Source organism: Bufo gargarizans, chromosome 5, assembly GCF_014858855.1.
Source record: "Bufo gargarizans isolate SCDJY-AF-19 chromosome 5, ASM1485885v1, whole genome shotgun sequence".
Classification (NCBI taxonomy): domain Eukaryota; kingdom Metazoa; phylum Chordata; class Amphibia; order Anura; family Bufonidae; genus Bufo; species Bufo gargarizans.
Genome location: NC_058084.1, coordinates 102,452,507 through 103,029,222, shown reverse-complemented (window position 1 = coordinate 103,029,222; position 576,716 = coordinate 102,452,507). Strand labels below are relative to the sequence as shown.

The following is a 576,716-nucleotide window of genomic DNA, read 5'->3' as shown; positions in this document are numbered from 1 at the left end:
GCTTGTCCTTACCCCTGGGCAGCCTGGCACACATGAGCGACTAAATGCTGCAGTGCCTGCGCAACGACAGCAGAGTTGCCCACATTTTAACCTGTGCAGACTACTGGGTTGCCACCCTGCTGGATCCACGCTACAAAGACAATGTGCCCACTTTACTTCCTGCACTGGAGCGTGATAGGAAGATGCGCGAGTACAAGCGCACGTTGGTAGACGCGCTACTGAGAGCATTCCCAAATGTCACAGGGGAACAAGTGGAAGCCCAAGGCCAAGGCAGAGGAGGAGCAAGAGGTCGCCAAGGCAGCTGTGTCACGGCCAGCTCCTCTGAGGGCAGGGTTAGCATGGCAGAGATGTGGAAAACTTTTGTCAACACGCCACTGCTAACTGCACCACCACCTGATACGCAACGTGTTAGCAGGAGGCAACATTTCACTAACATGGTGGAACAGTACGTGTGCACACCCCTCCACGTACTGACTGATGGTTCGGCCCCATTCAACTTCTGGGTCTCTAAATTGTCCACGTGGCCAGAGCTAGCCTTTTATGCCTTGGAGGTGCTGGCCTGCCCGGCAGCCAGCGTTTTGTCTGAACGTGTATTCAGCACGGCAGGGGGCGTCATTACAGACAAACGCAGCCGCCTGTCTACAGCCAATGTGGACAAGCTGACGTTCATAAAAATGAACCAGGCATGGATCCCACAGGACCTGTCCGTCCCTTGTCCAGATTAGACATTAACTACCTCCCCTTAACCATATATTATTGGACTCCAGGGCACTTCCTCATTCAATCCTATTTTTATTTTCATTTTACCATTATATTGCGAGGCTACCCAAAGTTGAATGAACCTCTCCTCTGTCTGGGTGCCGGGGCCTAAATATATGCCAATGGACTGTTCCAATGTTGGGTGACGTGAAGCCTGATTCTCTGCTATGACATGCAGACTAATTCTCTGCTGACATGAAGCCAGATCCTCTGTTACGGGACCTCTCTCCTCTGCCTGGGTGCTGGGCCTAAATTTATGAAAATGGACTCTTACAGTGGTGGGTGACGTGAAGCCTGATTCTCTGCTATGACATGAAGACTGATTCTCTGCTATGACATGAAGACTGATTCTCTGCTGACATGAAGCCAGATTGTCTGTTACGGGACCTCTCTCCTCTGCCTGGGTGCTGGGCCTAAATATCTGACAATGGACTGTTGCAGTGGTGGCTGACGTGAAGCCTGATTTTCTGCTATGACATGCAGACTTATTCTCCTCTGACATGAAGCCAGATTGTCTGTTACGGGACCTCTCTCCTCTGCCTGGGTGCTGGGCCTAAATATCTGACAATGGACTGTTGCAGTGGTGGCTGACATGAAGCCTGATTTTCTGCTATGACATGCAGACTGATTCACTGCTGACATGAAGCCAGATCCTCTGTTACGGGACCTCTCTCCTCTGCCTGTGTGCTGGGCCTAAATATATGCCAATGGACTGTTGCAGTGGTGGCTGACGTGAAGCCTGTTTCTCTGCTATGACATGCAGACTAATTCTCTGCTGACATGAAGCCAGATTGTCTGTTACGGGACCTCTCTCCTCTGCCTGGGTGCTGGGCCTAAATTTATGAAAATGGACTCTTACAGTGGTGGGTGACGTGAAGCCTGATTCTCTGCTATGACATGCAGACTAATTCTCTGCTGACATGAAGACAGATTCTCTGTTACGGGACCTCTCTCCTCTGCCTGGGTGCCGGGGCCTAAATATCTGAGAATGGACTGTTCCAGTGGTGGGTGACGTGAAGCCAGATTCTCTGCTATGGGACCTCTGTCCAATTGATTTTGGTTAATTTTTATTTATTAATTTTTATTTTAATTCATTTCCCTATCCAAATTTGTTTGCAGGGGATTTACCTACATGTTGCTGCCTTTTGCAGCCCTCTAGCCCTTTCCTGGGCTGTTTTACAGCCTTTTTAGTGCCGAAAAGTTCGGGTCCCCATTGACTTCAATGGGGTTCGGGTTCTGGACGAAGTTCGGATCGGGTTCGGATCCCGAACCCGAACATTTTCGGGAAGTTCGGCCGAACTTCTCGAACCCGAACATCCAGGTGTCCGCTCAGCTCTAGTCATCAATATGTACTGGTTGCACAACCCTGTTATAAAGGGGCATACAACCTTTTTCAGATATATTAGTGACAGAAAGAAAAAAACTGGTATTACAAAAATTCGATTTGGGGAAGATAACCATTTGAATAAATTATTTTTGCATAGTAATTTCCGAAGGTGGCATGAGTTTGGGTAGGACATTACCTTCAATCGTAAAGGTTTTACTCCAGTGTTTGTGGAGGCTAAAGTTTTAGGTTAACTTGAATGTCAAAGAAGGCAATGAGTCCAAATTTATCTGTTTAACCAATTCCTTCTAGCAGGTGATATAGGTAGAACCTGGACAACTAGTAGAAAGAGGGAGGTTGTGATGCGATAAGATAGAGGATACACCCACATGATTTATGACTAGCTACTTCTGTGCAATGGAGATATTTTGCTTGTTCCGTAACCTACAGAATACAATTCCATCATCTCATGGTTTTTCATTCCACCCAATGACTGCATATTCTTTCTCACTAGTCTAGTAAATTTTAGTCAGTGACTGGATTTATATGTTACCATGAGCTTTTTGCCATTACTTGAGTTTGATAAGTGGTTAATTTTCCATTATTGATTGTGAACCAAAACTAGAAGTGGAGCTGTTACGGTAGTAGGTGTGGAATCACTATGTCAACTAAGGGATTGGATATAGGAGCGTTATCCTGGCGGTCTCCTGCAGTTTGAGAACTGGGACAGGGGAGCTGAACAGTTGCAGGAGCCAACACAGAAATAAAGTATAGTGGAAAGATTTGCAGTGCCCCCCTGTTATGTGTTTTTGATCCACACCTGGTTTGGCTCACAATCACTGATAGAAATCACTGATTAAACACTAACCAAACAATGAAAGTGGTGTCACAGTACATGTTACCAAAACACGTGAGCAATTTTGCGCTGTATTGTTAACATGTAGAAATAAAGTTTGACATTTTCAACCTTAATATTGGATTTTTAACATTATCTTGAAGTTTGATTGGGAGGTCACTGTGTTGCTCAATTCTTCCCATAACCCCCTGAAGAATTGAATAGAGAGAATTGAATACTCACTCACACACACACAGGCATTTATGGCACGTCCTGCAAAGATATCATACATTTCTGATATTTAAATACTTGTTTAAAACCGTGCTGTAGACGATAGGTATTAGAAGTTCCATGACCATTTATTGCTAGTACTAGTTTACTGAAACTACAACTCCCAAAATGTTCTATACACTTCTCTGGGAGTTACAAGAGCAACTGAGCCTGTGTGTATGCTGGGAATTGTAGTTTCACATTACTTAGAGTGCTGAAGGTTGCTGACCCCTGACATACGGTGTTGTATAATATGTAGTATAATTTTATTGTAAAATGGAATTCTGTGGTGACTTCTAATAGTCCAGGTTACATTATTTCTTCTTATACAATACTCTGCACAGTTTCATCAATACAAAAATACAATCTTTCTTGGAACAACAATTTCATATTGCGCATTTATTAATATAAAATCCCCTTATTCTCACAAGGACGGTCTGCAGCAGAACCAACCTAAAGGCCCCCATACATATTAGGCTACTTTCACACTAGCACTTGATCGGATCCGTTCTGAACGGATCCGATCATATTAATGCAGACGGAGGCTCCGTTCAGTACGGATCCGTCTGCATTAATAACTTAGAAAATTTTCTAAGTGCGCAAGATGCCTGAGCGGATCCGTTCAGACTTTCAATGTAAAGTCAATGGGGGACGGATCCGCTTGAAGATTGAGCCATATGGTGACCTCTTCAAGCGGATCCGTTCCCATTGACTTACATTGTAAGTCTGAACGGATCCGCTCGCCTCCCCACGGCCAGGCGGACAGCTGAACGCTGCAAGCAGCGTTCAGCTGTCCGCCTGTCCATGCGGAGGCGAGCGGAGCGGAGGCTGAACGCCACCAGAATGATGCAGTCTGAGCGGATCCGCTCCATTCAGACTGCATCAGGGCTGGACGGAGGCGTTCGGGTCCGCTCGTGAGCTCCTTCAAACGGAGCTCACGAGCGGACCGACGAACGCTAGTGTGAAACTAGCCTTAGTGTATTGTCAGCTAAACTCGGACCATAACTTGTATGGGGACTCTGTCCCAAGAGATGATTCTGGAGGAGACAACTATCGGGCAATGGACAGGGCAATGAGAATATTTTTGCCTGTTCCTTTTGTTCTCCCAGGAGATAAGGTGCTGCTTTCTCCTCTGGCAGGCAGGCATGAATGATTTTGTACAAAATGTATTTGCCAAAATGTATTTATAATGTAGCATTAGCACATTTTCTATAGTCAGTATGGCACTATTGCGCTTACATGATTGCTTGTGTTTGCAGAGTACTATTGCATTATGTTTGTTTTTGCTTTTGTATTTTCAGCCATGGCGACGTGCACCTATAACACCCAAGAGTGGTGTTACCACTTCTGCATCTTGCTACTATCTTTTATGGTCTAACCTGTATGTCACCTATATATTTATTTCCTGGTCCCTCAACACTGTGCATTTATAATGTTATGTAACTGTTCATATAATGTGCCTGGTTCACCAGCAGGCGGCAGCAAACACGGCAGATCTCTTCATAGAATAGAACCTTCCATTCCATTCTAACCCCCCTCTGGAAAGAAGTGGGGTAGTCCTATTTCCTGCAGAAAGGGTGGGGACCAGTTAGGGTTAGTCTAGTTTACCCCCAGCTAGGGGAAGGGTGTGCAGAGGCACGGCTCTGCTGGACGTGCCCACGCCAGCCATAGCAGGCCATGGAGGACAAAGCTTGAAGCCTCAGGAGCCAGGTGGAAAGTTCCCTGGCATAACCTAGAGTCAGACTACAGAGAAGAAGTGCAGCAGACAGAAGAGTTATACCGCCAGCCTTTCAGTACAGAAGAGTCAGAGAGAAACATAGATATAGCAGGGTTGAGTTTGTCTGCCAGTTTCATGCTAAAGCCTGCTGGAACCAAGACAAAGCCTGTAAACCGTTGGAAGAAACGTTTATGCAAGTAAAGCTGCTGTTGAACTTCATCTTAAGGTCTGGACTAAGTTATTTCTTCAAATCCCTCAATTATTCCACCTATTTATTTCTTCAGAGCCAAAGCCTGGCTCTGAAGCAACCAATTGGATTTCATCTTTCAATTCCCTAAGGAGATCTTAAAAATGGAAGGTTGGATCTGATTAGTTGCTAGGGACAAGTAGGCCAATTTTCTGTAGAGCCAGTCAAAACCCTGCTGGCCGCCAATCTCCTATTGATGAGATATCCTGTGGATAGCCATCAATATCTAAGTACCAGACAACACCTTTAACTAATGTAAAAGAAAACAAGGCACCTCAACCTATCCCAACTAGACGTCATTAAAGGAACAGTCAAATCCAGGAATCAAGATGGTGCATTATTAATCTGGAGCTTTGGCTCTGTTCTGACTGAAATGGCTTCAGCTGCTGGCCTTGGTCTCTCTGCTACTGCTGCAACTCTGCCTGAGTGCCTCTACCTTCACACAGGTGCCCACTGCCCAGCACAAGACATACATACAAAATCACTGTATTTAGACTAACCACTCGCTGGAGCTTTGGCTCACTCTGGCCATATAGAGGATGCCGGTCATTGCGCTGCTGCTCTGCCTGAGTCTCTTCACACAGACCCAGCATGTCAGGAGCTGATGAAGCTGGCACTGGGGAGAGAGAGGCAGACATTCGTGACATCACAAATGGGCTGGTGCGACGGGAATTCTCAGCTTCAAATTGGTTGGAGGAGGTGTTTAGTGACGTGTCCCCTCCTCACTCTCCCTTGCTTCTTCCACTGGTTGGGCCCGGGTGTTATTATTACAGCACTAAAGCTGTGTTGTGCTTACATACAGTATGTAGTATGTATTGAGGTGCATGAGGCATTTGGGATGGCGATGAGCCAATCATTTACCCTGGGCCCAGGGCTGCCAACCCAAACGCCCCTATTATAATCCACCACTGTGTATGGGGGAGTCAGGAGGAAGTTGACAGAGAGCTGCCAAAAGATATTTGGCCAACAGCTTTTGGATATGTATGGCCAGCATATGTATTGACCCTGGAAAAATTACCTAAAAGTGGCCCCATATTGTAGTAGAGTTTAAATTGGCAGGAGGGAGTCAGCAATACCATAGTGCAAAATACCACATACCATAGTGCCGCACCATATATTTCCCCTAAAGCTGCCCCTATGAGTTGGCCATCAATAGAGGCCATTTTCTCTCCTACTCTTCCAGTTCTTAGAAGGTGAAATGTGGGGCATAGATGAATTCAGGAGGGTATGTCACATGCATTCCAGATTCTAACAGAGTTAATTACCACTGATAGCTTATTATGTACCTAGTCGGGGGCAGGGCGGACCAGAAACTTAAAGTGGCATTGGGAAAAAAAAAAAAAAACTAAAAGTGGCCCCACGTTGTAGGTGGGTCCAAATTGACAAAGTAGGCGGGGTTAGCAGTACCACAGTGCAGCACAAAATACAAACCCAGCAGAACCAAATTTCACAGTGCAGCACAATATACTGTTCAAGAAGCTGCCCCTCAGTGCTGGCCATCAATAGCTGCCATATTCTGTCCTCCTTGTGTTACCAAATACTATTGACTTCCCTGGACGATGTCGCCATAACATCACTCAGTGTCACCTTTCAGTTTTAGAAGAATTGTCAGAGCTTTCCTAGGGGACAGGAGTTGCCACAATTAAATAGCATGCTACTGTTAAGATTTTTTCACTGCATGCGAACAGGGTTGCAGAAACCCGTATGGGAGGCGGATTGCCCATGGATCTGATGCAAATTTGTGAGTAGATGCCCCACAGATATCTGTGCAAATCCTCAAGGTGTGAACTTAGCCTAAGACTACAAGTAAGGGTAGATTACCTTCACCGTTTTGTTTTCCGTTTTTCTTATCAGAAGAACACAAAACAAAAAATAAATAAATGAAGATCCTTTACTTTGAGCATGCATTTGCATATGTTTTAGCCTTTTCCATCTGAGGTCCGTTATTGTAGATGTGAGAAAAGGTCCTCCATAAAGGATATTTTCTTTTGTCTAAAATAACGGATCTCAGAGGGAAAAGGCAAAAACGGATGCAAAATGAGCATACTGGATGCTCAAAATAAAGAATTTTTTTTTTGTTCTTCTGACTGATCAGAAGAACGAAAAGTGAAATGGTGATGTGATCCTGGCCTAAATGTTAAAGCGTACCTAAACCGTTACATAAGCTTTATTAAAACCTACTCTAAATGTGAAAGAATTCTTGTAATATAGTTTAATATATTTTTTTTAATTTTCCATGAAACATCAGCACCTAAAGTTCAGGTAGCGATTGAGCTTTTTCATTTGTACTCCCTTACACAGCTGACATGTTGCTGCTCCTGCCTGTACCTGCCCCACTCTCCTAAAATCTGGCATACATGGGATATTTCAGATGTTAACACAGCGGGCACAGGCAGGATAAGTAATGTGCTAAGCCAACTCCTGTCCTGTGCTCACTCGTCTCTGCTAAAATCCTGCATACCACATTGATACAGGGTTTTAGCCGAGTGGAGCTGAGCAAGCACTTATCATGCCTGTGTCCGATCTGATAAAGCCTGAAATAGCCCATGTATCTGCAGTGACCAGGAACAGGTACGCTAACGCCACTTATGCAGTGGGCCAGGATACGGGTGGATAATAGTTCCATATTTGTCGTGACGCCAATTGCAGCATGTGCAGGGTACTATCCCAGGGCCCTTCCAAGGTGTTATAACGCGTGTCCCAGATTAGGCATGCCAGAGTGGTGTAATGGCCTATAATGTCTCTCCAGGGTAGTGGTAATTGGGTCAACGGTGTCTCCTACCTGGGTATGGCTGGACTCCTGGCTCCTGGCTCACTTGCAATAAATTTGAGTGTAGTGATAGTAGGAGTAATAGAGGAATTTTGCAGCAGAAATGATGTCCAGACCTTTAGATGAAGTTCAAACGTTTCTTTACTGAAGATAACTTGCATCCAAGCAGTCTACAGCTTTGGTCTCTGGTCCCAGCAGGTTTGAGGAATGATTGACTGGAATAAATGCTTCTTCTTTATATGTGGGAGCTTGCAGGATAGGATGCCTTTTTGGTAGCTCTGTAACTGTGGCAGGAATTAATCTTCTGTACTTTTCTGTACCTTCTGCTTTGTGGGGACAGACTAGTTGAGGAGGAATGGCTTCTCATAGGTCTCTAGACTTAACTCAGATGGTTTCTCAGGGGATGCTTTCCTCCTGGAACTCTGAAGGTTGTCTGTGGCTTTCTGCTTCTTTTCATCCAGCTGAGGCTGCAGGTGCTCAGCCTGGGGATATGATCAGGTCTCAGCCGAGACAACATACTTGCTGTATTCCCTATACAGTGTATCTCCTCACACACCCCCTACCCCTAGCAAGGTGTGGACTACACTGACTCTAACTTCCTTCTCCATCTGTGCAGCAGGATGTGGGCACAGCCCACTCTGCTCACAGAGGGGCAGCTAAGATAGAATAATCCATTCCAGCCTAGATACACTAAACTAGGACTAGTACCTTGCCAATGGAGTTGCTGCCACCTGCTGGTGAACCTGTAAAATTACAAGGAACTATTGTGTTTAACATGGTTTTGGATGTACATTTGTGAAGACATAATATAAATTACATCAGATGACAATACACAGGCTCTTAGAAGATATTAGCGGGATAGAGGCGTGTACTAACACAACTCTGTGGTGTTACATTCCCCCTTACTTAGAGTTAAGCTGCCCTCGGCTTATGCTTAGGGTGAGAGGATTAAGCTCTGGGGTACCCAAATTAATACAAAGTGCTGCATGAAGTACACATAAAGTTGTTGGAAAAAACAATGCAAAAATATTTTGCATTTATTAGTGCAATCAAGATTCAATAATACGTTCAAATATGACTTGAGTGCTTTTTCTTTGTAGTGCTTTAAGATTGGAATCCTCTGGAAACAAATAAAAGTCACTTGGAATCCACGGAAAACAATGGAGTCAATTGTAATCCAATAGAAGGAATATACTTGTAATCCAAGGGATGGCATAAAATGTTATATAAAACACATATGAAACAGCAGCTTGATGAGAACCATAGTTCCATGAGGGTCTCAAGTAACGTGAGAAAGGGGATAAAACAATGTACAAACTGGGGTATAAAAAGTTATTGAAGATGGGGGGAGTCCTTACAAGAGTGGCCATCCAGCTGAGGCTGTAACTAGCGGCAACGGAGACAACAAAACTGGCCAACAGTCCCTCAGATTTCAAAACCAGTCCACACTGTGGCTCCTATAAGTTCTTTATTTTTATAGATAAAGAGGCATTTAAAGAAGGACTTGCAGGTCCTCCTCACTGCTGGAGCTACTAAAACTCATTAGGGGGCGCTCTTGCTTCTGGTAGTTAAAATTTGCAGCAGTTGTGGTGCGCCACTGCCCTCTTGTGGTGTTCTTGGGATTTGGCTGAGCAGTCAGCCTGGTAAACGCTGCAGTAACCTGCTGCAAACCGGGATCCCTAGCTGGTGCAGAGGTGGACAAAACCTCTGGCTGGAGGGGCTCTGGAAGACAATCTGAGGGTGCCTGTGGGAGCTTCCAGGTCAGGATGTACGGTTGAACCCTGGTGTTGAAGGTTAGTATGGAATTGTTTATCTGACCCACCCGTAGTGTTGGGGGTGCAACCAGGTCAGGAATGAGGGGCTCTGGCTCAGGTTTGCCCGGTCCCTGAACCGCAATTTCCCATTTGGGGTCTCTTGCAAACAACGTACCCTCCCTGCAGAACCTGGGTCTTTCTGCCAGGTCTCCGAGGTAAAAGCAGGGTCTAGTGGCTTGGCCAGAAGGGTCACTCCTGTGGCAAAGGGGCCTTGAAATGACTGCATTGTAGTGTACTTAACCTGGTCCCCCACATGCAGATTCTGTCGGGCCTGAGGCAGGTAAGTGCGCTTGACAGAGCAGTCGGCCGACAAATACCTCATCTCCCGAGTAGTTATCTTAGAGGAAGCCCACTCCTCTCTCTACAGAAAACCAAAGTACGGTTCCTGTGTTCCAGGCGAGTTTGGGGTCCCCTGGCTGGGGGTCATCTAGTACCTGTTTAACCCACTCCTCAACGGCTTTTTTATACTCCCACTGGCTTTGGGCATGACAGGTGATCTCCATTGGGACTTCTGGATTAAGGTGACTGGGCCTGGGTTCATTCCGACTGGGCGGCGGAGTGGAAACTCTGGTCACCTCCGCCGCGCCAGCCAGAGTGCAGAGCGGGGCCTCTCTGGGCCTAGTAGAGGTGTCAGGGACCACCAGGTGCAGTGCAGGGGCAGCTACGGGCTGGAATGGGGCCTCAGGGAGCAGGTTGGCTACAACCTGTTGTTGTGGCCGGGTGGTCGGTTCCGGTGCCTCCTGCTGATGCTTGGCGGTGGTCGTGGCCATCTCTGGAGCTGGGACGTCATTCACTGGAGGTGTAGATGAGCCTGCAATGCATAGACCTCCAGGGCCCGGACAGCTTTGCTGGCGGTGGTTTCCATTGGAGCATGCTTGTCGTCATCGGCCATCTTGAGGGACGTCTGGTCTGTGTGTTCAACCGTCACGGAGGGATCCACAGCCTCCGGGGTCCAGGACTGTAGTCTCGACGTCCTCTTCTGTGGGAGCGAGATCAGGAACAATGGCTATCTTTACTTGAGCAGCGGCGGCCGTCTCAGCACCAGTCGAGGAATCCACAGCCTCCGTGAACACTCCAAAGGCGCTGGGGCCACCTCTCCTCACAAGTTGAGAGACACAGATCTACGGTGGGTGAGTCGCATAAACTGGTTTTCCTTGTACCGACATTTGGTCCCATTTTAGGTCGTGGGAGCACCATCTTCCTCTGCTGCTTGGTCAGAATGAATGCAGGAAGTGAGGGTGGAGCTCGTGGGGAGGAGTCTTCACTCCTTTGGCTCACATTACAGAGTTCTTGGGGGGCAGTCTTTAGTTTTTCCGCTTCCAGGGGGGCGTAGTCATCATTTTCACGCTCTGGAGTGGGCGTTCTTGAGCTTTCCCGCTTTCAAAGGGCATTAAGAAGTGGCGCCATTACAAAAATATGGTGAATTAATCGGTGTATGGTTTAGTCTGGCACCGGAATAAAAGCAATAAAGTAAATTTTTGGGGTATTCACACAGTCTGTAGGTCTTGTAGCAGGGATAGGCACACAACCCGACTCTGTTAGGCACACAATTCGATCCTGTTCGTGACGCCACTTTTGCAGTGACCAGGAATAAATACGCTGACGCCACTTATGCAGTGGGTCAGGATACGGATGGATAATAGTTCTGTATTTGTCGTGATGCCAATTGCAGCATGCGCAGGGTACTATCCCAAGGCCCTTCCAAGGTGTTATAACGCACGTCCCAGATTAGGAATGCCAGAGTGGTGTAATGGCTTATAATGTCTCTATAGGGTAGTGGTAATTGGGTCAACACTGTCCCCTACCTGGGTATGGCTGGACTCCTGGCTCCTGGCTCACTTGCAATAAATTTGAGTGTAGTGATAGTAGGAGTAATAGAGGAATTTTGCAGCAGAAATGATGTCCAGACCTTTAGATGAAGTTCAAACGTTTCTTTACTGAAGATAACTTGCATCTAAGCAGTATACAGCTTTGGTCTCTGGTCCTAGAAGGTTTTAGGAATGATTGCCAGGAATAAATGCTTCTTCTTGATATGTTGGGAGATTGCAGGATAGGACGTCTGCTTGGTAGCTCTGTAACTGTGGCAGGAATTAATCTTCTGCACTTTTCTGTACCTTCTGCTTTGTGGGTACCTTCTGCTTTATGGCTTCTCCTAGGTCTCTGGACTTAACTCACAGATGGTTTCTCAGGGGATTCTTTCTTCCTGGAACTCTGACGGTTGTCTGTGGCTTTCTGCTTCTTTTCATTCAGCTGAGGCTGCAGATGTTTAGCCTGGGTATATGATTATGTCTCAGCCGAGACAAGATCCTTGCTGTCTTCCCTATGCAGTGTATCTCCTCACACACACCCTACCCCTAGCAGGGGGGGTACACTGACTCTAACTTCCTTCTCCACCCATGCAGCAGGATGTGGGCACAGCCCACTCTGGCTCCCAGAGGGGGAGCTAAGATGGAATAATCCATTCCAGCCTAGATTAGTACCTTGCCAATGGAGTAGCTGCCACCTGCTGGTGAACCTGTAAAATTACAAGGAACAATTGCATTTAACCACCTCCAGACCACCTGCGTTCCGGAGGCGGTCGATTCATTCCTCCTTCATGCTTCGGCTCATCATCTCACGAGACGCGAGATTACGCGCACAGACGGCCCGCGCATGCGCATTGTGTGCCGGCAAAAGTTAAAGGAGGAGTTCGTCACCAGCCTGCCAGCCAATGATCATCGCTGGCAGGCTGGTGATTTTCAAAAAAATCGAATCACAAGCCAGTTAACACATTATATTTATAAATATAATGTGTTAAATGGCTTCTGTGCTCCTATGCTGGTCCTTTTCGTCGGTTGGTCCCAGCAGAGGAGCACACATCACTGTGAGTACACCAAACACTACACTTAGCCCCAGATCACCCCCCATCACCCCAATTAACCCCTTGATCACCCCTTGATCACCCCTGTCAATCACTAGTGAAAAGGAAAAAGTGATCAGTGTAAACTGTCACTTTTTTTTTTTCACTAGTATTGACGGTTAGGTTTTAGGTTAGTTTAGGCCCCTTTGTTAGGTAGTTAGCGTCGGTTAGTGCCCAGCCCACTGAAGTCACACCGCAGTCACTGATTCGCTGATTAGCGTATCGCTAATCAGAATTAGTACTTCTATAGTATCTGTAAGTGATCAGAACTGATCACAGTCAGATCTATAATAGTATTAGTGTCACCTTAGTTCGCCCTCCACCCAAAACGCAGTGTTTGCCCGATCAGGCCTGATCGGTCGCCCACACGTGCGTTCACCCATGCCCGCCCCGCCGCAGTTTTTCTTTTTATCACTGCACAATCACTTTACAAGCGCTGCGGCGATAAAAAAATCAGTTTTGATATTTTTTAGCAATCGCAGCGGCTTCCGGTACTTTGCTAGCCTCCCATTTGTAAGACAGGCTTGCTTTTTTTCTTGGGTAGTCTCAGGGAATACCCCCTAAAATTAGTTGACCAAATGGCAAGTAAGGGGTATTCTTCTGAAGAGGACTACAGGCTTCTGACCCAGTCGGATGAGGAATGGGAACCCTCATCTGACGAATCCAGCGGGTCAGAATACGAACCTGTAGAAAGCAGTGGCAGTCTGTCCCAAAGTTCGGACGATGAGGTTGAGGTCCCTTATACCACCAGGCGTACCCGGCCCCGTGTTGCTAGACCACAGGTTGCACAGGATCCGCTTCAAGGGCAGCAGAGTGGGGCTGGTGCTGTCGGATTACGTGGTGAGGCATATACCAGCAGCGCAGCCCATCCTGGACCTAGTACCAGCACTGCCGTACAACATGGTGAAGTGGCGAGCACCAGAAGGGCAGTTGAAGCTGGTACGGTGGCACGTGCATTAGTTCTTCCGTCGCAGCCACCGCACAGACAGGCCCGTAGAGCCCCTAGAGTCCCTGAGGTGCTGGCAAACCCTGATTGGAAGCCCCCAACTTCAGCCGCACCAGTAGTTCCCGCTTTCACCGCCCAGTCTGGAGTTCGGGTTGAGACAGCTCAGATCGGATCGGCACAGTTTTTTTTTTAGCTGTTCTTGACTGCAGAGCTCTTGGGCTTAGTCGTGGCAGAAACAAATTGGTATGCCACTCAATTTATAGCCGCCAACCCAGGAAGCTTTTATGCCCAGCCCGGTGGAAACCCGTCCAAGTTTCCGAATTTAAGACTTTTCTGGGGCTTCTCCTCAACATGGGCCTGACAAAAAAGCATAAATTGCGGTCATATTAGTCCACGAACCCAATTCATCACATGCCCATGTTCTCTGCTGCCATGTCCAGGACACGATTTGAGACCATCCTGCGTTTCCTGCACTTTAGTGACAACAGCACCTCTCGTCCTAGAGGCCACCCAGCTTTTGCCCGGCCCCACAAAATTCGGCCCCTCATAGACCACCTTAACACCAAATTTGCAGATTTGTATACCCCTGAGCAAAACATCTGCATAGACGAGTCCCTTATACATTTTACCGGTATGGGGTCAAATTGTATAAGCTCTGTGAAAGGGCCACAGGCTATGCGCACAAATTTCAAGTCTATGAGGGTAAAGATCAGACCCTGGAGCCGGTCGGTTGCCCTGACTACCTGGGGAGCAGTGGGAAGACAGTCTGGGACTTGGTGTCACCCTTATTTGGCAAGGGGTACCATCTTTATGTGGACAATTTCTACACAAGTGTGCCCCTCTTCAGGCATTTGTTTATAGAACAGATTGGCTGCTGTGGTACCGCGCAACCTAGTCGCCGGGCTTCCCCCAACGGCTTGTTACCACCCGTCTTGCCAGGGGGAGAGGGCTGCCTTGTGTAACGAAGTACTGCCTGCGGTGAAATGGAGAGACAAGCGTGACGTTTACATGCTCTCCTACATTCACGCAGACACGACAATCCAAATAGAACAAGCAACCAGTGTCATTGAAAAGCCCCTCTCGGTCCACGACTATAATTTGCTCATGGAAGGGGTGGCCTTCAATGACCAGATGTTGGCTCCTTATTTAGTGTCCCGCCACACCAGACGCTGGTATAAGAAGGTGTCTGTATATTTAATTCAATTGGCTATGTACAATAGTTTTGTTCTCTACAGTGAGGCTTGGAGAACAGGATCCTTCCTCAAATTTCAGGAAGAGATCATCGAGAACCTTCTGTATCCAGGAGGTTCCGTGGCCCCATCCACCAGTGTAGTGAGCCGTCTACACGAGCGACATTTCCCCAATGTCGTTGCTGGTACCTCAACCCAAGCTCGTGTCTGTAGCAGGAGTGGAATAAGGCGTGACACCCGCTATTTCTGTCCTGACTGCCCTGACCACCCTGCCCTATGCTTAGGGGAGTGTTTCCGGAAGTACCACACACAGGTACACTATTAGCATAGGGATTGTGTGACACAGGACAGGCACACAGGGCTTTTAGGGCCCTTTCACTCACAGCTGCTGCAAACCTCTCCTTTCACCTGGGACAAAGGGCATATTGTACTTCGCCACATCTCTGGGCGATTTGCGCTTTGCACATGGTCCCATGGGGAAGGAGAGGTTTGTCCTCTAAAGGTAAAAAAAAAGAAAAACAAAAAAAATAATCACCGGTAAGCAAAAAAGTTAATGTTCTGTTCCAAAAGTTCAATAAAGCTTATAAAAGTTAATCTTCTGTTCAAATGTTATATAAAGTTAATGTTAATAAAAAAAATTTTTTACATTCTAGGTGGACCAACCGATGAACCAGCTGCAGCACTGATGTGCATTCTGACAGAAGCATTGCACTGCTGTCAGATTACACAAAAATCGGTGTATGCAGCGCTGCAAGACAAGATTTTTCCTAGATACGTTTGCCGAGGCTTGTGAGCTGAGGGGCGGTGTTCATATGCTTTGGCAAGCACCCGCCCGATCACAGCGCCGTACATGTGTGGCCCGGGTCCTCTACGGGTTAAGCCCTGTTGTATGTCCAGGCAAAACATTAGGGCCGCATGTAGGATGTTTCTAAAACCAGTGAGAACAGTATATTAATAAGAGGGTTTGTGTTTCACAATGGCACATCACGGGCACAACATATTGGGCACTGAAATAGCATATCTGTGGGAAAAAATGCAATTTTAACTTTCCAACAACTGCTGTGCATTCATTGCAAAACACCTGTGGGGTCAAAATGCTCACAATTCTTCGAGGGGGTGTGATTTCGAAAATGGGGGGGGTCACTTTTTTTATTTCACCTCAGAGCCTCTGCAGTTTTTGGCCAGCACTGTATAAATCATAACCTAGGCTTCAAAAACACATGGTGCTCATTCTCTCTAATTCTAAACCCTGCATTGTCCTAAAACAGCTGTTTATGACTATGCAAGGGTAGTGTCGTACTCAGGAAAAAAATATGAAACAAATTTTCAGGTGCTTTTTCTCTTATTTCCACTAAAACTACAGATAATTGAAATACATGTTTCATGTCTCAGTCTTAAAAAAGTCTATGGCCCCTTTCACACGGGCGAGTATTCCGCGCGGATGCGATGCGTGAGTTAAACGCATTGCACCCGCACTGAATCCCGACCCATTCATTTCTATGGGGCTGTGCACATGAGCGGTGATTTTGACGCATCACTTATGCGTTGCGTGAAAATCGCAGTATGCTCTATTTTGTGCGTTTTTCATGTAATGCAGCCCCATAGAAATGAATGGGATTGTGTGAAAATCGCCAGCATCCGCAAGCAAGTGCGGATGCGGTGCGATTTTCACGCACGGTTGCTAGGAGACTAACGGAATGGAGACCTGATAATTATTATTTTCCCTTATAACATGGTTATAAGGGAAAATAATAGCATTCTGAATACAGAATGCATAGTGCAATAGGGCTGGAGGGGTTAAAAAATATTAAAAAATAATTTAACTCACTTTGATCCACTTGATCGCGCAGCCCAGCATCTCTTCTGTCTGTCTTCTGTGCTGTGTGGAGGAACAGGACCTGTGGTGACGTCACTCCGGTCATCACATGATACATCACCATGGTAAAAGATCATGTGATGGATCATGTGATGGATCATGTGATGACCGGAGTGATGTCACCACAGGTCCTGTTCCTCCACACAGCTAAGATGAAGACAGAAGAGATGACGACTTCGCGATCAAGTGGACTAAGGTGAGTTAAAAAAAAATGTAACCCCTCCAGCGCTATTTTACTATGCATTCTGCATTCAGAATGCTATTATGTTCCCTTATAACCATGTTATAAGGGAAAATAATACAATCTACAGAACACCGATCCCAAGCTCGAACTTCTGTGAAGAAGTTCGGGTTTGGGTACCAAACATGCGCGATTTTTCTCATGCGAGTGCAAAACGCATTACAATGTTTTGCACTCGCGCAGAAAAATTGTGCATATTCCCGCAACGCACCAGCACATTTTCCCGCAACGCCCGTGTGAAAGAGGCCTATAAAACACCTGTGAGTTGAATTCCTTGAAGGGTATAAATTTCAAAATGAGATTTTTCTTGTATTTTACACTGTTCTGGTACCACAAGGACTCTGCAAATACAATATGGCACCCGACAACCATTCCATTCTGTTTTAGGGTACACCTACATGGAGCGGTTGTGCTGAGGTGCGGATGGTCTGCACAGGACCCCGCTGTTCAGTACTCTTACTCTACCCACAGGATCGACACTTAAGACATGCTGTGGCCACCATGTCGGCCAGATCTGGACAGTATACCAGCCGTTGGAGCCACTTGAACGTTTTGTCGCTCCCAAAATGAGATCCCTTTTCATGAGCTTCCCTGACGGCCTCCGGTCCGACATGGGAATGACAATCTGTTGCTGGTACTGCAGCTCTGACTGTAAGTATATGATCCGGCACAGGAGGCCCTGGGTAATTGTCAGTTTATTCCACTGCCTCAAGAACTTCTGACCCTCTGGGGTCAGACGGGCTCGTTCTTCTGGCAGAGGCCAGATCTTGCTCTGAACCCATTTTTTCACTTTCCACAAGTCTTGGCAGCTATCCTGGACTCTCTCCCAAGCAGTCAACGCTTTCCCCAGCACCAGCGTCATTCCAGACGCCATCCCACTTGAATGTGCCACATCCGTGAGCAGAGGTAAGCGACCAAGGTCAAGAGTTTCAGTATCCTCTAACTCCTCATCTGCTCTCTGAGTCGACTGTCCTACTGGAACTCGAGAGTGCCATACTCCCTACCAGGACCGGAACTTGATGCGGTATTAGTATTTAGAAAGGCGGGCCAACCATCTTTGCTCGAGTGCACCGAGCTTGGCATTCTCCAGATGTGCCAACGGGTTGTTGTCCGTCATCACAGTCACTTCTGCACCAGTCAGGTATTCTGAAAACCTTTCTGTCATGGCCCACATCTGTGCCAGTAGTTCCAGTTTAAAGGAGCTATAGTTATTAGGGTTGCGTTCTGACTCTCTTAGGGACCAGCTCCCATAGGCAATGACTCTCTCCCGTACATCATGGACTTGGGACAATACGGCCCCCAGACCATGTAGGCTTCCATTAGTATACAGCAGGAATAGGGTATCAAACTGTGCGTAAGCCAAGATGGGCGCATTGGTCAGCACCTCTCTCACCGCTTCAAAGGCCTCTTGTTGTCGGGGCCCCCAGTCGACGGGGCGTTTCTTTGGGCCCCCAGCCGTGCCTCTTAGCAAATCGTTCAAAGGGCCCACCAGATGAGCGAATTTTGGTATAAGCCTCCTGTAGTAGCCGGCCAGTCCCGCGAACGTCCGTACCTCACGTAGAGTACTTGGCTGGGGCCACTTCTGAACGGCCTCCAACTTGCTGGGGGCCAGTTTTACCCCCTCCTGGGTGACCACATGTCCTAAGTACTCTGCTGTCGGAACAGCTGGCATTTTATTGGCTTGATCTTGAGCCCATGGTCTCGTAGCCGTCCCAAGACTTGTCGCAGCTTCTGGAGGTGATCTTCAAAGGAAGCCCCAAACACTACTATGTCATCCAGGTATATAAATACTGATTCGAAGTTGAGATCCCCAGACAGTGTTCCATCAATCGCTGGAATGTCCCCGGAGCATTGGAGAGGCCGATGGGCATCCGGTTGAACTCGTAGAGTCCCATAGGTAGAATGAAGGCCGTCTTGGCTTTGTCCTTCTTGGCCACCGGCACCTGCCAGCACCCACTAGCCAGGTCAAGAGGTGAGAAGAACTTTGCCTGGCTTAGGGCTGATAATAACTCCTCAATCCGTGGAAGGAGGTAGGCATCCCGGACAGTCTGAGCATTCAGCTTCTGATAATCCACGCAGAACCGGAGACTCCTGTCTTTCTTCCGCATCAAGACTACCGGAGCAGCCCACGGACTTTGACTCTCCTGGATCACCCGGTTCTCCAACATGCTGGCCACCATGTCTTTCACCTCCTGATATATCTTAAGTGGGATCTGCCGGTAACGTTCCCTGATCGGCGCCGCATCATCGGTTGGGATTTCATGTTCGATGGCAGTAGCACACCCAAAGTCTTCATCATGTCTTGAGAAGGCCTCCTGAAATTCCCAGAGGGTGTCTTCCAGCAGCTTTTGTTCTCCCGGGGTCAGGGTTCTGCAGTCCACCCCCATATGGGCTATGATCACTCGACCGTTCAACTCCGCTGTCGGGGTTTCCGTTAAATGGATCTCCACAGCATAGGTCCAGGCTGATCTCCTATCCGGCTGCAGCGTGAAGCCCCTTCGTCGAGCGATACCCCCTTCAGACACATAAACTTTGGCCAGCAGGGTGTTTGCGGGGACTGTTAATTTGCATTCCTCAACATTCCTGCAGCGTATAGGCAAACATCCGTCCTTTACAACGGCGAGGGCCCGGGCTACTAGTGGGCGAATCTGCGTTTCTTCTTGATAAACGAGCTCGATCGTGTTCTCCAGTCCATTCAGTCGTCATCCAGCCCCCACTGGCAGCATCAATATTCGCTCCTGTCGAGGTGGGAATTTAAACGGAGTCCTCCGTAGAACCCTCACGTCTCCAATAGCCCGTCCGGACAGATTACTCTTTTGCAGGCTACAGCTTCTCACCATTTGTTGTAAGACCTTCTGGGTAGGTCGTTGTGCGGTGGCCCGTTGCCAGTACTTTGGCCCTTCCTTGGCATAGAGTTGATGGTGTAGATCTCTCAGTATATTCATGCCCAGGGTCACGTCCATTCCTTTCCGGGACGAATGGTCCACCAGCACGACCCCTTTCTTGCCGATGTCTTGCCCAAACAGTCGGACCCGCATCCAGACTATCCCTCGAACATCCATCTCTCTATTATCGACAGCCATCAGCCTGATGACGCACCCATCTTCGGGCTTCATCATATGCCTGAAGTGTCTCTCGAAGAACTCCAGAGGCATTAGGATGCACTCTGACCCTGTATAAACTAGGCAGCAGACCTTTCGGCCTTCCAACTCGGTTTCTAATACCGGGCTGCTAGCATACAGATCACGTTCTTCATGCAGAGGGCTTAACTTCTGGTGCACCGCCACAGGGCGCCCAGCTACTGCTACTGTCGGAAGTTTAACGTCGGCTCAGACGCTTCCTGTTCTGGGCACTCTCTGGCCATATGGCCGTACTTTCGGCAAGCCCAACAGAGGGGCCCTCTTCTGACCGGCCCCCTCACCGGGGTTGTTCTGGGTGGAGTGGCACGAGGTGCGGGGACCGTTTCCGGAGGCCGGGATGGTTCTGCCTTCATGTGGGACACTTACAGCTGAAGCTCTTTCAATTCCGCCCGCAGGGCCTGGACCACATCCTTTAATGACTCTGATTATTAAGACCCCGTCTGGTCCCTTGTAACATGCGTGCTATTTACCACTCTCGCTGCCGCAGGTATGGTCTCTTCCTCTCTCTCTATGGCAGCTAAGTAGACGATGTAGAATGTTATATCGGCCATTGTTCGGTTCATCTCTTGTAATTTATCTTGTAAGAATTTATTGGAGAGCCCCACTGTGAACTGATTTCGTAGAAGCCGGTCCACCTCCCGGAAGGCGCCCATGGCCTCAGGGTCTCGTTGTTGTTTCTCATTCAGTGTCTCCTGTAGAGCGATGGAATATTGCATCAGGGTCTCGCCCTCTAGCTGGGGTCGGTTAAAGAAGTGACTCCGTAACTGTACCACTTTGGTCCGTCCCCCTTGGGCTCTCTCTGGCAGGGAGAATATCTTCTCTAGGGTATCTCTCTCACAGTTAGGCCTTACTATCACTGTCCGCCTGACATCACCCTCTAGGGCTACCAACGCAACCTCGGCCCGCAGTTCGGGGGTCAGGTTACACATTGTAACAACACTTTGCACCCTATCAGTCCAGTCCTGCAATGTCATGTTTCTACTGTCATACTTTGGCAGATGACGCAGCAGTGCCCCTACAGGGATGTATCCTACTGGGGTAGCCATATTGTTGGGGGCAAGCTGGACTTGCGCCTGTGCACCCTGGGCTTGGTCCTGATCCGGCACCACTGGCACCGGGGACGATCTCCCGCCACGTTCCCGTCCATAATGGTCGCTGTATCCTGCCGACTACTCCAAGTTGTAAGCCGTGTACCGGGGTGGGCTCCCCAGGATACAGTGAAGTCACAGACAAGGAAAGCGACACTGACACCAACTTTATATACAAGAACAGAAACTTTACTTTGGAAACAGTAATAACACAAGTACAAACAGAATAAGTAATACCCCAGGCCACAGTCACCGTCCCTCTCCGAGGGACAGGCCTAGCCCGTTGGCGCACACAGCAGAGCCTACAAGTCGTGCTGTGCCGCTATAGAGAACACACCTAATCGTGGGCAGACGCAGCAGAGCCTGCAAGTCAATTACTGCGCTGCAGTCCAGTACAGTAAGGCCTAACAAAGCTATAATCCTAACGTTAGATCCCTCTGAAGCTGCAGAGCAAAGAATGCAAATTTCTGCCAACTCAGGAATAAATTCAGAGCTTATGCAAACATTAAGTACACTTTTGGCGCAATTCAATCCTTTTGCCGAAGCCTGCAAAATGTTGTACGAAGTTGAAAAAGAATATGAAGAGGATGCCACAAAAAACGGCAATGTTATTAAGGAAGTGTACATGACGATAGTACAAGATCGCAAAAATGATCAAAATATAATGAGGTTGCATTTATTTTTCAAAATGAAGATGGAGAACCACCACTTGAAAGAGATCTTCTTATATACTGCAAAGCAAGTGAAGATTATACAAATAACAAAAAAAAAAAAAAAATAAATACACAAAGAATTAGTGTCCTTGATCCTAATTTGGAACCCATGGTTTATCCATTGTTATTCCCCTATGGTGATCAAAGCTGGGGAATTGCAAAGCAGACCACAAGCTTTATTAACTTTAGCAAACCAGTCACACAATCCTAGAGTTAGAGTCATTCAAATGCAATACTATGGTTACTGTCTTTCCATTAGAATGCAGGCCACCTTACACAGCAATATATACAGGTCCTTCTAAAAAAAAATAGCATATTGTGATAAAGTTCATTATTTTCTGTAATGTACTGATAAACATTAGACTTTCATATATTTTCAATTCATTACACACCAACTGAACTAGTTCAAGCCTTTTATTGTTTTAATATTGATGATTTTGGCATACAGCTCATGAAAACCCCAAATTCCTATCTAAAAAAATTAGCATATCATGAAAAGGTTCTCTAAACGAGCTATTAACCTAATCATCTGAATCAACTAATTAACTCTAAACACCTGCAAAAGATTCCTGAGGCTTTTAAAAACTCCCAGCCTGGTTCATTACTCAAAACCGCAATCATGGGTAAGACTGCCGACCTGACTGCTGTCCAGAAGGCCATAATTGACATCCTCAAGCAAGAGGGTAAGACACAGAAAGAAATTTCTGAACGAATAGGCTGTTCCCAGAGTGCTGTATCAAGGCACCTCAGTGGGAAGTCTGTGGGAAGGAAAAAGTGTGGCAGAAAACGCTGCACAACGAGAAGAGGTGACCGGACCCTGAGGACGATTGTGGAGAAGGACCGATTCCAGACCTTGGGGGACCTGCGGAAGCAGTGGACTGTCTGGAGTAGAAACATCCAGAGCCACCGTGTACAGGCGTGTGCAGGAAATGGGCTAACAAAGCATGTGATTCATGGACCATGTGGAGTACTCAATCCTAATTCTCCATGAAATGACAAATTCTGTAAGGATTTTCCGAAGGAATTGCAACAAAAAACTATTGCTAACAGCAATGGCTATCCAAAGTACAAGAGAAGAAATACAGGCCAAACTATAATTCTTAACGGAAAAAAAATTGATAACTCTTGGGTTGTACCATATAATCCTTACTTAGCGTTGAAGTAAAATTGCCACATTAGTGTGGAAGTTTGCGCATCAGTGAAAAGTGTCAAATACCTTTTTAAACATGTGCAGAAAGGTCATGAATGTGCAAATATTGTAATTCAAGGACAAAGTACTGAATCACGATGAAATAAAGACTTTTATTAATTCAAGGTATGTCAGTGCTCCAGAAGCAGCATGACGTTTGCATGGTGTAATGCCGCCCCAGAAGGAGAGAGAGCATGCACCCAATAGTCTGCCACCCACGCCCCTGTTCCTGCCTACTTGCACTTACCCGTCCTAGGTGACGGAGCGCAACTGGGCGGCGATCCCTAACTTGAGTAAGTGCGGGAGGGACAGAGAAAAGCAAAGACAGGTAATGGGAGTCGTGCGGCAACAGGAGCGTACAGCAGTCGAGAAGGGTCAACAAACTAGCAAAAGTCACAACGAGAGGTCACGTCAAACTTCAAGGGAGATGCAAAGACAATACTGATAACAAGCCGGAGGTCAAACCTGGAGGTCGCGTCAGAGTACAAGGGAGAAGCAGGAGCGTGGTCAAATAAGTAGCCGTCGGTCAAATTCAAGAGCAATGGAGCAGAGTATCAAGAGCCTATATAAACAATATCACAGGCAACCTGTGGCCAACAGGTTGCCTGCTTATATACTGAAGGGTTAAGGTCATGTGACGTGACCTGTCCCAGGACTGATAGCTGAGTGCCAAGTGTCCAGCTCAGCGCTCAGCCCACACATGTATCCTGGCAACAGAGGACGCCGGCCGCACATAGAAGGAGCGTGCGGCTGGGCACGCTCCGCCCTCCGTTGCCATGGCAGCGGAGATGCCGAGCGGCTCCCTGCTCTGGGCGGAGGGTGCCTCCTGAAGCTGCCGGAGAGGAACAGGACGCCGGCGGCACAAGGGGAAGGACGTGCGTCGCCGGCTTACTTTGACTGCAAGGAGTTTCGAACCTTCCTGACATCAAGGACCTTAGATATAACAAACTCGTCATGGCCTTCTACTTCCACGGGAGAGGGAAGACCTTGTGAAGGAACTACAGGTGAAATGTACCTCTTTAACAGTGACTTATGAAACACGTTGTGGATGCGGAGGGAGTCGGGTAATTTCAATCTAAAAGACACTGGATTGAGAATCTCGGTAACCTCGTAAGGTCCTACAAAACGCGGTGCAAACTTCCTGACAACCCCTTTCAAGGGCAAAGTCAACCCCCTTGGAGCGCTTCCTATTGGCTTGAAGTTTTTGAGCCTCCTGGGTCTTCTCCAGCTATCGGCCTCCGGGTTGAGAGAGGACACAGAAACATTTGAGCTAAAACGAGGATGATAACCCAGGTTACAGAAAAAAGGGGACACTCCCGTGGAGGAATTTACCTGATTGATGGCCAACTCTGCCAATGGAAGATATCCCACCCAGCGATGCTGATTATCAGACACATAACATCTGAGAAACTGTTCGATTGCCTGGTTTAACCCTTCGTCTGCCCGTTGGTCTCGGGATGGAAGGCTGACGAAAAGGTAATCTTACACCTTTGACAGAAAGCTCTCCAAAACTTCTATACAAACTGAACACCCCTGTTAGAAACCACATTCTCAGGAACACCATGCAGTCGTACAATGTGGTCAACAAATAAGGATGCTAGCGTCTTGGCATTGGGTTGTCTAGCCAGCGGGACGAAATGCACCATTTTACTAAAACGGTTGACCACTACCCACACCACTGACTTCCCCTCAGAGATGGGCAAATCGGTGATAAAGTCCATGGAGATATGAGACCATGGCCTGCAGGGAATGGGTAGAGGTCGAAGTTCCCCAGCAGGGTGAGTTTTAGGAGATTTGGATCTCGCACATACCTCACAAGCGGACACATAGGAACGGACATCTCTGGACAAGGTGGGCCACCAAAAAGATCTAGACACCAGCTAAGAGTCAAAGACGGAAGTGCCCAGGGACAAACGACTTATCTGAGGGGGTTCGTGCAGGTGCGAGAATCTGTGCAGAAATAATTTCGGAAGAGAGGTCAGCAGAAACTGAAGCCACAATGATATCAGCCAGCAGGATGGGTTCAGGAGGGATGTCAGGAGGCTAGAAAGCGCAAAAAATATGGGACAAGGCGTCTGCCTTGATGTTCTTAGTTCCTGGCCTGAAAGTAATGGAAAAGTTAAAACGAGTGAATAACAGGACCCATCTAGCTTGCCTAGGATTAAGGCGTTTGGCGGTTTCAAGAAACACTAAGTTTTTATGGTCAGTAAGAACCGTGACACGGTGTTTGGCCCCCTCTAAAAAACTTCTCCATTCCTCGAAAGCCCATTTGATAGCCAGTAGTTCCCGGTTTCCAATATCATAATTCCTCTCGGTGGGAGAGAATATACGGGAAAAGAATGCACAGGGTCTTAAATTGGTGAAATTAGAAGGAAAGGATGGCCCCCACCCCATCCACCGATGCGTCAACCTCAACAATGAATAGTACCTCTGGATCCGGCTGAATCAAGACTGGAGCATTCTGAAAACACATCTTAAGGTATTCGAAGGCCTTGAGAGCCTCAGGTGGCCAGTTAACAAGGTCCGCTCCCTTCTTAGTTAAACACAGAGAAAGAATGCACCAAACAGATATAACACTGACTATGCTGGCAAGACACAAATGAAGATATTAAAAGCTGAGACTTTCGCCAATATATACCAGTGATGGATATATCGGAGCCCATCATGCACCACGTCACGGCTCTCAGCATGGCAAGGGGTCCTAACCGCTGCTCTAACTATGGTGTGAACACGGTCTGGGGGTGATATAATTCAGCTCGCAGCAAAGCTTCCCACAAACGCCCAGCATGAATGCTGCGGTTGTGCAATGTGAATGAAGCCAGGCTGCAAGCCACACCAGACCATGTGATGGAGGTAACCAGGTGCAAAGGAGTGTTTGAATGCCAGGTAAAGGCAAACACACTCAAATCTAACAAGGCAGAAAACAAAAAAATTATAGTGGCAATTTTGGAGGAGCTGCTCAACCCCTGACACAGTGGCGTGTCCTCAATTAGGGGGAGCAACCCGACCGCATGTGGACCGCGGTAATCGACTAACCCCAGCAAAATATGCATACAATGGAGGATGTCGGCGCGGTCCACATGCACCACAAGAGCAAACTACACAGAATGTAGCAATCATATGAAACACAGAGAAAGAATGCACCAAACAGATATAACACTGACTATGCTGGCAAGACACAAATGAAGATATTAAAAGCTGAGACTTTCGCCAATATATGCCAGTGATGGATATATCGGAGCCCATCATGCACCACGTCACGGCTCTCAGCATGGCAAGGGGTCCTAACCGCTGCTCTAACTATGGTGTGAACACGGTCTGGGGGTGATATAATTCAGCTCGCAGCAAAGCTTCCCACGAACGCCCAGCAGATTTGAGTGTGTTTGCCTTTACCTGGCATTCAAACACTCCTTTGCACCTGGTTACCTCCATCACATGGTCTGGTGTGGGTGTGGCTTGCAGCCTGGCTTCATTCACATTGCACAACCGCAGCATTCATGCTGGGCGTTCGTGGGAAGCTTTGCTGCGAGCTGAATTATATCACCCCCAGACCGTGTTCACACCATAGTTAGAGCAGCAGTTAGGACCCCTTGCCATGCTGAGAGCCGTGACGTGGTGCATGATGGGCTCCGATATATCCATCACTGGTATATATTGGCGAAAGTCTCAGCTTTTAATATCTTCATTTGTGTCTTGCCAGCATAGTCAGTGTTATATCTGTTTGGTGCATTCTTTCTCTGTGTTTCATATGATTGCTACATTCTGTGTAGTTTGCTCTTGTGGTGCATGTGGACCGCGCCGACATCCTCCATTGTATGCATATTTTGCTGGGGTTAGTCGATTACTGCGGTCCACATGCGGTCGGGTTGCTCCCCCTAATTGAGGACACGCCACTGTGTCAGGGGTTGAGCAGCTCCTCCAAAATTGCCACTATAATTTTTTTGTTTTTTGGTTTCTCCCTTCTTAGTTAGATCGGTCAAGGGCTTGGCGATAACAGAATTTTTTAAAATAAATTTTCGATAGTAATTGGAGAACCCCAAAAAGCGTTGTAATGCTTTAAGGGAGGATGGTCTCACCCAGTCTTGAATAGCCTGAACCTTCTTAGGATCCATTTTAAATGAGTGTGGAGTAAGGATATACCCTAAATACAACATTTCCTGTACTCCAAACACGCATTTTTCAAGTTTGACTGACAATTGATTATCTCTGAGGATACCAAGCACTTGTTTAAGATGGGAGACATGTGATCTCCAATCCGGAGAGAAAATCAAGATATCGTCAAGGTAAACAATAACAAATCTACCAATAAGCTCCCTGAGAATATTATTCATGAAGTTTTGGAAAACTGCCGGGGCATTGCTAAGGCCGAAAGGCATGACTAAATACTCAAACTGCCCCTCTGGGGTGTTGAAGGCAGTTTTCCATTCATCTCCCTCTTTAATGCGTATAAGATTATAAGCCCTTTTCAAGTCAAGCTTGGAAAACCAGGAAACCCCCAAAATCTGGTTGAACAAGTCAGGTATCAACGGGATAGAATACTGATTCCTAATGGTGATCTTGTTCAATTTTCTGTAATCGATACAGGGCCTGAGACCACCATCTTTCTTTTTGACAAAAAAGAACCCTGCACCCATGGGGGAGGTGTAAGGCCTAATATGTCCTTTTTCTAAACTCTCCTTTAAATATTCCTTCATGGCGTTGCGTTCGGGGCCAGAAAGGTTGTAAATACGCCCCTTAGGGAACTTAGACCCAGCCTCTAATTCAATGGTGCAGTCATAGGGTCTATGAGGAGGGAGAGTCTCCAATTCGCATGAGGAGAAGACATCTCGGAACTCTTCTAAATAAGGAGGAATTGACATTACATCAGAAGAAACCCCTGCCTAGACAAGGGTTAGACAGGAGCTACAATTGGGACCCCACCTTTCTAACTCTCCCATGGTCCAGTTATTGACCGGGTTGTGGGGATGCAACCAGGGCATTCCTAACACCATCTCCACAGGCAAATTCTCGAGAACAAAGAACGAACCCTTTTCTGAATGACATACCCCGACAGACAAGGTTAATTCGGGAGTGCATAATTTGACGGTTCCTCCCAACAAGGGAGTGTTGTCAATGGCCACAATACGGATGGGAGTGGGCAGATTCAAGACCAGAATTCCCACCTGACCCGCGAACCTGAGATCAATAAAACTAAAGGCAGAACCGGAATCAATAAAAGCTCTACCTGATCCCCTGACAGTACAAAAGGTAACAGAAATAGATAATAACAACTTCTTTCTTACCACCTCCAGGAGTACCTTGCTTTTGAATCCCTCAAACTTGGGTGGGCTTCCTGAGGGAGGGATCTTTGGACATTGATGAACCCAATGTTCCGAGTCACCACAGTAGAAACAAGCACCCTGTAATCGGCGTTGTTCTCTTCGAGTCATACCCAGCTGCATAGGCTCGTCCAAGTGAGACTCCTGGCTAGGTCCGATGGGTGCGGGTTCAGGTCTGGAGGGTTCCTGGGGAAATAAAATATGTTCCCGCTGTCTCTCCCTGACACGTCTGTCCAATTTAATGGCTAGGGTCATGGTCTCCTCTAAGGTTTCTGGACAGGGGTAACTAACAAGCATATCCTTGAGATTCTTTGCGAGGCCTGACCTGAACTGACTTTTGAGCGCCGGTTCGTTCCAGCCAGAGAGTACGTACCACTTACGGAACTGGGTACAGTAGTCCTCAACTGGTCTGTCCCTGAGTGAGGGACTTGAGATGGGACTCGGCTAGATAAGCTCTATCGGGTTCGTCATACAGAACCCCCAGCGCCTGGAAAAATGCCTTGACGGATCGAAGACAAGGAGAGTCCGGGGGCAAGGCGAACGCCCACTCCTGAGGGTCGCCTTGGAGGAGGAAAATAACTATCCCCACACTCTGCGGGTCGGAACCTGATGAGTGGGGACGCAAGCGAAAGTACAACTTGCAGCTCTCCCTAAAGGCCTAAAGGCCAAAAAACACTTGCGATCACCAGAAAAACGGTCAGGCAATTTCACATGAGGCTCAACCTGCGGCGCAGTCGGGGCAGCAAGTGGGAAGGTCTGAGCGGATTCCTGAGCCTGTAATCTTTCCCAGAGCTGCTGAACTATTTGTGCCAGACTCTGCACATGGTCAGTAAGGCCTTGCAGAGGGTCCATAGTGAATGTAATGGCCTGTAATTTTGTCACACCGCCTCAGAAGGAGAGAGGGAGAGCGTGCACCCACTAGTCTGGCACGGTGCTCAGGCTCAGACATGTCCTACACCGTAGGAACATGTTGGCTAATCTCTCAATTTTAAAATCAGTTTGAGGGTTTAGTAAGACCGCAGAGTGCACCTGTCTTTGCTATTATTTTGTTATATTGATTATCAAGTCTACATAATTGCTATCTTATGTAGGATGTCTATTGTGGTACTTGTGGTTCGCTGCGGTCATACTCCACTGTATGCATTTTTGCTGGGGATCGTCATTAGCAACGGGCCACAAGTGCAGGATTTGCTCCCCTGCATATATATATGCACAACTGCATGTGGGTTTGAGCACTTCCTGCTTGTTTAAACACCATTCTTTTCAGTTTGTATATATAGAAATGCCTTATCAATCGCATATCATCCATAGATTAGCGGTGCATCCGCCTGAATAACATTACCATAGCGGTACAGAGAGCTTTAAACCGTGATACTCAATTGACAGCTTGGTTCAAATTGAATCAACAAGAAGAGGATGCAAAGAATATATTATATTCTGACATTCTTTTGCACTATGTGTTGGACTTTCAAAATTGTTGTTGGAAATTATGTCAACGTGGTGCAGAAAAAATTATAGGACGAATGTATTCTGTCAATTTAATATCAGATACAGAGCGTTATCATCTGCGTCTACTATTGCTGCATGTGGCAGGTGCAGTGTCCTTTAAAGATCTTAGGACGGTACATGGAAATGTCTATCCCACCTTCCAAGAGGCTGCAAAAACAAAAGGACTTATTAACGATGATCCTGTGTGGGAGAACACTCTGGAAGATGCTGATCACTTCACAATGCCTAAACAATTTAGGGAATTATTTGCATATATCTGTGTTTTTGCATCATTATAAAATATGAATGCACTTTTTCTAAAATACAGTATGAGCAATATCTCATTGAAGATTTAGTTAACAAACATAAACAACACAATGATGATTGCACAATATGTCATAAGATCGCACTTAAGGAATTAGAAAAATACACAGGTGAAGAAATGGAGAAAACATTAAACAGAGAAAAAAAACTGCTTTAGAACAAATATTGTCTGCTAGCAAAAATAACAACTTTTGCAACCGTTGTTTTTATGGATGGTCCAGGAGGTAGTGGTAAAACCTATCTTTACAGAACTCTTCTCAGCACAGTTCGTGGAGAAGGTAATATTGCACTCCATGCAGCCTCAACAGGTATAGCAGCCAATCTTCTTGAGGGTGGAAGAACATACCACTCAAATTACCTGTTCCAATAGTTGAGAACTCAATATCAGATATGCGTCTCAATTCTGCTGATGCGGAAAGTTTGAGATCATCTACATCATTTGGGATGAGTGTACAATGGCCTCGTCTATTGCTCTTACAGTGGTCGACAAAATGCTAAAAGAAATAATGGATAACCACAAACTCTTTGAAGGAAAAGTTTTATTACTTGGTGGAGATTTTCGGCAAACACTTCCAGTGGTTCCTCATGGTGACCAGACAAAAATTGTAGAAGCATGTATAAAGTATAATAAACTATGGCAAAACTTCAAAATACTTAACCTTACTAACAATATCCATTCAGTTGACACTGAATTCAGCAATTGGTTGATCCAAGTTGGCAATGGTGATACACCACATATTGAAGGTTTGGCCAAAGACATAATTGAAATACCTTCAAAAATTTTATGTACAGGAAATATTGTCAAAGAATTATTTTGAGAAAGAATTCCAGTTTCTCATGTTTCAAAGATAACAAAAAAATGTATTCTTTGCCCAAAAAACTCTGATGTTGATAGCATAAATGAAGAGGTGCTAAAAATTTTGGAAGGAGATACTGTAACATTCCTCAGCTCAAACTCAATTGATGACTCAATTGAGGAAGATATGCAGAACTATCCTATAGAGTTTCTTAATGAGCTAACTCCAACAGGAATGCTGAGGCATAAGCTGAACCTTAAAAAGGGAGCAATTATTATGCTTCTTAGGAATATAAATACTAAAAGAGGATTGTGCAATGTAACCCGCCTCTGTTAAAGACTTGAAAAGAAACCTCATTATTGCTCAAGTAATAACAGGTTCAGCTGAAGGGGACATGTTCTTTATTCTCCGCATTGATTTGGCTCCATCTTCTACTAATTTACCATTTACCTTAGGAAGGCGACAATTTCCTGATACATTAGCCTTTGCCATGACAATTAATAAAGCTCAGGGGCAAACCTTAGAAAAAGTTGGCATTTACTTACCAGAACCAATATTCAGCCACAGTCAATTATATGTTGGATTATCAAAAGTTAGGACTTTTTCAGATGTGGTTGTAAAGGTTGTAGATGTTGCTGAACAAGGCAAACTGTTGCCAAATTCAGACTTATGTCTTACTGTATTGTGATATATACATTTCCATTTTATTTTTATTATTTTAATTTTGAGTTCTTGGCAAAATATTTTTGACAAAAAAACTAACAAGAAATACAATGTGGTCAAATTCCCTTGCTATTTAATATAGACTGTTCATACTAATGTTTATACACTACTGTTATAGCGCCCGTTATTAACGGGCTTAGTGTCTAGTATATATAATGTCATAAAGTATCACACAGTGCCCGGATAAATAGTGACATGCAGAATTTGGATAGTGCCTACGTAATGCCCAGATCCTTCAAGTAATGTCATAAAGTAACACAGAGAATAGAAAATTCAGAGAAAATGCCACACAGCGCCAACATAACTAATGCAATAGTGTTCAAAAAGCACCATAAAACATATTGCCATTAAATATATGAAAAAAGTGCACAATGCCACTAAAAATAGTGCTATAACATACCCAGATAGTGCCTCTCAAAGTTAAGATAAATGTTGCCATGCTATGAAAATAATGGGGGTTATTTATTAAGACCGGCGTTTTAGACATTGGTCTTAATCCCTAGCTGGCTTACATTTAGACAATTTCCTACGCCTAAAACACGAGTACAAAATGATAAATGAGACGGGCCGACTGGCCCGCCACCTTCCGCGCCCTCACCACTCCACTTTTTTAGACCTGGCGTGAGCAGGGAGAAGTCACAAATTGCAATCTGTGCCAGAAATACGCTTAATATAGGCATATTTCTGGATAATAAATACCCCATAGTGACCAAATGAATAAAGCAAACAATCCCTTATATTTATAGTATATGCAGTTCCCTATTAATGCCCTCAACACCAAGGATCACAACAGGGACTGCTCCCAGTTAACAAGGGAAAAAAAGAAGCATAAATTGTAAAAAAAATGCAATCTCCTGAAAATGCCCCTTTTGTATGAGAATTACATAAAGCGGCCATATTGGGCCATTAGGTGACCACTATATACATTTTACTAAATAATTAAAGCTATATTTCTCTTTAACCCTTGCATCCTGAAACTAAATATGAAGAGTACTTCACTGTGCAGCAGGTGACTGGCAGTTGGGTCTAACGAACTGATAAAAGAGGAGAGAAAAATGGTCATTGAATATTCCCGGAGTGACACAAGAAGAAAGCCCCCACCACCACCACAACCCTTAGTTGAAAACCCACTTCTCCAACCCCAGTCGCTCTCCTGCCCTTCAGGTGGAACAACCCTTCTTCTGCCATCTGCTTTTCCTCCTTTCACACATAATTTAACACCAATGATATGTCATCTGGAAAATCAAGTTCCTCCTCTCTCCTCTTGCTGACTTTTCTCGAACATGGAGACCGCAAAGGATGCTTTGGAAGAAGTAAAGCCAGCAAAAGATGAGGATGGTCATTAGAGATTAGAGATGTCCCGAACTATTCGCCGGCGAATAGTCCCCGGCGAACATAGCTTGTTCGCGTTCGCCGCTGCGGGCGAACATATGCGATGTTCGGTCCGCCTCCTATACGTCATCATTGAGCAAACTTTGACCCTGTACCTCACAGTCAGCAGACACATTCCAGCCAATCAGCAGCAGACCCTTCCTCCCAGACCCTCCCACCGCCTATCAAAAAGCAAGGACAGCATCCATCTTAGATTCATTCTGAAGCTGCAGTGTCACAAAGTTGTAATCGCAATGCGATTAATACAGGTTATATTAATCGCATTGTGATTACAACTTAGAGCTGGGTTCCTAATAGTTATATTGATAGAATATAATGAAGATTGAGAATATAGTGCTATATTCGTTGTCAATTCTAGCAATACAACCATTAGGAACTCAGATCTAAGTTGTAATCGCAATGCGAATATTGCAGGTTATATTAATCGCATTGCGAATTCAAGCTAGCAAGTGCAAGCTAAGTTCCTAATGGTTGTATTGCTAGAATTGACAAATATAACGAATATAGCACTATATTCTCAATCTTCGTTATATTTTAGCAATACAACCATTAGGAACCCAGCTCTAAGTTGAATTCGCAATGCGATTAATATAACCTGCATTCATCGCATTGCGATTACAACTTTCTCAAATCCGACAGTACATTCTAGCATGGAGCCGTTCCCATGGTGAGGGGGACGCTCCATGAGCACGGAAGTCGTCAGAAGCTCTAAGTTGAAATCACAATGCGATTAATTCAAGTTCTATAAATTGCATTGCGATTTCAACAGAACTTCTGCTGACTTCCGTGCTCATGGAGCGTCCCTATCACCATGGGAACGACTCCATGCTAGAATGTACTGTCGGATTTGAGAAAGTTAAAATCGCAATGCGATTAATTCAAGTTCTATAAATCGCATTGCGATTTCAACAGAACTTCTGCTGACTTCTGTGCTCATGGAGCGTCCCCATCACCATGGGAACGACTCCATGCTGGAATGTACTGTCGGATTTGAAAAAGTTGAAATCACAATGCGAATAATTAAAGTTCTATAAATCACATTGCGATTTCAACTTACCACACTCTGCGTCAACTACGCAATTTTCCATGGGTGTTTTGCCATGGATCCCCCTCCGGCATGCACAGTCCAGGTGTTAGTCCCGTTGAAACAACTTTTCCATCACTATTGTGGCCACAAAGAGTACCTGTGGATTTTCAAATTTGACTTTCTATTGATGTCTATTGCGGTTTGCCCGGTTCGCAATCATTTGCGGAAATCCGCGTTCGCCGTTCTCGAACGGAAAATTTTTTGTTCGCGACATCACTATTAGAGATGAGTGAATAGAAGTTGACAAAGTGGAATTCGATCCAAATTTCAGGAAAAATTCAATTCACACCAAATCCGAATTTCCTCACGCTTTGTGGTAACGAATCATTTTTTTTTCTAAAATGGCTGCTGTACGTGTTAGGACATGGAGCAAGGAATTCTGGGAACGAGGGATCACCCACGATGCCATGCATTAAGTCAATTAGCAGCAGCCAGCCCTGTGATGTCACAGACCTATACATAGCCTCAGCCATCTTGGATTCAGCCATTTTCCAGTGTACTTAGTTCAGGGAAAGACGTAAGCAGGCGCTAGGGACAGTGGTAGAAAAGACTTAAATATTTTTTTTTTTTCCTGTATAGAAGTTCAAGGAAAGGATAGGGAGGAATAATTCCACAGTATTGTAGCAGAACAGGGTTCAGTAGGGGAGTTTACAGCCTGGGTAATAGGAACAATCCTATTACTCCTTGCTGCACTGACTGGGGATCCAAATTGCTATTATACAGTTCTGTAATTCCAGCAAGCCATTCTTGTTATTGGGGTGCGAGTGCTGTTTGATACAGGCATTAACAGGGTTTATTTCAAGGAATTATTTCTATGTCTTATTTCCCCTTGTGCGGTGCAGTTATATGTTCCAAAGCATTTTTTGGCTTGTATTAGTGGTAAAAAAAGGGCTTATTAGTCGTTGTGTGGTGAAGTGAGAAGATTACAGCACTTTTTGGCGTTTATTAGTGTAAAATATATATTATTTGCAGTTCAGTGGTGCAGTTATATGTTCTAAAGCCCTTTTTGGCATGTATTAGTGGCCAAAAAATATATATTATTTGCCGTTCAGTGGTGCAGTTATATGTTCTAAAGCCTTTTGTAGCGTGTAAAAGTTGAAAAAAGTAAGGGTCAATTTGTCGTTCAGTGGTGCAGTTATATGTTCTAAAGCCCTTTTGTGGAGTGTATTAGTGACACAAAAAAAGTATTTGCCATTGTGTGGTGAAGTTAGAAAATTACAGCCCTTTTTGGCGTGTATTAGTGGCAAAAATATGTATATTATTTGCCGTTCAGCGGTGCAGTTATATGTTCTAAAGCCTTCTTTGGCATGTATTAGTGGGAAAAATAGACTTATTAGCCATTGTGTGGTGAAGTGAGGAAATTACAGACTTTTTGGGGTGTTTTAATTTCCTTTTTATTAATTTATTTGCGCTAACAGTATGTCAGACAGAGACGTCGAGGTAGGAGGGGGAAAAAAGAAGAGGGTTAATCCTGTACTCCAAAAATAGGAAGTATGGGATGAACAGACAGGGCGCCAGAGGTAAAGGACACAGTGGAGTGGGGAACAAAAAATTGTTAAATAGTAAGGTATATATACTGTTGTGTCAGAGATCAGAGTCCAGAAAGCAGGGCAGCCTAGGTGATAAACTATCTGCAGAAAAGCAGTATAGTAAAACTGGAGAGAGATAAAGAAGAAAAAAATCACCAAATGGCGCCAACCGCTGATAACATGTAGTGAATGCTATGGTATAGAGTGTCTCAGAATACGGCAGAGGAAACACTGTTAGATAAATAATTAATTAAAAGCCCCTATGGGGTCACGAGGAATAACTGATAAAAAAGGTAGGGTAGAAGGTAAACAACGCCGAAACTCACTTCACCAGGGAGGGGTGTAGAGGGATAAAACTCAAGACACCCAATACAGCCACCTCCCTCGCCTGGTTCGTAAGTAGAGTGGTAGAAAAATACGGCAGTCCACACCAAGGGTCTTCAGGTATAATCCCTTTAATTGAAGAATAAATCAGGTAGGCTCAACGCGTTTCGGGGACACATAGACCCCTTCCTCAGGAGCAGAGTCAGTGATAGGTTTATACAAAGAAATAAAGAAACATACAGCCATATATAGCAGAATCACAGGTGAAAAAGGAGGCGTGTTTGGCGCCAAAACAGTGGTGGGTGTCATTACCGGAAGTGACATCAATCATGGTAAATATACAGTGTAAAAATAATATAAATAGTACAAATATAAAGCGACAAAACTATCAGACAGAGTGTGCCCCTCTAGGGTAGTCTCACTCGATCTTCTAATCGGTATGAACAGCTGCAAGAAACCTTATGGCTGAGAACGGACTCAGCCGGAGGGACTTCCGGTGTGTGGAACGCATCACCGGAAGTGCGTTCCAGATGTCCGTCATAGAAGCAGGGCTGGGGCCGAGGGCGACAGAGTAAAAAAGAAGTATAAGCACAGGGCCAGTGTATAAGAGGGACCAAACAATAAGGGGCATGAGGGAGACATAAAAAAGATCAAAAATAAAAAGATGTGTAAACCGGAAGTGCGGAGGCCTGGAACGCATCAGAGGTGGTGCGTCAGACAGAAGTTCCGGTATGTGGAACGCATCGGGGACGATGCGCTCCACCACAGGCCAAACTGGGGTTACGGTGTGTGGAACGCATCAGGAACAATGCGCTCCACCATAGAAAAGCGTGCAGAGGGCTGCCAACAGGCTAGAAATATTGTGCTATAGAATGAAATATAGTAAAATAAAATAAAATAATATAGAACCTCAAAAGTACAATGCAATGAATATCCATATCTATGTATACCACAATTACAGGATATATTAGTAGATTAGTATAGGGAAAAAACTAATACTAAATAATAAAAATAAAAAAAATTAAAAAAAAAAATATATAAAAAAATAAAATAAAAAATATATATATAATAAAAAAATTAGAATTAAAAATATATATAAATAGATAAAAATCAATAAAAATCAAAAAGATGAGATATACATATATATATATATATATATATATATATATATATATATATATACACACACACACACATACATGTATATATATATATACACACATACATGTACACACACACACATATAAAAAACAGATATATAGAATAAAAATATAAATATATATGGAAAAATACATATATACAAAAAAAAAAAAAAATTATAATAATAATAATAATTAAATAAAAATTTAATATATATATATACATAAATACCACATCCAAATATATATGCATATACACATACATATGGATATATGTACATAGAAGGAAAATTCTATAAAAAAACAATATAAATATATAAAATATATGTAGTAGGATAGCTCTAAAACTACAATAAGGATAAATAAATGGACAGGCAGGACGGACGATTGATCAATATTTAGTGTATTCAAGACTCTCATTGAGGCCAAAAGGTGTTAGCGTGTTCATACGATAGATCCAATACATCTCCTTCCTCGCCAGGTTCTGGAAAGAGGAAGGGACCCATTCAAGTGGGGTGACAGAGAGACATTGCGGATTCCCATCATGAATCTCTGAAAAGTGTCTAGAGACACTGTGTGTTAGTACCTTTCTTTTTATGTTTGACCTATGGTCATTCATGCGCTCTCTGACTGTTTGAGTAGTCCGACCTATGTATTTTAATTGACACGAACATTCCAGCAGATATATAACATTTGTGGAGCTACAGCTCAAATTATGTCTGAGGGTGAACACTTCATCTGTTCCTGGAATGTTAATTGTCTTCCTACCATGTATGATCATTTTACAACATTTACATCTAGTCCTATAGCATTTAGAGATCCCGCTTGGCTCCGGGATAGCAGCTGGCATGGATGTTAAGGGTTCCCCAAAGATGGACGTTTTTGGACGTTTGTGTTTTAGTTTAGGACATGAAGGGGCCAGTATATTTTTTAGGGTCGGCGCTCTTCTGAAGGTGAGTGAAGGGGTGAGTGGGAGTATTTTACCCAATATGGGGTCCTTCTGTAGAATAGGCCAGTGTTTGGCTAAAATTTCCCTAATTTTTTTGTGTTCGGTGTTATATCTGGTAACCAGATAAGATTGGGTTTCCATCCTTTCGAAAGGGCGATCATTTTTGACAATAATCTTAGGTTTTAATGATTCATCTTGATTAAGTGAAAGTGCCCGTTTTTCAGATCCTGCTATAAGTGGTTTGGGGTAACCTTTTTCTCTAAAGCGGTTTTTTAGAAGAGTTAATTGCCTTTTGAGGATATGGTCGTCGGAGCAGTTCCTTCTTAAACGCTTCATTTGGCTGAAAGGAATATTTTTTTTCCATTTCAGATAATGGCAGCTGGTGAAATCGAGGAAACTGTTTGCGTCCACCTTCTTAAAAAAGGTTTTTGTATGGATGGTCTTATTGAAGGAATTGAGGTGGATATCTAAGAATATAGCTTCTAATGGATGATGGTCAATGCTAAACGATAGGCCCCAATCATTGGTATTAAGAACATTAAAAAAAGATAAAAGTTCGACATCAGTGCCTTCCCAGATAAAAATAATGTCGTCTATATAGCGACGGTAAAATTTAATCTTAGGGTTATATAAAAGGTTGTGTAATTCTTCAAAGCGACCCATAAGGAGATTAGCGTAAGATGGCGCGAATTTTGTCCCCATCGCGGTCCCTTTTCGTTGTATATAAAATTTCTCGTTAAAGGTAAAATAGTTGTGATGTAGAATAAAATCAATGCCTTTACATATGAATTCTTTTTGTTCGTTAGGTAATAGTGGGTCACCTTCCAGATAGTGTTTAACAGCCATTAGACCTAAGTCATGTCTAATGTTGCTATATAGTGCAGTCACATCAAGGGTGACCCAAATATAATTATCATGCCACTGTATACTCTTCAAGAGATTAATTAGGTGTGACGAATCCCTTAGATAGGACGGCAGTAATTGAACGTACTTTTGAAGGAAGGAATCCACATAGGCTGAGAGGTTAGTGGTAAGGGAGTCTATCCCTGAAATAATTGGTCTGCCCGGCGGGTTTTTGTCGTTCTTATGGATTTTTGGAAGAAAATAAAAAATAGCAGTTGCCGGGTGGAAAGGGATAAGGAATTGTTTTTCTTTCTTATCTATGATCCCAGAGGCATAACCTAGTTCAATTAGTGAAGTAAGTGACTTTTTAAAAACATCAGTCGGGTCACTATCTAGGGTTCTGTAATACTCTGGATCTGAGAGGATATTGTTGGCTTCTTTGAGATAATAGTCAGTGTCCATAATTACGACTCCCCCTCCTTTGTCAGCGTTCTTAATGACAATATCATTATTATTGCGCAGGTTTTTTAGAGCTTTTTTCTCCTTAGAGGTTAGATTGTGGTGTCTAACGTCAGATGGTGCCTTATTATTAGTAGTAAGTGATTTAAAGTCATCGAGAACCATGTTGTAGTAGCTCTCGAGGTGGGGACCTTTACTCTCTAGTGGATAAAAAGTGGATTTCATACAAAGTTTGGACCGGATGGGGGTTGGGCCTTCTTTTTCAGATGTCAGGATGAGAGGGTCAATGATAGACTTTGTAGTCTCTGTGGTATTAGCAGTGGTGTTTATTTTGGTGAGTTCTTTAATTTTAAAATGACGTTTTAGAGTAAGGTTACGGATGAATTTATTCAGATCCACAAAGAGTTCAAAGGGATCTGGAGGATTGGATGGGCAGAAAGACAACCCTTTACTAAGCAATTTTGTTTCATCAGTAGACAGACTGTGTTTAGAGAGGTTAAAAATACCTTTGGCAATATTAGGTTCAGGGGAAGGGGAACTACGGTCCAAAGGAGCGGTAGTAGGAAGTGATAAGGTTTCACTTAGAGGACAGATATCTATTGGGACCATAGGTGATCCTATTATGTTTTTGGTTTTTTCTTTTCGGGTGTGTTTAGATTTGCCTCCGCGGCATCCTCTGGAACGTTTCGCCTTTTTCTGGTTTGTGATACTGGGGTGAAGAATTGGGTGATTTTGTGGTTCTGGTGATCGAATGACACCCTGTGAGGTGATGGACCAGTCGGTGTCAGGAATGGGGTGAGTTGTTGAATACTGAAAAATGTGGGTCTGTTTGGTGGTGTCGGGGGAAGTGAGGCAGTGTCTGATGCTATTTTCCCTAAAAAAGGGCTCTCTGATAAGTTTTCCGGAAGATCTAAAAAAAGGTCGTCATGAATGGTGGAAGTGGAGTGTACAGAGAAATTAAGTGTAGAATCAGCTGGGTATTCACTAAGGGGTCCTTTAGATAAATCACCATTCTTACCAATACAAGGGGATAAGACTACTGATTCTCTGTTGACTGATGATAGTCGGATAGGGGTCAGGGGAATATGTGGAGATGAACTTACATTAATGTCCATAGTCGGAGTATAGATTTGTAATGTCTCTACAAGTGTGGGAGTAGCAGCCGGAACGATGCTACTAGTACTGATGGAGGGCTTCTCCTTAGAACTAAGTTGGGGAATCGTCCTAGGTGGAACAACTTTTGTGTGGTCTAAAGTGTTAGCCGGCCTAACGGAATAAGGTTTATGTTGTGTTCTGGGGGGAACCAGTGTTTGTTGTCTAGAATAGTTCCTATTATAAAAGGTTTTTCCCTGGGTGGGATAAGGGATATGGCACGCGGGTTTGCCCTCTAAAGATCTATGAGAGGGGGCGGAGGAGAAACTGGTAGTATTAGTATATCCTGCAAGGGCCCTGTTGTGATGGGGCCATTTCCGTTCCCAATTTCTTATTTTACCCTGCCGGTAATCATTGAGGTCTCTCATAAGTTTATTACATTTCTTACGTACCTCATTATACTCAAAGTTACGCAAAAAACTGTATTTAATGTATATATTGGGGGCAAGGATTTGAGGTGATGATGATAGCCCTAAGCGGTCTATAGTGTTCCTTAGATCCTGGCAGATCATTTTTCTTTTTAGTATTAACATTTTCAGAAATTGTGCTGAACATTGATCACTGATTTCAAACAATTTTTTAGAGAATAGCAAATCATTAGAAAAAGTCGGTTTCAGCGGAAGTCTAAGACCTCTAGGGATAAGATCCAGGGCAACATAACATGAAAGAAAAAACCAGTCAATCTCACTGTGTACGAAATTCTTGATGGTGTCAGACAGGTTGTATACTCGTTCGTCCACCTGGATTTTCCGATGGTGATCTTCAGAAGTCGGTGAGGTTCCCACAGTATGAGTGTCCAGTTTTTGAAATTCCTCTTTGGGTAATATGGAATTGAGTTCCCGCCGGATTCTTAGGAATAGGTCCGGTAGATCTTTTTCCACATAGGTCCAACCTGAGTCGGCCTCTGCTCCTCTAGTCGGCCTATGGTCTCCCATCGGCCGAGTAATGAATCGAGGTAGGAGGGGGAAAAAAGAAGAGGGTTAATCCTGTACTCCAAAAATAGGAAGTATGGGATGAACAGACAGGGCGCCAGAGGTAAAGGACACAGTGGAGTGGGGAATGGTTTGAAATCAGTGATCAATGTTCAGCACAATTTCTGAAAATGTTAATACTAAAAAGAAAAATGATCTGCCAGGATCTAAGGAACACTATAGACCGCTTAGGGCTATCATCATCACCTCAAATCCTTGCCCCCAATATATACATTAAATACAGTTTTTTGCGTAACTTTGAGTATAATGAGGTACGTAAGAAATGTAATAAACTTATGAGAGACCTCAATGATTACCGGCAGGGTAAAATAAGAAATTGGGAACGGAAATGGCCCCATCACAACAGGGCCCTTGCAGGATATACTAATACTACCAGTTTCTCCTCCGCCCCCTCTCATAGATCTTTAGAGGGCAAACCCGCGTGCCATATCCCTTATCCCACCCAGGGAAAAACCTTTTATAATAGGAACTATTCTAGACAACAAACACTGGTTCCCCCCAGAACACAACATAAACCTTATTCCGTTAGGCCGGCTAACACTTTAGACCACACAAAAGTTGTTCCACCTAGGACGATTCCCCAACTTAGTTCTAAGGAGAAGCCCTCCATCAGTACTAGTAGCATCGTTCCGGCTGCTACTCCCACACTTGTAGAGACATTACAAATCTATACTCCGACTATGGACATTAATGTAAGTTCATCTCCACATATTCCCCTGACCCCTATCCGACTATCATCAGTCAACAGAGAATCAGTAGTCTTATCCCCTTGTATTGGTAAGAATGGTGATTTATCTAAAGGACCCCTTAGTGAATACCCAGCTGATTCTACACTTAATTTCTCTGTACACTCCACTTCCACCATTCATGACGACCTTTTTTTAGATCTTCCGGAAAACTTATCAGAGAGCCCTTTTTTAGGGAAAATAGCATCAGACACTGCCTCACTTCCCCCGACACCACCAAACAGACCCACATTTTTCAGTATTCAACAACTCACCCCATTCCTGACACCGACTGGTCCATCACCTCACAGGGTGTCATTCGATCACCAGAACCACAAAATCACCCAATTCTTCACCCCAGTATCACAAACCAGAAAAAGGCGAAACGTTCCAGAGGATGCCGCGGAGGCAAATCTAAACACACCCGAAAAGAAAAAACCAAAAACATAATAGGATCACCTATGGTCCCAATAGATATCTGTCCTCTAAGTGAAACCTTATCACTTCCTACTACCGCTCCTTTGGACCGTAGTTCCCCTTCCCCTGAACCTAATATTGCCAAAGGTATTTTTAACCTCTCTAAACACAGTCTGTCTACTGATGAAACAAAATTGCTTAGTAAAGGGTTGTCTTTCTGCCCATCCAATCCTCCAGATCCCTTTGAACTCTTTGTGGATCTGAATAAATTCATCCGTAACTTTACTCTAAAACGTCATTTTAAAATTAAAGAACTCACCAAAATAAACACCACTGCTAATACCACAGAGACTACAAAGTCTATCATTGACCCTCTCATCCTGACATCTGAAAAAGAAGGCCCAACCCCCATCCGGTCCAAACTTTGTATGAAATCCACTTTTTATCCACTAGAGAGTAAAGGTCCCCACCTCGAGAGCTACTACAACATGGTTCTCGATGACTTTAAATCACTTACTACTAATAATAAGGCACCATCTGACGTTAGACACCACAATCTAACCTCTAAGGAGAAAAAAGCTCTAAAAAACCTGCGCAATAATAATGATATTGTCATTAAGAACGCTGACAAAGGAGGGGGAGTCGTAATTATGGACACTGACTATTATCTCAAAGAAGCCAACAATATCCTCTCAGATCCAGAGTATTACAGAACCCTAGATAGTGACCCGACTGATGTTTTTAAAAAGTCACTTACTTCACTAATTGAACTAGGTTATGCCTCTGGGATCATAGATAAGAAAGAAAAACAATTCCTTATCCCTTTCCACCCGGCAACTGCTATTTTTTATTTTCTTCCAAAAATCCATAAGAACGACAAAAACCCGCCGGGCAGACCAATTATTTCAGGGATAGACTCCCTTACCACTAACCTCTCAGCCTATGTGGATTCCTTCCTTCAAAAGTACGTTCAATTACTGCCGTCCTATCTAAGGGATTCGTCACACCTAATTAATCTCTTGAAGAGTATACAGTGGCATGATAATTATATTTGGGTCACCCTTGATGTGACTGCACTATATAGCAACATTAGACATGACTTAGGTCTAATGGCTGTTAAACACTATCTGGAAGGTGACCCACTATTACCTAACGAACAAAAAGAATTCATATGTAAAGGCATTGATTTTATTCTACATCACAACTATTTTACCTTTAACGAGAAATTTTATATACAACGAAAAGGGACCGCGATGGGGACAAAATTCGCGCCATCTTACGCTAATCTCCTTATGGGTCGCTTTGAAGAATTACACAACCTTTTATATAACCCTAAGATTAAATTTTACCGTCGCTATATAGACGACATTATTTTTATCTGGGAAGGCACTGATGTCGAACTTTTATCTTTTTTTAATGTTCTTAATACCAATGATTGGGGCCTATCGTTTAGCATTGACCATCATCCATTAGAAGCTATATTCTTAGATATCCACCTCAATTCCTTCAATAAGACCATCCATACAAAAACCTTTTTTAAGAAGGTGGACGCAAACAGTTTCCTCGATTTCACCAGCTGCCATTATCTGAAATGGAAAAAAAATATTCCTTTCAGCCAAATGAAGCGTTTAAGAAGGAACTGCTCCGACGACCATATCCTCAAAAGGCAATTAACTCTTCTAAAAAACCGCTTTAGAGAAAAAGGTTACCCCAAACCACTTATAGCAGGATCTGAAAAACGGGCACTTTCACTTAATCAAGATGAATCATTAAAACCTAAGATTATTGTCAAAAATGATCGCCCTTTCGAAAGGATGGAAACCCAATCTTATCTGGTTACCAGATATAACACCGAACACAAAAAAATTAGGGAAATTTTAGCCAAACACTGGCCTATTCTACAGAAGGACCCCATATTGGGTAAAATACTCCCACTCACCCCTTCACTCACCTTCAGAAGAGCGCCGACCCTAAAAAATATACTGGCCCCTTCATGTCCTAAACTAAAACACAAACGTCCAAAAACGTCCATCTTTGGGGAACCCTTAACATCCATGCCAGCTGCTATCCCGGAGCCAAGCGGGATCTCTAAATGCTATAGGACTAGATGTAAATGTTGTAAAATGATCATACATGGTAGGAAGACAATTAACATTCCAGGAACAGATGAAGTGTTCACCCTCAGACATAATTTGAGCTGTAGCTCCACAAATGTTATATATCTGCTGGAATGTTCGTGTCAATTAAAATACATAGGTCGGACTACTCAAACAGTCAGAGAGCGCATGAATGACCATAGGTCAAACATAAAAAGAAAGGTACTAACACACAGTGTCTCTAGACACTTTTCAGAGATTCATGATGGGAATCCGCAATGTCTCTCTGTCACCCCACTTGAATGGGTCCCTTCCTCTTTCCAGAACCTGGCGAGGAAGGAGATGTATTGGATCTATCGTATGAACACGCTAACACCTTTTGGCCTCAATGAGAGTCTTGAATACACTAAATATTGATCAATCGTCCGTCCTGCCTGTCCATTTATTTATCCTTATTGTAGTTTTAGAGCTATCCTACTACATATATTTTATATATTTATATTGTTTTTTTATAGAATTTTCCTTCTATGTACATATATCCATATGTATGTGTATATGCATATATATTTGGATGTGGTATTTATGTATATATATATATATTAAATTTTTATTTATTTATTATTATTATTATTTTTTTTTTTTTTTTGTATATATGTATTTTTCCATATATATTTATATTTTTATTCTATATATCTGTTTTTTATATGTGTGTGTGTACATGTATGTGTGTATATATATACATACATGTATGTGTGTGTGTGTGTATATCTCATCTTTTTGATTTTTATCTATTTATATATATTTTTAATTCTAATTTTTTTATTATATATATATTTTTTATTTTATTTTTTTATATATTTTTTTTTTTAATTTTTATTTTTTTATTATTTAGTATTAGTTTTTTCCCTATACTAATCTACTAATATATCCTGTAATTGTGGTATACATAGATATGGATATTCATCGCATTGTACTTTTGAGGTTCTATATTATTTTATTTTATTTTACTATATTTCATTCTATAGCACAATATTTCTAGCCTGTTGGCAGCCCTCTGCACGCTTTTCTATGGTGGAGCGCATTGTTCCTGATGCGTTCCACACACCGTAACCCCAGTTTGGCCTGTGGTGGAGCGCATCGTCCCCGATGCGTTCCACATACCGGAACTTCTGTCTGACGCACCACCTCTGATGCGTTCCAGGCCTCCGCACTTCCGGTTTACACATCTTTTTATTTTTGATCTTTTTTATGTCTCCCTCATGCCCCTTATTGTTTGGTCCCTCTTATACACTGGCCCTGTGCTTATACTTCTTTTTTACTCTGTCGCCCTCGGCCCCAGCCCTGCTTCTATGACGGACATCTGGAACGCACTTCCGGTGATGCGTTCCACACACCGGAAGTCCCTCCGGCTGAGTCCGTTCTCAGCCATAAGGTTTCTTGCAGCTGTTCATACCGATAAGAAGATCGAGTGAGACTACCCTAGAGGGGCACACTCTGTCTGATAGTTTTGTCGCTTTATATTTGTACTATTTATATTATTTTTACACTGTATATTTACCATGATTGATGTCACTTCCGGTAATGACACCCACCACTGTTTTGGCGCCAAACACGCCTCCTTTTTCACCTGTGATTCTGCTATATATGGCTGTATGTTTCTTTATTTCTTTGTATAAACCTATCACTGACTCTGCTCCTGAGGAAGGGGTCTATGTGTCCCCGAAACGCGTTGAGCCTACCTGATTTATTCTTCAATTAAAGGGATTATACCTGAAGACCCTTGGTGTGGACTGCCGTATTTTTCTACCACTCTACTTACGAACCAGGCGAGGGAGGTGGCTGTATTGGGTGTCTTGAGTTTTATCCCTCTACACCCCTCCCTGGTGAAGTGAGTTTCGGCGTTGTTTACCTTCTACCCTACCTTTTTTATCAGTTATTCCTCGTGACCCCATAGGGGCTTTTAATTAATTATTTATCTAACAGTGTTTCCTCTGCCGTATTCTGAGACACTCTATACCATAGCATTCACTACATGTTATCAGCGGTTGGCGCCATTTGGTGATTTTTTTCTTCTTTATCTCTCTCCAGACAGAGACGTGCCAGGCCCTGCACAGGGGAGTGGCAGAGGCCTAAATGTTTCTGGCGTAGGCACAGGTCGCAGCAGAGTAAGGGGGAATGACAGCAGGTCGTGTCTTGACCAGCAACCCAGTGGTTCTTAAATGGTTGACTCGGTCATCCACTTCATCCCAAGTGACATCAGACACCCCCAGCCAAGAGTAGGTGGGTTCGTCAGACACAACCCTTAGTTGGCATGGCCCGGGAGCAGGCCCTGTGCCCCCACCTGTCCGCAACCTGCCTCTCTCTTTTTCTGTTCCCTTAGTCAGAGAAGTATTATATGCTATGGGCTCAGCTCCACTATACAGTGAGGACAAGCTACTAGAGGACATTAGCAGCTACTGGCCAGCCAAGATGTGGAGGAGACATCCACCACTTCCTCCGCTAAGCGGGCAAATAGTGATGAGGAGAGTGGCGTTGGAGCTGGAGTTGCGAGTAGTCAGGCTCCTAACACAGAGACTGTTGAGGAGGACATTAGTGAGGTAGAGACAGTACTCGATGATGATGATGTAGCTGATCGCACTTGGGAGCAGGGTGAATTAAAGGCTTCATCATCATCGGGAGAAAAGGGTGGCAGCTTGCCCGTGAGGCAAAGGCTGAGCCAGCAAGTTGATTACATGGCCGGGAGTCAGCAGGGTGGGAGGTTGGGAGCAAAACATGCCCGGGGTAGACCACTCGCAACGCAGGAGCCTATCTGCCCCAAAACAAATAGTGTTACAGGGGTTCACAGAAGCAGCAGCGGTAGCAGTCAGTCAGTGCGGAGTGTTAGGGGTAAAATCACCTACTCGGCGGTATGGAAGTTTTCACCCATTCGCACACACACGATTTCAGGCAGTCAAGGCTCCACACCTCAGCTGAAGGGAGCTGTCTGTCCTTCCCATTATCTGATGGTCCTGATGCTCCTGCTCCTCCTCCTCGTCAGTCATTCCGTCAGCAATCGATCACCAAAGCGATTGCCAAGAGACAGCAGTATGCGTGCACTCATCCAACGGCGCAAAAGCTGAACGTGCTCCTGTCTAGGTTGCTGGTGCTGCAGTCCCTCCCTTTCCAAGTGGTGGACTCTGCACCTTTCAGAGAACTGATGGCTTGTGCCGAGCCGACGTGGAGAGTCCCAAGCCGTCATTTCTTTGCCAAAAAGGGAGTAGCAGCCCTGCACACGTATGTAGAATAGAAGGTGGGCCAGTCCTTGAGCCTGTCGGTGTATGCCAAAGTGCACGGCAGCGCCAATGTGTGGAGCTGTAACTACTTTCAGGGACAATACATGTCCTTTACGGCACACTTTGTGAATGTGGTTCCTGCACAGCCACACCAGCAACTTGGCCAGGTGATGCCGCTTCTGCCTCCACATTCTCACACCATTGGTCCTGCAACAATGTCCACCTCTGCCTCCCCATCCTCCCCCGTGTCCTCATCCTCCACTGCAGGGACAATTCACAGTGCCCCTTCAGCATACCACATGTGCAGGGCACGGCGGTGTCATGCTGTTCTGCACCTCGTTTGCCTGGAAGAACTGCTTTGTGTCCTTCATCAAGAAATCGAATCCTGGCTTTCTCCGCAACAACTCAAAATTGGAACCATGGTGACCGACAACGGGAAGAACATAGTGTTGGTGCTACGTCCAGGAGGGCTGAGCCATGCGCCCTGCCTGGCACACGTGTTCAATTTGGTTGTCAAGAGGTTCCTGAAGTCTTCCACCCATCTGCAAGATTTGATCCATGAGGGGGAAGCTAAAGTGTTGTTAAGATGAATGAATAAATAAATAAATAAATAGTAAAAACAGTAAAAAACAGAAGGATAAATTAATTAAATAAATGATTAGATAAAGCACAAGGCCTAAAAAGGTCCGGCATAGATAAAATAGAAGGTCCTTCTATGAAGGTAAATTCGATAAAATCAAAGAAGTTGACTTACTTCACTGAGGAGGAGGTTCATGGGATAAAGCTCAAGACACTCAAGGACGCAACCTCCCCCGATCATTTGTAGTGTCGTAGGAATAACACGGCAGTATCCAGTACTTATGGTGCTTTCCTTTTTATTTCTTAAAATCATAGGTGGGTTCAACGTGTTTCGGGGGTTTGACAATAGATCCCCCTTCATCAGGAGAAGTTAAAAGTAAGTATACAGGTAATACAAATAATACCGATGGTTTGAACCTGAAATTTGACCTGAAGTTTGGCCAAACCCAGGTTCTTCCATGGGTTCGCTCATCTTTAACTGAGGCCTCTTTATCACCACACTCATCAGAGTGCCGCGACCGGGATGCCGGTGTATGGACCCCGTTGATGAGATATTGATGACTTTTCCAGAGGATAGGCAATCAATATTTCAATCCTTGAAAACCCCTTTTTAATTTTTTACGCTCAAAAGTGTTATAAGAGTTGCCCAGCACTAGTGTCCATGAGCAATGATATGGTAGGTGTGGAAAGGTGAGTAACAGTGAGATAGTGTGTATATTGAAGGTCTAACAAAAAACATATGGGGACAAGAAATAAGGAAAATGATGAAGTGGCACTGAATAGGATTTGGAAGCAAATATCAGTTTGAGTCCATAAACATATGTAAATTAGATTATTTGCTGCTATTTATTTTTAATCTAGTGGCAAATTTGTATAATATTTTTAAACAAATTAAAATGATAACATATTCTCACATCCTACCAATACAATACATCACGATTTACTCTTTTATTAGGTCATACAGTATAGCCGTCTACAGGCTTGAGTGAGAGATTTCTTTGGTCTAGAGGAAAGCTATTTTGAATTTTAATAAGCAGTTAATATTCATTTCTAAAGTTCAAATATTTTCTTTAAAAATGATCACATTCATCTTTTATCTTGTGAATTTTACCAAATTATTTTCCAGTGTTTTTGTTGAAAACAAATATGTGCATAATGATTTTTTTACTTGCCTATAAATTATATATCCATTCAAATTTTTATTTTATTTTTTAAATACTGAAGGGGATGGTGGAGAAAAATGTCAGTCTGCCAAAAAATACATTATGTCAGCTGCCATGCTCTATAAACACATTACACACACCTTAAACAAATAATCTGTGGTAAGTTAATCATAGGTGCTGGGCTACACGCTTAAGGGAAAGTGTCTGTAAAACTGAGTTATAGTTTTTTTTTTTTAGCCATTCAGGTACGTAATAAAATATAAATGAGTAGAACAAAAATCAGAAAGTGAAGAAAATAAATCAAATATCAAAATAATGCTAGCCACTTGTTTTTACAGAGTTGACTTTGCAGCATTTAGTGACCTAAGCACTGTGTAAGCCAAGAACTATTGTGGAAACCATACATTAAAGCATATATTGAGACAGGTGTACCAGCGAACACTACTTAGCTTTTTAACATTTCACACCAATACTTTCTGAAAATTACAATCACTGCTATATGTGTATTTCTTTAAATATTTCTTTACATGAATTGAATTAAATATTTCTTCTGTGATTTAAGCATAATTGAGTCCATCTGTTCGCTAACATCTTTATGTTTTTCAGAAAAAAATGTGGATGTAATTTCACAACATCTGAGACCAATTTATTAAAATTTGTTAAGTATATCTGTTGCTCTAATTTAATATAATTTCCCAAATGTTTCTAGGTGCATCTTATAAAGCCAACAGTTAGAATGTATCACAAAACAGGCAGAATTGCTTAAAGGGGTTATACAAAAAACAAACACAATAGTGCCACATCTGTCCACCATTAGGTCCTGCCCCAGCCAATGACTAGGGGTCCTTGGGTATTTAAAGCACTCTCTTCAAGCAGAGGGTGTCTGAGCTTCAAGGTTCCTTGGTGACAAGTAAAGGTGTATTGAAGTCTAATGTTCAGCTATTTGTCTTCGTTATCTCCTGCCTTTGTATTCAGTGTCTCCAGTCCTTTTCCACCCTTCATGTACGATCCTGCACGTTCAGTTTTGTTTGTATTTTGAGTTAACCCAGTTCATCAGCTCTTGTCTTTATTCCTGCAAACACCCAGCCTGCCCTGCCTGAGTCTGCACTACTAACCTTCCAGCCAGTCTATCCTGTGTCTGCGTTCACTTACACTTTTCAGACCACACCTGCAGTTTTGGTGCATTTTTTTTTGTTTTCCTGCAAGAACCAGGGTCCCTGACCCTAGTAGGCCAGCTACCAACTATACTGGGACTATCCCAGGAGGTAGAAGTCTTGTTGTCCCCCTGCAGCAAAGTCCAGATCCCTGTACACATCCACAATATTATTATCCATCCCACAGAAAAAGGGGGGGGGGGGAATAATTGTTTTAAACAAAGAATCCTACAATAAAAGGTGCTCTTAAAAAAAGGATCCCTCCAACAGTTTCCAAAAAGACTTGGAGGAATTAGTTCAGAGGGGGAAAACAGCACAGCACTTTCATTATGAATCAACATCCATCTATTGCCCTATTCTATTAACTCCCTAACTTGCACAAATCCTTCACTGATCTACCGGGAAGGCTAATAGTGTCGGGCAAGTAATTTATCCAAATATGTGGATCTTCATTTCGAACCCTCTGTAAAGCTGACCCAAGCCTACCGAAAGGATACTACACATATTATTCAAATATTGCAGACAGTACAATGGCAATCTGAATACATTATATTTTATTGTACCTTAGATGTCAAATCATTGTATACGGTGATAGAGAGTAAACTCCATCACCGTATACAATGCCCTATCACCGTTTTCCTGCCCCTAAACGGGGAAGGAGAACGGAAAAGCTGAACAGTGATGTGAACGAAGCCTTATTCACATTTTCATCAGCAGATGTATATAGTTTTACTGTTAGTTTTCATAGCAACACTCTGCAACATTGTATTAATGATCAGCCAGTGCATGCCTTGGCTGTCTGTATCTTATTCCTCTATGTCTCTGATAGTTTGTAACGCTATTTCTACTGCCTGGCTGACTGCTTTCTACTTTAAAAACACATACAGATGCACACGTCTCAATAGTGAGGTTGAATTGTTTGTTTTTGACAACTAAAAGGGTCACATATGTATATACCCAGACAACTGACATGGATTTGCATAACTCCACCCAGGAACCCGGCGAGGACTCATAAAGAGGAGCAGTAATGGGAGAATGGTATCCCTGAGGAAGAGAAGCGATACTTCACGAAACAAGTTTTTTTTCCCCCCCATTTCAGCTTTCGTAGCTTTGCTTTGGTGACGTCACCACGCTCCATACCGGAGCACGAGCATCACACAGGAGGCGTGCTGCCAGCCAGGGCACACTTCCATCTGAAAGAAAGAACTAAACTGCCTCTCATGAGCATTGGCTGTCCAGTGATCCATCCCCCACCAACATAATAGTTATTCCATATCCTGGGGAAAGGGGATTACTTGATAGTCTGCGTGACTAGTTTAGTCATAAAAACATCATGAGATATACATGGAATATAAATAAAATATACAATATATGCAGTGGTGGTCTTTACCACCATGCAACTGAGTGGAGCCTCCACCTGCCTGGGCCACTTACAGACGAGACAAACAGTACTACAATTTACAACTGTATTTGCATCCTATGGACACAGATACAGTTTTGGACTGTCGGGGAACCACCGCTGGTAATATCCTGTCAGTCCCTTCAACAATCAGGGCTACGCATCAGTGCATGACATCACAACGTCAGGATTGATGGATATGTCACGCTAGTGACACAGAACGCAGAGGCAGGAACACAGCAGAGCAGCACGTAGCAATTCTCAGGTCTTGGCTCAACCTTGCTGCCCATGGAGTCTGTGGACAGTGGAAGACAGAGGTACTAGTCTTCTGTAGTGCTGCCCCACAGGATATTATATCAGTGTATTATGTGTGAACATAGGGCTATAGGTAATACTTCTGTACACAGAAAATAATCACTTCATTATCTGTGGCCTTACATAGAATTGAAGGAACCATCTACTACATTACCTCTACTCTGATCATAAAGCTACATGACAAAGATAATGCAGCATCATGTAACTTCAGTCCTATGTAACACCACAGATAAGACAGTGATACATTTTGTGAGTACAGATAATGTAGTAAATGTCACCTGCAGTCCTACGTAACACCACAGGTAACGCTTCGTTCACATCACCGTTCACCCTTTCTGTTCTCCTGCTCCGTTTAGGGGCAGGAAAATGGAAAGGATGGATTCGGCACATAACTGAGCCAAACGGAGCCCACGGGTCCTATAGACTATAATGGGGTCCGTTAGGTATCCGCTCAGAAGATTTTGGAGCAGAGACAAAAGTTGTGCATACAGGATTTTTGTCTCTGCTAGTGATGAGCGGCAGGGGTCATATTCGAATTTGTAATATTCTAACCCTAAGGCACATGTCCCCGTCACCATGGGAACGCCCGGGGGATAAAATATACCATCGGATCTGAGTTTTCACGATCTCACTGAGATGTCTCACGGAGTATGTCGAAGTGGAAAAAATGTACAGATTGAAAAAAAATAAGAATATTCTAAAAAACTAATATATTCGATATAGTGCTATATATTCGTTTTTTAGAATATTTATCATTTTTTCCATCTAAAGTCATGATTCCTCCCTGCTTAAGTTGCTTGTGGACCAATGACTCATTGGCCCACAAGCAAGAAGCAGGGAGGAATCATGTGTTCAGATGGGAAAAAAATGACGAATATTCGCTAACACGAATATATAGCACTATATTCGAAATATTCGCAAATTCTCCAAGTTGCAATATTGGAATATTCGAGCTCAACACTAGTCTCTGCTTCAAAAATCTTCTTCTGAGCGGAAACCTAATGGACCCTATTATAGTCTATGGAGACTATGGGCTCCGTTCAGCTCAGTTATGTACTGAATCCGTCCTTTCCGTTTTCCTGCCCCTAAACGGGGCCGGAGAACGGAGAGCCTGAACAGTGATGTGAACGAAGCCTAACAAAGTGATTACCTTCTGAGTACAGGTAATGCGATAGATGTTACCTGCAGTCCTAAACCAGACGCACAGTGTAGAAGATAAGCCCAGCCGAATTACACCAATCCATGTAACTGCAAAGTGTCCATCATCTACTAGGATAGATAAGCTTATTATCATCACAGGACCTCTGTACAAGGTGGTTAAGTTTTGTACTTTGCCATAAAAAAAATTCTTTGATAAATACAATTTTGCTCAGGGCCCCAGAATTACCAAGCCCGTCCCTGAATATATGTAAATGTAGTACATAGACATCAGACATTTGTGCATTCCAGTGTGTTGTTGCTCAAGTTTCGTGAACCATGGTAAAGGTAAAAAAGGAAAGAGGGAAACATTTTTGGATAGTTGGACAACAATTGTTGTTCAAGAATGAACATACCAGGTAGTTAAGCCAGGCAGTTTTCTTTGATCCTAATATGGATAGGCAAGTTGAAATGCACTCCATATTTCAATGAACTGCTTTAAACAAGGAAGATACTATCCAGTTTGTTCTAAAATTTGATATATTCAAGTGTGTAAGGGTATTTTTGAAGTTGTTCATGTAAATAATAGTAATTTGTTTTCTCACTGTTATAGCTGCAGTTTGTGGCCCTGCTCACCTGCTCCAGTCCCTGGCAGCATGGAAGGGCTTCTTCCCTTTCTTCCTAGTGCATCCGGCTGCCAAAGTAGCTCTGTTCCTCCATGCAGGCTACAGCTCCTCCTGTAGGGTGCACTCTCTTTCTTGCACTTCAAAGGCTAGCATCATACACCTAAGTCTTTCCTAGCTTATGGCCAGCCACCCATGGGTATTTAAGGCAACTTTCCCTGTGGGAGGGTGCCTGAGAAATAAGTTTAGGTCCACTAGTGTCCTGCAAAGGTGTGCTGATCTATTTTAGTCTGTCCATGTATGTTCATATGTTTATGACCTGTCCTCAGACTGATCTTTGTTTTGACCCTAAGCTACCTGCCCTGCTATCTGCCTGTCTATGACTAGAGTTTTGCCTGATCTCTTGGTACTTTGCATCAGTGTCTGTTGACTCCTTAAACAGTGACTATGTGAAGAGCTAACTGTCTGGTGGTTCCCCTACAGCGAAGTACAGATCCCTGTATAAGGGTTAAAGGGCAAATACTATGAAGCTACTTAGATAATGTCCTTAGGAGTAGCCCCAAGCCAAATCTGTTTAAGTGACACAGTAAGTCCACACCCACTGCGTGACACTCGCTCTTTAGCCAGATTGTAGTGTTATCAGGAGAAAACAACAATATTGACATTGACAAAGTTTAAAATGCAGCTAACAATTTATAGTAGAATTTTGTAATTTTGGCTTCCATGTTAAAATTTACTTTTCTTATTTCTCTGTGTCAAGTTGCATGAAGTTAATGATGTTTACTGTATACAAGTGCTCACCATTTTTTTTAGATGGTACCATATGGTGCCTAAGTTTAAGCTAAATTAATGCAATTCTGCAGACTGTGTAAAGTTGGTGTGCAGAAAATGCACATAGCATGTAGCGAATCAAAGCATCCGAAGTGAAATTCGATTTGAAGTTTAGGAAAAATTTGATTTGCAACTAATCTGAATTTCCTCGCACTTTCTGGTAACAAATATTTTTTTTCATAAAATGGTGGCTACACGTGTTACAAAGTGAAAGTAAGAAGGCCAGGAATGTGAGATCACTCATAATGCCATGCAGACAGCCAATCAGCAGTTAGCCAGCCCCTGTGATATCACAGCTGCTTAACCCCTTACGGACACATGACGTACCGGTACGGCATGTTTCCCGAGCCCTTAAGGACACATGACGTAACCAGTACGTCATGGGTTTAAAACGCGATTGCGGCGCGGCGGGGGTTAATCGGAACAGGATGCCCGCTAAAATCATTCAGCGGGCATCCTGTCACAACGTTGGGCGATCGCAGCAAACCGCAGGTCAATTCAGACATGTCCCTTCCAGAATATTTATGAACGTGTGAGCTGCAATATGGCCACTGCCATGTGTCTCCTCAGTGTCTCAGCTAATCGACTGCGCATGTCTTTTTATCACGTACAGTACATTGCAGCTATCTAAACAGACTGCGCATGTCACGTTGAGTGCTTTCCACACAACTTTATCAACAAGGACAATATACGTACATTAACTTATCTGTTCTCGCTCTGTGTATAGTGGCCGGCAGCTCCCATCCAGTAGTAAGCATCATATTTCTACGATACCCACCACTCGTATTGCGGCACTACAGAAAGATACCCCCCATCGGTAGGGTTCCACATTCACAACTTTGGGAGACGTCACTTATTTTATCATACCACCAGTATATCCTGTGCCTATATAACAATTCTTTCAGCTGTAGTAGACATACGTCAATTCTTGCCAATTCGCAGCTCACCTTAACCAGAAAAGGAACACCAAGGACACAAATTGCGTAGTTACATATTAACAGGGCTTCTCCACATATTACCTACAAGTGATTAAAATCATAAAAGTAATCGCCCCATAAAAAGATATCCAAAGAAAAAAAAGAGATCCCTTAGCTCCTAAAGGTGACTTACATTAAACTCTATATTTAACCCTCTTGGCTGTAATGATTGCAGTGTATGAATCCATTTCAACTCCTTCTTACGCAATAGGTCTTCCCTGTCTCCACCTCTGCGAACAGGGGGTACAGAATCAATAACCCTAAATCTCAATTGGTTAACAGAATGTCCCTTTTCTTTAAAGTGTTTTGTAATTAGTAACTCCATAACCTCTTTCCTGATTGTACTTTTATGCTTATTAATCCTCTCTCTGATCTCCATAGTTGTTTCTCCCACATAAATCAGGCTACCGGGGCACTGTATTATATACACCACATAATCCGATCTACATGTGTATCTCTCTTTGATCCCTTAAATCTCTCCACTGTAAAGGTAGGTAAATGTATCACTTTTTAACATATTTCCACAATTGCAACATCCCAAGCATGGAAAATTTATTTTTTAGGTTTCGTAAAAAATGTCTGACCATCTTTTTTCATTGATCCAATTTTAGATTTTATTATTTTATGCTTCAGATTTCTATTCCGTCTACATGACATCAATGGGCTCCTCCTGAACTCCATAACATCCAGACAACCCTTCTCAAGCATTGACCAATCCTGCTTCAATAGTTTTGCTGACCACTGTTGTCCGTGCATCGCTTCTATAAAGTGGGACATTGGTGCTTTCTTCAAATATATTCTTCTGCTATCTTCAGGATAGGTCATCATTATCACATTAGCAGGGGTCCGAGTCCCAACACCTCTGACAATTAGATGTTGGGAGCTGCCATGCTCACCGCAGCTCTGGTGTGCACTGCTTGCTTCTGGCAGCTTTTCAAGCACAGCACCGTACATCTTGTAGTGGCTCTGCTTGGTATTGCAGCTCAGCCGACAGGATAGTCATCAATAGCAATTACTGGTTAACCCCTTTAAGATTACTTAATATTGCTCCTAGCTAGCGTAGATTTCAGTTTCTGGTGCATGAACCACCAGAGATGGATCAAATGTACTAAGAGGTGTGCAACTCTTAATTTTTGGGCATCTTACGCCAGCAGGATTTGTAACGACCACGTATGAAATGCTGATCTTAGTAAATGTCCCAGATAGCGCCAAAATGTGGTGTAAAAACAAGCTCAAATATTTTACTCTTTTTTTTTTTTTTATCGGGCATCAAAAAGTGCTAAAGTGCAGCAAGACCAGAAAAAAAAACAGAAGGCAGATTTCCAATTATGGATAAGGATTTATAGTTTGTTGCATTTGGCTAATATTTTGTTCCAGTAGTATAAATCTAGTAAAGATTTTATTAAGAATACTGGTCAGCAGGCGTTAAAAGCAAAAAAAATATTTAAAAAAAGTCATCTCCACCACTGATTCCCCACTGCTGCTCTGCTCTTCACTTACTGGTCTGGTTCAATGCTCCAGAAATGGCAGAAAAGGCCTGCTTAGCAGCCAATCACTGGCCATAGCATTGTCCCGCTTCAGCCTATGATCGGCTGAGCTGGCATTTCCTGGCACTTTCATTGAAGAGCAGCAGACAACTGGATCAGCGTTGGAACGGCAGCGGAGGTGTATCAATTGTGGTTCTTTTTCTTTTCTTTTTTTTTTATTTCAATCATTTTTATTAAAATTTTTACGAGGTGTATCTTACAAAGTACTAAAACATTCCATCTGTTAGGCTTCACATAGTATGAGAACAATGTACAGGTGTTTACAGATGGTTATATAATAGAGAAGTGCATTGCTTTTAAATGCACCAACAAAACTAAAGAAACCAAAAATAACAGAATAAAGCAGTATAGATAAAAATAGAACAAAAGTCTCAGATGCTGATAGATTGACAGACTCTGTAGGTTAGACGTGTTCGGGGACATAACGGATAAACAGGTGTCCTAGTGGCGTGCAAATCTATCCATGTTGTGCTCCCTGTATGCAATAATCTTTTCATACAAGCAATTATTGTGTATTCTAGTTATGAGTTCTGCTGTCTTAGGGATGGAATTGGATTTCCAGTACCTGGCGATTGCCAGTTTTGTTGCCAAAAATAAGTGAGCCACAGGGACTCGGCTATTTACCGGTATAGTGTGCATACCCATAAAAAGGAGGGCCCAACATGGAGATTTTTCAATAGTGATACCACAAAATCTGGATGCCACTTCAAAGATCCCTAACTATAATTGTAGCACCAATGGGCATGACCATAGCACGTGCAATAAGGTGCCTCTATTCCCGCAACCGTGCCACCAAAAAAATGCTTTCTGAATAATAATTATGATAACAATAAGGCAATCAGTAATCTAAGCATGTATAATGTATACCTTTATTATTACTAGTATAACCGCAATCGTCCTCTGGGGCAATGGGCCGTAAGGGACAGAAATTAAATCAAAGTTCTGCTCATACAATTCTTGTTTTTTCTTTAAGAATATTTAATCTAATTGAGAAGAGTCTCTACATGTCTTCAGTGAATAAGCATTGCCTCCTCCTCATGTTGTAAATGCTGTTTTCCTGGCAGAATGTCTGAAAAGCATAGATACCCTCGTCCATTAAACCAATGTGATCCTTTAAACTATGTCCATTAACCTTGAAGTGCATGGGCTATAGGTTGTTAGTGTGCTCGCATATTTCAAATATCACTGAGTCGCCCTAGCAACTTTCAGAATGCTGACCCTCGAATGTGCTTAACTGAATGGCAGGCAAATACAGGAGACTTGAATAGGAATAATAAAACCATTTACAGAAGGTCAACTCTAAATGTAGACACAGGAGCACTGAACGTATGACCCATGTTCAAATCAACAAGAACATAGCTGAACAGTTTATTTGTTGTTGTCAAGGAAAGTAGCTACAACCGTGGTCTTGTATATTGAACAGGATTTATGTACCAAAGGTTTATAAAGTTGTCTTGGGCAAAAAAAAATTACATTCATCAATGGACTGATGCACGAGAGAAGTTCAGGAAGGAAAAACAGACAAGATAGAACCACACGCTTCAGGAAGAGGAAGATTTGTCTCCTAATTATCATATAATCCTCTGAGCATCTCCCGCTTTTATTACATCGTATGGTGTTAATATTTTGATTTTATTATTACATAGCCCTGCTCCTGCTGTAACTGCAGGATAAATCCGATTGTAGGAGATTGAATCTGTGGTATCTAATTAGTAAGATTTCCTCTGTCATTTCATTGCCCCCCAATGACCGAATCCTAGGGTACCAATGGGCTGTTGTCCGCTGGAAGCCTAAAAATGGCCCCTAAGTATGCCATGTTAGTACACCTGTCAGGCATAATACACTGCAATACAGAGGTCTATATGAGCAATCAAGCCAAGTTGGTCAAAATTAAAAAGTTATTATTTTCATTTTTTCCAACTATTTCCATTCAGTTTCCCCCAAAAAAAGTCAAATTTCCCCAAGATGAATAACTTAGGGAGTTAACATTTTTTTTCTTTAAAGTACCGTATTTTTCGCCCTATAAGATGCACCTGCCCATAAGACACACCTGGGTTTTTGAGGAGGAAAATAAGAAAAAAAATATTTTGAACCAAAAGGTGTGCTTTTGGTGGGTTTTGAACTACCGTAATGGTGGTCTGTGAATGACACTATTATGGGGGATCTGTGGATGGCACTGTTATGGGGGAATCTGTGGATGGCACTGTTATGGGGGCTCATTGTGGGGGCATCTGTGGATGGCACTGTTATGGGGGCATCTGTGGGTTACACATATATAGCATCTTATGTGTCATCCACAGATCCCCCATAACAGTGTCCCTGAGTAGTAAATGGGGGCCGGCATCTGTTTCTGTAATGGCAGCGGGGCCCAGTGCAGTCACTGTATTCTACTACACTGGGCCCCGCTCTCTGTAGTATACGGTAATCGTATCTAATTTGTGGCTATTGTTTAAAGTATTCCAATCATCTTAAATCTAGCGCTGTACTACTTACAACTAACTTTTTGGCAGTCAGGAGGCCGGGCAGGCGGACGCTCGTAGTGTAGCTCACTACGCTCACTGCGCCGCCTGCTTCATTCATAAAGTGGGTGGCGCAGGCGCAGTGAGCGTAGTGGGCCTCCTGACTGCCAAGAATTTAGTTGTAAGTAGTACAGCGCTAGATTTAAGATGATTGGAATACTTTAAACAGTATACTACAGAGAGGGGGCTCAGTGTAATAGAATACAGTGACTGCACCGGGCCCTGCTGGCATTACAGAAACAGATGCCGGCCCCCAGCCCCTCCTCCCTCTCCGCATATTCACCGGACGGTCACAGCATTTGCCCCATAAGACGCACTGCTTTTTTCCCCCTTTTGGGGGGGGTGCGTCTTATAGGGCGAAAAATACGGTAGTCATTGTAATGTTTTGGTACTATACATCATCTGTCTTGGCAGTATGGTGGCATAGAAGCAGCAATGGAAAAATACTCCTGCAAAACCTATAAGGCACGTCAGTCCTTTGATATCTTGCAGTGAGCCCAAAATATATGTAAAAAGTACATATAAGGTCTCATTCCAAATGGCACATAGTTCATTTAAAAAATAGGTCACTGAATCAAAAATGTATTTTAGAAAAAAATATATTATCATTTTTTTCATCTATTTCCATTCAGTTTCCTAAAAGGGCCAAAAGCCCAAATGTCCAAATGTCCCCAAGATGAATAAGCTAAGGGGTTAACATTTTAAAAAAAGTAGTCACTGTGTGGGTATTTGTAAATAGTGTTGAGCTAATCGAAGCATCCAAAGTGGTATTTGATCTGAAGTTTAGGTAAAATTTGTGATAACAAATAGTTTTCTTCCTAAAATGGCGGCTGCACATGTTACACAGTGAAAGTAAGAAGCCCAGGAACGCGAGGTCACCCACAATGCAGTGTAGACAGTCAAATCACTGTTAGTCAGCTCCTGTGATATGACAGCTCTTTAAAAGCCTCATCTCATGTGGTCCTCGACATTTCACTGTGAGCTGAGCATAGGGAGAGACATGGCAAGCGCTCAAACTCTAGGGAAATTGTTGCTGAAAATAATTTTGTATAGGGAGAATGCAGGGACACTGCAGGGAGATTGTAGGTAGAGTATTTTGAGATTGTAGGGAAAGCATAAAGAGGCTGCAGGGAGACTGCCGGTTAAGTGTAATCGCTGTTATTTTACAGATAGAATTACTGTGTCTCAGTATTAAAGGGCAGTTTAATATATTGCTGTGTGCATCTTGTTCAACTGCTGCGACATTAAAAGTTAATCTGTTATTTTACAGATAGACTTGTTGTGCCTCAGTATTAATGGGCCGTATAATATGTAGCTGTAGCCAGCACAAGTAGCAGCAGAAGAAGGGTTGGTGGTAGAAGCAGCCACATTAATAGTCCGGAGCTGCCACTGTCATCCAGCATTCGTGTTTTAATCAACAATCCAGCTGTACTAGAATGGTTGACTTGCTCTTCAACATCATCTCAAGTGACAACAGATACATACACCCAGGAATCGTTGGGTTCCTCTGACACCATGCTTAGTTGGCATGGCCCAGAAACTGGCTCTGTGCCTTACCTGTTCTGAACCTGCCTCTTGCTTTTGCTGCTCCTTATGCTAGCCAAGTAGTGATATCCAACAGCTCTGGTTCGCTGTTCAGTGAGGATGAGCTTTCGGAGGACAGTCAGCAGTTGCAGGCCAGCACAGACTTAGGGTCCATTCACATGTCCGTTTTGGTGTTCCGCATCCGTTCCGATTAAAAACGGAACGTTATGCGGATCCATTCATTTTCAGTGGACTCCGCAAATAATCGGACAGCACTCATGGTGCTCTCCGATTCCGTGATTCTGTTCCGTGGGTTCCGTTTATTCGGATCCAGGAAAAAAATATACCCTGTCCTACTATTTGTCCGATTTTGCGTTCCGTCATGCCATTCTAGTCAATGGATCCGTCAAAAATGCGGAAGACATGCTAAAAGCATCCTCATGTCATCCAGATTTTCAGATCCGCAAAAAACAGGAACGTTTATCTGGAAAGGTAAAAATACTGACGTGTGAATGGACCCTGACTGAGAGGAGAGGTCCACTGCAGACTTTAAACATTAAAATCTTAAAAAAAACTTTGGTTGAACTTGAACCATCACCAAATAAAAAAAAACTGTCACAAGATATTATTAGGTACAAGTCATAAAACCTAATAAAATATACATATTTATATCACTTATAATGCATAGCGTAAAGAATACATAATGGAGGATGATTTATGAGTGTTTTTGCTGAATTTTTTTTAGTTAGAACTCCTATGTACTATAAAATGGTCAGCCTCGAAGTAATAAATGTTAATCATTGGGCAATTCTCAAGGCTGAAAACAGACATATACATTAGTGTTGATTGAGCACCAAAGTGCTTGTGTCCTCGAGTAGAACACTTTGCGTTGCTCGGGTTTTCTACCGAGCACCCGAGCACAATGAAAGTCAATGGGAGAACCCCAGGCACCCCCTGCTCTGAAGAGGGGAGGGTGTCGGGACTCTAGTTCGGCTTAGGAGTCCCTGCTCTGACCCCATATATAGCGTGTATATGGAGTCACCCCAGTGTATTTAAATCTAATTTAGCCTGTATTTCAGAAAATAGGAACTTAACCACCCAGTTACAATAACTGCAAAGCAAGTTACTTTAAAAAAAAAAAAAAACGCTACTTCTACTGAGATCTATACATTTTTTTATGACTTGCAATGCAGCTATATAGTGTGGTGGTTAAATTAGATTTGTGTTCGGATCGGCTATCAGAAAGGTGTCCCTAACCTATCTAACCCCATCTTCAACAAGCAGTAGAATTGTGCCGTAACTGCTGCTGTAGGGCAGCCTAAAGGGGGCCACCCCTATATGAAGTGACTGTAAGATGGCGTGGGTGGGTGGGTGAAATCAGCTGAACCGTCGTCAGCCTAGGCCTACAGGAGCCTATAAATAGCCTAGTACCCACCCAGCCTGGCCTCACAGGTGCAAGTAAGTAGCCGTGTAATCAGCCTCTCCTCTCACAAATACAGCAAAATACTAGTATTTTGCTTAACACTTGTGTTCGGATCGGCTATCAGAAAGGTGTCCCTAACCTATCTAACCCTATCTTCAACAAGCAGTAGAATTGTGCCGTAACTGCTGCTGTAGGGCAGCCTAAAGGGGGCCACCCCTATATGAAGTGACTGTAAGATGGCGTGGGTGGGTGGGTGAAATCAGCTGAACCGTCGTCAGCCTAGGCCTACAGGAGCCTATAAATAGCCTAGTACCCACCCAGCCTGGCCTCACAGGTGCAAGTAAGTAGCCGTGTAATCAGCCTCTCCTCTCACAAATACAGCAAAATACTAGTATTTTGCTTAACACTTGTGTTCGGATCGGCTATCAGAAAGGTGTCCCTAACCTATCTAACCCTATCTTCAACAAGCAGTAGAATTGTGCCGTAACTGCTGCTGTAGGGCAGCCTAAAGGGGCCAAAAAGCATGGACCTTATTTAGAGTAAATATATACATACCATTACGATGCCCGCTTTGAACGCCGAAAACTCTGCCCGATGAAGGTGCGGAATATATCGTACATATCAGCGACTTCTATATACCTTACCTCTTTGTCACGTGCCGTTGTTTTAGGCGGTAGCTAAAGTTGATGTTTTGAAAGAGCGGACGGTAGTCAGAAACGATTTACCCCTATGTTGACGATCATATGAACGTATTGCAAGAAGGTCTGAACCCGGGAGCTGCGGACTGAAATAACAATGGTGAATGTGATAGAAGACTTAATGAAGTCCTACCATTCGCTAAGGGCCCTGCTCGGACACCAACTATTGCTGGTAGCAAATACTACACCTATACTTATCCCCCAGGCCACTGCTTAAATTCTTTCTTATTATTAATAAAGGACCCAAAAACTTAGAGGATGGCATATGCCGCTTAACTCTGATAATGGATCGGGACGTAATCGCCTGTAGTCGTGACAGGACTTATTAACTGCCAGGCGCGAGAGACCCTAATGGCGGGGCCAGGCGTCTGCGAGGGAAGAAATGTAACCTGAAGGAAAGCAGCTATGTTCATTAGGAGAACGGTATCAGAGCAGTGTACTGACTGCCCCCGAGAAAATACGAGTAACCATGATGTAGCAATGAAAAGAAAAATGCGGCCTTAAGTGGAAGCCGAAGTGATGTATGAACAGGTGGGAGAACGCAGCTCTGGATGTGAGTAGTGCCTGAAACATGGTATGGGCCCAGCTGTGAGCATGAAGAGCACTGTATAACGCAGCTGTGAATGCAATCTGAGATAACAGGGTATCAATGTTATGCAACAGCAACTCATGAACGCAGCTCTAGTGGTGAACAGAGTATAAATTGTAAATGCAGACACATGGACATAGCTATGAAGGTAACACCCCCACATAATGCTGCAGGCTTTTTTTTTTTTTTTTTTTTTCCGGGATGGTCACCACAGCACCACCAAAAAAGAAAAACAAAACATAAACGTGTATGAACATGAACCTTGAAGCAACGACAATAAGGCAACATATAATGCACCTATACCCCAGCACAGAACCGCTGACACATGCGTGCCCATAACATACAGTTTATAGATAAACCACTCTTACCTACAGGAGCATCAGAACTCAAATGCGGGCGCCTCGACTGATCTGCGTGGATCCCCACATGCAGACCCCTGGTATACATACCCCAACTCCTTGCATGTTTGGCATTAGCTACGGATGTGCCCCTGCATGTTAAAAACACACTTTTTTTTTTTTTTTTTTTTTAATAGAGGAAACCTGCGACCATACCGACACCAGGCGCCTGGTGACCATACCTACAACAACTATAAGCAATGACCCCCAACAAGCCCCTAGACAGCCGAGCATTCCCTAGACCGTTAGCACCCCGCTCTGCTTTGAACCAGAGTACTGTGCATCGCATGCCGCCCTGTAGGCACCATGCCATCAAATGCAATACCACAGCATTTTTTATTTTTTTTTCCTTACCATTGATATAAAACACAGCGTGCATGACTTGAACCAACTAACAACCCTCATTCAACAATGCTACATCTCAGAGCGCTACATGTCGCGGACCGCAGCGTTGGTCCCGTGCAAACCACTCCAATCCTACCGTGAATACCAGCGCCCTGCTAAGACATTCTGCCATCGCCCAGCCGTAAGGAGCCTCCACACCATGCTGCTGTATCCTAGAGCTGACTCACAGGTAGTGAAATCAGCTAAACCGTCGTCAGCCTAGGCCTACAGGAGCCTATAAATAGCCTAGTACCCACGCAGCCTGGCCTCACAGGTGCAAGTAAGTAGCCGTGTAATTAGCCTCTCCTCTCACAAATACAGCAAAATACTAGTATTTTGTTTAACACTTATATATTTTATATATTTTTTTAGTAATTGTAAAAAAAGAATTCATTTTATTTACTATGAAATCAGGCATGTTATATTTATTCTCAGCCCATCACAGGGTACAGGGTCATTTTTGTGTTATGTTTATTGTTGTTTGTATTACATGTTTTTAACTGGTGAAAGGATGTCATTGTTCACACTGTGCGGCTTTTTTTCTCAGGGAGTTAAGACTATGGCACTCCAGAGGTTAATATGACCAGAGAACTGCAGCGCAGTGTGTTACCAATTACACTAGTGATTGTTGTATTCAACGAAAGGTGTGATGCACTGTGTGATAACCTATGGGGTTGGAGGCTCCACCCTCCCCTCCTTGGATTTTGGAGGGAGGAGCATTCCAACTCCTTTAAATTGTGGGGTCACACATAGCAAAGTGTTACGACTAAGGGTACCAACCCGAAACGCGTCAACGTTATGCTGTGAACGATGTGGCTGTGTCCGTTATTCATATGTGAAAAATAAAGAAGAGCTTTTAGAGGATCTCTATTGCCTCCGGGACCTTTATTTTCAAGTTACCTGCAGCCTGCTAAGGGAACACTCCCCTAGGGCCTCTGGAGCCGGGATCACATATTCCACCAGGAAGGTGAGCTGGACTAAGTTTTCTCTAATTGTAAAAAATGTATGGCACAAAATAAATGTTTAATTACTAAAAAGAAAAAAACAAATATATATATATATGTTTAAATTCAGTTTAGCCTCTATTTCTGAAAACGTTTGTGACAGGATTTGAACTCAAAGCTTCTGCATCACAGCCCATAACTTTAAACACTACACTGCATAGCCAACCACAAAAAAAAAAAAATGTAATATGAGACTTCTACTGTATAGGTCTCAGTAGAAGTACAGTACAGTAGAAGTCTCATTTTTATTTTTTTAAGTGACTGACTATGCAGCTATATAGTGTTCTGTGTGAACAGGGTCAAAAATACATGACGAAACAATGGAGCTGGACATTCCGTGTTAGAGTAGGTCCCACCTGATGAGAAGCGACCTTGCCGTCCGGTAGGTGGGCCCGACATATTTTTGATCAATAATATGCCCTAAGAGCTTCTCCACTGCTTTGCAGTAACTATATGGCGTCATGTATTTTTGACCCTGTTCACACATTCACCTGTTTACTTAGTCTTAGCGCATATAGTGGTGTGCTGCTACTGTTTTTTGTTTGCTGCATTATGCCGGGTAGCTTGCACCCGCGATTTGTCTCAGGAGGTGCTGTTCCGTTTTTGGATATATATATAGTATAGAGGACCAGGCATCCTCTGTGGAACTTAGCACTCCTCGTCCATCCCCCACGCCTTGGTGCTTTTAATCAGAGAAACAATGGAGCTGGACATTCCGTGTTAGAGTAGGTCCCACCTGATGAGAAGCGACCTTGCCGTCCGGTAGGTGGGCCCGACATATTTTTGATCAATAATATGCGCTAAGAGCTTCTCCACTGCTTTGCAGTAACTATATGGCGTCATGTATTTTTGACCCTGTTCACACATTCACCTGTTTACTTAGTCTTAGCGCATATAGTCGTGTGCTGCTACTGTTTTTTGTTTGCTATATATATATATATATATATATATATATATGTTTTTAGCCATAATATATATACACATATTATTATATATTTAGAATATATAATATATTATAATATATGTAAACATCAGTAGTAGTTTCCCACATATTATACATTCATATGTATCAGAAGTATGATTATATATATAGCATACTCCAGCAGGAGATCCCCTGTTTCAACTGCGATACACTAATACCACCAGTCATACTCATTCAATATGCATGGCACTAACGTGCTATGCAGGTTATTCTGGGGTTCCCGAGTTTGGGGAGGTTTCACCCCTCTGTAGAGGTGTGTCCTCCCCTATGTATGGTGGATAAGTGAGCAGTCTTTTTCAGAGCCATATGAGTTCCATAACTAGCATTTGGGCAGCCCGCCAGGGTCCAATATGGTGGTGTCATCTCATTTTGCCTGTGCGCATGTGTACAATTCTATCTGGTAGAAACCACACTAAAGATGGCGATGTGTGGAGCAGTTTTGAGGTGTGCATGCATGGTTTTCTCGCTGCGTGTCACTTCTTGTTTCTTCGCATCTACGTCTTCTGGAGTATGCGCAATGTGACTTACCAGACGTCGAGTATGGTGGTACAGTAGCCAGCACATCGGATCCACCGGTTGGGTATGATAATTGGCTCCTTGCTCTCTGATCTCCGCCCTTTTGATTAAACTTTTATTGATGTTTTTAATTGAGCTATATACCTTATTACAATTTATACATGCACTTTATTACTTATATTTATCAATTTTGCACATTATGTAACACTTTCACATTGTTGCATCACTGCATATATCTGATATGATACTGGTCACTGATTTTTTATGAAATATAGTAATTTTATTTGTACATTGATCAATTATGTTATTAGTTGTACACGGCTAGTTTGGCATTATGTTCACTGATAAGATGAGTTGTTTGGCATATATATTGGTCACTTGCACTTGTGTTCAATGCTTGAGAAAGGCTCTATTATTGAGCTGAAACGTTGCTTCCTTTTTTGTCACTTGGGTGAATAATTTTTGGGGTTTTCTCCTGGAGTGCTGTCGTTTTTCCTTCTGCATATTTGGGCTTTGGACACATGCCCTGGGACATAGTACCCTTTTTGCGTTTGCTCGGTGCCACCATTATCTTCCTATAAGCCCAGAACTTTAACCACTACAGCCCAGAACTTTAACCACTACACTATATAGCTGCATGGCTAGTCATTGAAAAAAAAAGTTAAATATGAGACTTCTACTGTATAGGTCTCAGTAGAAGTACAGTACAGTAGAAGTCTCACTTTTCTGAAATACATGCTAAATTATATTTAAATACACTGGGGTGTCCCCAAGCACTGACTCCATATATGGACATAGCTATATATGGAGTCAGAGCAGGGACTCCTAAGCCGTGGACTCACACTGAGGGATTCCCTCACTGTACAGCGATCTTCTGCATATAAATAGAGGCTAAATTAGATTTAAATGCACTGACTCGAGCATCGCGCTCGAGCACACATGGTGTTCGGCCAAACTCCGAGCTGTGCTGCCATTTTCCAGTGTACTTAGTGCAGGGAGAGACTTCAGCAGCGCTAGGGACAGTGCTAGAAAATACTTTATTGTGCTAAAAAAAACTATTTACAAGTGCAGGGAAAGATTATTCAAGGTGTAGGGAAAGGGTAGGGAGGAATCATTTCACAGCATTTATGTTGAACAGGGTTCAGTAGGGGAGGTTACAGCCAGGGTAATAAGAACAATCCTATTACACCTTGCTGCAATGACTGGGGACTGAATTTGCCATTATATAGCTCTGTAATTCCAGCAATGTGCTCTTGTTATTCGGGTGCAAGTGTATTAACAGGGTTTATTACAAGGAAATATTTCTACGTCTTATTTGCCCTAGTGTGGTGCAGTTATATATGTTCTAAAGCATTTTTTGGCTTGTATTAGTGAGAAAAAAAGAGCTTATTAGCCGTTGTGTGATGAAGTGCTAAAATTACAGCGCTTTTTGTCGTGCATTAGTGGCAAAAGAAGAATATATTTGCCATTCAGAGGTGTAGTTATATGTTTTAAGCCTTTTGTGACTGGTATAAGTGGAAAAAAATTAGGGCCTATTTGCTGTTCAGCGGTGCAGTTATATGTTCTAAAGCCCTTTTTTGTCATGCATTAGTGGCAAAAAGTAAAATATATTTGCCGTTCAGCGGTGTAGTTATGTTTTAAAGTAACAGAAAGTGGAAAACAGCGACTCTACCTATCGACCAAATTGATCAGGGTGCTCACCTCTCGGTCCACCCAGACCGCCTGAACAGAATGGAATAGCAATAAATATAGATAATGAGGGGCACTCCAAATCTAGGAAAATGGCAGCAAGTACTATAAGAATAAATCAAATATTTAATATGATGAGCCAATTAATAAAATTTCATGATAGTAGTAAAAACATACATATAATAAAACAATATAATGAAACAATGTGGACCTCAAATCAATAAATCGGATCCCAATGCAACTCAACTTGCTAACAATCGCAAAATAGCGCAATGCAAAGAATCGCAAAAAAATCGCAATGAGACTCTTCTTGCAAATAATTGCAAGAAAATGCTCTCAATCTCAGAATGGCAGCACTTATCTCCAGCTCAATAGGAGGCTTCAACCAAGTCTGATGTAAGGACTCCATGTTCAGGACAGTAATAGCACCCCACAATGTCCAGGATCTGTCCCGCTAGCTCAATCGAATAGCCAGGTAATAATAATCGTGAAGGATATCCCTTACCATATATCGTCACCTGCTGGATCTTTCGCTCGATCCTCCTGCCGTTCTTACCCTGCGCGGTGTCCCACATGGTATGGAGTCTCTAACGTGACATCTCACGTGACTCCTCGGCTTAGCAGCGGTGTGATGTCAGACGCTTCTTGCGATCCTGCCTCTTCTCAGAGGATCAGACCTAATTCGAGACAATGTAAATAGTCCATAAGGGGATAATCCTTATGAATGTAGATATCTTCTGTAGGTGGGAAACGGCTCACTGTCCCAACAGAACCAGATGCGTTTCAGGGTATACATATGTTTTAAAGCCCTTTTTGTTGTGTATTAGTGGCAAAAGAAAAATATATTTGCTGTTCAGTTATATGTTCTAAAGCCCTTTTTTGTGTGTATTAGTGGGGGAAAAAAGGGCTTACTAGCCATTGTGTGGTGAAGTGAGAAAATTGCAGACTTTTTTGGGGTGTTTTAATTTGCTTTTTATTTATTTATTTGGTCTAACAGTATGTCAGACAGAGAAGTGCCAGGCCCTGCACAGAGAAGTGGCAGAGGCCTAAATTTTTCTGGCGCAGGTACAGATCGCAGCAGAGTAAGGGGCCATGGCAGCAGGGGTCTTCGACAGGCCTGAGCTCCCAGTGTCAGCTAGCAGTTGTGTCTTGACCAGCAACTCAGTGGTTCTTGAATGGTTGACTCGATCTTCGACTTCTTCGCAAGTGACATCAGACACCCCCAGCCAAGAGTTGGTGGGTTCGTCAGACACAACCTTTAGTTGGCATGCCCCAAGAGCAAGCCCTGTTCCCTCACCTGTCCTCAACCTGCCTCTGTCCTCTTCTGTTCTCTCAGCCAAAGAAGTATTGTATGCTGTGTACTCAGCTCCACTATACAGTGAGGACGAGCTACTAGAAGACAGTCAGCAGCTACTGGGAAGCCAAGATGTGGAGGAGACATCCCTCGCTTCCTCCACTAGGCGGGCAAGTAGTGATGAGAGTGGCGTGGGAGCTGGTGTTGCGAGCGGTCAGGCTCCTGACCCAAAGACGGTTGAGGAGGACTTCAGTGGCGTGCAGACACAACTCAATTATGATGATGCAGCTGATCGCACTTGGGAGCCGGGTGACGAAGGGGCTTCATCATCAGGAGAAGAGGGTGCCAGTTTGTCTGTGCCAACAAGTGGCACACAGCCGATTTCAGGCAGTCAAGGCTCCTCCACCTCAGCCGAAGAGAACTGTCTGTCCTTCCCATCATCTACCAGTTCTGATGCTCTTGCTCCTCGTCCTCCTACTCCTCGTCACTTATTTTTTTAGTAATCGATCACCAAAGCAATTGCCAAGAGACAACAGTATGCTTGCACTAGTGTTGATTGAGCATGTTTCTCTGTAATGCCATAGCCATGTTGGTTACTGACATTACAGTGATTGGCTGGCCGGATCGCGTCATCGGGTGCGACACGTGTTCGGCTCAGTGTTAGTCAGGGAGAGCTGTGCTGAAGAAGGAAAAGATAGAGTAGGGAGTGAAATAGTTTTTTTTTTTTAAGTTGAAAAACTTGTCAGAGACCCAAAAGTCCTTTTAAGGACTATTGTGTGTGGCAGCAGCAATAGATATTTTTAGCGCAACCTGCGCTAAATTTCTAAAACTTTACAGACCCAAAAGTCCTTTTAAGGACTATTGTGTGTGGAAGCAATATCTATTTTTAGCGCATCCTGCACTAAATAGCATGCAACAGTTAGGCCGCTGCAGACATCCCAAAAATATCTGTGACATCCAGTGTACTTTTTCCTTAGATGGTGTCTGCTGCAGTCAGTGACATTAGCTGCGCTACATCTCCTGTGTAACGTGCGCACATCCAAAAAATGTTAGTGAGATTCAGTGTACTTTTTCCGTAGACGGTGTCCGCTGGGGACAGTGACATTACCTGGGGTACATCTCCTGTGTAACGTTTCCACATCCCAAATACATGTGACATTCCCTTTAATTTTTATTAGCTGTTGGTGACATCAGCGAAATTATCTTCGGTATTTCTCCTGTGTAACGTTTCCACATCCCAAATACCTGTGACATTCCCTATAATTTTATATTAGCCGCTGGTGACATCAGCAACATTATCATAGGTATATCTCCTGTGTAACGTTTCCACATCCAAAATACCTGTGAAATTCCCTGTAATTTTATATTAGCCACTGCTGACATCAGCGACATTATCTACTGTATTTCTCCTGTGTAACGTTTCCACATCCCAAATACCTATGAAATTCCCTGTCATTTTGTATTAGCCGCTGGTGACATCAGCGACATTTTCTGCGGTATTTCTCCTGTGTAACGCTTCCACATCCCAAATACCTGTGACATTCCCTGTAATTTTTTATATTAGCCGCTGGTGACATCAGCAACATTATCATAGGTATATGTCACAACCAGACAGCTGAGAAGCTCTGACAGAAGCCTTTCAGAACCTCCTCCTTGAGTTTTCTTTGTTTTGAATTTCAGTTCCTCATCTTGTTAGCCTCTCTCAGCTGTCATGTAGTTGGACTGATTGCATCCCTTTAAATTCCTCCCCATAATGCATTAGTGTGCGGCTTATACAACTTCCTGGAGTGTGTGTGCATGCTGATCCTATTTTCCAGCCTTCTAGAAGATAAGTGCTGTACATTTTTTTGTGATTTTCTGTTTGCTGGATCCCAGGTGACCCTGACTCTCTCCGTGTCTAGTGTAGGGAGCCGGTGGTCGTGTCCCCTCACTATTGTAGGGTGTTCAGGTGGTATATAGTCGAGGTAAGTGGATATGCGATCATCCACCATTGGGATTTTCGCATAGGCTGAGCAAGCAGGGAGAGTGCCAGGTCTTATGCAGGGGTCTCCCTTTTGTTCCTTAGCTTTGGATCCAGTGAGTCATATATTCATTTTGCATTGTCTTGTTTCCAGTACACCTTCCGTGACATTAGAAGCCGCCAAAACCGTCTCAAGCATGGATCCGGTTTCACTTTTGACTGAACGCTTCCAGGGTCTTTCATTGGAGGTAGCTGATCTCCGTAATACTCTCTCAGTTTCTAGTGACCGGTTCAGCTTGCGTTCATGGAGTTTGTTCTGAGCCTAAGATCTCGCTCCCAGATACGTTCTCCGGGGGTAGTGAGAATTTTGTGCGTTTCAGAGAGGCTTGCAAACTCCATTTTCGCCTTCTTCCCCATTCCTCTGGTGATGAGGAACGGAGGGTGGGGATCATTATATCGCTGCTCAGGGGTAACACTCAGTCGTGGGCCTTTTCGCTGCCGGTGGGGGCACAGCCCCTCCGTTCAGTGGATGATTTCTTTTTAGCCCTGGGTCAGATATATGATGATCCGGATCGTGTTGCATTGGCATGGAGTCTAGACTACGTCTGTTATGCCAGGGTAAACAATCCGCAGAGATATACTGCTCAAAATTTCGGAGATGGGCAGCTGATACTGGTTGGAATGATGCTGCACTCCGAAGTCAATTTTGCCATGGTCTTTCAGAGGGATTGAAAGATGCATTTGCCTTTCATGAGAGGCCTATCTCCTTGGACTGTGCTATGTCTCAGGCCGTTCGTATTGACAGGCGTCTTAGAGAGAGAGGAGAGATCTCTCCTTCCTGTCATACTCAGTCCCAGGACAGTGCAGCGGTCTCATTCTATGCGCAGGGGTCTCAGTCGCTGTCAGCCCCTTCTGAGCAGGAGCCCATGCAGCTGGGGTTGATTGCCTCTGACAATAGAAGATTCAGCCCGCATGGGAAGGTTTGTTTTTGTTGTGGAGGTAAAAATCATTTGGCAAATGTTTGTCCCTCTAGGAGATTCAGGCAGTTTTCTGGGAGTAATAAAGAAACAAAAAGGAAAAAATCTTTTAAAAATGTTCCATCTGTTACTATTGGCAGGGTTGAGGCGGAAATTGAAGGTTTTCCGTTTGCTTGTAGTTCCTGTTTTGTCCTGCCTGCCAGGGTGGCGCTAGAGAGCAAGAACATTTTTTGTGAGATTTTTGTAGATAGTGGAGCAGCTGTCAATCTCATTGATAATCATTTTGCGATAACTCATGGTTTCCAGGTGTGCACTTTGGGAAAGGATATTCCTGTTTTTGCTATTGATTCCGCTCCACTTTCTCAGAAATCATTAAAGGGCATAGTTCACAAATATTTGTTTAATTGTGAGTGATGCTCATGTTGAGGATGTGTCATGTTTCGTCCTTAGCGGATTACCTACTCCTCTTGTGTTGGGGCTACCCTGGCTCACTAAACATAACCCCACCATTGATTGGCAAGCGGGGCAAATAAATGGTTGGAGTGACTTTTGCAGAGAGAATTGCCTCACGACATCTGTTTCTGAGGTTTCTACTAAGACTGTACCACCTTTTCTCTCTAAATTTTCGGATGTCTTCTCTGAGAGTGGAGTTCAGGATTTGCCCCCGCACAGGGACTACGATTGCCCTATTAATCTCATCCCAGGCGCCAAGCTCCCTAAATCTCTTTTATACAATCTTTCCCAACCTGAAAGGGTCGCTATGCGTGCTTATATCTTGGAGAGTCTGAGAAAAGGACACATACGACCCTCGAAGTCACGTGTTGCCGCTGGTTTTTTCTTTGTTAAGAAAAAAGATGGTTCTTTAAGACCTTGTCTGGATTTCAGGGAGCTGAACAGTATCACTATTCGTGACCCTTATCTGCTTCCTCTGATCCCGGACCTGTTTAACCAGATTGTTGGGGCTAAAGTATTTTCCAAATTAGATCTAAGAGGGGCATACAACCTGGTCAGGGTCAGAGAAGGAGACGAATGGAAGACGGCCTTCAATACCCCTGAGGGCCATTTTGAGAATTTGGTTATGCCTTTTGGTTTGATGAATGCTCCAGCCGTTTTTCAGCATTTCGTGAACAGCATTTTTTATCATTTAATGGGAAAATTTGTATTAGTGTATTTGGATGACATTTAGATTTTTTCTCCCGATTTCAAAACTCATAAGGAACACTTACGTCAGGTCTTGCTCATCCTGCGGGAGAATAAATTATACGCGAAACTGGAAAAATGTGTGTTTGCGGTTCTAGAAATTCAATTTCTGGGGTTTCTTCTGTCCGCTTCTGGTTTTCGCATGGACCCCGAGAAGGTCCGCGCTGTGCTTGAGTGGGAGCTTCCTGAGAATCAGAAGGCGCTGATGCGTTTTTTGGGCTTTGCCAATTATTACAGGAAGTTTATTTTGAATTATTCCTCTATTGTTAAACCACTCACTGATATGACCAGAAAGGGGGTAGACTTTTCTTCCTGGTCGGTAGAGGCGCGTAAGGCCTTTTCTAATATCAAGGAGAGTTTTGCTTCCGCTCCCATCTTGGTACAACCTGATATTTCTCTACCCTTCATAGTTGAGGTTGATGCTTCTGAGGTGGGTGTGGGTGCGGTCTTGTCTCAGGGTTCCTCTCCTGCCAAATGGCGACCGTGTGCCTTTTTCTCGAAGAAACTCTCCTCCGCAGAGAGAAATTACGATGTGGGAGATAGGGAATTGTTGGCCATCAAGTTGGCTTTTGAGGTATTCTTTTTAAGAATGTGAAGGCAGATGCCCTGTCACGTTGTTTTCCGGGAGGTGGGAATTTTTAAGACCCGGGTCCCATTTTGGCTGAAGGTGTGGTGGTCTCTGCTCTTTTTCCTGAATTGGAGGCAGAGGTGCAGGCAGCCCAGTCAGAGGCTCCTGATCTTTGTCCTCCTGGGAGGTTGTTTGTGCCTCTCGCTTTAAGACACAAGATTTTTAAGGAACACCACGATACGGTCCTTGCTGGGCACCCGGGGGCAAGAGCCACAGTGGATCTCATCGCTCGGAGATTCTGGTGGCCTGCGCTTCGTAAGTCGGTTGAGGGTTTTGTGGCAGCCTGCGAGACCTGCGCTCGTGCCAAAGTCCCTCATTCACAGCCATCAGGTCCTCTCCTTCCCTTACCCATTCCTTCCCGTCCTTGGACACATCTGTCCATGGACTTCATAACGGACCTGCCTCGTTCCTCGGGGAAGACTGTGATTCTGGTGGTGGTGGACCGTTTTAGCAAAATGGTGCATTTCATCCCTTTTCCTGGTTTGCCCAATGCTAAGACGCTGGCGCAGGCATTTATTGATCACATTGTCAAATTGCATGGTATTCCTTCAGACATAGTCTCTGATAGGGGCACGCAGTTTGTTTCCAGATTCTGGAAGGCTTTCTGTTCTCACTTGGGGGTTCGGTTGTCATTCTCTTCTGCTTTCCACCCGCAGTCGAATGGCCAGAGCGCGTCAATCAGAATCTGGAGACATATCTGCGCTGTTTTGTGGCGGAGAATCAGGAGGATTGGTGTTCTTTTCTGTCCCTTGCTGAGTTTGCTTTAAATAACAGTCGTCAGGAGTCCTCTGATAAGTCACCATTTTTTGGTGCATATGGGTTTCATCCGCCAGTTTGGGACTTTCTCGGGAGAGGGGTCTTCTGGTTCACCTGATGAGGACAGATTCTCCTCGTCTTTGTCTTCTATTTGGCAAAAGATTCAGGATAATCTAAAGAGCATGAGTGAGAGATATAAGCGTGTGGCAGATAAGAGACGTGTGCCTGGTCCGGACCTGAATGTTGGTGATCTGGTGTGGTTGTCTACCAAGAATATCAAATTGAAGGTTCCCTCCTGGAAGTTGGGTCCTAGGTTTATTGGGCCTTACAAAATCCTGTCTGTCATCAATCCTGTTGCCTACCGTCTTGATCTTCCTCAGACTTGGAAGATCCATAATGTTTTTCATATGTCCTTATTGAAACCTTATGTTCAACCCATTGTACCCTCGCCTTTGCCTCCTCCTCCGATTATGGTTGATGGGAATCTTGAATTTCAGGTCTCTAGGATTGTGGATTCTCGTCTTGTCCGCGGTTCTCTCCAGTACCTCGTTCATTGGGAGGGTTATGGTCCTGAGGAGAGGATGTGGGTCCCAGTGACGGACATTAAGGCCACTCATCTCATCAGGGCTTTCCATAGGTCCCATCCTGAGAAGGTGGGCTCTGAGTGTCCGGAGTCCACTCGTAGAGGGAGGGGTACTGTCACAACCAGACAGCTGAGAAGCTCTGACAGAAGCCTTTCAGAACCTCCTCCTTGAGTTTTCTCTGTTTTGAATTTCAGTTCCTCATCTCGTTAGCCTCTCTCAGCTGTCATGTAGTTGGACTGATTGCATCCCTTTAAATTCCTCCCCATAATGCATTAATGTGCGGCTTATACAACTTCCTGGAGTGTGTGTGCCTGCTGATCCTATTTTCCAGCCTTCTACAAGATAAGTGCTGTACATTTATGTGTGATTTTCTGTTTGCTGGATCCCAGGTGACCCTGACTCCCTCCGTGTCTAGTGTAGGGAGCCGGTGGTCGTGTCCCCTCACTATTGTAGGGTGTTCAGGTGGTATATAGTCGAGGTACGTGGATATGCGATCATCCACCATTGGGATTTTCGCATAGGCTGAGCAAGCAGGGAGAGTGCCAGGTCTTATGCAGGGGTCTCCCTTTTGTTCCTTAGTTTTGGATCCAGTGAGTCATATATTCATTTTGCATTGTCTTGTTTCCTGTACACCTTCCGTGACAGTATATCTCCTGTGTAACATTTTTACATCCAAAATACCTGTAAAATTCCCTGTAATTTTATATTAGCCGCTGGTGACATCAGCAACATTTTCTGCGGTATTTATTCTGTGTCTACTCAAACGCTCACTGCTCACAATTAAGACCGACGCTTTTCATGTGGAAGAGGTGGAAATGGGGGAAGACATTACACAGGATGATAACCAGACCACCCTCAGTTCGTCTTCTCAGCGTAAATTGGATGATCATGAGGAGGTGTAGCAGGAAACGGTTGCCTCCGCTACAGAGGGTAGTACCCATGGAAGTTTAATTCCATCTGTTCAGCGTGGATGGGCAGAAGAGGAGGAAGAGGATGAGATTGAGAGTCATCCTCCTGATGAAGACAGCGAAGGCTTGTCTGTTGGTACTCTGGCACACATGGCTGACTTCATATTAGGCTGCCTTTCCCGTAATACATGCATTTTACGCATTTTAGACAACACTGATTACTGGCTGTTCACCTTTCTCAACCCCCACTACAAAGAGAATTTCTCATCTCTCATTCCTGTGGTGGAGAGGACGAGCAAAATGGTGCAATACCAAAAGGTCCTTGCGGGAAAATTGCTCCAAAAATTTCCAGCTGACAATGCTGGCAGCAGAGTACGTAGTTCCTCTGGCAACGGAGGAGGAGAGACGAGGGGAACACACAACAGTTCCAACAGAGGCAGGGCAACACTCTCCAAAGCCTGGGGCAGTTTCATGACACCCTGCAAGCACCCTCACCCTGATGCGCGGCCTAGTGTCACAAAGAGGGAAAAATTTTGGAAGATCGTGAAGGAGTACGTAGCAGACCGTGTCAGTGTCCTCAATGATCCTTCTGTGCCTTACAACTACTGGGTGTCCAAGCTGGACACGTGGCACGAACTGGCGCTCTACGCCTTAGAGGTGATGGCCTGCCCTACCGCCAGCGTTTTGTCAGAGGGGGTGTTTAGTGCTGCTGGGGCATAATAACTGATAGGTGCATACATTTTTTGTAATGTACTGAATACACTGTATTCCCATGCACCCCTTCCACCACAAAAAAGGGTATATGGTTCAATCTTCAGGCCCTCGCATATAATGTTTTAGAGGGTCAGCTTACCTGCAGGCCTTCACCTAGAATATTTTGGAGGGTCAGCTCACCTGCAAGCCCTCGCATATAATGTTTTAGAGGGTCAGCTCACCAGCAGGCCCTCACCTACAATCTTTTAGAGGGTCAGCTCACCTGCAGGCCCTTGCATATAATGTTTTAGAGGGTCTCACTCACCAGCAGGCCCTCGCCTACAATCTTTTAGAGAGTCAGCTCATCTGTAGGCCCTCGTATATAATGTTTTAGAGGGTCAGCTCATCTGCAAGCCTTCACCTAGAATCTCTTAGAGGGTCAGCTCACCTGCAGGTCTTCGCATATCATGCTTTAGAGGGTCAGCTCACCAGCAAGCCCTCACCTAGAATCTTTTAGAGGATCAGCTCACCTGCAGGCCCCTGCATGTAATGTTTTATAGGGTCAGCTCACCTGCAGGCCTTCACCTAGAATCTTTTAGAGGGTCAGCTCACCTGCAGGCCCTCGCATATAATGTTTTACAGGGTCAGCTAACCAGCAGGCCCTTGCTCATCATTTTTACAATGGTTAGCTAAGCAGCAGGCACTCGCCTGTAATTTTTTCAATGGTCAACTCACCAGCAGGCCCTCACCTACAATCTTTTAGAGGGTCAGCTCACCTGCAGGCCCTCACATATACAAACCGGATTCCCAAAAAGTTGGGACACTATACAAATCGTGAATAAAAACTGAATGCAATGATGTGGAGGTGCCAACTTCTAATATTTTATTCAGAATAGAACATAAATCACGGAATAAAAGTTTAAACTGAGAAAATGTACCATTTTAAGGGAAAAATATGTTGAATCAGAATTTCATGGTGTCAACAAATCCCCAAAAAGTTGGGTCAAGGCCATTTTCACCACTATGTGGCATCTCCCCTTCTTCTTACAACACTCAACAGATGTCTGGGGACCGAGGAGACCAGTTTCTCAATTTTAGAAATAGGAATGCTCTCCCATTCTTGTCTAATCCAGGCCTCTAACCGTTCAATCGTCTTGGGCCTTCTTTGTTGCACCTTCCTCTTTATGATGCGCCAAATGTTCTCTATAGGTGAAAGATATGGACTGCAGACTGGCCATTTCAGTACCCGGATCCTTCTCCTACACAGCCATGATGTTGTGATTGATGCAGAATGTGGTCTGGCATTATCTTGTTAAAAAATGCAGGGTCTTCCCTGAAAGAGATGACGTCTGGATGGGAGCATGTGTTGTTCTAGAACCTGAATATATTTTTCTGCATTGATGGTGCCTTTCCAGGGCGAGGGCCTCGTATATAATGTTTTAGATGGTCAGCTCACCAGCAGGGCCTCACCCATAATGTTGTAGAGGGTCAGCTCACCTGCAGGCCCTCGGATATAATGTTTTAGAGGGTCTCACTCACCAGCAGGCTCTCACCTACAATCTTTTAGAGGGTCAGCTCACCTGCAGGCCCTCGGATATAATGTTTTAGAGGGTCTCACTCACCAGCAGGCTCTCACCTACAATCTTTTAGAGGGTCAGCTCACCTGCAGGCCCTCACATATAATGTTTTAGAGGGTCAGATCACCTGCAGGCCCTCACCTACAATCTATTAAAGGGTCAGCTCACCAGCAGACCCTCACCTACAATCTTTTAGAGGGTCAGCTCACCTGCAGGCCCTCACATATAATGTTTTAGAGGGTCAGCTCACCTGCAGGCCCTCGCATATAATGTTTTAGGAGGGTCAGCTTACCGGCAGGCCCTCACCTACAATCTTTTAGAGGGTCAGCTCATCTGTAGGCCCTCGTATATAATGTTTTAGATGGTCAGCTGACCAGTAGGGCCTCAACTATAATGTTGTAGAGGGTCAGCTCACCTGCAGGCCCTCGCATATAATGTTTTAGAGGGGCTCACTCACCAGCAGGCCCTCACCTACAATCTTTTAGAGGGTCAGCTCACCTGCAGGCCCTTGCATATAATGTTTTAGAGGGTCAGCTCACCTGCAGGCTTCACCTAGAATCTTTTAGAGGGTCAGCTCACCTACAGGCCCTGGCATATAATGTTTTAGAGGGTCAGCTCACCAGCAGGCCCTCACCTACAATCTTTTAGTGGGTCAGCTCACCTGCAGGCCCTTACCTAGAATCTTTTAAAGGGTCAGCTCACCTGCAGGCCCTCGCATATAATGTTTTAGAGGGTCAGCTCACCAGCAGGCCCTCACCTACAATCTTTTGGAGGGTCAGCTCATCTGTAGGCCCTCATATATAAAGTTTTAGAGGGTTAGCTCACCTGAAGGCCTTCACCTAGAATCTTTTAGAGGTTCAGCTCACCTGCAGGCCCTCACATATAATGTTTTAGAGGGTCAGCTCACCTGCAGGCCCTCGCATATAATGTTTTAGAGGGTCAGCTCACCTGCAGGCCCTCGCATATAATGTTTTAGAGGGTCAGCTCACCGGCAGCCCCTCACCTACAATCCTTTAGAGGGTCAGCTCATCTGTAGGCCCTCGTATATAATGTTTTAGATGGTCAGCTGACCAGTAGGGCCTCAACTATAATGTTGTAGAGGGTCAGCTCACCTGCAGGCCCTCGCATATAATGTTTTAGAGGGTCAGCTCACCTGCAGGCCCTCACATATAATGTTTTAGAGGGTCAGCTCACCTGCAGGCCCTCGCATATAATGTTTTAGAGGGTCAGCTCACCGGCAGCCCCTCACCTACAATCCTTTAGAGGGTCAGCTCATCTGTAGGCCCTCGTATATAATGTTTTAGATGGTCAGCTGACCAGTAGGGCCTCAACTATAATGTTGTAGAGGGTCAGCTCACCTGCAGGCCCTCGCATATAATGTTTTAGAGGGGCTCACTCACCAGCAGGCCCTCACCTACAATCTTTTAGAGGGTCAGCTCACCTGCAGGCCCTTGCATATAATGTTTTAGAGGGTCAGCTCATCTGCAGGCTTCACCTAGAATCTTTTAGAGGGCCAGCTCACCTACAGGCCCTGGCATATAATGTTTTAGAGGGTCAGCTCACCAGCAGGCCCTCACCTACAATCTTTTAGAGGGTCATCTCACCTGCAGGCCCTCACCTAGAATCTTTTAAAGGGTCAGCTCACCTGCAGGCCCTCGCATATAATGTTTTAGAGGGTCAGCTCACCAGCAGGCCCTCACCTACAATCTTTTGGAGGGTCATCTCATCTGTAGGCCCTCATATATAATGTTTTAGAGGGTTAGCTCACCTGAAGGCCTTCACCTAGAATCTTTTAGAGGGTCAGCTCACCTGCAGGCCCTCGCATATAACGTTTTAGAGGGTCAGCTCACAGCAGGCCCTCACCTACAATCTTTTAGAGGGTCAGCTCACCTGCAGGCCCTTGCATGTAATGTTTTATAGGGTCAGCTCACCTGCAGGCCCTTGCATATAATGTTTTAGAGGGTCAGCTCACCAGCAGGCCCTCACCTAGAATCTTTTAGAGGGTCAGCTTACCTGCAGGCCCTCGCATATAATGTTTTAGAGGGTCAGCTCACCAGCAGGCCCTCACCTACAATCTTTTAGAGGGTCAGCTCACCTGTAGGCCCTCGCATATCATGTTTTTGAGGGCCAGCTCACCAACAGGCCCTCGCCCATAATGTTTTACAGGATCAGCTCACCAGCAGGCCCTTGCTCATAATTTTTTCAATGGTTAGCTAAGCAGCAGGCACTCGCCCATAATTTTTTTCAATGGTCAGCTCAGTTGCAGGCCCTCACCTACAATCTTTTAGAGGGTCAGCTCACCTGTAAGCCCTTACATATAATGTTTATAAGAGTCAGCTCACCAGCAGGCCCTCACCTACAATCTTTTAAAGAGTCAGCTCATCTGCAGGCCCTTGCATATAATGTCATATAGGATCAGATCATCAGCAGGCCCTCACCTACAATCTTTTAGAGGGTCAGCTCATCTGCAGGCCCCATGCATATAATGTTTTAGAGGGTCAGCTCACCTGCAGGTTTTCACCTAGAATCTTTTAGAGGGTCAGCTAACCTGCAGGCCCTCGCATATAATGTTTTAGAGGTTCTCACTCACCAGCAGGCCCTCACCTACAATCTTTTAGAGGGTCAGCTCACCTGCAGGCACTCGCATATAATTTTTTAGAGGGTCAGCTCACCAGCAGGCCCTCACATACAGTCTTTTAGAGGGTCAGCTCACATGCAGGCCCTCGCATATAATGTTTTAAAGGGTAAGCTCACCAGCAGGCCCTCGCCTACAATCTTTTAGAGGGTCAGCTCACCTGCAGGCCCTTGCATATAATGTTTTAGAGGGTCAGCTCACCTGCAGGCCTTCACCTACAATCTTTTAGAGGGTCAGCTCACCTGCAGGCCCTCGCATATAATGTATAATGTTTGTGAGGGTCAGCTCACCAGCAGGCCCTCGCCCATACTGTTTTACAGGGTCAGCTCACCATCAGGCCCTCACCCATAATTGTTTTAATGGTCAGCTAAACAGCAGGCACTCGCCCATAATTTTTTCAATGGTCAGTTTAGCAGCAGGCAATTGCTCATAATTTTTTTCGAAGCTCAGATCAGCAGCAAGCACTTGCCCCTAATGTTTTAGAGAGTCAGCTCTGCAGCAGACCCTCACCCCTAATGTTTTAGATGGTCAGTTAGGCAGCAGGCCCTCGCCCGTATTGTTTTAGAGAGTCACCAGCAGGCCCTTGCTCCTAATGCTTTTGAGGGTCACCAGCAGGACAAAAATTATAATTTTCCAAGGCTGTATGATGCCCTCCTTTATGTGTAATAAAGGGTGTATTGGAGTGCCGTTTCTTTGTAATTTTTGGAAGCCCTTTCACTTAATGCATATGATTTATGAGTGTAGGAGTCCCACTACCTGAACAATTGTACCACAATGTGAATGAAGCCCTCCATTATGTGATATACAGTTTGTATCGGAGTGCCTCTTCCTTGCAATTTTAAACAAAATAATTTTTTATTAGAATTTTTCAAAGAAATTTCAAAATAACATACAGAAAATTTAATGTTTCACACGTAATATTGCTTCATATCACATGAGGTGAGAACACTTAATCTACGTTTCAAACAAAATTGATGATGTATGTATAAAAATAAATTGCAGTAAAAAAAATAACATATACACAAACGTGTCTTCTTAAATCTTTGTTATCATTAACGTTAAATGAATAAAGAAAAGTGAATCTTTATTACATATACATTGAGAACATATCTTTAATTACATGTATCACTAATCTTTTCTGGCAATACTAAATTGGTTTTATGCATTACAATCTTTATTATATTTATGCTTTCTCTTATGTCGTCTGACTTTTCGGTTGACCGGCTCCTTTCACACATCCGACTCCCTCTTTACTTAGGGAAGTACTTTAGCCATGCTTCCCATTTTTGTTGCATAATGGTATACCTGTCCATACATATTGCATATGATTTTTCATTGATACAGCTTCTTGACACCATCTCCATAATATTTTTAGTAATTGGTATTGTTTCTGTTTTCCAGTTTTTTGCTATTAACGTTCTGTATGCAATAAAGATGTGTATCAAAGGGAACTGCACCGATGAATCCATAGAGTCTATTCCCAAATTCAGCAATACCAGTCCTGGGGTGATAGTAAGGGTTTTACCTGTGATCATATTAACTAGTATACCTATATCACCTTTCAATTTTGTCAGTTTCGGGCAAGACCAAAAGATATGGAACAAAGTTCCCCTTTGATTACAGTTTCTCCAACATGTGTCTGAGCATGTCTCATAAAAGAAATGTAATCTTGCAGGGGTGTGATACCACAGCACTTGCACTTTATATACAAGTAAATATACAAGAATGTTTCCTAACAATTTTCCCTCTAAAATCGATTTTATCTTCGGTTTTGTGCGTATTATTGTCAGTCTGTAAAAGTGGCGTACTACTCGGACAACATCGTTCCCAGCAGCGACCTGGGAGTCCAAGATGTATACAGATATCCTCCCCATGGTGTTCCCGAACCATTTTGGTGTTGTTTCCATCAATTTCTGACATTTTTCCTATGAACCAGACACCCTCCCCTCTTCAGAGCAGGGGGTGCCTCGTTTAATGCTCGGGTTCTCCCATTCACTGCCATTGTGCTCGGGTGCTTGGTAGACCACCCGAGCATCCCGAGGTGTTCGACCAAAGCACCCGAACACCCGAGCACTTTGGTGCTTGATCAACACTAGCATGCACTCATCCAATAGCTCAGAAGTTAAACGTGCTCCTCGCCAAGTTGCTGGTGCTGCAGTCCTTCCCTTTCTAAGTGGTGGACTCTGCACCTTTCAGAGAAATGATGGCTTGAGCTGAGCCGAGGTTGAGAGTCCCAAGATGTAATTTCTTTGCCAAAAAGGCAGTACCAGCCCTGCACAGACATGTAGAACAGAAGGTGGGCCAATCCTTGAGCCTGTCAGTGTCTGCCAAAGTGCATGGCAGCTCCGTGTGGAGCTGTAACTATGTTCATGGACAATACATGTCCTTTGCGGCTCACTGGGTGAATGTGGTTCCTGCACAGCAACATTAGCAACTTGGACAGGTGATGCCACTTCTGCCTCCATGTTCTCACGCCATTGGTCCTGCGACAATGTCCGTCTCTGCCTCCTCATCCTCCACCGTGTCCTTAACCTTCGCTGCAGGGACAATTTACAGTGCCCCTTCAGCATACCACATGTGCAGAGCACAGTGGTGTCATGCTGTTGTGCACCTCATTTGCCTGGACAACGGAGTCACACAGGGGAGGAACTGCTCTGTGTCCTTCATCAAGTAATCGAATCCTGGCTTTCTCCTGAAAATCGGGACCATGGTGACCAACAACGGGAAGAACATGGTGTTTGGCGCTGCGCCAAGGAGGGCTGAGCCATGCGCCCTGCATGGCACACGTGTTCAATCTGGTTGTCAAGCGGTTACTGAAGTCTTCCACCCATCTGCAAGACATTCTAAAAATGGCCAGGAAACTTTGCATGCACTTCAGCCACTCGTACACCGCAAAGTACACCCGCTGAGAGAGAGGACAAACTGAACTACTATAGAGACATCCTATGTAGTCAGTTGGCCACTGCCTATCTGAGCCATTGTCCATCCTCTCACAGGTCTGAACGGGCGGCCCTCTGCACTCGCTTTCCTCTGCCATGGCTGCTAGGGAGGGGTGGGGTGGCAGGAGCAGAACCAGCTCCATCAGCAGCAGCCTGAGTCAAGAGTCACTGATGAGAAGCTTTCTTTACCCGCATAGTGAAGAAACTACTCACCAGCAGCTAGACATAGAGTAGAACCTGAACCAGCACATGGTGGCATACTTGGAGTGCACCCTGCCAGCCGACCTTGAATATTCGCTGGACTTCTGGGCAGTCAAAACAGCTAGGTTTGCCCTGGAAAAGCTGTCCTGCCCGGCCAGTAGTGTGGAGTCAGACCGGGTGTGTGAGGGTCACGTACACTACACACAGGGGGGGGATAGTGACCACTGTGCTCCACCCTCACCACTGGCCCTGCCTACTTGCCTCGCAAGTCCTAATCACAGGGGACAACTAGACGGCAGTCCCTAACTTAGTATACGTACTGGGAAGACAGACAAGACAAATAACGGAACGTGAATGGACCGGGTCAATACCTAGAGAGCTGCGCAGTACTAAGGAATGAGCAGAGAATAGTCAGGAAAAGCCGAGGTCAAATACCAGGAGAGAAACGAAGTACAACAGGAGTCCGCAAAAAATCGTCAGGTGGAAGCCGGGGTCAGGATACTAGGAGAGATGCGCAGTACAGGAGGAGCAGGCAAAGGATCGTCAGCTAACAGGATCAAGTAGTATTCTGTAGTCCAACAAATAGCCAGGAACCTAGAATTAACAGGCAACCTGTTTCACCCACCATCTTCAGCTGATACAGGTATTGCCACCCACCTCCCCACTCTGTCACCAGGTCTCTCTGTGATCTCCTGAAGCTGCTGCCACCTCCACACTTTGTAACCTTGCTACTCTATGGTCTTGTCATGCTGCTGACACCTCCACACTATGTCACCTTGTCACTCTGTGGCCTCCTAATGCTGCTGCCACCTCCACACTGTCATTGTGGCCTCTTGATGCTGCTGCCACCTTTACACTATGTCATAGGGCGACTCTGTGGACTTCTCATGCTGCTCCCCCCTCCCCACTTCATGACTGGGACACTAATTTGCCTTTCGGCCTGGCCGACATAATCGTTTATTTGACCCTTTATTTGATCTGTCAGAAGGAAGGAAAAATGAGACGCACAATGAATCCTGTCTCTGTAGCAGCTGTAAGGCCTGTATGGTCCCATCAGAATTGGCTTGTGATTTGGTAGCCAAAAGCAGGAGTGGGTACAAAATACAGAAGACATGCAAATATTCCATTCATATGTCATCTCTGTTTTGGATCCACTCCTGTTATTTTTGGCATTAGCAATACTGATGGATTACTGTCTGACCAAATGCTGACCGAGTGAAGGCGGATGCTCAACAGACAGGATCCGTCTTTTGAGGATAATTGTTCTGACGGATCAGAGGAAGGGCAAAATAATCAGTGATGTCAACACAAACTTACTGCTGACACCCTCTCCACTCTGTCGGGGGGCTCTACTTGTATAAGCGTTCAATAGTTCTGTAGACATCTATGTGGAATCAGCTGACAACGGTGTAAAAGGGGTGCGCTTCTTCTCGCTGTGCGTGTTACTGCAAGGTACAGTGTTCTACACCACTATAAAGGCTCTCTGCAGCCAGGAAATAGCAGTTTTTAAAAGTGATTCTTTGCAAATAAATTCATATCGAAACAAAAAAAATTAAAAATTCGACAAACCGTCAGAATCGATTTTTTGCAAAAATCAATAATCTCTCATGATGATAATAGAATAATATGTTGGTACATTAACAATATTATTTAGGCACTTTTACAATTCCCTTTTACCTCCCAGTCTAAATGACTTGTGTTCATTCCTATACTCTGATCTTTTACAAGGCCTACTGCTTACTTTATGCATGGGTGATTTCTCAACACAGTACTTATTTTTCCTTCACAGATAAACGCTATGTCAGCATAATCCCCTGGCTCTGCGCAATGACCTATTTCTTTGTAGATCATTGCAAAACCAAATGACTGCTTCAAAATAAACATGCCCCTTACTGTATGGAGAATGCTCACTTCAATATACATCACATTCAATCTTGCTTTATATTATTTCAGAGACTCTTCAAAACAGATTTGACTGGAAAGTCCATGAAAAAAAAAAAAAAATAAAAATATATATATATATATACAAGAAGTCATCTGTAGATGGTAAAAAGAATTGTGAATTTATTCACACATGTTACATTGACGTTTCAGTTCTCACTGAACCTTTCTCAAGCCAAGTGAATTGCAAAGTGCAAGTGCATATATTTATGTCTTTTAATTAATTAATTCATGACCGATATACAATTAATAATGTACATACACAGTCAACATGATCCAGTTCAGATATAGTGCAGAAATATACTTTCATATATCTATAACTCAAAGTGCATAAGTGCCTATAGTTAAAAACATAGAAGTGTATGTGCCAATAAATATTAAAAGCCGCTTGGCCATCAAAATAATATCAAGAGAGGGAGTCATGGTCATACAAACTTTTGAATAATCACCATATTGCTACAGATCGATAATGTACAAAGTGCGCCAAGGCCTTAGCCTTATCCCTGTCTTACTGTGTATGCTCCACCTCTGTTTACCCTATGTGCTCATCAATAGCAGTCGCCGTCTTGTTTAAGCGCTAATTAATGGCAACTTTATACTATTATAATTCTATAGCCAATTCCTACTGATGTAGATCAAGAACAGACACCTCGCAAACTACGAGATATCTATATTGGTAACCCTACCCACAGACACTGTCAACGTAAATTTGATCTGATCATCAATTGAATTCAAATAATGCTGAAACTCAGTCAAAGAACAGCCTATCTATGTGTCTCCCCACTACAGACATGTTCTGTCGTGGTGGAGATACATAGATGATATTTTTCTTATTTGGACAGGGACACTTGATTCTTTGACTGAGTTTCATCATTATTTGAATTATATTGATGATCAGATCAAATTTACATTGACAGCGTCTGTGGATGGAGTCCAATTTCTCGATACGCAGGTATATATTGACAATGGTACTTTACATACTGATAAATACAAAAAAAAAACGGATAAAAATACATTGTTACATTTTACCAGTTGTTATCCAAGGAGGATGGTGAACTCATTGCCATATAGCCAGATGTTGAGGGTAAGGAGGATTGTAGACATGGAGGAACATGCTTTAAAAGAGATGGAGGACTCATTTATATCAAGAGGATACCCTAGGAATTTGGTGCACAGATATTTAATTAGAGCCAAACAGACTCCTAGAAGTAGCCTATTAAAGTCTGGTACCAAACAAAAAATTTTGAGGTTACCATTTGTGTCACCATATAATTAATTAAGTCCATCTATTGAACATATTGTGAGAAGGCATTTGGTTATGTTGGAGGGCGGCTATCCTCAAATTGCTGCATTCAAGGATCCCCCAATGATGTCATATAAGAGATCAATGAGTATTAGGGACTAGAGTTGAGCGAACACCTGGATGTTCGGGTTCGAGAAGTTCGGCCGAACATCCCGGAAATGTTCGGGTTCGGGATCCGAACCCGATCCGAACTTCGTCCCGAACCCGAACCCCATTGAAGTCAATGGGGACCCGAACTTTTCGGCACTAAAAAGGCTGTAAAACAGCCCAGGAAAGAGCTAGAGGGCTGCAAAAGGCAGCAACATGTAGGTAAATCCCCTGCAAACAAATGTGGATAGGGAAATGAATTAAAATAAAAATTAAATAAATAAAAATTAACCAAAATCAATTGGAGAGAGGTTCCATAGCAGAGAATCTGGCTTCCCGTCACCCACCACTGGAACAGTCCATTCTCAGATATTTAGGCCCCGGCACCCAGGCAGAGGAGAGAGGTCCCGTAACAGAGAATCTGTCTTCATGTCAGCAGAGAATTAGTCTGCATGTCATAGCAGAGAATGAGGCTTCACGTCAGCCACCACTGCAACAGTCCATTGGCATATATTTAGGCCCAGCACACACACAGGCAGAGGAGAGAGGTCCCGTAACAGACAATCTGGCTTCATGTCAGCAGAGAATCAGTCTGCATGTCATAGCAGAGAATGAGGCTTCACGTCAGCCACCACTGCAACAGTCCATTGGCATATATTTAGGCCTAGCACACAGGCAGAGCAGAGAGGTCCCGTAACAGACAATCTGGCTTCATGTCAGCAGAGAATCAGTCTGCATGTCATAGCAGAGAATCAGGCTTCACGTCAGCCACCACTGCAACAGTCCATTGTCATAAATTTAGGCCCAGCACCCAGGCAGAGGAGAGAGGTCCCGTAACAGACAATCTGGCTTCATGTCAGCAGAGAATTAGTCTGCATGTCATAGCAGAGAATCAGGCTTCATGTCAGCCACCACTGCAACAGTCCATTGGCATATATTTAGGCCCAGCACCCAGGCAGAGGAGGGAGGTCCCGTAACAGAGAATCTGTCTTCATGTCAGCAGAGAATCAGTCTGCATGTCATAGCAGAGAATGAGGCTTCACGTCACCCACCACTGCAACAGTCCATTGGCATATATTTAGGCCTAGCACACAGGCAGAGCAGAGAGGTCCCGTAACAGACAATCTGGCTTCATGTCAGCAGAGAATCAGTCTGCATGTCATAGCAGAGAATCAGGCTTCACGTCAGCCACCACTGCAACAGTCCATTGGCATATATTTAGGCCTAGCACACAGGCAGAGCAGAGAGGTCCCGTAACAGACAATCTGGCTTCATGTCAGCAGAGAATCAGTCTGCATGTCATAGCAGAGAATGAGGCTTCACGTCAGCCACCACTGCAACAGTCCATTGGCATATATTTAGGCCTAGCACACAGGCAGAGCAGAGAGGTCCCGTAACAGACAATCTGGCTTCATGTCAGCAGAGAATCAGTCTGCATGTCATAGCAGAGAATCAGGCTTCACGTCAGCCACCACTGCAACAGTCCATTGTCATAAATTTAGGCCCAGCACCCAGGCAGAGGAGAGAGGTCCCGTAACAGACAATCTGGCTTCATGTCAGCAGAGAATTAGTCTGCATGTCATAGCAGAGAATCAGGCTTCATGTCAGCCACCACTGCAACAGTCCATTGGCATATATTTAGGCCCAGCACCCAGGCAGAGGAGGGAGGTCCCGTAACAGAGAATCTGTCTTCATGTCAGCAGAGAATCAGTCTGCATGTCATAGCAGAGAATGAGGCTTCACGTCAGCCACCACTGCAACAGTCCATTGGCATATATTTAGGCCTAGCACACAGGCAGAGGAGAGGTTCATTCAACTTTGGGTAGCCTCGCAATATAATGGTAAAATGAAAATAAAAATAGGATTGAATGAGGAAGTGCCCTGGAGTCCAATAATATATGGTTATGGGGAGGTAGTTAATGTCTAATCTGGACAAGGGACGGACAGGTCCTGTGGGATCCATGCCTGGTTCATTTTTATGAACGTCAGCTTGTCCACATTGGCTGTAGACAGGCGGCTGCGTTTGTCTGTAATGACGCCCCCTGCCGTGCTGAATACACGTTCAGACAAAACGCTGGCTGCCGGGCAGGCCAGCACCTCCAAGGCATAAAAGGCTAGCTCTGGCCACGTGGACAATTTAGAGACCCAGAAGTTGAATGGGGCCGAACCATCAGTCAGTACGTGGAGGGGTGTGCACACGTACTGTTCCACCATGTTAGTGAAATGTTGCCTCCTGCTAACACGTTGCGTATCAGGTGGTGGTGCAGTTAGCTGTGGCGTGTTGACAAAAGTTTTCCACATCTCTGCCATGCTAACCCTGCCCTCAGAGGAGCTGGCCGTGACACAGCTGCCTTGGCGACCTCTTGCTCCTCCTCTGCCTTGGCCTTGGGCTTCCACTTGTTCCCCTGTGACATTTGGGAATGCTCTCAGTAGCGCGTCTACCAACGTGCACTTGTACTCGCGCATCTTCCTATCACGCTCCAGTGCAGGAAGTAAGGTGGGCACATTGTCTTTGTAGCGTGGATCCAGCAGGGTGGCAACCCAGTAGTCCGCACAGGTTAAAATGTGGGCAACTCTGCTGTCGTTGCGCAGGCACTGCAGCATGTAGTCGCTCATGTGTGCCAGGCTGCCCAGGGGTAAGGACAAGCTGTCCTCTGTGGGAGGCGTATCGTCATCGTCCTGCCTTTCCCCCCAGCCACGCACCAGTGATGGACCCGAGCTGCGTTGGGTGCCACCCCGCTGTGACCATGCTTCATCCTCATCCTCCTCCACCTCCTCCTCATCCTCGTCCTCCTCGTCCTCCAGTAGTGGGCCCTGGCTGGCCACATTTGTACCTGGCCTCTGCTGTTGCCAAAAACCTCCCTCTGAGTCACTTCGAAGAGACTGGCCTGAAAGTGCTAAAAATGACCCCTCTTCCTCCTCCTCCTCCTCCTCCTCCTGGGCCACCTCCTCTTCCATCATCGCCCTAAGTGTTTTCTCAAGGAGACATAGAAGTGGTATTGTAACGCTGATAACGGTGTCATCGCCACTGGCCATGTTGGTGGAGTACTCGAAACAGCGCAACAGGGCACACAGGTCTCGCATGGAGGCCCAGTCATTGGTGGTGAAGTGGTGCTGTTCTGTAGTGCGACTGACCCGTGCGTGCTGCAGCTGAAACTCCACTATGGCCTGCTGCTGCTCGCACAGTCTGTCCAGCATGTGCAAGGTGGAGTTCCACCTGGTGGGCACGTCGCATATGAGGCGGTGAGCGGGAAGGCCGAAGTTACGCTGTAGCGCAGACAGGCGAGCAGCAGCAGGATGTGAACGCCGGAAGCGCGAACAGACGGCCCGCACTTTATGCAGCAGCTCTGACATGTCGGGGTAGTTGTGAATGAACTTCTGCACCACCAAATTCAGCACATGCGCCAAGCAAGGGATGTGCGTCAAATTGGCTAGTCCCAGAGCTGCAACGAGATTTCGCCCATTATCACACACCACCAGGCCGGGCTTGAGGCTCACCGGCAGCAACCACTCGTCGGTCTGTTGTTCTATACCCCGCCACAACTCCTGTGCGGTGTGGGGCCTGTCCCCCAAACATATGAGTTTCAGAATGGCCTGCTGACGTTTACCCCGGGCTGTGCTGAAGTTGGTGGTGAAGGTGTGTGGCTGACTGGATGAGCAGGTGGAAGAAGAGGAGGAGGAAGCCGAGAAGGAGGAGGTGGCAACAGGAGGCAAAGAATGTTGCCCTGCGATCCTTGGCGGCGGAAGGACGTGCGCCAAACAGCTCTCCGCCTGGGGCCCAGCTGCCACTACATTTACCCAGTGTGCAGTTAGGGAGATATAGCGTCCCTGGCCGTGCTTACTGGTCCACGTATCTGTGGTTAGGTGGACCTTGCCACAGATGGCGTTGCGCAGTGCACACTTGATTTTATCGGATACTTGGTTGTGCAGGGAAGGCACGGCTCTCTTGGAGAAGTAGTGCCGGCTGGGAACAACATACTGTGGGACAGCAAGCGACATGAGCTGTTTGAAGCTGTCTGTGTCCACCAGCCTAAATGACAGCATTTCATAGGCCAGTAGTTTAGAAATGCTGGCATTCAGGGCCAGGGATCGAGGGTGGCTAGGTGGGAATTTACGCTTTCTATCAAATGTTTGTGAGATGGAGAGCTGAACGCTGGCGTGTGACATGGTTGAGACGCTTGGTGACGGAGGTGGTGGTGGTGGTGTTGGTGGTACATCCCCTGTTTGCTGGGCGGCAGGTGCCAACGTTCCTCCAGAGGCGGAGGAAGAGGCCGAGGCGGCAGCAGCAGAATAGGCCGAGGCGGCAGCAGCAGAAGAGGTAGCAGGGGGAGCCTGAGTGACTTCCTTGGTTTTAAGGTGTTTACTCCACTGCAGTTCATGCTTTGCATGCAGGTGCCTGGTCATGCAGGTTGTGCTCAGGTTCAGAACGTTAATGCCTCGCTTCAGGCTCTGATGGCACAGCGTGCAAACCACTCGGGTCTTGTCGTCAGCACATTGTTTGAAGAAGTGCCATGCCAGGGAACTCCTTGAAGCTGCCTTTGGGGTGCTCGGTCCCAGATGGCGGCGGTCAGTAGCAGGCGGAGTCTCTTGGCGGCGGGTGTTCTGCTTTTGCCCACTGCTCCCTCTTTTGCTACGCTGTTGGCTCGGTCTCACCACTGCCTCTTCCTCCGAACTGTGAAAGTCAGTGGCACGACCTTCATTCCATGTGGGGTCTAGGACCTCATCGTCCCCTGCATCGTCTTCCACCCAGTCTTGATCCCTGACCTCCTGTTCAGTCTGCACACTGCAGAAAGACGCAGCAGTTGGCACCTGTGTTTCGTCATCATCAGAGACATGCTGAGGTGGTATTCCCATGTCCTCATCATCAGGAAACATAAGTGGTTGTGCGTCAGTGCATTCTATGTCTTTCACCGCTGGGGAAGGGCTAGGTGGATGCCCTTGGGAAACCCTGCCAGCGGAGTCTTCAAACAGCATAAGAGACTGCTGCATAACTTGAGGCTGAGACAGTTTCCCTGGTATGCATGGGGGTGATGTGACAGACTGATGGGGTTGGTTTTCAGGCGCCATCTGTGCGCTTTCTGCAGAAGACTGGGTGGGAGATAATGTGAACGTGCTGGATCCACTGTCGGCCACCCAATTGACTAATGCCTGTACCTGCTCAGGCCTTACCATCCTTAGAACGGCATTGGGCCCCACCATATATCGCTGTAAATTCTGGCGGCTACTGGGACCTGAGGTAGTTGGTACACTAGGACGTGTGGATGTGGCAGAACGGCCACGTCCTCTCCCAGCACCAGAGGGTCCACTAACACCACCACGACCATGTCCACGTCCGCGTCCCTTACTAGATGTTTTTCTCATTGTTATGGTTCACCACAACAACAAATATATTATTTGGCCCAATGTATTGTATTCAAATTCAGCGGGATATAAATTTGAGGCCTAGTATTTAGGCGCTGGGTGACCGGTATGGATTTAGTGACAGAATTAGACTTGGAAATGCACAGAAGCGTGTGTGTGAAGTTATTCTGAATGACCCTATGTGCACCTTCAATATGATCTACCCTTTTAGGGATAGATTTCAAATAGCTCTGATATAGCAGAAACGACTAAATTATGAAATTGCTAAATTGGGAATTGTATTTCAACCCAGAACAAAAAATGTGCTTTGACGGACACTAAATAACTTTCCCAGCCACAACAGGACAGCGGTAACGAGAGATTTAGCGGGATATAAATTTGAGGCCTAGTATTTAGGCGCTGGGTGACAGGTATGGGTTTAGTGACAGAATTAGATTTGGAAATGCACAGTAGCGGGTGTGTGAAGTTATTCTGAATGACCCTATGTGCACCTTGAATATTATATACCCTTTTAGGGATAGATTTCAAATAGCTCTGATATAGCAGAAACCACTAAATTATGAAATTGCTAAATTGGGAATTGTATTTCAACCCAGAACAAGAAATGTGCTTGAACGGACACTAAATAACTCGCCCAGCTACAGCACTAGGGACAGATTTAGCGGGATATAAATTTGAGGTCTAGTATTTAGGCGCTGGGTGACAGGTATGGGTTTAGTGCCAGAATTAGACTTGGAAATACACAGTAGCGGGTGTGTGTGAAGTTATTCTGAATGACCCAATGTGCACCTTGAATATTATATACCCTTTTAGGGATAGATTTCAAATAGCTCTGATATAGCAGAAACCACTAAATTATGAAATTGCTAAATTGGGAATTGTATTTCAACCCAGAACAAGAAATATGCTTGAACGGACACTAAATAACTCGCCCAGCTACAGCACTAAGGACAGATTTAGCGGGATATAAATTTGAGGCCTAGTATTTAGGCGCTGGGTGACAGGTATGGGTTTAGTGCCAGAATTAGACTTGGAAATACACAGTAGCGGGTGTGTGTGAAGTTATTCTGAATGACCCAATGTGCACCTTGAATATTATATACCCTTTTAGGGATAGATTTCAAATAGCTCTGATATAGCAGAAACCACTAAATTATGAAATTGCTAAATTGGGAATTGTATTTCAACCCAGAACAAGAAATGTGCTTGAACGGACACTAAATAACTCGCCCAGCTACAGCACTAAGGACAGATTTAGCGGGATATAAATTTGAGGCCTAGTATTTAGGCGCTGGGTGACAGGTATGGGTTTAGTGCCAGAATTAGACTTGGAAATACACAGTAGCGGGTGTGTGTGAAGTTATTCTGAATGACCCAATGTGCACCTTGAATATTATATACCCTTTTAGGGATAGATTTCAAATAGCTCTGATATAGCAGAAACCACTAAATTATGAAATTGCTAAATTGGGAATTGTATTTCAACCCAGAACAAGAAATGTGCTTGAACGGACACTAAATAACTCGCCCAGCTACAGCACTAAGGACAGATTTAGCGGGATATAAATTTGAGGCCTAGTATTTAGGCGCTGGGTGACAGGTATGGGTTTAGTGCCAGAATTAGACTTGGAAATACACAGTAGCGGGTGTGTGTGAAGTTATTCTGAATGACCCAATGTGCACCTTGAATATTATATACCCTTTTAGGGATAGATTTCAAATAGCTCTGATATAGCAGAAACCACTAAATTATGAAATTGCTAAATTGGGAATTGTATTTCAACCCAGAACAAGAAATGTGCTTGAACGGACACTAAATAACTCGCCCAGCTACAGCACTAAGGACAGATTTAGCGGGATATAAATTTGAGGCCTAGTATTTAGGCGCTGGGTGACAGGTATGGGTTTAGTGCCAGAATTAGACTTGGAAATACACAGTAGCGGGTGTGTGTGAAGTTATTCTGAATGACCCAATGTGCACCTTGAATATTATATACCCTTTTAGGGATAGATTTCAAATAGCTCTGATATAGCAGAAACCACTAAATTATGAAATTGCTAAATTGGGAATTGTATTTCAACCCAGAACAAGAAATGTGCTTGAACGGACACTAAATAACTCGCCCAGCTACAGCACTAAGGACAGATTTAGCGGGATATAAATTTGAGGCCTAGTATTTAGGCGCTGGGTGACAGGTATGGGTTTAGTGCCAGAATTAGACTTGGAAATACACAGTAGCGGGTGTGTGTGAAGTTATTCTGAATGACCCAATGTGCACCTTGAATATTATATACCCTTTTAGGGATAGATTTCAAATAGCTCTGATATAGCAGAAACCACTAAATTATGAAATTGCTAAATTGGGAATTGTATTTCAACCCAGAACAAGAAATGTGCTTGAACGGACACTAAATAACTCGCCCAGCTACAGCACTAAGGACAGATTTAGCGGGATATAAATTTGAGGCCTAGTATTTAGGCGCTGGGTGACAGGTATGGGTTTAGTGCCAGAATTAGACTTGGAAATACACAGTAGCGGGTGTGTGTGAAGTTATTCTGAATGACCCAATGTGCACCTTGAATATTATATACCCTTTTAGGGATAGATTTCAAATAGCTCTGATATAGCAGAAACCACTAAATTATGAAATTGCTAAATTGGGAATTGTATTTCAACCCAGAACAAGAAATGTGCTTGAACGGACACTAAATAACTCGCCCAGCTACAGCACTAAGGACAGATTTAGCGGGATATAAATTTGAGGCCTAGTATTTAGGCGCTGGGTGACCGGTATGGATTTAGTGACAGAATTAGACTGGGATATGGCCAAAAAATAAACAGACTATTGCTGGTTAAATGCACTTGGTGTGACAGCTTCACCCTGATGTAGGCTTTAGCCAAAAAACAACCACACCATTGAGGGTTAAATGCACTTGGTCGCAGCTTGTGCTGGCGCACCACAAGACACAAAATGGCCGCCGATCACCCCAGAAAAATGTGACTGACAAACGGTCTGGGCAGCCTAAAAACAGTGAGCAATTGAGGATCAGCAGCTCAATGATCCACAGCTGCAGATCGATCAGTTAATCAAGTCCTTTGGAGGAGTTAATCTGCCTAATCTCGCCCTACTGTCGCAGCCGCAACCTCTCCCTACGCTAATCAGAGCAGAGTGACGGGCGGCGCTATGTGACTCCAGCTTAAATAGAGGCTGGGTCACATGGTGCTCTGGCCAATCACAGCCATGCCAATAGTAGGCATGGCTGTGATGGCCTCTTGGGGCAAGTAGTATGACGCTTGTTGATTGGCTGCTTTGCAGCCTTTCAAAAAGCGCCAAGAAAGCGTCACAAAAGCGCGAAGAAAGCGACGAACACCGAACCCGAACCCGGACTTTTACGAAAATGTCCGGGTTCGGGTCCGTGTCACGGACACCCCAAAATTCGGTACGAACCCGAACTATACAGTTCGAGTTCGCTCATCCCTAGTTACAAGGCTTAGAAGTTTAGAAGCAAATCTTGAAATTTTTCTGACATTTTCAAAAACCCACTTTTTAAGGACCAGTTCAGGTCTGAAGTCACTTTGTGAGGCTTACATAATAGAAACCACAAAAAATTACTCCATTCTAGAAACTACACCCATTAAGGTATTTAAAACTGATTTTATAAACTTTGTTAACCCTTTAAGTGTTCCACAAGAATTAATGGAAAATAGAGATACAATGTCAAAAGTTCACTTTTTTGGCAAATTTTCAATTTTAATATATTTTTTTCCCAAAAATTACAAAGCAAGGGTAAACAGCCAAGCAAAACTCTATATTTATGGCCCTGATTCTGTAGTTTACAGAAACACCCCATATGTGGTCATAAACTGCTGTACAGGCACACGGCAGAGCGCAGAAGGAAAGGAATGCCATACGGTTTTTGAAAGGCAGATTTTGCTGGACTGTTTTTTTGACACCATGTCCCATTTGAAGCCCCCCTGATGCACCCCTAGAGTAGAAACTCCTAAAAGTGACCCCATTTTAGAAACTTCGGAATAGGGTGGCAGTTTTGTTAGTACTAGTTTAGGGTACATATCATTTTTGGTTGCTCTATATTACACTTTTTGTGAGGAAAAGTAACAAGAAATTACAGGTTAGATCATGTGGTATTTTTATAGAGCAGGTTGTCACGGACGCGGCGATACCTAATATGTATACTATTTTTTTATTTATGTAAGTTTTACACAATGATTTCATTTTTGAAACAAAAAAATCATGTTTTAGTGTCGCCATAGTCTGAGAGTCATAGTTTTTTCAGTTTTTGGGCGATTATCTTGTGTAGGGTATTAGTTTTTCGGGATGAGATGACTGTTTGGCACTATTTTGGGGTGCGTATGATTTTTTGATCGCTTGCTTTTACACTTTTTGTGATGTAAGAAAAAAATATTTTTTTTTTTACACTTTTTTTTTACGGTGTTCATCTGAGGGGTTAGGTCATGTGATATTTTTATAGAGCATGTTACTACGGACGTGGCGTTACCTAATATGCATACTTTTTTATTTATGTAAGTTTTACACAATGATTTCATTTTTGAAACAAAAAAAAAACATGCTTTAGTGTTTCCATAGTCTGAGAGCCATAGTTTTTTCAGTTTTTGGGTGATTATTTTGGGTAGGGTAGAATTTTGGCGGGATGAGAATGGTTTGATAGGCACTATTTTGGGGTGCGTATGACTTTTTGATCACTTGCTATTACACTTTTTGTGATGTAAGGTGACAAAAAATGGCTTTTTTTTACAAGTTTTTTTTTTTTTTACAGTGTTCATCTGAGGAGTTAGGTCATGTGATATTTTTATGGAGCAGGTTATTACGGACGCGGCGATACCTAATATTTACTTAAGTTTTACACAATAACAGCTTTTTTAAAACAAAAAAATTATGTTTTAGTGTCTACATATTCTGAGCCATAGTTTTTTTTTATTTTTTGGGCGATTGTCTTAGGTAGGGGCTCATTTTGTGGAATTACGCCTTTTTGATCGCTTACTGTTGTACTTTTTGTGATGTAAGTTGACAAAAAAATGGTTTATTTAGCACAGTTTTTATTTTTTATTTTTTACGGTGTTCATCTGAGGGGTTAGGTCATGTGATATGTTTATAGAGCCGATGATACCTAATATGTCCATTTTTTCCCCCCCTATTTTTTACCCTTTTGTTTTCTTTATTTGGGGGAAAGGACGTTTTTTTTTTTTTACTTGAAACTTTAATTTTTTAAACTTTTTTTACTTTCTTTTTTCCCACTTTGGGACTTCAACTTTTGGGGTCTGATCCCCTTTACAATGCATTCCAATACTTCTGTATTGGAATTCATTGGCTCTATGAGTAATACAGTGTGTATTACTCATACAGCTTCCGGCCTGTGAGATCGAGGGGGCTGGATCTCACAAGCTCGTCACCGGAAGGCAGCACCGATGCCTAAGGAAGGCATCGCGCTGCCTTCCATGCCATCGGGTCCCCTAACAGCCGCACAGAGACCCAATGGCAGCGCCGATCCCCGCCGCAACCTCCAGTAAAAGCACAGCTATATTCCATATTAGGCTAGAATATGGAATATAGCAGTGCTAAGTTGAAATCTTCATGCGATTATTTCGTATTATATTACTCGCATCGCAATTTCGGCTTTTGCAAATGTTCTTAATATTGCTCTAACTTCGTCTTTTAGAATATTACGAATATTCTAAAAGACGAAGTTAGAGCAATATTACGAAATTTCTAAAAGACAAAGTTAGAGCAATATTACGAAATTTCGTAAAATACACATAGATTGTATTTAAGCTAATATACTGCTATAGTAATATTTTTTAACAGTGTACATATTTTACAAAACTTAAGTTCAGAAGAGGCAAAAAAAATTAGAGGAAAAAAAAAGGGATTATAGCACTATATAAGCTAAATTACAATCTATATGTGTATTTTACGAAATTTCGTAATATTGCTCTAACTTCGTCTTTTAGAATATTCGTAATATTCTAAAAGACGAAGTTAGAGCAATATTAAGAACATTTGCAAATTTCGCAAGTTGCGATGCGAGTAATATAACACGAAATAATCGCATGAAGATTTCAACTTAGCACTGCTATATTCCATATTCTAGCCTAGTATGGAATACAGCAGTGCTAACTTAGCACAGCTATATTCCATATTAGGCTAGAATATGGAATATAGCAGTGCTAAATTGAAATCTTCATGCGATTATTTCGTGTTATATTACTCGCATCGCAACTTGCGAAATTTCGTAAAATACACATATAGATTAGATTGTAATTTAGCTAATATGGAATATAGCAGTAAGTTGAAAACACCACTGACTGGAGCAGCCAGGAAGCCAGGAATCCAAAGGACAGGTAAGAACAACTTTAGAAAAGTGGGAAAGAAAAAAAATATTATAATAAAAAAAAAAATACGAATATTCGAATTCGCGAATATATAGAACGATATTCTAAATATTCGCGAAATCTCGAAATTGCGATATTCGAGAAAAAAATTCGTAATTCGAATATTCGCGCTCAACACTACTCTCCTAGAGAGAAAGGGAGAAAACTAGGTAGAAGACTGTCAGTCATCAGCAAGTGGGCAGGAGAGCAGGAAGTCATGAGTAACCAGGACTCTTCTCAGGTGGCCGGGACTCTTTTCCAGGCCCGGTCTGCAATGATTGTGATGTTGGTTCTCGGCAACCACTTACTTTTAATTTATAAACGACAGACCGCTGAAATCATATCACCTGTCTCTACTTTATTCTACCGTTAATATGGGTAGCACAAAGTTGATGACAGGTTCCCTTTAAGGGTTCCTCATTCATACATCCAGAGACAAGCAAGAGGTTTGAAATTAATCATTACCTTACATGTGATTCTACATGGGTAATCTATGTGTTATGGTGCTCTGCAGATTGTTATATGTGGGGGAAACCACTTGTGATATGAAGACCAAATTGAATAATCATAGACAGACCATTTGAAACAAAAGAAAGGATTTGCCTGTGTCTAGGGATGAGCGAACTCGAACTGTATAGTTCGGGTTCGTACCGAATTTTGGGGTGTCCGTGACACGGACCCGAACCCGGACATTTTCGTAAAAGTCCGGGTTCGGGTTCGGTGTTCGTCGCTTTCTTCGCGCTTTTGTGACGCTTTCTTGGCGCTTTTTGAAAGGCTGCTAAGCAGCCAATCAACAAGCGTCATACTACTTGCCCCAAGAGGCCATCACAGCCATGCCTACTATTGGCATGGCTGTGATTGGCCAGAGCACCATGTGACCCAGCCTCTATTTAAGCTGGAGTCACATAGCGCCGCCCGTCACTCTGCTCTGATTAGCGTAGGGAGAGGTTGCGGCTGCGACAGTAGGGCGAGATTAGGCAGATTAACTCCTCCAAAGGACTTGATTAACTGATCGATCTGCAGCTGTGGATCATTGAGCTGCTGATCCTCAATTGCTCACTGTTTTTAGGCTGCCCAGACCGTTTGTCAGTCACATTTTTCTGGGGTGATCGGCGGCCATTTTGTGTCTTGTGGTGCGCCAGCACAAGCTGCGACCAAGTGCATTTAACCCTCAATGGTGTGGTTGTTTTTTGGCTAAAGCCTACATCAGAGTGAAGCTGTCACACCAAGTGCATTTAACCCTCAGTAGTGTGGTTGGTCAAGCTATCACACCAAGTGCATTTAACCAGCAATAGTCTGTTCATTTTTTGGCCATATACTAAATCAGGGGCAAGCTGCGCCCGTCACCAAGTGCATTTAACCCTCAGTAGTGTGGTTGGTCAAGCTGTGACACCAAGTGCATTTAACCAGCAATAGTCTGTTCATTTTTTGGCCATATACTACATCAGGGGCAAGCTGCGCCCATCACCAAGTGCATTTAACCAGCAATAGTGTGGTTATTTTTTGGCCATATCCCAGTCTAATTCTGTCACTAAATCCATACCGGTCACCCAGCGCCTAAATACTAGGCCTCAAATTTATATCCCGCTAAATCTCTCGTTACCGCTGTCCTGTTGTGGCTGGGAAAGTTATTTAGTGTCCGTCAAAGCACATTTTTTGTTCTGGGTTGAAATACAATTCCCAATTTAGCAATTTAAAAATTTAGTGGTTTCTGCTGTATCAGAGCTATTTGAAATCTATCCCTAAAAGGGTATATAATATTCAAGGTGCACATAGGGTCATTCAGAATAACTTCACACACCCGCTACTGTGCATTTCCAAGTCTAATTCTGTCACTAAACCCATACCTGTCACCCAGCGCCTAAATACTAGGCCTCAAATTTATATCCAGCTAAATCTGTCCTTAGTGCTGTAGCTGGGCGAGTTATTTAGTGTCCGTTCAAGCACATTTCTTGTTCTGGGTTGAAATACAATTCCCAATTTAGCAATTTCATAATTTAGTGGTTTCTGCTATATCAGAGCTATTTGAAATCTATCCCTAAAAGGGTATATAATATTCAAGGTGCACATTGGGTCATTCAGAATAACTTCACACACACCCGCTACTGTGTATTTCCAAGTCTAATTCTGTCACTAAACCCATACCTGTCACCCAGCGCCTAAATACTAGGCCTCAAATTTATATCCTGCTAAATCTCTCGTTAGTGCTGTAGCTGGGCGAGTTATTTAGTGTCCGTTCAAGCACATTTCTTGTTCTGGGTTGAAATACAATTCCCAATTTAGCAATTTCATAATTTAGTGGTTTCTGCTATATCAGAGCTATTTGAAATCTATCCCTAAAAGGGTATATAATATTCAAGGTGCACATTGGGTCATTCAGAATAACTTCACACACACCCGCTACTGTGTATTTCCAAGTCTAATTCTGTCACTAAACCCATACCTGTCACCCAGCGCCTAAATACTAGGCCTCAAATTTATATCCTGCTAAATCTCTCGTTAGTGCTGTAGCTGGGCGAGTTATTTAGTGTCCGTTCAAGCACATTTCTTGTTCTGGGTTGAAATACAATTCCCAATTTAGCAATTTCATAATTTAGTGGTTTCTGCTATATCAGAGCTATTTGAAATCTATCCCTAAAAGGGTATATAATATTCAAGGTGCACATTGGGTCATTCAGAATAACTTCACACACACCCGCTACTGTGTATTTCCAAGTCTAATTCTGTCACTAAACCCATACCTGTCACCCAGCGCCTAAATACTAGGCCTCAAATTTATATCCTGCTAAATCTCTCGTTAGTGCTGTAGCTGGGCGAGTTATTTAGTGTCCGTTCAAGCACATTTCTTGTTCTGGGTTGAAATACAATTCCCAATTTAGCAATTTCATAATTTAGTGGTTTCTGCTATATCAGAGCTATTTGAAATCTATCCCTAAAAGGGTATATAATATTCAAGGTGCACATTGGGTCATTCAGAATAACTTCACACACACACGCTTCTGTGCATTTCCAAGTCTAATTCTGTCACTAAATCCATACCGGTCACCCAGCGCCTAAATACTAGGCCTCAAATTTATATCCCGCTGAATTTGAATACAATACATTGGGCCAAATAATATATTTGTTGTTGTGGTGAACCATAACAATGAGAAAAACATCTAGTAAGGGACGCGGACGTGGACATGGTCGTGGTGGTGTTAGTGGACCCTCTGGTGCTGGGAGAGGACGTGGCCGTTCTGCCACATCCACACGTCCTAGTGTACCAACTACCTCAGGTCCCAGTAGCCGCCAGAATTTACAGCGATATATGGTGGGGCCCAATGCCGTTCTAAGGATGGTAAGGCCTGAGCAGGTACAGGCATTAGTCAATTGGGTGGCCGACAGTGGATCCAGCACGTTCACATTATCTCCCACCCAGTCTTCTGCAGAAAGCGCACAGATGGCGCCTGAAAACCAACCCCATCAGTCTGTCACATCACCCCCATGCATACCAGGGAAACTGTCTCAGCCTCAAGTTATGCAGCAGTCTCTTATGCTGTTTGAAGACTCCGCTGGCAGGGTTTCTCAAGGGCATCCACCTAGCCCTTCCCCAGCGGTGAAAGACATAGAATGCACTGACGCACAACCACTTATGTTTCCTGATGATGAGGACATGGGAATACCACCTCAGCATGTCTCTGATGATGACGAAACACAGGTGCCAACTGCTGCGTCTTTCTGCAGTGTGCAGACTGAACAGGAGGTCAGGGATCAAGACTGGGTGGAAGACGATGCAGGGGACGATGAGGTCCTAGACCCCACATGGAATGAAGGTCGTGCCACTGACTTTCACAGTTCGGAGGAAGAGGCAGTGGTGAGACCGAGCCAACAGCGTAGCAAAAGAGGGAGCAGTGGGCAAAAGCAGAACACCCGCCGCCAAGAGACTCCGCCTGCTACTGACCGCCGCCATCTGGGACCGAGCACCCCAAAGGCAGCTTCAAGGAGTTCCCTGGCATGGCACTTCTTCAAACAATGTGCTGACGACAAGACCCGAGTGGTTTGCACGCTGTGCCATCAGAGCCTGAAGCGAGGCATTAACGTTCTGAACCTGAGCACAACCTGCATGACCAGGCACCTGCATGCAAAGCATGAACTGCAGTGGAGTAAACACCTTAAAACCAAGGAAGTCACTCAGGCTCCCCCTGCTACCTCTTCTGCTGCTGCCGCCTCGGCCTATTCTGCTGCTGCCGCCTCGGCCTCTTCCTCCGCCTCTGGAGGAACGTTGGCACCTGCCGCCCAGCAAACAGGGGATGTACCACCAACACCACCACCACCACCTCCGTCACCAAGCGTCTCAACCATGTCACACGCCAGCGTTCAGCTCTCCATCTCACAAACATTTGATAGAAAGCGTAAATTCCCACCTAGCCACCCTCGATCCCTGGCCCTGAATGCCAGCATTTCTAAACTACTGGCCTATGAAATGCTGTCATTTAGGCTGGTGGACACAGACAGCTTCAAACAGCTCATGTCGCTTGCTGTCCCACAGTATGTTGTTCCCAGCCGGCACTACTTCTCCAAGAGAGCCGTGCCTTCCCTGCACAACCAAGTATCCCATAAAATCAAGTGTGCACTGCGCAACGCCATCTGTAGCAAGGTCCACCTAACCACAGATACGTGGACCAGTAAGCACGGCCAGGGACGCTATATCTCCCTAACTGCACACTGGGTAAATGTAGTGGCAGCTGGGCCCCAGGCGGAGAGCTGTTTGGCGCACGTCCTTCCGCCGCCAAGGATCGCAGGGCAACATTCTTTGCCTCCTGTTGCCACCTCCTCCTTCTCGGCTTCCTCCTCCTCTTCTTCCACCTGCTCATCCAGTCAGCCACACACCTTCACCACCAACTTCAGCACAGCCCGGGGTAAACGTCAGCAGGCCATTCTGAAACTCATATGTTTGGGGGACAGGCCCCACACCGCACAGGAGTTGTGGCGGGGTATTGAACAACAGACCGACGAGTGGTTGCTGCCGGTGAGCCTCAAGCCCGGCCTGGTGGTGTGTGATAATGGGCGAAATCTCGTTGCAGCTCTGGGACTAGCCAATTTGACGCACATCCCTTGCTTGGCGCATGTGCTGAATTTGGTGGTGCAGAAGTTCATTCACAACTACCCCGACATGTCAGAGCTGCTGCATAAAGTGCGGGCCGTCTGTTCGCGCTTCCGGCGTTCACATCCTGCTGCTGCTCGCCTGTCTGCGCTACAGCGTAACTTCGGCCTTCCCGCTCACCGCCTCATATGCGACGTGCCCACCAGGTGGAACTCCACCTTGCACATGCTGGACAGACTGTGCGAGCAGCAGCAGGCCATAGTGGAGTTTCAGCTGCAGCACGCACGGGTCAGTCGCACTACAGAACAGCACCACTTCACCACCAATGACTGGGCCTCCATGCGAGACCTGTGTGCCCTGTTGCGCTGTTTCGAGTACTCCACCAACATGGCCAGTGGCGATGACACCGTTATCAGCGTTACAATACCACTTCTATGTCTCCTTGAGAAAACACTTAGGGCGATGATGGAAGAGGAGGTGGCCCAGGAGGAGGAGGAGGAGGAGGAGGAAGAGGGGTCATTTTTAGCACTTTCAGGCCAGTCTCTTCGAAGTGACTCAGAGGGAGGTTTTTGGCAACAGCAGAGGCCAGGTACAAATGTGGCCAGCCAGGGCCCACTACTGGAGGACGAGGAGGACGAGGATGAGGAGGAGGTGGAGGAGGATGAGGATGAAGCATGGTCACAGCGGGGTGGCACCCAACGCAGCTCGGGTCCATCACTGGTGCGTGGCTGGGGGGAAAGGCAGGACGATGACGATACGCCTCCCACAGAGGACAGCTTGTCCTTACCCCTGGGCAGCCTGGCACACATGAGCGACTACATGCTGCAGTGCCTGCGCAACGACAGCAGAGTTGCCCACATTTTAACCTGTGCGGACTACTGGGTTGCCACCCTGCTGGATCCACGCTACAAAGACAATGTGCCCACCTTACTTCCTGCACTGGAGCGTGATAGGAAGATGCGCGAGTACAAGCGCACGTTGGTAGACGCGCTACTGAGAGCATTCCCAAATGTCACAGGGGAACAAGTGGAAGCCCAAGGCCAAGGCAGAGGAGGAGCAAGAGGTCGCCAAGGCAGCTGTGTCACGGCCAGCTCCTCTGAGGGCAGGGTTAGCATGGCAGAGATGTGGAAAACTTTTGTCAACACGCCACAGCTAACTGCACCACCACCTGATACGCAACGTGTTAGCAGGAGGCAACATTTCACTAACATGGTGGAACAGTACGTGTGCACACCCCTCCACGTACTGACTGATGGTTCGGCCCCATTCAACTTCTGGGTCTCTAAATTGTCCACGTGGCCAGAGCTAGCCTTTTATGCCTTGGAGGTGCTGGCCTGCCCGGCAGCCAGCGTTTTGTCTGAACGTGTATTCAGCACGGCAGGGGGCGTCATTACAGACAAACGCAGCCGCCTGTCTACAGCCAATGTGGACAAGCTGACGTTCATAAAAATGAACCAGGCATGGATCCCACAGGACCTGTCCGTCCCTTGTCCAGATTAGACATTAACTACCTCCCCATAACCATATATTATTGGACTCCAGGGCACTTCCTCATTCAATCCTATTTTTATTTTCATTTTACCATTATATTGCGAGGCTACCCAAAGTTGAATGAACCTCTCCTCTGCCTGTGTGCTAGGCCTAAATATATGCCAATGGACTGTTGCAGTGGTGGCTGACATGAAGCCTGATTCTCTGCTATGACATGCAGACTAATTCTCTGCTGACATGAAGCCAGATTGTCTGTTACGGGACCTCTCTCCTCTGCCTGGGTGCTGGGCCTAAATTTATGACAATGGACTGTTGCAGTGGTGGCTGACGTGAAGCCTGATTCTCTGCTATGACATGCAGACTGATTCTCTGCTGTCATGAAGCCAGATTGTCTGTTACGGGACCTCTCTGCTCTGCCTGTGTGCTAGGCCTAAATATATGCCAATGGACTGTTGCAGTGGTGGCTGACGTGAAGCCTCATTCTCTGCTATGACATGCAGACTGATTCTCTGCTGACATGAAGCCAGATTCTCTGTTACGGGACCTCCCTCCTCTGCCTGGGTGCTGGGCCTAAATATATGCCAATGGACTGTTGCAGTGGTGGCTGACGTGAAGCCTCATTCTCTGCTATGACATGCAGACTAATTCTCTGCTGACATGAAGACAGATTCTCTGTTACGGGACCTCTCTCCTCTGCCTGTGTGTGTGCTGGGCCTAAATATATGCCAATGGACTGTTGCAGTGGTGGCTGACGTGAAGCCTCATTCTCTGCTATGACATGCAGACTAATTCTCTGCTGACATGAAGCCAGATTGTCTGTTACGGGACCTCTCTCCTCTGCCTGGGTGCTGGGCCTAAATTTATGACAATGGACTGTTGCAGTGGTGGCTGACGTGAAGCCTGATTCTCTGCTATGACATGCAGACTGATTCTCTGCTGACATGAAGCCAGATCCTCTGTTACGGGACCTCTCTCCTCTGCCTGTGTGTGTGCTGGGCCTAAATATATGCCAATGGACTGTTGCAGTGGTGGCTGATGTGAAGCCTCATTCTCTGCTATGACATGCAGACTGATTCTCTGCTGACATGAAGCCAGATTCTCTGTTACGGGACCTCTCTCCTCTGCCTGTGTGTGTGCTGGGCCTAAATATATGCCAATGGACTGTTGCAGTGGTGGCTGACGTGAAGCCTCATTCTCTGCTATGACATGCAGACTAATTCTCTGCTGACATGAAGACAGATTCTCTGTTACGGGACCTCTCTCCTCTGCCTGGGTGCCGGGGCCTAAATATCTGAGAATGGACTGTTCCAGTGGTGGTTTCAAAGGAAAGGACCGGCACTTCGCTGATGTAGATCACAATGTAGATTTATTCAGTCACATATTCAAAATGGCATAGTGACGCGTTTCAGCACAGATGTGCTTTCATCAGACTGCATAAAACATCTTACACTCCAGCTATTTATACATAAATGAAACACAAAGGAACTGACATCATCAAAGAAGCTCCGCCTCCCTCATTAAATAAAATTCGCATATCAAATAATCGCAATGAAAAATTCGCATTGAAAAATTCGCAATTGAAAATTCGCAACTGAAAATTCGCAATTGAAAATTGAAAATTCGCAATTGAAAATTCGCAACTGAAAATTCGCAACTGAAAATTCGCAATTGAAAATTCGCAAAAAACATATCCACTCTATACTGGCGAAGATTTTCAGTCACATAGTCCATTCTTGCAGTGATTAATCACGCTGAAGAAAAAAAGAAATATATTTATCAGATTGCATAAGGCCGAATGCCTTATAGGAAGCAGGACACATTGTACTCACGATTGAGGCCCCTGGGCTCCATTGTCTGAAGACGATGGATCCAGTAAGCCTCCCTTTTCAATAACAATTTATTTCTGTCACCCCCTCGACGGGGTAATGATACACCTTCAATAATCTGATACCTCAACTGCGAGATGTTGTGTTTTTTATCATAAAAATGAAGGGGTATTGGGAGTAATAAATTCTGTTTACGGATAGTAGATTTGTGTTTACTTAGTCTGTCCTTCATTCTCATTGAGGTTTCCCCCACATATAGTAATCCACATGGACATTTAAGAATGTAAACCACAAATCTACTATCACAAGTGAACGTGCCCCTTATTGGAATATTTTCACCTGAGTGAGGGTGGGAGAAACATGAACCCTTTATAACGCTGGAACAATTGACACAGTTTAAACAAGGAAAAGTGCCCCGTCTAGGTGTAGATAAAGTACTCTGTCCTCTTTCTATTTTATTACTTCCCACATCCGCCCGGACTATTTTATCCCTAATATTTTCTGCCCGTTTATAGCATATCATGGGTGGCCTCTGGAACTCTCCTATCCGTGGATAGGACTTAGATAATATGTGCCAATGTTGATTAACAATAGTCCTAAGGCGCTGGGACCAGGGATGGTATTTAATCACTAAGGGGATCCTTGTTTCTTTCTTAGTTCTATCTGGTGGTGTAATCTCAGCTTTATTACGCTGTATTTTCAATAGATCAGGGGGGTAGCCTCGCTCTCTAAATTTATTGGTCATATCGTCTAATCTTGTTTGACACATATCCCTATCACTAACGATCCGTCTAACCCTCTGGTATTGCCGCCCTGCTTCTTACTAGAATTGTTCCAGTGGTGGGTGACGGGAAGCCAGATTCTCTGCTATGGAACCTCTCTCCAATTGATTTTGGTTAATTTTTATTTATTTAATTTTTATTTTAATTCATTTCCCTATCCACATTTGTTTGCAGGGGATTTACCTACATGTTGCTGCCTTTTGCAGCCCTCTAGCTCTTTCCTGGGCTGTTTTACAGCCTTTTTAGTGCCGAAAAGTTCGGGTCCCCATTGACTTCAATGGGGTTCGGGTTCGGGACGAAGTTCGGATCGGGTTCGGATCCCGAACCCGAACATTTCCGGGATGTTCGGCCGAACTTCTCGAACCCGAACATCCAGGTGTTCGCTCAACTCTACCTGTGTCTAAACATTTTACGGATAAAAAACATAAAGAACATGAGTTGAGGTTTATGATTTTAGACCAAGTGAAAATGCCTAAGTGAGGGGGTGATAGATTATCCCTCCTTAAAAGATGTGAATTAAAATGGATATTGCATGTGAATTCCTTAAAGCCAAGGGGTTTGAATGTGGATTTTAGGGTTACAGTGGGTATGATGAATTTATGCATCTTACGCCTTATACCTATATCTCTTCCATCCAGGTATTGTGGCTAGTAAATTCGAGTGCTTTTTTAAATTATTTTCTTACAATTTTTTTCATTTCTGGGGGTAATTATTATAATTTTTTTTTTTATTATTTTGCAGTATGAAAGAACTACAGCATTGAGTAGGAACATCATGGGTCGTCGATCATGAAAATCCTCTGTCCTTTTTCAACAGTGGGCGATTTATACATGGATATATTGTTTTAGTAATTTATGCAAAGCCTGTGAGGGGTTAATTACGTCGATAGATCTGAACAACAGCGTTACCAGGATAGATATCTGGCAGTTTGCGAGGTGTCTGTTCTTGATCTACATCGGTTTGAAGTGGCTATAGAATTATAATATTATAAAGTTGATATTGCCCATTACTTTGATGGCGACCGCTATTGATGAGCACATGGGGTAAACAGAGATGGAGCATGCGCAGTAAGACGTGCATAACGCTAAGGCCTTGGCGTAGTTTGTACATGATCGATACGTAGCAATATGGTGATTATTCGAAAGTTTGTATGACCATGACTCCCTCTCGTGATATTATTTTGATGGCCAAGCGGCTTTTAATATTTATTGGCACATACACTTATATGTTTTTAACTATAGGCACTTATGCACTTTATGAGTTATAGATATATGGAAGTATATTCATGCACTGTATCTGAACTGGATCATGTTGGCACTGTATTTGAATTGAAATATGTTGTATATGTACATTATTAATTGTTTATTGGTCACTAATTAATTAATTAAGACATATAAATATATGCATTTGTACTTTGTAATTCACTTGGCTTGAGAAAGGTTCAATGAGGGGACTGAAACGTTGCTGTGACATGTGTGAATAAATTCACCATCTACAGAGGAGTACCACGGATTTCTTGTCTGTTTATGTACCCAGGATTGAGGGTTGAACGCTGGCATCCAGACCACCACATATATGGAGCGCTGCCCTGTTTTTGATGTTATATATATATATATATAAATACTAGCTGAAGGACCCGGCATCGATTGGGTATACAGTATTTAATCTATTTCATTTAATGTTTGTATGTGTCGTTAAAAGATATCAACACTATAACAGTGACAGCTACAGCACCCCGCCACCAAAACAGTGACCTCCACAGCCCCCCACCCCTTAACACTGACCCCCCCCCCCCCCACAGTGCCCAGTCTCTTAAAATTGGACCTCCACAGCAGCCCACTCCTTTGAAGGGAACCTGTCATGTGGAAATTTGATTATAATCTAACTAATTATATACAATCATTAACTACTAAAAAGCGCCTTAGATGTATTCACTTACTGGTGTGACAGATGGTTACCTCATAATATACACACAAAGATGCCGCATGCCACATGCTAATGAGCTGATTCGAGTCCGGCGTATATTTAATTCAGAGCTATAGCCACTCCCCTGCCCAGCTGCTGCTGATTCATATGGAAAATAACTGTCATTCAGCAGCAGGTGGGCGGGGAGAGTCAGGAGCTCATAAATATTCAGGACTCATCATTATCAGCTGGAGCTTTTCAATACAAGATGTCACTAATTTATGTTGCCCTTAGTTAGGACACCATAAAACTAGTGACAGGTTCCCTTTAACTTTGACCTTTACAGCAGCCTTCCCCTTTAACAGTGACTTTCACAGCATACCACCCCCTTGACAGCGACCTCCATAGGGGCCTGACCCCTTAACAGTGGCCTTTACTGGATCAGGGGCGTGTCCTTTTGAACAGCTCACTCTAAGTCAGCAACACTGTACTGTCTGAGTGTGAGCTACAGGGAAAAAGTCACCCTCCATCCTACCTCTGCAGCTGAAAGAAGTTCATTTTTATCTTCATTTTTTCAATCCCCATTGGCTGATGAGTGGATGGGGCGTGGCCTAAAAAGATAGGGGCGAGGCTTAGCGGGACCTAGAAGTTGATTTTTAACTTAATTTTTTCAATAGTCGGCTGAGGAGTAGGATGGGGCGTGGCCTAACCTGATCGGGGGTGTGTCCTTTTGAACTGCTCACTCTAAGACAGCAGCATTGTACTGTCTGAGTGTGAGCTGCAGGGAGAACGTCACCCTCCCTCCCACCCCTGCAGCTGACAGAAGATTTTTACCTTCATTTTTTCAATCCCCGTTGGCTCAGGAGTGGAGGGGGCGTGGCCTAACCAGATCTGGGCGAGGCTTATCGGGACCTAGAAGTTGATTTTTAACTTCATTTTCTCAATCTCAGTCGGCTGAGGAGAGGGAGGGGGCATGGGCCTAACCTGATCGTGGGTGTGTCCTTTTGAACAGCTCACTCTAATACAGCAGCACTGTGCTGTCTCAGTGTAAGCTTACCTTCCCTCCCACCCTTGCAGCTGACAGAAGTTGATTTTTACCTTCATTTTTTTGAATTTCCGTTTGCTCAGGAGTGGGAGGGAACGTGGCCTAACCAGATCAGGGGCGTGGTTTAGTGTGACCTGGGGGCAGGGTTTTAAGTCTTTTGAGGGTGGACACATTGTGGCAGGGGGCATGTCTGGGCTCCTTCCTGCAAGAGTGACACCCCTCTGGGCACCTTACTGGCTCATTTGCATACCAAATAAACTGGATTTTCAGAGGATAAAAACATCTATTGCTGGAACAAAGGCACATTTTGAAATAAGGTACTAAGTGCTATTATGCCATGGCTTTACTTCAATAGAAATTATCCTGGTGACAGATTTCCTTTAAAGCTCTCCTACAGCAGTGAAAATAAATGACTGGGTTGTTATGGAAACCTGGAGTAAAACTGTGCATGTGGAGGCTGGAGGACCAGCGAGCTTCTATTGGCTGATAAGGGTCATGTGACCAGGCTTCTATTGGCTAATGTATTTTTTGGGAATATTTCAGGAACAGTACGTCCTAGATACAGTAGCTGAGACCTGGTCTAAAACCTTCCCAGACACCTGATGTACCTGTGTGCCAAATTTCGCGATTATAAATGTGAAGGTGTAGATTCCTTTAGCGGACATACACACAAATACACATACACTCAGCTTTATATATTAGATATACAGTATATATATATGAAACAAAAACGGGCAGCACTCCAATTCATGGAACAGTGAACTCAAGATTTATTCGCCCATGTGGTAAGGCAAAGTTTCAGCTCAATACCAGAGCCTTTCTTAAGCTTGAGAAAGGCTATGGTATTGAGCCGAAACGTTGCCTTACCACATGGGTGAAAAAAGCTTGAGTTCACTGTTCCATGAATTGGAGTGCTGCCCGATTTTGTTTCCTGTATATTGGGTAAGCTTATTCCCATTGGGCTCTGCAACCTCTTTATTCATTTTTTTAGTCAGTGTTGCCATTTTTCCCTCTATATATATATATATATATATATATATATATATATATATACAGTACAGACCAAAAGTTTGGACACACCTTCTCATTCAAAGAGTTTTCTTTATTTTCATAAAATAAAGAAAATTGCAGATTCACACTGAAGGCATCAAAACTATGAATTAACACATGTGGAATTATATACATAACAAAAAAGTGTGAAACAACTGAAAATATGTCATATTCTAGGTTCTTCAAAGTAGCCACCTTTTGCTTTGATTACTGCTTTGCACACTCTTGGCATTCTCTTGACGAGCTTCAAGAGGTAGTCACCTGAAATGGTTTTCACTTCACAGGTGTGCCCTGTCAGGTTTAAAAAGTGGGATTTCTTGCCTTTTAAATGGGGTTGGGACCATCAGTTACGTTGTGGAGAAGTCAGGGGGATACACAGCTGATAGTCCTACTGAATAGACTGTTAGAATTTGTATTATGGCAAGAAAAAAGCAGCTAAGTAAAAAAAAAACGAGTGGCCATCATTACTTTAAGAAATGAAGGTCAGTCAGTCCGAAAAATTGGGAAAACTTTGAAAGTGTCCCCAAGTGCAGTCACACATTGTGTGGGAGACAATGTGAAGGAACTGGATGCACTGTCAGCAACCCAATCTACTATCGTCTGTACTTGTTCTGGCCTCACCATTCTTAGAGCTGCATTAGGCCCGACCAAATACCGTTGCAGGTTCTGTCGCCTACTTGCACCCGAGGAAGGCGTTTCACTTGTGCGTGTACCTGACACAGATCGACCACATCCTGAAACAGGAGCTCCACCAACAGCTCCACGGCCAGGGCCACGTCCCTTATTTGACGCTCTCCTCATATTTCTCAAATTTAGGATCTTTTCCTAAATGGGTGTTTTTAATAGCAGAATAGAATGACAGTATCTAAAGGGTGTATCTCACAATGACATATGCAGCAAAGGCTGCAAAATTAAGATTTCTGCCCAAAATGGGTGCTTTTCTAATAGCAAAATAGAACAACAGTATCTAAATGGTGTATCTCACACGTACAGATGCAGACTAGGCCGCAAATTAAGATTTTTGCCCAAAATGGGTGTTTTTTTAATAGCAGAATAGAGCAACAGTATGTAAAGGGTGTATCTCACAATGACAGATACAGCAAAGGCTGCAATATTAAGTATTTTGCCCAAAAAGGGTGTTTTTTTTACTAACAGAATATGACAGCAGTATATAACGCTTGAGTTTCACACGTTCAGATGCAGCAAGGGCTGTAAAATTTTATATTTTGCCCAAAAAGGGTGTTTTTTAAAACCCAGAAAATTATAGCTGTATTTCTAGCTTAAATTGCACACTGACTAATGCGGCAGAGGCCCAAGATGAAGGTTATTTCCAAAAATTTGTGTTTTTTCAAAGCCAGAAAAGTATTGAAGTGTTTCAAGCTTGTTTTTAACAATAACAGATGAAGCAAAGGTTGCAATATTAAGTATTTTGCCCAAAAGGGTGTTTTTTTAATAACAGAATATGACAACAGTATACAATGCTTGAATTTCACTTGTGCAGATGCAGCAAGGGCTGTAAAATTGTGTATTGTGCCCAAAAAGGGTGTTTTTTAAAACCCAGAAAATTATAGCTGTATTTATAGATTAAAATGCACACTGATTAATGCGGCAGAGGCCCCAGATGGAGGGTATTGCCAAAAATGGGTGTTTTTTCAAAGCCAGAAAATTATTGAAGTATATCAAGCTTGTTTTTAACAATAACAGATTCAGTAAGGGCTGCAATATTAAGTATTTTGCCCAAAAAGGGTGTTTTTTTTTACTAACAGAATATGATAGCAGTATATAACGCTTGAATTTCATACGTGCAGATGTAGCAAGGGCTGTAAAATTGTATTTTTTGCCCAAAAAGGGTGTTTTTTAAAACCCAGAAAATTTATAGCCGTATTTATAGCTTAAATTGCACACTGACTAATCTGGCAGAGGCTCCAGGTGGAGGTTATTGCCCAAAATGTGTGTTTTTTTAAAGCCAGAAAATTATCGAAGTATTTCAAGCTTGTTTTTAACAATAATAGATGCAGCAAAGGCTGCAATATAAGTATTTTGCCCACAAAGGGGTGTTTTTTTAATAACAGAATATGATAGCAGTATATAACGCTTGAATTTCATACGTGCAGATGTAGCAAGGGCTGTAAAATTGTATTTTTTGCCCAAAAAGAGTGTTTTTTAAAACCCAGAAAATTATAGCTGTATTTATAGTTTAAATTGCACACTGACTAATGCGGCAGAGGCCCTAGATGGAGGGTATTGCCAAAAATGGGTGTTTTTTCAAAGCCAGAAAATTATTGAAGTATATCAAGCTTGTTTTTAACAATCACAGATGCAGCAAAGGCTGCAATATTAAGTATTATGACCAAAAAGGGTGTTTTTTAACTAATAGAATATGACAGCAGTATATAACGCTTGAATTTCCCAGCAAAGGCTGTAAAATTGTATATTTTGCCACAAAAGGGTGTTTTTTAAAACCCAGAAAATTATAGCTGTATTTCTATCTTAAATTGCACACTGACTAATACTGCAAAGGCACCAGATGTAGGATATTGCCAAAAAAGGATTTTTTTTTAAAACCAGATTATTATTGCAGTATTTCAGGCTTGGATTTGAATGTCACAAAAGCACATATGCAGTGCTGGTGCACCGAGGTTGCATAAAATGGCTGCCGACGCCCACCTAACTAACAGAAGGATAAAAGTTTTTTTTCTCTGTCAGTTTGCTCAGGGCAGGGTAAAAAGATTGTGCACTGCAGACACGCAACAAAATCTATGCAGATCGCTGAGTTCAATTGGAGTTCTGATTAAAGATTCTGTCCTATTCTCTCCCTCACAGCAGCAGCATCCTCTCCCTACACTAAGCACAGCAGAGTGACGTGCAGCGCTACGTGACTCCAGCTTATATAGAGGCTGGGTCACATGCTGCACTGGCCAATCACAGCCATGCCATTAGTAGGCATGGCTGTGATGGCTTCTAAGGGCACACAGTTAAACGCTTGTTTGGCTGCTCTGCAGCCTTTCAAAAAGCGCCAAGAAATCACCAAACAGTGAACCCGAACCCAAACTTTCACAGAAATGTTTGGGTCCGGGGTCCAAAAATCCAAAAGTTCGGTACGAACCCAAATTTTACAGTTTGGGTTCGCTCAACCCTAGCCATTACACATGAATTAAGGGTTTTGTACACATATTTAATATTTATACTTAGTTTGTAATATATATATTTGACTCATGAATTTATGCATTTGAATTATTTATTTTTTGTATTTATTGCCTAGTGTGTTTTGTCACAGTCACATGTGTTGCACATTGCACGTCACTTCACTTATTAATTTTTTTTTTTTTTTTAGGTTAGGTTTGAATCAATTATAGGATGTTATCTTGTATCACAAACATTAATATAATTATTGTATGTAATTGTTATAGGGTGTCAACAAGTATTACTGATATTATTATACGTCATGCAATTTATATAGCATTACGAATATTTTATTAATAGGGAATAATTATGCATTATTACTAATATTAATATAATCATGTTATGTAATTGATTGAAACAATCACATGTCACTAATATAAAAATATAATTAATGTATATAGAGGGTGTAATCATGTGGTGTTGTTGATTCATAACTACATTCATTAATACTATTACACTGTCGTATATATAAGGTAGAAGTTATTAATAACAATTAATTGAGACATTACAGTTTATTTAAATATTGTATACATAATTATGACAATTCATGTAATCATGAACATTCTTTTCTCTATTGGTTAGTCAGATATTGATGGTCAGTATATCGTCTTGGCCAGTGATACGCAAAAGTGAATGCTGCGCTCTGGTTCAGAGCGTGATTAGATGTTTGGAGGGGGCGGATATCCGGTTTGGGTTTATGCGTTTCACCTTGGTTAGCGCTCCTGATCCGTTTCCTTCCGCGAAACATCCACATATCTGGACTTTTGAGCCGACGTTTAACTATGTACTAGCTATGCATTTTATTCTTCCTTTCTCTTTGCTTTATTTATATTTTTCATATGAATTTTTTACTATTTACGAGCCAATCTACATAGATATAGTTAGTAGGCGGTCCCTCATTAGGAACCGGAAGTGATGCTGTGCGTCTAAAGGTGGAATGCACGTCATCTTCATACCAATAGCACATGGGTTGACACATTCCCCACTAGTTTCTATTTTTCCCAATTATTAGAATATATAAGGTTAGGGAGCATATTGCACTTTTATCCCCTGAGGAAGCGACTTCGAAACGCGCGTCGGGGTCAGGACTACACTAGTTGGTATTACACTAAAATATTACTCTTTGATGAATTGTTCATCTGATTGCATTAAGCACTTTATTTGTCTTCTATATAGGAATGTTACCTCAGACTCCCACTTATTCCAATAAGGAGAGTGCACTATGCCGTTTGGGGTTCACACTATGTGCCTTTCTCCTATGGGTCTAGGTGGTGTAAAAGGAAACTGAGCAGGACTAGATTTTTCATCTAGGGGTATCATGTTTTGATAAATGACACTATGTGCGGTCCAATTTAATTTTTTCCTGTGTATGTATGCTGCTAGTACTAGATTTTAAATATTTTTTGTACATTTAAACAACAAAGTATCTACCGTATTTTATGTATTATATTGCTGTGTGTTCTTGCTCTGGGGTAGTGATCAGTATTTACATGTGGCCACAACTATTTGGGGGCAGGACCTTTAAAAACAATAAAGTAAACATAACTTTTAATATACATTGATTAGGTAATTATCGCTACTAGTAGAATGGCCATTTTTGACTATAGCAAAAAAAGTTTGAGTTTGATAGTCCAAGCATGCAAGATTTTGGAAAGGTCTTTATATATTATGTTAGATTTTGAGTAACAGAAATCCATGAGCAGTGCTATTAAGACACATCAAAATATGGCACTGACCTAAGTTCAGAAATTAGTCACACCCTTAAGACTCCTTTAATTTTTGCATCTTGATTCAAACAGCAGCCTGTTGAACCCAAAGTCAAGGTAGCTCCGTCACTGACCCAGCGGCGTCCCGCTTTCAGTCAGAGATCGATCCAGCAGTAAAGCGACAGTAAGTTCAGGAACACTCTTACCAATGTTGGAGGGTTCTCCTGATTTAGGAGAAACCTCAGCAGTCTGTCGAAACCCTCTCTCGGTTTTTCTCTTTACGGTTAGATGAATCCAGCAGTTGTTAGTGTGTCACTTGTTAGCAGTGCGTTTGCTGCACGTGGCCCCGCTTGTTTGGATCCAAATAAACCAATTTCCCGGGCTAGGTTTCAGATCGGCTCCGTTGGATACACTGGTATAGTGTAGTCCTTAAATGAATTAGATGCGGTGCACTCGCATGAAGTTGGGGGGTCAGACCAGACGCGTTTCGGGGCTATTGTGTCCCCTTCCTCAGTGGCTAACCTTGACTTTTGAATATTGCAATCACTCTTTAATATTATCGTGCCGCCCTAAGTTGGCGATAACACTCGAGGGATTCCAACCTGTTGTATCCATACATTGATACTTTCACTACCTACATTGTATTCTAAAACTTATAAGTATTTACGTGATTCATCACTATTGGATTTTATCGTACATTCCACTTGTCTGTTTTGAATTATGGTCGCAATGAGGCTGCTAGTCAAACAATACCATCTGTAAATGACCAACCTGAGCCTCATTTCGGTCACCAATACGCACAATTTTCATCTAAATGCTGCTCATTTGCGTAGCAGTCACGTTAACTCATACTGCTAAACTATACTGCTAAATTATACTGCTGTTTTATGATTTAAAACCATTTTAACCATTCTAATAAATATTAGTTACCAAGTACCTTAGGTGTGCCCAATCATTCCCTTGCATTTCTGTCTTTTCTAGCAGCGGGGTGACGCTGCAAGATTGAGAGCACCCTTTTTTGGTGTATCAGCCACCCTGTGCATCCAACTAACATATTGTTTTTGTTTTTAGTTTTAGCTATTTTAGGGGGATATCTGTGTGTGCAGGTGACTATTACTGTGCATAATTATTAGTCAAATTAACAAAAAACAAATATATACCCATTTCAATTATTTATTTTTACCAGTGAAACCAATATAACATCTCAACATTCACAAATATACATTTCTGACATTCAAAAACAAAACAAAAACAAATCAGTGACCAATATAGCCACCTTTCTTTGCAAGGACACTCAAAATCCTGCCATCCATGGATTCTGTCAGTGTTTTGATCTGTTCACCATCAACATTGCGTGCAGCAGCAACCACAGCCTCCCAGACACTGTTCAGAGAGGTGTACTGTTTTCCCTCCTTGTAAATCTCACATTTGATGATGGACCACAGGTTCTCAATGGGGTTCAGATCAGGTGAACAAGGAGGCCATGTCATTAGATTTTCTTCTTTTATACCCTTTCTTGCCAGCCACGCTGTGGAGTACTTGGACGCGTGTGATGGAGCATTGTCCTGCATGAAAATCATGTTTTTCTTGAAGGATGCAGACTTCTTCCTGTACCACTGCTTGAAGAAGGTGTCTTCCAGAAACTGGCAGTAGAACTGGGAGCTGAGCTTGACTCCATCCTCAACCCGAAAAGGCTCCACAAGCTCATCTTTGATGATACCAGCCCAAACCAGTACTCCACCTCCACCTTGCTGGCGTCTGAGTCGGACTGGAGCTCTCTGCCCTTTACCAATCCAGCCACGGGCCCATCCATCTGGCCCATAAAGACTCACTCTCATTTCATCAGTCCATAAAACCTTAGAAAAATCAGTCTTGAGATATTTCTTGGCCCAGTCTTGACGTTTCAGCTTGTGTGTCTTGTTCAGTGGTGGTCGTCTTTCAGCCTTTTTTACCTTGGCCATGTCTCTGAGTATTGCACACCTTGTGCTTTTGGGCACTCCAGTGATGTTGCAGCTCTGAAATATGGCCAAACTGGTGGCAAGTGGCATCTTGGCAGCTGCACGCTTGACTTTTCTCAGTTCATGGGCAGTTATTTTGCGCCTTGGTTTTTCCACACGCTTCTTGCGACCCTGTTGACTATTTTGAATGAAACGCTTGATTGTTCGATGATCACGCTTCAGAAGCTTTGCAATTTTAAGAGTGCTGCATCCCTCTGCAAGATATCTCACTATTTTTGACTTTTCTGAGCCTGTGAAGTCCTTCTTTTGACCCATTTTGCCAAAGGAAAGGAAGTTGCCTAATAATTATGCACACCTGATATAGGGTGTTGATGTCATTAGACCACACCCCTTCTCATTACAGAGATGCACATCACCTAATATGCTTAATTGGTAGTAGGCTTTCGAGCCTATACAGCTTGGAGTAAGACAACATGCATAAAGAGGATGATGTGGTCAAAATACTAATTTGCCTAATAATTCTGCACTCCCTGTAGTTTCAGACTGCACATCAGATAGCATTGCTGCACTACCAAGTGGATTTCACTTACAAGACTGGTGTTTTTGATGGTGTCCCATTGACAGCCCTTCATTAGTATGGTTGAAAGACTTGTTCTTTGTAGAAAACTGTATCCAGTAAGAAAGCGGGGCCGTGGCCCATACTAGCCATACACATTCAACTTTGCATTTTTTTTCCAGATCTGCATGGAATTCCAACCTTCCTCAACCCATTCCAACCTTTCTCATCACCATTATACACCTACATTGATTGCAAAAATAAAGTTAAATGCTATGGACACCTTAGGGGGTATTTTTAGTTATTGTATTCCAACATGTATTTATTAAAAATATCAGTTTGTCCTCTATAGCCTTCCATTTTACTGCGTCTACAAACTGTTGCTTCTCCTCATCACTGAATTACATCAGAGAGCTGATCTGAAGGTTTGATTTGTAGCCTGTACAAGTTGGCTAATTAGAATATAAGGCACCGAAATCAACGGGGGACAACAGTGGACGAACAGGGGGGTCTTTAAAAAAAAATAAGTGCGATGACATCAGTAGGGGCCGCCCTATAAGCTAAGACCCGAATTAGACTAGGGTTAAACAGATGAAAGGTCCTCTTTTACAACTATTTAAGCTGAATTTTTATAAAGTTGATAAGAATGGGGCTTAAATGGGTGTTCATGAGCTGCCAGAGAACTAGAGGTAGGAAAGGAGTCCTTTAGAGAAGCTCTCTGACAGAATTCAGTGAGAAAGAGAAGCAACAGTCTGCAGATGCAGTAAAACGGAAGCAACTGGGAAAATAATTTTCAGTCTAGCATACATAGAACGCAATAATAAAAAATACCCACAAAAATTCCCATAGTCTTTAACCTTGTGTCAGGAAGCTTGCCGTTATTCAGTGCATGACTGTTTTAGGAGGGTTGCTATGCTGACCCGGTTGGTCCACCTATCAGTGAGCCTAGATGCTGAGCCAAAGAAAGACGGGAGATTTGAGACTGGTATTTGCTGTTTGTCTTTGCCAGTGATTTTGGCTCCATTTAGTTCTGTGTGCTCAGATCTGTGCTGCATTTCAGCAGGACCTTACTATGTACTGACTGTGGCTTGTCTCTAGATAAACCCCTTGTTTACTGATTTGGCTACAATTGTTTCTCCTGGTGAATTAATTATGTTTTGTCTCTAGATTAAACACGTTTCTACTAATTTGGCTGCTATTGTCTTTCCTGGTAAACACAGTGGTTTGTCTCTGGATTAATCCCTTGTCTACTGATTTGACTGCAATTGCTTCTCATGGTGAATTGACTTTGGCTTGTCTCTGGATTAACCCCTTGTCTATTGATTAGGCTTTCACAGAATTTTCAGGCTTAGACTCTGGCTTGTACTTTTTTCCTGCTTCTCCTTGGCATTTACTACGTGTAAGCTTGCAACTATTTTCTGCAGCTTTACTTTGGTGGCAGCGGAGTTCCGATCGGAGTCCCAGTTTAATCGCTGGGGCTCCGATCGGTAACCATGGCAACCAGGAAGCTACTGCAGCCCTGGTTGCCATGGTTACTTAGCAATAGTACAATAGTAGAAGATTCATACTTACCTGGGAGCTGTGATGTCTGTGTCCGGCCGGGAGCTCCTCCTACTGGTAAGTGACAGTTCATTTAGCAATGCGCCGCACAGACCTGTCACTTACCAGTAGGTGGAGCTCCCGGCAGGTCCCAGACATCGCAGCAGCTAGCAGGTAAGTATGAATCTTCTACTATTGTACTATTGCTAAGTAACCATGGCAACCAGGACTGCAGTAGCGTCCTGGTTGCCATGGTTACCGATCGGAGCCCCAGCGATTAAACTGGGACTCCGATCGGAACTCTGCTGCCACCAATGATCGGGGGGGGGGGGAGATGGGAGGCCGCACACTGGCCACCAATGTTGTTAATGCTATAGAGGGAGGTGGGGCCGATGGGGGGCGCACACTGTGCCACCAACGAATTATTACAATAGAGGGAGGAAGGGGGGGCGATGGGGGGCGCATACTGTGCCACCAACGAATTATTACAATAGAGGGAGGAAGGGGGGGCGGGGGGCGCACACTGTGCCACCAACGAATTATTACAATAGAGGGAGGAAGGGGGGGGTGGGGGGGCGCACACTGTGCCACCAACAAATTATTACAATAGAGGGAGGGGGGGCGGGGGGGCGCACACTGTGCCACCAACAAATTATTACAATAGAGGGAGGGGGGGGGCGGGGGGCCGCACACTGTGCCACCAACGAATTATTACAATAGAGGGTGGGAGGGGGGGAACGCACTGGCCACCAATGATATTCAAACTGGGGAGGGGGGGTCTGCCCCCTGATGCCTGGCAGCCCTGATCTCTAACAGGGGGATATGATAGTACAATTAACCCCTTCAGGTGCCGCACCTGAAGGGGTTAATTGTGCTGATCACGGCCCCCTGTAAGAGATCGGGTGCTGCCAGGCAGCAGGGGGCAGTCTTGTACACAGTTTGTAGTGTATTCTAACTAGAAGCGTCCCCATCACCATGGGAATGCCTCTGTGTTAGAATATACTGTCGGATATGAGTTTTCGCGAAGTGAAAAGTTAGATCTGAAAAAGCTTTTATGCAGACGGATCTTGGGATCCGTCTGTATGAAAGTAACCTACGGCCACGGATCACGGACACGGATGCCAATCTTGTGTGCATCCGTGTTCTTTCACGGACCCATTGACTTGAATGGGTCCGTGAACCGTTGTCCATCAAAAAAATAGGACAGGTCATATTTTTTTGACGGACAGGATACACGGATCATGGTCTCGGCTGCAAAACGGAGCATTTTCAGATTTTTCCACGGACCCATTGAAAGTCAATGGGTCCGCGAAAAAAAAAAACGGAAAGCGGCACAACGGCCACGGATGCACACAACGGTCGTGTGCATAAGGCCTTACAGAGAGAGAAAGGCAAAAAAGAGGACTAAGCGGTCTTATAAAAAATCTTATAAAAAGCTGTTAATCGCATAGTCCCGGTTTAACTCTTTAGGAGCCAGTGTCTGTAGCCGATGGATCCAGAAGGCCTTGCGTCTGAGTAACATTTCTATACGGTTCCCACCCTATCTAGGTAAAATGACTTCTTCAATGATCTGAAACCGAAGTTGTGAGGCATTGTGTCGCTGCTGATGAAAGTGTTGAGCAATGGGGAGTAATAAATTCTCATTGCGTATGGTAGATTTGTTTTTACCAAAGCGTTCCTTCATGCGCATGCTGGTCTCACCCACATAACACAGACGGCAGGGGCACTTCAACAGGTAGACAACAAAGGAGCTGTCACATGTGAAGTGACCTGTGTGGGGATGTGTGGGGATGTGAGATGCATGATACATACTTGAGCAGTGGACGCAAATTTACTTTCCAGGGTGTGACCTCTGTGAAGACTCAACAGGAGGCATCCACTCACATTGTTGTTTATGTGTCTCCCCGGCAACGTGATGTCATCATCACATGACCAGGGGCGGGTTATTTAAACCGATGCTCGCTCTTCCCTCAGTCTACAGCAAATCGCACTGGCGCAGCCCTCAGTGGGTACTGCGTCTGCGCGAGACTTCGCTCGGCCGTCAGGGAGGGGGAGGAGAGGGATGAGACGCTGTGGGCGGTTAGGGATTCAGGAGGAAGGCGTTTTGGGCACTGCAGGGGGGCGTTACTGGGCACACAAAGTGGAACATAACGCCCCTCTGGGCACCTTCAGGATTAATTAGCATAATTATAAAAGTCTATTTTCAGCAAAACTACTGGACGGATTACAGTATAGAACAGCAAAGCCGATTCAAGGTAATCTGTGGAGCATGACTGGTTTAAAATCTAAATTTGTGTTATGAGAGGTGACAGAATCCCTTAACTTATAAAATTTTTACCAGACTCTGCAGGATACAAAAGTGTTGTATGCTACACTTTTGGATCTCTTTTTTTCTATACTTTAAACGGATGGCAAAAACGTGATGTGAACCCACCCTTACAACCCAAGAATGGCACATCAAATAAAACTGGTAAACACAGGGTGTACACTATAGTACACTTATTCTTTAATAATGGTTTATCCTGCACTATATAGGCAAAGAAAAAAAATTCTCTAGTGCTTCTTTAAAGAGGACCTTTCACTAGTATACAAACTAAAAACTAACTCTATCTGTGGGCAGAGCGGCGCCCAGGGGTCTCCCTGCACTTACTAGTATGCCTGGGCACCGCTCCGTTCGCCCGGTATGGGCTCCGGTGTCTGCGCTCCCTCTGTTGTACTTGACTGATTTTTTTGTAGGAGGCGTGTCCCTTGCTGCAGTGCTGGCCAATCGCAGCGCACAGCTCATAGCCAGGCTATGAGCTGTGCGCTGCGATTGGCCAGTGCTGCAGCAAGGGACACGCCTCCTACAAAAAAATCAGTCCAGTACAACAGACGGAGCTGAGACACCGGAGCCTATACCGGGCGAACGGAGCGGCGCCCAGGCATACTAGTAAGTGCAGGGAGACCCCTGGGCGCCGCTCTGCCCACAGATAGAGTTAGTTTTTAGTTTGTATACTAGTGAAAGGTCCTCTTTAATTTCTTCAATTCAGTGAACATGTTAATAATATGCTGAGATATTGAACAGGCAATTATGCCATCCAGGGTTACCTGAAGTGATGTGATACAAGTTTAACTTTCGCTATAAATATTAAGGTCAGAAATGAACATTTTTATTAATTGCCTATAGATCACATACTTAACTTTTTGTGGTTAATTCATCAGACACTGTACAAACCAGAACCAAATGTTTCTATGCTAAGTAATAATCTACATCCTCTACAATTTTCCTGCCAGTCTTTGCATAGCTCAGCATAATTTGTCTTCAAAGGTTTCAGGTTTTATTGGGAAATAAAATGCACAGAATCAGGTTTCTGTACTGCCAGTGACCTTAGCAAACTTTATACCAAGCTGAGGTTAGCAAGTGATGAAAATATGGAAAGGTATACATGACACACCTGTGCTTCTTAAAAATGTAAAGAAAATGTGTGATCAGAAAATGACCTATTGTTTAAAGCATATTTTTATGTTTAACATATTTTTAATTTTCCTTGTCAATATATTTAAACAATAACCATAAAATCCTGCAGTTTTCTCACTGGCCAATAATAGGCGCCACTACTCAGTCTGTAAAGTTACCTGCTTATCTGCTATTCTAATCCTGCCTGTAATGATATCACTTCTGTGTATAGATAAGACAGGATCCACCATTCACAATAGGTGATTGTCAGAGCTTATCTATTCTTTCCTTGTACAATGATCTCTGCACAGGGCACAGAGCAGGCCTAGAAAACTCTCCCATAGAAGTCAATAGGGTCCCCTCCTGTCCACTCTGTCTATGGCCCATGTCATGCTGTACAGCAGTTTTCTTTATGTTTTCTAAATGCTGTAAGGAACAGTTTGGGAAAGATTGCCGCCCCCATAATCGTGTCCAGGAAATAGAATAAATACATCTGCAATAGGGAAATAAAAAGAATATGCGTTAATATGTCTTTTTAACTGGCAGATACAATTTTTGCAAACACATTTCTTTTTAAATGGAGATTATTGTGGTTCGAACAATTGCAGCTGCATTGGAAGACTGAGCAATTTAGTGTAATTCATCTAAATAACATTTGCATCAACACACTTGGTTTTGAAGTATTATTGGATTTCATACTAAGGCTCCATTCACACGTCCGTAGTGTATTGCGGATCCGAAATACACCCGGCCGGCACCCCTATAGAACTAGCCTATTCTTGTTTGCAATTGCGGGGGCACGCTCTGGAAATGTGGATGCGGACAGCACATAGTGTGCTCTCCACATCCATTTCTGCCCCATTGAGAATTAATAGGTCCGCACCCGTTCTGGATATGGCGCAACAAATGCAGACCCATTCCACAGATGTGTGAATGGACCCTAATAAAGAGATGGAGAACTTTTTAATACACTAGCTACCTTAAAAAAACATTTATAGCTAAAAGCAAAAATAATTAATTTACGTGACCATGTTACTGATTTTTGCTACTTTAAATTCAGTGCAGCATGCAGAAAAGAATAAAATGATTTGTTATATTTGAAATGTGTCATAAATCTCAAATCTCTCTATTAGCACTATCTTCAGCATTTTATTAAAGGCAAAGGTACAAATTAAGGATTAACACCTGTTTTTTCCACTTTGAATTAGCACTTTCCAACTTTGAGTTAAAAAAAAGGTCTAATACAAGATCTATACAAGATAAAACACTGGCATATACCCATTTCAAAGGATGCATGTAATGCAGATAAAAAACAAAAAACAAAAAAAACTTGCCTCAAGAAAATGGCCTTACCTACCTCCAGAAGCTAGTTTAAGGGATAATACTCTTCATACTGCTTTCTGCCAACCCCATAAACAAACCAGTTGACCAAAATATCTTCTCCGCTGAAAAAAGATTTGGCTTCTCAGAGACTCTCCTAATTCATCCTATGGATCCATCAAAAGACACTTCTGATGTAGATAAGGAGCCCATACTGTCATTGTTCTCTAATTGATTCCTGTTGGCATTTCAATATGCCAACAGGGAACGTACAGAATCTCTGCCGTCTTCTATTATTTCTTGCCAAACTGGATAACCAGCATTAATAGGCCTTTGACCTTCCTAACTTTGAAGTTGTCATCTCTTGTGGTTCTAGGTCCACTTTGGGTTTGTACTTTGTGCTTCCATGTCCTTCCATTTTACCAACATTATTTTTATATTTGTCATTTAACACAGTGTGACCAAACTGATGTGACAAACACACACACCTCTAGGACTCACTTTTCCCTGACATATCGATGGTCCAATTGAAGGAAAACAGATAGATATAGATAGTTATTTGTTATTTGGTATTGGTGAATTGTGAAATTTTACATTTGATCATTTATTCTTCAGAACTTAATAAAACACTAGGATAGTTGCTGCCAGGTACTGTATGCTTTTTCTGACCCTGAATTCATATGTCTATAGCACCCTATTGGTGTGGTCATAGCTATCTTAACCCTTTATTTTTTATCTTCTTTCAGGACTGTTGAAAACCTTCTACTTTCCTACTGTCAGACCCATATTTAGTGCAACTCTAGGCAATATGATTTTTTTCCTATTTTGTATCTATATTTTTGGCATTTGTGTACTTTTATACACATTTACTTTTCACAGTAGCATCTTTTTTTTTGTGCAATGCTATATATCACATATTTTCCATAAACAAAATTAAACAGAGAAAATCGTTTTTTGGATGAATGCATTGAGCTTCATCGTGACCCACCTAGAAACATCCAGTTTTCTATAGAAATGCATTTTTATCCATATTACCAATTATTTAACCTAATAAAAATGGCAAACGGTGGATTAGAATATTTTCTGATCCTTATGAGATTTTATATATATATATATATATATATATGAAGGGATAAATGGAAAGGTTGAGCAGCTCTCACCTGTTGCACCTGTAGTGAGCTCGGCAACCAGCCTGGACACGGCCGTAGTAGCAAACCAATAAAATGAAGAGAAAAATTCCGGCTCTTGAACAACAGGAGACACTTTTATTTGTGGTAAAAAACTTTCCAATCCTCATAGGCAAGGGTATAGTCAGCGCGTTTCAGACCTTCATATTTCAGTCCTTAATCATGTCATGTGTCTCCTGTTGTTCTAGAGCTGGAATTTTTCTCTTCATTTTATATATATACAGCCAGGCCCATAAATATTTGGACATCAACACAATTCTAACATTTTTGGCTCTACACACCACCACAATGGATTTAAAATGAAAGAACAAGATGTGCTTTAACTGCAGACTGTCAGCTTTAATTTGAGGGTATTTACATCCAAATCAGGTGAACGGTGTAGGAATTACAACAGTTTGCATATGTGCCTCCCACTTGTTAAGGGACCAAAAGTAATGGGACAATTGGCTTCTCAGCTGTTCCATGGTCAGGTGTGTGTTATTCCCTCATTATACCAATTACAATGAGCAGATAAAGGGTCCAGAGTTAATTTCAAGTGTGTTATTTGCATTTGGAATCTGTTGCTGTCAACTCTCAAGATGAGATCCAAAGAGCTGTCACTATCAGTGTAGCAAGCCATCATTAGGCTGAAAAAAACGAACAAACCCATCAGAGAGATAGCAAAAACATTAGGCATGGCCAAAACAACTGTTTGGAACATTCTTAAAAATAAGTAACACATCGGTGAGCTCAGCAACACCAAAAGACCCGGAAGATCACGAAAAACAACTGTGGTGGATGACCGAAGAATTATTTCCCTGGTGAAGAAAACACCCTTCACAGATCAAGAACACTCTCCAGGAGGTAGGTGTATGTGTGTCAAAGTCAACAATCAAGAGAAGACTTCACCAGAGTGAATACAGAGGGTTCACCACAAGATGTAAACCATTGGTGAACCTCAAAAACAGGAAGGCCAGATTAGAGTTTGCCAAACAACATCTAAAAAAGCCTTCACAGTTCTGGAACAACATCCTATGGACAGATGAGACCAAGATCAACTTGTACCAGAGTGATGGGAAAAGAAGAGTATGGAGAAGGAAAGGAACTGCTCATGATCCTAAGCATACCACCTCATCAGTGAAGCATGGTGGTGGTAGTGTCATGGCTTTGGGCATGTATGGCTGCCAATGGAACTGGTTCTCTTGTATTTATTGATTTCCCTATCCACTTTTGTTTGCAGACCACTTGCCATGCTCTTAACCACATTTTGATGCCATTTGCAGCCCTCTAGCCCTTTACATGACATTTTTACAACAATTTTAGTGCTCAAACGTTTGGGTCCCCATTGACTTCAATGGGGTTTGGGTCCGGGGTCAAGTTTTGGTCAAGTTCGGGCTGAACCAGTCGAACCCGAACATCCAGGTGTCCACTCAACTCTAGTAATGGCATATAATGTATATTTTCCAGGTAGGTAAAATGAATATTATTCTTAATTGAGGGTTAGTAATGCAACTTATTCCTACAATCCTTCCCTCTATAAACCCTCCTTTTTCTTTCACTAACTTTTTCTTGTATGGCTTCTTTACAAGGTCATAGGGAAATTCTGAACCATATTATGTCCAATTTTCACATCTGTAACATGCCTGATATTCAGTTTGGGTATAAGCGTTCCACCTTGGTTAGCGCTCCTGATCTGTTTCCTCCCGCATATCATCCACATATCTGGACTTTTGAGCCAGCGTTTAACTTGGCTATGTATTTTATTCTTCCTTCCTCTTTGCTTTATTTATATTTTTCATATTTATTTTTTACTATTTACACGCTAATCTACATAGATATAGTTAGTAGGCGGTCCCTCATTAGGAACCGGAAGTGATGCTGTGCGTCTAAAGGTGGAACGCACGCCATCTTCATACCAATAGCACATGGTTTGACACATTCCCTAAAGATATTTCCACACTTGTTTCTATTTTTCCCAATTAGTAGCATATATAAGGTTCGGGATCACATTGCACTTTTATCCCCTGAGGAAGCGTCATGGTCACACTTATTCCTATAAGGAAAGTGCACTATGCCGTTTGGGGTTCACACTATGCCCCCTTCTCCTATGGGTCTAGGTAGTGTAAAAGGAAACTGAATAGGACTAGATTTTTAATCTGTGTGGTCTGATTTTATTTTTTCCTGTGTATGTATGCTGCTAGTACTGGATTTTAATTTTTTTTTGCACATTTGAACAATAAAGTATCTATTTTATACATTATTTTGCTGTGTGTTCTTGCTTTGGGGTGGTGATCTGTATTTGCTATTCACAGCAATTAATTTGTCAGGAGCTAACATGATTTTGGTGTTTACGTGTAAATACTGCAGCCATAGCTTCGTGTGTGAATGCTCTCCTCTCCATTGTATGAATCAAGCTCAGTAAAGTGCCCTCTAATAGTAGCATATTCATATCAAAACAATTGAAAACCAATGTGATGAAATCATTTAAAGCACTCTATAGAGTTGTGCTGCATCCACTGTACTGAGAAGGAAGGCCATGCACAGCCAGACTCAAAAACATATTTCTGCTTATGGCCGGTGCAAGAAAAATATAATTCCAGACATCCCCTTTAAAAGTTGTTTTGCCTTTCACCCATGTTGTCATAACCCCCTTCAACCCCCTTCTGCCAAGACATGGCATGCCACTCTTCTTGAAGGGCGGCCCTCAGATCATTGCAAACTAGTTTGCCACTTTTTTTATTCCTCAAAATGTGTTCCTCAGCTGTACATGTGCCAAGTCTGGGTATCCACAATTCCACATATTATGTGATACAAGTTGTCTACAGTGTATTAATATTTAAACCCTTGTTAATGGTAAATTTATATTACTAGATAATACTTGCATTGTGCATAATCCTCTTTTAATAACCGTCTCTTTTGTTTCCTAAGGGGAGACAATTTAATCCACTCAAGCAAAGGAATGAATGGTTTACATCAATCCATTTTCTTCTCTGTTTTGAAGTGATGTATTCAAAAGCCAAGTACATCCGGCAACATGTGTTTAGAGCCCTAGACCACAGCTTCCAATCTGAAGGACAGATGTGCAGTAACTAGCTACGCATACACCTGCAACTTTCCTAATATTACAAAATAATGCTAATCCTTTAAAAATTTCTGCCAAAACATGAAACTATTTTTATTACTTTTTCCCATGACTTATGGATATGTTCTGGGTAAAGAAAAAAAAACAAAAGCATATGATGCTTTTATAGAAATACAGACTCCCTTGACAGTTAATATACAATATTATTTATTGTAATAATTGCAGCATATCGTATCCATTTTAGTAGTGTCAATGCCAGACAGATTTCTGTTATAGTGGATTTGGTATCAGCCATAGTCATACAAGATATACACTACTCACAAAAAGTTAGGGAGATTTGGCTTGTGGATAAAATTTCAAGATGAACCTAAAATGCACTCTAACCTTTACGGGAGAACTTAATGGGACTTTCTCTAAACTTTTGAATGCACATGTCCAACTGTTCCATGTATCATTACTTTTTGCACAACTTGTTGTTCTCTAAAAAGATGCTTAACGGCAAAATTCACAACTGGTGTTTGATCCTTGAATCGCCCAATAAATTTCCTGATTAAATTAGAATTGGTATTTAAACATTCCACCTCATCATGATGTTCACATTTTGACATCATAAGATCAAGATGACACCTAACAATTGATCAATAGTACCTCGCCATTGTGAAACTTCAGACAGGGTGTTCTCAGACGGAAGTGGCCACTTAGTTTAGAGTGTCACAGAGTGTCATCAGCAGGTTGCCACAGAGAGACTGGAAGAGTCACAGAAAGGCATAGAAGTGGATATCCTTTGGCCACATTTCACACTGATGACTGCTTCATTGTGAACAATGTCCTGTGGAACCGGATGATGCATGCCACACAACTCCAAGCACGTTTAAGAGAGGTGAGTGGCACTATAGTGTCACATCAGACCATTCAAAACGGTTACTGCGTACTAGATGACTTGCAGGGTTACCTGACCACGGGCGTCATCTTGCATGGGCCAGGGAGTATCTATGCTGGAAAAGGGACCAGTGGGCCTCAGTGCTGTTCACTGATGAAAGTCGATTCACGCTAACCAGAAATGATGGCCACCAGCAATGTTGGAGACATCAAGGAGAGCACTATGCATCATCCACTGTTGTCACTAGACGAGCCTTTGGTGGTGGTGGTGTTACAGTGAGTCTAGTCAATACAGTACTGCCCTACACCTCAATGATCTGAGGGCCGCCTTTCAAGAAGAGTGGCATGCCATGTCTCGGCAGAAAACAAGTTGACTTGTGAACAGCATTTGATGCTCAAGGCCACATGAAAAGTTATTGATTCATTGACATTTTTTGTGGGGGTATACCCACCACTGTAGGGCATTCTACTTAAATGCCTGACTTTCATTATATAGTATGGTATTCACTGTAGCCTGAACTTTTTACATTTTCCATAAGTTTCATCTGAAAGCCAAATACCCCTAATTTTTTGTGAGTAGTGGGTATATTCGCCTGGGTTTTTCAGGAACTCATTAGTCCTACTATAATGTTAAAGTGTGCAAGGAACGTAAAACACAAAGTGGGCACCCACAAACTAAGAGAGAAAATATAAGCTTCAAGAAAGTGCAGCTGTGTGGAAATTTAGCCCGCTTTAGCTTGTGAAATGCATGCTCAATCGGATTCAGGTCAGGTGATTGACTTGGCCTTTGCATAACATTCCACTTCTTTCCCTTAAAAAACTCTTTGGTTGCTTTTGCAGTATGCTTTGAATCATTGTCCATCTGCACATGGCTGAAAATTTGCAGATAATATTGCCCGAAACACTTCCGAATTTATCCTGCTGCTTTTGTCAGCAGTCACATCATCAATAAATACAAGAAAACCAGTTCCATTGGCAGCCATACATGCCCACGCCATGACATTACCACCACCATGCTTCACTGATGAGGTGGTATGCTTAGGATCATGAGCAGTTCCTTTCCTTCTCCATACTCTTCTCTTCCCATCACTCTGGTACAAGTTGATCTTGGTCTCATCTGTCCAAAGAATGTTGTTCCAGAACTGTGAAGGATTTTTTAGATGTCATTTGGCAAACTCTATTCTGGCCTTCCTGTTTTTGAGGGTCACCAATGGTTTAAATCTTGTGGTGAACCCTCTCTATTCACTCTGGTGAAGTCTTCTCTTGATTGTTGACTTTGACACACATACACCTACCTCCTAGAGAGTGTTCTTGCTCTGGCCAACTGTTGTGAAGGGTGTTTTCTTCACCAGGGAAATAATTCTTCAGTCATCCACCACAGTTGTTTTCCGTGGTACTCCGAGTCTTTTGGTGTTGCTGAGCTCACTGGTGCATTCCTTCTTTTTAAGAATGTTCCAAACAGTTGTTTTGGCCGCGCCTAATGTTTTTGCTATCTCTCTGATGGGTTTGTTTAGTTTTTTCAGCCTAATGATGACTTGCTTTACTGATAGTGACAGCTCTTTGGATCTCATCTTGAGAGTTGACAGCAACAGATTTCAAATGCAAATAGCACACTTGAAATGAACTCTGGACCTTTTATCTGCTGACTGTAATTGGGATAATGAGGGAATAACACACACCTGACCATGGAACAGCTGAGAAGCCAATTGTCCCATCACTTTTGGTGCCTTAATGTGGGAGGCACATATGCAAACTGTTGTAATTCCTAAGCCGTTCTCCTGATTTGGATGTAAATACCTTCAAATTAAAGCTGTCAGTCTGCAGTTAAAGCACATCATCTTGTTCGTTTCATTTCAAATCCATTGTGGTGGTGTATAGAGCCAAAAATGTTATAATTGTGTCGATGTCCCAATATTTAAGGATCTGACTGTATACCATAGGGTCACATGAGTGGCAAATCACATTAGTAAAGGCTCAGATCATGGACTACAAGTGCATTTCACATTTGTTTGTCTGAAATTAATGTACTATAGGACTTTACATGGAGTTCCCTCTGTGCGTGTCAGGGTTGGAACATTACAAACAGTTTCTTTGGCTTGGGCCAGAAAAGCTTTGGATTAAGAAAAGCGGATCGCTTCCTATAGGCATTTGGGAAGACTGTTCTGTGTCACATTATTTTAGTTAAGCGGCCCTGCCCATGCTGCTCATACTTTGAATCACTTTTATTACTTATGTCATTAATGAAAACTCCAGATAATGACGTACTCCAAAGAATGTATCCGGGAGAAGTGACTTTTGCCAGGAACCACAGAATTTTGTTTTATTTTTAAACTTATTTAACATTTACCCTTTTCCTTGCATTGCATTATTCTACAAACCACAGGACATCTTTAAGGGATAGAAATTCCAGACATGGTTTCCAGAAATACAAATGAGAAATTAGTAAATATTGCAAATATGGCAACACTTTAGTTTAAAAATTCTGTATTTAATTGGAGTGCCGGAATGTACTGTCCATTGTGGTTTGTTTTTCAGTCGATTTTCCCATGTCACTCCAAGTAATTTCCGCTTCTCTCTATAGGCAGACGGTGCAGACGAGAAGAGAACATAAGTACACATGTTCTGACTGGGAACAATTAAACATATTTGATGAAATAGTCTGACAGCAGCAAGCATGAAGAAGATCATCCAGTTCCATACCTCTATTCAGGTACTTGTGAAATATATATCAACAATGCTTTTTAGTTTATGCTGTTCTTTGCCATTTTGGTACTTTTTGGGGCGCTTCAGGTATGCTGTTATCCAGCCTCTGCAAAGTGAAATGATCAACATGTTAGCCCAGCTCCCTGTACCTGCGATTCTGTCCCCACACGCAGGTTCGGGCACCAGCCTTCTTCACTCCTTCTCGCTGCTGTACGCTATACTGACAGGCGCAGACAGCAGGATTCTTAGGCTACTTTCACACTTGCGGCAGAGTGATCAGGCAAGAAGTTCCGTCGCCGGAACTGCCTGCCGGATCCGCGAAATGTATGCCAACTGATGGCATTAGTAAGACTGATCAGGATAATGATCAGTCTTAAAAATGCCTGATCAGTCAAAAAAATGCATTGAAATGCTGGATCCGTCTTTCCGGTGTCATCTGGCAAAACAGATCCAGCATACATTTTTTTCACCTTTTTCTCGGTCTGCTCATGCGCAGACCGGAAGGATGGATCCGGCATTCCAGTATTTTGAATGCTGGATCTGGCACGAATACATTCCTATGGAAAAAAATGCCGGATCCGGCATTCAGGCAAGTCTTCCGTTTTTTTCGCCAGAGATAAAACCGTAGCATACTGCGGTTTTCTCTTTTGCCTGATCAGTCAAGACATCCTGATGCATCCTGAATGGATTACTCTCCATTCAGAATGCATGGGGATAAAACTGATCAGTTCTTTTCCGGCATTGAGCCCTTTTGAGGGAACTCAGTGCCGGAAAAGAAAAACGGTAGTGTGAAAGTACCCTTAGCTGTGGTTTGCATTCCTGCCACCAGCAAATCCCTTCTGGCTCTGAGCAGAGCTTGCACTTTGGCTCAGAATTCCTTGTGTGTATTTGGGGTGTGTGTGGGCATGTCTATCTTCCCTTTGTGAGGCAGCCTGCGCACGCCGTCTACATTCCCCTGCCTGTAGCTTGTCTGCAGGAGGTATGAAAAGGTGCCTCCTTCTACAGGAAGGCGCCGGAGCAACTTTGGTTTCTAACTTGTCTAGTTTCCTGTTTGAGCAAATGTCAATTCTGCGTCATTCTGTGTATCTGACTTCGGATCACGTTTTACGGACTTTGCCTGATTGCCGCCTGCCCTAACCCTGAACTACATTTATGGACTTTGCCTGAATGTTGCCTGCCCTAACTTCTGCCTTCATACCCTGACTGCGCTTTCGTCTGATCAGCCTTTGGCCTCCCAGCATTCACTGGGTGTATTGTGTCACCTGGAGGTCAGTCCAGTGGGTTCCCTCTCGGGTCCCGATTCCCTTGTGTTCCAATTCTCATCTTAGGTAGCACCTGGTACACCCCTCGGGAAAGCCTCTCATCACCATCAGAGGTATCATTTAAAGAACAAATTGTGTGCCTAGACATCGCCCTCAGAAGGAGTTGGTCATGTGGGGCAGTGGGTTCTCACCTGCCGGTCATAACACAATAAACATCTCACTTGCAGGTTTGCCCCCAAAAATGTGTTATTACTTCCTTCTTTAGGGTGAAACATTCTTGAAACTGGAGTTGGGTGGTCCCTGTGTGTGACCCAGAAATTTTATTGATGTGCACAAATTCATTTTATTCTTTTAAGTAATCAATTTGTGTGTTTGCGACCAGGATCGCAGTTCTTCACTACTAGAGTTTGCAATCCTGACTCCTTAATATAGAAACTCAGGACTGACGAAGGAATGATAAGGTGTTTCTCCATTTCATATTGAGATTGTTGCAAAGAGCAGCGCACAACCTTTTGATTTTGGTATTAACCAGTTGAGATTAACAAATCTTACTGGGTAGTGCACTGTGAACTGACTGCAAAACAATTATTTGTATTTATCTGTTCATGAGCAAAATAACGGCCACCCATAAATATTTTGTAAAAAGACACATAAACTTAATGGTGTTTTTTTTACAAGCAAAAAATTCTATGTTTAAAGGAAGCCTTAAAGGGAATCTGCCAGCTCAAAAATATCCACAAAACTAGAGTAAGTAGTGTATAGTGTAAGTGATGCTGAATTCTAACACTGTGCTCCCACAAACCAGCAGTAAAATGTATCGAGAGGACTTGTCCTTGAGTCCTCTCTATTACATGTGTGAGCTCAGGAGTCCTCTCAAATCTTGTGGGAGTACATTGTTGGAATGTAAGTGAGTATAACGATTACATAATCAGACTCAGCACCACTTACACTATACACCTCTTACTCTAGTTTGAGAGCTCATTCAGAGCTGACATATTCCCTATAATGCCCCTTTACAGAGCAATTTGTGGACTATAACGCGAATCAGGAAACCATAATCACGGACAAAATAGGATATGCTTCTATGGTGTCACCACGGAGCCATGGTCCGTGGAAAACCATATGTGTGAATACACACATTAAAGTCAATGGGGGTCATTTATTATAGGGTTTTGCTCCAGTTTTTGTATCATTTTTCTTATTTGAGACTGTCTAATTTTTTTAAGGCACATTTACTAATGAAAGTGTGCCTGTTTTCGAGGCACGTGTGCCTAGTTTGACAATTTCACTTTTAGACTAATTCTGGCGTTGTTTTGTATATTTTTTTCGGCCTATTTATGTAGGTACGTATTTTTTATGCATGAATTACCGTGGGCACAAAAACATTCTAATTTTTACTCCATTCCAGGTGTAGGATAGTTCTGTTCATCTGCTTTGTGTGGCGCTGTGTGACAATTTAATTAAAAAAGTCACATCTTCAGGTAGATGTGCACCTTTTTACAAAGATAAAGCGTGTATATAGGACTGACTTTTCATATCTAATATCCAACTTTTTATATGTAATATGCAATTTTTTCATCTATTATGCAACTTTTTCACTGCACTTTTGCAGCCAATTTATGAGCCGACCAATGAGTAGTCTAAGGCTAGGTCTACATGACGACATGTGTAGCGCGACAATAAGTCGCACTACACATAGGGCACAACTACACTGCAACATGTGTTGCGCGACAATTTTTATAATGGTAGTCTATGGTGTTGCACTGCGACATGCGACATGCTGCGACGCAACAGTCGCAGAGAATTCCATCTTGATTGTTTTTTTTGCAACACCATAGACTACCAATATAAACATTGTCGCGCGACATTGGTGCGTCAAAGTGTTGCACGACAAATGATGTCACGTAGACCTAGCCTAATTGTATGAGATCTGAATATGCATTCCCTAATTCATCACCTGCTATGCAACTCTTTATAAATACAATGCAAACAGGCAGATCCACTACTCTAGTCTAATCACACTCTTTTAAATCTTCAGCATGTCAATTTATATTGGGGATTTCATTGCAGATTTCACCCTCTACAATGCAAAGAATGAAACTGCATCTTAGCAGCTTTTCTGCAACAAAATCTGCAGCCTTTAAAGGTACCCTTTGATACTTTTTTTCTGCTGCAGATTAGAAGCAGAAATGCTGCAGATTTTCTGCTGCAGAAAATTGGCAACTAATCAATCACTTGTGAACCCAGTCATTCAATTCAATGGGTCCACACCGCAATACGGGATTCACACGGCCGGTGCCCGTGCATTGCAGACCACAATTTGTGGTCTGCAGCACGGGCATGGATGGCCTATGGTCGTGTGAATGAGCCCTTAGACTTAGGCTCCTTTCAGATGAGCGAGTTCCACGCATCAGACTTGCAGTGTGAGTATGCGGCAGCTCCCGTCCTGACCTCCCAGCACTGAAGGGGTCGCATAGCATTTTATTGATTTATGATGCAATGTAACCCTTTCAGTTCTGGAATGTATTGGATAACACTGACAGCATTATGTCAGTGTTATCCAATACATTCCAGACCTTTAAGGGTTACAGAGCATCAAAAATCAATAAAATGCTATGCGACCCCATCAATGCTGGGAGGTCAGGACGGGAGCTGCCTCATACTCATGCTGCAAGTCCGATGCGTGGAACCCTCTGAAAGGGGCCTTACTAGAAGAACAGTAGGATCTGCGCCTGAAGAAGATCACCAAGTTACTTTTAGAATAACAACCTTAAAAAACATTTTACTGCCCTTTCAAAGTAAAATACTAAAGTGGAAAACCCATAAACCCCTGTGCCAATGCAAAAACTTGAGGAAGAAGCAGAGGTGAGAAGTGTTGCATTGCATTCCCACCATCTGTGATTCAGAGAAGCTAGGGATCTAAGAAGAAGCCATGATATAAAGCAGTAAGCAGTAATTTCTCTTGTATATATAGGCTGTTATGATGAGAAGAGATGAGCGAATTTCTTGAAAGTATGATTCGGTTGATTCGTCGAATTTCACAAACAAATTTGCTTCGTGACGAATTACTTCGTCACTAAATGCATTTTTTTTGTAAGTAGAGGGTGCAATGACAGGGAGCTGCGATAGCACCGCCCCCGTCATTGTACCCCTCAGATACCGCGTTCATACACGAGTGTAAAATGAACAATAAAAAAAAAAAAATCCATCCATTTGCTTGCAACGGACCGCCAGTCCCCATCTTGCTTGAAGATCTCGGCTGAAATCCTGTGCGGCGCGAGATTATGTCATCACGCCGGCGGGATCTCGCGCCGCACAGGATTTCGCCCGAGATCTTCAAGCAAGATCGGGGCTGGCGGCCCCTCGCGAGCAAATGGAGGAGGCACGTTTGAATTTTTTTGTTTTTTTATACTATTTCAGGTTTGCTGATACAAAGCATGAGGAAATTTGGCTTCTAGGCAAATCTAATTTATCCTGAAATTTGGATCGAATTCCACTTCGTGGGATTCAATTCGCACTTCTCTAATGATAAGCATTGCAGAGGGGTGATGTGTGATTAAGCAGTTAATCCAGTGTAAAGTGATTGATCTTTATGTCTCTGATGGACCACAATTTCCATGGTGCACAGGAAGAATGTAAGACCTCTGTTGTACATCTGTTGCAGACTTTGTCAACTTTCTCACTACCTATTTATTCCAGAGTCAGCTGATGTGCAGATGGTCTGACTTGAAGAAACAGGCCAACAGCAGCTGCAAGTGACAGGAAGTGAAGAAAAAGTTTTTAGTTTTTTTCCATTTTCACTTTTTGTTTACCAGTTTATATCCCATGACAAATTCAAATAAAATTGAAGGCAATGGTTAAAGCTTGTTTGTTAAGGCCACTTCAGATTGCTCCTTACTGATCACCCACAAAGTCTAATAACAGTAGATTTCACAAACTTCTGTATATAACTATTTGATGTCCATCTTTTTATCTATTTAAAATCCTACTATCTGGATTCCAGCAAAGCCTTTCATACAATGTCACGAAAAAAAAAAAAAAAAAACTGATAGAAAAGTTATTGAAAATTAAACTTAAAGGGGTTGTCCCATCTCAACATTGTCATAAAATGTCAGATAGATGTAGGTCCTATTTCTGGGACCTGCTCCTATCTCCGGAATGGGGCATCTAAAGTAAACAGAGAGCAGCAGCACATGTTTGACAACCCTCCATTTACTTCTATGGGAGTTCAGAAAATAGCCAAGTGCTGGGTAAATTATTTCTTGCAGTCCGATTTCTTGCAGCGGTGAATGGAGAAGTGACCAGGCTAGTGAAACATACTCTCCATTGACTGCTATGGGGCTTCTGAAAATATCCAAGCGTACTCGCTGAGCTATTTTCAGAAGTCCCATAACAGTGAATGGAGAGGATGCAACTTGTACAGTATGTAGTGTGCTCTCCTTCACATTCTGGAGCTAGGATGGGTTCCAGAGGGACCCACACCTATCTGAAATGTGTTGTATATCCTACTGATATGCCATACATGTTGAACTGGGACAGGTCATCAGTATTTTACTCCTTGAAAACAACTTTAACAAACTTAGCAGTGTTTGTAAGTCTGCTATTAAAGGGGTTGTTCACCTTTCATTAAAGAGAATCTGTCACCGCGATCATAGACTATTATCTGCAGTAATACATGAGTCCTCTCCATTATGTTGCTCAAGAACTGGTGTAGGAAGGAGGGGTTTGGGTTCCTGAAGAACTGGGCTGACTTCTCTGTCAGCTACAGGCTCTATCGTAGGGATGGGCTGCACCTCATTGGGGAAGGGGCAGCTTTGTTGGGGAGAAGATGGCTAGAATGTTGGAGGAGTGTTTAAATAGGCACGGCGGAGGGTAATCACGTTACAGGATGGAAAGATAGTGCAGATAGAGATTGGGGGCAAGGTAATGGGACTGAGGGAGAAAGAGAAGGAGGGACTATAACAGTTCAGAAGGAAAGGTGTAGGGTAAAAAATATACATAAACCTCTTAATTATATGTATACTAATGCCAGAAGCCTGACTAATAAAACTGGAATTAGTGATGTGTGAGGAGGACTATGACATAGTGGGAATAACTGAGACATGGCTGGATGATAGCTATGACTGGGCAGTTAATGTACAAGGTTACAGTCTGCTTAGAAAGAATCGCCAAAACCGGAGAGGGGTAGGGGTCTGCCTTTATGTAAAGTCTTGTCTAAAGCCCACACTCCGTGAAGATATAAGTGAGGGACATGAACATGTGGAGTCACTGTGGGTAGAAATACACGGAGGCAAAAACAATAATAAAATACTAATAGGAGTTTATTATAAACCACCTAATATACCCACAAAAAATCTACTACTAAACAAGATAGACGAGGCGGCAGATCATAATGAGGTCGTTATTGTGGTGGACTTCAACTACCCAGATATATACTGGGAAATTGAAACCTGTATATCTCATAAAGGAAGCAGGTTCTTGGCAATAACCAAAGACAATTACCTTTCCCAACTGGTTCAGGACCCGACTAGAGGGATAGCCATACTGGACTTAGTATTAACCAATAGACCTGACAGAACAACAGATGTGCAGGTTGGGGGACACCTGGGAAATAGTGACCATAAAGTAATAACCTCCCAATTGTCATTCAAAAGAGTGTTTCTTGGAATGGAATAAGGCCTACAAAGAAAAGAACACAGTACCTACAGTGAAATATGGTGGAGGTTAATTGATGTTTTGGAGTTGTTTTGCTGCCTCTGGCACTGGGTGCCTTGAATGTGTGCAAGGCATCATGAAATCTGATGATTACCAATGGATTTTGGGTCACACTCTAGAGCCCAGTGTCAGAAAGCTGGGTTGCGTCTGAGATCTTGGGTCTTCCAGCAGGACACTGACACCAAACATACATCAAAAAGCACCCAGAAATGGATGGCAACAAAGCGCTGGAGAGTTCTGAAGTGGCCAGCAATGAGTCCAGATCTAAATCCCATTAAACACCTGTGGAGAGATCTTAAAATTGCTGTTGCAAAAAGGCGCCCTTCCAATAAGAGAGACCTGGAGCAGTTTGCTAAGGAAGAGTAGTCCAAAATTCCAGGTAAGAGGTGTCAGAAGCTTATTGATGGTTAGAGGAAGCAACTGATTTCAGTAATTTTTTCCGAAGGGTGTGCCACCAAATATTAAGTTAAGGGTGCCAATAATTTTGTCCAGCCCATTTTTGGAGTTTGGTGTGACATTATGTCCAATTAGCTTTTTTTCCTCCCTTTATTGGTTTTGTTCCAATACACACTAAGGGAATAAACATGTGTATAGCAAAACATGTTTTACTGCAATACTTTTCTGTAAGAAATACTTCATTTTCTTGAAAAATTTCAGGGGTGCCAACACTTACGGCCATGACTGTATAATGTTCCTACTGTTCATATAGTGATTAGAACTGCATACTGAACCAGTTATATGTGTGTTTACTTACAGTTACACCAATTGCAAACTACAAAGTTCACAATCCAAATTCAAATTCCATATTGCAATCCAAATTGCATACAATCATACCAGATCATACTTAACCAATCTGCAAATAGTTACTGCTAACTGCATATTGCAAATTGCAACCTAATTCAGCAAGTGAACTATTAGTTAGACTTCAGATATATTTCTCAGAGAGATCATGAAGCGACAGTACAGATACTCAAGAGAGAAATAAATCCACCATTTTATGTTGAATGACAAGATTGAACAGTTGAACCAGCATCTTATGCATACCGCCATTTTATAATGCTTTATTCAACACGTGTTTTGTACAAGGACTATCTGCTGCGGAGGCGGCAGTGTTATATATAAAGAAAAGTTTAAGTTAATAAAGAAGTTTTTTCAAGCATTTGGTGTGCTTTTTAAACCTACGCTTCCATAGAACGGCGCTAGAGGAATTACAGAGTAATAGATAGTCTGGTTAGACTAAAAAGTCAGAGATATCAAAATTCTTCTAATGCCACAGCGCAAAAGGCACTTCATAGTGCTGCGCCTGCCACAAGAGTGTAGCGAGGAAGCACTGAAAAACTATAAGGAAAAAAACAGAATATGTAAAAAACAAATAAAAGCAGCCAAACTAGAGGCCGAGAGATTAATTGCCAAAGAGAGCAAAACTAACCATAAAATGTTCTTCAATTATATACTGTAAATGGTAAAAAGTATAAATCTGAAGGTGTCGGCCCTCTACAGAGTAATGAGGGAGGAGTGGCAGAGAGCGACGAGGAGAAAGCAAAGCTAATAAATATTTTTTTCTCCACTGTATTCACTAAAGAAAATAAACTGTCAGATGAAATGCAGAATATAAAAGTAAATTACCCATTAAAAGTGCTCTGTCTGACCCAGGAACAGCGACTTAAAAAGATTAAAATAGACAAATTGCCAGGACCAAATGGCATACACACATGTATCCTAAGAGAATTAAGTAATGTCATAGCCAGACCCTTATTTCTGATATTTAAGGACTCTATACTGACAGGGAGTGTTCCACAAAATTGGCACATAGCAAATGTGGTGCCAATATTCAAAAAGGGTCCAAAAACAGATCCTGGAAACTATAGACCGGTAAGTTTAGCATCTGTCGTGGGTAAATTGTTTGAAGGTTTTCTAAGAGATGCTATCTTGGAGTACCTCAATGAAAATAAGCAAATAACGCCATATCAGCATGGCTTCATAAGGGATCGGTCATGTCAAACTAATTTAATCAGTTTCTATGAGGAGGTAAGTTCTAGACTTGACAGCGGCGAATCAATGGATGTCATATATCTGGACTTCTCCAAAGCATTTGACACTGTACCGCATAAAAGGTTAGTATACAAAATGAGAAAGCTTGGACTGGGAGAAAATGTCTGTAAGTGGGTAAGTAACTGGCTCAGTGATAGAAAACAGAGGGTGGTTAATAATGGTACAAACTCAGATTGGGTCACTGTCACTAGTGGGGTACCTCAGGGGTCAGTATTGGGCCCTAGTCTCTTAAATATGTTTATTAATGATCTTGTAGAAGGCTTGCACAGTAAAGTATCAATTTTTGCAGATGACACTAAACTGTGTAAAGTAATTGACATGGAAGAGGACAGTATACTGCTACAGATGGATCTGGATAGATTGGAGGCTTGGGCACAGAAGTGGCAGATAAGGTTTAACACTGACAAATATAAGATTATGCACATGGGAAGGAATAATGCAAGTCACCCGTACATACTAAATGGTAAAAACACTCAGTAACACTGACATGGAAAAGGAACTAGGAATTTTGGTGAACAGCAAACTCAGGCTACTTTCACACTCGCGTTTTGGCTTTCCGTTTGTGAGATCCGTTCAGGGCTTTCACAAGCGGTCCAAAACGGATCAGTTTTGCCCTAATGCATTCTGAATAGAATAGGATCCTCTCAAAATGAATCAGTTTGCCTCCGATAAGTCTCCATTCCGCTCTGGAGGCGGACACCAAAACGCTGCCTAAGCTGTAGAAACCAGTGTCAGGCAGCTGCTGCCAAGGCCAATAAGATAATGGGTTGCATCAAAAGGGCATAGATTCCCGTGATGAGAACATAGTCCTACCACTTTACAAATCGCTAGTCAGACCACACATGGAGTACTGTATACAGTTCTGGGCTCCTGTGAACAAGGCAGACATAGCAGAGCTGGAGAGGGTCCAGAGGAGGGCAACTAAAGTAATAACTGGAATGGGGGGACTACAGTACCCTGAAAGATTATCAAAATTAGGTTTATTCACTTTAGAAAAAAGACGACTGAGGGAAGATCTAATAATTATGTATAAATATATCAGGGGGAAATAGTAGTGATAAGCTGCAGGGGCAATATTCGAATTTGCGATATTTTGCAAATATTTCGGCGAATCATCGTCATATAATCGCTAATTTGAGAATTCACGATAATTTTCTTGATTGCAAAAATTGGCAATGTAATATGTGCATATTGCGCACGCAATACAGACGTGGATCAATGTTGCTACATTTTTCAAGCTGCTAGAAGTTTCCTGAGACTGGAGAAAATTGTCGTAACGGCAGAACATTACAATAGCTTTATATGCAGATAGAGTGCTCCAATATATTCACGATTGCACAAATCAGCAATTAATGATGGGAATATTTTTGCGCAATATGTGCAACTTCACATTTTATCAGGTCTAAATACATATTACTGATTGGTGCACTAAGTATTGTTGTGAACTTGTGACATCACAGCACTATGTCTGTAGCATGTACAGGTCCTTCTAAAAAAATTAGCATATTGTGATAAAGTTCATTATTTTCTGTAATGTACTGATAAACATTAGACTTTCATATATTTTAGATTCATTACACACCAACTGAAGTAGTTCAAGCCTTTTATTGTTTTAATATTGATGATTTTGGCATACAGCTCATGAAAACCCAAAATTCCTATCTCAAAAAATTAGCATATCATGAAAAGGTTCTCTAAACGAGCTATTAACCTAATCATCTGAATCAACTAATTAACTCTAAACACCTGCAAAAGATTCCTGAGGCTTTTAAAAACTCCCAGCCTGGTTCATTACTCAAAACCGCAATCATGGGTAAGACTGCCGACCTGACTGCTGTCCAGAAGGCCATCATTGACACCCTCAAGCAAGAGGGTAAGACACAGAAAGAAATTTCTAAACGAATAGGCTGTTCCCAGAGTGCTGTATCAAGGCACCTCAGTGGGAAGTCTGTGGGAAGGAAAAAGTGTGGCAGAAAACGCTGCACAACGAGAAGAGGTGACCGGACCCTGAGGAAGATTGTGGAGAAGGGCAGATTCTAGACCTTGGGGGACCTGTGGAAGCAGTGGACCGAGTCTGGAGTAGAAACATCCAGAGCCACCTTGTACAGGCGTGTGCAGGAAATGGGCTACAGGTGCCGCATTCCCCAGGTCAAGCCACTTTTGAACCAGAAATAGCGGCAGAAGCGCCTGACCTGGGCTACAGAGAAGCAGCACTGGACTGTTGCGCAGTGGTCCAAAGTACTTTTTTCGGATGAAAGCAAATTTTGCATGTCATTCGGAAATCAAGGTGCCAGAGTCTGGAGGAAGACTGGGGAGAGGGAAATGCCAAAATGCCTGAGGTCCAGTGTCAAGTACCCACAGTCAGTGATGGTCTGGGGTGCCATGTCAGCTGCTGGTGTTGGTCCACTGTGTTTTATCAAGGGCAGGGTCAATGCAGCTAGCTATCAGGAGATTTTGGAGCACTTCATGCTTCCATCTGCTGAAAAGCTTTATGGAGATGAAGATTTCATTTTTCAGCACGACCAGGCACCTGCTCACAGTGCCAAAACCACTAGTAAATGGTTTACTGACCATGGTATTACTGTGCTCAATTGGCCTGCCAACTCTCCTGACCTTAACCCCATAGAGAATCTGTGGGATATTGGGAAGAGAAAGTTGAGAGACGCAAGACCCAACACTCTGGATGAGCTTAAGGCCGCTATCGAAGCATCCTGGGCCTCCATAACACCTCAGCAGTGCCACAGGCTGATTGCCTCCATGCCACGCCGCATTGAAGCAGTCATTTCTGCAAAACGATTCCCGACCAAGTATTGAGTGCATAACTGAACATAATTATTTGAAGGTTGACTTTTTTTGTATTAAAAACACTTTTCTTTTATTGATCGGATGAAATATGCTAATTTTTAGAGATAGGAAATTTGGGTTTTCATGAGCTGTATGCCAAAATCATCAATATTAAAACAATAAAAGGCTTGAACTAATTCAGTTGTGTGTAATGAATCTAAAATATATGAAAGTCTAATGTTTATCAGTACATTACAGAAAATAATGAACTTTATCACAATATGCTATTTTTTTTAGAAGGACCTGTATGTATGGACAGCAGAGAAACAGTAAATCCTATCACACTACCTAACACCCTGCACTGGAAACTATCAGCTACACTATATCACTATCTAACCTACACTGACTATCTCCCTCTAACTATCTGTATTATATATATATATATATATATATATATATAAGCTAACTAACTATCTAATGTAATTAAACAGAAAAGCACAGAGCACAGCAATGACACTGCTGTCTCTCTCAGATTTGCAAAATACTGCATACAAGGGCTGCTGGGGAGGTTCTTATATAGTAAGGGGTAGGCAACTTTCCTATTGGTTGCTAGGGATGTTGCTAAACTCAGACAAAGACATTGCAGCCTTTTCATTGGCCCACAAGCAAGAAGGGAGGTTAATGATGAAAAAAAATTCTAGAATAGTCGTCAATATATATGTGACTATATTCTAAATCTTCACGAATTCTTGAAGTGGCGATATTTGCAATTGAAATTCGGAATTCGAATATTTGTGCCCAACACTAGTCAGTACAGAGATCTCTACCATCAGATATTTATCCCCAGGACTGTGACTGTTACAAGAGGACATCCTCTGCATTCTGGAGGAAATGTATACATTTTTTTATCACTTTTTATTACATTTTATTGGAATGTGAAGAGATGAAAAAATTGAAAAATCTGCCTTTTTTTATGCCATTCACCATGGGATAAATATTTGAATATTATGGGCTCTTTTAGTAGTGATTATTTTTTATTGTTTATTTTCATTTTCGGTAAAGAGGGGTAATTGGAATTTATATACAGTACAGACCAAAAGTTTGGACACACCTTCTCATTCAAAGAGTTTTCTTTATTTTCATGACTATGAAAATTGTAGATTCACACTGAAGGCATCAAAACTATGAATTAATACATGTGGAATTATATACATAACAAAAAAGTGTGAAACAACTGAAAATATGTCATATTCTAGGTTCTTCAAAGTAGCCACCTTTTGCTTTGATTACTGCTTTGCACACTCTTGACATTCTCTTGATGAGCTTCAAGAGGTAGTCACCTGAAATGGTCTTCCAACAGTCTTGAAGGAGTTCCCAGAGATGCTTAGCACTTGTTGGCCCTTTTGCCTTCACTCTGCGGTCCAGCTCACCCCAAACCATCTCGATTGGGTTCAGGTCCGGTGACTGTGGAGGCCAGGTCATCTGGCGCAGCACCCCATCACTCTCCTTCATGGTCAAATAGCCCTTACACAGCCTGGAGGTGTGTTTGGGGTCATTGTCCTGTTGAAAAATAAATGATGGTCCAACTAAACGCAAACCGGATGGAATAGCATGCCGCTGCAAGATGCTGTGGTAGCCATGCTGGTTCAGTATGCCTTCAATTTTGAATAAATCCCCAACAGTGTCACCAGAAAAGCACCCCCACACCATCACACCTCCTCCTCCATGCTTCACAGTGAGAACCAGGCATGTAGAGTCCATCCGTTCACCTTTTCTGCGTCGCACAAAGACACGGTGGTTGGAACCAAAGATCTCAAATTTGGACTCATCAGACCAAAGCACAGATTTCCACTGGTCTAATGTCCATTCCTTGCGTTCTTTAGCCCAAACAAGTCTCTTCTGCTTGTTGCCTGTCCTTAGCAGTGGTTTCCTAGCAGATATTCTACCATGAAGGCCTAATTCACGCAGTCTCCTCTTAACAGTTGTTCTAGAGATGTGTCTGCTGCTAGAACTCTGTGTGGCATTGACCTGGTCTCTAATCTGAGCTGCTGTTAACCTGCGATTTCTGAGGCTGGTGACTTTGATGAACTTATCCTCCGCAGCAGAGGTGACTCTTGGTCTTCCTTTCCTGGGGCGGTCCGCATGTGAGACAGTTTCTTTGTAGCGCTTGATGGTTTTTGTGACTGCACTTGGGGACACTCAAAGTTTTATCAATTTTTCGGACTGACTGACCTTAATTTCTTAAAGTAATGATAGCCAGTCGTTTTTCTTTACTTAGCTGCTTTTTTTTTGCCATAATAAAAATTCAAACAGTCTATTCAGTAGGACTATCAGCTGTGTATCCACCATTTAGAAGGCAAGAAATCCCACTTATTAAATCTGACAGGGCACACCTGTGAAGTGAAAACCATTTCAGGTGACTACCTCTTGAAGCTCATCAAGAGAATGCCAAGAGTGTGCAAAGCAGTAATCAAAGCAAATGGTGGCTACTTTGAAGAACCTAGAATATGACATATTTTCAGTTGTTTCACACTTTTTTGTTATGTATATAATTCCACATGTGTTAATTCATAGTTTTGATGCCTTCAGTGTGAATCTACAATTTTCATAGTCATGAAAATAAAGAAAACTCTTTGAATGAGAAGGTGTGTCCAAACTTTTGGTCTGTACTGTATATATTTTTTATTTTTTTACTTTTTTAAGTTAGCCTAAGTGACTATGACAAACAACCATTAGATTACCATTTCTATTTAACAATTTAATTTGATTCATTACTCAATATAAAATTCATTCTATTCCAATTCAGTGCTGCTACCTACAGGCCTGTATTGAAATATACCTGTGATACTTCCAAGAGGCACATAAACATGATGGTTTCCATTCACTCCACAAGTAGAGGGCACACTTCATAAAACACCACCATTACATTTACAATGGGCGCTAATAGTGGCTTTCCACAGACAACACTTGCCAGACTAGTTAACACATTGACTGGTGAATACAGTCAGGTTCAGTCTATGCTGACTTTCTCTGCACCACTCTCTCTATGAGGTATGCTAGCTCCATTTTCTGTACTTCTCTTTTGTGTGACAATTTTCCGGAGCCTCTTCACTGGGCTGTGGCACAACCCTTCTTGCAAGCCATAACTAGGGTGTCACTTGTCAGCCACACTTCACACCGACACATAAGAACAGCATTTATCGGGAAACCACCCCTTATAACAGTTCCCTTTAGCTCCGCTCCACCTCCTATTGATGTGGCTACTACAGATTTTAGCCACTAAGAGTCCCCCTCCAGAAGCCACCGACCACTAAATACATTTAGAAAACCCACTATGCTGCATCAGAACTACCTAGCACTTTTTTTTTAAACAACACAACTCAAATACACAAAACAATGTACAGTAGCCCACATGAGGCTGTTCTTTAAAGGAAAAGTGTCATGCAAGTACACTTTTGCACTGTCCACAATATCAATTTCAGTAGGGTGGGTGGGGAGCATTTCATCCTCCTCTTTGGCTGTCAATCACTGCTGCAAAAGAAAACGAGCGACAAGAAAAGTTGCACGTTTGGTGAACATCACTATTTGTGCCTCCAAAGCCTAATATAGACTGTAAATAAATAAAGAACAATTGAATTGCAGAGGAATTCACAGTATACATTGTACACACGTTATACATTATTCAGCATCTAGATTACTTGCCTGACAATGATGCTATCTTGTGTTATCTGAATTTCATTGTAATCCTGTCCGCTAATGCTAAAGGACAGATAATCATTGAGTTGATTATTGGGGATGTACATTAATAGAAACACTTATTCCCAATAATGGGCCAGCCGCAGGGCCGGTGCAACCATATAGGCGAACTAGGCGTTCGCCTAGGGCGCCGGCCTGCTGGGGGCGCCCTGGTGGGCTCCCCCTGACTGGGGCTGCAGCCCTGGGTGAGCAGCTCTTGAGCCGCCCCCAGCGCCGTTACAGGGGGGCCAGGAGGTGGAGGTCCTTCTAAAATATGGCAGAGCAGGCATCTGCTTACCCTGATGGCAGGTTCCCGCTCTGCCAGTAAATTACCGGAGGAGAGGAGGCGGGCGGCAAGGGAGGCTGTTCTAGCAGCTCCCCACTCCTCCCTCGTGTGCCCTCTGTGATGCCGGAATATGATGTCATTCCTGCCACGGCATACTAAACGGCGCGCTGGAGGACTGAAGAGCTGCACCACACTGGACCCCAGGGAGGTGAGTGTTTAAGTGTTTGACTGAGTGAGTGTCTGCCTGTGTATTTATGTTAGTGAGTGTATGTATGTCTGTCTTTCTGTCAGTAAATTTATGTGTGTCTGTCATTGAGTGTCTGTGTGTGTATGTCAGTGAGTGTGGATGTCTGTCGGTCAGTAAGTGTCTGTATGTTTGTCAGTGAGTATATGTGTATGTTTGTCTGCCAGTGAGTTTCTGTGTGCATGTGTTTTAGTGGGTAGGTGAATGTCTGTCAGTGAGTGAGTATGTGTCTGTCTGTCAGTGAGTGCATGTGACATGAGGGGACGGCAAAATGGATCTTTGCCTAGGGCGGCAAAAATCCTTGCACTGGCCCTGGCCAGCCTAAAATTACTGGTGATCACCCCACAAATGAGCGAACACTCATTCGTTGGGTGATTACGGTATATCTCTCGGATGGCACCTAAAATCATTGTTTTCTGGGCAGAAGATCACTCTAGTTAAACACGGATCTACTACCCAGAAACAATTAGGGTCCATTCACACGTCCGTTGTTTCTTTCCTGATCTGTTCGTTTTTTTTGCGGAACAGATCTGGACCAGATCTGGACCCATTCATTTTCAATGGGTCCTGAAAAAAAATCAGACATTGTGCTGTCCGGTTTTTTTCAGGACCCATTGAAAATGAATGGGTCCAGATCTGGTCCAGATCTGTTCCGCAAAAAACGGAAACAGATCAGGAAAGAAACAACGGACGTGTGAATGGACCCTTACTCTTATTGGGAAAGAGAGTTTGCAGTAGCGATCGCTTGTCCCTATACAGAGGAGATGCTTGCTCCATGTAACTGCAGCTCTCACCACCTCTTAAGAGCAGGCAATTATCAGGAACAAGCAGTTTGTTCCAGATAATTATTATTCTATTGTGATGTCCTGGTGGTCTGGGCAAAACTTTTTGTAATGAAAAAAAAAAAAAATCCAACTATAAAAAACAAGACTTGAATGAAACAAGTGGACATTTTGTGATGATAGATTTCTTAATCAAATCAGTGAATCAGTCATTTAAGTTGTACTTATGCTAGTCTCAGGTTCTTCAGGTTCTGACATCAGAATGTGAGGTTTTTACAAATATTATTTACAGACACGTCAATGGCAGATTTTGGGCTGATTACATACATGTATACAGGTGAAACTCGAAAAATTTGAATAGCGTGCAGAGTTCATTTATTTCAGTAATGCAACTTAAAAGGTAAAACTAATATATGAGAGACTCATTACATGCAAAGTGAGATATTTCAAGCCTTTATTTGTTCTAATTAGGATGATTATGGCTTACAGCTTATGAAACCCCAAAGTCACAATTTTGAGGTACCCTTTGCTCACGGGATATGGATTAATTAGTTGACACTTTGAGCCCAGAATATTAAACCTTTTCACAAAATTCTAATTTTAAATTGCATTAACGCAATTCCTTTTAAGTTGCATTACTGAAAAAAAAGGAGTTTTGCCAGATATTTAAATTTTTAAAGTTTCACCTGTAGATCAATGTCAAGAAGGTATTGCACAAAACTAGCCACAAAGCCTTCGCAGAGCCACGGACGGTTAATCTCATTATCATGCACCTTTTATAAGGTGTCTAATTAAGAACATATTTGTTATCCTTATTAGAAAAACAGTATTTGTTTGCGAAATACGTTAACACAAGGCAAGTTTTATTTTTAAAAGAAAGACTATCTTACTGACACAAATTTCCCTTTTGTGTCTTCCTTGACAGCTATTCGGCTTTCTCCAAACAGCCCCCGTGCCTTCTAAGCCTACCATTCAGCTCCTATGCCCAACATTCAAACACTGAGCACTTCTCTGGACTCTGTAAAATTCCTTTTCATTTCGAGCTGGGTTGCCATGTCTTTTCAAACAGAGACAGAAAAGACGGCCCCTCTGTGTCAGACAGATTTTAATTTTCCATCCTCATCCATTTGTATAATGCAGACAAAGGCAAACAAACCGTACTAAAAGCCTAGCAACCCTCAGTTTAAGCAGTCAATGCATATGATCCGCGGGATGAAGGCCGGGACCTGTTCACACATGAATAAAGAAGATTAAGATTTTCTTTCAAAGACGTGAAGCCTTTTTGACAGCCAATGTCAACAGTTCTGTCTGCTTCTCCATGTGAAACAGTCATCTATCACAGGTTCCCACAGGGAGGTCTTGCTTATTAGAATGCTTTACATTACCGCAGCTTGTCACCATTTTATGGAAGACTAAGGGTGCAAACTCTACTTGTAAACCAAGCATAAAGGATACATTACAGAGAATTCTCCAGCAGTTCTGCTTTTACCTAATGGTTACATGGATTTGTAAGTTTTCTACACTGTATGTAAAAGCCATGCTAAGAAGAAGAAGACTTGTTTATACTGTTATATAAAGCTGGTGAAGAATTTGATACACAATACTTTTATCATTATGAAATAATCTTGAAGTCCTACATTCTTGTTGCTAGAAAGTGGGAAGTCATTTCAATGACTAATGTCTCATGGGCACAACTAGGGATGAGAAAAAATTGATTCTGCAGGAATTTTGACAAGAAGTTCGATTGTTACCAATTACTTTGTAACAAATCGCTTTCCATTGTACGGAGTGGGCGCAATGACAGGGAACGGCGATCATGCCGCCCCCATCATTTCACCCCTCTGATGCCGCGTTCAACCTCACCTCATCCAGTTGCTCGCAGAGAGGCTGTCTGCTCCCGTCTTGATTGAAGAAAACCCGCCAAAGGACCTGTAGCAAGCGTAATGGTGTCACCAAATGATTGTGCTGGGTGTGTGCGGTGATGTCATCATGAGGCTGGAGGAGACCTTCTCTTCACACATTGCAGCATGATGACATCACAGCAGGGCCAACAGAGGCATCGATTTGTATAACAGTGATGGTGCCATGCTGGGATATCATTATCATGATGTCACTGCCACAACATGCCCAGCCCCTGTTCAATTCACCGCCAGCGCCATCTTCTGTCAGGTCCAAAGAACCTAAGACTCCTCCGACTTTCAGCATCAGCATGTCTCTGATCCTGAACTCCATACCTGTTTCCTCCATTTCCTGTACAGGGACACAGGCCATAGCCCAGAAGAGGCCTGCAGCCTGCATCGCAGACCGAGGCAGGGGACAGGACTCAAGTGAGTTTTATAACCCTCCAGCCACTTGACCAGAAGGAACATTAAAGGGAGCAGTGGGGGAGACATTATTGTGGGTACTATTTGGGCCATTACAGAGGACACTATGAAGGCATTAATATTACCGGGGGCCACAATATGGGGCATTATTGTTGGAGGGTATAGGGGACATTACTTATACTGGGGGAACTATGGGGGCAATAATACTATTACTGGGGCACAATAGAGTGCATTATTATGACTGGGGGTACTAAGGGAGTATTTTTAATACTGGGGCACTTTGGAGGCATTATTAATATTTAGAGCACTGCACTGTGGGGCATTATTATTGCTTGAGGTACCTTTGAGGGCATCATTATTGCTTGAGGCACAAGTTGATGCACTATTATTACGGGTGCACAATAGGGGACATCATTACTACTGGGTTCACTAAGAGGACATTATTAATACTGGGGGCACTACAGAGGCATTATTTTGCTTAAGGAACTGTTGGGGCATTGGGGCATTATTATTACTGAGGAACTGTTGAGGGCATTATTATAACTTGGGGCACTAAGGGGGCATTTTTGATACTGGGAGACTATGGGGATAATATTATTTGTGGGAATGATATATGGGCTTTATTATTACTGGTGCACAATAAGTGGCATTATTATTACTGGGTGAATTATAGGGGGCACTATATGGGCCTTATTATTTTTTGGGGTGCCCCATAGGGGCTATTACTATTACGGGAGGCACTGTAGCAAAATCAGGTATTGCTATTAGGAGCACTATAGTGCATATTATTATTATTACTGGGTGCACTATAGTGGGAATTATTAGGACTGGCGGCACTATCGGGGCATTATTATGGATGGAGAGACTATTCTGCAGTATAGTATTTGGCGGTGGGGAGCACAGTGGGCACAGTATTGGAGGTGGCAGCAGGATTATGCTGTTAGGGCACCACAATGGGGAGGATGATGGAAATGTTAGGAATCTAAGATATCTGTGTGGTAAACTCTGCAGAGATGAGATATGGCTGATAGAAGTTGTTGTGATGGTATGGTCCAAATAAAGAAGATGGAAAAAGAGAACATCGGCAACATCAGAGGAGGAGATATTACTGGCTATAAGAGGTAGGTGGTGCTGTATTCTTCTGTATGTATGGTAGCACAGAAAGACCAGCAGGATGCTGAAGGGTTGGTTCTATGCTGTGAATCTCATCTGCTCAGGCCCTTCTTCTTAAATAGAGACTAGTAGAGGAGGAGGACAGAATGAGGCAATTGACACTGGCCACCAAACAGCTTGGGTATTCTATCTCGATGAGGTCCTTGGCCTCACGGCGATAATGATAAACATAGTATCCTACTAGTGTTGATCGTGAATATTCTAATCGCAAATTTTAAGCGCGAAAATCACCACTTCGAGAATTCGCAAAGATGTAGAATATAGTGCTATATATCGAATTTGCGAATATTCTAGATTTTTTGTTCATCTGAACCCATGATCCCTCCCTGCTTCTTGCTTGTGGGCCAATGGGAATGCTTCAATGTCTTTGTCTGAGCTTAGCAACATCCCTAACAATTGAAAGGAAAGTTGCCTACCCCTTACTATATAAGAACCTTCCCAGCAGCCATTTTCTGCTGTTTTTGGCAGTACTGAGAGAGAGAGCAGTGTTATTGCTGTGCTCTGTGCTTTGCTGTGTCATTACATTAGATAGTTAGTTAGCTTATATATATAATACAGATAGTGGAAGATAGTCAGTGTAGGTTATATCCTGATATAGTGTAGCTGTTCCAGTGCAGGGTGTTAGGTAGTGTGATAGGTTCTGCTGTCCATACATACATGCTACATACATAGTGCTGTGATGTCACAAGTTCACAACAATACTTAGTGCATCAATCAGTAAAATGTAGTCAGACCTGCTAAAATGTGAAGTTGCACGTATTGCGCAAAAATATGCGCATCATTAATTGCCAATTTGCACAATCGCAAATATATTGGAGCACTCTATCTGCATATAAAGCTATTGTAATGTTCTGCCGTGCCAACCATTTTCTCCAGTCTCAGGAAACTTCTAGCAGCTTGAAAAATTTAGCAAAAAGTGACCCACACCTTATATTGCCGATATTCGCAATCAATAAATTAATCGCGAGTTCTTGAATTTGCAAATTTATGCCGAATATTAGGCTTGAGAAAGGCTTCATGTTGGAGCCGAAACGTTGCGTCACCAATGGGTGAATAAACCACTATTTTCCACATTATCCTGGAGTGCTGCCCTATTTTTTGGACTGGATTTTTGGGTAAGCTTGCCCTTTTGAGCTTGCACCCGCAGTATTGTTTATAGGTTGGTGCTGCCTTACTTTTTCTATTATACAGTATATATATATATATATATATATATATATAGATAGCAAAAAGATGAGGCAGCACTCCAACTTCAGGTGAAAACCGTGGATCCTTTATTCCCCTCTGCAACGTTTCAACCGCTCATTGCGGTCTTTATCAAGCATGACCGCAATGAGCGGTTGAAACGTTGCAGAGGGGAATAAAGGATACACGGTTTTCACCTGATGTTGGAGTGCTGCCTCATCTTTTTGCTATCTATATCTACCTATAGCCGTTTGAGCCTGCGGCTTTGAGGATATTTTTGCACCCATATTATTTTTTGGTCTTGTGCTGCTGGTTTTTTCTTTTTTCTTTTTTCTTTTCTTTTTTCTATTTTCTTTTTTGTTTTTTATATATATATATATATATATATATATATATATATAAAAATAAAATGTGTTGCTTTCTTTTTGTTTGTTTGTTTCCTGGAGAACCCCTTTAAGGCTAGTTCTACACAACGACATTTGGCGCGCAACATTTTGTCGCACCAATGTCGCGCGACAATTTTTATAATGGTAGTCTATGGTGTCGCACTGCGAAATGCTGCGACTGCGATACAACAGTCGCAAAAAATCTATTCAGGATTGATTTTTGTGCGACTGTCGCGTCGCAGTCCAGCATGTCACATGTTGCAGTGCGACACCATAGACTACCATTATAAAAATTGTCGTGCCACAAATTACTTTGTGTAGACCTAGCCTAATCAGTAACAACTGATCACAGGGAGTTCAGCTCATCACTGGTAATAAAGAAGATAATGCCAACAAAGAGGGTGGTCTAAATTATTGGCCATCACACTTAATAACTAAATATTGGCCAACAGGGGTGCAGAATTGATGTTGAAAATTTATAGGATTAGTTTATCCATTCATTTTATGTCGGGGCAATTTTTTTATTATTGCATTGTACTCATTTTGAGCAAAAAATCTTTTTTCAATTGGTCCTTATTAAAAATGTTGAATCCATGTCTCTGTGCAGCCTTGAATTTCTCTAGCAGCAGAATCTGTTCTGTCAGCCATCTCAGCTGAGGGACTCCTTATCTTTAACCCTATAAACACTCATTATAGCTCATTTTACTGCTAAGAATGTGGCTTGGGGCTGTATTATACTGACAGCATGTATGCCAGAAGATCACTAACGAGCATTCATAGTAATTAGAGATTAACGAATCGAAGTTGACGAAGTGGAATTCGATCCGAATTTCTGAAAAAATTTGATTCGCACCGAATCCGAATTTACTCACACTTCGTGGAAACGAATCACATTTTTTCCTAAAATGGCTGCTGCACATGTGAGGACAGGGAGCAAGGAACTCTGGGAAGGCAGGATCACCCATGATGCCATGCATGCAGCCAATCAGCAGCCAGCCCCAGTGATGTCACAGCCATATAAAAAGCCTCAGCCATCTTGGATTCTGCTATTTTACAGTGCAAGGAGAGACGTCAGCAGGCGCTAGGGACAGTTCGAGGAAAGACTTCATTGTGCAAAAAAAAAAAACGATTTTCAAGTGCAGGGAAAGATTATGCAGGGAAAGGATAGGGTGGTATCATTCCACAGCATTTATGCTGAACAGGGTTCAGTAGGGGAGCTTACAGCAGGGTTTATTACAATTAAATATTTCTACGTCTTATTTGCCCTTGTGCGGTGCAGGTATATGTTTTAAAGCATTTTTAGTGGGAAAAAAGGGGGCTTACTAGCCGTTGTGTGGTGAAGTGCTAAAATTGCTGAACTTTTTGTTGTGTATTAGTGGCAAAATAAAAATATATTGCAGTTCAGCGGTGCAGTTATATGTTCTAAAGACTTTTGTGGCGTGTATTAGTGGCAAAAGTAAAAAATATTTGCCATTCAGAGGTGCAGTTATATGTTCTAAAGCCTTTTTGTCATTTAATAGTGGCAAAATAAAAATATATTTGCGGATCAGTTATATGTTCTAAAGCCTTTTGTGGCGTGTATTAGTGGCAAAAGAAAAATATATTTGCCGTTCAGCGGTGCAGTTATATGTTCTAAAGCCTTTTGTGGCATGTATTAGTGGCAAAAAAATATATATTTGCCGTTCAGCAGTGCAGTTATGTGTTATAAAGCCCTTTTTGTAGTGTTATAGTGGCAAAATATATTTGCGGTTTAGCGGTGCAGTTATATGTTCTAAAGCCTTTTTGTCATGTAATAGTGGCAAAATATATTTACCGTTCAGCGGTGCAGTTATATGTTCTAAAGCCCTTTTTGCATGTATTAGTGGCAAGAGAAAAATATATTTGCCGTTCAGCAGTGCAGTTATATGTTCTAAAGCCCTTTTTTGTGTGTATTAGTGTGAAAAAAGGGGCTTATTAGCCGTTGTGTGGTGAAGTGAGAAAATTACAGACTTTTTTGGGGTGTTTTAATTTCCTTTTTATTTATTTGATCTAGCAGTATGTCAGATAGAGAAGTGCCAAGCCCTGTACAGGGGAGTCGCAGAGGCCTAAATGTTTCTGGTGCAGGCAGAGGTCACAGTAGAGTAAGGGGCCGTAGCAGCAGGGATCAATTTGACAGGCCTGAGCTCTCAGTGTCAGCTAGCGGTCGTGTCTTGACCAGCAACCCAGCGGTTCTTGAATGGTTGACTCGATCTTCAACTTCGTCGCAAGTGACATCAGACACCCCCAGCCAAGAGTCAGTGGGTTCATCCCACCCAGTGGCACGCAGCCAATTTCAGGCAGTCAAGGCTCCACCACCTCAGCCGAAGGGAGATGTCCTTCCCATCATCTACTGGTCCTGATGCTCCTGCTCCTCGCCCTCCTACTCCTCGTTAGTCATTCCGTCAGCAGTCGATCACCAAAGCGATTGCCAAGAGACAACAGTATGCGTGCACAGCAACGGCGCAGAAGCTGAACATGCTCCTGTCTAAGTTGCTGGTGCTGCAGTCCCTCCCTTTCCAAGTGGTGGACTCTGCTCCTTTCAGAGTACTGATGGCTTGTGCAGAGCCAAGGTGGAGAGTCCCAAGCCATCATTTATTTGCCAAAAAGGCAGTACCAGCCCTGCACACACATGTAGAACAGAAGGTGGGCCAGTCCTTGAGCCTGTTGGTGTCTGCCAAAGTGCACGGCAGCGCCGACGTGTGGAGCTGTAACTACGGTCAGGGAGAATACATGTCCTTTACGGCCCACTGGGTGAATGTAGTTCCTGCACTGCCAACTCAAGATCGGAACCATGGTGACCTACAACAGGAAGAACATGGGGTCGGCGCTGCGTCAAGGAGGGGTGAGCCATGTGCCCTTCATGGCACACATGTTCAATCTGGTTGTCAAGCAGTAGCTGAAATCTTCCCCCCATCTGCAAGACATCCTAAAAATGGCCATAAAACTTGCATGCACTTCAGTCACTCATACATCGCAAAGCACACCCTCCTTCAGCTGCAAAGGCAGAATGGCATCCCCCAACATAGGCTGATATGTGACATTTCCACCCTCCATATGTTGGACCGACTGAACGAACAGAGAAGGGCCATAAATGATTTCTTGATGATCCAAGCAGACAGGAGTACTCTCCTGTGTAACTTCGATGTCAGCCAGTGACAGTTCATGCCTGACACCTGCCGTTTGCTCAGGCCCTTTGAGGAGGCCACGTTATTTGTCAGTCGCCAGGACTACAGGATGACAACATGTCATTTCACTGGTTCATGTCCTGGAACAGATGCTGCTAAATCTGGCTGCTCAGGGGACTGAAGACATGGCGCCTAGATCTCACGGCCACATGAGCCCTGTGGGGGCTGAACTGGAGGAGGAGGAGGACATTAGGACATTGATGCACAGGCAATGTGTAGCAAAATGGGTGGTTTATCTACACAGATGACAGGAGAGAAGGAGCAGGAGCAGCCAGAGGATCTACAGGGGATGAGGAAAAGGAGGCAGAGGATCGAGACACACCGTGGCAGTATGCAGTGGAGGCAGGGAGTCCCTCCGAGTCACTTGCACAAATGGCCAGATGCATGCTCACTTTTTGTGAGCATGCATCTGTCACCATTCGGCAGAGGGGTGACTTCTGTCTCTCCACCTTGTTGGACCCTCGCTACCGGTCCAAAATGGGGGCCTTTTTTACACCCGCTGAGAGGAAGGACAAACTGAATTAATATAGAGACATCTTATGTAGTCAGTTGGCCACTGCCTATCTGCGCCATCGTCCATCCTCTCGCAGGTCTGACCGGGGGAGCCCTCTGTGCTCACGTTCCACTGCCATGGCTTCTGGGGAGGGGTGCGGTGGCAGGAGCAGTACCAACTCCATCAGCAGCGACCTGAGTCTAGAGTTGCTGATGAGCAGCTTACTTCACCCGCCTTTTAAAGAAACTACTCACTAGCAGCAGCATCTAGACCTGGAGCAGAACCTGAACCAGCAGGTGGTGGCATACTTGGATTGTACCCTGCCAGCCATCATTGAAAATCCGCTGGACTACTGGGCAGCCAAACTGGATTTGTGGCCGCAACTGGCCAAGTTTGCCCTGGAAAGGCTATCCTGCCCGGCTAGTAGTGTGGCATCAGAGCGGGTGCATAGTGTGGCAGGGGCCATAGTTACCCCAAGAAGAACTCACCTGTCCACCCAAAATGTGGAGAGACTGACCTTTGTCAAGGTGAATCAGGCATGGATCAGCCAGGATTTCCACCTACCAATGCCTGATGCATCAGACTAGATCATCCATGGTGCCACACCAACACTTTTACAAAAGAGACCGGTTTCTTCTGGCTACCTGCCTCAGCTACTATTCTGAAGGTACCACCCACCTTATGCCACACATCTGTTGCCAAGTGCTCTTTTTTTCACCCACCATCTTCAGTTGGTACTCGTATTGCCACCCACCTCCTCACTATGTCACCTTGCCACTCTGTGGTCTCCTGATGCTGCTGCCATATCCACACTATGTCACCTTCTCTGTGGCCTCCTGATGCTGCCACTTTCTCCAAACTATGTCACCTTGCCACTCTGTGGTCTCCTGATGCTGCTGTCACCTCCACACTATGTCACCTTGCCACTCTGTGGTCTCCTGATGCTGCTACCGCCACCTCCACACTGTCATTGTGCCACTCTGTGGCCTCCTCCTGTTGCTGCTGCTACCGCCACCTCAACACTCTGTTATTGTGCCACTCTGTGGTCTCCTGATGCTGCTGCTGACCACCTCCACACTGTCATTTTGCAACTCTGTGGCCTCCTCCACACTAAGTCACCTTGCCACTCTGTGGTCTTCTGAGGCTGCTGCCACCTCCACACTATTTCACCTTGCCACTCTGTGGTCTCCTCATGCTGCTGCCACCTCCACAATATGTCACCTTGTCACTCTGTGGCTTCCTGATGCTGCCCCCACCTCCAGACTCTGACATTGTGCCACTCTGTGGTCTCCTCATGCTTCTTCCACCTCACAACTATGTCATAGGGCCACTGTGTACTTCTTATGCTGTTCCCACCCTCCCCACTTAATGACTGGGCCACTATTTTGCCTTTCGGCCTGGCTGACATAATCATTTATTTGACCCTTCTTCTGATCTGTCAGAAGGAAGGAACAATGAGACGCACAACGGATCCTGTCTGTGTAGCAGCTGTAAAGCCTGTATGATCCCATCAGAATTGGCTTGTGATTTCGTAGCTAAAAGCAGGAATGGGAACAAAACACAGAAGACTTGCAAATATTCAGTTCCTGTGTCATCTCTGTTTTGGATCCACTCCAATTTTTTTTGACATTAGCAATACTGATGGATGACTGACCAAATGCTGACCGAGTGAAGGGGATGCTCCACAGACAGGATCCGTTTTTTGGGGGTTATTGTTCTGACGCATCAGAGGAAGGGCAAAATAATCAGTGACATCGACACTATAGTTGATCGCGAATATTCTAACCGCAAATTTTTAGCGCAAATATTTGCACTTCGAGAATTAGCGAATATCTAGAATATAGTGCTATATCTTCGTAATCGCAAATATTCTAGATTTTTTTCATCAGTACGCATGATCCCTCACTGCTTCTTGCTTGTGGGCCAATGAGTAGGCTGCAATATCTTTGACTTTCGGAGTAGTGTTGATCGCGAATATTCATATCGCAAATTTTTATCGCAAATTTTCCGATTGCCGATTTTCGCAATCAATAAAATAATGACGAAATCACAAATTCTCCAATTCGCAAATATATGACGAATATTCACCCAAATATGTGTGAAATATTGCGAATTCGAATATTGCTCCTTCATCTCATTACTTGTCAACACAAACTTACTGATGACACCCTACAGGTTTTGTAGACATCTATGTGGAATTAGCTGACGATGGTGTAAAAGTAGTGCGCTTCTTCTTGGCGCTAACATCGCTCTGTGAGGCTAAGTTCATACTTGAGTTATTTTGTCAATTTTGGCCCCGTGACTGCCCAAATAAGTGAAGTGTGCAGTGATTCTAAGAGCGATGCCTGTCATCTGCATGTCATACGGACTCACAGTATTATTTCACTACCACAGCAGACTCCCTATGCATGTTACTACAAGGCACAGTGTTCTACACCACTAAAAGGCCCACTATAAAGGCAGCCAGGAAATAGCCAGTTTTTTTACGAGATTCGCCGTGAATAAATTCGGATCGAAACAAATTTTTTCAAAGAATTCGGCGAACCGGCCTAATCGAATTTTTGAAAAATTCGCTCATCTCTACTAGTAATGCTCATTAGTGATGATATGGCGGTCTCCTCCGCTAGCGAGCAGGCGATTGCCGGGAAGGAAGGCTTCCTTCCCGACAATCGCCTGTAGGATCGTTAAATGTAATACAGGCATTAAATACCGGTAAGTTTTTATGACCTCTTTCTTTGGCCCCTTTCACACAGGTGAGAATTCCTCGTGAGGTAAACGCATTGCACCCGCACTAAATCCGGACCCATTCACTTCAATGGGGCTGTGCAGATGAGCGGTGATTTTCACGCATCACTTGTGCGTTGCGTTAAAATCACAGCCTGTTCTATATTCTGCGTTTTTCACGCAACACAGGCACCATAGAAATTATTGGGGCTGCGTGAAAATTGCATAGCATCCGCAAGCAAGTGCGGATGCAATGCGATTTTTACGCATGGTTGCTAGGAGATGATGTTAGTAAATTGATTAAAGTCAATTTACTGTATTATTTTCCCTTATAACATGGTTATAAAGGAAAATAATAGCATTCTTTATACAGAATGCTTACTAAAATGTTGCTTGAGGGATTAAAAAATAAAAAAATATTAACTCACATCATCCACTTGATCGTGCAGCTGGCATCGTCTTCTTTCTTCTTCTTTGAGGACCTGCAAAAGGACCTTTGATGATCGAAGGATCTTCTATCTTCATTCAGCAGGACCTGCGCAGATGTCACCGCGCTCACCACGTCATCATCAAAGGTCCTTTTGCAGGTCCTCAAAGAAGAAGAAAGAAGATGATTCCGGCTGCGCGATCAAGTGGATGAGGTGAGTTAATTTTTTTATTTTTTAACCCCTCAAGCAACATTTTACTAAGCATTCTGTATTAAGAATGCTATTATTTTCCCTTATGACCATGTTATAAGGGAAAATAATAACATCTACACAACATCTAACACAAACCCGAAGTACAGTGAAGAAGTTCGGGTCTGGGTACCACATTCAGTTTTTTATCACGCGCATGCAAAATGCATTGCACTCATGCGGAAAAAACTGAACAACGCAACGCAATCGCAGTTAAAACTGACTGAAATTGCCTGCGCAATAGTTTCCCGCAATGCACCCGGGACGCATCTGGAGCAAATCTGGGACGCCCGTCTGAAAGAGGCCTTAGTAGTTTAGAGATAAGGTTTATTAGATGACTGACACAAAGTGAAAGTAAAAAGTAGGATTCACACAGTTAGAAAAACAGTTAACCCTCTGTGACAGAACGATTGACTATTTTTAATAAATACCAATTGAAAAAATGATTTTTTAGCTAAAAATGAGTAACATACAATTAGGGCTGAAACGATTATTCGAATAACTCGATTAAATCGAGTCAAAAAATTCATCGATGCAGTTTCCCTGCATCGAGGAATCGTTTACATCACGTGATCACGGAGCGGGAGTGAAATTAAGCATCTCACTCACCGCTTCCGTGTCCTCCGGAGGCCAGAGAGGCAGGACTGAGCCGGCCGGCACAGCTGAGGGAGGAGGAGGGAGGAGGAGGGAGGAGGAGGGAGGAGGAGGGAGGAGGAGGGGGGAGTCTCTCCCTCCCCACTGTGCGCGGCTGCCGCTGAAGACCATTGAGGACAGTAGGAGGAGGAGGAGGGGAGGGACTGTGGCCACTGCGCCACCAATGAATGTGCCGGCCATATCCCACAGGGTCCCCCTCCTCCCCCCCATCATTGGTGGCAGTGTCAGTTCCGATCGGAGCCCCAGCAGTGTAATGCTGGGGCTCCGATCGGTTACCATGGCAGCCAGGAGTCACGCTACTGAAGTCCTGGCTGCCATGGTATGTTAGTGAGCAGAGAGCAGCGCATTATACTCACGTGCGCTGTGGCCGGCGGTCGCTCATTCTCATAGGTCTGTGCGGCGCATTGCTAATGCTGTAAGCATTAGCAATCCGCCGCACAGACAGAAGAAGGAGCGACCGGCGGCCACAGCGCACGTGAGTATAATGCGCTGCTCTCTGCTCACTAACATACCATGGCAGCCAGGACTTCAGTAGCGTGACCGGGAGGCAGATCAGAGGCTGGGGGCAAGCAGATCAGAGGCTGGGGGCAAGCAGATCAGAGGCTGGGGGGAGGCAGATGGAGAGAGAGTGGTTAATGGAGGCTGCAAGCACCACCTTGGCATGTATAAAGTTATTGGTTTAGAGAGGGGTTAATGAAGGCACCTCCAAGGTGCTTTCATTAACCTCTTCAAACCAATAACTTTATACATGCCTAATGCCAAGGTGCTTCCATTAACCCCTCCAAACCAATAACTTTATACATGCCCATTGGGTTTGGAGGGGTTAATGGAAGCACCTTGGCATTAGGCATGTATAAAGTTATTAACCCCTTCAAACCAATAACTTTATACATACCTAATTACGTACGTTATTTTAAGTAGCTTTTTCTTATTAGATTACTCGATGAATCGAGAAATATAATCGATAGAATACTCGATTACAAAAATATTCGTTTACTGCAGCCCTACATACAATCATAAAAAATGCCCCCGAAGGTGTCCATAGCCTTTAAATGTTAGTATTACAGCCTTTTGAAGTCTGCATTAGAGCATGATGGATTTAAGCTTTTTAGGCCTGCATTGCCATGACAACCATCTGATCTCCATCTGTAGTTGTTTATTGTGGTGCAGCAGTACTTTTACGCCCATTTAGGGTTCATGCAAATGAATATTTTCTTTACATGTCCATTCCGTTTTTTTGCAAACCATATGCGGAACCATTCATTTCAATGGGTCTGCAAAAAAACGGAAGTTACTCTGTGTGCATTTCATTTCCGTATGTATGTCCATTTTGCAAAAAACATGTCCTATTATTGTCCGTATTACGGACAAGGATAGGACTGTTGTATTTGGGGCCAGATGTTCTGTTCTGCAAAATACGGAATGCACATAGACGTCATCCGTATTTTTTGCAGGATCCGTGTTTTGCGGACTGAAAATACATACAGTTGTGTGCATGAGCCCTTACTGTGTTATATTAGCACTATTAAACAGAGTTTATAACCGAGCAAGGTACATCTCTGCACCTCTTCTCTGTTCATACAGATTCCGCAGACCAACCACAGGCAGGAGTAACCATTACGTTACAGTTTGAGAATTTTTTGGCTTATTTGAGCAGGAAAAAAATTGGGGCAGTTTTACACTCTTTACTCTAGTTTTGACGAGTGAGTGGGAAAGTGGATGTGGTTAGCTTGTCAAGATGATTTAAAGGGAATGTATCACCTATGATTTCTTCCAGTTAAATCCAGATAGCGACACATACCTTTGTTTCAAAAAAATATAAAATTTCGGGTAGATTTATTAATTCCTCTTTCTGAGCATGATAATGGGGCGGCCATCTTGTTTGGGCTGTCTGTAACAGTGTTCAAAGATATGCTTTACATTAGCCACTATGAGCCATGCGGCCAAAAGTCTTTAGGGGACTCACCGACTCCTAAGGGAGAGTTATCTAGGCATGCTCTATGACCTGTGCAGAGGTTATTGTACAAGGAAGGAGTAAGCTTTGACAATCACCTACTGTCAAAGGTGGGCCCCATGTTATCTATCTCTAAGTTACATCTGTCACTGTCATTCTGCCTGTGATGCTAATGGGATGACTGCTGAAAAGTGATCTGTACAAAACAAGAAGTGGCGCCTATTATGAGGTTCAGTGTCTAGTGCAAAAAGGTTATTTTCTGATGATTCATTACCTTTAAGCCAGCTTTATCAAATCGTGTGGCATAGAAAGTAGAGTAAGGCTTCATTCACACGTCCATGGAGCACGGTCCATGAACTACCGGATTGGCATCCTGCTTAGTGCAGGAGCGCGCGGCGCCATTGGTTGCTATGAAACTGTGCGCTTTGTGCCACCGCCGCAGTACAGTAAGATCATACGAGTGTATTACTGTGGCGGTGGTACATGCAGGATGCCAGTCCGGTATCTCATGGACCGTGTGAATGTAGCCTAACATCTCAAAACAGAAACGTTAGCCTTAAAGGGGGTGTCCCACTTCAGCAAATGGCATTTATCATGTAGAGAAAGTTAATACAAGGCTCTTACTAATGTATTGTGATTGTCCATATTGCCTCTTGTGCTGGCTTGATTCACTTTATTAACCGTGTCATGACATGGAAACGATATATCGAAGCTATAGTTTGCATTTGGGAAGGGACAATAGACTCACTCCTACGATTTCATGGGTTTTTTAATTCAGTCTACCCTGAACTCCAGTTCACCATCCAATATCACCCAGATACCATCCACTTCTTAGACACCACAGTTAGCAGATCCAAAATGGACACCTTACACACCGACTTATACCGCAAACCATCAGACCGCAACAATCTTTTACATTTCACCAGCTTTCACGCACCACATATTAAAAAGTCCATACCGAGATCACAGTACACCAGAATCAAATGCATCGTAAAAACCAAGTCCACTTGCCAAACCAGACTCACAGAAATGCAACAAATGCAAATCTGTTTCCTGGACAGAGGCTACTGTCTGAAAACATTACGCAAACATGACCAACCCAATCCACCGAGACCTCATAACACCAAACGTTTAGCCTTTGTTCACACCTTCCATCCAGCAGCCAACAAGATACTGAACAGTAAAAGATCCCATTGGCCATTGCTACATAAGGGGTATTCTGATGTGGAAGAATTCCACAACCCAATTTTGCCTTGTACCCATTGCAGTAAGAACTTGATTGACCTATTAGTTTGAGCAGATATTGGACCCCTGAGAGCCACCCCTGGGCAGACGTTCTTGAACACCCAACGCAAGGGTACATTTCCCTGCCTACATTGCTTCCAATGTTCCAACATCCAAAAGGGCTCCTCCATATATCACCCCACGTCAGGAAAACCCTTTAAGATTAACAACTTCTTCACCTGTGACTCCAACTATGTCGTCTATGCACTGAAATGTCCCTGTGGAATGGTGTATGTGGGAAAGACTACACAGAAAATATGCGACCGCATCTGCCTGCATAAATATGATATACGGCGCAAAAACCTCTTACAACCATTTCCGGCACACTTCCACACAGCTGGCCATTCAGATTCCAAACTCAGATTCCAGGTACTAGAACACATACCTATACTAAGGAGAGGGGGCAATCGCATTAAAATTCTTAAGACCAGGAAGGCATTCTGGATACACAGGTTAGATAGCCTTGAACCTAAGGGGATGAACAGAGAGTATGAGATTCAGAATCTCTCCTAATACACTGTAGATTTCATGTTACTGTTGTTATGGTTATAACCTGTCTTTTCGCTTTATACTAACTTTTGTTCTTTTTGTTATAGATCACATGGAATGGCTGTAATCCTGGTGCCACCATAGTCTCTGTATCCTTTGGGTATTTTGTCTTTCCATTCCCTGCTTCCACCCCTATTCCGCTCCTCATACTTCAATTTATTTCTCTTCTTTCCTTTTCCCTTTTCTCTCTTTTTCCCTTTTTTTCTTTATTTCTCCTTTCTCTTTTTCACTTTGTCATTTCCTCATCCTTTGTCGCTTCTTATTCTTCATTTTTATAATTTTTTTCACTTTTTTTCATTCTTTTTTACTTTCACTTTCTTCCCCCTTAATTCCCTCTTTGCCATCAATTCTCTAATTCTCTCTTCCCTCTTTACTATCCTTTTGTTCCAATGGTCCTAATTTTCAGTTCCTTAATTTGATGTCTTCTCATTCCCTTTCTTTTTCTTCTTTCCCCTATATTTTTTCCCCCTTTTTCCCCTATTTTCCCTCTTTCTACTTTTTTAACTTTTTTAAATTTTTCTGTCTTTTCCTCTTTGCAATTGGTTCATTTTAGTTTTATTTCTATTCATCCTTATCCTTTCATTTATGTTATTCATAGTCACTCTGTACATTTCCTCCTACAGGGATTCTTTCCATCTCGCCATACTGTACTATTATCCTCCTCTCACTATTGCTGTCTCGATTGTCCCACACAGCGTAACATGCACACAATTAGAGTTCGCACCACTGAAGCGTAGTCTTGCGAAACTATCGCTCTGGCCAGATTCCTTCCACGTCACAGACCTCATATTGAGGGCTGGCACGCACAGTGGAACGCAAGCGCTCGGCGCATGAGCACAGGACTAGCACCGATCAGCACACAGGCTTTATAAGATGCCGGCCGTGCTAGTCACATCATGGCATCCTCTTATAGTGCAGCAGCACATTACATGAAACCAAGCCATTGCCTTCCAACTTCCTTATAGAGCGGCACCAGGTAGGACAGTAGTTCGGGTCTCTTCAGTTGTTTCATTGATCCCAGGAATCAAGGTGCATTGATAAGGAAATACCCTTTCACAGATGATGTATCTAGCTGTACCAAAGCTTCCCCAAAACGAATGCTGTGCAGTCCTAGTTCTGGGATCAGTCCTAAATCTGCACCATTTGAACTTTTGAGAGACTTCTGAATTGATGTGCCCATGAAAGTAAGCAGAACATTGAACTCTGGTCACCATCCATGTCTGTTTTGCTCCATTAATTATGCAATGTTAGTCCCGGGTGAGAAGGGCTCCACAGGATGAGGATGGGAGTAGTGATATTCCGGACTGTGGCAAGATTCTCACTTCCCCAGGGCTGTGTCATTTCCCCCGTGGCATGCCCTTTTGAGATGGCTCCCCTGGCGGATATAAGGTGGGGTACTTTTGGTGTTGGGGGTTTGTGATAAGGTGCAGGAATCCTTGGTAGTGAGCAGAGCGTGGAGACAGAAGGAAATGCAGTAAGCAACTGCAAAAAGTTTTTGTAGTATTCACATAAATTTACTAGAAACACATACTGAACTACACATTAGAAAACATTGTCCGGGTACAGAGCTGAACCCGGCATATCCCCATTTTCACCCAGGTAGGCCCTCTGATATAAGCATCAGATGCTCTCCCTTGTCCTGCGCTGTATTACTCAGGGCAAGGGCTGTTTGTTTATATTTTTAACACTGCTAGGCGGAGGCTTCCGCCTAGCAGTGTTCCCGTTCATGTCACCGGCACTGATGGATGGGCTTTAGCGCTGCCCTAGCTTTTTTACAGGCTAGGACAGCGCTAAAGCCCGCCCATTAGTGCCGGTGACATCACTGGGCTAACTGCTAGGTGGAAGCCTCCGCCTACCAGTCCCCATGGAGAGCCCGGTACATCACCAGTTCTCCAGAAAAAGCCTTTGCCCTGCCTGATTTAGCGCAGGGCAAAGGATATCATCGGAGCATGAAGTGCTCTAAAGCTCATGTCAGAGGGCCTGTCTTGGTGAACATGGGGATATGTCCGGGTTCAGCTCTGAACCCAGACAACCCCTCTAACAGTTACGGCCATGCAGGACATTAGGCCAATTCTCATATTTAGTCTCCAGATCAAATTACTTTCAAAGTGTGATCTCCAAACACTTATCATTAACTTACCACATTTTTCACACTATTGACTCTAGCTAATAGGCTGTTAGTTATATGCACCGAAAAGTGCAGTGAATTTGTGTAAGTCATAGCCTAATAGCGCAGAGAATACAGCTGTTTATTGAAGTAAGATGATTCATTTTCAGTTGGGCTCCGGTATAAAAATAAATTTAAATGCATTCCTAAATTTGTGTATTCTCGATGTTACAGTAACTATATTTGATAGATACTCAGAAACAAAACAGAAGGGACCATTAAATTAATGACAGCCATGGAAAACAGCTGAGAGGCGCATGAACCGTCTCAGGTTTTGGATAGTGTCCAGGCATATAACCCTGCTTTAATTTAAAAGCTCTATAATAGATGAAATGGTGTGTGATGTATTAACCATTTAATGCACATGAGTTCACATCAAGCCTGCCAGCATTTTGCATTGCTGTATAACATTTATGTTCCTAAAGTGCACAGTAACTATCATTTCAGGTAATTTTTCAGAATAAGATGCCATGTGTGTGTACATGAGGACTAACACTATTTCGCACTATTTATATGACTTGTATCTTGCATTTTTTAACAGTTTTCCTTCTGCAATGTCAATGGGATGAGACTAGCTCCTCATCATATCGGCCATATCCAAGACATGGAGATACAGGAAATTCTGCTTCTTAATGCTCTAGAGCACAGAAGTAGCAGGATTTAGGAATGAAATTATAATAATAACAGTACTAAGCATTTTAGATGTATATCCAGCAGTTAAAGGGGTTGTCTAGCCTAGGAGCCAACAACTTCTATGATCTTAAACTGTGCCCACCCTCACTTGTTCACAGTCCCACCGTGTCCATTCCACTGCCTCTTTCTCAGATCCTTTCAGTCCCCATGGGACCAAGAAGTGGTTTTGTTCTGTGACCACTGCAGCCAATAACAGACCCCAGCGGTCACATTGAAGTCTATGGAAGAAGTGATCAGAGGATGACATGTTAAAGTCCACTAAGGGGTCTACAAAGTACATTAAAAACAATCAAAAATTATTTTAAAAAATATTTTAAAAAAATCCCCTTTTCCAATTTTATATATAAAAATGAATAAAACATAATCAGTATCATCACTTCTGAAAATGTCCAAAATATTAATAAATCAAAACATTTATCATGTCTGTTGAACTACAGTATGTAATGAAAAAAATACAAATGGCTGATTTCCCATTTTTTTATCACCTGAATCACCAACCCCCCAAATAAATTTAACAGAAATCTCATCCTGAAAATAAAAGCTCTCGAATAAGTCTATAGACAGAAATATTTTTAAAAATGTGGTCGTCAGGTTTTAATTTTTTAATTTTCTTAAGTATTATTTTTTTTTAAAACTAGATAAATGTGATACTGACCCAAAGAATAAGGTTGTTGTGTCGTACCACACAGTGAACACCATAAAAAACACACATACACACATGGAAAAAAATTGCCTTTTCTTTTTAAAGTTTCACCCCATGTGAATTTTCCGCATTTTTTCAATACATTATATATTAAATTACACACTACCATTAAAATACAACTTGTCCCACAAAAAAGCAAGCCTTTATCCAGCTATATGACCAGAAAAATGAAAGTTATGACACATGGAAAGCCAGGAGAAAACAAAAAAAAATATTGGCTTCTGCCCATATGCTCACGCATTTCAAGTTTTCACATCACTGTCAGTCATAGCTTAACTAACTAGCCTGACTAAGGCCTACGCCATAACTAAAGGACCCTTTACACAGGCAAAGAATCGCCTAGATAATCGCTATCGATTCACCTGATGAACGAGCGAAATGCTTGTTCCTCGAGTAATTGGATCTTTTGTGTGAACACAAAAATACCCATTTCCCGGGGGCAGATTGTGCTATGTAAAAACAATCTGCTGCTGGGAAAGAATGAGTATGAGGACAAGCTATGGCATTAGCGATCACTCCTCCCCATACTGTAAATGCAGTGGTCGTCTCCACTAGCAACTATCAGATTGTCAGGAAGAAATGTTCTACACAATCTGCTGGTACATCGACCCGTGTAAAGGGACCTCTAGAGTGGTGTTACCACTCAAAACGCGTAAGTGGATTTTGTTATTTACAGTCGTCTACTGTGGATTTTAATATGCTTTATTAAAGGGAGAGTGGTCTTAACTACTAGACTTTCCATGGATGTATGCTTAAAAGAGCATGTACTCAGTTACATATGCAGAGCTCTGCACAGTCCATCTACACAACATGAAGATCAGAACGGCATCATTTCCATATATCTCTCATCATCAACATTCCAACGCTGGCTCTTAGAGTTGCCTTAAGGCAAATAATGTTTTAAAAAAATTTCAGCATTGGAAAAAAAACTGGTTTATTTTCATGTTTAATTAATCAAAAGCCCAGGCACAGCAGTGCATATAATTTCAACTGAACTTTAGTTGGCCTGAGTAAAATAGCTGTACAGTTATGTTTTTCACCTTGATTTAATTTATGTTCTAAAGTGATTCCACAAAGGGAGAAGGTTATATGAGCCAACACCTATCAAAATATATCTGCACTTAAATGCCTGGGACATCATTTCTTCAGATACACAAAGTCCACAAGAAGTGCACAATTCACAAGAGAATATTAATTTAAGCATCATAAAATGACAGCAAAAGCTAACTCGTCTCTTACCAAAAATGTGCTAATAAAGTAAAAATAAACAGAAATCATCCTTGTGTGTCCATGCTAGGGTACAGAATAACACTGTATGAGAATACTAGCACATTGCTCAACACAAGTGTCTGTATAAGGGCACCAGAGGAGAGCTGAACAGTCTCTACCCTTTATGAGTTAGAACAATATTATCCTAAATCATGAAAGGGACAATTACGACCAGCATGCAAGAACAGTTCCAGAAGAAAAGTTGCAAACTTGTTGAACGAATGAGGCCAACAACGGTCTGTGGGAGGTTGCATTACCTAAGTGATGATTTGCCACCTACCTCGCCTAATTTTACAGCCATTTAACAGCATTACTTTGACTTTACTCCAAAGATTTCTTGTAACTGCAGAGATTGAAGGTTTACTGGAGAACATTACATCCTAATGTTTGGTTTGTTTAGATTTATTGTACAGCATTGGCGTCGCTACAGGGGGGCAAGGGGGCCCCCTAGGTTATTTATCCCCAAGATCTACGCGTTTCGAACGATGTTGTTCTTAGTCATGACTAAGAACAACATCGTTCGAAACGCGTAGATCTTGGGGATAAAGTGGGAGTCAGTTCACTGTTTGCTGTATTCACCTGTATTTTTGGTGATAATAAAGACCGGGATGTTTTATTACATCTATTCGGGTGCTGGAGCTTCTTTTTCACCTTGTGCATTATCTTTGAGGACTGGCTTGGGTCCGCCCCGTGCACCGACACACAGGATGAGAAGGTGAGCTGGCTGTAATCCTTTTTCTCACAAAGAAGGGGTATTTTATATGGGGGGCTCTGTATAGGGGTATTTTATACTGGGGCACATTACAGTGGGTGCTATGGGGAAGGGGAGAGAGGAGTACTACGGCCTCATCTATAGGGGGCACTAAGAAGGGACATTTTTTACTTGCAAATTATGGGGGACGCTGAGGGCATCTACTTGGGCACTATATATGGGGCACTTTATACTGGTACATTATGGGGGGCACTAGGAAGAAGAGGGAGAGGAGCACCATGGGGAATTTACTGGGGGCACTATATAGAGATATTTTATACTGGCACATTATGGGGACAGTATGGGGACATTAGCTCAACTGGGGGCATTAAAAGAGGGCATTTTTGTACTGGCACATTATAAGGAGAATTATTACTACTGGGGGGCATTATGATGGGCTTTATTACTACTGGGGTCTATGGGAACATGATTACAAGTATGGGCACTATGGGAGCATTATTACTTCTGTGGCACAGTGGGGACATGTTGGGGGCACTGTAGGAGCACTATTACTACCATGTGTGCTCTAGCAAAGAATTATTCCTATTGGTGGGACTTTGGGGAGCACTATTACTGTGGGGGGACCTTGCCATAGTATCAGCTTACCACAATTATTTTTGGGGGACGTTATGTTTACACTATTAGTGTCAGGGATACTATTTGTTGGGTGCAGTTATTTTAGGGCACTGTGTGCCAATAATTATTAAAGGGCACTATCTGCATGGTACTACTATTATCAGAGGGTTTATCTGTTTCTGCAGTATAGTATTGGGGATGGTAGGATGATTTGTCCAGAAGATGGGAGGATGATGGAAAAGTAGTAAACTAATATTTTGTTTTTCAAACTGCAGATACAAGAAATGGCTGAAAAATGGTGGTCTGAAGGTCTGAAAGAAGAAGATGAGGAAAGAGATCATTTACATCAAAGAGACATCACTGGATGTAAGAGGTGTGTGGCGCTGTATTACCCTGTATGGAGGGGTGGATGGAGGGGTTAGCAGTACAGTACTATCTGCACATTGTAAAAAAAAAAAAGTCATCTGCTAAATACTATATATTTTTGTCAGAAGTTGTGCTTTTTTTAATTTTTAGAATAATGATACAGGCATTTTATTTGATACTTTTGTGCTGATTCTTTTTTGTTTCTCTATATTAAGGGACACTATAGTCACCAGAACCACAACAGCTAAACGTAGTAGATCTGGTGTCTGTAGCATGTCTCTGCACGCTTTTTAATGTAAACACTGTCTTTTCAGAAAAAAAGGCAGTATTTACATTACTGCCAAGGAACACCTCTAGTGGCCACTCATCATTATTAAAGTTTACTACTCTACGAGGTGTGGTTTTATTTTTTTTGTGTCTGTGTGTTGTGGTGGAGGGCATGATTGCATGCTAGGGTGTGGGAAGGCGGGATCTAGGGGGCCCAAGTAAATTCTTACCCAGGGTCTAATCAATATTAAAGACTGCCCTGAGTACAGCGACGATCTGTCAGTTTTGCCAAACTGAAACTACTGCCCATGCTGCCCACCCTCTTCACTACGGGCTTCTCGGCAGTCCGCAGCCAAATGAATATTCCCCCGCCCACCTCGACTGTTATTGGCTGGGAGGGAGAGGGCAGCACTGCCATTGGCTGCCTGTGTATTTCAGCCTAGCAGGGCCTGCAGGGGCAGAACAAAATGCAGCTTGGGGATTTAACAACGTGCCCCTCCCCCTGCCACCATGCCTATAGGAGGAAGGTATGAGGATAGAGCACATCAGAACTGTAAGTACCCTTTCTATCGGCGATGCACCCCTGACCAGCGCCGTTTGTTTTTTTTTATAAATGTGACACATGTCAGATTTGCAAAAAATGGCCTGGTCCTTAAGGTGAAAAATGGCAGGGTCCTGAAGAGGTTAAACAATGAAGAAATGTTTTTGAGAGTCTTTTTCTTTCTCAAGTCTGAAGCAATACCGAGGAAGAAAGGAAAACTCTTGAAAGCTTGTCATTTTAAGTATTAGGTTAGTACAATAATAAGGTATCCCTGCATACCGCAACACTCTCGGATTTTGTAATCTTATTTATGTATACTTATTTAGCTTTTTTCAGTGGTATGATTAAGTGGTGAAAATTATTAGTGCCCCCCCATTTTTGAGTGTGACTCCCCCCATATACTTCCCATGTATGCATTGAGCATTTATATGCTGCTTTTACAGTATGTTACCTTCTGATTCAGATCATTCAAGAGCATCTCTAAGAGCTAAAACTAAATGAGTTTTCCAGGCTCCTGATTAGAGATGAGCGTATCAAAGTTAAGTGAAGTGGAATTAGTTCTAAATTTCAGGAAAAATTTGATTCGCAACAATTGTGAATTTCCTCTCGCTTTGTGGTAACAAATCAAATTTTTCCCAAAATGGCTGCTGCACGTGTGAAGACATGAAGAAAGGAAGTCTGGGAAGGCGGGATCACCCATACTAACATGCATGCAGCCAATCAGCAGCCAGCCCTGTAATGTCACAGCCCTATAAATATGGCAGCCATCTTAGATTCTGCCATTCACCAGCGTACTTAGTGCAGGGAGAAACGTGTCTGCAGACGCTAGGGACAGTGATAGAAAAAAACGTCATTGTGCAAAAAACGATTTGCAAGTACAGGGAAAGATTATTGAAGGTGTAGGGAAAGGATAGGGAGGAATCAAGCCACAGCATCTCTGTTGAACAGGGTTCAGTTGTGGAGGTTACAGCCTGGGTAATAGGAACAATCCGATTACACCTTGCATCACTAACTGGGGATCCAAATTGCCATTATACAGCTCTGTGATTCCAGCAAATCGTTCTTATTAGGGTGCAATTGCTGATACAGGCATTAACAGTTTTTATTACCAGGCAATATTTCTATGTCTTATTTGCCCTTGTGCGGTGCACTTATCTGTAGTAAAGGCTTTTGTGGAGTGTTTTAGCGTAAAAAGAAAAAATATATTCGCCGCTCAGCGGTGTAGTTATTTCTTGTAAAGTCTTTTGTGACGTATATTAGAGAAAAAAGAAAAAATACATTTGCTGCTCAGCGCTGAAGTTATTTCTTGTACAGCCTTTTGTGACATGTATTAACGCAAAAAGAAAAAATACATTAGCCGCTCTGAGGTGCAGTTATTTCTTGTTAAGCCTTTTTTTACTTGTATTAGAGCAAAAAGAAAAAATACATTTGCTGCTCTGCTGTGTAGTAATTTCTTGTTAAGCCTTTTGTGACGTGTATTAGTGTAAAAAGAAAAAATATATTTGCCGCTCAGCGGTGCAGTTATTTCTTTTAAAGCTTTTTGTGACATGTGTTAACGGAAAAAGAAAAAATACTTTTCCCACTCTGCTGTGCAGTTATTTCTTGCTAAGTCTTTTGTGACCTGTTTTAGAGTAAAAAGAAAATATGTATTTTCCGCTCAGCAGTGCAGTTGTTTATTTTAAAGATTTTTGTGACGTGTGTTAGCTCAAAAAAAAAAATACATTTGCCACTCTGTGGTGCAGTAATCTGTAGTAAAGGCTTTTGTTGTGTGTTTTAGCGGAAAAAGAAAAAATACATTTGTCGCCCTGCGGTGCATTTATTTATTGTACAGCCTTTTGTGACGTGTATTAGTGTAAAAAGAAAAAATATATTTGCCCCTCTGCGGTGCAGTTATTTTTTATTAAGCCTTTTGTGACACGTATTATCACAAAAAGAAAAAATACATTTGCCACCCTGCAGTGCAGTTATTTCTTGTTAAGCCTTTTGTGACATGTATTAGCGCAAAAAGAAAAAATAATTTTGCAGCTCTGCGGCGCAGTTATTTCTTGTTAAGCCTTTTGTGACGTGTATTAGCGCAAAAAGAAAGAATACATTTGCCGCTCTGCGGTCCAGTAATCTGTAGTAAAGGCTTTTGTGACGTGTGTTAGCGTAAAAAGAAAAATATATTTGTCACTCAGCGGTGCAGTTATTTCTTTTAAAGCTTTTTGTGACATATGTTAGCGCAGAAAGAAAAAATATATTTGCCGCTCAGCGGTGCAATTATCTGTAGTAAAGGCTTTTGTGGGGTGTTTTAGTAGAAAAAGAAAAAATATATTTGCCCCTCAGTGGTGCAGTTATTTCTTGTAAAGCCTTTTGTGACGTGCATCAGCACAAAAAGAAACAATACATTTGCTGCTATGCGGTGCAGTTATTTCTTGTTAAGCCTTTTGTGACGTGTATTAGCGCAAAAAGAAAAAAATACATTTGCCGCTCAGCAGTGCAGCAATTTCTTTTAAAGCTTTTTGTGACGTGTGTTAGCGCAAAAAGAAAAAATAAATTTGCCCTTCTGCGGCGCAGCTATTTCTTGTAAAGCCTTTTGTGACCTATATTAGCGCAATAAGAAAAAATACATTTGCCGCTCTGAGGTGCAGTAATCTGTTGCAAAGGCTTTTGTGGGGTGTGTGGCACAGTGAGGGGTTTGGTCTGGGAAAACAGGTATTTTCCTCCAGCATGTGCTGCTGGGCTGATTTACAGCCAGGTGAGGTCAAATACCGGACCGGATATTAAATGCCTTTCCGGATTTTGGCAGCACCTGTCCGTCCTTAAATAGGCAGCTGGGCTCAGAAGCGAGGTCTCTATGTTGGGATCTGGGGGCCTTGTGTCTGGATGAAGGCTTGCTACCTGTTTGGCGTGAAAACAGGTTGGTGCTGCTATCAGCAAGAACTCTTTGAGGCAGAATTGCCGCATGGTGTTAATTACCACCAACACCGAAAATTATATTGTACCGCCACTTCCAATAAGTGTGGTGGTATCGGTTTACACCCACAATATGTACTGATAAATTTTTGTAAACTGGATTATTTAAAACATAACCTTTACTAGGTCGCTTAAAATATATTTCATACAGGGTGAGAGACAGAAATAACAACTAACATAACAACCTCCACTGTATCTCATACACCAATGAATATATGAAAAAATGGTTGGATATCACCTCATCCGAGTCGGATCCACAATCGCAGAGGGTGGTCCTAGCAGTTGGTGGTGCCTGAGACCGGTGTGACCGGGGTGCTGTGTAAGTGATGGCAGTGTTGATCTCCTATTAAACCCTATTCTGGCTTTCCTGCCTGCCTAGGGGTGGGGGGCTATTATTCACAACCTGCCTAACACAATGGAGCACCCGCCACCAACACCGCAAGTTGACTTTTTGGTTGAATATGACTGCTTGTTTTGTCACTTGCCTTAAAGTGTGAATAAAATAACTGAACTGTTTGATCCAAAGAACTTGATGTTGCCTCTATACTACATCCGCTAATCCTGCCTACCAGAGCGAGTCCCCACAGGTGTTTGAATTTCCTTTTTATTTATTTGATCTAACAGTATGTCAGACAGAGAAGTGCCATGCCCTGCACAAGGGGAGTCACAGGAGAAATCCATGGCACACCATATGTTCTTCATCAATTAGTGTTTTTTAATGCATAGTATTTTGTACATCATTTTTTGTTCCTTCCAGAGAAAATATTCAAGCAATAGAATTAGTTTAGCAGTACAACCCCTACGTTTCGGTCGGTGTCAACCTTTATCAAGGGATCTGTAAGGAATATATAGCAAAATTATAGTGAGTATTATGGAAGGAACAGTGATGTAAAGCTAGAAGCTATAATCCAAATAAACAATATATGTTACTGTGATGATGTCATCATGCAGTTAGAGATATAAATCTGGACCATTACTCAACATCCGCTCATCAGTCCAGAGCAGAATGACAAAAAAATAAGAGAAAATAAAAGGTATGAAATAGGGCTAAGGAGACTGGAAAATATCAAGTATATACAATAATAGAATATAAAACATACTTGTAGTACCTTGGTACATGAATCAAATAAATGCACGTGATCATTACATTTGAGTGGTAGATATTACTAATAGCTATGGAAGGGATATATATGGAGTCAAGGGTATTATTAAAAGGTAAGAAGCACTGGATGTTTGCAGAGAGTGATAGACACAGTACAATAGTTTCTATATGGAGAAGATATGTGAGGAGTTCAGGGGAATAGAGGGACAGCATAAGGAAACATAAATCATGTCTCTAAGAAAAAGAGAAAGACGTTATACAGAAGATACAGTCATGGAGGCATTGTAAAAAAGTATGACTGATGTCCCGATAAAACAAGTGTGTGCCAGGGGGGCCTTAACTGTGACTCAGGACATTCCAAATGTGCTCTGGTGGTGTGCGCCTGTAGGCGAATGCGGCCATTATATAGGGGCTTAAAGTGTAGTGTCTCCCCTGATGTGACGCCCGTTACGTCTGACGTCAGCGGACAAGTGCGCATGCGCATTGTCATCATAGGGAACTGCGAAGAGCCGTAATGTCCGACGTCGGTGTTGTATGAGGACGGGCACATGCGCAATGCATAATTTTAAGGCAAGGAAGGGCAGGAACTATGCCCTTCCTCTATATAGGCGCTGCTGATGAGCATAGCATAATAATGTTACGGGACTAAATGTAGAGGGTGATCTGAGACTGGGACATAAGTGAGTGATAGGTGTATTGAAAGTAGTGATAAGTGTATTGAACGTAGTAGGTGTATTGGCACTAATGATGGAAAGGATGGAAATCTTTAATAGAAATACAGGAGATATATGCGGTAGAGGATGAAGGAAATGTTATATAGTATATATATTATAGAATGTATATGATATGTGTATTATATTATAGAAAAGTTAAAAAACACTAATTGATGAAGAACATATGGTGTGCCGTGGATATCTCTTGTGAACCATTTGACGCTTGTCCTCTACGAGCACCCACCACTTAGGGTGTGCAGATCTCATATCTCCCTTTCTGCACAGGGGAGTGGCAGAGGCCTAAATGTTTCTGGCGCAGACAGAGGTCGCAGCAGAGTAAGGGGCCTTGATAGCAGGGGCACTTTGAGAGGCATGAGCTCCCAGTCTCAGTTAGCGGTCGCGTTGTGTCCAGCAACCCAGCAGTTCTTGAGTGGTTGACTCGATCTTCGACTTTGTCGCAAGTGACATCAGACAGCCTCAGCCAAGAGTCAGCGGGTTCATCAGACATAACCCTTAGTTGGCATGGCCCGGGAGCAGACCCTGTGCCCTAACCTGTCCTCAACCTACCTCTGTGCTTTTCTGTTCCCAGAGCCACAGAAGTATTGTATGCTGTGGGCTCAACCCCACTATACAGTAAGGGCGAGGTACTAGAGGACAGTCAGCAGCTACTGCCCAGCCAAGATGTGGAGGAGACATCCGCCGCTTCCTCCGCTAGGTAGGCAAGTAGTGATGAGGAGAGTGGCATGGGAGCTGGTCACCCATAGACTCCTGACCCAAAGACGGTTGAGGAGGACATCAGTGACGTGCAGACAGCACTTGATGATGATGTAGCTGATCGCACTTGAAAGCCGGGTGATGAAGGGGCTTCATCATCATCATCGGGAGAAAAGGGTGGCAGCTTGCCAGTGAGACAGCGGTGGAGCCAGCAAGTCGATAGCATGGCCGGGAGTCAGCAGGGTGGCAGCAGTGGGAGGTCGGGAGCCAAAGGTGCCCGGGGTAGACCACCTGCTTCGCGGGAGCCTACCTGCCCAGGAAGTAGCGGTGCAGTGGTTCACGGAGGCAGCGGTGGTAGCATTCAGTCAGTGCGTAGTGTTGGTGGTAAAATTACCTACTCGGCGGTGTGGCAGTTTTTTCTTAAGCAGCCGGAGGAGTTGGACGTGGCCATATGTAGAATCTGTGGGCAGAAGGTGAAGCGTGGCCAGGGGTATCAATGTTGGCACTATGGTCCCGCGTCAACATATACTGCGTCACCATACAGTGGCCTGGGAGAACCGTGGCTCCGATGTGGTGGTTCAACCTGCCGCAGCAAACGCTTCATCACCCAGTGGCACCCCCATGGTTTCAGGCAGTCAAGGCTCCACCACCTCAGTCGAAAGGAGCTGTCTGTCATTCCCATCATCTGCTGGTCCCAATGCTCCTGCTCCTCCTACTCTTCGTCACTCAATCCGTCAGTAATCGATCACTGAAGCGATTGCCAAGAGAGAACAGTATGTGTGCACTCATTCAACGGCACAGAAGCTGAATGTGCTCCTGTCCAATTTGCTGGTGCTGCAGTCCCTCCCTTTCCAAGCGGTCGACTCTGCAGCTTTCAGAAAACTGATGGCTTGTGCCAAGCCAAAGTAGAAAGTCCCAAGCTGTAATTTCTTTACCAAAAAGGCAGTACCAGCCCTGCACAAATATGTATAACAGAAGGTGGGCCAGTCCTTTAGCCTGCCAGTGTCTGCCAAAGTGCACGGCAGCGCTGACATGTGGAGCTGTAACTACAGTCAGGGAAAATACATGTCCTTTATGGCCCACTGGGTGAATGTGGTTCCTGCAGAGCCACACCAGCAACCTGGTCAGGTGACACTGCTTCCGCCTCCATGTTGCCATGCCGTTGGTACAGCGCCACTCTCCGTCTCTGCCTCCTCATCATCACCGTGTCCTCAGCCTCCACTGCAGGGACAATTCACAGCCCCTCTAGTATACCGCATGTGCAGGGCATGGCGGTGTCACGTGGTTCTGCACCTCGTTTGTCTGGGCGAACGGAATCAAACAGGGGAGGAATTGCTCCTTGTCCTTCAGCAAGAAATCGAATCCTGGCTTTCTCCTTGACAACTCAAAACCAAGGTGACCGACAACGGGTAGAACATTTTGTCAGCGCTGCATCAAAGAGGGCTGAGCCATGCGCCCTTCATGGCACACGTGTTCCATCTGGTTGTCAAGCAGTTCCTGAAGTCTTCCACCAATCTGCAAGACATCATAAAAATGGCCAGGAAACTTTGCATGCATTTCAGCCACTCGTACACCGCAAAGCACACCCTCCTTGAGCTGCAGCGACAGAACGGCATCCGCCAACATAGGCTGATATGCGTCGTTTCTACCCGTTGGAATTCCATCCTCCATATGTTGGACTGACTATACGAACAGAGAAAGGCCATAAACAATTTTCTGATGATCCAAGCGGACAGGAGTACTCCCCTGAGTAACTTCAATGTCAGCCAGTGGTAGCTCATGCATGACACCTGCCGTTTGCTCAGGCCCTTTGAGGATGCCATGTTATTTGTCAGTTGCCAATACTACGGGATGAACAACGTAATTCCACTGCTTCATGTCCTGGAACAGATGCTGCAAAATCTGGCTGGTCAGGGGACTGGAGACTTGGCACCTAGATCTCACGGCCACATGAGCCCTGTGGGGGCTGAACTGGAGGAGGAGGAGGACATTGGAGCACAAGAAATGTGTAGTGAAATGAATGGTTTTTCGATACAGGTGACAGGAGAGGAGGAGCAGCCCGAGGAGCAAGAGGGAGATGAGGAAGAAGAGGCAGTATGCAGTGGAGATGGAGGCAGGGCGTCCCTCCGAGTCACTTGCGCAAATGGCCCACTGCATGCTCACTTGCTTTGGCAGTGATAGCCGAATTGTCACCATTTGGCAGAGCAATGACTTATGGCTCTCCACCTTATTGGACCCTCGCTACCGGTCCAAAATGGGGGCCTTTATTACACCCGCTGAGAGGGAGGACAAACTGAACTACTATAGAGACATCCTATGTAGTCAGTTGGCTGCTGCCTATCTGCGCCTTCGTCCGTCCTCTATCAGGTCTGACCGGGGGGGCCCTCTGCACTCTCATTCCACTGCCATGGCTGCTGGGGAGGGGTGGGGTGGCAGGAGCAGTACCAGCTCCATCAGCAGCAGCCTGAGTCTAGAGTTGCTGATGAGCAGCTTCCTTCACCCGCATATTCAAGAAACTACACACCAGCAGCTAGACATAAAGCAGAACCTGAACCAGCAGGTGGTGGCATACTTGGACAGCACCCTGCCACCCCACATTGAAGATCTGCTGGACTACTGGGCAGCCAAACTGGATTTGTGGCTGCAACTAGCAGGAAAAGCTGCCCTGGAAAAGCTGTCCTGCCCGGCCAGTAGTGTGGCATCAGAGTGGGTGTTTAGTGCGGCGGGGGCCATAGTTACCCCAAGAAGAACTTGCCTGTCCGCCCAAAATATGGAGAGACTGACCTTTGTCAAGATGAATCAGGCGTGGATCAGCCCGGATTTCCACCCACCAATGCCTGATGCATCAGACTAGATCATCCATGGTGCCACACCAACACTTTGACAAAAGAGACCAGTTTCTTCTGGCTACCTGCCTCATCTACTATTCTGATGCTGCCACCCGCCTGATGCTACACATCTGATGCCAAGTGCTCCTTCTTTCACTCACCATCTTCATCGGGTACTGGTATTGCCACCCACCTACACACTATGTCACCGTGCCACTCTGTGGTCTCCTGATTCTGCTGCCACCTCCAAACTATGTCACCTTGCCACTCTGTGGTCTACTCATGCTGCTGCCACCTCCACACTCTGTCATTGTACCACTCTGTGGCCTCCTGATGCTGCCGCCACCTTCAGACTCTATCATTGGGTCAATCTTTGGTCTCCTCATGCTTCCGCCACCTTCAGACTCTGTCATTGTGCCACTCTGTGGCCTCCTCATGCTGCTGCCACCTCCACACTCTGTTATTGTGCCACTCTGTGGCCTCCTCATGCTGCTGACACCTCCACATTCTGTTATTGTGCCACTCTGTGGCCTCCTGATGATGCTGCTGCTGCCACTACCTCCACACTGTCATTCTGCCACTCTGTGGCCTCCACCTGATGCTGCCGCGACATCCAGACTCCGTCATTGGGCCAATCTGTGGTCTCCTCATGCTGCTTCCACCTCACCACTATGTCATAGGGCCACTCTTTGGACTTCTCATGCTGTTCCCACCCAGCACACTTCATGACTAGACCACTATTTAGCCTTTTTGGCTTGGCTGACATCATCATTTATTTAACCTGTCTTCTGATCTGTCAAAGAAAGGAAAAATGAGACGCACAACGGATACTGTCTGTGTAGCAGCTGTAAGGCCTGTATGATCGCATCATAATTAGCTTATGATTTTATAGCTAAAAGCAGGAGTAGGTACAAAACACAGAAGAAATGCAAATATTCTGTTCACGTATTATCTCTGTTTTTAATCCACTCCTGTTTTTTTTTACATTAGCAATACTGATGGATTACTGACCAAATGCTGACCGAGTGAAGGCGGATGCTCCACAGACAGGATACGTTTTTTGTGGGTTATTGTTCTGATGGATCAGAGGAAGAGCAAAATAATCAGTGACCTTGACGCAAACTTACTGCTGACACCCACTCCACTCTGTCGAGGGGCTCTACTTATATAAGCGCTTAATAGAACAGGTTCTGTAGACATCTATGTTGAATCAGCTGACAACAGTGTAAAAGGAGTGCGCTTCTTCTTGGCGCTAACATTGGCCTGTAAGGCTGAGTTCATACGTGAGTTATTTGATCATGACCGGTGACTGCCAAAATAAGTGAAGTGTGCAGTGATTCTAAGTTTGAAGCCTGTCATCTGCATGCAGGGCCGGCGTCATAACCCGGCATCCCCGGGCAAGTGCCGGGGCCCAATGCTCCTGGGGGGGCCCACTGAGCTGCTATGAGCACTTCCATCAATACAGATGGGAGCTCTCACTGCTGTCACTTCACTTACGCAGTACCCCTTTGATGGGGCCCTCTGAGCTGCAGAGACTCAGACACGCCCCCTGAGCTGCAGAGACTCAGACACGCCCCCTCTACACAGGACACATGCTGCCTGAGGAGAGAGACCGCAGGGCTGGAGCAGAGACGTGTGTAGACAGTCTGTGAGTGAGTCTGCACTGTGACTGTCTCTTGTCTGTGGGACAGAAGGGGGGGACTCTTCGATCGGCTGCTTCATTCTATTTAGTTGTGTTACTGTTTCATTAAGCAGTTTGCCTCCATGACACCTGCCCCCCCCCACATCTGCCCCCCCCCCCCATATCCTGTCCTATCTCATCCTCATGGGGCCCCTGCTGTCTCCTTTCCTCCCTCATGTATCCAGAGCTCCTGTTTCACCCTCCTATCTCCTGTGGCTGCCCTGCACAGACCTCCTGCCCCTACTTCTTGTATGAATCCCCCTAAGAGCCCCTTCCCCCTACTTGCTGTGTCCACCCCTCCTGTCCATCCAGGGCCCCTGTCTCACTCCTCTGCCTCTCATTATGGTGGCATCTGAACAGCATTCACCATAAGGACCTTCTAACGTCACAGGGTCATGTGACTGTGCCCCCCACCCCGTACTGTGCCCCTTTATACCCTGCATTGTGCCCTCTTACCACACCCTGTGCAGTGCCCCTAGTCATTCCCTGTACTGTGCCCTCTTATACCCTTTTATCCGGTCACTGTATGGTGGTTTTATCATTGTATGGCGGTGTTATCACTATATGGCGGTGGTATCCAATAACTGCATGGCCATAACTGTATCCCCTTCCATGCCCACGCCATCCTTTTTTAGACCTGGCATGAGCGGGAAAAGATACAGATTGCGGTGCTAAGGACCTTTGTGCCACAATCTGTGTCAGAAATACGCCTAAGGCTACTTTCACACCTGCGTTTAGGTGCGGATCCGTCTGGTATCTGCACAGACGGATCCGCACCTATAATGCAAACGCTTACATCCGTTCAGAACGGATACGTTTGCATGATAACTCAAACTGATCCGTTTAGACTTTACATTGAAAGTCAATGGGGGACGGATCCGTTTGAAAATTGAGCCATATTGTGTCAACTTCAAACGGATCCGTCCCTATTGACTTCTATTGTAAGTCTGGACGGATCCGTTTGCCTCCGCACGGCCAGGCGGACACCCGAACGCTGCAAGCAGCATTCAGGTGTCCTCCTGCTGAGCGGAGCGGAGGACAAATGCCGCCAGACTGATGCATTCTGAGCGGATCCTTATCCACTCAGAATGCATTAGGGCTGGACGGATCCGTTCGGGGCCGCTTGTGAGCCCCTTCAAACGGAACTCACAAGCGGAGCCCGAACGCAAGTGTGAAAGTAGCCTAACATAGACGTATTTCTATATAATAAATGACCCCCTAATTGTATTATTATTCGGAGGTAGAGCTAATATCTTTATATTATATAGAGTCTAGTGTATTATACTGTGCCCTGTATTCCCCACTAGAAAATGATCCTTGGGAAGCACAGTCCTCACCACTGACCACCAGGACCAGGCAGCGCTCAGTACATGGCGGCCTCCCCTCTCCGCCACGCTGCTCCGCTGTTTACTGGTGCTTATTCTGGGTTCACATCCCATTTGTGCCATCCATTTAATGTATACCAAAAATATATGCGTTAACAGATGCCTCAGACTGATGCCGTACAGTGGCGTCCGTTCACCACACAGTTCCATTGTAAAAAAACATATACGTAACGTCTGCATTTTTTACTTGACTCTGCAGGATACAAAAACGTGGAGTGCTGCACATTTGTATACATCAAACCGATAGGAAAAACGTGATGTGAACACACATTGGGGGGGAGGGGGGCGCACTAAAATTTGCTGTGGGGCCCAGTCAGTTCTAGCTACATCACTGCACATCTCCTTCTCTCCTCCAGGCCCGGCTCACTGCTGCAGCGGCCGCCGGAGAGAAGGAGCGCAGGGAGCTGCGGTTAGTGAATGACAGGACCGCCAGCTCCCCTGCAATGATAGGTATGTGAAGGGGCCACTGGGGGGTCATTCATCACACTGTGAGGGGCCCTTACACAGTATAATGACTCCCAGTGCCCCCCATTTAGTATAATGATCCCCATTGACCCTCCATTTAGCATAATGACCACCAGAGCCCCCATTAAATATAATAACCCCTCGTGCCCCCTCCATACAGTATAACCCCCAGTGTGGGGGCGACTGGGGGTCATTATTCTGAATGGAGGGTCACTGTGGGGTCATTATACTGTGAGGGCCCTTTACATAGTGTAATGACCCCCAGTGTCCCCCATTTAGTATAATGATCACCAATGACCCTCCATTCAGTATAATGACCCCCACAGCCCCCTCCATACAGTATTCCCCCAGTGTGGGGGCTACTGGGGGTCATTATTCTGAATGGGGGCAACTGGGGGTTATTATTCTGAATGCAGGGCCACAGGTGGTCATAATACAGTGGGGGGGGGGGGAATTGGGGGTTCATTATACTGTGTGAAGGGCCACTAGTAGTCATTATACTGTGTGAAGGGCCACTAGTAGTCATTATACTGTATAGAGGCCACTGGGGGTCATTATACCGTGTGGGAGCCACAGGGGGACATGTCAATGTAAAAAAATGCCTCATGGGGGCCCACTGGGATTTATCGCCCAAGGGCCCACATGAACCTGGAGCCGGCCCTGTCTGCATGTCATACGGACTCACAGTATTATTTCACTACCAAAGCAGACTCCCTATGTGTTACTGCAAGGCACAGTGTTCTACACCACTATAAAGGCTCTCTGCAGCCAGTATATAGCTGTTTTTTAACGTAATTTGCCGCAAATTTTTTCAGATTCAACAACATTTTTCCACTAAAATTCGGCGAACTGGATTTTGATGACCTATGCTCAGGATGGGTCATTAATGTCAGATCGGTGGTGATCCAACACCTATCACCCCCACCAATCAGTTGTTCCCTGCATACTTTGGTGCTGGAGCTAGTACGTTGAATGGAACAGGAAGTACATCTCTGTTCAAAGTGTAGTGGCCGTGCTGGCAGGGGCGTAGCTATAGGGGGTGCAGAGGTAGCAGTCGCTACCGGGCCCAGGAGCCTGAGGGGGCCCAAAAACCCTTGTGCCACATAAGACCCCAGCATTATAGAAAGTGCATGCTGGTCAATTTACACCTCTGGCTGGAGGGAAGGGATTAGGTTAAGAATTTGTCATGAGGGGGTGCCCTTTCAATGTTTGACTCAGGCAGCAGGAAGGCTATGTGCTCCCCTACCCCTTGCCAACAAGCACTGAGGGACGGGGCCCAAGCTGAACTCTTGCACCAGGGCCCATGAGCTTTTAGCTACGCCCCTGCGTGCTGGGTTACTGCAGCTAATTGAATGGGAGCTGAGGTGTAGTAGCGCAGCACTTCCACTACACTTTAAACAGCGCTGTGCTTTCTGTTTCATTCAAAGTGCTAGTTCCAGCATTGGAGGCTGCAGTGAACAGCTGAATGGGAGGGGTAAGAGGTGTTGGATAGGATATTAATGATCTATCCTGAATATAGGTTATCAATATAAGGAGCCTGCAAAACTCCTTTAAGTAATTATTGAGCCCAGGACGTATTATAAAGCAGCTCAATAAAGGGCCTCCTATGAGCCATCCGGAAGAGACAATGTGTTGCTGATGTGGTAGCCATGATAATCGCCTTCAGTTTTAAATAAATCAACAAGTGTAACCAGCAGCTTATCCAACTTATCCACATATCATCAGCTCATATTCTATGCATCTCATGCAAACAGATAAAATTATAAAAATAAAAAATAAAACTCTTGAAAAGAAGAAGTCACCAGTTTTATCCTGCTTTATCTGAGGGCAGCATAAACTAGTGACAGCGATCCTGATTAAAATTCTAGGTCCTTTCCTTTCTTTCTTTTTTTACCCGGTCACTTCATTAAAATCCTTCTTGAGAAGCTCCAGCTTAAACCAAGAGAAGATGATTGACAGCTATCCTCCTGTACTGTGAATAAGGATAAAGCTATCAGTCAATGGCAGGGGGAGAGCCGTGAGCTCATACATATATGGACTTGACATCTTTGGTGAAGGGCCAAAGATATGCCTGCAAGAGGTTCTGCAGTCATCACCTTGTTGGTCTGGCCGGATATAGAAGATGTCACCTGTGAGTGACTGGAATAATCAAAGATCTGTCACCATTCCTGACCTCTCTGTTTAGAAAGCACCTGTACTTATCAGATAACAATTCTGGGGCATTTTTGCTTAGAGCTCTATTTTGTTATGTTCCTTTGTTATTCCTCCTGGCCTACATAAAGACTTTTTGTAGTGCGACTAATTAATTTTAAAGAGGACCTGTCACTACTCCTGACATGCCTGTTTTAATAGCTACTTGCATTCCCCATGTAATAACAATTCTGGAGCATCTATTCGTATGAATTCATGTTGTGCCGTTCCTTTATTATTTCTACTATAAGTTATGAATGAACTGCTAGCAGTCTGCAGTAAGGGTACAGAGGGGTGCTAACCAGTTGAACCCAGACGTATCCCCAATTTTACCCAATATGAGCATGCTCCGACGTTTTCCCTTGCCCTGACCTGTATAGCACAAGGCAAGGGATTTTTGTTTACATTTTCCACTGCTAGGTGGAGGCTTCCATCTAGCAGTGTTCCTGGTGATGTCACCGGCATTGATTGGCGGACTTTAGCGTTTTACAGGTTAGGGCACCTATTAGTGACGGTGATGTCACAAGGCTCACTGTGGTTGGCACGCTGGCACTGAAATGATAAAGGCTTACATCTTATTGGTATTTAATTACATATCTTAGTTTACGGCTGATGTAGGAATAAGTAAATGTAGGAATAAATAAGTAAAACTGACTCAGCATAAGTCTCCCAGCAGTCTCTCTGCACTCTCCCTCTACAATATTCTTCTATTAATAATATTCATCAACACTGTCCCTAGCACATGAGCGCTTGCCACGTCTCTCCCTATTCTCAGCTCAAAGGACAATGACGGAGACCGCCGCAGGATGAGGGTATTTATAGGGCTGTGGCATCACAGGGTATGGCTCTGCAGATTGGCTTACTGTACAGCATTATAGGTGATCTCACGTTATCGGGCTTCTTACAAGTACATTGTAGGAAAAACGGATTCGTTACCACGAAGCGTGAATCAGATTAATTGCGAATCGAAGCTTTCCTAAACTTCGGACCAAATTCAGCTTCAAATGCTTCGCTTCGCTCAACACTAATATTTCCTACCACTGTGTTGCGGTTTTTCAAGCTTTGTGATGCAAACGGTATATAGTAACAGCCTAACCTCTACCTTGATAAGAATCTGTATTTTTTGCATCTTAATTGCATTAAGTACTTTAATAAATCTAACTCCAAACACATTAATGCACTAGAATGCTGTAAAATGTATTGAAGCAGGGCTTCCTCTGGATATTACTAAAGTCATAAAGGGCATCTGACGCTGCCAACTCACATACACTTTTAGACAGTAAATGAACTAACACCTTGTGAATTAGGGAAAAATACACAATAAACTTTCTTTTCCAAAATAATTTGCCAAGCAGTTTCCTGCAAAGTTAAACGCCCTGTATTTGAGAGCAAAATGCACTAACCACCCGAGGAAAGTGCCAGCAAATCTATGCCAGATATGTAAATTTTCAAAGGCCAAAAATGATTTTATAAAAGGGTTTCCGCCCTTAAGTATGACCTAAAATATGCTGCTCTGAACTTCCACTAATCCCTAATAAAGTGGTATTACGGGGAGAGTTTCTTGTTCGGATGCCAGATCACAAGCACAATTAAATCCTATTTCAGAAGTATGCTTTGATTATAATTAATATATCATCACAGGCTGAATGAAAAGTTAAACCACGTAGGCTTGGGCTTAGCTGGCTTTATTATACTGTAAGATCACAGAGCCGAGCTCAGAAAGGAAAGACTCTGTGGTCTCCTCTCTCTCAATATTGTCTCTGTATCAGTAACATATAAAGAAATTAAAGACCTATAATTAAAACTAGATTGCTTTGGGAATTTCCTGACAGATCTTTAGGGAGAGATTAAGAGTGCCTAGGATATGAAACAGGTAATTTATGGAGACCCCTAACTAACTCAGAGTCCTCCTCAATGCAATATAAGGGTGCTACTTTAAAAATATAGTAAATCTTATGTTCTCTTAACAGCACTATATGAAGGTAGTATTTAGGCATTATATGGTGATATATTAGCTATGTATGGAGGTATGATTTGAGTACTATAGTGATTACTTGCTTTTGGTGGTGTTACATTACGCTTATGTGTTTCAAGCTAAATGTTGTCAATCTTTTGGATTAAAGAGTTTGTCCACTTTTTTATATTGCAGTTTGGCGAGAGAGAAAAGAAAGGGGAGAGGCGCTCATAGGGTGGTGGGTAGCGGTTGTGTTGTTCTGCGTAATGGTCGAAGTGTGCTCACCTTTTGGTGTTGTGCTGGTTGGAGCTCAACGTCCGTGAAGGTAGGTACACGTGGAGAAATAGGGGGGCGTTGGTTATTTTGGAAAGGTCGGTGCTGCCAATACCCGTTCGGTCCCTTAGGTGGAGTTGCCAGGGACTCCTAGGGACTGTGAAGGAAGAAGTTGCTGGTTTGTGTGCGATTGCACACAGTAGGGTATTTGTTTGGCGCACAAAAGGACGACCTCAGACAGTGGACTTTGGTGAAATAGCTGTTTTTATTGTTCAGTAGACTCTAGGTCTACTGAACAATAAAAACAGCTATTTCACCAAAGTCCACTGTCTGAGGTCGTCCTTTTGTGCGCCAAACAAATATCCTACTGTGTGCAATCGCACACAAACCAGCAACTTCTTACTTTTTTATATTGATGACCTATCCTAAGAATAGATCATCCATATGATGCCGGTTTTCGGCCCCCTGTCGATCTGATATTGAGTACTTATGCTGAGGATAGGTCATACCGTAAATATAAAAAAGGAGACAACCCTTTAATCCATAAGATAAACAACATTTAGCTTGAAACACATAAGCGTAATGCAATACGACCAAAAGAAAGTAATCACTATAGTACTCAAATCATACCTCCACACAAAGCTAATACAGTGACCTCTCAAGATACAATGGCCTCAAGATACAATATTTTCAACATACAATAATCTTTTCTGGCCCATCGTAAGTTGAAATTAGACTCAACATACAATGTCTCAGACTCAGATATACCCAATCATGGCCACTTCTCTGGTACAATAGCTGTATCAGTTGCTAGTTAGCAGCTATTCCTGACTGTTATATGTAAGGACTTTATCTGTCTTAGTTATCTACTTATTTTTCTTAAGTCTTCATTTTCTTTTATCTTGGATGACATTTTGGGGCTTTGGAACCGATTACTCAACTTGGTTTTAATATATAATGGTCGTCCTGGAACCAATTAATATTATAACTTGATGGAACAATGTACAGGTCCTTCTAAAAAAATTAGCATATCGTGATAAAGTTCCTTATTTTCTGTAATGTACTGATAAACATTAGACTTTCATATATTTTAGATTCATTACACACAACTGAAGTAGTTCAAGCCTTTTATTGTTTTAATATTGATGATTTTGGCATACAGCTCATGAAAACCCAAATTTCCTATCTCAAAAAATTAGCATATTTCATCCAACCAATAAAAGAAAAGTGTTTTTAATACAAAAAAAGTCAACCTTCAAATAATTATGTTCAGTGATGCACTCAATACTTGGTCGGGAATCCTTTTGCAGAAATGACTGCTTCAATGCGGCGTGGCATGGAGGCAATCAGCCTGTGGCACTGCTGAGGTGTTATGGAGGCCCAGGATGCTTCGATAGCGGTCTTAAGCTCATCCAGAGTGTTGGGTCTTGCGTCTCTCAACTTTCTCTTCCCAATATCCCACAGATTCTCTGACATGGCACCCCAGACCATCACTGACTGTGGGTACTTGACACTGGACTTCAGGCATTTTGGCATTTCCCTCTCCCCAGTCTTCCTCCAGACTCTGGCACCTTGATTTCCGAATGACATGCAACAGTCCAGTGCTGCTTCTCTGTAGCCCAGGTCAGGCGCTTTTGCCGCTGTTTCTGGTTCAAAAGTGGCTTGACCTGGGGAATGCGGCACCTGTAGCCCATTTCCTGCACACGCCTGTACACGGTGGCTCTGGATGTTTCTACTCCAGACTCGGTCCACTGCTTCCGCAGGTCCCCCAAGGTCTGGAATCGGTCCTTCTCCACAATCTTCCTCAGGGTCCGGTCACCTCTTCTCGTTGTGCAGCGTTTTCTGCCACACTTTTTCCTTCCCACAGACTTCCCACTGAGGTGCCTTGATACAGCACTCTGGGAACAGCCTATTCGTTCAGAAATCTCTTTCTGTGTCTTACCCTCTTGCTTGAGGGTGTCAATGATGGCCTTCTGGACAGCAGTCAGGTCGGCAGTCTTACCCATGATTGCGGTTTTGACTAATGAACCAGACTGGGAGTTTTTAAAAGCCTCAGGAATCTTTAGCAGGTGTTTAGACTTAATTAGTTGATACAGATGATTAGGTTAATAGCTCGTTTAGAGAACTTTTTCATGATATGCTCATTTTTTTAGATAGGAATTTTGGGTTTTCATGAGTTGTATGCCAAAATCATCAATATTAAAACAATAAAAGGCTTGAACTTCTTCAGTTGGTGTGTAATGAATCTAAAATATATGAAAGTCTAATGTTTATCAGTACATTACAGAAAATAATGAACTTTATCACAATATGCTAATTTTTTTAGAAGGCCCTGTATATCACCAATGACTAAATACTGCCTTCATATAGTGCTCTTAAGAGTACATGAGATTAACTATATTTTTAAAAAACTTTCTTCATTATATGCATAGGACAATACAGCACCAAACTCTCTCCAATGCAGTATCGCCATCTCTATTTGTAGTTCTGCCCTTGATTTTATAAACCCAGATATGCATATATTTCTCATCCAACCCCCTGATTTATAAGTATATCTCTCATATAATACAGTATATATCTGCTGTCTAATAGACATTCTTTATGTGTAATAAAGGGTGTATTGGAGTTCCGGTTCCTTGTAATTTTCGGAAGCCCTTTCACTTAGTGCATAGGCTTTATGAGTGTAGGAGTCTCACTACCTGAACAATTGTACCACAATGTGAATGAGGCCCTCCTTTATGTGATACACAGATTGTATCAGAGTGCCTCTTCCTTGTAATTTGTGGCAGCACTTGCACTTTATATACAAGTAAATATACAGGAAAGAATGTTTCCAAACAATTTTTCCTCTAAAATCGATTTAATCTTCGGTTTGGTGTGTATTATTGTCAGTCTGTAAAATTGGCGTACTACTCGGACAACATGGTTCCCAACAGAAACCTAGGAGACCAAGATGCATGCATACTCCCCATGCTGTTCCCGAACCATTTCAGTGGTCTTTTCATTAATTTCTGACCTTTTTACTACGGTAAGAGCAGTGAGACTATGGAACTCTCTGCCTGAGGAGGTGGTGATGGTGAGTACAATAACGGAATTCAAGAGGGGTCTGGATGTATTTCTGGAGCGTAATAATATTACAGGCTATAGCTACTAGAGAGGGGTCGTTGATCCAGGGAGTTATTCTGATTGCCTGATTGGAGTCGGGAAGGAATTTTTCATTCCCCTAAAGTGGGGAAAATTGGCTTCTACCTCACAGGGTTTGTTTTTTTCCTTCCTCTGGATCAACTTGCAGGATAACAGGCCGAACTGGATGGACAGATGTCTTTTTTCGGCCTTATGTACTATGTTACTATGTTACTATGTAACCAGACACCCTCCCCTCTTCAGAGCAGGGGGTGCCTGGTTTAATGCTCAGGTTCTCCCATTGATTTACATTGTGCTCGGGTGCTCAGTAGAGCACCCGAGCATTCCGAGGTGTTCTACTCAAGCACCCGAGTACTTGGGTGCTCGACCAACACTAATTATAATCCAAACACCATGATGTACAATATACAGTATAGTTCATACACCATGCTGTACAGTATACATTATAATTCCTGCACCATTCTGTATAATTTACATTCTAATCCATGCACCATACTGTACAGTATACATTATAATCCCTGCACCATGCTGTATAATATACATTATAATGCATACACCATGCCATTCAATATACAGTATAGTTCATACACCACGCTGTACATATACATTATAATCCCTGCACCATGCTATATAATATACATTATAATGCATACCCCATGCCATTCAATATATAGGATAGTTCATACACCATGCTGTACAGTATACATTATAATCCCTGCACCATGCTGTACAATATACAGTATAGTTCATACTCCATACAGTAAAATATACAGTATAACACCTACACTGTGGGGTTATTGTGTATATTGTACGGCTTGGTGTATGGATTATGCCATATACTGTAAAGCATGGTGTATGAACTATACTGTATATTATACGGCGTGGTGTATGGATTATAATGTACATCGTATTGCATGGTGTAGGGGTTATACTGTATATTGTACAGCATGGGGCAGGGATTATAATGCATTCTGTACTGCATAGTGTATGAACTATACTGTATATTGTACATCATGGTGTATTAACTATACTATATATTGTACGGTATGGTGCAGGGATTATACTGTATATTACACAGCATGGTGCAGGGATTATAATGTATTGTACTGGATGGTGCAGGGGTTATAATGTATATTATACTGCATGGTGTAGGGATTATACTGTATATTACACAGCATGGTGCATGGATTATACTGTGTATTACACAGCATGGTACAGGGGTTATAATGTATATTATATGGCTTGGTGCAAGGATTATAATATATATTGTACAGCATGGTGTAGGGATTATACTGTATATTACACAGCATGGTGCAGGGATTATACTGTATATTTCACAGCATGGTGCAGGGATTATACTGTATTGTACTTGATAGTGCAGGGGTTATAATGTATATTATACTGCATGGTGTAGGGATTATACTGTATATTACACAGCATGGCGCATGGATTATGCTGTATACTACACAGCAAGGTGCAGGGATTATACTGTATATTATTTAGCATGGTACAGGTATTATACTGTATATTACACAGCATGGTGCAGGGATTATACTGTATTGTACAGAATGGTGCAGAAGTTATGATGTATATTATACGGCATGGTGCAGAGATTATACTGTATATTGTACAGCGTGGTGCAGGGATTATACTGTATATTACACAGAATGGTGCAGAGATTATACTGCATATTACACAGCATGATGCAGGGAATATAATGCATATTATATAGCATGGTGCAGGGATTACACTGTATTTTACACAGCATGCTGTAGGGATTATACTGTATATTACACAGCATGGTGCAGGGATTATACTGTATTGTACTGGATGGTGCAGGGGTTATAATGTATATTATACTGCATGGTGTAGGGATTATACTGTATATTACACAGCATGGTGCAAGGATTATACTGTATATTACACAGCATGGTACAGGGATTATACTGTATATTATTTAGCATGGTGCAGGGATTATACTGTATTGTACTGGATGGTGCAGGGGTTATAATGTATATTATACTGCATGGTGTAGGGATTATACTGTATATTACACAGCATGGTGCAGATATTATACTGTATATTACACAGCCTGGTGCAGGGATTATAATGTATATTATTTAGCATAGGTGCAGGGATTATACTGTATTGTACGGAATGGTGCAGGGGTTATAATGTATACTATACGGCTTGGTGCAGGGATTATACTGTATATTATTTAGCGTGGTGCAGGGATTATACTGTATTGTACGGAATGGTGCAGGAGTTATAATGTATATCATATGTCTTGGTGCAGGGATTATAATGTATATTGTACAGCATGGTGTAGGGATTATACTGTATATTACACAGCATGGTGCAGGGATTATACTGTATATTACACAGCATGGTGCAGGGATTATACTGTATTGTACTGGATAGTGCAGCGGTTATAATGTATATTATACTGCATGGTGTAGGGATTATACTGTATATTACACAGCATGGTGCATGGATTATGCTGTATATTATTTAGCATGGTGCAGGTATTATACTGCATATTACACAGCATGGTGCAGAAGTTATGATGTATATTATACGGCATGTGCAGAGATTATGCTGTATACTGTATCGAATGGTGCAGGGATTATACTGTATATTACACAGAATGGTTCAGAGATTATACTGCATATTACACAGCATGGTTCAGGGAATATAATGTATATTATATAGCATGGTGCAGGGATTATAATGTATATTACACAGCATGGTGTAGGGATGTACTGTATATTGTTTAGCATGGTGTATGAACTATACTATATATTGTACATCATGGTGTATTAACTATACTATATATTGTACGGCATGGTGCAGGGATTATACTGTATATTACACACCATGATGCAGGGATTATACTGAATTGTATGATATGGTGCAGGGGTTATAATGTATATTATATGGCTTTGTGCAGGGATTATATTGTATATATTGCACAGCATGGTGCAGGGATTATACTGTATATTACACAGCATGGTACAGGGATTATACTGTATATTACACAGCATGGTGCAGGGATTATACTGTATATTACACAGCATGGTGCAGGGATTATACTGTATATTGCACACCATGGTGCAGGGATTATACTGAATTGTATGATATGGTGCAGGGGTTATAATGTATATTATATGGCTTTGTGCAGGGATTATATTGTATATATTGCACAGCATGGTGCAGGGATTATACTGTATATTACACAGCATGGTACAGGGATTATACTGTATATTACACAGCATGGTGCAGGTATTATACTGCATATTACACAGCATGGTGCAGAAGTTATGATGTATATTATACGGCATGTGCAGAGATTATGCTGTATATTGTATCGAATGGTGCAGGGATTATACTGTATATTACACAGAATGGTTCAGAGATTATACTGCATATTACACAGCATGGTTCAGGGAATATAATGTATATTATATAGCATGGTGCAGGGATTATAATGTATATTACACAGCAAGGTGCAGGGATTATAATGTATTCTGTACAGCAGTGCAGAGATTATAATGTATATTACACAGCATGGTGTAGGGTTGTACTGTATATTGTTTAGCATGGTGTATGAACTATACTATATATTGTACATCATGGTGTATTAACTATACTATATATTGTACGGCATGGTGCAGGGATTATACTGTATATTACACACCATGGTGCAGGGATTATACTGAATTGTATGATATGGTGCAGGGGTTATAATGTATATTATATGGCTTTGTGCAGGGATTATATTGTATATATTGCACAGCATGGTGCAGGGATTATACTGTATATTACACAGCATGGTGCAGGGATTATACTGTATATTGCACAACATGGTGCAGGGATTATAATTAGAGATGAGCGAATCAAAGATGATGAAGTGGAATTCAATCCAAATTTCAGGAAAGATTTGATTTTCAACGAATGTGAACTTCTTCGCGCTTCATGGTAACAAATCGCAATTTTTCCTAAAATAGCAACTACACTTGTGAGGACATGGGGCAAGGAACTCTCAGAAGGCGGCTGACTCATAATGCAATGCATGCAGCCAATTAGCAGCCAGATAGCCCTGTAATGTCACAGCCCTATAAATGCAGCAGCCATCTTAGAGTCAGACATTTTCCAGCGTTTCCAGTGCAGGGACAGACGTGAGAAGGCTTTAGGGACAGCAATTGGAAAAACCTCTATGTTAAAAAAAATATGAAAAAACGATTGATAAGTGCAGGGAAAGGATATGGAGGAATCATTTCACAGCATCTTAGTGCAGGGAGAGCCATCAGAAGGCGCTAGGAACAGTGCCAGAAAAGCGATTTTTAAGTGCATGGAAAGGATTGGGAGGAATCATTTCAAAGCATCTCAGTTCGTCTGAAGTCACTTGGGACAGTGCTAGAAAAACCTCATTGTGAAAAAAAGCAGGGAAACATTATTTGGGTATCCAAATAACCATTACACAGCTCTGGCATTCTAGCGATTTGTTCTTGTAATTGGGGGGCAAGTGCTATGTTGAAAATCCTTAAATGGCTTATATCTGTGGAAAAATAAAAATATATATGCATTTCACTTCTGCAGTTATTTGTGTTAAAAGAGTTTAGTGGCCTGTTTCAGTACAAAAAGGAAACATATACAGTACAGACCAAAAGTTTGGACACACCTTCTCATTCAAAGAGTTTTCTTTATTTTCATGACTATGAAAATTGTAGATTCACACTGAAGGCATCAAAACTACTAGCCACCTTTTGCTTTGTTTACTGCTATGCACACTCTTGGCATTCTCTTGATGAGCTTCAAGAGGTAGTCACCTGAAATGGTCTTCCAACAGTCTTGAAGGAGTTCCCAGAGATGCTTAGCACTTGTTTGCCCTTTTGCCTTCACTCTGCGGTCCAGCTTACCCCAAACCATCTTGATTGGGTTTAGGTCCGGTGAATCTACAATTTTCATAGTCATGAAAATAAAGAGAACTCTTTGAATGAGAAGGTGTGTCCAAACTTTTGGTCTGTACTGTATATGCATTTCACTTCTGCAGTTATATGTGGTGAAAGCGTTCAGTGTCCTATTTCAGTACAAAAAGGAAAAAAATATACGCATTTCACTGGTGCATTTATTTGTGAAAGAGTTTAGTGGCCTATTTCAGTACAAAAAAGGAAAAATATATACGCATTTCACTTCTACAGTTATATGTGGTGAAAGCGTTCAGTGTCCTATTTCAGTACAAAAAGAAAAAAATATACGCACTTCACTGGTGCCTTTATTTATGCTAAAATCGTTTATTGGCCTATTTCATTATAGAAAGAAAAAAATATACGCACTTCACTGGTGCACTTATTTGTGGCAAAAGCATTTAGTGGCCTATTTCATTATAGAAAGAAAAAAATATACGCACTTCATTGGTGCACTTATTTGTGGCAAAAGCATTTAGTGGACTATTTAATTATAGAAAGAAAAAAAGGTGCATTTCACTGGTGCCCTTATTTGTGGCAAAAGTGTTTAATGACCTTTTTTATTATAGAAAGAAGCCTAAATGTTTCTGGCGCAGGCAAAAGTCGCAGCAGAGTAAGGGGTCATGGCAGCAGGAGTCGCAGCGAGAGGCCTGAGCTCCCCTTGTAATCTAGCTGGCGTGTCTTGACCAGCAACCCAGCAGTTCTTGATTGGTTAACTCAGTCATCCACTTCATCCCAAGTGACATCAGACACCCCCATCCAACAGTCGGTGAGTTCGTCAGACACAACCCTTAGTTGGCATGGCCCGGGAGCAGGCCCTGTGCCCTCACCTGTCCTCAACCTGCCTCTGTCCTTTTCTGTTCCCTCAGCCAGAGAAGTTATGTATATTGTGGGCTCAGCTCCACCATACAGCAAGGACGAGCTACTAGAAGACAGTCAGCAGCTACTGCCCAGCCAAGATCTGGAGGAAACATCCGCCGCATCCTCCTGCTAGGCAGGCAAGTAGTGATGAGGAGAGTGGTATGGGAGGTGGTGTTGTGAGCTGTCAGGCTCCTGACGCAGAGACCGTTGAGAAGGACATCAGTGACGTGCAGACACTACTCGATGATGATGAAGCTGATCGCACATGGGAGCCGGGTGCAGAAGGGGCTTCATTATCATCAGGAGAAGAGGGTGTCAACTTGCCCGTGAGGCAGATGCAGAGCCAGAAAGGTGGTAGTATGGCTGGCACTCAGCAGGGTGGCAGCAGTGGGAGGTCGGGAGCCAAAAATGCCCATAGTAGACCACCTTCTTCGCAGGAGCCTACCTGCCCTGGGAAGTAGTGGTGTAGGGTGAGGAAGCAGCGGTAGCAGTCAGTCAGTGCGGACTGTTGGGGGGAAAATCACCTAATCGGCGGTGTATGCCATTTTTTGTGAAGCTGCCAAAGGAGGTTAATGTGGCCATATGTAGAATATGTGGGCAGAAGGCAAAGCGTGGCCAGGGTGCCAATGTTGGCACTACGGCCCTGCGTCAACATATGCAGCATGGCCATGCAGTGGCCTGAGAGAAACGGGGCTCCGATGTGGTGGTCCAGCCTGCCACAGCTACCACGGCATCACCCAGTGGCACGCAACCGGTTTCAGCCAGTCAAGGATCCACCACCTCAGCCGGAGGGAGCTGTCTGTCATTTCCATCTTCTGCTGGTCCAGATGCTCCTGCTTCTACTCCTCGTCAGTCATTCCGTCAGCAATCAATCCCTGAAGCGATTGCCAAGAGACAGCAGTATGTGTGCATGCATCCAACGGTGCAGAAGCTGAACGTGCTCCTGTCCAAGTTGCTGGTGCTGCAGTCCCTCCCTTTCCAAGTGGTGGACTCTACAGCCCTGCACAAATATGTAGAACAGAAGGTGAGCCAGTCCTTGAGCCTGTCGGTGTCTGCCAAAGTGCATGGCTGCGCCGACGTGTGGAGCTGTAACTACGGTGAGGGACAATGCAGGGACCAGCAACTTGGCCAGGTGACGCTGCTTCCGCCTCCACGTTGTCATGTTGTTGGTCTTGCTACAATGTCCACCTCTGCCTCCTCATTCTCTACCATGTCCTCAGCCTCCACTGCAGGGACAAGTCACAGTGCCCCTCCAGCATACAACATGTGCAGGGCACAGTGGTGTCACGCTGTTCTGCACCTCGTTTCCCTGGGCGAACTGAGTCACACAGGGGAGAAACTGCTTTGTGTCCTTCGTCAAGAAATCGAATCCTGGGTTTCTCCCCAACAACTCAAAATCGGAACCATGGTGACTGACAACGGGAGGAACATTGTGTCGGCGCTGCGTCAAGAAGGGCTGAGCCATCTGCCCTGCATAGCATACATGTTCAATCTGGTTGTCAAGTGGTTCCTGAAGTCTTCCACCCATCTGCAAGACATCATAAAAATGGCCAGGAAACTTTTCATGCACTTCAGCCATTCGTACACCGCAAAGCACACCCTCCAACATAGGCTGATATGCGTAGTTTCTACCCGTTGGAATTTAACCCTCCATATGTTGGACCGACTATATGAACAGAGGAAGGCCATCAACTATTTCTTATTATGCAAGCGGATTTGCAGCTCATGCACGAACCTGTCGTTTGCTTAGGCCCTTTGAGGACACCACGTTATTTATCAGTCACCAGGACTACGGGCTGAACAACGTCATTCCACTGCTTCATGTCCTGGAACAGATGCTGGTAACAATGGCTGGTTAGGGGACCAGAGACGTTGCGCTTAGATCTCACGGCCACATGATCCCTGTGGGGGATAAACTGAAAGAGGAGGAGGAGGGGGAGGAGGACATTGGACCACAGGCAATGTGTAGCCAAATGGGTGATTTTTCTACTCAGGTGACAGGATAGGAGGAGCAGGAGCAGCCAGAGGATCGCCAGGGCGATGAGGAAGACGATAAAGAGGACCCAGACACACCGTGGCAATATGCAGTAGAGATAGAGATGGAGGCAGGGAGTCCCTCCAAGTCACTTGCGCAAATGGCCCGATCCATACTCACTTGCTTGTGTAGTGACAGTCGAAATGGCCCGATTCGGCAGAGGGATGACTTCTGGCTCTCCACCTTGTTGGACCATCGCTACCGGTCCAGAGTGGGGGCCTTTTTGTACACCCACTGAGAGGGAGGGCAAACTGAACTATTACAGAGATATCCTATGTAGTCAGTTGGCTGATGCCTATCTGCACGATCGTCCATCCTCTCGCAGGTCTGGGCCCTCTGCGCTCACGCTCAACTGCCATGGCTGCTGGGGAGGAGTGAGGTGGCAAGGAGCAGTGCCAGCTCCATCAGCAGCAGCCTGAGTCTACAGTCGCTGATGAGTAGCTTTCTTCACCCGCATAGTGAAGAAACTACTCACCAGCAGCATGGTGCCACACCAACACTTTGATAAAAGAGATCAGTTTCTTCTGACCACCTGCTACCAATCTGTTACTGCCATCCACCTGATGTCACACATTTGATGCCAAGTGCTCCTTCTTTCAGCCACCTTCATCAGCGTGTACTGGTATTGCCACCCAACGCCCCCACTCTGTCACTGGGTCATTTTGTGGTCTCCTGATGCTGCTGCCATATCCACACTATGTCACCTTGCCACTATGTGGTATCCTGATGCTGCTGTAGCCATCTCCACACTGTGTCACCTTGCCAATCTGTTGTATCCTACTGCTGCCATCTCCACACTGTGTCACCTTGACACTTTGTGGTCTTCTGATGCTGCTGCCATCTCCACATTATTTCACCTTGCCACTCTGTGGTATCCTGATTCTGCTTCCCCTAATCAATATGTCATAGGTCCACTCTGTGGACTTCTCATGCTGTTAGCATGCTCACCACTTCATGACTGGGCCACTATTTTGCCTTTCGGCCTGGCTGACATCATGATTTATTTGACCTTTCTTCTGATCTGTCAGAAGGAAGGAAAAATGAGACGCACAACGATCCGTGTCTGTGTAGCAGCTGTAAGGCCTGCATGGTCCCATCAGAATTTGGTTACGATTTGGTAGCCAAAAGCAGGAGTGGGTAGAAAACACAAAAGACATGCAAATATTCCATTCATGTGTCATCTCTGTTTTACATCCACTACAGTTAGTTTTTTTTGGCATTAGCAATACTAATGGATTATTGAGCAAATGCTGACCGAGTGAAGGCGTATGATCCACAGACAGGATCCTTTTTTGTGGGTTATTGTTCTGACAGATCAGAGGAAGGGCAAATTTATCAGTGACGTCAACACAAACTTACTGCTGACACCCTCTCCACTCTGTCCGGGGGGGCTCTACTTGTATACGCATTTAATAGAACAGGTTCTGTAGACATCTATGTGGAATCAGCTGGTGACAGGTGTAAAAGGAGTGCGCTTCTTTTTGACGCTAACATCGACCTGTATTTGGTCAGTTTTGGCCCAGTGACTGCCCTAATAAGTAAAGTGTGCAGTGATGCTAAGAGCGACGCCTGTCATCTGCATGTCATACGGACTCACAGAATAATTTCACTACCACAGCAGACTCCCTGTGCGTGTTACTACAAGGCACAGTGTTCTACACCACTATAAAGGCTCTCAGCAGCCAGGAAATAGACGTTTTTTAATGTAATATGCTGCAAATTCTGATCAAACCGAATTTTGCCCCAAAAATTTGGCGAACCTGCAAATCAAATTTTTGAAAAAGGTATTGGGGGTCACAATATGATAGTGCAAGGAAAAAATATGTTTTTTCAAAGCTTTTTTAAAAATAAAAACACAAGAAGATCTACAAAAATGTGGTGTCACTATGATCGTACTGACCCAGAGAATAAAGGTAACATGTCAGTTTTATCACATACGGAATGCCAGAAAAATGAAAGCTATGAAACTATTGTCATATTGTGTTATTTTATAATTCTACCCTATTTGGACTTTTTTTCCAGCTTTCTACAACATCATATGCAACATTAAATGGTGTCATTAGAAAGTGCAACTTGTCCTGCAAAAAAAATAAGCAGCCTCCTTACAGTTATGTGAATAAAAAAAATTTAAAAGTTCTGGATCCAGTAAGGCAGGGAGTCAAAAAAAACAATGCAAAATTGGAAAAATTGCAGGTTCATGAAGGGATTATTGACCTAGTGTACAATGTGTCAAAAAAGATAAAGGTTATCTTTAACGAATGAAGGTTAAATGAGTTTTCAAAGACTATAATGCTGATGACCTATCCCTGCATAGACATCAGTATCTGATCGATGTGGGTTCAGCACCCGGGACACCTGCCGAGAAGGGACTGACACTCCTGTCCAAGGGAAGGTTATAAACATGTCTGTAGTTAGCAGCATCAAGAGATGTTTTATCTTTAGCAGTGGGGTTATAACAGAATGTTTGAAAGAGGACGGAAAGATACCAGAAGAGAGAGAGAGTTTAAATATTGTAGTAATGTGAGTAATGACAGCCGAAGAGAGGGAATAGAGGAGTGAGGGAAAAGGATCACTGCTGCAGGTTGTGGGTCGATAAGAAGAGACAAGCCTTCTTCATCTGGGGCGTTATTACTTGATGGGGCAGTGTGGGGGGTTATTACTTCATGGGAGCAGTGTGTGGGGCAAATTACTTTGTGGGGGAAAACTACTACATGGGGAACAGTGTGGGGGGAATTACTATATGTGGGGAGTGTGGAAGAAATTACTGTATGGAGCAGTGGGGGGAAATTACTGTATGGAGCAGTGTGGGGGAAATTACTATGTGGGGGAAACTACTATTTGGGGGAAATTACTATGAGGGGCAGTGTGGGGGAAATTACTATATGGGGGTAGTGTGAGGAAAATTAGTATATGGGGGTAGTGTGGGGGCGTTGCTATTAGGGGACATTATTTTTAGGGACACTATACAGGCATTATTACCTGGAGCACAATATAGGGTGCTATTATTACTGGGGGCACTCTAGGGGACATTATAATTGCTGAAGACACTATAGGGACCTTTGGGGTAATTTATCAAACTGGTGTAAAGTAGAACTGGGTTAGTTACCCATTGCAACAGATTCCACCTTTCATTTTTGTACAGTTCTGCTGTACACCAGTTTGATAAATGACCCCAATTATGAGAGATCTAACGTGTCTGTGTAACAAACTCTGTAGAGACGAGATGCGGCTGAAATAATTAGTCATGGCGTTCTGGGTCAAACTGAGGAATAGAGAAAAGAGTAGGTCTACATGACAGGAGATGTCCCTGGATGTAACAGGTATGTGATGCTGTATTCCCCTATATCAATATACCACGAAGCAATGAGTAAACTGATATTAGATATTTCTACTAATGTTGATACGGAATATGTATTTATTGTCAAAAAATGCTATGTGATTTTATCGGCATTATTCAATAAACAGTACTTTTATGGGAAATCAGATTACTCTTTTCTTTGTGGTGTATTGATATTCATTTTTGAGTATCCCAGTCGCTGCAGTTTAAGTCAATCCAGACCTTATGGTGTTATATGTATTCCCTATATGTAGAGCTGGCTTACTACTGTGAACTGAGTTTCATCTTCTCGGGGTTACGTGGCTCTCCTGAGGTGTATATCCCCACATCTATGGGTGTGTAGACATGCTATATTGTTGTGGACTTTGAGGGATGTGCTCTTTGGCTCTAGGTGCTCAGCTATACCCACTTGGGTTATCCACAGGTGGATGTTCACTGTGCACCTGAGCCAGTTTTGCATGTACTTGGAGGTTTAAGCTGTCACCACAGCTGCAATTGTGGTATCTGACCATTTGATATGGTGGCTTCTTATGCACTTGCACTTTAACTTTGTATGTATTTGGAGGTTTAAGCTGTCACCATAGCTACAATTGTGGTATTTGACCATTGATATAGTGACTTCTTATGCACTTGCACTTTAACCTTCTGTTGGCTGTCATATGGTCCCATAACTTGGAACCATCAGACATCCATATGTCGCGGTGTTATCTGCAACCACTTTTTTGATACAGTGTTTTGCCACTCAGTATTTGCACTTTTGCATTTTTAGATCTGTGGTTGCAGTTATAGATACAGAAATCAGTGAGGTATTGTACGCCTCCTTTTTTCTACCGCCTTTTGTACATTGCATACTCAAAAACCCCTCCCCCCATGTTTCATTTGTGTTAACATACCTCCTCAGATGTAGCCATTTTTGTCTCATGTCTCGTTTTTAATTCAATAAATGATTTATTTTTAATGATATACCCGTTTAATCTCATTTTATTCTTGTTGGTTGGTGTATTCCCTGTATGTTGAGCTGGCTTACTCGTGTGAACTGCGTTTCATCTTCTCCTCCAAGTCTTTTTTTATCATAATCATATGTATTTTAAATTTGGCAACAAAAAATTTAATTTGTCACCTGCAGTCCTATGTAACAGCCCAGATAACAGTGATAACTTTCTGTGTGCAGATAATGTAGTAGATGTTCCAATAGTTCACTGTCTTATGTGGGGTGTTACATAGGACTGCAGGTAACATCTATGACATCTGTACGAGATGGTGGGGGTCAGACTCCTGGCACCCCCACCAATCAGCTGTTTGAGGAGACCGCAATGTTAAAGTGAGCGCCACAGCCTCTTTACTCCTTACCAAGCACAGCGCTGTCCATTTGATAGCACTGTGCTTGGTATTGCAGCTCAGCCCCAATTACTCAGATGGGACAGAGCTGCACCAAGACCATATGAACCACAGTATGTCATATGGCCTTCGACTAGGCCTATGACCCGAGTTGGGTAGACAGCCTCGGGCCTATCATGCACTTATCTACCCCTGTTCATTACACTCGCTGCATTCTTTCAAATATATTACATACGTTGTATTGCAATTTATGAATTTGGTAATATTTTTAAAATGATTGGCAGTGGAAGCAATCTGCTTCAAAGATTTTACAAATCTGCACAAACAACATCTATTCAAGCCACATTTGTAAAAGCCAGTACAAGAAAGCCAGTTACCAGTTTGATTGTAATGGGACAAATACATAGAGGGGGCTATTGCCTACTGTAATACCTTTTTAGGCTACAAAATTGCATCATTGGGATAATATCTTTTTTATTTGGTGGTTATCCTCTAACATGGGTAAATATCACTTGGTAATTCCCACGATATTGTGGATATTTATGGATATAAACTTTTTTCTTATTCTGACATTTTATGCTAAGAGTAAAGGTACTGTTGTCACATGAAACATATAATCTAATTTGTTTTTAACATTTTCTTCTACTGTCCGTATATTTAATAAAGAAATATTATATTCCAAGAGTGCTGAACCTTTAATATAATTTCTAAAAAATATCTACATTTCTATATTATGTGATAGAAAATCATATTCTTTATTTCCAGTGTTACCGTTAACACTTCAGTGTAAGTTTAAAAATCTCTGCGGAATAATTATCCAATAAATGGAATGGACCCAACAGGAAGTCGGACAGGAAAACACCTGTCACACCATAAGGCCGTGCTATCCCTCAGGAACTTTAAAGGAAGTTCAACCACTGTAAATGAATGTGGATATGTTTTAATCCTCTAACTTTCTGCACCTGGACATCTAAGGTCTGTATTTAGCCCAGCACAATATGAGTGAATGCACAATTAATGACACAGAAGGACAAGAAGTCATATCTCCCCATGTTTACATCTTCGGAATATTTCAAAATGTTGTAAATATTATAGATAAATATTGGTCATAAGAAATTGATAACTATATAATAGCATCAGTTAAGGAATGTTGTAACAGTTTGTATGGTAAAGTACTTGCGATGCTATTTATCTCAGCCAGAATGCTTAGATGGGTGAGGTAAAAGAATCCAAAAAAGCTATGTTGTTTCAGCAAAGTGTGGTTTGCTGGGGCATATTTCTGGGTTTTTATGGCCTTGGTTTTTGTGGAATGGTGGGTAGGTTGGTAGAGGGGCCTGCCATTTCCTCTCACCCTAGTACAACATTTCTCTATACCCTGACAGGAACCCAGGTGTCGCTTCTGGGCTCATTACTATGGTGATAAAGACAGGGTTGAGAGCCTTATTCAGTGTAAGTGCCTGAAAGCTGCATGACCTGTGGTCACTGTGCAAAGCCTGATCCTCCTGTGTTGGATTTTGGTGTACTTACTGTAGGTGAGGTAACCTGATGTATAATTAGCTCCTAGATGGGCAAGGTGATTTGTTTTGTTGATATCACATGCATGTGGATTCTCAAAAGTGACTAATGAACTTCATTGTCCTGTGTCGTTTGGTCTTTCAACCCCCGAGAACTGTGAGTCTGTGATTTCCTGACCCCACCACAAACACACAGACCCACGATGATATTTTGAATCTAAAAGTGGAAATTCTGGGTTAGGTCAAATATTCTACAACTGCACATGTAGCAAGCCCTCTTTGAAGCTGGTGCAGAGGACGGTGTCCTACCTCAGGTTGTTGCTCCCTGGGGTCCATTGCAGTGAAAGTTGTAGCATTGAAAAATGAGGCCAGGGTTGAACGTAGCAAGGTCCTGAACTTAGAACTTGAAAATACATACAGTAGCAGCAGGCCTTAGTGCGATTCTCTTCTGGCACCAGCTGAGGAGGTATGGTGGCAGGTTGGAATACTGACTCACACTAGACTTCCCCCTCATGGCAGAAAGTCAGACGAGTCCACCTTCTTAGGAGGGGTGGAACATGGTGGTTAAACCCTATCACAGCCAGTCATTGCCATACAATACCTTCCCCTGCTTGATAAGATGACAAAATACAAGAGATATTTAATAACATTACACAGAATTGCATATGAAACATACAAAATGCAGAATAGTATTACAAACCCCCATCATAATCAGAGGAGTCTAAGAACTGAACATCTGGGCTGTGGTTAGACAGGGTCCTCAGGTCTTCACACTGTACAGCTATCTACCAAAGTGTATTTACTTACCTTTTCTCTTAAAGGGGTAGCCCTATTTCATTATATTGATGACCAATCCTCAGGATCGGCAACAGTCCAACTCCATACACCCCAACAGCTGTTTGCAGAGTCTGTGGCACTCATGCAAGAGCTCCATCTTCTTCAATGTTTACCTGAACCCTGTCCACTTTGTAGCATCGTTGCAGTGAATGGAGAATAAGCTATAATTTATCTGCTCCACCGCTACAATCTAAACGGCGTTTAACCTTGGAAGAGGATGCAGCGCCCGCACAAATGCCACAACCACTTCAAATAAATGATTGTGGGGGTGTCAGGAGTCAGATCATCCCAATCTGATAGGTCATCAATATCATGAAACTGGACAAAGCCTTTAATGGGGGGTGCGCAAGATGACAAGATTGCAAGATGACAAACTTTAGAGAATAAACAGAATATGTAATACTCTATCATGAGATGTCTATATGTGTGGCCATGCAGTAATTGTGTTACGAGTTGCAGCCTGTCAGGGGTTTTGCAAACATTTTGCAATATTGTTTTTAATTGTTTCATGGGAATTTGGAGTTTGTAACCACATTTGAGCAAATGTAAGCATGCATACATTTGTTTTGCCCATATGCCAAACAGACATGGAGGCATCAAGATAGACAATGGTGGTTAGGGCATGTGGCATTCATAAAGATTTACAATTATCCTATATGGTAGATGTTATCTATGTTTGACTTTTTGGGAGAGATGTATCAATACTGATGTAGTATGCATTAATTTAGTATTGTGTGAAATTTATGAAATGTGGCACATTTGGTGCAACTCTCTAGGGTAGTTAGAAACAGTTCAGTACAGTATTTGATGTGTCCCTGCAAGAACCTGGCTCAAACTTGAATCAGTATATGTAGTCAACATGTTTCCTTTAACTTTAGAGGTCTTGTGTTTTTTTTGTGCTTTCTGTGCTATAACAGTTAAACCGTCACAAGATGCTATTGATTTTGGTCAATTTGTATACAGTTTCAGCAGTTAGTCAGCCATGCCCTATGTTAATCCAATGTAATTATATAGAACTTTTGAATACATTCTCTTGTCTCTTTTAGAAACATTGATCTTGCATGTAAATTATACATATGGTTAATATACATTAAGAACTGGCATTATATATTGAAGGAATTTATAGTACACGTGAATATAATAAACTTTTTCTAAAAATGTCATCAGAGAAAACTGCCAGTGATCAGTTGCCCCTTCCACCTTTCTAAATTAACTATGTCTCTGAAATTTTTAAAAAATCAGTCTTGTTAAAACTTAAATAAGCTTCCTGCTCCCTGCAGGATCAGATTACATCATATAGAAGTCTACAGAGATGGAAGGCAGAAGGAGGAGGCAAGAAGTGCACAGAGACCAGACAGCACAGACATGATTCAGCAGCTAATACTAAGTGTTACATCTTACCCCAAGTGTCTTATTCACATCACTACTTCTCAGTACTTCTCCATAATGTACTTCATGCTGCTTCTCCTTCTCAGTGATTCTGAGGGAGTAAGTATTAAAAGAATTGTCCCATAGACAACTTTTCAATCTAAAGTGAATTTTCATCAATTACTCTCAAATCTCCCATTTGTCCTCAGATTGTTTGTTAGTTTCTTCTACTAAATTTACTTAATTTGCAGTTTTCTCTTATCCCCAATGTTTGAATCCTACTTCCTGGCTTGTCATGTGATTGCTGTCCAACCATGTTTTAGGGCAGTGAGATGTGTCCTGACATCAGCTGATCATGTGACACCAAACAAGCTGATTGTTCTCACCAATGACACCTCCTACCTCCTACATTACAAAGCTCCAAAACAGGACATAACTTACAATAACTGAATATCAAAAACAGATTTGCCACAGGGTGCAATGATATGCTTATAACTTTAGAATGAGACAGTTTTGATAAATGGTGGTATTTGGGGAGAATGATATAAAGCGATATCTGTTGGGCAGGATACATTTATATTTGTGGCACAACCCCATGTAAGGAGCAGAATCTGCTTTCTCTGTGTGCAGTCTATGGGGAGCAGCTAGTCTCCATCCATCAGCTAATGGACAAAGATTTAGGGATGTAGCATGCAAAGGAGAAAACTGTGAGATACAAGTTATACAATGGCAGCACTTGTCTTGGTCTTGCTTCTTCCTGACTCAGAAATTCTCTGGTATAGGTTCTCTTCTGATGATGTGTCTGTTATTTTCCTGTAAAACTAAACAAGATATTTCAATTAAAGCACCTATGCCTATTATACCTAAATCCATGAAGTTTCTATTACACATCTGCATGACTCTGATTTTACATCAAGCGTTGTATTTGAGAAGAATTGTCCCCTAGAAGCACTGAGCTTTCTTGTTTGCATGAGCCCTGAATCTAAATATACAATACTTACGAATTGTTATACAATATTTTGTTAGACTATACGTATATGCATATTAGTGGACGCAGTGTAGAGGCAACAACAAGTTCTTTGGATCAAACACTAAAGTGTTTTATTCACACTTTAGGCATGTGACAAAATAGGCAGTCATAATCAAACAAAAAGTCACCTTGCGGTGTTGGTGTTAATTCACACCATGCAGCAATTCAGCCTCAAAGAGTCCTTGCTGATAGCAGCACAAACCTGTTTTCACACCAAACAGGTAGCAAGCCTTCATCCAGGCACAAGGCTCCCAGATCCCAACACAGAGACCTCGCTTCTGAGCCCAGCTGCCTATTTAGGGATAGACAGGTGCTGCCAAAAAACGGTCCTTGGCCTGGCTAATCCACTTGAGAGGGGAGTGGTCAGTCACCAGGCAGATTTTTCTCCCCAATAAATAAGAGCGGAGAGATTCTAGTGCCCACTTAATAGCCAGGTACTCTCTCTCCACTATACTATACCGGGTCTCGGCTGGGGTGAGCTTATGGCTGAGGAAGACAACGAGATGCTCCTCCCTGTTGACTTCCTGAGACAGTACAGCATTGAGGCCTACTTCGGAGGCATCGGTCTGTGCTATAAACGCCCTTTTGAAGTCGGACATCACCAAAACCAGGGACCCACACAGGGCCGACTTCAAAGCAGAGAAAACCTCTTCCACCCTATCATCCCAGAAAACCATCATTGACTTGTGTCCCTTCAAGAGTCCTGTCAAGTGTGTGGCTAGAGTAGCAAAGTGGGGATCAAACCTCATGTAATAGCCCACCATTCACAGGAATGACTTTATTTGCCTAGTGGTGACAGGTCGGGGCCAAATCCATATCGCCTCTATTTTGGGTTGGGTCCCAACGTTGGGCAGTACCAAAATTATCCCCGGAGACATTGAGGTCTTCCAATTCAGGACCCGGCGGCAAGTCCTCCACATCTCCCACCATCACACTTAGCAGGATTGTCTCCCCCTCTTCAAACCGAAGTGTCGGTCACCCCTACCGCTGGCCCTTCAGTCTCAGGTGCCCGGGGTTCTGGTCTCCACCCTGACCCAGGCCACTCTGCTGGGAAGCCCGGGAAGTCTCTACCTATTATGAGTTCATAATGTAGTTTTGTGGTGACAGCCACCTCGCGGGTCCATATACCGGCCACCGTAGTTAGAGACACCAGCGCAGTGGGGTAGTCTTTTAAGTCTCCATGGATGCACATCACCCCGACTTTCCGGCCAGTATACTCAGGGGACCGCACCAGGGGAGCCCTTACTAGGATCACCAGACTCCCGGAGTCCAGCAGAGCCTCCACCAGAGTATCTTCCACCTGGCACAAATGATCTAGAGACTCTGGGATACCTGTTGCACACAGCCTCCTAGCATATAGTGACTGATGTAACCATAGTTAGTGTCCATGGGGTCAACCCGATGGGGACAGTCAGCCCTTACATGGCCAGGCTCCTGACACCGCCAGCAGACTATTGGAGCCAGGTCTGCCGTGGGTACGTCCCGGGCGGGTTTTAACGGCTCAAATATCTGGGCCTGGGGTGGAGATTTCCGGGGTTTGCATACCCCCCTCCCAACAGAACCCTCCTTTAGATTCCTGGTAGCTTCATAGCGTTCCACTAGGTCCACCATCTCAAGGGTATTGCTAGGAGATGTCCAGAGCACCTAGCGTGATCACTCACAGTGAGCCATCTGTTTACTCTTTACTATTGCCAGGAGACACCTGATCGATCAAGTGCTGGAGAGGCTATGGCAAAGCCCTCCAGAACATATCGGCTAACATAAGATCCAGCATAGCAGTGGGACTCAGCACGTCAGGCTGTAGCCATTTTTGCAAGAGGGGAAGTAAGTTATAATACTGGGGTCTTGCAGGCTCTGCCGGGTTGAACCCCCACTGATGCACCCACTGGGCCCGGACCAACACATTAACCCCCAGTCTTGCCAGAATCTCACCCTTGACTTTCTGGTAGTAAGCCACTTGATCGTCCGGCAAGTCTAAATACACCTGCTGGGAATCGGATGCCAGGAACGAAGCAACGACCTCATCCGACTAGGTGACGAGGTAGCTTTTCCCTGATGGCCAATTTATCGTACATCGCCAGGTAGGTTTTGATATCATTTACGGGGGTCATCTTAGGAATTGCGGCATGGACTGCTTTCCGGGCATCGTGGACGTTCAGGGTTGCTCCTGCTGTCTGCAAAGCCATCACGTGTTGTAGCAGCAACTGGTTAATCTCCTGATGCTGCTTATTAGCCTCGCATTGCTGCAGGTTTGTCTCTCACTACTGCAGATTAGCCTCCATGAGGGCCTTCACAACAGCCTAATACAGCTGATTTAATGTTCGACAACCGTGCCTGAAAAATGCAGAAACCCAAAGAATCGGCGTTCACGCCAGCCTCACTGCTCATGCACGCATCATCTACAAATTGTGGGGTTTGGTAGACAGGATTACCGGACGCATTATCGAGCCAACAACAAGTTCTTTGGATCAAACAGTGAAGTGTTTTATTCACACTTTAGTCAAGTGACAAAACAAGCAGTCATAATCAAACAAAAAGTCACCTTGCGGTGTTGGTGTTAATTCACACCATGCGGCAATTCTGCCTCAAAGAGTCCTTGCTGATAGCAGCACCAACCTGTTTTCATGCCAAACAGGTAGAAAGACACAAGGCTCCCAGATCCCAACACAGAGACCTCGCTTCTGAGCCCAGCTGCCTATTTAGGGAAAGCCAGGTGCTGCCAAAAGCCGGATCGGCACTTAAAATCCAGTCCTGTATTTGATCTCACCTAGCTGTAAATCAGCCCAGCAGGACATGCTGGGAGGAAAATACCTGCCTTGACAAAACCTCTCACTGTGTCACAATATATATACCGTACATAATTATAATTGTGGATAAACAGAAAATCAATGTCATTTTTAGTACATCTATATGTTAAGAATTTCTATGTGGCCATGTTATTGTTGAGGTTCTAGGAAAATATCCTTTTGTGATATTGCAGGAAAAGCAACACTTTAGTTGAATTTAATTAAATAGCAAGTTACAAATATAACCCTGCAAAGATCTATTGTAAAGAGCAATTTACCGCACTGAGCTTTATGGAAATGTAAATTATAATGGTGCTGCTATTAATACACGGGAGCATGTAGAGTCCTTTGCTTGGCCTGAGACGCTGAGTACTGAATCAGCATGAAACATTTTGGCATGTTCCTTTTTCACATCAGTGATAAAAAGCATGCACCTTTAATTGGACTTGTGACTTTCTTCCACATTGTAAATCTCAATATGTGTCTTGCAGCTGCATAGAGGGAGGTGTGGGAAAGAAAAAAAAAGTTTCCCTCACCTTCCCTGTCTGGAAATATAGATAGTCATTAGGTGCAATGCCTGTATGCAGAGCAGGGATAGGGAAGAATCGCCACCAGACACTTAAAAAGCTTCAATGTAATGTATCTTATATTTTCTTAAGGCTGCAGAACATTTTACCACAATTATAACACTTTTACTTGGCAATATTCTGCATTAATATAGAATGTGAGGATTAACATTAAGACTTGTTGCTGCTGGCTTGTGTTTCCAACACCTCTATTCAGATATGGGAAAATGACAAAGTCTATGTTGTACACTGGAAAAAAACACAAAAATAAAATTTAAACCCCAGTGAGGTTGACTTATAAGAAAATATATGAATGTTTTATGACGTTAACCAAGAGAAAACTTCAGTCAAGTCGGGATTTCTGTTTATTGTACAAATGTATTTGATCTTAAAATATATATTTTTTTTTTTTACAAAATCTTCTATTGGCATTTTTCATGGTTGCGCCATATGTTCTTTGTTAATCATATGTATTGTAGAATATTTTTAAAGAACATGTAAGATATTCATATACGTGGTTCTTATGACACGATGAGTTATTGTATTACCTTTGGGTTTTGCATTATTGAGCTATCTTGGACAGCTTGTGGGTATGTAGTTACGTCTGCATGATTCTCTTCAGTGGGTAGTAAAGTTCAGACAGTCCCTTTTTTTTTTTTTTTAGAAGGGTCTTGTTGAATTGTTAAGCTGGTCAAATATAGTCCTGCTGGTGCACCCACAACAACCTATAAGCCTAATCTTTAGGGGAACCCAACACTTAGTTACATAGTTAATATGGTTGAAAAAAGACATAAGCCCATCAAGTTCAACCAAGGGATAGGTGGGGATGCAAATCCCACTTAATCAACTGCACTAAGGCACCTCCATGGGGAAATGAAGTATTACACACTGCCTAATGAAATCAAAAGGACCATTAATGGAATATATAGATATGCTAAGCCCTTCAAAACAAGAGAGACTATGTAGCTGCTTTTGTGTTTGGCTTACAGATAAAAGCACTCTGCTCCGGTAGGGAGGGGAACATGTCTGGAGACTTATTTTGTAGGCGATGCTCAATGGCAAAAAGATTGCAAATGAACTGATATTAGCCACCTAATATTACACCTGTCACCCTCTTGTTAGTAGATACGGAGCAGGTATCGATTAGTCAAATGAGATAACTTAGACGCAGCTCGAGGGGTTAAGGGTGTATTAGACACCCTGATGCTGCAAGCGATTGCCAGGATAGTCGCCAGATGTCCTCCTCAGCTTAGGGAGGAGCGATGGTTTGGCCTTCGCTCATTTCCATGCACGACAGCGGTGTGATTACACAGCACGATCTGCCACCGGCAAATCCTGATCTTTCAGCATGCTTGTTCATCGGGCAATCAGAGGCAGTATTACACTGCCAGATGATCGCTAATTCGCCCGTCTAATATACCCTTTACTGTTTCTCATTGAAGAGACACAAGTGGTGTATAGAGACTTCATTATCAGACAATACAACTGATCTGAAAGATGATCCCATACCTGCACCCCTCTAGACTGAGAGTTTTAAGGTAATGTATTTTCTATTAGTCTTTTCTATCTAACCACTTCTGTGTAAATAATCTTTCTGCAGTAATTCCCTGAAAGGATACTATTGTAAGGTCCTTTACACATAGGCACTACAATAGTACTCATTAGTGTTGATCGAGCACCATAATGCTCGGATGCTTGGGGACACCCGAGTACAATGGAAGTCAATGTGAGAACCCAAGCATTAAACCAGGCACCCCCTGCTCTGAAGAGGAGAGGGTGCCTGGTTCATAGGAAAACGTCAGAAATTGATGGAAACACCACCGAAATGGTTCTGAAACAGCATGAGGAGGATGTCTGAATGCATCTTGGACTCCCAAGTCTCTGCTGGGAACGATGTTGTCTGAGTAGCAAGCCACTTTTACAGACTGACAATAATACACACAAAATCAAAGATAAAATTGATTTTAGATGAAAAATTGTTAGGAAACATTATTTCCTGGATATCTACTTGTATATAAAGTGCAAGTGTTGCCAAAAATTATAAGGAAGATGCACTCCGCTACAACCTGTATACCTGTATATCACATAAAGGAGGGCCTCATTCACATTGTGGTACAATTGTTCATGTACTGGGACTCCTACACTCATAAAGCCCTAAGTGAAAGGGCTGCCAAAAATTACAAGGAACCGGCACTCCAATACACCCTTTGTTACAGATAAAGGAGAGCATCATACACAGCCTTGAAAAATTATGATTGATGGCCTGCTGGTGACCCTCAAAAACATTTGAAGCAAGCGCCTGGTGATCTGCCCATCTAGAACATTATGGCCGAGGGTCTGCTGCCGCTTTGGTGACTCTAGATAACCTGGGGCCGATCGCACGTATCTGTGATGGCGATGATGCATTCGGATGTCTGCCCTATCAACTTTCGATGTTATTTTCAGCGCCAGCTACGGTGACCATGGGTATGGGGGAATCAGGGTTCGATTCCGGAGAGAAAGCCAGAGAAACGGCTACGGCTACCACATCAAGCAAGGCAGCATGCGAGCAAATTACCTATTAGGTATAATTTGGTGAGGGCCTGCAGGTGAACTGACCTGTAAAAGATTTTAGGTGCGGGCCTGCAGGTGAGCTGAACCCTGTAAAAGATTTTAGGTGTGGGCCTGCTGGTGAGCTGACCCTGTAAAAGATTGTAGGTGAGGGACTGCTGGTAAGGTGACCCTCTAAAAAATTATATGCGATGGCCTGCTGGTTAGCTGACCCTTCTAAAAGGATGTAGGTGAGGGCCTGCAGGTGAGCTGACCCTCTAAAACATTATGTGCGTGGGCCTTCAGGTGACCTGACCCTGTAAAAGATTGTAGGTGAAGGCCTGCAGGTGAGCTGACCCTCTAAAACATTATATGCGAAGGCCTTCAGGTGAGCTGACCCTGTAAAAGATTGTAGGTGAAGGCCTGCTGGTGACCTGACCCTGTAAAGAATTATATGCGAGGGCCTGCTGGTGAGCTGACCCTGTAAAACATTGTAGGTGAAGGCCTGCTGGTGAGCTGACCCTGTAAAACATTATATGCGAGGGCCTGCTGGTGAGCTGACCCTGTAAAACATTGTAGGTGAGGGCCTGCTAGTGAACTGAACCTGTAAAAAATTACATGCGAGGACCTGCTGGTGAGCTGACCCTTTAAAACATTATATGCGAAGGGCATATATGGGAGGGCATTATATGCAACGAATAAGCATGTTGATATGAGCTTTCCTCTGGTGGAGTCGAGAAGTTAAGGTCAATCCAGGCCTTGTTTATTTTTATAAGAGTCAACCTGTCAGCATTTTCAGTTGACAGGCGGATATGCTTATCTGTCTTAATGCCACCAGCAGCACTGAATACCCGCTCAGACAAAACGCTGGCGGCTGTGCATGCCAGCACCTCCAAGGCGTAGAGCGCCAGTTCGTGCCATGTCACGTGTCCAGCTTGGACACCCAGTAGTTGTAAATCACTGAGGGATCATTGAGGACGCTGACACGGTCTGCTATGTACTCCTTCACCATCTTCCAAAATTTTGGGATGCGCACACTTTACACTGGGGATGTGGTGCAGCTAACGTCACTGTCAGAAGCAGCGGACACTGTCTATTGAAAAAGTACACTGTATGTCACAGATATTTTTTGGATGCGCACACTTTACGCTGGAGATGTGGCGCAGCTAATGTCACTGTCCGCAGAGGACAACTTCTACTGAAAAAGTAGACTGTATGTCACAGATAAATTTTTGAAGCGCACACTTTACACTGCAGATGTGGCGCTGGTAATGTCACTGTCCACAGCACACACCGTCTACGGAAAAAGCACACTGTATGTCACAGATACATTTTTTCAGCGCACACGTTACACTGCAGATGTGGCGCTGATAATGTCACTGTCCACAGCAGACACCCTCTACGGAAAAAGCACACTGTATGTCACAGATAAATTTTAGAAGCGCACATGTTACACTGCAGATGTGGCGTTGATAATGTCACTGTCCGCAGCAGACACCGTCTACGGAAAAAGCACACTGTATGTCACAGATACATTTTTTCAGCGCACACGTTACACTGCAGATGTGGCACAGCTAATGTCACTGTCCACAGCAGACACCGTCTATTGAAAAAGTACACTGTATGTCACAGATATTTTTGGGATGCGCACACTTTACACAGGAGATGTGGCGCAGCTAATGTCACTGTCTGCAGCGGACACTGTCTACGGAAAAAGTACTCTGGATGTCAGATATTTTTGGGATGCGCACACTTTACACTGGAGATGTGGCGCGGCTAATGTCTCTGTCTGCAGTGGCCTAACTATTGTATGCTATTTAGTGCAGGATGCGCTGAAAACAGATATTGCTGCCACACACAATAGTCCTTAGAAGGACTTTTGGGTCTGTAAAGTTTTGGTGGTAATAATATTCTTAAATCAAAATATTGGTCTAAAGTAAGCCAACCAACTGGTGGCATAAGGAAAAGTGTCTAATATGTGTAGCAAGATCTATCAAATCTATCACTCAGCCTGAGTCGCTGCAATGAATTTTGTGCATCTTCTACCTACTTGGTTGGGTTTTAAACAGTTTAAATTTAAAGATGTTTTACTATAGGATAGATCCTCAATATATATGATTTGTGGGGGTACAATTCCAGGCTTTTCCACTGATCAGCTGTCTGAAAGGGACAAGCCCTGTGTCTCTTCATAATATAGCAATCATACCTCTGTACTTTACAGGGGCGTTGCTAGGGTCTTAAAATATCCAAGGCCCAAGCCACAATGAATATGGCCCAGTTCTCTAAATCAACCCTCCCCCAGCACTTTCCTGTACTTGCTATACAGCAGCTCATACCTGTCACATCCAGGGCCTCCCAGGTGACGACTTCTCCCATGTAGATCTTCTATGTCATCATCTTCTCCATCTGGTTCATATAACTTCTCTCAGCCGCACTTCGTCTCTGCATAGTGTGACACACAGACATCTTAGCTTCCTCATATTTCTACCATCATCCCCCAACCTGGAGTCCCCACAGTGTTATCCTGCTGCTCGCTGTGCTCCCTAATCCCCCCAAATACTATCTTAAAACAATATTAGTGCCCCAATAGTAATAGTGCTCCTCCAAGTCCCACCAATAGTAATTCCCTTCTAGAATGCCCTCATTAGTAATACTGCCCCCTACAGTGCCCCCAACTGTGATAATGCTCCTCAAGAATGCCCCATTAATAATACTGCCCCTACACTGCCCCCAACCGTGATAATGCTCCCCAAGAGTGCCTCCATTAATAGAAGAGCCCTCCAGTATTAATAATACCCCCACAGAACCCCCAGTAGAAAAAAAGGCCCCCTTTTGTTCCCACAGTGGTAATAAAGCTACAGTGTATACAGGCCCCTCAGTAATAATAATCCCCCTATAGTGCTCTTAGTAGAAATAAGGCAGATCTAAATGCCCCTTTCTACAGACCCCTCAGTAGTAATAAGATGCCTATAATGTCCCCTGGATTTATAATACCGCTACAGTGCCCCCAGTATTTACAATGGCCCCTACAATGACCCCTGTAGTTATATTCCTTCCTCCACCATACAGTCCAATGTAAATAACATCACACTATCTCTCCTGCCCCCCCCACAAAAAATACAGTCCCATGTAAATAACATCACTCCCCTCTCTTAAGCCCCTCCAATATATAGTCCCATGTAAATAACACAATTTCCCTCCCTCTGCCATAGAGTCCCATGTAAATAAAATCACACCATCTCTCGCGCTCCCTCCAATATACAGTCCCATATAAATAATATCACCCCTGCCGCCTCCAGCATGCAATCCCATGTAAACATCCCCCTCAACATTCAGTCCCATGTTAACAACATCACTCCCTCCCCCAACCGTCTTCAACATACAGTCCCATGTAAATAACATCACTCCTTCCCATAGCTGCCAGCAACATACAGTCCCATGTAAATAGCATCACTGCCTCCCCCATCCCCCTCAACATACAGTCCCATGTAAATAACATTACTGCCTCCCCAAGCCCCCTCTGAAATAGAGTCCCATGTAAATAACATCAATCCCTCCCACAGCCATCTCCAACATACAGTCCCATGTAAATAACATCACCCCCTCCCACAGCCACCTTCAACATACAGTCCCATGTAAATAACATCACCCTGCCCCCTCCAACATTCAGTCCCATGATAGGGTACTTTCATACTAGCGGCAAGGAACTCCGTCAGGCTGTTCCAGCGGGTGAACAGCCTGTCAAATCCGTGCTGCCGCTAGTACACGCATGCCCCTGGACTACCGCTCCGGCCCCATTGACTAAAATGGGGGCGGGCTGGAGAGATAGTCTGGGGGCACACGGATCCGACAGGCTGTTCACCTGCCGGAACAGTCTGCCGGAGTTCCTTGCCGCTAGTGTGAAACTAGCCTAAGTAACATCACTCCCTCCCACAGCCGCCATCAACATACAGTCCCATGTAAATAACATGACCCCCTCCCCAGCCACCTCCAACATACAGTCCCATGTAAATAACATCCTTCCTTAAGCCCTTAAATACATTCCCAGCTAAATAACCATATCTCCCAGCATTGCTCTGCCTCTCCCTTCACTTACCTCTCCTCATGAAGTTCCCCAGGACTTCTTCTCTTCACTGCCCTCCTCTCCTGCACTGGTCACATGATGGTGACATCATCGCAGGTCCTTCTCAACCACTGCCTGTTTTACTGGTCACATGACCTGTGATATCACAGGTCCTTCAGCTCTGCAAGTGCATTAGATTCAATTGTATTGCTGTCCTAAAGACGGCAATAGAGTTATATTTAGCAGGCAGGCCTGGGACAAAACATCAGGGGCCCAGGCCCTGAATTTTTTAATCTAGCAACACCCCTGGTACTTTGTATAGCAGCTATGCTTGGTACTGCTGAGTCTAATTTATTTGAATGGTATTGAGCTACAGAAAGGCTATCTGACCGATAGACATGATGTCACAGTCATTGAAAGAGGTCCTTCCAACAGGTGAGTGGCATTGATGCTGGGGTTCAGACACCCTCCTATCTGCAATTGATGAGCTATCCTAAGGTGAACTCCTTTATGAGAGTAATAGTAAATGTGCCCTAATATTCTATTATTAGTGCAGGTCCTAAAGAAGGAGGCACAAGATAACAGCAATATAGAATTCATGTGCCATACTGAGTCCGGTCCTAGACTAGGCATAACACAAGATCGCCTGTTGCATTCCTTGGGCTCACTGTTGGTCTTATTCTTATTTTCATACAACATATTTCCATATGCGGGTTCAGGACTCTTTTAAGGTTCCAGTCATTTATTATTTCCAATGAAAGTAGGGGTGGACTGGGAACTTAAAGTGGCCCTGAAAAAAATACTAAATGTGCCCCCACTTGGTAGTCTCGTCCAAATTGATCGAAGACAGGGCTAACACAATTAGGTGGGACCAGCAATACCATATTGTGGCACATTATATCACCCCAACAGGGCCTAATTTCACAGCTAGAGATGGCCTTGCAGTTCGCCAGGCGGTCGTTTTGCAGCGAACTTTGCGTGTTAGCGATTCACAGAACATGCAAACATATGGCGATGTCCGCTGGCGCCATATTCTTTTGCATTGCGCTGAACTTTGACTCATGACACATCCATCAGGTGGAACATGACAGCCAATTGAGACGTTTCAGCACATGGACACACCCCCACTATATAACAGAACCCGATCTGGAAGCCATTTTACATTCTGTGTTTTGCCAGTGTAGGGAGAGGTTGCTGTGTGGAGCAGGGACAGACTGTTAGGGACACCAAATGCTAGCTAATAGGGCCACAAACGTTCTTTTAAGGACTGGTATAGGTGTGCTATCGATAGGTGTGATATACTTATAATATACTTTCCAACATAGAAAGTATATTATAGTGCATTTGTATTGTGCAGCAGTTGTGTGCGGTTCTGCTGCGATACCGCAGCTATATAGAGGGACAAGCTCTATTGGAAAAACGATTTGCAACTGGTGTGATATACCTGTTGCCCCCCCAAACAACTGATTGAGGGTGTATTATACCTATAATATACTTACTGACATAAAAAGTATATAGGGCATTTGTATTGTGCAGCAGTTATGTGCGGTTCTGCTGTGATACCGCAGGTATATAGAGGGACCAGCACTATTGGAACAAATATTTGCAACTTGTGTGATATACCTGTTGCCCCAAAGGAAACTGATTGAGGGGTGCGATATACCAGTACATGCTTCCACAAAATACTGACTAAGGATTGCGATATACCTGCTTTCACCAAATATTGATTAAGGGGTTCTATATACCTGCTTCTACAAAATACAGATTGAGGGGTGCGAGATACCTGCTTCCACAAAATATTGATTAAGGGGTTTTATATGCCTGCTTCCAGAAAATACTGATTGAGGAGTGTAATTTCCTTGCTTCCGCAAAATATTGATTAAGGGGTTCTATATACCGTATTTTTCGCCCTATAAGACGCACCTGCCCATAAGACGCACCTGGGTTTTTGAGGAGGAAAATAAGAAAAGAAAAATTTTTAACCAAAAGGTGTGCTTTTGGTGGGTTTTGAACTACCATAATGGTGGTCTGTGGATGACACTATTATGGGGGATCTGTGGATGGCACTGTTATGGGGGCATCTGTGGATGGCACTGTTATGGGGGCATATGTGGATGGCACTATTATGGGGACATATATGGATGGCACTGTTATGGGGGATCATTCTGGGGCATCTGTGGATGGCACTGTTATGGGGGCATCTGTGGATGACACATATATAGCATCTTATGTGTCATCCACAGATCCCCCATAACAGTGTCCCTGTGTAGTGAATGGGGGCCGGCATCTGTTTCTGTAATGGCAGCGGGGCCCGGTGCAGTCACTGTATTCTACTACACCGGGCCCGGCTCTCTGTAGTATACGGTAATCATATCAAACTTGTGGCTATTATTTAAAGTATTCCAAACATCTTAAATCTAGCGCTGTACTACTTACAACTAACTTCTTGGCAGTCAGAAGGCCGGGGGGGGGGGGCGGGCGCTCGCAGCGTAGCTCACTATGCTCACTGCGCCTGCGTTGCCTGTTTTATTCATAAAGTGGGCGGCGCAGGCGCAGTGAGTGAAGTGAGCTACGCTGCGAGCGCCCGCCTGTCCTCCTGACTGCCAAGAAGTTAGTTGTAAGTAGTACAGCGCTAGATTTAAGATGATTGGAATACTTTAAACAATATCCACAAGTTAGATATGATTACCGTATACTACAGAGAGCGGGGCCCGGTGTAGTAGAATACAGTGACTGCACCGGGCCCCGCTGCCATTACAGAAAAAGATGCCGGCCCCCAGCCCCTCCTCCCTCTCAACATATTCACTGGACGGTCGCAGCATTCGCCCCCCATAAGACGCACTGCTATTTCCCCCCCCCCCACTTTTGGGGGGAAAAAGTGCATCTTATAGGGCGAAAAATACAGTACCTATTTCCACAAAATACTGATTGAGGGGTGTGATATACCTGCTTCCACAAAATACAGATTGAGGGGTTCTATATACCTGCTTCCACAAAATACTGATTAACTGTTTGATATGCCTGCTTCCACCAAATACTGATTGAGGGTTGCGATATACCTGCTCCCACCAAATATTGATTAAGGGGTTCTATATACCTGCTTCCACAAAATAGTGATTAAGGGGATTGATATACCTGCTTCCACCAAATATTTATTAAGGCCTGTGATATACCTGCTTCCACAAAATACTGATTGAGGGGTGCAACATATCTGCTTCCACAAAATATTGACTTAAGGGGTTTGATATAGCTGCTTGTACAAAATACAGATTGATGGGTGCGATATACCTGCTTCCACCAAATATTGATTAAGGGGTTCTATATACCTGCTTTCACAAAATACTGATTAAGAGCTCTTTCACACCTGCGTTATTGTCTTCCGGCATAGAGTTCCGTCGTCGGGGCTCTATGCCGGAAGAATCCTGATCAGTTTTATCCTAATGCATTCTGAATAGAGTAAAATCCATTCAGGATGCATCAGGATGTCTTCAGTTCCGGAACGTTTTTTGGCAGGAGAAAATACCGCAGCATGCTGCGCTTTTTGCTCCGACCAAAAATCCTGAAGACTTGCGGCAAGGCCGGATCCGGAATTAATGCCCATTGAAATGCATTGATCCGGGTCCGGCCTTAAGCTAAACGTCGTTTCGGCGCATTGCCGGATCCGACGTTTAGCTTTTTTAGAGTGGTTACCATGGCTGTCGGGACGCTAAAGTCCTGGCAGCCATGGTAAAGTGTAGCGGGGAGCGGGGGAGCAGCATACTTACCGTCCGTGCGGCTCCCGGGGCGCTCCAGAGTGACGTCAGAGCGCCCCAAGCTCATGGATCACGTGATCGCATGGCACGTCATCCATGCGCATGGGGCGCTCTGACGTCACTCTGGAGCGCCCCGGGAGCCGCGTGGACTGTAAGTATACCGCTCCCCCGCTCTCCGCTCCTACTATGGCAAACAGGACTTTAATAGCGTCCCCTGGCTGCCATAGTAACACCGAAAGCATTTTGAAGACGGATCCGTCTTCAAATGCTTTCAGTACACTTGCGTTTTTCCGGATCCGGCGTGCAATTCCGGCAAGTGGAGTACACGCCGGATCCTGACAACGCAAGTGTGAAAGAGGCCTAAGGGGATTGATATACCTGCTTCCACCAAATATTGATTGAGGCCTGCGATACACCTGCTTCCACAAAATATTTATTAAGGGGATTGATATACCCGTTTCCACCAAATATTGATTGAGGCCTGCGATACACCTGCTTCCACAAAATACTGATTAAGGGGTTTGATATACTAGCTTCCACCAAATACTGATTGAGGCCTGTGATATACCTACTTCCACAAATGCTGCTCTTCTCTAGGGACTTTGGCACAGGGTCATTTTGAAAATGACAGGCAGAGGAAGAGGCAGGCGGTTCTGCAGGGGTGGTAGGGGTCAGGCAGGTGCACCAGGCCGGAGCCTAAATGGGAAGTTGGAGAAGGTGCGTTCGATTACGTCAAAGGACGCACCAGAGTTGGTTGAGTGGCTCACTATGCCTTCCACTTCTGCACCCTCCTCACTCTCTGCTGTGTGCACCCCCAAAGACACCACCACCACCACCATAGCCCCTCCACTTAAGTCAGAGGAATAATTTTTCCATCCATTCCCAGAACTTACCGATGTGCAGCCATTCTTGAGATCGGATGAGGAAGAGGTAGCAACGGCCACCACCCAGCGGTCTGATGACAGCCCAAGGAAAGTGGTCCCCGCTGTTGCTGCTTACTCCAAGAACTCTGTCAGTGGTGGTAAGGGTGACGATGATGAGGTGTCGATGGATGTCACGTGGGTGCCCACAAGAGAGGAAGAGGAGGGGAGTTCAGAGGAAGAGATGGAACAGCAGATAGGGAGGAGAAGCAGGGAGAACTCGCAGTAGACAGGTGGCAAAAAGCAGACTGCAAATGTATCTGGAGCAAGCCATCCACCATGCACGGTCAGATTGTGCTCCAAGGACGCCGGCACATGGCTCTGCAGTGTGTTTTTTTTTTATGTGTCAGCTGCTGACAATAGTGTTGCCATCTGGCAGAAGGCATGTTTCCGTGTCCTAAATGTTCGAGCGTAAAAAGTTGATGATGCCGGATAACCCTCTTGCCTAACAGCTGACCGCTGGCTTGTCGGAACTGCTAGCCCACCAACTACTGCCACGTAAACTGGAGGACTCGGAGGCCTTTAGAAAATTTGTGGCCATTGGCACACCGCAATGGAAAGTCCCTGGAAGGAAATATTTCTCCCAGAAGGGCATCCCAGAGCTATATGGTCATGTTCAGCGGCAAGTGAATCTCTGTCACACAGTGTCGGTGCCCAGATACATCTGAACACAGACACGTGGTGTACCAAACACAGTCAGGTAAGGTGCATAACTATTGCTGCCCACTCGGTGAACCTTCTGACGGCCGTCAAGCATGTAACCCATAGCACCCATGTGGATTTGGTGTTATCGCCAAGGATTGCATGCAGGCCTGCCTCTCTTGCCCGGCTGACTCCTCCTTTTCCACTGCTACCGCCTCTTCCGTTGCATCCCCCAAGCTCCCCAGAACCTATTCGACGTGCCAGGTGAGACGTTGCCATGCTGTGCTGCGGCTGTTGTGCCTGGAAGCCAAGATCCACACCGGTCCTGCACTGCTTTCAGCTCTGCAGTAACAGGTCGATTAGTGGCTAACCCCGCTCAATTTGACAGTTGTTAAAGTGGTGTGCAACAATGGTGCCAATCTGCTGAGTGTGCAGAAACAGGGCAAAATGGCACACGTGCTGTGCATGGCACACGTCCTGAACTTAGTCGTTGCCAAATACCTCAGTTTCCAGGACCTTTTGCGTCAGGCCAGGAAAATCTCTACCCATTTTAGAAGATTTTACATGGCCATGGCTCGCCTTGCTGATGTTCAGCGGCGACACCACCTGCCCATCAGACGTCTGGTTTCTGACAGCCCGATGCACTGGAGCTGTACCTTGTATATTGATTAATTAAATGAAGTGGCTCACTGCTGACAATGGACGGTATGGTGCTTCAAACTAAAATTGAGGACGCCACACCTCAAGTAAGAAAGTATTAAACAGAAATATGGAAGCGAGCACTCAATTCTATGGCACACACTCAGATTTTATTGTTAAAAAATCACTAATTAAAATGACATAAAATAAATAAAACAGTTCAAATGTGAAACAATTCCTATGGTCGACCGTATAAACACTGATAAAACTGATACAGCATGAGATAGGGATTCCAATATTGTGTGATAACACAAAGTGATAAATAAATGAATGAATTACAATAAATTAATTGTCTAATACTAGAATATAATACATAAACTTGAATATAATAATAATAATAATAATAATAATAATAATATATAATGAAGAAATTTAGTGAAAAATTAGTGACTGTGGTGAACACTAATTGAAGTCCGGCGCGTAGTAGCGCAGTATGCTGAATTAATTCCTGTAGGGAAATGAATAAGTCCGAGTCTATGGTGTTATACACCACAACACAGAAAGCTTGGCTGTTGGTTAATGCAGTCCCATAGCACGGTAGTTAACTCGGCTATAGTCTTACCTGTGCCTAAAAGGAGCCGTCCGGGGTCTGGTCTCCTATAATAAGGCGAAGTTTCTTGACGGCGCTGAACAAACTGCTGTGCACGCCGCTCTGTCTCTGCGGCTCCCAAGCTGTGACGGTATCGCTCAGATCTCGTGATAGTTCGAGCGGGACTTTCGTCTCGTGACAGCGCTTACTCGAATATCCCGGACAATAAAATCGGCACAAAAGAGCAGTTGTTCGTTGATCTTTAAAGCATGGCCATGCTGAAAGTCCTTGTTACGGAGGTAGTTGCGGAGTGTCTGTTACCCAGACGCGTTTCGGGATATTCCAATCCCTTCTTCAGTGGTACCTACTGCAACTCTAACCTCCTCTTTTATAGGCGTCCATCGGGTCCTGCATAAACTCCGGTTATCGTAATCCAGAATAGGAGTATCCAAAGCCAATTTCCGCCATGATGCGGTTTTGGTGCGTTTGTGTTGCGGTTTTTTGTATATAGGTGCGTTTTTTGCAGATTTATATTCTAAAACATATCTTCAATACATAGACCTCAATTTAAATCATAAAAAATGCATACAAATAAGTATACACTTAAAATCATATTAAAAATTGCGTACAATTAGTATACAATAGAAACATTAATAGTGATAATAATGATAATAATAAAAGATTAAAAAGCAGCACAATGTAAAAAACAAAAGATGTATAGGTCAGGCAGAAAAACTTAGTTGGCATGGAGGTGGTCGGATGTGGCTAGGGTCCCAAACCAGAGGGGGGGTCCCAGCGCCGATAAACGGCCAAGCATGGGATCCACCGTCGGGGATGGGGCCCAGGCCATTATAGAAATCCGAACAGTTCCATGTCAGCATTCAGTCCAAACGGTAATAAGGAACCGAATTCGTAAATCTGCCTGGACTCTGCTCTGGACATCCTCTGGCTATAGTCTCCACCCCTCCAATGTTGATTAATCCTCTCCAGTCCTATAAATTTCAGGTTCCCTGGGTTACTGTTGTGTATGTCTTTGTAGTGTTTAGACAATGAGTGCTTCTCATACCCTTTTTTTATATTCGAGATGTGTTCTCTAATTCTTGTCTTTAAGGAGCGTTTAGTACGACCTATATATTGACGATTGCAGGGGCATTGTATTAAATATATAACCCCGATCGTGTTGCAAGAAATGCAATCGTCAATCTTCCATTTGTAATTATTTTGGGTAGAACCGATCTCTAGGGTCTTTCGTGGCGAGTTGTTAAGTTTACAACCTATGCACCTCCCACATTTATAGAAACCCTTCATCTTCATAAAGAAACCCAATGTGTTATCTTTATGTATTTTATTCGGGACTGATGGGGCTACTTTCAAACCTAAGTTAGGAGCTTTGGTGAAAGAAATCTTGGGTGCATGTGGCAAGAGGTGACCTATTGTTTTATCTCCCAGTAGGTATGGCCAATTAGACCTAATCATTTTTTGAATCCTTTTGTAATTACTATTAAAAGGGAGTATCAGTCTAATATCCAATATTGACGAGTCATCCAACTGCAATTTTTGTTTCTCCTTGAAGAATTCTTCTCTCTCCAATTGTCTTACAGTATTAAGGGCCTCATCTATTATTCCCACAGGATACTGTTTGTCTTTAAAATAGGATTGCATTTTCATCGCCTCTTCCTCAAATTTTGTATCATCCGTACAGTTCCGTCTAATTCGTCTGAACTGTCCGGTGGGAACATTTATCAACCACCTCGGAAGATGACAGCTCGAAAATGGAATAAAACTATTTGTAGCTGTGGGTTTTTGAAACGTACTACATTTATAATTTCCTCCTGATGCTTCAATTAATAAGTCTAAATATTCCGTTTTATTTTGAATATTTGAGGTAAAGATGAGACCTTTATTATTTTCATTTAGGCTCCTCAAAAAAGTTTGCAACTTAGTTTCATCCTCTTTCCAGATGAAAATGACGTCATCTATATAGCGCCGCCATAGGACCAGGTCGCCCCCCAGCATGGGATCTATGGTGGTCGTCTCCCAATCAGCCAAAAACAGATTGGCATAACTGGGGGCGAACCTGGTCCCCATGGCGGTGCCCTGTAGCTGCAAATAATAATCTCCCTCAAAATAAAAATAATTGTGCTGCAAGGTATATTTAATAGCTTTCACTATAAAATCAATCTGAGTGTTATGTAGAACTGCATCCATAGTCAATTGCCTATGTATGGCATCTAGTCCCTGTTGGTGATCAATCACCGTATACAGGGACTGTATGTCCAATGTACCCATTATCCAGCTAGGCTCCACCTTCAATTGTTCCAAAATCTCAATAATGTGAGTGGTATCCTTCACATAAGAGCGGGTCTTCTTAACTCTTAGTTGAAGGTGAGTGTCAATATACCTAGATAGATTTGAAGTAATGGAGCCTATGCCTGATACTATCGGATGCCCGGGGGGGTTTTCTAGATTTTTATGGATTTTGGGCAGACAATAGAAGGCGGGTAGTCTTCCTTGTGTGCCCAATATAAAATCTGATTCTCTTTGGAGAAGGACCCTCTCTTGTAATCCTTCTTCACACAAATCACCCAATTCTTGTTTGAATTGTGTCAATGGGTCCTTAGTTAGCTTCAGATAGGTGTTACCATCCGTTAGCTGTCTCCAACATTCCGCATTATATTTCCCTGTATCTAATAGTACTATAGCCCCGGCCTTATCTGCTGGTCGTATAGTAATGGATTTATTTTTCTGTAATTCTTTAATCGCCGAAATTTCCCTTGTTGTTAAGTTGTTATTCCTGGCCGTATTTCTCATCTTTCTTAAATTCCCTTCCACACATTTTTGGAAGGTGGCCATTTCTCTGCTGATTTCATTGCGTGGGTACATTTTTGACTTGTTCCGAAGGGTAGTATATTGGAACAAATTTGTCGGCTGGCTATTTGCAGTTTCTGACGGATTTTTAATAAAATATTTCTTTAGGCAGAGTTTTCTGATAAATTTCTGTATCCCTATATATGTGGAGAATTTATCTATTTGAACAGTAGGGGCATATTTCAAACCCTTACTCAATAGAGAAACTTGTGGTTCTGTTAGCGTAATTGAGCTCAAATTTACAATGACATTTTTGTTTGATGTTAACGATGTTTCCTGTATCTTGTATTTCTTTCTTTTGCTCCTCCTAGTTTTCCCTCTTCTGACGTTTTGTAATGTTGGGCTCTGTTGTTGTACATTTGTGCCTCGTTCGGTCTCCCATAATAATTCCGAGGGGGAGGAGTGTTGTAAAACTTGTCCTCCCTCTGTGTTTGATGTGGGGGATTCTTGTGTCTCAGGTTGTAGTGGTGGGTGGGTGATTGTTGATAGTGATGACTCGGTGATTCTTCCCTGTGTCTTATCCGAGTCTTGTGATGTGCAGGGGTGTGATCTAAAAAATGGTGTTCTGACAATAGGTCATATCTATTACTTGTTGGTATCATATGATGTGTCTCTCTACTGTCAGTCTGTCTGTCCATCCCTGTCTCTTCACTCACATGGTCCTGTATATTCGGCTTATCGGATTTACTCGCCCCCGCTCTATATTTAATTTCCTGAGTACCTATATATTTCTTGGTTTTCTTATTAATTGTATCTGTCTCTATTTTATCTAGTCCTTTACAGATTCTATCCTGCCACATCGTATATTCGTCATTTTTTTGGGTTTTCTCTAGTTGTTCCTTAAGTTTCTCTATTTTCTTATTTAAAACTTCCAATAATTCCATTCTTCTTTTAACAATTAAATTCATTAAGGCCATAGATTGGGAAAACAGAAGGCTATTCCATTCACTCTCAAAGGTGTCACTAAGGAGGTCTTGTGCTGGGATTCTAATTATCTGTAATCCTTTGGGTATTATCCCATGTTCAATATAGTGTTGTAGCGATCTGATTTCCCAAAATTGCCTCAACTGTTTCTGTAGCAAACCTTCCAATTCTCTAAAATTCGTTGCCACAGATTTATCTCCTTCCAAGGATACATTTATATCAGCCTCAAATCTATAAGATTCAGCCTTAAGTTTTTTACTCTGAATGTGATGCCATAGATCCATCCTACTGCCAGAAGGAGCTCACTTACAAGTAGGCGTTCAAAATGCAAATTGATTAATTAAATGAAGTGGCTCACTGCTGACAATGGACGGTAATTGGCTTTGGATACTCCTATTCTGGATTACGATAACCAGAGTTTATGCAGGACCCGATGGACGCCTATAAAAGAGGAGGTTAGAGTTGCAGGAGGTACCACTGAAGAAGGGATTGGAATATCCCGAAACGCGTCTGGGTAACAGACACTCCGCAACTACCTCCGTAACAAGGACTTTCAGCATGGCCATGCTTTAAAGATCAACGAACAACTGCTCTTTTGTGCCGATTTTATTGTCCGGGATATTCGAGTAAGCGCTGTCACTAGACGAAAGTCCCGCTCGAACTATCACGAGATCTGAGCGATACCGTCACAGCTTGGGAGCCGCAGAGACAGAGCGGCGTGCACAGCAGTTTGTTCAGCGCCGTCAAGAAACTTCGCCTTATTATAGGAGACCAGACCCCGGACGGCTCCTTTTAGGCACAGGTAAGACTATAGCCGAGTTAACTACCGTGCTATGGGACTGCATTAACCAACAGCCAAGCTTTCTGTGTTGTGGTGTATAACACCATAGACTCGGACTTATTCATTTCCCTACAGGAATTAATTCAGCATACTGCGCTACTACGCGCCGGACTTCAATTAGTGTTCACCACAGTCACTAATTTTTCACTAAATTTCTTCATTATATATTATTATTATTATTATATTCAAGTTTATGTATTATATTCTAGTATTAGACAATTAATTTATTGTAATTCATTCATTTATTTATCACTTTGTGTTATCACACACTATTGGAATCCCTATCTCATGCTGTATCAGTTTTATCAGTGTTTATACGGTCGACCATAGGAATTGTTTCACATTTGAACTGTTTTATTTATTTTATGTCATTTTAATTAGTGATTTTTTAACAATAAAATCTGAGTGTGTGCCATAGAATTGAGTGCTTGCTTCCATATTTCTGTTTTGTACCTTGTATATGCTTGATAGGCTGCTCCAGCAGCAACGTGCCATTAACGACTACCTGTATGAACTCTGCAGCAGGAGAGGTTCTGGGAAGCTTGCTTTTTTTTCACCGTGCCAGTGGTTGCTCATGCGCGACGCATGCAGACTTCTGCGGCCATTTGATGAGATCACCAAACAGGTCAGTCGCAGCCAGGGCACCATTAGTGACATCATACCTTACACCTTCTTTTTGGAGCATGCATTGCATTGTGTCATTGATCAAGCCGTCAAGGAGCAGGAGCTGAAAGATGAGGAAGTCGCAATGCTGAATGAATTCCCAGGGGCAGCTACACCATCTGAGATAAGTCAGCAGGAGTCTGAAGAGGAGTTAGAGAAGGATGGTGGCTGGGGGAGGAGGAGGAGCAAGAAGAGCAGGCTCTGAGGGGGACTTTAAACTTTTCGGGGATCCCTGGTGTTGTCCGTGGCTAGGGGGAGGAGACCGAGAATAACAAGGGCGCTCCACCGCTTCCAATGTAGTGCAAATAGGGGCCTTCATGCTCCAGTGTTTGAAGAGGGACCTCCGTATAAAAAGCAAGGACCAGTACTGGGTGACAACGTACTTAGAGCCTCGGTACAAACACAAAATGGCGGACATAATAACAAAATCACAGAAGGCTGTCAGAATGCATCATTTCCAGGCCTTGCTGCGAGAGATGATGCATTCTGCTGTTGCGCGCACTGGCAGAGGAATTCCCACCACAGCAAAACAGGTGCGGGTACAAATCCTACCGCACCTGCAAGAGGAGGGCGGTTTGAAGATGTGTTGGTCATTTCGGATATGAGATCATTCTTGCAGCCAACCCATCGAGAGCCGCCCTCCGAATCCAGCATCAGGGAACACCTAGACCGGCAGGTGTCCGACTAGATCGGGTTAACGGCCGATGTGGATGCTCTGAGAAGCGAGGAACCCCAGGACTACTGGGCGTGCAGGCTTGACCTGTGGCCAGAGCTGGCACAACTTTCCATGGAACTCTTGGCTTTCCCCTCATCGAGTGTCCTGTCCGAAAGGACGTTCAGTGCAGCAGGGTGGATCGTGACCGATAAGCACACTCACCTAGCTCACAACTGTGTGAACTAACTCACATTTCTAAAAATAAATAAGGCATCGATCTCGGAGGAAATCAACACCTGTGACGACCAAGTGTAATTGAATTTCCTCATGCCAGCCCATCCATATCTGACACCACCCAGAACAAAGAATGGTCCTTGTCTTATGTATATACAGTGGCATAAAAGGCCTTTTCTGTCAGGTGAATGCCTAATTTTTGGGGCCTGTACTGGTTGACTGTAACAGTTATCCAGTGACTGTCTAATATACTTCCAGCCATATAATCACTTGTTCTTTTCTGTCAGGTGAATGCCTAATTTTTGGGGACTGTACTGGCCTACAGTAAAATTGTTATCCAGTGACCACCTAATGTACCTCCAGCCACATAATCACTTGTTCTTTTCTGTCAGGTGAATGCCTAATTTTTGGGGCCTTTACTCTACTGGCCTACAGTAAAATTGTTATTCAGTGACCGCCTAATATACCTCCAGCCACATAATCACCAGTTCTTTTCTGTCAGGTGAATGCCTAATTTTTGAGGCCTGTACTGGCCTACAGTAAAAATGTTATCCAGTGACCTTCTAATATACCTCCAGCCACATAATCACCTGTTCTTTTCTGTCAGGTGAATGCCTAGTTTTTGGGGCCTGTACTACCGTGGCCTAAAATAAAACTTTTCTAGGCTCCAGCAGGGCACATTTTTGAGAGTTTCCCCTTTAAGTTTACCTCAGGCAGAAGTTGCGCTCCCGACCTGTGCTGCTCTGTCACTTGATTGCATGCAGCGTCAGGTCATAGTGTGCGGACTACGTCCTGATGCTGTACATGGTCAGGACAGTAAACCGGCGGCCCCAGCGAGGATGACCTGGGAGGGTGAGTACTACAAGTGCTTGTGGCGCTTCGCTTCCAATTCCCAGCAACTAATTCTTACTAGTGAGCTCTACCATAATGGAAGCGCTCACTAGTATTTGCTTTACAAGACGCACGGCCATTTTCCCCCCACTTTTTGGGGGGAAAAAGTGTGTCTTATAAAACGAAAAATACGGTACATCCCACTAGGAAATTTCCCGGTAAGGTCTATGGCCAATCCACCCCTGGTGAAAAGCAAATACTACTGAGATTTACCTGGTTCAACATCTGGTGCACATCTGAAAAAACCATAATTCTTTGTCTATTCAAGACCCATTATTCGTAAATTTATCTAGCTGAAAAGAGATAAAGTGTTTGGCTCGGACTATCAGTGACTCTAGAGGAGAACCCATACAATATACAGGCAGACATGTGTACTTGGTGGACATATTCAATCATATGTTTGAGAACTGAGATTACTTTTAAGCATATAATTTATCATATATTCCAAATTGATAGTTGGTAACTTGTAATCGAGAAATGTGGATGATACAGACAAATAACATCCTGAATAAGCTCAGAAGAGGGTTTCTCCTTTTCCTATAAATTTTGTTTTTGTTATAATGTTCATCAAAATTTCTGGCATATTAATATTTCCATAAGGAGTTCACTGACTTATAGAACATCCACTATAAAGTTCACTCAAATGTGCTGCATAAAAGGTTTAGAATTAGAGCAATGTATGCTCGTTCCATGGAGATGCAAGTCTTCAAGTCTAAAACTATGAGCAAGCCAAGAAATACATTGAAGTTGTATTATACCTAATTAAAATAAATCTGAACTTGGTTCATTACTCTCTGGATATCAACATCTGCTCTGTATGGATTGGATGAAGTCTACGTGAGCACTTTCATATGTCAGCCTAATTTAATGCATATATAATCCATAGCTGTTACTGGAAGGTGAATTCTTTTTAAAGTTTTAATATAGTAATATGTGATGAGCAAAGACTGTATGATGGAAACTGAATTATGGAGCAAAGTATGCAACCTAAAGCTACCGTGGTGCATTCTATACATCTACTTACCCACAAATTAAATTAGTCCCAATGTGACTTATAGGAAAAACAATGCACTAGAGTTGCAGGTTTCCCTCCACTGTTCAACATATATCAACTTAACATAAATTATTTTTTACCCTCTTTGCAACACATTTTACTTTATTATATCTACTTTTCTATTATTTAATTTGCAAACAGCTGTTACAATCAGCAAGTGTGGAACCACTGTGACAACTGACTGGTATATTTAGCAGCTGACCTACTGAGGTCAAGGACACTGGTGCAAGCACCAGAGGCTCTAGGCATAGAAAATGCACCAAAACCACAGGTACAGTCTGATCAGTCACTTATACTGATTATGGCATTTTTGGCAGAACTTGACTGTAGGAAACTTGGCTGGATGGCTTGGATGCTGGAAAACTGCATGACAATTGCAGAAGCAGTCTGGACAGTCACTGATACTAGAACTGCAAATATTTGGCACCACTGAACAGGAGACACTAGGAGAGTTTTTGGGCAAGGTAGTGGTGGAAGCAGGAACAAGGCAGGCAAGATCCAAGACTGAAGCACAGACAGGCTAGGATAACTTAAATATGGACTTGAACTGAAACTTAACTATTAGGTCTGGAGTACACAGGCAGGATGGGTAAACAACAGGAGCACAGGCGGGAACACAGGCTGGATAATGCAAGGAAATCGCTGAAGCACTAAGTGGGTCATTTATTAAGAACGTTGTTTTAGATGCCAGTCTTAATATTCCCTACGGCTGGCAGTGGATCTGTCAAATTTATGAAGAGGTGCAGGCTCTACATAACTTTGGTGGATCCACTGGCACTTCTAAAATATAACACAACTTCCTAGCTGTCTTACATTCAGACCATTTTCTCTGCCTAAAATAGGCACAACATGTTTTAAAACACACCATGCCGGCGCATGTCTCATGCTTTTTCATATTCCAAAGCTTCCAACAGTTGTACCTTATATGGGGTAGAGGGTGTTTAAACAAACATGGTGTTAAGGGATAAAAAATAAAAAAATTAAAGTGGCTTGGGGGACCAAGCGTCCAAAGATTATGCCTTGACAGAAATGCCTGTCAGTACGACATGCATAAGTGTTGATTGTCAGAAGAAAAAGTGTCTTGTTGTGAACAAGCATAAAAAAATTATCTTTTTTAATTGGGAGCAGCAGCAGTGCAGCGTGGATGCAGAAAGGGTATGGTACGATATAGTGACATGTGGCCACAATAGTGGCAGGAGCAGTATAGAATAGAACATACAAGGCTGTCTATGGGTAGTAGTGGTGATAGTGGGGATGTGAGGGTTAAGACTCTATGTTGTGTCCTTAGCCTCCATGTTTCTATTTCATACTGCCATTTTACATTAATGAACTGTGACCTTTTTGTGGAAAGTTACTGTAACTTCAAGGTCACTCTTTGCCCCCACCAACGCTCATTAGAAAGGAATATTAACAAGCGTCAGGAGTACTAGCATGTGGCTAACACCTACAGTTAAGATTAAGGAGACGGTCTAGGCGTATAGCCAAAAGATGCTCATTTCAGATTGTGTTTTTAATGAGTTAATGATGTAAATGTTTAACTACGTCTTCAGTTGGAAATGATCCAGAAATTTGCTTTATAACTCTGCTTTCTTTCAATAAAGTTTAGAAACTTTTAAAACACAGCTCTATGAGTGTGTTGGATTTTTCTCTATGGATATCCATAACTTCTAATTCGGAATCCATTCCTCATCCGGCAATGGGTTTTTTGCCCTAACAGATACTGGCACCCTACACGTGGGGCACGACTGAGTCCTTCCTGTTAAGACCCCTGATGCCTGGATGTGCCATACCAGGACAAACAGATGAAAATCAGCTCAGAGGTAAGAGCTTTTTCTTACAAGTAGTCTGTACTTCCCTGTCTAGCATTTGTCTTGTTTGGGGGTCGGGCTGGGTATAAGCTAACTTTACGGTCGTGCCTAATTCATGTTTAAGAATATGTGACCCTGATAAAGGGATAGCGGATAGCCGCATGAGTGGTGGATGTATTTAAACCAGTATTGTAGCAGGGAATAGCTTGGGATTGTTTTGGGAGTAACTGTTTACATATTTGTCATTGTTTATTGTGTGTGAAGAATCTGGCAGAAAGCTAGGGGAAGGGGCCAGAAGCCCAGAGAAGCTTTGGCTTTAAAGTAACACAGTAGGTACACCTGGAACGACAGGGTGGGGAAGCCACTATGGAGGAAAATAGACGTTCCTCCTAGAAAGCACAGATTCAGGAATAGACAATGGATAATCAGAACAGCGTTCCCGAAGAATATGAGACAGCGAAACAACTAGTAGAAAAGAGAAGTGGCAAAGATGCGTTAAAGAAAGTTGACAAAGTGTTGGAAAAACCAGGTATGAAACATGGAAAGCTCGATTTAGTGGTTTGGGAAAGGTTCAAGCACACCTACAGTGGGTGGATTAAGGATCATGCATGTGAAGATGTAGTTAACATCTGGATTAAGGTTTCAAGAATAGATAGAAACCGAAGGTTGGAAGCCACAAGTTTACAGGGTAAAGTTACACTACAAACCCCCTGAAGAGGAAACTGAAAAGGTTAAATCTGGAGGTCCACCACCTTAAAATCCTCCAAGGGTGCATGCCTCTCCCATGGCCCCTGCACAGGGACCAGAGGGATGGATATGCAGGACCTGCAGGAGTCAGAATTCAGATTGGACTGAAACCTGCAGAGTGTGTGGTGCCCCCAGATACAGCACTGGATTATATCCAGTGCTATTGAGAACAGGGATGATACCACAGGTCCCTTAGGTGCCTGCCGCCACTGATGGAGCTGGTGGTGGAAATGGCCAAGACGGCTAACAGGCAGCACTATCTCCTCTGGCTCCGCCTTATTTTCAACAGCACTTTATTCAGTATGTTCAATGGAGTCCTAAGGACCAACTGGGACTACTTTCGAGGATACCTGACCCACTGACGCGACCCATGTCCACATCCCGAATGTTAAAACAGATACAGGCCACTTGCAGAGCAACATGGGCAGACTTATTAAATGACTTGGTAGCCCTGAAGTTAGGGGAGGCACAGTATAGCTCGGTTAAGAATACCCTAGAGGGCGACAGAGTGACAAATGACCCAAATGTGGCCTGGAGTGATTGGGAGAAAACAAAACAGTCAGGGACAGAGTACTGCAGGACTTTTGGTAGATGGGCCAGGACAAAGGATGATGAGAATTTACGAAGCCTGAAGGACGTAGTGCAGGAGGCTAAAGAGGATGTAGTCTCCTTTAAGTCAAGACTAAGAACTGTCCGGACTGACATGGGGTGGGATGCCGCAGGACAAATGGGAGAAAAACTTCTCACATCTACCTTCGTGGAAGGACTGAGACCAGCCTTGCAGGCTAAACTCAAAGCCTGTAAGCCTGAGTGGAGGATGACACCACTGCTTCAACTTGTTGCTGCTGCCAAGGGTCTGGAATTGGACATGTCTAGCTCCAAACCCGCCAAAGAAAACATGGTCAGGTCCGCAGGAAAGGCAGGGAAGGCAGAGGAGGAATGATTTCAAAATGTTACAGTTGTGGAAAGCCAGGACACATTAGGAGAAACTGCCGAGCTCCTCCTCAGCAGCAGGAGAAATCAACGGACCCAGGGAACCTCAGACATTAACCCTGTCTCTGCTGGTTATCAATAGGAGACCGGCAACACCGTGTCCTTACCTGCCATGAGTATAGCTAAATAAGGGTGTCAAATTCAAATACCAGTACAAGTGGGGAATAAACAAGTCCCTTTCTTGGTAGACAAAGGGGCAGCCAAAACAGTGATAAATCCAAAACATGTTCAATCATGGCAGATGAGTGGAGATTATGTACCTGCAGCAGGTTTCACAGGGGAGACAATTTTTGTTCAAGAAACAGTGCCGTTAAAATTGAAAATTAAAGATAGCACAGTTGCAACACAATTTTTTGTCAAATAAAATATTCCCTATAATTTGTTGGGCACTGATGTGTTGCAAGCCCTAGGGGCACATATACATTTCAATGAGGTACCCCACGGGTAGATATAGGAGCCTTGGATGATGTTCTGTGTCAAGTTATGGCTTTGTACCTAAAGCCCGAGACAGGATGCCTGTTACATTAGAAGTATTGTGAGGAGTTACAGGTGGTCCCAAACAAGTTGTGGGCATCCACAAAGTTGGACATTGAGAAACTTAATGTTACCCTTTTCATGGTTCATCTCAAACCAGGTTGCCAACAACCCCCTGTTAAACAGCACCCCTTGAGTTATGCCCAAGAACAAGCAGTGGCCTTACAGGTGAAGCAGTATGAGAGAAGAGGGGTCTTAGTAAGGACCAGTTCACCAGCAAACACACCCCTGTTCCCAGTTAAGAAGAAGCCAGTAAAGGGACAACCAGTAGCATACAGGATCGTTCATGATCATAGGGAGGTCAATAAGGTCATAATGCTGCAGACTCCCATTGTACCAAACACGCACACTTTGTTGTCCCAGGTGACAGCAAATGCCACAAGTTTTTGATAGGTTTACATTTAAAGGTAAACAATATGCCTGGACAGTTTTACCCCAGGGAGCACTGAATTTGCCTACTATGTATATGCAGGCCCTCCAGTCAGATTTTATCTGGTTGGTCAATTCCTGATTATGTTGTGTTACTTCAATATGTTGATGATCTACTTCTATGTGCAGAAAACTGGAAAAGCTGTAGGGAAGCCACGCTGTCATTGTTGATATTTTTTTGCAGAAAGTGGTTGCAAAGTTTCCCGAGACAAGCTGCAATTTTGAAGGGTCACATTTCTGGGTCATTGTCTCTCAGACGGATGCAAGGCACCTTACTGAGGAGCGAAAACAAGCGGTGAAGGACATAAAACTCCTTTAGGGGCCAAAACCCCTCAGGATGTTTTTGGGTCTGGTCTCGTACTGCAGACCCTGGATAAGGCATGCATCCATGCTTATGCAGCCTTTGTATGATTGCCTGTCATCAGAACCTTTTTGTCTGACGGAACATGCAATCGAGTCCTTTTTCACTCTGAAATTGGCAATATTGTCTGCACCGGCATTAGGAATCCCAAACTATGATCAACCATTTAGTCTGTTTTATTCAGAACTCCAGGGACACAGCATAGCAGTGCTAACCCAGAAACATTGAGATAGGCAGAGACCAGTAGCATACTTCTCTGCCAGACTAGATCCTGTATCTTGAGGAGCTCCTTTATGTGTCAGGGCTGTGGCAGCTGTCCAGCTCATGGTGGAAAAAGCATCTGAGATAGTCCTTGACTACCCCCTAGTGGTACAAACACCACACGACATCCAGGGTATTCTTAGTCAAGTTCAGCCGAAACACATTTCCATGGCTAGACAGCTCAAACTCCAATGTGTCCCAGACAATATTTATTTCAAAGGACGTACTACTCTGAATCCTGCTACTTTGTTACCAATTACAGATTCAGAAATGGAGGAGGGTAGCACAGGTAGCTTTTGTCTGATTTTAGCTGAAAATGATCCTGATGATTGTATACAGTTGATGCAACAAGAAACGTCTGGATTTTCTCATGTGCATGAAAAACCTCTTCATAACCCTGATGTTAAGCATTTTGTAGATGGAAGCAGGTTCATGGGAGAAGATGGCTGGTTCCACACTGGATATGCAGTGGTCACACAGCATGAGGTAGCTGTTGCTGAACCACTCCCTCCGCACATGTCTGCGCAAGAGTTGAAGGCACTCACTGAGGCGTGTAAAATGTCCGAAGGGAAGAAGGTGAACATCTACATGGACTAAAGGTATGCTTTTGGTATTGCACATGACTTTGAACCCATATGGTGGGCTAGAGACTTTGACGTCTGCAGGTTAGCCCATTAAAAACAAAGACTCTGTGTTTGAACTAATAAACTCTTTACTGTTGCCAGAAGAAGTTGCTATTGCGAAAGTAAAGTCTCACACAAGGTGTACCACGGCAGAGGTAAAAGGCAATGACAGAGCTGATAAGGCAGCCAAGCTAGCTGTGCTCCAGCTACTGAATGCTGATGCCACCCCTGCTGATGCCACCCCGGTAAGAGCCTTAAAACCTGTAAATATAGCCAAAGATACTCTGATCAAATTGTCTGAGCAGGCCCCACCTGAAGAAAAAGAACTATGGACTAAACAAGGGGCTGGGCCAGATAACCAAGGACTATGGGGAAACAAAGACAGAATTTGTCTACCACGCCCTCTGTACCCAGCTATGGCTCAGGAGGTCCATGGGCCTACACATCTGTCGAAAGGTGCCATGGTAAGTGTGGTAAATGAAGGGTCAATTGCTCCAGGGTTTTCTGCAGTAGCCGCTAGATTTGTACAAGGATGTATGGTCTGTGCATTGAACAACCCCAGCCAAGTGGTTAAGACTCAAAGCAAGCACACTCATAGGCTATTTTACTCATTCCAGAGAGACTATATACAACTGCTTAAGGTAGGAGTATATGAGTTTGTTCTTGTGTGTGTTGATCTCTTTTCAGGGTGGCCAGAAGCTTATCCCGTGTCTAAGGCAAATGCAAAGAACACCGCAAAGAAATTGTTCAGTGAACTGAGATGCAGGTATGGTGTTCCTGAAGTTATTGAGTGAGATAGAGGTTCCGACTTTACAGGTAAAGTGATGAGAGAGGTTATGCAATCCTTAGGGGTGACCCAAGCCTTCCATATGGCGTACCACCCACAAAACAGTGGCCGTGTTGAACGCTTGAACGGGACAATAAAATCCATGCAGGAAACAGATAGACCATGGACAGAGTTTTTGCCTTTAGCACTATATTCCATAAGAACCACCCCGAACAAGAAGACAGGGTTGTCACCCTTTGATGTATTGTTTGGCAGTGCTCCAAGGCTAGGATTGTATTTTCTTCAACAGTTGCAGTTGCAGACTGATAGTATGGTCAGTTACATAAAGGCCCTTACTTAAAGGTTAGATCACTCATAAACAAGTGTTTGCTAACATTCCAGACCCTGATTCAATAGAAGGCACACACAGTCTTGAGCCTGGAGATTGGGTGGTGATAAAGAGGCACGTGAGGAAAACCTTTGAGTGCAGATTTGATGCTCCCTTCCAAGTCCTGTTGAAAACTGCAACCTCTGTAAAGGTGTAAGGAAAGCCTAACTGGATTCACCACTCACATTGCAAAAAAAAAAGTGCTCAACCCTGAGGATGGAGTTCCTTGCACAGCTACTCCTGGGTCTGAACCTAAAAAGTGACTTGGACAATGCCCTTATTAGACGTCATCAGGTCATGTTAAAAAAATATTATATGACAGATGCCGACAATTATAAAAACTGTTGGATCTGTACTCACAGTCCTGTGAGTTCAAAGACTATGCCTTATTTAGCAATTCCGGTACTGTGGTTAGAACTTGATGACATAAATTGTAGAGACTTCTTATCTATCTGAAGACCAGAAAATGAAAGTTTTAAGTTTAACTATACTGACTACCTAGATGATCAAATATATGACGTGTTAGGCCTTGCAAACAAAACTAATGGTGTACAATCTCAGTTAATCATAGTTACTAACCAGTATACTCTAATTTTAGATTATCTTACTGCCAAAGAATGAGAAATGTGCCAAATAATAGGATCTGCTTGTTGTCATTATATAGATCCAAAAGGTAACCTTCAAGTAAGAGCAGGTATTGAAAAGACGAAAGAAATGAGAGATAAATGGCTGGATGCACATAGTGCTGACAAGGAATCTTGGTGGTCAGATACCTTCTCTTTCTTGAATCCAGCAAACTGGTTTAAAAATCTTGGTGGGTGGCTAATGGGTATAGTACAGGGAATAATACAGATTTTGTTGATTGTTGCACTCATTTACATTGTAATTAAGCTCACATTGAGCAGAGTGTGTAACAAGAACAAAGGTAGAAAAGACTATGAGACATGTTGAGATGATCCCTCACACAGGTAGATAAGCAAAATCTAGGAAACCAGCAGCAAGGGGAATGTCCAGCTGAAGTATGTGTATCTGACACCTGTGGTGAGTGAATATTTCAAAATGGGGGAATTGTGAGGGTTAAGACTCCATGTTGTGTCCTCAGCCTCCTTGTTTGTATTTCATACTGCCATTTTACACTAATGAACTGTGAGGTTCTTGTGGAAAGTTACTGTAACTTCAAGGTCACTCCTTGCCCCCACCAACACTCGTTAGAAAGGAATCTTAACAAGCGTCAGGAGTACTAGCATGTGGCTAGCACCCACAATTAAGATTAAGGAGACGGTCTAGGCGTATAGCGAAGAGATGCTCATTTCAGATTGTGTTTTTAATAAGTTAATGATGTAAATGTTTAACTACGTCTTAAGTTGGAAATGATCCATAAATTTGCTTTATAACTTTCAATAAAGTTTAGAAACTCTTGAAACACAGCTCTATGCCTGTTTTGGTTTTTCTCTACGGATATCCATAACTTCTAATTCGGAATCCACTCCTCATCCGGCAATGGAGTTTTAGCCCTAACAGTGGCAGCAGCAGTTAAGGCAGTGGTGGCTGCAACAGCAGCAATATGGTACATGTTGGCAGAAAGGCAGCAGAATGACGGAGGCAGCAGCAGCTTTATGAAATATGATGTATTCAATATGTGAGAGAGAATCTAAATCGCACATCCTCCTTACTATACTTTTGATATAACAACTGTTTTAAATTTCAGCATGATAAAACATGGCTTTACAGCACTATTATCAATCAATATGACCTATTGCTATGCACTATTAGGAGGCATTAGTATACCGTTTGATTAAAGAGCATAGGTCCACTTACCACGACAAGGTTGCCTCTTCAAGTGGGGACCTCCTCTAACTTTGGCGCAGCACTGTGCAGCGACTATCATGCCCCCACACTGCTCCAGCAGGCAATGGGACCCAGCAGCCACACAGCACCCTCAATGTGCGGAAAAGCCACCTAGGCCCTGGACCCCATCACTCCACCAGCACAGCACAAAAGCAGCAACGGCCACCGTCCAGCACCGCATAATGTGAACAGGTGCAAAAAGCTCCCCTGTTCACAGCCTCTCAGGAACACCAACTGAGAGGTGGTAGGAATTTATAAACCCTTTGCAGACTTCTGCTAATTAAAAGCACCTGAGCCGAATGGGGGAGGAGTGCTGATCCAGGGTGGGGGGGGGGGAGGAAAGTCTAAACAATGTATTCAATATGTGAGAGAGAATCTAAATCGCACATCCTCATTACTATGCTTTTGATATAACAACTGTTTTAAATTTATGAAATATGATGTTCGGCAGCAGAGGCATGATGATGGCAGTGGCATGATGGAGGCAGTGGCAGCAGCTGTACAGAACATAATGGTTGGAAAATGGCATAAGAGACATGAAGCAGGCCGTAGCATGCAACCATACAGAATATGATGATAGTTCAGCGGACAGACAGCAACAGTGGCAAGATGGAAAACCGCCTGCAAAGTGAGGTCTATTCATTGGAATTATTATTATTTATTATTAAAGCACAATTAATTTCACGGCGCTGTACATATGATAAGTGAGATACATACATAATACAGACAATTACAATAAGCATGAACAAGACGAGTTACAAACTAATACAGAAGGAAAGAGGGCCCTGCCCGTGAAGGCTTACAATCGTTAATTTCTAATGATAATTTGTTTTCCCTTAGTCCTAACAGCAGCACAGATGGGGGTTAACTGCCCCCTGTGGACTGGTAGGACCGGCGGAATTTTTAATGAGCCCAAGAACCAATAAGCGATCTTCAGCTCCCTGAAAGGGAGGAGATCGCCCCCCAGCCCACCGTGTCTCTAACAAGCCTAATGTAACTAGAGTGGGATATTTGTATGCTGCTGTTAGGACTAAGGGAAAACAAATTATCGTTAGAAATTAACGATTCCCTTATGTCCTACCAGCAGCACAGATGGGGAGATAGCAAGAAGAATCCCCTAGGGAGGGTCCTCATGCCTGGCAGAACTAAGAACTGTCTGCCCAAAAGCTGAAAACTCTGCCACCCTAGCATCTATCCTATAATGGGAGATGAAGGTTGACTCAGAGCTCCAGGAAGCCGCCTTACAGATCAACTCTAAGGGGAGAAGACTTCTCTCCGCAACAGAGGTGGAGACAGCCCTAGTAGAGTGGGCCCTCACAAACTCCAGAGGATCTAGAGATTGGGAGACAAAGGACTCCCTAATGGCTTCCTTGATCCAGCAACTAATGGTAGCTTTAGACGCTTTACTGCCTTTAGACTTACCGGCAAACCGGATGAGGAGATTCTCATCTATCCTGAACTCTCTAGATCTATCCACATAGACCTGGAGGCACCTCGAAATATCCAGCGGATGTCTGGCTGGAGTATCAGAGGAGGAGGCTGAAAATAAAACTGGTAAAGAGATTACCTGGTTAATATTTTGGAAGGTTGGAACCTTAGGCCTGAAGTAAGGTAGAAACTTCAGGAGTACTCTGTCCTGCAAGAAGACGATGTAGGGGTGAATTGCAGAGAAAGCTTGTAGTTCAGAAATCCTCTTGGCTGAAGCTACAGCCAGAAGAAAAACTAATTTTAAGGTAAAAAATCTTAACCCTACCTCCTCCAATGGCTCAAAGGGGGGAGATTCTAACCCCCCTGAGCACTACTGAGAGATCCCACTGGGGAATAGGTCTCAGTATAGTAGGCTTTAGTCTTTCGGCTCCCTTCAGGAAGCGTTTGATGAGTGGGTCCCGAGAATGTGGCCTGTTAAGGCAGGCCGAGATGGCACAAATCTGTACTTTCAAGGTAGCTGGAGAAAGACCTTTATCTAATCCATCTTGAAGAAATTGCAGTATCGCAGGAAGGGGCGGATCTGCAGACGCCACCTGTTTGGAATCACACCATGACACGAAGATTCTCATAATCCTGGAGTAGGCCTTCCTCGTAGACTCTGCTCTGGAATGCGAGAAAGTTCTCAGGACCGACTCGGAAAGCCCTTCTATGTTGGGAAGGGACTGATCAACCTCCAGGCTGTCAGGTTGAACCTGTGCAGATCTGGGCAGAGGTGAGTGTCCCACGACACCAGGGTCTGCTCCGGTGGAAGTCTCCAGTATTGTCCCCGACTCATCTGAATGAGCTGGGTAAACCAGGATCTCCGTGGCCAAAACGGTATGATGGCTATTACCGAGGCCTGATCCTGACAGATTTTCGTCAATACCCTCGGTATCATGGAAAACGGAGGGAAGATGTAAGCCAGCCTGAACCTCTACGGTATCGACAGAGCATCTATCGCCAGGGGGTTGTCTTCCCTGTACAGGGAACAGAACCTCAGCACCTTGGCATTGAACCTGGCCGCCTTGAGATCCACCTCTGGCATACCCCATCTGTGAACTAACTGCCTGAAGATCTCCGGATGCAGAGACCACTCCATGGTCGGTAATCCTCGACTTAAGCGGTCTGCGATCATATTGAGGGAGCCTCGAATATGAGTGGCAGATAGATGGGAAAGGTTCGCCTCTGCCCACCGAAGAATTACCCCGATCTCTGAAAGAAGGGGCAATGATTTTGTGCCTCCCTGCTTGTTTATGTAGAGAACCGCAGCCATATTGTCTGACTGGACTTTCACTGCCTTGCCCTGGATCTGGAAGTGGAGGAAAGCTAGCCGGATAGCTTGCATCTCGCGGAGATTGGAAGAGAGACGCAGCTCCAGAGGAGACCAAGATCCCTGTACTGGGGATCCATCCAGGTGAGCGCCCCAGCCTACAAGGGACGCGTCTGTAGTCAATATGATCCAAACTGGTTGGGTCATAGACTTCCCTGCTGGCAGATGGAACCACCATCTGAGGGAATTCCGGGTTTGACCGGACAGGGAGCACAGGGAATCTAGCCCCGCAGGGCTGCCGTTCCATAAGTCTAAGACCTCCGACTGAAGAGGACCAAGGTGCCATAGTGCCCAAGGGACTGCGTCCGCAGCCGCTGACATGAGCCCCAGCATCTTCATGAGAATCCGGATGGAGACTCGACGAGGGACATAAAGGACCCTTGCCAGGTCCTGAATCTGCGCTCTCCTTTCTGGAGTCAACTGGAGGGACATCTCCACAGAGTCTACCACGAATCCTAAATAATGGATTGAAGTCGATGGGCTCACATTCGACTTCTGCCAGTTGATAATCCAGCCCAGGCGGAGGAGAAAAGAGATTGCGACATGAAGATGGTGGGTAAGGATCGGAACTGAAGAGGCTATGAAAAGCCAATCGTCCAGATAAGGAACAATAGTCAGTCCTTGAAGTCTCAAAGCTGCCACCACCGACACCACCACCTTGGTGAAGATAAGAGGGGCAGAGGAGATTCCGAAGGGAAGAGCGGCAAATTGAAAATGCCTGCGAACCCCTGAAATCTGGACCGCGATCCTGAGGAACTTCCGGGAGGCGGGATGGATCGGGATGTGGAGGTAAGCATCCTTGAGGTCCAGAGTGGCCATGACATCCCCAGGGTTGAGGATATGGCTGACTGACCTTATGGTTTCCATTCGAAACCTGGATTTCCTTACAAATCGATTGAGGAATCTCAAGTCGATAATCATCCGGAGATATCCCGTCTTTTTGGGGACCAAAAATACTGGAGAATAGATCCCTAGTCCTCTCTCCCCTGCCGGTACCTCCTCCAGGGCTCCCTTGGAGATATAATCCTGAATGTAGGATTCTAGAATCCTCTGTTTGGCCGACCCGAAACTTCGCGTGGCAGTGAATCTTTCTGGGGGGGGGGAGAGAGATTAGATCAACTTGGTAACCGGCAGAAAGGGGTCTGCGATCAGCTGGGCCCAAAGATGTCTGAAATGGGAGAGATGGCCCCCCAAGGGAATCTGGGGGAGGGGTACGGGAAAGTCTAGAGGGGTCACGGCAGAGGCAGGAGGATTTATCCAAGAGCCTCTGGGAGGCCCGCAGTCAGGAGGGTTTTGCCTCCCTTGTGGGTTTGCGGGGGCGTCTCGAGGATGTGTTGTCCGCATTCCATGGCTTCAGCCATAATGGTCTACGGGCAGCCGAGACCAGAGCCATTGTTTTGGCTGCCAGCTTTAGTTGCATCTGGGAGGAGTCACATAAGAAGTCCATAGCCAGATTAACTGACTTGAAGGCGGACAAGATGTCGTCTCTAGAAACGCTCTGGTCCACGTCTGTCTGAATTTGATTCAGCTTAGAACGTAGAAAGGAGGCTACTTCAGTGGCCGCAATAGATGTCGATGCGGAGGCAGCGGCCGCCGCGTAAACCCTTCTAAGGGTGCACTCTGCCCTCCGATCTAGAGGGTCCTGCAGACTAGACCCATCGTCTGCAGGGACCAGAGTGCACCTGGACAGTTTGGCTATTGCCATGTCCACCTTGGGAATGGAACCCCACGATTCCATCAAGGGCTTAGCCATCGGGTACATGAGTTTGAACTTCCTCGTGAGGACTGGGCCTTTCTCAGGCTTTCTCCACTCTGTGCGCATCACAGAGAGTAGGGTCTCATCCGCCCTAAAGACACGCTGTGTCCGGACGGCGGGATCGGAGGACTCCCCCACGTCAACATCATGGTCCCCTGACCTGATGGACTTCAGCAACTTCTGTGTTTTCTCTGGGGGGAAAAAACAAGAAGTTAGTTCTTCTTCCTCAGAAGATGACCCCACCGAACAGGGGGTGGGTCTCTCGACTGGTGCAGCCACTTCCATGGGAGTCTGGGAGGATGGTAGCCTCTCATTAAGAAGGCGCACCACTCCCTTTATGGAATCATCAACGTAGGTTTTCGTCCACTGGAACATCTCCTGCATCGTGGGTTCCGTGGTTGCGTGAGTGCGACAACTTTCACACCTTGAGTAAGGGCAGTTGTCGTCCAAGGGTGTGTTACATTCATAACAGGCCAAGTGCTTCCTTTTGGCCGTGGACTTCCGCTGTTGATCAGTATCCCTAGGGGAAGCCATCACTGTAACAGAAAATAAAAAGACAGGTCATAACACCTACACACACAGGGAGGTGGAAAAAAAGACCATATGGGCGCACACCAGCACTTGAAGCAATCAGAGCTGGAAGAAAAACTACTCAAAGCAAGAAATCTATCCAAGCACAGGGAACTCTGGAGGTAGCTTGTCAAAGCGATGCTACCAGAGACTGAATGACCTGCTCTGGGCCATTTAAAAAGGGGAGGCCCGCCCTGTGGGCGGGACCTCCGGAGAACAAACCCAGAGATCGAAAAGGAGCTTTATTATAAGCTCAGCCAAAATCCAGTACCTTTCCCTAACCACCCTGACAACTCAGGATGTCTGCTGGAGGAAAAAAAACACTGAGCGGTGAGATTAAAACATACCACCGCATCGGAGATCGAGAAACCGATAGTGACGTTGCGCAACTGCGCGTCACTTCCGGAAGATGGCGGCACCCACGGCGCCGCACGAACATGGCCAGGAACAAAACGGGGCACCACTGAGTCGCCGGAAAACAGGCGGGAGAAAAAAAGGGAGGGAGCCCCCGACGGTACATTTGTTAAAATATATGGCCGCAATTAGCCTAAAATAGAGGCAAAAGGGTAAACAAAAAGTGCCGATTTTTTTTTTTTCCAAAGGCCTCAATAGAGCCCCTTCAGCCTCTTCAGCTCCCCGAAGGGGGAGCATCACGCCAGTCCACCTGTCCAAAGGACAGAAAAAAACACGGTGGGCTGGGGGGTGATCTCCTCCCTTTCAGGGAGCTGAAGATCGCTTATTGGTTCTTGGGCTCATTAAAAATTCCGCCGGTCCTACCAGTCCACAGGCGGCAGTTAACCCCCATCTGTGCTGCTGGTAGGACGTAAGGGAATCTACAAGGTATGGAGTAAATCAGCCTGAGCTGTGAGAAAATGTTGGTATTGGTGAATGAATCACGTACATTTATGCTGCTTAAGGAGCGGGTTCATTTTCACCTTAAGGATCAAGCCATTTTTTGCAAATCTGACTAGTGTCACTTTATGTATGAATAACTTTAAAGTGCGTTTAGTTATCCAGGCCATTCTGAGATAGTTTTTTCTTATCACATATTGTACTTTATGACACTGGCAAAATGGAATTCATTTTTATTTAAAATTTTCCAAAACCCACTTTTTAAGGACCAGTTCAGGTCTGAAGTCACTTTGTGAGGCTTACATAATAGAAACTACCCACAAATGACCCCATTTTGGAAACTACACCCCTCAAGGAATTCAAAACTGATTTTACAAACTTTTTTAACTCTTTAGGTGTTCCACAAGAGTAATCGGCAAATGGAGATGAAATTTTAGAATTTACATTTTTTGGCAAATTTTCCATTTTAATAATTTTTTTCCAGTAACAAAGCAAGGGTTAACAGCCAAACAAAACTCAATATTTATTGCCCTGATTTTGTAGTTTATAGAAACACCACATTTGGTGGTCGTAAACTACTGTACAGGCACACGGCAGGGCGTAGAAGGAAAGGAACACCATATGGTTTCTGGAAGGCAGATTTTGCTGGACTGGTTTATTTACACCATGTCCCATTTGAGGCCCCCCCTGATGCACCCCTAGAGTAGAAACTCCAAAAAAGTGACCCCATTTTGGAAACTACGGGATAAGGTGGCAGTTTTGTTGGGACTATTTTTAGGGTGCATATGATTTCTGGTTGCTCTATATTACATTTTTGTGAGGCAAGGTTACAAAAAATTGAAATTCTGAAATTTCATCTCCATTTGCCAATAACTCTTGTGGAACACCTAAAGGGTTAACAAAGTTTGTAAAACCAGTTTTGAATACCTTGAGGGTGTAGTTTCTTAGATGGGGTCACTTTTATGGAGTTTCTAATCTAGGGGTGCATCAGGGGGGCTTCAAATGGGACATAGTGTCAAAAAACCAGTCCAGCAAAATCTGCCTTTCAAAAACCATATGGTGCTCCTTTCCTTGTGCACCCTGCGATTTGGCCATGCAGCATTTCACGAACACATATGGGGTGTTTCTGAAAACTACAGAATCAGGGCATTAAATATAGAGTTTTGTTTGACTGTTAACCCTTGCTTTGTTAACGGAAAAATTGCCTTCCTTGTACAATGTTAAAATATACTTTCTATGTTAGAAAGTATAATATAGTGCATTTGCATTGTGCGGCAGTTGTGTGCGGTTCTGCTGCGATACTGCAGGTATATAGAGGGACAAGCGTTATTGGAACAAATAATTTCTACTGGTGTGATATACCAGTCGCCCCCCCAAAAAAACTGATTGAAGCGGGATGTTATATACCAATATACTTTCTTTATAGTGCATTTGGGTACTGTATAGTGCATTTGCACATGCGCGAAAATTATATTGCCGATATTTTGCATTGAAAAAAATAATAAATGGAGTTCTTAAATTCGTATAATACATCTGGTATGTCACTGTCCATGTTGAGGGACTAATTGTGCACTTCTAGTAATTATTTCTTGGCTGTAAATATGAGATTAAGGTTTTTCAGGTTCGTCTGCCATTAAAATGAATGGGAGCCGCCGCGAATTGTGGTTCACGAACATTTGATCGCGTTCGCACGATCGCGTTCATGAACCGTCCCGGCAGATGTTCTTCCATCACTATTGAGGACTGCCTCATAGAACTGCAGGAATTTCCCTGTGTTGCCAGCGCTCCGGGACAGCACAAAAGATTTGTACAAGGCAACCTGTACAAAGTAGTCCGGGTTTTGCGCATGGCGTTATATGGCTTGAGGATTTGATCAAAGTGATCAGCTCCTCCCAAATACCGATTGTAGTCCACAATACAATCAGGCTTGAGGACCGTTGCCGCGGTACCTCGCACAGGGACAGGGGTTATGCCATTACCGTGAATGGTGGACAGTACAAGGACATCCATCTTGTCCTTATATCTGACCAGCAACAGGTTTCCACTGGTAAGGACACGGGTCTCACCCCTGGGGATAGGTACCTGGAGAGGTTGGGTAGGGAGGCCGCGTTGATTTTTCCGCACGGTCCCACAAGTGGACGTGGATCTGGCGGCGAGGGACTGGAAAAGGGGATTCTAGTATAAAAGTTATCCACGTACAGGTGGTAACCCTTATCTAGCAGTGGGTGCATAATGTCCGACACAAGTTTCCCGCTAACACCCAGAGTGGAAGGACATTCTGGGGGTTCAATACGGGAATCTCGCCCCTCGAAAACACAAAACTTGTAAGTGTACCCTGAGGTACTCTCATAAAGTTTGTACAGCTTCACACCACATCTCGCCCGCTTAGACGGAACATACTGGCAGAAAATGAGTCTCCCCTTGAACGCAATGAGCCACTCATCAACAGCGACCTCTCTTCCAGGTACATAGGCCTCCAAAAATTTGGCCCTGAAGTGATCGATGACCGGTCTGATTTTGTACAGGCTGTCATAGGCAGGATCACCTCGGGATGGGGGACATGCTGCATTATCTTCATAATGAAGGCATTTCCGAATGGCCTCAAAACGGGAACGTGTCATAGCCATACAGTAGAGTGGGGTCTGGTAGAGGACGTCCCCACTCCAGTACTGCCTGACACTGTTTTTTTTTACTAGGCCCATGTGCAGCACGAGGCCCCAAAACTTCCTCATCTCGGCTGCACTGTCCGGAGTCCAGCCACCGGACCTAGCCAAAAAGAAGCCTGGGTGTTGAGCAATGAACTGTTGGGCAAACAAGTTTGTTTGCTCCACCATCAGATTCACAAAGTGGTCACTGTAAAAAAAAAAACTAAAAAAGTCATATTCAGTGAAGCCCACTGTGGGAATCTGGATTCCTGGTTGGCCAACAAAGTCAGGAATCACGGGCTCAAAATCCTCTGGGGTACACCAGACAAGTTCACCGGTAGGGGGCTCAGGTGGAATTATCTGGTGGGCCGGAAAACTAGTACGAGCCCCTGGACAGCTCTTACTAGTGTGGGCCACAGGGTCCCTGGCATGGGGGTCCCCTTGCTCCACCGCCTTGGGGGCTCAACATCATCACTAGATGATGAGGAGGACGCGGATGACAAGAGGAAAGTGGGGTCATCCTCATCCTCACTGGTGCTCTCGGAGTTGGAGGCAAGCAGGGCTTATGCCTCCTCGGCCGAGAACGTCTGGCGGGCCATAGGGGAGTGTGTGTGTGCGTGTGTAAAACTTTATTTAGTGTGCGTGTGTGTGGGGCGACAGGTGTTCACGTTAACTACCCTAACCCACCCTAAACCTAACAGAAAAAATAAATAAACTAAATTAAAAAAATTAAAGCCCAAAAAAATGGAAAAAAAAAACATTCAAACTCGCTGATCAGTGGTCTGAAACTGATCAGCGGTGGGGTGGGCGATGCGCTAACAGTGGCCGGACGTTAAGAGTGCACACACTAAAGAATAAAAATAAAATGCTTTCTCCCCCCAAAAGTTGTGTGTGGGGGTGGCAGAGGGGCAAGCTGCAGCACCCCAGACACCTGATCAGGGTGAAGCCCAAAAATTAAAAAAAAATTCCCCTAAAACTATCCCTTAGTCTCCCTGCCTAATCTAACCTTTTCCTAAACTTGTCCCTGCAAACTTTGGTGGCTCACGTGGGGGTGCTGAGCTCAGTGATGGATGGACAGACGGTCTCCTCTCTCCTCTCTCCACGGATTGTGGAGAAGGAGAGCAGAGCTGAGGGAAGTTAATCCCTGCCCGCCCTTCCAGCCAATAGGACGAGATCCTGAGAGGTGATGTCACCGCCACCTCTCAGGATCTAAGGATGGTGATTTGTGGTGTATTATCACAGCACCGATCACCATCCTATTCCGGGTTATCGGGTCACCGGAATGACCCGGAAATGCAGCAAACCGTAGGTCTGAATTGACCTGCGGTTTGCTGCGATCGCTGATACGGGGGGTCACAGGACCCCCTCGGCATTGTCACAGAGTGCCTGCTGAATGATTTCAGCAGGCACTATGTTCCGATCACCGCCCGCCGCGCGTCGGTGATCGGAAATACACAGGGCGTACCTGTACGCCCTGTATCCTTAAGGACTTGGACATCAGGGCGTACATGTACACCCTGTGTCCTTAAGAGGTTGAAGTGATGCATTCTGCCCCAAAATAAAGTTAAATTTCAACTGTGTGTGGAAACTGAATACATGTAAATTGATGATTGAGGCTTTAGTGGCATGATGCAGGCAGCAGCCGCAGCTGTACAGAACTTGATGGTAGGCAGTAGAGATGAGCGAGGTTTTGAAAAATTCCATTAGGCACCTTCGCCGAAGTTTGACAAGAAATTCGATTTGTTACAAATTAAAGGGGTTCTCCGGGCTTTTAATATTGATGACCTATCCTCAGTCAGGATAGGTCATCAATATCAGATCAGTGGGGTCTATAAAGGGAAGATGCATGCCATGCGCTAGTGCCGTCTCCCTTCTCTCTTCCTGCTCGCTGCTGCTATGTCTATGGGGACCAAAAAGAGAGAAGGGAGATGGCACACGCACACTGTGGGCACTTTCCCTTTATAAAACTGACCGAGGGGATGCCGGGTGCTTATCCTGAGTATAGGTCATCAAAATTCAAAATCAAACCCCTAATTTATCATGAATCGCTATGTTAAAGCCCCATTCAGATTATCAATCAATGGGACCGTTTTTAATGGCCGCTTAAACAGAAGTCCCCATATAACGGCCGTTAAAAACGGCTAGTGCAATATGGCCTTTTGGGTTAAAAAAAAAATCACTCGCCTCATCCACTTGCTCAAAAAAGAAGCAGTCCGCTCCTCTCTTGTTTTTGGTATAAGGTGAGTATCTTTTTCCCCCCCGTTCTTTTTAAGACAACTTCAGCCGCCATTTTAGGAAAAATTATTCGTTACCACTAGTGTTAAGAGAAGTGATGCATTCAAAGCGGAATTCGGTGCGCAGTTAAGGAAAACTTCTATTTGCAACAAAGTAGAATTTCCTCATACGTTGTGGTAACTAGTGTTGAGCAAACTTCTGTTTTCAAATTTGGCGTACAAGGTTTAGGATATCTAAGAATTCCGTTATGGATTCCGACCGCTACCACGGACCATAACTTATGGTTCTTGGTAGCGGAATCCATAACGGAATTCTTAGACAACCAGAACCTTGTACACCAAACTTAAAAACAGAAGTTTGCTCATCCCTAGTGGTAACGAATCAGGATTTCCTAAAATGGCAGCTGCACATGTTATAAAGCGAAAGTAAGAAGCCTGGGAAAGTGAAATCACCCATAATGTGTGCAGCCAGCCAATCTGCATATAGCCATCCCCTGTGATATCATACCTCTAAAATAACCCTGATCCTGTGTGGTCACCGCCATTTCACTGTGAGCTGAGCATAGGGAGAGATGTAGCAAGTGCTCATGAGCTAGGGACAGTGTTGCTGAAAACTGTTTTAAAAAGGAGGGTGCAGGAAGATTGTAGAGAAAGCGTAATCGCCATGTGCATCAGTTTCTAGTGCACTCACATTAAGAGTTAATTCCTTATTGTAGTGATACAGTTAGTGTGCCTGAGTATATAAGGCAGGTGTAATCGCAGTGTGCATCACGTTCCAGTGCACCGACATTCAAAGTTAATCCATTATTTTTGTGATACAGTTATGTTGCGTCTGTAATCCTGGACAGTGTAATTTGTTTGCCCAGTACACGTATGCAATGGAGTCAAATTGATTATAGCAAATGCCTTCTGTTAGCTGTTGTGTTACATAGCATCAGTATGATGCCACGGTCAAATACTTCGTCCTGTACATGTGCACAGTGAAACTAAATTGATTATAGCGAATGCCTTCTGTTGCTGTGCCTTATGTACAGTGCAGCAGGGTGGTTACCCTGGCAACAATTGGAAGCTTTAAAAGCGTAAAGGCTGCTATGGTAACTGATTAGAACCCTGCGATTTCACTGCAGGGGCTCTGATCGGAAGGCAGAGGGAGCCGCGTCCCTCTGCCTTACCTCACAGATGATGTGATTGCGGCATGAGGGGTTAAATTAGGGGGTTTAGCAGGATCGCCATTCCCAATCGTTGCGGCCGGGTGTCTGCTGTATGATACAGCCGACACCGACCATGTATGGAGCAGGCTCATTGCAACAGCCTGCTCCATACATTTCCTCAGCCACCATGACGTATGGGTATACCTGATTTATAGCGATTTGATTTGTAAAGAATCAAATTTCTTGGAAAACTTCGGTAAATTAGGCAAATTTTATTTTTCAAAACTTTAAAGAGCGAGGAAATGCAGCTTTGTTTAGGATCTAATTTTTCCTAAAATTCTGATCCAATTTCGCTTCGGATGCTTTGCTTTGCTCAACACTAGTAAGCATACAGACAGCAACGTGGCAAGATAAAGAACCACCAGCAAGGCGAAGTCTATTCATCAGCCGGAGGAGTGTGAAAAATCCTTCTGAATCCAGGCTTGGTTCATTTTGACAAAAGTGATGTTTCGGACACTGGCAGAGGACAATTTGTTCCGTTTCGGTGTTACAACTACTGTTGAGCGAAGCGAAGCATTCGAAGCGGAATTTGGTCCAAAGTTTCGATTTGCAAATCTGAATTTCCTCACACTTTATGGTAACAAATCAGGTTTTCCTAAAATGGCGGCTGCATGTGTTACGTGTAAAGTGAAAGTAAGAAGCCCGAGAACATGAGATCACCCATAATGCCATCCCCTGTGATGTCACAGCCCTATAACACCCTCATCCCGCGCGGTCTCTGTCACGGATGATCCGTGAGAATACTGAACCGTCCTCCAAATATTATCAATATCCCTTATTGATCAATGGGTCTATTAAACAGTATTTATTTCCATAGGGCCTGAAGCTACAGGCCCCAGAACCTACAATCTGATTACTCAGAGCTTCTCCTTCTGTGTACCCAGAGAACAAAATGGTACTTTTGTTCAAGTCAGTCAATAGATGCCCAGCAGATAACATAATTACAGCTGGTTTCCTTAGGTTGGCCCTACACAAAATAACGTCCCTTTCTGCAGAGATATAACAGCTAGGTGTGAAGACTACACCTGGGGGGAGCCATTTGGCGTCGCTGCCATAAGGGGCTTGTAAGCTAGCTTGAGTCAGACAGGCCGGCACCAAGGTTCCCAGATTGAAACATGAATCTGAGATATGATTTTTACCCTTTTTAAGAGAGACCATGCATCTTACGGACGTAAAAATTACATCATCGTGTCACTCAGAATCCACTGGACATTTACATATGACAAACATAACTCTAGGAGATGCCCTGGTAAAGTTATGGTGTTACCCCATCATAGAACCAGGTATAATAGTCATATTTGGTATCCCTGGACTCCATATTTTGTGGGGAATGTGAATCTGTGCTCGTTACTTATGTACAGCGGAGACATCCCGAGATATGGCACATACTATATTTCAGAACTGGCATTCATCTCAGAAATACAGCCGGCCCCAGCAGGCGGACTCTCAATTCCCCGCCTTGATTCTGGGACCCTTATAACAAAGACCTAGAATCTGCTAAAGAAGTTCTCCACTTTTAATAACACCTGAAGAGGGCCTCAGCCAGAGAACCCGAGGGCTGTAGGCATATTCGGATTATTACACTGGACAAAGGTTTCTTGGACTTTATCCCTGCCACGGACTATTTCACCAACGGACATCTTTTCTGCGGACAATAAGTATTTTCTTTCTTTTCTCCCTTTTTGTTTATTGGACTATACTTTCCTTGATTATTGCGTTAATAATTACTGTACATCTTGATAATTTGTATTGTATATACATATATAATAAATGACCTCCCAGTCATTTCTCTAGCCATATGCCTGCTTTCAAACACTGCAAAAACTTACCCTAGCCTCTCTGAAGAGAAAGCTACTCGGTTCTGTTACCCCGATAGGGGGTTCCTTGCTCCCATAAATTGCAAGGTGGTGGCGGTATAACTACCCTGTGTGTGGTTCCGGTCCGGTCGCTCACACGCTTACTGGCGGTCAATCGGCGGTCCAATCCCTGCGCTTTCAGCCTATCGACTGCATGGACTCAAGTTAGACTGTCGGTGTGCTGAAAGTGGCTGGGAGGCCTGTTTGCGGTTTGACCACTAGGGGCGCTGTGACAGTTTTGTGACGTATTGTGGCCGCGGCGGTCGCAGTTTGTCACAGTCTCCATCATTGTCCTGTGGGCTGAGTATAGAGATGTGGCAATCGCTCAAGCGCTAGGAACAGTGTTGCTGAAAACAATCAATAGAATTTTAGAGAAGGAGAGGGTATTACTGCTCCATCATGTTGAGGAGTCTGAAATTGTTGCTGCTGCAGCAGCTTCTGCTGCTAATGGCAGAAGAAGGGGGTTGACTCTGCAGGGGACGGAGAGGGGCCTCCCTTTCAAACATGCAGGAGGCAGGCATCTGCTCGCTGTAAGCTGCGGCACACTGCATACACAGTGTATGTCCCTGGTAGTAAGATAAATTGTCCTCCCTTTTTGAGAGAGGAAAATATTCCCCCAATTTGCCTTGGTAGCAGGGGTCTCAAAAGCATGGCTATCCAGTAATAATCAGACTGCTTGATGTTACCAATATGCCTGTCACTGCATTAACAAGCAATTCTACAGATCACCATTCTGGCCAGTGTGACCCTGGAGCCAGTTCTTTCTACCTCCTCCCCCCACTGAGACCAATGTCACTGTTATCATCATGATTCTCTTTCTCCTCCAACTCTGACTCCTCTTTCTCCTCCTCAAGTGGCAGCACCTTCTCCTCCCCCATGGTTAACACTCTCTGGGAAATTGTAACCCTAGGCTGTCTACTGGTGTACTGATCTCCTACATGATGGTATAATTAAATTCAACAAGTCCCAAAAAATATAAATTGCAACCGTGTGAAGAAAAAAATGAACATTAACCAATGATTTCGGGCCAGGCCTCATGCTCAATTTCTCGTTATCAATTTCTCGTTATCAATTTCTGTGTGGAAATGAAATTAATGGAAATGGACGATTAAGGCCTAATACTTAATTTCTCGTTATCACTCACAGGTAGATGAATGCCCTACCCTGTGTCTTGTAGTAATCACGTATATATGCTGGTTTAATTAAATTTAAAAATATGCCAAAAATGTAAATTTTAACCGTGTGGAAGTGGATTTTACAGAAACGGATGATTGGGGCTTGACGCTCAATTTCACCTTAATACACATAGGTAAATTGCTGCCACACTTTTGCTATTGCTGCAGCAATCATGTATATATGAAGCTTAATTAAACTGAACCCTCCCAAAAAGGTTGCTTTTTCATGGAAACTGAATATATGTAAACAGACGATTGAGGTTTGATGCTCAATTTCACCTTAATACACAAAGGTAGATTGCTGACACACGTTGGGTATTGCTGTAGTAATCACATATACGTATACAGAAATATTTGGTCGGTGACACAATCTTCATGATTTGGGCTCTGCATGGCACTACATTGGATTTGAAATAAAACAACGGAGATGTAATTGAAGTGTAGACTTTCAGGTTTGATTCTAGAGGTTGAACAAAAATATCTTTCAAAGGTTTAGAAATTGCAACCATTTTTCTAAAAAGCCTCCTCATTTCAGGGGCTCAAAATAAATTGGACAAATTAACATTACTGTATATTACATTTTCATTTTTAATACTTTGTAGAGTATCCTTTGAAGGCAATGACTGCCTGAAGTCTGGAACCCATGGACATCACCCAACTCTGGGTTTTCTCTTTTGTGATGCTTTGCCAAGCTTTACCGCAGCTGTCTTCAATTGTTGCTTGTTTATGGGTCTTTTAGCCTTAAAGGGTTTGTCTCACTTCAACAAATAGCATTTATTATGTAGAGGAAGTTAATACAAGCCACTTATTAATGTATTCTGACTGTCTATATTGCTTCCTTTGCTGGCTTGATTCATTGTCCCATCACATTATACACTGCTTGTTTCCATGGTTACAACCACCCTGGTTCATTCATCCTTATTCTGAATTGCATTACAGGTATAATTACTATACAAGAAAAGTAGAAGCTCTTTGCACACATTTTTGATCAAGATTGTATCTGGCCTATCTACCAAAAACAAAGTGGCTTCTGCAGACAGGACCAACATACATTAACAGACTTGCCTCTCCTGGGCCTAGGCTTACAAATTATATTATGTATATTACTATACATAAAAATTAGAAGCTCTTTGCACACTACCAACGGAAAGGTGGCTTCTGCAGACAGTACCTATTCTAACAGACTTGCCTCTTGTGGGCCTGGGCCTACAAAATTAATGAATGAAGGTGTAACGCCTGTAGGTAGGGACAGATGCTGACAGTGAGCCCTAAACTGGAACCCAGACCACTTTTCCTACCTACTTGTAGTTTAAGCCTTAGGTAGCAAGACCGCAACTGGTTAACAGTCCCTATGCTACTAAAGTGCAGAGACAGACAAACACCAAGAGACAAAAACAACACACAGGATATGCAAGAAGTGAATGTGGATTGTAGCACTTACAGGATAGATTAATTAATCAGTATGGTGGTGGTGCCAGTGGTGCTGGGTACCTGTCTGTAGTTCCCCTGATGTCCAGAAGGTAGAAAGAAACTGCAGCACTCCCAGGTCTTCCAAAAAAATTCTGATTTATTCACCAAATGTGTGGCATTTCAACCGTTGTAATGTTGAATTGTCGCACATTTGGTGAAAAAAACACAGGGATAGTTTGACGTTTGTAAGGTCGAAATGTCACACACTTGGTGAATAAAACAACACACAGGGATAGTCATAACAGTAAACAGGGATAGTAAAAAAAAAAAAGGGTTATAACCAGGCGGATAACGAAGTACAAAAACAAAAGATAGAGAGTAGTCAAAACACTGAGATCAAATACCAGACGGGATGCATAGCACAAATCAAGTTGCGGTTAAAAGCACAAACAAATCCAAATAAATCCAAGAACCAGGAACCTAGCTAGTGAGCTGAAACAAGACTATCACTGGCATTAGTATATGGCCAAGTAGGGGTTTAAATAGAGCACAGAGTCCCAGGATCAGAACCTGATAGGTCATGACTCAGCACTCCAGTAGTCAGAACTAGAATAGAACAGCTGAGCAATAAACCCACTGCTAGTCTCCTGCAGCACAATGGGGGGAGAAAGAGCATCGCATCCTGTTGTTGAGGACACTGTTGGTTACCAGGAGGCATGATTTAGCAGTGTGTCTCTCCAGGTGCAGTTGCGCCAAAGCTGGAGATCTAAAAAAGTGTAAAAAGTAGTAAAAAAAATATATAAAAATTCAAATCACCCCCCTTTCCCCAAAATGAAAATAAAAAAACATAATATTTTTTTTTTGCAAATACTTATCCTATACGGAAAACAGTGAAAGGGAAAATAAGTCTCTTCTCACAAAAAATTAAATAAAGTTATCAAAAAGTTGTACACGTCCCAAAAATGATATCGATGAAAAGTACAGATTGTCCTGCAAAAAAAACAGGCCCTCACGCATCTCCATCCACATATCTACACAAAAGGTATAAGGGTCAGAACATGGCGATGAAAATAACTTTCCATAGACCAGGGAGAGGGCTGAACTTCAGCAGTTCTCATTTTCTCTTGCAGCCCCAGGCTTGAGATCTCCGCCCCCTACTCACACAGACTGTCACACTGCAGAGGAGGGGGAGGCTGTCTTCTCTCTTGGGGTCAGTAAGTCTGTGCTGTCCCTTTTCCATAGTAAAATAACATGGGCCAGCTGTGAGCAGGGCCCCTGACAGCAGCAGTACCAGTATTACTTCCCTGATGGCGGCCCAGCTGCAGTGGTACACACTTGTTATATCTGATAACGATAGTATAAGCTTGCAGGGTACGCAATGTAACTACACATAACAGACATTGCAAGCCACCTGCCCCGCAGTACTTTCTCATTATCATAGTGACAGTGCAGCAGGGCTGGAAGCTTGTGATGTCAGGCTGATACTATCATTAAAATACGGTACAAGTGTGTTTCCGTGCAACAGGGCTGCTGCCCTATGATATGTATTGGTGCTGGGCTGCGAGCAGACAGTTAATGTGCAAATAGTGAGGCAGTGCGCACTGGCCCACTGCATAGTAAAAGGCTATCAGCCCATCAGGAATTTTCCCTGTTAGGTGAATGGCCAATCCATCCCTGCCAGTGGGTCAGCCATCACTTGAATAGAGACTACTCCAAGAGGTAGTAGCCTGGTGGCTCCCCTGCAGTAGAGTCCAGATCCCTGTAGAAGAATTAAAGAGTGAAGACCTAGGAGTAGCACCAGGTCAAATTTATGGGAACTAATGTGCCAGACTCAGCAGTGAGGGTACACAATATGAAATTTATAAGAGGTAAGAGACTTGCTCTTCGGCATCCAGGGGAAGAAGATAAGTCTTAAATAGATGTCAGCAATGTACAGAACTAGAGTCTGCTACATATGGACTGCTAATAAAGACAAAACCACCCTTGCTGTACTGAGGAGACGCATATATAGAGCCACAGTATAACACTGTATTTATACATGGTCAAAATGTAGTATTAGTGTCATAGTGTTGACCAGTGCTTACTGCAGCCTTCCTTCATGTTTTAAAGTGTAGAGTTTAGGGAGCAGTTATCAGACTATTGTAGATGGATTGTATGTATGTTATTGTAGCTTTTAGAGTATTATGCACACCTGCTCCAAATTCAAGAAAATGGCACACAGTAATATAAAATGTGGTGCAATTGCAATGTGTATGTGACCATTTCAGTAAAGGTAAGCCTGGGGAACGTCTTGGGTAGAATCGCAACTTTTTTAAAAAGTGCCATTTCATTCTAACCACATTTTCATTTCAAATCTGTAGGTGATGCTGGAAGGCACAGTGCTGAAAAAGTAAGTACATTTTTGCGAAGGTGACCAAAATAAGTTACAAAGCCTCTACTTTCGACTTTTTGAAGCCAGAATTCTGACATGCAGAGTTTGATAAATCCCCCCATAATGTATCTGTTAAAGGGCATCTGTCAGCAGATTTGTACCTATGACACTAGATGACCTGTTACATGTGCGCTTGGCAGCTGAAGGCATCTGTGTTGGTCTCATGTTCATATGTGTCCGGATTGCTGATAAAAATTCTGTTTTAATATATGCTAATGAGCCTCCTCTGCACTTTGATTGCACTTTGAGCCTCTAGGTATAATGGCAATGTCCTTTTTACTCCTAGAGGCTCATTTGCATATAGTAAAACATCATTTTTCTCAGTAATGCGGGCAAATATGAACATGAGACCAACATAGATGCCTTTAGCTGCCACGCGCATGTGCAACAGGTCAGCCAGTGTCATAGATGCCTTTTAAATTTATTTTTATGTCGTGTTACAATAATTTATGTGAAAAAAACCTAAATACCCCAAAAATGTTAATACATTTGCTACATTCTTTCACATTTATTAAACTAAATCAAAAAGAAACAAGACAATTGTCCCCAAAAAAATGCAGTCATTTTTTATTGTGGTAGCAATATCAAGCACATTCATTTAATAAAATCAATACATGAAAAAGCATTCATCGGTTGAAAAATATAGTAAGCACAAATCATGCTTCACAATACAAGTGCACACAAAAATCCTTTAAATGTAATATTTGAGTTAAAGTCACTAAATTAATTATAAATCAGAATGTTGCAGGTATAAGTATTTCAGATACAATTTCTATTGTGTATTTTTATACCAAGGCTTATAATGTATTGCACATTGATTTCTACATTCAGTAACACGACTTGTTCATTTCAAAATTGCCATTAAACCATAATTCTGAAATCCTGTTAATCAAACTTTAAACTGTCATTTTCAATTAGCTGTATTCATTTTCTATAGACACTGTGATTCAGAGGAAAATGTTAATGTCATGCAATAAATATTTCAAATATTCTTTTTAAACCCAAATTAATCTTATAAAATAAAGACGAAGCACAAACACAAAAAGATAACATTCAATTAAGGCATGTACCAGAAATAAGTGTAAGGCTCTGTTTACATTAACGTAAATGCGGTTCATTGGGCAGAACAGGGCAGTCTGCAGCACTACTCTTGCCATCAAAAATACCAGATCCTCAAATGAACCCCAATGAACCGCAATAAAATCAAGAGTTCATCAGGAGGATGCGCCGGTATCCATCTGAAAATAGATCTGACATACAGTAGCTGTCATGGTTTCGTTATAATATTAACGAGTCTATAAACTACTCAGGCATGCTCCACCATTTTGCATAACACAGACCGTAGTTTGCATTATTGCGCATAATATTTGGATATGTACATTTTTATCAGTTGTCTTTTCATTAAAAATGTTATTCAATTTTGGAAACATAAATATACAATACAAAGTGGTAAAACCTTACAATATCTAGTCATTTCATAACAAATAGAGGATTGTCGTATACAGAAAATGGGAATTTAGTTTTTGTTGAACAGTTAGAACATTTTCAAATAGTTAAAGTTAAGTTTTACAGTCAACAAAAATGTTTAGAAAGTTTTTGTTTTTGAAAACAGATATGCCTGTTTGTCTTACACATCCAACTTTTAGATTTTTGAAGCCATTCTACAGTCGTATGTTGTGTGCGTCTTTACAGATGTAATTCATTAGATTTATTGTGTTATTGTAATCTTATAAGTGCCATTAATGCCTTCTATAAGTGACATTAATGCCACATATAAATTTGATTCATTAAAAGATTATTTCCATCACAGACACTGATATCACTAGGACATCTCATAAATATCAAATAGGTGCGGCTCCCACCTCTGGGACACACTCCTATTTCCAGAATGGGGCCCAAGAAGTGACAGACTGTACATCGCACATGCAAGGCATTCTCTCCATTCATCACTACAGGAGTTCCGAAAATCGGCAAGTGAGTGTGCTTAGCTTTTTTTCAGAAGTCTCATAGTGGTGAATGGAGAACGCAAGCACAGCCACCTTTTCAGTCACCATTATGGGACTGCTGGAAAATGCTGACCCGGTGCTCAGCTATTTTCGGAACTCCCACAGCGTTGAATAGACTGTGGCCGCACATTCATGGCTGCTCTCTGTTCATTTCAGGAGCCTCTTTTTGGAGATAGGAGCGGGTCCCAGAGGTGGGGCCTGCACCCATCTGACATTTATGGCATATCCTAGCAATATGCCATCAATGTCTGAGATGGGCCAACCCCTTGAAATTCTGAATATTAAATAACATCTGTCCAAAAAAGATACAAGATAAGGTCTGTCAAGTAACCACCATGTACAAGATGTATTTCATTAAGTGGCACGCATTACTAAATGTAAAAAATCTTCATATTTATAAAGGTATTTGCTTTTTTTTAAAGACACACACAAACCAATGTCATATTAAGCCAAGTAAGGGTATGGCTACACAGCGACATGTCGCGTGACAAGCTGCAGAAAAATTGCATAACACAAAAGGATATGGCTACATGGTGACATTTCATATAATGTATTTCAATGGTGTAGAAATGTGGCATGCGACATGCTGCGGACGCAGCACAAAAATCTGACTTGGATGTTGCATTGCAACACCATTGAAATACATTACATGATATGCCACGTGACCACTTTTTATAAGCCCTATCAAGGCAAATGGCAGGGCAGGTGTCATAGAAGGGGAATCTCACTCTGGACTCTGAACTTTGCAAAGAGTATCTCCCTTCTAGCCGACATGTACCACATGGTTTTGCCAATGAGAGTCCATCAGGGCTTCCCTGGCAATAATAACAGAAAACCACTGGTGTTCAGTTGGGCACCAGGGCAGAATCAATCTAAGAGACAATTAGTATATAATACATTTTATTAATATTCTTAAACATTCAAAGAAATTTTCTTGCACTAATTTCCTACTTCCTACTATGCCTAAATATGAAGTACTAATTGTATATAGAAATACTTATTTATAAATCAATATTATCAGAAATTGTGAGGAATTCCTGGCTTGTTGTAGACAGTAAATGGGGGATGGCAAAAATACCCTAGTTATTTTCAGACAGCATAATATATGTTGTATCAGTACTGGTCAGTACAGCGGATGCATTTCATGTAATAAATTAATTTGTCTATTCTGATGTACTGTATCTAGTATTGGTTTTGCAGATAGTATACTTTTGTATCACAATGTTACTCCAAATGTGGACATAGGAAAGTCAGTATATTAAATTTCTAGCCTAACATTCACATCTTTGGAATAGGAGCGGAGCTGTGAAGGAAGGATGACATGGCAATTATCAGAATATAAAAATACTGTCATTTATCAAAGGTGATGCATACAGTCTTTAGAGTGCATGGAGAATGCGAGGAACATGGAATTCTTTTGCATATAATACACAGCTTGAAATATTTGCGCTAAACCACAAAAACAAGCTAATAAATTGCTTCCATCTAGTCTAGTGCAAGGCAAAGAAAGCTACAATATTTTGCACTTAAGGGATATTACTAGAATTCCTGTGGGAGGCAAGTTGTGCATTTAACGCAAAGGAATTGTTTCCTTTTATCTGTTTTGGTAGATATTCTTCCATGCTTTCTATGACAGGTTTATCAGCAAAGCAAATCCTACAGTAGATGTGTGCAAAGTACAAAACTGCTAAGCATGCATAATGCAAAAAATCCTGATATTAAAGGGGAAGGTGGTATACTTTAAACTCCAACTGTAGGCAGCGCTGTGATAAAATAAATATGAAAATAAAACCGAGTCATCTTTAAAAACACTCTGTTTTAGCACCATGGCCCCAGGTGGATCCTGTCAGACAGGAAGTGAAGGGGGTCTGCTCATGGCAATGAAACTGCTGCAGCCAATCAACAGACTTGGCAGTCATGTGTGCAAGTATGGGCAATTATTGCCAAGGCTATTGATTGGCTGCAGTTATACTGTGACCAAAAAAGCTTCCAGTCTGCCATGGCCAAGTGACAGCTGCAGCACTGGAACAGAGGATGATTTAAAAGGCGAGTGAGTTTTTTTTCCTACTGTACATTCTTTAACACAATCCTGCCTACAGTTGAAGTTTAACCCTTTTACCCCCTTCACTGACCTAGACCACCAGGGATCTTGACATTAATCTCTTAATTTCCTTAGACCTACAGGGGTTCTAACATTAACCCATTCACAGCCATATATATTGACACTAGCTTAAGTAAAGTTCAAATCACACCAGAGCCTGAAATGAGAAATATATTTTAGGACTCAAGAGTATTTCCTTACATATACCTCTGACAGAAGACTCTAATGTACACCTCACATACAGTCATACAATTGCCTATGTCATCCATAGGTTCCATTGGGAAAATGTATAATTTTTAAAGGATGCCTTTGTATGGAATAGCACAGTTTACTATACTATATGCTTTACTATACTATTCCATACAGTTTAAAAAAGGTATTCGGAGATACACCTCCCCAATAGATGTCAAAAGCATATGTTTTTATTATATAGTGGGTCAATGAGGCTCTAGAGAAGTTTCCAATGCATATTGTGAATTTAGTATTCAAACATGATATGAACACACCCTTAGTGGGAAAAGTAGCCAGGCCCCTCTCTAAGAAGGCATAAAGGGAACATTGCTGCAGGACATCACTATTTACACAGGCGAGAAAAGGGTTATGAAGAAATTGTTAACTTCCTAACTGCTCAGTCCACCCCTGTAATTATATTACCTATTTGGAAACAGTGGGAGACTTAGCATTAACAGGACAGAGTATGTGTTGCACACATGAAAACAGGTCAGTAGGTTATACTGAGAATAGATGTATCCCATCTGGATACAAGATATGCCCTAAATGCCCTGCAGAGATGAGATCTACATTTATTGGATATTTATGGCGTACCTTGTAGCTATGCCATGAATGTTCAAATAGGACCACCCCTTTAACGCCATGTTCACAATATATCTGGCCATGCAATTAACAGTATAAACAAAATAAAACATGTATACTGCCAGGTAAATCCAGGGTGGAGTGGCCATCGCTGGTGCTGGAGACAAGGCCTAAGAGTCAAGTGCTGGGATGTAAACAGTTTCTGCAAGGCAGAGAACAAATCTCAGAGAACCCTCTACAGTGGGGAAGGCTGGGTGCTTTTTTTTTTTTACCTAAAGCCTACACTGAAGGGAGCTTAGGAACCTTATTAATACTGTCTCATTTTTTAAATTGATTTAGAAATAGGGTATAGCTCCTAAGCACCCTCTAGTGGACAGTGTAGGCAGCTAGAATGTTATTCCTTAAACTCATGTCTATATATGAGACTTGATGTTCTGTATGAAAGCATGAAAGATACATTAAAGGGGTTTTTACCATCTCAGACAAATAGGGGCATATCGCTAGAGGTGGGACCCGCACCTACAATCAGAACGGAGCGGGAAAATGAACGGAGGGCGCACTGTGCATGCGCAGCCACCCTCCATTCATTTCTATGGGGTCGCCGAAAATAGCCGAGCTGGCTAGGCTATTTCCATCTGCCTCATAGAAATGAATGGCAGCAGGGGCCGCGCGTGCGTGGTGCTCTCCAATTCGCTTCTATGGGAGCAGTGGGGAGCAGCGCTTGGTGGTGGACAGACCCTGGGAAATCCGGGGTCCTCCAGCCACAGCTCTCCCCGCTCGATTCTCGTTGTAGGTGCGGGCCCCAGAGGTGGGACCCGCACCTATCAGACAATGGGGGCATATCCTAGCGATATGCCCCCATTGTCTGAGATGGTAAAACCCCTTTAATAAATCAATCAGCAGAGGATTGTGGACCTATTTTATGTTGTTCTAGAAAGAGAAGCAGATTATCTGGTTTTAAATCTGCCAAAAATATGCCAAATGGACTTTTTGCAGCATATATCAGCCCCAAAGGGTAGTGTGTGTTATACATCAAGATCCATTCTTTATATCATTTCCATGTATATACTGTCATCCGTATGGCCAAACATGCTGTGAACCAAATGCTGGCAATCAATCAAAAAGACGATCACTATATCAAAGTTGAAATCTAACATGTATTTTACCATTCAGTGCAAAAAATGCAATCAATGAGCCTCTATACAAGAAATCTTTCAGTCACCCTGTTAAGGCCTAATACCTGTTGATTATAGTAATATAAGTGCAACATGCAATGAACATTTTTTGCAGGTGTATCTTATCTTACAAACTTCCCAAGATACATCCATCTCCTTCGCAGAAATGTATACAAATACAATAAACAGCATCTCAAATACCTCAAGGAGCGGATGTTTCCAAGAATACACATTAAAGTGTTAAAAGTTCATGTCTAAGGTAACAAATAAGCTTGGAAGATGCATAATTGTGGCCAGTTACATGTAAGAAAAGCTTACCATAACTACAGATTATCGAATAAGAAAGTTAGATTCCGTTATGGTTAAGACATTTGCTCAATTACTAAACACACTAAAAAAATAACCGTTTTTGCAAGTTATTGCAATCAATTAAAATCATTGGAAAAATTGTCTTCTATCCTAGTACAGATTGTTCACTGGTTCATGGTTTGTCTTGTGGCATCACAAACCTAAAGAAAGAACAAAGAAGGTTAGGTTCTTTACAGGAGAAATTGTGTCAATAGTTGTGTCAATCTGAAGCACTGATCATAAAAGGACATTTAAAATTCACTGCTACATTACATTTTTATACTGCAAAAATACATGACCAGTTCACACTGAATAATGTAATACTGTGGTGTAATAGGGTCCTCCCCTCTGTTTCTTTGATACTGATATATTTTATAAGCACAGACTGATCTGTATAAATCTGTCTTCAATTTGCTCCCCCTAGTGGCAGTGTTGTGCTGCAGAAATGTATGTATTTATAAGGGCTGTTTCATTATTCGCCAAGGGTCTGGCTTTTGGTAACCCAAAAAAACTGCCGATTTTGCCAAGGGGAGTCTTCTTGGCCAGACTTGCCAATAAAATCACAGCATGCGCCATCTTGCTCCGATTTTCCTACAAATCTCATTCACTCAAGTGAATTATTATTATGAATTTATTTTAAAGCACCATTAATTCCAGGGCGCTGTACATCCAGCTGGGGTTACAGAGAAATAAAAAACATAGTAAACAAGAAACTATTAACAGACTGGTAAAGAGGGGTAGAGGATCCTGCCCGCAAGAGCTTATAATCTATAAAGTATATACGTCTGCAAAAAGAATGGACACCAAAATGTGTACTTTTTCACCATCCAGGACACTATGAATTTCCTATCATACATCCTCATTCACCCGTAGGAGTTTATGAGATTTTAAACGCTTGGCTACTCGCTTCCACAAACTGCGCCACTTCATGGGCTGTGCTTGGTGTTGCAGTTTGGCCCCACTTGAATTGGACTAAGACCAGACAAAGCCCATGGACTGGAGGGATGCAGTTTCTGGAGGCAAGCAGTGTTTCTAATTTCATACAACTCTTTTCATTTCCTCTGCAATGCCATATCTTACAAAAAAATAAGTTTTTTTTTTAACGTGGACAACCTCTTTAATTTGCTAAGCAATACTGGGGCCAAAATAAATAGTTAAAGGTTAAATTGACCTCTGCTACACCTGTAGAAATGCTTCCCGTGCATCGGTTTAGCATATACGTCCTATTGTAAAAACAGCAACTGTTACTTTTTATTTTAATAGTGTTTTTGTGTTTTAGAAAGTACGAAGAGTGTCTGTAATGGGATTAACATGTGAAAGCACACTCTGAACTTCACACTTTGCTATGAAATTAGAGAATATTAAGTACAGTAGCTGTAACCACTTCCATGTGAAAAGTGTGTGGGAAAGAAAGTCCTCCAGGATTCCTAACCACAACTGAAGGGAGAACCTTACATATCTGAAACAAATGACATGTTTATTTAGCAGGTTTTCCTTTCCCATAAAGGGGCTGTAGGAGCGCCAAGCACGGAGTCATTCTTCTTACATAAAGGGAAAATAAGACATTTATTTCAACAACAGGAAAGAAGCATCATGCAAAATTACTTGTAAAAATCTAGTCCTGGCTGAGGCAGCCTACATCTCTTGGGTCTCTGGAGACCACCTTTGGGCTCCTAGAAGGTCTAACTTTGGCACTGTCATTTTGATAAAACATTTATTATAGTAAATGGTTTACATAAAAACAAATTAATTAAAGCTATCATCATCTTATAAATTCTGAGAAATTGATGCACAGAAAGAATATTGGAAAATGTATTTGGTGATTATGGAATACAGATGTGCCTTTCCTTTTGGTTGGACATACCCCGATATGCGTGTCAGGAGATAACCCCTGCAGTGGCCGCTAGAGGGAAATGTGGTATTTTTTTTAAGGTCATGCGTCCATCTATCATCACTGATTAGGTATATATTCTTCTGATAATTATTCCTGAATAGATCTCACTTTGGCCCTTTCCTAATAACATTTTTCTGCATTTCTTAAATGCACAAATAAAATATTAAAAGCGATTTAAAGGAAGAGGACATTACACAAGTGTCCGTCATTCCTTAATCGACCGTGACAGAGAACATGACATTATGTTATATTTTTCTAACACCTCATTGAAAGACGTTTTTGGCAAGCTATTCTAATTTTAATCTGATTTGTTTTGTGAATTTCCTTTAGGATTAGTCTGAAACTTAAATCTTTGTTATGACGAAATGTGAGAAATTTTTGGAACAGCTACACTGCAGGAATAAGAAAAACATTCCACCCAGCTGAGATATTTTCTATAGATGTGAAAACTGTTCTTGCATATATTACACAAAATGATGCAAGACATTTCTTTGCAATAGGACATTCATTATGATGGTTCAGATGGTTAATGATATGAGGAAAAGAATGCAAAAACGGTACCTTAAAACGTCAGGTGTCTTATGTAAGAGCATATGCTATAGAGGAGATGCGGAGTTCAATATTATACCATTGGTGTAATGTGTCCACCGTTACAGGATAGCTTCCATATTGCAGCAATTAGAGGTTATTACATCCATGAAAATATATCCATATGTAAATTATTAAAGCTATTTCCTCTTTCTAGAATGGCCAGGTCTATATACGCTCATTTTACAGTAAAATGGAGTGCACAGCTACGGTAATTGAAAGAGTGAGCTCAGATACAATGTTGCTTGAACTCCTGGCTGCAATCAACTTGTCATTTTACACTGATCATCAAAAGTTAACCAGGAGCTCCAGCTAAACCAAAGGTATGCACCTATATCAGTTGGCCACGACTGAAATATTGTTACTATTCACTGACAGCAAATAGAAATCATGTAATGCTGCAGAACTCTTTATTATATAACATTTTTAAACTTAAAGCCAGGGGCAGACTGGCTATAGATCCTACAGAAAAACTTCCCAGTGGGCAGATGACCAGCCTGAGTCCTCCTCAAGGGCACCAGCCAGGAAAGTAATGATCTGAAGCACCCCTGAATTCAACTCTATTGACATCCTGAGGCTGCCGCTGGCCATTACAGAGGGGCACTTTATGGGGATGTATTTTGTGCTGCTTGGGGACACATCTCTGCAGTCACTGGCTGCAACCGAGCATGTGATCCAATCTTTGCAGGAAGTTGAGAGATGGGGCCCAGAAGTCCAATGAAGAGAGCTGTGGGGAACCGGTGAGTAGTGATGGACAAACATCTGCCGAGGCATTTCGCGAACGCGATCGCAATCAAATGTTCGCGAACCGCAAGTTCGCGGTGGGTCCCATTCATTTTAATGGCAGGCGAACCTGAAAAACCTTCTGCTCATATTTGTAGCCAAGAAATAATTGCTAGAAGTGCACAAATAGTCCCACAACATGGACAGTGACATACCACATGTATTATTCGAATTTGCAATCTCCATTAATTTTTGTTTTCAATGTGAAATATCGGCAATATCATTTTCGAGTACGCACATGCGCAAATGCACTATACAGTACCCAAATGCACTATAAAGAAAGTATATTGGTATATAACACCCCACTTCAATCAGTTTTTTTTGGGGGGGGGGACTGGTACATCACACCAGTAGAAATTATTTGTTCCAATAACGCTTGTCCCTCTATATACCTGCAGTAACGCAGCAGAACTGCACACAACTGCCGCACAATACAAATGCACTATAATATACTTTCTAACATAGAAAGTATATTATAACATTGTACAAGGAAGGCAATCCATTAGAATATACATAAAGATAAAACATAACCTTTAATAATTTTATTATGAGGGTCCATTCACACGTCCGTAAGTGTTTTGCGGATCCGCAACAGACACTGGCAATGTGCATTCTGCAATTTGTAGACCGCATATCGCTGGCACTAAAATAGAAAATGCCTAATCTTGTCTGCAATTGCGGGCAAGAATAGGACATGTTCTTTTTTTTTGCGGAATCGGAAGCACAGATGCGGAAGTGCAGATCCGTGGATGCGGACAGCACATTCCGGCCCCATTGAAAATGAATGGGTCTCCACCCATTCCGGAAAATTGCGGACCCATTTTGCAGAGGTGTGAATGGAAAAGATATCCCTCAAAATAAATTAAATTATTAAAGTTAAGCAAAAAGCATAGATGTGGTAGGCAATAACAAGTGCTCGGCGGCACTAAATCAGGTGCTAGGCGGCACCAAATCAGAAACCATATGACCTACCACAATCCGGGGGGTTCCAGTGCACATTGATGAATCCAGGAGGGAAAGCAAAAAAACATCTATCCCTGGGCTAGATGATGATGTGGTATTGAAGGACAGGGTGGGCAAAGAACTGTCACTGATATTGCCCTACAGGGGGCTGCTATTCTGGCCCTGATAGCCTAACCACAGACCACCCGCCCTGATTAGAGTGACCCCGTCCGGAACCTTACCCTATATAAAAATGGCCCTAGTAAGCCCCTAGCCCCTAGACTTCCAGCTGATCACTATATAGATCTATGTGTTTTTGACTCATTATAAAAGTATATTATAAGTATATCGCACCCCTCAGTGTATCACACCTATCGATAGCACACCTATACTAGTCCTTAAAATGACTTTTGTGGCCCTATTAGCTAGCGTTTGGTGTCCCTAACAGCCTGTCCCTGCTCCACACAGCAACCTCTCCCTACACTGGCAAAACACTGAATGTAAAATGGCGGCCAGATCAGGTTTATTATTTATATGGTAGGGGGTATGTCCATGTGCTGAAACGTCTCAATTGGCTGTCCTGTACCACCTAATGGATGTGTCATGGGTCAAAGTTCTTCACAATGTAAAAGAATATGGCGGGCGCGAATTTCTACATATGTTCGCATGTTCGGCGAATTGCGAATACGCAAAGTTCGCTGCGAAACGACCTATCTCTACCGGTGAGTATGGATGTCTCCACAGGTCCCGATGGCTGGGGGAATAGAGACAGATTAAAAAAAAAGTTTGTTGCAGCATCTGTGATTACATGTTCCGCTTCCAAATTAGTGTTACATTTTTATTTTAGTTCAGTTTTTATTATTTTGTTTAGTAACGATATGTTCATATCACTGTATTTGTTATCTATGTATGTACTGTATACTTAGTCTATACTATCTTCAGTAAGCACAGAGGCTTCCTCACAGCTTACGAAGCATAGCACCATCCATTAGATAGCGGCTGTGATTAGTATTGCAAAACAACTTCAGATGGCACTCCAACTTTGCCATATACATTTACTTTTCTTTATTTAATTTTTATTCAGCCATATGAGGTGCAATAAAACATTAACATGCAGTTGCCAAGACATTGGCAACGTTTTGGGTCTGTATTGGATGACCCTTTATCAAGCTGTTGCCTCCATTCCTCACGGCGTGTGGCTGCCAGATAGCGGCTATGATTAGTATTGCAGCTCAGCCTCATTGACTTCAATGGGATCGAGTTGCGCGTAGGTGACATGACCAATGAATGCAACATTTCTGGCATAGGAAGAGGCTGCAGTGCTAAAGGGAGTGCCACCACCTCTTCAAACGGCAGATTGGCAGGGTTGCCAGGAGTCAGCCCCTCACTGATCAGATGCTGATGACCTATCCTGAGAATAGATCACTAGTTTTGTAAACTCAGACAACCCATTTAAATAAAAATGTCATCTTTCAATTAAAGTTTTGTAGACACTCTGACCCCAAAACCAATTTTAGTTACATGCCCTGAAAGTGTTTAACATAAATAAAATGTACTCACCTATTCACCACTGTGCTGTTCCAGCTGCGAGGCTCTTGTCCCTGTGCCTTCCAGTCCCTAGCTGACCAGAAATCTAATCTGCTCTGCTGCAGCCATTCACTGACCTCATACCCTTATAGGTGGGCAATAAAATGTCAACAGGATCATTCCTAGATAAATGGGGCCCCATTGTAGGGGTCAAATGGATGCTTTGAAAAAAGAACCGGACCTGAAGTGCCTAGTTCTTGTTTTTTCTCATCATCCCCTTTCCATAACCCTTGGGCTGACGTTCCTAGCCCAATAGTAATATTGCAGTGATATTGGAGAAGAGAATCCTTTGCATGTTCTTAACAGAGATGAGCAAATCGATTCAAAAGAATTAGAATTCTATCTGATTTTTATTTTTGGCAATACAGGAGAATTTGGGGAAAGAGAGGGAGAGACAGAGAAACCAGAATGTCATCCACAGCTATTAGGGCAATTCAAGCACTTTCAACATTGAAATGAAACCTAAATACTGATGACCTATCCTCTTCTCGGTGGGGGTCCAACACCCAGGACCCTTGCCGGTCAGCTGTTTGAGAAGGCAGCAGTGCTTGCAGTAGTGCCACGGTCTTCTCTCAGCATTCCCTAGGCTGAGTGATGATACATTCATCGGTCACATGGCCTAGGAGCAGCTGTGATACCAAGCACAGCCGATATGTACGGTGCTGTGCTTGGTGAGCAGGGAGAAGGCCGCAGCACTCACGGGAGAGCAGGTGCCCGTAGTTTCTCAAAAAGTTGATGTGCGGGGGTTCCAGGTGTCGGACCCCCACAGAGCAGATACTGATGACCTATCCAGAGGATAACTCATCAGTAAAATCGCTCAAAAACCTTTTTAATGAGATGGGACCAATTATGACAGAGGGCTTTCTTCTCTGCATGGCCTATTTCATACACCCTTGAATGTCAATAAAGTCTACTTTTCTCAGTTTCTTATATTTTGTTGACTGGCCAATACTTGCAGTGTCTTTAATTTGTGTCTATTTTACCACTATGAAGCTTTAGAAGCTTTCCTAGCCCATTTATCACAGTGAAGTTGTACCTAAAATAAATAATATTCTAAGTTCTCCAGTGTATAATGTTGGTATCCAACATCGTGGAACTGTCTTGTGAATTTATTTCTGCCTCATAATTAAACATTAACGTCAGAGATGTCACTCAAGGTGCTGTCATATAAATTGCATTCTCTTCCATTGTGTTGTCATTAAGCTAAACTGTTGTCTGTATGTGAACCACTGTCTGATCAGTTCGCCCCCAGAATCCTCCTACACAAAAATGTCATACTCTCTATCCAGCTATGGGATTACTGTTTCACAGATTGTCAATGAGTGAAAACCTATTAAAAAAGCCACAATGAGTCTTAGTGGTTGATGTTCTTATCTGCATCAGGAATGCTGGAGTCTCCTATAATTATCATAATACCCATCACTGACATCTCAGTGATTTGTAATTTCCATTACTAACATTCACGTTCAGGATACTAATTCAATTACTCATCTTACCGTGGAGACCTTAAAGGGGTTATCCAATTTCTCACCCCCCCCCCCCCACATGTGCTGGGCCCCTCACTGATAATATGTCCCCACACCGCCGCTGCTGCTTCTCCCTGCACACAGATGAAAACATCTGGTGTCGGGAGAGCAGCCAATGGCAGGCAGGGACGGGGACAAGCTTCTGTAGCGTCACTCGCGATGCTAGCGAGGCTCGTCCCTGTCCCCACCTGCCATTGGCTGCTCCCCTGCCCCTGACACCGGATGTTTTCATCCGTGTGCAGGGAGAAGAAGCAATGGTGGTGCGGGGACCAGGAGCGGCGCAGGGGTAAGTATATTACCTGTGAGGGGTCAGGCACATTTGGGGGGGGGGGGGGTTGAGAAATTGAATAACCCCTTTGAACTATCTCACCCATATATGCTATGGCTGTCTATGAGGGAATTTTGGAAACAGCCGAAGAATTTTAGGCCCCCTATCCTGCCCACATGGGTGCAGGTCTCAGAGGTGGAATCCGCATTTATCACTCACATATTTTATGGATATGCCATAAGTATCCATGGTGGGAATACCACTTTATGCGCCGTGGATACTTCATGGCATTTTGCTGCACAGCACCACTGTGTAAAAGAAGCAAAACGGATCTTTACTATTTTTTCCTCCAATTATATCTATCATTATTTGTTGGGAATTCTCCTTTTAGTTATTTTCTAAGATATCAATAAAAAAGTACTCAGTAATGTTTAATAATTCAGAATATCTCCAAACCACTTCCGACTGCCATTGGCACCCATCAGGGGTGTCCTGTATCTCAACTATTTTTCACCTCCTGGTGGAGACAATTAGTTCTAAGTGAATTTGAGATTCATTCCTGCTAGACTTTGGCAACATTAACTGGGGTTATTGCGCAAATTGTCGATCTGCAACACATGGATACCAGGCTGTGCATTTTCGCATTTAGCAAAATGTCCGGGCCACAGTAGAACTGTCCTATACTTGTCCATAATGCAGACGAGAATATGACATGTTCTATATTTTTGTGGGTGCCATGGAACAGACATACGTGTGCTGTCCGCTTCTTTTGCGGCCCCATTGTAGTGAAAGGGTCCGTATCTGACCAGCAAATAATGCGGCTCTTCTACTGTATGTGCAAATTTTTCTAAAGTTTATCAAAAACTATCAACATGGTAATATTTTATGCCTCTTAAAGTATCAAGGTATTGGCAGGTCCTCCAATTTCTGTTGGAGAACATGGGGACATGTTAGTTCCTTATATCATACTTCCTGTGGGTGCCCTATGATTTCCCTTTTATTAGACTTAAATTTCAAAAATTAACAATCATATAAACATCACCTCACCTGGTTTTGGCATTATTGTAACTTGGAGTTGAGCAGATACCCACCAAATGTATACAACTAGTGTGCCAGATCCTGCTTGGTGTCAAATTTCTGGCATGTATATTTTTTTTGCAATTGGTCTTTATTCTGAATTCTCAGCAGTTTTTGTATTACAGGGATAGGTTTAAGTCTAACTGAAGACTGTCACTTTCTGTTTTACACTGACTCCTGCCATGCTGCTGATCTGCCAGCTCGCTCTGTAGCCCTTAGCTCAGAATTCCTGACAGTCATATTCTTATCAATTTGATAGGAATTGTGTTACAGTGGGTGTTTATAAGCTGTTAGGAGTTCAGAGATAATTGCTATATATCAAGTTGTCAGACCAGCAACATGACTGTAATCAGTGTAAAACAGAAAGTGACCGTCTGCAAACAAACTTAACAGAAATGTGCCATCAAAAATGTTATCTGTCAGTTAAAAGTAAATAATGAGACATTTCCTTATTTCTAATCTGTTTTTATTTTCTGAATGCAGATTTATTTATTGTATTTGCTGAACATGATTATGGGGCAGCCATCTTGGCTGTTGTTAACATCATTTAGAAAACATTAAGAAACTTGCTTTATGGCAGCTACATGGGCCATAGAAATAATGGTCAGGAGGGGACCTCATTGACTTCTATGAGAGAGTTTTCTAGACATGCTCTGTGACCTGTGCAGAGGTCATTGTACATGGAAAGAATAGATAAGCTTTGACAGGCATCTATTGTGAATGGTGGATCCTGTATTATCTACACAAAGAAGTGATATTATTACAGGCAGGATTAAAATGACAGGCAACTGCAGTAAAGTAAGTGGTTCCTATTATTAGGCTTAGTGGACGATGGAAAAATGCTGGATTTTATGTGTTTTGTTTAAATATATATATATATATATATATATATATATATACACACACACACACACAGGTGAAACTCGAAAAATTTGAATATTGTGCAAAGTTAACCCTTTCGTGACCAAGGGTCATTGATGCCCCAGTGTCCAGGTCAAAATTGACAAATCTGACATGCGTCACTTTATGTGGTAATAGCTTTGGAACACTTTTACTTATCCACACCATTCTGAGATTGTTTTCTCGTGACACATTGTACTTCATGATAGTCATATATTTGAGTCAATATATTTCACCTTTATTTATGAAAAAATCCCAAATTTACCAAAAATTTGGAAAAATTCTCAATTTTCCAAATTTCTATTTCTCTGCTTCTAAAACAGAAAGTCATACCTAATAAAATATTTATTACTTAACATTCCCCATATGTCTACTTTATGTTGGCATCATTTTGGAAATGTCATTTTATTTTTTTAGGACGTTAGAAGGCTTAGAAGCAATTCTTACAATTTTTAAGAAAATTTCCAAAACCCACTTTTTAAGAACCAGTTCAGGTCTGAAGTCACTTTGTGGGGCTTACATAGTGGAAACCACCATAAATGACCCCATTGTAGAAACTGCACCCCTCAAGTTACTCAAAACTGATTTTACAAACTTTGTTAACCCTTTAGGCTGGGTTTACACCTGAGCGTTTTACAGCGCGTTCCTACGCACTGTAAAACGCTCAACTAGGAGAAACCAATGCTTCCCTATGGGAATGGTTCTCACCTGGGCGTTTTACAGCGCGTACGATCGCGCTGTAAGACGCCCGACGCCCTAAGAAGTACATGAGCCTCTTTTGGGCGTCTTGTCGCGCGTTCCCGTACATAGACTTCCGGGACGCGCGACAATGGGCGTTCGCTTGTCTCTGTATGCGCGATTGCAAACGCCCGTACAATCGCGCATACAGAGCGCTCTAACGCGGATGCTAAGGTGTGAACCCAGCGTTAGTCGCTCCTCAAGAATTAAAGGAAAATGGAGATAAAATTTCAAAATTTCACTTTTTGGGCAGATTTTCCATTTTATAAAAAAAAAATCTTTAACACATTGAGGGTTAAAAGCCAAAACAAAACTCAATATTTATTACCCTGATTCCGCGGTTTACATAAACACCCCACATGTGGTCGTAAACTGCTGTACGGGCACACGGCAGGGCGCAGAAGGAAAGGAATGCCATACGGTTTTTGGAAGGAAGATTGTGCTGGATTAGTTTTCTGAACGCCACATGTTTTTTATTTTTCTGCCGATCGTCTTGTGCAGGAGCTTGTTTTTTGCAGAAAGTGTTGAAGTTTTTATTGGTACAATTTTTGGGTACATATGATTTTTTGATCATTCATTATTACACTTTATGGGGCAAGGTGACCCAAAAATTTGCTGTTTTGGAACAGTTTTCATTTATTTATTTTTACAGCGTTCATCTGAGGAGTTAGGTCATGTGATAGTTTTATAGAGAAGATCGTTACGGACGTGGCAATACCCAATATGTATACTTTTTCTTATTTATTTAAGTTTTACACAATAATAGCTTTTCTGAAACCAAACAAATGATGTTTTAGTGTCTCTATAGTCTGAGAGCCATAGCTTTTTTATTTTTGGGGCAATTGTCTTAAATAGGGTATCATTTTTTGCAGGACGAGGTGATTGGTACTATTTTGGGGGTCATATGCCTTTTTGATCGCTTGCTGTTGCACTATTTGTGATGTAAGGTGACAAAAATGGCTTTTTTTTACACAGTTTTTATTTTTTTATGGTGTTTATTGGACGGGGTCTATCATGTGATATCTTTATAGAGACGGTCGTTACGGACGCAGTGATACCTAATATGTGTATTATTTTTTTTTATAGGAAAAGGCAATTTTTTTATTTTACATTTTTATTCATTTATTTTTACTTTAATTTTTCTTTTCACATTTTTTTTTATCAAGTCCCTCTTGGATCATGAAGATCCAGTGAGGCTGATGGCTGTACTATACTTTGCAATGCTCTTGCATTGCAAAGTGTAATACATTCAGATGCACTGTAGGTGGCAACAGCGGATGCTTTTGCAAAGCGTCCGGTTGCCAGGGCAACCATCGGGGCTGCCATCGCAGCGCAGCAGCCCCTATGGTGGAGAGAGGGAGCCCCCTCCCTCTATTAACCCCATGGATGCCGCTGCCGCGGCATCTATGCGGTTACAGCAGAGTGTCAGCATAGAGCTGACACTCTGATGATGGCGGCGGCTCAGGAATGGAACCGCCGCCATCAAACACAGCAGGGGGGCCGAGCGGAACATTCCATCTAATGTGATTCTGGCTTCTTTTGGTGTTGTAAGCTTATATACATCTATCAGACACTCCTTTGGTATTGACGTAGTGAGGAGAGCATTGGAATAATCTGATTACTCTATAGGCTGCCAGGACTTTATCCTAAACCTTCTACAATGGTATTGACATGCAATTATTTTTTATTTGGGGATCATTTTAATATGCAGATGAAGGGGACCATCATGGGTTCTAATGTGGCGCCTACATATGCAAAGATGGCGGTCTCCTTCTTAAAAGAGTCTTTCTTCTATTTATCACACCACTTTGACTATGTGTTGAGGTGGTGGCGATACATTGATGATGTCTTTTTGATTTGGACTAGAACGGAACATCATCTTTTATCTTTTTTTTTTTTTTTTTTCGTTTTTGAACACTATTGACACTAACATTAAGTTTATCTTGAGATACTCAATGGAGATCAGTTACTTGGATACTAAAATTACATAACAAAATGGGTGTTTATCTACTGATGTTTATGCTAAACCTACTGATAAGAATACCTTATTGAGATTTGATAGTGCCCACCCTAGGGTGATGATCAAATCCCTTCCATGGAGTCAACTTTTAAGGGCTAAGCAGATTGTCTGTGAGGAAAAACAGCTGGATAGTACATTGAATAACATGGTCAGTGCATTTCACAACAGGGGATCTCCTAATTCAGTGTTTAAATCAAATGTTTCTACTGTTTGTAATAAAACCCGCTCTGAACTTCTTAAAAAAAAAAAAAATCTGAGAAAAATTACTTAATAGGGTCCCCTGGGTTACCACCTATATGGAAGAAAGTCACATGATTAGGTCTATTATTAACAAACATTGGCCCATTATATTGAGTGGACATGATGATATTCAAGAATTTAAACTTCCGCCAAAAATTTGAGAGATAGGCTTGTACATGCTGATATAGGCTCACAAAAGTCAGGACAAAGTTTTTTATGCAGTCAAAAATTGGATGTTTCCCTTTGAATTGCATAAATTGTCTTTATATTCAAAAGGGTGGTGCATTTGTATACCCCATTACTCGTGAAAAATATGGCATTAAACATTACCTAACATGTGATTCCACCTTTGTGGTTTATGTTCTTTGGTACCCTTGTAATATGCTGTACGTAGGTGAAACCTCTCTAGATTTTAAAACTCGCTTTAATCAACAAGATTTCAAACCTTGGTTATTTACTTAATGCTTCTCCATTAATGTATTTTGTCTATTGCTTTCGTTTTGTGTACATTTTGGTGCCATTAGTCTTTTTTCTTTATGTTTTACTTGAAACTTGTTTTTTCTTTTTTTCTTATAGATATTGGATTCGAGGTATACAGTACAATTGGGACCAGCATGGACTATCATGTTTATGTTATTTTTTTAATAAAGCACTTTAAATTGAAGGGGAAAATGAGAAATATATAGTATAATGCAGCCTGATTATACCAAACACTGTTCCGGATACTGATGTTTTAGCCGGCACAGCCTGAGCTTAGTGGGAGGCGCGGAGCTGCGTGCACGTGACTGGGCATCATGTAACCACATATTCAGCGCTCTCTGTATGGTGAATACCTGGGCATGCGCATTTGATTCTTGAAGACGCCAAACATTTGCAAATAGTCCATGCTGGTTGGTACATTCCTTCTTTCCACTTTATATGTTTTTAATCATGGTGATTAGTTATTTTAATTAGTCAGTCCACATTTGTCTTATATTTTTAGCTTATCATCAAAGGATATTTGATTTGTCTAAAATATTGTATCTATTCTTTTCTATTTAAAAATCATGTATTTGAGATTTTGTATACACAGGGGTATCTATAGACATTTTTCAGGTTTTCTTTGTACACTTGAATCATGTTTTTTATGAGATTTATGTATTAATTACTTATTGATTTCTGATTACCATGAGGGGGTATATATATGTCTGAAGCACTATTGTAAATTTGTCACTGCTTGAGAAAGGTCCCATTGAGAGGACTGAAACATTTCTTTATGGTGAATAAACACACAGCCTGCATTAGATGTGCCGAGGAATTTTTTATTTCTTTATATATACAGTGCTGCCCATAATTATTCATACATTAAAGTTACTTTTATTCGACCAGAAAGTAATTTTTTGACGGGAAATGACATAGGTGTCTCCCAAAAGATAATAAGACGATGTACAAGAGGCATTATTGTGGAAAAAAATATCATTTCTCAGCTTTTTTTTACATTTGAGCATAAAATACAAGATGTTCCGCACTGTGGAAAATCTCAGAGGACGTGGTCGGAAGTCAAAAGTGACACCTGTGGTGGTCAGGAGGATAGTTAGAGAGGTGCGTTCATTGGCTCACTCTGAGATAGAGCTAGGAGCAAACAGGAGAGGTGCGGACCCAGGACGCATGCAAATAACTTGGCAAGCTAAGTACACCCTGATATACTTACAGGATTGTCTTATTGATTGCTATAGCCAGTAATTTAGGCCGTGACAGGCATAGACTGTCTGTTACATTTTGCTTGTAACTCTGGTATTGTTTGGTCCCCTGATGATCTGGTGTACAGCCAGTGAAACGTGTAGGGACATTTATTTATGTATTTTTTCACCTGTCTGTCTGCCCTTAGCAAGTGACTGGTCTTTATCGCTTCCGACGAAGCTGGGCAGTCATTGGATAGGTCTGAGGGCCATCTAGGTACAGTCAGAGAGGGATTGTTTATAGTTAGGACACAGGGACATTTTCAGGGGAAGAGACCCAGCATCTGTCTCCCTCTTATTATCTATTCCTGTTTGCTCCTAACTCTATCTCAGAGTGAGTCAGTGAACGCACCCCCTGGCTGCTTCATTATTTTCCTACCAGTTCACTTTGGTGGGCAGTTGTGTGCAACCTCCTAGTGAGGTATTTGTTATACCTTTTGTTGGGCCTACTATTTTAAATGGTACTATTAAAAAGACATATTTTAAGGCTTTCCAGTATTCAGTTTATTAGATTTCATATTTGTGGGCGCCATTGATACTAATTTGTGTGACCAGCTTTGACTTAGGTTGAGTTCATATACATTGTTAAGGTCAGAGGAAACAAAAAATTAATTGTTTAGTCACAATTATGTTTCCTTCATTTGGCGTAAAAAAGGAGAAGCCTTCAACCCAAAGAACACCATCCCCACTGTCACACATGGTGGTGGGAACCTAATGCTTTGGGGGTGTTTTTCTGCCAATGGACCAGGGAACCTAATCACAGTAAACGGCACCATGAAAAAAGAGCAATACATGAGGATACTCAACAACAACATCAGGCAGTCTGCAGAGAAACTTGGCATTGGGCACCAGTGGACATTTCAGTATGACAATGACACAAAACACACAGCAAAAGTGGTGAAGAAATTGTTAGCAGACAACAACATTAACGTTTTGGAGTGGCCCAGCCAGAGTCCAGACTTGAATCCAATTGATAATCTGTGGAGGGAGCTAAAGATCAGGGTAATGGCAAGAAGACCCTCCAACCTGAAAGCTGGTCTGCAATTATAGGAAGCGTTTGATTGCTGTAATAGATTAGCCAATAAAGGCTTTTCTATTGATTATTGAGAAGGGTATGAATAATTTTGGACTGGACACTTTTTGCACAAATGCAAATAAAAGCTGAGAAATGTTTTTTTTCCCCCCACAATAATGCCATGGTCTTGTACATCGTCTTATTATCTTTTGGGAGACATCTATGTCATTTCCCGTCAAAAAATTACTTGCTGGTTGAATAAAAGTAACTTTAAGTCAAAATTTGCCAGGAGTATGAATAATTATGGGCAGCACTGTATATATATATATATATATATATATATATACATGAAATATAAAAAATCCTACCTAATAAAAGCTCTGTGTGCCTGCGCTGTGTCCATGCGTGTGTGACGATTATTGAAGTGCACATGCGCGGCGCGCCGGCCAATAAAAACACAGCGCACCACACGCCGCCTGGACCGCTCACATCAGTGAGCCACCATCCAATAAAAACATGGTGCACTTTAGGCCACCTGGACTAGCCACAGAAACAACACTACCCTATCAAAGCCAACCCACACGCTGCCTGGACCGCACTGCACAGCAGCGTGCCGTTATTATGGTGTGCTGTGTCAGTGTGACTGCCGACATTACATGAAACAGAAGCGCCGCCATTACAGTCCTGTCAGACAAACACAGCAGCTGCTGCTGCCAGCAGTATTAGCCACCAGTTGCTGCCAGTGGTCTCAGCACCACCAGTCAGTGCCAGCCATCTCAGCCATCAGTGATTGCCACCAGTCAGTGCCAGCCGTCTCAGCTACCAGTCAGTGCCAGTCGTATCAGCCATCAGTCAGTGCCAGTCGTCTCAGCCACCAGTCACAGTGCCCACAGTTTCAGTCACTAGTCAGTATCAGTCATCTTAGCCATCAGTGCCAGCTGTCTCAGCCATCAGTCAGCGCCACCAGCCACCAGTAACAGTGCCAGCAGTCTCAGCACCACCAGTCAGTGCCAGCCGTTTCAGCCACCAGTCACAGTGCCTGAAGTCCCAGACACCAGTGAGTTCCAGTCGTCTCAGCCACCAGTCAGTGCCAGCCGTCTCAGCCACCGGTCAGTGCCCTCCGCCTCAGCCATTAGTCACAGTGCCAACAGTCTCAGCCGCTAGTCAGTGCAAGTCGTCTCAGCCATCAGTGCCCTCCACCTCAGCCATCAGTCACAGTGCCCACAGTCTCAGCCACCAGTCAGTGCCAGTCGTTTCAGCCACCAGTCACAGTGCCCGCAGTCTCAGCCACCAGTCAGTGTCAGTCGTCTTCGCAATCAGTGCCACCAGCCACAGCCACCAGGCAGCCACAGTGCCAGCAGTCTCGGCACCAGCAGTCAGTGCCAGCCGTCTCAGCAATTAGTCGCAGTCAACAGTCTCAGCCAAAATATTTTTGGCAAAAATAAAATAAAACAAGAAATACAATGTAGTCAAATTCCCTTGCTATTCAATATAGACTGTTCCTACTAATGCTTATGCACTACTGTTCTAGCGCCCGTTATTGTAACAGGCTTAATGTCTAGTAACTACACAAACTTCTTTACAATATGTTAAGCATAAAAATATGATTTAAACAATAGGTCATTTTCTGATAACACATTCCCTTTAAAATTGTAGAACAACTGCTTACATTTTTTATGAAGGTCAATTAAAACCCCCCTGTAATCATGTTCTTTAACTGTCAAGAAAAGAGGAATATATTAAAGATTCTTCCATTGCCAAGCATGTCTCTGGGACATCCCCATGACTGAGCATTGCAATTCCTGTAACATTTCAACCAAATATTTTGATAAATGATATAAGATGCTGAATTTAAACCTTGCAAGGTGGATCGTGTTAGCTTTATATAAGCAATCCTATTACTGCACTTATTTCACATATACACTTTATAGGATGATGACATTTTTCCAGGTGCAGGTTTCGATTTCACCGTTATTATTGAACGGCGACATTATGAAGTCTGCATTATTTCCACACAAATCTATGGCACACTGAGTCAGAAAACAGGTGTTGCCTAATGTTTATTTTTTCTGAGCTCGTAAATTGTGAAGGCCTGGCACCCAGAATACGGGATCACAAAAACAGTGTTGTATGGTAACTCCATATACAAGGCTCTAATGTATGCCAGGTGACATACTTATCAGCAAGCTGTTGGATGACAAAAGCTGACTGGACGGGCGCTGGCTGGACATCTTTGAACTATTGCTCTGGCCACAATACAGACATTCTAATTCCAGCTGGAACCTATTACCGAAAAATGATATTTGATGTGTAGTAATTCCTCGAATTTACATGCCACCTGCAACAGTATTTAATCATGTTCCCATCTAATACCGCAGCACAAAAGATGATCTATTTGAAAGATTCACCACTGGCTTATGATTCTTTATAGGACTGTAAAATGACAAGACTCTCCCTTCTCACCTATACGGCTGTAGGAGACTGTATAGTTCCAGGCTGTATAGTTAGGCTCCTCTTGAAGCAATGCTTCTATGGGAGAATGCCTCTGCATATATATGGGGAAGAATTTATTAAAAGCTCTGTGTAACTGGCCTACAAAAGTTGCAAATTGCTTGAGCAACAGTTTGCATTTTTTTTGCGCACTTTTATACTGTGCACTTTTGTAAGAAAGGGAGAGACATGGATGGGAAGGTGTGGGGCCTACATGGCCTAATAGATTTAAGATGATTTAACTTAGTTTACTGAGGCAAGTTTCACCTGCAATCTATGCCAGCTCCTAGCTGGAGTAGATATTTGATTCTGGTGAAGGCAACTGCCAAGATGCCCCAAAATTATTTTATACTTAGTTATTATATCTCCCCTCTTTTTCTAAACTACATAGCCATAATTTTGATATTCTTTCTGGGTGCTGTAGCCCACCCATTCGCTATATATTAGTTTAGTTGTCTGCCTTCAAAATCGCTGAAGCTCTACTATGTCTTTATTGTACATCTTGATTGTAGGTACCGCATCTCATGCTGGCCGGGCACGGTGAAATCAGTCATTTTGCGCTGTGTCTTCAATCAAGATGGCTAAGGAGGCCTCTCCGCAAGCAATTGGATAAGGTGAGTATGTATTTTTTTAACCTGATTAACCCTTGAAAGGCTTCAATTGTAGCATCCGATGCCGAGATCAGCGATGAACGTGGAATCTGAGGGGTTCAAAGACGAGAGACGGCGCGAACGCCATTCCTTGTCATTGCGGCCATTACATACAAAGGAATGCACTTTGTGACAAAGTAATTCATCACAAATTGAATTTCCTTGTGAAATTCCGTTAAGCAGCCGAATCGAATTTATCATAACTTCGCTCATCACTACTGGTCACTACAATAAAGTTTACTGTCAACTAGAATTCCTAAGTCTCTTTTCATGTCAGTTTTGCCCAGTGTTTTACCATTTAGTATGATAAGAAAACCACGAGGCGTTCCATAGTGTAAGGGTGCATTCACATGTCCGTAGTGTATTGCGGATCCGCAAACTGCTTTTCGGAAGCCACGAACCGGAAGATTGGGGCCGGGCTCTGGAAATGCGGATGCGGACAGCACACTGTGTGCTGTCCGCATCTCTTGAAGCCCCATCGAGAATGAATTGGTCCGGATTCATTCCGCAACGTTGCGGGATGGATCCGGACCCATTCTACGGCCGTGTGAGTGGACCCTAAAACCGTTTGTGAAGGAACCCTGGAGCAAGACGAATACCTGCTTACCAGATATAAAATAATATGGGCATGTAGTAAAGCAGCCATTGGGAAGATCGTCTTGGCACGGTCCCGGGTGGAATGCTGTTCCTTTTCCGCTGGTGATCCTGATGAGATCCTAACATGCAGTGATATACCAGAAGAAAATGGCAGGATGGATCGGGACGCCACTCCTCAGGAGTTAAAACAGTGTTTTATTTGTTAAAAGCAAATACATTAAACTGTTAAAATCAAATACATTCAATTTGAATGCATTTGCTTTGAACATATAAACCACTTCTGAGCAACAGCACCCTGATCCATCCTGCATTTTTCTTCTGGTATATCAACACACTTTAGTATGTACTGGTGACTTGTATTATTCCTTCCCGTTATTTCCCTCCAATCTATCCAGATCCATCTGTAGCAGTATACTGTCCTCTTCCGTGTTAATTGCTTTACACAGTTTAGGCTACTTTCGTCGGAACTGGCCGCCGGATCCGCCGATCTGCCGCTGACTAAAAGCATTTGTGAGACGGATCCGGATGCATATCCGTCTCACAAATGCATTGCAAGGACGGATCCGTCTCTCTCCGCTTGTCATGCGGACAGACGGATCCGTCTTGTATCTTTTATCACATTTTTACCGATCTGCACATGCGTTCCGGCATTCTGAATACACTCCTATGGGAAAAAATGCCGGATCCGGCGTTCAGGCATGTCTTCAGGTTTTTTTTGCCGGAGAGAAAACCGTAGCATGCTGCGGTTTTCTCTTTTGCCTGATCAGTCAAAACGACTGAACTGAAGACATCCTGATGCAAACTGAACGGATTACTCTCCATTCAGAATGCATGGGGATAAAACTGATCAGTTCTTTTCCGGTATAGAGCCCCTAGGACGGAACTCAGTGCCGGAAAAGAAAAACACAAGTGTGAAAGTACCCTTAGGGCTCTTTCACACCTGCGTTATAGTCTTCCGGCATAGAGTTCCGTCGTCGGGGCTCTATGCCGGAAGAATACTGATCAGGATTTTCCTAATGCATTCTGAATGGACAGTCCGTCCTTCAGGATGCATCAGGATGTCTTCCGTTCCGGAACGGAACGTTTTTTGGCCGCAGCAAATAGCGCAGCATGCTGCGCTTTTTGCTCCGGCCAAAAATCCGGAACACTTGCCGCAAGGCCGGATCCGGAATGAATGCCCATTGAAAGGCATTGATCCGGATCCGGCCTTAAGCTAAACGTCGTTTCGGCGCATTGCCGGATGCGACGTTTAGCTTTTTCTCAATGGTTACCATGGCTGCCGGGACGCTAAAGTCCTGGCAGCCATGGTAAACTGTAGTGGGGAGCCGGGAGCAGCATACTTACCATCCGTGCGGCTCCCGGGGCGCTCCAGAGTGACGTCAGGGCGCCCCAGGCGCATGGATGACGTGATCGCATGGATCACATGATCCATGCGCATGGGGCGCTCTGACGTCACTCTGGAGCGCCCCGGGAGCCGCGCGGACTGTAAGTATGCTGCTCCCCCGCTCCCCACTACTACTATGGCAACCAGGACTTTAATAGCGTCCTGGGTGCCATAGTAACACTGAAAGCATTTTGAAGACGGATCCGTCTTCAAATGCTTTCAGTACACTTGCGTTTTTCCGGATCCGGCGTGTAATTCCGGCAAGTGGAGTACACGCCGGATCCGGACAACGCAAGTGTGAAAGAGGCCTAAGTGTCATCTACAAAAATTGATATTTTACTGTGCAAGCCTTCTACAAGATCATTAATACTTATATTGAAGAGAATAGGGCCCAGTACTGACCCCTATGGTACCCCACTAGTGACTGTGTACCATTAATAACCATTCTCATTTTATGTAGTAAACTTTTGTGCGACAAGATATACAACTTAGGCTATTTTCACACTAGCGTTTTCCGGTATTGAGATCCATCATAGGGGCTCAATACCGGAAAAAAAACGCTTCAGTTTTGAACTGAACAGAAAGGAATGCTCCAAAATGCATTCCGTTCCTGTATCGGATCTCCTGGCACCCCGACTGGGTACCTCCATGGATAAATACTCCTAGTGCTTCCCGAGGGCTCCAAGCACTCCACTTGACACCGTAAAACAAATTAGACCCCACAAACCGCCGCAGCTTGGTTGGGGTTTGGCTTGGTTGGGGTTTGGACCTCCTACAAGGCTTCCAGGTTCCAGCGGGTGAACTTCTCTTCCTTCAGAGAGCGATGCAGGAACAAGCTCCTAAAAGAGCTCAGGGATTATAGCCAGGGGAGTATACCGCGTATAGCATTCCCCAGTGTAGATGCAGCCTTTTACCCACACAAATGAGACAAGGCTCTATGTTGAGGGCAAAACAGGAACTCTTTAATGGGGCTACATGTCAGCCTTTTATGCAAGTCTTCCAGCAAGGGACACTCCCCTGGGGACCTTGTGGAAGATTGAGACAGTTTTTACATTAGCCAATCACATGCAATATGAAAGCACTCCCAGTAATTATACACAACCCCCCCCCCTCTGCTTGTGATACAATTAACAAACACAATGGGCTCTGCCTGTGATACAATTAACAAACACAATCGACTCTGCTTGTGATACAATTAACAAACACAATGGGTTAACTTAATTACTCACAGGCAGAAAACACACATTTTTCTGAGAACACAGAAAACACCCCAAAACCCCACATATCCCCATATATTACACATCCCTGGATATCTCTGATATGGGCGAACAACATATCCAGAAATTACCCAGATCCGAATAGGGGTTGCCGAAATTCCATGGAAGTCACATTTGATTGACAGCAAGCATGGCTTTCTTGCCCAAAACAGTTTTGCAGATTTAGGCTGTGCGGCTGGTCTGCCTTCTTCTTCTTCAAAGAATGTACAAATTGCACAAACGGATCCAGTCGTGCATGCTTTCATTGAAAGCGTCTTGTTCAGTAGTTTGTTCAGTAAATCCCATTTGCCGAACCACATAGTAAAAAGACACGAACAAGACTTTTTACTGAGAGAAAACAAAGTTTTAGTATATGGGCCATAATCCTGTGGCAAACTGGTCCCTACAAAACCCACTGGCGAGGTTATTTTCGTCACAGTTCCGTTTATTTGCGTTCCCATACTGGAGAGGAAACCGCAACATGCTGTAGTTTGCTTCCCGTCCTGGGATGCAGAGCAAGATGGATCCAACATGACCCCCAATGCAAGTCAATGGGGAAGGATCCGTTTTCTCTAGCACCATCTGACACAATAGTAAATGGATCTGTCCTCCGGATCCGTCTTGGCAATGTTAAAGATAATACAACCGGATCCATTCATAACGGATGCAGAGGGTTGTATTATCAGTAATGGAAGCGTTTTTGCTGAACCCTGCCGGATCCAGTAAAAACTCTAGTGTGAAAGTAGCCTTACATCAACTCACCACAATAGTCTAGAATGTACCTCCTCATAAAAACTGATTAGATTAGTTTGACAGGGCTCTGATCTCTTCTTTTGATCCTAGTAAATAAAATACTTTTTGGGACATTTTTGATAATGAAATATTTCTAATAATTTCTATTTAACTAAACATAATATAATATTCAAAAATCCAATTGGAAATCTCATTTACAATGTGTGTAATCAGCTTACCAAAGACTTTCGACCAAGTTACAACCACCACTTCAGTTAATAAACATTAAAACAAAATAATACTAGTAGTAGTAGTGTTTTATGAAAAGGATGGTGCAAGGTTGTGTTCACACTGATAATGGGGTCATAACAATTGTCCTGGATCTTATTATGAATCCAGATGAATCCCATAGACTTCCAATGGGGTCTGGCAGGTTTCTGTTCGGGTTCTGGAATTTTTACCTCAAGAGCATTTCTGCAGACTGGACTGTTCTTGCTGTCAAATGTTTCTACACCCCTAAGGAAGGGTGTGAACAGTGACTTGCCAGTGGTATACCAATGATATATACTGGGTGTGGTCGCAGAGAAAATATCTTTGTTTTACACCACTGGGAAAGAAGTAGCAATAATATACCCTCTCCACCCATTCCATCCACTGCCTATTGCCTGTGGAAGTTCCATTAGTCTCACAGCTACCTATAGTAAATTTCCATACACCTACCTATAGTAAATTTTCATTAGTTCTAAATCCAATGTTCAGTAATTCCCGATACTCCAACATCTGTTCAAAAAAGTCCCAATATAATCAGTTAAACTTGCTGATCTAGAATAGTATATCACATGCCATGGTCTGATTATGATGTTATATGTGTTAAATTGTTCTTTAAAGCATGCCCTTGATTATGGAAGGCACTGCCTAATGTATGGGTGTGAAATTTCCAACTTGAGATTTCCAATTTGAATATGACAGGTGGGTTTTCATTTAGGTATACACAAATAGGAAGGCTTACGTTTTTCCTTTTCTGTCTCCACACCTTCACTGTCTGTGTCACTTGGAAGAGTCCATGGTTGACGAGATCCTTGGAGTTGCTCATAGGATTCCTCCTATTCAGGAAAGAAGAAAGAAGAAAACTGCTAAAAAAAAGTGGTCATACTTTTAAGCATACATAATGTAAATCCTTAAATAAACCTTACACAAGTAAAACATATGCATTAGAGATAAGTTAATTTCTTTAAATATGGTTTGTGTCCAAGTTTCCAATTTTTCAAAAATTCAATGCAGGTCCAGATGAATTCTATACAAATCAGAGAGAGACAGAAAAAGAATAAGCCAGCCAAAATGTATCATTCCCCTGGGAAAGGCGTGCAAATCAGTTTTTCTTCCAAATGGAAAGAAAAACAGAATATCTCACACCACTAGGTATAAAGTAACCAACCAAAGCCAATGCTCAGCCTTTTAAACAGGCCTTAAAGGGCATCTGTCAGCAGATTTGTACCTATTAAATTGGCTGACCTGTTACATGTGTGCTTGGCAGCTGAAGGCATCTGTGTTGGTCCCACAGGAGCAACGGGGGCATTGCCTTTACACGTAGATTATAGATAATAGGATCCCGCACACACGCGGCACTATCCAGCTATGCTGGATACAGAGAACTCTGGCACGCTGTTCTATGCGGCAACAGGCTGCCAGATTTCTTTGACGCATGTGTGAGTTTTAGCCGAAGTCAATTTTCTCTGCTCTGCTAAAGGGTGATCACATGGAAAGGGTTGTATGTAGTGTTGGCTACTTGATGGATATTTTCTGTACTTACCATTGGTTTAAACTGCAAGTACAGGAGCATCATCAGAAATCAGCACTAATCCACATGCATGGTCACCCTGACAACTATTTCAATGGCTTTTGTTGCATTACGTGTCATTAACCCTTTTAGGACCAGTTCAGTTATGAAGTCACTTTTGGACTTACATAATAGAAACCACCCATACATGGCCACATTTTAGAAACTACACCCCTCAAGGTACTTAAAACAGATTTTTCCAATTTTTTTAACCATTTAGGTGTTCCACAAGAATTAAAGGAAAATGTAGATGAAATTTCAGAATTTCACTTTACTGGCAGATCTTCCATTTCAATCCATTTTTTCCTGTGACACAGCAAGGGTTAACAGCCAAACAAAACTCAATTTCTACTAGCCTGATTCTGTAGTTTACAGAAACACCCCATTTGTAATCATAAACGGCTGTATGGGCAAACGGCAGGGTGCAGAAGAGAAGGAGCAACATATCGTTTTTGGAAGGCAGATTTCACTGGGATAATTTTAAGTTGCCATGTCATATTTGAAGATCCCCTGATGCACCCCTACGGTAGAAACTCCCAAAAAGTGACCCCATAAAGCTATATAGACGGAAAAATAAAAAGAGTTATAGCTCCTGGAACGCAACGAAAAAAAAAGGGTTAAGAACTCCAGATTAGGAGAATTTTATAGCAGATGACACTTTCTTCTGATTTCTAGACACTTTCTTCTGATTTCTAAAAAAAATAACAAAAATAAAATAAAAACAACCACAATGTAAAATAAAGTGAACAATATTTTTTACACAACAGTTACCTCATGTATTACACAAGAGATTCTTAATGCAATCAACCAAAGGTTGAAATTTGAAGATATAATAGGGTATAAATGTGAGCCGGGTAACATCTTACAGAAGACAATTTGCATACTTTAGGGCTTTGAAACACTTGCCTGTGTGTGTTCTACCTAATCTTTAAATGAGATCTTGGCATATGCCTTAAAATATAATTACATTTATTTTATCTCAGCTGGAAAGCGCGGAGGAGTTGATCCAGGAATTCCACATCTCAAACCCCAAGCTAACATGATATCTGCATTTTTATGCAAATTGAATTATAAATATAACTGCTGCTGCTTCCTGTAGCTGCAGCAATCAGCTCCTAAGTGTTTTGGATGGCCATGAAGATAAACTGTATCCCAAGTATTGTATGGAATAAGTATGACAAAACATATAAGGTTCAGAGACTGTGGTTTATCAATGACCTCTGGTTCATCGACAGGTCAGTAACTAAGGAAATAAGGGAAATTTCAGTTATGTAGTTACAATTTATTTTTTATTTTTATCTAGGTCTCTTTAAAAATAATTTAATGAGTCATCTCATTACTGCATGTCGGTGTAGAAACATTGTTTCCTCTTAGGTCACTTAGTTATAGCTACAGTCCTGAGCGGTGTCAGACTGGGGAGCCTAGGCCTCTCAGTAAAAATCATTCTGGGGGCCCACTGTAAGGGCTCATGCCTGGCCGTGCCTATATAGCATGCCACAAACAGCGGGTCCGCAATATGTAGACCCCGGCCACGTGCACCCTGCATAACGGATGCAGACCTATTCACTTGAATGGGTCCGCAATCCAGAAGGTCAGGTGCGGAACGGAGGCATGGAACCCCATGGAAGCACTATGAAGTACTTCCATGGGGTTTCTCTCCGTGTCTACGCACTGTAATAAAATAGAAAATATCCATTACGCCACTTATGGATGCCACCTGATGGATGCCAAAACAGTATCACTGTGGAGCTCACCAAGCTGGTATGTGCAGGAAAGTGTAGCCTGCAGTGCTTTCCTATACAGTGGGTTACTGTAGAAAGAAAATTAAAATGTTTTTTTCCCTTTACAATGGTGTACAATGGACAACGTCTGAAAATGCATGTAGCAGACATAAAACCCAACAGCCCCAAAAGTCAAAAGGCCCCAGTACACATTAGCTTATTGCTGGCTGAACCTATTGTTTTTAGCAGAACTGGCCAACAAACTATACAGTGTGTATAATGCGATGTATATATGGAAGCTCTACCCCAACAGATGATTTGGGGGTAGATAAGGATCAAGCAGGTGGAATTCCAAAGCCTGATCTTTTTGTTCTCCTGGGAGATAAGCTGGTGGCAACAGCTTTCTCCTCTCTTTCCACTGAAAACAAATAATGCATTCTCATCAGAAGTGAGTGTGTTAGCGTATGGGAAAGTCAGGAGAGATGGTGGTCAACTGAACAAGTTGACAGCTTTTGAAGGTGTATAGACACTTTTAAGGTAGACTTTCAGTTAAAGGGTTTCAATGCCCTTTATACTGTTGACCTATTCTCAGGATAGGTCATAAATATCTGATAGGTGAGAATCTGACATTGCACACCCCCACCATCCAACTCTGTAGCTCGGGTGCTGGAAGTTTGCGCCAGAACTACATCTCCATCCATTGTATATAGTGGCCAGACCTGGTTACTGCAGTTTTATGGGAGCAGCACTGCAGTAACCAGTTCTAGCCCCTACAACAATGGACAGAGCTATAGTTCTGACACCAACTTCCAGCGCTGGAGCTACTGCAGAAAAGCTGATCAGCAGATTAGCAGGTTGTCGGACACCCATTGGTCAGTTATTGATAGCTTATCCTGAGTTTATCCTCTCAATTTAAAGGGTTTCTACCACTTCAGTTTGACCAAATTTGCTTTCAGACACTAGCGATCTGCTAGTGTCTGATCTCCATATCCATGCAATTCTTAGACCTTTGTGTGGAGCCGTTTCATTAAAAAACTAACTTTTATTCCTATGCAAATGAGCCTCTAGGTGCTATTGGGCGTCTTTTCAGCACCTAGAGGCTTGGTCTGCTCACACTGTATGCCCGCCCATCTCGTCTTGAATGCCTGCCTCCATCACAGCCATCGGACGAATTCTCGCGCCTGCGCCGTTCACTTCTGCCATCGGCGCAGGCGCAGTGAGTAAATGATACGCTCCTTGTGCCGGATTCCTCACTGCGCCTGCGCCGACTATGTCACAGTGAGGAAGCCGGCATCAGGAGAGCGGCCTTCACTCACTGCGCCTGTGCCGAAGACAGAAGTGAACGGTGCAGGCGAGTGAATTCGTCCGATGGCTGTGATGGAGGCAGGCATTCAAGAAGAGATGGGCGGGCATACAGTGTGAGTAGACCGAGCCTCTAGGTGCTGAAGCCTTTGTTTGCAATTAGAGAGGTCAAACGTTTCCTGTAGTTCTTGACCAGGTTTGCACACACTGCAACAGGAATTTTGGCCCACTCCTCCACAGAGATCTCATCTAGATCTGTCAGGTTTCGGGGCTGTCGCTGAGTAACACAGAGTTTCAGCTCCCTCCAAAGATGTTCTATTGGATTTAGGTCTGGAGACTGGCTTGGCCACTCCAGAACCTTGATATGCTTCTTACGGAGCCACTCCTTGGTTATCCTGGCTGTGTGCTTCAGGTCGTTGTCATGTTGGAAGACCCATCTTCAATGCTCTGACTGAGGGAACGAGGTTGTTGCTCAAAATCTCACAATAAATGGCCCCATTCATCCTCTACTTAATACAGTGCAGTCGTCCTGTGCCCTACACAGAAAAGCACCCCCAAAGCATGATGTTACCACCCCCATGCTTTATATTAGGGATGGTGTTCTTGGAATGCAACTTATCCTTCTTTTTCCTCCAAACACGACGAGTGAAGTTTAGACCAAAAAGTTATACTTTGGTCTCATTTAACCACATGACTTTCTCCCATGCCTCCTCTGGATCATCCAGATGGTCATTGGCAAACTTCAGACGGGCCTGGACATGTGATAACTTGAGCAGGGGAACCTTCCGTTCAATGCATGATTTGAAACCATGATGGCGTAGTGTTCTACCAACAGTGACCTTTGAAACTGTGGTCCCAGCTCTCTTCATGTCATTGACCAGCTCCTCCATTATAGTTCTGGGCTGATTTCTCACCTTTCTTATCATCAGTGATACCCCACGAGCTGAGATCTTGCATGAAGCCCCAGTCCGAGGGAGACTGACAGTCATCTTTAGCCTCTTCCATTTTCTAACAATTGCTCCAACAGTTGATCAATTTTCACCAAGCTGCTGTAATGACCAGTGTCACGCACAGGGAGGAAAACAGGGAAAGCCCTGCCTAAGGGAGAGGGAACGGTGGTGACCCCTAACTCACCTTGCGGCTGGCACCTGACTGCCCTGACGTCCCTAGACGGGTTCCTCACCCGTGCGGCGATCACGTGCCTAAACCCTGGCTTTCCCTGAAATGAGCCCTAGATAGTGAACGGCCCGGTGGGATCGCTAGTCCTCACCACTGCACTAAGAGGGAAACACCAGGGAGAGGACAGACAAACACAGACAAACACAAACACCCAGGTGGACGACCACAGCAGTCCACAAAGGTCCAACAGGGATCCGGAGGGTAGCGTTCTGAATCAACAGTCAGAGAACGCAGCAACACAGCTCCAGTGGGTCAGGATAGATGTCCAGGCAGGAAGCTCTATCTCTGGCAACCAGAGAAGTGTGAGAGAGGAATATAAGGAGGTTTGGGAGTGCTGGACAAGGAACAGCTGAGGAGAAGGAGCTACGGATCCCTGAGTGAGCCAAAAGGGTTTGCAAAGCAAACCCAGAAAGCTACCATAAGGAAAACAGCCCTATCTTAAATAGAGCGTGCAGCCAACCGCTGCGACTTCCTGACCCCGGGTATAACGGAGTCAGGCGTGGTTCTCGATATCCTCGTGACAGTACCCCCCTCTCTACGAGGGGCCTCCGGACACTCAGGACCAGGCCTCTCAGGATGAGAGGCATGAAAAACCCAAACTAACCTGTCGGCGTTTACCTCAGACGCAGGAACCCACATTCTTTCCTCGGGACCGTAACCTCTCCAATGCACCAGATATTGAAGAGAGCGGCGGACCCGACGAGAATTAACAATTTTGGATATCTGAAATTCTAGATTACCATCCACGACAACAGGAGGGGGTGGCAGCGGTGATGGTTCTAGAGGTGGAACATATTTTTTGAGTAACGACTTATGAAAAACATTATGAATTTTAAAAGTCTGAGGTAACTCCAGGCGAAAAGCCACGGGGTTGATGATGGCTACAATTTTGTAAGGGCCAATAAACCTAGGACCCAGTTTCCAAGAGGAAACCTTCAATTTAATATTCCTAGTAGAAAACCACACATAGTCATTCACTCCTAGGTCCGGACCTGGCGACCGTCTCTTATCAGCCATGCATTTGTATTTACCTCCCATATTTTTCAAGTTAGCTTGCACCTTCTGCCATACCGATGAAAGAGATGATGAAAAACGTTCCTCTTCGGGAACCCCAGAAGACCCCCCCCTCTTTGAAAGTACAGAATTGGGGATGAAAACCATATGCACCAAGAAATGGTGACTTGCCAGTGGATTCCTGACGACGATTATTTATGGCAAACTCAGCTAACGGTAAATATGATGACCACAACTCTTGGTTTTCAGACACAAAACATCTTAGATATGTCTCAAGGTTTTGGTTGGTTCGCTCAGTCTGTCCATTCGACTGAGGATGGAAAGCTGAGGAAAAGGACAAGTGTACCCCCAAACGGGAACAAAAAGCTTTCCAAAATTTAGAAATAAACTGGGTACCCCGATCCGAAACAACATCGGAGGGGACCCCGTGAAGCTTCACGATTTCACTGACGAATACCTGATCAAGAGTCTTAGCATTAGGTAGTGCGGGTAACGCAATGAAGTGTACCATTTTGCTAAACCTGAGGAGCACATCATCACTGTGAGTACCCACTACAGTACACTTAGCCCCCAGATCACCTCCCAGCACCCAATTAACCCTTTGATCACCCCTTCTTGCCCCTGTCAATCACTAGTGAAAAGGAAAAAAGTGATCAGTGCAAACTGTCACTTTTTTTTTTTCACTGGTATTGACCGTTAGGTTTTAGGTATAGTTTAGGTCCCTTGGTTAGGTAGTTAGCGATCAGTTAGCGCCCAGCCCACCGCACCACAGTCCGTTATTCGCTGATTAGCGTATCGCTAATTAGCATTTGTACTTTTATAGTATCTGAAAGTGATCAAAACTGATCACGGTCAGATCTATAATAGTACTAGTGTCACTTTAGTTCACCCTCCACCCAAAACGCAGTGTTTGCCCGATCAGGCCTGATCGGTCGCCCACACGTGCGTTCGCCCACGCCCGCCCCACTGCACATTCACTTTACACGCACTGCGGCGATAAAAAAATCAGTTTTGATATTTTTTATCAACCGCAGCGGCCTCCGGTACTTCGCTAGCCTCCCCTTTGTAAGACAGGCTTGCTTTTTTTTTCTTGGGTAGTCTCAGGGAATACCCCTAAATTTAGTTGCCCACATGTCTAACAGGGGGTATTCTTCTGAAGAGGCCTACAGGCTTCTGACCCAGTCGGATGAGGAGTGGGAACCCTCATCTGATGAATCCAGCGGGTCAGAATACAAACCTGTAGAAAGCAGTGGCTCTCTGACCCAAAGTTCGGACGAGGAGGTTGAGGTCCCTGATAGCAGCAGGCGTACCCGGCCCCGTGTCGCTAGACCGCAGGTTGCGCAGGATCCGCTTCAAGAGCAGCAGAGTGGGGCTGGTGCTGTCGGATTACGTGGTGAGGCATACACCAGCAGCCCAGCCCTTCCTGGACCTAGTACCAGCACTGCCGTACAACCTGGTGAAGTAGCGAGCACCAGAAGGGCAGTTGAAGCTGGTACGGTGGCACGTGCAGTAGTGACCCCGTCGCAGCCACCGCAAAGACGTGCCCGTAGAGCCCCTAGAATCCCAGAGGTGCTGGCAAACCCTGATTGGCAGTCCCCAACTTCAGCCGCACCTGTAGTTTTCCCTTTCACTGCCCAGTCTGGAGTTCGGGTTGAGACAGCTCAGATCGGTTCGGCCCTGGGATTTTTTGAGCTGTTCTTGACTGCGGAGCTTTTAGACTTAGTTGTGGCCGAAACAAACAGATATGCCACAAAATTTATAACCGCTAACCCGGGAAGCTCTTATGCCCAGTCTTTCCGGTGGAAACCAGTCCAAGTTTCTGAAATTAAAACTTTTCTGGGCCTCCTCCTCAACATGGGCCTGACAAAAAAGCATGAATTGCGGTCATATTGGTCCACGAACCCAATTCATCACATGCCCATGTTCTCTGCTGCTATGTCCAGGACACGATTTGAGACCATCCTGCGTTTCCTGCACTTTAGTGATAACAGCACCTCCCGTCCCAGAGGCCACCCTGCTTTTGACCGGCTCCACAAAATTCGGCCCCTCATAGACCATTTCAACCTGAAATTTGCAGATATTTATACCCCAGAGCAAAACATCTGCATAGACGAGTCCCTAATACATTTTACCGGGCGCCTTGGCTTCAAACAATACATCCCAAGCAAGCGCGCCCAGTATGGGGTCAAATTGTATAAGCTCTGTGAAAGGGCCACAGGCTATACCCACGAATTTCGGATCTATGAGGGAAAAGATCAGACCCTGGAGCCGGTCGGTTGCCCTGACTACCTGGGGAGCAGTGGGAAGACAGTTTGGGACTTGGTGTCACCCTTATTCGGCAAGGGGTACCATCTTTATGTGGACAATTTTTACACAAGTGTGGCCCTCTTTAGGCATTTGTTTCTAGAACGGATTGGCGCCTGTGGTACCGCGCAAACTAGTCGCGCGGGCTTCCCCCAACGGCTCGTTACCACCCGTCTTGCAAGGGGGCAGAGGGCCGCACTGTGTAACGAAGAACTGCTCGCGGTGAAATGGAGAGACAAGCGTGACGTTTACATGCTCTCCTCCAGACACAACAATCCAAATTGAGCGAGCAACACGTGTCATTGAAAAGCCCCTCTCAGTCCACGACTATAACCTCCACATGGGAGGGGTGGACTTCAATGACCAGATGTTGGCTCCGTATTTAGTTTCCCGACGCACCAGACGCTGGTATAAGAAGGTGTCTGTATATTTAATTCAATTGGCTCTGTACAATAGTTTTGTTCTCTACAGTAAGGCTGGGAGAACTGGATCCTTCCTCAAATTTCAGGAAGAGATCATCGCGAACCTCCTGTACCCAGGAGGTTCCGTGGCCCCATCCACCAGTGTAGTTAGCCGTCTACACGAGCGACATTTCCCCAGTGTCGTTCCTGGTACCTCAAACCGACCGCCACCCCGAAAAAAATGTTGTGTCTGTAGCAGGAGTGGAATAAGGCGTGACACCCGCTATTTCTGTCCTGACTGTCCTGACCACCCTGCCCTATGCTTTGGAGAGTGTTTCCGGAAGTACCACTCACAGGTACACTATTAGCATAGGGATCATCTCACCAGGATAGGCACACAGGGCTATTAGGGCCCATTCACTCACAGCTGCTGCAAACGTCTCCTTTCACATGGGACAAAGTGCATAACGCACTTCGCCACATCTTTGGGCGATTTGCGCTTTGCACATTGACCCATGGGGAAGGAGAGGTTTGTTCTATAAAGGTAAAAAAACAAAAAAACAAAAAAACACCAGTAAGCAAACACGTTAATGTTTAGTTCAAAAAGTTAAAGTTACATGTTCTGTTCCAAAGTTAATCAAATTATTGCGTTGTGGCCTGGTTTTTTCTTATTTTTATTTTTTTGGTCTTTTTACCTTCCAGGTGGACCAACCGATCTACTAGCTGCAGCACCGATGTGCATTCTGACAGAAGCATTGTGCTGCTGTCAGATTACACGCAAGTCGGTGAATGCGGCGCTGCAAGACGGGATTTTCTCCTCTGCAGTGACAGATACGTTTGCCGAGGCATACGAGCTGAGGAGGAGGCGGTGTTCCTATGCTTTGGCAAACACTTTGTATATATATTAAAAATAAAAATAAAAATCCCGGCAATGATTTATTCATCCACATCGATTGATGCGAATGGAGAAATCTGGTTTGCCAGGGCATACGAGCTAAGTGGGTATGGATGTAGGGCGGAGCTCCTATGTCCTGGCAGACGCCTTTCCCCTCCATTTTTTTTTTTGGGCAGAGATTTTTTCATTCACATTGATCGATGCGAATGAAGAAATCTGTGCCGTTCATTTTTTTCTTTCAGCCCAGAGGCTGAACGGAAAAAAAAATCTCATTACCTGTATGCTCAATATAAGGAGAATAGCAGAAACTCCTAATGCTGGCCATACATGTAATGATTGCGGAGACCCTCAAATGCCAGGGCAGTACAAACACCCCACAACTGACCCCATTTTGGAAAGAAGACACCCCAAGGTATTTGCTGAGGGGCATATTGAGTCCATTAAAGATTTACATTTTTGTCCTAAGTTAGCGGAAAGTGAGACTTTGTGAGAAAAAACAAAAAAAAATCAATTTCCGCTAACTTATGCGAAAAAGAAAAAAATTCTATGAACTTGACAGGCCCCTCATTGGATACCTTGGGGTGTCTTCTTTCCAAAGTGGGGTCACATGTGGGGTATTTATACTGCCCTGGTTTTTTAGGGGCCCTAAAGCGTGAGAAGAAGTCTGGGATCCAAATGTCTAAAAATGCCCTCCTAAAAGGAATGTGGGCACCTTTGCGCATCTAGGCTGCAAAAAAGTGTGACACATCTGGTATCGCCGTACTCAGGAGAAGTTGGGGAATGTGTTTTGGGGTGTCATTTTACATATACCCATGCTGGGTGAGATAAATATCTTGGTCAAATGCCAACTTTGTGTAAAAAAATGGGAAAAGTTGTCTTTTGCCAAGATATTTCTCTCACCCAGCATGGGTATATGTAAAATGACACCCCAAAACACATTCCCCAACTTCTCCTGAGTACGGCGATACCAGATGTGTGCCACTTTTTTGATGCCAAGGTGGGCAAAGGGGCACATATTCCAAAGTGCACCTTTCGGATTTCGCAGGCCATTTTTTTCACATTTTGATTGCAAAGTACTTCTCACACATATGGGCCCCTAAATTGCCAGGGCAGTATAACTACGCCACAAGTGACCCCATTTTGGAAAGAAGACACCCCAAGGTATTCCGTGAGGGGCATGGCGAGTTCCTAGAATTTTTTATTTTTTGTCGCAAGTTAGTGGAATATGAGACTTTGTAAGAAAAAAGAGAAGAAAAAAAAATCATCATTTTCCGCTAACTTGTGACAAAAAAAAAAAAAATTCTAGGAACTCGCCATGCCCCTCACGGAATACCTTGGGGTGTCTTCTTTCCAAAATGGGGTCACTTGTGGCGTAGTTATACTGCCCTGGCAATTTAGGGGCCCAAATGTGTGAGAAGTACCTTGCAATCAAAATGTGTAAAAAATGGCCTGCGAAACCCGAAAGGTGCACTTTGGAATATGTGCCCCTTTGACCACCTTGGCTGCAAAAAAGTGTGACACATCTGGTATCGCCGTACTCAGGAGAAGTTGGGGAATGTGTTTTGGGGTGTCATTTTACATATACCCATGCTGGGTGAGAAAAATATCTTGGTCAAATGCCAACTTTGTATAAAAAAATGGGAAAAGTTGTCTTTTGCCAAGATATTTCTCTCACCCAGCATGGGTATATGTAAAATGACACCCCAAAACACATTCCCCAACTTCTCCTGAGTACGGCGATACCAGATGTGTGACACTTTTTTGATGCCAAGGTGGGCAAAGGGGCACATATTCCAAAGTGCACCTTTCGGATTTCACCGGTCATTTTTTACACATTTTGATTGCAAAGTTCTTCTCACACATTAGGGCCCCTAAATTGCCAGGGCAGTATAACTACGCCACAAGTGACCCCATTTTGGAAAGAAGACACCCCAAGGTATTCTGTGAGGGGCATGGTGAGTTCCTAGAATTTTTTATTTTTTGTCGCAAGTTAGTGGAATATGAGACTTTGTAAGAAAAAATAAAAAATAAAAATCATCATCATTTTCCGCTAACTTGTGACAAAAAATAAAAAGTTCTATGAACTCCCTATGCCCATCAGCGAATACCTTAGGGTGTCTACTTTCCGAAATGGGGTCATTTGTGGGGTTTTTCTACTGTTTGGGCATTGTAGAACCTCAGGAATCATGACAGGTGCTCAGAAAATCAGAGCTGTTTCAAAAAGCGGAAATTCACATTTTTGTACCATAGTTTGTAAACGCTATAACTTTTACCCAAACCATTTTTTTTTCCCAAACATTTTTTTTTTTATCAAAGACATGTAGAACAATAAATTTGGCGAAAAATGTATATATGGATGTCGTTTTTTTTGCAAAATTTTACAGCTGAAAGTGAAAAATGTCATTTTTTTGCAAAAAAATCGTTACATTTTGATTAATAACAAAAAAAGTTAAAATGTCAGCAGCAATAAAATACCACCAAATGAAAGCTCCATTAGTGAGAAGAAAAGGAGGTAAAATTCATTTGGGTGGTAAGTTGCATGACCGAGCGATAAACGGTGAAAGGAGTGTAGTGCCGAAGTGTAAAAAGTGCTCTGGTCATGAAGGGGGTTTCACCTAGCGGGGCTGAAGTGGTTAAAGAGGCAGGGCACTGTGGATAACACTGTTAAGAGAGCGGAGTGCTGTGGAGGTCATAGTTCAGGGGAAAAAAAGACAAAAATAACCTATCCCCAGGTCCTGCTAAGCCACGCCCCCGATCCGGTTAGGCCATGCTCCTCCCACTCCGCAGCTGTCAGGGATTTAAAAAATTAAGGTAAAAATCTATTTCTGTCAGCTGCAGTGGTGGGAGGGAGCATGACGTTCTCCCTGCAGCTCACGCTCAGACAGCAAAGTGCTTCTGTCTGAGAGTGAGCTGTTCAAAAGGACTTCCCTGAGTGAGATATTCCCAAAAAATGCATTAGCCAATAGAAGCTCGCAGGACATTAGTCTCCACATACGCACAGTTTTACACCAGGTTTACATAACAACCCAGCCATTTTTCTTCACTGCTGTCAGTCAGCTTTAAAGGGGCAGGGCGCTGTGGATGACACTGTTAAGGGAGCGGAGTGCTATGGAGGTCAAAGTTCAGGGGCAGGTAGGGTGGTCAATCAGGCCACCTTCAAAAGACGAATTTAACCCCTTAAGGACTCAGCCCTATTTCACCTTAAAGGGGTTGTCCCACTTTGCTTTTTTAATCTTATCAGCAGTAGATGTCCTGATAACTTCCTGGTTCTCAGGCAGTTGAGTGAAGGCCACGCCTCCTCATGACTCACCCTGCGTGCTCGTTCATGTGTATGAGGTCATCCACATGGAGCCGTATGTGAGGTCCCGCCCCCCCCCCCAGTATAATAAACATTGAGTGCGGCCCCCCCCCCCCCAGTATAATATACATTTAGTGCGCCCCCCCCCCCAGTATAATATACATTCAGTGCGGCCGCCCCCCCCCCCAGTATAATATACATTCAGTGCGGCCACCCCCCCCCCAGTATAATATACATTCAGTGCGGCCACCCCCCCCCCAGTATAATATACATTCAGTGCGGCCACCCCCCCCCCCAGTATAATATACATTCAGTGCGGCCACCCCCCCCAGTATAATATACATTCAGTGCGGCCACCCCCCCCCCAGTATAATATACATTCAGTGCGGACCCCCCCAGTATAATATACATTGGTGGCGCAGTGGGAAGTGCCAATGAGGGTTAAAAAAATAAATAAAAAATTAACTCACCTCCTCCAATTGTTCGCGCAGCTGCCGGTCTCCTGTTCTATCTTTAGGACCTGTGAAAGGACCTTTGGTGACATCACTGTGGTCATCACATGGTACATCATATGATCCATCACCATGGTAATGGACCATGTGATTAGCTCAGTGACGTCACCAAAGGTCCTTTCACAGGTCCTAAAGATAGAACAGGAGACCGGCAGCTGCGCGAACAATTGGAGGAGGTGAGTTAATTTTTTATTTATTTTTTTAACCCTCATTGGCACTTCCCACTGCGCCACCAATGTATATTATACTGGGGGGGTCCGCACTGAATGTATATTATACTGGGGGGGGGGTGGCCGCACTGAATGTATATTATACTGGGGGGGGTGGCCGCACTGAATGTATATTATACTGGGGGGGGGGGGGGGGGTGGCCGCACTGAATGTATATTATACTGGGGGGGGGGGGGGGTGGCCGCACTGAATGTATATTATACTGGGGGGGGGGGGGGCGCACTGCGCCACCAATGTTAATACAAATGCAGGAGGTGGGTGCCGGAGTGAAATAGCCGGCACCCGACCTCTATGATAGGGGGCTGCGATCAGCGGCAGTTAACCCCTAAGGTCCCGCTCCCTGTCATAGAGGTCGGGTGCCGGCTATTTGATTCCGGCACCCGCCTGCTGTATTTGCGCATGCGCGGGCGTGCGCGTACTTGTAGGAATGGAGAGGCGGCCCGAGTACTTGTTCAGCCGTTGTGCGCAGGCGCGGCACAGCGATGCGGCCGGACGAAAGAGGCCGTATCCATGGGATACAGAAAACAACAAAGGAATCGCTTTACATGATTTTTTGAATGAAAGGTAGCTTTTGGATAATAACATGGATAGGAAGATATGTTGTGTGGGGGTAAATAGATTAGATAAAACCTATTTTATGAAGTGGGACAACCCCTTTAAGGACTTGGCCATTTTTTGCAAATCTGACCAGTGTCACTTTAAGTGCTCATAACTGTAAAACGCTTTGACTTACCCAGGCCGTTCTGAGACTGTTTTTTCGTCACATATTGTACTTCATGACACTGCTAAAATTGGGTAAAAAAAATTGCATAAAAAAATACCATATTTACCAAAAATTTAGAAAAATTAGCAAATTTAAAAGTTTCAGTTTCTCTAATTCTGTAATATATAGTAATACCCCCAAAAATTATGATGACTTTACATTCCCCATATGTCTACTTCATGTTTGTAGCATTTTGGGAATGGTATTTTATTTTTGGGGGATGTTACAAGGCTTAGAAGTTTAGAAGCAAATTTTGAAATTTTTCAGAAATCTTCAAAAACCCACTTTTTATGGACCAGTTCAGGTTTGAAGTCATATTGTGAGGCTTAGATAATAGAAACCCACCCTCAAGGTATTCAAAACTGTTTTTTCAAACTTTATTAACCCTTTAGGTCTTCCACAAGAGTTAATGGCAGATTGAGAAACAATTTCGAAATTTCTATTTTTTGGAAAATTTTCCAATATAATCAATTTTTTCCAGGAGTAAAACAAGGGTTAACTGCCAAACAAAACTCAATATGGGTTGCCCTGATTCTGTAGTTTGCAGAAACACCCCATATGTGGTCGTAAACTACTGTTTGGCCGAACGGGAGCACATAGAAGGAGAGGAACACCATATGGGTTTTGGAAGGCAGATTTTGCAGGACTGGTTTTGTTTATACCATGTCCCATTTGAAGCCCCCTGTTGCACCCCTTGAATAGAAATTTCAAAAAAGTGACTCCATCTAAGAAAGTACACCCCTCAAGGTATTCAAAACTGGGTTTACAAACTTTGTTAACTCTTTAGGTGTTTCACCAGAGTTAATGGCAGATGGAGAAACAATTTTGAAATTTCTATTTTTTGGAATATTTTCTATTTTAACCCTTACTTTATTACTGGAAAAAATGGGTTAACAGCCAAACAAAACTTAAAATTGGTTGCCCTGATTCTGTAGTTTGCAGAAACACCCCATATGTGGTCGTAAACTACTATTTGGCTAAACAGCAGGACATAGAAGAAGGGGAACGTCATATGGTTTTTGGAAGGCAGATTTTGCTGGACTGGTTTATTTACACCATGTACCCTTTCAAGCCCCCTGATGCACCCCTAGAGTAGAAACTCCATAAAAGTGACCCCATCTAGGAAACTACGGGATAAGGTGGTTGTTGTTTTGGGACTATTTTAGGGGTAAATATGATTTTTGGTTGCTCTATATTACTCTTTTTTGAGGCAAGGTAACAAAAAATTTAAATTCTAAAATTGTTTCTACATTCGCTATTTAGTTTTGTGGAACACCTAAAGGGTTAACATAGTTTGTAAAGTAACTTTTGAATACCTTGAGGGGTGTAGTTTCTTAGATGGGGTCACTTTTTTGGAGTTTCTAGTCTAGGCTACATCAGGGGGGGCTTGGCTGTTTGGCTGTTAACCCTTGCTTTATTACCGGGAAAAAGGATTTAAATGGAAATTTTGCCCAAAAATGGGTTTTTTGGCACTGTTTTTATTTTATATTTTTAACAGCGTTCATCTGAGGCGTTTGGTCAAAAGTTATTTTTATAGCGACGACTTTTACACACGCAACGACGCCCAATATGTATGGTTCTCAGACTTTGGAGACACTAAGCAGGCATCCTAAAACTGCGGCCCTCCAGATGTTGTAAAACTACAATTCCCACCATGCCCTGCTGATGGCTGTAGGTTGTCTGGGCATGCTGGGAGTTATAGTTTAACAACATCTGGAGGGCCGCAGTTTGAGGATGCCTGCACTAAAACTAATATTTTTTTGGGGAAAAAATTGTTTCCGTGTCTCCAAAGTCTGAGAGCCATAGTTTTTTATGTTCTCTAGTGGACTGTTGGGGATTATAAAAATTTAGTACTCCATGGAAGTGTGATACTCCCTGAAGCAATCGATAACGCAGAGGCCCGGATGATCGGGGCACATGTCGCACTGAGTGGTGGTGTCCTTCCGTATCCCCCTCCTGCGACACACTCTGCATTTTTTTGGGGTTCGTCCCTTCTTTCCAGTATGGGGGACCACACCTGGTGGTGGGGGCAAGTGGCAGGGGCAAGTGGCAGGGAGGGTCTGGGGTCTGAGAGATGGAAAAAAGAAATATTTAGATAAAAGTTATTTTATTTATTTTTTCCTAACTAACTTTTCCCTTCTTTCCCTGCCTAACGGTGCCTCTCCCTCACTGACCCTAACCTACCTGGATGGTGATGGGTGCAGGAGGTTGATGGATGCCGATTTTAGGGGGACACAGGAGCAGGTGCTGGACAGGAAGAGGAGGGGAGAGAGGAGCGCAGGAAGTTTGAATATCGCGCCTCTCTCCCTTGCACCAATCAGCACCCTGGACAGCAGTGTTCAGCACCAGGGCCAGCACTGCCTCTCCAAATCTTCGTACTGCGATTGGTGCTGTGTAATCACGCCACCGATCGCAGTCTTTTTCCGGTTCATCGGGTCACAGGCGACCCGAATGGACCGGAAACGCAGAAAACCGCAGGTCTGAATTGACCTGCGGTTTTCTGCGATCGCCGATACGGGGGGGGGGGTCAAATGACCCCCCCTGCGTTGTTACGGGATGCCGGCTGAATGATTTCAGCCGGCATCCCATTCCAATTAACCCCCGCGGCGCCGGAATCCCGATTTAAAGTTAGGGCGTACCGGTACGCCCTGTGTCCTTAAGGGGTTAAAAACCCTGCCCCTTCTAAGCCATGCCACCTCCCACTCCGCAGTCGGCGGGGATTGAAAAAATGAAGGTAAAAATCTCCTTCTGTCAGCTTCAGGAGTGGGAGGGAGGGTGACTTTCTCCCTGCAGCTCACACTCAGAATGTCTGAGAGTAAGCTGTTGAAAAGAACATCCCGGTGTCTGTCCAGGGAGTCTGAAAGCCGGACTGTCCAGCCTAAAACTGGACCTCTGGCTACCCTCTGGGGGTCACAGTTAAGCGGACAGTCCACTATGGTAGTCAGTGTTAAGGGGCATATTGCTGTAGAGGCCACTGTTAAAGGGATGGGGTGTTGTGGAAATCACTGTTAAGGAGATGGGGTGTTGTGGAGGTCACATTTTAAGGAAATAGAGCTCTGTAGATGTCACTGTTAAGGGGGCGGGTTATTGTGGAAATCACTGTTAAGGAGACGGGGTACTGTGGTGGTCACTAATAAAGGGGCAGCCGCTGTGGAGGTGTCACGGCCTATGGTATGTTGTGTGACACTTTCCTCCACTTGGTTGTCCGTGGCAACGTGTGGTGTTGAGTGCATGTGGTGGCAGTGTCTCAGCCCTATGGCTGATCCCCAGGACATGATTGCCACACATGCCGTTGCCCGCGGCAACAGGTGAAGTGTGTTTGTTTATGTGTGTATTTCCCTTTAAGTGGCCGTCTTCCCTTGCCTTGTGTTTGAAGGGTTAATTCCCTTCTGTGTGTGTGAACACTGGGTGTGTCTGTGTGGGTGTGACTACTTGGGCCTATAAAGCCTCAGTGAATAGCACTTGTCTGAGAGGTACTTCAGCCATGGTTAGCTGGAGCATCCTCCTGTGTATTCCATCTGCCAGTAGGGGCCACCCTTGTGGTCATAGGTTTATGTGTAATGTTTTCTTGATGTTTTCCTTTGTTATTCGGTGCAGCTATGGATCTGGGTTCCTGTGTGTGGATGTGTGTGTGCTGAGTTCATTTTGTATTGTGTGGACTTCAGCTTGCCAGCACAGGGATCCAGTCAGCAAGGCTGTGGCAGGTGGCTGGAACTAGTGCAGTTCACCTGCCATATCCATAGAACTGTTTCTGTTCCCCTTTTCCATGCAGCTTGGCCAGTGAGACTCCTGTTCCTCCGTGTCCAGAAGGAACAGGTCTTCTTACCCTACTCCTAGTTCAGGGACCGGCGGAGGGTGAGTAGGGATCCGAGGTTCCTGAGCATGGGCCCTCCTACCTTCAAGGTCGGCTCATGCAGCTAGGAGTTAGGGTCGGATTAGGGATGCGTTAGGAGGTGACCTGCTCCCTAATTCTCTGGTCCTGGCCGAGCAGCCGTTAACATCTTCCGGCATCGCACGGCTGAGGGTTTTCCCCCTCCTCAGCCGTGAAAGGAGGTCACTGTTAAAGGGGAGAGCGCTGTGGAGGTTACTGTTAAAGGATTTTTCCCATCTCAGACAATGGGGGCATATCGCAAGGATATGCCCCCATTGTCTAATAGGTGCGCGTCCCCCCCGTTGGGACCCACACCTATATCGAGAATGGAGCCCCAAAAGTGAAGGAGGGCGTACTGCGCATGCGTAGCCGCCCTCCATTCATTTCTATGGGGCCACCGAAAATAGCCAAGCCCTGGCTCGGCTATTTCTGTCGGCCTCATAGAAATGAATAGGAGCATGGGCCGCGCATGCGTGGTACGCTCCCATTCACTTCTATGGGAGAGGAGGGGATTAGCGCTTGGTGGTGGACGAACCCCGGGAAATCTGGGATCCTCTAGCCACAGCACTTCCCGCTCCGTTCTCGATATAGGTGCGGGTCCCAGTGGTGGGACCCGCACCTATAAGGCAATGGGGGCATATGCTAGCGATATGCCCCCATTGTCTATGATGGAAATACCCCTTTAAGGGGCAGGCCACTGTGGAGGTCACTGTTAAAGGGGCGGGGTACTGTAGATGTCACTGTTATAGTGGATACTGTCGATATCTTTTAACGACACAAACAAACATTAAATTAAATAGATGAAATATACCCGTGCAAAGCTGAGTCCTTCTGCTGGTGTGTATATATATATATATACAGTACAGACCAAAAGTTTGGACACACCTTCTCATTCAAAGAGTTTTCTTTATTTTCATGACTATGAAAATTGTAGATTCACACTGAAGGCATCAAAACTATGAACTAACACATGTGGAATTATATACATAACAAAAAAGTGTGAAACAACTGAAAATATGTCATATTCTAGGTTCTTCAAAGTAGCCACCTTTTGCTTTGATTACTGCTTTGCACACTCTTGGCATTCTCTTGATGAACTTCAAGAGGTAGTCACCTGAAATGGTTTTCACTTCACAGGTGTGCCCTGTCAGGTTTAATAAGTGGGATTTCTTGCCTTATAAATGGGGTTGGGACCATCAGTTGCGTTGTGGAGAAGTCAGCGGATACACAGCTGATAGTCCTACTAAATAGACTGTTAGAATTTGTATTATAGCAAGAAAAAAACAGCTAAGTAAAGAAAAACGAGTGGCCATCATTACTTTAAGAAATAAAGGTCAGTCAGTCCGAAAAATTGGGAAAACTTTTAAAGTGTTCCCAAGTGCAGTCACAAAAACCATCAAGCGATACAAAGAAACTCTCTCACATGCGGACCGCCCCAGGAAAGGAAGACCAAGAGTCACCTCTGCTGCGGAGGATAAGGTCATCTGAGTCACCAGCCTCAGAAATTGCAGGTTAACAGCAGCTCAGACTAGAGACTAGGTCAATGCCACACATTTTTCTAGCAGCAGACACATCTCTAGAACAACTGTTAAGAGGAGACTGTGTGAATCAGGCCTTCATGGTAGAATATCTGCTAGGAAAACACTGCTAAGGACAGGCAACAAGCAGAAGAGACTTGTTTGGGCTAAAGAACACAAGGAATGGACATTCGACCAGTGGAAATCTGTGCTTTGGTCTGATGAGTCCAAATTTGAGATCTTTGGTTCCAACCACCGTGTCTTTGTGCGACGCAGAAAAGGTGAACGGATGGACTCTACATGCCTGGTTCCCACCGTGAAGCATGGAGGAGGAGGTGTGATGGTGCTTTGCTGATGACACTGTTGGGGATTTATTCAAAATTGAAGGCATACTAAACCAGCATGGCTACCACAGCATCTTGCAGCGGCATGCTATTCCATCCAGTTTGCGTTTAGTTGGACCATCATTTATTTTTCAACAAGACAATGACCCCAAACACACCTCCAGGCTGTGTAAGGGCTATTTGACCATGAAGGAGAGTGATGGGGTGCTGCGCCAGATAACCTGGCCTCCACAGTCACCGGACCTGAACCCAATGGAGATGGTCTGGGGTGAGCTGTACCGCAGAGTGAAGGCAAAAGGGCCAACAAGTGCTAAGCATCTCTGGGAACTCCTTCAAGACTGTTGGAAGACCATTTCAGGTGACTACCTCTTGAAGCTCATCAAGAGAATGCCAAGAGTGTGCAAAGCAGTAATCAAAGCAAAAGGTGGCTACTTTGAAGAACCTAAAATATGACATATTTTCAGTTGTTTCACACTTTTTTGTTATGTATATAATTCCACATGTGTTAGTTCATAGTTTTGATGCCTTCAGTGTGAATCTACAATTTTCATAATCATGAAAATAAAGAAAACTCTTTGAATGAGAAGGTGTGTCCAAACTTTTGGTCTGTACTGTATATATATATATATATATATATATATATATATATTGTGGGGATTTGCTCTGGTAGTTAGGACTATCAGATGCATTATAGAGGCAAAGTACACAGTTCTTGAATCAAACAGCAGTGTTCACACATTGGTGTATAACAAAATGCAGATATGGTGTATCACAAAACGCAGGTGGCTTGTTTGTTCACACACAAGGAAAGTCCATAAACAATAAAAGTCACCTTTTCTCCTGGGTATTAATTCCTGTTAGCAGTTCAGCCTCATCAAGTCCATAGGCGGCCTGTTCGCCTTTAGAGGGGCCTGAGTCCTCCAGCCCGGCTAAAACCTTGAATCCCAGCACAGCCCTCAGTTGACAGTACACATACTCCTGAGCTCCACTGTCAGAGGGAGGTAAATCCACCACACCTGGCAGTGCTGGCTGGTTTTTATGCCTGGCAAAACCCGGCCTGAAACATGGGGAGTAGTCACCCACCCAGCACTTTGACTACTCCCAGTAAGAGCCATTCCGGATCAGCTATGACAGCCATGCTAAATTTCATGGTGTCAATTAGCAATAGCTGCTGCTGACACATAAAATACCGGCTCTTACTTCACTGAGGCCAGGAACCTTGGTGACACATACTTTCCACCCACGATGATATATATATATATATATATATATAAAACCACTTTTATGTACAAAGCGGTCATATACAAGAAAATGAACTCAAGAACGAATAACTTTCATGAAACAGAGAGAAAATACAGTTATGTAAAATAGGTCGTAAAGCTCACCTCTGCAACACTGTTTCGATGAGAAGCAATTCCTGGTGTGTCTGCAGCAACCTGAACAGAAACTCCTGATAATGTACTAGAAGTCCACCCAACTTGACTTTTAACAGTTACAGATCTACTCCTATGTCCCGGAGAGATTCCTTCTTTGTTTCCCTGATTGCTTGGAGTGAGGGGTCGATTCAACATGCTGTTCGGAGTTACTGGTCTGGCCAATGGAGTCACAGGTGTTTGAAGTTTACTTGACTGTGAGTTTGGAGTCTGCGGTCTACTGTTTGATGGATTTGAACCATGAGTTCTACTGTTACTTAGAGGAGGTGACTTGTTTCCTTGAAGATGAAGCTGTAAGTTTTTTGTAGTTTGGTTTGGCACTTGTGGTTTTGTGTTTTGCACATTTGAGGCATGGTAACTTCCTTGAGGGTCACTTCCAACTGTGCCAGCTCCTTGTTGGCTTGCAGGGTTCCGTGACATACTTGCTTCTGCCATTAGTGCCAAGTCTTTTTCAATATCTGCAACATCAAAAGGAAATTTACTTCTTTTATATGAAGCAGTGAACATTGTTTAAAATTACTATTTTTAGTTCTATTTCCCTTTCTGGCACTTTTTAAACTTGGTATTCTCCACAAAGCATGTGTTTGTTGTATGTGCCACAAACCTCTGAGGTCTGGTTAAACATGGACTTTCTGGTGGTATTGTCAGTAAAAATACTAAATGTGCCAATTTAGTCTATAAAAGTAGTCAATAATCTAATTGACATCATATGACTTTAAACAATGCAGCATTTGAATAGAAATCTACAATCTCAGTTACCAAATTCAAATATATTCAACTAGGAAGGAAGGATGGACTCCTCTGTAGTTAGTGCTACTATGTACGAGAAACAGAGGTAACTGAGCTCACGACAATGTTAGTTCTTTCACATCCCAGTCCAACTGTATTCAATACGCAGTTGTTTTTGTGTAATTTTTAAGTCTGTTTTGTGTGTCTGTGCCAAATTTACAAAATGGTGGACCTTAATAATATATTTTGTGTTATTGCAATGTGGTTAACACCTGTATGTGTAAAAGTACACCAGGAGTTTTCATGGCATCGAGGTGAGACTTTTGCAAAAGTCGCACCTACTAAATGTGCCATAATCCAGGTCTTTTGCCAATTAAACCCTTCTAACACTGTCTATTTACCATTTTGGCATTTTTGTTTTTCACACCCTGCCTTCCCAGAGACATAACTTTTTATTTTTCAGTTTAACATAGGCGACTGAGAGCTTGTTTTTTGCGGGAACAGTTGTATTTTCTAATGGCACTCGTTACTATTTCATACAGCGAAGTGAGAAGCTAGAAAAAAAATCCAAATTCCAAAAACACAATTTTGATTTTATGGGTTTCATTTCTACAGTGTTCCCTAGTTCCCCTGATCCATGCACTTTATTCTCTGGGTCAGTACAATTACAGAGATACCAAATTTATATAGTTTTTCTTCTCTTTTAATGTCTTATAATTGACAGGGTCAGGCATGATGATACTTACACTGCCTGGTCCTGTCAATCAAAGTGCAGAGGGTGCGGTAATTGCAGAGAGTGCAGAGCCTCTAGGAGTAACTGCAATGAACCCCATGCTCCTAGAAGTTAATTTGGATATATTACATCATTTTTCTCAGCAATGCGGGCACATATGAACAGGGGACCAACACAGAGGCCTTCAGCTGCCAAGTGTACATGCAACAAATCAGTCAGTTTCATAGGTACAAAACTGATGACAGATGCCATTTAGGCCTCATGCACACGACAGTTGTTTTATTCCGTTTTGGTTGTGCCGTTTTTCGTGATTCTCTGCAGACCCATTGACTTTCAATGGGTCCGTTGAAAACTCGGCTAATGCACTGTCCGTGATCCGTGGTTCCAGTCTATCCAAAAAATATAACCTGTCCTATTATTTTCGCGGAAAACGGTTTGCGACCCATTCAAGTCATTGGGACCGCTAAAAAGGCACACAAGATTGTTTTCCGCGTCCGTTTTTTTCCTACCATTTGCATGACAAACCTATCTTAGACTTTTTTTACTTTTCATTATGTCTGGTGGTCCTCCAAAAATAAAGGAAGACACACGGAAACAAAAACTAAAACGGATCACGGAGCAACGGAACCCCATTTTGCGGAACGGAACACAACAACGGACGTGTGCATGAGGCCTTAATCTGTTAAACTTTTTGTGACTTAGACTGACCTTACTTGAAATGCATGACCCTCCTACAGAACTATATAAAAAAGCACGCATAATAAAGCATGAAGAAAGGGGAACGCACACAAGATTGCACTGAAATAACACGTGTTTTAAATAGAATATTCCATTACTTCAGACAATACATGGGAGTTATGGCAAAATATTGGCAAGACTGGCATTATAAATCCAATGAGGACTTGTGGGTCTATATTGCTGTTAAAAGGGTTGTCCAAAAAATATAAACTTATCCCCTTCCCACATGGTCTGATTAGTGAAGTTCTGACTGCTGGGACCCATAAGAACGGAGGTCCTTTGTCCCCTCCCCAAAATGAATGGAGTAATCATTGAGAATGCACACTGCCACTTCACTCCTCTTTAAGAAAAGCCTAATGGAGCGCTTGACTAACTCAGTCAGGCCCATTGAGTGGGCAACAACAAACTGCCTTCTTTTACCGCAAAAAATTTCAGCTGCCATTTTTCTGCACCTCAGTTTCTATATTTTCGTGCATCGTTGAGTTGCCTGGCTTTGTTTCCACTCAAATTTGAAATATTTGGCTGGAACAGAAGGCAATTTGTTCACAAAAGGGCTGTACAATAATGAGTGCCTGCAGGCAAAAGTGAAGCATAGTGCAGGTTCTTTGCAAGTTTGGGGCTGCCTTTCAGCAAATTCATTTGGCCATGAATAAAGGGATTGTGTAATCTCAAGCACTGGGGCCATATCACTAGAATATGCCACCAATTTCTGATAATTTCCACCTCTTGGACCCGCACCTTCCTCTAATACAAAGCCAGCAAAGTGAAGGAAAGCGTACTGCACAAGCGCAACCACCGCTCTATTCACTTCTATGGGGCTGATGCAAATAGCCAAGTGCTCAGCTATTTTAAACAGGCCTATAGAAATTAATCCATGCGTGGTCCACTCTCCTTCACTTTGTGAGCTCCATTTTAGAGATAGGTGCAGGTTCCAGAGGTTGCACCCGCACCTATCAGATATTGGTGGCATATCCTACAGATATGACACCAATGCACATTTGCATGTGCAGGGACACTTGCTCTTCACTGGATACAGCAGGACCTGTACTCCTCGTATGATGAGGTCACGTGATCACGCTGGGAGAGCAGGTCCTGCTGCCTTCAGAGAAAAACAAGTGCCCCCGTGCAGGCAAATGGTTGAGGTGTTGTTTTTTCTTTAACCCCTTCCCGACATATGACGTAATAGTACGTCATGGCGGCAGGTGCGTTCCCGCATTTTGACGTACTATTACGATCACTGCAGAGGACCGGAAGTCACTGGTAGCTGGGCCCCTGCTGTATCCGCTGGCATCACTGTAAAAGCCGATGTCACGATCAGTGCTGACCGCGGCATAGAAGGGATTTGCGGCAGGTCAGGGAGGCCATCGGGTCCCCACTCTGCTGTAACGGGGACACAATGGGTGAGAAGGCAGCCAGATGCAATGCAGAGGCTGCCCAATGCCTTGCACGGCATCGGGACCTGCCTTCTACAGATGCCCAGGAGATCCAGCCTCAGGTTGGGTCTCCTAGGCAACCTGTTAGTGTACTACTCAGTGTAATACACTAACAGGCAATGCATTACAATACAAATGTATTGTAATGCATTGCAGAGGTGATCAGACCCCAAAAAGTAAAGTCCCAGAGTGGGATAGAAAAAAAGTTTAGAAAAAAAAGTAAAAAAAAGTTTTTAATTTAAAAAAAATTACTTTTCAAGTAAAAAAATAAAAAACGCCCCTTTTCCCTGATTTTATATAAAAAATAGAAAAAAATAATAAACACACACATATTAGGTATCGCCCCATCAGTAACGACCGGCTCTACAAATATATCACATGATCCACCCCGTCTGATAAACACCGTAAAAAAAATAAAAACTGTTAAAAAAATGCAATTTTTGTCACCTTACATCACAAAAAGTGCAACATCAAAAAGGCGTATTCCCCCCAAAATGGCACCAATAAAACCGTCACCTCAACTTGCAAATAAAGAGCCCCTAAATAAGACAATCGCCCAAAAAATAAAAAAACTATAGCTTTCCAAACATGGAGACACAATTTTTTTTTCAAAAATGCAATTATTGTGTTAAAGTGAAATAAATAAAAAAAGTATACAGTTTAGGTATCGCCGTGTTCGTAACAACCAGCTCTATAAAAAAAAAAACATGACTTAACCCCTCAGGTGAACACAGTAAAAACATTTAAATAAAAAAACTGTGCCAAAAAAAGCCATTTTTTCTCACCTTACATCATAATAATTTCAACACCAAGCGATCAAAAATGCGTATGCCCCCCAAAATAGTACCAATCAAATTGTCAGCTCCTCCAGCAAAAAATTAGACTATACCTAAGACAATCGCCTAAAAAAACTATGACTCTAAGATAACTGAGACACTAAATATGATTTTTTTTGCTTAAAAAATCCTATAATTGTGTAAAGTTAAATAAATAAAAAAAATAGATATGTTAGATATCGCCGTGTCCGTAACAACCTGCTCTATAAAAATATCACATGACCTAACTCCTCAGGTGAACACCGTAATTTTTTTTTTATAAAAGCAGTGCCAAAAAAGCATTTTTTTTGTCACCTAACATCATTTAAAGTGCAACACCAAGCGATCAAAAAGGCATATGCCCCCCAAAATAGCATTAAACCCCCCAATTAAACCATAATCTCATCCTGCAAAAAATGAGCCCCTAGCTAAGACAATAGGTAAAAAAAAATTAAACACTATGGCTCTCAGACTATGGAGACACTAAAACATCATTTTTTTGTTTCAAAAATGCTATTATTGTGTAAAACTTAAATAAATAAGAAAAAGTATACATATTAGGTATTTCCACATCCGCAACGACCTGCTCTATAAAAAAGTCACATGACCTAACTCTGTGAACGCTGTAAAAATAAACAGTGCCAAAACAACACTTTTTTTGGTCACCTTGCCTCATAAAGTGTAATGAATGATCAAAAAATTATATGTACCCAAAAATGGTACCAATAAAAACATCAACTTTTCCTACAAAAAATTAGCCCCTGCACAAGACGATTGGCAGAAAAAATAAATAAATAAATAAATATGGTGTTCAGAAAATAAAGACACAAACATTATTTTTTTTCCAAAAATGCTTTATTATGTAGAACTGAAACAAACAAAGAAAGTAGACATATTTTATATCACCGCGTCCGTAACAATCTGCTAAATAAACATAGCGCATGATCTAACCTGTCAGATGAACGTTGTAAAAAATAAAATAATAAAAACAGTGCCCGAACAGCCATTTTTTGGTTACCTTGCCTCGCAAAAAAATTTAATATAGAGCGATTAAAAATCATATGTACCCCAAAATAGTACCAATAAAACTGTTACCTTATCCCCTAGTTTCCAAAATGGGGTCACTTTTGAGAGTTTCTACTGTAGGGGTGCCTCAGGGGGACTTCAATGGGATATGGTGTCTAAAAACCAGTCCAGCAAAAATCTGCCTTTCAAAAACCATGCAACTGTCCTTTTCTTCTGCGCCCTGCCATGCACCCTTACATCAGTTTACAACCATATGTGAGGTGTTTCTGTAATCCTCAGAATCAGGGTAAAAAATGTTGAGTTTTGTTTGGCTGTTAACCCTCGAAAAAAATGAATTAAAATGGAAAATCTGCCAAAAAAGTGAAATTTTGAAATTTCATCTCCATTTTCCTTTAATTCTTGTGAAACACCTAAAGGGTTAACAAAGTTAGTAAAATCAGTTTTGAGTAACTTGAGGGGTGTAGTTTCCACAATGGGGTCATTTATGGGGGGTTTCTATTATTTAAGCCCCACAAAGTGACTTCAGACCTGAACCTCAGGGAGCCTAAGGAAGAAATTTCTTAATTTCGAAACACTTTGGTGGTTTTTTTGGCTTAAAGGGTTTCTACCACTTAGGTGTCACATATTTGGCTGTCAGACACTAGCGATCCGCTAGTGTCTGCTCTGGCCAACCATCCTAATATAATTGCTTTTGGGGCGGTGGTTTGGCTAAAAAAACTACTTTTATTAATATGCTAATGAGCCTCTAGGTGCTATGGGGGCGTCATTAGCACCTAGAGGCTCCGTCTACCTTCAGAAACTGCCGCCGCCGAGCGCGTCCCTCCAGCCCGCCCATCTCCTCCTGAATGCGATCCTCGTATGTATTCTGCGCATGCGCAGTGAATGTCTGACCGCTTCCTTGCTCAGACATCTCCACTGCGCCTGCGCGATGACGCCATAGTGCTCCGAGGAACAGGCGCAGTGGAGATGTCTGAGCAGGGAAGCTGTCAGACATTTACTGCGCATGCGCCGAATACAGGCGCTCACAAGGAGGATCGCATTCAGGAGGAGATGGGCGGGCTGGAGGGACGCGCTGGGGGCGGCAGTTTCTAAAGGTAGACGGAGCCTCTAGGTGCTAATGACGCCCCCATAGCACCTAGAGGCTCATTAGCATATTAATAAAAGTAGTTTTTTTAGCCAAACCACCGCCCCAAAAGCAATTATATTAGGATGGTTGGCCAGAGCAGACACTAGCGGATCGCTAGTGTCTGACAGCCAAATATGTGACACCTAAGTGGTAGAAACCCTTTAAGAAGGCATCCATCCTTAGTGTGACGTCACACGGAAGTATCGCTCTCGTGGATCACCAGCTAGGGCTTCCCTCGCGCGCACAAGTCACTGGTCGGGACCGCGCATGCTTGTAGAGGAAACCTGAAGATCTGAACATTGTAGCAACTCTCCAGCAGCATTACTGAGAAGTACAGCGAGGACCCCACATGCCAGTCCGCTACAGGCAAGTCACCACCTCTTGCCGCTTATACATGTAAGCTGATTATTCATCAGGCTGATTAGTTTGGATTGGCATTGGACGAGGTTCCAGCTAACAACGGTGTGCACATAGTTGGGGACATCATTTCTTTGATGTGGCGTTAACTACGAGACCCACCACTTGACACTGTTCAGTCAGCGCGGTCTATTTATTACTTTGGTTTTAAAGAATGGTCCTTGTCTTATGTATATGCAGCAGCATAAAAGGCCTTTTCTGTCAGGTGAATGCCTAATTTTTGGGGCCTCTACTCCAGTGGCTTATAGTAAAATTTTTATCCAGTGACCACCTAATGTGCCTCCAGACACATAATTACTGGACTTTCCTGTCAGGTGAATGCCTCATTTTTGGGGCCTGTATTGGCCTATGGTAAAATTTTTAGCCGGTGACTGCCTATTGTACCTCCAGCCACATCATCACAAGTTCTTTTCTGTCAGGTGAATGCCTAATTTTTGGGGCCTGTACTCCACTGGCCTACAGAAAAATTGTTAATCAGTGACCACCTAATGTACATCTAGCCACATAATCACTTGTTCTTTTCTGACAGGTAAATGCCAAATTTTTCGGGCCTGTACTACACTGACCTACAGTAGGTCTAAAGAGTCATATTGAGTTTGGAGGGGTATAAAGAGTGTGGTATAGAATTTTTTAGAAAGCACTTTAAAATAATAACATAAAAAATTGTCACCTGCTTAAGATGTCACCCATCCAGTGCCACAATCTTTCCGGTCTCCATCTCTCTCCATGACAGTGGTCCCAAACCACCTAAGCATTTAACTACAGCAGCCAAACACTGGTCTCAGTGTTATTATCACTGAGACCAGTGCTTGGCATGTGAACATAGCCTAGAAGTAAATGGAGACCAGAGTGATTGTGAAGCTGAAATGGCGGTTAATAATCTTATTATGCTAAAGCGCTCAGCTTCAGGGTGGGTGAAGTCACATAAGCGACCAACAGAATGCTGCATCCTGTATTCTAAGAAGACTGGGCGAGGACCGATACCCTAATTAACATTAAAAACAATGTACACCTTCTGGAGCAATTTTTTTTTTTTTATGCTTGTACTATACTTATTTGGTCGCCCAATCTCAATGTGAAGGCTTGGAAGTTAACCCTTTCCTGACCACCGACAGTAATTTACACTGACAGTCGGGCATTTAAAAATGGCCCCCGCTGGCGTGTGCAGTGGGTGCCATGGCCATCGGGTGGCTGCTGTTTTAAGAAGCAGACACTGGACACTATTGTCCATGACCAGTAGTAATGCCAATCATGGACTTTTAAACCTTCAGATGCTATGGTCATCTGGGTGTGCTCCAGCTCCCCTTGTGGGGATCAGGGGAGGTGGAGCGTGTATGCAGCAACCCCTGTCCTCCTCTGTGATGGTACCAGAGATGTTACAAAACATTTAGGCGGGAAAACCTTTCTCAAAGCAATAAAATTGAGGGATCCAAAACAGGGATGACCATAATCCCATGTAAATCCCTCCACTATGTCTGGCATCCATCCCTACTATGAACCCAGTCATATTTTGGCTTTAAAATTATTAGAGTTAAGACCGGATGGTTGAACATAGTGGATCGATCAAACATGGCCTCTGGATTATTGCACTAACACTGTGCCTAGTGGATGAGCACTTGCCATGTCTTTCCCTATGCTCAGCTCATAGGACAATAGTGGAGACCATGCGGCAAGGGTTTTATAGGGCTGCGACATGACAGGGGATAGCGACCGGTGGATTGGCACGGAATTATGGCTCATATCACCTTCCCAGACTTCTTACTTTCACTTTGTAACACGTGGAGCAGCCATTTTAGGAAAAACTGATTTTTTTACCATGAAGAGTGAGGAAATTCAGATTCGTGTTGTGTCAATTTTGTTTCTAAATGTTGGACCAAATTCTACTTCGGATGCTTTCATTCGCTCAACACTACTAATAACCATTATCTCTAAATTACTAAAAGGTCATAAACACTTATTTAAGCCACATTATTATCACTAAGACAAGAATTTAGCTATAATGACTGTTTAGGTGGTCAGAGATAGGGAGCCTACAGCTGAGCTGCCTGATAGCACAGTGAAAATAGATAGCACGCCAATAGAGAATCTCATGGCTGTACAGAGACAAGGGCTTTGTTCCATCCTTCAACTGCCTCCGGAGCTGTGATAGAAAGTTACAGCAGAAATGACACACCATCTGAGTTACGGCTTGATATAAATCTAGAAACATAGAAACATAGAATATGTTGGCAGATAAGAACCATTTGGCCCATCTAGTCTGCCCAATATATCTGAATCCTATGAATAGTCCCTGGCCCTATCTTATATGAAGGATAGCCTTATGCCTATCCCATGCATGCTTAAACTCCTTCACTGTATTTGCAGCTACCACTTCTGCAGGAAGGCTATTCCATGCATCCACTACTCTCTCAGTAAAGTAATACTTCCTTATATTACTTTTAAACCTTTGCCCCTCTAATTTAAAACTGTGTCCTCTTGTGGTAGTTTTTCTTCTTTTAAATATGCTCTCCTCCGTTACCGAGTTGATTCCCTTTATGTATTTAAAAGTTTCTATCATATCCCCTATGTCTCTTCTTTCTTCCAAGCTATACATATTAAGGTCTTTTAACCTTTCCTGGTAAGTTTTATCCTGCAATCCATGTACTAGTTTAGTAGCTCTTCTCTGAACTCTCTCTAGAGTATCTATATCCTTCTGGAGATATGGCCTCCAGTACTGCGCACAATACTCCAAGTGAGGTCTCACCAGTGTTCTGTACAGCGGCATAAGCACTTCACTCTTTCTACTGCTTATACCTCTCCCTATACATCCAAGCATTCTGCTGGCATTTCGTGCTGCTCTATTACATTGTCTTCCCACCTTTAAGTCTTCTGAAATAATTACTCCTAAATCCCTTTCCTCAGATACTGAGGTCAGGACTGTGTCAAATATTCTATATTCTGCCCTTGGGTTTTTACGCCCCAGGTGCATTATCTTGCACTTATCCACATTAAATTTCAGTTGCCAGAGTTCTGACCATTCTTCTAGTTTTCCTAAATCCTTTTCGATTTGGCGTTTCCCTCCAGGAACATCAACCCTGTTACATATCTTTGTGTCATCAGCAAAAAGACAAACCTTACCATCGAGGCCTTTTGCAATATCACTTATGAAGATATTAAACAAAATTGGTCCCAGTACAGATCCCTGTGGAACCCCACTGGTAACATGACCTTGTTTTGAATGTTCTCCATTGACTACAACCCTCTGTTGTCTGTCACTCAGCCACTGCCTAATCCACTCAACAATATGGGAGTCCATGCTCAATGACTGCAGTTTATTGATAAGTCTTCTATGTGGGACAGTGTCAAAAGCCTTACTAAAATCTAGATATGCGATGTCTACTGCACCTCCACCGTCTATTATTTTAGTCACCCAGTCAAAAAAATCTATAAGATTTGTTTGACATGATCTCCCTGAAGTAAACCCATGTTGTTTTTCATCTTGCAATCCATGGGATTTTAGATGTTCCACAATCCTATCCTTTAATAGGGTTTCCATTAATTTGCCTACTATTGATGTCAGACTCACTGGTCTATAGTTGCTCGATTCCTCCCTACTACCTTTCTTGTGAATGGGCACGACATTTGCCAATTTCCAATCTTCCGGGACGACTCCTGTTACTAATGATTGGTTAAATAAATCTGTTAACGGTTTTGCCAGCTCACCACTAAGCTCTTTTAATAATTTTGGGTGTATCTCATCAGGCCCCTGTGACTTATTTGTCTTCACTTTAGACAGCAAACTTAGAACATCTTCCTCTGTAAAGACACATGCATCAAACGATTTATTAGTCATCCTTTCTAGTGGAGGTCCTTCTCCTTCTTTTTCTTTTGTAAAAACTGAACTGAAGTATTCATTAAGGCAGTCGGCTAGCCCTTTATTCTCTTCTACATACCTTACATGCTTTGTTTTTAATTTAGCTATTCCTTGTTTTAATTTCCTTTTTTCATTTATATATCTGAAGAATGTCTTATCCCCTTTTTTCATAGACTGAGCTAGTTTTTCTTCTGCCTGAGCTTTAGAAGTTCTTATAACTTGCTTGGCCTCTTTCTGCCTAATCTTGTAGATTTCCTAATCTTCATTGCTCTGGGTTTTTTTATAATTACAAAATGCTAGCTTTTTATTTTTAATGATTTGGGCCACTTCTGCTGAGTACCACAGTGGTCTCTTCCTTTTTTTGCTTTTACTGACAAGTCTAATGCAATTTTCTGTTGCCTTCAATAATGCACCTTTTAAGTAGTCCCATTTCTCCTGGACTCCATGTAATCCGTTCCAGTCTGATAAGGACTCATTTATGACTAATTTCATTTTTGAAAAGTCTGTTTTTCTAAAATCTAAAACTTTTGTTTTTGTGTGGTGGGACTCTTTCACAGTTCTTATATTAAACCAGACTGACTGGTGATCACTAGATCCCAAGGTTTCGCCTACAATGACATCATATACCGAATCCCCATTTGTGAATACCAAATCCAAAATGGCCTCCCTCCGGGTTGGCTCCTCAACCATTTGTTGTAGGGATAACCCCAGTAGGGAATTTAGAATATCTGTACTCCTGGTAGAACTTGCTATTTTGGTTTTCCAGTTTATATCTGGAAGATTGAAATCTCCCATAATGATAACTTCTCCTTTCATTGTCATTTTAGCTATTTCTTCAACTAGTAGATCATCTAGTTCTTTAACTTGACCAGGTGGTCTATATATCACACCTACACGAGTTACTGCATGATTAGCAAACTGCAACGTAACCCAAACTGACTCTATGTTGGCCTCACCAACTTGTATTAGGTTAGATTTAATGCTATCTTTCACATACAGGGCCACTCCTCCTCCTTTCTTGCCTTCTCTGTCTCTTCTGTATAAAGAGTACCCTGGTATGGTTATGTCCCAGTCATTTCTTTCATTAAACCATGTCTCCGTAACAGCCACTAAATCTACATTCTCAGATGCCATTATTGACCCAAGTTCATTAATTTTTTTACCTAAACTGCGAGCATTTGTAGACAGGACTCTGAGCGTATCATTTCTTAACCTCTGTGCTTCTGACCTGTTCTGGCATTGTTTCGGGGGGCAATTGGACTCTTTTATTTTCACTCTTTTGCCCCCCCTTCCTAGTTTAAATACTCTTTCGCAAATTCTTGGAGTTGTTCACTAAGTACATTTGTTCCTTTGAGAGAAAGATGCAAACCATCTTTTTTGTACAGTTCCTTTCTATTCCAAGTAGAGCTATCATGAGAAACAAAGCCAAATCCTTGCTCTTGACACCATTTACCAAGCCATATGTTGAACTCCTTTATGCGCCTCTGCCTATCATTCTGAACATTATGCACAGGCAGAACTTCAGAAAATGAAATGGTGGATGCAAAATCCTGTACGTCATTACCAAGTGTGATAAAAGATTTTTTCACCTCTGACACTTCATTGAAAGCCAGGTCATTTGTCCCTAGATGGACAAGAACATCCACGTCCCCTTCCTGCTTTGCTTGCTTAACAATATTAATAATACGTCTTCTATCTCTTCTAGCAGTAGCCCCAGGGAGACATCTCACAAAACCATTTTCTTTAAGCTCCACACTTCTTATGATTGAATCTCCCAGCAACAGCTGCTTTCTTTGAGACTTCACTTTGTCTTTTTTGTCCTTGGCTGCAGTCTTGCATACATTAGACATAGGAGTCGATGGTTTCTCACCCTCTGTGCTTGAGTCCATATCCATGTTGTCCTTACATTCTGAGAGTGCTGCAAATGAATTATGGAGAACCACCGACTGTGGGACATGTCTTCTATCCACCACTCGAAGTCTTCCAGAACCTACAGTAACCCAGAGCAATGAATGGGGAGAGCTCTGGATCCATGTGAGGTAAAGGGCTGGTTCTAGCTATTTCAAAAAATTGTCATGAACTATATGTATATTCTATGCATTCCCTTTTGGTGACCAAGTCCCTTTAACCCCTTAATGAGCGAGCAATTTTCCTTTTTTTTATTTTCCTTTTTTTACTCCCAGCCCTCCCAAAGCCATAACTTTTTTATTTTTTCATTCACATAGCCATATGACAGTTGTTCTTTTTTTTTTGCAGGACAAGATACACTTTCTGATGGCACCATTTACTGTTGCATAAATTGTGGCAGAAAGCCGGGGAAAATTCCAAATGGGGTGAAATTATAAAGAAAAAACATTCCGCTACAGTTTTATGAGGGGTTTTTTACACCATTTCCTATGCTGTAAACTGACCTGTTACTTTTATTCTCCAGGGCAATAAAATTACGGCAATAATAAATATGCATTGTTTTTCTTACACTTTAATACTGAAAAAAAAAAAACATTTTAACTTTGAAACTTTTTCTTTTCATCACCATATTCTGACTGCTATACGTTTTTTTGTAGTTATGTGCACAGAGCTTTGTGGGGGCTCATTATTTGCAGGGCGATCTGTACTTTTCAATGATACTATTTTGGGACTTATTGATCACCTTTTAAAAAAAAAATTATGGGAGGTGAAGTGACCAAAATACAGAAAATCTGTAATTTAGACTTCTTTGCATTTTGCTGTATATTTTAACAGTATGGGTGTTTTTTAGTGAGGCCATTTTTTAATTGATTACATATTTTATTTACATTTAGAGGAAAGGGGGGGTGATTAGAATTTTTATATATTTTTTTTTTTTTTTTTTTTTAATAATACTTTTTATAGTTCCCATAGGGAGCTATAACAAGCCAGCATTAGCATTGGAGTGTATGAGAAATACAATGTACTCCTATGGAGCCTGCCACAGGCAGAGGCTCCATAGGAACTAATGTGCGTCAGCTTCTGATCATTCAGGAGGACAGAAGCTGCAGCACAATGTATCCAGCTCCCCAGATCTCCATTGGCGTAATTGGGTTAAATGTTTAAAACAGCAGGCACCTGGTGGTTAGGGCGCCTTCTCCACTCGCAAGCAGGTGCCATATAGAACTGCTCAGCCGCCAACGTAAAATTACATTGGGCAGTCGGGAAAGGGTTAATGCACAAAGTCTGAAAAATGCAGGTGTTTTTTATATTGAACTCTTCACCATCAGCAAGTTGGCTGAGTTTGCAGGTTCATGGTTTTTTATGCACTTTTTTTGAAGCCAAAGCCAGGAGTAGATTCAAAAAGAGGATACATTTCTAAAGGAACTCTTTTCTTTATACAGTAAGTGTCCTCAGATCCCTTTCTGGCTGTGGCTTCAAAAACTGCATGAGGAAACCCAACCTTACAGATCACACAGCTTATATAATGAATCTATTACATCTCCCTGGTGTAATGCAGCTGGATGTGTTATATTTCAGAGGGGTGAACGCTCCTATCCACCTAGCACACAGTAAAGAGCCGTTTCCAGCACATACCAGCTAGATGCTTTTCCATGCTCTGCAGTTCCTTTGCGGTTAAAGCTTCTTTCAAGAGTTTTTGGTTCGACGTGCCCCCACTTCTGGCAGACAAGACATCCAAGTCCCAGACTGGTTGACGCTAAAGAAGTTCAAAAAGTGAGAGAATGTACTTTTACAAACACATTGAAAATGGAAATAGGAAAGCAATAATTATATGTTCCTTGCGCACTGAGATTTTTGGAAACGAGTTGTTTCCTATTAGAAGTGTCTGGTGTCCTAAGCACTTTCAGGAATAGGATGTTAACTCTGTAAAGCATCAATAATAAATCTTCTATCCAGCTACACTGTAGATTTATCACACATGAGCAGCCAGGAATAAGTTACATAACATCTATGTCAGATCATCTCCATCGTGCTGGCTTACACAGGTACAGTTTTCCAGCTTATTTTCTATTAAATGAATCCATGCACAGTTGGATCTAGAGCGAATACAGAGTCACATAAAGAATCCGAAACTGCTGGATTTTTTGCAATTCTGGGGTCATTGGAAATTGTGAGTCGCAGAGTGACCCCATTCAGTTCAGTGGCTGCAGTGCTAAACAACGATCTGTGCCATACTGTGACCAATATAATTGTGTAGCCCCAGACTATTACTATATTTCCCTTGATGGGACCACTGCACGGAAAATAAGAAGCTAACAATCCGATTCCGTGACAATCAGTCATTCGCCGACAGGCTGACTTTTCTATTAAAGGGGTTCTCTTTAAGGAGACAACACCTTGAAGAAATAATTAGGTCTTGGGCTTCATGGAGACTGGAAATATAATCTACAGTTTATATTTTAACGGGTTGTGTCATGAAAAAATATTCTAAATCTTTAATACCAGCTTCTGTCAACTTTAGTAAATACTTGTATTCCCCATGAAAGAACAATTCTGGCGCACCTTTACATAGAACTACCGTATGGGTTATGCAGTTTCTCCATAATTCTTCCAAGAAATTCCTTCTGTGAACGACTGTCTATTTTAGTATATACTCGTGTATATATACTCGTATTTCCCATGAAATATAAATAATGTAGCATCTCTGTTCGTCCTCTTGGAAATGTATGAATAAATTCACAAAAATTTCCAAGAGAAAGAGCAGAGGAACAAAATCATGCAGAGTTCCAAGAAAAGAATTGTTATTTAATGGGAAGTACAATATACACTAAAATAGAGGGGAGCTTACAGACCATATGTTAAGACGCTGTTTCTCTTCCCTCTACAGCTTATAATTTAAGTAGTTTGGTCTCAGCAACATAAGCATATTCACTTTATAAGGTATATATATATAAAGCTGAGTGTATGTGTGTGTGTCCGCTAAAGGAATCCGCACCATCGCATTTACAATCACGAAATTTGGCACACAGTCTCAGCTCTCTAGGACGTACTGTTCCTGAGATTCCCAAAAAATGCATTAGCCAATATAAATTTGGTCACATGACCCTTATCAGCCAATAGTAGCTCGCAGGTCCTCCAGCCTCCTCATACACAGTTTTACTCCAGGTTTCCATAAGAAACCCAGCCATTTTTCTTCACTGCTGTAGTAGAGCTTTAAAGGAAATCTGTCACCAGGATAATTGCTATTGAAGTAAAGCCATGGCCTAATAGCACTTAGTACCTTATTTCAAGATGTACCTTTGTTCCAGCCATAGATGTTTTTATCCTCTGAAAATCCTGTTTATTTGGTATGCAAATGAGCCAGTAAGGTGCCCGGAGGGGTGTCACTTTTGCAGAAAGGAGCCCAGACATGCCCCCTGCCACAATGTGTCCACCCTCAAAAAACTAAAAACCCCTCCCCCAGGCACTCCTGAGCCGATGGGCATTGAAAAAATGAAAGTAAAAATCAACTTCTGTCAGCTGCAGGGGTGGAAGGGAGGGTGACTCTGGAAGGGGGCAGCTCACACTCAGACAGTACAGTGCTGCTGTCTTAGAGTGAGCTGTTGAAAAGGACACCCCCCGATCCGGTTAGGCCACACCCCTCCCTCTCCTCAGCCAACTGTGATTGAAAAAATGAAGTTAAAAATCAACTTCTAGGTCCGACTAAGCCACACCCCTCCACTCAGCTGACAGGGATTGAAAACATGAAGGTAAAAATCAACTTCTGTCAGCTTCCTGCAGAGGTGGGAGTGAGGGTGACTTTTTCCCTGCAGCTTACACTCAGACAGTACAGTGCTGCTGTCTTAGAGTGAGCTGTTCAAGAGGACACGCCCCCGATCCAGTAAAGGCCACTGGTAAGGGGACGGGCCCTTTGGAGGTCACTGTCAAGGGGGTGGTATACTGTGAAAGTCACTGTTAAAAGGGAAGGCTGCTGTAAAGGTCAAAGTTAAGGGGGTGGGCTGCTGTGGAGGTCCAATTTTAAGGGACGGGGCATTTTGGGGTGGGGGACTGTGGAGGTCACTGTTTTGGGGGCAGGGTGCTGTAGATGTCACTGTTATAGTGGATATTTTTGATATCTTTTAACGACACACACAAACATTAAAGAGGACCTTTCACCAGAATTAAACTTCTAAAGTAACTATACAGGCATGTAGACCGGTGCCCAAGGACCCCCCTGCACTTACTGTTATACCTGGGCGCCGCTCAGTTCTCCCGTAATTGCCTCCGGTATCTTTACAGTTAGGCTCCACCCAGGGGAACCTGCCGTCGGCTCATTCTCCCATGCTGTAGCGCTGGCCAATCACAGCGCTCAGCTCATAGCCTGAGAGAGAAAAAAGCCTCTCAGGCTATGAGCTGAGCGCTGTGATTGGCCAGCGCTGCAGCATGGGAGAAGGAGGCGCCGGCAGGTTCCCCTGGGTGGAGCCTAACTGTAAAGATACCGGAGGCAATAACGGGAGAACGGAGCGGCGCCCAGGTATAACAGTAAGTGCAGGGGGGTCCCTGGGCGCCGCTCTACATGCCTGTATAGTTACTTTAGAAGTTTAATTCTGGTGAAAGGTCCTCTTTAAATGAAATAGATTAAATATACTCGAGCAAAGCCGGGTCCTTCAGCTAGTAAGTATATAATAATGCAATTTTTTTATTTAATACGTGCATCGATTTCTCATAGTTTTTATGATCTCTGCTTGCTGTTATTCATTTGGAAACTTCATTGTTTAATAATCATACAAGTGCATGGCGTATTGCACACTGATAACTGTACTGCACACAGACTACCCCTAAGCAAGTGTTGGCGAACCTTTTTGAGACCGAGTGACAAAACTGCAACCCTACAACCCACTTATTTATCGCAAAGTGTCAACACGGCAATTTAACCTGAATACCAATATAGTATCTTCCATGTACTTTATCATTTAGCTATAATAGCCTGCATACATTCAGTGTGCTGCCTGTGCTGTTCATAGTGCGCCCTGCGCTGATAGATGTCAGGAAAAATCTAAGGCATATTGGTACAGCATAGACTTTTTCCAGGATGCGGGTGCCCACAGAGAGGGCTCTGAGTGCCACCTCTGGCACTTGGGCCATAGGTTCGCCACCACTGCCCTAAGCTATGGCTGAGTTCACATCAACGTTTAGCTTTCGATTCTTCTGATCTGTCAGAAAAACTGAAAAAAAAACATCAATTTTTTCCCCATCCATCAGTTATGATCAATTTATGCCACTTCCGTCTGATGGAATTGACACAATCTATATGTGATATCTGATGCAAACTAATCATAACTGATGCTCAAAATAACGGATCCGTTTTTAAACTTATTTTTTGTTCTTCTGACAAATCAGGAAAAAAAAAAAAAGGGAAAAGATGATGTGAACGCAGCCTAATGAGTATATTAAAAACGCATTGAATCCAATTCAAGAAAAAAAAAGTACAGAATATATGATTTATCAGAGCTAAACTTAAAGGTTATTTGGTGTTAGATGGAAGCTGGGATGAGCCTGTGCAATATTTCATATTTTTTTTACCCATTTGTGTGACAATATCAGATTTGGTGGATTAGCATTGTCACTTTTATTCTGTTCTCTACCTTTATTTCTTATCATTCCTGTCACACAGCACTGGATGAGATGAATGCTTTACCTAATCTGTAAGTCTACAATGGAGAAGGAATTGGCGGAATTATGTAGATAATAAACTAAATGATAGCATGCAATGCCTGTCTGCTGCATCTAAAGCCAACAAACTTGTTTGTTGCATTATGAAAGGTATGCGCTGGAGAGAGTACAAAGAAGAGCAAATGAATACATCTGGAAGATCGCAGTTAAGATAAGTTGTCAAAATTAAATGTAATTATCTACCAGAGGAGGCTGATGAATATGTAAATGATCCCTATAAAAACCAATGCAATAAATTACTCTTTTCATGGACCCAACTGCTGCCTGAGTTTTTCATCTTCAGGGGCACTTCAGGCAGATGCCCCCCTACTCGTTGCAGGACCTGCAGTGGTAAGTATAGTTACCTGACCCCTGCTGCTGGGTTCCAGCTCCTTAGCTCCCTCACTGCCGCAGCACCCTGGTCCCCATGTATCAGCATCTGGTTTGACAGCCATTGCAGCCTATCACTGGCTGCAGCAATGACGCATCCCCCTTGCACCACGTAAATCGGTCATGTGACACAGGGGACACGTCACAGATGTGGCCAGTGATCGGCTGTAGCAGCCTTTATACTTGACGAGCTGGGACCAGAATGCTGCAGCAGCAGGAGAGCGAAGGTGTAGGAGGCAAGCAGCAAGGAGCAGGTAAATATGCTTCTCTCCGCAGGTCCAACTACGTGGATGGGGGTCTGGCAAAAAGGCCCCCAAAGGAAAACCCCTTTTAAGGAAGAGCAGTTTTGCCACATAGCTTGAAGGCATTACATTACGGTCTACGTCATAAAACATAGACCCATACAAATTAATAGTTTTAAGAAGGGGTTATATATCTTCATTGTAAAACCCAATATACACGGTTACCAGTATTAATACAGAATGTTGATCCAAGGATCTGTCCAGTGGAAAGCAGGGGTCAAGAATTACTTTTTTTTATGGTAAATTGGGTCACTGCCGTCTAGTATGCTTTTGCTGGTCCTTTTCTTCCTCTGGATCAATGAGGTTTGTAAGTATAAAAGGGTTAAACTTAATGGACTTTTTTTCTTGTAGTCTTTATTCCCTTGTAAGGATATTGTAGCCGCTTGTAAGAATATAAAATAAAAATTGTTCATCTTGGTACTTTCCTACAATAACCCATAGACAATTTTACAGGTCCGTCACCTCAGTAGTGTGTCACTGAGGGCATATGGAAAGACCAAAATCTGCAGGTCTGGCTAAAGTAACACTGCTGCTGAGAATTTACAGTATTCCGGTAGGCAAAAGTTACCCCTTATCCACAGAATAGAGGATAACTATCTACTATGTGGTGGTCCTAATGCTGGGACCCCCACCAATCGCGAGAACAGGGGCCCCATACCATCTGCAGGTCCTCTGCTGCTCCCGACCGCTCCATTCATTTCTATGAGAGATAGGCAAGTACAGCGCTGTGGATAGGGGATAACTGGCTTATACATGAGCTTCTGCTCTCCCTGAGTAGGTGCTGATTTAATTTTATTTTACTTGTTTATACAGTGCAATCATATTCAGCAGTGGAGCTTACAATCTAAATTCCCTATCAGTAGGTCTTTGGCTTGTGGGAGGACATAAGAATAAGCAGAGGTAACCCTCACAAACAAGCGGAGAATGTGAAAACTCCATGCAGATGTCTTTGGTTGGATTCAAGTTTGTGTTGATGTCACTGATTATTTTGTCCTTCCTCTGATCCGTCACAACAATAAAGCCTCAAAAAATGGATCCTGTCTGTTGAGCATTTGCCTTAACTCAGTCAGCATTTGGTCAGTAATCCATCAGTATTGCTAATGCCAAAAAAAAACAGGAGTGGATCTAAAACAGAGATGACACGTGAACCGAATATTTGCATGTCTTCTGTGTTTTCTACCCACTCCTGCTTTTGGCTACCAATTCATAAGCCAATTCTGATTGGACCATACAGGTCTTACAGCTGCTACATAGACAGGATCTGTTGTGCGTCTCATTTTTCCTTCCTTCTGACAGATTAGAAGAAGTGTCAAATAAATGATATCAGCCAGGCCTAAAGTCAAAATAGTGGACCAGTCATAAAGTAGGGAAGGGTGGGAACAGCATGAGAAGTTCACAGAGTGGACTTATGACATAGTGGTGAGTTGGAAGTAGCATGAGGAGACCACAGAGTGGCCCAATGACAGGGTCTGGAGGTGGCAGCAGCAGCATCAGGAGACCACAGAGTGGGACAATGACCAAGTCTGCAGGTGGCAGCACCATAAGTAGGCCACAGAGTGGCACAACGACAGAGTCTGGAGGTGGCAGCAGCATAAGGAAACCACAGAATGGCACAATGACAGAGTGTCGATCGACCAAGATACTTCTGGGGAAACCTGTCTGGCATGAACAGGTCTCTAGTAGCTACAGACAATGACAAGAGAAAGAGTCAAGATAGCTTTGAGCCCGGAAGAGTCGCAAAGGTTATCAAGATACGTCACTAAAGATTTTACTGCATATAACCGCAGCTCTGACCTCAGAATAAATTTAGTTTTTCGACCGAAATACTTCAATAAAGAATTTTCTGCATATAACTGCAGCGCTGACTGAATTTAGTTTTTTGACCGACATACTTCAATAAAGATTTTACCACATATTATTACAGCGCTGAAAGCTGAATAAGATTTGTTTTTCCACCAAAATAAGTCACAAAAATATTTTACTGCATATAACTGCAGCGCTGAACGTTGATAAAATTATTTTTTTCACCAAAATACATCACAAAAGATTTTACCGCATATTACTACAGCGCTGAACACTGAATAAGATTTGTTTTTCCACCGAAATAAGTCCCAAAAGGTTTTACCGCTGCTCCTGAGTCCCGACAGCAGCTCCTGGGAAGGCCATGGAGTGTCCCGGTCATCCGGCATCTATTCGCTCCGCTGAAGGATGATTTTGAAAGTGTGTAGAAGCCACACGGGGCTCCCACGCTGCAGATTTATCATAGAGACATCATGGAGATTTTACCACATATAACTACAGCGCTGAACGCTGAATAAAATGTGTTTTTCAACCGCAATACATCAATAAAGATTTACTGCATATAACTGCAGCGCTGAATGCTGAATAAGATTTGTTTTTCCACCAAATACGTCACAAAAGTTTTTACCACATATAACTGCAGCGCTGAACACTGAATACACTTTGTTTTTCCACCAAAATACGTCCCAAAAGGTTTTACCACATATAACTGCGACCAAAATACGTCCATTAAGAATTTACCATATATAACTGAGCACGGAGATGGATAGGGTGTTCGGATTACCCCCGCACTATACGGACATCTCAGAAATGAACCGCTGCTCCCGACAGCACCTCCTGGGAAGGCCATGGAGCGTCCCGGTCATCCGGCATCTATTCGCTCCGCTGAAGGATGATTTTGAAAGTGTGTAGAAGCCACACGCTGCAGATTTATCATGGAGACATCCTGGAGATTTTACCGCATATAACTGCAGCGCTGAATACATTTTGCATATAACCGCCGCACTGACTGACTGCCTGCTACCGCCGTTACTTCCGTGAACCCCTGCACCACTACTTCCCGGGTAGGCTGCTGTGAAGCAGGTGCTTTACCCTGGGCACGTTTGGCTCCCGACCTCCCTCTGCTGCCACCCTGCTGACTCCCAGCCATGCTTTCAACACATATAACCGCTGACGTGAACTGACAATATATTTTTCTTTTTGTACTAAAATAGACCACTAAACACTTTCAAGACATATAACCGCCGACGACAAGAACTGAGAATGTATTTTCCTTTTAGAACTAAAAACGGCCACTAAACGCTTTAACACATATAACCGACGCTGACGTGAACTGAGAATGTATTCTCTTTTTGTACTGAAATACAAAATAACACATATAACCACCGCACTGACTGACTGCTAACGCCACTAATTCCGTGAACCCCTGCACCACTACTTCCTGGGTAGGTAGGCTGCCGTGAAGCAGGTGCTCTACCCCGGGCACGTTTGGCTCCCGACCTCCCGCTGCTGCCACCCTGCTAACTCCCGGGTATGCTTTCAACACATATAACTGCCGATGTGAACTGAGAATATAGTTTTCTTTTTGTACCGAAATAGACCAGTAAACGCTTACACCAGAAATAAATGCACCAGTAAAGTGTGTATATATTTTTCTCTGTACTGAAATAGGCCACTGAACGATTTTGCCACAAATAAGTGCACCAGTGAAGTGCGTATATATATATTTTTTTACTGTAATACGCCCCTATATGCTTTCAACAGAAATAACTGCAGAAGTGAACTGAGAATATATTATTTATCTTGTTAGACTAAAATAGGCCACTACACGCTTTGATCAGAATTAACTGCAGAAATGCATTGAGAATATATTTTTCTTGTAGTACTGAAATACGCCCCTATACGCTTTCACCAGAAATAACTGCAACAGTGCAGTGCGTATATATATATATATATATATATATATATATATTTTACGGAAATACGCTCCTATATGCTTTCACCAGAAATAACTGCAGAAATGAAATGCGTATATATTTTTCTTGTAGTATTGATATAGGATACTACGATATAAGCCATTAAATGCTTTTCAACATAGCACTTGCATCCCAATAACAAATAGCTGGAATGACAGAGCTGTCTAATGGCTATTTGGATCTCCAAATAATCGTTCCCTGCCCTTGTAAATTGCTTTCCTATCAATGTCCCTAGCACGTTCTGACGTCTCTTTCTGCACTAAGATGCTGTGAAATGATTCCTCCCTATTCTTTCCCTGCACTTATAAATCGTTTTATTCTGTCTTTTATTTCCACAATAAGGTTTTTCTAATTGCAGTCCCGAGTGACATCACAGGGCTGGCTGGCTGCTAATTGGCTGCATGTAGGCATGTCAATCTGGGTGATCCCGCCTTCCCAGAGTTCCTTGCCCCATGTCCTCAGTCCTCACACGTGTCGCCGCCATTTTAGGAAAATTGCTATTTGTTACCACGAAGTGCGAGGAAATTCACATTTGTTGCGTATCAAATTTTTCCTGAAATTCGGATCGAATTCCACTTCCTCAGCTTTGATTTGCTCATCTCTAATTATTAGGATTTTATTAAAGCAATGTGTCAGCTTGACAAAACAACTCTAGAGGCCAATTTCAGAGCGAGGGAATTTAATACTGGCAAATACGCTTGGACAAACTGTTCAAACAAAAAAGTCAATTTGTGAATCAATTTGTTACAGCATCTTTGCTCTTGCTGAGATTTTATTATCTTTACATGGGAAAGAAAGATCAAAAAATCCAGAACCTCCTTTCTGCAAAATGTATCTGGCTACAAAAGTTACTTGGTAATGATAGATACCTTTCTGCATCAGTGAAAATGCCATATCCTTAGTTATTTGTTTTATATCAGTTCCTAGTTAAGAGTAAACCAAAAAAACAAAGCAAGGAATGTCTGGTTGGTCTAACTCTATAGCATCTATTCATGGAAGAATTGATCACAAAGAGTGTAGTGGGGAGACAGGGAATTACTCTGGAGAGGTTTATACTTCACATTGAATTGGGGGGCTGAAAGAAATGCTTGGAAGCTCGGACACATGTGGCACTTTTAAAAAATGTGCTGTTTACATTACAAATCTTATCATTTGCTTCCATGAAAAGTGGCAACACAATGTCTAATAGACATTTCCCCCAACTATACATATCTCCTCGCAATAATGTTGCAGAACAGAAATCATTGGACCATCCATGTATTAAAGGAACACATTAGTTCTGCATGAGATGCTGGTTCTTCCACAGGGAGAGACAATTTAGCTAATAGTGAAGGAGTCCTGAGAAAATACTCCTTTGTATTCTTAACAGAGCTTATGGAAAGACCAATATCTGCAGGTCAGCCTTCACCGGCAGTAACCTTATCTAGGCGCATATTTGCCCTGAAGTACCCAACAGTGCAGATTTACTAATCCTAAAGATGTAATACAATTAGACAGGCTGTCTAGCCACGAACCAAATTTATCACAGTCACTCAGGCTGGATGATAAATGTGGTGCAGGGATAGACACTTTTGCCTAACTTTATACCAAACACTAGTTGGTTTAGTTTTAGACAAGATTTTACACCAGAACTGAGGCACAATTTTGACATTAAATGAAACATATTAGGCCACATCCCCCCTTCCTGTTAAGCAATGCCATTAGTCCCGCTAGGTACAGATACACTACTCACAGAAAGTTAGGGATATTTGGCTTGTGGGTGAAATTTCTGGATAAACCTAAAATGTACTCTAATCTTTACAGGTGAACTTAATGTGACCTTCTCGAAACTTTTGAATGCACATGTCCAACTGTTCAATGTTTCAGTACTTTTTGCACAACTTGTTGTTCTCTAACAAGGAGCCTAACAGCAAAATTCACAACAGGTGTTTGATCCTTGAATTGCTCCAATAAATGTCCTGGTTCAATTATAATTGGTATTTAAACATCCCTCCTCATCATGCTGTTCACATTTTGTCATTATGAAACCAAGATGATACCTAACAATTGATCAACAGTACCTTGCCATTACAAGGCTTCAAGCAGGATGTTCTCAGGCGGAAGTGGCCACTGAGCTTAGAGTGTCACAGAGTGTCATCGGCAGGTTGTAATGGAGATACAGAGAGACTGGAAGAGTCACAGAAAGGGATAGAAGTGGAAGTCCTTTGGCCACATGCCAGACTAATGACCTCTTCATTGTAAACAATACCCTGCAGAAGCAGATGGTGAATGCCACACAACTTCAGGCACATTTAAGGGAGGTGAGAGGCACCCAAGTGTCACGTCAGACCATTCAAAACCATTTACATCATCATTCTCTGTGTGCTAGATGACCCTCAAGGGTACCTGACCACACCACCGGGCACAGGTGTCATCGTCTTGCATGGGCCAGGGAGCATCTTTATTTGAAGAGAGACCAGTGGTGACCTCAATGCTGCTCACTGATGAAAGTCGATTCACGCAAAGCAGAAATGATGGCAACCAACGATGCTGGAAACATCAAGGAGAGTGCTATGCATCAGCCACTGTTGTCACCAGATGATCCTTTGGTGTGGTGGTGTTACAGTGTGGGCAGGTGTTTATAGTCAATACAGATCTGACCTACACTTTGTGAAAGGTACAGTGGCAAGCACTTACTACTTGAATAACATTATTAATCTACTCATTGTTCCACTGCATGAACAACACAGGACTAATTTCATCTTCATGGCCGACAATGTGCCAGCTCATCGAGGTCGCATCATTAGGGAACCGCTGCTGGAGACTGGGGTACCTCAAATGGAGTGGCCTGCACTGTCTCCAGACCTGAATCCCATTGAAAACCTATGTCATCAGCTGAGTTGCCATGTAGAGGATTGTAACTCTGTACCCCAGAACCTAAATGACCTGAGGGCCGCCCTTCAAGAAGAGTGGGATGCCATGCCTCAGAAGACAAGAAGTCGACTTGTGAACTGCATGGGACGTTGTTGTCAAGCTGCAATTGATGCTCAAGGCCACATAACAAATTTTTGAGACAATGAAATTTTTTGTTGGGATATACCCACCACTGTTGTTCGCTTTTGTTTCAATAAATTGTTTGAGATTAGGAAATCACAATTACATGCTTCTACTTAAATGCCCTACTTTCATGATATCATATCGTTGTACCGTGAACTTTTTAAGTTTTCCATAAATTTCACCCAAAAGACAAATATCCCTAACTTTTTGTGAGTAGTGTAATTTCTCTAAACCAAGGAGTACATAAAAAATGGACCAAATTTTGCCAAGTTACTCCAGAATGTAGGCGCACTCACATTTGTAAATGAGGGCCTATGCTTCTACCTTCTGAATGTTTAGGATCTAGAGGGGGACATCCAAGTAGACCTTTAGCATTGTGTAAAGGTGTCACGCCCATGGTTATGGTCGTGACTCCTTGGGAGCCGCATGCAGTTGCCCGCGGTCTGGGTGTTGTGTCAACCGCAGCTGGGGGCACTTAGTTGTTTGCCTCAAGTGCATTTTCCACGGACAACAGGTATGCGTGCGGTTGCCTCTGGCTTTGTGTGTGTGTTTGTGTGCACTTTCCTTGTCTGGTGTGCACGAGGTTTATGTAGGTGTGCACTGTGACAATTCCCTTCACTTGTGGCTGCCCGTGGCAACGTTTTGTATTGTGTACATGTGGTGGCAGTGTCTCAGCCTCCTGGCTGACTCCCAGGACATGGTTGCCATGCATGTCGTTGCCTGCGGTAACAGCTGCAGTGTAATTGTTTATGGGTGCACGTCCCCTTTAAGTGGCTGTCTTCCCTTCCCTGGTGTGAGAAGGGTTAATTCTCTTCCTAGTCTGTGAGCACTGGGTGTGTCTGCGTGGGTGTGGCTACATGGGCTATTTAGCCTCAGTTGAGACCTGATGTCTGAGGGGTACTCCAGGCATGTTGCTGGAGTCATCCTCCTGGTCTTCTACCATCTGCCAATGAGGGCCACCCTTGTGGTCATAAACTTTATGTCTGGTGTTAGATGATTTCTTTATGGTCTATCTGTTTTATTGCAACTATGGATGTCCTGGTAACTTGTGTAATATGTGTTGTGTGCTGTGTCCCTTAGTGTTTTGTGGTCAGCAGTTGATGCACGGGTTCCAGTCAGCGTGGCTGTGGCAGGTAGGTTTGGAACTGCTTTAGTTCTCCTGCCATATCCATATGTTGTATTTGTTCCCCTTTCATTGCAGCTTGGCCTGTGAGACTCCTGTTCATCCGCACCAAGGAGGAACAGGTCGTCTTACCCTGCTCCTAGTTCAGGGCCACCCTGAGGGCTAGTAGGGACCCCAAGGTTTCCGGTGTATGAGTCCTCCCACCATCAGGGTTGGCTCATATGGCTAGGAGTCAGGGTCACTATTAGGGACGCATTAGGAAGTGACCTGCTCCCTGATCCTGTGGTCCTGGCCAAGCAGCGACCAAACATCTTCTGGCACGGCTGAGGGTTTCCCCCATCCTCAGCCGTGACAAAAGGTTTCTGTAGCAGGAATGAAAATAAAAGTAAAATTCACCAGTTTCTTTTAGGATAGCATATTTAAGAGTATTTAATGGCACGTGTGAATGGGGCTCCGTTTCCTATAACTATGGACGTTCACTATAGTCTTTGAAAACACAACTATAATCAAACTAACTAAGACCTGGAAAAGATCAAACCAGCAAACCTGCCATGAACTTATGAAGGTAAATGCCATTGGGATTGATTTCATATATTACGCCAGAACTTTAGTGCTTTTGACATTTGTATCAGCTGTCAGGTTATATTACCCTAAATTTAACTTTCTATTCTGAATTACACTATAAAATATAAACGCCTTTGACATCTTTGTCATTTCTTAAATTTCATTTTGAACATTTTCTGCAGGATAAGTTACTTTTTCAACTCCCACACTTACTGGATTCTCTCCAATCTGGCGTTGAACTCACATTCCCTTCTTAGTTTTGCACTGTCCATACTAGCAACCATCTTCACAAAGCAATGCACAAGGTTTCCACATGTAAAATTGGAATTGTGGGAAAAGTCACACATGTAAAAATAACATTTTCAATTAGCCTCTTGTCAATGGAAATGAACACAACACAGGGTATTTACCTTCAAAAAGATTGTAATGACTGAGCTCTAGATCTCTTCCTTCCTGACCAGATATCACCTGTTTAAAGAATTTCCCCCCAAGGGCCTTAATCATACGCTGTAAACACAAGTACTCTGAGAGCTGATGTGTACATGTACCACAGGTTGGGACCCTAGGTTCCAAAGAAGGGATGACCAAATAACTGAGTTTTGGGAGTCACAATGATGAATATTCAGGAGCATCAGTCATGGAAACAAAAGCATGCAAAACAGCACATTTTCAAATGTAAACCCCCATCCCTCCAAAACCAAACTTGATGTGGTTCTGATGGCCCCGCAATCTTGTGATACTCTTGAATTATTTAAACTCATAAAGGTTGCAGAAGACCGTGTCCACACCAAGGACAAAGTGGTGCTACCCTAGACATATTCTACAGCAGCACAATTGAAATAGAAATAACATCCTAACAAAGTACAATGGCTTATACCAGTGGTGCCCAACCATTTTTGGTCTGAGGGCCGCACTAGAGATGGTCTAAATCTTTGCCAGAAAGAAATGAAAACACTGTGAGGGGCACGTGTAAGCATTACTGCTGTAAAGGGGCAAATATCTAGGCATTTTTTCTGTGAAGGGGCACATCTGGGCATTTTTTCTGTGAAGGGACACATCTGGGCATTTTTACCATGAAGGGGGCACATGTGAGCATTACTACTGTGAAGAGGGCACATGTGAGCATTATGTCTGTGAAGGGGGCATATGTGAGCATTACTGCTGTGAAGGGGGCACATTTGAGCATTACTACTGTGAAGGGGGCACATTTGAGCATTACTACTGTGAAGGAGGCACATGTGAGCATGATTACTGTGAAGGGTGCATATGTGAGCATTATTACTGTGAAGGGGGCAAATTTGAGCATTACTACTGTGAAGGGGGCACATTTGAGCATTACTGCTGTGAAAAGGGCACATGTGAGCATTACTACTGTGAAGGGGGCACATGTATGCATTACTGCTGTGAAGGGGGCACATGTGAGCATAACTGCTGTGAAGGGGGCACATGTGAGCATTATTACTGTGGAGGGGGCACATGTGAGCATTACTGCTGTGAAAAGGGCACATGTGAGCATTACTACTGTGAAGGGGGCACATGTATGCATTATTTCTGTTTAGGGGGCACATTTTCCTACTGTGAAGGGGGCACATGTGAGCATTATTACTGTGAAGGGGGCACATTTAAGCATGATTACTGTGAAGGGTGCATGTCACGGAATGTGTACAGGTAACAAGGCAAAACAACATGCATAAATGACTCGCTGGATCCAACAGCTAAGGAACAAAAGGGAGACCCCTGTTTACCCTGGCATAAGAGACGTAGTCTAGACTCCGCCAGAGCAATACGATCCGGATTAGGGCTGCAACGATTAATCAATGTAATCGATTATATTCGATAACTGGATTCGTTGTCGACGAATCCAGTTATCGAATAATCGCCGATTCGTTGCTATTCGGGCGGGCGGGCGGTCGCTGCATCTTTATTTTACCTTTTTACAATGACGCTCCCGCTCCTGTAACAGCCAGGCAGAGCGGACGGCGGCGTAACGTCACTCACTCACGTGACACGCCTGCTCCGCCTCCTTCATTCATGAAGTGGGCGGAGCAGGCGCGTCACGTGATTGAGTGACGTTACGCCGCCCTCCGCTCTGCCTGGCTGTTACAGGAGCGGGAGCGTCATTGTAAAAAGGTAAAATAAAGATGCAAGCATCGGGGCCGGGGCTGTTAGGGGGAAGGGGGAGGGGGGATCTGTCTATGGCACTGCTATGGGAAGGGGGGTCTGTGTATAGCACTGCTATGGGGAGGGGGGAGGATCTGTCTATGGCACTGCTATGGGGAGGGGGGTCTGTGTATAGCACTGCTATGGGGAGGAGGGGGGGGTCTGTGTATGGCACTGCTATGGGAAGGGGGATCTGTGCACTGTTATGAGGAAAGGGATCTGTGCACTGTTATGCCCATAACAGTGCACATATCCCCCTCTCCATAACTACGCCGTCCACAGATCCCCCTCTCCATAACTACGCCGTCCACAGATCCCCCTCTCCATAACTACGCCGTCCACAGATCCCCCTCTCCATAACTACGCCGTCCACAGATCCCCCTCTCCATAACTACGCCGTCCACAGATCCCCCTCTCCATAACTACGCCGTCCACAGATCCCCCATAAGTGTCGTCCACAGATCCCCCATAACTGTCGTCCACAGATCCCCCATAATAGTGTCGTCCACAGATCCCCCATAATAGTGTCGTCCACAGATCCCCCATAATAGTGTCGTCCACAGATCCCCCATAATAGTGTCGTCCACAGATCCCCCATAATAGTGTCGTCCACAGATCCCCCATAATAGTGTCGTCCACAGATCCCCCATAATAGTGTCGTCCACAGATCCCCCATAATAGTGTCGTCCACAGATCCCCCATAATAGTGTCGTCCACAGATCCCCCCATAATAGTGTCGTCCACAGATCCCCCATAATAGTGTCGTCCACAATTTGTTTTAATATGGCCTTTGAACATAATTTTTCAAGTAAGATCATATAAACCTCTCTGTTTTGTAATTTTGTAGTTTTTCCCGATTAATCGATTAATCGTAGAAATTAATCGGCAACTAATCGATTATTCAAATAATCGTTAGCTGCAGCCCTAATCCGGATCATCATATATCTGACCCAGGGCTAAAAATAATTCATCCACTGAACGGAGAGGCCATGCCCCCTCCGGCAGCGAAAAGGCCCAGGACTGAGCGTTACCTCTGAGCAGCGATATAATGATCCCCACCCTCCGTTCCTCATCTCCAGAGGAAAGGGGAAGAAGGCCAAAATGGAGTTTGCAAGCCTCTCTAAAATGCACAAAATTCTCACTACCCCCGGAGAACGTATCCGGGAGCGAGATCTTAGGCTCAGAACAAGCTCCATGAACGCAAGCTGAACCGGTCACTTGAAGCTGAGAAAAAGTCTTACGGAGGTCAGCTACCTCCAATGAAAGACCCTGGAAGCGTTCAGCCAAAAGTGAAACCGGATCCATGCTTAAGACGGTTTTGGCGGCTTATAATGTCACGGAATGTGTACAGGTAACAAGGCAAAACAACATGCATAAATGACTCGCTGGATCCAACAGCTAAGGAACAAAAGGGAGACCCCTGTAGAAGACCTGGCACTTTCCCTGGCTGCTTAGCCTATGCATAGATCCACGTACGAGGAGGTATGCATATCCACGTACCTTGACTATATAACCCCTGAGCACCCTACAATAGTGAGGGGACACGACCACCGGCTCCCTACACCAGACACGGAGGGAGTCAGGGTCACCTGGGATCCAGCAAACAGAAAATAACAGATAACAGTTCAACACTTAACTTTGTAGAGGAGAGGAGAACCAGATGGGCATGCACACATACTCCAGGAAGAAATATAAGCCGCCCAGAAAAGCCTTCTGGGGAAGAATTTAAAGGGAAGCAATTAGTCCAACACATGACAGCTGAGAGAGGCTAAGGAGAGGAGGAGCTGAATACCACAACACAGAAACTCAAAGAGGAGGTTCTGAAAGGCCTCTGTCAGAGCTTCTCAGCTGTCTGGTTGTGACAGTACCCCTCCCTCTACGAGTGGACTCCGGACACTCAGAACCCACCTTCTCAGGATGGGACCTATGGAAAGCCCTGATGAGACGAGAGGCTTTAATGTCCGTCACTGGGACCCACATCCTCTCCTCAGGACCATACCCCTCCCAGTGAACAAGGTACTGAAGAGAACCGCGGACAAGACGAGAATCCACAATCCCAGAGACCTGAAATTCAAGATTCCCATCAACCATAATCGGAGGAGGAGGCAAAGGCGAGGGTACAATGGGTTGAACATAAGGTTTCAATAAGGACTTATGAAAAACATTATGGATCTTCCAAGTCTGAGGAAGATCAAGACGGTATGCAACAGGATTGATGACAGACAGGATTTTGTAAGGCCCAATAAACCTAGGACCCAACTTCCAGGAGGGAACCTTCAATTTGATATTCTTGGTAGACAACCACACCAGATCACCAACATTCAGGTCCGGACCAAGCACACGTCTCTTATCAGCCACATGCTTATATCTCTCACTCATGCTCTTTAGATTATCTTGAATCTTTTGCCAAATAGATGACAAAGACGAGGAGAATCTGTCCTCATCAGGTAAACCAGAAGACCCCTCTCCCGAGAAAGTCCCAAACTGTGGATGAAACCCATATGCACCAAAAAATGGTGACTTATCAGAGGACTCCTGACGACGGTTATTTAAAGCAAACTCAGCAAGGGACAAAAAAGAACACCAATCCTCTTGATTCTCCGCCACAAAACAACGCAGATATGTCTCCAGATTCTGATTGACGCGCTCTGTCTGACCATTCGACTGCGGGTGGAAAGCAGAAGAGAATGACAACCGAACCCCCAAGCGAGAACAGAAAGCCTTCCAGAATCTATGTCTGAAGGAATACCGTGCAATTTGACAATGTGATCAACAAATGCCTGCGCCAGCGTCTTAGCATTGGGCAAACCAGGAAAAGGGATGAAATGCACCATTTTGCTAAAACGGTCCACCACCACCAGAATCACAGTCTTCCCCGAGGAACGAGGCAGGTCCGTTATGAAGTCCATGGACAGATGTGTCCAAGGACGGGAAGGAATGGGTAAGGGAAGGAGAGGACCTGATGGCCGTGAATGAGGGACTTTGGCACGAGCGCAAGTCTCGCAGGCTGCCACAAAACCCTCAACCGACTTACGAAGCGCAGGCCACCAGAATCTCCGAGCGATGAGATCCAGTGTGGCTCTTACCCCCGGGTGCCCAGCAAGGACCGTATCGTGGTGTTCTTTAAAAATCTTGTGTCTTAAAGCGAGAGGCACAAACAACCTCCCAGGAGGACAAAGATCAGGAGCCTCTGACTGGGCTGCCTGCACCTCTGCCTCCAATTCAGGAAAAAGAGCAGAGACCACCACACCTTCAGCCAAAATGGGACCCGGGTCTTCAAAATTCCCGCCTCCCGGAAAACAACGTGACAGGGCATCTGCCTTCACATTCTTAACTCCAGGGCGGAACGTGACAACAAAATTAAACCTAGAAAAGAACAACGACCATCTGGCCTGTCTCGGGTTCAGACGCTTGGCTGACTCCAAGTAGGCCAGATTTTTATGGTCAGTAAATACGGTAATAGGGTGTCTGGCTCCCTCTAGCCAATGGCGCCATTCCTCAAAAGCCAACTTGATGGCCAACAATTCCCTATCTCCCACATCGTAATTTCTCTCTGCGGAGGAGAGTTTTCTTGAGAAAAAGGCACACGGTCGCCAATTGGCAGGAGAGGAACCCTGAGACAAGACCGCCCCCACACCCACCTCAGAAGCATCAACCTCAACTATGAAGGGTAACGAAACATCAGGTTGCACCAGGATGGGAGCGGAAGCAAAACTCTCCTTGATATCAGAAAAAGCCTTACGCGCCTCTACTGACCAAGAAGAAAAATCTACCCCCTTTCTGGTCATATCAGTGAGTGGTTTAACAATAGAAGAATAATTCAAAATGAACTTCCTGTAATAATTGGCAAAGCCCAAAAAACGCATCAGCGCCTTTTGATTCTCAGGAAGCTCCCACTCAAGCACAGCGCGGACCTTCTCGGGGTCCATGCGAAAACCAGAAGCGGAGAGAAGAAACCCCAGAAATTGAATTTCTGGAACCGCAAACACACATTTTTCCAGTTTCGCATATAATTTATTCTCCCGCAGAATGAGCAAGACCTGACGTAAATGTTCCTTATGAGTTTTGAAATCGGGAGAAAAAATCAAAATGTCATCCAAATACACCAATACAAATTTTCCCATCAAATGATAAAAAATGCTGTTCACGAAATGCTGAAAAACGGCTGGGGCATTCATCAAACCAAAAGGCATAACCAAGTTTTCAAAATGGCCTTCAGGGGTATTGAAGGCCGTCTTCCATTCGTCCCCTTCTCTGACCCTGACCAGGTTGTATGCCCCTCTTAAATCTAATTTGGAAAAGACTTTAGCCCCAACAACCTGGTTAAATAGGTCCGGGATCAGATTAAGCGGATAAGGGTCACGAATTGTGATATTGTTCAGCTCCCTGAAATCCAGACAAGGTCTTAAAGAACCATCTTTTTTCTTAACAAAGAAAAAACCAGCGGCAACAGGTGACTTCGAGGGTCGTATGTGTCCCTTTCTCAGACTCTCAGAGATATAAGCACGCATAGCGATCGTCTCAGGTTGGGAAAGATTGTATAAACGAGATTTAGGCAGCTTGGCATCTGGGATGAGATTAATAGGGCAATCGTACTCCCTGTGCGGGGGCAAATCCTGAACTCCACTCTCAGAGAAGACATCCGAAAATTCAGAGAGAAAAGATGGTATAGTCTTAGTAGCAACCTCAGAAACAGATGTCATGAGGCAATTCTCTCTGCAAAAGTCACTCCAACCATTTATTTGCTTCGCTTGCCAATCAATGGTGGGGTTATGCTTAGTGAGCCAGGGCAGCCCCAACACCAGAGGGGTGGGCAAACCGCTAAGGACGAAACATGACACATCCTCAACATGAGCATCACTCACAATCAAACGGATATTGTGAACTATGCCCTTTAATGATTTCTGAGAAAGTGGAGCGGAATCGATAGCAAAAACAGGGATATCCTTTCTCAAAGCGCACACCTGGAAACCATGAGTTATCGCAAATTGATTATCAATGAGTTTGACCGCTGCTCCACTATCCACAAAAATCTCACAAAAAATGTTCTTGCTCTCTAGCGCCACCCTAGCCGGCAGGACAAAACGGGAACTACAAGCAAACGGAAAACCTTCAATTTCCGCCTCAACCCTGCCAATAGTAACAGACGGAACATTTTTCAAAGATTTTTTCCTCTTTGTTTCTTTATTATACCCAGAGAACTGCCTGAATCTCCTAGAGGGACAAATATTTGCCAAATGATTAATACCTCCACAACAAAAACAAACCGTCCCATGCGGGCTGAATCTTCTATTGTCAGAAGCAATCAACCCCAGCTGCATGGGCTCCTGCTCAGAAGGGGCTGACAGCGACTGAGACCCCTGCGCACAGAATGGGACCGCTGCACAGTCCTGGGACCGAGTATGACATGAAGGAGATATCTCTCCTCTCTCTCTAAGACGCCTGTCAATACGAACGGCCTGAGACATAGCAGAGTCCAAAGAAATAGGCCTTTCATGAAAGGCAAATGCATCTTTCAATCCCTCTGAAAGACCATGGCAAAATTGACTTCGGAGTGCAGCATCATTCCAACCAGTATCAGCTGCCCATCTCCGAAATTCTGAGCAGTATATTTCTGCGGATTGTTTACCCTGGCATAAGAGACGTAGTCTAGACTCCGCCAGAGCAATACGATCCGGATCATCATATATCTGACCCAGGGCTAAAAATAATTCATCCACTGAACGGAGAGGCCATGCCCCCTCCGGCAGCGAAAAGGCCCAGGACTGAGCGTTACCTCTGAGCAGCGATATAATGATCCCCACCCTCCGTTCCTCATCTCCAGAGGAAAGGGGAAGAAGGCCAAAATGGAGTTTGCAAGCCTCTCTAAAACGCACAAAATTCTCACTACCCCCGGAGAACGTATCCGGGAGCGAGATCTTAGGCTCAGAACAAGCTCCATGAACGCAAGCTGAACCGGTCACTTGAAGCTGAGAAAAAGTCTTACGGAGGTCAGCTACCTCCAATGAAAGACCCTGGAAGCGTTCAGCCAAAAGTGAAACCGGATCCATGCTTAAGACGGTTTTGGCGGCTTATAATGTCACGGAATGTGTACAGGTAACAAGGCAAAACAACATGCATAAATGACTCGCTGGATCCAACAGCTAAGGAACAAAAGGGAGACCCCTGTAGAAGACCTGGCACTTTCCCTGGCTGCTTAGCCTATGCATAGATCCACGTACGAGGAGGTATGCATATCCACGTACCTTGACTATATAACCCCTGAGCACCCTACAATAGTGAGGGGACACGACCACCGGCTCCCTACACCAGACACGGAGGGAGTCAGGGTCACCTGGGATCCAGCAAACAGAAAATAACAGATAACAGTTCAACACTTAACTTTGTAGAGGAGAGGAGAACCAGATGGGCATGCACACATACTCCAGGAAGAAATATAAGCCGCCCAGAAAAGCCTTCTGGGGAAGAATTTAAAGGGAAGCAATTAGTCCAACACATGACAGCTGAGAGAGGCTAAGGAGAGGAGGAGCTGAATACCACAACACAGAAACTCAAAGAGGAGGTTCTGAAAGGCCTCTGTCAGAGCTTCTCAGCTGTCTGGTTGTGACAGTGCATATGTGAGCATTATTACTATGAAGGGGGAACATGTGAGCATTACTACTGTGAAGGGGGCACATTTGACCATTACTACTGTGAAGGGGGCACATTTGAGCATTACTACTGTGAAGGGGGCACATTTGAGCATTACAACTGTGAAGGTGGCACATTTGAGCATTACTACTGTGAAGGGGCCACTCTCTCTACTGCCAGCCACAGCACAGACCACCGCTACCAGTGTCACAATTCTAACCAAGACCAATAAACACCACTCTAATTGGACTGGATTTAGCATGAAACCATGGGGCATAGATAGAACAAAGTGCACTGCCCAGCATTAGTTTATGCTGTGGGCTACTCATCTGCCTGCTGCACACCATAGTCTCCAGCTGCAGATCAGTGACAGGTTTCACAAGGGGAACAGATTTTGGTCCTAATATCCAGCCTGTAATGAGAGGACCTGCTATCCCCTTATGGGTGTCATGTTAAAAGCCAGTCACTGGGGCAGATCAGAGTGTATCCCTCCCAGAAACCTGTATGTACATGGCGAGGTGCAGTGCGGATATGGGAAGGAGGCTATCGTGCCGTTAGCGGCAGCAAGGCCTGCTCCAGTGTAGGGCTGTGTGGCCAACGGAGCCTTATCCCGCTCGCACACACAATGGATGCGCTCTGCTGGCCGAGGCTTTTTTCCACTTACTCTGTACTGTGCTGGGGTCACTTCCTCGGAGTACACGTAGCGCGGTCAGGATCTGATGGCTCTCGCGTGTGCAGTGTTCCCCGTGGGGAGGGGGTTGGTAGTGTGAGTCGTGGCCTGAGTCCGCCAGTTTTCTTCCCACTGAAGGCAGTAAACCCTCACTGCTGTGCGTCCGGGCACAGGTAGGCATAGCTGATCGTGTCAGCACTGGGCTACTGCAGCCGCCCAGGCGTGTCCCTTCATCTTCCACTATGCGCAAGCCCCATCACTGTGCGGGCCACATGACTCAGCCTCGCGAGCGCTAAAGTCTATTGCTACAAAGTTGGCTGCTGAGAGTTAGGCTGGGTTCACACCTGAGCATTTTACAGCGCGTTCCTACGTGCTGTAAAACGTTCAACAGGCAAGAACCAATGATTCCTTATGGGCATGGTTCTCACCTACGCCCCAAGAAGTACAGGAGCTTCTTTGGGGCATATTGTCGCGCGTTCCCGCCCATAGACTTCAGCGGGAACGTGCGACAATGGGCGTTTCTTGTTTGCTCATGTAAAAACGCGCGTACGTGTGCGTGTTTCGTCCTGCTGTATGATATATAAAAAAAAATATCGAATCGTGATAATCGCCAAATGCGATATGGCAATTTGGCCGACCCGAAAATGCTGCGATTATATATGAAGGGGACCCGCGCACATAACTGGCTTTGTGTGTAAAGTATTTTACTACTGTCTGAAACAAGCTCTCTCCTATTGATAAAATGGCCAGCCTCTGTACTCACTTCTATGAATGCACTGCAGCGAGCGGCGGAGTCACTTAGTAACGCTCCTGCTTCCTGAATTAAGTGGGAGGAGCGTAAGGTTACTAAGTGACGTCAGTCACGCGCCGGCCAGCCAGCTCACTGACGCTCGCTGCAGTGGATTCATAGTGAAAGTGAGTACAGAGGCTGACCATTTTATCAATAGGAGAGAGTTTGTTTCAGACAGTAGTAAAATACTTTACACACTAAGCCAGTTATGTGTGCAGTTTAGGACACATGAGGGGACACATAGGGCCATGAGGGGGACCAGCATAAGATGCTATATGTGTGTCTTATGCTGGCCCCCCTCATGGCCCTATGTGTCATAGCACACATCCCCTATAACAGTGCCATCCACAGATCCACCCCATAACAGCGTCATCCACAGGTCCCCCATAAGTGTCCTCCACAGATCCCCCATAGCACTGTCCTCCACAGATCCCCATAACAGTGTCCTCCACAGATCCCCCATAACACTGTCCTCCACAGATCCCCCATAACACTGTCCTCCACAGATCCCCCATAACACTGTCCTCCACAGATCCCCCATAACAGTGTCATCCACAGATCCCCCATAACAGTGTCCTCCACAGATCCCCCATAAAAACACTGTCCTCCACAGATCCCACATAACAGCATCATCCACAGATCCCCTCTGTTGTCAATCACACAAACGCGCACATTACGAGCATTTCCTAAATACAAAAACGCCCCAAAATACGCCTCAAAAACGCCTGTAAAATGCGCATACCGAATACGCTCAGGTGTGAACCAACCCTTAGAGTATGTGAGTAGAGTTTCTAGCAATTCCAGTAAGATTCCATGATTACTGTGCATTAATCGAACATTGCAGTATATACCATGTTCCATTAGTCAAGGTAGCAATACAAACTGTATTATAGTAGCAAATATAGAAAGTTAAGATTAGTTGATTGAATATACTAGTTTTACCGAAAATCTTGTTTTAAGAATATATATATATAATATATATATATATATATATATCTTGTGAAGAGTTATGCTCGGGATCGCCTTTGCTGGGGTCAAAGGACACTTGTCTGTTCCATCTAATTCAGATCAAACACTGGAGTATAAGTTTTAAGCTGACTTGTAGCCAGGTTTATTGATAAGGTTGCAGATAAAAATAACAAAACAGCAAAAGAAAACCTCGCCTGTCCGGCACTTACTATACATAAGACGCAGGGGCGTAGCGTGGTGGGGGACCAGGGGGGCGCAAAATTGTAGGGGGCGCCAGGCAGCAAACACTTCAATGAGGGTCATGGGAGCCTATGGCTCCCATCCCCTCCGTTCTTCCTCATAGGCTTCAGGCTAGTGTCCTGAACCCTATGAGACAGTAGAGCGAGCGTAGTGTCTAGAATGTAGTTCATCCTGGTAGGTATGATGTCAGGGGAAGGGGCGGAGTCTTGTCATCCATGGTGGCGGGGCCTAAAGATCTCCAGGAGATTCTACAGAGCAGGAGCAGAGTCTGCAGGTAAATATGTGGAGATAGTGACTGTTATTTTTACTTGGGGGACTTTTTGCAGGGGCTGAAGGGAAATGGAATCATCTTTGTACTGGAGACTGTATGTTAGAGGGGTCTGAAGAGAGGGTAGTGGGGGTGATATTATTTAAATGGGACTGTGTGCTGGAGAGGCTGAAGGCAGGGGGGTGATATTATTTTACATGGAACTGTATGCTGGAGGGGCTAGGGCAGGGAAGTGATGTGTCTTACATGGGACTGTATGCTGGAAGGCCTGAAGGCAGGAGGGGTTGTATCTTACATGGGACTGTATGCTGGAGGGGATGAAGGCAGGGGGAGTGATGTATTTTACATAGGACTGTATGCTGGAGGGGCTGAAGGCAGGACGAGTGATGCATTTTACATGGGACTGTGCAAGAAGGGCTGGAAGGCAGGGATGTGATGTATCTTACATGGGACTGTATGCTGAAGGGGCTGAAGGCAGATGGCAATGTTGTATTTTACATGAGAGTGTATGCTGGAGGGGCTGAAGGCAGGACGAGTGATGCATTATACACGGGACTGTGCAAGAAGGGCTGGAAGGCAGGGATGTGATGTATCTTACATGGGACTGTATGCTGGAGGGGCTGAAGGCAGACGGCAAAGAGAGGGAGTGTGATATTATTTACATAGGACTGTATGTTGGAGGGGCTGAAGACGGGGAGTGATGTATTTTACATGAGACTGTATGCTGGAGGGGCTGAAGGCAGGAGAGTGATGTACCTTACATGGGACTGTATGCTGGAGGGGCTGAAGGGGGGGGCATAATTATTACTATAATACTACAGAGGGGGCCATTATAATATTAATAATAATAATAATGCAGAGGAGGAAATAATAATAATATAGAGGGGTCAGTATATATTATAATTATACAGAGGGCATTATAGTTATGGGCACTATGGGGGAGGGGAGGTCTGTTATCTGAGGATAATAGTAAAGTGAGAAATCCCAAAACATTTTTGTGAAACTCTACAGAGATGAGACGCAGCTGAAAGAAGTTATCATGACGGTCCTATCTCCGAATGAAGATGCTGAGGAAAGTCTAGATCACAGGAGAGGTCACTGGATGTAACAGGTATGGTGCGATATTCTCCTGTATATTTCATAGCAATGTATGTTATGTCCATCCAAATATCTGTTTGGGGGGGGGGGGGTGGATATAGAATTCGGGCCACACTGCCGAAGCCTGGCCCCAGACTTCAGGTCACACTGTGTGTGTGATGAATTCTGGGGGCTCACACCCATCTACTACATTATCTGTACTCAGAGTTATCCCTGTGTTATCTGTGGTGTTACATAGGACTGCAGATGACATCTACTGCATTATTTGGAAAAAGGGGCGTGGTCACAGGTGGGGGGGCGCAATACTTGGCTTGCCCTGGGTGCTAGCTACCCACGCTACGCCACTGATAAGACGTCCCTGTCTCCTTGCTGGAGGGCTTCTCCCGGCCAGCTCACAAAACAAGGCTTTTAGCAACCTTTTGCTCACGTTTGGCTCATTCACACAGACAGACTTTCTGTGTCCCCAGGCAGAGAGAGAGAGAGAGAGAGAGAGAGAGAGAGACTGACCTCCTGGCTCTGTTATATCCCCACCATCAGTGCAGCTTCATTAATTATCTGACAGGTGAGAGTCTTTCACCTGCTACTTGACATAGGAGAGGAATTTTAATGAAATATACCTCCCTTCCACCACCAATCCTGCATTGGTGTCACATATACCCCCCCCCCCTCTGCTCAGGCAAGTGGGACTGAGCAACTGACATCAACAGACAGTGCACACGTGACAACGCATCTGCATTTCCTTGCCACTTTCCTGGCCTGTGCTCCACTGTAAAATTTTAAGCCTGCAGGGCCCAGAAACATCTTGTCACTCTGCTATTTTTCTCTCTGTTCAGGTTCATCCACTTCAGAGGGGTATGATCAGTGACTGGCCGAAACTTCCGACCCAACAAGTAATATTTTTGTGATTCTAAAGCCCACTTGATGGCCAAACACTCCTTCTCTACAACTGCGTAGTTCTTTTCATGTTTATTTAGTTTCCGACTGAAATGTTGCAGGAGCCCCATGTAGTCCAAAAAACATGTTACATATTGGAATAGGCCATCAGGTGTGGAAAATGCTGCCTTCTCTTTAGTAGTGTCCGTCAGGGGTATTTGCCAATAACACTTTGTCAGGTATAAGGTCGTAATGTAACGGGCTGTACCAAGTCGGTCTATAAGTTAGTCCACTCGTAGCATAGGGTATGCATCGAACTTAGACACAGCATTCAACCTCCTAAAATCATTACAGAACCTTATAGTACAATCAGGCTTTGGAATAAACACAATAGGGCTTGAACATTTACTATGAGACTCCTCAATTACTCCCAATTCCAGCATATCTTTCACTTCTTTTGAGACTGCCTCTTGTCTGGCCTCAGGAATCCTATGAGGTTTTACATGGACCCTAACCACAGGTTCAGTTATGATATCGTGTTTTATGAGTGGTGTCTGCCCTGGCTTTTCGGAAAAGAACTCTCTGTTCTGAGCAACCAACTGTCTAGCTTCCATCTTTTGGACATCGGACAGTCTCGGCTACTCTGACAGCAGGAATTGCTGCCCCATTATTGATGGGTGGAGCAAGTGCTGCTGCCAGGACTTGCCAGTCCTTTTAATGTTTTAATAGATTTATATGGTTATATGTTGTGGCTTCCTTTTACCTAGTTGGTATACTTTTCACCTCACCTACTCTTTCAATAATTTCAAACAGACCTTGCCATTTAGCCAAGAATTTACTCTCCACTGTGGGGACGAGAACTAGTAATCTATCCGCAAATGTTCGGATCTTGGCCCTCCATCATAAATCATTTTCTGCACTACTTGAGCCCGTTCCATATGTTCCTTAACAATTGTCATGACTACTGAAATCCTGTCCTGCATGCTCGATTACACTTTTGTACAGTGTGACCTGTCCTTCCCACATTTCTTTAGCCACATCTAATAAACCACGTGGATGTCTACCGTATACAAGCTCGAAAGGTGAAAACCCTGTGGATGATTGCGGTACCTCCCTAATGGCAAACAGCAGATATCTACCACCTTTTCCAGCATTTGTTTCAGAGTCTTATTAAACCTTTCAAACAATCCGTCAGTTTGGGGGTGATAGACTGATGTACGCAGTTGGGTATCTTTAAAAAGCCTGCAAAGTTCCTTCATGACATTAGACACAAAGTGTGTTCTTTGGTCTGTGAGTATTTCTTTTGGAATACCAACCCAACTAAACACATGGACCAGTTATTTTGCGATGGTCTTTGATGAGGTATTGCGCAAAGGTATGACCTCGGGGCAATGGGTAGCATAATCCATTATGACTAAAATATGCTGGTGACCACGAGCTGACTTTATTAGGGGACCAACCAAATCCATTCCAATGCGCTCAAAGGGTATTTTAATAATTGGCAAGGGCACCAAACGGCTGCGGAAATGGTGCATAGGGGATGTTATCTGACAATATGCTTTAATGTCTCCATGCATTCCAGGGCAGAAAAATCTTTCTAAAAAAAATTCTGTAGCTTTCTGGATCCCTAAATGGCCACTAATAATGTGTCCATGTGCCAGATCCAGAACAGTTCTCCTGTAGGGCTTTGGAACCACTAACTGCTGTACCACCTCCTCTCCCTTCTTGTCTATCTAATACAACAATTCATTCTCTAGAGCCATGTAGGGAAAAGCAAGCCTAGAACCAGACTCCACAGGATTCCCATTTACCACTTTTATATTCTGTCTGGCTCGCGTAAAGGTAAGGTCCTTCATTTGCTCACTTTGGAAGTCATCTCTCCTAACGTCTAGGTCAGGCATACCCTGAAGTTTTACCCCTTCAGTCTCAGTCTCTGATGCAGACTCATCTAGGTCTCCTGCCATAACAGAGAATGGAAAAGGGGTGGAGCTATCTGCCAATACCTCAACTACATCCCCTAGTGGGGAATCCTCTAATGGTTCTGGGCCTATATCAAATGCTCTTTTTGGTTCCAACTTGGACTCCCATAATTTCCAAAATTGTGGAAAATCTCTCCCAAGAATAACCTCATGCAGTAATGCTGAGACTAATTAAACTTTATGAAGTACTGACCCATAGGGAGTTGTACTATAAGCAAGAGTTGTCTGGTATTCACATGTGTTTCCATGCACACAAGTCACAGTGAACATGTCTGATTGACTGTCAGGGGGACCCATAAGGCCTGCTTTCACCAGAGTTACTACACTCCCTGAGTCTAGCAGCGCAGTCACACTTTGATCATTCACTTTTAATTTACACAAATGTTTTTCCACGCTGTCTGAAACTGCAGCAGTACACACCACTTACGCAAACATAGACATGCGTTTTTTCATAAAGGCAACATCACATTGCATAGGTTCAGTAGTCATAGTACAGTTCACTGCAATGTGTCCCAACTCATTACACCGAAAACATCTTATGGGCCCTTTGTTTAGACCAAAATTATACATCTTGGGCTTTCCTGAGCCCACAGTCTCATTATCTTCTTCACTTAAAGTCTTAACATTTCTCCCAGCTCACTTAAACCCCGAAACAGTCTTACCAGAAACCTACGACTAAGAACTTCTTGCAACCACTGTACGCCCCAAGCTACACTTCACCTGTATTCCAAATATTTTTATCTATATGATTTTCTATGAAAAGAAAACAAAAAAATCTGAATGCTAAAGGGCTTCTGGGACAAGTTCTTGCTGTGGTTTAACTGGTTACTGGTGATGAGCGGCAATAGGCAATACTTGTTTTCGTGATATTTCACGAATTTTTCGCATATTATTCGCAATAAATTCTAGAATTCGTGATCTTGTAATTATTTCTGCAATTGCGCAAATCGGCACTAACGATGCACATATTTTTTGCGCAATACATGCAAACATTTAAATAAGGATCCAGGTGAAAGCACAGAGCATAGCAATGTCGCTGCTCTCTCTCTCAGAACTGCAAAAAAACAGCAAAAAATGGCTGCTGGGGAGGTTCTTATATAGTAAAGGGGTAGGAAACTTTCCCATTGGTTGCTAGGGATGTTGTTAAGCTCAGACAAAGACATTGCAGCCATCTCATTGGCCCACAAGCAAGAAGGGAGGTTACTGATGAAAAAAAAAAACTAGAATATTCGCGATTACGAATATATAGCACTATGTTCTACATCTTCATGAATTCTCAAAGTGCCTATATTCATGATAAAAATTTGCGATTAGAATATTCGTGATCAACACTACTGGTTACTAAAGTTTATAGTAACTTGTCCATCACTGAGATGACGTCATTATTTTGTACATAGGTTGCAGCCTTTACACAGCAGCAAGCACGAGTAAGAATCACTACAGGCAATATTTGGGAATTGGAAAAGTGACTTTATGAGGATTTCTTTTAGAAGCTTTTGTTCTATAACAAGGTTTTAAAAATATATTTAAACCTATTGTAACCAATCAAACAATCACATGGAGCATTCTGACCACATAAAAGTTGTGCAGTCTTTTTTCTGCTGTAAGGAATCTGAACCAGATCAAAGCTTTTTGCTCTTCACTCTCCTCCTTAAGAAGATGAATTCTGAGCAAATAGCATTCTCATCCTATGTAGGAGAGCAAAGTTGTATGACATATTTCCTTCTCAGTTGGTTTATCACATTGCCACGCTGGGTTCCTCATGTCATGGCATATTTGCCCTTGAACATAGTCCTCATGCATCTCTAGTATCATCGCTGTCTGTTAGATATACATTTGTATTAGTTTTCTTCCTTTATGCTTTGGCGACCACAAGCTATTAAATCTTTACCAAGCAAACTATTTCTTAGCTATAATAAAGTAATGGAAGCCATAATGCTGTGAAGACCTATCAATTTATAAAGGAGTTCTTTCTCAAGGTTTCCTTAAAAGAGTTGTCTAGCCTATGAGCTGAAAATCCCAATGGTGGTTAAAAAAATACAACTCGCCGGTCCATGGTCCTGCTGTACCCGCATCGCTGTCCTGTTTTAAGGCTACTTTCACACTAGCATTTTTTGCGGATCCGTCATTGATCTGCAAAAACGCATCCATTACAATAATACAACCACACGCATCTGTCATGAACGGATCCGGTTGTATTATGTCTTCTATAGCCATGACGGATCCGTCTTGAACACTATTTAAAGTCAATGGGGGACGGATCAGTTTTCTATTGTGCCAGAGAAAACGAATCCGTCTCCATTGACTTACATTGTGTGTCAGGATGGCTCCGCTTCGGCTCCGTGGTGACTTAACGGAGGCAAACTGATGCATTCTGAGCGGATCATTTTCCATTCAGAAGGCATTAGGGCAAAACTGATCCATTTTGGACCGCTTTTGAGAGCCCTGAATGGATATCACAAACGGAAAGCCAAAACGCTAGTGTAATAGTAGCCTAAGTTGGTTCCAATCCCTGCACCAGAAGTGGCTTGGTCCTATGACCACTATTGACAATCACCAGCGTCAGAGTCAGAGTCAGCGTCAGAGTCTGAATCTGGCAACTAAAATTTAATGTGGATAAGTGCAAAATAATGCACCTGGGGCGTAAAAACCCAAGAGCAGAATATAAAATCAGTGATACAGTCCTAACCTCAGTATCTGAGGAAAGGGATTTAGGGGTCATTATTTCAGAAGACTTAAAGGTAGGCAGACAATGTCATAGAGCAGCAGGAAATGCTAGCAGAATGCTTGGGTGTATAGGGAGAGGCATTACTAGTAGAAAGAGGGAGGTGCTCATGCCGCTCTACAGAGCACTAGTGAGACCTCATTTGGAGTATTGTGCTCAGTACTGGAGACCATATCTCCAGAAGGATATTGATACTTTGGAGAGAGTTCAGAGAACAGCTACTTAAACTGGTACATGGATTGCAGGATAAAACTTACCAGGAAAGATTAAAGGACCTTAACATATATAGCTTGGAAGATATGATAGAAACTTTTAAATACATAAAGGGAATCAACAAGGTAAAAGAGGAGAGAATATTTAACACCTTAAGGACCCGGCTCATTTTCACCTTAAGGACCAGGCCATTTTTTGCAAATCTGACCAGTGTCATTTTAAGTAGTGATAACTTTAAAACGCTTTAACTTATCCAGGCCATTCTGAGACTGTTTTTTCGGCACATATTGTACTTCATGACACTGGTAAAATAAAGTAAAATAAATACATTTTTATTTATAAAAAAATACCAAATTTACCAAAAATGTGTCAAAAATTGCAAATTTCCAAGTTTCAATTTCTCTACTTCTATAATACATAGTAATACCTCCAAATATATTTATTACTTTACATTCCCCATATGTCTACTTCATGTTTGCATCATTTGGGGAATGATATTTTATATTTTGGGGATGTTACAAGGCTTAGAAGTTTGGAAGCAAATCTTGAAATTGTTCTGAACTTTTCAAAAACCCAATTTTTAGGGACCAGTTCAGGTCTGAAGTCACTTTGTGAGGCTTATATAATAGAAACCACCCAAAAATGACACCATTCTAGAAACTACACCCCTCAAGGTATTCAAAACTGATTTTACAAACTTTGTTAACCCTTTAGGTGTTCCACAAGAATTAATGGAAAATACAGATACAATTTCAAAATTTCACTTTTTTGGCATATTTTCCATTTTAATTTTTTTTTTCCAGTTACAAAGCAAGGCTTAACAGCCAAATAAGACTCAATATTTATGGCTCTGATTCTGTAGTTTAGAGAAACACCCCATATGTGGTCATAAACCACTGTACGGGCACACGGCAGGGCGCAGAATGAAAGGAATGCCATACGGTTTTGAAAAGGCAGATTTTGCTAGACAGTTTTTTTTTGGACACCATGTCCTATTTGAATCCCCCCTGATGCACCCCTAGAGTAGAAACTCCATAAAAGTGACTCCATCTAAGAAACTACACCCCTCAAGGTATTCAAAACTGATTTTACAAACGTTGTTAACCCTCTAGGTGTTCCACAAGAGCTATTGGCAAATGGAGATGAAATTTCAGAATTTCAATTTTTGGGCAAATTTTCCATTTTACTATTTTTTTTCCAGTTACAAAGCAAGGGTTAACAGCCAAACAAAACTCATTATTTATGGCCCTGATTCTGTAGTTTACAGAAACGCCCCATATGTCGTCGTAAACCACTGTACGGGCACACGGTAGGACACAGAAGGAAAGGAATGCCATATAGTTTTGGAAAGGCAGATTTTGCTAGACAGTTTTTTTTGGACACCATGTCCCATTTGAAGCCCCCCTGATGCACCCCTAGAGTAGAAACTCCATAAAAGTGACTCCATCTAAGAAACTACACCCCTCAAGGTATTCAAAACTGATTTTGCAAATGTTGTTAACCCTTTAGGTGTTCCACAAGAGCTATTGGCAAATAGAGATGACATTTCAGAATTTAAATTTTTGGGCAAATTTTCCATTTTACTATTTTTTTTCCAGTCACAAAGCAAGGGTTAACAGCCAAACAAAACTCATTATTTATGGCCCTGATTCTGTAGTTTACAGAAACACCCCATATGTGGTTATAAACTACTGTACGGGGACACAGCAGGGCGCAGAAGGAAAGGAATGCCATGCGGTTTTTGGAAGGCAGATTTTGCTGAACTGGTTTATTGACAATATGTCCCTTTTGAAGCCCCCCTGATGCACCCCTAGAGTAAAACTCCAAAAAAGTGACCCATTTTAGAAACTACGGGATAGGGTGGAAGTTTTGTTGGTACTAGTTTAGGGTACATATGATTTTTGGTTGCTCTATATTACACTTTTTGTGAGGCAAGGTAACAAGAAATAGCTATTTTGGCACAGTTTTTTTTTTGTTATTTACAACATTCATCTGACAGGTTAGATCATGTGGTATTTTTATAGAGCAGGTTGTCACGGACGCGGCGATACCTAATATGTATACAATTTTTTTTATTTATGTACGTTTTACACAATGATTTCATTTTTAAAACAAAAAAATATGTTTTAGTGTCTTCATAGTCTGAGAGCCATAGTTTTTTCAGTTTTTGGGCAAATATCTAAAGTAGGGTCTAATTTTTTGTGGGATGAGATGACGGTTTTATTGGCACTATTTTGGGGTGCATATGACTTTTTGATCGCTTGCTATTACACTTTTTGTGACATAAGATGACAAAAAATGGCTTTTTTTACACCGTTTTTATTTTTTTACGGTGTTCACCTGAGGGGTTAGGTCATGTGATATTTTTATAGAGCCGGTCGATACGGACGCGGAGATACCTAATATGTATACTTTTTTTTTATTTATGTAAGTTTTACACAATGATTTCATTTTTGAAAGAAAAAAAATAATGTTTTAGTGTTTCCATAGTCTAAGAGCCATAGTTTTTTCAGTTTTTGGGCGATTATCTTGGGTAGGGTATGATTTTTGCAGGATGAGATGACGGTTTGATTGGCGCTATTTTGGGGTGCATATGACTTTTTGATCGCTTGCTATTACACTTTTTGTGATGTAAGGTGACAAAAAATTGTTTATTTAGCACAGTTTTTATTTTTTATTTTTTACGATGTTCATCTGAGGGGTTAGCTCATGTGATATTATTATAGAGCTGGTCGATACGGACGTGGCGATACCTAATATGTATACTTTTTTTTATTTATGTAAGTTTTAAACAATAATATCATTTTTGAAACAAAAAAAAATCATGTTTTTTTTTATTTTTTGGGCCATTGTCTCATGTAGGGGCTCAATTTTTGTGGGATGAGGCGACGGTTTGATTAGTACTATTTCGGCGTACATGCGACTCTTTTGATCACTTTTATTACCTTTTTTGGGAAGTAAGGTGGGCAAAATTTCAATTTCCTGATAGTTTTTATTTTTTTATTTTTATGGCGTTCACCGTGCGGGGAAAGTAACATGACCGTTTTATAGATCAGGTCATTACGGACGCGGCGATACCTAATATGTGTAGTGTATTTTTAATTTTTATTCAGTGATAAATGTGATTTTATTATCTTTACTTTTTTTCACTTTTTTTTACATTTTTGGGACCCAGACCCACTTGGTTCTTGAAGATCGCGTCCTGTTGCCATGGGAACCTTCCCTGTCTGCCACAACTGAGCAGACGGGAAGGGGAAGAAGGGGAGCTCCCTCCCTCTGTCCCCCCATCCATCTGGGGGCTGCAAAGGCACAGCAGCCCCCCGATGGCAGAGGGGGGGGAGCTCCCTGACTTAACCCTTTCCATACATGGAAAGGGTGAAACGGCTAAACGGTTGACGTTGCAGCGATGTCAGCCGTTTATACCAGAGTGTCAGCAATGTGCTGACACTCTGGTACCACTGACCACCAATGAAGATTTAGCGGGAGGCGGGCGGGGGATCGCGATCCCGCCTGCCGCACCGCCCGCCTCCCGCAACTGCCGCACCGCCCACAAACCGCCCCCCTGCACATAAATGAATTCAGGGGTGCAGGGGGGGGTAAAAAATGTAGATTTTGGCCATTTTTAGGTTTCTGATCCCTGCAGTCAGGGACCGCAGGGATCAGAAACTACATAAAGAGCTGCAAACCGCAGGTCTGAATTGACCTGCGGTTTGCAGCGATCGCCGATATGGGGGGGGGTCACAGGACCCCCCTCGGCATTGAGCCTGAGTGCCTGACTGTGTGTAACAGCCGACACTCAGCGCTGTCACCATGTCTGCAGACATGGTGACAGTTTAATGCGAGGACGAGTATACTCGTCCTGGTGCGCTAAGTACCCTTGATCCAGGACGAGTATACTCGTCCAAGGTCCTGAAGGTGTTAAAAGAAGAAAAACTTCTACAAGAGGACATAGGTTTAAAAGTAATATCAGGAAGTATTACTTTACTGAGAGAGTAGTGGATGCATGGAATAGCCTTCCTGCAGAAGTGGTAGCTGCAAATACAGTGAAGGAGTTTAAGCATGCATGGGATAGGCATAAGGCCATCCTTCATATAAGATAGGGCCAGGGGCTATCCATAGTACTTAGTATATTGGGCAGACTATATGGGCCAAATGGTTCTTATCTGCCGACACATTCTATGTTTCTATGTGCTAGAATGGCATGCTACTGCTAGTGATATGCTGTTCTAGCACATGACACATGGTAGTCACTGGACCAAGCCACTTAAGGTTTGGCCAGGAATGGGAAAATGTTTCCGGAACAGCAGGACCACAGGCAAGTGATTTATTTTTTCCGCAGGTTATCCCCATTGGGGTTGTCTGCACCTAGGCTGGGCAACCCCTTTAATTTTGACAACATGATGTCTGTGCTATATTTGCCCAAAAAATAAATAGATGCCCACCTTGATTGAACCTCCAACAAAGGCTTGTAGAGCTAGTGTGAGCAAAGCCTGAGCAAGTCTCTATGATGCTGACGTTCCCTTTAATTGAGGGAATACTATCTTTTGAAATTCTCTTTAAAACCACTTACCACAATATTCTCACCCACTCATTTTTCATTGTGACTTACTTATTCTATTTTCTCTTCTAGTAAAAGAAAAATAAAGTATATCGCGAGTAAAATGCAGCTGCCAAAACATGCATGAAGTTCGATTTCTGAGACTCAGCCAGACGACAAGCAGCTAATAAAAGTGGTACAACCAAAACACTTCACATGCATTAAAACACGAACAGAGACTCCTCAAAATTATGGAAAAGACTTTGAACAACACTGGTGGTGTGAAGAAGTGAGACTGCTAGAGAAAACAATCGACATGTAACATATATGACTGTAACTTTTTAATTGGCGCTGAGATTTAATGAGCTACTATTTTCAAAAATAAAGAAAACACATTTCTATAAAGGGGGCCAGCCAATTGTCTGTGAATGCTGCCAATCATAAAGGAGAAAGTTCAGGAATTTACAGCCCCCTTTGATTCCATATTAGAATGTATTAGTACAGCTGGAGCGCAGATGATCGTTTTTATTTTCTCTTTCTTTTGAACACGTTTTCAATATGCTTTGTGCTCTCTCCAAACCACCTATTTGAAGATACAGTATATACAACCCTCTCGACAACTATTACATGAAGTCAGCAGAAAGTGAGTTTCATTTAGTCCCATTTTGTTGTTTTATACCCACATTTATTGGTTAGGTTCTGAAAATCAAACTATGAAAAGGTATCTTAAACAGAAAAGACAAGAAAAATCAATTTAAATAGAGAAAAACTGAAGACACATTACATTTTTCCCACCACATGATGGTGTTCTTCTGCGTTCTGTCATCTAACCTCTAACTTGCTTTTAAAAACAAAAAATAATAATTCTGCTTCTATCCATCCTCTTGATTGCTAAACTTGGACAGTAGCACTAGTAGCAACATGTCCCATTATGTATCAACCCTCCATGCTGCTATCGAATTTGGCAGGGCCTAAGGGATTTTGGATCTTGACCTTAAAATGCCCCTCAGAGGTGTGGACTTCAGCAGTGGGAATCATCAGGTCACTTTTTTGAAGTAGAGATCAATAGCAATCACTGTAGAAGGTATACAGATTCAGAATTTAATGCATAATTGTAAGTCGTAAATATGGCCTTTCAAATTAAGGGTCAGAACAGGCAGAGCTCAATCAGAACTAGTGCAGAGATATACAGGTGAAACTCGAAAAATTTGAATATCGTGCAAAAGTTCATTTATTTCAGTAATGCAACTTAAAAGGTGAAACTAACATATGAGAGAGACTCATTACATGCAAAGTGAGATATTTCAAGCCTTTATTTGTTATAATTTGGATGATTATGGCTTAAAGCTTATGAAACCCCAAAGTCACAATTCTGAGGTACCTTTGCTCAGGGGGTATGGATTAATTAGCTGACTAGAGTGTCACACTTTGAGCCTAGAATATTGAACCTTTTCACAAAAATTCTAATTTTAAGCTGCATTAATGCAATTCCTTTTAATTTGCATTACTGAAATAAATGGACTTTTGCATGATATTTTAATTTTTCGAGTTTCACCTGTAAGGCTACTTTCACACTAGCGTTGTTTAAATCTGGCGTTCAATTCAGACACCTGAACTGCCCGCCGGATCCGGAAAAACGTGTGAAAACGGATTATATTTGAATCCTGATCAGGATTTTGATCACAATGAAAAAATGCATTGGAAAAAACGGATCCGCCATTTATGGACTTTAACTTTTTTTTCACATTTTTCGGGTTTAACATGCAAAAGCCGGATCCGGTTTGACTGAACACACGGCGCCGGATCCGGCGTTAATGCAAGTCAATGGGAAAAAGGCCTGATCAGGCGTTCAGTCAAAGTGTTCAGGAATTTTGGCCGGAGGTAAAAATACAACATGCTACGGTTTTCTGAAAAGCCTGATCAGTCAAAAAGACTGAACTTAAGACATCCTGATGCATCCTTAACGGATTACTCTTCATTCAGAATGCATGGGGGTAATCCTGATCAGTTCTTTTCCGGATTTGAGCTCCTAGGACAGAACTCAGCGCCGGAAAAGAAAAACGCTAGTGTGAAAGTACCCTAAGTCAGGGCACAATTCAATAAACAGTCTAGGTCAAATCCAAAAACAACAAGAAAATGAATAAATACTCATGGAATACTGTGTACAATTTTGGACACTTGCTTATTGAATGGAGGCAACTAAGGTGATCAAGTAAATAGATAACCAAACTTAGGTTTGTTTACTCTGGAAAATAGGGGAGATCTAATTACAGTGTACAAATGGTCAGTACATGAATGGACAGTGCACAGAACATTCTAATGATCTCTTTATATCTAGGCCTGTAAGCATGATAAGAGGTCACCCTCTACATATAGGAAAAGAAGGTTTCACCAGCATCATCGGCCGAGATTCTTTACTCTAAGACTTTGAACCTCTCTACCACAAGATGTTGTTATGGTTGATTCACTGCACAAGTTCAAGAAGGGTCTAGATAGTTTTCTTGAAAGTAATAATATCACAAGCTAGGGGAACTACACTTGATGGACCTGTTTCTTTTTCCAATCTCAACAACTATGGTGTGTAACTATATGGGAATGAAAACTAGAAACATGTTGGTCAAGGATCATGAAGCCATGTATATCACACACATACAATTGAAGAAGCGGAGCAGTTGCCAGACAAAGCACGATGACAGCAACTGCAAGGAGCAGAGAGGAATGTCTATGGAGAGATTACCATATGTTCCTAAATTTGACAGACATTGCAGACCTTCTGAATGAAATCTGTATCTTGAGCCTCATATACATGACTGAGTTATGGCACTATTTTGTATGGGCTAAAATGTGGCCTTTCTGTACCTCTGTGTGCCTTTGATAATTTAAAAAGGACTCCAAAAACGAGTAGAAAAAAAATGAGTGAAATTAGAATTCATATTTTTATTCATATTTTAAGCAATACTTAAGTCAATAAAGTGTGTCATCAGTATTTCCACAATTTCAGTGAAGTCACCTGAAAATAAACTTGATTTATTTCCAAAAAATAAATAAAAAATCAAGTTTGAAAAGTCATAAAATTACAATACCGGCATTAAGTCCCGGTCAGCTTGAAAAAATATTGTCCTTATCTAAATACTGCAGTTTCCTGTAGGGGAGTCTTTAATGAACTGTGACAAATGCCAACACTGCTTTATTCATTTCTACACTTAAATCTGAACGTTCAAAGTTTATTTAAAGTTTTGATAGGCATTAAGATTCAAATGAACACCTGCTGTTTCATGTTTCTTTCCATTTTATAACTGGCATGTTCTACCTTAATGTTAAACTGTGTCCAATCATATGGCCTCATTTAAGCAGTGTCAGGTCAATTTACTCATTTGGTTACGTGAAATATGCCAACGTGTAAGTTCGGCCATGTGTCAGTAATTGAAATGATTATTTTGATGTATCTACTAATCTTACTGCTCATTTTCAATAACTGAACGAAATTTGCAGCATTTTAAAATGAATTCACATCATTATGAATGAAATAAGTGTTAAGAGTAATTTTGGCGACTTATCAATTTAGATATAGTAGACAAAATAAGTGTAAACGTAAGCAGAGGTTGGTGCCCACAGTTCTTAGAAATCAGGCTTGATTCTTTGGACGTGTCCTCCTGCAACATTTTCCAGATGGCTGGATGGCTCCATACTAAGGAGTCATACATGCTCCATGCAAAAACTGTACAGACAAGACTTGGCTATGTAGATAAGATTTCAGAATGTGAGCAAGACGTGTCAAGAAGGACGGGGGAGCAGCAGATGGAGGTATCTGGGTCAGAGCACACAGCAGAACCAGCTCACAGTTATACAGGGTGGGACATTTATATGGATACACCTTAATAAAATGGGAATGGTTGGTGATATTAACTTCCTGTTTGTAGCACATTTAGCAAACTTATTGGGAATTTCACAAGAAAAACAATGGTGTGCTTGGTTTTAACGTAACTTTATTCTTTCATGAGTTATTTACAAGTTTCTGACCACTTATAAAATGTGTTCAATGTGCTGCCCATTGTGTTGGATTGTCAATGCAACCCTCTTCTCCCACTCTTCACACACTGATAGCAACACCGCAGGAGAAATGCTAGCACAGGCTTCCGGTATCCGTAGTTTCAGGTGCTGCACATCTCGTATCTTCACAGCATGCTATCTTTAAAGACCCGGCCAGCGACCAGGGCCGGTGCTACCATAAGGCAGACCTAGAGGAGGGCGGAAAAATGTGACATGGAGGGGGAGAAATGTGACATGGAGGGGGAGAAATGTGACATGGAGGGCTGATGTGACATAGGGGGGTGATTTGACATGGAGGGGGAGAAATGTGACATGGGGGACTGATGGCTGACATGGGGGCATGATGGCTTACATGGGGGCATGATGGCTTACATGGGGGCATGATGGATGGGGGCTGATGTCTGACATGGGGGTCTGATTATGGCTGTGAGCTGAGATCTGATTAACATTGGCGGTCTGATTGCTGGTCTGACCTGAGGTGTAATGGAAAATATTTTTTTCTTATCCTCCTCTAAAACCTAGGTGTGTCTTAGAGGGCGAAAAATACAGTCCTCAAACCAGCGATTGTCTGAAGCAGAGAGAAGATACCAGGACCACACAGAGGAGTAGCCAGCTGCTGCAGACGGGACCAGGGCCAGGTGAGCTGCGAGGGGGGGGGGGGAGGTGCCAAAATGTAGCTTCGCTTGTGTTGGCAAAAATCCTTGCACCGGTCCTGCCAGCGACATACTAATATGGCGCTGGTAGGGAAGGGGTTAAAAACTAGTATGCATCCTAAATTGGTACCAAAGAAAATGTCAACTCATAGAGCAATGTTGACGCCAAAATAAAAATTGTACGTCTCTCAGAAGATGTGCATGAAATCAAGACGATAACTTCTGTGTCCTGAGGGATAATTAGGCTGCATCCCTAAGGCCTCGTTCACACTTCAGTGTTTGGTCAGTGATTTCCATCAGTGATTTGTGAGCCAAAACCAGAAGTGGAGCCTCCACAGACATGAGGTAGAAGGGAAAGATCTGCTCCTGTTCTGTGTTTAGAGTTGCACCTGGTTTTGGCTCACAAATCACTGATGGAAATCACTGACTAAACACTGAAGTGTGAACGAGGCCTAAGGGTCTAAGTGATGCCAGTTAAAGAAATGGGGGAAACATCCAAGGATAAAAAACAAGCCTTATTCTATTGTAAATTACTTCTAGCAGCATGTACAAATATACGGTAATAATAACTTTATACTTTACCACAGGAAATATGCAAGGGATAAAACTCTACTTACGGTACTTCTTACATACTTTCTCAAACCAAGAATGCACTCATTTCACAAACACAGATGATGATGGATTATAATTTTTAGTAATTAGTCAAGGACTTACTACAAGACAGCTCATGGACACCAATGGTGACCAACTGACCTCCTCGACTTACGGTATAACAAGGGAAAGTACTGGGGCAGATTTTCTAATCTAAATTTGCAGAATTCGGGCACATTTGCTATGTCCTTAAATTATTAAGTACATAAAACACTTTTTGCACCTTGCTACACGCTTTTTGAAAGTGTCTAGAAAAGGGGGTGTGACTTCATAAAATACTTCAGATTTATTAATGTAAAATAAGACAGCCTTGTACTGGCATACATGACTGTGTCTAACTTCCCAGATAATGCACCAAATGTTTCACACGGTGGGCAGATTTATTAAAACTGGCGTAAATTAAAAAAATTGCTTAGTTGCCCATAGCAACCAATTAGATTCTAATATTCATTCTCCAAAACAGCTCTGAAAACTGAAAGGTGGCTATGTTGCTATGGGCATTTTTTTTTTACACCAGTTTTGATAAATCTCCCAGTTTGCACTACTGAGATAATTTTTTTGACTGTCTTGTCTAAATTTATACTGTCTAAATATTAGATTCAATGATTTAATGGGAACTGTTTAAAGCTTCACTTCTCATGCGGTGGCACCGCAAGGTAATGCTAGAAGGATCACCAAAGGAAAGCAGATCAGAGGCTTCTTGATTCCTGACACCTCAAGGAATTGGCTGTAGATTCCAGCACAGAGAGCAGCCGATTCCTTGAGGTGCTGGGAATCAAGAAGCCTCTGATCTGCTTTCCTTTGGTGATCCTTCGAGAAAAAAGGGATTTCCAAAGGACACAATCATTTTAGATGGTCACTGTCATTTCATGCAACTTTGTCCTAAAGCAATCAGCTCCCCCCCCCCCCTTTCTAAACTAACTGAAGTCTTTTTGAAATCTATCTTTTTAAAACCAAGATGGGATGCCTCACTGAAGGATTAGATTTCATCATCCCGTAGAAGTCTATGGAGAGGGGAGGTAGGAAGTGCAGAGAGAACCAAGCAGACAGAGAGAGACAGACATGATACAGCAGATCCATCAGCTAATGCTGTTTTATCTCACCCCCAACTCCATTATTCACATCACTGCTGCTCCAAACTTCTTTATAATGTCTGATACGATGCTTTTGAGTGATTAGGAGTGTGAGAGGGAGTTAAAGGGGTTGTCTGGGTTCAGAGCTGAACCCGAAAATAACCCTTTCTTCCCCCACTGAGCCCCTCTGACATGAGTAATAAATGCTGCAATGCTCATGTCAGAGAGGTTGAGTGAGGGAAGAAGCGGACAACCCCCTTAAGGAGCGGAGTCGGCTTTCTCTATGTACAGTTTATAGGCAGACATCACTATAGCTATTGTCCACCTACTAGTTCAGGGACAACTGAGATATAGAGATGCAGCATGCAAAGGAGAAAAACGCTAAAAATGTCACACAAAATGTCAGATATAGCGCTATCACTCATGTATACACATACAGCAGCTTATTCTGAAAAGTCATCTGAAACGACAGGTGTGCTTTAATGCTTGCTGGAATCTAAATGTAACTCTCTACAGTCATTTAGTGGCCTTTCACTATTCTTTGTTTTATGGGTTTTTTTTCCCTAAAAATTGATTAGTTCATAGCAATAAGTTAAATGGGCACATAATAATTTAGGTTAATTAAATAGGAAGGTCATTTGTATACTGTAAGAGCATGCAACAGTAACTTCCTGACATATCAAGGTAAAACACGATATCTTGGTCAGACATAAAAGTCATCTGATGGCCACCTGCTTTTACAGCTGCTTTGCTGTGAGGTGCTGCCAGCTTTATCGGACTGTAACATAATAATTTTATCAAGGAAACAAAGACCAAGGGAAGTGCATCATTTTCCATTAAGCTCGAACTCGGGGTCGATTATTAGAAGCCTAAGAGAAAACACTTGAGATCAGACCACTAGCCGAGAGAACTACATTATACAGTATGAGCAGTTCACTGCAGCTAATGGAGAACAAAGTGGAATAATCGCTCTCAAATCATCCTGATATTACTCTGCTTCTAAACATTTCAAAATGCTTTACTGGTTGTCACTAGGTGAATGCATAAACTATTATACACTCACCTAAAGAATTATTAGGAACACCATACTAATACAGTGTTGGACCCCCTTTTGCCTTCAGAACTGCCTTAATTCTACTTGGCATTGATTCAACAAGGTGCTGATAGCATTCTTTAGAAATGATGGCCCATATTGATAGCATCTTGCAGTTGATGGAGATTTGAGGGATGCAGATCCAGGGCACGAAGCTCCCGTTCCACCACATCCCAAAGATGCTCTATTGGGTTGAGATCTGGTGACTGTGGGGGCCATTTTAGTACAGTGAACTCATTGTCATGTTAAAGAAACCAGTTTGAAATGATTCCAGCTTTGTGACAAATGGTGCATTATCCTGCTGGAAGTAGCCATCAGGGGATGGGTACATGGTGGTCATGAAGGGATGGACATGGTCAGAAACAATGCTCAGGTAGCCTGTGGCATTTAAACAATGGCCAATTGGCACTAAGGGGCCTAAAGTGTGCCCAGAAAACATCCCCCACACCATTACACCACCAGCCTGCACAGTGGTAACAAGGCATGATGGAAACATGTTCTCATTCTGTTTACGCCAAATTCGGACTCTACCATTTGAATGTCTCAATAGAAATTGAGACTCATCAGACCAGGCAACATTTTTCCAGTCTTCAACAGTCCAATTTTGGTGAGCTCGTGCAAATTGTAGCCTCTTTTTCCTATTTGTAGTGGAGATGAGTGGTACCGGATGGGGTCTTCTGCTGTTGTAGCCCACCTTTCTTTCCCATTCTGACATTCAGTTTGGAGTTCAGGATATTGTCTTGACCAGGACCACAACCCTACATGCATTGCAGCAACTGCCATGTGATTGGTTAACTAGATAATCGCATTAATGAGAAATAGAACAGGTGTTCCTAATAATTCTTTAGGTGAGTGTATATGTCCAAAGTAACTCGCTACATGCCCACAAACAAAGATAAAAGTTAGCCATTTCCAGACCATTCCTGGGAGGTACAGGAGTATCAGTCACACCCTGGTCCTGGTGCCTAGAGGTACCTAAAGAAACCTATGTCACATAGGACACCAGTTGTAGGGATGTACTTGAGGTGGAGTCGGCAAAGATAGGCTCTCAGACTTCAGGAGCTAAAAGTCCAAATGGTGTTTTATTTTTATATCCAGAAAACATCCCCCAGACCAGCACAACACAATCCAGTGCATCCAGTTATACATCACTTGGGTGAAGCCACAGCACATTAAGCATAACACAAAAACATCAAATAAACACCTGCCCGTCTGGGCGCTGACTATACAGAGAACCTCTCACTTTTACCTTTGCCTTCAGTATGTCAGGGAGGATCTGGCTTTGCACAGCCACCATGCTCTGACACTGACTGAGGCTTTGAGGCCTCTATTTATTCCCCAGTAATGATGCCAGTAGACAGGGGCGGACTTGGAATTTAAAGTGGCCCTGGAAAAAAAAAACTAAAAGTGGTCCTATGTTGCAGGCAGGACTAAATTGATAGAAGACGGGGCAACATAAGTAGGCAGGGACAATACAAGTAGGTGGGGCCAACACAAGTATGGAGGGACAACAGAAGTAGACAAAGCCTTCAATACCTTAGTGTAGCACAAAGTACTCCACAGTATTCAACTGTATCACCATTCTGAGTATGGTAATACAGTTTAGTTCAGGAGGGCAACGGCGGCCGTTGAGCATCAGATCATTATGTACTTGGCCTGCGGCCATTACGAGAGCTTGGTTGCCCCCTGGGCAAATTTCCCTATAGTGCCTATGGCCAATCCGTCCCTGCCAGTAGATACACCTGGGATTGCATCAGGTTGGGGAAAGTGATGTACTAGATTGGGAAGGTTATGGTATATCCCACTGCAAGTGTTGAGCGAATCGAAGTCCAGGAAAAATGTAATTTTGCATTGGGCCCAAAAGTTTCAGGTTATATCTCTGAATCATTTCTTATAGAGGTTCCTGGAGTGGGTCATGGTAATCCTAATCTTGTAGAAAGGCTGCAGAACTGACCTTCCAATAGACACCCATGGATTTTCTAAATGATGGGAACATAGGAGAGATTGGGAAAATTTCCTTTGAGTAAAAGCTGAGTTTTACTCTTTCCTATGAGTACAATGCAGAAAAACTAAGTTAGACCTGCACTTCCAAATAATATGAAATAAAGTACAGCTGCATGCTAGCATGGCTGCAATGCAAAAGCATTGAAGCCGTGGTAACATTCACCTGAACTTTATTTCATATGGTTTGGAGGTGCTGGTTTAATATATTTTTTTGCATTGCACATTTTGAGGATTTAGGCCTTGCCCACCTGCACATCAGTCCAAGGCTTTTAATCAGAGTGTAATATAGTCTTGAATCTTTTTATAATATTGCCCTGAATAATGTAGGCTTAGGCTCAAGAGAAGCAAGTCTGATAGTGTAGGTCCCATCTGTTGGATGCCGCCTTCTCACTGGTAAATGAGACCTACACAATTCTGATCTAATTTTCATGTAGTAAGTATTGCAGTAAGTATGCAATTTAGATTTATCCATTTTTCCAGTGTTTGCATGAGTTTTTGCACATGGAGGAGTGTGCTACTGCATATAGGGTTTTCTTTGCATTACAGCTCTGGTAGCATGCACCTTTACTTCATATTCCTAGAAAGTGGTGGTCTACCTTGTTTTTTTTGCATTGTACATACGGGGGAATGGCTGCCTCAGCTTGAACAGTGCACTCCTGCCTATCTGCCCAATGCTTTTAATCTAGAGTATATATATATATATATATATATATATATATATAAAAGGAAGGACGTATATATGTGTGCATGTATGTATGTTCCGTGATCATTTAAAAACGCAACCATCGATTTCAACAAAACTTGGTATACACATCCCTTGCTACCTGGAAAGAAATCTTGTGGGGGTAACAGCTCTCTAGCACGTACCGTTCCTGAGATATTCCCCAAAAAATGCAAATATGGCACATCACATGACCTACATTAGCCAATAGAATCCTGCAGGTCTTTCTTTTCATATCCCAACTGCCATACAAATGGAAACATGTCCCTTATCAGCCAATAGAAGGTCCTTAGTCTCCACATACACACGGTTTTACACCAGGTTTCCATAACAACCCAGCTTCACTGCTGTAGGTCAGCTTTCAAGGGGCACGGCGCTGGGTATGTCACTGTTATAGTGGATACTGTCGATATCTTTTATGACACACACAAACATTAAATGAAATAGATGAAATATACCCGTGCAAAGCCGGGTCCTTCTGCTAGTCAGAATATAATAAAGATGGACTCACATTGCCCTGAATATTGTAGACATAGGCCCAAGAAAGGCAAGTCTGATAGCGTAGGTCCCATCTGTTGGAAGCCACCTTGTCGCCGGTAGGTGGGCCTGACTCAATTTTAATGTGCGAAATAAGCTTCTAATTTTCATATAGTAAGTATACTAGTAATTCAATTAAGATTTATCCATGTTTCCAGTGTTTGCATGTGCCTTTGAACATGGAGCAGTGTGCTGCATATACAGTAGTTTTTAGTTTGCCTTTCCCATGAGTGACACTATAAATATAGATATAAACCATGCATGTTGTAAAGCAGCCTTATAGCCACATGTGAAATGTTTGTGACTAGGAAAATAATGCATGAATTCCTATTTGCACAGATGATTACTAACTAAACTGAAAAAAAAAAACATGTTTCAAACTAAATATATAGGGCTTTAAAAGAACAGATTCGAGGAATATTTCCTGCTTCTTACAATCTCTTGTATAAATGATGCTCTTATGAATCCTGCTCTGATAAGAATATTCTAATGTATCTGTAATTTGCAAGTATTTAATTAACTAAATCTCATGATTTATAAGTCTTCTCTAAAGTCTTAAATGTAAATGTTGTACTTATTACTCGACTTATTTCTGTCAAAAGAAAATTAAACTATGAATGTTCTTTACACATAGTTACATAATCTATCACTAATAAAATTTACTAAAATAAATATATGTGAAAAAAAATCTGAAATGTAAAAGCTTGAAGACTGTACTTAGAGTATTTCCATGCTTGGGCTGTGACACTGAAGTGGGCTCGTATGTCACACCTCATGCATCTACATTCCTGAGATTAAAATGTCACATTTCATTATGTCAACCAGCAGCTTTATATCTTAACCTACAGACTCCAAAAGCAATACAAGATGAAATGTCATTGCCGAGTCACTTCAAAGTCAGTATTTAATGCCGAAACCATTACAGAGCCCGAATGCAGTCCTTTACTATGCAAATTAAGTGCCAGACAGGATTTTCCATTACTAGTATAATGAGGCAGAATGTCTTAATTATTATAAAATCACAACTGAAATATGCACTACAATATCCAAGGAAAGCCTGATATTCAAAATAAGAAGTCTTTGGTTAGCTAAACAAATAAACAAAACTTACTCCTTTACCTTTAAGGACAAATTGAATTTTGAAATCAAAGTGGTATTCACATCTGGGACATGATGGTATATCGCTAGAATATGCCATCAATGTCAGATAGGTGTGGGTTCCAAAGGTGGGAGCCACACCTATCTCCAGAACTGGCCACCAAAGTGAAGGAGAGCACACCACACATGTGTGGCCTGCTTTTTATTCACTGCTATGGGAGTTCTGAAAATAACAGAGCGAGCTCAGTAGGCTATTTTCACAAGTCCTATAACGGTGAAGGGTGTGCACACCAACTATCCATTCTTTGCTATGGGACTGCCGGAAATAGCAGAGCCAATGCTCGTCGATTTTTCGAACTCCCATAGTGATCAACAGACAGTGATTGCACGTGCATGGCTGGTCTTTGTTTACTCCAGGGGTCCCGTTCTAGAGATAGGACTGGGTTGCAGACATTGGACCTGTACCTACCTGACATTGGTGGCATATCCTACTAATATGCCATCAATGTCAGAGATAGAAAACCCCTTTAAGGACAGAAATAACTTTTTCGTTTTGCTTCCCTGTATTCCATCAGCCAAAACTATTTACATTTATGCAGCTATAAGAGACCTTGGTTTATAAAGGACAAGCTGACGTACCATTTCAGGTTATAGATAAGTAAGCATTTTATTTCTATTTGTTTTTATTTAATAGTTGAATGCATAAATTATTGGGAGACATTTATCACACCAGATACGTCTGTTTTTTTTTATTTAAAAAATGTCACAACATGCCGATTGCAGCATTTCCTGCAACATTTCTGCCACACCACTTTTCAAAGTGGTCTATGTTTAAAGGGGTATCTAAAGGGGTATTCAGGTGGGTTAAAGTTATCCCTTATCTATAGTATAGGGGATAACTATCAGATTGGTGGAAGTACTACCACTGGGACTCCCACGAAGAATGGGCCCCCGTTCCCGTGGGGTTCCCAGCATAAGGACCCCCACCGATCTGCAACATTTGGAAATGTCGCAAAAAAGTTGTATCCTCGCCGGACAGCACAAAATGTAAAACCAGACTTAAGAGTAACATGAAAATGACCTCAAATGATTTAATGAAGGATTAAAAAACCTCATGTAACATAGTAACATAGTACATAAGGCTGAAAAAAGACATTTGTCCATCCAGTTCGACCTGTCATCCTGCAAGTTGATCCAGAGGAAGGCAAAAAAAAAAACTGTGAGGTAGAAGCCAATTTCCCCCACTTAAGGGGAATAAAAAATCCTTCTCCACTCCAATCAGGCAATCAGAATAACTCCCTGGATCAACGACCCCTCTCTAGTAGCTATAGCCTGTAATATTATTACGCTCCAGAAATACATCCAGGCCCCTCTTGAATTCCTTTATTGTAAGGAATGTACATGTACTTACTGTATACTGTATTTTTATTTGCACTTTTACATTGCCAATTTCTCTGGCAGGACATTTCATTTTTCATTTATAATCATTTACTAGTAGCATATAGCATTTAATGTTGTATCAGCTTCTTAGCTTTTTATTTAATACAAAAAGAAACATATTTATTGCATTCCCCCCCCCCCCCCCTATGTTTGTGTTACATTAGCAGGATCTTTATCTTATGTATTCTCGCTCCCTCTCTCTCTGAGACATTTCAAGACCTTTTCTAAGTACTGGCATACTATATTTCTAAATCTGAGCAGATGATGTCTGTCCATAAGAGTCCATTCACACATCCGTAGAATGGGTCCGGATCCATTCCACAACATTGCGGAACCAATCCGGACCCATTCATTTTCTATGGTGGGACGGAAGAGATGCGGACAGAACACAGTGTGCTGTAGCATCTGCATTTCCGGAGTGCGGCCCTAATCTTCCGGTCCGCGGCTCCCGAAAAAAATAGACCATGTTCTATGGGGGTGCCGGCCGGGTGTATTGCGGATCCGCAATACACTGCAGAAGTGTGAATGGACCCTAAGTATATTTTTTATTATAGCTAAGCCACATCTGTTATGTTTTAAGGGGTTAGCTACCGTCTTATAAATGTGATGCAAACCACATTTAACCATCTTTAAGAATTTAATATTCTCTACAAATCTAATAATAGCTTGAGAATATAGGGTGCAAAACAATGTCTATTATAGACTGTAACTTTCATCAGCTGATCACCTGAAGCCCTGCCCATGGAAAACAGCTGATTCTGCTGTGAGAAGATGTGGCAGCCATTGAGGTAAATGGCCATCCTAGTAATACAAGGATGGCTTGAGTTCACCAGAACGGGAGGCACTTGTACAAAGCAGCCCTCAGCTTGGGCTCATATAGGGGGGGTTGGGGGTCTCAAGCAGGGGATCGCTCTTCTATGACGTCCCTATGCTGTAATAGGACATATGCACAGTGTTGTCTTCATGAAACAACCACTTTTAACGTAAAACAAGGTTCAATAAAAGTTCAATGTAGACTGAATGCCACATGTATAGTCTTGCATCTCATTTATTTCACTTTCTAAGAATATTAGCGCAAGTCAATATACAGTCTTGTTATAGCCCAAAGGGCCTTTTAAGACTCTTCATGATGTAAAACTTTAAGGAGAATAGTAAAGAAAAGAAAATATAAAAGTTCATAAAAGAACCTACCAGCTGCATACTACTTAACATTTGGTTCTAATTTGAACAGAGTGACTCAAAAGGCAGTGATATAGCGAGTAGAGAAATGCATTGTGCATGCTTCTAATTGGATAATTACAGAAATCATCTATAATAATGTAAAACAATAACATCAAGGCGATGGATGTTCTACTTGCTTATGTTGGTTCTAGTACAATGTTTAATTCCAGGAGGCACAACGGAAGGAAAGTGAGTTGCTGAAGGTCACGGAGTGCCATGAGAAAATCCCCAGAGATCTAATCACCAATTCCTGTTCTGGTATTAACCTGCTCACCCCGATGAACTATTCAATTGAACACTTTCTTATAAGTGGTCTTTCCCACAATCAAGTGTCTTCTGTACGTAAAATGCATGTCCAGAGCAAGACAAATGCGTCCATCCAAAGTAAATGCCAATTACCTAGTGTAGGCCCCTAGGTGGGATATGATTAGCACATTATACAAGGTCACTTGTCATCAAATGGTACATGAGCTCAGATTTCTTTTGCAGACATCAAAAGACACTTAAAGAAGCTTGATGCCAATAATTACAAGGAGATAATTGCACGTTGTCTGGCATTTTCAACCACAGAGACTTTCACATTGACCACGTTTAGTATTTGCTTTACAAAAACACTTCATGAGCTGATATACTGTATAACCATCAAAAAAGAAGAATTAGCCTCCATAGATTATTCCAATTGGTTAATATATTTGCAGAGGGTATTGAAGATTATTAGACGTTACATTTATGAAGTACTGGAACCTCTATATATCACGCCAGGTATTGACCCTCAAAGGGTTTTGTGCTGTTAGGTCTGTTTATGAGAAGGGTCCACTGATCAGGACCTTCAACAATTAACTAGAGCAAAGAGTGGCTACAAACTGCATTATTGATGGAGTGTCTATTCATTCCAAAAGGCACTCTGTGATGTTATATTTCTGTAGGGAACCTGAACACTTACTGCTGTTCCCCCCTCGCATAACAGCTGATTGCTGGAGGTCCTGCCAGTTGGACACCCACTGCAACCTATTGCTTTTCTGGAAAAGAGGGATTGTCCTGTCAGGTAGCCATAGACAAAATATTTTTGGACAAAAATATAGTCAGTTGTAGTATCAGAATTTTTCCTTTAGAGATGATATATCAGTAGTAAAAAAAAACAAAAAAACGTAATGTAATTGAAATATAGCACAAAGTACTGACATATTTGTGTACTACCTGTTTATTGACCTTAAAGGGGATTTTCAGGGTTATTCTGGTATTTACTAGATGACCTCTTGTACATTTGCAGCATGCTTTAGGCTCTCCTGATCCAATGTCACCATGTGAACAAATTACTCTGGTTTCTTTACATCCTGTATGTTGCACTTCCTGTTGCTTGTTCCTGTATCCAGCCAAACCCATGATGCACTTCTCTTTTCTCTGCCACAGCTCCAGCACCGCCCTAACAACGTGCAGATAGTTTATAGCTTCTCCCACCCAGCTAGTTACATAGACACTCCCCTATCACTGCCCCTAACAACACCCAGCTAGTTTATAGCTTCTCCCACCCAGCTAGTTACATAGTAACTCCCCTATCACCGCCCCTAACACCTAGTGATGAGCGGCATAGGCAATATTAGTTTTCGCGATATTTCGCGAATTTGACCCATAATATTTGCAATAACTTTTCAAATTCTAGAATTTAAGATGTCAAGTCATTATTTTCCCGATTGCGCAAATCGGCACTAATGATGCCCATATATTTTGTGCAATACATGCAACTTCACATTTTATCAGGTCTGAGTAGATATTACTGATTGGTGCACTAAGTATTGTTGTGACATCACAGCACTATGTCTGTAGCATGTATGTATGGACAGCAGAGAAACAGTAATTCCTATCACACTACCTAACACCCTGCACTGGAACCTATCAGCTACACTATATCACTATCTAACCTACACTATCTCCCACTAATTATCTGTATTATATATATGAGCTAACCACGTATCTAATGTCATTGGATAGGGAATAGGATCCAGATGAAACCACAAAGCACAACAATTACACTGCTCTCTCTCTCTCTCTCAGAACTGCAAAAAAACTGCAGAAAATGGCTGCTGGGGAGGTCCTTATATAGTAAGAGGTAGGCAACTTTCCTATTGGTTGCTAGGGATGTTGCTAAGCTCTGACAAAGATATTGCAGCCTTCTCATTGACCCACAAGCAAGAAGGGAGGTTACTGATATTCGCCATTTTGAATATATAGCATTATATTCTACATCTTCGCAAATTCTCGAAGTGCCAATATTCGCAAGAAAAATGGGAGATTAGAATATTCGCGATCAACTGTACTAACAACCAGTTTATAGCTCCTCCCACCCAGCTAGTTACATAGACACTCCCTTATTAACTCCCCTAACAACACCCAGCTAGCTTATAGCTCCTCCACCCACCTAGTTACAGTGACACTCCCCTATCACCGCCCTTAACAACACCCAGCTTGTTACATAAACATTCCCCTATCAATGCCCCTAACACCCAGCTAGGTTATAGCTCCTACCACCCCGCTAGTTACACAGACACCACCTGTCATGGCCCTGCCTATGAATATAATATTCATGGAAATGTTACACAGAAAAAGCTACACAGAAATGATTATGTGACCACAGCCCAGAAAAAAAAGATCAATAAAGGTAAAAACAATACATTACAAAATTACAGCTACCTTCATACATGATTATTTTAAAGAATGCTGATGGAAACCCGAAAACCCTGTTAAAGGATAACTGTCATGTTTCCGTAAAAAAATAATAATAATTTTAGCATATGTTACTGATGCAGCAGCATTATGCATAAAGCAATCTTTAGTTTCTTCACATACCACAGTTTTCCTTGAGTTTTCCCCTTAGTTACAGCTGTCTTGAATCCTACAATATGAGGATCTTCTCAAGATGGCTCCTCTGCCAGTTCTCTGAGGTCAAAACCGCCTTCCCTCACTTCCCATACACACTTGCTGCAGCCAGCAGCTTCCTGACAGCCAATCAGATTGGATTACTGAGAGACACGCCTCCTCACTCTGAAGCCTAATGCAGGCATGCAGTGTGAAGGACCGCCCCTCCGTCTTCCGTTTACATTAAGTTGGGAGACAGATGAGCCCTACCAACGGTCTTTTAAGGGAGCAGTAGAAAGGGACAGGATACATTAATGAAAGCTGTTATTATAAGGTAATTACAGATCTTTTAGCAATCGTTAACAGACTAACTCAGGTATACATGCCTAGCTCTAATAAACTAGCAAATAAAAAAAAATGACAGTTATCCTTTAATGTTAAAATGACATTCGTAAACCAAGTCACACAACTGGCTAACATTTTTCTACACATCCATACAGGAAAGCATCCTAGAGAATCAGTTTCCTTCCTTCAAAAGGAGGTCTGGTTTGCATTCTCTACACACCTTGTACAGTGCCTTGTAAAAGTATTCATATCCTTTGAACATTTCCACATTTTTTCACCCACAAACTTAAATGTATTTTATTGGAATTTTATGTGATAGACCAACACTAAGTAGAAAGTATGTGTAAAGTGAAAAGAAAATAATACATGGTTTTCAAAATTTTTAATAAATAAAAATCTGGAAAGTGTGACGTGCATTTGTTTTTAGTCAATACTTTACAGGACCACCTTTCACTGCAATTACTGCTGCATTTTTGGGGATCTGTCTTTTCCAGCTTTGCACATCTAGAGACTGACATTTTTGCCAATTCTAATTTGCAAAATAGCTCAAGCTCAGTCAGATTGGATGGAGAGCGTCTGTAAATAGCAATTTTCAAGTCTTGCCACAGATTCTTCATGAGATTTAGGTCTGTACTTTGGGCCAATCTAGCAAATGAATATGCTTTGATCTAAACTATTCCATTGTAGCTCTGGCTGTATGTGCAGGGTCGTTGTCCTGCTGGAGGGTGAATCTCCACCCCAGTCTCGAGTCTTTTGCAGCCTCTACCAGGTTTTCCTCCAGGATTGCCCTAAATTCATCTCCATCCATAGTCCCATCAACTCTGACCAGGTCTCCTGCTCCTGCAGAAGAAGAGCATCACTACAGCATGATGATGCCATCGATATGTTTCACGGTGGGGATGGTGTGTTCAGGGTGATGCACAGTATTAGTTTTCCGCCATACATTTAGCATTCAGACCAAAAAGTTAAATTTTGGTATAATCTGACCAGGACAGCTTCTTCCACATGTTTGCTAAGTCCCCTACAAGGCTTGTGGTAAACTGCAAATGGGACTTCTTATGTCTTGCTTTCATAAATGGCCAATCTTCCAAAAAGACCAGATTTGTGTAGTACGCAACTGATAGTTGTCCTGTGGACAGATTTTCCCACCTGAGCTGTGAATCTGTGCAGCTTCTCCAGAGTGACCATTGGCCTCTTGGATTCTTCTCTAATTACAGTTCTCCTTGCCTGTGCCATCAGTTTAGGGGTATCACAGTACAGGGGACTGAATTAAAAATGCATACCAAATTTTTCTGATTTTTATTTAATAACATTTTTGAAAACCATGTATCATTATCTATTCACTTCACAAATGCTTGCTACTTTGTGTTGGTCTAAAGCCTCATTCACACGTCAGTGTTTTGGTCAGTGATTTCTATCAGGGATTGTGAGCCAAAACCTGGATTGGAGCCTCCACAGACGTAAGGTATAAAGGAAAGATCTGCACCTGTTCTGTGTTTAGAGCCGCACCTGGTTTTGGCTGAAAATCACTGATGGAAAAAACTGATCAAAACATTTACGTGTGAATGAGGCATATCACATAAAATCCCAATAAAATACGTTTCAGTTGGTCGGTGAAAGGTGGAAAAATGTGGAAAATTTCAAGGGGTATGAATACTTTTTCAATGTACTGTACATGATTATTTTTTAATGACATGTTTAAAAAAATGTGTGTATTATATGAAAATAAATCATGAGTTCTGGAGGCCCAATGCTTTCTAAGGCAGAAAAGCTAGTCACTGTTCTAGTCAGCAATGCAGTTGTTATGACTATTAGAAGTCTACTTAGTTTTAGGCAACATCATAAAATTAGTAGGTCATTTTTAACTTTTTGTCTGCCGCCGGGCAATTTTGTATATAGTGGCGGTAGGCTCTTAAAGGGGTTGTCTAACCGCAGGAAATGACATTTATCATGTAGAGAAAGTTAACACAAGGCACTTACTAATGTATTGTGATCGTCCATATTGCTTCCTTTGCTGGCTTTATTTTTCCATCACATTATACACTGCTTGTTTCCAGGGGTTATGACCACCCTGCAATCCAGCAGCGATGGACGTGCTTGCACATAATAGGAAAAAGGCCTTGCCTATGAGCACTACCATGGTTTCATCCACCAGAGAGGCCAGCGCCTTTTACTATAGTGTACAAGCACGACCACCGCTGCTGAATTAATTGCAAGGTAGTCGTAACCCCTGGATACGAGCAGTGTATAATGTGAGGAGGAAAATGAATCAAGACAACAAAGGATGCAATATGGACAATCACAATACATTAGCAAGTGCCTTCTATTAATGTTGTCTAAGTGATAAATGCCATTTACTGAAGTGAGACAACCCCTTTAACTGTATCCTGATGTATAAAAGCATGTTAGGCTAGTCTCACACTAGCATTATAATTGTAGTAGGCAGGGGCGGCCATACCGCCTGTGCAGCTGGTTCAGGGTCCCAGCTTAGGGTGGGTCCTACACTCAAATACTGCCGTGGGGCACGGGAGCCCATAGCTCCACTGATCACCGCTTCAGGTCTAGTAGACCGGAGGTCTATGCAGTAGTAAAGTCTTATAAAAGGAGGGCGTGATGACGTTATCACGCGCCTGTGCTGGGACGCAGCACAGTGATGTGTGCGCGCATTCCTCACCATCCCGGCCCTTACCAGCAGAGATTGAGACCGGGAAACAAGTTAGTATTAGGGTCCGTTCACACGTCCGTAAGTGTTTTGCGTATCCGCAAAACACGGACACCGGCAATGTGCATTTCGCGGACCGCACATCGCCGGCAATATAATAGAAAATGCTGTTTCTTGTCCGGACAAGAATAGGACATGTTCTATTTTTTCGGGAATGGTATTGCGGATCCGGAAGTGCGGATGCTGACAGCACATAGTGTGCTGTCCGCATCTGTTCCGGCCCCATTGAAAATTGCAGAACGGATCCGGACAATTCATACGGACCTGAGTCTGGACCATTAGACACATTCTTCGCAAAGGCGCCCTCTGCTGTCTGTGTCTGCCCCTTTTAGTATATGTGATGGTTATAGTGGATGGCACTCCTGGTGTGTAGCTGTCGGTGCTCAGTGGAGAAGGTCAGTCAGAATATATATAGAAACCACGGCACTCGATATATCGTTTTTCAAAGTTAATTCATTTATTTATTGTCCATCCCAAATAGAGTGCTGAGGTTTCTATATATATTCTGCCCCTTTTAGTAGACACTAGAGTTGAGCGAACACCTGGATGTTCGGGTTCGAGAAGTTCGGCCGAACATCCCGGAAATGTTCGGGTTCGGGATCCGAACCCGATCCGAACTTCGTCCCGAACCCGAACCCCATTGAAGTCAATGGGGACCCGAACTTTTCGGCACTAAAAAGGCTGTAAAACAGCCCAGGAAAGAGCTAGAGGGCTGCAAAAGGCAGCAACATGTAGGTAAATCCCCTGCAAACAAATGTGGATAGGGAAATTAATTAAAATAAAAATTAAATAAATAAAAATTAACCAAAATCAATTGGAGAGAGGTTCCATAGCAGAGAATCTGGCTTCCCGTCACCCACCACTGGAACAGTCCATTCTCAGATATTTAGGCCCCGGCACCCAGGCAGAGGAGAGAGGTCCCGTAACAGAGAATCTGTCTTCATGTCAGCAGAGAATTAGTCTGCATGTCATAGCAGAGAATGAGGCTTCACGTCAGCCACCACTGCAACAGTCCATTGGCATATATTTAGGCCCAGCACCCAGGCAGAGGAGGGAGGTCCCGTAACAGAGAATCTGTCTTCATGTCAGCAGAGAATTAGTCTGCATGTCATAGCAGAGAATGAGGCTTCACGTCAGCCACCACTGCAACAGTCCATTGGCATATATTTAGGCCCAGCACACACACAGGCAGAGGAGAGAGGTCCCGTAACAGAGAATCTGGCTTCATGTCAGCAGAGAATCAGTCTGCATGTCATAGCAGAGAATGAGGCTTCACGTCAGCCACCACTGCAACAGTCCATTGGCATATATTTAGGCCCAGCACACACACAGGCAGAGGAGAGAGGTCCCGTAACAGAGAATCTGGCTTCATGTCAGCAGAGAATCAGTCTGCATGTCATAGCAGAGAATGAGGCTTCACGTCAGCCACCACTGCAACAGTCCATTGGCATATATTTAGGCCCAGCACCCAGGCAGAGGAGGGAGGTCCCGTAACAGAGAATCTGTCTTCATGTCAGCAGAGAATTAGTCTGCATGTCATAGCAGAGAATGAGGCTTCACGTCAGCCACCACTGCAACAGTCCATTGGCATATATTTAGGCCCAGCACACACACAGGCAGAGGAGAGAGGTCCCGTAACAGAGAATCTGGCTTCATGTCAGCAGAGAATCAGTCTGCATGTCATAGCAGAGAATGAGGCTTCACGTCAGCCACCACTGCAACAGTCCATTGGCATATATTTAGGCCCAGCACACACACAGGCAGAGGAGAGAGGTCCCGTAACAGAGAATCTGGCTTCATGTCAGCAGAGAATCAGTCTGCATGTCATAGCAGAGAATGAGGCTTCACGTCAGCCACCACTGCAACAGTCCATTGGCATATATTTAGGCCCAGCACCCAGGCAGAGGAGGGAGGTCCCGTAACAGACAATCTGGCTTCATGACAGCAGAGAATTAGTCTGCATGTCATAGCAGAGAATGAGGCTTCACGTCAGCCACCACTGCAACAGTCCATTGGCATATATTTAGGCCCAGCACCCAGGCAGAGGAGAGAGGTCCCGTAACAGACAATCTGGCTTCATGTCAGCAGAGAATTAGTCTGCATGTCATAGCAGAGAATCAGGCTTCACGTCAGCCACCACTGCAACAGTCCATTGTCATAAATTTAGGCCCAGCACCCAGGCAGAGGAGAGAGGTCCCGTAACAGACAATCTGGCTTCATGTCAGCAGAGAATTAGTCTGCATGTCATAGCAGAGAATGAGGCTTCACGTCAGCCACCACTGCAACAGTCCATTGGCATATATTTAGGCCTAGCACACAGGCAGAGCAGAGAGGTCCCGTAACAGACAATCTGGCTTCATGACAGCAGAGAATCAGTCTGCATGTCATAGCAGAGAATCAGGCTTCACGTCAGCCACCACTGCAACAGTCCATTGTCATAAATTTAGGCCCAGCACCCAGGCAGAGGAGAGAGGTCCCGTAACAGAGAATCTGGCTTCATGTCAGCAGAGAATCAGTCTTCATATCATAGCAGAGAATCAGGCTTCACGTCACCCACCACTGTAAGAGTCAATTTTCATAAATTTAGGCCCAGAACCCAGGCAGAGGAGAAAGGTCCCGTAACAGACAATCTGGCTTCATGTCAGCAGAGAATCAGTCTTCATATCATAGCCTAGAATCAGGCTTCACGTCACCCACCACTGTAAGAGTCAATTTTCATAAATTTAGGCCCAGAACCCAGGCAGAGGAGAAAGGTCCCGTAACAGACAATCTGGCTTCATGTCAGCAGAGAATCAGTCTTCATATCATAGCAGAGAATCAGGCTTCACGTCACCCACCACTGCAACAGTCAATTGTCATAAATTTAGGCCCAGCACCCAGGCAGAGGAGAGAGCTCCCGTAACAGAGGATCTGGCTTCATGTCAGCAGAGAATCAGTCTGCATGTCATAGCAGAGAATGAGGCTTCACGTCACCCACCACTGCAACAGTCCATTGGCATATATTTAGGCCTAGCACACAGGCAGAGCAGAGAGGTCCCGTAACAGACAATCTGGCTTCATGTCAGCAGAGAATCAGTCTGCATGTCATAGCAGAGAATGAGGCTTCACGTCACCCACCACTGCAACAGTCCATTGGCATATATTTAGGCCTAGCACACAGGCAGAGCAGAGAGGTCCCGTAACAGACAATCTGGCTTCATGACAGCAGAGAATCAGTCTGCATGTCATAGCAGAGAATGAGGCTTCACGTCACCCACCACTGCAACAGTCCATTGGCATATATTTAGGCCTAGCACACAGGCAGAGCAGAGAGGTCCCGTAACAGACAATCTGGCTTCATGTCAGCAGAGAATCAGTCTGCATGTCATAGCAGAGAATGAGGCTTCACGTCACCCACCACTGCAACAGTCCATTGGCATATATTTAGGCCTAGCACACAGGCAGAGCAGAGAGGTCCCGTAACAGACAATCTGGCTTCATGACAGCAGAGAATCAGTCTGCATGTCATAGCAGAGAATGAGGCTTCACGTCACCCACCACTGCAACAGTCCATTGGCATATATTTAGGCCTAGCACACAGGCAGAGCAGAGAGGTCCCGTAACAGACAATCTGGCTTCATGTCAGCAGAGAATCAGTCTGCATGTCATAGCAGAGAATGAGGCTTCACGTCACCCACCACTGCAACAGTCCATTGGCATATATTTAGGCCTAGCACACAGGCAGAGCAGAGAGGTCCCGTAACAGACGATCTGGCTTCATGTCAGCAGAGAATCAGTCTGCATGTCATAGCAGAGAATCAGGCTTCACGTCAGCCACCACTGCAACAGTCCATGGTCATAAATTTAGGCCCAGCACCCAGGCAGAGGAGACAGGTCCCGTAACAGACAATCTGGCTTCATGTCAGCAGAGAATTAGTCTGCATGTCATAGCAGAGAATCAGGCTTCATGTCAGCCACCACTGCAACAGTCCATTGGCATATATTTAGGCCTAGCACACAGGCAGAGGAGAGGTTCATTCAACTTTGGGTAGCATCGCAATATAATGGTAAAATGAAAATAAAAATAGGATTGAATGAGGAAGTGCCCTGGAGTCCAATAATATATGGTTATGGGGAGGTAGTTAATGTCTAATCTGGACAAGGGACGGACAGGTCCTGTGGGATCCATGCCTGGTTCATTTTTATGAACGTCAGCTTGTCCACATTGGCTGTAGACAGGCGGCTGCGTTTGTCTGTAATGACGCCCCCTGCCGTGCTGAATACACGTTCAGACAAAACGCTGGCTGCCGGGCAGGCCAGCACCTCCAAGGCATAAAAGGCTAGCTCTGGCCACGTGGACAATTTAGAGACCCAGAAGTTGAATGGGGCCGAACCATCAGTCAGTACGTGGAGGGGTGTGCACACGTACTGTTCCACCATGTTAGTGAAATGTTGCCTCCTGCTAACACGTTGCGTATCAGGTGGTGGTGCAGTTAGCTGTGGCGTGTTGACAAAAGTTTTCCACATCTCTGCCATGCTAACCCTGCCCTCAGAGGAGCTGGCCGTGACACAGCTGCCTTGGCGACCTCTTGCTCCTCCTCTGCCTTGGCCTTGGGCTTCCACTTGTTCCCCTGTGACATTTGGGAATGCTCTCAGTAGCGCGTCTACCAACGTGCGCTTGTACTCGCGCATCTTCCTATCACGCTCCAGTGCAGGAAGTAAGGTGGGCACATTGTCTTTGTAGCGTGGATCCAGCAGGGTGGCAACCCAGTAGTCCGCACAGGTTAAAATGTGGGCAACTCTGCTGTCGTTGCGCAGGCACTGCAGCATGTAGTCGCTCATGTGTGCCAGGCTGCCCAGGGGTAAGGACAAGCTGTCCTCTGTGGGAGGCGTATCGTCATCGTCCTGCCTTTCCCCCCAGCCACGCACCAGTGATGGACCCGAGCTGCGTTGGGTGCCACCCCGCTGTGACCATGCTTCATCCTCATCCTCCTCCACCTCCTCCTCATCCTCGTCCTCCTCGTCCTCCAGTAGTGGGCCCTGGCTGGCCACATTTGTACCTGGCCTCTGCTGTTGCAAAAAACCTCCCTCTGAGTCACTTCGAAGAGACTGGCCTGAAAGTGCTAAAAATGACCCCTCTTCCTCATCCTCCTCCTCCTCCTCCTGGGCCACCTCCTGTTCCATCATCGCCCTAAGTGTTTTCTCAAGGAGACATAGAAGTGGTATTGTAACGCTGATAACGGTGTCATCGCCACTGGCCATGTTGGTGGAGTACTCGAAACAGCGCAACAGGGCACACAGGTCTCGCATGGAGGCCCAGTCATTGGTGGTGAAGTGGTGCTGTTCTGTAGTGCGACTGACCCGTGCGTGCTGCAGCTGAAACTCCACTATGGCCTGCTGCTGCTCGCACAGTCTGTCCAGCATGTGCAAGGTGGAGTTCCACCTGGTGGGCACGTCGCATATGAGGCGGTGAGCGGGAAGGCCGAAGTTACGCTGTAGCGCAGACAGGCGAGCAGCGGCAGGATGTGAACGCCGGAAGCGCGAACAGACGGCCCGCACTTTATGCAGCAGCTCTGACATGTCGGGGTAGTTGTGAATGAACTTCTGCACCACCAAATTCAGCACATGCGCCAAGCAAGGGATGTGCGTCAAATTGGCTAGTCCCAGAGCTGCAACGAGATTTCGCCCATTATCACACACCACCAGGCCGGGCTTGAGGCTCACCGGCAGCAACCACTCGTCGGTCTGTTGTTCAATACCCCGCCACAACTCCTGTGCGGTGTGGGGCCTGTCCCCCAAACATATGAGTTTCAGAATGGCCTGCTGACGTTTACCCCGGGCTGTGCTGAAGTTGGTGGTGAAGGTGTGTGGCTGACTGGATGAGCAGGTGGAAGAAGAGGAGGAGGAAGCCGAGAAGGAGGAGGTGGCAACAGGAGGCAAAGAATGTTGCCCTGCGATCCTTGGCGGCGGCAGGACGTGCGCCAAACAGCTCTCCGCCTGGGGCCCAGCTGCCACTACATTTACCCAGTGTGCAGTTAGGGAGATATAGCGTCCCTGGCCGTGCTTACTGGTCCACGTATCTGTGGTTAGGTGGACCTTGCTACAGATGGCGTTGCGCAGTGCACACTTGATTTTATCGGATACTTGGTTGTGCAGGGAAGGCACGGCTCTCTTGGAGAAGTAGTGCCGGCTGGGAACAACATACTGTGGGACAGCAAGCGACATGAGCTGTTTGAAGCTGTCTGTGTCCACCAGCCTAAATGACAGCATTTCATAGGCCAGTAGTTTAGAAATGCTGGCATTCAGGGCCAGGGATCGAGGGTGGCTAGGTGGGAATTTACGCTTTCTATCAAATGTTTGTGAGATGGAGAGCTGAACGCTGGCGTGTGACATGGTTGAGACGCTTGGTGACGGAGGTGGTGGTGGTGGTGTTGGTGGTACATCCCCTGTTTGCTGGGCGGCAGGTGCCAACGTTCCTCCAGAGGCGGAGGAAGAGGCCGAGGCGGCAGCAGCAGAATAGGCCGAGGCGGCAGCAGCAGAAGAGGTAGCAGGGGGAGCCTGAGTGACTTCCTTGGTTTTAAGGTGTTTACTCCACTGCAGTTCATGCTTTGCATGCAGGTGCCTGGTCATGCAGGTTGTGCTCAGGTTCAGAACGTTAATGCCTCGCTTCAGGCTCTGATGGCACAGCGTGCAAACCACTCGGGTCTTGTCGTCAGCACATTGTTTGAAGAAGTGCCATGCCAGGGAACTCCTTGAAGCTGCCTTTGGGGTGCTCGGTCCCAGATGGCGGCGGTCAGTAGCAGGCGGAGTCTCTTGGCGGCGGGTGTTCTGCTTTTGCCCACTGCTCCCTCTTTTGCTACGCTGTTGGCTCGGTCTCACCACTGCCTCTTCCTCCGAACTGTGAAAGTCAGTGGCACGACCTTCATTCCATGTGGGGTCTAGGACCTCATCGTCCCCTGCATCGTCTTCCACCCAGTCTTGATCCCTGACCTCCTGTTCAGTCTGCACACTGCAGAAAGACGCAGCAGTTGGCACCTGTGTTTCGTCATCATCAGAGACATGCTGAGGTGGTATTCCCATGTCCTCATCATCAGGAAACATAAGTGGTTGTGCGTCAGTGCATTCTATGTCTTTCACCGCTGGGGAAGGGCTAGGTGGATGCCCTTGGGAAACCCTGCCAGCGGAGTCTTCAAACAGCATAAGAGACTGCTGCATAACTTGAGGCTGAGACAGTTTCCCTGGTATGCATGGGGGTGATGTGACAGACTGATGGGGTTGGTTTTCAGGCGCCATCTGTGCGCTTTCTGCAGAAGACTGGGTGGGAGATAATGTGAACGTGCTGGATCCACTGTCGGCCACCCAATTGACTAATGCCTGTACCTGCTCAGGCCTTACCATCCTTAGAACGGCATTGGGCCCCACCATATATCGCTGTAAATTCTGGCGGCTACTGGGACCTGAGGTAGTTGGTACACTAGGACGTGTGGATGTGGCAGAACGGCCACGTCCTCTCCCAGCACCAGAGGGTCCACTAACACCACCACGACCATGTCCACGTCCGCGTCCCTTACTAGATGTTTTTCTCATTGTTATGGTTCACCACAACAACAAATATATTATTTGGCCCAATGTATTGTATTCAAAATCAGCGGGATATAAATTTGAGGCCTAGTATTTAGGCGCTGGGTCACCGGTATGGATTTAGTGACAGAATTAGACTTGGAAATGCACAGAAGCGTGTGTGTGAAGTTATTCTGAATGACCCTATGTGCACCTTCAATATTATATACCCTTTTAGGGATAGATTTCAAATAGCTCTGATATAGCAGAAACCACTAAATTATGAAATTGCTAAATTGGGAATTGTACTTCAACCCAGAACAAAAAATGTGCTTTGACGGACACTAAATATCTTGCCCAGCAACAACAGTACAGCGGTGGGTAACGAGAGATTTAGAGGGAATTAAATTTGAGGCCTAGTATTTAGGCGCTGGGTCACCGGTATGGATTTAGTGACAGAATTAGACTTGGAAATGCACAGAAGCGTGTGTGTGAAGTTATTCTGAATGACCCTATGTGCACCTTCAATATTATATACCCTTTTAGGGATAGATTTCAAATAGCTCTGATATAGCAGAAACCACTAAATTATGAAATTGCTAAATTGGGAATTGTACTTCAACCCAGAACAAAAAATGTGCTTTGACGGACACTAAATATCTTGCCCAGCAACAACAGTACAGCGGTGGGTAACGAGAGATTTAGAGGGATTTAAATTTGAGGCCTAGTATTTAGGCGCTGGGTCACCGGTATGGATTTAGTGACAGAATTAGACTTGGAAATGCACAGAAGCGTGTGTGTGAAGTTATTCTGAATGACCCTATGTGCACCTTCAATATTATATACCCTTTTAGGGATAGATTTCAAATAGCTCTGATATAGCAGAAACCACTAAATTATGAAATTGCTAAATTGGGAATTGTACTTCAACCCAGAACAAAAAATGTGCTTTGACGGACACTAAATATCTTGCCCAGCAACAACAGTACAGTGGTGGGTAACGAGAGATTTAGAGGGATTTAAATTTGAGGCCTAGTATTTAGGCGCTGGGTCACCGGTATGGATTTAGTGACAGAATTAGACTTGGAAATGCACAGAAGCGTGTGTGTGAAGTTATTCTGAATGACCCTATGTGCACCTTCAATATTATATACCCTTTTAGGGATAGATTTCAAATAGCTCTGATATAGCAGAAACCACTAAATTATGAAATTGCTAAATTGGGAATTGTACTTCAACCCAGAACAAAAAATGTGCTTTGACGGACACTAAATATCTTGCCCAGCAACAACAGTACACCGGTGGGTAACGAGAGATTTAGAGGGAATTAAATTTGAGGCCTAGTATTTAGGCGCTGGGTCACCGGTATGGATTTAGTGACAGAATTAGACTTGGAAATACACAGTAGCGGGTGTGTGTGAAGTTATTCTGAATGACCCTATGTGCACCTTCAATATTATATACCCTTTTAGGGATAGATTTCAAATAGCTCTGATATAGCAGAAACCACTAAATTATGAAATTGCTAAATTGGGAATTGTACTTCAACCCAGAACAAAAAATGTGCTTTGACGGACAATAAATATCTTGCCCAGCAACAACAGTACAGCGGTGGGTAACGAGAGATTTAGAGGGAATTAAATTTGAGGCCTAGTATTTAGGCGCTGGGTCACCGGTATGGATTTAGTGACAGAATTAGACTTGGAAATACACAGTAGCGGGTGTGTGTGAAGTTATTCTGAATGACCCTATGTGCACCTTCAATATTATATACCCTTTTTGGGATAGATTTCAAATAGCTCTGATATAGCAGGAACCACTAAATTATGAAATTGCTAAATTGGGAATTGTACTTCAACCCAGAACAAAAAATGTGCTTTGACGGGCACTAAATAACTTTCCCAGCTACAACAGGACAACGGTAACGAGAGATTTAGAGGGATTTAAATTTGAGGCCTAGTATTTAGGCGCTGGGTGACAGGTATGGGTTTAGTGACAGAATTAGACTTGGAAATACACAGTAGCGGGTGTGTGTGAAGTTATTCTGAATGACCCTATGTGCACCTTCAATATTATATACCCTTTTTGGGATAGATTTCAAATAGCTCTGATATAGCAGAAACCACTAAATTATGAAATTGCTAAATTGGGAATTGTACTTCAACCCAGAACAAAAAATGTGCTTTGACGGACACTAAATATCTTGCCCAGCAACAACAGTACAGCGGTGGGTAACGAGAGATTTAGAGGGAATTAAATTTGAGGCCTAGTATTTAGGCGCTGGGTCACCGGTATGGATTTAGTGACAGAATTAGACTTGGAAATACACAGTAGCGGGTGTGTGTGAAGTTACTCTGAATGACCCTATGTGCACCTTCAATATTATATACCCTTTTTGGGATAGATTTCAAAGAGCTCTGATATAGCAGGAACCACTAAATTATGAAATTGCTAAATTGAGAATTGTATTTCAACCCAGAACAAGAAATGTGCTTGAACGGACACTAAATAACTCGCCCAGCTACAGCACTAGGGACAGATTTAGCTGGATATAAATTTGAGGCCTAGTATTTAGGCGCTGGGTGACCGGTATGGATTTAGTGACAGAATTAGACTGGGATATGGCCAAAAAATGAACAGACTATTGCTGGTTAAATGCACTTGGTGTGACAGCTTCACCCTGATGTAGGCTTTAGCCAAATAACAACCACACCATTGAGGGTTAAATGCACTTGGTGACAGGCGCAGCTTGCCCCTGATTTTGTATATGGCCAAAAAATGAACAGACTATTGCTGGTTAAATGCACTTGGTGTGACAGCTTCACCCTGATGTAGGCTTTAGCCAAATAACAACCACACCATTGAGGGTTAAATGCACTTGGTGACAGGCGCAGCTTGCCCCTGATTTTGTATATGGCCAAAAAATGAACAGACTATTGCTGGTTAAATGCACTTGGTGTGACAGCTTCACCCTGATGTAGGCTTTAGCCAAAAAACAACCACACCATTGAGGGTTAAATGCACTTGGTGACAGGCGCAGCTTGCCCCTGATTTTGTATATGGCCAAAAAATGAACAGACTATTGCTGGTTAAATGCACTTGGTGTGACAGCTTCACCCTGATGTAGGCTTTAGCCAAAAAACAACCACACCATTGAGGGTTAAATGCACTTGGTCGCAGCTTGTGCTGGCGCACCACAAGACACAAAATGGCCGCCGATCACCCCAGAAAAATGAGACTGACAAACGGTCTGTGCAGCCTAAAAACAGTGAGCAATTGAGGATCAGCAGCTCAATGATCCACAGCTGCAGATCGATCAGTTAATCAAGTCCTTTGGAGGAGTTAATCTGCCTAATCTCGCCCTACTGTCGCAGCCGCAACCTCTCCCTACGCTAATCAGAGCAGAGTGACGGGCGGCGCTATGTGACTCCAGCTTAAATAGAGGCTGGGTCACATGGTGCTCTGGCCAATCACAGCCATGCCAATAGTAGGCATGGCTGTGATGGCCTCTTGGGGCAAGTAGTATGACGCTTGTTGATTGGCTGCTTTGCAGCCTTTCAAAAAGCGCCAAGAAAGCGTCACAAAAGCGCGAAGAAAGCGACGAACACCGAACCCGAACCCGGACTTTTACGAAAATGTCCGGGTTCGGGTCCGTGTCACGGACACCCCAAAATTCGGTACGAACCCGAACTATACAGTTCGAGTTCGCTCATCCCTAGTAGACACATCTCTGTAATCACTTGGCTCAAACCACTACATAACACATATATATTTATTAAAACAAAATGAAATATGGTAGCAGCAGCAGGGCCCTCGCTGTTCAAATCAATTAATACAATATATTAAAATAGGTAAAATGTATCACCATTTGACATATATTTAATGTCTCTATTTGTCCTCCAGAGAGAAAATGTTGTCACTTCAATGGAAGTTCATATTCCCACAATATAAAAGTTACTGGATGTATAGTTTTTGTTTGTTATTCTTATTCAACATAGCAGATGGTAAAATTGTAGCAATTTTGTGGATATAAAGTGCTTGCTCCCATTGGCTTGGCAATATGTCCTTGTCATATCCCATGGCTTAGTTAAAATGTCAGATTTTGACTCATAGGGAGCCATTTCGACAAGGTGGAGCTAGTGAGATGGTTCTCTTTAATTGGGAAATTCCTCTTTGCATATTGTTTTCCCATGAAGAATAGCCAAGATTTTACATATCTATTAAGATATTGAGCGAATAAAGGGATGCAAATGAGCTCTTAACAAGCTCAGCCTCTAATGCCACAAGATGTAAGGCAGCTATCCTATAAGTCAATGTTCAACCCTTTAACTAGGTCTTGAGACGTGACTTGGATATTAAATAAGCCAGTGTCTCATCTGCAGACAGCTGTTTTGGGGTGACTGACTCCCCCTCATCAGTGCAGAGCAGAGAGTACTGGCTTAACTGGTTGAGAGGCCTAAGTCAGGATTTGGGGGGTACTATCTCTCCTTGGGGAGAGAGCACCTTATTCGGCATGAGGAGACTTATGAGCCATACATGCGCCTCTAGATTTCTGGGATTTTACATCCCTTTCTTCTCAGAATTCCAAAGGAGGATGTATGGCCTATAAGTTTTCTCACACTAATTAAGGGGCTATCCCCAAGGAGAGCTAGTACCCCCCAAATATTAGGATATTGTGTTACTAATTTACTGCAGCGCATATCTCCCCTATGACTGTAGCTCCATATATTACTTTTACTGAGAAGTACTATTATATTATTGCTTTTTGGATTTTATATAGTAGAAAAAAAATAGAAGAAAAGCTCCAGCACTACGATGGACGTTATGGAAATCCCGGTCTTTATTATCACCAAAATTCAGGTAAAATACAGCAATCAAACCACTGGTGCCCATCGGTTCCCAAGATCTACGCGTTTCGAACCGTCGTGTTCTTGGTCATGATCCTGATTTTATATAGTCCTTTTTAGTGTCTGATAAAGTCCATTTTGGAGTGTGGAGCCTTTTTCTTTACAATTTTTTAAATCTTTTGTTATATAGTCAGCCACCAAATGATAACTGTCAATACCAACCACATTCTCAATGTCATCGATTAATCCATTATACATGTCAGTAGCAATCTTGTTTACTTACAGGTCCTGTCACTTGAGATGCGCTTTCAAATTCTTCATCATCTTCCATTAATGTTTCTGCTCCAGGCAATGAATCTGTTCCAAGGAGACAAAAAAAATAGCTTCATGTTCATGTGATTACTTTGGAATAATTAATCTCTAGAAATATGTAAACCTCTAGGTTTCATGCCAAGACTATATAAATAGGTTTAAGAGCAGGTATTGAATTACACGGGTAATAAGTTTTATATCTTGCTTGCCATGGAGTATATTTTGATGAGTGATGTCTTAATGGATTGAAGAAGCCTATCTTATTTGATCATAATGAAAACAAAAAGGCTGTAGCACCAAGTATTACCAGTGGTTAATCCTAAATATTGTGATCTAATAGTTGATGCCTGCAGGATATTTAAGGTAGCAGAAGTGCGGCCTTCACTTTTAATGACAGCCTGTATGTATCTCATTTATTTGATCGCTACATAACACAGATCTAAACACGCCTGTAACATAATCATTGTATTTACCTACCGTAATTGACCAGGAAAATGATCTATTATTTGTCATGAATCATACATGGTAGCACAATGAGTGCCTGTAGTGACGAGTAAATTTCAGGAAATTCGATTCAATTCGGGTCTGAATAACTTTGACCTCAATCAAAAGTGCTCCAATTGCCAGTTGTTAATGACGCGCTGAGATCTCCCAGGACTGTATGCAACTTATTTCAAGCTCTTTAATGCCAAACCAGCATTAACCCCCTTCCCGATGCATCAACTTTCCGTTTTTGTGCTTTCTTTTTTCGCTCCCCGCGTTCTCGGAGCCTTACCTTTTTTATTTTTCCATTTAAATAGCCGTATGAGGACTTGTTTTTTGCAGGACATGTTGTACTGCATAATGCCACCATTTAATATTGCATGTAATGCAGTGGCAAGCAGGAAAACAATTCCAAATGGGGTGGAAATTTAAAAACAACACAATTCTGGCACAGTTTTACGGGTTTTATTTTTATGGCGTTCGCCATGCGATAAAACTGAAGTGTGCTCTTTATTCTCCAGATCAGTGCGATCACAGCGATACTGCATATGTATAGTTTTTCTTGTGTTTAAATATTGGAGGAAAAAAACTTTAGAATTTTTTTTTTTCTTGTCATCGCCATATTCTGACCCCCATCACCTTTTTATAGTTATGTCTATGGAGGTGTGTGAGGACTCTTTTTTTGTGGAACAATCCATTTTGTGGTGTGTATAACAAAGGGGGTGATTTGATTTTTTATATTTTTTTTATGTCTTTCAAAAAACTTTTTTTTTGTTAGCTCTAAATTGGACTCCAATTTGCAATTTGTATAGAGTAATGGAATTTGCTCCATTCTATACAGAAATCACCAAATTACAGTTCAGTGCTGCCACCTGCCGGTCTGAACTGTAATATACAAGTAATGAACCTGGAAGATTAGTACAAACTCAGGCTCATTACTATGAATGAACACCTTCCCCAATCTCTGCCTGTGGGAGGTGTTCCTTAACTGTGCACTTCCGGGTTTTATCCCTCTAAGACTCCGTGGTCATTTGACTATAGGATTTGAGGGGTAAATGTCCGCCGATCTCGGACATTAGCCGTTGATGTCTGCTGTATGAAAAGCAGGCACCTGGCAGCTATGGCACTAGCTTCGCTCTGAATCGCGCAACATCTGTAAAGACTCGAGAATAAGGGGACCTGAGACCTTTGGGAAGGGCTTAGAAATCTTAAAGTGTCAGCAACAGTATAAGGCTTATGGGTAAACACATGGCTGTTGACAGTAATAAACAACCTTTAAAACAAACTGCGCAGTAAGATTTTCTATGTTTCTAAAAGAAAAAAATGGGATTTACATTGTTCATCTTTTCTGCCTTCTGGTCTGAGAAATTCCTTACTCAATGTTGAAAAATTCATCAAAATCGAATTGCCAAAAATGTGGATTCAGATTAGACTCAAAGTTGTGGAAAATTCTGATTGAATTTGATTCATTTAGAATTGATTCAATCATCTGTAGTCTCTAAGGGTTTGTATTAAAGGGGTTGTCCCACGAAAAATATTCTCCAGTTTTCAAACCAGCACTTGGATCTTAATACTTTTGTAATTGCATGTAATTAAAAATTTAGCATGTCCACTGAGTTATTCAATAAAATGTATATTTATAGCACCACCTGAAGTTTGCTTTTTTCTTATTTCTTTGGCTTGCTCACTTAGAAGGTCGCACATGCTCAGTTTCATCTTTCAACTGCCTCCTGAGCTGTGATAGGGAGAGCATTGACACGCCCCCTGAGCTGTGATAGGGAGAGCTGAGACACGCCTCCTGAGCTGCAGCAGAAAAGACACTCCCCTTGAGCTGCCAGCTTGATATAAATCTAGCAGTAGAGCAATGGATGGGAAGATCTCTGGATCCATGTGAGGTACAGGGCAGGTTCTAGCTTTGTTAGAAAGGTATCGTCGTGTACTATATGATGTCTGATTTACATTTTTTACAATAGTCATGAGATAACCCCCTTTAAGGCACTCAACGCTGAATTACAGAAATATATCTGTAATTCAGTATTTATGTATAATCATATACATATACATCCTGTATATGTGTAGCATCTTCTGATACCATTCTAAAGTGGAAGGGACATGTGTCGATCGTCAATGGCTGGCTACTATCGACCTTGCCGCGATTAGACAAAATGAAGGGTCTAATAAGATCACAACCCCACCATGTATGGAGCATTGTGCCCTGCCCCCTATAACATCTCCAACAGATTTCTGGTACTGTTGGGAAAATTCTATGAAGCCCAACTGGGTAACTGTACCACAGAGACAGTATCTTGTAGTTTTTTTTCTTGCGCGTGAAAGGCCATAGAGAGCTTATGGTGTCAATATGGGAGCTTAACTCGCCCTCCTACTCTGACACATAACAGGGGGGTGTTGCTGTGAAAAAGCCTGAAAGAATGCAGATATCCAGGAAGTGTGTTGAAGAGCCCAACCCACTGCTTAGTTGCTTTATGATATTGCCAATCCAGTAGTTGTGTTAGCACTGCCGCTACATGGTATGTTCTAAATTACGGAAGGCCTACACCCCCCAAAAGCTTAGGTCTTACTAATGTGGTTATCCCAACCCTTGGTCTCAGTTGACCCCATACAAAACAAATGGTTGCCGTTTTTAGTTTCTGAAAAAAGGAAGAAGATACATAATAGGAAGCGCTTGAAACATGTACAGCAGTTTTGGTAATATGTGTAATTCAGTATTTATAGTGGCCAAAAGTCACAAATTTTTATAAACAATCCTGGTAAATGTGGCTTGTCCTCACCCCAAAAACGAGAATGACTTATGCAAACACCACAGATAAATGGGAATTAGGGTGTGGTAAATTCCAGAGGTCAGGGCTTAAAAGGAACTGGTCAACATTATACCGCCCTTACTGAGTTAACAGACATGCATTTAAGCGGCATCTCCTGCATAAGCTAATATCATATCTGTGGCGAAACCAACCTCGCCACTGGGTTTTGGAGAGGCCTGTTTAAAAGCCTCGTGCCTCAGGATTATGGCCCATACTAACTTTAAAGAAGACAGGCCGGCCGCACAGCTTAAATCGTTCTTTGGAATTGTAATTTGTTATGTGAGGGTACCCAGATGGCTAGTTTAATTGTATTCGTGTGGTCTGAGTGTCATTCGCCTAATGATATGCACTCAGACTTGAGCTATCTGGGAATATGTTAAATGTCTGTGGTTGCTGGGAGGATGTGACATTGTGTGTTTAAATGGTGATGTCTGTCCTGTTGTCTCCACATGTGTATTGGCGATCTCCCCTTTGTCCTGAGAGATAATTGGATTATCCCCCGGTTGTCTCTGGGGCAGAGAGGAGGAGACCATGATGCTTTGTGGGGATGTGTTGTATCTGTTCGGTGTGTCGCAGTCTCCATTCTGGTCCCCTGGGGGCGTGTCCACCAGATGGGGACCTGCATAAATACGGGTGGGTAGCCCTCAATAAAGTGTTCCTGTTTTATCCTTCATCATGTTGAGACTGGTGTTTGGATAACTGATCAAACTGGGGGATTGCTATACGCTGAAGATTTGCTATACTCCCCTGGCATAACTACTAGCTCTTGTAAGAGCTGTTCCTGCTCTCTGGCTGTAGGAGAGGTTCACCCACTGGAGCCTGGAGCCTTGTCGTAGGTCCAGCGTGGGTGGAGGACGGTGAGACCCCAACCAAGCTGCGGCGGTTCGTGGGGTCTGCAGGGCGTACGGTGTCAAGTGGAGTGCTTGGAGTCCTCGGAAAGCACTAGGAGCATCTATCGACGGAGGTACCCGGTCGGGGTGCTAGGAGATCCGTTACAATATCGTTGCTAAGAAGATGCGGTATAATCAGCCAAGGCCATAGAAGAGTCATGCACTGGCTGAGGAAGAGTCACAGTTATTCATGAGCTCCCACTCTCCCCGCCCACATGCAGATCACTTGCAGGTTTCTCATAGGGGGGAAATTAAGTAGAAATCTGATGCTCATTAGCAGGTGGATGGGGAGAGCAGAAGCACATGAATAACTATGACTCATCTCAGACAGCCTATGAATCTTCTCTGGCATGGGCTGTGATGCACTGAAGATCTCAGCAACCACTTATCTCATTAGTGACAAAATACTGAAATCAACATTTCTTCCACTATATTATGCTGCCCTCAGTGTGAACAGGATGAAGTTGGTAACAGGTTCCCTTAAAAGGCCCAAATTTACTAACATAAATGCTGGTAAGTAAAAAAAGAGCGATAACCTGGCGTGCACCGTATCGGTATATTACTGTCTTCCTTCATATAGAAAAGGGCAGCAGACTATGCTTTCCTAAATAGTGAACAATAAGGTGTATGACCATGATGCCTACCAGATATATTCAGGGTATACTATGCAGCATTGATCCAGGGAGTTATTCTGATTGCCTGATTGGAGTCAGGAAATATTTTTTTCCCAAAAATGAGGAAAGTTGGCCTCTACCTCATGGGGTTTTGCCTTCCTCTGGATCAAATTTGCAGAATAACAGGCTGAACTGAATGGATGTATGTCTTTTTTCAGACTATGTTACTATCTCACCACCAAAAAGTAAATTTACTTGGAAATATAGGCCCACAAGCTGCCCTCTTGTGTGAAGAAAGGGGCCATTCTGCAGACATAACCAACTAAGACATTCATCTGATGAAAAAGGCATGGCAGCAGACTTGAGGTCCTTTCAGGCCTCTTTAACATGTCTGTGACGACACCCGTGACAAGATGGTCAGTGGTTCATTGGTGAAGAAGTCTTTGAAGAATTTGTGTTTAATCTGTGTGTCATCCATGTTCCACAGACACTGATCAGCTGAAAATTAATCTCCAGAGCATCTCCTAGCACAGACCAAACATGGATGGCATCTGTATTGTGTCTGTGGTTTTCACTGACTTACAGACTATAATGTGTGTGAGGTATCCGTCATGGAGGACAAAATAAGGCAGGCTTCTGTGGTGTCACCATGGACACATGGTCCGTGAAGAAATACTGATGTGTGAATACACACATTAAAGTCAATAGTTACTTCTGCTGTCCGTTGAGACCACGAGCAGAACATGTCTATGATTCACTGAAGTGTGATAAAAGGCCTTATATGGACCAATCATTGGGTCAATTATCAGGGATGAGAGTTCCCAATAATTGCAATTTTTAAAGGTGCCAGTGATCACCCTATGAATGAGAAAACACATTGAGTGATTGTGTCTTTCAGCTGGTACCAAAGGTCATAATATCGGAGCAGCAGATTAAATGCTGCTCTCACCCACTCTGATAACCAGGCAATTATCAAGAACATTTGTTTTCTTCCCGATAATTGTCTATTACGTCGTCCTGTGTAAAAGGACCATTGGTGATTGGTTTCTGGATGTGTTTTTACTCTGTCAAGTAAATTTTACATATTTATGTATGACTGCCAGAATATTTGGCATCATATATGAGACCAACATTAAATGGCTTTCTTTAGTGTTAGAGATCTTCTCAAAACAAGGGACTTGCTGATAAAATAGATGTTCAGTTTTACAAAGGATGAAAACTTATTTTGAGCTAGGAATGTTCTTTAACTCTGATGAATTGTTGGATGGAGAGTTACTGTACAAAGCTGAGTAATATGTTGCCGAGAGTGCTTGTGTTTGCTTCACTTTCATCTTCCACAATCATATCAATCTACTCACGAGTGCAAACTACAGGTCCTTCTCAAAAAATTTGCATATTGTGATAAAGTTCATTATTTTCTGTAATGTACTAATAAACATTAGACTTTCATATATTTTAGATTCATTACACACAACTGAAGTAGTTCAAGCCTTTTATTGTTTTAATATTGATGATTTTGGCATACAGCTCATGAAAACCCAAAATTCCCCAAAATCAAAAAAAATTAGCATATCATAAAAAGGTTCTCTAAACGAGCTATTAACCTAATCATCTGAATCAACTAATTAACTCTAAACACCTGCAAAAGATTCCTGAGACTTTTAAAAACTCCCAGCCTGGTTCATTACTCAAAACCGCAATCATGGGTAAGACTGCCGACCTGACTGCTGTCCAGAAGGCCATCATTGTCACCCTCAAGCAAGAGGGTAAGACACAGAAAGAAATTTCTGAACGAATAGGCTGTTCCCAGAGTGCTGTATCAAGGCACCTCAGTGGGAAGTCTGTGGGAAGGAAAAAGTGTGGCAGAAAACGCTGCACAACGAGAAGAGGTGACCGGACCCTGAGGAAGATTGTGGAGAAGGACCGATTCCAGACCTTGGGGGACCTGCGGAAGCAGTGGACTGAGTCTGGAGTAGAAACATCCAGAGCCACCGTGTACAGGCGTGTGCAGGAAATGGGCTACAGGTGCCGCATTCCCCAGAAACAGCGGCAGAAGCGCCTGACCTGGGCTACAGAGAAGCAGCACTGGACTGTTGCTCAGTGGTCCAAAGTACTTTTTTCGGATGAAAACAAATTTTGCATGTCATTCGGAAATCAAGGTGCCAGAGTCTGGAGGAAGACTGGGCAGAGGGAAATGCCAAAATGCCTGAGGTCCAGTGTCAAGTACCCACAGTCAGTGATGGTCTGGGGTGCCATGTCAGCTGCTGGTGTTGGTCCACTGTGTTTTATCAAGGGCACGGTCAATGCAGCTAGCTATCAGGAGATTTTGGAGCACTTCATGCTTCCATCTGCTGAAAAGCTTTATGGAGATGAAGATTTCATTTTTCCGCACGACCTGGCACCTGCTCACAGTGCCAAAACCACTGGTAAATGGTTTACTGACCATGGTATTACTGTGCTCAATTGGCCTGCCAACTCTCCTGACCTGAACCCCATAGAGAATCTGTGGGATATTGGGAAGAGAAAGTTGAGAGACTCAAAACCCAACACTCTGGATGAGCTTAAAGGGAACCTGTCACCTGGATTTTGGGTATAGAGCTGAGGACATGGGTTGCTAGATGGCAGAGCTGAGGACATGGGTTGCTAGATGGCTGCTAGCACATCCGCAATACCCAATCCCCATAGCTCTGTGTGCTTTTATTGTGTAAAAAAAAACGATTTGATACATATGCAAATTAACCTGAGATGAGTCCTGTATGTGAGATGAGTCAGGGACAGGACTCATCTCAGGTTAATTTGCATATGTATCAAATCGGTTTTTCTACACAATAAAAGCACACAGAGCTATGGGGACTGGGTATTGCGGATGTGCTAGCGGCCATCTAGCAACCCATGTCCTCAGCTCTATACCCAAAATCCTGGTGACAGGTTCCCTTTTAAGGCTGCTATCGAAGCATCCTGGGCCTCCATAACACCTCAGCAGTGCCACAGGCTGATTGCCTCCATGCCACGCCGCATTTAAGCAGTCATTTCTGCAAAAGGATTCCCGACCAAGTATTGAGTGCATAACTGAACATAATTATTTTAAGGTTGACTTTTTTTGTATTAAAAACACTTTTCTTTTATTGGTCGGATGAAATATGCTAATTTTTTGAGATAGGAATTTGGGGTTTTCATGAGCTGTATGCCAAAATCATCAATATTAAAACAATAGAAGGCTTGAACTACTTCAGTTGTGTGTAATGAATCTAAAATATATGAAAGTCTAATGTTTATCAGTACATTACAGAAAATAATGAACTTTATCACAATATGCAATTTTTTTTAGAAGGACCTGTATATATGTGCCAGGCCGCTTTACTACAGCTCCACATACAAGATCCTTTTGCTACATCTATAGCAATCCAAAAGCAATCCAAAATGAGTGTCCTGTACAAGGGGAGATGGCAGCCTTATCACAAAAGGTGATGGTCCAGACAGGATTTGAAGACAGAGTAAGGACTTGTTTGATGTACTGCTTCTGCTTTGTGTTAGGGTACATAAAAATGCATAATGTTATTCCTGGAACGTGTCAAGCATTTGTGAGGAAAAAAAGTGCTTCCCAACTGTATGCATTGTACTTTTTTTGTTGGAAAAAAATCAACTGTTAAAATAGTGGCAACAATGTTTCTTTCAATCTGTGTTTTAAGGCCGCCATGAATCTTTTTCAGAAATTATGGCAACTATGACCAGGACAAATGTCTTGATAAAACTGAAGTAAGATATTATGAGAAACCTTCAATGGTGTTTTTAGCATACATTCCATGTATGTGGTTGGAAATCCCTCAAGCTATGTCAAAAGTATGTCCTGAATTTATGCAATTGTATTTATCTTTTGTGGGTGATGACACTCAGATGTATGCCAGTAGGAAACTATTTTGGTGCATGGAAGTCTATTGACATGTTCATCATAGATACCGGGAGTATTTCATGGTGCTCTATTTACCTCAATAATCTGACCAAATGTTTTAAGGTAAATGGATAAAATCGGCCTATAAATCAGTTAAAGCTATTGAAAAGTTGAAGAACACCGGTACTCACCCCTGGCATTTGCTGTACCTTTCGCAGGAGAGGAGTTTTCTTTTGGCACCACCTCTTCTCCCTGAGCTAGATTATCTCCTTGCAATCTAAAACACAGAAGTATTGTTACAGAGGAGCCCAGGGACCCAAAAAATGTGTATTAATATACTACAAGGCTCACAATCAACACTTATGCCAACATTTTGAGTACAACTCTATAGTGGGAAAATCCTTTAGCATTCACACTTTTATTTTTATTTTTTACAAAAGACATCATGATAGATAAACTGATGGATCTTATTTTCTCCTACACCAATCTTGGATCCCTTAAAAACACATCACTTTTGTCACTTTGCACATTTAGCACCAATAATTAGCTGGTGTAAAGGTGTTACGGATGTACCAAGACATACGGACGTTCCCGCAACAGGTGGCAGGAGATCTGTGAGACTGGCAACACGTGGTTTGATCTGATATGTTTTCCTTTTGGATCGAATTACATCTGTGTTATTTCGGGTGCTTGCCACACCTTCTATCCCCAGGTGTTGCTATTGTGGTCATTTAACCTTCTCTATTAATTGTTATTTCTCCCACTATGCTATGCAGTTTATAGCTTCTGTTGGACTTGTGGTTAGCTTCTGTTTGGTTCTCGGCTGAGTTCCTGGTCTACCAAAGCTTCATTGAAGATAAGTGTTTCCGTTCCCTTTTGTATTGTGTTTTGATATATGTGTGTGTTGCTTTTCCCTGTTGTTTGTCATTAGGCCTGAGGGAGACTCCTGTTTGTCCTTCCCTTTGGAGGAACAGGTAGACTCAGTCCTGACATTAGTTCCAGGGTCCTATAGGGTGAGATAGGATTCTAGGTATCAGGTGTATGAACTTGCATACCTTTGGGGCCTGTTCATACTGGTAGTCTGTCAGGACTGGAGTTAGGGTTTTCTCTAGGAGGTGTCCATCTTCCTTTCCTAGTTTCCAGGCCTTATTCTGGTATCCCCCTTTCCTCCTATGCTCGGGTGGTGTTTTCCTCCCACACACGAGCGTGACAAAAGGGAGCTTAAGCCTTAAAATGGCAGCAGTGGGGGATAGTGTTGCTTCTTTTATTTATTTCAACCAACGTTGAGCCCTTTGTAAAGAATTTTCCCCCACTTGAAATCCCTTTTGAGCCGAGGGGCTTGTTTTAGTTATTGAATTATCTAATATAAATTGTGGTTGTCTGCAATGTTTTGACAAGTTAAGGCCTAGTTCACATGAACGTATGGCTTTCATAGTTTTTTGTGGTCCGTTTTTCACGGATCCGTTGTTCCGTTCTTGAGTTCCGTTTCCTTTCCGTTTTTTCCGTTCCGTTTTTCCGTTCCGTTTTTCCGTTCCGTTTTTCCGTATGCCATGTACAGTATACAGTAATTACATAGAAAAAATTGGGCTGGCCATAACATTTTCAATAGATGGTTCAGAAAAAACGGAACGGAAACGGAAGACATACGGATGCATTTCCGTATGTGTTCCATTTTTTTTGCGGACCCAATGACTTGAATGGAGCCACGGAACATGATTTGCGGGCAATAATAGGACATGTTCTACCTTTCAACGGAACGGAAAAACGGAAATACGGAAACGGAATGCATACGGAGTACATTCAGTTTTTTTGCGGAACCATTGAAATGAATGGTTCCGTATACGGACCGTATACGGAACACAAAAAAAACGGCCCGTACACTCGCAAAAAAAACGTTCGTGTGAACTAGGCCTTAAGAGTTGTCTTGTCAATTCCTTACACGGGAGCACTGGTTTAACTGTCCCATCTGATAGGATTGAGAGAAAGATGTGATCAACATTGATGGGAATTCCATAACAAAAAGTATTTCTGCACAATGTAAAGTCTACTTTTGACATGTTAAACCTGCAGAACTATTACACACATCTATCGTGACATGCCTGCTTTAGTAAATACTTGTTTTCCCTATGAAATGTTTTCCCTATGAAATAACAATTCTGATGCCTCTTTTCTTAAAACTCTGCATGTCTCCACTGTGAGAGCGCCACCAAACAGCTCAGTAAGAAACAGAGGAAGTAGCTTTTGAGGTTAACTGCAATCACACCTGGATTTTCAGTCTCCAAATGGAGTTAGAAAGAAGGTTTATGAACCATCTACTATAAATATAATCTCTACAAGGGACAAATAAATGCTGGAAAAATATATTCTCAATATTAATGTATTGCATATTAGAATAATGATTTGGCAGAGACTGAGCGACTTGGCATTTAAGACCAATGGGATAAAAAAAAAAAAAAAAAAAAAAACATAAGCAGCTTTTCTGAGAACAAGCCATTTTGTAATAATTTTACACAATCATTCAGACTTTTATACAAATTAAATAGTGATCCCACAGTATTGTCAATGACACAGTTAAAGCCTTAATGACCTGGGCATTGTAAGCCTTGATGATTGGAGAAAGTTAGAGAATGTGTCGGTATACTTGTGAATATGTATTCTAAATTCCAATTTGGTTTTATATGAGTAAAACAACAAGTAAATGAAGATGAGCCAAAGGTCATGAATATAGTCCAGAATACAGTGTCGACATGCATGAAATAGGAAAGCATAGCAGAAAAGTGAATAGTGGGATATGGAGGGCCGGGTTGTAACCTGAAGCTCCTAGGCCCTAATGTAAAATCTGTAACAGGGCATGCACCATTTACTGTATATCACTGGTCACTTCATATGGGGCAGAGGTATACCCCCTGTACCTACAGTATGTTTGACAGGAAGTCTCAGGGGGTCCCAAAAGAGGCACCTGTCTTCTATTAGGCATAAAACCCTAGATTTCATTGATAGACCTTTTTCTGACAATCGGTATCTTTTAACCCCTTAAGGACTAAGCCCTATTTCACCTTAAGGACTTGGCCATTTTTTGCAAATCTGACCAGTGTCAATTTAAGTGCTCATAACTTTAAAACGCTTTGACTTACCCAGGCCGTTCTGAGATTGTTTTTTCGTCACATATTGTACTTCATAACACTGCTAAAATTGGGTCAAAAAAGTGAATTTTTTTGCATAAAAAAATACAATTTTTACCAAAAATTTCGAAAAATTAGCAAATTTCAAAGTTTCAGTTTCTATACTTCTGTAATACATAGTAATACCCCCAAAAATTGCGATGATTTTACATTCCCCATATGACTACTTCATGTTTGTAGAATTTTGGGAATGATATTTTATTTTTTGGGGATGTTACAAGGCTTAGAAGTTTAGAAGCAAATTTTGAAATTTTTCAGAAATCTTCAAAATCCCACTTTTTATAGACCAGTTCAGGTTTGAAGTCATATTGTGGGGCTTAGATAATAGCAACCTCCCAAAAATGACCCCATTCTAGAAACTACACCCCTCAAGGTATTCAAAACTGTTTTTTCAAACTTTATTAACCCTTTAGGTGTTCCACAAGAGTTAATGGCAGATGGAGAAACAATTTCGAAATTTCTATTTTGGAAAATTTTCCAATATAATCAATTTTTTCCAGGAGTAAAACAAGGGTTAACTGCCAAACAAAACTCAAAATGGGTTGCCCTGATTCTGTAGTTTGCAGAAACACCCCATATGTGGTCGTAAACTACTGTTTGGCCGAACGGGAGCACATAGAAGGAGGGGAACACCATATGGGTTTTGGAAGGCAGATTTTGCAGGACTGGTTTTGTTTATACCATGTCCCATTTCAAGCCCCCTGTTGCACCCCTAGAATAGAAATTTCAAAAAAGTGACTCCATCTAAGAAAGTACACCCCTCAAGGTATTCAAAACTGGGTTTAGAAACTTTGTTAACCCTTTAGGTGTTCCACAAGAGTTAATGGCAGATGGAGAAACAATTTTGAAATGTCTATTTTTTGGAAAATTTTCCAATATAATCAATTTTTTCCAGGAGTAAAACAAGGGTTAACTGCCAAACAAAACTCAAAATGGGTTCCCCTGATTCTGTTGTTTGCAGAAACACCCCATATGTGGTTGTAAACTACTGTTTGGCCGAACAGGAGCACATAGAAGGAGGGGAACACCATATGGGTTTTGGAAGGCAGATTTTGCAGGACTGGTTTTGTTTATACCATGTCCCATTTCAAGCCCCCTGTTGCACCCCTAGAATAGAAATTTCAAAAAAGTGACTCCATCTAAGAAAGTACACCCCTCAAGGTATTCAAAACTGGGTTTACAAACTTTGTTAACCCTTTAGGTGTTTCACAAGAGTTAATGGCAGATGGAGAAACAATTTTGAAATGTCTATTTTTTGGAAAATTTTCCAATATAATCAATTTTTTCCAGGAGTAAAACAAGGGTTAACTGCCAAACAAAACTCAAAATGGGTTGCCCTGATTCTGTAGTTTGCAGAAACACCCCATATGTGGTTGTAAACTACTGTTTGGCCGAACAGGAGCACATAGAAGGAGGGGAACACCATATGGGTTTTGGAAGGCAGATTTTGCAGGACTGGTTTTGTTTATACCATGTCCCATTTGAAGCCCCCTGTTGCACCCCTAAAATAGAAATTTCAAAAAAGTGACTCCATCTAAGAAAGTACACCCCTCAAGGTATTCAAAACTGGGTTTACAAACTTTGTTAACCCTTTAGGTGTTCCACAAGAGTTAATGGCAGATGGAGAAACAATTTTGAAATTTCTATTTTTTGGAAAATTTTCCAATTTAACCCTTACTTTATTACTGGAAAAAATGGGTTAACAGCCAAACAAAACTCAAAATGAGTTGCCCTGATTCTGTAGTTTGCAGAAACACCCCATATGTGGTCGTAAACTACGGTTTGGCCGAACGGCAGGACATAGAAGAAGGGGAACGGTTTTTGGAAGGCAGATTTTGCTGGACTGGTTTACTTACACCATGTACCCTTTCAAGCCCCCTGATGCACCCCTAGAGTAGAAACTCCATAAAAGTGACCCCATCTAGGAAACTACGGGATAAGGGGGTTGTTGTTTTGGGACTATTTTAGGGGTAAATATGATTTTTGGTTGCTCTATATTACTCTTTTTTGAGGCAATGTAACAAAAAAATTCTAAAATTGTTTCTACATTCGCTATTTAGTTTGTGGAACACCTAAAGGGTTAACATAGTTTGTAAAGTAACTTTTGAATACCTTGAGGGGTGTAGTTTCTTAGATGGGGTCACTTTTTTGGAGTTTCTAGTCTAGGCTACATCAGGGGGGGCTTCTAATGGGACATGGTGTCAAAAAAAAAACTGTCCATCAAAATCTGCCTTCCAGAAACCGTATGGAGTTCCCTTCGTTCTATGCCCTGCCGTGCGGCTATATAGCCATTTACGACCACATATGGGGTGTTTCTGCAAACTACAGAATCGGGGCAATAAATATTGAGTTTTGTTTGGCTGTTAACCCTTGCTTTATTACCGGCAAAAAGGATTCAAATGGAAATTTTGCCCAAAAATTGTTGTTTTGGCACCGTTTTTTTTTTATATTTTTAACACTGTTCATCCGAGGCGTTTGGTCAAAAGTTATTTTTATAGCGACGACTTTTACGCACGCGACGATGCCCAATATGTATGGCTCTCAGACTTTGGAGACACTAAGCAGGCATCCTAAAACTGCGGCCCACCAGATGTTGTAAAACTGCAATTCCCACCATGCCCTGCTGATGGCTGTAGGTTTTTCTGGGCATGCTGGGAGTTATAGTTTTACAACATCTGGAGGGCCGCAGTTTGAGGATGCCTGCACTAAAACTAATATTTTTTGGGGAAAAAAAAAATGTTTTCGTGTCTCCAAAGGCTGAGAGCCATAGTTTTTTATGTTCTCTAGTGGACTGTTGGGGATTATAAAAATGTAGTACTCCATGGAAGTGTGATACTCCCTGAAGCAATCGATAACGCAGAGGCCCGGATGATCGGGGCACGTGTCGCACTGAGTGGTGGTGTCCTTCCGTATCCCCCTCCTGCGACACACTCTGCACTTTTTTTGGGTTCGTCCCTTCTTTCCAGTATGGGGGACCACACCTGGAAAGTGTTGGCCAGGGACGATCCGGGCGCCTCCAGTTCCCGAGGTACTCCGGCCTGCTCTTTCCCGGTCCGAAAAGATCAGGTCCTTGAGGACTGCCTCATAGAACTGGAGGAATGTCCCTGTGCTGCCAGCGCTTCGGGATAGTACAAAAGAGTTGTACATGGCAACCTGCACCAAGTAGACCGCAACTTTTTTGTACCATGCCCGGGTTTTGCGCATGGCGTTATATGGCGTGAGGACTTGATCAGAGAGATCAACTCCTCCCATATACCGATTGTAGTCGACGATACAATCGGGCTTGAGGACCGTTGCCGTGGTACCTCGCACAGAGACTGGGGTGGTGCCGTTACCGTGGATTGTGGACAGCATAAGGACATCCCTCTTGTCCTTATACCTGACCAGCAACAGGTTTCCACTGGTAAGTGCACGGGTCTCACCCCTGGGGATAGGTACCTGGAGGGGGTAGGCAGGGAGGCCGCGTTGATTTTTCCGCACGGTCCCACAAGCGAACGTGGATCTGGCGGCAAGGGACCTGAACAAGGGAATGCTGGTATAAAAGTTATCCACGTACAAGTGGTAACCCTTATCCAGCAGTGGGTACATAAGGTCCCACACGAGTTTCCCGCTAACACCCAGAGTGGGGGGACATTCTGGGGGTTGAATACGGGAATCTCGCCCCTCGTACACACAAAATTTGTAAGTGTACCCTGAGGTACTCTCACAAATTTTGTATAGCTTCACGCCATACCTCGCCCGCTTTGTGGGAATATATTGGCGGAAACTGAGTCTCCCCTTGAACGCAACGAGAGACTCATCAACCGCGACCTCCCTTCCAGGTACGTAGGCCTGCTGAAATGTGGCCCCAAAGTGATCGATGACCGGCCGTATCTTATACAGCCGGTCATAGGCAGGATCACCTCGGGGTGGACATGCTGCATTATCGGAATAATGCAGACATTTCCGGATGGCCTCAAACCGGGGACGTGTCATGACCATACTGTACAGTGGGGTCTGGTATAGGACGTCCCCACTCCAGTATTGCCTGACACTGGGTTTTTGGACTAGACCCATATGCAGCACGAGGCCCCAAAATGTCCTCATTTCGGCTGCACTGACCGGCGTCCAGCCACCGGGTCTAGACAAAAATGAGCCTGGGTTTTGAGCGACGAACTGTTGGGCGTACAGATTCGTCTGCTCCACCATCAGATTCACCAGTGGGTTACTGAAAAAAAAACTAAAATAGTCTATTTCAGTAAACCCCACTGTGGGAATCTGGATTCCAGGATTGCCAGCAAAATCCGGAATCTCAGGCTCAAAGTCCACTGGGGGACACCAGCTAAGTTCATCGGCAGGGGGCTCCGGTGAACTTATTTGGTGGGCCGGGAAACCAGTACGAACCCCAGGGCGGCTCGTACTAGGGTGGGCCACAGGATCCCTAGCATGTGGGGCCCCTGGCTCCGCCTGGCGGCGTCTCCGCCGCCTTGGTGGCTCATCGTCATCCGATGATGATGAGGAGGATGCGGATGATAAAAGGAATGTGGGGTCATCCTCATCCTCACTGGGGCTCTCAGAGTCGGAGGCAATCTGGGCATATGCCTCCTCGGCCGAGAACACCCGGCGGGCCATGGGTGTGTGTGCGTGTAGGTGTGCGTGTGTGGCAAACTTTATTATATGTGCGTGTGTGTGGGGGCAACGGGTGTTCGCGTACTAAAAAAGGCAAGAAAAAAAGGGCAAGTGTTAGGAAAAAAAGTTAAAACTTGCTGATCAGCGGTACAAGGCTGATCAGCGGTGGGGTGGTGGGGCGCTAACAGTGGGGTGGCGGGCGCTAACAGTGGACGGACACTAAAAAGTGCCGACCAGTCAGTGCACGCAGAAAAAAAAAAAGGGGGCTGGTGGTGAAGTGGGGGGGGGGGGGGAAGGGGGCTGGTGGGGGGTGGGGGGGGCTGGTGGTGGTGGGGGGCTGGTAGGGGGGGGCAAGTGGCAGGGGGGAGGCTGGGGTCTGATAGATGGATCAAAAAAGTTAGGAATAAAAGTTTTTTTTTTTTTTTCTAACTTTTCCCTTCTTTCCCTGCCTAACGGTGCCTCTCCCTCACTGACCCTAACCTACCTGGGTGGCGATGGGTGCAGGAGGGTGATGGATGGCGATTAGGGGGACACAGGAGCTGGTGCTGGACGATGCTGCCGGGTGCTCGTGCAGAACAGGAAGAGGAGGGGAGAGAGGAGCGCAGGAAGTTTGAATCTCGCGCCTCTCTCCCCTGCACCAATCAGCACCCTGGACAGCAGTGTTCAGCACCAGGGCCAGCACCGCCTCCTCAAATCCTCGGACTGCGATTGGTGGTGTATAATTACGCCACCGATCGCAGTCTTTTTCCGGTTCATCGGGTCACAGGACACCCGAATGGACCGGAAACGCAGAAAACCGCAGGTCTGAATTGACCTGCGGTTTTCTGCGATCGCCGATACGGGGGGGTCAAATGACCCCCCCCTGCGTTGTTACGGGATGCCGGCTGAATGATTTCAGCCGGCATCCCGTTCCGATTAACCCCCGCGGCGCCGGAATACCGATTTAAAGTTAGGACGTACCGGTACGCCCTGAGTCCTTAAGGACTCGGGAAATAGGGCGTACCGATACGCCCTGCGTCCTTAAGGGGTTAAATTTCTCATGTCAATTGTAATATTTTTATTGCCCACAACTTGTCCCATTTTTGCTCATCATCTTTGAATATACATTAATCATACATGTATACAATTCTGGGGACCACATACCCTATAAAAAAAAATAGTCTAAAGCTCTTTAAAGAGGAATCATGAACTCACTTCTATCTGCTTCAGATGCTTCAACACCCAAGAATTCTTCTGGCTATTACTGCAGCCTGTGAACATTTTATACTGCTTTTATAATTCTCTGAAATAAGTACTCCCAAGTGTTTCTCTGAAGTAGTTCTGGCTAAATCCATACATACCACCAAGACAATATTTATGCAAGGGCTTATTAATACAGCCAAGAACATCAAGCCTATTATACACTTGTATTATGTATCATGTTAAGCACTGACCTTTATCTTGAGAGTCGTATTGATTACAGGTGGTGTTAAGCCACCTTAGATATTTTTAAAAATACAAAGGAATAAAATCATGCAAAAGGTTACATAAATTAACCAAATAGCAGTAAGGTTCAGTCTGACAGTACTGGTCATAGGGCCAAGGGTCTGTAAGGCTACGTTAACATATACATCAAAACTATGTGGCAGGCTGTTCAAGCAGAGAAACAGCCTGCCGTAGTTCATGGCATCTGACATAGCAGCCAGACCCTATTGACTATAATAGGACCATGCAGGGATCATGCAGGCCTGTTTCCAGCATTAGTTATGGAATTCGTCCAGTAAAAACTGGTGCTTATAGGAAATAGGCTCCGGCGATGAACAGCAGTATCTGGCTATGCTGAATACGGTGAACTCCAGCAAGCTGTTGCTCTGCAAGAACAGCCTGCCATATAGTTTTAACGTATATGTGAATGTAGCCTTATTTAGTTTTGACACAAGAACAAATGCCTGCTATTAAAAATTTGACTCTTTACATAGAGATTTTAATTGTTTAATGTTGAAAACTACTTCTGAAAAAGAAAAAAAAAATGTGTGAATTTTTTTATATATTTTTTCTCTACTCAAAATAGACATAAGATATTACTAGTCGACTTTCTGGAGTAACTTCTTATGTTCTCTAGCATGTTTCACAGTATGGTAACCACCCAACCTGTACCTACAATTAATACATAGCCCTTTTTGAAGGCTGTCCATCATTCTTTATCCTGTAGTAAGCCAGGAGCAATTATTGGAGAACAAATAGTTTTGTGTCTGTTCGATTTTCCAGCTATTTCAAACCACAAGGAATGTGTCTGGGGCTGATGTTCAATACCTAATATGGCCTTAGGTGTAACAAGGAATACTAATCTATTAACATGTCAGACATGGGAGCAGCAAGGGGAGTGGGAGGTCTAATTCAATAGGTTATTCTACTCTCTATGTTTTCACGATCTAGGCAGTAGTCCCACCACAAACTAAGTAGCCTGACAAGAACACATGAAGAATTATAATCAACCAGACTGATTGGTCCTCTAGCTTAAAAGGACTATCTGTCGACCAAGCCATTGAAATCCTGTGATTAACAAAAAAAAAGTGAGATGTAAAAGATTAAGAAAAATGCTGTAGGGAAACTTTGAAGAATGTGTATAATCCTTCTTTATGGACAAATCATTCAACTGTGCCTTTTTTTAACAAAACACGTATTGCTATTCCAATATCTTGTGTTATCTTTAAATGCAAGGGAGAACATTTTCTCGTTTACATAAATGACCTCTGCAATGACTTCCCACTTTCAAGGGAGATTCATACGTATAAAAAAATAAGGCATTAATTAAATATCAATAAAATAAAACAATTTTTACAATTGAATCCTGGAAAACGTATTTATTGCAGCTACATATGCATTGTGTATTACAATATTCACCCAACCTACAACACTAGAGCCTAGTTGCAGAATGTGTATGAGGCCTCACTGAAAAATGACATATGTTCTACATAAAACAAGCAATCAAGGCCCCAAATATAGTGTAAACAAGTAGTCTTTATTTAATCACATAAATATGTACTAAAACACATAAAAAGTGGAGTGAACACATAAAAAGCATGGCACCACTGTGGAACATATAACAGAATGTCTATGCATATAGTAAAGGTACCTTTACTACATGCATAGACAGTCTGTGTACATAGCCATCATCATGGGTTCGGAGATTGATTGATATTGGGGATGTTCCACAGTGGAGCCCTGCTTTTTCTGTGTACACTCCATTTTTTATGTGTTTCAGTACGTATTTATGTGATTAAATAAAGACTACTTGCTTATACTATATTTGGGGCGAAGAGTATAAGTTATAATAATCACCTATTTTATACATTAAAGGTCCTTCTTTTTAGGTATGTGACAATATTTACGGTGAAATTCAGGTTCATGTAAACAATACCAGGACTGCAAAACTTCCTAACTACTGTAGCAATCCCACATTTAGCACAGTAGGAAACACCTATCGAGAGGATTTAAGTAGGATTTTTTTTAGAAAAATTTTGTTATGCATCAATTAGATCTCCCACCTAATCTGATATTGGCCGTGGATTTAATCTAGTGCAGGGATCAGAAACCTCCGGCACTCCAGGTGTTGTGAAAATACATCTCCCGTCATGCACACTTGCTTGGCTGTTCTCTGAACTCCCACAGAAGTGAAAGGAGCATGCTGGGAGTTGTAGTTTTACAACAGCTGGCGTGCAGAAGGTTGCTAATCCCTGATCTAGTGGATACTGGACTGTAAGGTTCTTAGTAACTGTACCACCCAGCAATGTTGGACTGAGGTTCCTTGGGCCCATCAAAGGAAAATATTCAGAGGGCTCAATCCTTATATCATCTATAAAGTCTAATAAATTGAAGAAAAACATCCAGGGGCAAGTTATTATCTCCAAAAGTCAGTTCCAAATGTTTATTTTTTTTCTCCTGGACTTTTGGGGCCCACTATTGTAGCAGAAATTGGGCCCACCGGAAAAACTTATGGTACTGTGGTGGGCCAGTCCAACACCGCCACCCAGAATGTACTAGTGTATCTCCATATTTATTGTGTATGTCATTAAAGTGTCCCTCCAGTTCTGATCTCCCACCTGAGCTGATACACTAGTGTAAATTGGCTGCTACAGTCCTTGACACATCAAGTGACTGGGTGACAACAACTAATAGCATTGTGATAACTATTAATTAGTAACTGCTATCCGTTAGACTAGAAATTCTTAGGTTGCTTTCACACTAGCATTTTAGTTTTCTGGTATTGAGATTCATTATAGGTGCTCGATACTGGAAAAAAACGCTTCAGTTTTGTTCCCATTCATTGTCAACGAGGACAAAACTGAACTAAACAGAACGGAATGCTCCAAAATGCATTCTGTTCCCTTTAGTTGCGTTCCCATACCAGAGAGCAAACCGCAACATGTTGTATTTTGCTTTCCGTCCTGGGATGCGGAGCAAGAGGGATCCGGCATGACCCACAATGCAAGTCAATGGGGACGGGTCCGTTTTCTCTGACACAATCTGACACAATAGAAAACGGATCTGTCCCCCATTGACTTTCAATGGAGTTCAAGACGGATCCGTCTTGGTCATGTTAAAGATAATACAACCGGATCCGTTCATAACGGATGCAGATGGTTGTATTATCAGTAACAGAAGCGTTTTTGCTTAACCCTGCCGGATCCAGTAAAAACGCTAGTGTGAAAGTAGCCTTATAAATATATAGTAAAGTAGTAAAAATGAAAGGATATATTTTTCCAGTTACAATTTTTTTTTTAACACTCTTAAGGCCAGTTCCACATGAGCGTAATATGGAGAAATCTTTGCAGCCATATTAAGTGTTGTGTGGGCTAGTGGATCCGGACATCTTAGGGATTAGTTTAATTGGCCTTAAAGCGTTAAGCCTCTTTCACACGGGCGAGTTTTCCACGTGGGTGCAATGCGTGAGGTGAACGCATTGCACCCGCACTGAATCTGGACCTATTCATTTCTATGGGGCTGTGCACATGAGCAGTGATTTTCACGCATCACTTGTATGTTGCGTTAAAATCGCAGCATGTTCTATAGTGTGCGTTTTTCATGCAACGCAGGCCCCATAGAAGTGAATGGGGCTGCGTGAAAATCGCAAGCATCCGCAAGCAAGTGCGGATGCGGTGCGATTTTCACGCACGGTTGCTAGGAGACGATCGGGATGGGGACCTGATCATTATTATTTTCCCTTATAACATGGTTATAAGGGAAAATAATAGCATTCTTAATACAGAATGCTTAGTACAATAGCGCTGGAGGGGTTAAAAAAAAATAAAAAATGTAACTCACCTTAATCCACTTGATCGCGCAGCCGGCTTCTCTTCTGTCTTCATCTTTGCTGTGCACAGGAAAAGGACCTGTGGTGATGTCACTACGCTCATCACATGGTACGTCACATGATCCATCACCATGGTAAAAAAGATCATGTGATGGACCATGTGATGAGCGCAGTGACGTCATCAAGGTCCTATTCCTCAAAGAACAAGACAGAAGAGAAGCCGGGCTGCGCGACCAAGTGGATTAAGGTAAGTTAAATTATTATTTTTATTTTTTTAACCCTTCCAGCCCTATTGTACTAAGCCGTGAGCCGGTCTGAACTGCCTGCTCCCGGTCACCTGTGCATCGCCGGACTTGTGATTTAAGATGGCAGCCCGCATGTAGTCACGGGCAAACACGGCGAACTGGCCATCACTGATCATCACTAAGGGCTGTTTCACACGAGCGAGTCCATTGCGGGAATCACGCTCCGTGTGTGAGTGTGATCCTCTGCTCTGGACTTGCAGGAGCGCACGGCATTATCATGATTATGTGTCTCTGCATAGCCTTTTTTCCACAGAAGATAGTGACATAAAGTAAAGCTGTCAGTATGATTCTGTAGAAATAAGGTCAGGCAGAGGCACATAGCATTATAAATCACGATAATGCCGTGCGCTCCTGCAAGTCCAGAGCAGAGGATCACACTCACACACGGAGCGTGATTCCCGCAATGGACTCGCTCGTGTGAAACAGCCCTAACAACGTTCCTACGTCAACCTCTGAATAGGGAGAGTTAGTGAAGAGGACAGGTAGCAGGAGAGGGGCCGGATAAGAAGAGAAGGAAGCATCGTTATCTGATAAGATATATTACATAAGTTTCTTATATTCACTTGTACTATTCATTGATGAAAAAATTAAAAGACAGTTACGTTTTAAATAGAACACTAAGTGGCCATAGAGATTAAATTAATTTTGTCAGGATTGACCAACATTCTAATGTGTATGAGGGTGTCCCAACTATTCCCCCAATGAAAATGTCGGAGAAAGAAGGGTCAGACATGTTGCATTTAAACAAATCTGATTCTATTGTTCTCAAGGGTGAAAAGCTGCCACCATAGGAGTTTGGGATGGAAGTGTCTTATTCCCCTCTGCCTACTGAGAACACATATATGCTCAGCCAAGTTAAATGAGCAGACGGTATGTATGGTGGGGCCAGGAGCATTTGGCTGACACCTATTGAATGTGTATGGGCTGAACAAGCTATAAATCAGCATCTGAAAACAATTTCACAATTCCAGTGAATAAGTTGAAGATTTATTAGAAACGTAACCGACAAAAGAGGTCTTAATGTACTGGGGTGAAATCATCTGTTTTCCATGGTACTAGCAATGATGTTCTGCCAGCTGCTGTCTACTATGTTTACCTTGCACACCTTGAGCAGATGTTTAGAGTGACTTTTGCTTGAGGTTCAGTGGTGTAAGTGCTACGACCTTGGCTAAATTTACTTCCAGATGGCATGAGGCTGGTAACACCTTCCATTCGAAGATCATCAAGGTCTTCTGGAATATAAACAACCAAGGATATGTTACAATGATGCCTTATTACAGCCTGTTATGCTATAATAATTTCCATGAGTACTCATCTGAACTTCTATTCATAATTATACATGATCATGCAAAATCTGGATGATGAGGAATAGCAATATTACATACAACTTTGTATCAAAGATTAAATCACACAAAGAAACCATGCTAGTCCTAGAACACACACAACCTATGAAGTTATTAAACAAATATTAATAGACAGACTGAAATTTCTGCAAAAAAATATTTTAAAGGGGTTTTCTGAGATTTTTTAACTGACGACCTATCACTCTGTATAGGTCATCAGTATCTGATTGGTGGGGTCTGACACCTGGGCAACCCACCGATTAGCTGTTATAGAGGGTACCAGCGCTCACAATAGCACCACAGCCTTCTCTTTGCTCACCAAGCACAGCACCATACATTCTATAGCGGCTTTGCATGGTATTGTGCTCAGTTACATTAACTTCAATGAGCTGTGCCTAGGTCATTTGACTGATGAACGTGATGTCTCATGACCTAGGCAGAGCTGCATGCAGAGGTCCCCGGTGTGGGACCCCCACCAATCAGATACTGATGACCTATGCACAGGATAAAATATCTCAGAAGCCTCCTTTAAGCATTTAATCAGCTAAGATACCAATGAGCAATAAAACACAAAACCGGAATACGGTTGTACAACACGAATAGAATGCAAGTGTCAAAAATGAATAGCTCCTAGATGGGACAAGCCTGGGCACTCAGCATATACACAAATTTAATACAGAAATGTACAGTGCTGCCCATAATTATTCATACCCCTGGCAAATTTTGACTTAAAGTTACTTTTATTCAACCAGGAAGTAATTTTTTGACAGGAAATGACATAGGTGTCTCCCAAAAGATAATAAGACGATGTACAAAAGGCATTATTGTGGAATAAAAACATTTCTCAGCTTTTATTTACATTTGAGCAAAAAAATACAAGATGTTCCGCACTGTGGAAAATCTCAGAGGACGTGGTCGGAAGGCAAAAGTGACACCTGTGCTAGCCAGGAGGATAGTTAGAGAGGTGAAAAAGAATCCAAGGATCACCACTAAGGCCATCTCGGTGAATCTGGGCTCTGCTGGTGGCAATGTCTCAAGGCAACCATCTTACGGGCACTGCACACTGCTGGGTTCCACTTCTCCAGATAAGGCACACAAAAGCTTGCTTGGCCTTTGCAAAAGCTCATCTGGACAAAGAAGAAGACTTCTGGTCTTCTGTGTTATGGTCAGATGAAACAAAAATTGAATTGTTTGGTCACAATGATATTTCCTTCATTTGGTGTAAAAAAGGAGAAGCCTTCAACCCAAAGAACACCATCCCCACTGTCAAACATGGTGGTGGGAACCTAATGCTTTGGGGGTGTTTTTCAGCCAATGGACCAGGGAACCTAATCACAGTAAATGGCACCATGAAAAAAGAGCAAAACATGAGGATTCTCAACTGACAACATCAGGCAGTCTGCAGAGAAACTTGGCTTTGGTCACCAGTGGACATTTCAGCATGACAATGACTCAAAACACACAGCAAAAGTGGTGAAGAAATGGTTAGCAGACAACAACATTAACGTTTTGGAGTGTGGGCCAGAGTCCAGACGAATTCAATTGAGAATCTGTGGAGGGCGCTAAACATCAGGGTTATGGCAAGAAGACCCTCTAACCTGAAAGATTTTGAGCTCATTGCTATAGATGAATGGGGAAAAATACCTCTGGAGACATGCAAAAAGCTGGTCTGCAATTATAGGAAGCGTTTGATTGCTGTAATAGGCAATAAAGGCTTTTCTATTGATTATTGAGAAGAGTATGAATAATTTTGGACTGGACACTTTTTGCTCAAATGTAAATAAAAGCTGAGAAATGTTTTTTTTTTTTTTCCACAATAATGCCTCTTGTACATCGTCTTATTATCTTTTGGGAGACATCTATGTAATTTTCCCGTCCAAAAATTACTTGCTGGTTGAATAAAAGTAACTTTAAGTCAAAATTTGCCAGGGGTATGAATAATTATGGGCAGCACTGTATATCCAAAAATATATCTTTATTGAAATTGATAAAACAAATAAATAGATGCATAAATTGGCAAAGACAAACACAACCACATGGAGAGTGCACAAAACACGTCGGGACATCAAGTTATAGCATTGCAAATAATGGTGAAGGTTGGATGGAAAAACAAGTATAAATAAATATTAAATCAAACCATGTGGCTCCCCACCTAGATAAAAAACCATTATTCACAACATATATACAACACAGACCCGGCTAGTTGCACCTCCAAGAGACCCCGACACGTGTTTCGCATCAGCTTCCTCAGGGGGAGTAGAGCTGACGCAAAACAATGAAGATATATTTTTGGATATACATTTCTGTATTATATTTGTGTTATATGCTGAGTGCCTGGGCTTGTCCTATCTAGGAGCTATTTCATCAGCTAAATATAATTAGTTTTATCTGCTCAAATGCTCCTGCAATAAAAGTTCAGGACTTCAGAAAACAGAGTATTTTTTGTGTCCCTGTACTTGTAAGAAACTTTTCACATGTCACAGTGACATATAAAGATTTTGATGGTTGAGGGTCCGTGTGCTGAGACCCTTACCGAATGTTAAAAGGAGGGGAATAGAAGCGCTCACATACAGCACAGTCTGTACTTGCTGCTGAAAGTCTATGAGGCCCATCTCAAGTCCATCTCCTTCTGTGACGAGAAACCACACTGGGTTTCAGTGTTTCTATCTCTTCGTTTTAACAATCAATGAGCGTCTCAGCACTCGGACCCCACCAATTAAAACCTTTCATATGTCACTATGATAAATCAAAACTTGTTTTGTCCGCTTTAAATGTACTTATAAGTATAGATTAAAGGGTTGTGTCAAGTTTAAAATGTATCCACTATTCACAGGGGATGGGATAGATAACTGATCACTGGGAGTCTCACTGCTGGGACTCTTTCCGAACTGATGGAGCAGCAGGTGAGGCATGCGCTCTGCCGCTCCATTCATTCTCTATAGGACCGCTGGAAGTAGCCAGGACAAATAGACAGATCCCGTTTACTTAGAATTAGTGTTGATCGAGCACCAAAGTGCTCGAAGTGGAACACCTCGGGATGCTCGGGTGCTTAATAGGGTGATGTTTAACCGACAGGAAACATTATCTGCTGCAATCCAACCGACCACCTGGTCGCACTGGTGTGACTTCAAGAGTGGTGTCCTGCGCCGCCCTGCAAACTGGGACATGAAGCTAGGTTATCGTGGATGAGTGTGTTTCTTGTGCTCTGGAAGCAGGCACAGTTTCACCACGCCCATGGCCACGGCCTCTGCGTGCACCATCAGCAGCCCGGCAACTTAAAATAATTAAAACATTATTGTAGAGGGTATGAACACTTTTGCAACTAATATGTTATCACTCAAACCAATCTAGAATAAAAAAAATGAAACAACTGTGCAGATAGTTTTCATTAACACCTTAATGACCGGGCGATTTTCATTCTTTTTATTTATTTATTTTTCATTTTATTTTTTACTCCCAGCCTTCCCAAAGCCATAACTTTTTAAATTTTCTATTCCCATAGCTGTATGAAGATTTGTTTTTTCTCTAATGGAACCATTTATGGTTGCATACAATGTACTGGGGGGCAGGAAAGCACATTTCAATGAGGATGGGTTCGTACCAAACTTTGTGAGTTCGGGTATTCGGACCCGAACCCAAGCCTTTTTCACTGAAGTCTGGGTTAGGGTTCGGTGTTCGGGTGATTTTATTATTTTGAGTTATAACATGGTTATTCGGAAAATAATAGCATTCTTAACACAGAATGCAAAAGAATATGGCCATTTAGGTGTTAAAAAAAAACACAACTCACCTCATCCACTCGATCGTGCTGTCTCTTCTATCTTCATTCAGCAAGACCTGCCAAAGGACCTGCGATGTGCACAATGACGTCACCTGCGCTCACCACTATTATTTTCTGATATAACCATGGTATAACAGAAAATAATAAAGTGACGTTCGGGTCCCCTATTGACTTCAATAGGGTTCGGGGTCAAGTTCGGTTCCTGAACCCAAACTTTGACCTGAAGTTCGGCCAAACTCGGCGAACCCGAACTTTCACGGGTTCACTCATCCCTAGTCAGTATGATTACAATGATACCACATTTGTATAGTTTTTCTTGCTATTTAATACTAATACAAATTAACATTTTGGAAAAAAAATTACATTTTTTCTTTGCATCAACATATTCTTACCTTCCATAACTTCTTTATTTTTATGTGTATGGAGCTGTTTGAGGGCTCATTTTTGCGGGGCGATGTATAGTTTTCATTGATACTAGGGTTTTGGGGTATGTAAACCTTTTTGATCACTTTTTATGAATTTTTTTGTGAGAGACAAAATGACAAAAAAACATTGAATTGGCCATTTTGACTTTTTTTCCAATTAAACATTTCCCATATGGTATAAATAGTTTTATATTTTAATAGTATAAGCATTTTTGCATGCAGCGATATCCATAATGTTTATTTTTTAATTGTTTATGCATTTTTATTTTTACTTTGTGGAAAGGGGAGTGATTTGAATTTGTATAATTTTTGTTTATATTTTTATAAACTTTTTTCTCTCTTTTATTTTTTACACTTTTTAATAGTTTCAATAGGGAATTATAACCAGCAGTCATTAGATTGCTTCTCTCATAGACTCCAATGCATTATCATTGGAGTCTATGACAATTAAACTAATTTCCTATGAAACCCTGGCACAGACAGGATCTCCATAGCAACTAACGTGTGGCAGCCTCCTGTTACTCAGGAGGACAGAGGCTGCCGCATACTGCACCCCTGATCCTCACTAAGAAGAGCTGATGCATGGCCGGAAGGGCATGCTCCTGGTTCTTGAGCGAGCGGGCGGCATATTTAAAGTCCCGACCACTGACGTATATAGTCATACAGTGGTCGGGAACAGGTTGAAAATGTAAACAGCTCTTATGCAGACCTGTGTGTCTCCATGGTTATAGTCTGCATATAGGCACCAAAGAGAGCAAAAGGATCAGACTACACACCAGCTTTGCTAGTCATTTTGAATCAAGACTGTTTGAAAAGTTTTATTGGTGCAACAGTGCAGTATATGGTAGACAAGTTTACCAGAATGAGAAACCCTCTTTGCTGTTGGCTCTACACTTTGTTTAACAATGAAGAGTCCTGATCAGCTGATGTTCTCTAACTTCAGAATTGACAGGTGTTTGTAAAATACAAAAAATATATACACCATATATACACGTTATAATAGTTTGCGCAAAGCCTGGGTGACAAGCAACATGGCTTCCATCATATGTTCGACAATGGTTTTGCCAAGATTTCTCAGGGTACCCAAAGTGGCTATCTAAACAAACTCTTAGCACACCCCCTCTCAGCCAGTGCCGAGAACCGCTAACTAAAAACAACTCTTGCTTTGATAGTCCTATCCCATCCATGTAATGCATACAAGATGGTACAGTCCTGATTCAAAAGTTTAAGACCACTTGAAAAATGGCAAAAAAAATCATATTTAGCGTGGCTGGATCTTAACAAGGTTCTAAGTAGAGCTTCTACATGCAACAAGAAGAAATGAGAGACAAAACATTTTTTGAGCATTCAATTAATAAAAAAATAACGATTAAACTGAAACAGGCCGTTTTTCAGCTGATCCAAAATTCAGGACCGCATGCCTTTAAAAGGCCAAATCTGTGCAAAGATGTGTATTCATTGTCATTTTCTGTCAGGTAGTCACACGTTGTGATGGCAAAGGCAAAAAAACTCTCCCTTTTTGAACGTGGTCGGGTTGTTGAACTGCATAAGCAGGGTCTCTCACAGCGCGCCATCGCTGCTGAGGTGGGACGCAGTAAGACAGTCATTTGGAATTTCTTAAATGATCCTGAGGGTTATGGAACAAAAAAGTCAAGTGGAAGACCCAAATAAATGTCATCAGCACTGAGCTGGAGGATCCAATTGGCTGCCTGTCAAGACACTGGACAATCCTCGACCCAAATTAAGGCCATTACTGGTGCTGACTGCAGCCCAATAACCATCAGACGTCATCTGAGACTGAAGGGCTTCAAAAACAAAAAACGTCTTCAAAGACCTCGTCTCCTTGAACTGCCACAGAACTGCTCGTTTGGACTTTGAAAGAGAGAACGAAACATGGGACATTCAGAAAGTTTTATTCTCTGATGAGAAAAAATTTAACCTTGATGGTCCTAATGGTTTCCAACGTTACTGGCATGACAAGCAGATCCCACCTGAGATGTTTTCTACGCGCCACAGTGGAGGGGGCGCCATAATAGGTCTGGGGTGCTTTTTCCTTCAGTGGAACAATGGAGCTTCAGGAAGTGCAGGGTCGTCAAACGGCCGCTGGCTATGTCCAGATGTTGTAGAGAGCATTCCTCATGACTGAGGGCCCTCATCTGTGTGGTAACAACTGGGTTTTTCAACAGGACAATGCTACAGTACACAATGCCAGCAGGACAAGGGACTTCTTCCAGGAGAATAACATCAATCTTTTGGCCAATCCTGCAGTGTTCCCCTGATGTTAATCCAATTGAGAACCTTTAGGGATGGATGGCAAGGGAAGTTAATAAAAATGGACAACAGTTCAAGACAGTAGATGGCCTTCGTGCGGCCGTCTTCACCACTTGGAGAAATGTTCCCACTCACTTCATGGAAACGCTTGCATCAAGCATGCTGAAACGAATCTTTGAAGTGATAAACAATAACGGCGGAGCTACTCATTACTGAGTTCATGTTTGGAAGTTGGATTTCTGTTTTGGGGGGTTTAGTTTTCTTTTGGAGGTGTGGTCCTGAACTTTTGATCAGCTGAAAAACAGCCTGTTTCAGTTTATTCGTTGTTTTCATTAAATTGAATGCTCAAAAAATGTTTTGTCTCACTCCCATTTCTTCTTGTTGCATGTTGAAGCTCTACTTGGAACCTTGTTAAGATCCAGCCAAGCTAAATATGATTTTTTGCCATTTTTTTTCAAGTGGTCTTAAACTTTTGAACAGGACTGTATGGTGGATGGTGGCAACTTTCCCCAGCTTGGGATTACTGAAGCAGGACTTGTTGGGTAGGCTTCAGTGAGAAGTGAGAGATAAATTATGAGATTGAGAGTTGTTTTATTGCATAACCAGGCACATTTTCCATTCAGTAGTGGAGGTGACATGTGTGATGAGCCCAATGAGACCTACAATAACAAAATATGGGACCTTATCCAGCTCCCCCTCCACCCAAAAAAACACATCTACTGTGCATAAACACCTACCTAAAAAAAATTGCTAATTAGTGATGGACAAACATCTGCCGGGATTCGGTGGGTCCCTTTCATTTTAATGGCAGGCGAACCTGAAAAACCTTCAGCTCATATTTGCAGCCAAGAAATAATTACTAGAAGTTCACAAATAGTCCTACAACATGGACAGTGACATATCAAATGTATTATTAAAATTTGCGATCTCCATTTCGTGTACGCGCATGCGCAAATTCACTATACAGTACCCAAATTCACTATAAAGAAAGTATATTGGTATATAACACCCCGCTTCAATCAGTTTTTTGGGGGGACACCGGCAATGTGCATTCCGCAATTTGCGGATCGCACATCGCCAGCACTATAATAGAAAATGCCTAATCTTGTCTGCAATTGCGGACAAGAATAGGATATGTTCTATTTTTTTCGGAAACGGAAGCACGGATGCGGAAGTGCGGATCCGCAAATGCAGATCTGGATCCGCAAATGCAGATGCGGACAGCACATTTCGGCCCCATTGAAAATGAATGGGTCTGCATCCACATTTTGCGGACGTGTGAATGGAAAAGATATCCCTCAAAACGAAAATAAATTAAATTATTAAAGTTAAGCAAAAAGAATAGATGTGGTAGGCAATAACAAGTGCTCGGAGGCAGTAAATCAGGTGCTCGGCGGCACCAAATCAGAAACCATATGTCCTACCACAATCCAGGGGGCTCCCGGAGGGAAAGCAAAAAACATCAATCCCTGTGCTATATGATGATGTGGTATTGAAGGACAGGGTGGGCAAAGAACTGTCCCTGATATTGCCATACAGGGGGGTGCTATTCTGGCCCTGATAGCCTATCCACAGACCACCCGCCCTGATTAGAGTGACCCCGTCCGGAACCTTACCCTATATAAAAATGGCCCTAGTAAGCCCATAGACCCCTGACTTCCAGGTGATCACTATATAGATCTATGTGTTTTTAGACTCACTATAAAAGTATATTATAAGTATATCGCACCCCTCAGTGTATCACACCTATCGATAGCACACCTATACCAGTCCTTAAAATGACTTTTGTGGCCCTATTAGCTAGCGTTTGGTGTCCCTAACAGCCTGTCCCTGCTCCACACAGCAACCTCTCCCTACACTGGCAAAATACTGAATGTAAAATGGCGGCCAGATCAGGTTTATTATAAGGTAGGGGGTATGTCCATGTGCTGAACCGTCTCAATTGGCTATCCTGTAGCCACCTGATAGATGTGTCATGGGTCAAAGTTCTTCACAATGTAAAAGAATATGACGAATATCCCCATATGTTCGGCAACTCGCAAACACGCAAAGTTCGCCGCGAAATGACCGCCGGGCGAACCGCAGGGCCATCTCTATTGCTAATGACTTGAGAAAGGAGGACATTGTGAAACTAAAAGGGTCGAATGGGCAAAAGCTTTCTTAACTGGATGAATACTTCAATTATACAAACAGTAGCTTTGCCACCTCCCCCTCACAAATACACAAAACAATAAATGAAAAAGTAAAATACAATCAACAAATCCGCTAGTTATTTGCTGTCTCAGCACACACTATGCCCAGAGATTACAGAATTTGGACACCTCTTGATGGATTACTTGATAATGTGTTGATCCTAACACAACCGCTCTTCAGCTATGGAAAAACAATGCCCATCCTTCACATTCTTAAGATTATAAGCCTTGCTAAGAAAGGATATGAATCTAGACAGGTAAAAGGACTCAAACGGAAAAGGCCGCCAATTAACAAAAATTTGTGAAAAACTAAACTTAGGATTCTATAGCTATAAACAATCTACATCTCAACCGTCCTTAAAGAATTGTGAAGCTCCCGAAAGGGATTGTGAGCTCCTCTTTTCACAGCATATAAGATATCCTCTGGACCTGTGCCCTCTACAGCTATATGAATGTCTCCAAACCACGTCACCTTGGTAACCTATCGCCATGCATGGTGAGTGTCCTCTTCTCAACACTACTGAACAAGGAATCTTTTGGCAATACCAGTTTCCCATGCTTCTCTATCAATTGAAATGACCTGGCTTTTTGACAGACACTGTTTAATTATGAATAGGCCCGAGACTTCTTTAAGACCTGACAATCCCATTACCTTACTCTTGCACCAAAAATAAAGGGATGAAAAGGACGCACTTTTCATCTGTATTTCTTTGTTCTCAGGCGTTAGATTTATACTAGGGGGTGTGAGTGTGTACTGGTAAATATTAGATTAAAATTTTTCCTTATTTCCCTAAAACAACAGAAAATGAAAAGACTTTTCCAGCTCCTGAAAAGTGCAGTGTACGTTGTATACATGCAAATTGTGCTGGTGAGGCCCTTCTGTATGGTGTGGCTGACAGCGGGAGAAAAGATAATCCAGATCCGACACAGGAAGATTGTAAGCACAAAGTACAGCTGTCAGCTTCTACGGACTCGACGTCTAAAATTAACGTAAAAAAAATAACAAAAGCTGTAAAGTACCAATAGGTCTTCAAGACAAACTTACACTGTTAAAGGGAAGCCATCATTATTATTGTTTATTTGAAAGTGCCATCAATTCCAAGGGCATTACATTACAGTAAACAAGAAACCATTAGTAGATTGGTACAGGACACTGCCCACAAGAGCTTACAATCTACAAGGGAAGGCAGAAGATCATAGTAGGTGAAGGTCTTGTGACAGGGACCATGATATTAGGGCACATATAAAGTTCTTACAGATAAAATTTAGTAATCGCACCCACTAAACTGGCCCATGATCAATAAGTCATGGGTCCAGAAGTTTGGGACTATCATACAGCATTGAAGCTCTAATAGAAACTTAGATGTGTTAATAAAGCTCAGATAATGGTAAATTATGCCTAATTTTTATCATGTGCATCTTGGCAGCAGGGCTCATACATCTCAACTAGCAAATTTGGGTGCCTAACTAGCATCCTCTGATCTAAGGGTTGTTTAGTGGGTGTAAGTGCCCGTGCCTTAGAATATCTAAAACATGAAATCTGCCAGGTGACAAAAGCCATTTAAATGGAAGCAATAAAAATATGAATTGAGAATGTCTACGTTTTTAAACACTTACCATTAGCTATTTCACAATGTGAGGAAATTAAAAGGTATGTTCAAATTCAAAGACCTGGCCATAGATCCAGAATTGCGAGTCAAAAGATCTGGATGCTTACAATTCTACATTGCCCTGTATGTCAGCACTTCTCGGACTATGAGGCATAACTCACTGGTGAGGTGCAGGTTTCTATGCTGTTCCTATTATATTTAACCCCTTAGTGACACATGACGTAACGGTACGGCATGTTTCCCGAGTCCTTAAGGACACATGGCGTACCGGTATGTCATGTGTTGTTCCGATCACCGCCGCTCGAGCAGGCACCTTGGCTAAATGTGCGGGGTGGTCCCGTGAACCCCCCCATGTCGGCGATCGCCGCAAACCGCAGGTCAATTCAGACCTGCGGTTTGCGGCTTTTACCTGGTGCGGCGGTGGTGCCATCGGGTCCCCATGGTGCTGTGGGGGGATCCGATGGCATGGAAGGCAGCACGATGAAAAAATAAAGTGAAAAAAAAGTGAAAAAAAAATAAAGTTTTCCCCCCCAAAAATTAAAAGTTTCAAGTAAAAATAAACAAAAACGTAATTTTCCCCAAATAAAGTTAAAAAAAATTGTTAAAAAATAGGGGGGAAAAAATTGTATACATATTAGGTATTGCCGCGTTCGTATCGACCGGCTCTGTAAACATATCACATGAACTAACCCCTCAGATGAACACCGTAAAAAGATAAAAATAAAAATTGTGCTAAATAAACCATTTTTTGGTCACCATACATCACAAAAAGTACAACAGCAATCGATCAAAAAGGCGTTTGCCACCCAAAATAGTACTAATCTAACCATCACCTCATCCCGCAAAAAATGAGCTCCTACCTGAGACAATCGCCCAAAAAATAAAAAAACTATGGCTCAGAATATGGAGACACTAAAACATCATTTTTTTTGTTTTATTGTGTTAAACTTACATAAATAAATAAAAAGTATACATATTTGGTATCGCCGCGTTTGTATCGACCGGCTCTATAAAAATATCACATTAACTTTTACGGTGTTCACCATGTCCCATTTGAAACCCCCCTGATGCACCACTAGAGTAGAAACTCCATAAAAGTGACCCCATCTAAGACACTACACCCCTCAAGGGTGAATACCTTGAGGGGTGTAGTTTCTTAGATGGGGTCACTTTTATGGAGTTTCTACTCTAGTGGTGCATCAGGGGGGTTTCAAATGGGACATGGTGTAAAAAAAAAAACAGTCCAGCAAAATCTGCCTTCCAAAAACCGTATGGCATTTCCTTCTGCGCCCTGCCGTGTGCCCGTACAGCGGTTTACGACCACATATGGGGTGTTTCTGTAAACCACAGAATCAGGGCCATAAATATTGCATTTGGTTTGGCTGTTAACCCTTGCTTTGTAACCGGGAAAAAATTATTAAAATGGAAAATCTGCCCAAAAAGTGAAATTTTGAAATTGTATCTCTATTTTCCATGAACTCTTGTGGAACACCTAAGGGGTTAACAAAGTTTGTAAAATCAGTTTTAAATACCTTGAGGGGTTTAGTTTATAGAATGGGGTCATTTTTGGGTGGTTTCTATTATGTAAGCCTCGCAAAGTGACTTCAGACCTGAACTGGTCCCTACAAATTGGATTTTTGAAAATTTCTGAAAAATTTAAAGATTTGCTTCTAAATTTCTAAGCCTTGTAACATCCCCAAAAAATAAAATATCATTCCCAAAATGATCCAAACATGAAGTAGACATATGGGGAATGTACAGTAATAACTATTTTTGGAGGTATTACTATGTATTATAGAAGTATTTGCAATTGTTTAAAATTGTTTGGTAAATTTGGTATTTTTCATAAATAAAAATGATTTTTTTTTTACTTCATTTTACCAGTGTCATGAAGTACAATATGTGACGAAAAAACTATCTCAGAATGGCCTGGATAAGTCCAAGCGTTTGAAAGTTATCAGCACTTAACGTGACACTGGTCAGATTTGCAAAAAATGGCCTGGTCCTTAGGGTGAAATAGGGCTGAGTCCTTAAGGGGTTAAACTTGATCCCTATAAAAGCAGCCAGCAGCACTACAAAGGTATGTCCTGTGCCTCCTTCCTAGACCTCTAATAGGCAGTATCACCTAATGCTCCTCCTCCTCAGATATGGGCAGCAGGAGAAGGAAAGAGCAAAGAGGCGGTACATGAGACAGCTTGAACCACCACCTCCACAGTACTGTCTTGGTCCTGGCAGTCATGTCACTGCTCCTCAGCCTCCCCATCCATTTCTTAATTAGAAAACTGGACGGGGAGGACAGATGTGGCAGCCAGAGAAGTATTTTGTGCTGCATTGTGGCAGTACTGGGGAGGCATGTTGTGCTGCACTGTAATATTTATTTGGCGCCTCAGGAGGCATTCTGTCTCATCTGTCCATAGGATGCTGTTCCAGAACTGTCAAGGCTTTTTAGATGTCGTTTGGCAAACTCTAATCTGGCCTTCCTGTTTTTGAGGCGCACCAATGGTTTACATCCTGTGGTGAACCCTCTGTATTCACTCTGGTGAAGTCTTCTCTTGATTGTTGACTTTGACACACATACGCCTACCTCCTGGAGAGTGTTCTTGATCTGGCCAACTGTTGTGAAGGGTGTTTTCTTCACCAGGGAAAGAATTCTTCAGTCATCCACCACAGTTGTTTTCCGTGGTTTTCCGGGTCTTTTGGTGTTGCTGAGCTCACCAGTGCGTTCCTTCTTTTTAAGAATGTTCCAAACAGTTGTTTTGGCCATGCCTAATGTTTTTGCTATCTCTCTGATGGGTTTGTTGTGTTTTTTCAGCCTAATGATGGCTTGCTTCACTGATAGTGACAGCTCTTTGGATCTCATCTTGAGAGTTGACAGCAACAGATTCCAAATGCAAATAGCACACTTGAAATTAACTCTGGACCTTTTATCTGCTCATTGTAATTGGGATAATGAGGGAATAACACACACCTGGCCATGGAACAGCTGAGAAGCCAATTGTCCCATTACTTTTGGTCCCTTAACAAGTGGGAGGCACATACGCAAACTGTTGTAATTCCTACACCGTTCACCTGATTTGGATGTAAATGCCCTCAAATTAAAGCTGACAGTCTGCAGTTAAAGCACATCTTGTTTATTTCATTTCAAATCCATTGTGGTGGTGTATAGAGCCAAATATGTTAGAATTGTGTCGATGTCCTAAAATTTATGGACCTGGCTGTATTGTATACTACAAATGCACGGTCATAAGGAATGTACTTTGCGAACATCAGATATAATAATTCTATTATCTTAAAATATAGTTATTTTGTTATTTTTAGAGGAAGCACAATCATTTGGTGTCATACAACTGCGTTCAACTATTATAGAAGTGGTCTACAATGAATTAAACAATTACAACAACTACAATTAAACTATTATAATAGAAGATCTACAATTAATCTGCATACTGCGACATTCTCACTTTCTAAAGCGCGTACTTTTTTCAGTATGAATAGATTTTTCAGTTAAAATGCTTATTTTTATTCACGTTGCTAGAAATTTAGAATGTGTGAGCTTTACTCATGCAAAGTGCTAGGGAAACAGGTGTGAAGCCAAATATGACAAGTTTTCTTTAATAGCTCCCTAAAAAGCCCAGCACTTCAAGTCAGATTCATAAAAAGAAATCTGCTTTACAGAATTTACACACTGCATTGTGAAGAGCTTGTGGAAGAATATAATAATTATAATTACAACACATTTCATGTATTTATTTATTTTTATTTAATTATTGGATATCTTATCATTCAGTGCTTAATCGACTGAAATCTTAATCAGTACAAATATAAACATAATGCTTTCAAATTGGATGGCCCCTGAGCAAAGGTAGGCCTCCCAGTCCGCTACCCCCTGCAGAAGTGTAACATGGTAAGGTATACTGACTGCACTACATGCAGATAGGCAGGGTATAGCACCTCAAGCATCCTGTCAATATAAAAATATGTCAATATAAGAAAATGGGTAGATTATCTAACAAATTACCCAGTCTTTTATTATTATAGGTGTCTCCGTTGGCTGAGAAGCCTTCTAGGCACAGAGGCAGTCCAGCCTGTATCCTCTTTCCTCATGGACCCACCTTCTTGACGTTCTTGCAGGGGCCCATCATCAATCATCTTGCAGTGTCACATTACTTGTATGTCAGTACAACACACCAATTCGGCAGAATGAACTGTGCATCTAATATCTATGGGAGGCCTCCCAATTCTCCCTGATGGAAACAAGGGTCAGGCATGTTTTATTTAAACATGTACAATCCTCTTGTCCTTGGCAAAATAAGCCACCCACCAGAGGTGCCTGGAAGAGACTTTCTCCCTTCTTCCATTCACAACACATGCACGCTTGGCTGAGCCTACCATGCATGTATATGGGAGAATCTGGATAGATAACGGTTGGCTGGCAGTTATCTCATGTGTATGGTCAAATTTAGACTAGGTAGTCTCAAGATGCACCAAGTCGCTCAGGCGAGATGAAACATTTAGTGCATCTTTAGACACCACCTATTGGTTGGCTTACTTTGCACCAAAATGTGTAATGCTTTGTGTAATTCTGCCTCACATTTTAAGTCCCTTTCCTGCTAAGTACTGCCCCTTGTCAAGTGAGGCACAAAGTGCCTTAATCACATACAGTAATATATGTGATGCAAGGCATGTATGGCGCCAAAAATCTAGCACATTTAGCTTAGTAAATCTCCCCCAGTGACTTTTTAGGATGAACTGCACAATAGGGGTCATATTGAAATGTACATGGATTAGATTTGAGTGCTGTATAATTTGTGCTGTATAATAAAGACAAAGAGCAATTAAATCTTAAAGGGGTTCTCTGGTAATTAATACAAATATAATTACTGAAAATACTTATGCTTTTATTATTTACAATAACTCTTTTTTTGACTAGGTGGCAATCATAATTACAAATAATGGCTCATTTTCTGTAGGGGGCAATGATCAGAGGAAATAAAATAGCCGCTATCCTATTAGGACACAGAAAACCCATCACACAGCAGCACGTGTCATTTCACAGTATTGAGCTAAGGAGCTGATAAGATCTTCTTGTGTGTGTAGGAATGGAACTTATGAAGAAAGGTCATGAAGCAAAAAGCTGAAGTGCAGAGAGGACAGACGGGTGGTCGGTCTGGTTAATGAGCAGCAGCACTTTTAAGCCATTTGCTACATTATCACAGCCCCCCAACAGTCTGTCTTGACTGTCTTCAATATACTGTACATCAGCTGTCACTTCATGACCTCTCTTTATGAGCTGCCTTCTTACACACACAGCTGAAGATCTTATCAGCTGTATGTATGATGGGAATTCCTGTCAGGCAGAGCAGTGAGAAGGGCAGAAGCCCTTTAGTTCATTACTCTGAAGTAACCCATGCTGCTGTGTTTTTAGGACGGGTTTTTCTGATGATTACCCTAGAGAAAACAAGCCATTATACATTAGACATCATATAGTACATGATAATCTCTTCCTAACAAAGCTAGAACTAGCCCTGAATCTCACACAGCCCATAGATCTCCCCATTCATCACTTTAGTTGCTAGAGTCTATGCATCTCTCCTCAGGGGAGTGTCCTTTCTCAGGGGAGTGTCCTTTCCTCAGAGGGCATGTCCTTTTTGTTGCAGCTCTCTCTCTCTCTCTGTAACTGTCAGAGCTTTAACAGTACATATGGCTGGTGGCAGCTGAAGGATAAAACTAAGCGCGTGTGACCACCTCAGTAGGTAGATGCCACGGGGGTGCAATTATAATTATGTAAAGAAAATATCTCACAACTGGAGCATTTTTGAAACAGAAAGTAAATTACAAAAGTAGCTAGTTTTTCATGTTGCATTGTATTGAAATAACATTTACTTGTAGCCCAGCCCCCTTAAATACATATAATAAGGCAACATACTGTACATAATAAAGCATACTGCGGCTACATTTACGGTTTCCTTTAAGGTCCTATACTGATCCTTTCACCAATAATGTCATGAGCTATATATTTATGTAGTCTGATATTATCTGTTCATTAATAGGGTTGCCTGGTCTGAGCAGCTCCATCTCAGCGTGGATTCTGTGAGGTGATAATGGTAATATCTCTGTTCAGAGCCTCAGCAATCAGCTTTTTTATAGCCTGCAGTCACAGGATGCCCTTTGAAATTAATTGGAACCCACAGTTTTTAGTAGAGATTTATTTGTATGTGTTTACAGCCATGAACTATGGTTAATTGAAGGACTCTGTATAGTAGAGCAACATGACCTCCTCAAAAAATGTTGTCCAAAGCACTTTGTAGCTGGAATTCACAGCTATGGTAGCCACAAACATGCAGTTCTCTTTTCTGGAGCCAAGGGTTAGCAAAAGGTAGTGTTACATGTGAGTGGACACAGGTTTGTGGCCATATGTAATGAGGAATGGGAAGCTGTCACAAACCAGTGGGGATGAGCCACCATTTGAGAGCATATTGTGTAGCAGCTGAAGACTGTAAGGAATAATATACCCCCCCTTTCTGTACTTCGTGATGGATATTATGAGTCACCTCAGTGAACCCCTACATATCAGTGTATTGTTGGCTGAACCCAATTTTCAGCAGGAATGGCCAACAATCTAATGTTTATGGAGAGCTTCTGACTCCCCATCATATGACGTAGGCAATGACAAGGCAACCAGTACCCTGCTTTATACTGATGAGGTCTAGAATCCTGAAAAAGTTCTGCCTCTGTTCTTGCTGGTATGAGCTATATTGCATACTGTTTTCCTGTGGAGCATTGCCATGAAAAAATACAGTGATGCTTCAAAGTTTGTGAACCCTTCAGAATTTTCCATATTTCTGCATAAATTTGACCTAAAACTGCACCAAATGTTTACACAAGACTTAAAAGTAGATAAAGATATCTAAATCAAACAAATGAGCCAAGAATATTTTACCTGGTCATTTATTTATTAGGAAAAATGATCCAATATGACAAGTCTGTAAGTGACAAAAGTATGTGAACCTCTAGGATTAGCAGATAATTTGAAGGTGAAATTAGAGTCAGGTGTTTTCAATCAATGGGATGACAATCAGGAGTGGGCAACCTGTTTTATTTAAGGAACAGGAATCTATCAAAGTCTGATCCTCACAACACACATTTCTGGAAGTATGTCATGGCACAAAGAAGATTTTTAAGGAACTTGTAATGACCGGCAACACGCACAGGGAGGAAAAACAGGGAAAGCCCTGCCCAAGGGAGAGGGAAAGGTGGTGACCCCTAACTCACCTTGCAGCTGGCACCTGCCTGCCCTGACGTCCCTAGACGGGTTCCTCACCCGTGCGGCGATCACGTGCCTAAACCCTGGCTTTCCCTGAAATGAGCCCTAGATAATGAACGGGCCGGTGGGATCGCTAGTCCTCACCACTGCACTAAGAGGGAAACACCAGGGAGAGGACAGACAAACACAGACAAACACAAACACCCAGGTGGACGGCAACAATTGTCCACAAAGGTCCAACAGGGATCCGGAGGGTAGCGTTCTAAGGCAACACTCAGAGAACGCAGCAACACAACTCCAGTGGGTCAGAATAGATGTCCAGGCAGGAAGCTCTATATCTGGCAACCAGAGAAGTGTGAGAGGGGAATATAAGGAGGATTGGGAGTGCTGGACAAGGAACAGCTGAGAGAAGGAGCTACGGATCCCTGAGTGAGCCAAAAGGGTTTGTAAAGCAAACCCAGAAAGCTACAATAAGGAAACTTCCCTATCTGACATAGAGCGTGCAGCCAACCGCTGCGACCTCCTGACCCCGGGTACAACGGAGTCAGGCGTGGCTCTTGACACCCTCGTGACAGAACTCTGAAGAAGAGTTATTGATGCTCATCAGGCTGGATTGTATATAAATAGAGAAAATTCAAGACCATTATTACCTTTTCCAGGAGTGGTCGACCAAAAAAGGTCATGCCAATTGCAAGGCATGCAGTAGTCTGTCAGGTCACAACGGAACCCATGGTAACCTACAAGCAACTAAAGGCCTTACATTAGCTAATGTTAATTTTCATGAGTTCACCATCAAGGGTACATTAAACAACAATGGTGTGCATGGCAGGATTGCAAGGAGAAAGTCGCTGCTCACCAAAAAGAACACTGTTGTGCATCTGTAGTTTGCTAAAGATTACCTGAACAAGCCAGGAGGCAATTGTTATAATGATATGTGGACAGATGAGACCAAAATTAAACTTTTTGGTTTAAATGAAAAGCTCTCTGTCTGGAGAAAAGAAAACACTGCATTCCACCATAAAAAACTCATCCCATCTATGAAACATGATGGTGGCCTGTTTTTCTGAAGCTCGCCATCATTGATGGAACAATAACAGAGTTATACAAGTAAATTCTAAAGGAAGATGTCAGAACATCTGTCTGTTAGCTGAATCTCAAGAAATCTTGACTCATACAGAAAGACAACCCTACGCACACAAGTCTCCATACACTGCTGTGTCTTCTCCGCAAAGTGTTGGGGGTGATGTATTTTACATGGGACTGTTTGAAAGAAGGACTGAAGGCAGGTGGAGTGATGTATCTTACATGGGACTATATGCTGGAGGGGCTGAAGGCAGGAGAGTGATGTATCTTACATGGGACTGTATGCTGGAGGGGCGGAAGGCAGGGGGAGTTATGTATTTTACATGGGACTGTTTGCAAGAAGGACTGAAGGCAGGGGGAGTGATGTATCTTACATGGGACTATATGCTGGAGGGGCTGAAGTCAGGGCAGTGATTTATCTTACATGGAACTGTATGCTGGAGGGGCTGAAGGGGGTCATAATTATTACTATAATACAGAGGGGGCCATAATTATTACAATAATACTACAGAGGTGGTCATTATTGTAATAATAATACAGAGGGGGCCATTATATATTATAATCATACAGTGGGCATTATACTTATGGGCACTACGTGGGGAGGGGAGGTCTGTTATCTGAGGATGATAGTAAAGTGAGGAATCTAAAAAAAATTCTGCTAAACTTTGCAGAGACGAGTCGCTGTCATGACGGTCCTATCTCCGAATGAAGACACTGAGAAAAGTCTACATAACAGGAGATGTCACTGGATGTAACAGGTATAGTGTGGTATTCTACTGTATATTTCATAGCAATGTATGTTATGTCCAACCAAATATCAGTTTTTGGGGTGGGTGTGGGGTGGATATAGAATTTTGCCCACACTGCCTCATCCCGGCCCCAAACTTCAGGTCACACTGTGTGTGTTCTGAATTCTGGGGCCTCACACCCATCTACTACTGTACATTATCTGTACTCAGAGAGTTATCACTGTGTTATCTGTGGTGTTACGTAGGGCTGCAGGTGATATCTACTACATTATTTGTATACAAAAAGGGGCATGGTCACAGGTTGGGGGGCACGCCATACTTGGCTTGCCCCAGGTGCTGGCTATCCACGCTACGCCACTGGGCATGTGGGGCCACCGTTGAAAATTGCTGTGCGGCACTCTCGATTATTTTCAGAAGTTCCATTGAAATGAATGTGAAGCGCACCGTGCAAGTGCGGCAGCCGCTCCATTCACTTCTATGCCCTCCAGCACTTTACAGGCTGTATTCTAAGTATAGGTGCAGATCCCAGAGGTGGGACCTGCACCTATCAGACATTGGGGGGGATATCCTAGCGATATGCCCCCCAATGTCTGAGATGGGAAAACCCTTTAAAGTCATTATGTGGTCCTATCTGACAAAATGAAACACCTGTCTGCAAGTATAAAGTTACATTTTGCAGTTTTTGGAGATGAGTACACTAACGTATACAGTTTTACCTTTGTGAAACTAATCATACAGGGAGTGCAGAATTATTAGGCAAATGAGTATTTTGACCACATCATCCTCTTTATGCATGTTGTCTTACTCCAAGCTGTATAGGCTCGAAAGCCTACTACCAATTAAGCATATTAGGTGATGTGCATCTCTGTAATGAGAAGGGGTGTGGTCTAATGACATCAACACCCTATATCAGGTGTGCATAATTATTAGGCAACTTCCTCTCCTTTGGCAAAATGGGTCAAAAGAAGGACTTGACAGGCTCAGAAAAGTCAAAAATAGTGAGATATCTTGCAGAGGGATGCAGCACTCTTAAAACTGCAAAGCTTCTGAAGCGTGATCATCGAACAATCAAGCGTTTCATTCAAAATAGTCAACAGGGTCGCAAGAAGCGTGTGGAAAAACCAAGGTGCAAAATAACTGCCCATGAACTGAGAAAAGTCAAGCGTGCAGCTGCCAAGATGCCACTTGCCACCAGTTTGGCCATATTTCAGAGCTGCAACATCACTGGAGTGCCCAAAAGCACAAGGTGTGCAATACTCAGAGACATGGCCAAGGTAAGAAAGGCTGAAAGACGACCACCACTGAACAAGACACACAAGCTGAAACGTCAAGACTGGGCCAAGAAATATCTCAAGACTGATTTTTCTAAGGTTTTATGGACTGATGAAATGAGAGTGAGTCTTGATGGGCCAGATGGATGGGCGCGTGGCTGGATTGGTAAAGGGCAGAGAGCTCCAGTCCGACTCAGACGCCAGCAAGGTGGAGGTGGAGTACTGGTTTGGGCTGGTATCATCAAAGATGAGCTTGTGGGGCCTTTTCGGGTTGAGGATGGAGTCAAGCTCAACTCCCAGTCCTACTGCCAGTTTCTGGAAGACACCTTCTTCAAGCAGTGGTACAGGAAGAAGTCTGCATCCTTCAAGAAAAACATGATTTTCATGCAGGACAATGCTCCATCACATGCGTCCAAGTACTCCACAGCGTGGCTGGCAAGAAAGGGTATAAAAGAAGAAAATCTAATGACATGGCCTCCTTGTTCACCTGATCTGAACCCCATTGAGAACCTGTTGTCCATCATCAAATGTGAGATTTACAAGGAGGGAAAACAGTACACCTCTCTGAACAGTGTCTGGGAGGCTGTGGTTGCTGCTGCACGCAATGTTGATGGTGAACAGATCAAAACAGTGACAGAATCCATGGATGGCAGGCTTTTGAGTGTCCTTGCAAAGAAAGGTGGCTATATTGGTCACTGATTTGTTTTTGTTTTGTTTTTGAATGTCAGAAATGTATATTTGTGAATGTTGAGATGTTATATTGGTTTCAATGGTAAAAATAAATAATTGAAATGGGTATATATTTGTTTTTTGTTAAGTTGCCTAATAATTAAACACAGTAATAGTCACCTGCACACACAGATATCCCCCTAAAATAGCTAAAACTAAAAACAAACTAAAAACTACTTCCAAAAATATTCAGCTTTGATATTAATGAGTGTTTTGGGTTCATTGAGAACATGGTTGTTGTTCAATAATAAAATTAATCCTCAAAAATACAACTTGCCTAATAATTCTGCACTCCCTGTATATGGCATAAATAGCAATTTCCTAAACATATTTATCAGAATTGCTCTCTTTAGAATCATCCAGACAGATGTTATATATTATATGCATATCAAACAGGTCATACCTAGGAATACAATAAAAATAACTGATCTAACGATTTCAATTAAAAATCACTGCAAAAAAGAGGTCTGTTACTTTTGTCAGCAAAATACACACAAGTGAACCTGTTTGTATTCGTGACATGTGTACTGGCTCATCCAATATCATTTTACATTTAAATCCAATTAGTGGCCTGTGATAGTCCAATGCTCCTTAGCACAACAGAGCGTGATCAATGGCATGCGCTCTGCTTTGTGCGGCACAGATCACAGGCAAAATAGGGGTAATTCATTGCAAGTGTAATTCTATTTGCTGTCTACTGAACCGCACACATTAAAACGAGAGGAGGCGCCCTGAAACCATTGGATTATTGAACCATCCTAATTCTTTTTCAGCTCTATGCATCTACCACACACACAGCACAATAAAGGAACCGTTGCAGTAGTATCCCTTTAAGAATCACATGATATATAAACCAAGCCGTTAAAAGATGAAGCACCTCTAATTCTTTAGTATTAAACAGATCTTTTCCATTTAATGTTCCGCTGAAACCTCTATGTATAATATTAACAAGACTTAAGTTCAGAAAGTCAGGCAGGTCCCCCAAATAAATGCGCTAGTACCCCCTTGTGGAGATTGTTTTCATAGAAGCGAATGTCCATATAGTACTTTACATATCAAGACCAATACGTGAAGTATCGTTGTTATATATAACTCAATATCTCAAGAAAAATCATGAATAAACTGTAGGTGTACATTACTTATTTATGGGTGAGCGTCACCTATAGGAAGTGACTAACACATATGCATTAATCTTAGGTCGTGTTCACATTTTCAGGATTCTGTGAAGATTTAGACAGATTTTTTGCCTAAAGGGTGTATTAGACGGGCAGGTTTTGTGCCTGATGATTGCTAACGAGTGTTCGTATGAATGTTCGTTAGCGATCATCAGGCAGGAAATCTGCCCGTCTGAGGCCTCTTTCACACGGGCCGCAATGCACGAGCACAGTCCGTGGGGCAGCCGCAGTGGATCGCAAAAAGATAGGACATGTTCTATCTTTTTGCGGAACGGAAGTACGTGACAAAACCCCATGGAAGCACTCCGTAGTGCTTCCGTAGGGATCCGTTCCGTGGTTCCGTTCGGCACCATTCCGCATCTCCGGATTTGCGGACTCATTCAAGTGCATGGGTCCGCATCCATGATGCGGAATACCCACGGAACGGTACCCCGTGTATTGCAGTTCCGCAGATGCGGTCCGCAATACAGCAACGGGGCGCCCGCGCCCGTGGGAAAGAGGCCTAAGGGTGCTTTTACACTTGCGGCAGAGGATTCGCAGGCAATCTGGACGCAAACTGATGGCATTTGTCAGACTGATCCGGATAGGGATCTGTCTGACAAATGCATTGAAATACTGGATCTGTCTCTCCGGTGTCATCCAGAAAAAACGGATCTGGTATTATTATTTTTTTGCATTTTTAAAGGTCTGTGCATGCGCAGACTGGAAAGCCGGATCCGTTTTGCCAGAACATTTAATGCTGGATCCAGCACTAATATACAGTACATCAATGTAAATTAATGCCGGCATTCCCGCAAGTGTTCAGTATTTTTGCCCGGAGAGGAAACAGCAGCATTCTGCGGTATTTTCTCCGTTCAAAAAAACGTAAGAGGGACTGAACTGAAGACATCCTGATGCATCCTGAACGGAATGCTGTCCATTCAGAATGCATTAGGATAAAACTAATCAGTTTTTTTTTCTGTTATTGAGCTCCTGTGACGGGACTCAATACCGGAAAACAAAAACGCTAGTGTGAAAGTACCCTTATGCACACTTAATACTGCCGCCGATTGCACGATAATAGAGCAAATGCTTGTTCATCGGGCATGCTGAAAGATCAGGATTTCCCGGTGGCAGATCATGCTGTCTAATTACGATCTGCTGCCGTCAAACCACTGTACAGCATGGGGACGAGCTATGACATAGCAGTATTCTGTGCTGCACTGTGGTATTTAGTTCTGCTGGGGTGGTATTTTGTTGGCTATTTTGTTCTGCACTACAGTATTGCTGACACTGCCTATTTCAAATGTCTCACCTTCTATCCCACCTACAACAAGGGACCACTTTCAGTTTTTTCCAGGGCCACTTTAAGTTCACAGTCCAGCCCTGTCTACCTGCGATCCTTAATCTTTCCTCCGCAGATTTTTAGAGATAGATGGATGGTGAAGAGGGCGCTATGTCACCAAGCAGCTGCACACTACAGATATACAATATATATCTGCAATATGATTTAGTACAGTAGTTTGGACCAAGTGCAAATAGGATCTTCACCTTTATACTTATGTACTTAGTAGTGTTGGTCGAGCATCAAAGTGCTTGTGTGCTCTGGTGCTCGAGTAGAACACTTCCCGATGCTCGGGTGCTCTACAGAGCACCCGAGCACAATGGAAGTCCATGGGAGTACCCGAGCATTAAACCAGGCACCCCCTGCTCTTAAGAGGGGAGGGTGTCGGGACTCTAGTTCAGCTTAGGAGTCCCTGCTCTGACTCCATATATAGCTATGTCCATATATGGAGTCAGTGCTTGGGGACACCTAGTGTATTTAAATCTAATTTAGCCTCTATTTCTGAAACGTTTCTGGCGGGATTAAAACTCACAACCTTCTACATTACCGCTGAGAATGTTATCCACTACACTATAGTGCTGCATGGCCAGTCACAAAAAAATATTAAAATAAACAAAATATGAGACTTCTGCTGTACAGGAATACTTACTGGTAGTAAGTATTCCTATACAGCAGAAGTCTCATATATATATATTTTTTTTATACCTTGCCATGCAGCTCAGAAACATTTCAGAAATAGAGGCTAAATTAAATTTAAATATATATATAAGTTTTTAGCCATAATATATTTACACATATTATTATATATTTAGAATATATAATATATTATAATATATGTAAATATATGAGGGCAAAAACACCAGTAGTAGTCTCCCACATATTATGCATTCATATATATCAAAAGTATGATTATATATACTGTATATATAATAATTAAAAAAAAATTACAATTACTAAAATAAAATATATAAATGTAATCTCTATTACTGAAAAGTTTCTGATGGGATTCAAACTCACAACCTTCTACATTACAACCAAGAAGGTTAACCACTACACTATAGAGCTGCACACCCAATTACTGAAAAAATTATATGAGACTTCTGCTGTATAGGAAAGTATTTTATATATATATATATATATATATATATATATATATAATGAAGAAAATCCACAGCACTCCTTGAAGAATAAAATGTGCTCTTTATTCACACATATCAAATATTAACAACGTTTCGGTTCTCTCACAGAACCTTTCTCAAGTCAGGCTGAGAAAGGTTCTGTGAGAGAACCTAAACGTTGTCAATATTTGATATGTGTGAATAAAGAGCACATTTTATTCTTCAAGGAGTGCTGCGGATTTGAGGGACCACCGCGGGCACCCTGGGTTAATGTTGAAGGGAGTGCTGTCAAATTTTCTTCATGTATGTATATATACAGTACAGACCAAAAGTTTGGACACACCTTCTCATTCAAAGAGTTTTCTTTATTTTCATGACTATGAAGGCATCAAAACTATGAATTAACACATGTGGAATTATATACATAACAAAAAAGTGTGAAACAACTGAGAATATGTTATATTCTAGGTTCTTCAAAGTAGCCACCTTTTGCTTTGATTACTGCTTTCGACACTCTTGGCATTCTCTTGATGAGCTTCAAGAGGTAGTCCCCTGAAATGGTCTTCCAACAGTCTTGAAGGAGTTTCCAGAGAGGCTTAGCACTTGTCGGCCCTTTTGCCTTCACTCTGCGGTCCAGCTCACCCCAAACCATCTCGATTGGGCTCAGGTCCGGTGACTGTGGAGGCCAGGTCATCTGGCGCAGCACCCCATCACTCTCCTTCATGGTCAAATAGCCCTTACTTTCAAAGTTTTCCCAATTTTTCGGCTGACTGACTGATCTTCATTTCTTAAAGTAATGATGGCCACTCGTTTTTCTTTACTTAGCTGCTTTTTTCTTGCCATAATACAAATTCTAACAGTCTATTCAGTAGGACTATCGGCTGTGTATCCACCTGACTTCTCCTCAACGCCACTGATGGTCCCAACCCCATCTATAAGGCAAGAAATCCCACTTATTAAACCTGACAGGGCACACCTGTGAAGTGAAAACCATTTCAGGGGACTACCTCTTGAAGCTCATCAAGAGAATGCCAAGAGTGTGCAAAGCAGTAATCAAAGCAAAAGGTAGCTACTTTGAAGAACCTAGAATATGACATATTTTCAGTTGTTTCACACTTGTTTGTTATGTATATAATTCCACATGTGTTAATTCATAGTTTTGATGCCTTCAGTGTGAATCTACAATTTTCATAGTCATGAAAATAAAGAAAACTCTTTGAATGAGAAGGTGTGTCCAAACTTTTGGTCTGTACTGTATATATATATATATATATATATATATATACACACACTCACCTAAAGAATTATTAGGAACACCTGTTCTATTTCTCATTAATGCGATTATCTAGTCAACCAATCACATTGCAGTTGCTTCAATGCATGTAGGGTTGTGGTCCTGGTCAAGACAATCTCCTGAACTCCAAACTGAATGTCAGAATGGGAAAGAAAGGTGGGCTACAACAGCAGAAGACCCCACCGGGTACCACTCATCTCCACTACAAATAGGAAAAAGAGGCTACAATTTGCATGAGCTGACCAAAATTGAATTGTTGAACACAGGAAAAATCTTGCCTGGTCTGATAAGTCTCGATTTCTGTTGAGACATTCAAATGGTAGAGTCCGAATTTGGCATAAACAGAATGAGAACATGTATTCATCATGCCTTGTTACCACTGTGCAGGCTGGTGGTGGTGGTGTAATGGTGTGGGGGATGTTTTCTGGGCACACTTTAGGCCCCTTAGTGCCAATTGGCCATCGTTTAAATGCCACGGGCTACCTGAGCATTGTTTCTGACCATGTCCATCCCTTCATGACCACCATGTACCCATCCTCTGATGGCTACTTCCAGCAGAATAATGCACCATGTCACAAAGCTCAAATCATTTCAAATTGTTTTTTTGAACATGAAAATGAGTTCACTGTACTAAAATGGCCCCCACAGTCACCAGATCTCAACCCAATAGAGCATCTTTGGGATGTGGTGGAACGGGAACTTATTGCCCTGGATGTGCATCCCTCAAATCTCCATCAACTGCAAGATGCTATCCTATCAATATGGGCCAACATTTCTAAAGAATGCTATCAGCACCTTGTTGAATCAATGCCACGTAGAATTAAGGCAGTTATGAAAGCAAAAGGGGGTCCAACACCGTATTAGGTGAGTGTGTATATATATATATATATATATATATATATAAAACACAGATAATGCAGCAGCACAGTCAGAGTTGGTGAACTGGGTGCAAATCCCCACAGAGGTGGGCCCCTCCTCCACAGTATACAAAAATGAAATAACGAGGCAGCACTTCCAGCTTTTGGTGTACGGGTGAAGACCCCAAACTTTAATCCAAGCGACGTTTCGGCCTGCTCAATGAGGCCTTTATCAAGCTTGATAAAGGCCTCATTGAGCAGGCCGAAACGTCGCTTGGATTAAAGTTTGGGGTCTTCACCCGTACACCAAAAGCTGGAAGTGCTGCCTCGTTATTTCATTTTTATATATATATATATATATATATATATATTTGTGGTCATGGCTACGTCTAAGAGGTATCCGAAGAACCCTAGGGAGAAAACAACGGGAACAACCTAACCCAGCTAGGCGTGTCTTAGCTGACCTGACTAAATGGCTTGTTGTGTGCCCTAAGCCATGATCGTGGGTAGGCCTATAAGTGGGCATACCCTGTGGAAATGAGAAGATAAGGGAGGGAGGGTGGGGCACCTGAAAACACACACCTGTGAGTGAGGGTGTGGCTCGTATATGAAGAGCCTCCGCCCCTCCCACAAATGCAGGCTGACTAATCAGCCTTACCAACTTGTGGTCATGGCTACGGCCAAGAGGTATCCGAAGAACCCTAGGGAGAAAACAACGGGAACAACCTAACCCAGCTAGGCGTGTCTTAGCTGACCTGACTAAATGGCTTGTTGTGTGCCCTAAGCCATGATCGTGGGTAGGCCTATAAGTGGGCAAAAACCAAGCCAAGTAGGGTAGAAAAGGAATTTGAATGGCATGTACAAACTAATCCCCAAGCCAACTGCAAGGCGTCCGGGATCTAAAGCGAAAATTCGGGGTACGTGAGGCAAGACCAGTAGGAAACCTACAACCCATCTTGTGGATGACAAGGCCAGAGACATGATGCTCAATATTGCGGATACTGCCCCAAAGCGGAATGGAGGACCGGGAATACGTTGTGAAATGGATCATAAAAACTAACTGAAACTTGTAAAGTTTGGTTCTAGTGCGAGTACTGGCAATGCCCTAGCGTCAGGAGATTGTGGGACCGAAACCTAACTGCCTAGACTATGCAGGAATGAGGGCCAAAAAGAACCATGTAGATAGGAAGAGAATCCTTGAATAGTTCCCCAGACAACAGCTATCCGCGCGTTGTTCTACTGTGCGCCCCTGAGAATTGTTTTTACGCTTGAGACGTGAAGACCGACCTACTATCTGAATCTTCTACCGTGAGGAAATGCTGGACCTTGTCCAAAATCCGATTCAACGTGGTTGTAGGGAGTCGGAGGTTAGTGCGTCAAGAAGCTATGAAGCCATAATATGCAAGATTCTGTCTATGCCCTCCCATGAGTGAGGGAATGCAATGCAATGAAGCTACTGGCGAAAATGGATTCCTGGTCGTGGTAAAAAGGCAACGACTTTGCGCGGGTACCTGGTTGACAAGATATGATCGACTACGATCAGAGACTGAAATGCTAGAGCGAATTGCCCTACTTGTTCTTCCTCTGGCACCTGAAAACACACACCTGTGAGTGAGGGTGTGGCTCGTATATGAAGAGCCTCCGCCCCTACCAACATATATATATATAATTTTTTTTATTTATTTTTTAAGTAATTGGCCATGCAGCTTTATAGTGTAGTGGTTAACATTCTTGACTGTAATGTAGAAGGCTGTGAGTTTGAATCCCACCAGAAACTTTTCAAAAATAGAGGCTAAATTAGATTTAAATACACCAACTCAAGCATCATGCTCGATATTCGGCCGAGCATGCTCGCCCAACAGTAGTACTTACCCTATAAGATGAGCCTAAATTACCTGGTCTTTCTAAGATAAGGTAGAATGTGGATACTTGTATTTGTGAATATAGGAAAGTGAAAATAATACTTACATTGCTATATTCCCCTGTGCAGTCCTGCAGGTGCGGTATATACATTATAGTAAATCTCCATTGATCCTTTAAGACCTAAACTTGGCTCTTACAAATGGAGCGGTCCAAAACAATATTAATGGGTCCTTTCCACCTAAATCCTGGACCTGTTCTACAATTCTAAGCCAGCCCTACTGGTTTCCTTTACATCTACATACCTACAGAGGACATTGAGCCAGATGAAGGCACAACAGCTCAGGAGTAACCAATCGCTTCACTGTAAATGATTCTTCTATGTATCCTGCCAAACATCCCTGTGCTGTATAGTTCTCCTTAAGATATCATAAAACACTTTCAGATGCAGCATTTTCTACAAATTTAATTAACACTTTTACTGAAAATCACATTAAAGTGGAATATCCAGAGACTTTTTCTTTTTTTACATCCAAGTTAAATCTGCCAAAACGTGTTTTATCCATTAAGGAGCCCTGGCAGGAACACACAGTGACACTAATGTTACTATCAATCTCACAAAAGCCAAGAACTCCTCTCTGAAAGCAGGGGACATGCCAACTACAGCTTATGGGAAACATTTCAAGTACTAAGGGGCTTGTAAAACAAGTGATTTTACTTTGAAAGGATATCAGACATGATGAACCGTATGAGGCTTCCAACACAAACAGAAATTCTGCTTTTGTCCATGTATTAAAGGGGATATGTCGCTGAGCAGGTCTTTATTAACCAATGGAGACTTTTTGATGCATAGAAGCATGGAACCAATGGGCATTTCATGTTTCCAAAAAGTTCACTGTCTTCGCATGGACATATGTAACAAGGCAATACTTTTAGAAAGTGATAATGACCATTAGGACTACTCACTTAGGAATAGGTTACCGCTTAAGGCCTCATGCACACGACAGTATTTTTTCACGGTCCGCAAAAACGGGGTCCGTAGGTCCGTGATCTGTGACCGTTTTTTCGTCCGTGGGTCTTCCTTGATTTTTGGAGGATCCACGGACATGAAAAAAAAGTCGTTTTGGTATCCGTCTGGCCGTGCGGAGCCAAACGGATCCGTCCTGAATTACAATGCAAGTCAATGGGGACGGATCCGTTTGACGTTGACACAATATGGTGCAATTGCAAACGGATCTGTCCCCCATTGACTTTTAATGTAAAGTCAGGACTCCCTTTATACCATCGGATCTGAGTTTTCTCCAATCCGATGGTATATTTTAACTTGAAGTGTCCCCATCACCATGGGAACGCCTCTATGTTAGAATATACTGTCGGATATGAGTTACATTGTGAAACTCAGATCCGACAGTATATTCTGAAACAGAGGCGTTCCCATGGTGATGGGGACGCTTCAGGTTAGAATATACAAAAAAAACTGTGTACATGACTGCCCCCTGCTGCCTGGCAGGAGCTGCCAGGCAGCAGGGCGCAGACCCCCCCTCCCCCCCTGTAGTTAACACATTGGTGGCCAGTGCGGCCGCCCCCTCCCCTGTAGTTAACTCATTGGTAGCCAGTGGGCCCCCCCCTCCCTCCCCTGTAGTTAACTCGTTGGTAGCCAGCCCCCCCCCCTCCCTCCCCTGTAGTTAACTCGTTGGTGGCCAGCCCCCACCTCCCTTCCCTGTAGTTAACTCATTGGTGGCCAGTGGGGCCCCCCCTCCCTCCCCTGTAGTTAACTCGTTGGTGGCCAGTGGGCCCTCTCCCCTCCCTCCCCCTCCTAATTAAAATCCTCCCCCCTATCATTGGTGGCAGTGGAGAGTACCGATCGGAGTCCCAGTTTAATCGCTGGGGCTCTGATCGGTAACCATGGCAACCGGGACGCTACTGCAGTCCCGGTTGCCATGGTTACTTAGCAATTTGTAGAAGCATCATACTTACCTGCGAGCTGCGATGTCTGTGTCCGGCCGGGAGCTCCTCCTACTGGTAAGTGACAGATCATTAGGCAATGCACCGCACAGACCTGTCACTTACCAGTAGGAGGAGCTCCCGGTCGGACACAGACATCGCAGCTCGCAGGTAAGTATGATGCTTCTACAAATTGCTAAGTAGCCATGGCAACCGGGACTGCAGTAGCGTCCCGGTTGCCATGGTTACCGATCGGAGTCCCAGTTTAATCGCTGGTACTCTCCACTGCCACCAATGATAGGGGGTGAGATTTTAGTTAGGAGGGGGAGGGAGGGGAGAGGGCCCACTGGCCACCAACGAGTTAACTACAGGGGAGGGAGGGGGGGGGCTGGCTACCAACGAGTTAACTACAGGGGAGGGAGGGGGGCGGCCGCACTGGCCACCAATGTGTTAACTACAGGGGGGGGCAGTCATGTACACCGTTTTTTAGTATATGCTAAACTTAAGCGTCCCCATCACCATGGGAACGCCTCTGTGTTAGAATATACTGTCGGATCTGAGTTTTCACAAAGTGAAAACTCAGCTCTGAAAAAGCTTTCATGCAGACGGATCTTCGGATTCGTCTGTATGAAAGTAACCTACGGCCACGGATCACGGACACGGATGCCAATCTTGTGTGCATCCGTGTTCTTTCACGGACCCACTGACTTGAATGGGTCCGTGAACCGTTGTCCGTCAAAAAAATAGAACAGGTCATATTTTTTTGACGGAAAGGATACACGGATCACGGTCTCGGCTGCAAAGCGGTGCATTTTCAGATTTTTCCACTGACCCATTGAAAGTCAATGGGTCCGCAAAAAAAATTGGAAAACGGCGCAACGGCCACGGATGCACACAACGGTCGTGTGCATGAGGCCTAAAGGTAATGTTTGTATCACTCGTGTTTTTTAATATCCATCACCAGATGTTGATAAATATTCTTCATTTCTATTTTGTAATTTTATGATTGCTAAACTTTTATTCTATTTTCTGTGCACTTTTATGGAGGTGGCCATCGTGCCTGGGATGCGTTATTAACAGCATTCATAAATATGCTTTACAGCACCCACATGGACCAGAGGAAACTGTAGACTTTTGGTGGGAGATTTATCAAACTGGTGTAAAGTAGAACTATCTTAGTTGCCCAGAGCAACCAATCAGATCCCACTTTTTATTTTTCACAGCTCCTTTCGGAAAAGGAAAGGATGAATCTGATGTGTCTAATTCAGGACGCAGGATTTAAGAAGCCCTCTGGCTTGTTGTAAAAGTTACAAAATAGGGCTTTGGGACTTTTTCTGCTTAATTGCAACATTTTGCATTCTACACCATTCCTTCCAGTCTTGAAAAGATGGTGGGAAAGTGTCTCATCATCATCCACCTCGTGAAACACTAATTGCCATTCCCCACCGTCATCTTTTTCTGACTGTGGATGCTCAAGAGTTTGGGAATCAGTGTACACGATCTCCTCATGTCCCTCTTCAAGCGGGCTTGGAGAGAGGCTCGAATCGAGGAATGGCGATGAAAAGAGCTCCTCGGAATATCCGAGTCTGGGATCACTTTGCCAAGACTCTCCATGGTGGGAGGAAGGAGGATCAGGGTGAGGATTCTGTTGACCAGACTTTTGGCTACTGAGACTGGATTTGGTGGAAGACAGGGTGGTGCTTAACCGACTGGAAGCATTATCTGCTGCAATCCAACCGACCACCTGGTCGCACTGGTGTGACTTGCGCCGCCGTGCAAACGGGGACATGAAGCTAGTTATCGGTGGATGAGTGTGCTTCTTGTGCTCTGGCACACAGGGCCACGGCCTCTGAGTGCACCATCAGCAGCAAGGCCACTTCCCTGTCCCTTACTGCTCGCCTTGAGCATAATAAATGGTATATATGCTTGCAAGTATGTCACACCCACAGTAGCGCGGGTTTTGTAAGTGTATGCGCAAAAAAATTAAACTGAATGTCACTGATATTTATGATGCGCAAACGTTATACAGGAGATGTAGCGCAGGTAATGTCGCTGTCACCAGCAGCGAAAAAGCTGCTGGCACTGTGACTGGTGGCTCTGGCTGGTGGCACTAACTGATGGCAGAGACGGCTGGCACTGACTGATGGCTGAGACGGCTGGCACTGACTGATGGCTGAGACTGCTGGCACTGACTGGTGGCTGAGACTGCTGGCACTGTGGCTGGTGGCTGAGACTGCTGGCACTGTGACTTGTGGCTGTGACGGCTGGCACTGACTGGTGGCTAAGACTGCTGGCAGCGGCTGCTGTCTGTGGCTGAGAGTGCTAGGACTGTGCGGATCTGTGATGCATGGACAGTAATGACAGCGCTCCGACGTGGAGAGCACACCATAACCTGTGAACGGCGCCATGTGATGATTGGTCTGCGCTCTGCACATGCGCAGTTTGTATGGGGGTCAGTGCGTCAGTCTCTTGGGGTCTCTTAGACCTCTTATCTTTTGTTTACCCAGGTGATTAGCATCACAGGAAGTATCTGGCAGCTGCTTATCACACACACCTCTAAGCAGGACAATTTCCAGTGGTCAGGGGCAAGCAGCCATGCAGTGAGGGGGGGGGCAACTTTTTTGGGTCATTGATGGGTAACCACATAAATCCAATCCCATGCTGCAGGTGACAATCACACTGGATGTCACTGAGGGGCCTCCTATGGTGGTAGCTCAGAACACAGCAGTCAGGTGGAGGCAGCCACTCCCTGGTATGACAGAAGCAGCTGTCACTTTGCACTGTCCCGGCCAGTACAGGGATAACCCCCCGATCTGCCAATCACTCCCCCCCCCACCCCGGTCATAGAAACTCCATACTCTTCGCCCTCCATACTCCTCCTTGTCTTCTCCGATGATAGCCACCGCTTCCGCCATCCCCTGCGGCAGCGGCCAATAGCCATGAACTGAGTGTGTCTCACCAAACATCAGCGGCCCGGGCAGTGACAGGGCTGATGGCAGTGGAGTCATGTATGGACGCTGGGGAAGTGGGCTACATGATGAGGGAGGACAGAGAGGAGGGGCCTCCAGGGCTCCACCCCTCTTTACTCAGCAACGGTTTACCCCCTCAAACAGCGCGTGTGGAGCGCCGCGTGCTGATTGGTGTGGGCGATGCTGTGGGTGGTGCGGCCGCGAGTGGAGTGCTGTCTCCTGATTGGTTGCCCCACTGCACATGACCAGTGCAAAACTGGTGACACACACACGGACACAGCGCACTCACACAGGGATTTTATTATTATAGATAATGTAGTACAGAAGACATGACAGCCCACTTCAATAGAAAATGAGTTCCTTTTATCCATTTTAGAGTTAACATAGACACATTTTCATATATTAGAGGAGTTGTTCACCTTTTTTTAAGAGATGGCCTATCCTTGGGACATCACTAGCTGATCAGTGGTGGTCCAACACCCCGCACCCCCACAGATCAGCGGTTTGGCAATAGCTCCAGTACCAGATGCAGACATCTCCATCTACTTTCTAGTGGACTGAGCTCGTCAATGCAGCGCTGCACCAAAGCTATTGCTGAATATCTCTCATCTGAGAGAATTACTGTACTTTGCAAGTGCTGTGTCCTGTGTTGTAATATACGATTTGACCACAAGAGGGGAGTAGTGTCTTTATTAGCAGCCAGAATGCGATAAGAAATAAGTACACAACCAATCTACCGCCCATTTATATCACGTTATATTTGTGTTAAGTAGATGCACATTCCACAACTGCTGAATTTAGAAATCGGTAGATATCTTTGTGTTCTAAATGTAATATAATGACCATAGTTAAAATTTCACCAAAATCCCCACACTCACAGTCTCACTGTTAAATACAGATTTTATCATAAATAGCTCAAAGGGGCCTAGGTAGGCAGCCTGTACATAGCCTAGGTAGGCAGCCTGTATGTAGAGATCAGATGGTATATCTCCGACGTGTACAGAGTAGTGATAGGAGTCGTTTATATTTCCATGAAAAATTCAATCCGTGTTACATCCATTAAGATGTCCGTGAAGCATCCATGTTTGGTCCATGCGTTCTTTACCCTCCGTGTGTCATCCATATTCCATGGACACTGTCTGCCCCTTCTTGATACACAAGCTGATTGCAAAGTGATAGAGAACCAGTGACCACCTGCAATCTTTACCTGGTAGTAGATGTTGCAGGGAAAACTAAGCGTTACACAGTCTGTATTTAAATAAATAGGGTGTCTGTATACTGTAAGACAGATCCTCCAGAGCAAGAGACACTCGTTGCAACCAGTACAATTGTCCAGAAAAGGTGATCTTAAACAGGTGACCCTACTCTGTTAACTCTCAATTCTCTAATAGGAATATGAAAATGGGGTTTCTAACTCCTTTAATCTCTTCTGAACTTCCTTGCAGTTTTAACAGCTGCATGCATAATCATACAGCTGCAGGATTGGGGAGCCTGGCTGCCTGACATAGTAAAAGTAGGGATAGTTGTTTACAGTCCCTACCACCACCATCTAGTGCTAAACATTATATATATATATATATATATATATATATATACACACAGTACAGACCAAAAGTTTGGACACACCTTCTCATTCAAAGAGTTTTCTTTATTTTCATGACTATGAAAACTGTAGATTCACACTGAAGGCATCAAAACTATGAATTAACACATGTGGAATTATATACATAACAAAAAAGTGTGAAACAACTGAAAAAATGTCATATTCTAGGTTCTTCAAAGTAGCCACATTTTGCTTTGATTACTGCTTTGCACACTCTTGGCATTCTCTTGATGAGCTTCAAGAAGTAGTCACCTGAAATGGTCTTCCAACAGTCTTGAAGGAGTTCCCAGAGATGCTTAGCACTTGTTGGCCCTTTTGCCTTCACTCTGCAGTCCAGCTCACCACAAACCATCTCGATTGGGTTCAGGTCCGGTGACTGTGGAGGCCAGGTCATCTGGCGCAGCACCCCATCACTCGGCTTCATGGTCAAATAGCCCTTACACAGCCTGGAGGTGTGTTTGGGGTCATTGTCCTGTTGAAAAATAAATTATGGTCCAACTAAACGCAAACCGGATGGAATAGCATGCCGCTGCAAGATGCTGTGGTAGCCATGCTGGTTCAGTATGCCTTCAATTTTGAATAAATCCCCAACAGTGTCACCAGCAAAGCACCCCCACACCATCACACCTCCTCCTCCATGCTTCACGGTGGGAACCAGGCATGTAGAGTCCATCCGTTCACCTTTTCTGCGTCGCACAAAGACACAGTGGTTGGAACCAAAGATCTTAAATTTGGACTCATCAGACCAAAGCACAGATTTCCACTGGTCTAATGTCCATTCCTTGTGTTCTTTAGCCCAAACAAGTCTCTTCTGCTTGCTGCCTGTCCTTAGCAGTGGTTTCCTAGCAGATATTCTACCATGAAGGCATGATTCACACAGTCTCCTCTTAACAGTTGTTCTAGAGATGTGTCTGCTGCTAGAACTCTGTGGTATTGACCTGGTCTCTAATCTGAGCTGCTGTTAACCTGCAATCTCTGAGGCTTTTGACTCGGATGAACTTATCCTCCGCAGCAGAGGTGACTCTTGGTCTTCCTTTCCTGGGGCGGTCCGCATGTGAGCCAATTTCTTTGTAGCGCTTGATGGTTTTTGTGACTGCACTTGGGGAGACTTTCAAAGTTTTCCCAATTTTTCAGACTGACTGACCTTCATTTCTTAAAGTAATGATGGCCACTCGTTTTTCTTTACTTAGATGCTATTTTCTTGCCATAATACAAATTCTAACAGTCTATTCAGTAGGACTATCAGCTGTGTATCCACCTGACTTTTCCACAACACAACTGATGGTCTCAACCCCATTTATAAGGCAAGAAATCCCACTTATATAACCTGACAGGGCACACCTGTGAAGTGAAAACCATTTCAGGTGACTACCTCTTGAGAGCTTCAAGAGAATGCCAAGAGTGTGCAAAGCAGTAATCAAAGCAAAAGGTGGCTACTTTGAAGAACCTAGAATATTACATATTTTCAGTTGTTTCACACTTTTTTGTTATGTACCGTATTTTTCGCCCTATAATTTATTGATCAAAGTCCCTTTTAGAGACCCTCGGGATATTTATATTAATACAACATTGGTCTATTGAGACCTAGAATCCTTGTAGGGGTCCCTAACTAATTTTAAAAATTATATCTTTATTGATTAATTATAAAAAAAAAAAAAATTGAAACACACACTCTAAAGAAGAAAATTCATTTAAAATTGTCAGTGTCTAGTGTCATATGAGATTATTCCGGAGTCGTGTAATTGCATTCACAATTGTTTTGTGGGGTCCCTTAATTGGTGTAACTCATCCCACCTTTTACTGTAGGGTGGTATTCACACTGGCAGTTGTTGTGCTGATTGTTTTCTTGTAGTCACATGCGTTGCACTAGTGAGGGTGTCACTCCTGCTGAGAATCTCTGCTATCTAACCTCTGTAATCAAGGTGACCATACAGCTAACAATGTTGCTGTTCTTGTATTAGATGTAACTATTTGTCTCTGCCACAGGGCTGCCTCCGAATCGCTATTTCCCTCACTCTAACACTCTCCTTGTATGCTACGCTGCTGCTACAGCGTGCTATAGACTGCGCCCTATAAGACGCACCGGCCCATAAGACGCACCTAGGTTTTTGAGGAGGAAAATAAGAAAAAAAAATTTTTTAACCAAAAGGTGTGCTTTTGGTGGGTTTTGAACTAATTGTGGTCTGTGGATGGCACTGTTATGGGGGATCTGTGGATGGCGCACTGTTATGGGGGATCTGTGGATGGCGCACTGTTATGGGGGATCTGTGGGTGACAGTTATGGGGGATCTGTGGGTGACAGTTATGGGGGATCTGTGGGTGACAGTTATGGGGGATCTGTGGGTGACAGTTATGGGGGATCTGTGGGTGACAGTTATGGGGGATCTGTGGGTGACAGTTATGGGGGATCTGTGGGTGACAGTTATGGGGGATCTGTGGGTGACAGTTATGGGGGATCTGTGGGTGGCTCTTATTGGGCTCTCTGGATGGCACTGTTATGAGGATCTGTGTATGACACATATATAGCATCTTATGCTATGTGTCATCCACAGATCCCCTCCATAAGTGTCCCTGTAGTGAATGACCCTCAATACACGGGCTGGGGGCCGGCATCTGCTTTTATAATGACAGCGGGGCCCATGCAGTGACTGTATTCTACTACACGGGCCCCGCTCACTGTATAATCGTATCTCTAATAGTTAATTGTTATGTATATAATCGCATAATGAGCGCTGTGTATTACTTACAACTACAAGCGCTCGCCGCTCGGTAGTAGGTAGCAGAGAGGAGGGAGGAGGCAGGCCGGGAGGACAGGCGCTAGCAGCTGAGTCATACGTCATGCGCCCACGCCACCTGCTTCATTCATAAAGTGGGCGACGCAGGCGCGTGACGTATGACTCACACTGCCAGCGCCCGTCCTCCCAGCCTGCCTCCTCCCTCCTCTCTGCTACCTACTACCGAGCGGCGAGCGCTTGTAGTTGTAAGTAATACACAGCGCTCATTATGCGATTATATACATAACAATTAACTATTAGAGATACGATTATACAGTGAGTGGGGCCCGTGTAGTAGAATACAGTCACTGCACGGGCCCCGCTGTCATTATAAAAGCAGATGCTGGGCCCCAGTATTGAGGGTCATTCACTACAGGGACACTTATGGAGGGGATCTGTGGATGACACATAGCATAAGATGCTATATATGTGTCATCCACAGATCCACCCCCAGCTCCTCCCTCACAGCTGAAACACCCGCCGCGCGGCATCGCGGCGGGTGTATCATTGAAAACTCAGCAAAATCAGCAGCATTCGCCGTATAAGACGCACTGCTATTTTCCCCCCACTTTTGGGGGGGGGGGGGGGGGAGTGCGTCTTATACGGCGAAAAATACAGTATATAATTCCACATGTGTTAATTCATAGTTTTGATGCCTTTAGTGTGAATCTACAATTTTCATAGTCATGAAAATTAAGAAAACTCTTTGAATGAGAAGGTGTGTCCAAACTTTTGGTCTGTACTGTGTATATATATATATATATATATATATATATATATATAAAATATATTTTTGCACTATAACATGCACTTGTTTCCTCCAAAAACGGAGGGGGAATGGCAGTCTGTATTATGGTGTGAATACTAATAATCGCTTCCATTATGGGGTCTGATCTGAGGTCTTATGGAGCTAGGGAATCTGATCCGAGGAGGAATAGGGGTACGATAGGGGTCTGATGTGAGGAGGAATGGAGGTCTGATCTGAGATCTCAGGAGGAATGGGACTCCAATACAGAGATCTGTTGGTGATCTGATCTGAAGTCTGATGGAGCTTGGGGTTTTGATCTGAGGAGGAGTGGGGTATGATGGGAGTCTAATCTGAGAAAGTATGGGGGTCTGATCTGGGGAGGAATGGGGTATGATGGAATCTAATCTGAGGATGAATGGGGGTATGATCTGAGAAGGAATGGGGGTCTGATATAGAGGTCTGATGGGGATCTGATGGACCTTGGGGGTCTGATGGGGATCTGATCTGAGGTCTGATGAAGCTTGGGGGTCTGATCTGAGGTCCTAAGAGGTTCGGGGGTCTGATGGGGGGTTTGCTCTGAGGTCTGATGGAGCTTGTGGATCTGATTTGAGGTCTAATGGAGCTTGGGGGTCTGATTTGAGTTTTTTTTCTCCACTATACAACGATACAGTATGTGTGTGTGTGTGTATATATATATATATATATATATATATTTCCAATTTACTGTATTTTCGTGTGTATAAGACTAATTTTGAACACCTGAAAATCTGCTCAAAAGTTGGGGGTCGTCTTATACGCCGGGTGTCGTCTTATATGCCGGTATACGGTGTGCTGAAACTTACTTCCTAGCCGGACTGGAGAAGCTGTCCTTCTCTAGCTTCAGGGACAGGCGCCCTCTAGCTGAGCCACCGTGCTCTGCATCCCTGCCAGCCGCTCCTGAAGCAGCCCCCTCTTCCTGCTCTCAACGGTTTTCTCATGCCGGCAGTATGACATTGCGTACTACCGCTCAGATCGTCTTGAAGACAGGGAGGGCTGGGCAGGCAGGGAGAGCTGACCCACCCAATCCAAGCAGCCTTTGTATGCAGTGTGCACAGAAAATACTGGTACATTGCTTACTGTGATTGGCTGGTTGTTGTATACTGGATTGGATTGGCAATTCTGAGGGAAGGCAGGGGGAAGCGGGAGCATCTGCACTTCAGACAATTCTAATGTTGGATCTCTAATGAAGTTTGGTGAGCATCTTATCTGTGGTGAAAAAAAACTGAGTCTATCTGGGGAGCAGATACATGTGGTGCTGAATACAGTACAGCACCAGTATCTGTACATACCGTACAGCACCAGTATCTGTACATACAGCACAGCACCAGTATCTGTACATACAGCACAGCACCAGTATCTGTACATACAGCACAGCACCAGTATCTGTACATACAGCACAGCACCAGTATCTGTACATACAGCACAGCACCAGTATCTGTACATACAGCACAGCACCAGTATCTGTACATACAGCACAGCACCAGTATCTGTACATACAGCACAGCACCAGTATCTGTACATACAGCACAGCACCAGTATCTGTACATACAGCACAGCACCAGTATCTGTACATACAGCACAGCACCAGTATCTGTACATACAGATATGGAATAACAGAAAAGATGATTCAGGACTGAAAAGCAAATGATAAAGCATTAAAGAGTATGCTAAGGGGTAAGTGTGCATTAAGAAGAGGCCCCCCTACATAGGCCAGAACTCGAAAAACATGTAGCAGACATGGTGAATGAGCATCGCCAAAACGGTTATGTAGTGACACAAAATAAAATACATTTGTTTGCACTTCAGTGGCCAAATCGAACCCAGATCACAGCAACAGATTTAAGGCCACTGTATCGCGGTGTACTAGATTCTTGGAAAGGCATAATATGGTACTGAGGCAAAAGACGAAAATTGCACAACAATTACCTGCAGATCTTGATGCCAAAGTAAATAGCGTTGGAGGGATAGTCTTATATGGCGAGTATAGCCCAAACCCTATATTTTAACTGGAAAAGTTGGGGGTCATCTTATATGCCCAGTCGTCTTATACGCCGGAAAATACGGTACATATCAATGTATTTATACACGTTTTTCACTATTTTCCCTTTTTTGGTCCTTGCAGTGATCTGTTGTAGATACATTTTTAACAACCTAGAAAACCACACAAATACCTTTGTGATAAACACTCTACTGTGAATTAAACACATCCTTTAAATATACACATCTGTGACATCATCACAGCAGCACTTGGCCTATACATTTTCTCACACGATTATGACATCATAACAAAGGAGCTTAGGCTCCTTTCACATCAGTTTCTCCTTTCCGTTCTCCAGCTCCGTTGAGCAGCAGGAGAACGGAAAGGACGGATTCTGCAGATAACTGAGACCTAACTCAGCGTAACGGAGCCTAAAGACCCCATAGGCTATAATGGGGTCCGTTCGGTGTCCGCTCAGAATATGATTTTTGAGTGGAGACGAAAGTCCTGCTATGGTAACATCGTCACAACGGAGCTCACCTATAAACCTCACAAACCATGTTGAAGTAATAAAGAACAGTCTATAAATAAGAACCTATAGACGCTATCACATCACAATAATGTTCTGCCTCTGAGTCACAACCAAACACTGCTACATACTCAAATGAGAGTGTAGTTACACTACTGAAGAGGCTAGAAAGTGCTCAGACATGCTATAGGAAATGCTGGTTGGAGTAGCTAAGGAGAGTCTGTCTTCAGTGCTGAAGATGACTACGTGTACATACAGAGGCTGGACTGCCAGCGCTTAGAGGTGACAATATGTGTACAGTAGCACAGTACACTGATCGGTAAGTGTGATGTTTCCCCCCCATTCTCCTCCCTGCGCTTACTAAGGGCTCATGCACAAGAACGTATTTTTTTTGTCCAGGTCTATTCAGTTTTTTATTTAGGCCCGTATGTGGAACCATTCATTTCGAAAGGGCCACAAAAAAAAAAGTCCATTTTGCTAAAAAATAGAACATGTCCTATTCTTGTTAATTTTGCGGACAAGGAGAGGCATCATTACAATAGATCCTCAAAAAAAAATAAAAAATGCGTATGTAACACGGACGTCACACGGATGTCATCCGTTTTTTTTAGTTTTTTTTTTTGTGGTTGTGTGCATGAGCACTGAGAGAGGCGCAGGGAAGAAAGCTAAACCAGCAGAGTTTCCAGTGGTTAGCACTGGCACAAGTCAGTTAGGCAGGCACACAAGCAGAAAGGGCACATATAGGGAGCAAGAGGCTGGGAAATGGCAAGAGGCAGTCTGAGAAGCCTCTGTATGTTACTCACAGACATCTTCAGCGCTCAGTAGAACCCTAAAAATTAAATTTCATTAGCAATGCCCAGTTAAAATGTTGCTAAAAATACTCTTTGCACCCAGTTTTCTAGTAAAAAGAAACACAATTTTCTAATAAAGTATATTACAAAATTGCTTCACATTGGGTGGGCTCAAGGGACTCTCTGCACTCTTGCTCCTCCTGCTTTCTCTGTCAGCCCCTCCCTCTTCTTCATGATTGACAGGGGCCATTTCCTGCATCTTGCCTGGACCTGTTATTCAAGTAGGAGAGGGAGGGGCTGGAAGAGAAGCAGGAGGAGCAAGGGTGCACAGTGGCTTGGTCCCTACCTTGTTGCCCTTTACTGCTCATTTACATATGGATTCAAATTACTTTTTCAGAAGTTGCTTCGGCAGCGCATATAGTTCAAAAGGAAACAATATCACATGCAGAACAATTAAAAAAAAAATTTGTGTGAAACAAAACACAGTATTGGAATAATATACTGTTTGTCAGTGGCGTGATTTGGACCATGGATGTGTCTTCTTTAATGACTAACCATGGCGTCTGTCACACAACCCTGGCACATCACATGGCTTCCAGTATTCAGTTATAACCAAGGAACTCTGCTGGGTAATATCGGTACCATGTTTCATCCTATTCTTCTAGAGCATGGGTACACTACACAGGGCACGTCCATGCTATAGCCTTCCTTTGTGAGGTTTTGCACTGATGTGAAAAAAAAAAAAAGTAGGTGAGGAGTATGTTAAAGTTTTGAATATTAGAAAATCGCATGATTTTCTGAATGATAAATTAATTTATCAGTTAAATATTAATATCAGAAGGATTGGTTATAATTAGTGAGGCTCATGAGATGTTTACTGTCCTTTACATAGGGTGAAAGGTAAAGGCTATGGACACTTTTGCATTTTATTCATTTTGGGCTAAAAATAATTTTCAATTGGTCTTTATTAACCATTTTCAACTGTTTTTCCTTTACAGCCTCCACTTTCACTACAGACTGTTGGTGTCTGCCTCACAATGAATCCATCAGGGAGCTGCTCTGATGGCTCCATCTGTAGCCCTTAGCTCTGAACTCTTGACAGCTCAAAAACACTCATTAAATATAAATTTTGATCAAACTAATGAAATTATGGATTAAATAAGTATTTATAAGCTGTCAGGAGTTCAGACATAAGGGCCACAGATCAAGCAGCCAGAGCAGCTCCCTAAAGGATTCAGGGTGAGGCAGAGCGCAATAGTCTGTAGATGTAGGGAAAGTGACTCCTTCACTTCTCTTTACTACACTTTACAATGACTGATCTATGAAATCTTGTGCATGAACTGTGGACACCTTAAAATTAGGCTACGATCAGATGTTTATAAAGAGTTAAAACAGCTGGCAATCATAAATTGGAGCACTGAGGTGCTGTAAAGTGTGTGTAGGGTTGGCACAGTCAGAGCCAACCCTATAACACATGGTGCCCTATGCAGTACCTTACATTGATACTTTCCCTCTAAGTTTAACTATGTTGGGTCCAAACAATACAACAATACAGAGCCCAAATAACATTGCTGTAAGGCGCCTAACTAGCATTAGCCCACCATCTACAGAATGTAGTTGCACCTTGTGCCTATCTTTCCACAGATTCAGGCGTCAAGTGAGGGATAGGGTGCAAGCTCCAGTTGCCCAGACCATCAAGGCATGTGGTGCATTAGCCCGCCATCTGCAGAATGTATTTGCACCTTGTGCCTACCACCTTTCCATAGGGAAGGGATCGGGATCAGGTGGAAGCTCCAGTTGCCCAGACCATCAAGGCATGTGGTGCTCCTTTGTGAGATTGCAAAACAGCTCTTATTGCATGAACACTGTTATTTTGCTGTTTGGCCACAAGAAGCCGCTGTTTCCCCACACAGCTAAACAGACTGCTCAGATTTAAATATTCATAGGAGGTGGAGCTGTGTGTCTAGAGCAGTGTTTCCCAACCAGTGTGCCTCCAGCTGTTACAAAACTATAACTCCCAGCATGCCCGCACAGCCAAAGGCTGTCTGGGCATGCTGGGAGTTGTAGTTTTGCAACAGCTGTAGGCACACTGGTTGGGAAACACTGGTCTAGAGGAAGGAAGCTGGCGTCCATTTTAGTTTCACTGGAAAAGTGTGTGAGAGAAGAAATCCATTAAGATCCTAGCGTGGAATCACTCTTTTGCGACCAGGACTGCAACCAAGTGAAGCTGATTGTGTCAAGGACCCAGATCCCATCCAGGAGAAGGAGTACAGCTGCCAGGATCACTGATGAGAGCTAAAGAGCAAAGCAACGGACCCTGTGGTACCGCTCGTGTGTTGGATCAGCCTTTGTTCAGTTTGCAGTCACCAGCTGAGGCAGCGCAGACCCGGGTCGGTATGACAGAGCGTGCACGCACCTCAATATAACATTGGCGCCTAAATACTAGAGACTGAGATCAAACTTGCCGGTAGTTAGTTAGTTAGTGCTGCTGAGTGGCAGGCAACCAAGAATTGCTGCTTGTTCTAGGAGTTTTAATGTGAATGGGGGTAGTGAGATGAGGAGATAGCTGAATAAAGAGGATGGGTCCAGGGAAGGCTTCTTGAATATGAGTGTGATGGTTGCATTTTTAAAAGAGGAAGTGAAGACACCAGTGGTTAGTGATAGGTTGAAGAGGTGGGTTAGAGCAGGGGTAAAGTTTTGGTTTGTTTCGGGGGAACAGAGAGGTCTTCACCATAATCTCCAGTTACCCCAGCGTGTTTATCGGGAGTGATATATATTAGGCACGTGCCACATTACCAGTTTTGGGGAAAAGGGATGGGGAAATCAATGTATAGGCCGGTAAGATTTTAAGCTGCTGTGTCGCACCGTGGGCTAGCCTGTATCACACACACACACGATTCTTCCTGTTCTTCAGGGTAATAACAGATATGGCGAAGCAGAGTTAACTCTGCTCGCAGTAGGTAAACTGCGCAAGTGTGTTCTGGCTACTATCATAGGGCGACACAGGGGTCTCAGCCTCCGGGCTGAGTGTATGTAATCTGATTTTATGTTCACTGCATTTGGGAGTGTGTTTGATATCCCGTAACAGAAAAACAAAGTATGTTCTACAAGAGCTGGTGTCAGGGTCGTTTTCCTTGTTCGTGACTTCGCTGTATCCTGGCAAGCCCACCCCGGTACACGGCTTACAACTTCAGCAGTGACATCAGAGGTACCCTGTGTGACTGCACAGATTGCACATCTGTAAGTGCAGTCTGTAACTTACAGCAATGACTGGAGATCCCCTTAAGAAATATACACATGATTGTTGTACAGAATTTCCAGTTGAGTGCAATATATCCCTGCACCTAAATCAGGGAGAAGAGATCAGTCTGCACATGACCCTAACCTGGCCATTACTCGTTTAACAAGAGAATCAATCCCCCCTAAGCACATTATAAATAAATGAGTGAGCCGGTCAATTACCTAGCAGTTCCATTGCATCATCCTCATTATCAATATCTTCCTCTGTGACAGACGCAGGAGTGCTGTGTACGGAGTCAAAGGAGTCTTGGGAAAGCATGGCCGCTAACAGCTTCTTATGTTGCTGCTGCTGCTGCTTCAGACCTTTGTTTTTCGGCTCCATCTTTAAACTAGAAAAATAAATACCGGTAGTATTAGTGATTGGTATATCAACGTCATTAACAGAATGATGGCCATAGCTAGATTACAGATCGAAGTGTGTGAACTTCTCAAAGTTACCATGTAAGCTACACCAAGAAGCCACCAGCATTTCACAGTATGAGGCATTACAAAGTGTCAATACATCCTGTGCTTCTGGGCTCCAAAAGACTATCTTTAAAGAGGATCTGTCACCTACCGGTAAACGTTGATTTTAGTAAATATGTGTATTCTCTGTCACATAACAATTCTGGTGCATCTATTCTTATACTGTAACTCTGCATTGTGTTGTTCCTCCTAGAAATTTTGCAGTAAATGACAAATGAGTGTCACCATAGTCCTTTTCAAAGGGCTGTATCTCTATTGAATCTGACATTGTCAGAGATGATTAGATAGTGTCAGACTGTGTAGGGACAGGCCCCAAAACTGATAACACCCAGTTGTCATTTTGTTCATTAATTTCAAGCAGGTATAACAGAGGAACCACACAGAGTTATAAGAAAATATTATTATTATTATTTATTTGGAAGCACCATTAATTCAATGGTGCGGTACATCGAGAGGCGGTTATGCATACATAATATGAAAAAATGCAAACATGATAAACATGACATTTTTAACAAACTGGTACAGAATGGGAGAGAATCCTGCCCACGAGAGCTTACAATCTACAAGTGAAGAAGAAAGAACACAGTAGGTGAGGGTAAAGGCTGCTCATTTGGCTGTGTGGTGGCAGCATGCTTAACTTCCTTTAAGAGGTGGGTTTTCAGGTTACTTTTGAAGGTTTGGATATTGGGGGAGAGTCTGATGTTCTGGGGTGGTGAGATCCAGAGCGGAGGAGAGGATGTGAGAAATGTTATAGTCGATTATGTGAAGATCAGATAAGAGGAGAAGTAGGTCCTATGAGGATCGGAGTGTGCGGATGTATCGGGAAAGCAGATCAGAGATGTAGGGAGGGGACCAGTTGTGGACCGCCTTAGGCTTCGTTCACACCAGCGTTCAGCCTTTCCGTTCTCCTGCTCAGTTATAGGAGCAGGAGAACGGAAAGGACGGATTGGGCACATAACTGAGGCATGCAGTACTTTCGTCTCCGCTCCAAAATCATCTTCTGACCCCATTATAGTCTATGGGATCCGTAGGCTCCGTTCAGCTCAGTTATGTGCCCAATCCGTCCTTTCCGTTCTCCTGCTCCTATAACGGAGCAGAAGAACGGAAAGGCTGAACGCTGATGTGAACTCAGCCTTATATGTATTTGTTAGTATTTTAAACTGAATTCGCTGGGCAATGTGGAGCCAGTAAAGGGATTGGCAGAGGGGAAAGGCAGAGGAGAAAAAAGTGGGGAGGTGGATTAAATGGACAGCAGAGTTGAGAATAGATTGGAGGGGCCCGGATGGGAGGCTAAAGAGGAGAATATTGCAGTAGTCCAGGCAGGAGGTGACTAGCATTTTTGTTGACTCAGGGGTAAGTAAGAAGCAAATACGAGAGATGTTCTTAAGTTGAAAGTGGCAGGTGGAGGTGTGGGTTTGGATGCCTGGCTTAAAGGACAGGGCAGAATCAAATGTTATCCCCAGGCAGCGAACCTGCGAGACTGGAGAAAGGGTTGTTCTATTAACTGTGATGGATAAGTCAGGTAGAGGGGACTGAGTGACATGGGGGAAAGATGATGAATTCACCTTTCTCCATGTTGAGTTTTAGGAAGTGGGGGGAGAAGAAAGAAGATATAGCCGACACACATGCTGGGATTCTGGATAGCAAGGAAGTGACATCTGGGCCAGAGAGGTAGATTTGAGTGTCATCAGCATAGAGGTGGTATTGGAAGTCATGGAACTCCATGAGCTGTCCCAGGCCGAATGTATAAATGGAGAAAAGCAGGGGACCCAGGACAGAGCCTTAAAGGATACCAACAGAGAGGGGGCATCATGAGGAGGTGGTGTATGAATGGGAAACGCTAAAGGCTCTGTTGGTCAGGTAAAAGGAGATCCAGGAGAGGGCCAGGTCTTTGATGCAGAAGGAAGAGAGGGTTTGTAATAGGAGAGAGCGGTTGACAATATCAAAGGCAGAAGACGGGTGAAGGAGGAAGAGCAGAGTAATGACATTTAGCTTTGAAAGCTAGTAGATCGTTGGCAACTTTGGTTAGGGCAGTTTCAATGGAGTGATTGGGTCTGAAGCCGGATTGCAGCTGATCAAAAAGTGAGTGGGATAAGAGGTGGGAGGACAGTTCGAGATGGACATGTTGTTCTAGGAGTTTTAATGTGAATGGGAGTAGTGAGGTGGGGCGATAGCTGAATAAAGAGGTTGGGTCAAGGGAAGGCTTCTTGAGTATGAGTGATGGTTGCATTTTGAAAAGAGGAAGTGAAGACACCAGTGGTTAGCGATAGGTTGAAGAGGTGGGTTAGGGCAGGGATAATTATAGTGGTGAGGTTGGGAATGATGTGGGATGGGATTGTGTCAAGGGCACAGGTGGTGAGGTGTGATTTTCAGATTAAGGTGAAAAGCTTTTCTTCTGTGACACTGGTAAACTGTAGGAAGGGCACTGGACAACTGTGTAGGGGGGTAGTGGGGGTTGTTAAAAGTTTTCATGAGATGAAGTTGTCTTTAGAATGGGTTTTCATCCAGCGTCGTTCAGCAACTCTGGAAGCTTGTCTCAGTTTTTTTGTCTGGTGAGTGTGCCAGGGTTGTCTATTAATTTGCCTGGTTCTGGTGTGTGTGACGGGGGCGACTGGGTCAAGGGCTGAAGTAGTTGTGATATTGTAGAAAGCAGCGGCTGTGTCAGCATCATGAAGGGAAGACATGGTGGATAGCGGTGAGAGAGTCAAAGAATGTGTGAATGGAGAGGTTATTAAGATGCTCTAGAATTTTTATTTAATAGGAAATACAATTATTTCCTACATCAGACAGGTCAGGAGTGATGACAAATCCTCTTAATCTAATCAATATTCAATTATAATGCATGCATATTGAAATGTTACATGTCTGGAAATATTATTTGCATGAACATCACATTCGGATGTCAGAATTGGACTACTGGACCAAGGTGACCGGCATTAAATACGTGCTGCTTAACTGACTGAAAGAAGTGCTCATTCTCTTTTTAAAAAGAGGTTCAGCAGCAGCTGCAGTGTGTATGTAGCACTGTGTTTCCAGCAGAATACACATCTAAGATGCTGCAGACCTTCTTCATAACAGTTAAACAATGGTGGACTGGAATATCGTCTTAGACTGGGTTCACACATAGCACATTTCAAAAACTGTTCAACTCTTGTTCTTAGGCTGTGATTAGTACTGCAGCTGAGCCCCATCCACTTCCATGTATTTAAGCTGTAATACCAGACAGATCCCAATGACAGGTGTGGACATGATACTTACAGAAAGCATCCATATTTGTCTAATCCTGGACAAGCCCTTTCAACTTCTGATATGTTGTATGGACATATAAAAAAGTTTTGATCAGTCGGGGTCTAAGCGCTAAGACCCCCACTGATCTCTAGAATGAGGGGAGGGAAGCGATCGCATATCGCACACTCTCTCTCCTTGCTGCACAAGACAGACCCATAGATTTTTATTGAGTTCATCTCTTTTCCTGTCAGGCAGCGAGGAAAGACAGCAATTGAGTGCACTTCTCTCTCCTTGTCCTAGAGATTGTTGGAGGTCTCACTTTTCATATGTCCCTACTACATAATTCTCAAAAGTTTCTCAAAGTACTGTATAGTACCACTTTAAGTACTCTGTAGTGTATGGATATATTTATAGCCATCAATTTAGCTGTAAGAAAAGGAAATTGTCATCTAGTATAGCGCTGTCATCTGAACATGGAAACACAAATCTTGAATATACTTCTTTTTTCAGTGGAGTCCCAAATTAGATAGCACATTTTAGGAAAAAACACAGATCCCTGATACAATTTATGTCTCCCTCAAACCTACTACCCTCAAAAATGGGAGAGGACCGGTAATTTGATGGAACAAGGTGAACACCCCAGTTACAGTCCTTTTCTTATGTCGTATTACAAGGGGCCCCGTCCTTTTTATAGCATCATTCAGATATACAGCAATATATGTGAGCTATGCCTGTCGGTTGCTGTCTTTGCAGCGACCCCCTGAGGAACCAGTGCAGAGGATAGGAGTGGTAGTGGCCTTGATTAAGTGTTGTGTCACGGTGTACTCCCTCAGGCAGTTGCACCCTGGGAATTGGTGCAGTGGAATTATAGTACTGAAGAACGAGGCCAGAGTTGAAAATAACAAAGTATTTTTTACTAAGTGCGATGTTGAACGTTAAATACATATAGTAGCAGCAGGCTTTAAAGGGGTTGTACAAGACCCCCCATTCTGCTGGACCTGCAAAGGGAAGATGACTTACCTGCTTCCCGGTGCTGGCTCTTCGCTCCTTTTTTTACTGGCCTGAGATGCTCCAATGGGCTACAGTGATGTCAACATGTGGTTTGACATTGCCACAACCAGTCAGGCTTTGCGTCATGACAAATGGTCACATGGTCGTAAGGGGAGCCTGACACCGCTGTGGCTTGTGATTGGCTGTGGCGAGGTTGATATCACTGGAGCCCAGTGGACCATCGCAGGCCGGGAGAAGGAGAAGGCAGACAGCGCCGGGAAGCAGGTAAGACCTTTACAGGTCGGTCACAAAGAGGGGATTTGCCAAAAACTCCCCATTCTTGCACAACCCCTTTAGGTGCAAATCCTCTCTAGAACCAGCAAGGATATAGAGGCAGGTTGGTTGGTGGCAATTCCCCATTTAGATGATACTGGCCTAGGGGTTATTTGGTGATGAGTGGCGTGGCTGCAATCCCACACCTCACAGTAGTGTCTTCAGTGCTGATGGTAGCAGTTCACTCTGCTGTCTGAAATCTCAGGGTTTTACCTGAGGAAAATTGGTTTGGTTCTCTCTGAAGAATCCTATATCAGGAGCAGGAACTGTGCAGGGAGCTTCCTCTCCTCTCGGTAGCTTGACAGAAACACCCCCTCTCCGTAGGTAGTAGGACCAGCCCACTCCTACCAAGAGGGAAGGAACAGGGTGGTTAGCCCTGTTCCTTGCCAACCATCCCTTGCTTGTAGCTTACGGCCAGAAATAAATGTACAATTTGCAGTATCACCAGGTCTGGGGTACAACAGTTTCACCCATAGCAAAAGATGATATCACCAATCTGTTTCTAAATCTGCTGATGACATATGTGGATTTTGTTACAGATTTTCATGCGGGTTTCATATGACGTGTGGGAACCCAGTCTTAGGGTACGACCACACAGTCAGGTTTCTGCATGCAGTTTTGCCACCCAAAACCAGGTGTGAATAAAAAAAGATGCAAAGTTGTATCTGTCCTTTATACTTTCTCTCCTTTTATGATCCACTCCTGATTTTGGCTTCCAAAACTGCATGCAGAAATCTGACCATGTGGTTGTAGATTTCTGTAGCAGCTAGGGCTCATTTGTGTGGTCTGTATAAATACACTGGGCCTTGCTTTTTTATGATCATGTCACACCTTGGTGACTTCTAGTACACTTTTCATGTATAGCAGTGTCTCATATATTATGCATTAGCTTTATTGGCAGACATATTTATAACACACAATTTTTTTCATCCTTAGAAGACACCTGTGTTTACATCAGCTATGTCTTTTGAGCTGTAAGGGCTCCTCTCCTTGCATTTATAAGGCTTTAACAGATGGGCTCATGCACTAAATCTCATAAAATCCGGCAAGATGTGTGAAGACATGCCATCTGCTTCAAGTATAAATATTCAATCTTGGGCAATCTGAAGAAGGACCTAAATGCCATTCTGCATGCTACAGGTATTGAAGAGCAAAGTTATTCTCAGCTTCAGAAGTCTACACACAAAACTCTCCACAAATAAAATTATTTTCATACCAAAGTTTCAAAGAATCAGTGTTTTCATGGAAATCAGGGTTTATGCCATGATGAGATCTAGAAAAGAAGGGATCCACATGGGTGTATAACCATATCTATGTGGAGAACTGTTTAATAGTTAACATCATTTTGTTGAGATTTGTCCTCATATTTAAGTCATTTAATTTACATAAGTAGATTTTGCACATGTAGCAAACAGTAGTTCTTTGGTCCAAGCTCTTGACTTAATGGGAACCTGTCAATCAACTTTTCGCTAACCTCACTGAGGGCAGCATAAAATAGTGACAGAAATGCTGATGTCAGCGGTGTGTCACTCATGAGCTAAAAGTAAGTGGTTGCCGAGAACCAGCATCATAATCATTGCATCCCAGGCATTGAAAAGAGTCAAATCTACCTGAGAAGAGTCATGATAAAGAAAAAATTCCACAGCACATCCTGGATGTGCCGTGGAATTTTTTCTGTTTATTTGGATTATTTTGGGGGTGGGTCTTCCCCACAGCAGCTGGCACTCTATACACACAAGCAGGACTGCGATGCTACCCAGACTTTGTTTTTTGTTATATGAGAAGAGTCCTGGTTATCCCTAATCTCCTGCTCTCTCACCCATCTGCTGATGATTGGCAGTTCTCTCCTAGAGAGAAAGGGAGAAAACTCGGTAGGATACTGTCAGTCATCAGCAGGTGGGCAGGGAGAGCAGGAATATATGAATAACCAGGACTCTTCTCAGGGGGCCGGGACTCTTTTCTAGGCCTAGTCTGAAATGATTGTGATGTTGGTTCTCGGCAACCACTTACTTTTTACTTTGAAATCAACTCACCTGTTCTCTACTTTAACAGAGACCTCCACAATGGCTGCCCCTTAATTAGTGACCTCCACCGTACCTCATCTCCTTAACAGTGATTTACACAACAACCCGCCCCCTTAACAGTGGCTTTTACAACATTCTGCCCCTTAACACTGACCTCCATAGCGGACCGTCGCCTTAACTGTGACCTCCACAGCAACCTGCCCCCTTAACTGTGACCTCCACAACACTCTGCTCCCATAACCGTGTGATCCACAGCGCCCTGCCCCTTTAAAGCTCACCTACAGCAGTGAAGAAAAATGGCTGGGTTGTTATGGAAACCTGGTGTAAAACTGTGTGTATGTGGAAACTAAGGGCCTGCGAGCTTGGCTGATAAGGGTCATGTGACCGTGTGTATGGCAGTTGGGATATGAGGAGAAAGACCTGCAGGCTTCTATTGGCTAACGTAGGTTATGTGATGGTGCCAAATTAGCATTTTTTGGAAATATCTCTGGAACGGTACGTCCTAGAGAACCGAGACTCAGTCTAAGACCTTCCCGGACACCTGATGTAACTGTGTGCCAAATTTCGTGATTGTAAATGCGACGGTGCGGATTCCTTTAGCAGTCATACATACACTCAGCTTTATATATAGTATATATATATCTAAAACTACAATTCCATGATTAAAGTTCTCTGCAGCATGGATTTTAAGGTACACTCCTGAATTTTGATGCAGAAGATCAGATGGTCATATTTGAACAGACCACGAAAGCAGATGGATGTAGAACTGGTCTTTATGCACTTTAATGTCTAAAATCTCAAAAATTCTTTACCATATTTGTGATTTTTCCATTACTTTCACATGTGCTCTAATTTTATATTCATAGAAATAACTAACACTAACTGAATAAATCCTACTTTACCGCTGTACGTGTAACATAACATTCTGCTGCCTCTTTCCTCCCTGTGGCTGTATTGCCGTTTGTCTTTACAGGGAAATAAATTCGGTGGGATAATGACCTGTGTCTGCTGTGGACTCAGGGCTATGAATGCAGTACAATTCTTCAGAACAATCTTTAACAGCATTACTCTATGAATATTTCATGACATGAAGTCATTTGTTGTTGTTTGTTATGTGCTTAGCCTGCCATCCACTTGTACTAATAAGGTCCTGAGAATTTATCATTTTAAATTGTGTCTACAGGTCCTTCCGCTAATGTCAGACTACAATGTTTGTGTTGTGTCTCAAGAAGCTTAGACTAATTGTTCAATATTCTCCTTTAAAGAGAACCTTCGATACCAATTTGTTTTATTGCTTTTTTTTTCTGTACTGCTTTTGTTGAAGTAAGCACAGCTACAAAATTAGATGAGCCCTGCACGAGAATCGATGATTTCAGAAGAATCTCCAGTTATACCTGGTAAACATGCCAACCAGGGAATTAAGGAGATGGAGGTTGGAAACCAGACAACCCCTTCAAAGGGGGTTTCCAGGAGTAGACTATTCACCTCTTCTCAAGATAGGTCATCAATATCTGATCTTCGGGGGTCTGACTCTCGGCATTTCCACCAATCAGCTATTGAAGAGGCTGCAGCATCCTAGGCTTGTCACATAATGTTCATTGTACACATGGGCTATATGCAGCTCAGTCCCATACAAGTGACGGGGCCTGGACTGAAATACCAAGCACAGACAGTTCTTAGTGAGGAGTCACTCAATAAAGACATCCCGCTATTATTCAGAGTGAAGAACTTGTAGCAAAAACAACCAGCACTTCCACATATTACATACTTGCCAGCTGTGCCGATTTTGCTTGGATTTTCCCTGATTTTCAGAGACAGTCCTGGCAAATTTGCGCAGCCCCAAACCTAAAATGGGATAAAACTCCACCCATAAGTGGGTGTTTTGAGGCAGGTTCAGGGCATTCCCAGGGGCAGCGTTTTATATATCCCGATTTTACCAACTGAAATGTTGAAAAGTATGTGAATGGCCAGCCACAATTTCCCCTAGGGGCAACAGCTATTTACTGGGGCTTCTGAACCAGACCCACAGTGATCAGCAGGATATCAGATTCGCTTTATTTTAAAAAGGGGTTAAGAAGGTATTTTTCTGTTTTAGCATCTATATTCTGAGAGCCTCACGTTTATGCTGATCTTGCTGTGTTTCAGAGTACATTGTTTATACTATTTTTTGGTGCATTGCATTTAGACAACAAGCATTAGACCCAGGGAAATGCCCCCAATTTACATGTTTAAAGAGCCCCCATTCTTTTGGCCAGATGTACACTAAAAAAATATCCTCTTTACATTTAGCCGGTAGAACTTGGCAACTCAAAATACCATTTTTGTCAACTGTTTTAAAGGTGCAGACAACTACACTTTCCAATATAACCGGACACCTAATAAAATATACTAACCGGTATGTTTTTTTTTTTTTATAACAATGGGAGTCAATGGCAGATATACCGTATGGGCATACATATGTCTGGAGCATACATTCTGCTGCAGAAATCAAACATGTAAGTAAACCATGTAGCCAGAAAGTCATGGGAACCAAATGTTATTAAAGGTGCACTTCTATAATTGTATTAAATATTGTCAATCAACATATGATTATTCTAAGTAAGTATTTTTCAATGAAGATCAGGAGGATGGTTTTCTGGAAATAAGAATCTCATTTATTCAATTTCCTGTGCTAGTCTCTTAACTTACTCCTTGTTTGGACTTTTTCAGACCACCACTGTGACCAGAGAGATGCCCCCTGTAGAGCCTCAATTAGAGCATTACACATTACAGTGTTACGTGCAATGCTCTTCTATGGACATCTTTATCTAGGCTTATGAAAAGAACAATAGAGCTGTTGTACTCCTATGCCAATTCTACACCTTCTATTATCATGAGAATTACTGGTGAGAAAACATAGTATCAGTAAACTAACCATGGGTTACCTAACAAAATATGTGATTTAAATCTCTCTGAGCAATATTTCGGATTTAATTTTCAATGTTATAGTACTGCCAAAATGAAAAAGGATGGGCAAAAAAAATGTAAAATTGTTTATTTATAGAGTTTAAAAAATACCCTTTCTGATGGAAGTGTCACTTTTAGGCACAGTTTCAGTATCTCTTAGGCTATGTTTACATGGACAAAAAACGCTGTGTATTTGGTCATGTAAAATGGGTGTTTTTCACTGTGTAACGTGTTCAAAACACCACCAAACAGCTTCCCATTGATTCCAATGGGAAATACATGCCCTAGTGGCCTGGGCATGCATTTTTTTGTAGCTGTTTTTTTTTTTTAAAAAGCATCAGAAGTGGCTTTTTACTTCTTTGGAGCATTTTGGGACTTCTTTCCCACATTAAGTCAATTTGAAAGGAATAAAACAAACTGTTGAGCAGGAGGCATCCGAAGCGTATCTGGCAGTGCTTATGCCACCAAAAACAACCTGTTCTGAGGCAGATTTCAGTTCTGAGCTGCCATTAATTTGCCATATTTTGTGTCACCAAAGTCTCAAAGATGATGTCTTTAATGGGAAGTATTTTCAGTTTTTCTTTCAAAAATAATTTGAAACAAGTTGGAACATTTTACTTCTAAACATCTTCTAACCATCTGGTTTCCCCAATCTTCCCAACCTTGGATTAGGAACCTTTTGACAATTATAGGGTTTAAAAAAAAAAGGAAAATCTAGACACAAAATACATGTTAAAATAGTAGAAAAGACAATACTCTCCTTATTAATCCCCTGCTGCTCCTGTGTTGATGCTTCTATGGTCCTCCGTGCACACATCCTCACAGGAGGACTACAAGAAGCTTTCAATGGAATAGCGTGGATTTAAAAAGTGAGTATTGTATTCTTTTTTTTTACTTTTACAAGTACTGTATTTTGTAACTGAGAACCTAATTTGGAAGCAGATAGTGGTGTGCCTATTAGAACAGGAGAGTCAAACCATGCCTGAGGAAGAAGAGTGTTTTAGAAGAAGTCTTCCTTCTCAAACATTTCAGCGTATGACCTTCATTACCTTCCAAAGCTGGTAAGAGTGACAATTAATATGCACTAGCTGCAAGCCTGGATGCTTACCTCCCAGCAGGACTAACACTGCCTTCATCCCCTTCGTGCTGTTCATTCTTATTTCTTGGTACAGGAGGTTGTATCATTTCAGAAGCTAAAGGGTCAATGTCATTGTCTTCACGTCCCACCCATTCTCCAATCACACAGGGTCTCAGAAGTGAGGAGTTAAATGCTCTTGTGTCCTAAAGATACAAAAATGAAATGAATGTTGTGCTGTTCCTTTATTACTCCTTCTTAAAGTTACAAATGAATTCTCAGTAGTCTGCAACAACGGTCCTACTTGGTGTTACCAGTTTGGGGGGTGTTCCTGCACAGTCTGACACTGGCATAACTGATTGGATAGCATAGAAAAGGGATGTTTTAATATATGCAAATGAGCCTCTAGGAGCAACAAGGGCGTTGCCGTTACACCTAGAGGCTCCACTCTCCCTGCAACTGTCCTACCCTCTGCACTCTGATTGACAGGGCCAGGCAGTGGAAACATTCCTGTCAATCAAAGTGCAGAGGGTGCAGCAGCTTCAGACAGAGCTGAGCCTCTAAGAGTAACATGAACTCCCCGTTGTTCCTAGAGGTTAATTTGCATATATCAAAACTTCATTTTTCTAAGCAATTAGGGCACATATGAACATGGGACCAACACAGATGTCTTCAGCGGCCAAGTGCACATGCAACAGGTCAGCCAGTGTCATAGGTACAAATCTGCTGACTGATGCCCTTTAAGTAAGCCTGAAGATATATATTAGGGGGATATTTATCAAATCTGGTATAAATCTTAGTTACTCATAGCAGCCGGTCAGATCCCACTTTGGAAAATGAAAGGTGGAATCAGATTAGTTGCTATCACCTTAATATCTACAGCTTTGAAATGTTCTCTGGATCTATTTTATTAATAAATAAAATGATTAATGGAAACAATAACTATAATTAAGATTAAAAACAAAAAAGTATTTCATCTAGTATATTTCACTATTACCTGTTCCAGTTCATCTGAAACAGCAATACCTGTGAAAAAAAACAACACATTTATTACAATCAATCTTGTAAAATTTCTAAATAAAAAGCAATCATTCTACAAATAATCTATAGGATTATAGGACAGGATTTACTAATCCTGTATCAGGCTGGATGATACATCTGATGAATGGTTAGACACTTTTGGCACACATTGGTTCATTTTAAACCACACCCCTTTTTTACTAGGTCATGCCCCCTAGTTCAGTGCGGCACAAAAAATGGCAAAGACAAGTGTGCCGCAGAATTTTTGGGCAGTTCACTACTAAATGTGGCCCAATACTGTACATCCACTGTAATGCTGTACTAATTTATACCATTCCTTGATTATTGTAGATTTCCTGGGAAATTAAACTCAGGAACATTTTCATGAATTTATGAAGTGGGTAAATTTATCACAAACACTGACCAGTTTTACATTGACACTCATATGTTCTGAACTTACTCCGTGACAGATTCTCCAGAGCTTTACCAAGTTTTTTGCTTTCTAGAAGGATGTGGTTTAATTCATCAAAATCTTGGCTTTCTGGCTTTGTCCGCCAGTCCCATTTAGGGTGTTCAATAGATCTGGGCACTGAGAAAGCAAAAACATTGAAATAAAATGTACTGAAAATGATAAAATATACATAAACCACATATTTATAAAGAAGAACGCCATCAACCCCAGAAAGAACATGTCTTGGGCTATGTTCACACGTCACAGTTTTGTTGTAGTTTTATTATGTTGGTTTTAGCATGGTGTTTGATAGACTTTTGTTAAAGAGGATCTCTCCCCTCACCTGACATGTCTATTTTAATAGCTACATGCATTACCAATGTAATAACGATTCTGGAACATCTATTCTTATGGCTCTATGTTGTGTCATTCTTTTACTATTGCTAGCAGTCTGCAGTAAGAGAACAGCCCAAAAAGACATAGCAACGAAGGGAGTAGGCGCCCTTCTGTCTCAGCGTAGAACACCAGAGGGTCCTCTGCTTCCTTGTGGGTTTTACTCCCGGAAACTGTCTTCCGCGGAGTGCAACTATCAGATTGGTGACAGGGAGTTATTGGCCATCGTGCAGGCCCTTAAAGAATGGAGGCACTTGCTCGAGGGCTCGGTGGTTCCGGTTCTCATCCTGACGGACCACAAGAATCTGACCTACCTCTCTGAGGCCAAGAGATTGACACCACGTCAGGCCAGATGGGCTCTGTTCTTGTCACGTTTTAATTACGTGGTCTCCTACCTACCCGGTTCCAAGAACATCAGAGCGGATGCCTTATCACGGCAGTACTCCGAGCTGTCCGGGGAGGAGTCGATTCCGACTTCGGTCATACCTCCGAATCAGATCCTGGCCGCTATTCGCACCAGCCTGACCTCTCCCCTGGGTGAGCAGATTTTGGCGGCTCAATCTGGTGCTCCCTCTGGGAGACCCAACGGCAGATGTTTTGTGCCTGAGGAGTTGCGCACTCGGTTGTTGCGAACCTACCATAACTCCAAGGCCGCGGGGCATCCTGGAAAGAATCAGCTGTCCTGGGCTGTTTCACGTCTGTTCTGGTGGCCTTCTCTACGTTCCGACATCGCCGCATATGTAGCGGCATGCTCCGTTTGTGCCCAGAGTAAGTCCCCTCGGCACCTTCCGTTGGGCCTTTTGCAACCCATAGCCACCGGGGAGCGTCCATGATCACACCTGGGGATGGATTTCATTGTGGACCTCCCTGCATCCCGAGGCCATACGGTCATTCTCATGATTGTGGATCGGTTTTCCAAAATGTGCCACTGTGTTCCTCTCAAGAAGTTACCCTCTGCACAAGAGTTGGCCTCGATTTTTGCCAGGGAGGTCTTCCGGTTGCACGGTTTGCCCAAGGAGATTGTGTCGGATCGGGGGAGCCAGTTTGTGTCCAGGTTCTGGCGCGCTTTTTGCTCCCAGTTGGGGATTCATCTCTCTTTCTCCTCGGCCTACCACCCTCAGTCCAATGGGGCCGCAGAACGATCCAATCAGGCCTTGGAGCAATTCCTTCGTTGCTATGTCTCCGATCACCAAGACAATTGGCTTGACCTCCTGCCTTGGGCTGAGTTTGCCAGGAACACGGCGGTGAACTCTTCCTCTGGGACGTCTCCCTTCATGGCCAATTATGGGTTCCAACCTGCCGTGTTACCGGAGGTATTCTCTCCCCAGGATATTCCGGCTGTGGAGGATCACCTTTCCGTCCTACGTGCTTCTTGGGTACAGATCCAGAGGTCCCTTGAGGTCTCTGCGCAGCGCCAGAGACTCCAGGCTGATCGCAGACGAGCGCCCGCTCCTTCCTACCAGGTCGGAGACCGCGTATGGTTGTCCACCCGCAACCTTAACCTTCGAGTGCCCACTTCCAAGCTGGCGCCTCGCTTTGTTGGTCCCTTCCGAGTGCTTCGCAGGGTAAACCCGGTAGCCTATGCCCTTGACCTTCCTCCTGGCATGCGGATCTCCAACGTGTTTCATGTCTCCCTGTTGAAGCCACTGGTGTGTAATCGTTTCACTTCCTCGATTCCTCGGCCTCGTCCGGTCCAAGTGGGCAATCGTGAGGAGTATGAGGTGAGCAATATCCTGGACTCACGCCTGGTCCGCGGTCGGGTGCAGTTTTTGGTCCATTGGCGTGGTTATGGTCCAGAGGAGCGTTCCTGGGTTCCCTCCGCAGATGTCCATGCTCCTGCCTTGCTCCGAGCCTTCCACGCACGCTTCCCTCAGAAACCGTTCTTTACTCCGCGGAGGAGGGGCCCTTGAGGGGGAGGTACTGTCATGGTCTTACCTTCTTGCTGTTCTCCTTCGTTTGACATGTGCTGGCGGCCATCTTGGTTTCTGGGTTTCTTGTAGCCTCCCACCCTGCGGCTTCTCCTTCCCACTGGGAGGAGCTGGATGCCTAGCTCATATATATATATAGGAGGTCTGTGGCTTCAGTTCCCTGCTTGGTCCTCCTGTGTTCACATGCTTCTAAGACTGCTGCTGCTTCTGGTTCCTGATCCTGGCTTCGTCTGACTACCCTGCTGGCTCCTGATCCAGGCTTCGTCTGACTACCCTGCTGGTTCCTGATCCAGGCTTCGTCTGACTACCCTTCTGGTTCCTGACCTCTGGCTTCGCAAGACCCTGCTTCGGTTTAGCCATCCGCTTGGACTTTTGCCTTACAGCTTGATTTTCAATAAAGCCTTCTTATTTCCACTTATCTCTTGTTGTACGTCTGGTTCATGGTTCCATGACAGTGAGCCTCAAAAACAGAAGGGCCAGATTAGAGTTTGCCAAACGACATCTAAAAAAGCCTTCACAGTTCTGGAACAACATCCTGTGGACAGATGAGACCAAGATCAACTTGTACCAGAGTGATGGAAAGAGAAGAGTATGGAGAAGGAAAGGAACTGCTCATGATGCTAAGCATACCACCTCATCAGTGAAGCATGGTGGTGGTAGTGTCATGGCGTGGGCATGTATTGCTGCCAATGGAACTGGTTCTCTTGTATTTATTGATGATGTGACTGCTGACAAAAGCAGCAGGATGAATTCTGAAGTGTTTCGGGCAATATTTTCTGCTCATATTCAGCCAAATGCTTCAGAACTCATTGGACGGCGCTTCACAGTGCAGATGGACAATGACCCAAAGCATACTGCAAAAGCAACCAAAGAGTTTTTTAAGGGAAAGAAGTGGAATGTTATGCAATGGCCAAGTCAATCACCTGACCTGAATCCGATTGAGCATGCATTTCAATTGCTGAAGACAAAACTGAAGGGAAAATGCCCCAAGAACAAGCAGGAACTGAAGACAGTTGCAGTAGAGGCCTGGCAGAGCATCACCAGGGATGAAACCAGCGTCTGGTGATGTCTATGAGTTCCAGACTTCAGGTTGTAATTGACTGCAAATGATTTGCAACAAAGTATTAAATACTGAAAGTTTGATTTATGATTATTATTCTGTCCCATTACTTTTGGCCCCTTAACAAGTGGGAGGCACATATGCAAACTGTTGTAATTCCTACACCGTTCACCTGATTTGGATGTAAATACCCTTAAAGCTGACAGTCTGCAGTTAAAGCACATCTTGTTTGTTTTATTTGAAATCCATTGTGGTGGTGTATAGAGCCACAAATGTTAGAATTGTGTCCATGTCCCAATAGTTATGGACCTGACTGTATATTAACAAAACATAGAAAGACAGAACAATCAATTAGACAAAATAGATGTATGTACTTAAGACTAAGGACCGACTCCATGTAGCTCAGACTGCAAAGTCTATGCCTTTAAATAATTACTAAATGCAAGTTCACCCGGGGCAGTCGGCACGATCCACTTATCAGTGTGCGCATTCAGTTACACAACAGTCTCTTTTATAAATATATTAATGACCTGCATCACCAGGAACATGATAATCTCAGTAGAAACCACTTCACTGCACAGCTCATTCAGCTGTTGGAAGCTGCCGCTATGTGCCAACTGGGAAAACGGCACCGAATAGCAGAATGTGGCCAAGACAATAACCATTCATGTTAGTGACGATGGTTGCCTCTGCTTTACTCCGTTTACCGGGAGACTACTGATTAGCTTTACACTATCCTTATTTGCAGTAGATTAAACAAGTGGGTAAGGCTATGTTCACATCACCATTTAGTTTTCCATATTTCTAATCAGAAGAATAGAAAAAAAAAAGGATCCTTTATTTTGAGCATCCATTATGCTCATTTTACATCTATTTATTTTAGCCATTTCCGCCTGAGATGCGTTATTGTAGATGGGAGAAAAAAATCCTTGTTGGCGGATTTTTCCTCACGTCAAAAATAATCAATCACAGATGGAAATAGCTAAAATGGATGCAAAATTCGCATAACTGATGCTCAAAAAAAAAAAAAAAAATCTTATGGATCAAAAGAACGGAAAACTAAACAGTGCTGTGAAACTAGCCTAAGAGGAGCATACAAAAGACTAAATAACTGTGACTGAATCATTAGGGTGCAGGTTCGACTATGGGGAACATATCAGTATAGGTAAAGAAGTCAATGGGGAAGACTCTGGCTTGACACAATAAAACCTTGAAAAATAACCCATATTTAAATTGAAGCCAGCGGGGAAATCAGCTAATCAGTATGGCTCCAGCTTTATAAACCCCTGGCTATCAGATGTGGTCACCAGGGGATGCTGCAGCCAACATCACAATGCCCTGTAGAGGCCAACATAGTAACACTTGGACTATGTGGTCCGCCTGGTGAATGAATGGGGTCCTGAGTGACAGACCCCACTTTATGACATCCATATGTCCTGACAATGCTTTGTTTAAACTGAAGCTGGCAGGATGATCAACCTGTTGACCTTAAACCCCTATCTATAAGATTTTATCACCAAAGGAAGGTGTGGACCTCAAATCATTTCCCCAGTAAAGACCAACAATATAATATATTGAGCGACTGGTGCACCAGAGGACTCTGTGCTCTAGCCTATAAAAGGGGTCCTAAGAGAGAGAGACTCCGTCTATGACATATGACCCAATATAAGATAAACCCTTTAATATCAGCCAAAGGCTTAGGCTTATGCCTCCTGTCAACATCCATCAGTGTAGCTGGTCATAAAGTAATATCAAACATCTCATTATTTGCACATCAGGACTTTACGTCAATCAGATGCTATTATTGTTATCCCCCTGTAGACACGAGCTCTATACTTCCGTATATTATATCTTTGTTTTAGACTGGCAAGTGTGACATAATAATTATAATCATGTACACAACAGCTCATTTCTTCAGAAGCAATCACAGCACAGATCCTTTCCATCTGAAACTGACAGTTTCCTTTATTGGGTTGTCAGATTTAGGGCTGTTTTCAGAGTCGAAAGGAACAGCAGTCACATAGATTAGAAGTGTCAAGTGCTACAGTGTATCATGTCTCACTTTCCACAATCCAAGAAGAAATAATGATCAACTGCTAGATACATCATGAAATAATATCTGATGAAAATATGAAAACCATGAAACCGTTACAGAGTTATGCAAAGAAATACCATTGTCCTGCCACCACTGTCTACATGATGTGTGTAATTCTTCCTTCATTAAAGGAGTCATCCAGGGTCTTTTAAAGGATGGCCTATCCTCAGGAAAGCTCTCTGCTTGATGTCACCGAACGGAAATATTCAAAATTTACTTTTGGAGGGTGAAAACCAATCCTCGTAACATATTTTACCAATGACAAAGGTTATAGGGTAGATGCTCTTCAGGTTAGCTACTTTGTTCTATCTGGTAATCACACAGCCTTTGAAACCAATAAAGAAAAAGTTGGGCGACCAAGAAAGAAGTCGCATATTCAGATTCATCATTTAAGCCATCAAAAACAAGTATTTAGAATACTGTATACAACAGTAAACCATCATAGGACACAATAAGCCCCAACAATTTGATGCAACCTTCGGGTTTCTCCATGTCCAGGTCCAATATTCTCATCAAGCTGTGCCTGCGATCCTTCCTCTCTAGGGACCAAACGCACAGCACCAGAAAGCCATTTTTCACCTGTTTATACCACGCCAGCCACTTTTGTAAGCTGGCGTAGATTTAAGTTTCTAGCACGTGGACATCCTGAGATGCACTACATTTTATTATTAAGAGGCGTGAGCATAACAAGTGCACTATTTATTTTTTAAGTCTGGCGAATAATTGTAAATGGACAAAATCTGCAACTTCCAATTCATCTGGTCTCATGGTCTACTCCTGGACATGAATGATCTTCACACCAAGCAAGTTTGATGTCTTCTTAGAAAGCTGAATTATAACAAGGTTTATCATGTGAAGAGTCAACTAAGGCATTCTCATCTACAAATTTTCTCCCACAAAATACAGGAGAAAAAATGCTAAATCCCCTTCTGGTCAGCTGCTACCAATTTATACAATATAATGTGCTCTTCTGATCTCACCTGGTCTCTGGCAATCTATTCTGCCATAGTCGCTCTCTTTACTGAAGAATGGACTCATGTTTTTTCCTACAAGCTGCCCACTTTGTAATTCCGTGTTACTGTAAATATCTTTAAACTCCAACATTAGAGGAATGGATGCCTTCTTGGACATTTATAGAACAGAGGAACTCGTGGACCAGGACAGAGTATAGTGTTCTTGGCTTATGTTCAAAGGAACCAACAAGCTATCCTCAAGGCTCAACAGCCTAGCAAATTGACCTTCCCATCCAAGCTATCCTCAACGCTCAACAGCCTAGCACATCGACCTGAACCTTCTCATGGAAGCTATCCTCAAGGCTCAACAGCCTAGCACATTGACCTTAACCTTCCCATGCAAACACCTCTCTTTAATTTGTATTTTGTCTTATAATTTAATACGTTGGAAATGTTAAAGTGGAGATTTTTCCATGACATGTTAGCCACCTATGGTATTTGTGACATTTTAGGAACGGGCTTATACTGCCATAAATCATAAAAGCTTATAATGGTGGGCAAATCCCTTCAAAAGTGGAAAACCACTTTAATGGTAGATTCACACATAGTAAAAAATTGTATATATTCCTAAATCACCGCTATTACTGGAATCACTTAGAGCAGGAGCCATCTAGTAAAACAGCAGGGTATCCTAAGGAAAGACTTTATTAGAAAAGTTAATGACAGCACTAAAACAGAAAACAGGCACAGCAGCATTCATTCACTTTTCGTTTAGACTTACAAGATTTAGATTCTGGAGATGGTGGTGAAATATTGCAAACTGCAAGATCACTCTTGGACTTTTTCGGCTTCTTTGCGTTTACTTGCCAGGGTTTGTCATAGCACCTGAAGTCCCTTCTCATCCCTTTGTATTCTGGGGAAAATAAATGTCAGTGGAAATTATATAAGGAAGATGAAGGCAACCAACACAACAAAGCTTTCTAGCTACCAATAGGGTTCATATTCTAGAAAGGTGTAGCCATAATCGGCATCCTTTAAAGGAGAGGTGGAGATCCATGATGCCAACTGCTGAAAGATTTCACATCCCCCCTCTGCATGAAATCTAAGGTCTTACCCAGATATATTCGCATTTTATAGTTTATACACTTCCTTAGTCAGAGATCTGGACAAGGTGCATATATAATTTGTTGGTGTAAAACGACAAAGGGATCCCATATCTATAGAATATGTATGGTATGGCAGGCACCATATTTTTCTATGGGTAATTTTAGTCCGCCCTTTTTTGACAGAGCTAATAACACAATATTTCATCCAACATGGTGACCATTGGAGCTCGCAACCAAGACATCACCCAGATTTCCCAGAACTCTGAAAGGTGAATTTTTTTTAACTATGCAGCAAGCAAATGTGTAAAGGAGTTGTCCACTTATTTTATATTAGGAAGGAGCCATCCCATTGAAGTAAATGACATGGAGGAGCTTTAATTACACTGCTCGCCGCTGCATTTGAGGCAGGGACCAGATAAACAGTGTAGAGAAGGCAGCGCTCATACAAGTGCTATGTTCAAATAGCTGATTGGCTGGGGGTGCCAGGAATCCTGCCCCAATCTGATATTGATGACCTATCCCGAGGATAAGTCATCAATATAAAAAAGTAAAAAAGTGGACAACCCCTTCAATAGAGAAAGACAACTCAATATTTATATTTATGAGTAATTATGTATTTTAGGAGTGAGAAACAGGACAGTTCTTCTTAGCCTCATTCATCTCTAAATATCCCAACTCTAAAGCCGGCCGTATACATTCAATAGTTGTTGGTTGAATGATCTTCGGCTGACAGCTATGTCTCCTGACTCCCTCCTACTCCCCCCTACATATACACATTCAATAGTTGTTGACCAAATGATTCTTTATTCAGTTCGACCAAATGTGTATGTGTTGCCAAAGTGAGGAGTGGACAAAGCTGCTGCCAGACACCTCTGCTGGCCTATCTCCTGGGAGAACAAAAGGTCAGGCGAAAAAATAAATTTTGCTCGATCCTTTTCTCCCCCAACATCATCTGTTAAGGGAGAGTCAGGAGCTCCCCATAAACAATATGTTGTCAACTGAATCAGCTGTTCTCGATCGGTTCGGATGACAATACACGTATGTGTATGGCGGGCGTTAACCAAACAAGACTTCCCAGTGATAGATGGAGGTTGTTTAGAGCAGTGGAGTAGATACAACATTGTCAGAATTTTGAAGTTATTGCTTCTATCTGCAAATTTCATAGCAAAAACAAATTCTAAAACACACAAAGTACAAAAGATCTACAAAAGACAAAAGGAAGAAGCAGCACTCCAAGGAAATTCAAAAAAGTTCAGCAATGTTTTAGTCTCTCCATGGAACCATGCTCAACCATTCTCCATCAAAGGACTGAAACACTGCTACTCATTGGGTGAATAAATCACTGGAATTTGTGTTTCTTTCTTTTGTGTTTTGTAGATCTTGTTGTTGGAAGTCTTGGCCCAAAGTTCTTGAGACTTGAACCCGGACACGTATAGACTTAACTGTGTTGCTCCACTTGACCAAACTACAAAAGAGACACTGGAGAAATTAGTATACTAGCATAATGGTACTACTTCTACCTGGTGACCTATCACCTAGGATTTTTTCAACTCAAGTGAGTAGGTACTGCAGGCTGATCAGATAAGCCACTGCTATAAAAATCAAGATTTGATACAGGTTGTTATTGATTTAAGTGTATTTCATATATTTATTGGGATCAAAAAGTCTTATTACTTAATTATTATAGTAACCAGATCATATATATTGGGTATTGATAGAAAAAGGAAAAAAGAAGAAGGGGTCCTCTGCCCCAGATTATAGAAAGATACCCAGGACAGACACTCACTGGAAAACCGGCAAATCAATGCAGTAAATGGCCAGCTGACTGATTTCAGTAGGAACCACATATCACTTTATTTGCCCTGTAGTCCCAGAACCTTGTGATCAGCTTAAAGAAAACTCCTTTAAAGAACACCTGTCAGCAGGATCAACCTTATGAAACCAGGCATACTGCCTTGTAAGGTTGATTCTGCTGATTAAAATGATACTTGTCTTGTAAAAACAGGTTGCGACAAGAAAAAAAAAAGGTTTAGGGTGGGGCTTAGCCCTTCGGTGCACCTCAGCTTTCTGGTGCCACAACCGATTTTCACAAGACAGATATCATTTTAATCAGCAGAATCAACCCCACCGGGTTGTATGCTTGATTTAATAGAGTTCATCTTGTTGGCAAGTGCTCTTTAACCTCCTCCGGACCACCTAACGCAGGATTGCATTCCGGAGGCGGTAGATTCATTCCTCCTTGACGCGCCGGCGCGTCATCTCGCGAGACGCGAGATTTCCTGTGAACGCGCGCACACAGGCGCGTGCGTTCACAGGAAACGGCAGGTAAACGAGTTCACAGGAAACGGCAGGCTTAAGGAGAGGATTGTGGACCATCTAAAATCCCATGGATTGAAAGATGAAAAACAGCATGGGTTTACTTCAGGGAGATCATGTCAAACTAATCTTATAGATTTTTTTTATTGGGTGACTAAAATAATAGATGGCGGAGGTGCAGTAGACATTGCTTATCTAGACTTTAGTAAGGCTTTTGATACTGTCCCACATAGAAGGCTTATAAATAAAGTGCAGTCATTGGGCTTGGACTCCCATATTGTTGAATGGATTAGGCAGTGGCTGAGGGACAGACAACAAAAGGTTGTAGTCAATGGAGTATATTCAGACCAAGGTCTTGTTACCAGTGGGGTACCTCAGGGATCTGTTCTGGGACCATTATGGTTTAATATCTTTATCAGCGAAATTGCAGAAGGCCTCAATGGTAAGGTGTGTCTTTTTGCTGATGACACAAAGATTTGTAACAGGGTTGATGTTCCTGGAGGAATACACCAAATGGAAAAGGACTTAGGAAAACTAGAGGAATGGTCAAAAATCTGGCAACTAAAATTGAATGTTGATAAGTGCAAGATAATGCACCTGGGGCGTAAAAACCGAAGAGCAGAATATAAAATCAGTGATACAGTCCTAACCTCAGTATCTGAGGAAAGGGATTTAGGGATCATTATTTCAGAAGACTTAAAGGTAGGCAGACAATGTCACAGAGCAGCAGGGAATGCTAGCAGAATGCTTGGGTGTATAGGGAGAGGCATTACCAGTAGAAAGAGGGAGGTGCTCATGCCTCTCTACAGAGCACTAGTGAGACCTCATTTGGAGTATTGTGCGCAGTACTGGAGACCATATCTCCAGAAGGATATTGATACTTTGGAGAGAGTTCAGAGAAGAGCTACTAAACTGGTACATGGATTGCAGGATAAAACTTACCAGAAAAGATTAAAGGACCTTAACATGTATAGCTTGGAAGAAAGACGAGACAGAGGGGATATGATAGAAACTTTGAAATACATAAAGGGAATCAACAAGGTAAAAGAGGAAAGAATATTTAAAAGAAGAAAAACTGCTACAAGAGGACATAGTTTTAAATTAGAGGGGCAAAGGTTTAAGAGTAATATCAGGAAGCATTACTTTACTGAGAGAGTAGTGGATGCATGGAATAGCCTTCCTGCAGAAGTGGTAGCTGCAAATACAGTGGAGGAGTTTAAGCATGCATGCATGGGATAGGCATAAGGCCATCCTTCATATAAGATAGGGCCAGGGGCTATCCATAGTATTTAGTATATTGGGCAGACTAGATGGGCCAAATGGTTCCTATCTGCCGACACATTCTATGTTTCTATCTACAGCCTGCCAGCGGCGATCGTTCGGTGCCAGGCAGTAGATGCGATTTTTTTAACCCTTGAAAAGTATATCAGACGCTGTTTTGTTAACAGCGTCTGATATACCTGCTACCTGGTCCTCTGGTGGTCCCTTTTGCTTGGATCGACCACCAGAGGACACAGGTAGCTCTGTAAGTAGCACCAAACACCACTACACAACCCCCCACCCCCCTACCACTTATTAACCCATGATCACCCCATATAGACTCCCTGATCACCCCCCTGTAAGGCTCCATTCAGACGTCCGTATGTGTTTTGCGGATCCACGGGGGTGATCTTTAATTGAAAAATGTTATAACCAAAAGTGAAAATTTCAATTAATATAAAAAAAAGTAAAAATGGCAGCAGCAATGAAATACCACCAAATGAAAGCTCTATTAGTGAGAAGAAAAGGAGGTAAAATTCATTTGGGTGGTAAGTTGTATGACCGAGCAATAAACCGTGAAAGTAGTGTAGTGCAGAATTGTAAAAAGTGGTCTGGTCATTAAGGGGGTTTAAGCTAGGAGGGCTGAGGTGGTTAACTATCTTAAAAATACATTATTGTACCTGTCCTCAGTTACAGCGTTCTTATTTCTAACTGCATCGAAAGCCCCAGTGGATTATTTCAAAGTATGAACTTACATTTCATTTTTTTACTCCATGTAATACTATATCGGCCCCTTGTAATGGACAGCAAGCCTGTGCTAGGAAATGGCCTAATGATTAAACAAGTACATACATTAAAAGATCATTTTATTTTAATATCCACTTGCAGAATATTTGTGTGTGATCATTTCTTGTAAGTAGGGATCGCCCAGTGATTAGAGGCTTAACGTTAGATTAAATATACATGAAAATGGGTCTTTTATGCTCTCATATTACTTTGGGCGCTGTACCTTTCTATGAAACATCACTTTCTCATGCAAGGACATTCAGTTTGTGTAATTGCTTACCCAACGTATTCAGTCGGCTATGTAAGCACATTCAGGTTATTTAATTTACGAAATTCAATTTGCATAGTGAATGCCGGCAATGCAGCATGAATAGATGTAAACTGACCATGACCATGTACCACTGCCATCATTTATTCTGCTTTCCTACTTGAATACTAATTGATTGCCTAAAGTGAATATTTAAAGTGAACCTAAATTGGAATGGCATCTACATGACAATAGTCATGAGAATGAATGAACCTGTCGGGAACAAGAACCTCCTCGGTCAAGTAAGTCACGTGCAAAGGCAAAGTACAATGGAGGGAATTCAAGATCGCCTTTGTGGTGGTGTGTACAGTAAAGTGGTGGAAGGCGTGTATATATCTCAACAAGATACCTCAGCCAGAGGGTTGCATTTTGCTTCAGCAGAGCATAGTTTGCTGGAGCTGCTTGTTTAAGTTTGTTTGGGCTGGATTTATTTGGACTGGGAGATAGGACTGGCAGAGGGATTTTCCAGTCCACAACCTTCACAGGTTTTTCCACTAGGCCGAGGTGATCTCAGGTGATACCTGCTAGGATCATCACTGGGGGATAAAGCAGATCTCAGAAGGTCAGTCTGGGGGGGAATGAAGCCTGGAGAGCTCAATTGTGTGGGCATAGCTTGTACAGTAAAAAAGTGCATGCCATTTCTGCACAAAATGTGTAACATCTTGTGATGTTATACCACTCTCAGAACTTTTGAAAAGTGAGTGGGGAAGTGGGCATGGTTAGTCAGACAAGAAGACTGTGCAGTGACCTGACCCTGTCAATCAAGGAGAGGGGCTAGCAGAGGAAGCAGAAGGAGAAACAGTGCACTAAGTGGCTTGAACTCACCCTTGTTGCACTTAACTGCTTGTTTGTATATGGATTAAAAGCACTTTTTCTCCAGAATAAAGCAATGGACACTATGTGAAAAGTATCATTACATTCAGAGGAGCTAGCCCTTCAAAGCATTGTGTCTAGTTCAACAGTGAATTTCCTAGTGACAGGCTCCCTTTAAAGGGGATCTGTCACCAGCGTAAAATAATGACAGTGAACCTCATTCCAGTGCTGTGTCATTTACTGGTTACATTATAAGTAGTCTTCATAACATCACTGTTTATCAGCTCCAGTGTTAAAGAGGTTTTCTGACACTTTTTTTTTTACTGATGACTCATTCATCAGCATCGGATCAGTATGGGTTCAAAGCAGCTTAATGCAGAAAGCATTTCACAATGAAGCTCTACCTTGAGCAATTGCTGGAGCAGAATCTGACAGAATAAAACTTCATATTCTCACTACTCCTGGAAAGATAAGTTCCACAAAAGCTATGTTTGCACTGGTCTCCATGCCTTACTTAGAGCTTTCAGCAATTTAGAATGGCCAAAACTGTTGACATACTTACTTTAAAAAGAGTGCAACCCACATCATATATTGCAAGAAAACCAGTGGAATCAGACACAGCATTGGAATCAGAATGGCTGTCACTACTTTAAGCTGCCTTCAAATAGAGAAGCATAAACCTGGTGATAGTTTTCCTCGAAGGCTTCATTCACTACTTCACTACTGATCCAGTGCTAAAACCAGCTGTCAGCTGGACAAAAAAACAGTTGTGTGCAATTGTTTTTGTCCAGCTGAAACCTGGCATTTATGCTGGAAATTAGCCAAATCACTGCTGGACCTCACTGCAGTCAATGGGGATACGGCGGTGAAGTAGAGGATCTAGCAAACTCGGCGTTGGAACAGCCTAACGGAGATGTGAACAAAACCTAAGAGCTCTGTATCAGAAAAGCAGAGCTTTAAACACTATAAAGATATTATAAGAAAGTAAATCGACACAAAATAAGAACAACCTGGTGTTAAAAGGTAGACATTCACTTCAAACTGCCTACTTTAGCCTGACTGATCCTATGATTCTTTGTTAATTTGTCTCAAAGCAGCATGCTGGCATTGAGATTAATAACATGAAAACTAGTCTTTGGGGTAATTATTATTTTGACTAGAGTTGAGCGAACACCTGGATGTTCGGGTTCGAGAAGTTCGGCCGAACATCCCGGAAATGTTCGGGTTCGGGATCCGAACCCGATCCGAACTTCGTCCCGAACCCGAACCCCATTGAAGTCAATGGGGACCCGAACTTTTCGGCACTAAAAAGGCTGTAAAACAGCCCAGGAAAGAGCTAGAGGGCTGCAAAAGGCAGCAACATGTAGGTAAATCCCCTGCAAACAAATGTGGATAGGGAAATGAATTAAAATAAAAATTAAATAAATAAAAATTAACCAAAATCAATTGGAGAGAGGTTCCATAGCAGAGAATCTGGCTTCCCGTCACCCACCACTGGAACAGTCCATTCTCAGATATTTAGGCCCCGGCACCCAGGCAGAGGAGAGAGGTCCCGTAACAGAGAATCTGTCTTCATGTCAGCAGAGAATTAGTCTGCATGTCATAGCAGAGAATGAGGCTTCACGTCAGCCACCACTGCAACAGTCCATTGGCATATATTTAGGCCCAGCACACACACAGGCAGAGGAGAGAGGTCCCGTAACAGACAATCTGGCTTCATGTCAGCAGAGAATCAGTCTGCATGTCATAGCAGAGAATCAGGCTTCACGTCAGCCACCACTGCAACAGTCCATTGGCATATATTTAGGCCCAGCACACACACAGGCAGAGGAGAGAGGTCCCGTAACAGAGAATCTGGCTTCATGTCAGCAGAGAATCAGTCTGCATGTCATAGCAGAGAATGAGGCTTCACGTCACCCACCACTGCAACAGTCCATTGGCATATATTTAGGCCTAGCACACAGGCAGAGCAGAGAGGTCCCGTAACAGACAATCTGGCTTCATGTCAGCAGAGAATCAGTCTGCATGTCATAGCAGAGAATGAGGCTTCACGTCAGCCACCACTGCAACAGTCCATTGGCATATATTTAGGCCTAGCACACAGGCAGAGCAGAGAGGTCCCGTAACAGACAATCTGGCTTCATGTCAGCAGAGAATCAGTCTGCATGTCATAGCAGAGAATCAGGCTTCACGTCAGCCACCACTGCAACAGTCCATTGTGATAAATTTAGGCCCAGCACCCAGGCAGAGGAGAGAGGTCCCGTAACAGACAATCTGGCTTCATGTCAGCAGAGAATTAGTCTGCATGTCATAGCAGAGAATCAGGCTTCATGTCAGCCACCACTGCAACAGTCCATTGGCATATATTTAGGCCCAGCACCCAGGCAGAGGAGGGAGGTCCCGTAACAGAGAATCTGTCTTCATGTCAGCAGAGAATCAGTCTGCATGTCATAGCAGAGAATGAGGCTTCACGTCACCCACCACTGCAACAGTCCATTGGCATATATTTAGGCCTAGCACACAGGCAGAGCAGAGAGGTCCCGTAACAGACAATCTGGCTTCATGTCAGCAGAGAATCAGTCTGCATGTCATAGCAGAGAATCAGGCTTCACGTCAGCCACCACTGCAACAGTCCATTGGCATATATTTAGGCCTAGCACACAGGCAGAGCAGAGAGGTCCCGTAACAGACAATCTGGCTTCATGTCAGCAGAGAATCAGTCTGCATGTCATAGCAGAGAATGAGGCTTCACGTCAGCCACCACTGCAACAGTCCATTGGCATATATTTAGGCCTAGCACACAGGCAGAGCAGAGAGGTCCCGTAACAGACAATCTGGCTTCATGTCAGCAGAGAATCAGTCTGCATGTCATAGCAGAGAATCAGGCTTCACGTCAGCCACCACTGCAACAGTCCATTGTCATAAATTTAGGCCCAGCACCCAGGCAGAGGAGAGAGGTCCCGTAACAGACAATCTGGCTTCATGTCAGCAGAGAATTAGTCTGCATGTCATAGCAGAGAATCAGGCTTCATGTCAGCCACCACTGCAACAGTCCATTGGCATATATTTAGGCCCAGCACCCAGGCAGAGGAGGGAGGTCCCGTAACAGAGAATCTGTCTTCATGTCAGCAGAGAATCAGTCTGCATGTCATAGCAGAGAATGAGGCTTCACGTCAGCCACCACTGCAACAGTCCATTGGCATATATTTAGGCCTAGCACACAGGCAGAGGAGAGGTTCATTCAACTTTGGGTAGCCTCGCAATATAATGGTAAAATGAAAATAAAAATAGGATTGAATGAGGAAGTGCCCTGGAGTCCAATAATATATGGTTATGGGGAGGTAGTTAATGTCTAATCTGGACAAGGGACGGACAGGTCCTGTGGGATCCATGCCTGGTTCATTTTTATGAACGTCAGCTTGTCCACATTGGCTGTAGACAGGCGGCTGCGTTTGTCTGTAATGACGCCCCCTGCCGTGCTGAATACACGTTCAGACAAAACGCTGGCTGCCGGGCAGGCCAGCACCTCCAAGGCATAAAAGGCTAGCTCTGGCCACGTGGACAATTTAGAGACCCAGAAGTTGAATGGGGCCGAACCATCAGTCAGTACGTGGAGGGGTGTGCACACGTACTGTTCCACCATGTTAGTGAAATGTTGCCTCCTGCTAACACGTTGCGTATCAGGTGGTGGTGCAGTTAGCTGTGGCGTGTTGACAAAAGTTTTCCACATCTCTGCCATGCTAACCCTGCCCTCAGAGGAGCTGGCCGTGACACAGCTGCCTTGGCGACCTCTTGCTCCTCCTCTGCCTTGGCCTTGGGCTTCCACTTGTTCCCCTGTGACATTTGGGAATGCTCTCAGTAGCGCGTCTACCAACGTGCGCTTGTACTCGCGCATCTTCCTATCACGCTCCAGTGCAGGAAGTAAGGTGGGCACATTGTCTTTGTAGCGTGGATCCAGCAGGGTGGTAACCCAGTAGTCCGCACAGGTTAAAATGTGGGCAACTCTGCTGTCGTTGCGCAGGCACTGCAGCATGTAGTCGCTCATGTGTGCCAGGCTGCCCAGGGGTAAGGACAAGCTGTCCTCTGTGGGAGGCGTATCGTCATCGTCCTGCCTTTCCCCCCAGCCACGCACCAGTGATGGACCCGAGCTGCGTTGGGTGCCACCCCGCTGTGACCATGCTTCATCCTCATCCTCCTCCACCTCCTCCTCATCCTCGTCCTCCTCGTCCTCCAGTAGTGGGCCCTGGCTGGCCACATTTGTACCTGGCCTCTGCTGTTGCCAAAAACCTCCCTCTGAGTCACTTCGAAGAGACTGGCCTGAAAGTGCTAAAAATGACCCCTCTTCCTCCTCCTCCTCCTCCTCCTCCTGGGCCACCTCCTCTTCCATCATCGCCCTAAGTGTTTTCTCAAGGAGACATAGAAGTGGTATTGTAACGCTGATAACGGTGTCATCGCCACTGGCCATGTTGGTGGAGTACTCGAAACAGCGCAACAGGGCACACAGGTCTCGCATGGAGGCCCAGTCATTGGTGGTGAAGTGGTGCTGTTCTGTAGTGCGACTGACCCGTGCGTGCTGCAGCTGAAACTCCACTATGGCCTGCTGCTGCTCGCACAGTCTGTCCAGCATGTGCAAGGTGGAGTTCCACCTGGTGGGCACGTCGCATATGAGGCGGTGAGCGGGAAGGCCGAAGTTACGCTGTAGCGCAGACAGGCGAGCAGCAGCAGGATGTGAACGCCGGAAGCGCGAACAGACGGCCCGCACTTTATGCAGCAGCTCTGACATGTCGGGGTAGTTGTGAATGAACTTCTGCACCACCAAATTCAGCACATGCGCCAAGCAAGGGATGTGCGTCAAATTGGCTAGTCCCAGAGCTGCAACGAGATTTCGCCCATTATCACACACCACCAGGCCGGGCTTGAGGCTCACCGGCAGCAACCACTCGTCGGTCTGTTGTTCTATACCCCGCCACAACTCCTGTGCGGTGTGGGGCCTGTCCCCCAAACATATGAGTTTCAGAATGGCCTGCTGACGTTTACCCCGGGCTGTGCTGAAGTTGGTGGTGAAGGTGTGTGGCTGACTGGATGAGCAGGTGGAAGAAGAGGAGGAGGAAGCCGAGAAGGAGGAGGTGGCAACAGGAGGCAAAGAATGTTGCCCTGCGATCCTTGGCGGCGGAAGGACGTGCGCCAAACAGCTCTCCGCCTGGGGCCCAGCTGCCACTACATTTACCCAGTGTGCAGTTAGGGAGATATAGCGTCCCTGGCCGTGCTTACTGGTCCACGTATCTGTGGTTAGGTGGACCTTGCCACAGATGGCGTTGCGCAGTGCACACTTGATTTTATCGGATACTTGGTTGTGCAGGGAAGGCACGGCTCTCTTGGAGAAGTAGTGCCGGCTGGGAACAACATACTGTGGGACAGCAAGCGACATGAGCTGTTTGAAGCTGTCTGTGTCCACCAGCCTAAATGACAGCATTTCATAGGCCAGTAGTTTAGAAATGCTGGCATTCAGGGCCAGGGATCGAGGGTGGCTAGGTGGGAATTTACGCTTTCTATCAAATGTTTGTGAGATGGAGAGCTGAACGCTGGCGTGTGACATGGTTGAGACGCTTGGTGACGGAGGTGGTGGTGGTGGTGTTGGTGGTACATCCCCTGTTTGCTGGGCGGCAGGTGCCAACGTTCCTCCAGAGGCGGAGGAAGAGGCCGAGGCGGCAGCAGCAGAATAGGCCGAGGCGGCAGCAGCAGAAGAGGTAGCAGGGGGAGCCTGAGTGACTTCCTTGGTTTTAAGGTGTTTACTCCACTGCAGTTCATGCTTTGCATGCAGGTGCCTGGTCATGCAGGTTGTGCTCAGGTTCAGAACGTTAATGCCTCGCTTCAGGCTCTGATGGCACAGCGTGCAAACCACTCGGGTCTTGTCGTCAGCACATTGTTTGAAGAAGTGCCATGCCAGGGAACTCCTTGAAGCTGCCTTTGGGGTGCTCGGTCCCAGATGGCGGCGGTCAGTAGCAGGCGGAGTCTCTTGGCGGCGGGTGTTCTGCTTTTGCCCACTGCTCCCTCTTTTGCTACGCTGTTGGCTCGGTCTCACCACTGCCTCTTCCTCCGAACTGTGAAAGTCAGTGGCACGACCTTCATTCCATGTGGGGTCTAGGACCTCATCGTCCCCTGCATCGTCTTCCACCCAGTCTTGATCCCTGACCTCCTGTTCAGTCTGCACACTGCAGAAAGACGCAGCAGTTGGCACCTGTGTTTCGTCATCATCAGAGACATGCTGAGGTGGTATTCCCATGTCCTCATCATCAGGAAACATAAGTGGTTGTGCGTCAGTGCATTCTATGTCTTTCACCGCTGGGGAAGGGCTAGGTGGATGCCCTTGGGAAACCCTGCCAGCGGAGTCTTCAAACAGCATAAGAGACTGCTGCATAACTTGAGGCTGAGACAGTTTCCCTGGTATGCATGGGGGTGATGTGACAGACTGATGGGGTTGGTTTTCAGGCGCCATCTGTGCGCTTTCTGCAGAAGACTGGGTGGGAGATAATGTGAACGTGCTGGATCCACTGTCGGCCACCCAATTGACTAATGCCTGTACCTGCTCAGGCCTTACCATCCTTAGAACGGCATTGGGCCCCACCATATATCGCTGTAAATTCTGGCGGCTACTGGGACCTGAGGTAGTTGGTACACTAGGACGTGTGGATGTGGCAGAACGGCCACGTCCTCTCCCAGCACCAGAGGGTCCACTAACACCACCACGACCATGTCCACGTCCGCGTCCCTTACTAGATGTTTTTCTCATTGTTATGGTTCACCACAACAACAAATATATTATTTGGCCCAATGTATTGTATTCAAATTCAGCGGGATATAAATTTGAGGCCTAGTATTTAGGCGCTGGGTGACCGGTATGGATTTAGTGACAGAATTAGACTTGGAAATGCACAGAAGCGTGTGTGTGAAGTTATTCTGAATGACCCTATGTGCACCTTCAATATGATCTACCCTTTTAGGGATAGATTTCAAATAGCTCTGATATAGCAGAAACGACTAAATTATGAAATTGCTAAATTGGGAATTGTATTTCAACCCAGAACAAAAAATGTGCTTTGACGGACACTAAATAACTTTCCCAGCCACAACAGGACAGCGGTAACGAGAGATTTAGCGGGATATAAATTTGAGGCCTAGTATTTAGGCGCTGGGTGACAGGTATGGGTTTAGTGACAGAATTAGATTTGGAAATACACAGTAGCGGGTGTGTGAAGTTATTCTGAATGACCCTATGTGCACCTTGAATATTATATACCCTTTTAGGGATAGATTTCAAATAGCTCTGATATAGCAGAAACCACTAAATTATGAAATTGCTAAATTGGGAATTGTATTTCAACCCAGAACAAGAAATGTGCTTGAACGGACACTAAATAACTCGCCCAGCTACAGCACTAAGGACAGATTTAGCGGGATATAAATTTGAGGCCTAGTATTTAGGCGCTGGGTGACAGGTATGGGTTTAGTGCCAGAATTAGACTTGGAAATACACAGTAGCGGGTGTGTGTGAAGTTATTCTGAATGACCCAATGTGCACCTTGAATATTATATACCCTTTTAGGGATAGATTTCAAATAGCTCTGATATAGCAGAAACCACTAAATTATGAAATTGCTAAATTGGGAATTGTATTTCAACCCAGAACAAGAAATGTGCTTGAACGGACACTAAATAACTCGCCCAGCTACAGCACTAGGGACAGATTTAGCTGGATATAAATTTGAGGCCTAGTATTTAGGCGCTGGGTGACAGGTATGGGTTTAGTGCCAGAATTAGACTTGGAAATACACAGTAGCGGGTGTGTGTGAAGTTATTCTGAATGACCCAATGTGCACCTTGAATATTATATACCCTTTTAGGGATAGATTTCAAATAGCTCTGATATAGCAGAAACCACTAAATTATGAAATTGCTAAATTGGGAATTGTATTTCAACCCAGAACAAGAAATGTGCTTGAACGGACACTAAATAACTCGCCCAGCTACAGCACTAAGGACAGATTTAGCGGGATATAAATTTGAGGCCTAGTATTTAGGCGCTGGGTGACAGGTATGGGTTTAGTGCCAGAATTAGACTTGGAAATACACAGTAGCGGGTGTGTGTGAAGTTATTCTGAATGACCCAATGTGCACCTTGAATATTATATACCCTTTTAGGGATAGATTTCAAATAGCTCTGATATAGCAGAAACCACTAAATTATGAAATTGCTAAATTGGGAATTGTATTTCAACCCAGAACAAGAAATGTGCTTGAACGGACACTAAATAACTCGCCCAGCTACAGCACTAAGGACAGATTTAGCGGGATATAAATTTGAGGCCTAGTATTTAGGCGCTGGGTGACAGGTATGGGTTTAGTGCCAGAATTAGACTTGGAAATACACAGTAGCGAGTGTGTGTGAAGTTATTCTGAATGACCCAATGTGCACCTTGAATATTATATACCCTTTTAGGGATAGATTTCAAATAGCTCTGATATAGCAGAAACCACTAAATTATGAAATTGCTAAATTGGGAATTGTATTTCAACCCAGAACAAGAAATGTGCTTGAACGGACACTAAATAACTCGCCCAGCTACAGCACTAAGGACAGATTTAGCGGGATATAAATTTGAGGCCTAGTATTTAGGCGCTGGGTGACAGGTATGGGTTTAGTGCCAGAATTAGACTTGGAAATACACAGTAGCGGGTGTGTGTGAAGTTATTCTGAATGACCCAATGTGCACCTTGAATATTATATACCCTTTTAGGGATAGATTTCAAATAGCTCTGATATAGCAGAAACCACTAAATTATGAAATTGCTAAATTGGGAATTGTATTTCAACCCAGAACAAGAAATGTGCTTGAACGGACACTAAATAACTCGCCCAGCTACAGCACTAAGGACAGATTTAGCGGGATATAAATTTGAGGCCTAGTATTTAGGCGCTGGGTGACCGGTATGGATTTAGTGACAGAATTAGACTGGGATATGGCCAAAAAATAAACAGACTATTGCTGGTTAAATGCACTTGGTGTGACAGCTTCACCCTGATGTAGGCTTTAGCCAAAAAACAACCACACCATTGAGGGTTAAATGCACTTGGTGACAGGCGCAGCTTGCCCCTGATTTAGTATATGGCCAAAAAATGAACAGACTATTGCTGGTTAAATGCACTTGGTGTGACAGCTTCACCCTGATGTAGGCTTTAGCCAAAAAACAACCACACCATTGAGGGTTAAATGCACTTGGTGACAGGCGCAGCTTGCCCCTGATTTTGTATATGGCCAAAAAATGAACAGACTATTGCTGGTTAAATGCACTTGGTGTGACAGCTTCACCCTGATGTAGGCTTTAGCCAAAAAACAACCACACCATTGAGGGTTAAATGCACTTGGTCGCAGCTTGTGCTGGCGCACCACAAGACACAAAATGGCCGCCGATCACCCCAGAAAAATGTGACTGACAAACGGTCTGGGCAGCCTAAAAACAGTGAGCAATTGAGGATCAGCAGCTCAATGATCCACAGCTGCAGATCGATCAGTTAATCAAGTCCTTTGGAGGAGTTAATCTGCCTAATCTCGCCCTACTGTCGCAGCCGCAACCTCTCCCTACGCTAATCAGAGCAGAGTGACGGGCGGCGCTATGTGACTCCAGCTTAAATAGAGGCTGGGTCACATGGTGCTCTGGCCAATCACAGCCATGCCAATAGTAGGCATGGCTGTGATGGCCTCTTGGGGCAAGTAGTATGACGCTTGTTGATTGGCTGCTTTGCAGCCTTTCAAAAAGCGCCAAGAAAGCGTCACAAAAGCGCGAAGAAAGCGACGAACACCGAACCCGAACCCGGACTTTTACGAAAATGTCCGGGTTCGGGTCCGTGTCACGGACACCCCAAAATTCGGTACGAACCCGAACTATACAGTTCGAGTTCGCTCATCCCTAATTTTGACACCTAAAGGACTCTTGAATATTCTTTAAGAGACCTATGAGCAAGCCATCATGATTCTATGTCTGGGAATTGCAAAATTAGTTCACATATGATTGAGGGGAGGTTAATTTCAGTATTTTGAAAGAAAGAAACATACATATAACAAGAAAAGTAACAGAAAACATACAACATGGTTGACTCCGCGATGCAATGTGTGAAAAATGCTACATACTGTACAGGCTAAAAGCCAAAGAAAAGGTGGCAATTATAGGGTGTGGTAAGTAACTAGGCAAATAATCCAATCGGTTTCATAGATTGGCTCAGCCCAGAAGACCAGATGATGGGAGCACCTGAAAGGGCGAGGAAGATGAAGGCAAAAGAGCACCAAGGTGAACAAAATTCTGTAAATTTGTATATAGTAGGATAGGTATTTTATTTTATTTTTTGAGACAGAAAAAGAAAAATGCTAGCACAGATGTGATCCTAGCCTTATCTAAACAATTGAATTCTTTGTGCTAATTGTGAGAACAAGAACTACTAACTCACCTGATTCACTTTCTGCCCACAGAGCAGCTGATCCAGACAGTGTCCTAGGAAGCAGGCCAACATTTCCCAGCTTTGATTGGAGATGATTAATTAAAAATGGAATTGGCTGGTCTGGTGTCTCTGTGATCAGCTTAGTCATTAATTCCTAGGGGGCAAAAAAAATGACAAATTTAGACTATAAATATAAAACTAACATACAAATCATAGTTATGCTTGAATTTCTATGGACAGTTAATACGATCATTAAAATCAGTTACGGGTAAATGCATTAATGTAATAATTTGACTAAGATTTAGCTTTATTAACATTATTGTAATACTAGATGATATTGTGAGTAGAGATGAGCAAATTTTTGAAAAATTCTATTCGCCGGTTTGCCAAATTTTGGGGGAAAAATTCTGTTTGATCCGAATATATTCACGGCGAATTACGTTAAAAAACATCTATTTCCTGGCTGCTGAGAGCCTTTATGGTGGTGCAGAACACTGTGCCTTGCAGTAACACACATAGGGAGTCTGCTTTGGTAGTGAAATAATACTGTGAGTCCGTATGAAATGCAGATGACAGACGTTGCTCTTAGAATCACTGCACACTTCACTTATTAGGGCAGTCATGGGGCCAAAACTGACCAAATAACTCAAGTGTGAACTCAGCCTAACAGGTCGATGTTAGTGCCAAGAAGAAGTGCACTCCTTTTACACTGTCATCAGCTGATTCCACATAGATGTCTACAGAACCTGTTCTATTAAAGTAGAGCCCCCCGACAGAGTGGAGTGGGTGTCCGAAGTAAGTTTGTGTTGACGTCACTGATTAATTTGCCCTTCCTCTGATCCGTCAGAACAATAACCCCCCAAAAAACAGATCCTGTCTGTTGAGCATACACCTTTACTCGGTCAGCTTTTGCTCAATAATACATCAGTGTTGCTAATGCCAAAAAAACAGGAGTGGATGTAAAACTGAGATGACACGTGAATGGAATATTCTGTGTTTTTTACCCACTCCTGCTTTTGGCTACCAAATCATAAGTCAATTGTGATGGGACCATACAGGCCTTACAGCTGCTACACAGACAGGATCCGTGGTGCGTTTCATTTTTACTTTCTTCTGACAGATCAGAAGAAAGGTCAAATAAATCATGTAAATCATGATGTCAGCCAGGCCGAAAGGCAAAATAGTGCCCTATTAATGAAGTGGGGAGGGTGGGAACAGCAAGAGAAGTTCACAGAGTGGACCTATGACATAGTGGTGAGGTGGAAGCAGCATGAAGAGACCACAGAATGGCCCAATGACAGGGTCTGGAGTTGGCAGCAGAATGAGGAGGCCACCGAGTGGCACAATGACAGTTTGGAGTAGGCAGCAGTATGAGTAGGCCACAGAGTGGCACAAAGACAGAGTCTGGAGGTGTCAGCAGCATGAGTAGGCTACAGAGTGGCATAATAACAGAGTTTGGAGGTGGCAGTAACATGAGGAGAACACAGAGTGGCACAACAACAGAGTTTGGAGGTGATAGCAGCACGAGTAGGCAACAGAGTGGTACAACGACAGAGTCTGGAGGTAGCAGCAGCATGAGGAGACCATAGAGGGGCACAACGACATAGTGTGGAGTTGGCAGCAGCATGAGTAGACCACAGAGTGGCACAATGACCGAAAATGGAGGTGGCAGCAGCATGAGTAGGCCACAGAGTGGCACAATGACAGAGTGTGGAGGTGGCAGCAGCATGAGTAGGCCACAGAGTGGCACAACGACAGAGTCTGGAGGTGGCAGCAGCATGAGTAGGCTACAGAGTGGCACAATGACAGAGTCTGGAGGTGGCAGCAGCATAAGTAGGCCACAGAGTGGCACAACGACATAGTATGGAGTTGGCAGCAGCATGAGTAGACCACAGAGTGGCACAATGACCGAAAATGGAGGTGGCAGCAGCATGAGTAGGCCACAGAGTGGCACAACGACAGAGCCTGGAGGTGGCAGCAGCATCAGTAGGCCACAGAGTGGCACAACGACAGAGTCTGGAGGTGGCAGCAGCATGAGTAGGCTACAGAGTGGCACAATGACAGAGTCTGGAGGTGGCAGTAGCATGAGGAGACCATAGAGTGGCACAATGACAGAGTCTGGAGGTGGCAGCAGCATAAGTAGGCCACAGAGTGGCACAACGACATAGTATGGAGTTGGCAGCAGCATGAGTAGACCACAGAGTGGCACAATGACCGAATCTGGAGGTGGCAGCCGCATGAGTAGGCCACAGAGTGGCACAACAACAGAGTCTGGAGGTGGCAGCAGCATGAGTAGGCCACAGAGTGGCACAACGACCGAGTTTTGAGTTGGCAGCATTATGAGGAGGCCACCAAGTGGCACAATGACCGAGTCTGGATGTGGCGGCATCAGGAGAAAGCCACTGAGTGGCACAACGACAGAGTCTGGAAATGGCATCAGTATGAGGAGGCCACAGAGTGGCTCAATGACAGAGTCTGGAGGTGGCAGCAGCATAAGTAGGCTACAGAGTGGCACAATGACAGAGTCTGGAAGTGGCAGCAGCATGAGGAGACCACAGAGTGGCACAACAACAGAGTCTGGAGGTGGGAGCAGCATAAGTAGGCCACAGAGTGGCCCAACGACATAGTGTGGAGTTGGCAGCAGCATGAGTAGACAACAGAGTGGCACAATGACTGAATCTGGAGGTGGCAGCAGCATGAGTAGACCACAGAGTGGCACAACAAAAGAGTCTGGAGGTGGCAGCAGCATGAGTAGGCCACAGAGTGGCACAACGACCGAGTTTGGAGTTGGCAGCAGTATGAGGAGGCCACTGAGTGAAGTGCGTATATAGTTTTCTTGAAGTACTGAAATACGCCCCTATACGCTTTCACCAGAAATAACTGCAGCAGAGAACTGAGAATATATATTTCTTGTTGGACGGAAATAGGCCACTATACGCTTGGACCAGAATATTTTTTAAGAATTTGATTGAAGTGCGTATATATATTTCTTGAAGTACTGAAATACGCAACGATATGCTTTCAACAGAAATAACTGCAACAGTGCTGTGCGTATATATTTATCTTTTTTACTGAAATACTCCCCTGTACGCTTTCACCAGAAATAACTGCAGAAGTGAAATGCATATATATTTTTATTGTAGTACTGAATAAGATACTAAGATATAAGCCTCTAAAGGCTTTTCAACATAACACTTGCAGCCCAATAACAAATAGCTGGAATGACAGAGCTGTCTAATGACTGCACTTATAAATCGTTTTTTCAGTCTTTTTTTTCCACAATCAGGTTTTTCAACTTGGTGTCCCTAGCGCCCTAACATGTCTGTGACTGCACTCTGAATGCTGGAAAATGGCAGAATCTAAAATGGTTACCGTTTTTTTTTAGGGCTGTGACATCACAGGGCTGGCTGGTAATTGGCTGCATGCAGGCATGTCAATCTGGGTGATCCCGCCTTCCCAGAGTTCCTTGCCCCATGTCCTCAGTCCTCACACGTGTAGCCGCTATTTTAGGAAAAATGCGATTCGCTCCTATGAAGCGTGAATAAATTTGCATTAGTTGGGAATCGAATTCTTCCATAAATTCTAAACGATTTTCACTTCGTCAGTTTCAATTCGCTCATCTCTAATTGTGAGTTCTATATTAACATTCTACACCAGGTTTTTTTTGCCGGTTGGCAACATAAATTGTGATTTTTTTAAATTATTTTTTTGGGCTATTTCCGACACCCTCACCACTTTTCAAAAAATTAGGCTGGGTGTAGGTGGGAGGAGGCAAGCCACGGGCAGGAGGTCTGCGATCTGACTCATGTCCCAACATGTGCCTGGAGTAGAATTCTGTTCCAGCGCATAGCCTGCCCTCCTCTCCTACTGCGTCCTACTCCTCTGGCTTGGATATCTTGCGGGAGCGCCAGCCACCGTCGGACCTGCGCATGGGGGCGGGTCAGAGGACTGCAAAGGGAACGGTTATCTGGGTACATAGCTGAGGGGTCTGGGCACTTGCAGCCCCTGGACACTTGTGACAACTAATTTGCATAACTTTATAAAGTACTTTTTTCAGGACTTCTAAGTGGCACAGACACAAGAGAGGTACTATTTTAATTGGGGGGGAAACATTCTAACGCGATCTGAGTGGTCTAAAATGCTCAGAGTAGGTGACAGACTCCCTTTAATACCAGTAAATTGGTCTAATCTTCCGCCATTGTTTTTTTTTACTAAGAATGGTGTATGAAATGCTGTTCTTTAATAAATGCAACCCGATTGAGGTCCAGATCAGCATTGTAAAGCACTATATTCAATACGCAGTTAAGGATCAGAAAGTATGACAAAACAAGACAATTTTCTTAAATGGCAAAAAGTGAACCAAATTTGTGTCAAATGTACAAATTTCACCCAAAATAGTAATTCAGTGCAACTTTGCACAAAAGAGCACTGTCAAACTTGAGGAAAATATATGCAGAAAATGACCAGATGAATAACAGAAGTGGCATAAAGGGAGAAGTGAGAGTCATCTTTCATCGGTCCACAAGAATTAATATAGCTGACAATGATAGCCTTCAGGTAACTCCTTCCTGGCCCAAAACCAGAAAAATCTAGAACACAAGATGTTGAACTTACAAGACAAAGACTGCGCACTGTTACTGAATTTATGCGTTCACATTACAGCCAAGTTTGCATTGTTGACTGGAGTTGCTTTAGATTACATAATCAGCTCTGCTATATCTGCAGGAAGACTATACAAGACTCCAACCCTGGTCGGTAGAAGATCGGTTTTCAGCAGTTGAGCCCAATCCATATGTGAGATGGGGAAACAGCTCTCATTGTCTAAACATTGTGTTTGTTTAAATGAAGTTAAATGATCTGGACTGACATTCTGCTGTTTGGCCAGAAGATGCCACTGTTTCCTTAGCACAGCAACAGACTGCATTTCATGTGATGCTGGGAACTCTCAGGGGGTGGAGTTACAAGTCTGGAGAGGAAGGCAGCAGCCATCTTAGAGTGAGGCTGTGAGAGACACTGAGGAACTTGTGTGAGCAGTGAATCTGACGGCATCCAGGTGTCGGAATGACCAGAGCTGCAGCTAAGTCAAGCTGATCGTGTTCAAGACCCTGATCCTGTCGAGAGGAATGAGGATTACTTACAGGAACGCTGATGAGAGCTGAGGAGCAAAGCTACATACACTGCGGTACTGCATGCTTGTTGGAGAGGCATTTGTTCTATTCAGAGTCACCAGAAGATGCAGAGCAGACCCGGGTCGGTAAGATCGTGCACGCACGTCATTACAGTGTTGGCACCTAGGGTCTGAGACCAGGCCTGTAGCTAGGGTCTCTGTGTCAGGCTACAAGTGTTACTACTGTTCATTGCAAGGACTCAATAACTTAAAGTGACATTTCACATTGCAGAGCTGATAAAATTCCCTCAAACTTAAACCAGGCTGGCGTTTTGCTCAGAAGAAATTCTTAGGCACGCGCTACAGGACCAGCTATGGGAGGGGGAATACTGTAGATCTGTGTAAGATTGTAAGCTGTTGTGCTGCACCGCAGGCTAGCCTGTACCACACACCCATACAGTGATACTTGTTCTTTTAGGGTAATAACAGGTAAAGTGTGTCAGTTTAGTTGTGCCCGCTAGTAGGTAAATTACTGCTCTTTCCTCCTGCATCCATCGGAGGGTGCCGTGCTGTGCAGCACAAGGGTCTCAGCTTTTGGGCTGGGTGTATGGAAATGTATTGTATGTTCTCAGCATTTGTGGTTGTGTTTATTGCCACATTTAAGTAAAAATCTGTTTTGGCAAAAGCTGGTGTTGGGGTTGCTTTCCTCATTCGTGACTTAACTGTATCCTTGGGAGCCCACCCCGGTACACGGCTTACACATACAACCCTTTTGCCATAATTACATACATGTACTATATGTCAAATGTCAGGAAGCGGTTAAAGGACATCTGTAATGATGATATTTTCACTGCTTGGTCCTGTTAATCAAAGTAGAGAGGGTGCAGCAGTTGCAGAAAGAGCAGAGCCTCTAGGAGTAACAGCAATGCCCCAGTTGCTCCTAGAGGCTCATTTGCATATATTAAAACATAATTTTTCTCAGTAATGCGGACACATATGCTGCCAAGTGCACATGCAACAGGTCAGGCAGTTTCAAAGGTACAAATCTGCTGACAGATGCCCTTTAAAGCGAACCTGTCACATGGAACATGGTGTTTCATCCACAGGCACCATGTTATAGAGCATGAGGAGATGAGCAGATTGATATATAGTTTTGTGGAAAAAACTAAATTTCAGGGAAAATTGATTAGGTACCACAAAGCACAAGGAAATTTGGCTTTGCGGCGAATCAAATTTTCCTTAAACTTCGGATTGAAGTCCACGTCGGATACTTCGCTCAAAACTAACTTTGCGCAAAAATCAGGATTGGCACCAACACGGTGTAAGGTATAATGTAATGATTTCCACCTCTTCTGTGTTTTGGAAATCAATGACCAAGTGAACAAGGCCTACACTCCAGTCTTAATAAATGGGCCTCTCAGGGTTTTCTAGAAAGATGCCTGATTTTTCGCAATCTCGAGATCAAATGTTAGTTGTAAGCCAATATACAGAAAACATACTACAAAGTGGGTTTTATTTTCTTGTATGGTTTTCCTTCACCTTGGGTATACATTTTTGGGTCAGTGGCGTGTTTCATGCATTTTCTCTATAAGGCTGGAAAAACACATTTAAAAACATAGGAATAAAAATTTGCCAGCTAAAAAAAAACTTGTAAACTCACAAGCCACAAAAAACATGTAAGAAGGAAGCCTAAACTTTACAAAGTGACCAATTGAAGCATTATAAAATGTCTGTAAACATCTGCATTGAAATATGTAGGCTAAATACCCTCATTGCGGACTGTTACATAACAAAAGACCATTAAAAGGCTTTTAAAGTGCAGCTTGCATACGAGATGGGGCAGTGTACACATTTGCATACACCTTCAATTAATCATGAATGTCGAGACTGAACGTAGGATTTGCTACGGTGATCTTCTGCAATCCACCTTCATTATACACTGAAATTATACATAACTGCGACTCAGCAGTCACAGAGAGACAAGTAATTATGTTTTGGAGGCTGCGGCTTAAAACACTTTCATTTTTAAGTGAAAAAGTACCGTAACTGTATAATATTTAATATTAAATCCTCTTTAGGATAAATCCCTATCACGGTTTAGAGTTGAAAACGCATTATACAGATGAAGCGGTGGTTTAAAGTAACCGGTAACATACTACGCAATTAACGACATGCACCACAGCACCCTAGACCATATACATAGTGCAGCATTTTATGCTGCAAAAGTTACGTGAAAAAAGTAGAAAACAGCGTGTTTGTGAGTTTTTCAGCATCACTTGAGCAAACATTTTTTGCGCAAGTGAGGTTTCATAGCTGGCCTTGCCACTTTCCTGAACAGTGAATGTGATGAGGGCAGGGACAGGATGGGGACAGCAGGTCCCCCACATTTATCATCTTCTACGCCAGTTGGGGGTGGTGTAGATTCAGTATAGGCACACGGACTGCTGGATGCTGTACCTAATGCCTCATCATAATTTAACACGCCTAGTTATTATAGCCTGGTGTACGCCGTCGGGCTATGATAAAAGTCTCCCAATGTGTACACAAAGTACAATGGGGAGATTTAGGACTCTTTCACACGAGCGTGACGGATTAGGTCCGGATGCGTTCAGATTGCGTTCAGTAAAACTCGCACCATTTTGCAAGCAAGTTCAGTCAGTTTTGTCTGCAATTGCGTACAGTTGTTAAGTTTTTTTCCGCACAAGTGCAATGCGTTTTGATGCAGTTTTCAAGCACGTGATAAAAAAATAAAGGTTTACAAACATCTCCAGCAACCATCAGTGAAAAACGCATTGCATCCGCACTGAATATAGATCATGCTGCGTTTTTCACGCAACGCAGAACTGATGCGTGAAATAAAACGCTCATGTACATAGACCCATTGAAATGAATGGGTGAGGATTCAGTGCGGGTGCTATGCGTTCACGTCACGCATTGCACCCGCGCGAAAAACTCGCTCGTTTGAAAGGGGCCTTATCAAGACTGCCATTTCTAAAGCCAGTCTTGATCTCCAGTGCAGTGGCATAAAAAGCACCAAAATTATTACGAGATGGGCACCACTTGATTCTGGCACATCTTGGATTGTCCATGCACCATAATCTGAAAGCTATGGTAGCTAGAAGCGGGGCACACCCCTCCCGCCCATGCTCTACGTACTTTTTATAAAACTGTCCAGTGTGGCAAAGAAGGCACAAACATTTTGAAACCACAATGCTGGCACATGGGGTAAGATAAATCTCCCCCAAAAAGTTGCCACTCTACAGAAGTGTGCTTCCTTTTCTTTATTTAACTTATCCTGAAATATGAGGCACGGGACAACCAGATTTTTATTTTTGTAGCCATCCTACAGTTGTGAATTGCAGCCTGTCAAAGGTTTTGCTGACCTCTTGTAACACTGTATTGAATTAAAAGGTTACGTACACTTTTGGGGACAATTTTTTTTATTGCATTCACTCATTTGGGGCTAAAAAAATGTTTTTGGAATTGGTCTTTATTAAAAAAAATTGAGCCGTTCTGTCCCAAAGTGTTAACTGTTTTTCTAGCTGTGTGCATCCTACTTTCACTCTGTGCCAGTCATCAAATAACCCTTATCTCTAAATTTCTAAGTGGTCATAAACACTAATTTAAGCCACATTCTTATCAGCAAGATAAATACTAGAGATGAGCGAATCGAAGCTGACAAAGTGGAATTCGATCCGAATTTCAGGAAAAATTTGATTTGCAACTAATGCGAATTTCCTTGCACTTTGTGGTAACGAATCACATTTTTCCTAAAATGGCAGCTATATGTTTGAGGACTGAGGACATGGGGCAAGGAACTCTGGGAAGGCGGGATCACCCAGATTGACATGCCTGCATGCAGCCAATCAGTAGCCAGCCAACCCTGTCAGACATTTTACAGCATTCAGAGTGCAGGGACGTGTGAAGGTGATAGGGACAGCAAATGGAAAAACCTGATCGTGGAAAAAAAAGACTGAAAAAATGATTTATAAGTGCAGGGAAAGGATAGGGAGGAATCATTTCACAGCATCTTAGTGCAGGGAGAGACGTCAGAAGGCGCTAGGGACATTGATAGGAAAGCAATTTACAAGTGCAGGGAAAGTTTATTTGGGGATCCAAATAGTCATTAGACAGCTCTGTCATTCCAGCTATTTGTTATTGGGCTGCAAGTGCTATGTTGAAAAGCCTTTAGTGGCTTTATATCTTAGTATCTTCAGTATCTTATATCAGTACTACAAGAAAAATATATTCTCAGTTCACTTCTGCAGTTATTTCTGGTGAAAGCGTATAGGGGCATATTTCAGTTAAAAAAGAAAAATACTGTATTTTTTGCCCTATAAGATGCTTCCGCCCCCCCCCCCCCCCAAAGTGGGCGGAAAATGGCAGTGCGTCTTATGTGGCGAATGCTGCCATTTAACACTGATACATCGCGGCTGGCGATGTATCAGCGGGGAGGGAGGAGGGGCTGGCAATTGATATTGGAATAGCAGCGGGGCCCGTTGCAGTCACTGTATTCTATTACACCAGGCTCACTGTAGTATTTATCTAACCTGTAGGCATAGGCGCTTTGTTAAACTATAGCAATTTTTTGCAGCGGCAGAGAAATCAACTGTAGTACTTACTTGAAATTCCCGTAGCAGTCAGGTCGCTACGTCACTCACTACATCACTCACTACGTCATGCGCCTGCTCCGCCTGCTTTATTCATAAAGTGGGACGAGCAGGCGCGTGACGTAGTAAGTGACATTACGCTGCCGCCCAGCCTGCCTGCTACGAGAATTTAAAGTACCGTAAGTACTACAGTTGATTTCTCTACCGCTGCAAAAACTTGCTATTTTAACAAAGCGCCCATACCTACAGGTTAGATATAAATACTACAGTGAGAGGGGCCCGGTGTAATAAAATACAGTGACTGCACCGGGCCCCGCTGCAATTCCAATATCAGTTGCCAGCCCCCAGCCCTTGTATTTTGGGTCATTCACTATTTACACTGGGACACTGTTATGGGGGGGGGGGGGATCTGTGGATGACACATATATGCTATATATGTGTCATCCACAGATCTCCACATAACAGTGTCATCAACAGATACCTATAACAGTGCCATCCACAGAACCCTATAACAGTGCCATCCTCAGAACCCTATAACAGTGCCATCCACAGATCCCCATAACAGTGCCATCCACAGATCCCCATAACAGTGCCATCCACAGATCCCCATAACAGTGCCATTCACAGATCCCCATAACAGTGTGTATCCACAGATTTCCATGACAGTGTCATCCACAGATTCCCCCACAACAGTGTGTCATCCACAGATCCCCTCCATAACAGTGTCATCCACAGATCCTCCATAATAATGTCTTCCACAGACCACCATTAGTTCAAAACCCACCAAAAGTACACCTTTCGGTTCAAAATATTTTTTTTCTTATTTTAATCCTCAAAAACCTAGGTGCGTCTTATGGGAGGTGTGTTTTATAGGGCGAAAAATATGGCATATACGCACTTCACTTCATGTTTTTTCCGGTCAAAGCGTATAGTGGCCTATTTCAGTCCAACAAGAAAAATATATTCTCAGTTCACTTCTGCAGTTGATTGTGGTGAAAAAAGAAAGATATATTCGTCGCTTTTAGGGGTGTTTCAATTTCCGTTTAATTTGTTTAGATCAGCTACAAGTATGTCAGGCAGAGAAGTGCCAGGCCATGCACATAGGAGAGGCAGAGGCCTAAATGTTTCTGGCGCAAGCAGAGGTCGCAGCAGAGTAAGGGGGCGCGGCAGCAGGAGTCGCAGCAAGAGGCCTGAGCTCCCAGTGTCATCTATCAGTCGTTTCTTGACCAGCAACCCAGCGGTTCTTAATTGGTTAACTCGGTCATCCACGTCATCCCAACTGACATCAGACACCCCCAGCCAACAGTCGGTGGGTTGGTCACACACAACCCTTAGTTGGCATGGCCCGGGAGCAGGCCCTCTGCCATCAACTGTCCTCAACCTGCCTCTATCCTTTTCTCTTCCCTCACAGCGAAAAGTACTATATGCTGGGGGCTCAGCTCCACTTTTCAGTGAGGAAGAGCTACTAGAGGACAGTCAGCAGCTATAGCCCAGCCAAGATCTGGAGGAGATATCCGCCACTTCCTCCGTTAGGCAGGCAAGTAGTAATGAGGAAAGTGGCGCAGGAGCTTGTGTTGTGAGCGGTCAGGCTCCTGACTCAGAGACCATTCAGGAGGACATCAGTGAGGTTCAGACACTACTTGATGATGATGAATAAACCGATTGCACTTGGGAGCTGGGTGCAGAAGGGGCTTCATCATCATCAGGAGGAGAAGAGGGTGGCAGTTTGCCTGTGAGGCAGCAGCTGAGCCAGCCGCATAGTAGCATGGCTGGGAGTCAGCAGGGTGGTAACAGTTTCAGTTCGGGAGCCAAACGTGCCCGGGGTAGACCACCTGCTTCGCAGCAGCCTACCTGCCCGGGAAGTAGTGGTACAGGGGTTCGCGGAGGCAGCGGCAGTAGCAGTCAGTCAGTGTGGACTGTTGGGGGGAAAATGGCAGTTTTTTTTATTAAGCTGCCAGAGGAGGTTAACGTGGCCACATGTAGAACATGTGGGCAGAAGGTGAAGCGTGGCCAGGGTGCCAATGCTGGCACTACGGCACTGCATCAACATATGCAGCATTGCCATGCAGTGGCCTGGGAGAACAGTGGCTCCGATGTGGTGGTTCAGCCTGTCACAGCTACTGCTGCATCACCCAGTGCCACGCACCTGGTTTCAGCCAGTCAAGGCTTCACCACCTCAGCCAAAAGGAGCTGTCTGTCATTCCCATCTTCTGCTGGTCCAGATGTCACTGCTCCTACTCCTCGTCAGTCATTCCAGGATTTCCAACCACCAATTCCTGATCCATCAGAGAAGTTCATGCATGGTGCCACACCAACACTTTGATAAAAGGGACTGGTTTCTTCTGACTTCCTGCCTCAGCTACAACTCTGACGCTGCAACCCGCCTGATGCCACACATCTGATGCCAAGTGCTCCTTCTTTCACCCACTTTCATCAGCGGGTACTAGTATTGCCTACTGCCACCCAACTCTGTTACCGGGTCACTTTGTGGTATCCTGATGCTGCTGCCACCTCCACACTATGTCACCTTGCCACTCTGTGGTATCCTCCTGCTGCTGCCATATCCACACTGTCACCTTGCCACTCTGTGGTATACTCCTGCTGCTGCTGCCATATCCACACTATGTCACCTTGCCACTCTATAGTATCCTCTTGCTGCTGCTGCCATCTCCACACTATGTCACCTTGCCACTCTCTGGTGGTCTCCTGATGCTGCTGCCATATCCACACTATGTCACCTTGCCACTCTGTGGTATCCTACTGCTGCTGCCATCTCCACACTATGTGGCCTTGCCACTGTGTGGTCTCCTAAGCTTCTGCTCCTGCAGCCATCTCCACACTATTTCACCTTGCCACTGTGTGGTATCCTGATGCTGCTGCTGCCATCTCCACTCTATGTCACCATGCCACTCTGTGATCTCCTGCTGCTGCTGCTGCCATCTCCACGGTATGTAACCTTGCCACTCTGTGGTCACCTTATGATGCTGCCATATCCACACTATGTCACCTTGCCACTCTGTGGTCTCCTGATGCTGCTGCCATCTCCACACTATGTCACCTTGCCACTCTGTGGTATCCACCTTTAGTGATGAACGAACATTGGCCAGGACTATTGGCGAACGCAATCGCGGTCAAATGTTCGCGAACCGCAAGTTCGCGGTAAGCCCCATTCACTTTAATGGCAGGCGAACCTGAAAAATCTTCAGGTCATATTTGCAGCCACCAAATACTTACTAGAAGTACACAAATAGTCCTACAACATGGACAGTGACCAGGGGGGATCAATGACAAAAATTCTCACAAAAAATATGTATTTTAATCATGGGCCATTTTTATGCATCTTAAAGGGAAATTCTCAAAAATGTGCCCTGCTGGAGCCTAGAAATTTTTAATTTTAGGCAATGGGAGTATGGGCCCTAAAAGGCATTCACCTGATATAAAAGAAATTGTGATTATGTGGCTTGAGGTACATTATGCGGTCACTGAATAACAATTTTACTGTAGTGCAATGGACCGTACAGAAAAGATCAAGTGATTATGTGGCTGGATGTACCGTATATTAGACGGTCATTGGATATCAATTTTACTGCAGGCCAGTACAAATACATGTCAAATACATATGTTTAAAATAACTAAAAATTTGATAACACGTGGTCGTCACAGGTGTTGAATTCCTCCGAGGCCCCAACAATTAGGCATTCATCATATAGAAAAGAACAGGTGATTGTGTGGCTGGAGGTACATTAGGTGGTCACCGTATAACAATTTTACTGCTGGCCAGTTAGTTTACAGGCCCCAAAAATTATGCATTCACCGTACAGAAAACATTAAGTGATTATGTGGTTGGAGGTATTTTAGATGGTCATTGAATATCAATTTTACTGCAGGCCAGTGGAGTACAGGCCCCAAACATTAGGCATTCACCAGACAGAAAATGCCTTTTATGCCGCTGTATTTACATAAGACAGGGACCATTCTTTGTTCTGGGTGGTGGCAAATATGTGTGGGCTGGCATGAGGAATATCAATTAAACCTAGTCATCACAGGTGTTGAATTCCTCGAGATCCATGCCTCATTCATTTTTAGAAATCGTGAGCTAGGCGAGTGTGCTTATCGGTCACGAACCACCCTGCTGCGCTGAAAGTCCTTTTGGACAGGACACTCAACGAGGGGCAAGCCAAGAGTTCCATGGCAAATTGTGCCAGCTCTGGCCACAGGTCAAGTCTGCACACCCAGTAGTCCAGGGGTTCCTCACTTCTTAGAGCAGCCACATCGGCCGTTAAACCGATGTAGTCGTACACCTGTCGGTCTAGGCGTTCCCTGAGGCTGGATCCAGAGGGCGGCTGTCAATGGGTTGGTTGCAAGAATGATCTCTGAAGTGACCAACAGATCTTCAAACCTCCCTCTTCTTGCATGCACGGTAGGATTAGTACCTGCAACTATTTCTCTGTGGTGGAAATTCCTCTGCCAGTGCCCGCAACAGCAGAATGCAGTATCTCTCGCAGCAAGGCCTGGAAATGCTGCATTCTGACAGCCCTCTGTGATGCTTGTAACATGTCCGCCATTTTGTGTTTGTACTGGGGGTCTAAGTACGTTGCCACCCAGTACTGGTCCGTGCCTTTTATGCTTTTTATACGGGGGTCCATCTTCAAACCCTGGAGCATGAAGGCACCCATTAGAAGCGGTGGAGCCCCCTGGCTCCTGCTCATCGCTCAGAAGAATGTCATCCTCGGTCTCCTCCCCCCATCCACGGACAAAACCAGGGATCCCCGAAAAGTTTAAAGCCTACTCTTCTTGCTCTTCCTCCTCCTCCTCCCCCCAGGCACCATCCTACTCTGACTCCTCTTCAGACTACATTTAGCAGAAAAATGAAACAGCCAGCAAATGTTTCCATCTATGTTAGCTATTCTATAAGCCCCTTTTATATTAGAAAAATCAATTAATAATTAATTTAATCAAATAAGTGTATTGAAGTCTGCAAACAGGGGTCACATAGAGGGTTGACAACTGTCCAGAAAATTCTGGACTGTCCGTAAAAATAGATAATTTTTTTCCTGTGTCCGTGAAAAAAATAGACATGTCCATGATTTTTTTTTAGGCTAGTGGTACTTGACTAGATTATTTTGGTGGCAATTATCATCATTTTACAGCAACCCTGTTCACATGAGTGAGTGACATCATAAGGTCCTGTCGGGATGATGAGAATACAGACTACCAGGAGAAGGATCAGTTGGCATAAACAATATAATTGAGGAAATGCCCACCTTCATTTACACTCTCCCCCTTTGGACAGCAGTATTCTGGGACTTGTAGGCAAGACTGCAGCAAGATGGAAAGGCATTTTCACCCAGCAGCTGCCATTTTTAAAGAATATAGTTGAGAGAAAATGCAAAAATAGATGGCAGAGCAGCAAAGTAAAACCAGAAAGCACACTTGTAGCACGGATGAAGCAACAGTAAAAACTGCTTTGACATATTTGGCAGTGGGAGTGCTGTCCTCTTTTTTTAATTGATGACCTATTCTCCGGATAGGTCATCAATATTAGATCAGTGGGAGTCTGACTCCCTACAACGCCCTTGATCAGCTGTTTGAAGAGAAGGCAGCGCTCGTATGAACGCTATCTTCCTTTAATTGTTTACCTGCTCACTGTCGCAGCTTCCATTTTGAGCAGGTGTAATTACAAGTATAGCGTCCCCTTTCAATTCTATGGAAAAGCTCTGCCCTGTACACTTAAATAGGAAAGAGCCATCCCATTGAAGTGAATGGGGACGGCGGAGTTATAATTACGCCGCTCACCGCTGCAGTTGTTACAGCGAGCAGGTAAACAGACGAGAAGGCAGCACTCGTACGAGCGCTGCATTTTCTTCACACAGCTGATCAGTGGGGGTGCCACAGCCTCATACCCCCACCGATCTGATATTGATGCCCTATCCTGAGGATAGGTCATCAATATAAAAAAGAGGACAACCCCTTTAACCATTAACGATATTCTAGAAAAGTTAAAGATAGACAACCATATAAAGCTTGGTTCACATTACATTTTTGTCATACATTTGACGTACACAAAAATAAAACATACACGCTAAATGGATGGTTCTGACGGATACTATACAGTGGCTTCCATCTCCGTAGAGTTCCATAGTAAGAAAAATGCATTTTTTACTGGCCTCTGCAGGTTGGAAAACGTAGTGTACTATGTATTGTATCCTTTTTTTCCAATGTGTATGTTAAACGTAGGGCAAAAACGGGACATAACCAGCTCTGTCCACTACATTACTAAGAGGACATTGTTTTTGTGTGGGGCCTAAAGGGGGCACTATGACTATTTGGGGGCACCAAGAGGATCATAATCATTGTTAGGGGGCACTAAAAGGAGCACAGTTACTGCTTTGAGACTAAAGGGGGGCAATATTGCTGCGAGGAGCAAAGGAATAGGGGAATTATAATTATGTAAAGCAGAAAATAGGGGCATTATTGTCATCTGGGGCACTATGAATGTTTGCGTACAGGGTGGAGGGAAATGGAAAGCAATGGTCTAAAGATGTCTAGATATTCTGCAGAGAGGAGTCATAGCTGAGAAAAGTATTAATGTATTTTTTTTTGAGGCGTGGCAAAACTGAAGGAGGGGCAATTTCTGAATTTGCCCCATGGTCCACAGGACTCTAATTACGCCCCTATGTAATAATATCTTAGTCTGCTATGCCCCCTCCTATTTATATGGTAGTTATTCAAGAGGCTGGTAATAAGAAAAATGAAGCTGTATTAGATATCTCCATAATTTTCTTGTTCTCTCTACGAAAAATGAGGAATGAGTAATTTCTTCCATTATAGCCATAATGCAGGTAAGGATTCGGATGGCCTTCAGATGTCATTATGTACAGAGACTCTGATGTAATAACATTTAGTGGAGTGATGGTTAGAAAGGCACTTTTATTCCCAGCACAAAGTGCGTTAGAAATTAACCCATGCAGAGGTGGAATGTACTGGAAGAACAGTTCTTCTCTTTTCACAGCTTACACTGGAGAGTCATAAATTCTCTGGTTAAAGCTGACATAGATACAAAGCATCCTTATGTATGCAAATGAAAAAACAAATAGTGATCAAGCTAAGTATCAATACCTAATACCGAGGTCACATCAGCATTACTAGCAATTCAAATGTGAGTAGCAAAAAATGACATTCTTCTTTCATATAAAAGCTACGTACACCTTGTTATTTGGTATCTTACTGCAAAATTAAGCAACTCTCTAAACAGTGCTTATTACAATTTCCTAACATTTACTTCTCTAAACTCTGTGCAACTCCTTTACATGAATGGCTCTTCTGCAGACAGCATGTTATAGAGCAGGAGGAGCTGAGCAGATTGATGTATAGTTTTGTGGGAAAGGATTCAGTAAAAAATTTAAATTATACATTTATATTGCCATTATTTCTGATTTTATTGCTCATGGGGGATGTCTTATCAGTGATCGATAGCATTCTCTGTGTAAAGGCGGGTTTACACTGCACAATGTTACAGCAGATTGTCGGGAAGGAAGTGCTCACTCAGTGAAGGAGACTATGCATTTACATGCAGTGATCTCCTTCACAATATGAGGACGAGGGACGGTTATTGTGATCGCTCGTCCCCATACAGAATCATTGTTTCTGGGTAGCAGATCGCTGTTTAGACAGCACAATCTGCTGCTCAGAAACTATATTTGGTGTGCCTGCATGAACGATAGGATCACCCGATGTATGAGCGATCGTTCCCGATAATCTGGGCAGTGTAAATCCGCCTTAAGTGTGTATACAGAAAATGCTATCAAGCACTAATAACATCTACCCTGGGAACAATAAAATCTGAACAAGAAGAGATTTAAAGGGGTTGTGCCAAGTTTTAAGTTATCGCCTATCCACAGAATAGCAGATAACTAGCTGATCGCTGGGGTCCGACCGCCAATCACAAGAACAGGTGTTGCATTCCCCTGTTCCAATGGAGCAACAGGTGAAGCATGCACCCTGCTGCTCCATTCATTCTCCTCACCGAGGATTGCTGACTATACTGACAGGTTAGAGCAGCTTGCCCCTCTACCTGTCCAAATATGACTGTTGTGCGGGGAGTGTGAACACGTGTAACCCTGTCCTGGTCAAGAAAGAGGTGTGCAAGCTGTTATAGAGGGTCATCCAGCTCGCAATGCTTCCTCTAAGCCTTTGCAGCTAATGAGCGGGGCAGTTTGGGACCTGTGCAATGCTCCTTTAAGCCTGGCAATACAGAACTGCAACAAATAAATATTAAACTAAAGTGGTCTTAACGTTAGCCCTAAAGCAGTCAGACATACTTGGCCATGTAGCAAATTGTATTAAACAGCACCCAGTGTTTGACTGTAGTATGTGGTGTTTTAAGAGGGAGTGGAAGGTCCATCCAAAATCCAAAAGTCAAGAGACAGGAAAGAACCAGCTGCAGAATTTGCAGAGGAGGGGGCAAAGATCAAATCCAGGCAGTATCAGTGACTCTGTGGGCACAGGAGAGAGGAGATCACTCAGGCGCTATATTAGAATTGCAAATTATAGGAATCAGGCTAACACATTAAAGCCAGTGAAGACATCAGCACTCTAGACACACAGACCAGCATATATTACTGGGAGGTAGAAGCATTGCTAGAGGTTCAGCACCCGGGAGGACTAAACAAATCTAAAGCCCGAGTGGGTGCCCAATAATACATGCCTAATACAAGGTTTGTGTCCAGGATGCTTCTGCCTTTACTAGCTCACATGTCAGCATAGCTAGGTGACAATATGGTTTTGGGCCATGATTGAGCTGCTCCACAGAGCTATTTTTGGCATGGTTTACTAATCATTTGTGAAGTGGCTCTCGATTTTACCAGAAAAAACAAGCAGATTGTTAATGCTCATTTGGTTTTGCCAGCCACTGTACAATTGCAGTGACCCAGGAGGAGGATGGGAGTGATAGTTGCTTTGGCTGTCAGTCAATAACGGTGGATTTCCGCACACTGTTGCTCCTTAGGACAATGCAGTGAAAGGAGAGGGCACCCTTTCTTGCCCCAGCACACCCTGGTTCTTGGGTTCCTGCCTGCTTGTCGCTGGGGTGCCCGTGATGTTGAGTGTTTTTGTGGGTGCATTTAGAGTGCAATGCCCAGTGTATGGTGTGGGAGTCAGTAAACCAGGCACAAGGTAAAAGAGTAAACATCTCTCTTAACTATAGTGCAGAACAGGATTTGTAGAACCAACTATAGCAGTCACTTTGTTAGTTCGTACACACACACAGGCCTGAAGATGTTAGTAGCTATGTTATCACCTGTCTGTAGGATCCATATTCATGACACCCAGAACATAGAGGAGAACTGAGACAGCTTTGAACTAACCCATCCAGCAGGGCGCTAATAGGGCGGCGGCCATTTTATTTCCCTTGATGATTGCTTCCCCTGGAGAAAACGAGCCATTGTAAATAAGAAATGTTATGTGGTAATGTGTTTATAGTAAAGTAATATTTAGATATAGTCAGCAATTTTATTTTATTAATTCCTGGAGAACCCCTTTAACACTAATATACCTCATATTGCGGGCAGGGTCCTCTACCCCTCTGTACCAGTGTGTTAATAGTTTATTGTATTTTTATCATTGTGTAACCCTGGCTGGATGTACAGTGCCGTGGAATCAATGTCGCTATAAAATAAATAATAATAATAATCAGCAGCAAATAAGGAGGAGCATCCCTATGCTCCTACGGGATGCTCCCCTTTCAGTTGCACAAGAATGACTATGAAAGGGGCACGACGAGCACTGGGCAGTGTGGGACTTTGATTTTTAGCGAGAGAGATGCCTCCCCCTACTGCTCCCTGCCACTCTAGTCCTCTGCGTGTGCTCCCATGTTTCCATCTTCAAGTCCAGGGTTTGTTTTCTTCCACCCCAGCATGGGCCTGGTCACCTGATCCTCTTCAGGCACCTGGTGTCTACAGTGGTGAAGTGTCTCTCGTGGACAACCCCTTTAAAGGAGTTTTCTGGGAGTAGAATATTGATTACCTTTTCTCTCATTCTCTTTCTTTCTCTGCAATTCATTTGAAACAAATCACAAAAATTTAGGGGTTTGTTAGTATCCAAACTTTTTTGAAAATTTGGGACAAATCCCGAACCAGTAGAATCGGATTTGCTCATCCTTACGGATGACCTATCCTGAGGATAGATCATCACTATAGTCCTCTCAGAAAACCCCTTTTTAAGGGACTACTGATCACACTATTTGGGCCCCACAGCTCTTTGCTATTTCTCAGTAATAGAAAGTGATCACCTATTATAAACCCCTGTATGCCACAAACATATGAGGGGAAAAGGCACAGATGAGGGAATCTGTAAAATAGTTATGTGACTTTTGCTCCCGTTATAGATAAATAAGAATGCACCGACATTGCAATAATGCCTTATTTTTTGTGCAATTCATGGTTGACAAGATGGTGCTGTGGAGCCCAGCCTTAGGTTGACATGAATGTTTGTTGTAGATACAATACAAGATGTAGGGAATGTCATACGAATAGATGCTTGGTTACATAATGGATCTGAGCGTTAGCCAGATATTGAGTTTTTCCTGGAATTATCCTCTAATGTTATGTTCCATCTAGAAAAGACGTGGTTACAAATGTTACAATAAACCAGTTTATGGTTATAATTTAAGCGAATCTAATGCAGCTTAAAAAAAATGTTCTTTGAAAACAGTGATTTGTTTTATTGAGGTGATTGTAAAGTAAATGGAGATCACACTTGAAGCCATTAGCAGGAAGCATTTATTTTTACTATGACGCTAAATATTGATTAGCAATTTACCATAATTGCTACTGTGTAATCAGAGATTTTTTTTATCATAAGAAAACAGCATAAACTACTGCAAATAAATATATCCCATTCTTCTTCTGCCAGAAATAATCTGAAGAGCATGATATTCCTTACTTAGGGTATATGCATATAGTACTGCCCAGTGTAATGACTCGTCACCCGGAGTCTGAACAAGTCTGTAATATGCAGCAATATGGTGCCACTGTATACTCACCTAGAAACAATCCCTATTGCAATGAATACATCCATAATATGGCATGTGATGGAGATTGACATTTTTTTCCTGCATATTTCATATGAAAAAGCCTCATGTCCCATTGGATTGTATCAGCTCACATATGCAAAGGGTGCCGCATTATGGATCCAACTTACCTAGGTATGTAATGTGGCTGGTGCATGAGGCAGATAATTAAAGGGGTTGGTCACTTTTTGGTTACTGTTGACCGATGTGTTTGTAAGATGATTATATAGTGCCTACTAATATAGCCTCAGTTAATATTCTGCTCCATTTTCAATATTTCGTAAGGTATGCCCCCTTTTTTGTCTTCTTCAATGCTCTTGTCCTTAAAAGAATGATCATCAGTAGAGAGAACCAAATAGATTCTAAACTATTATTCCACTGTTAAATGTGAAGTTGCATCCTCATTTTTGGTGACTCGATTTGGAGAGAGAGAAATATTAATCCCAAAAAAAAAGAAAAAAAGTGACTAGAGAGAAAAATATGAATACCAGGAGACCTCAGAGTGTCATACACAAATTTTCAGGCCAACTGGAACACTTGATACAGATACAATCGAATCGGACCGGAATTTAATCAGTTGACCGAATTGAACCCAAATCGAATTTTGACCTATTCGTTCATGTCTAATCATTTGACATGATGGCGCCTGTAAGTGACCTGCCGAACTATAAAGAAAAAAAAAAACCACTATATTTTATGGGGCCACTATGGTATGCCTTCCATATTGTGTCCTGTATGTTTATGTGCAAGTGCAGTGAGCCCTTGAAGAGCTGGAGCAGAGGATGGGAGTGGTAGTGGCTCTGGCTATAACAATCTATTAGTGTGAGCCACTGATAGATTGTGATAGCCACAGGCACTACTAGGGCTAGTGCAGCAAAAGAAGGGGGCACCCTTTCTTCCTTTGAGGAACACCCTGATTCTAGGATTCCTGTCTGATGGTAGCTGGGGTGCCTGTGATATTAAGCGCTTGTATGGGTGGGCCTGTGGGTTGCAATGGCCGACGTATGTAGGAATCAGTAACCAGGCCAGCTTTAACAGAATAAATGTCTCTTTTTACTGAAGCACAAAACAGGAGTTGTAGTACATCCACTTATAGTAGACACACTTCCAACTGTACACAGTGCAATTCTCTCCCAGATAACAATGTATGGATTTAGGTAAAGATAGGAATTATGTCCCTCTTCCCTCTCTGTCTCAAGTCTCTTCCTGCACAATCTATGGAGGACAATTGTTCTCTTGTAACGGTGGATTGTAGTGTCCACCTGGTTTTAAATATATGACTGGCCAAGTTATGGCCAGGTATGAACGGTGTCTTAACAGAGTCCCTCACTACAGTAAAGTCTTGCAGCTTTTGGTAGCAGGTTACCATAATCAAACACTCAGTCATGCAGATTATAAGTTCTCTCATTTGTCTCCTTCTCTCCTTCTGTAGATCATGCAAAGATCAGTAAGTTTCTGTAGCTTTCTGGGCATAAGAAGAGGGAGCAAAGCTCACAGCTTCCTCTCTCTCCACATTCCAGTCTTGACTAACTCCAAGATTTAGGAGTCAAGGGGACTGGTAACAACCAGTTGTCAAATCATTCATACATTTCTAGAAGGAATAACCGAAGAGTGGCACAAAGAAGAGCTATAAGAAGATACAGTATGTTTCATTTTGTGAAGAATACAAGTAATAGGTGGAACAGACATGTCAGGATAAGTGACAGGTCCTTTAAGCAGTGAGCAGGACCAATGTAGGTGGTAATACTTGAATTCCTGCAACCCTGACATTGCATTTTATTATGCATGGCCTGCAGGAATTGTGCTTATGGCACCTAGCTTAGCCTTTGTTCACCTAGAATCAGGTTTATCATACGTCATAAACACAGTAAAGGATCTGATACAGACAGACACTGGTACAGTAAACCCCACTCATGGTGGTCCAATAAAGCTCTGGAATTTTTTATGGCAAGAATGCAGACTGCACTGTTCTTACTATCAAAAATACAATGAAGTATGAGAGAAATACCCATGGAGGAGAAAGGTGAGCAGCACTCATGAGCATGGATCAGTTCCCTAGTGAGGTTAGAAACAGGTGACCTGCAGGAAGTTGTCTACTATGAAACATTGAAGACGCATGAGCGCCACAGCCCCTTCAAAAAGCTGATCGGTGGGGATGTTGAGAGTCAGATCCCCACACACCTAATAGTGATGACTAATTCTGAGGATAGGTCATCAATATCACAAAACTAGAATAACCCTTTAAATGTATAAATTACAAGCTTTACTTTATCTTTTCCCATAAAACTATATATTAATCTGCTCAGCTACTCCTGCTGTATACTATGCTGACTGCAGATTGTACTGCTTTTTGTGGTGTCAGGTTCTCTTTTAATATTATATTAGAACAACTGTAGTTTAAGTTTTCTCCAAACTACTTTGGCACTGCACACTACCATGAGGAAGTGAGGGGCATTCCAAAAGTGTAACAGCACCCATGTTGCTAAACTAATCCACCTTAGCACTGGACCACCCCATCCCACAGGCACAGCACCACTGCCAAGTCTGCTCTTTGCTACCTGTCCTGATCTTGAAATTGTTACGTGGATTATGCATGCCCTCAGCCTGCCCCGACCTTGGAATTACTATATGGAATATGTACGTACTCAGCCTGCCCTAAACTTGGATTGTATTCAGACTACGCCTTTTGCCTGATCCCTTGGAGTTTTGTACCAGGGTCTCTGACCTGGTAGTGTCCTGGATGGTTCCCTACAGCGAAGTCCAGATCGCTGTACAGGGGTTAAAGTGTGAATACCAGGGAACCACCAGGACAATGTAATTAGGTTTAGCCCAAAGTCAAACTGGTTAATTGGCACAGTGGGTCCACATCCTCTGTTAGTTACAATCACAAAAGCTCACCTTTCAGTGTGGTGTCAGAAAAGAGACTGAGAACATTAACGCTTATGCAGTTTCTGGCCAACAGACTGCACTGTTCTCACCCTCAAAAATACAATGAAGCTTGGCAGAAACCATAAGGGTGAACAGCATGGACAACCATTAATCAGACCAATCATCCCTAGTTAGGATGGAAACAGGTGGCTCACTGGTACTATACTATAAAAATCACCAGTTTGTCTTTCTGCTGTATATATACTAGGATCTTCTGTCCATTTACAGTAGATTTATCACAGATGACAGGAATGCCCAAAATATGGGCTCAGATGTGGAACAATTTTTTTGCGGAGCCCTTTAAATTGTGCATTTAAGCTCAGACTTATCCACATTATCCACATACTGGATTTTTTAAGGGTTTTTTTTGAGACTCTGGATAGGTCATCAGTGTATGATTGGTGGGGGTCAGGCACCAGAACTTGCAGTAGCGCGAGATGGCCATGTCGCTACTGTGATGCCTTCCCAAACAGCTGATCGGCGGGGGTGCCGATACTGATGACCTATTCTGAGGATAGGTCATCAGTATAAAAGTCTTGAAAAAACCCTTTAATATATGTCTAAAGCAATATTCAAGAATAAACTTTATTATCAGTAAATGAGCTCAACATCTCATACATTAAATATTATAACCCTCTTGTGCAGACCTATTATTAGCAGAACAAAAATGGCACACAACTCCTACGTGACAATAGATAAAATATTTCCCTGAAGCCTTAACTACCAAAGATGATGCATAATAAATGTTTCTGCATCCAGGCAGACGTGAAGAATAATGTTGGAAAGGAAATGAGAGCACCGTCATTTTACTATAAACCCAGGTGACAGAGTCACACTCCTCATATCAACAATAATGACAGCTTAATTGCATAGAACATAGAGGTAACATTCTGTAATTGCTGGAGGCCATCACTTCTTCACACAGCATTACTCTTCTTACCACTGTCATTTTACAGTACTTATTTTATTATAATACAGCTTCAGGAAAATGAACTTTTTTGGCAAGCGGCAAGCATCAGGTTACTGGACTGAACCACCATATATAATCTGTCCAAAATCCCTCACTTCTCTCGGAAACACTTTAGTTTGTCTGTATGGAGCATAGCGTCCAAGCAAGGTGGAAGCGAATCAGCACTCGACAAATTATTCCATCTTTATTCGATATCAGGACACGTGAAGAATTCTAATCTTCATCACTTACACATTTTGAGTGTCAAAGGCATTCTTAATCATAGTATAGCACTGCTGTGATTAAGAATTCTTCTGACACTTGCAAAACGTAAGCGAAGATGAATCTTCTCTTTCACCTATCCTAATATTGAATAAAGATTGAATAATTTATCGAGTGCTGAACCACTTCACCTTTGCTTGGACACATTCTTTAGGGAGTCAGACCTTTGTTTTCATCGTACTTAAGTGAACTAATCCTATATTATCTCATTGTGTATGGAGAATACTCTGCTGCACTGCATAGGGGGGAGATGTAAAGTTCTCATCTAGCAATGTTTGTGCTGAAGATGTGGAACATAGAGGCAGGCTTCTCAGTCTGCCTCTTATCTCCATACCCTAGCCCAAGCCTCTCTAGATGCAGTCTAATTATGTCTGACCTGTCCCTGTCTATTTGACTTGCAGCCAGTGCGGATCACTGGCAGTTCTACTCTTTCTTCTATGCTTCACTGATGGTTACTGAGAGAGAGTGGAGAATGGGACTGCAGCGCTAATCACTAGCAGTCTTCTTGTTCTGTCTCTCTTCCCTGTGCTCAGTAAATAAAAGAGAAGCACAGGGAAGAGAGAAAACAGAGAGCTAAAACCACTGTAGTGTTACGATGTGTTTCTTGTGCACTTGTTCCCAAAACTGTACACAATACTCCATGTGTGGTCTGACTAATGATTTATAAAGTAGTAAAACTATGTTCCAGTATTGTGCATCTATGTCCGTTTATATACAACCCATACTCTTATTGGCCTTGGTAGCAGCTGCCTAACACTAATAACTACAGTTAAAGGGAATCTGTCACCTGGTTTGAGCATATTAAGGAGTTACTACTGCCATGTACAATACAATACCTTATTTCTTGCTGTAGTCTTCATTTTGTGTTTCATGGTTTCATTAGCGATAAAATCCACTTTTTATGTTATGCAAATGAGTGTCCAAGGTGCCCAGAGGGACGTTATTATCCATCTCTGGATCCGAGTAACTCCCCCGTACAGTGCCCAGCCCGCCTTCCTGTAGAGCCCAAGCACGACTTATCTAGCATAAGTAACTGCCCACACCCGAACTCTTTGCCACAGCCCCGCTCCGCTATGTCAAATCTCACGCAGGCACAGTACCATGGACTTGTCACGGCTGTTTAAGGGTAACAAGAGTATACACAGTAAAAAGACCTACTGACCGGACCCAAACTAGGGAAGAGAAAGGGTGACCCCTGTCAGACCCTCAACACTCTCCCTATGCTGCTAAAGCACATGCCCGGATCCAAATGGTGGAACGAGGCATGCCCGCGTACCTTAGACTGATGAGCCCTGTAACCCCTACAATAGTGGAAGGGGCACGGCCTCCGATGCCCTGCACAGAATAAGGAGGGAACCGGGGCCACCTCAGATCCAGTCAGGAAATCACCAGGTACATAACAAAGTCTGCACACTTAGCTGATGGAGCTGCAGCCGTAGAGAAGACGGATCCAAGGACCGCTGGCAATATCCGGAGTGCTTGCAGCAGCAGAACACAGGTCCAGAGAACTAGTAGCTAAAGGAGTGAAGATACTCAAGGCAGAGCTACAAGTGAAAGGAGAAATATAATCCACGCCCTGCAATAGGAGGAGGGGTGATTTAAAGGCAGAGAAATCAAACGCAGGAGAGACAGCTGAGAGTAAGACCTCATCACAGGGGCGGAGAAACAGAACAGTGAGAAAACCTCCAACCCTAAGTGACATCATCACAGGGGTGGAGACACAGAGCTTTGAGAACGTCTCAAAGCTCTGGTAGTGACAGTACCCCCCCTTCTACGGGTGGACTCCGGACACCCAGGACCCACCTTCCCAGGATGAGCCCTATGAAATGCCCTGATAAGGCGAGTGGCTTTAATGTCCGACATCGGAACCCACATCCTCTCCTCAGGACCATAACCCTTCCAATGAACGAGGTACTGAAGAGAACCGCGGACAATGCGAGAGTCCACAATTCTGGAAACCTCAAACTCCAGATTGCCATCAACCAAAATCGGAGGAGGAGGCAAAGAGGAGGGTACCGTGGGCTGGACATATGGTTTTAAGAGAGATCTGTGAAAAACATTATGTATCTTCCAAACCCGTGGAAGATCAAGGCGGAAGGCAACAGGATTGATGACTGACAAAATTTTATAAGGCCCAATAAACTTGGGGCCCAATTTCCAGGAGGGAACCTTCAGTTTAATATTTCTTGTAGACAACCACACCAGATCACCCACATTCAGGTCCGGACCAGGCACACGTCTCTTATCAGCCACACGCTTATACTTCTCACTCATCTTTCTGAGATTACTCTGAATCTTTTGCCAAATGGTAGACAAAGACGAGGAAAATCTCTCCTCCTCAGGTAAACCAGAAAGAGCCCCTCCCGAGAATGTCCCAAACTGCGGATGGAACCCATATGCACCAAAAAATGGTGACTTATCAGAAGATTCCTGACGACGGTTGTTCAAAGCAAACTCAGCAAGAGGGAGAAATGAACACCAATCCTCCTGGTTCTCTGCCACAAAACAGCGCAAATATGTCTCCAGATTCTGATTGAGGCGCTCAGTCTGACCATTCGACTGCGGGTGAAAAGCAGAAGAGAAGGACAGCCGAACCCCCAGGCGAGAACAGAAAGCCTTCCAGAACCTGGACACAAACTGCGTGCCTCTATCGGAAACAATCTCAGAGGGAATGCCGTGCAATTTAACAATATGATCGACAAAAGCTTGCGCCAACGTTTTAGCATTGGGTAAACCAGGGAAAGGAACGAAATGAGCCATCTTGCTAAAACGGTCCACGACCACCAGGATCACCGACTTCCCCGAGGAACGAGGAAGATCCGTGATAAAGTCCATGGACAGGTGTGTCCAAGGACGGGAAGGTATGGGTAACGGGAGAAGGGAACCTGAAGGTCGTGAACGAGGGACCTTAGCGCGAGCGCACGTCTCACAAGCCGCCACAAAACCCTCCACAGACTTACGAAGAGCCGGCCACCAAAATCTCCGAGCAATGAGATCTACCGTGGCTCTACTCCCGGGGTGACCAGCAAGAACTGTATCATGATGTTCCTTAAAGAGTTTGTGACGTAGCTCAGGAGGCACGAACAACTTCCCGGAAGGACAACGGGCAGGTGCCTCAGACTGGGCAGCCTGGACCTCGGCCTCCAAATCGGAATATAGAGCAGAAACAACTACCCCCTCCGCCAAAATGGGACCCGGGTCCTCGGAGTTTCCTCCTCCCGGATAACAGCGAGAGAGAGCATCAGCCTTCACATTCTTGATCCCAGGGCGGAAAGTAACAACAAAATTAAATCTGGAGAAGAACAGAGACCATCTGGCCTGTCTCGGATTCATACGCCTGGCCGACTCCAGGTACGCCAGATTCTTATGGTCAGTAAAAACGGTGATCGGGTGCCTGGCCCCCTCCAACCAATGGCGCCATTCCTCGAAAGCCAACTTGATGGCCAACAACTCCCTATCTCCCACATCATAGTTTCTCTCTGCCGGGGAGAGTTTTCTAGAGAAAAAGGCACAAGGTCGCCATTTGGCAGGAGAGGGGCCCTGGGACAAAACTGCACCCACACCCACCTCGGAAGCATCCACCTCAACAATAAAAGGTAAGGAAACATCGGGATGCAGCAAGATGGGAGCAGACGCAAAACTCTCTTTAATCTTAGAAAAGGCTGCAAGCGCCTCCTCCGACCAAGAGGAAAAATCCGTCCCCTTTTTTGTCATGTCAGTAAGGGGTTTGACAATAGAGGAATAATTCAAAATGAACTTTCTGTAGTAGTTAGCAAAACCCAGAAAGCGCATCAATGCCTTCTGATTTTCAGGAAGCTCCCACTCCAGCACAGCACGGACCTTCTCCGGATCCATGCGAAAACCAGAAGCAGAGAGGAGAAAACCCAGAAATTGAATCTCTGATACCATAAAAAGACATTTCTCCAGCTTGGCATACAGTTTATTTTCCCGCAGTATCTGCAGGACCTGAAAAAGATGATCCTGATGAGTCTGAACATCAGGGGAAAAAATCAAAATATCATCAAGATACACCAATACAAATTTCCCCATTAAATGATAGAAAATACTATTAACAAAATGCTGAAAGACGGCCGGAGCATTCATCAGGCCGAAAGGCATAACGAGATTCTCGAAATGCCCGTTAGGGGTATTAAAGGCCGTTTTCCATTCATCCCCCTCTCTGACCCTGACCAGGTTGTACGCGCCTCTCAGATCCAATTTGGAAAACACCTTGGCCCCAACAATTTGGTTGAAGAGGTCCGGGATCAGAGGAAGGGGATAGGGATCGCGAATCGTGATACGGTTCAGCTCCCTAAAATCTAAGCAAGGTCTCAGAGAGCCATCTTTTTTTTTAACAAAAAAAAAACCCGCGGCAACAGGCGACTTTGAGGGACGAATATGCCCCTTCTCGAGACTCTCAGAGATATAGGTTCGCATTGCGAGTCTCTCCGGTTGTGAGAGATTGTAGAGGCGTGCCTTTGGCAGCTTGGCGCCGGGAATGAGGTTAATGGGACAGTCAAACTCCCGGTGAGGAGGTAGCTCCTGAACACCGCTCTCGGAAAACACATCCGAGAAATCAGAGAGAAATGATGGCAGAGTTTTAGTAGACACCTCAGCAAGAGTGGCTGTGAGACAATTCTCTCTACAAAAGTCACTCCACTCATTTATTTGCCTTCCTTGCCAATCAATAGTGGGGTTATGTCTAGTGAGCCAGGGTAGCCCCAAAACTAGAGGAGAAGGCAATCCGTTAAGGACAAAACAAGATATCTCCTCCACATGAGTGTCACCTACAGCTAGCCGGATATTGTGAACAATGCCTTTCAGAGATCTCTGCGAGAGTGGGGCAGAGTCAATAGCAAAAACAGGTATATCCTTTTCTAATGTACAAACCTGAAACCCATGCAAAGCTACAAATTGAGTGTCAATAAGATTGACGGCCGCTCCACTATCGACAAAAATCTCACAAGGAATGACCTTGCTCTCTAGCGCCACCCTGGCAGACAGGAGAAAACGGGAACTGCAGGTCAGAGGAAAAGCATCAATTCCCACATCAACTTTGCCCAAAGTAGCAGATGAAGCAGAACTTGATGATCTACCTCTTGAGGTTTTTCTCTTATTATCGCTCTTAGTACAGTTCAGGAATCTCCTAGACGGACAAACATTTGCCAAATGACCTATGCCCCCACAACAAAAACACACCATATTCTGAGGACTAAATCCTCTTTTATCAGGGGCAAGTCGGCCTAGCTGCATGGGCTCCTCCTCAGAGGGGAGCGAGACAGGATGAGACCCCTGCATACTGAATGAGTCCGCACCATTGCCCCTAGACTGACAATGGCTGGACGGAGAGGTCTTGTTTCTTTCCCTTAGACGCCTGTCAAGGCGTACCGCCAATGACATGGCAGACTCTAAGGATGTTGGTCTCTCATGGAAAGCAAAGGCATCTTTCAAACCCTCTGAGAGACCATGACAGAACTGACTTCGGAGTGCAGCATCATTCCAGCCTGAATCAGCTGCCCATCTCCGAAATTCAGAACAATAAAGCTCCGCAGACAGTTTGTTCTGGCATAGAACACGTAAGTTCGATTCTGCCAGAGCAACACGATCCGGGTCATCATATATCTGCCCCAGGGCCACAAAAAACCTCTCCACGGATCGCAGGGAAGGATCCCCTGATGGCAGCGAAAAAGCCCAAGTCTGAGCATTACCTCTGAGCAGGGAGATGACAATCCTCACCCTCTGTTCCTCATTACCAGAGGAGTGGGGACACAAACAAAAATGGAGTTTACATGCCTCTCTGAAGCGAACAAAATTCTCACTGCCCCCGGAGAACGTTTCCGGAAGTGAGACCTTTGGCTCGCAACAGACTCCATGAGCCGGAGCAGAGCCCAATGCTTGTAGCTGAGTCAGAGATTGACGGAGATCCGCTACTTCCAAAGAAAGACCCTGCATGCGGTCAACCAGGTCAGAAAGCGGATCCATGTCAACAAGGACGGTTTTGGTGGATTATAATGTCACGGCTGTTTAAGGGTAACAAGAGTATACACAGTAAAAAGACCTACTGACCGGACCCAAACTAGGGAAGAGAAAGGGTGACCCCTGTCAGACCCTCAACACTCTCCCTATGCTGCTAAAGCACATGCCCGGATCCAAATGGTGGAACGAGGCATGCCCGCGTACCTTAGACTGATGAGCCCTGTAACCCCTACAATAGTGGAAGGGGCACGGCCTCCGATGCCCTGCACAGAATAAGGAGGGAACCGGGGCCACCTCAGATCCAGTCAGGAAATCACCAGGTACATAACAAAGTCTGCACACTTAGCTGATGGAGCTGCAGCCGTAGAGAAGACGGATCCAAGGACCGCTGGCAATATCCGGAGTGCTTGCAGCAGCAGAACACAGGTCCAGAGAACTAGTAGCTAAAGGAGTGAAGATACTCAAGGCAGAGCTACAAGTGAAAGGAGAAATATAATCCACGCCCTGCAATAGGAGGAGGGGTGATTTAAAGGCAGAGAAATCAAACGCAGGAGAGACAGCTGAGAGTAAGACCTCATCACAGGGGCGGAGAAACAGAACAGTGAGAAAACCTCCAACCCTAAGTGACATCATCACAGGGGTGGAGACACAGAGCTTTGAGAACGTCTCAAAGCTCTGGTAGTGACAGGACTGCCTGCGCCTGCGCGATATAGAAACTCCTGAGGGCAATAGCTTTAAATTTGTCACTGGGCTCGGCGCATGCCTAGCGGGATGGGTATGTCCACATGGTCAGGTTTTCTGATGCAGTTTTGAAGACCAAAATAAGGAGTGAATCACAAAAGGAGAGAAAGTATAAAGGACATATACAACTTCTCTTTTTTTTTTTATTCACTCCTGGTTTTGGCTTCAAAAACGGCACAGGAAACCTGACCGTGTGGATGTACCCTAACAGTTGAGTATTTTCTGCAAACATTGACATTTGACTGTGAGAACAGGGTCCAACACTGACCCCAGTGTTAAGCCTCATTCACACGTCAGTGTTTTGGTCAGTGATTTCCATCAGTGATTGTGAGCCAAAGCACGGATCGGAGCCTCCACAGACATAAGATATAAGGGAAAGATCTGCTCCTGTTCTGATACAAAATCACTGACCAAAACACTGACTATCTGAATGAGGCATAAGCCAACTAGTAATAGTGACCCAATCTGAGTATGTACTCTTAATAATAACCCTTTGTTTTTAGGGGAAAAGGGGAGACAGTGCTTCTTTGCATAACATTTCCAAACCCATGGAATAGGACACCACAGGTCTCACTAAGGAATGGTGCTCATCTCATTCTGTTGTCTAATGACACAACAGCTAGAAGGCAATGAGCCAGGGGCGCTGCATTCACTGGGGACATGCAGGGAACTGGAAATTCAAGAAAAAAGCAGGATAAGGAAGTACCCTCTTATGAAAGCCAGAATACAGCCAGAAAGGCAGAGAGAATGGAAGGCTTCATTCTTTTAAGGATGAAATTTGTACACATACGCCGTAAAGCCTTCTTCACCAGTTGGAATGGCACTTTCCGTTTTTTATAACTTTATGGCTATATTCTGGATTTTCACTGATAGTAGTGGACTATCCTGGTTTGCATCCTGTTTTTTTAAATCCCTAAGACAGTGATACACATTTTCCCAGAATCCAAGTATTCTCGTTTTATGTACCAATCCTTTATGTGGCACAGTATCAAATTATTTAAAAAACTCAACATCTGACATCCAACAACTTACCCCAATCTAGTCACAGGCCAGAGTCTAGCTATGTTTAATTCTTGATTATTATTTTTTTGCATGAATTATCCCTTTTCAGATTAGTGAAATGTTTTCCAAGAAAAAAAAGCAATATAATTCCCCCTATTTATTATCATTTGGAAAATTTACTGTAGGAACCAGTTACAACAATTACTAAAGCCAGTTAGATTTTATTAGTACCGGTAGCTCTGTAAGGCTTGAGTCACATAACCATTTTGTTTTCTGCTGCTCTGATCCATCAGTAGAACAGAAAAATTATTCGTTGTATTAATTTTGCTTCCATTTGTGTCAGTTCCATACGAGATCCGGCGATGTAAACAAAGCCTAAACAAATTTCCATAGACAACATAAAAACCTTATATACCAGAAGCCAGAACACATTGGATATCTGTCTCCTGCTATATACTCTACCATTTCCATAATAATAGTCACAATCAATAAAATCGTTAAAAAAAAAATGCCATATGGAACCTGCAGGCATAGTGACAGTTTGTACTAAACTGCTACAATATGTATCTAATTAAGTAAATGATACTTTATTTGGTCACCAGAAGGTAACAAATATCATCATTTAGCTTTCCTTCTATTAAGTGCATCTGTGCTGCACATATTGGCCTTCTCCTGTACGACAGCTCCCGCCGATCAGAGAACCAGCAGGCTGCAAAACTGTCACATCATACAAAAATAAGCCAAAAACCTGCATTACATGTTCTTCATCAAACACAAAATATCTGCAAATGAAATCTGTATATATATATATATGGTGCCCAGAGGGCTTGAGAAAGGCTCATGTACGAGCCGAAACGTCGCTTACTGCCACCATATGGGTGAATAAAAACACACTGTTTTACTGAAGAACCGCCTGGAGTGCAGTCCGATTTTTTTGCTGTCTATAAGTGGGTAAGCACCAGTTACCATACTTGGACATTGCACCCGTTTTTTCCTTTTACACTACTATTTTTGGTGGTGCTGCCAATGGTTTCCTAATTATATTTGTCTATATTGTATATTTGTCATAGAAACAAGTTCACAACCAATGTGGTAGAAATACATTTGTAAAAAAACATAATGCAATTTAAGGAAATTTACCATGAGAAAATGACTAATTGTTTAAATAATGCTTTTATGTTAAACATTTTTTGTTGGCTGTTTTTTCCCTCAATGAAAAAATAAATTCTTAAGCTTGTTTCACATTTGCTTAACGACGTAGATAGCGTTTCACATTTGTGTTTGCCGATACAGCAGGCTGTCCCAGCCAGGAGCAGCAGACGCTACCAGATTGCCAACTGGCCATTAACTACAAATGGGGGATACGGGCAAGATTTGGCAAATATGCTGAGAATCTGCCGGACAAATACCACTGCAAGCAGCTGTTTTTGTCTGCCCAATTCCCAGCACTCTATTCCAGAACAGCCTGCCCGCAGTATTTTAAAGCTGAAGACATTGAGGTAGATTTATCAAAACTGGTGTAAAGCAAACTAGTTGCCCATAGCAGCCAATCAGATTCCACCTTTTGTTTTCCAAAGGTGCACTGGAAAATGAAAGGTGGAATCTGATTGGTTGTTATGAGCAACTAAGACTACTTTCACATCTGCATTTTCCTTTCCGGTTTTGAGATCCAGCAGAAAATCTCAAAACCGGAGGAAAATGCTTCAGTTTTGTCCCCATTTTTTTTCAATCGGGACAAAACTGAACAGACCAGAACGAGTGCACCAGAATGCATTCCGTTCCAGTTTGTTGTGTTCCCGTACTGGACACAAAACAACTCCAAGAAGCGGCTTTTAAATTTACTGTTACGTGGCCACGCGATTTTGCTAGGAAACAGCTGCTTTACTCATAAAACTGTGCAGTCACTACGATCAGCCACTTAATCAATTCAATATGGCTGCATGCCGCCACGGTTTTCTACTCATATGATGCCGCCATTTGCCAGGTATGGTGCACTGCTGTCATGTTGTTTGTACATGCTACCGAGAGATGAAAGCTCATAATCAACAATAAGAGTAAATCATCCAGTGAAGTCCAGACTTCATTAACCTAAATGACTCAGAATGATAACAAAAACTCTACCCAACTATGATGAAAATAAGAGAGCTGTAAAAGCTCTGCTGACTGTGCTTCTTTATGCTTATCAATTATAAAGAGAATGAAATAGCCGTTAATTGCTAGAAGGTACATCATTAAGATACAGCTAATTAACGCTTCCTTGTAACTGAACTTGTGATTAATGGCCTGCAACTAAGCTCTGGACATCGGAGTATATGCAATGGACTGGCCGAGAGCAAATCAAATCTTATTAAATAAGAGAATTAGACACCAAAACAGTAATGGCTCATCCAGACTAGTAATCAGACGTCCATTTATTGCAAATATCCAGATTTTGCATTTAAATATCATCCAGGCTGATCCCACTGATAAAGGGGTTGTCCAGTAGGAAAAATGTTCTTAGAAAAAGGTCAAAATGGGTTAAAAAAAAAAGTAAAAGAAGCATTACTCACCTCACTGATACCCTGCTGCTGACGTTCCAATGCTTACCGGGTCGCTACTTGTTTTAGGTTCCTACTGGTGCAGCAGTGGCTCTTCAATTGTGCAGATCCAGCCCTAGAAGGTGTAGTTGCTGGCTCCTGACTTTTGAAGCTAGATCTGACTAAGCTTTGTCCGGGTCAACTTCAAGAAACCCCTGTGTAGCTGAAGAAGCCATTAACACTATACAGTTACCCATTGTTAAGGCCCCTTTACATGGATGACAATTTGGGTATATATAGGGAGAATTTAACTAGGAATGCTCATTCTGAATAACTGCCCTGTGAAAAGGTGCCACTGATCACACCAGATGAACCAGCGAATTGGCAAAGCATTGCTGACGTGGACACCAAAATCATTGTTTCTGGGCAGAAGATCCTTGCTTGCATAGGATGATCTACTGCCCAGAAACCTTGGTTCTCTATGAAGATGAGCAATCGTCCCCTTACAGAAGAAATTATTACTGCATGTAAATTCAGCTCTCGCCTCCTCTGACTGGTACGTCGTCAGCCCGTGTCCGTTGCTGCTTCTATTAGGAACATTATTCATTTAGCTACTACTCCTATTTTTGCCATCATCACCACTCCCTTCCTCTGTGTTCAGTTGCACAGCTACTTCGAGTTGTTAATCAGCATCAGCTTTTAATGCTGGACTGCCCTTTCACTCCTTGTCTGAGCTTAGGTTCCTTGTTTACTAGTTCAGCCAGTGACGGTGTGCTGTTCTGATTGTCTGCTCGTGTACTGAACTTCTGCCTGTTGAACAACTCTGATACTCCACTCCTGACCTTAGCCTGTCTACTGTACTGACCCCTTGCTGTCTGCCCTTACCTGATCAGTTTCATATAATTGCACAAACTCTGCTTGCTCTGACCTCTGCCTCTTTAATGACTACGAGTATTGCCAGTGTCTCTAGCCACTGAAGGTCAACTACATTGAGACTTTTCCAAGAGGTAGCGGCCTGGTGGGTCCCCTGCAACAAAGGCCAGATCCATGTAAAGGGTAAAAACAAGGGTAGGCCAGGATAAGACTCTTAGAACTACCCCAAAGTCAAATTGGTTAGTTAGTACAGTGGGTCCACTGACGAGTAGGTAATTTTTGGGAATGAATGGATCACTCCAGAAAATTGCCTGCTGAGTCAGCCTGGCTAAAAGGGCCTTTAGGGTCTGGCATACATATATACTGAGACACTTTCTGCACAGTCTTTTTCCACAGAGTATACATGTGCCAACCTACAGATGACAGATTAAGACCAACAAACCGCTGACTACTGAAAATCTAAAGGAAGATGCTTAAAACATAATTATACGGCTTACAATAAAATACAAAAAAAATTGGAATTCAATCATCGTAGCTATAAAAGAAAGAATAAAAGAAAAACCTACTAAGCTGCTCATCATCCAAACTGCAATGCTCCCCAAGGTGCAGAATTTAAATTCATATTACATGGAGCATAAAAAAGCACTTGAGACCTATAAAATATTGATGTTTTCAGTAGGGTAGTGTTCTCCCATTTCAGAAAATTGATATACTAAGCTAAACAGTGTGTGGTAAAACTGTCTATTTCAAGATAAATTATATCTTTTTATTAATTGGATGTATACCTTACTCCGTTCTACCACACCAAGTGTTTATTCACCCGAGTCTAAGAATGATGGTCCTGCCAGAGCAAGTGTGAATTGATTAAGAAGAAATCCATTATTGACACTTTTCTAATATCCACTACAGTAAATGACCATGTTATGTTAATGGGTGATAGATAATAGTGCAGATCTGTTCTAAGAAGCCAATAGACTGGACTGGGGATAGAAAGATGCTCTGAAAGTCATGGACATCAGTGAGGTCACTTTTTAACCAGGGGCCATCAAATTCTGTACCCCGTCTGTAAGTTCTTCCGAGATAGAATAAGCTGAATAGTGTCTACTCACTTAATTTGCCACTCAAAACTGCAGAACGGACAAAATCAATGAGATGGGCAGGTTTTCCCCCTAAAATGTAATATCAAAGCTACACTAATAATAATATTATATACTAAGCTATTGTTACACACCTGGCCCTGTTCCTGCAAGTGGTCTCAGCTCCTGCCGAAAGCCTCGATGTTTGCTAGGCAGCTGAACACTTCCTGCTTTCCTAGTCCAACTCTCTTCTTCATTGAGGCCCTGTTGGTCTGGAACACAACTCTGTTGTTCTGTATATAAAGTCATATTGAGTAGCTAAGGCATCCAGCGCATGAAGATAACATTAGTCCTAGTGATCAATTTAAAGGGGAGTGTGAGACAGTGTTATATTTCCCAAAATTCTGCTCATACTGTATGTGTCCTAGGCTTCTGAAAATATATATATGACACAGTGGTTAACACTGGTGCCTTGCAGCACTGGATCCCAGGTTTGAATTGACCAAGGACAACATCTGCATGGAGTTTGTATGTACTTTACATGTTTGCATGGGTTTCTTCCAGGTAATTCCATTTTACTCTCACATTCCAAAGACATACTGATGGGGAATTTAGATTGTGAGCTCCTCTGGTGGCAGCAAGTAATGATAATGTCTGTAACGCGCTGAAGAATATGTCAGCACTACATGAGTGAGTAAAAAAAGAAAATCTCATCCAGGGAAGGCTGGATTTGAAAAAAGAAATCTAAAAAAGTTAAGCAGTTTGCTAAGTGCTTTTGGTAAGTCCTGCTTTCGGGCCTGGCCATTTTTATGGAATGATGGGCAGGTTGGTAGTGGAGCCTATCATTCCCTTCCTGGCCAGGACAAGTTTTCTTGGTTACACAGTCTAGTACATTACTGATCTATTTGGGTGCAAGGTGTACTCTAGAGGGAGAGAGCCATATGAGGAGACAGAATCCGTTATTGAAGTTTCTAGCCTTAAAGTGGGCATTTATCCATGGTGTGAGGTAAAATACATTAATATAATTTTGTACGAGTGGTTAGTAGTAAGCCACTTGTATAGTCAGGGCAAAGTTCTGTTTAGTTTACCCTCAGCAGAGCACTGGTTGATTTGTGTTTCTTGCCTGTGTTAAAAAAAAAAAAAAAAAAAAGGAAACCGACAAAGCCCTGTACGAAATGGACATCTGTGCCACTGTCTCTGACTGCATTTTATCCCATTTTGCCAACCACTAGAGAGCTAATTCCCACAGTGAGTAATCCTGCTATGACTTTCCTAGTGTTTAAGCTTCATCCTTTCCTAATTTTTGTTCCAACTATGTTTGATGTTGCTCCTGATCCTGAATTTGGTTTTGTTCATGACCTTGCTCCTGCCTTCTCCCTCATCTGCCTAGTACTGGTACTCCTGTTTCTAGCTGTGACTCTTGACCCCATTCCTGACTACACTCCCATCTCATCTTCCAGCTTATTGTATCTTGGTCACTCTCTGGGTGATGACCCTTGGCTCCATTCCTGAGGGATCTTCCTGAGGAAGCTATTTGTGGGAGTTAAGGGTCAAAATCAGGGGATGGTTTAGAATCTAGCCGGTGCCAAATGATTATCAATATCCAGATGAATATGGTTGCACATCTGCCCAGTAAGATGTAAGACAATCTCTGGTTAGGCCAAGACATACCTGGCTTGTCTGCCAGTATGATGACAAGAAAGGGAAAAGTACATCTTTCCTATTTAGAACCATGGATAAATCTATAGCTATAGAAGGGACAGAATTTTTAGACCTACCTAAAACCTCACCCTCTATCACTAACCATAGGTGTAGTTTTGCTTTCCTTGCTTTTGGCTACTTTCATTCTTATGGAAATCTAATACAATACACTAGATAGAAAAGTAAATTGAAGTGCCAACCCCGTGATCTAGCAAGATGGTTTGCTAGACCATATAAAAAGAATGTTAAGCAAGAAATCTGCAATGAATAAATAAGGTAGACCATTCTAAACACAGTTTGTGAATACACAGGCTGCACAAATAAGATACAAAAGGTACAAGACATAATGAAAATCCCAGGAACAAAACGACTAAAGAAATGAGCTATTTCCACAATAAACATGTGCGGCATTAAAAAAATAACTGATTTCCACATGAATTTAAGGTTATCTAGGGAATAAATTGCTTTGTAGGATGTTCATACAACTGGGAATGGAGGTCTGCAAAAAATCTTTAGACTGCAGGATTATAAAGAGTCGGAAGTTAAAGTTGCGACTCTTGTCAAAGACCTTGAGGAAAAGATAATGGAAATAAAACAAAATAAACTCCAAAGGGATGTCTTTGACTATAAAAATGACCAGATATATGAGTGGGGAAGAAGTGAAAAACTTCCTTGTACCCTCAAAAGTCAATACTTAAAAATAAAAGCAAGAAACAACAGGACAAGAATAAATTGAACGTGGTGCTACAAGTGAGTTTTAATTCTTCTGAATTAGATAATTCTGAAGTTAACAGTGACTCACAGGATTCAGTGGAGGATTGTCTGGTGGAACTCCAGGAGCAACCAAAGATATTCATATTACAAAAAATCTAAAAATAAAATAAAACATGGAAATCTGACAAAAAACTATGGAGAAGAGCTGGTAGGAAACATCTAAAGAAAACCACATATAATGGAAACCAGAGAACATAGGAAATAAGTGATAAGGAGTGTGATCAGAACTCGCATGATGTCATCAATCTATCACAAGTTATACTCGCACAAGAACAACAGGATCTTTTATCCTTGGGATTCAATTTTGTTCCTGCAAGCGATTTTGACCTGTTCTCTACGATACTAGATGTGAATAAATTTATACACAATTTAACCCTTAAGAGACATTTCTTTGATACACCTGTGGGTGGTCAGAAGGAAATGATAAATAGGGAGCCTGTTATCAATGAATATTCCAGTCTGTATTTTCAGGAACAAATGTCTTTAGTCTGCATGATTGATTTACAAATAGAAAATGCTTGCCTCCTTCCTACAGTTCTAGGGCAGAAATTTAAAATCACCAATACACAATATTATCCAGTAAAATACCGTACAGAAAGTATGGATGTTTTTCAGGAAGTACTTGTAAGGGAACTTACTGCAATTTATTACTTTAAAATCAATGATAGTTATAATCTTACAAAGGGGAGCACTTAAACAACTGGAAGATCGGTCTGATCTTGTAATAAAAATGGCCGACAAAGGAGGGTCAATAGTCGTATTGGACAAAGAGGTTTATTTTCAGCAGATGGTAGAGTTGTTGTTGGATGCCTCCACTTACAGGAAGCTGGATAAAAATCCTTTGGATGTTTACCAGGGGAATTCCTGGTCATTCTTGACAAAGGTAGAAACAATGGTTTCCTGAGTGATAAAGAATATGATTTTCTGTCCGTGGAGGCATCCATAACACCAATCATACATGCGCTCCCAAAAATACACAAAAAAATCTACCCACCCCCACTTAGACCAATTATTTTGGGAATTGGGTCATTACTGGAAAGAATGGGGGGGGGGGATGTGATGCTCTGGTACAGCCTTTAGTCAAGGGACTATCTGGTTACCTAAAAGATACATCTGATGTACTTAGAGCTTTTTTTTTTTTTTTAACTTGGGCCGGAGATTATAAGTGGTTAACCATGGATGTGGTCTCCTTATATCCCTCCATTCCCTTGAAGCACTGGAATACCATTTACATAGGTACAGTAGACATTCACTGGAGTATATTGATTATATTGTGGAGGTTACGTCATTTCTTTTAAATCACAATTTTTGTTTTGATTCCAAGTTTTATGTGCAAATTAGAGGCGTGTCCATGGGTGCGAAATTTTTGCCCTCCCTTGCCAACTTAACCATGGCATACTGGGAAAAGCGGTTTGTCTTTTCAGAGAATAAACAATAACCAATATTCGGGGGAGATTGTCTGGTATGGCAGATATATCGATGATCTGCTGCTCATTTGGAGCGTTGATATATCTGCCATACCAGACTTTGTAAATTGCGCCAACAATAATCCATATGGTTTGAAGTTCACCCACCATGTGAATATGAAGATAGAGGGCCAGATTTCTCATTACTCTGACAGCTCACTCCACTTTCACATATGGCTAAAGTCAGTTTTAGCCAAGTCAGATTTATAATCGGCCCTTTAAGACTGTAATAAATGTGGTTTGACGGTAGCAGTTTATCCGTCAGTAAGCAACTTTACAAAAGTCGCACGTCTTTATGAAAAAGTCGCATGTTCTATTAAAAAGTCTCATAAGATAAGCATGGTCCTCACTGGAGTGAAATTGCGCATTTTTTTGCGACTTTTTTAATAGTCCAATTAGTAAATCTGTCTAGAGATTCATTTACATAAGAGAACACGCCCATTTTCAGAAAACTGGCGAGCATAGTGCAGAACAGAAAAAAGTTAGCAATTGCGCAAAAATTTGCAACTTTTTCACTCCATTATTCTGACTTGAGCTAATGATAAATCTGGCCCTATGTGTTTTTTAGATTTGAGGTTGACTGGAATTACAAACCAGTATATTTGTACCGAGACTTACCGGAAAGAGGTCTCTGGGAATACTATATTGAAAGCAACCAGTCACCACCCTATTCACACAATAAAAGCCATACCGGTGGGCGAATTTATTTGGGCGCGGAGGAATTGCAGCACTACGGCTGCATTCCATAATGAATGTCGAGTAATATGGAATCGCCTTACGCATAGAGGATATGCCAATTGGATGTTATCCAGAGCCCATAACATTGCACAAAACAAAAATAGAAGGGATCTACTCTTCAAACCGAAAGCAAAAGTACCAGTCACAAAGGAAACAGGGAACATGGAGAAACCTACACTTGTCCTCACTTATAGTAGACAGTTCCCTCAAATAGAACAGGCGGTACGCAAGTGTCTCCCAATCCTGTATGAGGACAGTATTTTATATGGTATCCTCAACAATGGATGTGGAATTGTGTCCAGGAGACCAAGCACATTAGGAAATAGTTTGTTCCCCTCAGTTTTTCCCCCGCATCAATACTTCTAATGCAGACACCTGGTTAAGATACCAAGATACCAAGGTTTCACTAGATGCGGGACACATCCCTGCAAGACATGTAATTTTGCCCAACCAACAAAGGTTTTTGATAATGCCATGCATACACAGAGTTTTTTTTATTAAAAGTTATATTAACTGTAATACGGAGGGAGTAATCTATGTAATTAAATGCACTACCTGCGATATTATGTATGTCGGCAGCACGAGCAGGAAATTCAAAACTAGATTTTGTGAGCATTTCAACTATATCACTAATCCCCATGCTACGGGCGTTTCCAATGCGGCCAATCATATTATTAATAGGCATAATAGGAGAACGGATAGTCTTTTGAAAAAGTGTCTATGCCACCCAGAGGTGGTGATTTTAAGCATAAAATCATTATGCCTAAGCGAAGGATCATGAAGCAAAGCTATTTTGACTACTTGGACTAGTTACTATTAACCTAGAATCTATTATTATAAATTTTAGGAGGTTTTAACAGTTTTTGTATAATGGTGCTGGGTGCTTGTTCACACCATGTGGTTTTTGGATCCGGCATGTCTGATTAGGGGAGGGGTGCTGTTTTTATATGTCAGCAGGTATATACTCTTCTTTCTGTTATATCTTTTGCATACATGTCTCTATGAAATGCACTTTAGTATTTAAACAATTAATTGTGGGTGAAGTTTGGTAAATTTGAACATGACAAGTGGTTCACCGTGTGAAGTCCGTCCTGGGGGGTGTTGTCTCCGCCCTCCAATTTTCTCCCCTTCCCATTCCCTCCCAATGGAGGGTGGTGACTATTTTACCCCAGTAGGTTATGAGTAAGAACTGCTAAGTTCGAAACATGTTAACCGGGCGGTGGAGGGAGCTGATGTCTGTATACTTGTATTTTAACCGAAGATAAATGAAGACGACAACACCATATATAACCCTGTATGCTGGAACTTCTTTTCTGTGCTTGTATTAAGGACTTTTCCAGTCTATTCCGCGGAGTGGGATCGCATGGTGAGCTGGAATGTAATCTGTTTATAAGCATTTTAATACACCACTGCTGATTCTGTCATTAAACTGTTCTGTTTGATTAATTGTTATATTTCTTAAGCTACAGCAGAATTCAAAGACCAGATATCCCTATGGCAGTTCCAACCTGAAGCCAGTGCCAATTTTAGCTCGTTGCATACTCAGCTATCCAGCAGAGTTTGTAGGGGTCACTGCATAGCGTGCAAGAACTGGGAGACACTATCAGGTTGCAATCAGTGTCACTGAGAGACACTCCAGGCTTCCTCTCTCGTTTAGGCTTCATGCACATGCCCGTATTTTCCACCTGTGTGCTAATTGCTATTTTTTTGCGGATAGCACACTGATGCATTCATTTCTATGGTGCCATTTGTGTATTTTTTACAGATCCGTATGCCTGTTCTGCAAATCATAAAATATGTCCTATTCTTGTTTGTACTGAGGAATAGCCATTTCTGTTCATGGGAGTGAGAGAAAAGAGGTGTGCACACAGAAGGCATCTGTATTTTGCAGATCGAAATATGGACACGGTTGTGACCATAATGCCTGAGACGCAGTATATCTATTGCCATACATTCCTCTATTTCCCTCACTGCAGAGGACCTGACACTTATTTGGAACTTATTTTTCTAATACAGAACCACAGGACAATATGTCAGTACTGACATATTGTCCTGATGAAGGGGGCAGTCCGCCCTTGAAATGCGTAGGCTAATACAAATAAAGACCCACTTTATTTTATCTACCTGAGTCCTGTTTTCTGCAGCAGCGCCGCTTTATACAAGGTTCACTTTTTTTAAACCTATCGATTATTCTCTATACCCTGGATACCGTGCGCCACGGCAACGGGTAAGAACCTGGGCAGCAGCAGCAGTCTTCCCCGCAAGCTGGACGGGCTTATACCAGCACAAGCGATTCATAGGAGTTGTGACTCATCACAACCCAATACAGTAAGCGCAATCAGTGCTTGTTTGTCTTTAATATTATCATACGGTTCTACACACGAGGCGCTGCCTCCTGTCTCTTTTTATTTATATATCAATGTCAAATAGGCATTTTTGGAGCCCCCATAGCAGTGAATTCAGGGCACGCTACTAATGCGTGGTGTGCTCTCCTTCACTTTAGATTCCCCGTTCTGGAGACAGGAGCAGGTCCCAGACATGAGACCGGCAAATATCTGACCATGATGGCATATGGTGCATTCGGAAAGTCTTCAGACCCTTTCACTGTTTTTCACATTTTGTTATCTTGCATCACATCAGGTTTTCCTTCCCCCATCAACCAGCACTAAATTCCTCTTAATGAGAAAGTGAAAACTGAATTTTGGAAAGTTTTGCAAATTTATTTAAAAGGAAAACTAAAATTTTGCATGGACATAAGCATTCAGACCCTTTGCTATGACGCTTGAAATTTAGCTCTGGGGATCTCCCATTTCTCTTCTTTGAGATGTGTGTACACCTTGCTTAGAGTCCACCTGTGGTATATTCAGTTGACTGAGCATGATTTGGAAACACATACCCCTGTCTACATAAGGTCTCACAGGTGACAATTGATATCAGAGCAAAAACCCAGATATAAGGAGGAAAGAACTTCCTGTAGAGCTCAGAAACAGAATTGTGCATCTAAAAAAGGGTACAAAAAAATTCTGCTGCTCTGAAAGTTCCCTAGAGCACAGTGATCTCCATAATTCTTAAATGGAAAACGTTTGGAACAACCAAGACTCTTACTAGAGCTGGCCATTTCACCAAATTAAGTGATCGAGGGAAAAGCGCCTTGGTAACATAGGTGACCACATTGAGCACATTGGTCACACATGAAAGTTTGCAAAAAAGCACCTAAAGGAATCTCAGACTGTTAGAGACAAGATTCTCTGGTCTGATTAAACCTTTTTGGCCTCAACTCTAAAGGTGCATTTACATGTGTAGAGCTAAATCAGATTGTCAGGAAGGAACCATTTCTTCCCGACAGTCAGCTGCTTGTTCAGTAGAGGTGAAGCATTACATTTACATCCTGCGTTTACCTCCACAGTATAAGAACGAGGGATTGCTATTGCAATCGCTGTTTAGACAGCACAATCTACTGCCCAAAAAGATAATTTATGTGCCTGCACTAACGATGATTTCACCCGATGAATGAGCGTTTTGCTTGTTCATCGGGTGATCTGTGGCACTTTTACATGGGTAGATTGTTGGGAACAAGCGTTCGCAGGACTATTCATTCACAATAATCTGGATGTGTAAATCCACCTTAAGAGTATGCTCCATTAATTTCTATGGGAGTTCTGAGAAGAAGAGAGCAAGTATGCATGCCGGGAGTTGTAGTTTCACAACAGCTGGGGTGCCAGAGGTTGCCTCCCCCTATTGTAGATAAATGCACCAAACATAATGCCATGTTAACTAAGCTAATCCACAGTTGTTTGGTGCTTGTATTTTAAAGGACTTGGTTTAAAAGGGTTCTCTGGAACTTTTATATTAAGGACCTATCCTTAGGATAAGTCATCTATATTAGACTGGTAGGGATCCTACTCCCATCACCCATGCTGATCAGCTGCTGTGCAGTAGCTCTGTTGCCATAAAGGGGCACCAAAACAAAATAGCTCTATCCACTGTTCCAGTTCCTTTGAATTCACTTCAGTGGGAGCAGCACTGCAGTAACCTGCTCCATTCACTAAATAATAGATGGAACGGTGTAGTTGATGTGCCTATTTCTGGAACCAGAGGTACTACACTACAGCTTATTGGTGTGGTGCTTGGAGTCGGACTCCCGGCGATCTGATACTGATGTCCTATCTAAGGATAGGCCATCAATGTAAAAGTCCTGGAGAACCCTTTTAAGCCAGGAGTTTCAATACAACACTGCAACATAAACTCTTATCTAACACACCAAACCAATGAACACTACTTCAAGCCACATGTGACGAGGACACCTGAATGTTAGCCAAATTATGGTACGGCCATGTGGTCAGGTTTCTGCATGTAGTTTTGGAAGCCAAAACCAAGAGTGAATAAAAAAAGGTCGTATCTGTCCTTTCTACTTTCTCTCCTTTTATGATCCACTCCTGGTTTTTGCTTCCAAAACTGCATCGGGAAACCTGACCGTACCCTTAAAGTATGTGGTCACGCATGCGCACAACATGAAGCTATGCAGATGCCCACAATAGGCATTTAAATATCTGGACTGACATTCTGCTGTTTGGCCACAAGATGCTGCTGTTTCCTAAACACCGCTACAGACTGCATATTGTTCCACATTCATGAGAGGTGGAGTTACAAGAGCCTGGAGAGGAAAAAATGGAGCAGCCGTCTTAGAGGAAGCTGAGACTGAGAAACTGTGTGAGCAGAGGATCCATTGACATCCAGGTGTGGGGGCATCCCTCAGTGACCAGAGCTTCAGCTAATTGAAGCTAATCGTGTCCAAGACCCTGATCCTGTCCAGAGGAACGATGATTGCTTCCAGGAAGGCTGATGAGAGCACAGGAGCAAAGCAACATACACTGCGGTACCGCATTCTTGTTGTTGAGGCATTTGTTCGGTTCACAGTCACCAGTGGATGCAGAGCAAACCCGGGTCGGTAAGATCGTGCACGCACCTCATTACAGTTGGCGCCTAAAATCCGAGACTGAGACCAGGCCTGTAGTTAGTTAGATAGGGTTACTGTTTGTGTCAGGCCACAAGTGTTGCTACTGTTCATTGCAAGGACTCCACAAGTCAGGGTGGCGTTTTGGCTTTGAAGGAATACTCAGGCAAGTGCTACAAGACCAGTTATGGGAGGGGGAATACTGTAGAGCAGGGGTGCATAACCTTTTTTGGTCTGGGGGCCGCATTGTCACATCGCACTATTTCAAGGGGCTGGAAAAAAAAAGGTTATCAGTGCTTGTTTGCATCAGCCTATTACACAGGCTAATGCAAAGTGACTGGGGAGGAATGATCACTATAACAGTCAATCCTCCCTCATTCACTTCTATCGATTATCAGTAGCACATTCCTGATTACATGGTGAGATGTGCTGACGATAATTGTATATCTTTCATCCTGATAAACGAGTCATTCCTTGTTTATCAGCTGATCAGTGGCACGATTATACCGGCCAGATATCAGGAATGAGCGTTCCTATGAACACTTGTTCCCAGTAATTGTCCTGAATATCGTGATGTGTAACAGGGGCTTAGAGATTTCCTGGTAAAAAAAGATTTTTAACATGTTCCTGCAGCATGTGTCTGAAACACAAGATTCATACTCTGCCGCTCCCTGCCACTCCCGCTGTCTCCATCTTCTGGTTCCGGCGCTGTTTACATCCGGTTGGATATCGGCACAGTCACTTGTACTTCTCTAGCCAATGACTGGCTTCAGTGGTGATGTAGCCACAAGCAGCGTTTCACCGCTAAAGTCAGTCATTTGCTGGAGAGTTGCTCCGGGAACGGAAGATGGAGACAGCGAGGTCAGCATGGAGCAGGAAAGTAGGAATCTTTGTTTCAGGGACCATGCTGCAGGAACTTGTTAAAAATCATTTTAACTAGGAAACTCCTTTAAGTGGCAACGTTTCCTTCCTTCCTCCTATTCACAGATGATCGCTTTACTTCACTGCAGATGATGGCACTCACTGGTTATTACCGCCTCCTGCACCCCCAGATATACTGTAGGTACCCTGCAATAACCCGTAAGCATTTTACCTGAAGGCTCACGGCCATTGTTTTAGTCCGTATCTGAGCCGCATTTTTTTTATGTGGCTTGGATGTGGACCCATTCACTTCAACGGGGGCCGCAAAATGCAGAACACACATGGCTGGTGTCCTGCAGACCAAAAGAAAAGGTACAAGAAAAAAGGTAGAGGATCTGTGCAAACTAGACAAGTGGTAAAGGTGAAACAATAAAAAAAAGTGCAGTCTGTCAGTTTGGCTCAACACAACCAGTGATGGCCAGTTCGCATTGTTTGCCCGCGAACACATGCGGGCTGCCATCTTTTTTCACAAGTCCGGCGAGCCCTGTAAGGCACAGGAAAGTGCCTCTGCGCGAACTGGTCTAAAACAAACGCGGTCAGCGGGAGCAGGCAGTTCCGAGAACAGCCCGATGAAGGCCCCCGGCGGCTGTTCTCGAAACTGCCTGCTCCCAGTGACCGCATTTGATTTCAGACCGGGCTTACCTGTGCCTCGCTGGACCTGTGAGAAAAGATGGCAGCCCGCATGTGTTCGCGGGCGAACAATGCGAACTGGCCATCACTGAACACAACTAACAAATATACTTCAGTACTGAATGCAGGTACGGCCGTAGTACTGTCCATTATTCCAGCGCTGCAGCCTTAAGAAAAGATGCATACATAGTGCTCACCGCGTATATATAAAAATAGTCGCACTTTATTGTACTTACAAAGTTGTACAATAAAGTGCGACTATATGTGATTTGATTAAGACAACAACTTTGTAAGTACAATAAAGTGTGACTATTTTTATCTATACGCGGTGAGCACTATGTATGCATCTTTTCTTAAGGCCTCTTGCACACGAATGTTGTGCATCCGCTCCGTGCATTGGGGACCGCAATTTGCGGTCCCTAATGCACGGGCAACGTCCAGAAACAACATGGAAGCACTCCGTAGTGGGCAGAAATGAGCATTGCGGTACCTGCATTAAGCACTGAAGTAGATCGCCATAACAAGAGAAGTGTGAACACCCGTGGGCTAAGAGACAGCACGCAGACTTTGTTAGTTGTGTTAAATATATACTGATAGACTGCACTTTTGATTGTTTTACCTTTACCACTTGTCTAGTTTGCGCAGATCCGCTACCTTTTTTCTTTTGCTTTCTATACAGAGGACTGGGATTACTTCAGATAGGATCTTGCAGCATACAATACGCACGTGTATTAAGAAATCACCAATAATCTTTGTTTAAAATAAAAGGTACAGTCGTTTGTATGAGGCCTTACTAGCCAGGAAAACACTTATTGGTTAAACCTTTAATGACCAGGCCTGAAAAGGCCTTAATGACTAGTCACTTTTTTGTGATTTAGCGCACATGGTTCAAACACTTGTAACTTTTTTTTATTTTTTTGGACTACCAAAATAACTTTTGCAGCTTTTTATTACATAACACAGGGCTTTTTAAAATATATTTTTTAGTTTTATTAGTGGGAAACTAATTTATTTATTTTTTGTCATTTTTATTCAAACTATAGCTCATTATTTAAATATGCAAACTATTACAATTAGTTACCTATATGTTTTGGATCATTTTATTATACAATATGTATAGTTTCACATTAATAGGGTGATAATTGCAATGGTTTTGGTTGGTGTGGGTGTTTTTTTTCTTTTATGTCTTTTTTTATAGCTTATTTTTTTAATATATTTCTGCTACAAAAAGACCTTTTTTATTTTGCACATTTTCTTTTTTTTCCCCTTTTATTTGTATTTTATTTATTTAGTATTTTTTATCATCACTTTATTATTATTTTTTTATATATTTTTTGCCACATAATATGACAGTGAACAATTTTATTTAGCACTTTTTCCTTTTTATAGTTTTCTTTTACTTGTATTTTAATTATTTATTTATTTGTTTTACATCTTTTTTGCTAAAATTTTCTTTTCTTTTCTTTATATATATTTTTTCAGCACTGTATGTCCCCAAGAGGTCTTTTTTTTTTATTTGCCCCTTTTTTCCTTTTATTAGCACTTTTTTAATTGTGTTTTGAATGTTTTTTTTTTTTTTTAACTTTAAATACATCTATGTGCCACATAATTTGTCCCCAAAAGGTTTATAAAAGATCTTTGGGGACACAGACTTTTTTTTTTTTGCACTATTTCCACTGTAACTGGAGCATCCAAAGGAGCCCCAGTAACAGGGAAAACCAGCCTGCTGAGAGGGGCTTTGTACAGGGCAGAGTTGGTGAGGCTTTGCAGTCCTCTGCCCTGACACCCGGCAATCACGTGACCGCCAGGTCTAAACTGTACACCGCGCTGATACACTGCTTCTGCCTTCTCCTCGGCTTACCCTCTGTTTCTAAAAGCCGGGACCCGTCCTGTTCCTGCTACAGTGCAGAAGCAGGAGCCTTAATCCTGCAATTGTGCGGCTCCGGGCCACAAACCATGGCTCTGGGGGCCGCATGCGGCCTGCAGGTTGTGCACCCCTGGTGTAGAGCATTGTAAGATTGTAAGCTGTTGTGCTGCACCGCAGGCTAGCTCGTACCACACACTCAAACAATTGTTCTTGATTTTTTTTAGGGTAATAACAGGTAAGGAGTGGCTGTTTAGTTGTGCCCACCAGTAGTTAAATTACCGGACTTTCCTCCTGCATCTGAGGGCGCCGCCCTGTGCAGCACAAGGTTCTCAGTCTTCGGGCTTGGTGAATGTAAACTTTTTGTATGTTCCCAACATGGTGTCTGAGCTGAAGGCGCCATGTTATATGGCAGGAGGAGCTGAGCAGATATGTGTATATTGTTATGGGAAAAAAACTTGCAATTTAGTAATTTAATGATGAGCTGTCCCCTCTCCTGACATGCTAGTTTAGTAATGACTTGCACTCCCCATATACCGTAATAACAATTCTGAAGCATTTAATCCTATGATGCTGTGCCATTCCCATATTTTTCTTCTTAGAAGTTTACAAATAAATTGCCATCAGTCTGCACTGAAGGTACTGCTGGGTGTTACCAGTAGCAGGTGTGTCTGGCTCTGTTCAATCAGTGCGGCTGGTTTCGACTGTGCAGGGACACACCCCCAACTGGTTACCACCCCTCTGTACCTTTACTGCAGGCCTCTTGCATACGACCATATGTATTTTGCGGTCCGCAAAAAACAGATCTGCAAAAAAAACGGATGACGTCTATGTGTATTCCGTATTTTGCGGAATGAAACAGCTGGCCTCTAATAGAACAGTACTATCCTTGTCCATTATGTGGACAATAAGAGGACAAGTTCTATCTTTTAGTAGAATGGATATACGGAAATACGGAAATGGAATGCACACGGAGTACATTCCGTTTTTTTTTTGCGGAAACATTGAAATGAATGGTTCTGCAAACGGACCGCAAACGGAAACCGCAAAAACAGAACGGAAATAAAATACGTTTGTGTGCAAGAGGCCTCAAGCTGCTAGCAATTAATTCATAAATATCTAGTGCAAATAATAAAGGAATGGTACAACATAGAGCCAATACGAATATATGCTCCAGAACTGTTATTACATGGGTAACGCATGAAGTTACTTAACTGACATGTCAGGCGAGGTGACAGCATCTCTTTAAATTCCTGCTCATTCTGGGCTTTGAGGTCGAGGAGGCGGAGCTATCAGTGATTGACAGCTCTTTCCTTATACACAGTCATAAAGGGAGGGCTGTCAGTCCCTGATAGGACCGCCGCCTAGACTTCAAAGCCCAGATCAGCAGGGATTTAAATTAATAAATTACAGTTTATACTGAACCTTTTCCCACAAAACTATGTATCAATCTTCTCAGCTCCTCCTGCTCTATAACATGCTGCCTGCAGATTAATTTACCTTTTCATAGCGACAGGTTCCCTTTAAAGAGGACCAGCTATCTCTCTTATCTGTTTTAGTAAATACTCGTGTTGCCCTTGAAGTAAAAAAAAAATGAATCTGCAGCATCTTTTCCTAGAACTCTACATTGTGCAGTTCCTCTGTTACTCTTGCTAGAAATGTATAAATAAATCGATGATTGGGTGTGTGTCCCTAGACAGTTGGGCACTGTCAAATCAGTGTTGTATAGGGACATGCTCCTTTCACTTAGGCTACATGTACACGAACGTTGTTTGTTTCCGTGTCCGTTATGTATTTTTTTTGCGGATAGGATGCGGACCCATTCATTTCAATGGGTCAGCAAAAAATGCGGACAGCACACCGTGTGCTGTCCGCATCAGTATGTCCCTTCCGTAGCCCCGCAAAAAAAATAGAACATGTCCTATTCTTGTCCGTTTTAGGCATTGTTACAATGGATCCGCCCAAAAAAAATACGGATGGCATACGGATGTCATCCGTTTTTTTTTTTGGGCGGACTGCAAAACACATACATTCGTGTGCATGTAGCCTTATTCATACATTTCTAGGAGAGAGAAAATAGGAACAACACAATGGGGAATTCTAAAGACAGATGCTCCAGAATAGTTTTTTTTAATCAAAAATATGTGTTTACTACAACAGACTTATCAGAGTTCTTTTTACCTGAGCTAGCAGCCTCCAGACATCTTGCACTCATATGCTGCATAACTTGCTAAATTGTGCAAACTTGCCGCGCGGCATAAACTGTTTCCGGCTGATAGAATATCTAATAGTGTTGTTGGACTATACAGACTTGCTATTTTCAAGCTCAATGGCCATGATACTGGGTCATTGAACACTTGTCTATATTTCATAATACGAGGAGCAGCAGTGTTTCCTCGCTAAATAGATTTACTAATCGCATAGAAATGGCTCATCACCGTCACTTCACCTCTCACCCGTCACAATGAAGGAGGCTATAACAAATATCCTCTACTCTCACTTTCCAGGGGAGAAAGTGACTCATATCTCTAGGAAACATGACAAGCACCTCAGTTTTCTGGTAAACTGCACAAATTCAGCTGTCATTCTTCAAGGAACACAACTACCTGAGGTCACGACCGCCTTAGGCTGGGTTCACTTCAGCGTTATGGATTCTGTTTTTGTTTTCTGGTATAACATGAAGCTGTGACAGTTAAGGCTCATTCAGATGACCATATTTATGGGTCCGCATCTGTTCCGCAATTTTGCAGAATGGATGCGGACCCATTCATTTCAATGGGGCCGCAAAAGATGTACATCCGTACTTCCGTTCCGCGGCTCTGCAGAAAATATATTGTGTGTCCTATTCTTGTCCTCCCAATGCAGAACACACAGGAGCTGGTTACTTGTTTTGTAATAGGGAGAGAGCTGTAGCGGAAAGGCCACTGTTCCTGAGCTGTGATAATGAGAGCTGCAGCAGAAAGGCCACTCTTCCTGAGCTGTGATAATGAGAGCTGCAGCAGAAAGGCCACTCTTCCTGAGCTGTGATAGGGAGGGAGCTGTAGTGGAAAGGCCACTCTTCCTGAGCTCTGATAAGGAAAGAGCTGCAGCAGAAAGGCCACTCTTCCTGAGCTGTGATAGGGAGAGAGCTGCAGCAGAAAGGCCACTCTTCCTGAGCTGTGATAGGGAGAGAGCTGCAGCAGAAAGGCCACTCTTCCTGAGCTGTGATAGGGAGAGAGCTGCAGCAGAAAGGCCACTCTTCCTGAGCTTTGATAGGGAGAGAGCTGCAGCAGAAAGGCCACTCTTCCTGAGCTGTGATAGGGAGAGAGCTGCAGCAGAAAGGCCACTCTTCCTGAGCTGTGATAGGGAGGGAGCTGTAGCGGAAAGGCCACTCTTCCTGAGCTGTGATAAGTAAAGAGCTGCAGCAGAAAGGCCATTCTTCCTGAGCTGTGATAGAGAGAGATAGCTGCAGCAGAAAGGCCACTCTTCCTGAGCTGTGATATGGAGAGAGCTGAAGCAGAAAGGCCACTCTTCCTGAGCTGTGATAGAGAGAGATAGCTGCAGCAGAAAGGCCACTCTTCCTGAGCTGTGATATAGAGAGCTGAAGCAGAAAGGCCACTCTTCCTGAGCTGTGATAGGGAGAGAGCTGCAGCAGAAAGGCCACTCTTCCTGAGCTGTGATAGGGAGAGAGTTGCAGCAGAAAGGCCACTCTTCCTGAGCTGTGATAGGGAGAGAGCTGCAGCAGAAAGGCCACTCTTCCTGAGCTGTGATAGGGAGAGAGCTGCAGCAGAAAGGCCACTCTTCCTGAGCTGTGATAGGGAGAGAGCTGCAGCAGAAAGGCCACTCTTCCTGAGCTGTGATAGGGAGAGAGCTGCAGCAGAAAGGCCACTCTTCCTGAGCTGTGATAGGGAGAGAGCTGCAGCAGAAAGGCCACTCTTCCTGAGCTGTGATAGGGAGAGAGCTGCAGCAGAAAGGCCACTCTTCCTGAGCTGTGATAGGGAGAGAGCTGCAGCAGAAAGGCCACTCTTCCTGAGCTGTGATAGGGAGAGAGCTGCAGCAGAAAGGCCACTCTTCCTGAGCTGTGATAGGGAGAGAGCTGCAGCAGAAAGGCCACTCTTCCTGAGCTGTGATAGGGAGAGAGCTGCAGCAGAAAGGCCACTCTTCCTGAGCTGTGATAGGGAGAGAGCTGCAGCAGAAAGGCCACTCTTCCTGAGCTGTGATAGGGAGAGAGCTGCAGCAGAAAGGCCACTCTTCCTGAGCTGTGATAGGGAGAGAGCTGCAGGAGAAAGGACTCAGCTGCCAGCCTGAGGAGAATCTAGCAGAGCAGTAACAGCAATTAATGGGGAGATCTCTGGATCCATGTGAGGTACAGGGCTGCTTCTAGCTTTGTTAGAAAGAGATTGTCCTGTACTATATGATGTCTGATTTTCAGTTTTTACATTAATCCAAAAATAACACCTTTAAAGAACGTTAATGCATTAAGGAACAACGCATACCACAGTCTTCATCAGGGTTCAGTACTCTCAGCACAGCCTCAATAGGTGAACGCTATAGTACTATTTCTCCATACACACCCTGCCTATGAAGCGCCGTTATTTTTCTGAGCACTGAAATGGAAGGCAGCAGCATACTATTCATTAGCTGTAGTTTTAGCACAACATCAATGAAATATTCATCTTAAAAAGAAACTCCTTTTTTTTGGGTCTTGACTCATGAACGTGAAGATATTCTCAAGTCAGTCCCAGCGAGAGTGAATCTGACATTTCTGCATGCGAGATGAAAACTTTAATTAACTGCCTGAGCCAAGCACAGTAATAAACATGGTAATACAGAGGCTGGATGGCGAGCCACATGAGAAATCGATATGGAACATCCCTCGCTGAGCAGCAAAAGGAAGAGCCGATTCCAACACACTGCTTCGTAAGAACGATGCCATACTGTACTAACAGTATCAACCCCATTGCTGATATTCGGATGGCGATAACATGAAACACACAAGACACACATTGCAGCAACACTGCACCATTCTTACATTAAAAAGTTGCAGTTTCGCTGGACAAAAATAATGGCAAGAAAAACACAGAGCCATAATGAACCTTCACGGGGCAACCACAGGGAATTAAAAAAGACGTCTTATCTGCTGACATGTCTGTTTTCTATAAAATAACAATTTCGGAGCATATTCTTTTCTCAATCTCTAGATTGTGCCGCTCCCCTGTTATCCTTCCTGGAAATAAGGGACAACTGGGTGTTACCACTTCAATACCTCTTGCCAATAGATTGCATCCCTAACTGAGATTGGGGCAACACAAATAGGCAGGGCCAGCAATACCATAGCGCAAAATACTGTCCCAGCAGAAACATATGCCACAGAGAAGCACAATATACTGCCCCAAAAGCTGTCCGCCATGTGGCCATTTTCTGTCCTCCTCCAGTTGTCTCTGATTAGGATATGCAGCAGGGGGGCTTAGGAGGTGAGATGTGAGCTAGAGCAGTTGAATTCAGAGTGCATGTGGTGGGGTACATGAGTTTCTGATTCTCACAGGGTTAATTCCCGCTGAGAGCTCATTATGTACCTGGCCAGTGGCAGAGAGGAGGGCTTGGGTGGCCGCATGGGTATCGGCCCACTGGGAAATTTCCCTGTAAGGTCTATAGCCAATCCGCCAATCCATTTATAATGGCAGTCTGTGTGCCTAAACAGAACTACAGCATCTCTGAGCTAGAAAACGGCCATACATGAAGATAAATGTGCCAGGCCCGCTGGATACAACCCCTCCCAACCTACTGCCTCTTTTTGGAAATCGGCGAAGGCGGCGTAGAAACACCACTTGCGACAAAATTTTGTCTCAGTGGCGTTAAAAAACACAGGAAGAAAAGTGGCATGGGGGAAATGATCATTTCCATCCATTGTGCACATATCTATATTTCTAATTAATTTAAACTGGAAATTGCAAAATTGTAACTTTATTTAAGTCTTAAAGGGATTATCCCACAAATTAAAAATATGTGGCGTACAATAGGGAGCAGGGAAGCTACTGAGAATGCAGGAAAAGGTGGAGCAGAATTTTGACCACAGGGGGCGCTATCTGAGAGGAAAATGTAACCCCTTAGGGAACTTCGCCATATATGTACGGCGGCAGTCCGGTCCCAAAACATGGAGTCCGCTCGCACGTGCCAATGCCGATGGGTTTCTGCTATTTTAAATAGCAGAGACCCGCGGCACATGTATGCGATCAGCCATAAGGCTGATCGCATATATTTTCCCCTTCAGATGCCGTGGTCAAATGTGACCACGGCATTTTCGCAGTCCGGAAGTGAAAGTCGTGCACTTCCGCTCCGGTAACAGTGTTCCCCTACTGAGATCGGAGAACCTGTTATATCTATGAAATAGCCCGAATCTTCAAGCAGGCTTCGGAGCTTATTTCAGGACTATAGAAATACAGGCCACTAGGTGGCAGCATTGTATTGGTATAGTGCAAATTAAGTCTTCAATTATGGCTATGATTGCCAGTTATTGTCACCCAAGGTGACTTGAAAAAAGTTTAAAAAAAAAGTTAATAAAGTTTTTACAAATAAAAAAAAAAGTAAAAATTTCAAATCACCCCCCTTTCCTTAAAATAAAAATACTTAACCAATAAAATAAATAAATATCATGGGCATCTCCGCGTCCGAAAATGCCCATACAATTAAAATATAACAAAATTAATGGCATACGGAAAATGGCGTAACGGGGAAAAAATAAAAACAGCCAATTTGCAATTTTTTGTCACTTCAACTACCCAATAATTTTTTTAGAAAAAGTGATCAAACAGTCACACACACTTTAAATTGGTATCACTAAAAAGAACAGATCGTCCCGCAAAAAATGAGCCCTCACACAGCCCCGTATACATAACTACAAAAAAGCTACAGAGGTCAGAATATAGTTATAAAATTATTATTTATATCCATTATATCCATTTGTTTATTGCATGTATATTGCAATAATACCTAATCTGAATTTGCATAGTAAGATTTTTCGTGGGATATCCCCTTTAAAAGGGCTTTCCATTATAAACAAAAATCCTCATGGTCCACGAGCCTGTATTATGGCACAGTTATGTCTGACATAGCCGTAGTCACTCCATTTGTCAACAAATGATGCTCAATGGAGGTGCCACCGAAGGGAGGCCAAAATGTATGTGAGCAATAAAAATTCTCATTTTAAATCCATGGAATAGTTCCCGCATTTATTTCCTGAAAAATGTTTTTTCTGGCGCAAACTTTAATTACTTTATCAGTTCTTCTGCAACAAAATAACGGGAAGCTTTCCATTTTCACTTTTGCTCCTACAGTTTGAAGACGGCAGGGATATTGAAATAGCTCAGAGAAGTTCATTTATTCAGACGTACTGACATATATCTGATGAATTCACTTTCATCACAAGTCAAGTTATAGCATATGTTTGCGTTTTTTCTATTACGTCCGGAAGATTTGAATACAAATGATCCCCTCTAGGCCACGTACTGCACTAGGACTAATATATCAAAAGAAGTAGGAGGTATATATTCCTGATGTTTGCTAGGAATAATCAAATCTATAAACTGCATATCTCGCAACATTTAAAAGGGGTTGTCCAGTTCTTGTTAAGTGATGGCCTATCCTCAGGATAAGTGATCACTAGCTGATCGTCGGGGATCTGATATCCCGCACCAAAGACATATGATAAACATCTGAAATGCGCTTTTCTCACAGGGACTCAAAGCGCAAGGATATTTGTGTGGCCAGGGCGACTCCCTGGGCGGTCAGTGACGGCCATATAAGCGCTGAACCCCAACGCACCTTAGGGTCAATTTCACGTGCAACAATTTGCCTATATTTTTGCGAGCAGAATATACCCGGAAGAAACCCACGCAAACACAGGGAGAGCATACAAACTCCATGCAGATATTGTCCCTGGTCGGATTCAAACCCAGGATCCCAGCACTGCCCTACTAGGTGGACTGTGCTGACAAAGCTACACCAAAAAAGCTGACCGGAATGGCAGCAGGGTGTCAGAACCCCACCAATCAGTAAGTGATGACCTGTTCTGAGAATTGGCCATCAATTAGTAAAAGCTGGACAACCCCCTATTTGCTGTACTGTACAGAATTTTAAATCTACTAATCTACAAATTTAAAATGTAGAGTATTGAACTCAAAATGTACATTTGCCAGAAATGTGATGATGCTTGCTCTGATACTGATATCATACCTTCCGACGTAGGCTACTTTCACACTAGCGGCACGGACCTCCGGCAGGCTGTTCCATCGGGTGAACAGCCTGCCGGATCCGTCCTGCCGCTAGTGACCGTGTGCCTCCGGACTGCCTGTCCGTCCCCATTGCCTATAATGGGGGCGGGGGCGGAGTTCCGGTGAGGCACGGCAGCGCACGGCGAGAGGCTGCCGGAATAAAACTACAACATGTCCGACATTTATTCCAGCAGCCTATCGCCGAGCGCTGCCGTGCCTCGCTGCTCCCTCATTATAGTCAATGGGCATGGAGGGGCAGTCCGGAGGCACACGGTCACTAGCGGCAGGACGGATCCGGCAAGCTATTCACCCGACGGAATAGCCTGCCGGAGGTTCGTGCCGCTAGTGTTAAAGTAGCCTTAGGGTGTATTTACATGGCCATATATTTTTTTTCTGTGTGCACAATGGGCTGCTCACAAACAGCACACGGAGTCATAGAAGTAAGTGGCGCTATTCATACAAGCGTTTTTCGGCACAGACTCTTGTTAACTTAGAACATGTCCTAGTTTGGATTGTGTCATACAGAACACAGCCCTGAAGACCAAGTATAGCTCCATACTAGAGAGACGTACATTATAAGGCTCTGCTAATATACGCGTGAAGAAAGATTGAAATTGACTGCAAAGCATTTTTTCAGGCTCACAGAACTATATTCAGGACCCTTGGGCCCATGCTGTACCTATATTTGCCTACAATTATACATAAAGTCACAACAAGGTTATTTCACAAGGTTTCTCATGAAAAAATAATTGTGGCATACTGTAATGCATGCTGTATGATGAAGATATTCTCCCCCAGAAGAACTGATTACTGGGAGAAGACAGTCAACCACAGGTGTAGCATGCAAAGCAAGCAAATCTATAGGCATTCTGTAAGCCACCATATACTGTATGTCAGGGTATACAGCATTGCTGTTAACGAGTTAGAAATCAGACCGAATTTCCAGGGTAAGCGTGAGGGAAGAGAGAGAGAGAGAGTGTGCCTAGTATGCGGAGGAGTGCAGAGTATTGTAGGCCAGGCAACACTCCTCTGGGTTTCTGGGAAAGATATTCAAATTAGCGAACCCTATCTGATACCAGAAGATAGGTGAAATTTTTCATATACTTAACCCAGAAACCCAGAGGAGCATTGACTGGCTTACAATAGTCCTCATGTACACTCGGCACCCTACATAAGAAGAAATAGTAGCCCAACCAAGGCCTCTCAGCAGACAAGCAAATTTTCTTTGCTCTGCTCGTTTCAAGGCTAGGTATCCAAAAAGAGCTGGGTTCCTGGTATGAGACACTCAGTTTTCCTTTTCTTTTTCTAACCGGAAGGGACTACACTCCCCTACCCCGCTACTATCTTCTAAGCACCTCTTATAATGTCATCTGATATAATTTACATTATGTCCTCCAGAAATGTACATATAAAACTATGTTAAATGTAATGGTTCATGTAATTATCCTGGTGGCAGCATCATTGGCAGAGATAGTCTTAATGTTATGGCACTTCAGAAGGGAACCTTCCTGATCTATTCTCCCCCCCCCCCCCCCTTCCCTTTCTGGAGAGAGGTGGCTGAGTCCCTCTTCCTGCAGTAAGGGAGAGAAAAAACTGTTAGAACCAGTTATAGTTTACCCCCTGTTGAGGAAAGGAGGGTTTTTGAGTAGTACTCCCTCCTTAGGGAAGAAAGTAGGGGCATGTCTCCGCAAGAGATGTGGCCATATACCTAGTCTGAGCAGAAGAAGCAGAAACTACAGACCAACTCCGGAGTTCCAGGAAGAAAGCATCACCTGAGAATCCATCTGAGAGATAAGTCCAGAGACCTAGGAGAAGCCATTCCTCCTCAGCTAGTCTGTCCCCACAAAGCAGAAGCTACAGATAAGTGCGGATGCTAATCCTGCCACAGTTACAGAGCTACCAAGTAAACGTTTATCCTGCAAGCTCCACATTTAAAGCAGAAGTACTCATTCCTGCCAATCATTGCCAAAACCTGCTGGGACCAAGAGACCAAAGCTGTATACTGTTTGGATGCAAGTTACCTCAAGTAAAGCAACGTTTGAACTTCATCTAAAGGTCTGGACATAATTTATTCTGCAAAGTTCCTCTATTACTCCTACTGTCACTACACTCAAATTTATTGCAAGTGAGCCAGGAGCCCGGAGTTCTGCCATACCCAGGTAGGAGACAACGTGACACAACTACCACAACACTACAGAAACATTATAGGACATTACCCCACTCTGGCATTCCTAATCTGGGACGTGCGTTATAACACCTTGGAAGGGCCCTGGCATAGTAAGCTGCACACGCTGCAATTGGCGTCACGACAAATTCTGAACGGATCCGATCATATTAATGCAGACCGAGGCTCCGTTCAGTACGGATCCGTCTGCATTAATAACTTAGAAAAATTTCTAAGTGCGCAAGATGCCTGAGCGGATCCGTTCAGACCTTCAATGTAAAGTCAATGGGGGACGGATCCGCTTGAAGATTGAGCCATATGTAAGTCTGAACGGATCCGCTCGCCTCCGCACGGCCAGGCGGACAGCGGAACGCTGCAAGCAGCGTTCAGCTGTCCGCCTGGCCGTGCGGAGGCGAGCGGAGCGGAGGCTGAACGCCGCCAGACTGATGCAGTCTGAGCGGATCCGCTCCATTCAGACTGCATCAGGGCTGGACGGAGGCGTTCGGGTACGCTCGTGAGCTCCTTCAAACGGAGCACACGAGCGGACTGACGAACGCTAGTGTGAAAGTAGCCTAAATCTATAGGCACCGTTCCGTGGCCATTCCGCATCACGGATGCGGACCCATTCATTTCAATGGGTCCGCAAATCCGGAGATGCAGAACAGAAGAACGGAACACTACGGAAGCACTACGGAGTGCTTTCTAGGGTTCCGTACCGTGCTTCTGCACCGCAAAAGATTAAAATTGTTCTATCTTTTTGCGGAACGGAAGGATCGCGGACCCATTCAAGTGAATGGGTCTGCGATCCCCACGCGCCTGCCCCACGGACAGTGCCCGTGCATTTCGGACCGCAATTGGCGGTCCACAGCACAGGCGCGGGCTTGACTCATTCGTGTGAACGAGCCCTAAGTCATCAGTATAAAAAAGTTGGAAAACCCCTTTAAAGCAGTGTCAAAGATAGAGTTTCTCCCTGATGCTCCTGTACAGATTAATCAATGTCTGAGGGCTCTGTGCAAAGAATGTGAACACACACTTAATATTCATTGCACTAAAGAGGACAATATGGCCTGAAATGAGGGTGACAGTGTGCCAAAACCAAAGTACATGGCTGGTGACACACAGGAATTAATTAGATGAGACTAAGAATGCCTGCAGATCATAGTATGTGCTGGTCACAAGCTCATTAATTGCTGTGAGCATAAAAAAATATAAACCAAATGTATCACTGACTCTTATGCAATAAGACAGCTGTACTGAGCCAAACCTAGATCACTATAGAACCTGTTATCATCTGGAGGCAGAAAATGTTCTACTTAAAGGGGTTGTCCCACAAAAAATATTCTACAATTTTCAAGCCAGCAAAGGTATCTGAATAATTTTGGAATTGCATATACCGTATTTTTCGCCCTATAAGAAGCACCTGACCATAAGACGCACCTAGGTTTTAGAGGAAGAAAATAAGAAAAATTTTTTTTTTTTTAATTGACCCCCAATCAGACCAAAAGTGATTCTCAGACCTCAGATCAAATCCCCAATCAGACCCCCCCAGTGTTAATGAGACACCCAATCAGACCCCAGTGTGTCTCAGACTTTAGATCAGACCCCCCCCCCAGTGTTAATGAGACACCCAATCAGACCCCTAGTGTGTCTCAGACCTTAGATGATACAAGTACAAAAATAAAATTACCGGTAGATGCCGCTAACCGGTTGATCCACTTCCTGCCGCACTGTGCTGGGACCTGACATGGCACAGCGTGAGGTCACAGAGTGCGCCGACGTCCTCACGCTGTGCGCAGGTCACAGCACAGCATGCAGCGCTGGCAGGTGAAGACCAGGGAGCAGTGAGTACAGAGCCCGCACAGGGAGCGCTTCATTCATCGCTCCCCGGTCCTTCTGCACTAATGAGTGCTTCTTCATAAGACACACTGACATTTGCCCCCCACTTTTGGAGGAAAAAGTGCATCTTATAGGGTGAAAAGTACAGTAATTAAACATTTTGTATAGCCACTGAGTTATTAAATAAAATGTATCTGCATAGTGCCACCTGCTGTTAGTTATTTTCTTATTTCTTTATCCAGTTCACTGAGAAGGCCGCACATGCTCAGTTTCATCCTTAAACTGCCTCCTGAGCTGTGACTGGGAGACAGGGGGTGCCCCACAATGCCTTATGTGAAGGCAATCACCCGCTGAACTATTTTATGGCACAGTTCACATAAAGAAGGTCACTTCTGGGTTTTCTCCTCCGATTTGCAGTACAAGTACTAATTTCAATTTGTGAGGTAAACAAATGAATCATTCATTAACTACCCTGAACACTTGCCATTAGCTCTCATTTTCTTCAAGTACGCACTGCCAACTCTGCTTAATATTCATAAGGCAAAAGAATCCCAATGACATGCATAATGAAGTTTGATTCAGGTAAGTCCCAGCCAAGACGACTGCGATTTAATTTGTAGAATAACAAACTCAAATTATTTTCCAAAGCCAAATGAACAAGCGAGGCTGACGTTGGCATTGAAAGGATAATTTAACAAGGGCAATATTTCTGCAGCAATATAAACAGTAAGGCTGGGTTCACACGGGCGTGTCCAGATTAGGTCCAGATGCGTCCCGGTGTATTGCAGCAAACCCGCGCGATTAGGTACGCAATTGCAGTCAGTTTTGCGATTGCGTTCCGATGTTTAGTTTTTATCGCGCGGGTGCAATGTGTTTTACCACGGTGATGGACCATGTGATTGGAGCATGTGATCTGACGTCACCACAGGTCCTTTAGCCGGTAGTTCATCATTAAAGAAGTAAAGAAGAGATCGGGAACTACACGATCAAGAGGAGAAGGTGAGTTAATTTTTTATTTTATTTTTTAACCCTCAATTGATCACCTACTAAGCATTCTGTATTCAGAATGCTATTATTTTCTCTTATAACCATTTTATAAGGGAAAATAATACATTGAATAGACTGTCACCTAGCAACCATGCGTGAAAATCGCACCGCATCTGCATTTGCTTGCGGATGCTTGCGATTTTCACTCAGCCCTATTCACTTATATGGGGCCTGCGTTGCGTGATAAACGCACAATATAGAGCATGCTGCGATTTTCACGCAACGCATAAGTGATGCGTAAAAAATCACAGCTCGTGTGCACAGCCCCATAGAAATGAATGGGTCCAGATTCAGTGCGGGTGCAATGCGTTCACCTCCCGCATTGCACCCGCGCGGAAATCTCGCCCGTGTAAACTCAGCCTAAGTAATATGATATGTCTTACCAGTGCGGGGGACAAAAGCAAAGGGAAATACAGGATACATATTGTCTCACTGGTCACCAGGGCATTCCAAGTAGGCCTTAACACTCTCAATGTAATGTACACATGGTATTGAAAAAGTCTGACCCCAAGGGTCCAGGGATTACAAATGTAAAGATCATTTTAGAAGAATCTCACATGCTGTGAAATAATCTTGGTGATAATCACTGCCCAGAGCAGGTGAATAATTCATGGTCCTGCTTCCTGAGCCATTTCTAATCTTCATGATTCTGGCTCCATACAGGTATGTGCCCCCACTGTATACCCTCCTGGTCCTAGCAGAACAGTGAGAGGTGTAGCTTCACAGGCCTCACTCAGATGCACATGGCTGGATATATGTGTGTCCTGACAGTCACAATGCAGCACAGAAATCAGATATATCTCGTACTGAAGGTGCAGATAGCTGGCATTGAGCACTCAGTGGGACACATTTACTAAGACCGGCTTTTTACGACGGTCTTAGTTCCCCCTCCGCGCTGCCGATAGATACATCTATTTTATGATGAGGTGTGCGCCTCGTCAGAAATTTGGCGCATCTGTGGAAGTCTGACTGGCCTAGTTCTTAGCTTACATTTGCCAGGCGTAAATGTAAGTAAATTTGACGGGGCTGGAGTCCCAGCCCCAGCACGGCCCCCAGCATGCACGGAACCCCAGAAAGCACTCTGTAGTGTTCCGTGCTTCCGTAACGCATCTCCGGATTTGCGGATCCATTGAAATGAATAGGTCCGCATCTGTGATGCGGAATGACAACGGAACAGTGCCCTCAAATGCGGTCAGCGGGAACGGGACACCAACGGTCGTGTGAACGAGCCCTTATTCTGAGCCAAAACCAGGTGTGGGTCAAAAACACAAAACAGGTACAGATCCCTTATGTCTGTGTAGCCTCCACCCCTGGTTTTGGATCATAATCACTAATTAAAATCACTGACCAAAACACTGAAGAGTAAACTAGGTTTTTTGGCGCGTTTCTGTGGGTTTTTAGGCCCCTTTCACACAGGCGAGTATTCCGCTCGGATGAGTTGAACGCATTGCACCCGCACTGAATCCCGACCCATTCATTTCTATGGGGCTGTTCACATGAGCGGTGATTTTCACGCATCACTTATGCGTTGTGTGAAAATCGCAGCATGCTCTATTTTGTGCGTTTTTCACATAACACAGGCCCTATAGAAATTATTGGGGTTGCGTGAAAATCTCAAGCATCCGCAAGCAAGTGCGGATTCGGTGCGATTTTCACGCACGGTTGCTAGGAGACGAACGGAATGGAGACCCGATCATGGTTATAAGGGAAAATAATAGCATTCTGAATACAGAATGCATAGTAAAATAGCGCTGGATGGGTTAAAAAAATTTTTAACTCACCGAGTCCACTTGATCGCGAAGCCGCATCTCCTTCTGTCTTCATCTTAGCTCCGGTCATCACATGATCCATCACCATGGTAAAAGATCATGTGATGCTGGCTTCGCGATCAAGTGGACTAAGGTGAGTAAAATTATTTTTTAATTTTTTTAACCCCTCCAGTGTATTCAGAATGCTATTATTTTCCCTTATAACCATGTTATAAGGGAAAACAATACAATCTACAGAACACCGATCCCAAGCCCGAACTTCTGTGAAGAAGTTCGGGTTTGGGTATCAAACATGCGCGATTTTTCTCACGCGAGTGCAACGCATTACAATGTTTTGCACTTACGAGGAAAAATTGTGCGTGTTCCCGCAACGCACCCGCACATTTTCCCGCAACGCCCGTGTGAAAGAGGCCTTACTGGTGCTTTTTACAAGCATTTTTAGGAAGAATGCACCAGCTCCAGATGCTGCAGGACATACAGGATTTTGTTTACAGTGGTTCTTTTTCACCCTTGAGCTGCGTATTATAAAACTATAAAAAAAAAAAATTTTAAAAGTGCAATTTCTAGGGATGGGACGGAAGGTATCAGTATTTTGCGGATCCGCAGTTAGTGTACCAAAGTACAGACATAGTCGTGTAAATGCAAAATATAACAGTTTTATTTACTGAAACATTATACGACAATGACAGATATATTGCTATAAAACAAGTTATTGCTATATAGCAATAACTGAAAACACAACTAGACCCAGCACTGGAAAATTCCAATATAATGCTGGCGTATTTTGGGGATGTATTTGGAGCCATCTCCATGTGGTGTCCAAAGGGTTTAGGAGCTCTACACTGCCCCAAAGCCTTTGAGGAAATAGCGGGGTATCGATTTAGGGACCCTCAGCAATGTCGCCTTCAGATCTGTGGCTATGCCCTGTCAGTCAATTAATGGGGAGGTTTCTCAAAACTGGTGTAGAGTAGAACTGGCTCATAGCAACCAATCAGATTCCTCCTTTCATTTTTCAGAGCTCTTTCGGGAAATGAAAGGTAGAATCTGATTGGTTGCTATGGGCAACTAAGCCAGTTTTCCTTTACACCAGTTTAATAAATCTCCCTCAGTGATTTCTAGCAGAGACAGGCCCTTTGTCATAAGCACAGCGCAGAACCCTACGGCTACCGGCACATATTGTGGATTATGTGGGGTTTTTCTGCGTGGATTCTTCTTCAGAAAAAACGCAGCGTAGTACAGTAGTGGCAAAGTGTATGAGATTAGGCAATTTTAAAATCCTCTGCATATCAATTACATTTGCAATTTTTGGTGCAGATTTTACCCTGTTCAATGGAAGTTGAGATCTGTGGCAAAACCACAAAAAAAAACAACTGATAACACATGCGGTGTAACACATGCGGTGTAACACATGCGGTGTAACACATGCGGTGTAACACATGCGGTGTAACACATGCGGCTTTCGTGCAAAACGTACAGAAATCTGCAAGGAAATTTGAGCAAATCTTCTGCGTGTTTACCCGCACCCGTGTGCAGTTACCGTAAGGCCACCTGCACACGATGTGGAATACGTGTGGTTTTTCTTCCCCGATTCCCTTGCAGAAGAAAACGTAGCATAGTACAGTACAAGTAAAGTATATGAGATTACACAAATTTTATGTACACTTTGCAGATTGTTTTCTTTGTGGAAATTGACCTGCCGTATGGCTTTCCAAATCTACAGCATGTCCATTATGTTTGCAGTTTTATCTGCAGATTGCCCCTTTTTCAATGGAAACATGAGATCTCTGGCAAAACCACATCAAATCCGCAACAAAACCCGCTGATTTTGGTGTGGTTATGCTTGCAGAAACGCACAGGAACCTGCAAATTGGCTTAGTTGCCAATAGCAACCAATCAGATTCCCCCTTTCATTTTTCAGAGCTCCTTTGCAAAATGAAAGGTGGAATCTGAGTGGTTGCTATGGGCAACTAAGCCAGATTTCCTTTACATCAGTTTTGATAGATCTCCCCACATGTGCTTGATCTGGAAAAACCTCATTCAGATGACAGGAATTCATTTTCAGTTTCAGAAATTTCTGCAACAAAATCTGTGGTGTGTGAAGGCGCTGTGAATGTGCGGGCCCCCAGAGCGTTTCGCTTGGGGGACACATGGGGGCAATGGCACCTTATATGACATTTATATTGCTAGGATGGCTTTCAGTCCTACCCCCCCCCCCCCTTCTCATTTTCCCGCTCTTTCTTTTACAGATTTTTACCTCAAGTTGTTCTAATCCGGTATCAGCTGCTTTTGTTTTGATTTACCCGTGAGCCGTAGTGACAGCTAGGATCACAGCTGATTGGCCGCTGCTGTTGCTGAGGGGGATTCTAGGGCCCTGGTTGGTGGCTGTTTCTGTGGCGGGAAGTGCCTGGTCCTTATATTGCGGGTTCGGCGGTGCTTCTGGGCCAGTATTAAGAAGACCAGATGGTCGCCCCGACCTCCCTCTTTTTATTGCTTATGTCGCTTTGCTTTGTTAGAGCGGCTGTGTCACTCAGCTATTGCTCAGTGGATTTCAGAGATCTTTAGAGTTTCCAATGGTTATTATTTAATGAAATTGTTGGTTTGAATTATTTATTTAATTTTTTAAATTATTAAAGTATGTTACTATTTTAAGGTTAGCCTTAATAGAGCATTGCGGCCTTTTTTCTTCCACAACGCATTGTTTGTCTTTATTTATTAGAGGTTAAGAATTTTATTATTTTTTAGTTTACTGGTGTCATTTGCATCCATGAGAACCCTGTGGCCGTACTAATGACTAATAACTAAACGAATGAGTCCACACTGTTTAGTCGGTCTGTATCGTTAATGGCCGTGCGGCACCTTCCAAACTGCACCGCCATGAACAATACGGATCCACCAAACAGCGCAGTCTTGTTAGTTTAAATAGGGCCTTTCATCAGAAAAAAGTGTGTGCAATTCTTATACTACCTTATCGGGCTGTGCTCTACCGTTTGTTTCGTCGCCTCATATGCAAATGAGGCGACTTGGTTATAGTAGGCATTGACTTTTTAGTTCTGCTGGGCGCGGTTATCTTCTCTGGCAGCGAGTGCATCCAATCGCAGCGCCCCGCTCTTAGCCAGGGAGAAGGAGCTCAAGTTCTCGCGAGAATCGCGAGAATTTGAGCTTGTAGACATCCGGACCAAGCGCGAGAACTTGAGCTCCTTTTCCCTGGCTAAGAGCGGGGCGTTGCGATTGGATGCGCTCGCTGCCAGGGAGAAGATAACCACGCCCAGCAGAACTAAAATGTCAACACCTACTATAACCAAGTCGCCTCATTTGCATATGAGGCGACGAAACAAACGGGGAGCACAGCGGGCGAACGGGGGGTCCTTTTGAAAAAAAAATAAGTGTCCGGACATCAGTGGCAGCAGCCCGATAAGATAGTATAAGAATTGCACACACTTTTTTCTGATGAAAGGCCCTCTTTAAATAGAGGCTGCTGCGGCCTGCATGGCATATAAAAGCAGCGCGCCATGTGGTGGACCCTTAGAAGGTCACAGGGCAGGTAAGGAGCACTTAGCAAACAGCGCTGCTAATATGTCATATAAATGTGTTGACCCCTTATTGTCACCCATTGAAAAAGCTGATGTGATCAACGACTAGAGTTGTCACCTGTTTTACCACCTTTCAATTCATGGTGGGGAGATTTATCAAAACTGGAGTGAACTGGCTTAGTTGCCCATAGCGACCAATCAGATTCCAGCTTTCATTTTGAAAAGGAGCTCTAAAAAATAAAAGGTGGAATCTGATTGGTTGCTATGTGCAACTTCCACCAGTTTGATAAATGCCCCCCATGGTTTGTCATTTTTAACAAGGAAGTTAATGGGATGAAGAAAAGGACATCAATCAGATTTGACTTAAAGGGGTTTTGTCACTGCAGCAAATTACATTTATCATGTAGAGAAAGTTAATACAAGGCACTTACTAATGTATTGAGACTGTCCATATTACCTCCTTTGCTGGCTTGATTCATTTTTCCATCACATTACATAGATGGCTCGTTTTCATGGTTACGACCGCCCAGCAATCCTTCGGTGGTGGTCATGCTTCCACACTATAGGAAAAAGCACCAGCCTATGTGCGCTCCCACAGTCCAACATGTGCAAGCACGGCCACCGCCGATGGATTGCAGGGTGGTCGTAACCGTGGAAACAAGCAGTGTATAATGTAATGGAAAAATGAATCCAGACAGCAAATGAGACAATATGGACAATTCCAATACATTAGTAAGTGGCTTGTATTCATTTTCTCTGCATGATAAATTTTATTTGCTTAAGTGAGACGATTCCTTTAAATTATAGGTAAAAAATTATGGAACGAACAATTGGACGCATTTTAAACCAGAACCCCTTTCAGATCATGGGAAACGTCTTAAAAATCCATTCCCAAATATAATTTGATTAAAAAAAGAGAGAAATGGTGAAAAGAGGTGAGAAAAAATAATTGGTGTCAAGAAGCCTGGACTTCCTGACAGTCATCCAATTAAAAAAATACTGCAATGGCTGATAACGGCGAACAATGCATGCCTTCATCCACAGAAGGAGAACAATAACGCGACTTCAGGTCAGGACACGCCGCTCCCCGCACACAGCCACTAGGGGCGCTGCTGAGACCCCGCCGTCCGCACACCTGGGCGCCGCTTGCTTCGCTATGGCAACAAGCAGGACGCTCCGGAGTCAGCATTTTCCTGCACACAATGACAATGGCTCCTTATAACAATGCCACCCCGTGCCCTGCCGACATGTACAGTGGGCAAACAGCCAGGCAGAAATCAGCACATCGCCCCCGAGTCGTACATTGTGGCATACCCCAGCAGCACCCCCTATACACAGTGCAGCAAGCTATCCATGTATGATCCAGTGCCATCAATCCCAGTTCACTGCAATCCTGCACAGAATGGCCAGGCAAGGCTGGCACACATGCATCCATACTGCCATGTGATTGGCATTCTGCATCACTGTCTGGTCTCCTGCATGGCACATGGCTGGTTTGCAGCCCTCTGCTATAGGGAAGTGTTAACCCGTTCACTGCTGCACTCACCTCAAAGAGAGGACCTATCTTATTCGTCTCCAAGTAGATCTGAATCCGATTTTGCTGTCGAGACGCCATCAGGACACCCCCGATCTCTAGCTGGAGGGGTGCTAGGCTTCCACCCCCAACTTGAGCAATGCCAGCCTCGGGCTGCTCAGTCCTCAGATGAATGGAGGAGTTGTGGAGGCATTGCTCTATGAGTTGCAATGAGGATGCAGGGAAGGGGAAAGTGCATGGTGAGAGCCTCCCTCCTCTGCCTCCCCGCCTCTCCCTCTTATTGTAGGTGCCTGGTGACAAGCACAACAGCAGCAGCTCCTGCCCACCGCCTGGATGAGGCAAGCAGAGCCCAGGATCACTGCCTGC

At 43.3% G+C, this 576,716-nt stretch overlaps 1 protein-coding gene and 1 long non-coding RNA gene across 2 annotated transcripts; one reads left to right on the top strand and one right to left on the bottom strand.

Moving 5' to 3' along the window:
* Window positions 1-271,837: 271,837 nt before the first annotated feature.
* On the bottom strand, window positions 271,838-576,480 carry C5H8orf34 (chromosome 5 C8orf34 homolog). Its single transcript, XM_044294965.1, has 15 exons — window positions 576,363-576,480; window positions 506,055-506,199; window positions 502,137-502,139; window positions 489,747-489,878; window positions 482,546-482,674; window positions 482,063-482,091; window positions 481,099-481,271; window positions 470,167-470,333; window positions 424,080-424,215; window positions 409,787-409,872; window positions 400,872-400,945; window positions 331,343-331,463; window positions 316,882-317,387; window positions 295,318-295,411; window positions 271,838-272,064 (listed from the first exon to the last, which is right to left on the bottom strand). The coding sequence occupies exons 1-15, from the start codon at window positions 576,429-576,431 to the stop codon at window positions 272,057-272,059; spliced, it is 1,872 nt and encodes a 623-aa protein (XP_044150900.1). The 5' UTR covers window positions 576,432-576,480; the 3' UTR covers window positions 271,838-272,056.
* LOC122939038 lies at window positions 290,213-295,441 on the top strand. The gene is made up of 2 exons (XR_006390080.1): window positions 290,213-290,303; window positions 295,367-295,441. It is a non-coding gene; the product is annotated as an uncharacterized LOC122939038 (long non-coding RNA).
* Window positions 576,481-576,716: the final 236 nt, after the last annotated feature.

Coding starts and splice junctions, on each gene's coding strand:
- C5H8orf34 (XM_044294965.1), bottom strand. CDS start 576,431: ATGGCGTCTCGACAGCAAAATCGGATTCAGATCTACTTGGAGACGAAT. Junction 317,388..331,342: donor CATGGAAAAGCATCTAGCTG/GTATGTGCTGGA, acceptor TTGATGTTGCAG/ATATTGAAAAAGACTTGGCA. Junction 295,412..316,881: donor ATCGAAACAGTGTTGCAGAG/GTGAGCTTTACG, acceptor TTTCCTGAATAG/GAGGAATCCTATGAGCAACT.